This window comes from Nilaparvata lugens, chromosome 11 (assembly GCF_014356525.2).
Source record: "Nilaparvata lugens isolate BPH chromosome 11, ASM1435652v1, whole genome shotgun sequence".
Classification (NCBI taxonomy): Eukaryota; Metazoa; Arthropoda; class Insecta; order Hemiptera; family Delphacidae; genus Nilaparvata; species Nilaparvata lugens.
In genome coordinates, this window is record NC_052514.1 from 27,444,740 (window position 1) to 28,021,455 (window position 576,716).

Here is a 576,716-nt window from a genome sequence, read left to right on the forward strand (position 1 = left end):
ATGAAAAATGAGAAGCCGAAGGAGAAAAGTGAACCTTCACCTTCAACCTCTCATTCCCCCCATTTGAACATGATATTACCTCCAACTGAAATAAAACCGTTTGATGGCTCTGATATTTCAGACTGGCCTAGATTCAAAAATATCTTTTCATCATTGATTGTGGATGATAAATATTATTCTCCTGTTCATAAATCTCATATTTTGCATAATTTGTTGAAAGGCGAAGCAGCCAGAGTAGTGAAATCTTTTCAGATAAGTAGTGATTTTGATTTGGCATGGAAAACTCTATGCAAGCTTTATGAAAGTGATAGGGTGCTAGCTAACTACTACGTAAATGAGATTTTGAAAACTAGTTCAATCCCATTTAAACCTTCGTTACAATCACTTCAAGATTTTCTTGTTGAAGTAGGTGATAGTATTACCACTCTAAAGTCGTTGAAAGTTCCCGATTTGGCTGATTATATTTTGTACTCATTGGCTATTCGTCAATTAGACAAAATATCACGTGAATCGTTTGAGCTCGAGGTAGCTGATAAGAGCTTTCCTTCTTGTCAACAGTTGATTGATTTCATGAATAAGATCTTATCAATTATCTGCATCTGATGTGCCATCTGTTAATGAACAAAAAAATCTATCGAAAAGCCGAAAAATAAGTCATTTCAGAAAAAGGTTGTCTTATCTACTCAGGCTGATACAGCGTTCGAAATAAAAGTAGCTCAGTTACTTGTGAATTAAATGATAGTGCTGAAACAAAATGCTCACTTTGCAACTCAATGAATCATTCGTTATTCAAATGTCCTGCTTTCTTGAAAAGAGATCCAAAAGCTAGGAATGAATTTATTAAATCATTGAGAGTCTGTTTCAATTTTTTCTCCAAATTTCACGCTGTAAACCAATGCAAGTCTAAATCGTTGTGTTATTGTGGCCGTATGCATAATAAATTACCTCATTATCCTTGTAGTAGTGATAATAGCCATTCGAATTCTCCTGCTCGTTATCAGAAATCTACTTATAACAACTCTAAAGTTGCTTTGAAATCAAAATCTGTTGATTTGATTACTCAAACTGATAGCACTATGAATGTTGTTAAGAATTCAAATTCTTCTAAGCATTGTGCTATCACTGATAATGTTATTGATAAGTCATCAATTGTTAGTTTAATTCCTAAAACGAGTGTTGTTCTAGGTACTGCTCAAGCAGTTATTAAAAATTCATCTGGTTCGTTTAATGATTGATTCTGGTAGTACTGCTAATTTCATCACAAAAGATCTTGTTATGAAACTTGGTTTATCTGTTCATGATTGTCATCAAAATTTCTCTGGTTTGAATTCCTCGAGTGTAGGGAATTCTTCTGGTGTTGTGAAATGTTTGTTGAAACCTAAGGGCTCAAATCACCCTCGTCTAGATGCTGAGGCTTACGTGATTGATAAAATAGTTGGTTCATTGCCCCCTATTTATCTCAGTTCGAAAGTGCAAAATGAGTTGAAAAAATTCAACCTTGCTGATCCTGTGTTCTATGAACAACGTTCCATTGATCTTCTATTGGGATGTCAGTTATTCAACAAAATATTACGTCATCATAGTCAAGTCTCTTCTAGTGAAGAGTGTTCGTTTTGCGTGATTCCTACCGTGTTTGGTGACATTATTTTGGGTGAATTTCCAAATCATTCCGGTCTCCTTAATCAGTCATTGACTGCATTAATGACGTGTCCCACCTCTGAGAACTCGTTGAATAATTTGGTTCATAAGTTTTGGCAAAGTGAAGAAATTCCTAATCATAAATTTCCTAGTCCCAATGATGAGTTTTGTGAGAAACATTTTGCTGAAACTCACACGCATGATACTGAAGGAAGATATGTTGTTTGTCTTCCTTTCAAAGCTGACACTAATCAACTCAAGTTTCATGAATCTCATGATGCTGCTTTAAATCGTTTTCTGTCATTGGAGCATCGTATACTGCATGATGCTCGTTTGAAATCTTATTGTGTATCATTTATGGAAGAGTATCTTCTTTTGGATCATATGGAAGTTGCTAAAAAACCTGGTAAATATTTTATTCGTTATTTTTGTGTTTTCAATCCGTCATCACCTACAACAAAGGTTCGTGTTGTATTTGATGGGTCTGCTAAAAAGAGTCACATTTCATTGAATTAAGTTCTTCATTCAGGTCCAAAATTGTTAAATGACATATGTGATGTGTTAACTAGATTCAGACTTCACTCATTCGTATTCACATGTGATGTTACAAAAATGTATCGTGCTATCCTCATTGATGAAGAAGATCGTTCTTTCCTTCACATATTGTTTCGTAAAGATCCTTCCGATGATATTGTCATTTATGAGCTCAAAACAATCACATATGGTTTGAAACCGTCTGGTTTTCTTGCTCAACGTGCTCTCATTCAACTGGCAAAAGATGAAGGAGATAAATTTCCGTTGGCAGCAGCAGCTATTCGTGATGATATATATCATGACCATCACAGGTGCTAATTCGTTGGAAGAAATCTGTGAAATAAAATCACAACTTTGTAATCTTCTAAACTGTGCTCATATCAAGTTGAATAAATGGAGCAGTAATTCTCCTGAGTTCTTGGATTTGATTCGTTCTGAAAACACTCAAGTACCACTTCATATCAGTGATGAGCCTAATTCAAATGTGAAAGTTCTTGGCATAATGTGGAACCCAACTACTGATTGTTTTCATATTAAAGTCTCCATTCCAGAGTTTCAAAAGAAAAACTCTAAGCGCACTGTTCTGTCCATTATCGCGCGTCTGTATGACCCTCTCGGTTTTATAGCTCCAGTAATATTCAAAATGAAATGTTTTTTACAAGAGCTGTGGAAGTTGGACATCGATTGGGATACGCCGATTCCTGTTGACTACAACGAATGCTGGAAAGAGCTGATGAGAGAGCTTCCTGCTCTAAGTTCAATTTCAATTCCTCGATGCGTTTATGGCAATGCTTTTTCTTGTCAAATACTTGGGTTTTCCGACGCATCGCAGAAAGGAATCTGTGCTTGTATCTTCTTGAGAGTTGTGTCGTCAGAATCTATGGTGAAATGCTTCCTGTTGAAAGCTAAAACTAAAGTTGTGTTGTTGAAAACTCTGTCTATTCCTCGATTAGAGCTTCAAGCTGCGTTGTTGCTTTCGCGATTGTATGTTTCAGTCCTTCCTTCACTGGAAAAAATCAATCTTCAATCTACGTTTCTGTTCAGTGATTCAACTATTGTTTTATCTTGGTTGCATATACCTCCTTACAAGTTTCAAACGTTTGTTGCAAATCGTGTTGTGAGAATATTAGAGTTGACTTATATTTCAGATTGGAATCACATTGGTACTGATTTCAATATTGCCGACGTTGGTTCAAGAGGCGTTTCTCCCCAAAACTTGTGCAATTTGCAAGATTGGTTCAATGCTCCAATGTGGTGTTTTAATTCATTGTCATGTTGGCCGTTGTCATCTATGACTTACCCTGCTACTGAAATTCTGCCTGATGTGAAACAAAATAAAGGTGTTGTTTTGAATATTACTGAAGAGACTGTTGTTATTCAGATAACACGTTTCTCCTCATACATGTGATTGTTACGTTCCTGTGCTTATGTTTTACGTTTCGTGAATAACTGTAAAGCATCAATTAGTGGTGTCTGTCGTAAATCAGGCGCACTTAGTGTTCAAGAGTTGAAATGTGCACAAATTTATTGTGTTAAAATTGTTCAAAAGTGTCATTTCAATCGTGAACTCGACCTATTGAAAGAGGGTAAACCTTGTGATAAGAGTTTCCAAAAATATTGTCTGTATTCTTGGATTGTGATGGTGTGATTCGTGTTGGTGGCAGATTGGTAAATAGTGCTTTAGGATATGAAGCCAAGCATCCTTGTTTGATACATAAAGATAGTCATTTTACTAAACTCCTCATTGAGTATTATCATATTTCTCATCTTCATGCTGGACCAAGAATAGTGCGTGCTCTTATTCAGCGTTATTTTTGGATTGTTGGAGCACACAGTGTTATCAGAAATGTGATTTTCAATTGTACTCGTTGCCATTTTATTCAATACAACTCATGTTGCTCCCGTCATGGGTGATCTTCCCAGCTCTTGTGTTGTTCCCAGTGCTCCCTTTCTGAAGGCTGCGGTCGATCTAGCTGGTCCTTTCACTGTCAAAGAGAGTATTCGGCCCAAAGCTCGTACATACAAGGCATACTTTGCACTGTTTGTCTGTCTGGCAACAAAAGCTTGTCACATTGAGGTGCTTACAAGTCTTTCATCCGAAGAGTTTATTAACACTCTCCATCGTTTTGTTTCTAGGCGTGGATTGCCTAAAGAAATATTCTGTGATCAAGGGACGAATTTCAAAGATGTTGCGCGACAATTGAAGGAAATTGTTGAATTTCTCAGATCATCAGAAAATCAATCCAACATCTGTGATGCGATGTCATCTAAAAGCATCCAATTTCGTTTTAATATTCCACATGCTCCTTTCATGAGTGGAATCTGTGAGTCTAATATTAAAAATGTGAAATTCCATTTGTTTCGTGAAGTGAGAAATTCGGTCCTAACTATTGTTGAGCTTTCCACTCTGTTGGTGAAAATTGTGGCGATACTCAATTCGAGACCGTTGTATGCGCTCTCTTCATCTCCTGATGACTACGAGGCGCTGACTCCCGGACATTTCCTTGTTCATCGCCCTCTGTTGGCGGTTCCTGAAATTGACATGAGTGATGTCAACGAGCACAGACTGTCTCGTTGGGAAAGGTTAATCGCTTCACTCAGAGATTGCGGAAGAGGTGGGAGAGTGAATACCTCCACACTCTTCAACAGAAGAATAAGTGGTTTGAGAGTGACACAAACCTTCAGGTAGGGCAGTTAGTATGGATTAAAGAGGACAATTCATCACCCTTATCATACCCGTTAGGTAGAGTCACCCAAATCATAAGTGATGCTAAGGGTGTTGTGTGCTCAGCTCACGTGAAAACTAACTCTGGTGAGTATGTTAGGCCAGTTAGGAAACTTGCCCCCATACTTCCCTATTAGTTTAACCCACACACCAAGTTTTCCATTTTCCTTTCCTATTTCTTTTTCCCTTTGTTTTCCCTTTTCTACCGTACAGTGCATGTTGTTTTGTTTTTCTTTTACTTTTAAATGTTAGTTTTTTTGAGTTTATGTTCTTGGAAATGGGGCATTCCAAGGCGGGCGGAGATGGTGGATTCACGGAGGATCGGCAGCCTTGATTGCAGGTTGATTGGTTTGTGCTTTCCTCCCCTTCCCCCTCTCCCAAAGAGGCAAGATAACCTCTCTCCCTCACCCCTCCTTCATCCTCCCCGTTTATCTTCCAACCCAGCACTTCAAGAAGCATGCTCGAGAAGTCAACAACGTTTTGTTCCGTTTCTCCTTTCTGTGGCGTTCGAGTTGAATGCAATTACCTCGTTCCGTTTCATGATATAATATGTGCAATATCATATAGGCCTACACATGAAGACAGGATATCACCAGTAACTTCTACACTCGAGATATACAGTCCACTTCCTCGCCAGTTCCAAGGTTAGTGCAAATTAATAGACTTTCTTTTGGGGCTGTCGACGTTTTCGTGAATTAAATCTTAACTGTACCCCAATCCATAGGTTTGGGGACAGGACGGGATTACCAATGGGCATTAGTGAAACCAAAAAGAAAGGATGTGGTGAGATGGCTTTAGATAAGGGATACACATTTCTTTATTCAGGGGTGGAAATGAAAGCTAGAGCAAAGGAAGGAGTGGGCATTATACTAAGTGATGAGTGCCAAAGAAAAATGGTGAGCTGGACAGCAGTAAACTCTAGAATTATTTCTGCAGATTTAGAGTTTGCTGAAAGGGTGTCACTAATACAAATATGCTCCCACAGATTACTCGGCTGAACTAGAGAAAGAGACATTTTACTCAGCCTTACAGGAAACAGTTGATAAGGCCCGACAGTATGCAAAGCACATAATAATCATGGGTGACTGGAATGCGAGGGTAGGCAATGATATCACAATAGGACATGGATGCCTAGGAAAGCATGGAGCAGAGTCGGTACTGAATGGTAGTGGCAAGAGAATGCTGGAGTTCTGTGTGGATAACGATCTGTTAGTTGGAAATTCCTTCTTCCCCCATAAAAGTATCCATAAAATCACATTCGAATCACCCAACAGAGGAGTCAAAAGTGCAATTGACTATTTTGTATACTCAAGGCACTTCAGATATGCAGTAACGGATGTGAGGGTGTACAGGAGTGCGGAGCTCAGTACAGAGCACAAACTATTGATTATGGACACACAAATTAGACCTCCAAAGAAGTATAAATCTGTCAAGTAGGAGAAAATAAAGATAATGGAATTGAAGAAGGCAGAGAACAGAAGAGAATATCAAAGGCTGATAACTGAGGAGCTCTTGAGGAAGGAGGAAGAAATTGATGGAAGCTCAGAAGAAAATATTGAGAAGAGATAGTGCCTACTGAAGAAGTCGCTGTTGAGAGTTGCAGAGGAAGTGTGTGGAAAGACAGTAGTGGGAGAGCATGTAAAAAGAACCAAGTGGTGGAACGATTTGGTGAAAGAGAAGGTTCGAATGAAGAAGGAGGCATGGAAAAAGTTTCTCAGAACTAAAAATGCAGATGATTGGACTGAATATGTACAAAGACGAAGAGAATCCAAACAAGAAGTAAGAAAGGCTAAGTTGGAGTCATGGGAGGAGTTTGGAAGGGAAATTGAGGAAAACAGTCAAACAATGAGTAATAAATTTTGGCACACAGTTCGAGCCCTACGAGGAAAGTATGGAAAGCGTGTGAGAAGTGTGATTGATGAGGAGGGAAGGGTGAAATCAGAACTGAAAGATGTATTGCAGGTGTGGAGAAATTACTATGAAAAGGCATTTCAGGAGGAGGTAAGACCTATTGATGGTGCTAATGAAGAAGATCAAGTAGAAGAGCAAATGCAGATATCCTTTCAAGAAGTTCAAAATGCCATAGAGTGCATGAAATTGGGAAAAGCAGCTGGATATGATGGTATAACACCCGAACTCATTAAATATGGAGGGGAAAGAGTAGCTAACTGGATATGGAAGTTGTGTAAAGATGTCTGGCAGTATGCCAAAATTCCATCAGAATGGGAGAAAAATGTGATTGTTCCCATACATAAAAAAGGTAGTTCAGTTCAATGTGAGAACTACAGAGCCATATGCTTATCATCAGTAGTATTGAAGATCTATTCCCGGATACTAGAAAGACGACTTAGAGTAGAGGTGGAGGATGGACTGGAGGAGGAACAGGCGGCGTTTAGAAGAGATCGGCAGACCAGTGATCATATATTTACTATCAGACAAGTCATGGACAAAAGACTGAGCCGCGCTGGTGACACCTACTTGGCCTTCCTGGATTTGAAAGCAGCATTTGATACTGTTCCTAGAGAGTACCTGTGGTCAGCCTTGAGGGAGGCGGGGGCATCTTATGAAATAATGAAAAGGATCAAGAGCCGTTACAGGAATGTAACCGGAGTTGTGAGAATAGGAGGTGCTGTGTCCGGAGAGTTTAAAATGGATAAAGGCGTCAAGCAGGGAGACAGCCTCAGCCCTCTGTTATTCATAGTGCTGATGGACCAAATATTGAAAATATGTAAAAGAAGAACAAGTAGAAGTAAAGTCGGAAAACATCAGCTCTGTCCTGTGTATGTTCAAGCACTTATCTATGCGGATGACATTGCATTGATATCAACAAACAAAAGAGACCTTCAGAGTTCTGTCACGGAATGGTGTAGTGCAATAAGAGACAAGGGAATGATAGTAAATACAGATAAGAGTAAGGTAATGGTTATATCTAAGATGCAGGGAAATGCAGAAATGGAAATAAAGTGGAATGGAAAATCTATGGAAAGAGTGAATAACTTTGAATATTTGGGAACGGTCATTTCCACAGATGGAAAGGTTGATGAAGAAATCAATAATAGGGTAAGGAAAGCGAACCAGGTATACTACCAAATAAGCAAGACACTACTTGGGAAAAGAGAGATAAGCCAGGGAACAAAAATGAAAATCTATCAAGCAGTTTTTAAGCCCATCCTAATGTATGGAACAGAATGCCTGACACTCCTAGATAAGCATAAAAGTAGAATTACCTCCTCAGAAATGAGATATTTAAGAAAAGTCGTTGGAAAGACTAGGGATGGGTATCGAAAGACAAAACATCGATGTTTTGAGCATCGATGATTTTTCATCCTAACATCAATAAGTGAAAAACATCGAACAGTAAACATCGATGTTTTTGAACATCAATGTTTTTAAACATCGTTTATTGCCCTACGTTTTTATGGATGATACTATTAGTCCAGTCAATATAGACATAAAAAAGGGGGTGTGCTTGCAATTTATATTGTAGTTCTGATTTTTTAATATATTATTTGGTTACATAAGAGAAATCCAGAACCAATATCTTCATGCAAGATTTCCTTGTGCTAGATACAAGATAGCCCAAAAACCTCGTAATTTCGGCTCATTTTCCAGTTTTCAGCTATTTCTGCCAAATCTCTCCCAGATTATATAATTCTCAAAGAAATGAGATCACTCGGATGTATCTCCAATGAGTACTTTGTTAAAATTCTTCAAAAATGAGTAAAATTTGAAGAAAAAATCAATTTTGATGAATTTTAGTTTTTAATCAACAATATCTTCCGATTGTTACAATTTAGATGTATATTTCAAAATCCCTCTAGGCGTATTTTTGTGCTATACAATCTGAGATCAGGTAGAGCGCTCTATGTCATATAGATTTCCAGGTACACCTGACAACAATGCTCCTTGTATTGTGGAAAACACCTAATTTTCAGCTTCAACCATCATCACCATCTACTTTGTCCTCACATTGATATTTCGCACAATGACATAAGTTCATGGGTAAGAATCACCCGTTAGATGCACTCAATTTCAGTATTTCCTAGTAGAGGCACGCTTAAGGACACCTCAAGGATCAAAATTTCAAACACTTATAATTTACTTTTGACACAATGCTCAGATTTCATAGTACTACACTTCATTCTTCTCGGCTCGCCAAGGCGGTTCAAAGTCATGCATCAACAGTCAAATTCGGTCAAAAAATAGAAAATTTATTGTTGAGTGTAGGTACTTATTCATATTCAATACATAAGAAATGGTCAATTTCTATATTCAAAGCTATTTATCTCGGTAACCCCTTATTATAAAAAATATTACATGATCTTGAAATGTACAATAGAATTTTCTATTTCATCTGCTGTAAACAATTCATGAAAAAATATGTTCGTAAAGTGAGATTTGATTGTTGAAAAAAATCCGGAAATTGTAGATATTTTTCTCATATTAACGGTTTTGGCAGTTTTATGATAGCGAAAAGTGATTCAAGATGGATTTTAGGCAACTGAGCTCGTAGAGGATGAATTTATCTACAATTTGTGATCAATTGTAAGTTTCTATGATGTATCAGACTCGTTTTAGAAACTCTTGATCAACAGTAAAATTATGAAAAAAATGTAAAAACTTAAATCGCCATTTTTAAAATCTTAACTTCCAAATTGTTTTGGAATCGAAAGTATATTTATTGGAGTGGGTAGAGGGGGACAATTTTCACATTCTCACTAGATTTGGAAATTTTATCAGAAGTATTTCACAAGACATGCAACTTTGAATATAGAAATTGGTCATTTTCTGTGTATTGGAATATGGGCTAAGTACACTCAACAATAAATTTTCCATTTTTCGACCGAATTTGACTTATTATGCATGATTTTGAACCGCCGTGACGAACCGAGAAGGATGAAGTGTAGTACGATGAAATCTGAGCATTGTGTCAAAAGTTGTGTGTTTGAAATTTTGATCCTTGAGGTGTCCTTAAGCGCGCCTCTCCACTAGGAAATACTGAAATGAAGTGTATCTTACGGGTGATTCTCATAGAACATAATCTCAAGAACTTATGTCGATGTGCGAAATATCAATGTGAGGACAATGTAGTTGGTGATGATGCTTGAAGCTGAAAATAAGGTGTTTTTCACAATACAAGGAGCATTGTTGTCAGGTGTACCTGGAATATGGAATCACAGCAATTTGGACTTGTGGTATTCAAGTAACAGTCTTTCGAGTAATTGAAGTTAGGTTGTGACTAGAAAGATACATCAACTCTAGTTCACAAGATTTGTCATCTTCATGGTTTAGTCTGAAACCTCTCGGGATATCCTTGAGGATTCGGTCTTGAAATTTCACCCTAAGCTAATTTTAGCAATCATTGATACTCATATCGTATTCATTCAATACCTGATAGATTTTTTAGAAAATGAAAATGGATTAAGTTTTTTTATATGGATATCTGCACTCCTTACAATACGAGGACCTCTTTTCCAGAGCTAGATTAATTAGTGTTAAACAAATGTTGAGGAAATAATTGTAGTAAGAAAAAACTCTTTCTTCCTAAGAAATGAAGAATCCGACCTCTTATTCAATTCTAAATAACTAACTATCTAACCTTGACACGGGCCACAGAAGTAATGTAAATCTTCAAGAGTATCCAACAGTCTCACATAAAAATACAGAGAGCCTGATTGAAAAATAAAAATAGCAATCTGCAGGAAATCAAAACTTATGCGAGATCTTTCACAAGATTGATCTATATTCACAAAAAACACTAAACAGAATACTACAATAAATATGATAGAGATAATGATTGTAATTCTGTTACTATTGCTTATTTCTCTCAAGATAATCCTCTTCAAACAAAAAAAAAAAAAAAAAACTTGTATCAAATTGAAAAATTAGAATTGGTTTTACTTTTTAGTTGGGAAAAACATCGGATGACCGATGTCTAGGTAAAACCATCGATAAGTGAAAAACATCAAACAGTAAACATTGATGTTAAAAACATTGATATTTGATGTTGAAACATCAATGTTTTTAAACATTGATGTATCAATACCCATCCCTAGGAAAGACAAGGAGAGACAGAGTGAGAAATGGAGTGATCAGAGATACTCTAAAGGAGGAAGAGCTGATCATTTCTGTCCAACGAAAAGCTTTAGGTTGGTATGGACATGTCACACGAATGAGTGAGGAAAGAAAAGCAAGGATGGTAATGGAAGCAAGACCGGAGGGACGTCGAGGCAGGGGACGACCACGGATGGAATGGAGCGAGTATGTGGCGAGTATCGTGGCTGGAAAGGGAAAGACAATGACAACGTTAGGAGGATGGCCCAGGATAGAGTGCAATATAAGAAATGGCTGGAGGCACCCGACGCTTAGTGGCATAAGGGGAAGGAAAAGAAGAAAAAGAAGATTATAACAGGTACCATGGCTAAAATTAGAACAGCCTAATAGAAAAGGAATGTTATTTGCTACTTATTATATTATATAAAGTATTGAAAAATTTGAGGTTAGGCTTAAAATACCTACTGATCGGCGACCTAATAATCAACCAAGTCGCATAATGTGAAATCTAGCCAGACACCTTGGCAAAAATTTATTGTAAACAAATGGTATTCAACTAGAGGACTTTGGAAAGCACATGGCTAATTGTAGTAGAGGGAGGAACAACTTATAAATCCTAAAAATCTATTATCTGTAATGAATATACTTAAACCACCAAATAAAAATAAATTAGAATATTAAGGAAGTAGGATATTCCTAGGCGCATGGATACATAAATGAATTTGCATGAACCAATCAAATTGCAGTAATTGATGAGTGGCAATGGAGAGCCGATTCAAATGTATTTATAAATATTTCTATAAATGATAAGAATTTATAAATTATTACTACTCAGTTTATGTATCGGATATGGTCCAAGAAAGTATAAAATATTATACCTAAGATATAGGTGATAATTTAGTAGATTGGCACGGACTATTTGATCTCTTTAATGGCATAGTAGTGAATTATTTAAATATTTAAATTTGTAAGTCGGAAATGAAAATTGTAGAAATAAGAGTAGAACCTGCCCACTTGCCTGCCAGACACCACTATGGAACAACACTAAATTTTGTAGAGCACAAGACCCTTTGTTAGAATGTACTTTGAAAGACTTAAAGTTTAAATTAATTAATTGATTTTTCATAAGACTCAGTGATGCTGCATTAAAGTGAAAGTCATTTGAACATTTACTTTTATTCCCTTGGAGAAGATGACTTCGGTCACCAAAAATCCAGGACGACCAGGAAATTCAGATTTCCGCCAACATCTTGTAAAAATTCAGCATGTGAGTGATAAATTGTCGAAATATATAAAGTTAGGGTGCCCTGTGCCTCGAGTGAAACAAATATAAAAAGCTAGCTCGTTGGAAAGGTTATAAATATTAAAAATTATTATAAAACTTGCGCAAGTCTTAAGAAGGTACAAGTTAGGGTGCCCTCAGTGCTTCGAGTGAAACATTATTGAGTAATATACTGAGACCTATAGATATTAATATATTTATAATTTATGATCTATCAATTGATTATTTCTATGATTTTTGGAAAGAACATATACGGTGAGATCTTTAATTCGACAAGCAGCAGCAAGTTGATACATAAGATGCTATTTATTTATACAATATATGTATCAAACTTTTTATGGTGTATCCTTTATTTGATTCATCAATACCATGCATGACAAATCTCATATTTATTTATCAAATTATCAGTATTGAATTATCAAGAAAGTTACCATCCAATTTTATTCTTAATAGAATAAGCTGATTTACTCAGCAATATATTGCATTCATAATTAAATCTCTGGAAATAATATGTTCCAAAGATTTATATAAATTGTCCAAGAGCAGTAAACTACAGGAGCTCCTGAGCGAGCCTACAAGGATTTTATCTAAGTTGTATTCTAAAAACCACAACCAGACTTATATATTTTTGCACTCATGCTTTACTGACTGCAGCCAAGCCAGGCAAATCGTTATTCATAAAAATAATGTCAGATAAAACATGTGCGCATTCAATGTGGGACTGGTGATGAGAACAGAGCTCATTAAGTCATTATTGAGAGTAAATCAAGACTATATATCGCTGATAATAACTAAAGACAAGTCAATGCATAATGAGATTTGTCGTGAATGGATGATAGAAGATAGTAAGAACATACTGGGGAAAGCAGGCAAGTAAAAAACTACTTTTTGGGAATCAATAGCTTTAAAAAAGAAAAAATTATTTTATAAAATTTTTATTATTGTTGTTGAAACTGTATTTTAGAGAGAACTATATTATTTTTATGGGCCTAAACTGCTGAAATTTGTCTAGTCATTGGTATTTTGAATATAAGCTGGTTGGAGAATAATATAAGCCACAGTCTGTAAGATAGTCAGAAACTGACAACTCGATACATGAATAATATTAATATATAATAAGAACTTAAGTAATAAATACCTGATAGTTTGTAGCCAAAACACACTGCACATAGCTATTGGCTGTGAATCCCTCCTTGTGTCCTCATAAAACACTCATTGCATAATATTCATAACTTTTTTAAATTGCACTTAACACACATTAGTAACATGAACCACACTCCCGCAAACTCTGAAGTTTTGTATATGTACGGCGGTTGTCCAGACCCCACTTTGTCGACTCCCAGCACATCAACTCCCACCATGGTAGATGTCAATACGCCACGAGAAAGGGAACCAGGAAGTGTCAGGTCGATAGTTTTCAATCCACGAAGTCTGCAACCTCTGTTGTTCACTCAGATCGACGCCACTGATGCACCGCTGAACCAGAGGATAGCAGAGATCAACGTTGAGGGGGGCGAGGAGCAGCCCTCAGATCCAGTGTCCCCGGAGGCAGAGTCACATCTGATGAAATGAAGTATGTTTTCAGATACGGAACTAGATCCTTTTAAAAAGGTAATAATGGAGCAAACTAGTAGTATGTTCACTATCATGTTACAAAATACAATGGATAATATGATGCAGGAAATTAAAAAAGAAAACACAGCAATTAAAGAGGCAAATAAACAAACAGTAGAACAGGGTATGAAGGAGACAGCGGATGCCATACAGTCAATAGAACGGAGGTTAGATGCTATTGATAGCAAAGTAGAAAATCATAGGGAAGAGTTAAAGGTAATGATAAATTTACAAAGGGAAAGTCAGGAAAAAATTATGGCAGGATTAGCAGAAAGAATAGATACAGTTACATGTGAATTAAATGAAAGAATAGATAGCCTAACAATACAAACCACTGCACCTATTCAAGAAATAGCAACCAGCATTAAAGCCAATTGCTAACAGGAAATCCAAAAACAGATTACAATCGCTAACCAGAATATATCTTCTACAGTAGATAAAAATACTAATAATATCACAGCTATGCACAATAAACAGACCAGCATGTATACACAAATGAATCAATTACAAAGTAATCTAAATCAGAACATACAAACATGTAAAGCTTTAAATGGAACTCTGCAAATACAAAAATCAACTTTAACACAAATAAATCAAGAGATAGAGATTAATAAAACTTCAAGTAATAATCAATGGCAAGTGGCACATGAGAAAATAATAGTGTTAGAAAATCAAATCCGACAATAACCCCATGGAATTCAAGTAGATGGCATCAATTCAAATGGTATACTGCAGGGACTGGGTAGATTTGATAATACTGATTGCCATTTGCAACCTCAACCGTTTATTGACCAAATAAAACTAGTTCAAACTCTTGCACCCACCTCTTGGAGTATGTGGCGACTCTGTTTAACCAGCTTACTGAGTGGTGAACCCCTGTTGTTTTTCCAGAGTAGAGCCCATGAGTTTACATCGTTGGAGTAGTTTATCACTGTCTTCCTGGAACAGTATTGGAGCAGAAGTAAACAGTTGGATGCACTAGCAGAAATTATATCATGCGATTTCAATCCTAATTTAGATGATGCATATACTACTTTCGTCACTGCCCTACAGTTCAAGAATTCTCAGCTGAATGAGCCAATAAACGACTCTGCCTTAGCGAGTATAATCTTAAAAAAGCTACCTTTCTGAGTTAGAATGGCACTCGCCACTCAACCAATAACTGGTTGTAAACATTTGATAAACCATCTACATGGCATACAATCTGTGATGGCAATACCAAATCACTGGTCAGATCAATCGTACACACAAAATCAACATAATTCAATGATTAATCAGTACACCAGCCAAGCTTATGAACCGGTACCATATGATTGTTCCCGACATAACCCCTCATTTTGAACGTCGCAACAATCAGAAACAAAACAATAATGGGAATAATAGAAGTTTTCAAAATTGTCCAACAAATCATTATCCACAGCAAACAAATCGAAGAAATTATTATGATGGCTGTGATCGATTGAACACAAATAATGGTTATGTTCACAATAATTATAACAGAAATCATAAACTGCCACCACATCAAATAAGTACAAACTATACATTAGCGCATGCAACCAGATTAAACCAACAAAGAACACAGAACCCAACACCCAATAATCCACCACCAGACACAGAGAAGTGAAAAATCATGACTATATGATACCCCCGATATAACACATACAAGCTCTGAAAAAACAAATAAAGAAAATAAAGATACTTCAGCATCATATACTACTTTTAGAAATGATTTACCAGAAATTCTATTAGAAGAACCAGAAAAAGAATGCAGGATACCCGATACACAGATGCAAGCATATATCGATATAGAATTATATGGATTGAAGGTTCAAGCATTAGTAGATAGTGGTTCACAGTGTAGCCTTATACAAGCAGATATATTTCAACGCCTAAAAGAAAAAACAAAATTAGCTATTCTACCGCTAACAAATCTATATGTATCAGGTATCAGTCCAGGATGGCAAATAAACATAACTACCCAATGTTTACTGGAAATAGACCTTCAACAACAATGATTTGCTTATACATTTCTTGTATTACCTGTATCCGGTCCACACTTAATAATAGGCACAGATTTTCTCCAACATTTCCAAGCCTGTTTAAATTTCCAAACATTGAAATTTCACACTTTTACCAAACCTAAATCATACGAAGTTATAGTATCACTGGATTTGAAAAAATGTACTGAAGAAGTCACAGAGATACACTTTGCTCATTACATGGAAGGTGCACCAAGGATGTGGAGTATCCATGAAATTGAGAATGCTATGGAGCATATGGAAGTATTAAGTCTAACAACTGAGAACCAGGTACAGCTAGGAGCAGACTCTAGTACCAAGGAATTATTAGAGATTTTAATAAATAAAATCCATCAGCATACCGATTGGCACCCTGACATTAGGAATGAAATAATTCAAGTGTTCCGTAAAAATTCAGACATTTTTTCTGAACAACCTGGACTAGCTACTCACTTTGGATGTTCACTCAAAGTTAAGCCACATGATACTTATTACCGCAAATCATACCCCATACCATTCACCTATCGATTGGCCGCCATAGCAGAAATCACCCGCATGGAACAACTGGGAATCATAGAAGAATCAACAGCACCCTATAGCCTACCGATTGTGTGTGTGGCAAAGAAAGATGGAACAGTAAGACTATAGTGATGGAACACTAAGTCTAGATGCCCGCACTTTGAACCGCATACTAGATGATGACCGAGAAGGGCCCAACCAGATTGAACAGGTCATGCAAACATTCCATGGCAAAACCATATATTCAATCATAGATTTGAGCGCAGGATACTGGCAAGTCCAGGTAGAACCAGAGTTGCGCGATTATTTATCATTTTTGTTCAATACAAATGTGTGAACTACAGGTTCACTCTTTTAGCATTTGGATTGCGAAATGCTATGGCTATATTTATACAATGTCTGAGACAGGCGCTAGGAGACGATATCGGAGACTATTGCACACTATACGTGGATGATGGATTGATAGCCTCACAAAATATACGCAAGCATTGCCAGCATCTGGATACAGTATTTGATAGACTGATCAATTGTGGACTGAAATTGAAGCTATCAAAGTGTGAATTTTTTACAAACGAAGTGAAATACCTAGGACATATAATTACACCCACCAGCATATCACAGGACCCAAATAAATTAGTAGCTATCAGACATTTTCCATCACCAATCAACTGCAAACAACTACAAAAGTTTATTGGATTTCTACAGTTCTACTGCCGCTTTAACAAACAAATGTCACACTACACCACCCAGCTCAGTCACGTATTATCCAGCACCAAACCCTGGAGATGGACTGATAATGAAGAAGCCATATTTCAACAACTAAAAGAAGCATTCTTAAACTCTGTTGTACTGAAACACCCTAATTTGAAGAAACCTTTTTTCTTGAATGTCGATGCATCGGATTAGCGATAGGTGCAGAGATTTTCCAAGAAGATGATCAAGGAGAGAAAGGAGTGTTGGCATTTTTCAGTAAAACACTCAATTCAGCACAGCATCAATATTCCGTAACCGAGAAAGAATTGTTAAGTATTGTTGAAGTATGTACTAAATACCGAACATTGTTACTCAGCAACAAGATATTTATCAACACAGACCACAAAGCCTTAAAACATTTTTTAAAACAGCCAAATTAAATCACAACCGCTTATCTAGATGGTTCCTTGCACTTCAAGAGTATGATATTGAATTAACCCATCTACCAGGAAAGAAAAATCAGACTGCCGACTTTCTATCCAGAGAAATAGATGCCACATATTGTCAAGATACAACCTAAAATGTTTCGCAGTAAAGAACAAAGAAAGCATTTCATACCCCCCGAATATCCAACCACGAAATCACACTGCCGTACTGACCCCTGAGAAAATACGAATTGCACAATATGAAGACCCAAAACTATCCTGGATCTGTGAACTGATGGAGGAAGGAACTACTGAACCGCCCGACTACCTGTGACAGTACACCTGGTACAAAGGATTTATGTTCCACCAACCAGCTAAAAATAATTACAACTGGCGTATAATAATTCCCGCAAACATAGAAACAGACTTGATAAAAGAAGCCCATGAACGTATCGGACATTTTGGAACAACTAAGACCCTCCACATGCTAAAAGAAAGGTGTTATTTCAAGAACAGGAATAAAAAGGTGGCCAAAATAATAAAAGCTTGCAATATATGCCAGAAAGCCAAATATACGTGATACCACATCAGAGGCGAAATGAATCCCATTCTACCTAGTACACCATTGGAATTAATATCAGCAGATATATATGGTCCATTGCCTATAGCCCAATATGGAAAGAAATACATATTCGTTCTTACATGTATTTTCTCAAAATATACAATGTTATTTCCCATAGGTAAATTAACAGGAGAAGCCTTGGCCCGATGCATAACAGGAAGATGGACTAATGAAGTAGGAAAGCCTAAACGCATCCTATTCGATAATGCAACCTATTTCTGTAGCAAGCAGTGGAAAGAAATACTTCACCTGGCTAATATTAAATGGTCGAGAACTTCTCTTTATACCCCCAGCACTAATCCTGTGGAGCGATGTATGGCAGAGATCTCTCATTTTATGTGGACGTACTGTAATGAAAAACATCAACAATGGGTTAAGTATTTATCATTTTTAGAAGAATGTTACAATAATAGCCTAAATGAAAGCACTGGTCATACTCCTTATGAAATCATGTTTGGTAAAAGAAACAATACATTTATCAAAAAATTAATTGATTTTCCAAGCTCAGAAGTAAATAAGCCAAGAAGTTCTAATATCCATCATCTAGTTAGATTAAAACTAGAACAAGCAGCCAATAATAGAAAGAGATATCATGACCATGCTTACAAAATATTTTCGTATAAAATTGGAGATGAAGTTTTAGTAAAAAGCCACCGACCATCAAATGCCTTGGAAAAAGTAACACATAAATTCTTTTTAATTTATTCAGGGCCATTCACTGTTGTAGCCATATCGCAACACAACACAGTCCAGTTGCAGGAGAAAGAAGATATGCACACTGTCTGGTGGGAAAATGTAGCCAATGTTAAACCATATCATAGAATTTGAAAGAAAATATGATAAGAAGTCAAACACAAACAATATTATCGACCAATTACTGACCTTTCTTAATAAATTTAATATTGATGAAGTGCCTCGTGTCAACAAATCTGATTTTTGATTCCTTCCAACCAATAGTGGCCTATAACAAACAAAAGAACAATTTTTAATTATGTATTTTCTTACTAAGCATTGTATAAAAAAGGGCACAAGAGGGGATAGGAAGAATAAAATATGTAAATTACCTAAATATGTAAATGTGGAAATTGTAACAAATAAGTTAACTCTGTATCGCTAGAATAGAAAGCTATTTAGAGAATTATGACATCAAAAGGCGGAAATCTAGAAACCAGTAGACTAGTCAAGACCAACTAGATCGAAAGTATGTAGCCCTCAAACATATGTTTATGAAAAAAGGATCGTTCCCAAAAAGCTATTTATATATGTCATTTAATGTATCTATTAATGTTATATATATTTATTTATATGTTTAATATTATTATCATTGTCAATACCATGTTGTTACCAAAAAACCTCAATTGAAACAAGTTACCATAGGAAGCCTAAACCAAATGTATAGCAAAAAGAAGAATTGTACCTGATTTATAGAACATTGTTAATATTAGAATCAAATCTTGAAAGAGATTTATTGTATGAGAATCAAATGTTTATTGTATGGAGGATAAGTTGGTACCATTGCAAGCAGCAGATTTGAAAGTATTGTACTATGTTCATAGAGGGAAGAAATATATTTAAGATGTTGTATTTGTGATAATTATGTGTTGATAAGGAGGAATTTGTTATTGTTTTGATGGAGATTTAAGGGGGGCGTATGCAGATAAGGTCTGCGAATTATTATGATATTTGAAAGTGTTTTTTGGTGAATATTTCTAGGTTATGTTGATATTTAAAGGAAGAATTTGTATTAAAAACATTGTTGATTCTCAAAATATTTTGAATTCAAATTCGGGGGCGCGTGTAACATATTAAAATCTGATGAGCAAGCAAAATCCCTATTTGGAAGAATTTTATAGGTCTGAAGTGAAACAGATATCCTATTATTGCCAAATGTGATAACAACAATTAAAAGATTAGATAATAACAGGTACCATGGCTAAAATTAGAACAGCCTAATAGAAAAGGAATGTTATTTGCTACTTATTATATTATATAAAGTATTGAAAAATTTGAGGTTAGGCTTAAAATACCTACTGATCGGCGACCTAATAATCAACCAAGTCGCATAATGTGAAATCTAGCCAGACACCTTGGCAGAAATTTATTGTAAACAAATGGTATTCAACTAGAGAACTTTGGAAAGCACATGGCTAATTGTTGTAGAGGGAGAAACAACTTATAAATCCTAAAAAAATCTATTATCTGTAATGAATATACTTAAACCACCAAATAAAAATAAATTAGAATATTAAGGAAGTAGGATATTCCCAAAGTTAGTAGACAAAAGGTTGGTCACCCATCTATAGTATTTTCGTTGAAATGCAATTGGAGTGGGGGAACTGCAGCCGTGACGTAGGCTGTAGTACAGAGTAGGCAGAATATCGCATTCTTGAAAATCATATGGTGTCGTATAGTCAAATTATATAACACAAACATTTTCTGACATGCGAGCTTTCTGTTTCTGCTTTACAATAATTATTAAAACATTTGAATAATACAAGCATTTTGCCATATAAATGCAAAAACCCCACCTCCTAACCTTCCCTTGAGGTTTCTTCATCTTCTAGGTCGTGTTTATATTTTGTAGTTTGGCTATACATCAGCTTGTGAATTTCAGGGATGAGATATTTTGATTCTCGTAGAACATGTGCTCGATACCAGCATGTGTTCATTTACAATGAATGAAATTCATCGGATTTACCGGGATCGGTTTATCGGTTTATTGCGATGCATTGGTTTATCAAGTTTTTTAAGGGTTAATCTGAAATTATAATAGTATAACATTGTCCACTAACGCTTTTCCAGCTTATTAACTTTTTCGTGTCAAGTTTTTAGATTCATGAAAAACTTTCAACTTCATTTTATTCATAAAAGTTGAATGAACTTGAAATATTTAACAACATCATTAGAATCGGTGATTCATTCGCTATAAGTATGGAAAATTTTAAAGTTCTAGGTCAATCTTGAGGAGATTAAACGACGATGTATTTGAAGATACAGTGAATAAACTGTATGCTCAGTGTGGTTACTCTAGAACATTTTTACTACACGTGACGTCACGCTGGCGTTCCCCCCACCACTTTGAATCATACACCTGTGAGTGATCAACCTTTTGTCTACTAACGTTGGGATATTCCTAGGTGCATGGATACATTAATGAATTTGCATGAACCAATCAAATTGCAGTAATCGATGAGCGGCAATGGAGAGCCGATTCAAATGTATATATAAATATTTCTATAAATGATAAGAATTTATAAATTATTACTACTCAGTTTATGTATCAGATATGGTCCAAGAAAGTATAAAATATTATACCTAAGATATAGGTGATAATTTAGTAGATTGGCACGGACTATTTGATCTCTTTAATGGCGTAGTAGCAAATTATTTAAATATATGTAAATTTGTAAGTCGGAAATGAAAATTGTAGAAATAAGAGTAGAACCTGCCCACTTGCCTGCCAGACGCCACTATGGAACGATACTAAATTTTGTAGAGCACAAGACCCTTTGTTAGAATGTACTTTGAAAGACTTAAAGTTTATACATATGCTCACTCAATCATTGATTTTATTTAACAATTTATAATGATATAATGTAGCTCTAGTTCACTGGATAAATTGATTTATCTACTTCCATCAGAGGCTGAACCTTAAGCCCTAAGAGATATATATATTATTGAGGAATATACTGAGACCTATAGATATTAATTTATTTATAATTTATGATCTATCAATTGATTATTTTTATGATTTTTGGAAAGAAGATATACGGTGAGATCTTTAAATCGACAAGCAGCAGCAAGTTGATACATAAGATGCATGAAAATAAATGCATATTATTAATGAATTGAAAGCACATGGTAACATTTCGTGCTAAAGAGCTAAAAACGTAGTGAGCCAATCTGTGATATATTTGCTTATTTTTGATATATTTGCTCCTGTATTTATTGTGTGTGTTTGTTGCTCTATATGTTTCCACATTTATCTGTTTTTTTGATATTTATTTATACAATATATTTATCAAATTTTTTATGGTGTATCCTTTATTTGATTCATCAATACCATGCATGACAAATCTCATATTTATTTATCAAATTATTAGTATTGAATTATCAAGAGAGTTACCATCCGATTTTATTCTTAATAGAATAAGCTAGTTTACTCAGCAATATATTGCATTGATAATTAAATCTCTGGAAATAATACGTTCCAAAGATTTATATAAATTGTCCAAGAGCAGTAAACTACAGGAGCTCCTGAGCGAGCCTATAAGGATTTTATCTAAGTTGTATTCTAAAAACCACAACCAGACTTATATATTTTTGCACTCATGCTTTACCGACTGCAGCCAAGCCAGGCAAATCGTTATTCATAAAAATAACGTCAGAACGTCTGTGGGTTTGTTTGTATATTCTGCATTCGATCAATCGGCTCCAAATTTTGAACACGTATTCTTCGAGCCTTTTTACAGATCAAGTTCGTTGGCCAACAAAATTGACTTACTCCTTCGCCTATTTTCAAGATATAAAAATAACATTGAGAGTGCTTAAAAAATTGTCATTTATCATTTAATCACTTGGAATTAATTGCATGCTATTTCTTTAATTTTTCCATTTATTTAAAAAAGCTATTGCTGTTTGGGAATTATCACACAGACACATCCTTTATGCGCCTTTTATCACATCCTTTTATCACAAACACATCCTTTATCACATCCTTTATGCGCCGACACATGATTTCAGCTGATTAAAATATTTAACATTAACTCGCTCCTGTTAACGTGTGTCTGCCTATTATAATTATGTAGGCTACTGTCTGTTGAATAGCCTACGCGTAACATTTATAATACAACTTATGATGACAGTGTTTCTAAGATGTTAGTACTAGTAGTTCTGTGAACAGTAGACCTCACGCAGTATTCTCATCCACAAGTACCTGATGTCAACTGTTTTAAATGTTAACAAAATCAGTTCACGTTTGAATTTGTATTCCATAATTTATTAATAATTTAAACAATGAATAGAATATATTTCCATTACAGAATTTATATAATATTCATCCAGTTCCGTGATAATCTTTCCATCTAATGAAAATTAATTTTTTCCAATCAAAAATATTATTTCTTCAGCATTATTTAGTTCATTTGATTATTTTTAATCACCTATTAAATAAGTTTTTTCGAATGTGAGAATATTGATACTGATGGACACGCATAATAATACCATGACTGCAAAACAAAATAGTCTATTGAAACCGTAGACCTTAAAGCTGCGATTAGACCAAATTTATTAACAAAATGTTAATAACTCAATCTTTATAGATTATATTAGATTGAACATAACTTATCATACACATGATGAACATGTGTGTTTGTCAACTTGCGTTCAATCTAATAGAATCTATAAGGATTGACCGAGCGAAGTGAGGTCTAAGATTCAAGTCGACGGTTTGGCATTTCTCTTAATGTTTATATGTTTTTATGTTGCGCATTTACGGCGAAACGCGCTAATAGATTTTCATGAAATTTGTTCCTCTTTAAATTGCGCATCGACGTATATTCACAAGGTTTTTGGAAATTTTGCATTTCAAGGATAATATAAAAGGAAAAAGGAGCCTCCTTCATACGCCAATATTACCGTAAAAATCAGACTATAGAATTATTAATCATAAATCAGCTGTCTAGTGGACTATAATACTACCCGTTCAAAAACATCGAACATCTTGAAAATGTATCTTTCCATTAACGTTAGTAGGCAGTTGACTATAATACTACCCGTTCAAAAACATCGAACATCTTGAAAATTATTGTATCTTTCCATCAACGTTGTAGACAGTTGCAGCCAGACCTGATAACAGCGCTCACACTCACATTCCGGGACGACACGTCACGGTACGATATAGGACAGAAAGCTCCATGTTTATTTAGGATTTTTTTCTAGACATTTTTAATTGATAAATTATTTATTAATTTTTGAGAAAACATAACAACAGGTCAATGTAACTCACTGAGCGCGAGGTCTACTGTTCACAGAACTACTAGTTAACATTCTGTTAATTGACCGAGCGAAGTGAGGTCTAAGATTCAAGTCGACGGTTTGGCATTTCTCTGAATGTTCAAATGTTTTTATGTTGCGCATTTACGGCGAAACGCGGTAATAGATTTTCATGAAATTTGACAGGTATGTTCCTTTTTTAATTGCGCGTCGACGTATATACAAGGTTTTTTTGAAATTTTGCATTTCAAGGATAATATAAAAAGAAAAAGGAGCCTCCTTCATACGCCAATATTGGAGTAAAAATTAGACTATAGAATTATTCATCATAAATCAGCTGAAAAGTGATTACACAGATGTGTGGAGAAGACAGTCTATTGCTGTATTTCCATAAGGTCTATAGTTTCAATCAGGTACTTGCGGATGATAATACTGCGTGAGGTCTACTGTTCACAGAACTACTAGTAACTTTGGTGTAAACCCTGCTTAAAGATGCATACCACTTCAAGGTCTTTGATTGAAACTATAGACCGTCAGCTGATTTATGATGAATAATTCTCTAGTATGATTTTTACTCTAATATTGGCGTATGAGGGAGGCTCCTTTTTCCTTTTATATTATCCTTGAAATGCAAAACCGTCGACTTGAATCTTAGACCTCACTTCGTTCGGTCAATTATTAATTCAAGGTACTTGAATTTTTATTCTGAATCATTTACCCTTCCGGAGAAACCTATGGATTCACATGAGCCCACAGCAGAGGTTCCCAAACTGTGCGCCGCAAACTAGTGCCAGGTGCGCCGCCGTTGTCTATCAAAGACACACTACAAAACAGTGCGGATCAGTCTGTGTGTGTGTGCTGTGATAAAAATATTAACAATCTTACGTAACGTAAGTTAATAATAAATCACTATCAAGAATATAAACTAAAAAATTGATTATAATAAATAATGCAATGCAATATAAATAAATTAAACTAGGTGCGCCGCAAAGCCATATATATGTACTCAAAGGGAGCCATGGGTCAAAAAGGTTTAGGAACCTCTGGCCTACAGGGTTGGTGAAAATTATGGAAACAGCTTCGTATTCCTTTATTTCCAAAGATAATTTGAGAGTGAGGTTCATTGGGAATCCTATTCGAATTGAAAAAAAAATGAATGGTGTAAATCGCACATCAAATCAAACTGTCTCAAAAATACAGTTATCATATCATAAATATACTGCTTTATCATGAAGTAGTCATGAAAAAACGATTTTATAGTTCTAGTTTGTTACCTCATGCGTATGAAAAACGTACCAAAAATCAAGCAAGGTTTTCTTTGGAGGGCGCTGGAGAACAAATTTGTTGACGCACAGCGCCTTAAGGCATATTATTTCGATTTTTGAAGCTAGAAATGAATCTTAATTTCATATATTTAACATTTTCCTGTATCTCTTGGACTAAAAGTTATAATGAGAAGAAATTTGAGAGAATGAAAAAACAAATATTTTTAGGGGTTTGGAAAGTTATAACTAATTAAATATGCATTTTAGAGGAAACCTTCATGTATCAAGAATTGTACAGGCTTTCAAAACATTTTCGTGCAAAAAAGGTGAAATATCTTGAACGGTTATCAAAATCAAAATGCAAGCGTTATAACAAAACCCTAAACATTTTGGCGGCCAACTTTTTTTGGAGATGTTTGCCTGTGATTTTGACTTATCATCTTTGCTTTTCTGGTTATACTAGTCCTAACGAAAAAATTGAGACATTTCTCCAGTTGCAATCCAAAAATGACCACGGACATTCTGATCAAAGTCAATGTACTAGTATTCTTTAGTACATTTCGCTCGGAATAAATCTTGATGTAAAATTGCAATAATAATAATACATCATTATAATTATTTTATACCTATAATAGTAGTCAATAATTTTGTTCAAGATTATTTGAATACTATAGTCATCATATTATTAATAAAGAAAGGAATGTCTTATATTATACAGTATGTACGGGATAGGAAATACACGATAATGACGTAACATCACTTATAAACTAAATGGACTGATTTAGTTTATCAGTCCATTTAGTTTATAAGTGATGTTACGTCATTATCGTGTATTTCCTATCCCGTACATACTGTATAATAATTATAAGACATTCCTTTCTTTATTAATAATATGATGACAATAGTATTCAAATATTGAGCTAAACTGTTAGATAGTAGGTTACATTTTTTCTCAAGTTCTTCTAAATTGCAATCGGAAAAAATTAAGGAGGTGTCATCTGCATATAATGTAAGTTTATTTTGTGGAACTGCAAGAGAAATATCATTTATGTACAGAATAAAGAGAAGAGGTCCCAAAATAGATCCTTGAGGCACTCCTGATGTCATTTTAACTAGATCTGATGATGCAATACCATGACGATCACTATGGATGGAAACAAACTGGTAACGATCAGTTAGATACGACTCCACCAATTTATTTTCTTTACCGCATATCCCTAGACTTACTAACTTCTTCAGAAGTAGCTTGTGATTCATGCAGTCGAAAGCTTTGGAAAGATCAATCATGACACCTGTTGTGTAGTTACCGCCTTCTAGATCGTGTATCACACCTTCAAAAAATTCTATAAGAGCGGTACTAGTCGACCTATCCTTTACAAAGCCATGTTGATGTGGAGATATAAGATCATGTTCCTTCAAGTATGCTACAAGTCTTATGAGAATAATTGTTTCAAATACTTTCGAGAGAGCTGTCAATATTGATATGGGTCTATAATTGTTTATGTCAAATTTGTCACCATTCTTGAAAAGTGGAAGAACTTTTGCTATTTTTAAAAGATCCGGGAAAATTCCATATTCAAACATAGAATTAATTATGCAAACCAGTGGATAAACTATTGCTCTCCTGCAATGCTTTAAAATCTTAATAGAAACATCATCATAACCTACACTAGATTTTGACTTCAGATTTTTTATTATTTCTAATATTTCACCTTCATGGGTGGGATGTAAAACAAATTTATTTGGTGATGTTTCTGAGTTATTATCTTCGAGTTCTTCACCTGATAACTCATGAGATCCCTTTAAGACAGCACCAGCTCTTTCAGCCACGGATGCGAAAAATGTATTGAATGTAGAAGCAATCTCTAGATGGTCAGTGATGTGTTTATTTTCAATATTGAGTGCTATGTGTACATTATTTCTATTGCAATCTTTCCCTCTAAATTGATTTATTAGCTTCCAACTTGATTTAGATTTGTTTGTTGCATACTTTATTTTGTTGCCATAGAATTCTTTCTTTGCATCTACTACTAATCGGTCATAGTGTTTTTTGACTTTGTTTATAAGTGAAGTGTCAAAATTAGCAACTGATTGTGCCCTACATGTTGCGATTTTAAGTAGAATTCTTGTTTGTTCAATTTCTTTTGTAATCCAGTTTTGTTTCAAGTTTTTAGTTTTTGACAATGTTTTGGTTACTAAGGGACAATGCATATTATAGAAATGAAGGAAAATATTATAAAAAATCTTATACTTCAAATTAGTATCTTTTACATTGACATAGCTGAAATTCCAGTCTACACCTGCCAGAGATGCCTCCAAACTGTTCATATTATCCGTACTGCAATTCCGAAAAGTAATAGTGTCATTGTGAGAGATTTTTTGTTTGTGAGAACGTTGACCCAATGACACTTCTATGGATTGAGCGGTGTGGTCGGAAAGCCATGAATGTATTACATCTACTTTTATGTTTGTTAATGTATCACTGGTAATTATGTTATCTATTGCCGTTCTACTATGAGTTGTTATCCTGGTTGGAACCTTAATGTTATAATTTAAACTAAATTGACTCATTATGCTGAAGAAAGCCTTACGTTGAGGGGAGTCTGACAAAAAATCAACATTGAAATCACCCACGCAAATAAATCTGATACCAATGTTTTCCAATAATATCTCCATGACATTGGTAAAATTTTTAAAGAACAAGTTTAAATCACCATTTGGTGGCCGGTAGACACCCAGAAGAATGTGTGTTTGCTTGTTTAAATTGAATCTACAACAGGCTAGTTCAATGCAACCCTCTATACAATATTGATTAACATTAACTTTAAAAATTTCTAATGGTTGCTGATCAACACAATGTATTCCACTATAATATATACAAACACCTCCCATATTCTTATTTACTCTACAATAACTGTCAATAAGTCGCATACTATTCACGTTGGTACAATCTATCTCGCTATCTCTTAGACCATGCTCAGTTAAAATAAGAAAATCTGGCTTCTCTGAGTCAATGAATATTTCTAACCTATCTAATTTGTTGTACAATGATCTTATGTTTTGGTGAATAAATTTTAAAACCTTAAATACCGGCGCAGGATTTCTTTGTGCAGATGTTCCCTCATTAATCCTAAAATCCAGCCGACATTGGTTACTATCAATCTCGGCTGAATCGACTAGTTTTTTAATGGTATAGGCTCACTCATAACAGAATCGACCTCTTTATAAAGCTCTTTCAAGATGTTGGATGCAATATAGTGTTTCCCCAGCTTATTTAAATGGTGCCCATGACGTGTATGGAAACGTTTTCCGAGCCCACTCAACTCCAAAACTGTAACGTTGGTGAAATTCATACAGATTTTTCGCAGCTCAGAATTCGCCCACGCCACAGATTTATTCACGCATGACCAGCTGGGGAGATCGTGCCTATGAGGAACATCAAAAACAAATACTCTCGTGTGTCTCATTTCTATGAGTTTCCTGCGTAGTGCTGATATAAAAGATTTGGCTTCATTTTTTGCGATATCGTTTCCCCCAGCCAGAAACACGGCTGCATCCTGAGAACCCAAAACAGAGCAATCCTTCACAGACTCTCTAGTCACATCCATGAAACAAGCTCCTGGCTTAATAGTACCCATAACATTACAATTATCACCCTTTTTACGCATCATAATATCAACCACACTCCTTCCTTGACTATCCATAAAAAGTTTAACTCTCCTTTTGAAACTCTTGTTTTCAAGTTTGGACAAATTAGGTATACTATTACAATCATGTTGACAATAATTGTAATCTAAAGTAGAATTGTGATCTGTTACCTGACCTCCACTCTCTAAATTTCGAGCTTGAAAAGTTGTTGGATTACACGCTATTGATTTACAGAGCAATTCATCATAGAGAATTCTAAATCTATTTGATTCATTTTTCTCATTAAATAAATCATTTCTTAAAGCCTGATTATCAGCTTCTAAGGCTTCAATTGAAATCGACATAGTCCTAATTCGTTCAGATAAGCTCTCAATATCTTCCTTCAATGTCTTGTTAATTACATCTATTTTATTTAAATCAACAAATTTGCCAATAGAAGCATCACCAAAGAGTTCATTATTTATTACTCTCCTATCTGATAAAATTACACTAGAGTCTGATGTTACAATGAGATCAGTTTGTGAAACAACCGCAGTAGTAGTATTCGGCCTTTGAGAAATTGTTTGTGAATCTACCTCTCTAGATGAATCGGAATGTTGTAATAGTTTTAAATCAAGTTCGATAGATCTGTCAAGTGCAGCGTCGCGTTCAATTTGTAACTCGTGAAGACGATTTTTCAATAGTCTATTCTCACTCTCCAAGCGAGAGAGTTTGTCAGATGAAGATTCTAGAAGATCAGAATTATCGAAGAGTGATGACAATGATTTATTCACGTCTTTGTTATTTTCACCCACTTCAGTAACAATTGGGGTTGATAACGGGGTAGAAGAGCACGTTGCATCACTGATGTTGTGATTGTGTGAACCAGATACCTCGACTACTCGATTCTCATCAGTTTTCATGGAAGCTGCGCACTCTTTTACCAGGCATCTCCACGTTATAAAATTATTAACTGTTGAACAAAACGTTTTTCTATACCGGTGTCCTTTATAAATCATACCAGGTCTGTTCTTTGAAGTTTTAAAAGGGATAGGAATGCTGTCATTCATTATCCGCGAAATTGATTCAATGTAAACAATGATAGAAATACGATAAGAGTAGGCTACTCGTGGAATCAACAGGTTGTTGCGAACAAGATACAGAAGAAACGAGCCAAGCTGTAAAGTTTAGAGTCTTTGACAGATGGAGATAAGAACTCCTCTTCACTCCTGTTATCTGACTACGTTATCATGCTATCATGCTATCTTGTTATCTGTGATGAAATCGGCTTGATTAGCTATCACCTAACTATCATCACTTGCCGGATTCAGTTCCTAATAATTGTTCACGTTTCATACTGCAAGCAAGCAAACACCAGCAACTAGCAAATGGCCGAAATTCGACAACTTCACTCGAAAAAGTTCGCGACATTCACCGGATCATCAACAGTGTATACTCACAGTTTACGGTTTGTCTTTAACTCAGCAGTCACACAAGAATTTAACAATTCACTTCAACTCAATAAATTTATACTTCTTCCACATTTAAAACTGAAAATTTGGTAGAAATACGGAGCGATAGATCCTAGTTATTTCAAGGTAGCCATGGGTCAAAAAGGTTTAGGAACCTCTGGCCTACAGGGTTGGTGAAAATTATGGAAACAGCTTCGTATTCCTTTATTTCCAAAGATAATTTGAGAGTGAGGTTCATTGGGAATCCTATTCGAATTGAAAAAAAAAATATTTTTCTGTAGCTTCAAAATTTTTTCCACAACATTGATTTAAACTTTTTTCAAATGGGGAGGTTTTAACACAAGATTTAAAAACTGAATTTCAGAATTTCAAGAGAAAATGAATGGTGTAAATCGCACATCAAATCAAACTGTCTCAAAAATACAGTTATCATATCATAAATATACTGCTTTATCATGAAGTAGTCATGAAAAAACGATTTTATAGTTCTAGTTTGTTACCTCATGCGTATGAAAAACGTACCAAAAATCAAGCAAGGTTTTCTTTGGAGGGCGCTGGAGAACAAATTTGTTGACGCACAGCGCCTTAAGGCATATTATTTCGATTTTTGAAGCTAGAAATGAATCTTAATTTCATATATTTAACATTTTCCTGTATCTCTTGGACTAAAAGTTATAATGAGAAGAAATTTGAGAGAATGAAAAAACAAATATTTTTAGGGGTTTGGAAAGTTATAACTAATTAAATATGCATTTTAGAGGAAACCTTCATGTATCAAGAATTGTACAGGCTTTCAAAACATTTTTGTGCAAAAAAGGTGAAATATCTTGAACGGTTATCAAAATCAAAATGCAAGCGTTATAACAAAACCCTAAACATTTTGGCGGCCAACTTTTTTTGGAGATGTTTGCCTGTGATTTTGACTTATCATCTTTGCTTTTCTGGTTATACTAGTCCTAACGAAAAAATTGAGACATTTCTCCAGTTGCAATCCAAAAATGACCACGGACATTCTGATCAAAGTCAATGTACTAGTATTCTTTAGAACATTTCGCTCGGAATAAATCTTGATGTAAAATTGCAATAATAATAATAATACATCATTATAATTATTTTATACCTATAATAGTAGTCAATAATTTTGTTCAAGATTATTTGAATACTATAGTCATCATATTATTAATAAAGAAAGGAATGTCTTATATTATACAGTATGTACGGGATAGGAAATACACGATAATGACGTAACATCACTTATAAACTAAATGGACTGATTTAGTTTATCAGTCCATTTAGTTTATAAGTGATGTTACGTCATTATCGTGTATTTCCTATCCCGTACATACTGTATAATAATTATAAGACATTCCTTTCTTTATTAATAATATGATGACAATAGTATTCAAATAATCTTGGACAAAATTATTGACTACTATTATAGGTATAAAATAATTATAATGATGTATTATTATTATGTAACATAATTATAATTATATTGCAAATATTATAATTATGTTACATGATTTTAACAAAATTATAATTATGTAACATCTGGTAATTGAAAATCCAAGTAACCTTTTTTAAAACTTCTATTCACTACATGTTTTGACATTTTAATGCAATTCAACTCGTAATATTATGTATGTGTCATTATATGAATCATATCATGACGAAAAATTGTAGTGAATAAAGTTTAAAAAAGGTAGGTACTTCGATTTTTTATTTCCAGATAGATAAGAGTACCCCTCGTCAAAATGTTGATTATATAACACTTTCCTTTTTGGAAAATTTAATTCATTTGATCAAAATACTTCTCAGCCAATGAACTGTATTGTGTGATCATTTCATTTCACAACAAATGAAATATTCTAAATTTTCCATCACAAAACTAGCAAAGTAAGAAAGTTGAAATTAAATTATTGTATTCTCTCCATAGCCTAATTCTTATAACTTATACAGATTTGTAACACATATTACACTTATGTAATAACATCAACTTAGTAATTTTAGATAAAATTTGATCACTTGGTGATCAAATTTTGTGTTGAAAAATGTTTGTCATTGTAGTATTGCACATACTGTAATATTTATAATTAATTAAATAATTTTCTGAATGGTGTGAGTGGTATGGTGTAAGTGATTAAAACACACATATTTTACAAAAGGTGAACTCATTCTTTATTTGAATACTAGATGAAATCACATCTCAATAAATAATAATACTGCTATTATATCAATACTTTATGAGTTACATCAAACTTTCAAATTATCCTTAATTACAAAAAAATATCAAGGGAATAATAAACTAATTATTAGGCTTTGGTGTTTGCAATATAGCTGATTCACAGTCTTTGTTTTCTCTAGGATCCAATGAAATAAGGTTATTGAATGGTTTTATCTCTAGTCGACCTCCTCTACGGTGGGTCCACTTCTAGGAAATGACTGGCTTTGGTTGAACTGCTGTCCGCAAGAAGTCGGTCCATTGGCTGCACCACTCGAGTAGATCTTGGCCATGATTGGTGAGCAGAGCTGCTGCAGCTCCTTCAACTTGTGTTCGAACTCCTCCTTCTCTGCGAGTGTGTTGTTGTCCAGCCACTGCAAGCACTCGTCGCATCTCTGTCTGGCTGTCGCCTTGTCACCGTCACTCAGTTTGCTGCCTGCCTCATCCAGGGCCTGCTTCACACTGAACACATAGTTTTCCAGCTGATTTCTAGCACTCACTTTCTGCCTTTGTTTCTCGTCCTCCTCCTTGTACTGCTCAGCTTCGTTCACCATCCTGTCGATATCAGCTTTAGACAGACGTCCTTTATCGTTCTTGATAACAATGTTCTTTGTAATTCCAGTTCCAGTTTCCTTAGCTGACACATTCAGAATGCCATTCGCATCCAGATCAAATGTGACTTCAATTTTGGGAACTCCTCTCGGTGCTGGTGGTATCCCAGTCAGGTCGAACGTTCCCAGCAGATTGTTGTCCTTGGTCATTGCCCTTTCACCTTCAAATACTTGAATGGTGACAGCTGGCTGATTATCTGAATAGGTGCTGAAGGTCTGCGACTGTTTGCATGGAATCCTGCAGTTGCGTTCGATTATTTTCGCCATCACTCCTCCTGCAGTTTCAATGCCCAGTGAGAGAGGTGTCACATCAACTAGTAGGACGTCTTGGATTTGTGAGCTCTGATCTCCACTGAGTATGGCTGCCTGAACTGCTGCTCCATATGCTACTGCTTCATCTGGGTTGATTGATAGGTTGAGAGACTTTCCATTGAAGAAGTTCTGTAGCAGTGACTGTATCTTCGGAATGCGAGTGGATCCTCCAACAAGTACAACATCATGGATTGATGATTTGTCCATCGTGGCGTCGTTCAGGGCCTTCTCAACTGGATGTAATGTGGAACGGAATAGATCAGCACACAGCTCTTCAAACCTTGCTCGTGATACTTTTGTGTAGAAGTCAATACCGTCACACAGTGCATCTATCTCAATGCTGGCCTCTGTACTTGAAGAGAGTGTCCTCTTTGCTCTTTCAGCTGCAGTCCTTAATCTCCTCAGTGCTCGTGGGTTGGACTTGATGTCTTTGCGGTATTTTCTCTTGAACTCCTCACTCAGATGATCGACCAGCCTGTTGTCAAAGTCTTCACCTCCAAGATGAGTGTCTCCTGCTGTAGATCTCACCTCAAATAGAGAGCCCTCATCGATGGTGAGGATTGAGACATCGAACGTACCACCTCCCAGGTCAAAAATGAGGACATTGCGCTCTCCTTTGAGGTTCTTGTCCAATCCATAGGCGAGGGCAGCAGCTGTAGGCTCGTTGATGATTCGAAGCACATTGAGTCCTGCAATAGCTCCTGCATCCTTGGTCGCCTGCCTCTGTGAGTCATTGAAGTAGGCTGGAACTGTGATAACTGCATCTCTCACTGGTGCACCCAAGTATGTTTCTGCTGTCTCCTTCATTTTTGTGAGCACCATTGCGCTGATTTCCTCAGGAGAAAACTTTTTCACTTCACCCTTGAAGTCCACCTGGATCTTTGGCTTGCCGCAATCGCTGTAGACTGTGAAGGGCCAATGCTTCATGTCCTGTGTGATTTTCGGATCGTCGAAACGGCGGCCGATGAGACGTTTGGCGTCGAAGATGGTGTTTTTCGGGTTCATTGCGACCTGATTTTTAGCCGCATCGCCGATCAACCGCTCAGAGTCCGTGAACGCAACATAGCTGGGTGTCGTCCTGTTTCCTTGGTCGTTGGCTATAATTTCCACTTTTCCCTGTTGAAACACTCCGACACACGAGTACGTTGTTCCCAGATCAATTCCAATCGCTGGCGTTTTCACTGGCATGATGATAGAGTTGTTTGTAAAAGTTGAAATAACGTGTAGACGTTTATTCGCACAATTCTCGATTTCAAATGATGGTGAGAGAACGCGCGGCTGCCTTATATACGCTCTCCTATTGGCCGAGAAGCTCGTAGAAAGATCTGGATGCAGACGATTCTAGAACTGAACTCTGATTGGCTGACAGTGACAGCATATCGATTCTCTGGAATATTCCATATTTTGTTTAGTTTATGTTCTTCTACCTTTCACAACGGAATATTCTGGAATTTTCTGTATTATATTATTATTATTAGCCCTAAGCATATAATGTGCTAATTTATAATTAGGCTACTTTAATATAACTTTTTTTCTATCATATTCTTATCAAATGTGAGTAACTTTTATAGGTCTCATTCATCTATATTTATTTATATTTTGAGGTTAATTACCAAGAGAACGATAATATTATAAATAGGATATTGTTATTTTTAATTTAGGTCTATTATTTCATATATTATGATAACATAATCGTTACAATTTTATCATTCATAATTCAGTGGATTAACCTAGGTAATTCCCGGTATAAATATAGTAGCCTAAATGTGAGACTATTAATTTTTGAAATTTCATTCTAACTTGGTAGGTTAATCCACAGAATACAAGTTATTATATTATAGAAGTTATAGAAGATAATAAGTTAGGCTATAGAAGTTATATTATAGAAGTTTTCTCTGGTTAAACCATAGAGAAACAATAGCGAAAAATAGCTTTCATCATTATTAATAATAATAATAATTTATTATTGAATTCTAGATTTCGATCTGTAATTTTTATTATAACTAATTCAATTTACCTGAAGTAAAGGCCTATTAATTTAAATAAATGAGTATCGGTTACGGTATAATATTATAAACTTAGTTAGTCCACTTTTAATGTCATTATAGCGTACCGTAAAACTGATAACTGGATTTTTAAACGTTTATTGAGGAAGCTAAATCTTTCATAAATAAAATGCAATTTGATGATAGGGAATCAAAACTTGATAAAACTTGGTCAAATTTCTAAGATCCTAACACTTTTCAAGTCTTTGTCGAATATTATTCAAAATAACTTATTGTAGGCCTAATATGCATCCTTGGTTTTGTCCAACATCAACTACTCATATCTTGTAGATTTATGAACACCAAACCTTTTTATAGTAAGAGTTCCTGTTCCTTACACTTGAAAAACAAAATCCTGATAAGTTATTAGAAATACTGAAGTAAGCCTGATAGATAATTATGTAGGCTAGGCCTATTAGCCCCAGAGTAGTAAAGAAGTAACATTGAATATTTGGCTGTTGCATCAGTAAGTCTAATAATTATTCAAGAGATGTAATTGCATGTAAAAAATAGTCTTCACGTTTTCTTAAATAGGTACTATTTTTATTTGTATATTTTGTTGCAGGAAATTTCATTAAAGGTGGAATACTTTGACTTCTATAGGAGGCAATGTTTTGTGATGGGCTGCTCACAAGGAGGATGAGTCGAAGAAAGAACTTGATAAAGATTGTACTACGCAATAAAAAGGTACGGTGATGTGTGCTCTATAAAATAATTGGAACCTTTAATTTCTAACTTTACCAAGAACTGCGTAAATATACTAAATCAGGGGTTCCCAACCTTTTTTGTACCAGGCCCCTCTCTGGTTATTCCTAGACTGCCCACGCCCCCACATACACATATCAGATTTCCATTTTGCGCTACCCTATTTCCACGGTGCTGTACATGCCTACTCCTACTTGTAAAAGTATGTGCCGACTTGATACGGTGAGTAGGTAGATTGTTTGTTCACTGTTCAATGCAAGTACACTCACAAGTTGCGTCTGACAGTAACTGCTATGGAGGGAGACGTTTTTGAGAACCTTGAACTCTTGTGTGTTTTGTAGTTTTAAAAACGGTAGCCTTCTTTGATAAAGTTTACAACTTTATTGAAACTTAACAAAAATAATTATAAAAAACTTAGAAAGACTTTATTTCAAAGTTTTGAGGAAATTATGTTAGTTCATTAGGGTGTCACGACCCCCAGGTTGGGAACCCCTACTCCAAATTGATAATGGTAAGCAGTCTTTTTTTAAAACTTAACATTGATTAAAACATTTTATTGCAGGGATTTCATCCTCAGGTATACAATAAAACAGCTCATTACACACACACACACACACACACCACACACACACACACAAATTTATTACATGTAAATGGTGTAACTGACAAAATATGTTTAGTCAATTGAAAAACTTTCAAGTTTACTCTCAAATCAAAAGTAGGCTATACTGCGCAGTTTATAACAATTCATTGTATTTCAACTAAGTTTAAACCTTCTCAAATAACGCTGAATTCAATTGTGAATGAATGAATAGTCTTTGAATCTTACGTTGAAATTTTACTGTTTAAAGTCCTCATTAAACCTAAATGAAAGTTTAGCAATAAAGTTTTAGCTGTTGATATGCGATGGCAACTAACTGTGTCAGCGTTCCAATTGAATATGTGACGACTATCTGGTCAAAATTGAGGGATTAGCGGGTTTATTTATTCACCATTGAAATACTACACTCATTTTCTTCAAAAAACTTACAAATAATTTTAAATACAGATATTGAAATAAATTGAATACATATGTTAGTTGATATTGAATGTATTTTATACTGGAAATATTATTAATGGCTTGAAAGGTTGGGTTGGTTACGTTCACAAAGTCTCTTCTCTGTGTTACGTTTGAGAACAATATCCAATCTCTCGATCAGACCAGGCCATTCCTGTATAGATCGCATCAGTCAGTAAATGACGGGAATAGTGTTTCATTGGAGTAATTTTTGTTGCTAGTGCACTTACACTAAACTTTCATCCATTTAAAAGCAAGCCCTTCCCCCCTAACCACTGCAATTTGAAAGCAGAAGCCAACCCACTACTCTTTTACTAACATTTTCCTAGTTTTAACTCTAAAGATGCAATAGTTTTCATTAGCGGCGTCTTGAGACGCATGTGTAGATAAATGTAGTTAGAGCCGCCGCGGCTAGAGCACATCACCTATAAATTCATTCGATTTAATTATTCATTAGATTTAAATCGTAAAAACGGGCTATGTTAATCTAATTTTGTGGACAAGTCAAATTGAAATCCGACCGACCTGAGGAACTCTCATTGAAACTTCATTCACAACACAATCGATTACTTTAACGACATTAGTTGTCTCCTTGACATCATATCTCATTGTCTTTTTATCCTCTTTCCATTTTCTCTTTCCATCAGTGTTTGGCTATCGAACATCTCATATCAATATTTGTCATAATATCAAACTCAAAACATCAATGGCAAAAATATCAATCTTCAAAAAAGATTGGTACCGTTCTTGTCGAAAATTTAAAGGAGAATGGTAAATTGATTCATCGGTAGTGAAACATTGAAGGTAAAAAGTATGCCACCATCAAAATAAAAAATATTGAATATCAATGCTAAAATATTGATATTTCCAAAATATTAACTATTCATACCAAACATAATTTTCTACGTTCTTTCTCTATCTGCATCCCGCTTTTGTCTTGTAGCTGTTCCCAAAGATATATTTATTTATTTGTACAAAACACTTCATTTGAATAAATCTCATGCATTGAATTACAGGTAGCAAAATAGCAAAGATGGATCTAGTAAGGCTTTGGTTGATGGTATCACTTCCCCTAAGTACTCTGCATACCAGGTAAGAAATTACTATTCTCAGTGAAAAAGTAGAATCAACAATCAACATCACATATTCTCGTGTATTTCAAAATAAAAATCATAATTATCATTTGTTTCTAAACTATATTTAAAATTTCTTCTTCAAGTTGTAAGTAGAGCCTTGTTGACTTGTGTACAATACAATAAATATGTCAACTTTGCTGTAAACTTTCTAGAACCCTATCAGGGTGTGGCATTTTCAAGGTTCTTCACTTCTCAATTGGTTTTTGTCTTTTGACACTGAAAACCACATGTTCATCTAGAATTAGACCCACTGAGATGAAATATTTAAGGAAATCAGTTGGCAAAACAAGATGGGATATGGTGAGAAATGATTCAATTAGAGAGATGACTCAGCAGATTCCTTCGATGAACATAATGGAGGAGAGGCAACTAAAATGGTATGGACATCTTATCAGAATGTCAGAAGATAGAAAAGCTAAGCAAATAATGAAGGCTACCCTGAAGGAAAAAGAGGTAGAGGTCGTCCAAGGAAAACCTATCTTGACAGTGTTATAACAGCAGGTTTGAAGAGAGGCAAACATTTGAGTTAGATGAGAAAATTGGCTAGCGACAGGAGAGAATGAAGAAGGTGTTCCAAGCTATACCAGACGCTGTGAGGCACAAAGGGTTAGGGAAAGAAGAAGAAAAAGACACTGTTAATTTTTCTTCAAATACTTAGCAACTAATAGTTGAATGAGTTTGCAATAACTATGTCTTCGCTCATGGTATTTATAAACGATTATTCTCAGTATTAGTGGGGATATATATCCAGATGGACAGACCACTATCATTCAAATTTGTTCTGCTGTGCTATCTAATTCAATCTCACGTATCTATTCTTTTCAACTAAGTTCCAATTGAAATCTTCTACTTTTTGAATCAATAGAGAATTTCAAAAATAAGTTCAGAAATGTAATATTCTAATTTGCTATTATCAAGAATGAATCACAAACATACTACAAAATTTTCCATTCTCATAATTTTTGCCAAGGAAAATAATTCACTTTCATTTTGTTACCCCAGTCTCATTTGAGTAAATTCTCTTCATGTCAGGATCGATGTCCATGACCGGTTTAGTGAATGTATGAGCTATAGTGAGGTTCACGTTATAATGGCAGTGAAGAATGATAGGAAAACAACGTTGTCGATCAAAATAGGCTGTCTTGTCAATGCCTTCTATAGACGGTAGCTGATACAGGTTTATTGATTTAATATTAACTGTTCATTCTCGTTTAAAATAATCAATTATATTTTATTAAGCAAGAAATTATAATTTTCAATAATTTAATAATGAATTTTCATAATTAAGATTAAATATTTTGTTAATCAATTATTAATTCTACATTGTTAAAAGATGATCTGGCAACAGAGGAAAGCGAGAAAGAGATAGCGCTATCCGGTTTGTTGAATGATAGACAAGGATAGCAATACCATTGCTAATCAAACACTGCCATTATAACGTGGACCTCACTATAGATGAGTTCTAGTGGGTTGATGCTGCATTGGGTGAGTGGGAGTGGGAGTGGGAGTGGGAATAGTCCCAATAGAACTCATGCAAGTCATATTTTCACTGATCCTGATGTGTTGTGATGTAAATCATAAGCAGCCTTGCCTCTCACTCAACACCATTCTTCTCACAAGCAGCCAGAAGAATGTCTTCAACATAACAGCTGCTGATTAAGAAATCTGTTCTCAATATACAATGAATCTGTAGTTTTTCTGTCAAATACTCTACTAAATGTAGATAATCCAGACAATGATTGCTCAAAAGAGGGTATTGAGAGAAATGTTTGGAAGACAATTTTCCGCTTCTATGTTCAGTAGGAGGTAAAATATGTCAGAAGTCACCACCCCTACCCTTTTTGCTCACTTCCTTGACGAGCTAAGAAGAATGAGCATTAGTATGAGAAGATCCGATCATTGTGTCAAAAGTTATGAGTGTTTGAAATTTTGATCCTTGAAGTGTCCTTATAAGCGCCTTCCCACTAGGAAATCCATAAATTAAGTGCATCTTACGGGTGATTCTGATAGAACATAACTTGTATAATAAATATGATCAAAAATATAGATTTGATCAGTTAAAAAGCCTCAAAAGTTATAACAATGGAAAATTTGTATCTTGGCTGTAGGACATGGTTTTCTATTTTCGCTAGTACTCCCCATCCCCCTATACTAAATTTTATTTTTTTTTTGAGAAATATTGCTCAGAATTAATTGTACTTTCACATTATATGTAATTTTTCATCATTACTCTATAATGCTCAAAGTTGTATAAGTTGTAAAGAGTGGAAGTAGTGAGTTTTCAGAATTTTCAAAAAACTTTGAAAAATACCCCTTTCTTTTTAATTTGTAGCTCCAAAACCAGAAATCATAGAATCCTGTGCGACCACTCAACTTATTGAAAATTTTATTATCTTTAATTTTGTAGAGAGAGTTTTTTCGAAAAACCAGAAGTTTTCAAAATAAAATGGAAAAATTGAAAAAAGTCTCAAAATTTTCGGGTTTTTAGGGATGAAGACGCTCTCTGGTGTGTCAGAAAATTTCAGATTCGAATTCAGCGACCCAAAATACATAATTATAGAACCGACGAGAAAAATTCTTTTGGGGTTGTTTCCTGAAAAATGACCATTTGACTGGACTATACACATAATTAAATCTTGCGAAATTTCACAATTTTTGACTCTGCAGCATTGTTGGCGTTAGTTAGGAGGTTAACATCTCGAAAGTCCCCATCCCTACCCCCTGTGATAAAGGAATTAGAGTGGTTTAAAAGTACCATTTTTTCATTTTTTGCTTACACGCTTTTATCTTTGAAACAGTGTGTTTCACCGTCATGACTAACTATACAAAAATGAATCTTGATGAAATTTCCCACAAATTTTGTCCTGTAGAGTTTTGTGATACCTCTAATAGTTTTCGAAATCTCCGATCTTGAAATTGTTTATTTTTGAAAAAAACAATTATTTACTCACCTTTTTGCTGGTTCAGTGATTATAACTTTCCAACAATCTATTGAAAGAATGGATGTACCATGTACAAAAAAATGTGTGAATTGTTGTACTTGTATTTTTCATGAGAGTTTTCATACTTTTTTAGGCTGTGAATGCGTGATCATTTCCATAAGAACTAAATGTATGTCACCTAGGCAATAACCCATCTCAACTTAGCCACTGACTTGTTTACAGGTGAGGATGCCACAGTGGATCCAGTCCAGTCCAGATTCAGTCATGCTACTTCGATGGTCCAGTTTGAAACAACTCAATGCCAATGACACAATCACATCAAGGAACAGACATGGACAACTGCGACTGGCCAACCCATGAATTGGATCAAGATCAAGACACCTTTGAAGAAATGTATCGCATTCAGGACTCAACATTACATGAATGATCAAGGTTGATATTTAGATCACAGTCATTTAAAACATCCAATGGAAATGATAGTGCTCGAGCCAGAGGTACTAGTTGGAGAAGAAGAAAATCCAGAACAATATGGAGAAACATTTACAGTAAAAGAAGTGGAAGTGGAAAGGAAAGAGATTCGGCAAGAAAATAGCACGGGTATGCTGATTGAAAGAGACTATTCAATTTCATCAGATAGACTGTGACTCTAAAATAGTGGAAAAGTTGAAAATGAATAAAGTATGGAGCAAGAAGAGTCATTTGTAACAAATCATTCAGAAACATTGTTGCAAATACCAGAGATAAGGGCAGATCTACTGACTTCTCTCTGAAATTATGCAACTATTCATCTGAAACTAAAAATTGTGGAGGAGAGTTGATGTATTCAGAAATTTGTGTTGATGAACAAATAAGTGCAAGTTCTTCTGAAGATGCTAATCAGCTAGCAATGAGTTGGATTTAGTGATTAAAAATGTACAAGATTATGGAGAAATGTCCTTAATCTGTAAATTTTGTGACAATCCCTACAAATCTTCTTCCCAGCTCAGAAAACATTTGAAAACACATACCGGAGAAAGAGCTTACAACTGTGATTTCTGTGACTGAAAAGCAACACAAATCGAATCTCATCGCTCATTTAAAGACACACACTCTCAGGAGAAATATCCTATAGCTGTGATTTCTGTGACTACAAAGCAACAAATGAATTGAATCTCATCGCACTTTTAAGGTAGGCGCACACAGATCGTCATCGGACAGACGGCACGCATCGAATGGATCCGACAATTAGATTTGATGCATTGTTTTCAATTGGAGTGCGCATACCTATACGATGCGGGTAGGTATACAGTGTGATAATAAGATAACAAACACAAATTAATACAAATGACGATAAGATATTTGAACTTATCAAATATAAGTTCAAATACAGGCATATTAAACCTACATTACCTTCATTTCACTCTTACATTAACCTTCATCACATCAAATACATATGATGAAGGCATCTTCATCACGTGTACAAACACGGCAGAATGACAGGTATACCTATCCGCATCGTATAGGTATGCGCACTCCAATTGTAAACAATGCATCAAATCTAATCGTCCGATGCGTGCCGTCCGTCCGATGACGATCTGTGTGTGCCTACCTTTAAAGACACACACGCAGTAGAGATATACTACAGTTGTGATTTCTGTGGTTACAAAGCAACACATAAATCTAATCTCATCGCTCACTTAAAGACACACACAAGAGAAATATCCTTTAGCTGTGATATCTTTGACTACAAAGCAACGTATAAATCGAATTTTATCACCCATTCAAAGATAATCACAGGAAAAAGACTCTACAACTGTGATTTCTGTTACTACAAATAAACAAAGAAATCAAGTCTCATCGCTCATTCAATGACACACAATGGTGAAAGACTCTGCAGCTGTGAATTCTGTGACTACAAAGCAACAAATAAATCAAATATTATCAGTCAGTATGAATGAATCTTATCAGTACTCTTATTGTATGAATGATTAAAGAATAAATATGTTTGATTTAAGATAGTCATTTGAGGAAACTCATTCAGTAAACACACGCTGAGATTAAGTCTTCTCATACCAAACATCTTCCCATCTAAATGAGCATTGAAGAACTTGAAATAACATTATTTCAAATAAAACAGAGGTCAACTCTTAACCGTTCATTCAAATAAATAATTAATAAATGTATTATATTAACATATAACCTCAGTTAATCAGGAATCATCTTAGCTAATAGATTTCAAAGATTCTAAAAATGTCAATCTCTTTGTTTCCCTTTCTATCACCTGTATGGTAAATTAATTTCTATCTGTAAGAATCTTTCTTATTTTAGCTAAATTACTGTATCTACTGCTATATATTTTGAAATTCAAGTTTTTAGTTAGTTCATGTTTGTTCATTCATATCTATGGAATTTTCTTAGAGAAATCATTATCATCATCAGTGTTATGCCCTAGGGCAGGTCCATACAATCATGATTCCTCCTTCTCCTTTAGAGAAATACATATAGTATATTATCAAACGAAACTATTATCAAACGAAAGTTGAATTTAGTTCAGGCTTTTACATGTATTATACTCATATTTGCTTTTAATAAATGCATCATTTTATGTATTTCTGAATGAATTATCTTTGTTTATTTTGGTTATATTATTAGATTTTATTTAAGATAACTACTTATGCTTAAGGGCCAAGCTACATGAAGCGTTTTTCGGGTTGGCAGGGCAGGAAGCTCTCCGATTGACTGATTATCAGCTGATTGGGTTGACGTTCGGGAATCAGCTGATTGGGTTGACGTTCGGGTATCAGCTGATAATCAGTCAATCGGAGAGCTTCCTGCCCTGCCAACTCGTCCGCCGCCAGTGCAAGAGCACCTGAAAAACGCTTCATGTAACTTGGCCAAGCATAAGTTTTCTTAAATAAAATCTAATAATATAACCAAAATAAATAAGGATGATTCATTTAGAAATACATAAGATGATGCGTTTATTAAAAGCAAATTATTGGGTTGGCGTTCGGGAATCAGCTGATAATCAGTCAATGGGAGAGCTTCTGCATTGCCGATTCGTGTGCCGCCAGTGCAAAAACGCTTCATGTGGCCTGGTCCTTACCACTGTTTAAATAATTAAATTTATTAACTCAAGAATTTGGTTCAAACATACAGTATTGTCAATAAAAAGAAAAATAATAATTACATATTGTTAGGCATAGAAACAATATCATTCAGTTAATTATTTACAGTTTCAGTCTTTAGTTATTGTTTATGGTACTTAATTTCAGTTCAGTCTTCAGTTCTGTTCTGTCTCAACTACATTCTCATTCTCTAGTCTCATTAAGTGATTTTAATATTAGATCATTTTATGCGGTTTGCACCAAAATGTGTCCTAAATGCACAAGTTTTTTGTTTTCAAAAGATTTTCAATTGGGTTAAAGCTGTGAAAGTCAAACATCTAACAGCGCTTCTAGCACTATTATAGTGATACCGTAGTAAGACTAACGTTTTAAAGTCAGCATCTGATGAACATTGGTTTGTTATCCGTGTCTTATTAGATAAAGCAAATAGCTCTATTTCTTTCCAACTCTGCACTGTTACCAAATTTTTGTAGGCTATAACAAATGTAATGAACTATGGTAAGTTAATCTCACTATAGGTTCAAGAATATTTCACGCAACTCTATATTGAGGTTCACGCTATTATGTCAGTGAAGAAACATAGGAGAACAGCGTTGCCGATTCTCTGTCTTCCCACAGCTATAGATGATAGCTGATACTGGTATATCTGAAGTAATATTAAGAGTGCATTTTCGTTTACAACAATCAATCAAATTTTATCCGTCAAGAAAATATATTAGGTACAGTACTGATTTAATAATACGTTTTCATATTTTGAGGAGATGAAATATTTTTTAATTAATTATATTCCACATATTGTTGAAAAACGATCTGGCAACATTGCGGAGCTACAAAAGGATATTGCTATGCCTATCTGCTTTGTTGAATGATAGACAAAGATAACAAAACCAATGTTAATCAAATACTGTCATTATAACGTGGACCGTGGTCCCGGCGCCTCCACCAATTATGTAAGGGGGCGGTGACACTTCCACTAAATATGTAAAGGGGAATGAAAAAACTATATGTAATATGTTTTGATGGTTATAAGATAAAACAAAAGGTGAACAATCTACTATATAATTTAATGCATCTTTAATATATATTTACATTTAAACAAATCAAGATTACTTTATTATAAGAAAACAATATTGAAATGAAATTAATGGGGAACCTACTTGCTTGCTGCTAAAGATATAATCTTTGTAGTTATGAAAATAAAAAAAAGAAAACTCAAAAAGGATAACACCTACCTTTTGAAAATGGCTTCCCCCTTTGGCATTCACTGGTTGAATCGCGACGTTAATTATTAGTTTAAAAAAATAACTGATCTAGTGAAATGGGTTCAGATCCCGTTTTATTCAATAACACAATTCTCTTTAACCTGCCCGAACTGCGACAGGAAAACTGTATTATAAAGCAAGAGCAAAATCTATCCTTTTGACCAGAACAGCCGGACTTTACTCACAGTCCTAACGAACGAACTCTGCCCCAAAAGCTAAATTTTGGGTATTAATATAAACTCAGTCAATGCCAAACATGAAAGCCATCTCAAGTACATATATCTATCAGTCGCACAAGCGCACACGTTTGTTATTAAAAAGAGAGAGAAGGCTAACGTTAATATTGACAAATAAAATAAACATGACAAAAGATTGTTCAAAGACAAATTACTGTTCATTGAACTTCTAATTCAAAAAACTCTAAAATCCTGATCAATATGAGATGAATATATGATTCATATATATGTCCCATATGACCAGGTGACAACCGCACTATCCCTTACAGACCAGGGTGTCACAATTGTGACACTTTTTTTACAATGCTTTTTCAACTATTAAACCAATTCAGAAGCTGTTCAGACCGACACCAAACGATTGTGGCAGTCTTGTAGAGCAACTCTGATTTTTGTGGGAATTTTTTGACGCTTATGTTGGTCACACTGCTCATCACTATCCGGAAGGTCAGTCAACTTTTGTCTGGTATGTGACTTCAATCACGAGTTGGCCAATAACAATCACACCCGTTCTTGAAACTACTTGCAATCACTTCAACAACAGCTGAAAGGTATGTTTTAAATTATTAAATAGTTGAAGATATTTTATTAATTTTTTTTCATTTTGGAAAACATGTGTTTAGACCGACTATCACAATTGTGAGACCTTGGTCTGAACGCCTCTCTAATTGGCAGAGTTGTTGCAAAAATGAAAAAGTTTGAATAAATCAATCTGCCGTTCTGTAACCAAGTATTGTTCTTCAGAAATGCGATTAAACTTATTTATAATATTCTATTTGTGATACTTTCTTGTTTTCTCTCTCAAAAATTTTCTATTGTTTTGGAATTAACCTTTTTCAATCTTGTATTCGTATTTCTTCAACAGGCTGGAGCATGATGGAAGGAGATGAAAGGCTGGGTGATGAGGATATCCTGCGACTACTTGACGATTCAGATGTTGAAGATCTACTCGGTGATGACAGTGATGATGATCCTCTCTACGTGCCGGAAGAAGATGGTATTTTGCCTGAAGAGGGTGATAACACTGATCCCGAAGAAGAAGGAGAAGAAGACGACAATCCAAAAATGCGAATTGTTTCGTGAAATTCCATAAAATTGAGAAATTATAAACCTCAACATGTTTGATTTTCCTATGACAATCAATTAAAAAAGTAAAAATGTAATGTTTTTCATGTTTTTATAACGATTTTTTCATGTTCTAATGTTATCCTTGAGTACAATAATATTTTTATATGGTACAATGCTATGATTATATAAGTTTTCAACGTGATTTGGGGTACTATTATATGTAAAATTGTTTATCTTAGTTTATTGTACCATTTTTATTGTTTATTTTTGCTCAATAAATTAGAAAATAGTGAATTGTCACAATTGTTACACTTTTTTTCTCGGAACCGTTCAGACCCAGGTCTCACAATTGTGACAGTACCCCCCCAAGGGCCCCCATAATAGGAAAAAAATATAAAAATTTTTTTCACTCATCTCTGGACATCAATAAAAGATTTATCAGAGAAAATTTATAGATTTATCACTTTTGTGGCTTCAGGTCTGTAAGGGCTATAGTGATCGACAGTGGATGGAGGAGGAGGCCTGGAATTCTGCAGTGAAAAAGTCTGTCATCGAACCCGTGTGAGTGGATATGATCTGCCGCGGCATCTTTTTGGTTCAACTGACTGAACAGATTCAGGACCGGGCGGAATGGGAGATACCGGAGAAATATATACCGCTGGGGTTTTGCTGATTCTCCCCTTCGTGAGATACAAACCATGGACCACATTTTTTAGTAATGTCCAATGAGTATAGTAGCTTCCATGGACGGCTTTGATAGAACTCAACGCAATACGATGTTATATGGCTGAATACTAGGCTATTTAGCACCATATTTGTACAATTGAAGCCTCTCATTTTTTACCACAGGCATAATAGTAGATAATTGAACGAGCGAGTTCTTACTTTTGACTCAAAGCCAAAGCTGTCCGTCTGTTGGTTTGTTTGCTTGAATGTTTTACAATAACTTTAGAAAGGACAGATAAATCAGCTTCAAATTTGAACACGTACTCTTCGATCCTTTTCACAGTTTGTTGAACAACAATATTGACTCATTCCTTTGTCCTTTTTCAGGATATAAAAGTAGCATTGAAAGTGAATAAGAAAAAAATTGTGATTTAACATTTAGCCAGCTAGTATTTATTGCATGCTAATTCCTATGATTTTTTATTCATTTGAAAAAGCTGATGCTAAATAATAAATATTATTAATAAAATAGTATTATTTGAGATAGAATTAATCAAGATTCAACAATTAACACTGTATCAAATCAGAGAATACCGGTATATTTCGGAATAACATGACTTGTGTCATAATTTTCACTGACTTAGCTGGTATGGTGTCAAAACTATTACTTAACGGTCAATCTTCACAACGTAGAATTGATCGATTTTGAAATATATGAATGCTTGATCCAATAACGACATCAAGATCGAGTGTCAAGTCACAGTATATATTCTGTGGTCAAGTAAGTTAATGTAGAGATTTATTTTAAAAATAATTTGCATTCATGACTTTCATACTCGATAAGTCTTTCCTCATAAATTTTGAAAAACAATATTAATATTTTTCTATTTAGAAATAAATTTGAAAAAACCTTGCGCTTGCATTGTCAACACTGATAAGTGATAAGTCTTCCGATTGCTTTGTGTTGCGTAAACATGGCGGATGGGAAGCTATCATCTTATCAAAATAATAAATCAGAAAGAATATCAAATTCCAAACAAAGTGAAAATAATGTGTCCAAAAACGAAGAAGATAAGGCAACTAAATGGGGTCTTCCTCTTAAGGAGTTATATCGCTTGGCTTTGAAATTCTACAAAGGTAATAATATTTTAGGTTATAATATAAAAATATTATTTTTATGATTTTGTCATACAGTATTGAATAATTATACGATTGTACAATGTACTATAGATAATAAAGATGTAACACTATTTTACACATTATTATAATCATATTTCCAGAATCCAAAAAGTTTTGAGATTATTAGTAGATAACAATGTTACGCAGCAATCTGCAATAAGCTCTCAGCTCATTAAAACCAATAGAATGCTCTGAAAAGCCGCATTTTATTATTGTCATTATTTCATTACCAAGTCACCTCACAGTTTAAAATTTGTAATGCTTTAATAACAATAAGAACGTGTCTTAAAAGGCTAATAATAATATCGAGTGACCTGGCTGGCTCAGGTATGTAACTGTCTGGTTTATGTCCTCAGGTCTGGTTTCAGAGTTGTCGCAACTGATTAATTTCAGGGTTTCTGACATGAACTAAAGACTGCTTTTTAGGCAGCCGGGACCGACGTCCTAACGTCTCTCAATTTTTTAAGTTATATGTCATTGAATAAATTTTTATTATATTGCAATAAAGTAAATAGTATAGTCTATCTATATTGAATAGGCTTTTATTACAAAAATAATTTTTAATTACAGTCGCGCCATGCTTTTTACAAGTAATTATTAATAATAATATCTCTGTATGTTGGACGGCACATCCAGAGGAGTTTATTCATAAATCCAAAGCTTATCAAGTTGAACTTTAGTAGTTAATCAAGTTGTATTAGTCTTGCCCAGTCTTCAAGAAAAAGTTAATTGTTCTTTGTACATTATCTTTATTACATATTTTTAATTATTAATTATGATTAGTATTCTTTTTCTTCTTCTTGAAGAAGATTAGTACAGTATAATGTAGTAATAACTGTAAATATTGTAGGTAGTCAAGTCTTCAACTATCTCTACCGTACATTACATTACCTTATAGGACTATTATTAAGTCAAACAACATTTTCATGTCATAGTCTACTTGGATTTGAATTTTTTCGTTTCCTAATCATTATTTTTATCAATACATTTAACAACGACGTTAACCTATTTTTCCAGAAAAAGATGGAAAGGCCTTTAATTTTTCTTACGAGGATAAATTGAAATTGGTGGCATTGACACAGCAAGTGAGTCATGGAAAATACAGTCAACAAAAGCTTCCACCGTTGGGAGCTTTTGATGTCATTGGAAGAGACCGAAGGTTAGTAATCTTGAATAAATTATTGCTAAAGCTGTTTTTCTATTGTTATGTACTATTAAGATTCTTAAAATTGATAAGTTGACAATGAAATTTGGTAAACATGGTTACATGTGATGTGAGTGAACTTGTTTATTTTAACCAGAATTAACAGAGAATCATTTAATGACTTCATGTTTTTTAACTAATCATGTTCAATGTATTTCGTAGCAATGCTTCTGTTGTTTGGCGTCGTTTAACCGCTATAAATTTAACAGATTAAAGTGCAACCATTCCTATGGATTATCTATTGCCTATACTCATGTCTTTCTAAATAGAAGTGAAACTTATTTTTGAAAAAAGTTATGTGTTATTTTGCAGGTTAGCATGGCAGGCATTGGGTGATGCATCCAAGGTGCAAGCTATGGACTGCTTGATAGAGCTCGTGGATGAACAGTGTCCCTTATTCAAAACTTTCGTTGATGCTTATAAAGCTGACCTTGAAGAGCGAGATAAGATTAGGTGAGTAGTTGATGTGTTTTTGGCAATTAAATACCAACTATTACCTACCTGTTAACAACTTACTATTCAACTACTACCAATAACATTATTATAATAATGTTTATGGATCGATTAACATGATTTGCGTACTTGAAAAATGTAAAAAACCCTTTTCTTATTTTTTGCTGAGGATGATTTCTAAATGAGCTCTAGGCTTGTGCGTGGGTAATGAGACGAATGATTATGAGAGATGAATGGATTAACAGCTTTAGGTGTTTTTCGAACCACCGGGAAGCGATTTCTAAACTTGAATGATATTTAGAGAAGTTTGGCTGTTGAATTGGCCACCCTTATAACGGGAGTAGTAGGCGCATGGAGGTAAACTTTTCCTATCGATAGCATAATTTAACTTGAGATAATGAAACTTGAAATAAGGTTGGAAAACATTTGGTGAATGTGCTATATTTATCATGAAATAGATGAATATTCATTATGAACTAGCTGGCCCGGTGATTTTGTACCGCCAAATAGTTGATGCATCTCATGACAAACTTTAGCTGGATGCACACCTGAGGAGGCGCGATGCCACATTTTGCATCCAGGTGCTTCTTGCTCATTGGTTTGAATGGAAGAACTCACACACACTGAATCGGGCATTGCGTGGAACGGTGTGTTAAGGCAATCTCCATAAGATCAACACTTTGTATAACCAAGCCGCGCCTCCTCAGGTGTGCTTAGCCTTAGCTTAATCTGAAGCACTATATTTTCATGAAAATTATCCAGCAATCAGTATTTACATTAATATCTCAATATGGACTTCCTACGTGCTTAGTTAGTTGTGCAGCAGTTGTATTTTTAAATATAGTTGAATGCAGCTTGCTGGGAAATTGAATGGTATATCTTCTTACTGCTGATTTTCCCGTGCATATTCTAAATTTACAACATTTCAAGTTCCACGACCCAAGTTTGGACGTCGTTCGTACCGCGGCATTATTATTAGAATTAAAATTTTGTGAATTAGTAAAAAGAGAATAGAAAAACAGATCTACCGACGACTGTTGGATGATGCAATGATTATAACAGCTGATTTTTATTTCCTTGTGTGGCCAGTTCACAAATCTTCTCCCATAAGGATTATATGCAAACTTTGAAGGACCGTAGAAAAGTGTCCTGAAGTCGGATTATAAATTTGATTGGCCATAAACCTGGTACTGAACATAACGAACACAACTAAAAAAAATCATCAAATTCGGTGCACACATAAAAAAGTTATTGAATATCAAAATTTGAGGCTCGATTTTTATTTATATAGATAATATCTAAAATTCTCAACTCTACGCATGAATTGTTGAAATGAATTCTACAGTATACTATTACTCAGTGATGATTCAATTTAATTTATTTTCCTCATAATTCTACAAAACCACAAAATACTTGAGTACAATAAAATAATATTAAGGTAAATTACATTTTTTGTTCACATTGTAACATATTGAAAAGTGGAATCCCCCAAGAAGACTATTCGTTTGTGAATATGGGAGAGTTCCTAGAAGCAGATAGTACTAAAATGAATTAATAGTTGTGGTAAGTACATAGATAGCCTACTAGAATGATACTGAGCGCTCTTATAAAAGTATGGTCAGTATTACGAAATTTGCTTTGTGAGTTCACAATATTGCGCTCACCATTTGAACTTGTTCTTTCAAGTATTAAAATTGGAATGATTATAGAGTAGAATAATTAGAAATGTGTATATATTGGAGTAGGAGTAGTTTTGGGATTAAGCTTGCTGTGCCTTTCTTGAAGGTTTATGATTGTATAATGTGAAATAAATTACTTGGATTCTCAACCAAATTTTATTCACTATTTTACTGCCGTTAACATTTAATTATCTAAAATCCATTATTTTTTCTAGACGAGAAGGAGAGATTAAAAAGAAGAAAGAACAGGAGAAGCGACGTCTGGAAGAAGAAATGCGATTGAAAGAAGAACAAGAACTTTTAAAACAAGAATCACAGAGGTAATTAATTTTTTATTATATATTAATGTATTGAAATGTCCTAATCGTTGCGTGTCATCTTTCTTCTTTATTCTTGCTTTTTATCAGTGGGGAAATGTTAATAGCACAAGCGGCGGAAGAAGGAATGGAGTAGTGCGCATGCGCTCCATTTCTCTTGCTCCCTGTTTTGCACAGACAGGACAGCCAACTATACCATACTCTCTACAAGTCAAACCTATTCTCGTGATTCACCATCTTTATAAAAACATAAACTATCGTTGAATTTGGTTCTGAATATTTTACATTTTTTTTCTTATACATAATAAATAATAATAATTATTATTATTCATTATCATATATGATGTGTAATTTTATACATCATGGACTGTGACTGTAATGGTGTAATTCCTTAGAGGCGTTCGAGCAGCGCAGCTATAAGCTGGAAGCTATTGACGCAGAGCTTCCTGCTTATAGCTGCGCTGCTCGAACGCCTCTAAGGAAATGCACCTTTTGATTTGAATTTGATTGTTGACAGGAGGCAGGTTCAGGAAGCATTGAACCAGCAAACATTTATGCAGTTTAAGACTTATGCTGAACAGCAATACCCTGGAAATCCTGAACAGGTATCCGCATATATTATTCTATCTTCAGTGATTTCTTATTTCTTTCCTTGTTTTATACTTTTATGCAACTGGAACTCATCAATCGAAGTTTTTTAATTTTTTTTCTCAAAAAATGAATTACCATAATAAAGTAGGTACTACTTGCATTATCTTACAGTGGACATAAATAATTGGTCAATAAATAATATCTCTGATGGGATCTGAAATCTTGGATCTAATAGTTTAAAGTTTATGAATATACTCCTCAACAATCAACTAGGAATCACATTGTATATCATATTGTTTCAATAAATGTTTTGGCATTTCATTTTATTTTGTAATGTTATTTTCCCATGTTGTAAAATTTATATTGCTTTTATTATGTATTTCTAAGATGCAATTTTTTATTTCTGCCAATAAAAAAATCATTTCCAATTACTTCAAATAAGAATGTCAGGAACAAATCATTCAATTAAAATCATATTATTGATCCTTCGTATTCCAATTGATAAATATCTTTCCTCTACGAGTTTGATGATAGTATACTAATATCACATATCTTACTATTTGGTCAAACTCTATAAAGACTTTCTATTTGAGAGCCGATCTCTTCTACATATCATTTATGGGATGGGGTTAAAAATCGGGTCCCAGTAGTTCAGATCCCATCTAAAGCTGTAGATGCATTCATCTATCCTCATCATCCGTCCCATTACCCAGGCACAAACCTTAAGCTAATGTGGGTATCATCCTCAGCAAAAAGAGAAAAAAGTCGCTTGTAAATTTAAAGAGTAATCTTATTCCTTTTTGCTGCCGTATAACACCTACAAAAACAACCATTGCTAATACTCTGGAAAACTCTAGAAATCGAATACTCTAGAAAAATGTGTTTGGGATCGATCTTGTATTTATCTACAATTTTCCAAAAAGTAAAAGTAAATTCGTATGGCTTTTGTTGGTGGGGAGTCCCTTGCGGGAAGGTCCCACCGCCTGAATATATAATTTAAGCCGTCAATGGGCCTTACGACTGTCATACTTCAGCCGGGACCGACAATTTAACGTGCCCATCCGATAACACGGGAGTGATCTGGTTAAAAAACTTTTGGTATTGAGAGGGTTTGAACCCGGGATCTCTATGCTGCTACGCAAGCACTCTATCCACTAGACCACGGATCACTCCGTAATACAATTTTCCAAAAGATAATATTACAGAGATGATTCAAATTAAATGTTCCAATTATATTGAAAAAACTATGAATGCACCAATAGTTATTTGTGCAACTAGTGCGCAAAGTGACAGTTTGCTGCACCGAAAGAAACGTTTACGCCCGAGCCGTAGGCGAGGGCGGAATGGTTTCTTGAGTGCAGCAGAGGAACTTTGCGCACGTATTTCACATTTAGTTTTTCCTACAGTTACCATTGAATATGAAAAGTGGGTAATTATGGGTAAAATTGCCTGAAATCCATCAAATGTTTTTCTGTGTAATTTTATTATTGATAAAAACCTTAATCCTAAAATCCCAAAGTCCTCGTTGTCCTTGGTTATAATATCTACTTAATAATTTGCGCGTTGTGCTTCGTTGCACCTCTGCTCACTATAGCAGCCACAGCAGTCACTGTTACCAACTTCATTTTGATTTTGCTGCACTGTTGCTCCATATAACCTACTAAGTATTTTGCGTTGCCATGTTGCAAATCTGGAGTGCAGAAAAATTTTTCCCGCACTAGAGCGGAAAAGTGATTCTTTGCGTTCTGTAATCAGTGCAGCAATGTCCACTTTTCAACGTAACTGTAGGAAAAACCAATTTCACATCAAGCTACTCACAGAAGCATCACGTTTATGATGGTGTATGATAGCATAACCACCTCTAATACAAGGCCCCGGCCTACGATATTGCAACGTCGCAGTGTAGGCCTACAATCTAATACATGATTGGTGGAAAAGATCAGCTGGTATTTTTCCAAAATCTTTTAGTAGTCCTACACTGCGACGTTGCAATATCGTAGGCCGGGGCCTTGTATTAGAGGTGGCTATGATGATAGTGTTGTATGCACTAGTATGTGCACTCCTTTTGACGCTCGGACGACATCTGCAAAAATGTAGGGTCCACACACCATGGTTTGTGAAAATTACAAAAGTTCTTGGTGTTTAGACATCAAGTGTAGTGTGAATTCTTCATAACATATCGATTCTCAAGCTTTATAATAGTATAAAAGGATAATTTTATCTTGAAAGTTTTACATGATCAGTGTGATTTTGTTGTTGTTTAGCAAGCTGTGTTGGTGAGGCAACTGCAAGACCAGCACTATCACCAGTACATGCAGCAGCTGCTACGCACCAATCACATCGAACTGCCGCTCAGCGACAACGAAGAGACCGACGACATGTCTCAGGCCAACTTGGCCGCCAATGGCGACAGCGACATTCCTCACGAGGAGCTGGAGCTGGAGAGCGAGGATGAAGGTCAGTTTTCTTGTTTCTGGAAAAGCGAACAATCAAATTCATAACAGAAGTGGCTAAGCAGGCTCTATTACTATTATACAGAGTGTTTCAGAAGTAGTGTCGAACATTTTAGGGTATTGTTCCTGGATGATAGGAGACTACAAATGTCGTATTTGAAGTGTCCAAAACTCAGCGGTTATCCTTATAGCTGCCATTTTGTTTTTTTTCACTTAAGAATTTTTATCTCAAGAACGAAATGTTGTATTGATCTGAAATTTGGCATGAATATTTATTTAAAATGAAAAATGTTCTATGTAAATTTTCAAAATGGCGGCCATTTAAAATTTTTGATGACAAATTTCACGAAAACCGTTCACTTTACAGAAAAATTACAAGAGACAGAAAAGTTAGCAAATTTTATCAAGGATACCTTATTTATTAAGATTCGTCAAAGAATAACAGATAAATTAATTATTTTCGTACAGCATGAATGACCACTTTTCACCATTTGAACATCAATATAAGATTTTCAATTATAATTACCTATTGTATTCAAGATGAAGGTTTGAAACTCGGTATGGCTCCATATGGTCATACAGCTGATTTTACAATGTTTTTCAGAAGATATTGTTTGTCTTTGAACGGTTTTTTGTGAAATTAGCCATCAAAAATTTAAAATGGCCGCCATTTTGAAAATTTACATCGAAAATTTTTTATTTTATTTTTTAAAGTTGCATATTCATAGCATGAAATATTCATGCCAAATTTCAGTTCAATACATTTCGTTCTTGTGATGAAAATTCCTAAGTGAAAAAAACAAAATGGCAGCTTTAAGGATAACCGGTGAGTTTTGAACACTTCAAATATGACATTTGAAGTCTCCTATCAACCAGGAACAATACCCTAAAATGTTCGACACTACTTCTGAAACACTCTGTATAAAGCCCTAATCTAACCTAATCAATCAGTAATTCTTGTTAATATTAATAACGAGCACCTGTAAGTCCCAACGCAGTTTCTTGAGTGAAACGAAAGTGCTGGACTATTCTGCTGCCCAGGAAAGGATTCAGCTGTAGCATGAGAGTACAGATGTCACTGGCATAAAGCTCCAGGAGCAGAGCTGCCATATGGCAAGTGGATGACTCTGAACCGCCTCAGAGCTGAATGTGCCTGCACAAACTGGAGGCAGATTGACGATCCGCACTGCAACTGTGGTGATATCCAGATGACCACATCTTTAAATGCTGCCTTTCTCCAGCATGCACAAGAAAAAACCTTTTTGTTTTCTATTTTATTCTACTTATAAAAAGATTTGACTTACATCTTGTGAATAGAAATTCCTAGTGATTTCCAACACTCTCACAGATTGAATTAATTTCAATACTCTGAATGTACTTTTCCATTAAAATTAAATCGAAATAATGTTTGAAATTTGAATACGGTACGAATGTCTCAATGTAAAGTTGGTAAACTTGAATACCATTTACTCTAAAGCCGTGTCCACACTGAACAAATGTCCGACATACATGTTTGTTGAACCAGTTTGGGCAAATTTTATTATGTTTGACAAACAATCTTTGCCCGTGTGCCAGTGTTGACGCTTCACCAAACAACATATTTGTAAGTGGGGAGAACAGGTTTTATGTTTTACATCTGTCAGCACTGAAAATGTTTGGAAAAACAGTAATTTATTGCTTGACAAACAATGATTGTCCAAACTTTTTAAAATGTTTGTCCCTGAGCTCCTCAACAAACATGTTTGCCGAATATGTATGTCGAAAATTTGCTCAGTGTGGACACGGCTTAACATTCAAATAAATTATTCTGTTTAGAAAATAAATTTGATTTTTTTGATAATCAAATTGTTTATTGTGCGTTTAGGAAGCTCTCAAACTATATCAATGGCTTCAATGTGGACCAGAAAAGATTTGAAACCATTCAAAGATTCTATCAAAAAAGAAGGCGGAGACTCCATTATCAGGGTTGGCCATGGAGAAACTGTCACGGTAATTTTTTCTTCAATAATACTAAGCAAATAGATAAATTGGAAGCATGGGCCGAAGAAGTTAGTTTTAAGTATAGGGCCTTTAGTGAAACGTGAAGTTTCAACAGGTGACCAATTCTTTAAGAAAATGTATTTTACATAAATGGAAATTACTGAGATATTGCATTTTTCAAATGCTAATGAATATTATTATTAAACGAAAATTCAAATTAACATTTAATTTGAATTTTCGTTTAATAATAATTTAAAATGTATTTTCGTACGGTAATTCAATGGTCATAAATATATGCGTAAAACGGTTGCCATATTCTGTACAATAAGTGGAACATATTTTTTGTACATAACATTTGATAAATTTCCTCTATTAGAATTGTGCAATTTTCAACTTTCTTATGACATACTGCAGCATATTCCATGAAATTCATAATGAACTCGTTGTGTTTGGGCTGGTACATAGTGTGGACTAGGTGGAATAGTATAAGGTTGTGTCAAATTTGTGGTACGGGGGCGGGATTTATCCGTTTGTAGAAAATGACGCCGTCTAAAAACAAAGCATTCACAGCGTTCATCGCAACTCTTGTAGTGCTACAATGGGTTCTGGGAACACGGTAGGACATAATTTTTCCAGTTCCAGTGTTAAATTGTTCCATGTCACGTGACTACCTATCTGTGACTGGTGCAAAACTACTTGTTCCCGTAGAAAATCACTTCAAAATCCTTAGTTCAAGCTTTTGGGGCGCACTTTTAAAGTAGATTTCCACAAAAGTATGTCTTTCTCTAGTGGCGTAAATGGACAATGGCTGTTTCACTAACTTACCTTCTAGAAAAGTGTGCACGTCATCTCTCTCAGATATCCTATAGGAAATGAATCATTCAACGAATGGTTATCAAACATAATTTTGCTGGTTATGTATTCTGTGGCTTTGCTATGGTAGACCAACAGGCAGACGGTCCGTCCGTCCTATCGATCAATGGCAGCTCTTCGATTGTGGTACATTCTGAATGCACCGCGGTCAGAGTGCGAGGCAGGATTTATTTACCGTTAATTGGATTTTGGAACGTTTACTGTCAAAATGGTTCCCATGGGACGCGGAAGTTTCTACCGCTAGTCACAATTCACCACTTAGAACACTTTAACGTGTTGCCAGAACGTGCACAATGTTGTTTACGGAGCAATAAGCCACACTGCTCGATTCACCATAACAGCGAAGCTTTTCCAACAAAATAGAATGATTCACACATTCGAATGCCTTTGATAAATCGCAGAAGATGCCGGCAACAAACTGCGATCCATCAACAGCCAATGAGAGACTTGATATGAATTCATAAATGGCCCCAGTTGTATTCCTGCCCTTACGAAAACCGTACTGATCCGTGTGAAGTAAGTTGTTCATGTCACAAAATTTAATTAATCTGGAAGCAGCTGCCATTTCATAAATTTTAGAAAATACTGATAAAATAGCAATTGGTCTGTAATTACTGAATTCGCTTTCATCGCCCGTTTTAAATATTGGTATCACGGTTGAATATTTTAGAAAGTCCGGAAACACTCCACTTCTAAATGAAGAATTAATCAGAGACACCATTGGCTTTGCTAATGATAACACACAAATTCTGAGCAGGAATGGAGGAAATTCATCCCAGCCAGGTGTTTTAGATAAATTTATTTTTTTAACTAATTCAATTATCTCTTTTTCTGTAACTGGTTCTAAAGATATGAGCAAGTTATTTGATTTTGGATATGTTCTACAATAGTTTAGAGCTTTGTGTATGTCCGGAATAAGATTTAGTGTGCTACAAACGTTGATAAAATGTTCATTGAAAGAATTCAAAATATCATCTATATTTTTATTGGTAAATACCTTTGTTTGCTCTCTATCATCTTGTTTGATATTTGTTCCCTCCCGAACAATCTTCCAGGCCATTTTAGTTTTGTTAGATGCATTCTTTATTCTGTTGCTATTATATTTTATTCTTGCAGCTCTGATACATCTGTTAAGGACTCTCTTATAATTTTTGAAGTATTGCAAAAATTCAAAATTGTTATTATTTTTAGTCTGGTTATGCAATTCTCTGGCCCTCGCACATGATATACGAATCCCTGGTGTGACCCATCCTTTAGTTTCTTGTGCGCTACTTTTTTTTTGTTGTACATCTTTTAGGGAAAGATTCCTCAAAGTGTGATAGTACTATTCAAATGAACACCTTGTATAGAGTATTAGAATTAGACGTTATATTGAGCATATTATATAGGTCTGTCCAGTCTTCTTGCCAAGAAAAGCTTGAATTTGGAGATGTTCTGTTTAGAAAATATTCTTATAAGTTTTGTACATTTTTTGAATTTTTTGAGTTTAATTGAAATGATTTAAAAGACGTCAATGTATTATAAGGAAACTGAACTAACTGTGCTGTGTGATCGGACAAACAAGTTTCAATTATTGAATTTTTACACATTAGTTTGTTTATTGCTGAGTCTGATGCTATATTATCTATGCATGTCAGAGAGTCCTTTGCAATCCTAGTTGCCTGTGTAAAATGTAGGGTTAAATTATAAGAGCTTAGCACTTCACTTAGCCTTGAACAGAGAAGTGAGTTTTTTAGTGTATCTATATTAAAATCTCCACTTATTATTAGTTTGTGTCTTGGGAAATTTTTTGGAGCATAACTCTAACAGCCCACTAAGACGATCAAAAAATTTATTTAATGAGAGTTTGGAATTTATAGGTGGTCTATAAATATTTATGACAACAATGTTCAAAATCCCTGTTATTTTAATACCGCAGCATTCAAAATATTGCTCTAGATTGAACTCTGTACAATCTTTGATTGGTTCACAATCTATATCCTGCCTAACTAGTATACAAGAGCCTCCTCTAATTTTCTCAGATCTACAGAAATTTGAAATAAGTTTAAAGTTATGGAATTTATTTAATAGAAATAAGTCACCATCTCTCACCCAGTGCTCAGACAGACAGATAATATGAGGCCTAACATTTAAATTTTCAAAGAATAAATTAATTTCATCTAGTTTGTTAATTTGTGTTATTCCCTGTACATTCCAGTGTAATATATTCAGTTGATTATTTTGTATATTTCGTCCATTCCTCAAAAATTTTCATCAAAGAATCAGATGATATACTTTCAATGTCACTATCATTGACTCCTACAACATTAAAGTTTACAGGGCGTGCACTTTTCTGGGATTGTTTTTTGTGTTGGGCGAGTCATGACTGTTCTCTATCATAGAGTTGTGGACCGAATCCGGAGTCTGGGCTGGGACTGCATCTAGGCCTACTCGTAGTCTCTCACCAGTCATCTTAGAGTTGATCCTGTCGCCATCAATTATAATCCGCTTTGTGACCTGCGTCAGTAGATGAACCAACACCGCCTTTCCTCGTCTGTTTAGATGAAGACCATGTTTGGCAAAATGCCATCTCTTGAGATTGTTTAATTGCAGCTTATTATCTTCGTAAACGAAAGATTAAAAGACATCAGGTTCAACCGATGGTCGCCTAAAGAGCATTTCAAGGGGAATTCAGTACCATATTTACATCATTGCTTGAGGATGAAGATACATGACCGTGATCAAAAATCAAAAAATCAAAATCGTTTATTTATCCTTAATAATAACAAAAGATAAAAACTTGGAAATTAGAATTAAATTAGAATTATAATACACAGTATTAAACTAAATAATACAATAAAAATAAGATTCCACAATGGTTTACGAAGACAAACTTCGGTTATTAACCATTCGGTGTCAATATTTTTAGACATTTTACTTGAATAATTTAGGTTATTTACTATAACAATAATAATTAGTTAATTGTTTAGATTGAAATATTTAGGTTAAGTCGGTTTTTTGTGCTTATGGCGCTATCGGACAACTGAACTGATCAGTATAACTTTGAACGCTTCTATTTGCTGCAATAGCGCGTCAGTCGACCAACGGTCTTCGTACGCAATGTAAAACGCATGGTCCTGACCGTGCGCATGCGTGCGGTCAGTCCTGCTCTGTACGGATACATGGAACATCTATGGAAAAGTCAAACGCGACTGACGTACGCACTGACGGTCGGTCGAGCTCTGTAACCGGCCTTATTCCCTCAATCCTTATACATTTTGAGCCGGTTCTTGAGGTCGGGATTTAGCTAAGTTCTAGACTTTTAACAGCTGGAGTCTGGGATGGAGCATGAGATGCCAGCAGATCTTTTACTTGATGAGCTCAATGACTATTTTGTTGTCCCACCTGCACAGATTGCTACAGCTGATTTTCTGCACGACCAACTTGTTAATCAATGTCAACATACACCTCCGGAAGAATCATTCTTTTTTGAATATGTGTTTCCTGCAGAAATCTCTCAGAATATTCTTGCCATCAATAAAAATTCCATGGGTGTGGACAGGATTCCTATAGATTTTTATAAGAAACTACTTCCCACCATATTACCTAGTATTACCCATATTCTCAATTTTTGAGAATATATTCGCATTGCTCCTGATTTATGGAAGCAATCAGTGGTCAAGCCTATACCTAAAAAAAGAATGCATGTATTCCTGCTGATTTTAGACCTATCAATATCCTATGCTCCACGATATTTAGATGAAAACGGTAGGGGTCATGAAATGTGTGCGCAGTGGCCAGCCAGCTAGATTACGTCATCGCCACCAACCGAGGTTTTCAACACCTATAGGCAATTTTATGAAGCTTATTAGTTAGAACCAGATGATTGTATATAAAATGACGTCAGCGACACCGGAAATTCAGCACAAACATGCGCGTGACACCTACCGTCTTCTTCTATATACCGTGCTATGCTCCATCTCTAAAGCCTTTGAGCGTACTGTTCATAGGCAAGTTGTCAGGCATTCGGCTGGCTTTGAATTTTTTGTAAAACATCAATCTGGTTTTCGACCAAATTACAGTACCTGTACTGCTCTTCTGAAGATGACAGATGATATCAGAGCTGCAATGGATGGAAGGCTACATTGCTTGTTCAATTCGACTTCACTAAAGCATTTGATAGTGTCATTTGATAGTGTCAATCACACCCTTTTGCTCCATAAATTGAAAAACCAGTGTCAATTTTCTGACTCTGCGGTAAGGTGGTTTTCTTCATATCTTTCTGATCGCCACCAAGCTGTTAGTGGAAATTCATACAACTTTTCATCATGGTTACCAGTCAATGAGGGAGTTCCCCAGGGATCAGTTTTGGGACCCCTTCTCTTCTCAGTATACATCAATAATGTCTCTATGATATTTTCTCATGCCAACTACCATCTCTTTGCTGATGATTTGATAATATATTCCCATTTTCCTGTGAAAATGGATCACATGATCCATAGATCACATGAATTCGGATATTGCTAGACTGGTAGAGTGGTCTGATGCACACGGGTTGAGATTGAATCCAGTGAAAACCAAATGTATGATTGTTGGTCATCCCAGATTGACGAATAACTTGGATCTGGCTAACTCTCCGGCTGTGGTCATCAGTGGTATAGAAATACCATATTCTCAGTGCCTTAAGGTTCTGGGCATCTTGATTGATAGTTCTCTGAGTTGGCATGAGCAAACAACGCATGTGTGCAATAGAGTCTTTAGTGGAATGCATCAGCTTAAAAGGATCAGAAACTATTTACCGAAATCTGTTAGAGTTACATTGGTGGACGCTTTGATCCTTCCATTTCTCTTCTACTGTTCAATTGTCTACGGTGATCTATCCGATGAACTGAATGATCGATTGCAGAGATCCATGAATTTCGTTGTGAGGTTCATATATGATGCAAGAAGGGATGCACATATTACTCCTTTCTTCAACGATCTTAACTGGCTTGAATTGAAGGAACGAAGAAAATTCTTCATTCTATGTCTGACATATAAACTATTGGTTCTAAATGACGGTCCAGAGTATCTTCGTGAGGCTTTCACCTGTATGACTGATGTAAATCCACAATGTCGAACAAGAGCTCATCGCTATAAGTTACAGATACCTCTGCATCGTACAGTATTTTTTAATAAATCTTTTGTTGTTAAAGCCTCAAGAGAGTGGAATGATTTGCCTGATCATATAGTTCTTTGTGGTTCGTTTAAACTTTTCAAAAAGAAGTTGTACCAGCATCTTGGTAATTATACAGTTTGAGGGGGGATGACTTGAATCGTTGTAGGTTTGAGCTTGTCAATAATTTGATTGTAAATTGGAACGTACATAGACTGTTAACATAAACTTCAGTTTGAGAATATGTTTTTGTTATTCTCAGTTATTATTAATTTTTCTTTCATTAGTATTATTATTATTTTTTAATCTTTTTTATTCCATCTATATCTGTCTGCTTGGAAAATCAACAAATTCTATATAATGTATTCATGAATTTTCATTAATTCATATTCATATCATTTCTTCTATTTCTCTTCTTCTTCTACTTTCTCATCTCTCTTACTTTTCTCCTTATTTCATTCTCTACTCTCTCTTTTTCATAACATTATCTTTATTATCTACTTATAATTATCTTAATTTATATTATCTAATTTAATTCTATTTTAACTTCCAACAGTTAACTGTTTTTATTTGTAATACTTATATTCTTTTTTATTTGAATACTGTTGTATCTTGTTTACTTGTTTTGTATTGTACTGTTGTTTAGTGCAACGGGTCTATAGAGACCTAGCACGTCATAATAAAAATCAATCAATCTGGCCTGGGAGTTTGCCACCGACAACTACGACATAGGGTTTGGTGTTTACTTTGAGTAAACACCAAACAGTGTGTCATAAGTTTTAATATACTAAGGGCCGTTTTCTGAGCTGGGGATTAGGCAAGTTCTGGACAGCTGGAGTCAGAAAATTGGCTTTCCGAAACGGGGCTTAGTCGCAGTTTTTATGATAATATTTTTTTCATTCTATAATTTGAACATTTTTCCATCACGAAAGAGAAGAGATTGATTGATTGAGTACTTTATTTTTGTAGATTACAATATAATACTGGCTTATACACTTATATACAATAGCTTACAATACAGCAAAATTATAGATGAATTTACATAATATAGACTAAGAAAATAATTATTGAACTGTATATGATATGAAAAAAGCAATTTGGAATAACTATAGATAATATTGTTATGCATCTACATAAATTGGCGGAGCTTTGGACATATCAATGTCCATTCTTCGGAAAGAATATTCAAAATATCCTTCCCACTAACTCTCTACCAAGAGAGAGAGATAGAGAAGACTCTCTTCTCTCTTATTGGCTTTCCGAAACGGGGCGTAATCCCTTTCCACGTTTAAATTAAATTTCGAAAAACTAGAAAATTGAACACAAAATAAAATAAAGAGGAAATAGTGTAAAGTTTCAGCTATTTTGAATTATTCAGGAATGTTTCATTTCGTCAAAGAAAAATGTTTTCAATTTTAGAAATGAAAAAATAAAGATCATAAAAACTGCGACTACGCCCCGTTTCGGAAAGCCTATTTTCTGACTCCAGCTGTTTAAAGTCGAGAACTTAGCTAAATCCCGAGCTCAAAAACCGGTCTTTAGTATATTAAAACTTATGACACAGTGTTTGGTAATCTCTTACCACATCTTCAAGTTTTAATCATATTAATTTATCAGTTTTTCTTTTGAATTCATTCAACGGCAGTTTAATCTATGTCACCACAGCCAATGAACGAGTCGGTCGAAATTGTTTGACGTCATTCAAACGCGTTAAAGTTAATAGGTGTTGGATCAATTTGGCCAAACACTTGCAAAATCATTGAAATCCAGTATATTGTTAATTTAGACTAAGTTTGATGGGGATTGTAAACGTATAAAATGTGAAAGTTTAATTTGTTTCTCAACAACACTTGCAAACCACTCTTACTATCTTGATTAAGAAATAAAATTGGAAATTGGCGCGATCTAATGTCGTTTTAGTTCTGACTTGAATAAGAATACTAATATTTTATTGTCATGAAACAAAATCAATTTCAATAGGATTTGTCAACAATAAACAGTCATCTCTAAAATATACAATTTAATAACAATAGAACAATACAAAATCGGTGGGGTAAATTTAAGTTTTAGTGTGTGGCTTTTAAATTGATTAATCTTGAATTTAATTTGTATTTGATACAAGGTCAGTTAAATACAAGTATTTAAAATTCACCTACATTACTGTCCATCTGTATGTTGAGGAAAGCTCTGTTTATTTCATTTTTTCTGATTAATAAATCTTACTGATCTGTTTAATAATTTGATTGTTTGGGAGGATATGTTGTGGTAATTCTCCATAATAAGAAAAATACACTGATATTGGCCGACTATATACTTTATATATACTCTATATACAGAATGTCCCACGAAAGGTGTATCATCCGACGACCATATTATATTCTACATGAAATTTGCAAAAAGTCCGGTAAAATTTATCAGACCTTAGTTTTCGAGGTATGTAGATTTTTCGATAAATAAATAAAATAAATATCTTTATTTGCAATCGGGGCCACACCCCATACAAAGTCATAATCATCATGATACAAACAGACAAAATACACAAACAATATGGAAACATTGATTATAATTACAAACAGGATAACACAATTCATTCAATTGAGTGAAACGTCATGATTAAATTATTGCTGCGATTGTTAAAAAGGCTCACTGCTCAACCTGTTACGCTTAGTATCTCTGATCTTATTTTGAGCGCCTCTACTGTAAAATTGTACACGGAATTTATTTTTCCTACACTCAAGTTGGATAGCAGTACCATTACTTTATCTGCGTCATTTACAATATTCTGAGTAAATTTGGCAGTGAATTGCCTCCTGATGTGGCAATACATGGGACATACTAATAAAAAATGTTCTACGGTCTCATCAGTTCGAAGGTTGCAGATTGGACAGTGCTCTTTGCAATTTATCCAAATACCCTTCCCTTCAACATACAGGTAAATACTCAGGTCGTTAGCCAATCTTAGTTGGGATAAACAACGAATCTTCGAAAAGGCCAATCTGAATCTGAACTGCTCACCTAAAATGAAATTTGGATTCAACTGCGTGTATCTGGGAGAGGATTGGGAATCGATGGCTCTTCCTACATCTAAGTTGTACAGATTACTACAGATTTTTCGATAATTTTGAAAATCATCAATAACTAGAAAACTATCAGTCATGATTAATTTCACGAAAACTAATCACAATAAAAAATTAACCGGCTTTTGTGCAACCGGACCTTAATGTTTGTTTAAAAGAACTCATAACATTTCAGATCACGTTCTTTTACATGCACTGTTGGTTGAAAAATATGTTGCCTTCCAGCAATTGCAAACTTGTCCATTCTATTTGATTTGGTTGTTGGGTACAGAGTTGCCGGACGACGTGGAGCGCGCAAACCTGTCGGTGGCGAGACGCATGGAGGCAGCCGCCAACCGACCGCCGCTGTCGATCATCGTGCCGGTGTTCCGCCGTGACTGCCAGGACGAGGTCTACGCCGGCAGCCACTCGTACCCGGGCCAGGGCGTCTACCTCCTGAAGTTCGACAACTCATACAGCCTCTGGCGCTCCAAGACGCTCTACTATCGCGTCTACTATACACGGTGAATAAGAAGATGAATTCAAAACCACCAACTAAAGTAGCTAACCTTTAGCTAGATGAAGTTTTTTTCATTTTTGAATGGATAATTGGATGAAATGATCTGAAATAGAATAAGAAGATATCCCATGGTATAGGGCGTTTTGTCCCTATTTTCACTGTCAACTATCAACATACAGCTGTGATAAGTTCTAAATAGTGTGTTTTGTCTTTTCAGTCTTGAAATGTTATAGTTTTTTCAAAGTTTGGAATTTTCTAATTAATTGTGATTAATTTAATTAAAAAATTATTTTTGTGTGTTTTGAATTGTAAATTGAGTGTGTAATTGAAGAATGTTAAGTGACACATAACCTAGCTACATTTGGACTGTTGTATAAATTAGAATTGGAACCATTTTGGGCTTATAAGCCTGTGATACTTTTCTGTGAATTGTGTAATTCTGAATGATTAAATAAAATAAAATAAACTCAAGCCGATAGTATACGTGACTCTTCTTCGTGAAGCTAGTTGACGCTGATAGTTTCTCAAATAGAACTGTGCCGCTCTTTCACTCTCACCCGGCCAAAACAGTAATAATAGGCAGTAGTCAATAGTAATCGGCTGGAGTTAACAAGAGATCTGCTTTAAATTTGGAACATAAACGACGTATACCATGGGATCTACTCATGCTATCTTCTCTATATGACTAAACTTGGCTTGTTTCTCTACAGTTTTACGATTTTCCACACTCTCCAAGAGTCACTAGGAAGAATTTTCACAAAAAAACAAATTGATATAAATTTTATTTAGTGTTAGGGTAGGGCTCATTCTTACTACTATTATTCCCCTGAATTCCTATGGGACTATTCATACTCGCTGGGCTGGCTGCGAATATTCCCATTAAACCTCATAACATTTGAAAATCGTACATTTTTTCAACATAATACGTATTATTAATCTCTATGTTATATGTTGAATATTTAGCATATATTTTTTAACGATTGATTTTTATTTTTATGTAAATACAAGTAGCCCTGAAAAAGAAAGTGTATAATATAATGACTGTATCGGACAAGGACAAGTACACTGATACCGACTTGTGGCAATTCAGCTTTATGGTATTTAATTGTTCAGTAGTTGATATAATTTTCGTATATTATACTATACAGGGTGTTTACGAACTCCCTACCAATACTCTACTCTAGGGCATTGTTCCTGGCTAAAAACCATATCTAAATATCATATTTAAATTGTCCGGAAGTCTTCAGTTACTCACACAGCGGTCATTTTGCTTTTTTCACTTATTATTTTTTAAATAATGTTTAAACAGACGAAATTGAAAATTTGCACAATCCTTTATAACAACTAAACAAAGGTACAAAAAAATTATATTTTTTCAAATTCATGAAACAAAATGGCGGCTATTTAAAATTTTGTTTCTCAAATAACTCAGAAACCGTTGGTTTTACAAAAAAATCAAGAATAACTTTTTTTAGTAAATTCAATTGCCTATAGATTGGTACCAGATTTTTAAGATTGGACCAATATTAACTGAGATATGGCAGCCTTAGTGATAGGTGACCTCTGGAAGTTTTTTGCAGTGCAAACCAAGTCATGCTGATAGAGTCGCCTCAATGATGCAACAATCTCTACTTGCGTTGCATGTTAATAGTAAGCGATTTCAGGCTATTTCTAACAATAAAATAACGCTACATAACCCTCTAAAGGTGGGTCACCAACCACTAAAGCTGCCATATCTCAGTCAATATTGGTCCAATCTAAAAAAATGTGGTACGAATCGATGGGCAATCCAATTTACTAAAAAAAGTTATTCTTGTAATGTCTCTGTAAAGCCAACGGTTTCTGAGTTATTTGAGAAACAAAATTTTAGATGGCCGCCATTTGTTTTATGAATTTGAAAATTTATCATAATTTTTCTGTAGCTTTGTCTATTTATTATAAATGATTGTGCAAATTTCGATTGGTCAACTTCGTATGTTTGACCATTATTTAGAAAAAAATAAGTGAAAAAAGCAAAATGGCCGCTGTGTGAGTAACTGAAGACTTCCGGACAATTCAAAAAAATATGATATTTGGATATGTTTTTTACCCATGATCAATGCCCTAGAGTATTGATAGGGAGTTCGTAAACACCCTGTATAGTAGAGAGTAGGGGCGATTTAAATTTGTGGATCAGAAGTACTCGACGATTCCAAATCAACTTCAGTTGTTATGCATTTAAATAACATGAACATGCAATATTCTGGTAAAAGTATTTTATATTCACATTGATGTAAGATAAAATTAAGTAATTAATGTCCTTTTTCGTAAAATTTCCCCATTCCACCAGCATCGAGATAGACTTTTGTGAGTGTTTGTAAAAAGTAGTCACAGTTGTATAATAATCAGCTTATTGCAAGATAAGTTACATGTTGATTGAGTAGATTTTCAGATCTGGTGATTTTGCGTGATTGCTTTTACATATCTGTACATAAACCTACTTTTACATCTATACATAAACCTTATTTCTGTACAGTTGTAATCATACAAGATTGTCTCTAATAAGAATTGTATGTCTTTCTTTTCCAGATAAATTTATATACAATAGATACTCAGTAGAAACATCACTATGGATATAATATGTGGTCGACTTCTAGAGGAATTTCCTTCTTTCAGTTGTGGAGTTGAATGGTGTCTGCTTGCTGCGTCTCATCTGCAATTCTAATCCACAATATTTTGATTGAGAATTAACAGTTTTTTGGAAGGGACTTATGTGTCAAATTTAAACATTTAGAATTATTGCTTCCATAATTTTCAGTATTACTTTGCAATATTATATAACAATCAATTGGTAATAGTGAGTGTTTGATCTGTATTTAATATCAATCATCAATAATTGATCTGTAAAATCAGTTCTATTGTTCTGCACTGTTTTATTTGATTAATTGCTGTCGCTTGATATTTTCGAATTGCTTACTTCATCAAAACTGCCAATCTTCATTATTTTTTTAATTAGAAACTTACAACAATCTTCCCAGAATGTTGAGTATAATCTCATGCCAACTGATCCTTAGGGACATCTTTATAAACAATTTTGAAACGTTCTTAGCGAAGCACGCTATGATAAACCAATTAGAAAGATTCTAAGAGTAGTTTATTGGTTGCATTGCAAGGTTTGCAAGCAAAGCGTGCTTGGCAAAGTCAGATCTAGAAATCGTTTATAAATACTTACAATTTTAGTTGTAGATCTGTTCTAGATTGGTTTTAGCGTTACTTTTATTTGTTGTATTTACACTTATCTTCGTTATTATTTCTTGTTACTTGTTATCTTTATTCGAAAAATATATTTTATAGATATCTGTTCAGAATAATATTCCTCAGTTCAATCATTTTAATTATTTATTCTTAGAACACATCGGATTACTACAAGTATATCGATAGATACTGCTTGCTCTTCAATCTTGAAACAGATTAAACTTCCAATTTTTTTACTTCGAAAAGTTATTATTTAGTTCACCCACAAGAAAATTATGTAGAAATGGATCTGTAAAAATCCATAAGAAATGGATTTTTCTATAATCCAGTAGGAAACAGCCTTCAGTACTCTTGTATTATTTTTATAGCCTTTTTAACATCAATGTTTTTTTAATAGTCTTGAATTAAAAATTTCTTCTTAAACTTGATAACAGTAAAGTCATTAATTATTTTGTTGTTCCAAAAGCCTGCAAATAAATAATTTTTTTTTGGTATCCCATGTTAATTTTTATTTATTCTATTGTTCATTATTTTTCTCACTAGTGGTTGTGTGAACAAGCATCAATTTCAGTTTGATCTCTTGCCAATCATTACAACTGACCAGAGATCAACCTGGATTGGCGTTCACTTGACCAGCCGAACATTAGTTACTCACATTTAATATCTCTATTTATTTAAGTAATGAGCACAATAAAAACTTAATGTAAGATACGTTTTGTGACTGATTAGTGTTATGGAATTTTTCGATAATCCAAAAGGAAACAGCATACAGTAATAATAATAATAATTATTATTATTTTATTATTTTTAGCATACAGTGATCTTGAATTATTTTAATGTTTTTTTTAAATATCAATGTATATCTGGAAATAAAAATCCAACTTTTCTGTTTTAAAACTTTCAACATAATTAATATTATATTAATGCCAGTGAGTGAATCTCACTCAAGGTAATCAATTTTCATGTTTTTTTAATAACCTTGAATTTAAATTTTCTTCTTAAACTGGATAACAGTAAATTTCTCAGTAAAAAAGTGACTAGAATAAGTTACATAACTTCAATAATATGATACTCATGCTTAAAATATAGTTTCCTTAGGTAGAAATTTGTTTCCAACTTGAAAATGTTTAATACAGTACATGTCATTTGTTGAAGAACTACTTAGTTCTAAAAAAATATATTTGCTGTTGAGTTATGATAATTTTACCACCGTATCAAATGTAACTATTTTGTGTGATTGGAATGATAGAATGTTAATTAATTTAGATATAGTATTAGTAGAATTGTAGAGATTTATAATTGCTGAAACAAATATATTATTCGACTGTCTAAATCGTGCAATCGTGTGAGTTCATATTTTGCTGCTTTCTTCTCAATTCTTACGGTAATGACCGACTTTGAAATTTGTCCTCATACTATAATAGTTCATTACTTTACAAGTACAGAAAGCAAAATTCACCAATATAATTGTTTATACCCGAAAAGTATTTCGTATTATCGTTCACATATTATGGTAAATATGTTGCCGTACAAGTCAAGTACAATTATAGGCCTATATCATTTCTATTCTAAAAAAGATTAATTCAAAATAATGTTATTGAAGTATTTCAACTCATTTTTTGTGCTTTTCAAAAGTCCCAGGTTCGTTATTTCAGATCAATCTACAATAACTTAATGTTCAAGTTTTCATTAGGACTATTCTATTTCAATTATCAATCAAATGAATTTGGATGCAGTTATTGTCCCGAAATGATCATTACCATCTTTGAATATGAATTATAAAAAGTGTACATGTATCAAAATGCATTTATATATTTCTTATCTAAAAAAAAAACACTTTTAGAAATTCATGACAGTCAAATCGATTTCGGGTCATCACTGCTATGTATCTATTATTGATGATAAAATATGATGGTATTTCTATTTTAAAAATGATGAACCAACTTTTCGAAAAATTTCTCTCATTTTACAGCAATGTGTGGGTCTCATTTCTCTTCAATTACATAGTACATAATATACTATATAAATATTACATAATTGTAATTACATTACAGGAATTACATAAAATATATTACAAGTACCGTAACTACTATTTTTAAACTGAATGGAATATCAATGTTATTTATATGTGTAATGTGACATTTTTAAACTTATGTGATACTGTAATTCGTTTAATTGGAATAAATGTATGAAAAATTATAACTGGTGTTTTATTTTCCTCAAATGCTCATTTTGAATAGATTTTTGCCAGTTACTTTTATTAATTTAATTAAAAGTTTTGCATATGAAATAGTAAAGGTTTCCTTGTTTTAGGACACCAGACCCGGACATCGTATGTAAAACAATCTGGAACACCAATGGTGTTTTCGCAGTATCTGGTGTCCCACTTGAGACACAAGCTGGAAAGATCTCTGGATTCTGTGTCTGTGGTAGTCTGGTGTTTCAAAAGTGATGAGCACAAAATAAATGAATCACGGTAGGCTATGCCCTGCGACTTGTTCAGACACTTGCTGTTCCACTAGTGCCCTAATGTAACAATACTTCAAATTAAAAATATTCTTTTCCTACAGATACCTTTAAAAGTGACAATTTCTGCACTGATTGCAGGCCGCAAAGAATCACTTTTCCGTATTACTTTGCGTACTCCAGATTTGCAGCATGACAATGCAAAATAGTTAGTAGGTTATATTATGGAGCACCAGTGCAGGAAAATCAAAATTAAGTTGGTGACACTGACTGTGGTATAGTGAGGTCCACGTTATAATGGCAGTGGAGAACAGCGTTGCCTATTTATTATGTGCCTTGATAATTATATTTCTAAATTGTCAAAAACAGATTTGGCTTCATTGTGGAGCTAGAAAAGGATGGTACTACCTACTTTGTCAAAGGATAGCAACATCAAAGATTATCAAATACGTGCCTGGGTTGACATGTCATCAAAACCATAGAATTTGAGCTTTTGTAATAAGATGGGATGAGATATTGTATCAAAAGCTCGGCTCATGTCATAGAAGCTGCCTAGTAGATTACACTTCTCATCAATAGAATAGATACAGTTTTCCAAGAATTCAGATATAGCTGTATTTGTGCTTCTATTAGGTCTGAACCCAAATTGACTATCGGAGAACAGTGAGTTATTTTCAAAAAACTCAACAATCTGACAATACAAAATTACCTCAAAGATTTTAGAAATAACTGGAATGATAGAAATCGGTCTAAAATTATTATACTCACTTGCAGAACCTTTCTTGAAAAGAGGAATTATTTTGACAATTTTTAAGCAATTAGGAAAAACGCCATCAAGAATACAATCATTAAACAGAGAGCACAGAACTTCACAAATATGGGGAGAAGCCAGTTTCAACAAGTAAGAATTCAAGCAATACCGGTACACATCAAGACAAGCACTATTCTTTAAGGATAGTATTACACTATGAACCTGCTCAACACTAGTAAGATGAAAAGAGAAAGAGGGTTTTGAAGAGTTTGGCATTGAATTTTTGTAATTGTCAAGATAATGAAAAACGTCATGGACAGGATCTGCTATTGAACGCAATTTTCATCTACACTGTCAATAAAAAAATCATTGAAACCATCTGGTGTATGACTAGATATTTTATCACCTTTAGCTACTTCATTCCTATTCAAATTCTCTCTGACTATTGACCACAATTCCCTTGGCTTGTTTTTAGCACGCAAAATACGATTATTATTGTAATCGAGTTTAGTCTGTTTTACCATTTTACTAAAAGATCTTTTCAACTGATTATATATGCTTTTATGAGTGGCAGAACCGGACATCTTATAGAGGTCGTACATGAGTAAACATTGCTCCTTAATATTTTTAATCTCCTCAGTGTACCAAAATAATTTTACTGGAGGACATCTGCCACTTTCAACACATCTGATGGGAAGAGCTGCATCAGCAATACAAAGAAATTTATTGAAAAAGGGGAAAATTTATCCTCAATACTATTGATTGCATAAACATCTAACCAATTAGTTCTTGCAATTATTGATTGAAATTTAACAATATTAGTGAAATTAAGTGGTCTGATAATTCTTCTAGACTTATTATTACCTATTAAATATTTTGAAGCTGTAGGATCAGTCACATCAAGTTGGCAGCTAAGCACTAGAGCAAAATGATCCGATTATTATTATCCGAAATTATCTGAAAATGATTATTATTATTACTCAATTTTAAATAAATTAAGGTTTTTATTAATAATAAAATTACACAGATGGATTTCAGGGAATTTTACCCATAATTACCCACTTTTCATATTCAATGGTAACTGTAGGAAAAATTTAATGTGAAATATGCGTACGCAAAGTTCGTTTGCTGCACTCAAGAAACCATTATTCCGCACTTGCCTACGGGGCTCGTGTGTAAGCGTTTCTTTCGGTGCAGCAAACTGTCACTTTGCGCACTAGTTGCACAAATAACTAAATCAGGCTAATTCTTTAGAGAATAGTTCATTTTTAATGTAATGATATACAAAGTTGAAAAATGCTAATAACGCAGAATTTTTCTGCAGGTGTAGGATCGCGTTATTGTTATATCGACCAATTCAACTTATTGATGGCCATACTATCGATAGTAAATGACTGGATATATCGATATCCAATTAATCGATGTGAGTTGTATCGAGAGAATCTCAACTCAATCAAAAGTCGAAACGTCGAAAGTAGTAAAAATAAAAATAAAAATTAGTAATAGTAATCCATATCAAACAAGAAACAACGGAAATCCAGTTTCTTCAAAGCCTTATTTGTTTATAGAAATTTATTATTTCGTATTTATTTGTTAGCAAATCTGGATGAAGAGGAGAGAATAATGATTGCTGCCTCCGAACCTCAGGTAATGTGTAATTAATTTATTTTGCCTTGTGTTTTCAGTTTGTAAAAATTCGTACATAACCTAAAAGTCCGGCACCGATTTAAACTGGTAGCAAAACAATTAAGTAAATAGAATAATTGTATTTGGATTTTTGAATAAACAAAGCCTAGCTTTTCGATTTGCAATTTATTGTTATAATTTTTGAAACTTCAAGTTATATTCTCAATTTTCTCGTTATTTATGATAAACTTGTTGACTTGTAGTAGCTTATTTAGTGAATTGTAACAAGAAATCTAGAATAAATGTATTTCGGATTACTTGAATTATATATTGAAGACCCACGTAATAATAGCAGTGGAGAAAGATAGAAGAACAGCGTTGCCGAATCTTTGCTTTGCCACTGCGTTTGATTGTAGAGGATAGCTAATACTGGTAGCCTATATTTGATGTAGGCCTAAATATAATTGGTCATTAAAATACTCGAGTAGAAGTTTTATTTAACAAAATTCTCATTGATCTTACATGACTACTAAATCCACTGGAATCTAAAGTTGAATACAATGTTCAACATTGTATAAATGTTCAAGATGCTCTTCTTGCGTGGTAGAAATGGTCTCTTGCTCTAGATTTTCATGAATAAATGTTCAACATGATCTCTTCATGCTCTCCTTGCGTGGTAGAAATGGTCTCTTGCTCTAGATTTTCAGAAACCACAGATGGTGCAAGGTTTATCACCGATATTGTTGTCTCCCTTCTATTAGGGAATAAAACATGTCCAGTAAAACTGCTCCAGGATTCAAAAGCCAAGTTGGAGTGTCTTGACTTACACTTGTTCGCCTTGGGTGTGTAAACATCAAATCATGTGGTGTTCAATTTGTAGCTGTTCATAGAAGTAATCGTATTGTGTATTAGGGAGAACCTGCTCCCACTGATTAAATTGAATCCCATTATATCTTTGAACCTGGCCGTTTCCTTGAGGATTATATGGTGTTGTTTTACTGGTGGCAACTCCTCTGGTACCTTAAGAATGATCTTAGTTCCTGTGACATAGAAGCGGCACCTCAATCTGAATAAAAATATCTTGGCATTCCAAATAATGCAAAGTTACGGCAATTCTACGATCAGTATTTGTCGATTGGTCTGAGCAAGGAAATGCAAATGGAAATCGTGTGTACTCATTCACTATAGTGAGAATATAACGATTACTGGTACAAGTAGGGCACTTTATCAATTATTTCTTTAAAAACTAAAACTTCAATCAGCCGCCATTTTGGATAAAAGTATCATAGAACATTTTTTATTAATGTCATCTTTCTCGTTTTGAAAATACCTTTAAAAGGATGTATCATACAATGGGTGTTTACATTCAAAATATTTGATTTACAACCCTCATTTCCTTAAAAACTAAAACTTTAATCAGCCGCCATTTTGGATACAAGTATCAAAGAACATTTTTTATCTATGCCACCTTTCTTGTCTCAAAAAGGCCTTTAAAATTATGTACCACACAATGGGTGTTTACATTTAAAATAGTCGAGTTACAACCCCTAAGTCACCCCCTTTTAACCTCTTCATTCATGAATTATTAAGTAAATTGCAAAAAAATTTTTTTGGATTTATGGAGTAGGCTACTTATGCAGTTACAAAGAAAGCGATAGCACCTCTTTCTCGCTTTGCTCTGTTGCTACATCGTCTATTAACAATGTAAAATTAATAATTCATTAACAAAAATTTTCATCTTAATTATTTAAATTCATTATGAATTAATTGAAAAGTATAATTTTTTGCTTGATAAAATATAACTGTTCATTTTAAACGAGAATGAACAGTTAATATTACATCAATAAGCCCGTATCAGCTACCGCCTGTAGAAGGCATTGACAAGACAGAGGATCGGCAACGTTGTTCTCGTATCTTTCTCCACTGCCATTAAAGCGTGGACCTCACTATACCATAAGAAGCAGTTGTATTTTCCTGGCCACCAGAGCAGAACTTCATTGAGAAGTGGGGATTTTGTCGAAATCATTCATGCATTCATTAATAATTCATTCATTTATGAGTGGTTGAAATTCAGTTGTACGTCAAAAGGTAGAGTATTTGACCAATAACTTATCCTGAAAGTTACAGTATTATATCTACAATACAGTGTCCAATTTATTGAAGGGTTCCCATACATGACTCACTATGTATACAAGTTCGTTGAGTGTTTATATAGATTATTTAGTTAGGTTTGCCTACCAATATAATCGTTTTATTTTTTAGGAGTTCATACCGTTTGGTCGGCAGCAGGTACGCCAGCATCCAGGTGTGAAGAAAGACACATCTCCACCCTTTGATTCATCTCTTCTCTACAAGTTGAGTCACTTCAAAATCCAGGATGACAAGCCAAGTGTGAGTATCGTACCGTATCATGCTTTCAAACAATCACATTTTTTTTATCAAATCGATTATTAAACGCATATAATTATATTAAGATTAATCCGTTATTAAACGATTAATCAGATTATTAAACGGTTGTAGTAACGCACATTTCTCGTTTGCTAAGAGTACCTTCTGGATTTTCGAGAGTATGACATGATGTCTTTGACAGTTTTGTTTAAACAAAACTATATGTAATCCAATCTTAGTGAAGTACCTCCTTGGTTCAAAGCCAATTTTCAAACATTTTGAACGCTCAAAAATGTCAAACAAAGAAACAAATTATACAGTTGTATGATAATATCTTTTTGAAAATATCTTCCTCTTCCTATCCGCATCCTTAGATTAGATTTTGACTGACAGTTTTCTAGTTATTGACGTTATTCAACAATATGGTAAAGTCAATATATTTTGAAAACTAAGGTCGATACAAGCAAATTTTACTGTACATTTCTTGTTGCAAACTTCATGTGGAATGGTCTTCGGCTGTTACACCTTCCGTTGGTCAATCAATCAATCAATTTTATTAGAAAAACATTTTTACATTGTTGGGTCCTGCTAAACCCGTGGGGTTTTCAGCAGGTGCCAGATCAAAACAAAATTATTCACAACGTTAAATTAAAATTAAGTATAAATAAAATAAATTAACTTATTTGTCGTGAATCAAGAGTAATATACAAGAAATGAAATAAAAGGATTACAACCATAATGAGAAATTATGAGAAACATAATAATTAGAATAAAAAATAGAGTTAATAAATAACATTATTATAAGCATGATAAATAAGTAGTTAATTAAAGAAATAAAAGGGGTTAAGGAAGGAATGAGGAAGTATTTTATACAATATTAATTATTACTATATTATTATGGATGTTATCCTGTATTGTTCGACTGTGTTGTATAAATAGGAATACGAACAGTTTTGGACTTGAGCCTGTTATCCTACCCGCAAGTGATTGTACTAACAAACAACGCAAGTAAAAAAAGGGGAAAGAAACATTATATGTTTAAGAGTTAATTATCAGTAAAAGAATAAAAAAGTGATTGAATTATTAAATTTAAGACTCGTTGGCATAAAATTCCAAGTGTACAAAGAAAAATGTTAAAATACAGTACATAAGTTACCTTGTTAACTAATGTCCAAGAAACCATCTTACTATAATCAATTGAATTACTTAATACGAATAATAACGTCTATAATCTAAATTGGGATTTCTGCTCAAACTATTGATTGCAAGGCCAATTCTTTTAGATATATTTGTTGAAAGTGGACTCGCTTACAATTTTTTCTCTTTTTTCCCACTTTCTTCTCCAATACTTCCCTTTCCTTCTCCTCTTCACCCTTCATTCCTTACTTTTATACCCTCTACCTGCCTATTAAATGGGAAACCATAGTTGGCTAGGTATTTTTCCTCCTTTCTTTTTTCAGCACACCCCGCCATGAAGCCTGTTTTTGTATTTTTTATTAGAAATTTGTTTTGATTGTGATTTTTTGTGTTTTGATTTCTTCTATGTATATTGTTTTGTGCTGATTTGAGTAAAATTGATCGATTGATTGAATGAATCACAATAAATCGATTTATTTTTGAAATATTGCAAATTGGTAATCCCAAGGTCTGTTTGATTACCGCACTTGAATATTTTCATTGTCCATGTTCTTATACGAGGTAGCATAATATTACATTGACTGCTGTAGGATAGGTAGGCCTGTTGCATGTGTCGCATGTGTTGTGTTGCAGAACGAATGGTGGACGCTGCGAGGTGGAGTGGAGGAAGTGGAAGTGGAGGAGGAAGAGCTGTACTACAGCGGCTGCACGGCGGTGTGGAGTCGCGGCATGGCCGGCCGCAGTCTGGCCAATGACAGCTCGGCTGGCCGCCAGTTGAGTGCCTGCTACACCCTCGACGAACCCATCGAGCAAGCCCTCTGGTGCAACTTCACCAAGTTGAAGAATGACAAATGTAAGCCTCCTCATTATCAACATAATCTATGGTTTTACAAACTATTTCGTTGCAGAGAAATGTGGAATGTGATTGGAATTCGGGAATATTCTGCATTTAGATAAGGTCAAATTATTTATTACAAGTGAAAAATATACTACCATAATTATAGAAAGGTAGACGTAAGAAGATGGTATAGGACGTTTATGCTCCAAATTTATGTCCAACAAAGTCATGATTGTTGATAGCGATTGAATACAGCAGTTTCATCTATCTATTCTTGTTTGTTACTCCTTTCATACAGAATGGAAGGGTTCAGAGCATAGAACAAAATATAGCATAAGAAGATATCTCATGGTATAACATGGTATAGGTCGTTTCTTCTCCAATCTTCAAGCCGATTTTTTGTTAACTCAAACCGATTATTGTCGACTACTGTCCATTATTACTGTTTTGGCCAGGTGCGAGAGTGTTTAAAAATGTGAATGTATGCTGTTCATGAGGGATCATCCTCAACCAAGAAAGAAAATAGCTCAGTATTTTAAAATAAGTTTAAAAATAATCATACATTATGAAGGAATTCCATTCTCTTCTTGAATTTTGAATTTGATTTCATTCCATCTGTTCACACGCATCGTTTGAAAAATATACAATTTCAACATGAAGGGGCAGTGCACTCTGATGAAGTAATTATGTTACTCTCGTTCATGATTTATCTGAAATTCGTCCATAGCTTTCAGTAATAAATGGTAGAAATGTTTCCTATAATAATCCAATAATCTCGTACCTTTTCCAGACGTTCCAGTCCCAAGTATATGTTTATTGGAAAGCAGTTCGATAAAAATATTCACCACAGATGGAGAAGACTTTCTATCATCGTTACAGTTCAAGGTAATTCCATCTAAGAACATCCATTCCATTTTTCAATCTTCTATTATTCAACAGTCAAGTGTTGAAGGGAAGGGTATCCTCTGATACCTTTTCTTAGAATGTATAACTAAAGTTCTAATCTTCACCGTCTCATGTGAAATATATTTTATACTTTCGCTTATTCCATCATCTATCTTTGCCAAATATTATTGTAAAACTCTTCAATCTCTAGGTTAATATGATTTATCATGGTATTTTACTCTTACTGTTAATTATTTCTAACGCTAGAACGTAAGTTGAATTTTGTTTTGTTGAACACATGAATATTTATATTCACTATAATATAAATATATAGTAATAATATTATATATATATATATATAATATATATATATATATATATATATATTATATATATATATATATATATATATATATTACATTTGAGTGTTTCGCGGATGGATATATTATATGTAAAAGAATTAACCGGGTACATCCGTTTGTTTTGACTTACTTGAGTCTGACGTTTCGTCGCCATCGCAGACGACATCTTCTGAGGGTGGCGTCGAAATCCACACTGAGTCCTAAGTATTCTTTCTGGGTCGAAGAGCATACCTCCTACCCCCTTCCACTACTTGCTTGTGCTGGCGCTGTTGGGTGAGTGAAATTCCAGGAATGTTGTCTTGTTTTGGTGACAATGGTGCTGTAGCGGGTTTCATTGTACCAGGTACTGGGCGTTTGGTATTCAAAATTAACTTCCATAAGGGAGACACGTTGAGGCTGTCGTCTCTTTTATTTAGAGAGCCTTGCTTTTCGATTTCCAACGCCTCTCTCACAATCCTGACTTGAAAATCTCGAATGCTGGCTATTTGTTTGGAATTCACGAAATTTATTGTATGACCAGTATTTTTCACATGGTTATATAGGGCTGAGGTTGATTGTTGATTTTTTATGCTTAATTTATGTTCATCTATTCTAGCAGAGATTCTCCTATTTGTTTGGCCTACATATTGCTTGTCACAGTTCAGGCAGGGGATACTGTAGACTCCTTGGTTTTCTAGCTCCAGTCTGTTGATGGGTTTTTTTAAGATTTGGGAAATGAGTAGATGGGGTTTGAATAATGGTTTGATTTTGTGGGTTTTTAATACTCTTCCAATTCTGTCTGTGGTGCCCTTGATGTATGGGAGGAGTACTGTTTTTTCAAAATATTCTTCTTTTTCTTGTTGATTCCCTTTTTTAAGTGGAGACAGATTATTTACTATTGATTTTTGAATGATTGTAGTTGGGTAGCCATTGGATTTGAGAATGTTAGTCACTGTCTTTATTTCTTCTTCTCTCATTTTTTCATTGGTGAGATGAAGAGATCTGAAGATTAAGCTGTTTATAACTGAGGAGGATTGAGCCGGGTGGTGATGTGATTGGAAATGTAAGTACCTGTTAGTGTGGGTGGGCTTTCTGTATACTGAATAGTTCAAACTTCCATCGGTTTGTCTCATCAATAGAACGTCTAAAAAGGGTAAAGATGACTCTTTTTCTATTTCTAGTGTGAATTGGATTTTAGGGTGTATTTCATTTAGCTGCTGTAGAAATTCCAATAGTTTTTCTTCACCATGAGGCCAAATTATGAAAATATCATCAACATATCTTTTCCAGATGCTCGGTTTGAAAAAAGCTTTGTTCAAGGCTTCTTCTTCAAAATGTGTCATGAAAAGGTTTGCTATGGCTGGAGAGAGAGATGATCCCATTGGTGCTCCTTCAATTTGCCTGTAATATTGATTTTTGTGTATGAAATATGTGTTTTTCAAGCAGTGGCTAGTCAACTCTACTGTCGATCTAGAGAAGTGTTTGTTCTGTTTCATGATGGAGAGGGCTTCGTCGACTGGGATGTTGGGGTATAGAGAGATAACGTCCAAGCTGGCTAGTATATCCCCCGAGTTGAGAGTTATATTTTCCACCTGGCTGATAAAATCGTATGAATTCTTCACATAGGACTGGGATTTTTCTATTATGGGCTGGATAAGTCCGGCTAAGTATCTTTCTAATTTTATCTTTCTAAGTGTTTTCCTTATGGACTTTAGGAAGACCATAGATTTTTGGGGATCTGCTGGATTTTTGTCTTGAAATTAATTCCAAGACAAAAATCCAGCAGATCCCCAAAAATCTATGGTCTTCCTAAAGTCCATAAGAAAACACACCCTTGAGACCGATCGTCAGTGCAATTAACTCTCCCACTCAAAAATTATATATATATATTATAATATATATATTATATATATTTATTCATTTATATTTTACTATAACCTAAGTGTTCGGTTTCCCAATGTTTCCTATTAGTGAACTTTGTACTAAATCAGCTGGATGGCCATATAGAGCCATACCGAGGTTCAAATTGTGGAAAGTGGTCTTGTATGCAATATGAAAATAATAAATTTCTCTGTTATTCCTTGACCAATCTTAATAAATGAAGTATCATTGAAATCTTGATAACATTTTTTTGTCTCTTGTAAATTTTCTATAAAGTGAACTTTATTTTCGTGAAATTTGCCATTAAGTATTTAAAATGGCCGCCATTTTGAAAATTGACATCGAAAATTTTTTATTTTATTTTTTAAAGTTGAGTCTTGAAAGCATAAATATTCATGCCAAATTTCAGATCAATACAACATTTCGTTCTTGAGATAAAAATGCCTAAGTGGAAAAAACAAAATGGCAGCTTTAAGGATAACCGCTGAGTTTTGGTCACTTCAAATACAACATTTGTAGTCTCCTATCATCCAGGAACAATACCCTAAAATGTTCGACACTACTTCTGAAACACCCTGTATACGACGAGGTGGAACTACCCTTGGGTCTCCCCAACATTGAAAACCATACGCTAATAATAATAATAATAATAATAAGGAATCTGTATCTAAATAATTTTCCATGCTGCTTGTGGTTTGTCTACGGTGAGATTCACTAAAATGTTAGCATTTGTCATGAATAGAATCACTGCTTCCTATTTGAAGACAACTTTACTTTACAGTAGAAACACTTTCATTGTTTTCTTGGAATATTTAATGCACTTTTTGACTGATGGTACGGAAATTGCTATTGAAATATAAACTATTATTGGCTTATAGCTTCCTAATTTATTCAATTGCTTTAGTATGGACTTTGTGTGGTTTTACTAGAGGAAAGATCGCATAAAAAGATATCTCATGGTATAGGGCGCTTATGCTCCAAATTTTACTGTACGCCAAACCGATTATTGTGTTGGCCGGGTGAAAGTGTATGAACGTCACTTTATGAGAGACTAGTATGTAACCCGTACTCCGCAGGAGTCTAATTAAAAGCTTAAGAAACTGAAAACGTGATGTACTGAAATCTTGAAGAATTGTAAAAGGTCTATAACCATCCTCGGTGAATTCAGAATCTATATGCAAAATTTCAAGTTAATCAGTTCTGTAGTTCAGACGTGATGATGCGTCATTCGTGAATTTCCTATCTTCTACATGTATAAGCTGATTTTTCCTTTATTATAGACCACCAGCGCCACATAGCTTCACGAAAAAGAACTAAGTGGACTATCAGCTTGGCGTAACAGTGAAATTTGGAACATTAGCGCCCTATGCCATACAATATTCTTTATGCTATATTCTAATGTCTAAGCTAGCATTTATTTCATTCAGAACTAATTCCAACATACTGTACTGTAATAAAAAACTATAGTGATATAAGCTTTAAAATTCAGTATTGGTTGAATGGAAGACCTTGGTGTTACAGTGAAACCTCGATATAGTAAATCTCAAGGAATCACTCAAAAAATGTACTATTACGAGGTTTGTACTAAATATCAAGGTTAATAGCTAATTGTAGTTGCAAGGGACTACAGATTTTAACTGCATTTAATAACTACATTTTATAACTGAGTGTACTATATCGAAGTTTCACTGTATTTATAAGGAATTCTGATAGTTCAAAGAGAATATCATAGCACTATCCCTAATACAATAATGTTAGTTATACAAATTTCTGATTAAGTGGACTGTAATTTTATTCGATTTAATATTTTATATATTGTGGCAGAACAAGGCTAATGAATCCATTCATGATCCAATGAAAATCTCTATTATTAAAAGTTACCCCGGCTGATGATCTACGTTGCAAGTCAGAGTGATTTGTACCTATAGGTTTGGGTGGTAAAAAGGTAAATGAAAGAATTAAGGAAGAGAGAAATGTAAATAAATCACTTGACCTCTGATGATTTATTATGTAGCCAGGTACTGCATAGAGTTGTTGTATCATGTATGGATTTCTGCTTCTCAGTTTTTCATTAATTCACTACTACTTTCAGTATAAAAAATACTCAAACTCTCACATGTACTTTAAAAATAACTCCTTACGATCGGAGACACGAAATGACAATAATTAATAATTTTCATTAGAAATACAAGCAAATAAACGAACGAGCCGAACTGTCAACGAAGGCAGCTATGCGAACCGACTGAAACTTCGAAAAACTAAGACAAACAATTAAACAATTACGCACCAGAGTGCGCTAAACTCCAAAAATTCAAACGGCGTCAACAAACGTATTTTATTAATTAGCTTTCGATGATTTGAGCTAATTGTGTGATGAAATGTTTGTTTCAGGTGTCAAGCGTTTGGGCCACTGCCTTTGGATTGTTATTGGAGAGAATGTCTGCGAACCCTTTGCCAGGTGGGAAGCCACTGTTTTCACCACCCTCATCGGCCACCAGTCCTGGCATTCCCGAAATGCACAAACTGCCGAAAATATTCTCCCTTCTCCATCCGCTCAATGAGATTGCTCCTGTTCTTGTTTCTAAGCAAGGTAAGCTGCATCACAATAATTGGTTTTACTTGAAACTCATATTGAATAGAAATGTAAGAAAGAAGTAAATCTTAGTTTCATCTCATAGTTACTAAATTATATGTTCTGCAAATGATTATATTAGACCAGTTCTTATGTACAGTACTATATTGTAAACTTATTTTGTTGAAGAATGAATTATTTTTGATTTTGGTTTGATGAAGTAGTAAGGACAATTATTTTATTGTCATCAAATACATAACCATTTAACAGAAATCCTTCTTCTTTTCACTAAGAAAAATACTTCAATAATAAACTTATGCCTTTATTTGCATAAATAGAAATATTTACAGCATTGTAATATTGTAAACCATTCTTGCTATATTGATACAGCTGGCAGTAACGTGCAGGTTTCGTTGCTGTGCAGTCGAAAATGTACACTTAATCAAATTAGTGGGTGATTTATGGCATATACTGTACAAGCATTGCGTCATTTTTCCTCCTTTCTTCACTCAACACTTTCAAACTTTATCCTCTGGCTAACAGTGTATTGTAACGTAGATAAAAAATCTAGGTAAGAATGTAAGTAAGAAAGTATGGGGAAAGCGGAAATTGAGTAGAAATGTATATCATATAAATTAGAAGATATTAATAGAAGATTATCAAATAGATTATAGAATTATAAAGATTATAGAAGATTAAATTAGATGATTATCATATAAATTAGGGATAGTTTCTAGTAGGGACTTGATCTTGTATACCCTTGATCCTCTTTTCAAGTATATTAATAGTAACTGGATGAAATAATGAAATACATTTGTCTCTTTTCTGTATAGGGCTACTTGTAATATAAATAGAAATAAAAATAAAAATCTCAATACCCTTTTTTTAATTATTTTATCACATAAATAATAAATAATTTTATCACGTGATAAAATAATTCAAAAAAAGGGTACTGAGATTTTTATTTTTATTTCTATTTCTATTTGAAATACATTTTTATATCTAAATAGATGAACAATAAGGAATAATATCAATGTTATTTTAATAACACACTTCAACTTCATTTTCTCTCTTGATGCTGATTGACTATTTTTGTATTTGGCAGGTTCTAGTGTAGGTTTCATGGACAACCGCTACCAGAAAATAGTTTTCACCAGTTGTGATCCCTCTCTATGTATGCTCTACGACTTGCAGTCCGGCCAACATAGTATTTGGAAAATAAGGAAGGTTACTGATGATGTGAGTCGTTCAATCACTAAATAGATTTATGATTGGTACCGTATTTTATTAAGTAGGCCTTCCGCAAATATATAATATATACCCTATTTAACATATGTATTTTATTACACATACAGTGTATTTAACAGTGTAGAAGTTGAGTTTTCGTATCTGAAAATATTTGTAGTTTCTGTTCAAAGTTTACAATGGGAAATAAGTAATGGGAAGGCTAGCTACGATGATCAGATGATTAGTACGATGAAGTCGCACTAAAATTATTAAAGTACTGATTGAAATTATTAGCTTAATGAATTGAGAAAATTGCCCCCATATTGAGTAGTTGACTCATGTATATTTTAGTTCAAATAATCTTTCATATAAAATATATAATTGAATATATTTTTAGATATTTCACAGTTCTCCATTGAAATAAGTGAAACATTTTAGATTAGTTTCATAGTTCATTATAGGCTTCATGATGGATATTTATTTCAAGATTTGCATAAATATACCGGGTGCTTCAAAAAAATGTATACACACTTTAAACAATCGTAGATTTACCGCTCTACAAGGCTAATGTTATATTATGAAGATTGCGATCCATGAGATCATACAAGTAAAAGCGAATAAACACGTAAACGAAAAGCAAAGAAAAGTAAGTGAAAAATAACGAGCTTAAGCAATCGGGCGTACCCTGGTAACGTCAGTACATTACTGACGGCCAATCCTTTCACCACCGAGCAAGAGGCAAGAATGCCCCAAAAAAGGCACTTTTCAGAGCCATCTCTGACGACCATTTCAATTAATATTGAAGGAATTACAAAAGACAAAGAGGAACTACTTTCTCAGCTATGTAAAAATACTAATTGTGACATATTGTGCGTTCAAGAAACACACAGGGATCTTACAAGAAATAGACCACAAATTTATGGAATGACACGGGCAGTTGAAGTGCCACACTCAAAGTATGGCAGTGCTATTTTTATCAGAGAAGACTTGGCTTTAAAGTCAACCTCTTTTACTAATGCTGACGATATTGAAATACTCACGGTAGAACTTCAAAACTGCACTGTAACATCTGTTTACAAGCCACCTGGAAAACCATTCAGATTTACTCCAACGAAGAACTTTTCCTCACAAAGAATTAGACTGATAATGGGTGATTTCAATAGCCACAGCCTGACATGGGGATACAAGGAGACAGACCTGAATGGGCAATCAGTCGAAGCATGGGCAGAAGAAAACCAACTAAGCCTTGTCCATGATCCAAAACTTCCAAATTCTTTCTACAGTAAAATATGGCAAAAGGGCTATAATCCTGATCTGTGTTTTGCTAGTGCATGTATTGAGGGGTATTGCACTAAAGAGGTGTATCATCATATTCCAAGATCACAACATAGGCCTATTGGTATAAGCATCCACTCAGCCATTAAAACTGCTGAAATTCCTTTTAGAAGAAGATTTAATTTTAAAAGGCTGACTGGAATCAATACTCTTCTGATCTAGATGATGCTGTTGCTCAACTAGAAGCAATACCCAAGAACTATGAGATTTTTGTGGATATGCTAAGAAAAATCTCCTGTAAACACATACCAAGGGGATGCAGAAAGAACTACATACCTGGTTTGTCAAAAGATAACCAGCATGTGCTGGCAACATACAAGCAGCTATTCGACCAGGACCCTTTTAGGGAAGAAACAATTGCATGTGGAGAAGCCCTTATCCAGAACATGGCTGAAGAGAGACAGAAAAAGTGGGTGGAAACACTAGAGAGGATGGATATGACACACAGCAGTAAAATAGCTTGGAATTTGATGAAGAAGCTTAATGGTGATAGGAAATCTCTGAGTCAGAGCTGCCAAGTGACTTCCAACCAAATAGCTCACCAACTTCTCCTCAATGGGAAAACCCAAAATACAAAACATAAGCGACAGAAAAGCACTCAAATTCCAGTAGCTGGCCAAATTTTCAGCACTCCTTTCAGCATGAAAGAACTTGAAAAATGTATAAGTGTGATGAGAGTTGGGAAGGCAGCAGGTGAGGATGATATTTGTACAGAGCAAATAAAACATTTCGGAAGTGTGACAAGGTGCTGGGTTCTTGAACTCTTCAACAACTGTGTTACTAAATACAGTATCCCAAAACTGTGGAGGAAATCTAAAGTAGTTGCACTCCTTAAACCTGGCAAGACCCCTGACAAAGCCAGTAGCTACCGACCCATATCACTCCTCAGTCACCTGTACAAACTCTATGAGAGGATGATTCTGGAACGCATTCAACCAGTCATTGAACAAAGACTCATTCCCCAACAAGCCGGATTCAGACCAGGAAAGAACTGTACAAGTCAAGTTTTGAAGCTTACAGAGCATATTGAAGAGGGATTCCAGGAAAAGCTCATAACAGGCGTTGCATATGTGGATCTTTCGGCTGCATATGATACAGTAAACCACAGGCTGCTTCTACAAAAAATAGTCACATTAACAGGAGATCACCAATTAGCAAAAATAGTAGAATCACTGCTGCAGAACAGACGCTTCTATGTTAGCTTTGAAGGGAAGAAGAGCCGGTGGAGAAATCAAAGAAATGGGCTTCCCCAGGGTGGAGTGCTGTCACCCTTACTCTTCAACATGTATACTAATGATCAACCCATCTTTACAGATGCAGAACATTTCTTGTATGCAGATGATCTTGCATTAGCTGTTAGGGATCGTACTTTCCCTGGAGTTGAGAAAAAACTCACCAATGCCCTACAAGGTCTGTCAGAGTACTACAAAACAAACTCCCTAAAACCAAATCCAGCTAAAACAATAGTATGTGCCTACCATCTGAAATCTAGGGAAGCAAAGAGACGTCTGGAAGTAACATGGAACAATCAGCTGCTGGAACACTCAGAGACACCAAAGTACCTAGGAGTTATATTGGACAGATCGCTCACATATAAAGCTCATTGTCAAAGTACAATGTTGAAAGTAAGCACAAGAAACAATCTTCTGAGGAAACTTCGAAGTAGTAAATGGGGTGCAAAGCCAACTGTACTAATGACAACAGCCAAAGCACTATGCTACTCAACAGGGGAATATGCATGTCCTGTCTGGAATAGGTCAGCACATACCAGGAAGGTTGACACAGCACTCAATGAAACCTGTCGCCTTATAACAGGGTGTATGAAACCCACTCCCATTGAAAAGTTGCACCAAGCAGCAGGCATTGAAAACCCGGGAGTACGCAGAGCTGAAACTGAGTACATTGAGCGGTTCAAACAAACTTTTGACTCACGACATGTAATGTACCAAATGGACGAACCACCGCCTTCACGACTAAAATCAAGGAAGAGTTTCCTGGGATCTACATCTGCCGATCCACCTCCATGGTTCCCAAAACAAACACCAACACCTACAGGACTTGACCTGGACTGGCGAACATGGGCGGTGTTGAACCAACTTAGAACTGGGGTTGCACCGACAAAAGTAAATAGGGCTAGATGGCATCAAATAGAGCCCGGAGACCTAAACTGCGAGTGTGGAGAGCTTCAGGACACTGGACACCTTTTGGAGTGCCCCCTCTGCCCAACAAAATGCACCATCAACGACCTGTGGCAGGGAAATGCCTCTGGCATTTCGGTGGCACAATACTGGACACGACAACTTTAATGCCTCAATGCTCGGACACGAAAAAGTAAAAGTAAGTTATATTTCTTCGCCAGGTGGCAGCATAATCGTCCCTCTATGTTATATTGTTAGTTGGAATTTGTAATATCAACATGGCGGACGTACGTTTGAGTTTTGAAGAACGTAAGCAGGTTATTAAGTGGTACTGGAAGTTTCGAGAATGTAAATGAAGTTCAAAGACAGTGGAGAAGGGAGTATGATACAGAACCACCTTCAAGATTAACAATTACACGCATACGAGACAAATTCGAAGTTCATGGAACAGTTTCCAGCACGCTCTCCAGACCTTACACCACTGGATTTCTTCTTGTGGTGCACAGTAAAAGATGAGGTGTACAAACGTAAACCACGTAACCTAGACATTCTTTGGAATGAGATTCAAGCAGTGTGTAGAGAAATCTCATTGGACGTTTTGATACGATGTACAGAATCAGTGGTGACTCGTACTCAGAATTGTATTGATGCTGCAGGTCATCAATTTGAACAGTATTAACATTTGTTATTTATGTTTCATTTACATTGGACTTTCAGCTTTCTATTTCCCTGAAATTTAACTTTGTAGAACGGTAAATAAATTTTCTATGATAGTTCAAAGTGTGTATACATTTTTTTGAAGCACCCGGTAGTTTTAAGTCTTTTTCATGTCTAATCAGGGTTCAGTGAGAAATTATCAAAACATCTCTTTGTCTTGCAAATGAAGTTGAAATGCTTGAATATTAATCTATCAAGTATAGTTACTTGCTAGTAATTGTAACATAACACAGTACTTATGAAGTATTGATACCCTATTATCAAGTGAGAAGCCTGTCCGCCGAACTAAGTTTCATTCAATTCTTCCTCAGAAACTTAATTGAACAATTATTTTATATGTATTTGGCCTCTTCAAGTAGTTCGTATAAACAGTTTCTACTCGCCTCTTGAATAAATTTGATATATTCGTTAAATTTTTTTATAAGAACTCGTTGAATCTTTGATTAGGGAAGCAACTATAATTGATTGAAGTGAAGAATCATCATCTTTTGAAACGACTTATATAAAAATTTGGGAAAACGACAGGCTGAGCGTGTTGACCCTTCCCCAATCATTCATATGATTTGTGTGTATTGTCAATGTACATAAATAAACAATACACTTTTCATATAAGATTATGGTCTATATCCAAAAATTTCTATTTGAAGTACAATTTTTCAATACAAGCTGTATGGCTTGGGCTTAGCCGTATACAAATAGAATGTTTCATTCATTTTTTAATCAAAATTTGTTATTTTCCTGTACAGGAATGTCAAATCATGTGCGGTCAAGATCCAACTAATAGTATAGCACACACATCTATGGATACCACTTTCAATCAGCGACTTATCTCTGCCATGTCCACCGTTAACAGGTATTTACTATTTCATTCATGTTACGAATGACACTGATGTAATAAAATTGGTATTTAAAATTTTAAGGCTAATAAATTATGCATTATTCAATAATAAATTAATTATTGAGCTAATCGATTGTTTCGCCCATCAATTTAAAAGAAAAAAGCTCCCTGAAAAATATATGTTCTGTACTAAATGTTTCCAATGTAGAGATTTATATTCCAAATAAATCTAAAACAAGATACTCAGTTGTAACTTCTAAATTATTACCGGTAGTCTACTGGAATGATTTGATCCTGAAAAACACAAAATCCTTCATATTATGAAGAATTATTATGATTAATTATAATGTGATGATTGAACCTTCAGTTCTAGGTGAGTTCCAAACAATGGATGCGTTTCATTTCCAAGTCCATAACTGTAAGTTTGTGAAGCATAATATTAACAAGCAAGCAGCCCATTAAGAATGTTGATACTCTCTAATATTGATTTAAAATCGATTGCAATTTTTATATTGTTCTCTGTTTACTATTTTTCAGGAATCATTATCCATCACCATTGAATGGCAATCACATGTCGATGACAGGAACTCGGATGGCTGACACGTCTTTAACTGGTCTCAATACATCAGCCAATCCATTCAAGTAAGTTGCAGTAATGATTAATTAGTTATTTTTCTCTTATACAAGTTGAGCATTGATTAATAATAATAGTATTTTCCAAAAATACAGCTATAATCTAAATCTCTGTACATGCAGTCATATTGTTGAATTATTGATATCCCTTAAGAACACTTTAAAAGCAATCAAATCATGCATTCTTCCTGAATAACATCATTTCTAAAGTTCACATCAGATCTTCTTGGAAAAATGTCATTGGATGACGTATTCGATGTAGCAGTTCAATGGCTTTTAAAAATTTAAATATTGCTTCCAAAAATGTTTCAACTTAAAGTAGTTTATTATTATTGAATTTTTATTAAAAGTAAAAAGAGACTTCCTTGAAAAATCATATTCTCTTTCCAATGACTTATGTAACGTTTATTTGTTTCTATAAATAAGGGTGCTGTGTGCTACAAAAGATTACATTACTCTTAAGGGACTTAATTAAATATGGCCGACTGCTACCGCGGACTATTAATGAAAAGCACTGACTGCCAGTTACTCTCCATCTCTACTTTCCTTGTCTGTAAGGTGCTCAAGGTTTTGTCAGATTGATAAAATTGTTTATGTGGCATTATACAGAATGTTTCCCAACTCCCTACCAATATTCTAGGGCATTGCTCCTGGATACGAAACATATCATTTTTAAACTGTCCAAAAGTCCTAAGCTACTCACACAGCCGCAATTTTGTTTTTCCACTTTCAATTTTTTTCTAAATAATGGCTGAACATAGTAAAAACAAAATGGTGTCTGTGTGAGTAACTAAGGACTTACGGACAGTTAAAATATTATATTTAGATATGTTTTATACCCAGGAACAATGCTATAGAATATTGTTCGAGAGTTTGGAAATACTATGTATAATATAATATAAATGTTAACTGAATACACCATATTTAAATAAATATTTCATTACAATTTTACAAAGTTCAAAAAATTATAGCTAGAATACAAACATATAATACAAAATGTTTTCAAACAATATAAAATCATATCTAAATGAAAAATAAAATATTCAATACATATTATTATTAAGAGACAACCTATCTTTCTAGGCAGATGTTTTTGTTTTGTCTTTAAGACGAATAAATAACTTTTTGAATTGAATTTTCAAGATACCTGAACCACACTTCCGTGCTGGGTGGCACACAGACGCCCTCGTCGACGTGCAGTTGGGGCTCGCCCCGGGGAGGCCAGAGGGGCGCCGCCGGCTCACCAGGCGGGGGCACGCCCACCTACTCGGATGCCCGCCTAGGCACCAGTCAGTCTGTGATGGACTGCGGCCAGGAGGCCAAACCCATAGTGCCCGAGCTATGTCTGCAGTTTGTGTGGGCCGAGAATCTCGGTCTGCCTTGGTGAGTTATGAAACAAATAATAATATTACAAAACAATTTTCGTTCATCATTTATTTATTTGACATAAGAAATTTTTTATTTAATTTTTTATCAATCTATTTGGAAAAATTAATACTCATTATTATTTATCAATATTGTGCGAGAGCTCGTAACTTTAGGTTATGTAGCCGTTTAGTGTAGTGTAGTGTAGAAAAGTAAAGTCAGCAATTGATTTGTTCGGTTGAATCCTCTTCAATTAGAACAAATTCGCGACGGATAATTTTTTTTAAACATAAATTGGTCAATTGTGTTTTCAACGAGGCCGTTTTTGTGCAACCGCCTTCACACGCGAGTGCGAGTGCTATTCGAGTGTTTTTGGACACTATGTTTCGATAAACGCTAATGATAGCGGAGTTTGAAGAAGAAACTGTGGATACGAAAATGAAGGAGTCATCAAATGCTGCTGATTGTTCATCAATGCCGTGTTCGCCAGATAAGTACATTAAAATTAACAAACTGAAATCAGCAGCTGAGCAGATCCTCTATAATGCTTGGAAGGAAACTGAGCTTAAATTGGAGAAATCTGAGGAAGAAAAACAGTAATCAATCAAGAGAATTGAAAATCTTGAAGCTTTGTGTTCAGGAGTTAGTGCGTCACACAAAGCTACGGAGAAAAGAGAAAAATAATCTTCATCAAAGCAGATTAAGTAAGAAACGGTTAGAAAGCATGACAAATTGAAAACTTGACGTAATAAAATTTTGAGGGCTTGAGAATGGGCCTATCACCATCCTCGGTAAATTAATAATCTATTTGCAAAATGTCAAGTTAAGGCTTTTCGGTAAACCTTTTTATTTTTATTTAAATTGGATAATCTTTTACAATATAATTGTCAAGATCATTATAAGAGTGAGAAAAAATGGCAACTGAAATTTTAAGTGGTCTAATAAGCGAGTTATGGGTTGTTGAAGTGCTAAACTCGGTTTCCTCCAGATCATAAACGGTTTCGAATTTTCCATTGGAGTTTTTTTAATACATTCAGTTTATCATTGGCTTTGTTCTATTATGCGTTTTTTGCGATTAATGCCAAAATAAACAAGTTATCGAATTTACAAAAAAAAATGTTATTTTTTTATTTATGAACGATATGGGGAATAAAATGTTTTAGTTTGAAAAGATACATTTTTTGAATTTTTAAGAGAAGTTCTAATAATATAGTCGAAACCGTTTATGATCTGAAAAGAAAACGGAGTTTAGCACTTCAACAACCCATAACTCGCTTATTAGATCACTTAAAAATTTCAGTTGCCACTTTTTCTCACTCTTATAATGATCTTAACAATTATATTGAAAAAGATTATCCAATTTAAATTATAAAAAAGTGTACCGAACAGACTTGATCAGTTCAGTAGTTCAAAGGTGATGATGCCTCATTAGCGAATTTCCTATCCCGTACAAGATGATTATTTTTTTTATTATATTATATAGATTTCACTTGAAACCTCGATAAAAATAAAGTTTTGTTGAAAGATTGTTAATAATGTGAGTGATGTGTTTGTTGTGCAGCTACCAGGACGGAGACCCGAGTCCAGCGAGCCGAGTGTTCATGGGCGTCGATCTGATTGGCCAGTCGTTCCTGTACTACGTGGTGCCGTCGCGATGTCGCCTCTTCTGTGTCAGCTGCACCAGGACCAATCGCGGCGATCTCAACCTCAGCACGCTGGCCACTCTGCCCGCCAAGGATGCTGCTTATTTGCCGGTAGGGCCTCCATTATACAGTCCTAGAAACACCTGTATAAGATGGAATGGAAGTATCTTCCTAATAATGGATGTGTCAATTTAATTCCATAGAGGATGTTACAAAAAGGACTTGAAATTTCTATCATCTGAGAGGAAATTAAGGACTCTCGAGGCATGCATATATGGGAGATCCAGCACATAGGAATTTATTGAATTTCGTATTCCACTTTAAAAAATAACTTATTTAGTACTAACAATGAAAAGTAAGTTGAAAATCAATTTTTTATAACATCATTCTAAAGTTGGACAATGGATAACAAAACACAGGGCAAAAACATGGACTGATAAAACACACATTACCGATCTGTAAGACTTTTCTTGGGGAATAAGGTTGCCAGCTAATAGAATTATTGGGATTAGTTCCTGTTATTGCCTTATTTAAGCAGCGTTTTTATGCTACTTCTCTTGAAGTAGTTTACAAAATATTGATCAATTTTCAAGTTGAACACTTGTGGAAAAGTTAATGCGTTTACTATTTTATTTCATTTCAATTGGTCGAGAATCAATTACATAACATAAAAGTTCACTAGCAAGAATCATTCCCAATACTGTTTCCATAGAAAATGTAGAATCGTTCTGGTTCGAGTTAAATACTATATCATGAGTGTTCATCAGCAACCTTTATGTCAAAGATGCAGGAGAAACAATAACCGATTAAATTGTTCTGTTGTGGAAAATATTGTTGTATGAATTCCAATAACAACTAAATATATTTAATAGAAAACATGATAAAATAATATATATCATCAGTGAATATTCCCTATTCTAGTGATAATGTTTAATATTCCTTCTATGTTTGATTTCGAAACATCTTAATTTGAAAATATGCCTTGTGAAAATATTTTTGGATTTTGTGAAGTGAAGATCTACAAAACAGCCTACATCGGACTATGGGAGAGGAATAGCACAAGGTTACCTTATTTTTCCTCTCCTTATCATTTCAATGATTTACTTATTGTTTCTAAAAATAAATAAATAACAAATATAATAATGTTTCCCACTACAGGACCATTTAATAGGTTTTTTGTCTCCTGCAAAATTATGTTTTCTGATATACAATGTTGCTGACCAACACTAATGACATTTCATGTTGTAGAGTTTTTATAAGAAACTTGAATTTTAAAAGCTATGAAAGTACTAAGGACCTTTCTCCGTGGCTCTAATTTTTCAGGCTCTACAGATGATAGCAGTTTTGGAACCTGCTGGCGGTGTAGTTCTCTATACGGGAACTGCGCTGATTGGCAAACTGCATGTAGCAGGAATTAGCACAGCTCTAGCCAGCCCCTCCTACCTCTCTTCATCCTCCATCATGATTGCGCAGTTGCAGAACAGTGTTTCCAATCAAAGGTAAATCAAACAAAGCAAATCAAACAGAGGTCTTCAAATTAGAGGGAGTTACAAGTCGAAGTGTACTTCAAATAAAACGTAAATCAAATAAAATCAAATGAAGGTCTTCAAATTTAATGTCAATTGAAAAGTAAACTAATCAAACCAAATTAAGGTTTTCGCATTAAAGGGTGTTACAAATCAAAGTGTGCTACAAGTCAAAGGTAAATCAAATTGAGTAATAAATGAACAAATCAAAAGAAAAGAGAGTCTTTGAATTAGAGATAACATTATGTTGAATAAGAAAAATATTGATTTCTCCCTCAAATTACAGGTAAATTATTATGTTGAATAAAGAAGATAATTTCATAGGTTTTGAAACATGTTTGTAACCTTTTATTAATTTAATGATATTCTATGACAATATTCTGCCTGTGTTTCATTATGGATAAATATCACTCTATCTCACCAAAAACAGTATCCGAAGGAAAATAAGGAATTGTGAATCACTATCAACTTCTTGACATTTCCTGATTTGTTATGGAAAATTGAAGGAATACCAAATCAATGAATGATAAAAAACTTATTATTTTCATTGCTTTGGTAAGCCATACATCGTTTAAGCTACTAAAGTTATAAATTGTATAAAATAATTACTTATACCATAGAGAAAACATAGATAATTATCGTTTTCTCATGAGATAAGAAACGTGCCATATTTGACTGTCACTTCAAGGTTCAAGCCAATCGTCCACGTACTTCTTCCAATTCAAACTATGAGAGTATAGAGTCTCGCCGTTTAAACACATACATCCGGTTGCACAAAAGTCTGTTAACTTTTAATTCCGATTAAATGCCACGAGAACTAATCAGAAAAGCTTCCTTCTCAGGAAAACCTTCTCTTATTAATTGGTTCTCGTTGAATTTAATCATAATTAAAATTTAACAAGCTGTTGTGCGACTGAGCTATATACTTTTGAAGTTCAACACCAACAGATAGCGCAGTTCAACGCTAGCGGCAATTTGAAAATTCTGGCACCACTTCTTGAAATGCCGAAATACTTTTTATTTCTCCATTATTCTATGGCCAAATTCAGTACGCAAGTAAATGTTAATTAGTATCTTGTAATTATATATTAATTATAATCCGAATTCAATCTCGATGTTTTTTTTCCAGGCGATCATCGAGTTTTATCTCATCGACTTTGGTTGGTGAAGGAGCATTCGATGAGAAAGTGCACCTGTTGTCGCCTGTAGCAGGCAGAAGTGCGAATAATGTCGAGTTCGCAACACCCAGCCACCAAGTGCATTCAACACCGAAGGACGCTCACATCAGCTCCCTCAGAGACCCCGTCGCTAACAGGGTTACCTTGGTATGTTCGCTTTTTCCAAAACCTGATACAATTTTCATTAACATTTTAAAGTTAGATATTATTAACATTTGAAATTTTTCTCAATTGATAATATTAGTTAATTAATAAAAAATAATTCCATAGTACCCTTTTGTTTTAAAAACTTTTTTGTTTCTTTTTTACAAAAGGGTACTTTGGAATTATTTTTCATCAATTAACAAATCAAGTAGCCCTATTGAAATACTTTATTTGATAATTTTAGATTCAAATGTGTATATTAACGTATTATAATAACAACAATATTTGAAACTGTTCTCAATTGATCAATTTATATGTCAACATCGTAACGTATGATAATATTAACGGAACTCTATTTCCTCATAAGAAATGCCACAAAGTATCCTGGGTATCTCCAGACCATCTCACTGAAAATCAGATTGACCACTTTGCTGTTAGTAGAAAATTCAGGAGGTGTCTCACTGATGTACGAAATAAGAGAGGGGCAGATGCAAATAGTGATCATCATTTAATGGTAGCTACGTTTGCTATGAAGATAATGGCTGCAGGGAGGAAATTTGTGAGTCCCAGAATGCGATTTGATGAAGCAAAGCTGAGGAATGAGCATGTGAAAACCCAGTTTGCTCTTGAAGTCAAAAACCGCTTTGATGTTTTGATGCAGGAGAATGATGAGAGAAGTGTTGACAGTCTATGGATGAATGTTGGAGAAGCTTACCTAGAAACAAGCAAATCTGTTCTAGGTAAGAGAGATCACCAGAAGAAGGACTGGATGTCTGAACAAACATGGGATCTTATACAGCTCAGAAAAGTTAAGAAAGCCAACATCAATACGAGCAAAACTAGGTTGCAGAAAAAACAGGCCCAGGATGAGTACTCAAGAACAGAGAAGGAGATGAAAAAGTGTGTCAGAAGGGATCACCGAAAGTATGTAGATGATATGGCAGCTAGGGCAGAGCAAGCAGCAAGGATAGGTGACAGTAAAGAGTTGTACAGAATCACAAGAGCTTTATCCAAGAGATCCTATCGAAATGATGGCCCAGTAAAGAGTAAGGAAGGGCAATTGCTGACTAGTAAGGATGAGCAACTTGAAAGATGGAGAGAACACTTCATGGAAATCTTCAATAGGCAAAATGAGATAGAGGATCATGAAGAAATAGAGCACAGAGATGGGCCAGTGGTCACAGACATAGAATGGGAAGTGCCAACAAAAGATGAGGTGAAGAAGGCTATAAGTGAGATGAAAAATGGAAAAGCTCCTGGCTCAGACAATATCTCACCAGATGTTTTAAAAGTTGATGTAGAGACGAGTGCTGATATCTTGTATCCCCTAATCACCAAAATTTGGGAAGAAGAGAGAGTTCCTGCAGAATGGAGGACAGGTACTATAATGAAGATACCCAAGAAAGGTTGCTCTACAGATTGTGTAAACTGGAGAGGGGTAACACTGCTCTCAGTGCCTAGTAAAGTGCTAGCAAGAGTAATCCTAAACAGGATAAAGGATTCTGTTGAAAGGAAAATACGGAGAGAACAAGCTGGTTTTAGGAAGCACCGTAGCTGTGTAGATTTAATAAACACACTGAGGATAATTTTAGAGCAAAGTGTTGAATGGCAGAGCACTGTTTACCTGGCTTTCATCGATTTCGAAAGAGCTTTTGACTCAGTTAACAGAAGAGTGATGTGGAGTACACTGATTAATTATGGCATCCCACAGAAGATGGTGAGCATTCTGAGAAATATGTATGAGGATTGTGAGTGCCGTGTCCTCCATGCAGGAAGTTTGAGTGAACCCCTACCTGTCACTTCTGGAGTCCGTCAAGGCTGTGTGTTGTCTCCCACGTTATTCTTGCTGGTTTTGGACAGTGTGATGAGAAGAGCTGGTGGAGGTAGGAGAAGAGAAACCTTGGGGCCTAAGAGGGCGGCTAGAGGATCTGGACTTTGCTGATGATATATGTCTACTGGCACAGCGCTTTACTGACATGCAAGAAAAGCTGAGAAATATTTCAAATGAGGCAATAAAGGCCGGCTTGCAGATAAATGCTAGAAAGACAAAGGAAATGAGAGTAAATGCAAGAACAGACATGCCTTTGAAAATGGGCGACTCCAATATCGAGCTGTTTAGAGTCCTTTTTATACTTGGGTAGTATGGTCACTGTAGAAGGAGGAGCTACAAAACAGCCTACATCGGACTATGCGAGAGGAATAGCATAAGGTTACCTTATTTTTCCTCTCCTTATCATTTCAATGATTTACTTATTGTTTGTAAAATAAATAAATAATAAATATAATAATGTTTCCAGGACCATTAAATAGGTTTTTGTCTCCTGCAAAATTATGTTTTCTGATATACAATGTCGCTGACCAACACTAATGACATTTCATGTTGTAAAGTTTTTTATAAGAAACTTGAATTTTAAAAGCGATGTAAGTACTAAGGACCTTTCTCCGTGGCTCTAATTTTTCAGGCTCTACAGATGATAGCAGTTCTGGAACCTGCTGGCGGAGTAGTTCTCTATACGGGAACTGCGCTGATTGGCAAACTGCATGTAGCAGGAATTAGCACAGCTCTAGCCAGTCCCTCCTACCTCTCTTCATCCTCCATCATGATTGCGCAGTTGCAGAACAGTGTTTCCAATCAAAGGTAACCCAAATAAATGATCGATGATCAATCAAACAAAGTAAATCAAATTAAGGTCTTCACATAGAGGATGTTACAAATCAAAGTGTGATTTAAATCAAAGCAAATCAAATGAAGGTCTTCAAATTAAATGTGAATCAATAAATAAACGAATAAAAAACAAATCAAGGTTTTCTCGTCAAAGAGCGTTACAAATCAAAGTGTGCGCGAATCAAAGTTTGTCACAAACCGAAGGTAAATCATATTGAGAAAATCAATAAACGAACAAATCAAAAGAAATTAGGGTCTTCAATTAGAGGTAAATTATTATGTTGAATGATTAATCTAAGGTATTGTCAAACACTATCAACTGGTTTACAATTTTTAATTTGTTATGGAAAAATGGAGGAATTCCATACCATTCAGTGAGGAAACAATTAAATTTTTTTGGTAAGGCATACCGTTACTACAGTAAAGAATGGTATATTATATAGTGAGGTCCACTTTATAATGGCAGTGGAGAAAGATAGGAGAAAAACGTTACCGAACCTTTGTCTTGTCAATGCCTTCTGTAGACGGTAGCTGATACATGTTTATTTATGTAATATTAACTGTTCACTGTCGTTTAAAATAATCAATTATATTTTATTAAGCAAGAAATTATATTTTTCAATAATTTCATAATGAATTTTCATAAGGAAGTTGAAATATTTTGTTAATAATTTATTAATTCAACATTTTTGAAAGACGATCTGGCAACAGAGCAAAGCGAGGAGATAGCGCTATCCGCTTTGTTGAATGATAGACAAGGATAGGAATACCATTGCTAATCAAACATTGTCATTATAACGTGGAACTCACTTTAGTTACTTGTACCATAGAGAAAACATACCGTAGATACTCATAGATTTCTTATGAGACAGGAATCGTTGTGCCACATTTGTTTGTCACTTCAAGGTTCAAGCCAATCGTCCACGTAGTTCTCTTAAACTATGTGGCGCTAGAGCCTCACCGTTTAAACAGGTAGGCCCGGTTGCACAAAAGCCGGTAAAGTTTTAACCGTGATCAATTTCACGAGAACCAATCAGAGAAGGTCTTTTTGATAAGACGGCTTCTCTGATTGGTTCTCGTGGAATTAATCACAATTAAAATTTAACCGGCTTCTGTGCAACCGGCACTTAAACTTTTTAATTGCGACACCAAGAGGTCGCCAACAGTTAGCGCAGTTCAACGCTAGCGGTAATGCGAAATGTTGGCATCACTTCTTGGAATGGCGACATACTTTCTATTTCTCCTTCTGCCCCGGTCGTGTGTTGATGGGAAAGATATTATTTTATATCCTTTTCAGAGAATCGACAATTATTTGTTGAAACACATGTATGAAATTACATCACAATATCATATTATCGTTTTTCCAATTGAATTCAATCTTAACTCTCATTAATTAATTTTTCATACTCTGTAAACTTCTTTGAATAATTAGCAATACTGTCATTTAATGTAAATCAGTGTATAAGCCAGTATATATTGTAACATACATAAATATAGAGCACTAATCTAATCTGTATTCTATGGTCCGATTATGTAAATCTAAATTATTATTTTGTAAAATTCATCATAATCCGAATTCAATATCGATCATATTTTCCAGACGATCATCTAGTTTTATCTCATCGACTTTGGTTGGTGAAGGAGCATTCGATGAGAAAGTGCACCTGTTGTCGCCTGTAGCAGGCAGAAGTGCGAATAATGTCGAGTTCGCAACACCCAGCCACCAAGTGCATTCAACACCGAAGGACGCTCACATCAGCTCCCTCAGAGACCCCGTCGCTAACAGGGTTACCTTGGTATGTTCGTTATTTTCAAAACCTGATACTAACTCTTAACGTCAGATATTATTAACAATTGATAATATTAGTTAATTAATAAAAAATAATTCCATAGTAACCCTTTGTTTTAAAAACGTTTTTTTTACAAATGGGTACTTTGGAATTATTTTTCATCAATTAACAAATTAAGTAGCCCTATTGAAATACAGAGTGAGCATAAAGTCTTGCCCTGATTTTAAAAATTTATTACAGAATAACCGTTTGACATATCAATTTATGTCTGGCGCTGTTACATAGGTTAGTGTTAGTAGTTTTTTTTAATATCACTTACGTTAGTAAACTTCAACGTGTGCCCCCTTGGTAGCCCAGAGAATGTCGAAGCGGTATTCCAGTTCTCGCCAGGTGTTTTGTAACATGTGTTCTGTCACAGTACCCACAGCAGCTTGTATCCTAGCCTTCAATTCGTCGATGTCAGCAACTGGTGTGGCGAAGACTCTGTCCTTGATTTATCCCCATAAAAAAATTCAAGGGGAGATTTATTTTAGAGTCTGGAGAGCGGGGTGGCCAGGGTGTTGGACCATCCCTTCCAATCCACCGATCCGGAAATGCTTCATCTAGGAAATTACGCACTATCAAAGTCCAGTGGGGGGTGCTCCATCTTGCTGGAAAATTATCCATGGTTGATAATCTTCTAACTGTGGTGCAATGAACTGTTGCAACACGTCTAAGTAAATGTTACCACTAATGTTTTTTTCTGTGAAGAAAAACGGCCCAAAAACCTTGTTGTGCATTAGGCCGCACCAAACATTAACTTTTTCACTGTCTCGCTGTAGCTGTACAGTAGCGTGTGGATTCTCTGATCCCCATATACGGACATTATGCCTATTTACCATTCCACTGACATGAAAGGTGAATTCATCTGTAAAACATATGCGATTTAAGTAATCGTTAGCGCCATCAATCCTGTTGAGAATCTCAGTTGCGAATTCTGCACGTCTCAGCAAATCATTTGGTTGCAAGGCCTGCACGATTTGCACTTTATAAGCATGCAACCTAAGCCTTTTATGAAGAATTTTCACAACACTTGCTTGCAGTATTTGAAGTTCACTTGATGTTTGACGAGTTGATTTAGACGGACTCCGTTGAAATGATTGCCGAACACGATCAACAGTTGCTTCACTCACACTAGGCCTGCCACTTTTCTAGGAAGATCTTCAACGCTGCCTGTTTCTTTGAACCTGTCATACCATCGCTTTATTGATTCAACATCAGGAGGGCTGCGTCCATAAGAAGCCCGAAAATTACGCTGAACACTGATGGGCGATTTCGTTTCGTGAAACCAAAGCACACATTGTGCTTTTTCCTGCTTCGACGCCATTTTGACCGCAACTAACGTGAACTAGCAGACAGCGTCATTGTTTAGGACCACTAGCGCCATCTATTGATCAAAAAAACCACGAACACTAACCTATGTAACAGCGCCAGATTTTAGTTATTATGTCAAACGGTTATTCTGTAATATTTTTTTAAAATCAGGGCAAGACTTTATGCTCACTCTGTACTTTATTTGATAATTATTTTAGATTCAAATTTGTATATTAACGTATTATAATAACAACAACATTTGAAACTGTTCTCAATTGATCAATTCAGATGTCAATTTATATGTCAACATCGTAACGTATGATAATATTAACACAATGATGAACCCAGGTTCGTAATTTAGACGAAATATTCCGGAAGACCGTATCCTCAAAAGACTTATCTTTTGAGATGACTTTGAGGAAGCTGAATTCGGTAACTTTGATATGCGATTTCGGGAGCTTCTCGAAGAGCAGCTCCACTGAGCCTTCTCCATAGAGTTCTGCTCACTCGAGGATAGGTGCGAAAGATTACGAATTCAAAAAATGTTTAATTGTGCGTCCTGAACGCCTATGAAAATAAACTCTATACGAAGATGGTACATTCTCACTAAACAAAATTTGAAACTGTTCTCAATTGATCATCTCATGGCATTTAGTCCAGTCAATATAGACATAAAAAAGGGGGAATGTGTGCTTGCAATTTATATTGTAGTTATGATTTTTCAATATTTTATTTGGATACATGAGAGAAGTCCAGAACCAATTTTTTCATGCAAAATTTCCTTGTGCTAGATACATAGTGGCCCAAAAACCTAGTATTTTCGGTTGATTTCCCAGTTTTCAGCTATTACTACCAAATCCAGTAATCGGAAAGAAAAATTTACTTTCGCCTTTTTTCAGATTATAAAATCCTGAATAAAATGAGATCATAAGGAACTCTCTATCTCCAATGAGTACTGAGCTATGATTTTTCAAAAATAAGTAAAATTTGAAGAAAAATCAAATCTGATTAATTTTAGTTTTTGATCAACAATATCTTCCGATTGTTACCATTTAGATGAATAATTCAAAATCCCTATGGGCGTATTCCAATGTATATAGTGACTGGACGAATAATGATTTGTCAGTTCTAAATTAGTTTGTGCAATGTGCCGCTAAGCGGTCAGAGGCCGTCCCTTTAAGGTGGAATTCCAAAGTGACGACTGAAACGACTCTAGCCGCTGTAACAATGGCTGTATTCGTTACAGCCGTAATCACTGTAGTGTCCCCTTTTTTGTGGGGTAAAAGGTTACTAAATATATCCATAGGGAAAAAATAGCATAAGCCAAAAAATAATGGTAGCCTATATCATTATCATTATAGAAAATATTTTTTATAAAGTCTAGAAGCATGATATATCATGAATCTTGTTTTATTTTACTTGGATTTTTTTTGTATTCAATAGGAATAAGATGCTAATTTTGTTGATATGTTGAGCTGATAACACTTAATTCAATGAATATTACTGTTGAAATTGTAATTTAATTTTAAATATTGTATTTTTGTGCAGGAATTCCTCAACGGCACAATGTTTCGAGTAACGCTACCCAACATATGCTCTTCACCCTTAGGTAACCACTCTTCATTCAATTATTTTATTCAACATTTATTTATTAAAGTAACTATTCATTTGTTAGATTAATTGATACATCATAATCTTGTTGAAATATCAACACAGAAATTGTTAAGAAATTCTGGCGAGTGAGATGGCCTAATAGGTCAATTAGCTAAGCAATTTATTTTAAAATAAACTTTTAGAATAATTTGGTTTTTGACTGATTTATGTTGAGCTCCAGCAGTAACGTTTTTGAATAAATTTACACCGCTTATAGTATTGTTAATAAATATTGTGGGCTCTGATCATTATAATATTAATTCTCACTTAATTATTATGAGCTTCAATTACACCTGACTCAGAAAGCGTTGGTGATTTTCCTTTAAAAAGAACATATTATAACAAAAAAATCATTCAAATATTACAGATTCTATTTTATTTGTCTCTCCGTCTGTGGAATTGTCAATCACAGAGAAATTGACCAGATAAATCCATAGATGTGCAGATGGGTTGTCATTTCTCTATATCTTATTGAATTTAAATTCAAATGAAAATTGATATTTACTTGCAAAAGGAAATTAATTACAAATTTTTTTTTATTTCAATTTTTTGTTCTGCAGATTAATTCTCCGACAAAGTTGTGTAATTTATATATTTTGTATTTATTTATCAATATTATCATAATTATAGACAGAAATTGCACAATATGTACAATAAAAACACTTACAAACTTACATTTTAAATGGGGAATATTTCGGTGGGCCGTGCCACCATCTCAGGCAGAATCGATGTATTTAATATTTCAATCAAGTAGTCTTTTTTCATTAGGGCTACTCTTTAATATAAATAAAAATAAAATAATAATTTGATAATAGCATCATAGCCGAAACATGTTTTTAGTAATTTTTAAAATGGGTAGGCCTACTTATATCTTTATTTTTATTCATATTCAATCAAGTATTTCGATAGGACTACTTGAATATTTAATTATAGAGAATCACTAGTACACTTATTATATTCTATATCAAAGTCGTCTAGTTTCGGCGTTAATGACATTTTCAAGTGTCCTTACATCTTGAATGCCGTTGATAATGGCATTATTGCCGAAACTAGTCGTGTCTGATATAAAATATAATAAGAGTACTAGTGATTCTCTTTAATTAAATAATCAAGTATTTTATTCATCTTCACAAATAGATCAACTCAGATTTACCTTAAGAATTCTTGAGTCTATCATTCCATGTACGAGTAATTTTGTTAAAAGTATGTAGTACATGATAAAAGTGGATTATTTTTGAAGTTTGCAGATGTTTGGAAGTGTTGAAATCGGTACTGCCGCGAGATCTATCCCTGCAGGTGATAGTGAAATGGTGCGGCGCGCGCAATGCTCCAGGAACGCAAGATTTCACACCTACACAAGAATGGCAGCTGTTCGAAACACATCTTTTAGGTGAGAGTTGTATGATAGAAATATTAAAATAAAATTGAAAATCTTTCGTAAAAATCAAGTCACACCAAGCAAACCTTGAGAAAGTTACTTAATAAGGAACCATGCACATAAATGTAATGTAAATTTATAATTTTTTATATGGATAAATTACTTTTCAAATGAGTTAACTTGTACTCTCTAACACTTATCTTTTCATGTTACGGCTTTCGGCTGATACTATTATACATTTTGAAATACGAGGTTATGTTACTTGATTAGTAACTTACTAAGAGGCTTATCTTGTATACAGTTACCGAGAACTCAGTACTGGTCGGTACTCGTTCTATTTGACCGCGATGATCTAATATAGAATTTGCGATAGAGATGCGAACGTATCATTTCAAAAGTAACCGAATAAGTTGTCATGGAACAACCAAGACAACGTGGGCCTGAGACCAAACGGTCAAATGCTTGTTCTGAGCAAAGATTACTTTCTGCAAATACCTAGTTTATCAGCTTTGTGCATTTATCACCAAACTGACGGCGATTTTATTGCAAAATTATTGATCTGACTTGTCTTATATTCCATAACTGGAGTCCTTAGGACGTAATCTTGAAAAATAATAATAATACGAATGATTGCTTATCAATAAATTTATCAATCAAAAAATAAATAGAAATGCCACCTATTCGTGTTTTTCCCAGGAATAATAATAATTTACAATGCAAATGACACTAATGCAATAACATTATAGAAGATAAAATAATAAGGTAGTCCTTGTTATAATAAATAAACAATCGCCTCAGCTTTGTTTAACGTCTTCTTACATTGAACTTATCAGTCTAATTTAATCTGTTGAAATTGTGGACAATACAATCGTTCTAGCCTTCAGTCTCTGGTGATCCTTAAATATTATAATTAGTGACAATTTAGAAGGTTTCTTCCTGTATATAATTATTGATTTCCATCTGTTCCTTTCTTTAGTATTTCCTTGTAAAATCAATTTTAATTGGTATTGACTTGTACTTTTTAGGTTTACTCGGATACAACGTAGAGAAGCTGCCATCAATGCAGTTGAACACGACAATCCCCGAAGCTCCTTCACAAATTCTAAGGAAGAAAAGAGCGTCCTATTGTGGATCTGACGATGTGAGTTATTAACAACCATATGTTATCAGGTATTATTATTTATTTGTAAACTATGTTTATTGAGTGAAAGTATTCTAACCTGATATTAAAAATATTCATAATCCAAGAAAGAAAATATGACAGTGAACAAATTAAAAATTTCTATTATCCTTTGATGATTGATGTTTGATTATGCTTTTATGATTGAAAATTGAAATTAACAAAACTAATAAATTTAAAATAAACCTACCGTATATTAAATGTATATTTCAAATGATTAAATTCTAAGTTTGAGACACTTTTCTGCCAAATTAGCAGAAAATGTTTGTAATTTAAAAGTCCTTTCGTTCTAATTAACTATAAATTATTTAGTAATTTGTGTAACTTTTTATGAAAGGATTGGGATTATTTGCTGAGTTCGCAACATCATGCAAAAACGAGTCATGGACTTCGGTCACTCCTTGCCTTGGATCAGCCTTTTACCCTGAAATCAAATGAGGACAAAGCTGCCAATGATGTTGAACCATCTCTAGACACGTCGGCCATCCTATTCCGGTCCATGCATTTGATTCTCTTCTCGCTTCATCTACTCTATGAGGTACGGTACACATGTTCATTTTTTTCAAATACGTCTGTATTGTAAGATTCACGGTATAAAATTAGTAGAAGAGATAGGATGGCATAGTTGCCAAGTTTTTCCACCGCCTTCTATAGTATTTATGCTATATAGCTTCTATGCAGCTATAGATATGCTTCAGATATGCTAAAGCTTCTATAGTGAGGTCCACGTTATAATGGCAGTGTTTCATTGGCTATGGTGTTGCTATCCTTGTCTGTCATTCGACAAATCAGATTGCGCATTCTCTCTATAGCTCCGCAACGTTGCCAAATTCGTTTTTAACATTGTAGAAATATAACTTATTAAGGCAGAAAATCGGCAACGCTGTTCGCACATTTTTATCTACTGCCATTATAACGTGGACCTCACTATATAGTAGCTGTGATTCAATTTATCCAGGTAAATCTGATTTGATAGTCTAATAATTACTTTTGAACAACTAAATTACGACATAGCAGTCAGGTATTTTTAAATAAAAGCTATTAGCTTCTACTCACATTTGTGGAGCGCTTTCGGACACTAGGCCCTTCATCAACACTCTGAGTAGCTTTTATAGAAATAGCGATTAATAGAATAATAGAGAGTAATAGCTATTATTTATAAATAACTGACTGCTATGTCGTAATTTAGTTGTTCAAAAGTGATTATTAACAAGCAGTTCGTAATGGAAATAAACATTGAAGAGTCTATTAATTGTTGATTCTCGTTGATTATAATCAATTCTTTCCCCCAAATATATTTTATTAATCTAGTAGAAATTTTTCCATGATTTAATAATAAATTTCCATAATTGAGATGAAATTAATAATATATTCGTAGTTCATCACATAGTCTACAAACAAGTTGGCAATAGTGCGGAGTTGTCCCACGACAAGGACAGCAAACCAATCTTAATCAGATGCTAACTTTATGGCCGGTTGCAGACGAACCATTATCGCATGTGGGATGTGGGAGCTACTATCTTCCTTCTGTGGTACCACAAACGCAGCGCATATGGAATGCATTGGCAGGCATGGCAGTGGCACTGATACTTCCACATGGCGTTGCGCGCTGTGTTAGCGATTATTTCCCTTGCGATTGTGGTACCACTGATTTGATCACCACGCGGTACCACTTCTGTACCACAATCGCACTAATGAGCGTTTTCTCGAATGTAGTGTAAAAGTCTCTCTGCGTTATTCGTATTGTTTTGTGGTATGTCGATCCCACATCCCACATGCGATAGTGGTTCGTCTGCTACCGGCCTATAACCTGAATCTTACTATAGAAGGTACAGTCGAACCTCTGTATAACGAAGTCGCTGTAGAGAGGTATTCGTTATTGAGAGGTTCTGTCAAGAAAACTGCCACGATCCTATGGATCTTATAATATCGTTTCACGGCGGTAAATGAATGAATATGTGTGACAAAAGCAATAATGGGAAAGCCCAGTCGTTCACCTGCCTGGTCTACAATAATGACAAGTTCTTGGAATTCAATTCCCGACTTGTGTTTCACCCTCTTTTGACTGTCTACTACCCTATCTTCTTCCTACCTGAATTGCCATAATTTTTAGTCTATTGACCTTTCTACTGAAACTAAACAATTTCTTGAAAATGACCGTCTGCTTCCTATACACACTACATTTTGTATGTTGAAGTCAAGAGAAAACTTTGTTGTTGAGAGGTCCGAAATTCGTTAAATAGAGGTAAATAAGCAGCCAACACTCTAAAATGTCATGGGACCAGGTAAAAATTCATTGTGTAGAGGATTTCGTTAAGTGGAGGTTCGTTATAGAGAGGTTCGACTGTATTTCAAAAACTCCGTAATTCTTCTAATTTATTATTTTTGTTTTTTTTATTATTTAATTATTGAGTTCTGGCATATCTAACTGTTAATAAACATGATGAACTTTCGATCCCGGCTGATGAGTCGTAAGGCTTGTTGACAGATGATATATTTATCAGGTGATGTGGAATCTGGATTCCTTATTCATATAATTTCTGTAAACTGACAGTGACAGAATATATACATGTCAATCGTTATGTTGTATTTTGTAATTTATCAATTGTAATTGTTATATTTATCTATCCTACACCAAATTATGGATTTTGGTCATGTGCTTCTCACCTCCAATTATCATGAATATCTGCGTCAATACTACTATTTTATTATTTATATTCTATTTTACAAAAAAACACACAGATCGGGAGAGGAAAATTAAGGATACCTTGTAATATTACTCTACAGTACTATAAATAATCATTGCCAGTACTTGGAAAAATTGAAACCATCTTGTTTAAATTATAAACTATCACTATAAATAATTATCACTTTTCTTTTGGAAAAATGACTTGTTATCAAATCATCTCTGCTTGTTTATTCTATTCCATCTTTTGATACTGAAGGGGTTATCTTTGAGAATAGCTTTCATGAAATTGTTGCAATTTCAGGACCTGAAATTGAACTTGCTGCTATCAGAGTCCTTGCCTATGCTGGCGAGACTTCTTCATCAATTAGCTGCTGACTTGAGAATGAATGCTTACATTGAGCATTATTGGAGAGATTTCCCCACAACATGTCCACTAAAAAATATTGTAAGTACTGCAGCAGATATTGAAAAACAATAATAGAACTGGTTTCATAATAAATTTTAATTTTTTCAACTATTTTTTGCTTATTTTTTTCTATTTTACTTTTTGTTCATTTTTTCTTGTTTTGAATGTCTTTTTGCTTTGGTTTAAAGAACATTTTTGAATAGAAATTTATGATTTGTAGAAATACGAATATGATAGTTTCTACTACTAAGATGAACGGCTAGTTGCTCGAAAATACAATTTGATTCAACCTCTGTAAAAAGGCGTCATTCGTTTGTTGGTTCTCCTGTCATAGGTATTAGTTCCGTTAAATGACATCAATATTTACGGCTGTATTTTTGTGCAATATCTAACAATATTTTTAAAGTTTCAATTATTTCAAATAAATCATGATAAAATAATGTAAAAAATTTGTCCGATATTATAACTTTCGTATTCCGATCTTGTTTTGCATTATCTCTGCCTTAAACTTTATGTGCCGGTTGCACAAAAGCCGGTTAAATTTTAACCGTGATTAATTCCATGAGAACCAATCAGAGAAGCAGTCTTTTCAAAAACGCCTTCTCTGATTGGTTCTCGTAAACTTGATCACGGTTAAAATTTAACCGGCTTTTGTGCAACCGGGCCTATGTTATCTAATAGTTTTGAACTAGAAACCTCATATCTGTTTAATTTTCTTGTATGCTCCAATAAATATTCGAAACATATTGCTAATTTGGTACTTTTTTATCTGTAAAAATTCAGTTTGTGAACTATGAGATTATTAGTTCTTATTTAAAGGTTATTAGTACTTTTCTGAAAATCATATAGTACTGTATTTAGTTTATAACCTCATGTTTTTCTATCATTTTCAGAGCATACAAATGTCAGACGACAACTTGAAATTACTATCAGCGCCCATGTATTTCACGGAAACACCTTGTGATGTTATGAAAGACATATTCCACTTTATAATCGAACATAGTTCTCTAACAATTGCTCCTTACCCTGTAATGTCTGCAGTAAATCAACGCTCAAAAGATGTTATTCAGGTACGCATCCAAATTATTCCTATGAATCAAGTAAAACTTTTTCTTTATTGATTCATTATGATCAGAGATGTTAACTGTAATTTTTTAAACTTTTATTATTAATAAAATTATGTTAAGATGAAAAATTATTCTATATCAACTGAAGCTATATATTATAGCCGAGTTATTAGAAGATGGTTGAAAAATTAATTTTAACCATCATTGTTACATACATTTTGAAATTCATATCAATTAATACCTAGTACAAGTACCTTGTAGAGGCTTTTTATGAGTATAGAAAAAGTTAGAGTTTATAGAAATATAATAAATAGAATATATGAAGTGAAAGATGAAGTGAAAGAAGATCTTTCAACAATGAAGTGAAAGATTTTGAATGTTCAGCTTTTGAATTTATTTAAAATATTAAAAAATACAATATATTTATTTATTATGATTATTCATTTATTCATATCATTGAATAATGTTTTTCCTCCAATGTCATAATTGTATTATGATTATAGTATTTTATAAATAAATAAAATAAATGGTAATGATATATCAGCAATCATTCAAAACACAGTGTAATCATAATCCTGCTTTATTGATGGATTGTTTAGTTTTATAGTTTATATCAATTGAGAATCTTTTCCTACAAAAAAATTATCTTGCTTTATTCTTGTACAAAAATATCCAATTTTATTTTTGTTGTATGTAATATCAATTATTCTCACGGGTTGATTTGAATTTAATTGAAAACATATTTTTTCATAACCATGAACAGTGTGAGTATTAATTTTTTGTTTTATTATTTTTAAAGATTTTTTTTCATGGCGAATAAATTTTAATTTCTATTAAGACAATCAAAATATAGAAGCCGTTGCGTTCAGTTGTTTTTCATGCTTAATCTTTTCCACTTAGATTTTTTTGTTTAAATTGTATCTGAAGCCTGATACTTGAGAATCTAAAATCAAACTTTGCATAGATGGGGCGGAGCTCCTGGAATTTTTACAGATATGAGACTTGTGGCAGTTGATAGAGCTTATCAATGACTATTTTAGGTATAAATTTGATCAAAATCGTTGGAGCCGTTTTTAAGATAATTGCGAAAAACCCTGTTTTTGACAACATTTTCTTCATTTTAGCCGCCATCTTTAATTGAATTTGATCGAAATTGTTCGTGTCGGATCCTTATAGGGGTAGGACCTTAAGTTCCAAATTTCAAGTCATTCCGATAATTGGGAGATGAGATATCGTGTACACAGACGCACATACACTCATACACACACACACACACACACACACACACACACACACACACACACACACACACACACATACACATACAGACCAATACCCAAAAACCACTTTTTTGGACTCAGGGGACCTTGAAACGTATAGAAATTTAGAAATTTGGGTACCTTAATTTTTTTCGGAAAGCAATACTTTCCTCACCTATGGTAATAGGACAACGAAAGTAAAAATATCTATTTATAGTTATTTAATACTAATTCAAACAGGAAACACACGACACAGATACATTGAAAACAATTAAAAACTTACATTATGCAGTTTTTTCGATAGCTGTGCTATCTTTTTCAACTGAAGATTCTATAACTATTAATAGTTATTGTTATTTGTAGTAATTAGCTGCTTTTTAATGAGTTATTCATTTACTATACTTTGGTCCAGTTTAATATTCTTAAAGTAAAGTTTTATCTTGTATTTTGTAAATAAATAAATTAATTCACTCATTGAAAAAGTTCCAGTGGAGCACCTTTTTCTGCTGTTGTATCATCAGTATTTGTAACCTACTAGTAAGTCCCAACTGTATTTTTCATGGAAACTCTTTCATGGACATCTCCCTTCTTGTTCACCTTCCTTTCCATGTGGAATGATTGACAACGCTAGCTACACCAATGTTTATTAATTTTAGCCATTATACCGCGGAACTCACCGCTTTTAAATTTTGTAAAATGTTTTGGCAAATAAAGAATCTTGAATCTATAATGCTATCTTTTCTTCTTCTCCTCTGACTTTTTTTGGTAAGATACTGATGTTATTGGATGTGATATTCAGGCTATACGGCGACCGAACTGAGCAGCCTGCCAGCGGGCATCGCCCTGGTGCTGCATGACGCAATGCACTCAGTGCGCGAGAACCCACCCACCGATTGGCCAGAGCAGTGCTATCAGCTGATTGGTCGACAGGACTTGTGCTATCAGCTGATTGGTCGCCAGGACTCGGCCGGTGGCGCCACCAGCTCCGGTGACCACAAGGCCGGCCATGCGCCCATCTTCACCCGCCCCGACCCCCCTGACAGTGAGGATGGCATGGAGACTACGCTCACCAATGACTACCAGGTAAAGGAATATATCAAGCTGTTATATATAATTATTGTCTAGTTAGTAATGTTACTAACTATCGCTGATAAATTACAGTGAGGTAATAAGACAAACTTATGTTCTCCTGACCGAAAACCATACAACATCTCAAAGAAATTTAAAATATATATAGTTGAGTTTAGTTGAATGAACTAATAGTGTATATGTGGACATTTGAGACTCATAAGCTTTATATGTGTTGTGTATCTGCCATACGCTAAATAAATAATACAGTGAGGTACACATTATAATTAGAGTAGAATAGAATAAATATTTATTCATCAAAATGTGTAGAAGTACATTTGAATTGTGACAATTATTAATTATTGACAAAACGCTAAGGTAGCCTTCTTCTATGAGAAGACTGAAAAATAAGAAAATGTTGAAATTAAAAATCACCGGTAGTTGAAACTCTTGTAAGAAATAAAGATACAGGTTCACCAGATATTCGTTCGAGTTTTTTGCAAAGATTTTAGGATCTTCTAATGATTGCAATCTGGTTGGTAGCTTCACAAAATATTCTTTCCTCTGATCTTTTTCTCGTTATTTCTCAAAAATATCTAATCTATGTCTTTCTGTGATATGAACAAATATAATAATTATTATAATTGTGTGAATTATTTCTCAAGTTTGAGCCTGCTTATTTTTTGAAGAAGACAATAACATCATATATGTACTGTCCATTATATTGTTAAGATACCAAGGTCTGTGAAAGCTATTTTTACAGAATAAAGTAAAGAAAGGTATTTGACCGTTCCAATTCCCATAAAACTATTTTTGTGCAGTTGACTATAGTGTAATGGGGTAATTGTTATTGGTAATTGGGGTTATATTAGGTATGGTATTGAGCTGGTATTATAGTAACAATTTATAATGGGGGAATCGCTTGGCTTTTTAAGAGGTTAAATTGATCTAACTCCATAACTCATGAGAAAACTATAATTTAAAAGAATAAACAAACAGATAATATATTGGAGAACTAAATAATCGATTTAATTTAATTGAAAACTCAAAGTTAAAATGGAAACTAAAATTAAATATTAAGAATACCTTTTAAAACAATTGATGCTCTCGGATTATGAAAATTCATGTCAAATAATCGGCTACATTACAATCGTGACAATTTTTCAATAGTCAATCATACTTTTCTCAGATATATTAGGCCAGCCGCACCTCATTATCACGTATATTCGTGTGCCACTAGTCCAACATACTTTTTTCCACTGTTTTTTTACATTTTAAATATATCAGTTCAATCGCATTTTCTTGTATGAAATCTTTTCGACTGTTCAAATCGTTCCGATTGATGGAAACATTTCAGCATTCATGTGCTCTTGCAGGGCAGGTTTTGTTTGGCGAAGAGTTAGTGTGTGATCACATTGGATGCGTATTGGTTATGCATGACCAAGCGTGCAGATGACAAATAAAATCTGGAAAGAGCAATAGGAACACTCACACTGAACACTTGGACTTGCTGGTTGCTTTCAGTGTGAGCAGCTCCATGCAAGTCACAACGTGTTTCAATGATACTTTCCAGATTTTGTTTTTCGGCTCATGCATGATTCGACGTGCACTTGCACATACACGCATTCAATGTGATTAAACACTTGGGTTAGTGGCTGGCCTCAAGAATGTTCTATACTTTTCCCAAATATGTAGGAAATAATAATGAATGAGAGATAAGTAAAGTTATAAGAACCAACTAGCCTCTATTGTTTAAGTCCTACCTAGATGAATTCATAACAGAGAAAATCTTATACTGTACCTTAATTAACCATCCCCTAGTAAACGTATGTAGCAGATTCTTAAGCTTCCATTCAGTGCATACCGTAGAGTGTCTTATACTGTACCTCTTATTTTACATTAGTTGTAAATTGGTGTAACCGTTGGAAATCAAATAAATAAATTAATTAATAGTTTGCTTATAAACGTGTGTGACAGGTTCTGAAGCTTCGATTCAATGCGGACCATAGAGTGGCCGAAGTGAGGAACCTACTGCAATCGTCACGGCCGGTCACCATCTCAATTGCTCAGCGACCCGAGTTCTCCGACCACGAGTTCATCGAGGAGCAGGAGAAGCATCTCTATGCCATCTGCACTAGGACCATGGCATTGCCAGTCGGACGGTCAGTAGAACCATAGAGAAAAGATAGCTTAACAAGATATCCCACGGTATAGGTATTACAGGCCACCCTACTGTAATACGGTGACAAGTTATAACATAGAGAAAATATAGTATAAGAAGATATCCCATGGTATACGTCCTTTATGCTCCAAATTTCAAGTTTATCAAAAGTAAATCGAATTGAGTAATCAACGAACAAATCAAAATAAATTGTGGTTTTCAAATTAGATACCGTATAAATTATTATTTTTAATAAGAAAGATAAGGAATTATCAACTGGTTGACAACTTCTAATTTTCCATGGAGAAATGGAGGAATACCACAGAACCACACCAATCAATGCGGAAACAACTTAGGGCCGGTTTCCGAGCTCGGGATTTAGCTAAGTTCTACACTTTAACTGGCTTTAAACTCTGGAGTCAGAAAATTCGCTTTTCGAGTCAGAGCATTAACGTAGTCGAGGACTCAAATAGACCCTGGAGTTTAGAGATCACGTTAGACCCTGGAGTTTATAATTTTGCTTTCTGAGTAAAGGTCTTATAAATCCAGGACTTGAATTAGATTCTCGCCTCTTTCCGAGTCAAGGATTTATCAAAAATCGTTAAGTCAAGGACTTAAAACAGCGTGATTTTAAACCCTCATCTGGGGTAGGGTTTAAATTCAAGCTCTAGACTTAACTGAGCAAACACAATTCAATTATTGTTTTGGGGTAGATAAAAAGCCAAATAGATGTCATGGAATACCTAAATTATTTGGATTAGTTCAACTAAATTCATAATTGAAGCAAATGAAGTTTGCAAGTTCATTTACGAGTAATCAGAATTATGCGTAAAAAACTAACCTTATTTTACGACTGACATAACCTACAAATGTTCAAGAAAAATAATACAAGGATTGCCTTGTAATTTATAATCCAATCTGAATGTTATTAATCAATATCATGTTTAACATATAAATAATAATAATATAACAATAATACATTATTATTCCAGTTTTTTTTTCAAAACAAATACGTTTTCAAACTCAATAGCCTAATGAAATTTTTATTCCAAAATTACTGGTAAGGATCAATGATCAATAATAGCATAAAGTAAAATGAAATGTTCATTCATTCACCTTTCAAAGGTTTTGCTTTGAATAGGCTTACAAAGAAATCGAAACGTATTTTTACAAAATAGTTTGGAGTGCATACTCATTTGAATTATCCTGCTGCAATCTGCTGTTTCCGTTTTGCTATAATGCCAACAATACACCAGCAAAATATTGTGAATTTCCCTCATGTTTACTGCGTCCTGGACTCAAATAAGTTGAGAACACAATAGTCCCCGGAGTTTAGAAGATAAAATCGTGACTCAGAAAGTCAATTTAGACCCGAGAGCTTATTTTAGTCCTGGACTCTGTAAATCCAGAACTTATAGAAACCGGCCATTAATATTTATATTGTTCTGGTAAGCCATAGAGAAAAGATAGCAAGAGAAGATATCCCATGGTATAAGTCGTTTGTGCTTCAAATTGCAAGACTACTACTCTGTCTATTATTACTGTTTTGGCCGGGTGAGAGTGTGAGAACGGCACAGTATGAGAGACTACCAACGTCACATAGCTTCACGAAGAACAAGTACTATAGTGAGATCCACGTTATAATGGCAGTATTTACTTATCATTGGTGCTGCTATCCTTGTCTATCATTCAACAAAGCAGGTAATGCTATCCTTTTCTAGCTCTGCAATGTTGTCAGATCGTTTTCTAACAATAAGTAATTAACAAAATATTAAATCTAAATTATAAATATTTAATCTTTTAAAAAATAAATTATTTCTCGACGAATAAAATATTATTGATTATTTTAAACAAGAATGAACAGTTAGGGCCGGTTTCCGTGCTCGGGATCTATAAGTTCTGGACTTACAGAGTCCAGGACTAAAATAAGCTCTCTGGTCTAAATTGACTTTCTGAGTCACGATTTTATCTTCTTAACTCCGGAGTCTATCAAGTTTTCGACTTATTTGAGTCCAGGACTTTAACGCAGTAAACATAAGGGAAATTCACAATATTTTGCTGTCGTATTGTTGGCATTATAACGAAATGGAAACAGCTGATTGCAGCGGGACAATTCAAATGAGAATACTCTCCAAACTATTTTGTAAAAATGAATACGTTTCGGTTTCTTTGTAGGCCTATTCAAAGCAAAACCTTCGAAAGTGAATGAATAAACTTTCCATTTTGCGTTATGCTGTTATTGATCATTGATCTAACCAGTGATTTTGGAATAAAAATTTCATTAGGCTATTGAGTTTGAAAACGCATTTGTTTTGAAAAGAACTTGAGTAATAATTTATTATTTTCATTATTATTAATATGTTGGATATGACATTTGATTAATAACATTCAGATTGGAATATAAATTCCAAGGCAATCCTTGTATTATTTTGCTTGAACATTTTTAGGTTATGTCACAGTCGTAAAATGAGGTTAGTTTTTTACGTATAATTCTGGTACAATTATATTCCAAAATGAACTTGTAAACTATAAATTATGAATTTAGATGGACTAATCCAAATAATTTAGGTATTCCATGACATCTATTTGGCTTTTTATCCACTCCAAAACAATAACTAAATTGTGTTTTTCTCAGTTAAGTCTAGAACTTAAATTTAAACCCTACCCCAGTCGAGGATTTAAAATTACGCTTTTTTATGTTCTGGACTTAACGATTTTTGTTAAATCATCGACTCGGAAAGAGGCGAGAATCTAATTCAAGTCCTGGACTTATAAGTCCTTCACTCAGAAAGCGAAATTATAAACTCCAGGGTTTAACGTGATCTCTAAACTCCAGAGTCTATTTAAGTCCTCAACTACGTTAACGCTCTGACTCGGAAAGCCAATTTTCTGACTCCAGAGTTTAAAGCCAGTTAAAGTCTAGAACTCAGCTAAATCCCGAGCTCGGAAACCGGCCCTTAATATTACTTCAATATACAAGTATACTGCCTTTAGAAGACAGTGGCAAGGCAAAGAATCGGTAACATTGTTCTGCTATTTTTCTACACATCCATTATAACGTGGACCTCACTATAGTCAGTTACTCTATAGTAGTATTGTGCTCACGTAACCTTAGTGTCCGGCTCCCCAATGTTTCCCATTAAGGAACTTTAAACTATACAGAGTGTCCCAAAATTGAAGTGCCAAACTTCGGGAATAGGTTATATGGGTCAAAATAAAGAGATAATAAATATAATTCCAAATTATATTATATTATTTTATTAAATTATACTATTCCTAACATAAATATTAAATTTGACTTTTTGATGAGAGCTACTCTTATTTATCTGTAAATTAAACATCCAAGTACCCATTTTTTTAAAAACGTTTTTTACTTTCCTTGCCCTATTACCTTAGTTAAGGAAAGTATTGTACCCTATATTAAGGTACCCTAATTTCAAGTTTTCTATACGTTTCAAAGTCCAAAAACATGATTTTTGGGTGTTGGTCTGTGTGTATGTGTATGTCTGTGAACACGATAGGCCTAACTCCATTCCTAATTGACCGATTAACTTGAAATTTTAAACGTAAGGTCCTTATAACATGAGGATCCGGCAATAAGAAATTCAATGAAATTCAATTCAAGATGGCGGATAATGACTAAAAAATAATGCTTTCACGATTTTCTCAAAAACGGCTCTAATGATTTTCTTCAAATTTATACCCTGGATAGCTATTTATAAGCCCTATCAACTGACATGAGTCTCATTCCTGAGAATATTGCAGGAGCTCCGTAATATTCTTGAGAAAAATGGATTTTGTTGAATTTCTATCACGATTTTCTCAAAAATGACTTGACCGATTTTTTTCAAATTCATACCCTGTATAGTTATTAATCAGATCTATCAACTGGCATGACTCTCCTTTCTGGGAAACTAACAGGGGTTCCATCCCATCCTTGAGAAATGGACTTTGTAACCTCCTTCTCGTGCATGAGTTAGGTAGGTAGAGCAGTTTATTCGTAAGAATACAGTCATATTCGAGATATTTTACCTGCATAACAGCTGTTTCGACGACTTCTAAAAAATCATTGAATTTCACAATTTACACAAAGAAAAATGTACTCAGAATGCAATATATACAATTGTTTGTCATATAGTTTCAAATATGTAGCCGCCGATCGTCATTAAGTTATTCCCCTATATTATTCTCGTTTAAGAATGAGGCTTATAGTTCAATGAGCAAGGAAAGTTGTGTGAGTGTACCAAACCAGATTTTTTAATTATATTAAATCAATAATATTTTTATTGAAATGTGTGTTTGTCAGAGGCATGCTAACCCTGCACACTTGGTGTCCGGTGGCGAGCGAACCTCTGCCAGTGCCCCGGCTGTGCCTGAGTGGGCGCGCTCCCCCTCGGGGCACCACTGTGGACCTATCCCACATCGAGGTGGTCCCCAACATGAATCTGTGGCCCCTCTTCCACAACGGGGTGGCAGCCGGACTCAGAATAGCGCCCCATGCAGCCAACATCAATTCGCCGTGGATCGTCTACAATAAACCCAAGGTCAGATGGTGTCCAATTTGGATTTGTCTTTGTACTAGTTGAAAATAAGTTCAATGAAATTCGAAAGCGCTCCAGTCTATACTAAGTAAACAAATTGCTCTTATTAAATGATAATAATTAGTTGATATTATGATTATGATATTGTAATCTATAGTGAGGTCCACTTCATAATGGCAGTGGAGAAAGATAGGGGAACAGCCTTGCTGATTCTCTGCCTGCCACTGCCTTCTTTAGAAGATACCGGTATATCTTATGTATTATTAACTGTTCATTCTTGTTAAAAATTATCACTTATATTTTATTCGCCAAGAAAAAATATTTTACGATGATTCAATAATACATTATTACATTATTATTATTATTACATTATTACATATTTCATTTCCACATTATTTTTAAAAACGAGATGGCAACATTGTGGTGCTATAAAAGGATAGAGCTATACGCTTTATTGCATGATTAACAAGGATAGCAACAACACCAGTGTTGTTAATCAAAATTGATAATGCCATTATAACGTGGATCACACTATAGTTTACTAGACATTGATGATGGTGCTAAAGCTATCCTCAACTGTAACAATAAAAATTGTATCTTAATCAGTCGTTTTGATAATATAAAGTTGTTTGCATTTAATATGGATTCACTTTCCACATCACCTTCACAACAATACAGAAAATTGCTCCCACATTTTAATAATAACATGTATTGAAGTGAGAAATTGTAACCGTTTTCAATTATTCTTCATTGATAATGAACAATAGAATCAAATACTGAACTCTAATACACTGAGAAAGGAATTTAGTAATCCGAAACAAGAAATTTTTGTAAAGGAAAGCAGTGATTTTTAATACTAAACATTGGCTAGGTTGCACAAATGCTTGTTGAATAATTTTAATAGTGATTAAATGCCACCTGAACCAATCTTCTCGAAAAAGCCTTCTCTAATAAATTGGTTTTCGTGTCATTAAATCATGATTAAAATTTAACAGACTTTTATGTTAGAAATTACAATTTATTACTTAAATTACTTTTGTGAAAGTAATTCAATTACTTTTTAAATGACTTTTGTGATGGATTTAACAACCGGGCCTGTTATATTTCAACATAATTGAGGCTAAATATTTCGACATTCTAAACATCTTCTACACGTTATTTCAAATACTGTTATTTCAGTTTTACTGTTATTTAGTCTCATTAATGATATTTTAATTCCTTTTTCACATTTACTTCAATACTTCAATCGACTTTTGAACTTTCATTTCAAGTCTCACCATTGAAAGTTTTTCTCAGATGCACACATTGGATGATAGCTCTAAATTTATAAATTTTTAACTAAGTACTCTGAATTCATTGGTTGACTTGATGAACTATATGAAAGCTTTTTTATTCCCCATCATTTTCTTGGGCAATTGCCATTTTGGACGGTATTCTCTACTAACCTTAGGTAGCTCTAAATGTGAGTTTTTTATGGGATAAGTGCATTTTCAAATTCACTATTTCATTTTTTCAAATAAATAAAATCACGAATTTATCCATGTGTTGAAGTATTCTTGATTCTTCCCATTTTTCATCAAAATAATGTTTATTTATTTATTCTTGAATATATAAAAGCGAAATGGCACTCATTCACTCACTCACTCGCATAACTAAAAATCTACCGGACCAAAAACGTTCAAATTTGGTAGGTATGTTCAGTTGGCCCTTTAGAGGCGCACTAAGAAATCTTTTGGAAATATTTTAACCCTAAGGGTTCTTTTTTCGTCTTTAGAAAAAAAGACGTTTAAAGTTCGTCTTTTAGCATGTATATTCTTCTTCTCCAATCTCTTAATTATAATTGAAATTTCCAAATCATATGTTACTATAGAACTATAATCTAGATAGAGTACCTCTTCGAAACAGTTGTTAACTGGCAACTAAATTAATAATTTTGTCAGGTTGGCATTAAGTTGAGTTGACTTTGTTAGGTTGGCACCAAGTTGAAGATTTAAAAGCATTTATCGCGGAAAAATTGATTGGGCACTGCTACTTCAATCCTGGAAATATTATATTTCTAGCCGTCAGGCTCGCTTCGCTCGCCATATCCGTTTAGCCAGACGTTTAGTCTGGACCCCCGACTGGATTGTTCTAACATGATAAAAATGCAGGCGAGCGAAGCGAGCCTGCTAATCTCAGTCTTGGACGATCCAGTCGGGGGTCCAGGGGGCGGAGCCCCCTGGCTAGACGAATATGGCGAGCGAAGCGAGCCTGACGGCTAGTTCTTGAATACAATTACAGATTATATTTATAATTAAATATGCACCATCAACAACTTTATTAATATGCATTTATTATTCGTTACCTACAATGCAGGGTGGCCCTGAAGTACTTCCTGAACATGCCGGTTTTCTGATGGCTCTGGGCTTGAACGGTCATCTCTCCAATCTGGTCGAACTGAACACTTTCAAGTACTTGAGTCGATGTCATGAGATGACCAGTGTTGGCCTGATACTGGGCATAGCTGCTACAAAAAGAGGTAATAGCTACTATCAATATTCAATATCGATATTACAACTAATATTCCAATATTCAATTTACTATCAATTAGTCCAAGTTATTATCAATTTACCTTCTTATGTATACTTTCCCCAATAATTGGACCTTAACTCTTGTTTTGTTTGAATTTACTAAAGGTTACTGATTGTTAAAAAAAGATTGATATTTGAAATTTAAATTACAATTCTTCATTTTAATAAATGTTTATTTTCTTTATTTTTTTAATAAATGTTTTTTATTGTATTGCTCATTTTTCTATCAAGCTAGTGGTAGGGAAATGTTTTAAGTTCTTCTATCTCTGCTTCTTGAGTATTTTTGTTTATGTCATTCCATTTGGTTCCAGTGCCACTGCACTTCGAGTTTTATACATAAATAAATAAGGGGCTTGAAACACTTGAACTTTATTCATTTATTATGTGATGCTTCTTTTGAAAGTTTAGTTTAGAGGCTATTTCAAAAACGTTTCATGAAATTCTAACAGTTAAGTATTTTTGAAACTCACTAAACTCATTTTTGTTATGTTGTGTAATAAAAGAAGCAGATATAGAATAGATTATTATTTCTATTAATATATTTTCACTCTATTTTCTTGCACTCAATATCTTGAATAGAAAAGAATATTTTTTTTTATTCAACTTAATGAGTATGAATAAATACAGTAAAGTATATTACAACATAAACATAATTTATAACTATGAACTTATAACAATGTTTTTATATAAATGTAGATGACAGCATGTAACAATGTAGCCTATCCTATATGTGTTACACATTTGGCTTACACATTTTGCTGTATTTTTTCTCTCTCTTCTCTTTTTCACTCTTCTTCATTCTTCCTTTTTTACTTCTATACCCTCTACTAGCCTATTACAAGGGAAATCATAGTTAGTGCTAGGTATTCTTCCTCTTTTCTTCCATTTCAGCACAACCCACCATGAAGCTTGTTTCTGTATTTTGTTTTTATAATATTGTATGTTGATTTTTATTGTGTGTTTGGGTTGAATAGAGTTATTGATTGATTGATGTAATGCAGATCAATACCAAACAGTATAAGAATTCACTAAACTCATGTTTAGTGAATTGTGTTTTATGGTTGCATATCTTCAATTTTAAATAGAATTTAGTAAATATGAATTTTTATTATGAATATGAAAATTAGAAATAGAATTTAGTGAATTATGTTTTATGCTTTCATATCTTCAATTTTAAATAGAATTCATTCAACATGAGTGTTGATTGTGATATACTTGTGTTTTTGGAAGATTTTTGAATTAATTCCTATGTGTACTTGTTGATTGTTTGTGCAGGTACCATGGATGTGCAGACAACTAAACTACTGAGTGTCCATATAGAATCACTGCTGCCACCCACCTCCATAGAACTGGACATTGTGCAGAATATACAGGTGGCAGCACTGCTTGGTGTCGGACTAGTCTATCAGAAAACAGCACACAGGCACATTGCCGAGGTTCTCCTATCAGAAATAGGTGAGCAAAATAAACAGATCTATTATATAGAGTGTCCCACGAAAGATGTAACAGCCGAAGACCATAGATCTACATGAAATTTTCAACAAAAAATGTCCAGTAAAATTTTCACATATCGACCTTAGTTTTCGAGATATATCGATTTTCTTCTATTTTTGATAAAATGTCAATAACCAGAAAATTATCTGTTAGAATCTAATTCTAAGGATAAATGTTTTAAAATAGGAAGAAATTTTCAATAATATTCTTATAATTTGTTTATTTTTGACGTTTTTGGACATTTTATGAGCGTCTCAAGAATAGCCTTTTGATTCTCATATCTTAAATTTCCATCGTCAATATCTTTTTCATTTTCTCCAATTTTCATTGTCACAAACAAGCCAATATTACGAATTACAATCGTGTAATATTTATATTATAGTGTTAGATACACTTCAAACTGTTAGAATTGATTCAATGTTATTTGAGATGCGGACAGATGGAAGACAATTTCACTATAGTCAGGTCCACTTTAAACTGTCAGCATTGGATGAATGGGAAGCATTGATGCTATTCATGAGGAAAACTGACAGTTTGGAGTGAATCTCACTACAATCATAGAGAAAAATAGCATAAGGAGATATCCCATGGTATAAGGAGTTTATGTTCCAAACTTCACTGTTAACTCAAGCCGATAGTCCTAGTAGTTATTTTTCGTGAAGCTATGTGACGCTGGTAGTCTCTCATACTGTGCCGTTCTTACACTCTCACCCCAACAAAACAGTAATAACAGATAAATTATCGGCTAGAGTTAACAAGAAATCGGTGTGAAATTTGCAACATAAACAACCTATACCATGGTATATCTTCTTATGCTATCTTTTCTCTATGCTACAGTATTGCAGGCGTGAAATTTGGAACATAAAAGACCATGTGATATCTTCTTATGCTATCTTTTCTCTATGCTACAGTATTGTTCGCAGTCGGCAAGCTTTGTGAATCTCATCATACAATATTAATGTGTGAATAATATTTGTGTGTGTTTTGTGTAGGCAGGCCTCCTGGTCCCGAGATGGAGAACAGCGTGGACCGAGAGTCGTACTCGCTGTCGGCGGGTTTGGCACTTGGCCTGGTTGTTCTGGGAACTGGATCCACTGCCACTGGACTGGCCGACCTCGGCATCGCCGACACGCTGCATCACTACATGGTCGGCGGCAATAAGCGGCCCATCTCAGGTAAAACAAATTCAAATTCAAATTTTAAATAAATAATTCATCAGAGCAGGTATAGTCTAAAACAGACCAAAAAGGCTTCAGAGCAGGTATAGTCAAAAGCTGACTAAAAAGGTTGCAACTTGTTAACAGTGCAATTAACCTAAACTCCTTCTAAACATTTTTCTATTTGGCTTTGAGAGTTGAGGCATCTCTGCTGTTACAAAAATTAGTTTTTGATAACGTTGAATGCGTATATGTGCAAGTATACGTCAGATCATGTATTAGCCTAAAAACAAAATTTGAAAATTGTCATTGAAGCACGTTGTTACTTGTATGTAGCTGCTCACACTGAACGCAACCAGCCAGTGCAGGCGTTCAGTGTCAGTGTTTCTATAGAATAGTGTACAACTATAGTTTCTATAGTTGGAGTGTTGGTAGCACTGGCTGCCTCGATTGTTTGCTCTAGTGTCGTGTCTGTTATTTTTCATATTTTAAAATGTTTTCGATAGTTTTTCATCAATAATCGATAGATTCTTCATAAAAGTTAGTGATGGACTTTCAGTAATGTGTATAGAAAGTTTGTGATTTATTGGAACTTGGATTTATTCAGAATTTCATTTGTTTCTAACCTAGTGGACATTGCAAGAAATTGACAGTTTGATTACACTTTTCGAGCTTGATGAACCTTGAACCCTCTGCTAAGAACCTAACGGATATAAATTTACCCTCACAAAAACTGTCTCTAATGATTACTTTATTGTGAGAAGTGATATAAAAAGGAACACTCCTAAACGCTGTTGTTTTCCGTATCAATTCTTACCCCATCTGTTGCTTGTGTTACGATTGACTGTGAAACATCGTCGGAGTTATCCTTTCTGCTGTTACAGTGTTCAATTATTTTCTCTCTCAGTATCACTCACCCTCTCAATTTCACCGGCTCAATAATTCCTTGTTGTTTTTAAGCAGCTCAATTTATGTGCAACTGATAGCGTTCTCCTTATCTTGTTTTCATACCTGTACAAGAGTTGCCGGCTGACGTGACTGCTAGCAAAATAGGTAGCGTCTTTCGGTTGCTATGACAACGCTGACTGTCGACAGTGACCACCAGTTTTCTTATCAGTGAACTTTCTCTTTCAATAAAACCGGTGTTTTTACTTTTCATAGAGACTATGAAGCCAATGACGACTCGTCAAAGGCGCGAAAATTTGATTCGCGCGCAATCGGAGCTCAATAGTTTAAATGGTGACTTAATCAATGCTGATGTTGTTGAACTGGCAGTTAATGTTAGGGAAACACTCTCTATGATAGCTGAAAAATATTCGAATAATGCAATAGTTGACTTGATTCCAAATATTATCGGAGTCTTAAATAAACTTGACAGTTCTATTTCGGAGAACAATGAATTGAGAAACGATCTTATGGAGATCTCAGTTGAAAATAAACAGTTGGCTAAATCCTTGAGTGATGAGAGGAACAGAAGAAAGGAATGTTTTGAGGACTCTTTGGTCAATGAAGGGAGAGCAGACGAGGAAATAAAATTGCTGAAATCACGCATTGTCAGTCTAGAGGCAACTAAACGCAGTTTGAGTGAAGAGTTGAAAAATAAAAATGCTATTATAAATATAATTCAAACAGAACAAAATAGTTTTTATGATAGAGGAGATATCCTTCTGGAACAAGATTCAATTAAAGATACGGACTTTATCATATCTAAAAAAGTTGTTAAGCCTAAGAATGGACAGAGAGAGAGTAATCCAATCGTAACAGAGAATAGGTTTTCCGTACTCTCTTCTAACACATCGTCACCTTTGATGCCGGATAAGTTTATGGTGCAAGTTGAAGTTCACCAACCCCCCTCAACGCGAGAAACAACTCACTTGAAACGCCGTAAGAATATCACCTCCAAGAAGAAACAGAGAGTTACTTTTCTAACTGATAGTCAGGGAAAACAGTTCTGTAAACACACGAGAGACCTGGGAGATGATTTTGAGGTTTTAGTTTCCACCAAATCGAGTGCTAAGTTGAAAAATGTTGTTCTTGATAGTTGTAGTTTGATCAAGGACTTTACTGAGAGAGACTTTGTAATTGTATCGGCGGGTTCAAATGACTTACATCGCGGTGAACCGTTCAAGTCGACGTTAAACCAGGCAGTCCAGTCTCTTGCTGATATAAACATTCAGACTAATGTCCTGTTATGCAGTGTACCCTATCGATACGATGATTCTACTCTCAATGAAAATATCTGTAATGCAAACTTGTACTTATCCAGTGCGGTGCGGAACTATACAGGTAGACTTAATATTGTCTACATGGATATTAATGCGTTCCTCGTCAGATCTCATTTTACGCGACACGGGCTTCATCTCAACCGGCGTGGGAAACGGACTCTCGTCAACCGACTGACGAATTTTGTGAGAGACTTTTTCAATGCTCGCCCTGCATCCTCGAGAGCTGAATTATTAGCGGAGAAACACAATTTACTTACGCGCAACTCTCACAAGTCACCTGACTCTCCTGTCTTTCAATGTCTAGGATCATATCCAGTCACACCCAGCTCACCAGCCCCTCTCCGCGCGCAAAATTCAGTCATCTCTGTACTGACAGAGAAATCACCTTCAGTTGAAACCATCATCCCGATCTCCTATCAATCACTGGATGAAAACAATTTTTTAGTCAGTTCTCCAAACAATCCAGCTCGTTTTTTAAACGGAACATTTTAGATTCTAAAAATAATCCTAATATTTTTTCTCTTATGTATTGTAATGTTCAATCTCTGAATAACAAAATCACTGAGATCGAGATGATAAATCGAGAGAGGGATTTCGATGTGCTTTGTCTTTCTGAGCACTGGTTAAGGAAAGAAATCATAGATCTAGTACAGATAAGTGGGTTTCTATTGTTAACTGCCTTTTGCAGAACCTCTTTAAAAAATGGTGGGGTTGCTATATTTATTTCCAACAAGTATTCGGACCATGTCCAGCCTCTTGATTTGTCATCTCATAGTCTTGAATTACACCATGAATTTGCCGGAGTTATTGTTAAAAAATTAAAACTTCTCATCATAGTGATATATAGATCGCCTAATGGTAACCTGGAATTATTTTTCAGTGCTTTGGAGAGACTAATTTTATCTCTGAATAAATATAAGAAAAATAAATATAATATTATCGTAGGTGGAGACTTTAATGTAAATATTCTATCAATGGATTCTAGAAGGTCAGATTTAATAAATCTATTAAAGTCCCTGGATTTACATCTGACAAATTTTGAGGCAACAAGACATAATTCTGCACTAGATAATATAGCTACTGATTTAAATCCTGAAGATTTTAGTGTTAAGGTTGACCCGCTAGCACTAGGTGATCATGATGCACTATGTTTCTTTGTGAGATCAAATTTAAATTCGGGAAATTCTGGTAAAAAACAGAGTTTGCAGCCACAGAGTTTCAGGCCAATAACCTCAAGGGCATTGCACTGGTTTTGCTATAGACTTAGTTTGGTCGATTGGACTAGAGTAACCATTCATGACAGGGCTGAATACAATTTTAATGCATTTTTCAATATGTTTAACGGTTTGTTCTTGGACTCATTTTCAGTTGTCAAACGTAGACCGGATATTTCCAATAAATCTAAGGCTAAAAAGTTTCTCAATTCACCGGCTCTGAACATACTTAAGAATTACGTTTTGATTGCCTACTATAAACTGAAAAAAGAAGGTACAGAATCAGCTAGGTTGACTTACAATAGTATTAAAAAGCTATACAGAAGTGAATTGAAAGTGGCTCAGTTAAACCACAATGCGAATTTGATTGAAGCAGCTAACAATAAATGCTCAGCAGCTTGGAAAATTATTCGAAATAATTCCAAGCCCGCTAAATCTACCGCTACTTCTATCTCAGCAAGGGAATTCAACAAACACTTTATCAGCTCCATTGAGAAAATTTATAAAGATATTGAGCCGTCACAAATTTCTGCTGTTGACCTGCTGAACTCTTCCCCAAAAACGCAGGCAACTTTTGTAATAAAAGAAGTAACCTGTATTCAAGTCCTCGAAATAGTTTCTAGAATGAAGTCTTCCACCACCAAAGACATATATTCTCACTCTAGCTCCCTTATTAAAGAAGTAATTGAATTCATTTTACAGCCGCTCACCACAGTTTTAAATGCATGTATAAAATCATCAGTTTTTCCATCCTTGCTGAAACATTCAAGAACCATCCCGATTCATAAGAAGGGTGACATAAATTTTCCAGATAACTTCAGACCAATCTCCATCCCACCTATCTTTGGAAAAATCCTAGAATATATTATCGCAACCCAACTCTATGACTTTCTTGAATTAAATTGCTTGTTTACAGATTCCCAGTATGGTTTTAGAAAAGGGAAGTCAACAATAGATGCTGTGCAATCAGTTATAACCGAAGTTGAGGAGGGCTTTAATAGTAAAAAATACACAGGATTAATTCTATTCGATCTAAGTAAGGGATTTGATGTCGTGGATCACTGCATCTTGTTGAATAAATTACAGTTTCTTGGTGTCCATAGTTATAGTTCTGGGGTAACCAAACACCTTTTTAAAAAGAAAACTTTATTTTCAAACACATAATTATGAAATATACATCGAAAAAGAGAGAAGTGCTCTCGGTGAAGTTTGGCAGTAGACTGACTAAAAGTACTATGATCGAGCATTACAATGGAATACAGCGTCAGCAATAATATTAGGTGTTACCAGATGTAACTCCTCCCCCCTAAGAGTGAAGCTGCCCTCAGCTTCAAAGAGATAAAAAACATATATTATATTTTAAGTATTATAAACTAAGTACATGGTAGTCTGGGGCATATTTGTTCTGGTTCACGCTGTACAGTATCATTTTCAACTTCAGATTTACAACACATTAGGTTACAAAGTTTGTGCCAGATAAACAGCCGTTTGAGAAATATTATAACAATCAATAAAATTACAGTAAAAATAAGCAAAAGAATAATACATAGGTTTCGATTATCGGTCAGAGGTAACTCATCTAGAACATCAAGTTTTTGAAAATTTATATTAGCAATATGTACTTGATCAAAGTTGAGGTTGGATAGTCGTTTTTTTACTACAAATTCAGTTGGAAGTACAATTTCGTTTTCCCAAAATATATTTGGTTTGTAGTAACCAATCAGTGTTTCTGAGCTATTAATTTTCAACAATTGCGTTTTCTTATTAAGAAAAAGAGTAATATTCTTGTTCACATCAGTATTCAGAACCATACATGTACTAAAATTAAATAATATAAAACTATCAACTATTTCTACATATTTTATGAAAGAATCTCCGTCTTTCAAAACTACTTTACTACATCCGTCTAGAGTCCTATCATTTAATAATTGCTCAATACATATATCATTAAGTTCGCTTACTGTACTACAATAATAATCATCATAAATGAGTTCACAATTTCCAGAAAATAATTTGTCATTTCGAAGAACAAAAGAAGGATGTGCAATAGTTGTTAAAATTTCGTTACCGACAATGACAGGATAAGACAATAGAAAAAACGTTTCATAAACAGTTGACAATAGTGGTACGTCCACAAAATATGAAATATGGTCTTTAAATATTCCACAATGTACTTTGCTTAGTTTCCATAACACACTAATTTTATTTGAAATAAAGCTGACATTTGAGTTTTTTTGTAGGAGAAAAAGATCATCATGAGAAATAATAGAAGAATGCAGTATTTTCAATTTACAAAATTCGAGACTAGTTACAATGTCAGATATTTTATTATTCAGAAGCAGGAGCGAGTCGAATAACAAAGAGGATTGCTGATTCATTCCATTCGGTTGGATTCATTGAACAAAGAATTAAAGTAATTGCTGATTTTTAGATTATTCGCTCTGATTACTTTCATCTCATTATTGAATTCGTTAATAATTTCTGATTTACAGCAAATTGCTTGTCTACATTGTTACTAAGATGATATTCATTAGATTGGACTGTCTGCAAAATTTTGTCATATCTTTCCTTATCATCAGCATCCATGTTCCCAGTGATCCACGAAATCGCGGATCCTAAACCATTAAAAAGACCTCTTTTCTGCCTATAATTAACGGATTGAATCTCATTCAATTTATTCTTAGTGTATTTCAAATTCAATTTCATCATACTTAAGCGACTCTTATCAATATTATTCCTTTTAGCGAGAAAATCAACAAATGTTTCAATATTACTTAATTCTAAACGTAAATAACTAGTATTAATATTATGAACATAGGTAAAAGTTTCATTAATTATATGAGAATTCTGTATCTTGATTGGAGCAATACCAGATGTTCTGCTCAAATCTACCATCTTATAAGACGTTGCTGGGGCCAGCAACAGGAGAATTAGGGGCAGTACCATCACGTCCTGTAACAAATAAATCCTTTTTCTTACCCTTCACCGGTTTTTTAGGCCGTTTCATTCTGTTAGGGTGCAATTTAAAAGGGCGTTTTTGGATAGCTTTAGGATTCCTAGCTAATTGCTGTGTTGTATCGTAATTTACTTTGATGAATTTCGGTTTTGTTTTCTTATTAAATGTCGATTTTATGTGTGGCTCGTTTTCAATTTCAACATTCTTCTCACGATTAACATTCAATTTCTCAGTACGTTTTTGTTTTTCTTCTTCAATTTATTCTTAATCATTTTATGCACTAGGTTGACTCGTTCAAGATACTGTTGGGACAGTTGTTCAGTTACTAATCTCTCTGTTATTCCGTTTACAAAAGGGTTATTCGATATTCCATATGTTATTTCCATAGGAGACATTTTCAATGTAGAGTTTAGAGTATTATTGAAGGCAATTACCGCTAATTTCATATTAGTTTCAGTGGTGTTGGTTTTATTTTCAAGTTGAATGGCATTCAGAATTTCAATAAGTGTAGAATGAGTCCTTTCTACCAAACCTTGCGAGTCTGGGTGTCCGGGAGTAACGTAATATGGTTCAATGCCATAAAGTCTCAGGAAATCACGTAGGCCTGCATTGTCAAATTCACGTCCGTTGTCCATTTGTACAATTTTGGGTATGGGGAAAGCAGAGAAATAGTCGTTTAAGCATTCTTGGATATCAACTTGGTTCAAACTTTTTATTGGATGAACCGTTAGCCGTTTGGAAAAACAGTCAGTCATCGTTAAAAACTTTATTTTGTCATATTGGAAGCAATCAATCTGTATTTTTTCGAACGGTGTTTCAGGAGTTGGTGTGATTTTATAGTCAACTCGAACGGGTCTCCTGTCATATTTAACCTTTAAGCAAACAGCACATTTATTAATGTAACCAGTCACATCCTGTAGCATTGATGGCCAGTAATATTTACGTCGTATTTGATTATAAGATTCATTGATACCACGGTGGAATGTTTTACCCTCATGATAATTAGAGATTACCTGTTTTTGTTCATCATTTTGTGTCACATCTAAGTTCATTCTTTTATACCGTTTAAGTTTGATCGAATCAAAAGTCTCTAGCAGTACGTTCTTGAAATTGTTAAAAATCCGTTCATACTCATCGTATAGGGCTCCGGCACGCGAGCAGAAAACTCCATACTTTGTATTCGGTTTCAAATACTCTATACATTTGTCCTTCATGTCATCGTAATCATTAGCATTCCTAAAATAAATAATCAATCTATTTTTATCAAAAATCTTAATCAAGCGAGGGGGTTGGTCACCTCGTTCAAGTACTAATTGGTTATGTTCTACATTCAGAATCTTATCGTCATCAGCAATAGTTACTTGCTCGTTTGAACTCTCTTGAGAGTGTATTGTGGCTAAACTGTTATTATCATCTTCACGTTCATTACCATTTTCATTATTATTTACAACATTTTCATAATCAATATCACGCACAATGTTTTCATTAGCATCATTGTCGTCATTTCTATTATCAATACGTATAATATCATCATTATCAGTTCCTACGGCCGGGTTATCTATTTGTTGGAGAATTTCATCAAGGGAACTAACGTCTATGGAGGGAGCTTCAGTACGAGTATTGAATCGCAGCAATTCGTCCACGTTAATATCATCGAATTCATGATCAGGGTCGTGAGCACTATTATCAAAACCGTGAAAGCCATCTTCTAGACCAGTTTCGTGGGGGTCAGTAGCAATATTCGCAAACCCGCGAAAGCCATCTTCAAAACCTAAAAAATCATCTTCCTCATTTTCCATCATGTGAACATTATTAGGACGAGACAGAGCGTCCGCTACGTAATTGGTCTTCCCATTTATGTAAATAATATCAAAATCAAATTCCTCTAATAATAGTTTCCATCTAATGAGTTTCGAGTTCGGTTCTTTGATGCTATGAAGCCACTGGAGAGGCTTGTGATCAGTTTGAATGAGAAACTTCCGTCCGTATAAATAAGGTCTGAAATATTTACAGCACCAGACAATAGCCAATAACTCTTTTTCTATGGTGGAGAGATTGATCTCATGTTTATTCAAAGTTCGCGAAGCATACGCTACTGGTAGATCTTTTCCTTCAAAAACTTGGGATAATACCCCTCCTATAGCATAATTGCTCGCGTCAGTCGTGACAATGAACTGTTTAGAGAAATCAGGGAGTTGTAATATTGGACTGTTCTGTAACATTGTTTTCAATTTCTCAAATGCATTTACATATTCTGTATTATTAATATCGATCTTTACATCCTTTTTCAATGCCTGAGTCAGAGGTTTTGCGATTTTTGCATAGTTCTGTATCATTTTCCTATAGTAGCCTGTTAACCCTAAGAATTGTTTGATTTGTTTTTCGGTTTTAGGTATTTTAAAATCCTTTATGGCCTGCAATTTGGCTGGGTTGGGTTGAATACCGCGTTCTGAAACAATGTGGCCAAGGTATAACAATTCTCTTTTGAAAAATTCGGTTTTGTCAAGCTGTATTTTGAGATTGTGATTTTGTAGTTTCTTGAAAACAGATTTTAAATGTTTCAAATGTTCTTCCAAATTGTCAGAGAATACTATTATATCATCCATATATACTAATACATTCGGCATTTTAGCAAACAATATATTCATATTTCTTTGAAAGAATGGGGGTGCATTTTTCAGCCCGAAAGGGAGCCTAAGAAACTCGTAGTGACCATCTTCCGTTGAAAAAGCAGTTTTAGGAACAGATTCTGGGTCCATTTCGATTTGATGGAAACCTGAGTACAAATCTATTGTGGAGAAATAAGTGGCTCTCCCAATTTTACCGAAAAGATCTTCAATGTTTGGTAAAGGATATTTATCAGCTATCGTCTTGTCATTAAGTTTCCTGTAGTCTATCACCATTCTTATTTTCTTTTTTCCTGAAGCATCTAGTTTTTTTGGAACAACCCATATTGGGGAATTGTATGGAGAGTTGGAGGGTTGAATGATTTTATTTTGCAGCAGTTTATCAATTTCGATTTGTACGTCTTTCTTGAATATTTGGGGGTACCTATAGTTTCGTGTGTACACAGGATTGTCATCTACAGTATTGATCTTATGTTTTAATAAGTTTGTTGAACCAAGAGGAATATTATCAAGCTTTATTATCGCAGGGAATTTGATAATTAAATCGTATATCTCTCTTTTTTCTTCGTCATTCATGTGGTCAGTTCGTAAAGTTTCATGGATCAATTTCTTTATCAATGCAAAATTTTCAGGACGTGTGGTCATTGAGTCATTATGCGAGTCAAGAATCGTTTCTACTTCCTCAATTTCCATGGGTTCAGGACTGATGGTCATGAGTTCATGAGAGAAAGCTATACAAGTACATTCACCATTAACAATATCAACTATACCTTCTTCAATACAATAGTTAGAATTATTTATAGGTTTAAGTAATCCCTGTCCTACAGTGGGAATAGACCTAACTGGGATAGTTATTACATTAAATCCAGGTTTCAATTCAATTTGTTTTCTACTAGAATTAATTACAGATAATAACGGTTTTGATACGTTGCCATAATCTAACGTATTAGTCTCATAATTTACATGGGCTTTGAGTTGTTGCATTGTTTCATTACCTAAAAGAATATCGTACCTGTCGGAAAAATCATATATATACATCTTAATTCTAGAAAGATTCGGAAATAATGTGGATGGACCAAAAAATATATACTCATGTCCACCACTTGTACCAGCCGGGGTTTTTACAACAAATTTTTCCTTATATCTAGTTACAGTTGGCGGTACAATTGCAGGATGTACATAATTCATCATCGATCCAGTGTCAACAAGCCATTTTCTGTTTACATCATCGACAAAATAGGGTAGCGATTTATCAATAATATTCAATTCAAGCTCTATGGGGGGTTTCCGCCGGATTGGGGCCACACCCTAAAAAATGATCTGCCATTTCATTCACAGCTGATGTTAGATTGTTGAGTTGCGATTGCAACAATTGAATACGAGTCGATGCATTTACTTGATTGATATCATCATTTGATTCATCGAGATAGTGAAGATCCTGGAAAGGATTGTTTCTTGCCGAATTGTTAGCATTTCTATTAGTAGAAGCAGTACGCATGGAGACAGTATTCTGCGAGTCCCAGTTGTGAGACTGTTGAATGTTTCGTGCTCCGTTTGAAAAGTTACGAGAATTGTTATTGAAAGATTTCGGTTGGAAATTTTGAAATTGCGACTGCTGAAAAGTAGAGGTAGAGGGAACTACACTTTGTTGGAAATTAGAATGTTGAGGCTGTTGAAAATGGATTTGATGAGGTTGTTGGAACCGATTCTGAGTAGTGAAGGGTTGCTGGAACCGATTCTGATTGAAGTGTTGCTGGCGGAAATTCCGAGGAGAGAATTGTCGGAATTGATTGAACACTGGTTGTGGTTGAAAGAAATTCCGCGGTTGGAACTGAGAATTGATTTGCTTTTCACTCACTGCACTTTTGTCACTTACGGGCTCTGCACATTTTAATTGTTTCAAAACAATGCTACAATCACTGCGCAGGGTATCGCGGGCGTCGTCCAAGTTCTTGAGTCTGTATACCTGAAGATGAGCTCCGAGTGTTGGATGAACACCGTGAATGAGCGTGCGGACAAGAGTTGTATCGAGTTGTTCGAGAAGATTTTTCAGGAGATCCCCGGTTACACCATCAAGCTTATAGCGGGTCACCACTCGGGTGCGTTTTTCACTGAGTCTTTGTAGGAAGTCGAGGGGGTGTTCGTATTGGAATGATTTCATTACAGCAATTTCGGCTATTAGGTCAGGGACCGTGCGTTTATCAGAGAAGCTTTTCGTTAAAAGTTCAATAAGTTCAGCTAAGTTGGAACACTCGCAATTTTGTACAACTTCATCTGCAGCACCTTCCAAACTGTGGAGGGCGGCAGTAAATAACAGCCAATGATTTTCTTCGCGTTGTGATTGTTCAATTTTATCGTTACAATACAGATTGAAAATGTCTTGGAGAGATTTGATAAATTTTGGAATTTTATTGGAAGTTCCATCGAATTTTGGAATATAGTCCAGCAAATATTTCGGGATAGATTTGGTTGACATGATCACAGGGTCTAATTTTGACGGTCGAATGAGTGTAGAAGATGAAGTGAAGAAAATGTTCGCATCTGTACTTACAGTTGATGGTAGTTTTACTTCCGTCTCAAATTTGTGGAAGGAGTCTTCGTTGTCTGCCAGGTTGAACTTCGAAGGTCGCAGGTGTGGTACGCAGAGAACTTGTCTTGAAGGGTTCACCTCACTCACTGGTTTTCCGGATTTTTCACGAAGTCGAAATTAAAGATCGCGAATCGAAAAAAACTTGTTGTTAAATGAACAACCTCGAAAAAACGTAAGGAAGGTCCCAGTTCGGGCGCCAGTTATAGTTCTGGGGTAACCAAACACCTTTTTAAAAAGAAAACTTTATTTTCAAACACATAATTATGAAATATACATCGAAAAAGAGAGAAGTGCTCTCGGTGAAGTTTGGCAGTAGACTGACTAAAAGTACTATGATCGAGCATTACAATGGAATACAGCGTCAGCAATAATATTAGGTGTTACCAGATGTAACTCATGACAATACTCTTAAACTTTTAGGATCCTATTTGGAGGGTCGTACTCAGTCAGTGTGTATTAACTCAAATATTTCTGAGCCACTTAATGTACCACACGGAGTACCTCAAGGGTCCATACTGGGACCGTTATTGTTTCTAGTGATGATGAATGATATAGGATTGAATATTTCATCTAAAATAGTTTGCTATGCTGATGATTCATCTTTGGTCACAAACGATGTGGATCTGGGTGTCCTCCATCAAAAAATGTCTAGCTGTAAGGGTGAGGCTTCAGACTGGTTTAGAGCAAACCGCCTGTTTCTAAATACAGCCAAGACTCAAACATTGGTGCTAGGACTCAGAAAGATTAGTGAGGGAGTAGATAGTGCAAAGCTTCTGGGCATAACATTAGATCAGAAACTTACATGGATACCCCATATTGAAAGTGTTTGCTCAAAATTAAGTAGGGTTTTATATCTCCTTCGCAGTCTTAAGGACTGTGTTCCTTTAAATTACCTGAGAATGTGCTATTTTGCCTTTTTTCAAAGCGTTTACACGTATGGTTTAGTCTTATGGGGCTGCGCCCCAGAGGTTCAAAAAGTATTCTTGCTCCAGAAAAAAGCTATAAGAATTATATGTAACGCTACTTATCTGGAGCATTGTAAGCCATTGTTTATAAAGGAGAAAATTATGACAGTGCACAGTTTGGTAGCTTTCAAACTTCTCCTCCAGATAAAGAATAATTTAGGTTCTTATAGCCGCAGAGTTGACATTCACTGTCATAATACTAGAAATAAGACAAAAATAGATATACCATATACAAGACTCAAAAGATTATCAACAAGTCCAAATCAAGTTTGCAACATAAACAGCCTATACCATGGTATATCTTCTTATTCTATCTTTTCTCTATGCTACAGTATTGTTCGCAGTCGGCAAGCTTTGTGAATCTCATCATAGAATATTAATGTGTGAATAATATTTGTGTGTGTTTTGTGTAGGCAGGCCTCCAGGTCCCGAGATGGAGAACAGCGTGGACCGAGAGTCGTACTCGCTGTCGGCGGGTTTGGCACTTGGCCTGGTTGTTCTGGGAACTGGATCCACTGCTACTGGTCTGGCCGACCTCGGCATCGCCGACACGCTGCATCACTACATGGTCGGCGGCAATAAGCGGCCCATCTCAGGTAAAACAAATTCAAATTCAAATTTTAAATAAATAATTCATCAGAGCAGGTATAGTCTAAAACAGACCAAAAAGGCATCAGAGCAGGTATAGTCAAAAGCAGACTAAAAAAGTTGCAACTTGTCAACAGTGCAATTAACCTAAACTCCTTCTAAACATTTTTCTATTTGGCTTTGAGAGTTGAGGCATCTCTGCTGTTACAAAAATTAGTTTTTGATAACGTTGAATGCGTATATGTGCAAGTATACGTCAGATCATGTATTAGCCTAAAAACAAAATTTGAAAATTGTCATTGAAGCACGTTGTTACTTGTATGTAGCTGCTCACACTGAACGCAACCAGCCAGTGCAGGCGTTCAGTGTCAGTGTTTCTATATCTTTTTCCATGTTTTGTTTCTCATCTGCACGCTTGGACATGCATAACCAATACGCATCCAATGTGATCACACACTTATGTTTATCTACAAAACTACATGAGCTCTCTACATGAATAATCGAGTCCAATCTCTACGGGTCCAGCCGTAATACTCGTACATTTAAGATAGCGCACATATAAATGACACCCCTTAATAATAATAATAAGAATAATTTTATTTCTCAATAAGCATTCATTACAAACACAACATTACTACTAGAAATAATTATTCTATTGAGAAGACACTCCCGAGAAAAATTCTATTTTGGGAGCTGCCATCAAAGTCCATTTGTATAATTTATTTGATGCAATCAATTAAAAATAAATTAACTTAAACCATGAAATGTAAATATTCTAACAAAAGAGCTTACAGTCGGAATTTTTACAAAAGTTATTAATATTTTAATAAAATATGAAAGTGAATGATGGAGACAGTACTACCTTATGTCTAATATCGGTTTTGTTAAGAGTGGGCTGTAGCAGTCGGCCTTATTGCATTGATGTCACATTAGTTCAATGTAAAAACAGTCTAATCATGAACTCTCTTTGGAACACATAACGTCCACAGTTTTCATAGGATCTTCTGCAAAACATGTCATTGGTTGATGTATTCAGGGCCGTTTCCACTGAGAAAGCTTTTAACTTTATCCATATTTTTTATCTCAAAATGAACCGCATTATAACAAACAAGGCTCAATATAAATATAATCCAGTGTAAACTGAGAATCCGTTCAAACTGGCAATGTGCAAACGGCACTTTATATAGCAGGGCAATGACAATAAGCTGTTTAATCCTCAACAAGCACGAAGAAGTGAGTCAATTTCGTTGGTTAACAAACCAAATCTGTTTAATGGCTCTGATAATATCTGTTGAAAATTTGAAGTTGATTGATAAAAACAATCGAACGATTCCATAAACAAGCAAACCCACAAATAGCCAACGAGGCTATAGTCGACTATAAAAACTCTCTACGCTTGTCCAATAAATACTGAAAATAACGCTTACCAATGGAATAGAAAGGATACTTTCGTTATGGCAACAGGCAATGAAGAATATGTTTTCGGAGTAATAAATGCTGCATGACTAAGAAGCACATAGGAAGTCCGTATTGAGATGTAAATCTAGTGACATGAGATACATTGATTTTTTGGCGGTATGAAGTTCGCCGGGTAAGATAGTTTATTATAATTTTTACATTCCAAGAATGATCAAATTTCTGACTCAGTTTTAACCGAGATGGTGTATAAAAGGCCCAAAGGAAACTCTGCTCAGCTCGTTCAAATTGTTCAAAAACATATCTTGAGCCAATAATAATATGAATTTGAACATTCTTCTTGAAAGTTTGTATGGTATTCGTTGAAATGAAAAAGAAAAATGTTAATTAGAATTCTTTATTCTAGTTTTCATGACATATACAGTCCTTCAAGCATTAGCTTCATCTTGCTTTTCAAATGATCAATAATATACAACAACATGTAATAGAGTATTTCGGCTACAGTCATTATACTCACACCTAGAAATACATCCAAGTAGACAACGGTGGCATCGATCATCTGATTGTTGGTGTATGTGTAGGTACGAACTTTTGGATGGAAAACGTTTCTCCTGAATACAATTTCAACTTCGTGAGTTTTAAACACATCGTCAGACTCCTCACTACCAACAAATGATTCATGAGAATCATAACCTTGTATCCCTATAACCTTGTAGTCAGTGTAGTTACATGATGGCAAACAGTCACAAGAATTGTCAAATTTTCTGTCACTTGTGTCATAATGAGTGGCTTTGGCAACATTCAAGGCACAGGAGCTGAATTCATCTGAGCAAATGTATGTTGATTCGTTGTGCGGCATGAAAAACAGAACACATCCACATTCTTTCAAAGCTCTTTTGGTGGAGCACTCCATTAAACAATTTTGACGCGTATAATATTGAAAAAAGTCTAATGTTTTCTCGGTTGTGTTGTAGCATTGCTTGGCAGATTGAACTTTGTACAGAAATTCGTTGTCATCCACTGGATATTTTGTGATAAGTTCTGGTTCGATGAGAATGCTACAGCCCTTTGATGGCTGAAGACGATGCCATCTCATGAATGGACTTGGAACATCCCAAGGATTGTGGATTGTAAACCGTAGTGTATCTCTGCCAATTAACTTGATGTCTTGCATCCCTTCATAAGCACCCGCAAAATAAGTTATGTCTGGCTGTTCCACTAAAGTTGGGAACTTGATCAGTCGTGAAGGAAACGAGTTGGCTGTATCACTCGATGACAAGTTTCCTGTGAATGACGGAAATCCATGAATTGTTTCAGTGTTCAATTGGAACGTGATGCTCAGTCCAAAATGTTTTGCTTTTGGTTCTAAATCATTGCGTAAAAAATGTCGTACTGCGTTCTTTTTGTAAATCTTTGAAGGTGGAAGCATGTTGTTGGACAAGCATAGTCCCCTGAACATGAAAGTTGGAATATTATCTATTGGAGGGGTGAATGATGAGAAGAATAACCTATCAGATAGTGACATATCAAGGAAAAAAGTGTCAAGACTTGAATCAGATATAACAAATTTCTCTTCATTACTATCTGTATCATTTCCAGTCGAATGTATATGGAACATATCATAAAATGCTTTTCTAGTCACACCTAATATATCTGCAATCTTGTATATTCCATCAGCATGTTGTTTATTCATAAGATATTTAACTTCTTCGACTGAGGTACGCAATGGACCACAGATGGTCAAAGCAGGGTAAGGCAGGGTAGAGATGTGTTGGGGAGTGTATGCCACTTCAGTCGTCATGCCACTTTCTTTCCATTTATTCATTTTCATTTTATATATTCCAAATAATGATATGATGCAACCAATTACAACTATACACCAAAAACATCGTTCTATCCAATGTTTGTCAGAATTAAAAATGTATTTAACTCCATGCAATGACGTATTATCCAGAAAATTCTTGAAATGGGGATTCACTTTTCTCCTTCTTCTCATCTGTCTTTGATGTGGAGTTTTTGGAGCAGCCATGTTCATGAGTGTGATGAACACAACAAACAATATACACTGTTGATGATAGATCACTTAACTAAATGGAATGTCTATCTGTATCTGCACAAGAACTAGGATATGGTTTCTGGTAGTCAACTATGGCTTCAACTAGAACACTCACTGTACTCTCCTATAACTTTGACCCAAACTTCCAACAGACTGCTAACAAATAAACATCAGGGCAGGGCCACTTCACTCAGAACTTAGTTCTTTTTAAAAGAAGGTCATCATTAACTTGGTTATTTTTGTATTAATTGACGTCAGAGATAATGTGTAAGGTAATTATTTTGAGCATGCAACTCATATTCTAACTCATTATTTTATTCCTATTGGGATTTGCGTGGAAAGACTCATGTCTCAATTAGCTCACATTAACGAATTGGATGAATTCATAACTCATTCTAAAGTCAACATTATAAGCTAATTGATTGTTCCACTAAACACAAATAAAGTATAACAAGCAGGAAAATAAGTTGGAGAAGGTGGAGAAGAAGGAAGAGTAGGTGGTGGCGGTGTGGGAGGAGGAAGAAGAGAAGAGAAGGATGAGGAGGAGAAAGCGGAGTAGGAAGAGGACGAGTAGGGGTGGAGGAGAAGGAGTAGGTAGAAGATCAGGAGTAGGAGAGTAGGGGGTGGGTGGAGGAGGAGCGGCAGTAGGAGGAGATACTGATTTTATCTATGTATGTTCTCAAGTAATAAAAGAATAATATAAAATTGATATTGATAGCGTTTCAGCAGAATTAATTTCCATATTCCTGTTCCAATATTCATTTTTAGCAGACTCTTCTTTCAAGAATAATCATTTTAATTATTATATATTTTATTTAATACAAAACAAGGAAGACTACAGGCATTAAGTCCAAAACAGTCTTCTCTACAATTTACAATCGTATTAAGCAAGTTACTAAGAAAAAATGAAAAATAAAGTAGATGCAATTTACAAAATGCATAAGAATATTGATAAGTATAACAAAAGCATAAGTAATTAAAAGTAAACCAAGTACAAATAAAAAATACAGTATGATGATAATAATTTATAAAAATAATACAATCGAGCATAGAAAAACAGGTTATATAGTTAAGGTGAACTAAATATTATCCAAGCATTACTGAATTTGAAGTCATTGCAAGAACAAAGCAATATTGTTAAAATAAAATTACGTTACAATAATTTTTTAAAAGCTATTTCATTGTCTTCTACTGTATAATATGTATTAAATAAGTCAATTTAACATGCATATTCTGATGGCAATAAGGTGAGTTAATATTTTTAAATTGTAAATTAAATCTTAGGACTGTATTTTTAAATGATGAGTATATAATATTATTTATTTATTGGATAGAGCAAACAATACCATAGTTGGAAAAGAAAAAACGAGCTATTGTCCAAAACTTCTTCTATTTCCTAATATTACCACAAATCGTCCAAATATTATGTAGGTTATGTCCATTTCAATTTCTACACCAAATCATCAATCTGAAACTACAAATCAGAATAAAACAAACTATTTCAAATCTAATAGATTGATAATAAAACTTTTGTAAAAACATGAAATAAACTTCAAATTCACAAAATATATAGAATAAAAGCACATACATTTTAAGCTCGAAAATATCACTATTTATTCATGCTATGATTTGGGATTCTATAAGATTAGTCTAATACAGCGGTTCCCAACTGGTAGTCCGCGTTCCCCCAGGGGTCCGCGGGACATGCTGTGGGGGTCCGCGACATATAAACTAAGAATTTAGGGAAAGTACGGTATAATTTAGATTGAATAGAGATGAGGTTCGTGTTTTTCTAATCGATACTAATTACTCAGATTCACTCACAGTCTTTTTCTGGCTTATCTAGCTGATGTCTTTGAATGGGCTGAATCACAGTTTGCAGAGGAAAATGTTGAAATTTTTAAAGTGGAAGATAAGATTAGTGCTATGGTGAAAAAGTTCCGAATGTTGGCAACGTGGATGAAAACAAATCATTCACGAATTACTCTACTTTGAAGCAATTCGTGGAGACTTCTGAGGAAAATTTACCTGATCAAATAAGAAGCAAAATAGCAGAACATTTACGCAGCTTAGCAATCAGTTTTAGGGAATATTCTCCTGAAACTAACCCAGATGATAATTGGGTTAAATATCCCTTCTGCTGTCAAGATATAGGTGGGATTCGCGGGCTCACGGAAAACGAACAAGATCAACTTGTGGATTTATCCAGCTTTAGTGAAATGAAAAACCAATTTGATAGTAACTCAAATTTGGTAGACTTTTGGGCAACAGCATGAAAGAACTATAGAAAGCTTGGAGAAAAGGCATTGAGGTTAATCCTTCCCTTTGCAACGACTTACCGTTGTGAACAAGTATTTTCTTCAATGTGTTTTATGAAAAACAAGTTTAGAAATCGACTCGACATGCGGTCAGATTTTAGAGTGAATGTGTTAAGTATGGAGCCTGATATCTCAGGAATCATGAACTTGAAGAAAAAATTTAACTCATCACATTGAACAAATAATGATAATTATTAGGAACAGTGGACCTAGTCTTCATTTTCGTGATTTAAATAATGATAATCAATAATTAAAAAACTACCTACATTTTTCTTGAAATGTCAACTTCTTCTCGTTATCGAATTGAGTTATGAACTTCTATTAATTTTCAACAGAGTCTGAAGCAATCGAAAATAATATTAAACTGGCTCTTCCTGATTGCACTATGAAGTTTAAATATTCTGACAACCTATTTAAAAGATGATAGATACAAGGCATATAATATACTTTTTCACTCTGTTATATCATCAGATTATACTTAATATCGGGGTACCGAGCTTCGCTCGTTATTTATTTAAAAACTATTGATAAACAGAACACAATTCTTTGAAATGTTTGGGGAAGGACTAACAGGCACAGCCAAAAATTGTTTCTTCCCCGAATTTTGATTTATACACTATCCTATAAATAGTCCAGAAAGTAGGTTATGTTCCATACACTTGAATTCAGGTTCAATTTTCAGTACAAACATTTAAAAACAAAAAAGTTCTAATTTAGATTATTTACAAACCAAATTGAATAACAAAATAACACTCACTAATCACTTAGAACTGTAAAATAATTATTAACTTTGAATATTATGATATACCATCTCATGTCAACAAATCAGATTATTTTGATCGAGTCAATTAAAATTTCTAGATTTCTCGCGAGATACGGTAAGCTAATTGATTACACAGCTGATCTCCCACACAGGCACACGCATCTTCTGTTATCGACAGACAACGAAATCTGTTTTTCCAAGGATGAATTATCCTTTTCATGTCCTTCAGCGAGTTTTCCCAGGGATGAGACCTAATGCAATCGAATTTTTATATCATAAACCTACTATGTTCCAAATTTTGTGAAACTCGTTAGAGCCGTTTTCAAGATCCGTTGAACATAAATAACCAATAACCAGATATAAAAATATAAGCAGATATACAGAAATTGCTCGCTTAATATAATAGGATTACTATTAATTATTAAGAGTGTGCGGGGGGGGGGTGCCGCATAAATATAATAAATGGATGAGGGGGTCCTTGGAAAAATTTTGTTGGGAACCCCTGGTCTAATAAATTGGCTCAAATCAGTCAAAATGTTATGATTGTGATCTATCTCAATTGAAATCTAATACTGGAGAATTTGAATGTTTTTTGTATATAAAGCTTTGCAACTACCGAACGAATCGTTATTGTTTTAGGTTCGCAGAAGGAAAAGTACAAATCGCCAAGCTATCAGATAAAAGAAGGAGACGAAGTGAATATCGATGTGACTGCTCCAGGAGCGACCCTCGCACTTGGCATGATGTACTTCAACTCAGGAAACCAGTCAGTCAACTTGATTTTTATCAATTCAATTTCGTAATTTTATTATTTGATGATAATACAAGTCAACATTCTTGATCTGAGGTGTCCGGTGCAAAACTGAGGCTGGTTTTCTATTGGAGTGAGCATCTCACATTACTCAGGTGCTTCCGTTACCACTATGTGCCTTTTGAAGGTTTTTCCACCTCTTAAATAAAAAATCTGGTGTGGTACACTCACACAACTTTCCTTGCTCATATTTGAAACTACGATCAGACTTCTGTATTTGTGTGTATATAATTGTTTTCAGAGTACTTTTTCCTTTGTGTAAATTGTGAAACTCGATGATTTTTTTAGTCCTCATTTTTTTAAAAGTCGTCAAAACAGCTGTTCTACACATGAAATATCTCGACTATGTGTTCTTTTTATGAACTGCGCTACCTACCTACCTCATGCACGAGAAGGAGGTTACTAAGTCCATTTATCAAGGATGGGGTGGACCCCCCATTAGCTTCCCAGAACTCAGACTCATGCCAGTTGATAGAGCTGATAAATAACTATACAGGGTATGAATTTGAAAAAAAAATTAGTCGAGTTATTTTCGAGAAAATTGTGAAAAACATGGTTTTTTAGTAATTATCCGCCATTTTTCTCAAGAATATTACGGAGCTCCTGAAATTTTCCCAGAAATGAGACTCATGTCAGTTGATAGGGCTTATAAATAGCTATCCATGATATAAATTTGAAGAAAATCGTTAGAGCCGTTTTCGAGAAAACCGTGAAAAACATGGTTTTTTAGTAATTATCCGCCATTTTGAATTCAATTTTATTGAATTTCTTATTGTCAGATCCTCATGGTATAAGGACCTTAAGTTTAAAATTTCAAGTCAATCGGTTGATTAGGAATGGAGTTATCGTGTTCACAGACATACACACATACACACACACACACACAGACCAACACCCAAAAATCATGTTTTTGGACTCAGGGGACCTTGAAACGTATAGAAAACTTGAAATTAGGGTACCTTAATTTTTTTTTGGAAAGCAATACTTTCCTTACCTATGGTAATAGGGCAATGAAAGTAAAAACATACTTGATTCAGTATAACACTTAACACAATAAACGCGATTCAATACAATACACAACTCACTCAATACAACGCGACACAGCACAACATTACAATATTTTTTTCCTACAGCTCAACTCAACTTTTTAAAGTTTAAACAATACAACTTCATATAATATGTGTGTTGTTTAATATTTTATCCAGTTTAGTATCTTGTATTGTATGGTATCAAGGTTACCTAGTTTCATTAGGTATTGTATTTTATTGGGTTTGTTTTATTGTATTGGAGTTTGTAATGTTGTTCCTCTCTATTTATGTAGTTAATCTCCTAATGTGAATGTATATTGTTAATCTCTCTGTTGTTAATGCTTGTTGTTTATCTCTTTATTTGAGCGATGATAATGGGATGAGACGATGAAATAAACACATAACTATATACTCAGTGAGATTATTACCACGAATCTTTTGTCAAAAGTTTATCAAAGTTTAATGATAATAGCGCTTCATCTGATAAAGCCATTAGAGTCCGAAAATGTGTATAAATAGTCCAGGAAATGAATTCTTGAAAAAGGATGTAGAGGGAAAAGTTCGAAAGACAATTTTTGACTCCGCTTTTCCCTCTATCATCCTTCGTTGACTGGACTAAAAGTGTGTTTTATTATGAATATTACATTTTGTGTTTGATCAAACGTTTTGTGTTGAATTATTATTCGTATGAAACAATTCCAATAAAGTATCATTTCTTTAAAAAAAATCAATCACTTACTAACAAATTGTGTTGTGAGATCCACTTCAAACTTTCGAAATCTCTTATGAATAACATAAATAATGCACATTCATCCAATTGTCACACAGTTTCGAGTGAATCTCACTGTAGTTTAATATGGTGTGTTCTTTTTTATTCCTTATTTCTTGGTTTTTCCCTGCTAGGGCTGTGGCCAATTGGATGAAGGCTCCTGAAACGCAGTTCCTGCTGGACTTTGTGTGTCCCGATCTGCTTTTGCTGAGGATATTGGCCAGGGGTCTGATCCTGTGGGATGAGATTTTGCCGACCGAGGAGTGGGTGCAAAGTCATGTCCCCGAAGTCATCAGGCCCTACTGCCTTGTCAAGCCCGTCGAAGACAATATTGACTATGAAACTATGAAGTCAGTACACTCAATCTATTATTCATTCATTTATATATTTATTTATTTTTATATTAGTTTTAGTTTTTCTTCTGTATTAATCGTATTTTTTGTTATTATTATTCTTTAATCAGTATAACTTTGGAAAGATACAATAGGCTTGAGCCCAAAACGTTTTCCTATTCGTGCAATATTGTCCTTTAGCAATTGATATCCTTTCGAACTTTTTCTAAAATATTAGCATGATCTATCTCTATCTATTTATCTCAAAAAACATCTTAATGTTAACATAGTGAAGTGTTGTGTTTCTTTTCTGGCTCAAAATTTTGCAAAATTATTCAAAAATTTCCTATCTGTAGAGATTTGAGTGAAATATTTTTGTTTTTAATCAGTTTTTAAATATCAAAATTCAAAATTTTTAGTTTAGTCTTTAGTTTTGAAGTGGAAATTGGACTTTTTGAAGTGAAAGTGAAATCTTAACCTTACTCTTTTTTGAAACTTTTATTTGTAAAAATTTGGGAGAAGACAGTTTTGGGCTATGCCTGTTGTCTTCTCCCAATCATATTATATTTATTATAATTATGATCTGTAATGACAATGGAATAAATAAATAAATAATATTCTATTAATCTATATCTATCTCTCTATCTATTAAGCTATATAATATTTTTTAACTGTTGAATTTATTGAATACATATTTAATTAGCCTTGAATTTACTTTATTATTGTTCCAAATCATGTATTTTTTATGGATAATCAACTATAATGGTCATTTCATTGAAACTATTGTTAAATAATAGCCTAAACTATTGTCTGTTTATGTTTTCGATTTTGACACTTGTTTCATCTTAGTTTTAGTGATTAGTATTTCATCTTAGTTGTAGCTAATCAGTCAATTCAAATCAAAATAACTATATTATCAATGGTTTTCAATTTATATTAAATTTATTTTGGTTTTTTATATTTAGTTATCAATTTTTGGCGAATTGGCAAATAAATATTATCAATGGTTTTAAACAAGTGAAGGTATTCCACTATGTAGTCCTAAATAAAAATAGTATTAATTATACAATGCACCATATAAAAACAATTCCATTACTATACATATTAAGCAAGATAGAAAGAAAGTATATTTTATCCATTCTTTGATTGAAATAATCTTCCAGTTCGATCAACGTCCGAACTGTTTGATTTTCCTATTCAAACATTTGAACCTATTTGAAGCATGGAAAATGAAAACTTTTATTTATATAATAAATTTCAATCAAAATTGAAACCTTCGTATCGTCGGGTTAGAGGACATATCCACAAGAGCCTGTTGAATTTTAACCGTGATTACATGCTTTGAGAACCAATCATAGAAGCCTTTTCTAAAAAAAGCCGTTTTTTATTTTATATTTTCATTTGATAATTATTACTATTTTAATATTATTGTTTATGAAATATCATAATTGTGAAGCAATTCTTTGAACTGTAATTAAACTCAAATTTATTTACCATAATAAATAAATTAAAATAAAATAATTTATAAATTGCATTCATAGTGATGTTAAAAACCCACATGATTTTGGTTGGTATAAAAAACATCATCAAAATTGAAAGTAGCATTTAATTGAACAAAAATTAACATCTTCCTAAAACTTTAATTTAAAAACGTAAAACACTTTTGTTACCTGCTTGACTAATTAAATTGTTGGTGGGTTTTTCAGCCAAACGTATTGCAACATAATAGCGGGCGCATGCATGGCGATGGGACTGAAGTTTGCCGGCTCAGCGAACAACGAGGCGTTCAGCACTCTGCTGAGCATCTGCAAAGTGTTCACCACCATGTTCACCAGGTCCATAGCTGAGCTGGCCGGCAAATCCACCATCGAAACATGTCTCAATGTCGTACTGCTGTCTCTTGCTATGGTAATTATATTATTAGTAAATGGAAGCTTAGTTTTCTGTTCAAATCGTGTCGATTGATAAAAACACCGTAGCGTTTGTGTGATTTATTAGGTTAGATGGACTGTTCAAAAGCTTTAGAATCAAGTAGTGTCACTTTTCTTCTGACAGTCGCATCAGACTTGTGAAATGTCAAGTTAGTGGCCAGCCCAACAGGAAACTTTTCTGCTTATTTAAAAAATGAAAAGATGTGGATGTTGCTTGACACCATCTTTAAATCCCATTATCCCTGTGGATATTAATATATCATGTTCAATAGTTTCATATGAAAGATTAGATACCAGAGTTTTCTCCATGGAGAACAGTTCGCACCAAAGTGATTCAGCTCTGATTTGACCACTATAATTCTCTGAACACTTCCTTAAATTATTGTAGACGATTGAATATCTTAATTATTTCTGTACGTATGATTTTTCACTGAATATTATCAACAGAGAATATTTTAACGAATAATATCATAAGCAATAGTGTTTATTTTCCACTAGATCTATGATATATATTTCACATAGTGAAATGGATGCCAATCTGTTTTTTTCATCAATAAATACTCACTTCTATAATATGTAAACTACTGGATTGATCTCGAAAGTAATAATCATGCAACCAATTCAAATCGAAATCTATGATTACATTTCTTATCAAATCGGTGATCAAATATCTTCGGTCGTCTATATTCATATAATATTTGATAATCTTAACACGGTTCTGATAGGGAATGAATGTTTGATAAAAGTCGGTCAAATATCTATGGCCATATTTTTGTAATTTATTTCAATATGGATACTTAATCGTTTTTCGGTTGCATGAATTAGTAATATTTCTGTTTTAAAGCACGGCTAGTCTTGGAAATGATTTCATTTTCAAATGTCGAAATTAATAAATGATTACAAAGTCATTATGTACCCTTCTTTATAGTTTTTAAGAGTAAAAGTGTAGAGTTTCTAGTATAGTAATGGTTCCATTCTCAAGTTTCAAAATTAATAAATTATTACGAAGTCATTGTGGCTATATATATGACTGTGTAATGGGTCTATGAACCTATGATTCTAAAAATAAACTTCATATTTCCGGATATAGATATAAGAGTTGAATGTATTTTTGTTATTTTAAAACTGGATTCAAACTCTATAATAACATTGCTCCCTTTGTTTCAGTAGGGCTATAAAGAAAATAAAAAGGATACTATTAATTATTCTAGTAATAAAATAATAATATTATTATATTGTTGTATAATATTATAGAATAGAATAATATTGTTGTTTTTAATAGAATATAATTGAATAATATTGTTGTGTTGAATGGCAGGTGATGGCAGGCACAGGCGAACTGGAAGTGATCAGACTGTGCCGCTACCTGCGTTCGCGCGTGCGCCAAGGATCGACGAGTGTGGTGACATATGGCTCGCACCTGGCCACACACATGGCGCTGGGTCTGCTCTTCCTGGGCAGCGGCCGCTATACGTTGTCCACATCGGCCGAGTCAGTCGCCGCCATGTTGTGTGCCTTCTTCCCCAAGTTTCCCACGCACAGCAATGATAACAGGTGATTGACATCAATCAATCAATCTCTTCATTGAAGACATACAATGTATAATCTGAAAACTGTGTGACCATACCTAGTCAGTCAAGTCACTCGATATTATTATAATTATAATTTGGAAAAACATACAGAGTGAGTCATAATAATGTATATGTATGGGAACCCTTCAATAAGTTGGAGACTGTTGTAGATATAATACTGTAACTTTCAGGATAAGTTATTGATCAAATACTCTACCTTTTGACATACAACTGAATTTCAACCCCTCATAAGGGGGTGAATTTGGGGTTGTAACTCGAATATTTTAAATGTAAACACCCATTGTGTGGTAGATCGTTAAAACAAGAAAGATGGCATCGATAAAAATGTTCTATGATACTTGCATCCGAAATGGCGGCTGATTGGATTTTTAATTATTAAAGAAATAATTTTTACTTAGTGATTGAAGTTTTAATTCCAAGTCTCAAGTTCATTGTTTACATCAGCAATACAACAAAATAAAAAACATCTCATCAGATACCTATAACTAACAATTTAAAGATACTAGGCACTTCTGAAAGGTTAATTTGGCACTATATCAAAGAAATTATTAAAGAAATAATTAATAAAGTTCAATCAGCCGACATTTCGGATGCAAGTATCATAGAACATTTTTATCGATGCCATCTTTCTTGTTTTAAAAAGGCATTTAAAACGATCTACCACACAATGGGTGTTTGCATTTAAAATATTCGAGTTACAACCCCAAATTCACCCCCTTATGAGGGGTTGAAATTCAGTTGTATGTCAAAAGGTAGAGTATTTGATCAATAACTTATCCTGAAAGTTACTAAAACAGTCTCCAATTTATTGAAGGGTTCCCATACACATGACTCACTCTGTATATAACAAAGAAGAAACAATAACAGACAGTTAATAGACTCAATGAAGAGTCTCCAGGTTCAAATGAGAAAACAATAACTATTCATTTATCAACTTAATTTCAAGCTCCTATCATAATTTTTAAAGAGTTTTGCAGTTCCTTGGTAACACTTTCTCCTCCTAATAAAGGTTAGTCTCCTCCAAACCAGCTTCTCCTAAAAAAGTCAACTCTCTTAGCTTGACTCCTTGCTATTATTCAATTCACTTGAAAAAATTGAGTTTTAAGCAAAATCTTCATGAAATAATGATACTATTAAATTAAATAATTAATTTATTATGAATAATAGATGAATTATTAATCTATTATTAATCAACTAATAATACTATCAAATTAAATAATTAATCTATTATATTATAAAGAAAAGAATTTGCTTATACATCTACGGGATAGGAATTAGTCAGTACTAAAATATTTATGCAATATGTAATGTAAAATGTACTAAAAAATGCACTCCATGGTCATTTTTGGGTAACACCCATGGAAGATGTCTCAATTTCTTCGTTAGGACTAGTATATCTATAAATATTCATTAATTCATTCATTTATTGATTTATAAACGTCTGTCATAATTTCCTCCAAGTGAAGTATTGCCGGCTCTGAAGTTTATCCTCCAAGTTCCAATATATTGATTTCTCATTTTGCCCATCATCCACCAGCTAGCGTAATTTGTGTGCAATATTGTTGATTGTTTTATGTGGAAGAATTTATTGTTCATCTACTTTTTTAACTTGCAATCTATCATTATTATTAAATCTATCATTGTTAGGCTACAAAAATAACCGTTGATTATGTTTCATTTACCAGTTAGTTGGTTTAAAGTTATTTTAGAACACTTATCCAGTGGTGCCCACTCCCTCCAAGCACCCCCTCCTCTATAAATCTAAAAATATTAATTTTATTACTCTGATGTACTCTTGCAAAAAAGGTCATCATCGCTATTTTAAACACATATGACCTTTTTGACAATTCAATAATTGTTTTTCAAGCTCCTCCCCTTAATAATTTCAAGGACGCAGTCTGTGTCCTCTTATCTTCCAGGAGTTTGATTTTTTAAATTTCTACATTTTCAATACGAATTGAGACATCTATAGTACAATATTTTTCAGTATTATACACACATCTATATTATCACACATTATAGTATAATACACATCACTGTGAATTTATTCCTCGTTTTGAATGAATAATTCGATTTTAAATAAACTTTCTGTTATGAATTGCAGGTATCACCTACAAGCATTCAGGCATCTTTACGTGCTAGCAGCTACACCCAGGCTGCTCCTACCCCGTGATGTGGACTCTGGCAACCTGTGCTATGCGCATCTAACGGTCGTCTATTTGAACTCTGCCTATTACGCCAATCAGACTGCTCGGCTCAAAGCGCCTTGTCTCCTACCTGAATTGAATCTGCTCAAAGAGGTAAATAAAAGATGCCTGTTGGTTATAAAATTTTTTTTTTTTTAATTTGTTTTCATCAATTAATGCATCAAAGTATAAGAATTTGACAATTTAGTTGGCAAATTCATTTTTGTAAAAAATCTGTGGTTGATCTAATATAGGCTATCTATTGTTTTTCGTTCATTCATTTATTTATTGTACAATTTCCCATAACATCGCATAGCAGAGCACAGCTTTAGATGTTTCTGGGATCTGATACAACAGTATAATTAATTAGAAACATTAATTGAATGACATTGTAAGTGAGATGTCATTCGAATTTGAGTGATATCTCATAATAAAACCAAATGAGTTTTATATTGTGATAATAAATGTATAAGGATAGACCTAGTTCATTTTTCAATAGACCAGGAGTAGTACTTTCTTGGGAACTCTGTGGCATACATTGAAAACTCTCGTGTCTGTGTTGTAAGTACTTTTCCAATAAGCTGCCTATGTTCTGAGTACAAGAATCTTTGATCAAAGTCATCAATGGATGAAATGATTAAATACTCAGTCATAATGGTCTTCACTTCATTTATTCATCTATTCATTTTATCAAAGTAATTATTAATTTTCAAAACAGTTATATAATGTATTGTCATTTGTACATTTATTTGAATTTGAATTTTTGAAATACTTCTAAATAGAAATAATTATGGCACGAAATGTATTGACGATTGAGCATTTATGTGAATTTTAATTCTTAATACTTTTGAATAGAAATAATTGGGAATAAGTATGGAGGATAATTTACTCTACAATTTGTTGAATTTCAGGTGCGGGTAGAAGACGACAGGTACTGGAGCATAGTGTTCAGGAGAGAGGAGAACTGGAATCAGCTGGAGAAGATTCTTGCTGACTCGAAGAGTCTACCGGTGAAGCAGAGAGCCGGCTGCCTGTCCTACTGTGAGGATCCTCATGGCTTCAGGAGTTTGCTGGCTCACACGCTCACCTCAGACAAAGTCGTTTCTTGGAGTGTTCCGGTCAGTCGATTTTCAACACTACTTACAAAATCTTATGTTGAATTGTTTAATTAACTCTTAGTATACGAGAAATTCCTGTATTAAACACACATTCGCATTGGTGTATACAAATAAAAATTTTAGAGTTGCTCTATCACTTGACATACTCGTATCTTTTATAACTGTAAGTTTAATGTTACAAAAAACCAAAGAGATGGAACCCCGATATTCATTCATTAAGGCTGGCTACTAACGGTAGAATGTTATGTTGACTTATGCCACGTTCACATATGCACATAGATATAGTGAGGTCCACGTTATAATGGCAGTGTTTGATTAGCAATGGTATTGCTATCCTTGTCTATCATTCAACAAAGCGGATAGTGCTCTTTCTCGCTTTGCTCTGTTGCCAGATCGTCTTTTAACAATGTAGAATTAATAATTAATTAACAAAATATTTAATCTTAATTATGAAAATTCATTATGAAATTATTGAAAAATATAATTTATTGCTAAAATAAAATATAATATTGATTATTATAAACAGAATAAGCAGTTAATATTACATTAATAAACATGTATCAGCTACCGTCTATAAAAGGCATTGACAAGACCGAAGATCGGCAACGTTGTTCTCCTATCTTTCTCCACTGCCATTATAACGTGGACCTCACTATGTTCATTATTAGCTAGAGGCTTCTAACATAAAATAACCAACCAATAACAATAAATAAACCACTGGAATATTACAAAATTTGTAACAATTTAATTGTAATGATAGAAAAATATTTTAACATCGGCGAAGAGAAAAATAAACAACAAAAATTGAAGACACAAAAGCCTAACCTCAAAAAATGTTGCTGTGATCACAGCTGTTATGACAACAATGTAAGACGACTGTGCAGCATGCATGTTCAACCGTTAGTGGCCAGCCTAACACTATATTTAAATAGCAAACAATGTATTATTTGTAACTTTATGTCTTCAGTTGATTAACGTTTTCATTTGTGAATCCTGTATTCGATTTCAGGCAGAATCAATATTTTCGTTCTCTTCGAAGCCCAGCACACTGAATTTCGTCCGACTTTTCTTGGAGTGTGAGAACTCGACGAAGGCTGCCTCCCCCAAGGAGCTCAAACAACTTCATTTCCTCACTAAACTTGTGTTTGATTGCGTCACTCATGATAAGATGTCCATTTTGGTGATTTGGCTGTCAATAATACAGGTACATTTCAACAAATGCCAATAATTATGAATTTGAAACAATTCAGCTTTTACAATGTTCATTAAAAAGATGGTTGAGTCACTAGAATAAGGATGACTGTCATTACGCCACTGCAATATTTCAACATTTTTCTCGTGTCTGAACAAGCTAGCATTTCAACTAAAGTATAAATTCATTCATTTTTATAATAGCATTTAGATAGATTTGATATCTTGGATGTACCACAAACTATAAATCGTTGAACTTTATTTATTCCACTTTATACTTTAGTTATTCCACTTTATTGTTAATAATATAGGTATTCCACAATAATTGGTATTTACAAATTCACAATTCTTAATTTAAAGCAATTGAATTTGAATCGTTATTTATTGAAATGAAAGGCTTACAAAAATGTGTCAAGCTATTAATTTCTTACCGATCGACTGAGAAATTGAAATCTTTTGGGATTTTCGTCAAGGCCGGAAATTCGATTATAAAATTTCGTATTGATGGCCTATTTCTGGATTGGAATGGAGGCCGGATCCTTATAGTGGATTTTTTCCGATCATCTATGTGTTGGAGCCAGCTTTATACCAATTTATTGTAAACCATTTGAAATAGGGCTTTAGGCCCGGTTGCACAAATTAAATTTTAAACATAATTAACTAGTAGTTCTGCGAAGAGTAGTCCTCGCTCATGAATACAACTTTCAATCTAATGAGAAGGGCCAGTACAGTAAGTACAGTATATTGTGAAGATTTAGCCATGATTGTCATCTATTATTTTCTCCATTGAAAGTGCTAGAGACACTGTTTCCAGGGACACCGGACTTATCAAGGAGGTACCTTTATATCAAATACATACCTTCTAAATGAAAAAGACTAAGAAATTGTTAAAAAACCACAGATTTCTTTATACTTAGAAAGACCGGTTTCTGTCTTTATCAGAGTTTATCAGAGATTGACAATGGTGTGATTACCGAAACCGGTATTTCTAAGTATCAATAAATCTGTGGTTTTTTGACAATTTCTTAGTCTTTTTAATTTAATGTGAATAATTACCACAATATCAACTTCTCAACTACACAAAAACGAAAAATTTCACCTTTATACCTTTACATACAAACTTTTCTCCACAACTGCAGTATTGGACTCCAATACAATAAAGATTATTTTAAATAATAATTTATCCAATTAATTTGATAAATCAATTTAATAATAATAAGATGATTCAATTTAATTATTCTATCTAATCATAATAATTTATTTTATAATGAGATATTATTAGAATAAGATAAAACAATATTAGTATTATCTGCAAAAAAACTGGTAGAAACGAGATTTTAACCTGGGTCCCACAGTTTGAGAGACCACGGTCTATCTGACTCGACCACCATGTGCTTGTAACAATAGATGCGAAAAAGTATGAAAATGAATTGCTGTATATTCAAAGACACATCTTTTCTGGATTGAGGTTAGTTTGCGGTTTTTTAAATATTACAAAAAAACCAGAGGTTTTATCAAAAATCGTTACACATACGTTTCTGCGCCTTGTTTCAAAGAACTTGCATACCAAATTTCATCCAAATCGGACAATAACTGCGACTGTAACTGCGGTACAAACAAACAGACAAAAGCCGATCGAGTCGAAACTAAGACCTCAGCTTCGCTTCGGTCAATTAAATTTTAAACATAATTAAATACCAAGAGCAAGAGAACCATTCAAATAAGGCTATTTTGACAAGGAGGCTTCTCTGATTGGTTCCCGTAGCTTTTAATCAGAATTGAAACTTTTGCCACAGGTTTTTGTGCAACAGACCCTTATTATAAAGATAATTATGTTCTCAAAGATAGCGAATATTTTATTCTATTAAAAATAAAATGTTTGTTGGACCTACTTAAACCTTCAACTGTTGCAATGCAATACTTTCATCATATCGAGTCTAATCATTCAACGTTGATTTCAGGGCATCCAGTTGCTGACAACCAACCCGGTGTCGGCCGGCCATTTTATTTGGCAATTGAAGCATGTGATCAGCTACGCTCTCAATCTACCGAAAACAGCTTCGAGAAATCCGCTATCGTTGGACGGCCACCACGACAATGGCCAGAAGCCCTACTTCGGCTCCGATGCGCTGATTAGTGCTGAGTTGGCACTCACAATCAAACAGCAGGTCTCCAACCTTCTCGATGACTGGCAGAAGAATGGTTTGTGCTAAATATTTAGTAATAATCATACCAACTGTAGTGAAATTCACTTAAAAATGTCAACATTCCTAATAAATTATTTGAATGCTTCTCATTTAAACAATGCTGACAGTTCGAAGTGAATCTCACTTCACTCGCATCTCAAATTTGTAAATAGACGCATTAGTGTAAATAAAAATACTTCTTGATAAATTTAAAAAGATGAATAATTAGGCCTCATTTATCATATTGTTGAAATGATTAATTGAATGGAGATGGATTGAAAGTTTTTGAGATGTTTCCCCATAAAATTTGAAGTGAATTTTTCGTTGTTTTGCTCAAATCCTATTCGTTTTGTCCTACCTAACTCCATTGACGTTTCATAAAGCATGATTCCCATGAGAAATAAATGTATACTTGAAACATCTTTATTTTAATCTTATTAATATTAAATTTATCTTAGAAGTTTGTAGCCTGCATCTGTTTCAAATTTATTGTTTTTTCAGATATCAAAGAGGCTCTGATTAGCTACATGAAATGTGAAGACTTCAAAGCATCCGATGCTTGTATGGCAAAATTAGCAATGTATATCACGTTCCACAATATACCTTCGCCGAATCTTATGTCACAAGTCGTGTCAGTTGGTAAGTTATTTGTTGAATAATTTTCCATTTTTTCATTTTGACTAAAACATCAATAGAATAGACCTATAGATGCTAAGTCATATACGGAGAAAACCATTAAACAATATTGTTTATATAGACAGTGATCAAGCTATATTTTTTCTACAGTTTTACTCTGATGAAGTAAAACACGGTATTTTGATGCTACTCTACTACAGTCTTTTTATTGGCAGTTAGAACTTGAGTTTCGATACTCATGGCATCATCATCAATTTCATAAAAATGAAAAAATATAGTGTTTTATTTAATTATTAAACAATTCTGATAAGTGTTTAATGTATTATCATAAGGTTTAAAATATTGACCTTCCATTCTATACTAATTTTGTAATGAGTTTAATTTTTTCTACCTTTATGTGACTTATTCTCTTCGCTAAGTTCCTTTTTTAAGGCTTTAAATTGAATTTTATGTTTCATCCTCCAAAAAATGTACTTACTGTAAACCACCTTATTGCTTGTGCTCCACCTCTCCACCTTCTTCCAATGCTTGACTCTCATAATATAAATACAATTTTTGAAAACAAATACTTCTACTATTATCTTCCTGATCTGCTCTGATAATAACGTCTATAATAAAATAAGCAATATAAATTGACAATTTCAAATAATGAGATTCTGTACTTATGAATCGTGATTTTCAAATGTTTGATTTTGAATTTTTTCAGATGAAAAGCTTATCAACCCAGTGAGTGTAGCTTTGATGCTGAAGCGATCTGAGACTTTTTTATCACATAACAAGTACAACCACCTCGCAATGCTGATCAAGAAATTGAAGACTGTTAACTAGTTTTAACTCTTTTAATAAGTAAGTAACAATGTAAGATATTTTTTGAATATTTTTGTATCGTTTTGTTTCCGTGCAAAAAAACGCACAGACTATTTTTGATTAGATAAAGATCAGTTGTAAAAAGTAATGTTATAAGTTATTTGTATTCGTTGAGATTAAAGGCAATGTATTTTAAAAAGGTTTTTTATAGAATTTATCATTACAATAATTAATCAATGCATTACAATTGAACGTTTTATGGATTGAAATAAATAACAGTAAAGATGGTTTCTTGGTCCATTTCGAACTGCGATGTATTAACACACCAATTTGTTGTTTCAAACACCGACATGCTGTCAATTATTATTGATGAGAATAAGTTATTTACTTAACTTACTGACTGGAGTACTTTCGGGTAACAGACTCATTTTCATCGATAATTTACTGCATGTCGGTGTTTGAAACATCAAAATAGTGTGTCAATTACAGTAGTTTAATTTATGTAGATGGATTGAATTTAAGTTTTAAGGCAGCTTTCATAACAGTAACATTGCCACGAGAATTAACAATATCTTATATTCATAACTCATCAATTCCATTCAACTAACGAACATAGTAATTTTCTGAAACACCACTTTAAAATTGAAAAAAACAAATACTTAATCAATCTTCTATAGCTAAGGTAGCGGCGGTGACATTAAACAAGCAAGGCGGTGCGAATCTGGCATAACGAATCGTTCCCCTCACAGAATAGTAGGTAGATATTAGAGTGGCACTCACACCGGCTATCACTACGACGGCAGTCTTTAGTCTTTCCCACGCCGTCATGGGTCCTATTTTGGGGTAATCGTCCAGTGTTGCCAGGTTTAGGAAATTGCTTTTTATTTTTGTAAAAAAATTCGGTTGAGAGGTTGGTGAAGGTAGGTCATCGAGATACTTTTCTTTCGGGATAAGGTTGTAGGAAGATTTGCCTTCGAAAGTTTGTTTGGAGCGGCGGGGTTTTTGGCTGCGCCGGGGGTTGGTGTAGTGAGTTTGTTTCATGCTGTATTCGATTTGGTCGGGCGGTTGCGGCGCGAACGCAACCGTGATTATGGTTGCGGTTTCGGTGTTGCGGGTGGCGACTGGCCGCAGCTGCGGTTGTGGCTCCATGGCGCGTAGTCGTGCGTAGAATAGCGGCGGCAGGACGAACATGAGTGGACCCATGAGAGTGCCGCCGATGAGGCCCATGATGAGGTCGAAGCGGGGCACCATCTCGGCCAAGGCGAGCGAAAGCATCACCAGCCCGGAGCGCAGTAGGATGCGTTTCAAGTTGAATTCTGTAAATCGCCGAAACGAGTCGTTAATTTGATGTCAAAATACTCGCAATATGCATTCCGAAACGTGTAGATAGTCGTAGCTTTAAATCGAACACTGGAAATTATGAAATCAGTTATCCATGGATAGTTACATGGCTTCTTCATGAAAAATAATTATTGAGAATGATTTAATTTAGATCTTACATCTCTTATTAAATGAAATGGTTAGAAGATATTGTGGATTCATTAATTTACAGGGTTATTGGTTTCATGTTTTTGACATTTATTATTTTAACATGAGTATAATTTGTGGATTTAAGTGAAATTTTTAATATTTTTGTTATTGTGAAGGAAGATTTTTGTTTGGATTTGTATTTTGAAATTAATTAATCTGATAAATTCAAAATTATTTTAGTACATACATTTTTTGGACTCAAAATAGTGTGTTAATTATTATCATTTACATAACCTCTAGACTGTGTATTCCAAATTAAGGTTTAAAGCAGTTTTGGACGAATGCCTGTTGCTTTTACCTTAATTGTATTGTATATGAATAATTATATGTATATATTATAGTATATGATAGCCACATAGATGTTAATATAGAGCCGAATTAATTTCTGAAAATAAAATGAATTTGGAATTTTATTTTTGTTCCATGGCTCCAACTGAAATTTGTCAGTTCTGTAGTGAAAGTTACATAATCTTCAATTAACTGAGGATGAACAGGTGGAAGCAATGGGAGAAGACACAATCATCGTCATTATCATCATCATCATGATCTTCACTTCAAAGATTAGGCTCATTGCTTAATCTCTTCCGTTTCCCATTTTCAGAAAACACACAACTAGTGTAGGATAAATGACGTCCTAAGGATAAAAGATATCCTTGATTAGTTTTTATTATTTTGACTAAATCACAAAAAATAATAATATCGAGTGACCTGGCTTGCTCAGGTCTGAGTTTCCAGGTCGCAACTGATCAATTTCAGGGCCTCTGACATGACCTAACGACTATTTTTTAGGCAGCAGTGACCGACGATATAACGTTACCATCCGAAACATGGGAGTGACCCGAGAAAAATATCTTACCCGCGCTGGGATTCGAACCCAGGCCTCTGGATTATGAGGCCATTTAATATACTCGACTACGGCCACTCCTAGGAATCATTGAAAATTCCATCTTGATTTCTGGCTTTGCTTTACTTATAAGCCAATTTCATTTCATTTTTACGTTTTTGACAATCATTGGAGTTTTTTCATTGAATCTCACTATCACTTCCTTGATTGATTCTCCAATCAAAAAAATCAATAGATTGGATTGTAACTCATCATTAAAAATGATTCCAGAATAATTCTGATTCTTGGACATAATTGTTGACTGACCTTTATCAACTCCCAGCTTGTCTTCAAGATCCTGAAAAAGGGGCGTGGCTCCGATCACTGTCGACAAACAGATCTGAAGAATGACGAGGAGGACGTTGATGTCCATGACGAGTGATGGCTGCAGAGTTTGCATCACGTTGTAGTCGAGTTCAGTGCTGTAGTAAATAGCTCCCAGTACACTCGTAGTCAGAAACAACGTGCCAGTTACTGAAACAAATATTAAATTATGAATATTGCAGAAATCCATGTATGACGTGGAAGTTGCTTTAAATTAGCATTTTCACTTGTTATTAAGTTTCAATGGTATCATTTATGTTAATTCGGCCAGGTTTCACAAAAGTATGTAAAATTTTTGAATGTGATTAAATGATAGAAGCCTTCTCTGATTAGTTCTGGTGGTATTCAATTCCTTTTAAAATTTAACAGACTTTTGTACATCCCTTCAATTCCTGTTAAAATTCAACAGACTTTGGTGCACCCGGGTCAAAAATAATTGGGTAGTACAGACTATTAGTGTTCATTTTCATTCGTCATCTTCTTCTCAATATCAACCAAAGTTTCGGTTCGTTAATTTTAATCGCTTGAAATAACGCTAACATTTTATTTTTTCTGCGTATAAAATAGTCCAAATTATGACATTTTTTCGATTGATAAAAATGTGTCATTTTGAACAAGTTCTAATCAAGTTTAGTCTCTATGAATTCTAATGAACAAATAATAATATGCTCACCTAAGAAACCAATGATAACTGCACAACCAATTTTTCCTTTGTCAGCCATATCGACTTGAATTGTTAAAATCGTCGGATGGATATCGAACTGAAATAGTAATGGAAAATTGAATTGAATTTATTAATATATCAAACTATTTTAGAAACACTATTCAAATACATCAAATAGTGAATACAAAGAATCAGTAAAATAGAAAAGTGCAAATTAATAATGTCTCCTTTCACTTTCAACAAAAGAGAACCTTGTTTGAGAGACACACGCCAATATTGGTGTCTGTATACAACCAAAATTGTTAACTTTTTAGGGACAAATCACATTGAAGCGGCAAAGGTAGCTACAAGCTTAGAGTTTCGAAAATAATGCAAATAAAACATAGAGTAGCGGTAAAGCGGTGACCAATTTAAATACAAGCATTAGTTTCAACACTCTCAAGCTTGAAACTACTTCATTATGCTTTGCCCCAGAAAGCTGACAATTTTACGTGTATACAATTTAGTCAAGATCGGTGTGTTTCTCTAAAACCAGCGACCACATAATACAAATAGACGAAGCAAGCAGGCTGACTTTTGAAGCCAACTTTATTGCGATGGCACAACAAATATGGCGGCGGCCTTATTGCAAAATTTACTGGGAAAAGAGCTGAGAGTGTCACACAGTTGTTTGCGGCTCGGCAATCTGGCATCAGTATGAGTGCTTCGCTTGGCTATGTTCTTCCGAAAATATCAGGAGAAAGGCTGATCTTGAAAAAAAGGTTCAAATAAAAATAAAATTAATCTATTTATCTAAAACTTTTTCACTTACGAAACTTCCTACCCTTAAGATGAAAATTTTCCTCGCATACCAACCATTTTCATGTCACGTTTTTGAATATGCGAAAAACTTTCAACTTTTTACTCATTAAAGCTGAATCAATTCGAAACTTGTAATTTTAGTTACACCATCAGAATCAGTGATTCATTGGGTATAAGTACACCGAATTTGAAAATGTTTACTTAATCGTAAAGGGGCTAAACGATGTTGTATTTGTAGCTCGGGCACTACAATAATTTTAAGCGTCACTGAGCTGGATTTTGCGTTTCTAGACCCAACTATGATGGCCAACTTGGCTTCATAGATCTTAATGCTGTACCTGGAACAAATCTATATGAGATAGAGCGCTCTACCTGATCTCAGATTGTAGAGCACGAAAATACGCCCAGAGGGATTTTGAATTATACATCTAGATGGTAACAATCGGAAGATATTGTTGATCAAAAACTAAAATTAATCAAAATTGATTTTTTTCTTCAAATTTCACTTATTTTTGAAAAATCATAACTCAGTACTCATTGGAGATAGATAGTTCCGAATGATCTCATTTTATTCAAAATTTTATAATCTAAAATAAGGCGAGAGAAAATTTTCTGTCCCATTACGAGATTTGGCAGAAATAGCTGAAAACTGGAAAACGAGCCGAAAATACGAGGTTTTTGGGCCACCCTGTATCTAGCACAAGGAAATTTTGCATGAAGAAATTGGTTCTAGACTTCTCTTATGTACCCAAATAATATATTGAAAAATCAGAACTACAATATAAATTGCAAGCACACCCCCTTTGTTATGTCTATATTGACTGGACTATTTAATTTACCTGGAAAGCAAGAACTCCGTAACCGATAGCAATGGCTTCCCACGATATTGAAGGCAGTGGCGGAGGGGTGGCCACATCTGATGCCATGAAGCAATGCCATGTCAGCAACGAAACTGTGGTCACTGTCATTGAAGAGCTCACCACTAACCACCTAAGTTAAAAAAAAACAAAATGTCACCATTTTTCATCATAAATTATTGTGTCAAGTCGCTTAAACCCTTTTAGATTATAATCATTATTAAATGCCATGAAAAGCAATCAGAGAAGGTTCGTTTGAAAAGAATGCTTCTCTGATTGGTTCTCGTGGCGTGAAATGCATTTTAAAATGCACATTAAAATATAACAGACTTTGGTGCAACCGGGCATCTTTTAACTCGAATTTAATAGAAAATCTTAATAGAGAAATCTTAATAGAGAAATCTTAATATTGATACGGTAATTACAACTATTTATTACTTCACATATTGACTTATAGGTAGTTGTTCATAGAGTGTTTTAGTTTGAAGTGAATAAGCTTCTTACCTACAATTAAGTTGGGAACACCTGCTCCAAAGACAGTGATGTCAAGAATGAATGTCACCAATCTTGCGAAGCTCTCGCCATAAGTCATCTCAGCCAATGCTGCATAAGGTCTTCTGTCAAATATCAATCAATTTCTCATCAATCTCAGTTGATTTTTGCTTGATTGTAAAATAAATAAATTTAACATTTTTTGTTTTATTTCAAATATTTTAATCATAGAAGAACTATCTAGTTTCTAATAAACTATTCCGTAGTATCTCTTTACTGTATTTGAACATTTTAGATTCAAAAATTGTGCTATTAAAGGGTTAAACATTCATTATTTTCTCTACTGATGAATGTAATACGGTACAAGAGACAAAACAAAACTATTAGATTCTGTTATACAAATCAATTATTACATTTTTCCTTACAATAAATAATATTATAATTGGATACAATAGTATTTAGCTAACGGGTGCTTTTTAACTCTTGGTGTCAAGTCTATTTTTTCGCCTTGGTGATAGGCACCATTAGATTGGCTGAACTTACTATTATGGTCACGGTGATATGTATTTTACACAATGTGAATTATGTAATTTTCACATTCTTAGCAGCTTTGCCTGCTGAAATTCGAATGTTGAAGTATGATTAACTTTATCATTACCGGGATACTGTCGCTGAAAAATCAAGGTATAATGTGTAACAATGTTTATTTTATTTATTCATTCATTGTATAAAACACTATAATCATAATACAATTATGACATTGGAGGAAAACTAGGCTGAGCCTGTACTATTTCTCTCCAAAAATTTTGATAAAATGTTAATGTTGTCCAAAAGTTAAGGTTATGTAATCACACACTGCTTCGTCACTTGATTTTCGGTCCAGGAATAATGAATTGAAAATTTTGAAGGTTGATGTTATACTCTAAATGAATCACAGAATGTATCACAATAAATTAAAAACTTTAGAAATATTTTGTCTTCACATATTTTGTAGAAATGGATAAAGAAATTAGTTTTTGAAATATTTTTGACGAGCTTTAATTATTATTGACTAGCAGTTCGTCATGGAAAGTGAAATAGATAAGATGAATAAATATTTAATATAAATTTAGATTATATGTAAATTAGTAATTTCAAGTTACACATTCAAAGCTATGAGATAGGATGTATACCAGTATTATTTTCCCAACTATTAAAACAGTTGAATAGCCTACAAAAAATGAATGAATATGTTGCCATTATTATGTAACTTGTACAAACCTGCTTTGTTTGACTATGGATGGTTGCAATCTCTCAGCCATAATCCAGCATCTGCCCAAAAGAAGTGCCGTATACACTTGCAGAATTAATACTCCCAGGACTAGTGGGAAACCGAACCAACCTGATAATTAAAAACAAACCCTATTAAATTATGAATAGTCAAAAAATATATATAGTAATAACGATGAAAACAAAATCCTTTTCATTTATTTACTGTGAAATGCCAGTCCCCTCATTGGACTTGTTCAATCTTTGCTGCAACATTTTAGTTCCAACAGTTTAGAACCCCCTCGGTTCTGTTTAGGGTAGTGAGGAGGTAAACTTATCAAAAGTCCCCACCACTACCCCCTGTGCTTATGGAGTGGGGGTGGTTCAAAGTTACCATTTTTTGGTTTCTCGCATATAACTCGAAAACTGTTCATCTTACGGACATGACTGTTCTATACGAAATTGAAGGTTACATAAATTCCTACAATATTCATCACACAACTTTTTCTGTATCTCCTATAGTTCTCGAGATATCCGCTCTTGAAGGTATGGCACTTTTTTTAAAAAAACACGTTTGCTTCCAATGTTTTGCCATTTTTGCTCTTATAACTTCTTAAACATCGATGAAAAAAATCCGTGCTGATTATGAGCGTATAAAGCATCAAAATTCTCTTCAATTTTATGTATAATTTCACACTCTACGCATTTCCCCACGACTGTTGCAGCAGCTTTAGTGTTGAGTGTGTAATCTTCAGTTTTGCAACAATAGACCAATTAGTGACAAAAGAATTTGTAGGGAGTGTTTTCAGCACAATTTTTGACTTCACAGCTTTGTTGGGACCAGTTAGGGGGTGAACATATCAAAAGTCCTCATCCCTTCCCCATGTGCTGAGTGGATGAGAGTGGTTTAAATGTTGCATTTTTTAATGTTTTGCTTCCACGCTTATATCTTGTCAACACTGCGTTTAACCATCATGACTAACTATTCAAAAATTAAGTTTGATAAGTTCGGATATATCGAAAACTATTAGAGATATCATAAAACTTTATTGAACAAAAATTGTAGAGAATTTATCAAACTTAATTTTTGAACATTTAGTCATGATGGTTAAACGCATTGTTGCCAAGATATAAGGGATAGGGATGAGGGCTTTTGATATGTTCACCTCCTAACTGGTCCCAACAAAGCTGTAAAGTCAAAAATTGTGCTGAAAACACTCCCTCCAAATTATTTTGTCAATTGGTCCATTATTGCTAATATGGAGATTTCACACTCAACACTAAAGCTGCTGCAAAAGGTGTAGGAAAATTCGTAAAAGCGTGAAAATTATACATCAAATTGAAGATAATTTAATGCTCTATAAGCTCATAATAAGCACGGATTTTTTTCATCGATATTTGAGAAGTTATAAGAGCAAAAATGGCAAAAAAATTGTAAGAAAACGTGTTTTTTTAAAAAATGCCATACCTTCAAGAGCGGATATCTCAAGAACTATAGGAGATACAGAAAAAGTTGTATGATGGATATTGTAGGAATTTATGTAACCATCAATTTCGTGTAGAATAGTCATGTCCTTAAGATGAATAGTTTTCGAGTTATATGTGAGAAACCAAAAATGGTACTACTCCCTTAGCACAGCAGGGGGTAGTGGTGGAGACTTTTGATATGTTTACCTCCTCACTACCCTAAACAGAACTGCCGGGTTAAAAATTGTCTTTCAAACTTTTCCTTCTATACCCTTTTTTGAGCATTCATTGCCTGGACTAAAAATACTGTGTAGTGTATTTACATTATTTTTTCCAAAATAATGAAAATTATTTATACTTTTCTGTCTATCTGTGCTCCTAATGAAATAATAACTGTAGTTTTAGTTGTGAGTTATACTCTTACTTAGAAACATAATGATAATAGACCTATAAAATGTATGTTGTATCCATGTATATACAAATAGAATTGTGATGTAATCACCAGACTACTATCTAACTACTAGATTACACTTCATCTATAGTAGCTATAAAACCATGGTTTTAAAATTACTGAAGACTTCATCTAGTTACTTGGCTGGAGTAGTGTATATTATTTTTAATGAAACAGTTAAATATTTTCTATTGTAAAATGTAGAATTATTTAATTTTCAACTGACCGCAATTGATGATAATCCTAGGCATAGTGACTACTGGGAAAACGCCGAACAGATCGACAATGCACAATGTGGCAGAAAGCAGAGATAATCCTTGTATTGACGACGACTTGCTTCCCTCGCGTCTCTCACTCCCCTCATTGTACTGTTTCTCCGTTGTTGGTGCTTTCCACAGCAGTGGAACTCTTTCTTCATCCATCATTCCTCGTTTTGGCTTCTCATTAATGATCTAAAGTGATTCGGTTTCTGAAAAATATAGTCACATTTTATTCATTTTTATACAATACTTATACAATAGACAACACAGTATTGTGTATAACTTACGATAACCAATACAGGGGATTCCAATGAAAATTTTATTCTGATTTGTATATTCAGATTGATGATTTAGTTGTATAAATTAAAATGGACATAACCTACATAATATTTGGACAAAATTTGAAGAAGTATTTGGGCAATAGCTTGTTTTTTTCTCTTCCGACTACTGTATTTTTTACTCTATCCAACAAATAAATAAAAATATCTATATTTTCAATATACAGAGTGAGTCGTATGTATGGGAACCCTTCAATAAGTATCTTCTTGTTGTAGATACAATACTGTAACTTTCAGGATAAGTTATTGGTCGAATACTCTACCTTTTGACGTACACAATGGGTGTTTACTTTTAGAATATTCGAGTTACAATCCACAAGTCATCCACTTATGAGGGGTTGAAATTTAGTTGTATGTCGAAAGGTAGAGTAGGCCTATTCAATAACTTATCCTGGAAGTTACAGTATTATATCTACAACGGTATCCAAATGTGCGTACAGATTTACGCGCCGCGAACATGAGCAATTCACTTTTAATCAGCTGATGCCAAGCTTTTTATATCTGTATCTTACCGTTTCTGTCAAAATCCAGATATAATCAGCTGATTAAAAGTGAATTGCTCATGTTCGCGGCGCGTATATCTGCACGCACCTCAACGTATTGAAGGGTTCCCATACATATGACTCTCTCTGTGTATATTTTAGCCATCCAGTATTATTTTCGTTTGAAATCAAGGATTAAAATTACGATTAAAGTGAACATCACCTATTATCAAAATTTAGCCAATTGGAATGGATGCTTTCATAAGAATGAATGATCTACTGTACTTTGAATTAATTATTTGATATTTAGACTATGTATATACAGGTGCGGATCTGTTAATCTTCTAATAAGAAAATAATACTCTTTAAACTCATTTAACTCTTTGAAGTGTTGAATGGTGAATGCTATACTAGAAATGTATTGAACTTCACATTTTTTGTACAGTATTAATATAACATATAGCTGGTCTATTATTAATAACAAAGATGCACAATATCAGAAGATCTTAATATTTAAAGATAGATATAAAAATAATACATTCGTACTCATAACAACGGGGACAGCATCTTACCTGGAGAAAGAAGGATGTGAAAGGTATGACAAAATTATATATGACATAAGTATGAAGGATGGAAGAAGACAGAATAGACTACATACAATACTATAACTTTATTATTTATTGTATATTTCATAAAGGAAGATAGTAGTGATGTGTAAAGGAGAGGGGTTAAGCCTCTGCCACTTTGTGATAATATTATTTAGTACAGTTCCTAGTTTAGCTACAATTTCTGTCAACAAAAATTATTGAGTTTGAAATAAATTGAGGTCAAATAATTATAATTTATCGGGATGTTTGTAAATCCACCGGTAATAATTTGTATCCGTCTGATCATTGTAATTTTCCAATTCAAATATTTCAATATTTTTTCTTGTCAATTTATCTTTGTTTTGATTGATAAATAAATATTGTATTTCATTCTCTATCAATTTGAATCTAAATGATAACTTTTTCAGTGAATAAAATAAAATAATGATGCATAAGAACCTACCTCATTCCTATTCTTCTACCGCATTTTCACTTTGCCAAAAACCTCGATCAATTTTTCTGATTAGTTTTCATGTTGAACAATGTATATCAGAAGAACTTCTCACTCATGACAGACCAATAAGGATCGCACTTCTGTCTCATGTCAAAATAGAGTACTGCAGTTGGAAATTTGATAGCCAGTTTCCAGTTGAGACTTCGGCCTAAAGAAACCTGACAAGTTCATGAACGCTCATTCGCTCACTCTCTCTCTCTCTCTCTCTCACTCTCTCTCACTCTCTCTCTCTCTCTCGCTGTCTTCTCAAAATACTGATTCACACGACGGGAAGGTTTGGGTATTTATATCACCGATATTGTTATGTAAGCCTGTGTTGTCCATATTATTAAATTCGAAGACACTCACATAATATAAATTATAAATAGAAACTATGATTATATTTGATGATATATTTAAGTTATGTACAAATAATGATCAATATTAATCTCAATAGAGCCCTTACATTAAAAAAAATGAATAAAAACAGTTACGGTAGTCTATCAAGACTATTAGGCTATTAATAGATTTGGATTTTATAAAGTTGATTAATGTATTTAGATGAATTATTTATCTATTTTTACAAATGACACTGGAAAATTTAAAAAATAATATTGGAAGACAAGGCAAACCTTGTGCTATTTTTTCCGAATTTTGGTAATATGTCATTCCCGAATAAAGGTCAATTAACTCACTTATGATTTTTTCAGTGAAAGTAGACTGTATCGTCTACCTAAAGGCCTATTGTCATTATTTTTTACTGGGCAGTATTGAGTATTGATTTAATTTAAATATAGCAGCTCTAGTACAGTAAAGAGAACATGCATTAATAATATTATTAATGCAAACTAACATTATTATTGTAATGCATGAATTTATTCTTCTGGATTCCAAAAAGCTAGTGCTTGTGAAAGCATACGAATATTTGAGAAAAATATCCAATACCATACATCTCATTTCAAGATAAGAATTGCTCTTGCACTCTGTTTTCGGATTTTATTACCAGTTGAAAGTTGAACTGAAAAAAGAATCAAACATAAATTAATCAGCTTCGCTTTAGCATATACAGGCTAATTGATGCTATTTCCACTTTTTAAAGTAAAGATACTCTTCTACTCTATAGTAGTATAATACTACTCTATAGTAGTCGTGTGTGACGAGTGAAGAAAACATAGTATAGCCTACCCCACGGTATTTACTTCTTCTATATACCGTAGCCTACCCTATTAAAAAAGATTGAATAAAATTTTAAGGTAGGTTTTCAAACTGTCTGATAGAGGTTTAATTATTGGACCATGTAAGAAGCTTCAATAAACGCTTTTAATAATAATATCATGATAAGTTGATAATTAATTATTTATTATTTGATCAAGTGGACGCCTACCGGGTATTCAAAAAGAGACTACCGAAAAGCTACCACCGTGACCGTACAAAGCGCTATTTTAATGGATAGAGCAACAATTCTCTCTCTTGAAGTTCAAAACTTATTTTGCAATTTTTCAATTCAACATAATTTCAGTTGAGGGCAAAATTATATTAGCCTACATCACAGACCAACTTAGGCCTAACTTACTGTATAAAATTGAAAAGAAAAACTGGTTCTATGAAATCTATAATAGACTATAATAATTTGACAGTAAATTCGTATTTAAAAACCATTTGAAGAAAAATTCGTTTATCGTGGAGAAGATGTTTACAAAATATTTTCAAATTAATATACAATTAAAACAAAAATAGGCCTACTACTATGCATGAAAAAAATAACAATCATGGTACCTACCGTACTGAAGTTATATTACCGGGTAAACTTCGCAATTTCAAACTTTCGCGCGTATATTCAAGTTTCGTCTCTGTCGATCAAATGTTATAAAATTTGATATTTTTATGCTATTTACTTGAAGTTCAAATCAATTTAATTCAAGAAGTAAGTTTTTCTAACATAATAAGAATTTCAATAGCCTCCTATTGGTTTTATTTTATGACTTTAGAGTTTTAAAACGTCATGATTTGTATAGCATTGCCGTAATCAGTTTCCTGTTCCTTTCAGCGATTTGCTGCCGTGTGGTTCATGTCTGTGTATTTCGTGTTATTGCCATAAAGTAGCAATTTTTTATTCAAAGTAAGTTATTTTGAATTATATTTTTATAAATATTTTATTCTTTGCCTCTATTTTTCCACTTTTATTAATTTTTTACTGTTTTTCAAAGTTGCAAGCTTCATAAAGCAAGCCGCTGGAGCCGTAACACACTCATGATTTTTCTATTATTTTAGCTTACAACTAACATTTAAACTAAATTTATCGCTTTCAAGCTTCATACTTATTAATGCTTTATTGCAATTTAATTTTTTGATACATTTAATATTTTATGTTTCATTTTGTTGAGCATTTTTCATTGTGACCTAACCTAAATCTTGAAGCATGGAAGTGAAATAATTATAACCCTATAGAATAATCCTTTAGGTATTGAGAGTTATTATGGTTTATATTTTTTATACTGAAACTTGAATAAACTTTATTTGGAATATTAATTTTGTCAATTTTTTAGTAATCTATTTGCCAAATTAAATAGAAGAAAATCCATAGGCTTATATAGGCCAAAATTAATAACATAAATACATAGGCATACATAAATTCTTTTGTTGACACTTAATTAACGCGAGTACACTATTACTATCGATATTAGAATATTATGCTAACGTTTGAGTAATGTTGTAATAGATCTTTTTGCTTATCTTACTTGTCCAGCTTTTGTTTGTAGGCTATTGGTTCTTTAGTCCTTGTAAATCATTCATTTCAAAGTATCACCTAGGTAGTCAAGCTTTTCATTTTCAAGCACTCATTTCTCATATTGTAAATATGCTGTTTTTATAATCAAACATTTTTTGTTGCAGATGCCTTCGGTTACTTTAAAAGATGTTGACCAGCATAAATTTGTAAAAGCTTTCTCAGCTTTCTTGAAAAAGTAAGTACCTAATCGGTATTAGATGTTAATACCTAGTAAGTTAAAGTCAAAACATTCTTTAGCGGCAATGTTAGGAGTGTATTACCAGTAAGTATTGTAGGTGTTCAAATGATTCATGTATTGTTTTTAAATGTATTTAACGCCTTTTACCTTTTTACTTATATTTGCAGCTTTAAAATGTTTTGAAACATTCGATTAACCCCACATTCAATATTATCAACATTTAGCTCTATCTTTTCTAATAGCACTCTGATGCCGCATCTACATGTTGGCCCAATGAAGGTCATTGTCGACCAGCGCCAGTGAATGGATGAAATGGATTCATTGGGCACTGGTCACATTGCAAGCTGGGCCAGCGACTGGACCAACATGTAGATGCGGCATAAGAAGAGTAAAAGCATAAACGTCTGTTTATATTTTTAGAAAATTGCCTTTGCACCAATGTTTTCAGCCAAATACTTCTAATACTATGTTTTTGATAAATCAATAGTTGAATCTCTTGAATTTCATCTCCGCTACCTAAAGCTGAGTTTAACTTAATCCTTATAGATTCTATTGTGACAGTCTAAATTGTTTTTGTAAATCTGGAGTTCAGTATCACAATATCAATTATCCACTGCTACAAATTGAAATACAAAATTTTTCCATTGCCGTAAAGAAATACTGTACATGTTTTAGACAAAGTTATCAGGTGGATGGTAAACATCCATACACACTCTTTATTTTTACAACAAACAGTTACGTTTTAGAACAAGAACATTCAATTTAATTATAATACAATCAATCATATTTAAAAACTCAAAACTACGATGCTTACTGCTTTCTACAGTATTAGGACGAAGCTTTTTGATAATATTAGATACCGTAATAATAATATACATTATTAGCATCAACCTTTTGGTAAGTGCTACTCTTATTTATCTAGAAATTAAAAATGATTTTTTTTTTTAATTAAACAAAACATGAGTCAACATAGAACCATTTTCAAGAGAGTGAATGAAATAACATTAAAAAGGGTACCCCTTTTTTAACCTCATTTATTGCATTCACTCACTTGAAAATTACATTTATAGGTCTATCTATGTTAAAACATGTTGTGAATAAAAGACTTGATAAAAGGGTACTTAAATTATCAATTTCCAGATAAATAGGATTAGCATTTACCACAAAGTTGATGCTATTAATGTATATTGTGTATTATTATTAATAAATAATACCATTAAAATACTCAGTTTCAATACTTTTTATTTCCAGATATACATTGATAGCATTATTGGTGTGTGCGGTTGGAAGGTGAATAGTTGAATAATGATTTTTTGTTTAGGTCAGCGAAGGTGAAGGTGCCCGAATGGGTGGACATCGTGAAGAACGGCAAGTACAAGGAGCTTGCTCCCTACGACCAGGACTGGTTCTTCACCAGGTGCGCCGCCATTGTCAGGCACATCTACTTCCGGTCGCCGGTTGGAGTTGGCGCCATCACAAAAATGTTCGGAGGTCAGTAATAAAATATGAAAATGAGAAATTGTGAATGTAGTAAATTACAGTTGAATTGTGTGTGTGGATGGGGAGTGAAGACATATTAAAAAAGTATTGAATGATATTTTCAGGTGGGCTTTCGAAATGCCGGACAGAGGGTTCAATTGAGTTCATGTTAGAATCTTTTGATAATGATAGCATGATCAATCAATAATAATTTATTATTTGATCAAGTGGCCTCCCATGCAAAAGAGAGTAACTGTCACTAATTCTTATAATAATATCAATACTTAACATTCAGTAAATGATGTCAGGTGTAAAGTAGCCTAATTAATTTATAGAGTTGATGTCGTGACTTCATGATGAAGAACCTAAATGCACGCAAATTCAGAGGTAGATTAAAATTGCTTTCATCGTATTGTATTCAAAATAAGAACTATTTGTTATTTTGTGTGTGATCATAATGGATTTGCTGTTTTTTATTATTAATATACACAGGTGAACATTCTTTCAGAAGGATTCTTGTAATTTTGTTTTGAAGTAATATAAAGGGGCTTATTGGCAGGGAATGTAGAGCTGGCACGTACCTACTCAATGAGCTCAATAAAACTCGAGGTAAAAGTGATTGAGGCAGCAATGTTTTGTCTAATTTTACTTGAAGGAGGAAAGAAAACTGATTTTTGCTGCTTCGTCAATTATAATTCTTCAATTGAAATAAAATGAAAATATCTTCCAGTACAGTATGTACTCTACTTATTTCCTAAGCTTCTTCTTCACTATATTTTACTAGTGCATAATTTGCTTCAAATCATGGCCAATCTATAGTGTAACTATAAAAGAGAAATATAGATTGGGCATGTTCAAACTCAAGAGATCCATTTCCAAATGAAGCGGTTTTCAGGAATGGAATGAATAAAATATTAACAGCTGACTGAAACTCAAACAGCTATCTAAAAAATATAAAAACCTTGTAGTACCCTTTATTATTAAAAACTTTGAAATATTTCATCGTCTAGTTTCGACCCTAACTTCTTAGGTCATAGGTCATAAACCAACTATAGGTCATGAAACTAGTCGTTGAAATATTTTAAAGTTTTTAAAAATGGGTCCTCACGCCACATTGATATGTGATTACCAATCAGCTGACCAATTGACAAATCTCAATTCTCAAATCTCTTCCAGCTGATTCTTCTGTAGCGAGCGATATGGTTGCTCTGTCATTATTGTGACATATTGGCATTTGCTTTGGGCGTTTTGAAAATGGTAGGAAAATGTACTACAGAGAAGAAGAAGCTTGAAGTGGAATTGTGATGATATTTCGAAATATTTTTAAAGGCTTTTCAAAGCCATGAATTATTATGGAATAAATAGAAAAAGAGGACTGTACTGGATATTTTTATCTTATTTCAACTTATTTTCTTTTTTGCTTCAATTAAAACCAGCCAAACTAGATAAAAATGGTTTTCTCAATCACTCTTGCATCCAGTACGTATTGAGCTACTACCTTCGTAAACAAAGCCGTAGTGCATTCATGTGACGTCAGCACAAGTAGGGCTCCTACCAATACCTACTATTACTTCTAGTAATAGTGTATTGCTCCTACACCAATAAAAATTCCTTGATTTCAGCTAATCTCTATCAGCTAGTGTTTTTATTGGTGTAGGAGCCCTGCCAGTGCTGACCTCACCAGAATGCACTATGGCTTTGTTTGCGGAGGTACCTAGTGATTGAGCTCTATGCCACATGCCAGCTCTACATTCCCTGTCATTACGCTCCTTAATTTGCACTAATTAAGATGACATTAGAATATAATGTCTTTTTTGAATAAATTAATGATATTGTTGTTAATGATTGAATGAGAGTAATTAACATTTTGTCTGTTTGCAGGCCGCAAACGCAACGGTGTGTGCCCTGCCCACTTCTGCCGCAGCTCTAGGGGTGTGGCGCGCAAAGCTCTGCAGGCTTTGGAGCAGATGAAGCTGATCGAGAAGGACTCAGTGCGCGGTCGCCGCATCACCACCCAGGGACAGAGAGATCTCGACCGCATCGCCGCTCAGGTAATTGACTTTCATCAGCTGCCCACATGAACACGCGCAATTCACTTATCATCAGCTGAAGAACTCTTTATTATATCTGTACCTTTTGTGGGTCAACTCAAGTGTAAGAGGGCTCTTATTACCTCAACTTCGCCCACATCACTTTTATTATTGTAAAGTGTAAATAAAAATCGATCTACCTTACTGTTTCTGTACAAACACAGATATAACCAGCTGATGAAAATTGAAATGCGAGGGTTCGTGGCGCTCAAGTCTGTAAGCAGCTTAATAAACAGCATGAACAGAGATGAATTTAGACTCAATATAACTTATAAGCAGTCTCTAGACGGTCAGTATTATTGTACGATATAGTCCCTACTTATAATATCAGGCCACAGTGTCCATATGACGTGTTTATTCTAGTTAGTTGTGTGGTCTGATGCTATTAGTAGGTACTGATATTCTTTAATATTAATAATATTGAGTGTCTAGGGACAGCATCAAATGTGTGTATGCTTCATCCAATGAGGAATTCTTGGTCATTATAAAATGTAGCTTAATAAAAATTCACAACAAATGTATATGAGTGAAATTACGTCTGGTTTCAGTCTGAGGTCGCATCTAATTTATTTCAGGGCATATGACTAGATTATTTTTGACAGGTGGGAAAACATATTCATGTAGGCTTACCCCTTTTGTAGGCGATCAGTCGATGCTGAATGAAAAGCAATGGAAAATGAATGAATTAAGTACAATAATTTAAAACACTTTGCTACTGAAAAGCAGGGGAAAATGGATGAATTTCGTAATTAAAAACATTTGATGTGAGCAACACTAGAGGTGCGTACAGATTTACGCGCCGCAGCTGATACCAAGCTTTTTATATCTGTATCTTATCGTTTCTGTAAAAATACAGATATAGTCAGCTGATTAAAAATGAATTGCTCATGTTTGCGGCGCGTATATCTGTACGCACCTTAAGAAGAACAAGATTTTTTCACTCGAAACAAATAAATTTGACCAGTATGTTGAAAAATCAATCCTAAACATTAATAAGAATAATCATATCTTCTCATTTCTTATTTTATCCTATCGTATATTGTATGTATGGAATGCCTAGAAATTACTTGTCGTAAACATAAATTATAATTTTACTGCCAGTTTAGCCAATAATCTACCTACAGAGTTGATTAACATAATGTTTATTACTCGTGAATATCCCAACTAAATATTCAACTTGATTGTCATGTTTCAATTGAATGAATACGTACTGTACTTGATTAGATAATCTTCTAATCGTTAAAAAGCATGAGCTCTTTGAGAAATGATAAGGTTGTCGTTGGGTCGTATTGTGTTTCACTACTACCACATAAATTTACAAATTCAATACATTTTTGTAAATATAATTTTATTGTAAATCTAGGTGGTACACACGAGTCATCCTAGAAAACTATGTAATCGTTCAATCTCGAGAATAGGGTTGAAATTACAGCGGTATAAGGAGGGGGGGGGTACTCTGAGACATGATAGAGTACATGCACTCATCGACATCGACATAGCAGCCAACCTTACGCCCTCTTCAATACTCATCCCTATTCTCGTGACTGAACCATCATTTTATCACAGTGATATATGATAGATTTATAAAATGTATTGCTAATTGTTCATTTAATTCAATAGGGCTACTTGGAAGTTTTATTACATAGAATTACTACGGTAGTAGGTACTTTTTTATTTTTTTTTTTGTCACGGCTAGTTTTCGTGTAGGCTTCTTATTCAATTATCAAGTGTCATAATGAATAATTATTACGAAGTAGGTAATCAAATTTTTAGCAGTTTTTTGTTCTCGTAGGAAATAAGGTCCGCCGCAAAGTAGACCCACGCTAATCCACGAAAAGCAACCCACGCCGTGGGTAAATCATTTCAGATGTTATGTAAACCATTGCTATAAAATTATTCTTAATCAATCAGCTGACAAGTGGATTATGCATTGCATGTATTACACAGATGTCTGGAAAAGCCTAGCAATTGTTTACAAAACATCCCACGGCCTGGGTTGCTTTTCGTGGATTAGCGTGGGTCTACTTTGCGGCGGGCCTAAAAAGGGTACTAGAGCGTCCATGAAGCTCATATAGTTTGAGCCTTGATGATAGCTGAAATAAGTTAGAATCTTGATTTCTCTAATTCTCAGGTTTTCTAGAATATGGGTCCTCAAAGATCCTGAGGATACGAAAAAGGGTACTAGTAAATCGATGTAATAGAATATTATTGGCATCATTTCAATGAATTATGCGACATTTAATTGAATATTCTTGTGTATTAATCATCTTATTTAATTATTTGTTAACAGGTTAAGCAACGTAAGAAGGACGCTAAGATTGTGGCCCTCGCTCAGCAGGCAGGCATCACAGTGCAGGCCCCCCAACCACCCGCCGCAGCGACCCCCGCCACCACACAAGTTGAGGCTTCCGCTTAACATTTTAGAAATGTAAATATACATGTTTCTTAAACGCCCGCCTCTCTTCATTCTTATTGCCTTGTGTCCTTGCAATCCTACCTTAATAATATATTGCAGATCTGGGGCTTGGTTTTATTAATAAAGGGCGGACTCTTACATATCAGTATTAGTGTACGGTACAATGAAAATGTCATTCCCTCTAGTTCTAATGAGACTATATTCGCTTGACTCAAGGCTGTGGGTACACTGGTTAGTCAAGACAAGACTAGTCACGTTTAGTCACAATACTTCACATAGTTGCTTATGAAGACATGTCTAATTGCAATGACTAATCAGTGTTAGTTGCGTCACAAGCAGCTATTGTGACTAAACGTGTCTGATCATGTCTTGTCTTGTCTTGACTAACTGGTGTGCCTAACCTTACTGGGTGGGAATAGGTCATTATTGAGAATTGGAACTTAAGGATAATATCTTCAGTGTTTCGAACACGTACACTACTGATATTTGTTGTGGAGTTTGAAGGTTAAAAAAAAGTATGTGGAAAATTAAAACGTGACGTTTTTGAAAGAACTGTAACAGCTGAGAATAGTATGAACAGTGCTGACTAGACTAAATTCAAATTCAGAATTTTCTTTATAGTCCGGGCACAAATGTCATGAATAAGGCACTCAGTAGTCATTTTTGAGTAACAGCCGTGGAAGATGTCTCAATTTCTTCGTTAGGTCTAGCATAATAAGGATCGTGATGATGATCACTGTGCCAATAATACTAGTATTTGTCTACTTCGAATACATATACAGGGTTGAAAGTAAAATATTGTCCCCGAAAAATGTATGTTTCAAGTTTTTGAAGTTGAATAAATAATGGAAAGAGTTGTCGAAATGATATGATTCTCTCAAACATCATTGTTTGCTTGATTCTAAACACTTTGGTGGTAAAACCAATCCGATATCTCTCACAATAACCGAATAACAAGCGATTTAAAAATTTCTGTCAATAATAACCGCAATCTTGTATTTTTCAATGATGTCGATAATTTTTATGTTTCCATCATCAATATTCTTATTTGTCTTGTTGTAACGAAGAGATTGAGACGATTTGCAAGTCTCTATCTTGAAGTAGTCATAAAAAATCGACTTTATTATAGTTCTAGCTTGTTACCTCATGCGTATGGAAAAACGCACCAGAAATCATGCAGGGTTTTCTTTGGAGGGCGTTGGAGAACTCATTTTTTGACGTAGAGCGCATGAAGATATATCGTTACAAAGTTGAAAAAACGCTCTAAATTTCATAGATTTAAAATTTCCCTGTATCTCTTGCACAAAGAAAGTTATAATGGAATGGAATTTGAACAAATTTGGAAAAAAGTTTTTTTGGGCTTTTGAAGGTTATAACTAAAAAATATGCGTTTTAGAGGATATTTCATGAAACAAAAATTGTAGAGGAAGATTTATTATTGAAATACAAGCGATATAGCAAAACCCTGAACATTTTGGCGGCCTTCTTGTTTCCGAGGTTACAGAATTATTGTTTCGCTCGGTTTGTTTCCGAGGTGTTTGCCTGTGATTTCGACTTATCATCATCACGATCCTTATTATGCTAGACCTGACGAAGAAATTGAGACATCTTCCACTATTGTTACTCAAAAATGACCACGGAATGACATTTGCGCCCGGACTATTAGGAAAAAATATCAAGTGAAAAATATGGGAACTAAGTTTCTTAAAGAACTGGAACACCTGAGAATAGTCTGATTATTCACCCTTGCACACTTGACTATTGAATAAATTCAACAAAACGCTGGAATAATTTACCACAGTATACATAATTATCATTCTATTCTGTGGATTTACTATATAGTATTTGTGAAAAATATGGAAACAGCTGAATATTTATTTTTTAGAAGGAAATTTAAAGGTGCGTACAGATTTACGCGCCGCGAACATGAGAAATTCACTTTCAATCAGCTGATGCCAAGCTTTTTATACCTATATCTTACAGTTTCTGTAAAAATACAGATATAGTCAGCTGATTAAAAGTGAATTGCTCATGTTCGCGGCGCGTATATCTGTACGCACCTTAAGATAGACTGATTGGGAATCCGTTTCGAATAGAATACATACTTTTCTGTCGCATCAAAATTTTGGTCCGCAAACTTGGAATTTTTAATCCAACTTCATTTTTCTAAATGAGAAGGGTGTTACATGATACAGAATTTCAAGAGAAAATGAATGTCGAAACCAGCATATCGATATCTCAAACCGTTTTAGTAGAAGTTACTAACACTTGAAAAAGTGAAATTAGATAGTTGATATTTTCTATGTTCTCATTTATTTAATTTTTGTATGATTTATCTCTGAGTATTTTTAAGTCATATATTGTTGAACGAGTCTCAAAAACCTTTGAGGTGTCCTCAGCTAAATCACACGTGCTTAGATCGGTTAATCGAGTAGGCCACTGAATATCTTCTTTCCTACCGATTAAGCGGTTGGGGAAAAGGATTCCTCATAAGTTCAATATTGATACTATGGCTGTATGGCTAGCTGCTTCATCTTGTTTAAAAAAGTGCTCTCATTCAGATGAAATTGTCAGGAAAGTTCAAAAATGAGGAAGTTGTTCAGCATTTGAACATAGCGAGCTGATGTTACGGTAACTTCCTGGTACCCAGGAACAATTCCCTAGCATATTGGTAGGGAGTTCGGAAACACCTAAAATAGTGCCGTTTGACTGCCCTACCTTGTACATTACATTTTGCTCCCAGACTTGACATTCCTGTGTTCCCTAAAATGAAGCTGAAAGTGCCTATGAGTAATAAGTCGACAGAGTTACACTCATTCAAACTTAGTTTCCAAAAAGCTTTTTTCATTTTTATGGCTGAGTGTACCAATGAAAGGCTTGTGATACATAACACAAGAGAAAATGACCGATGAGGGAGAAATGATGGTATTAGTTGGTCTTATATTTGTAATGTGCTACAATCATCTCCCCAGCTTGAGTGATTACTGGTCTCAGAAAGAATCACTAGGAAATAGTTTTATCCAAAAATATATGTCACGAAATCGATTTCAGATATTAATTTCAAAGCTACATTTCAATCATCCAGAGGGGGCTGGAAACTATTATGCAGAATAATTTATGAACTGTTTCAAACACATATTTCAAGCAGCTGTACATGAGTGCAATTATCAATCTATTGGTGAATCAATGACGAAATTCAAGGGATGAACATCCTTGAAACAGCTCATGTCCCTAAAACCGATAAAGTGAGATATAAAGACTTGGCAGCGATGTGATTCTACTACTGGGAACATATATGATGTGAATAAATATGCTGGTAAAGAGTTGGGGAATGTGAATAGAGACAATACCCTTGATGAGAGAGTTATTTTCAAATTATGTTAAACTCTTCAAAGCAATGACATCCTTATGGCTTTTGACAGACTACACAAGTGTAAAGCTCATGACTGAGCTTCCATTTTCTGCTGTAGGAACGTGCAAGAAGAACAGAAAGAGCATGTCAAAATTTTCGGGAACATTGCGGAAAGGGGAGTCTGATTTCCTGGTAACAGAAGATGGATGGACTTTAAAGAAGTGACTGTATTGAGCAACTGCCACAAGCCAGATAGAGAGACAATCCAACGAAAGCAGAAAACTGGAGAAAAGAAAGACACAAATTTCCCGTCATCTATTGCTACCTACAACAGAGTGATGGGTGGGGTTGTTTTATCCGATCAAAAAGTTAATGTCTATGGTTATGATCTTAGGTCACAGAAATGGTGGAAGAAAGTTTTTTATAAGTTCGTCATGGCCGCTGCAGTGAATGGACATATAATTTTTGAAGAAGCTACTGAAAAGAAAGTGAAGTTTCTCCAATATTTGGTGGAACTAGCTGAACAGCTTGTTTTATCAGGTCGTCAGACTGCTAAGGTAACACGCAAGCTTAGCAGTTCCAGAAGGCCTCGATCAAAAAAATCAAAGACTGATAAATATTGGTGATCAATTATAAATATTGGTCACCTTTCAATTCCGAGTACTGTTGTAGCCCGTCCTCGCTGTGTTAAGCTGCGTACACATATACGCTCTTCCAACCCGCACCGAGCACGCTCCTCCCTCGTACCGCCCTCGTTCCTCCATCGAACCACAGTCGCTCCGCCCACGCACCCATCATGAACGTTACGGAAGATGTTAGATCTTCTCGCGTTCCCCGGTCGATCATCAATCGCTCTGCTGGAGTGACGTTCGGTTGCGGAGCAGAGCGAAAGTCTGTACGCACCTTAAGGTGTACTCAACAAAAGAAGGAAGAGAGAACAAATTACATATGCAGTGGGTGTAATATTCCTCTGTGCGAAGCATGTTTCACTCGTTACCATGAATAATCAATTTAAGACTCATAGGAATCTCTTAAATAATTTGATATATAAAACAAAGTATGATTATTACAAAAATAGAATCAATGAGTGCGGAAATAATACTAAGAAACTATGGTCCCATATTAATGAACTTCTGAATAAGAAAGGAAACTCAGATGATGACATACAATTAAAAGCTCACGAATTGAATGAATATTTTGTAATGTTGGAAAAACTCATGCAGATAAAATACCTAAATATGACAACAACCAGTCCTCATTTCAATTTGAATACAAGAAAGACAACTCAAGATTGAATGACTCATTTTCATTAAGACCTGTAAATGAAACTGAAGTAAAAAACGCAATACTTAGTCTAAAGAATAACACCAGTCCGGGTATTGACGGTATCAAAAGTAAAACTCTAAAGGAAATAGCCGACTTTGTCTCTGAACCACTCACTTTTATTGTAAATAGATGTTTTAAGGAGGGTATTTTTCCATCTTTATTTAAAATAGCCAAGATAAAACCTCTCTTTAAGTCAGGTGATAAGAAGCTACCGGAAACTATAGACCAATTAGTATGGTGAGTTCATTAACTAAAATAATGGAGAAGCTAATAAAAAGACAAATTGTGGAATTCTTAGAGTCACATAAGATAATTGAAGATCATCAATTTGGATTTCAAAATAATAAGAGTACTAACGATGCTTTAATTCAGTTCTCGAACGCTGTGGCAGATCATTTAAATAAAGGAAAGAAAACTCTTGCTATCTTTATTGATTTGGCCAAGGCCTATAATACAGTATCTCATGAGCGCCTATTATGTAAACTAGAAAGGGTTGGAATCAGAGGAACTACATTAAAATTATTTGATAGTTACCTTTCACGTAGGGCACAGATTCTAACTATTAATGACTCAGTTAGTGAAGTTATCAATGACTCTCCTACTGGCTACAGCCTACCTCAAGGTACAGTCTTATCACCAATCCTATTTTTGCTGTATGTAAGTGAATTGTTGAAATTGGATCCGAGCGGGGGCGAGGTGTTTTCTTTTGCAGATGATACTGTTCTCTTGTTTTGCGGTGAAACATGGCACCAAGTGTATGGAGCCGTCTCAAGAGGCATCTCCTTACTAAAGAAATGGCTGGATATGAACTCACTAATGATTGCCCCGAAATTGAAAGAGCGAGTCACTTGAAATATTTGGGTGTTATAATTGAGCAGGGATTTAAATGGAAGAAACACATAGATTACCTTTGTGATAGATTGAGGTTTGTATCTTATAAATTTTACAAACTAAGATCGATCCTTCGGCTACCAATGCTGAGAATGGTGTACTTCGCTCTGGTGCAATCATTGCTACAATATGGTTTGATGGTTTGGGGAGGTACGTTCGATACGCATGTAGCTCCTTTATTTAGAGTGTAAAAAATGATAATAAAAACAATATTGAATAAACCAACCATTTATCCCTCAATGAGTGCTTTCAAGGATATTAGAGTCATGACAGTAAGACAAATGTATGTTTTGAGCGTGATTAAATATTTTTGTAGATACAATTTTAATTTTATGCAATTAAATAATGAAAATCATAGGACTAGGTATTATTTGTACAAATTCGCATCATATGTTTCAAACCTAACACTTATTCGTAAGCAATTATTTATATAGCTCCAAAACTAATAAATTCTATTCCACCCGGGCTTATCATAGAACTACCTTCCAAAAGTGTACCAAGGAATATTAAGAAATGGATAACTGAGAGTCATTATTTTGATTTGTATATTGTGTAGATAATTTAATTTACATCCATTGTAATTGTACTACTATTCTGCTAAATTTAAGAGTCTCGATACATAGCTTGATTAATTCTCTTAGAATATAAGTTGTAATTTATTTATGTTATTTTGTACCTATACATCTTTTTTTTGTTTTAATTAGATGTGGATGACCGAAGTTTGACAATATGCTACTCCTACTGGCGAACAGTGATTTTCACTTATGCCAGTGGTTTCATTTCCACCTCTTGTACCTTTATTTTGTTGATAGAATGTAAGTAAACTAGATTAAGGTACATTATCCTAAATTTTGTAATTTTTGAATTTTGTGGAGGAAATAATTTGATTTGAATTGAAACTCAAAGAGGCTTAATCCAAAACATACCGTACTTTATTTACCTCAAAAGTATGATACAAATTTATACCCTTTTTGAAATATTTTATCACAACATGTTTCGGACATTTATGCCATTTTCACGTGATATCACTTGAAAATGGCATTAATGTACGATACATGTGATAAATATTTCAAAAAGGTACTGACGAGATTTTTATTTTTCTTTTATTACAAGTAGCCCTATACAGAAAAGAGATGAATAAATGGTATTCTTTAGAATAAGAATTTAATATTCCAAAGAACACTGGATTAAAAGATCAGAAAAAGTTATTTAAAAAGAAAAGAAACATAAAAAATAAAGAAGATATTGAAAGGTTTGCAAAATAAGTAACAGTTGAAATTGAAGATCTTTTATACATTTTAAAATTTATATATTGCTGTGGATATAAAATTTGAATAAAACTTTTTTATTTATCACTGATTTATAAAATGAACGTGGTTTAGGCTAAATCTTCAATTAATCTCTCAAAGCTGACTAAAATTTGTCCTGCTCTTTAATGGTTTTGATATGGAAAATAATGATAGTATCAATTAAATTGGAGAAAACATACACTTTCAACTGCGTACCTTTTGCAGATTTAACTGTTAATACTTGAGATTTACTATTCAATCGATCATTGACTATTTAATATATTCCAGTCAATTAATTTGATATAATAAAGGAATTGAAGCTCCATTTATATTCTGAGCATTCCTGATGGTCTAGAAACAAAAATGTTTAATTCATCAACTTTCTCAATTAATTAATCACTGGGCTTTAAAATCTTCACGATTCACTGAATAACTGTATATTATACTGTGCTTCAGGACTTAACTCTTAAGGTGCGTACAGATATACGCGCCGCGAACATGAGCAATTCACTTTTAATCAGCTGACTATATCTGTATTTTTACAGAAACGGTAAGATACAGATATAAAAAGCTTGGCATCAGCTGATTAAAGTGAATTACTCATGTTCGCGGCGCGTAAATCTGTACGCACCTTTAGACTACCAACGGGACAATAATATATCCCAGCTTAAAGAACCAACCTCAGACTATAACTGGGACATGTCCCATAGAAGTTCATCGAATACCAGTGGGATTAGTGAATATTTAATCTAAACTACACAACAATGAATCCCAGCGGTAGTCTAGGGTCTATTCTGTGAAATACATCAGCTATTTAGAACCATCTGATCACGATATTATTGTGAATTGAGGTTATATGCTCTCATGCATGTGTCAGATGCTTGTTTTGTTTGTGAATGAAGCTGTACTAATGTGATTTGCAGTGTCATTTTGAGTTGAACGTAAGTAATAACTTCATAATATGTCATTAATAACATGTAAAATTGAAATTGCAAAGCTATTTACTAAATTTTATTTATTTTATCATGTTCTTTTTGTATTGGGACACAAAACACTGCGATGTTTTATCAGCTGTTTATAGCCTCAGTTACAGACATATAATTCAGATGTAGCACCAGTCATTATTAGAAAAAATTAAAAACATGTTTTTGTAACCTCAAAGTTTTTTTTTGAAGAGGAATTTTAATTTTACTTTAAACATTTACCATTTAAGGTAAGTCTCACAGGTAATATGCATTTTGTACATATTTTATGAATATTTTGACTTATAGAACATTATTGTACTCTTATTTTTAATCCAGTTATTTTTCTAAAACAAAGCCATGACCATCTGCCCACTTGGGACAGCCCACATGGGGACACCACAATCATGATATATGCTCATATTATCACAATGAGCATCGCTTCTGAATCTTATTTTACTCAATGTAGGCTACATATCAATGAAATACATTATAAATAAATATGTTATATGATTATAGCCTGTAATGTAGCTTCAGAGGTAGCCATTTCAAACACACTTTGTGCACATTACTTTTGGTATAGAGTTTTTACTAAAAAATTCAAATAATGATTGTATTTATACTATCAATAATTATAATAAAATGTTATACATTACCAAAATAATGAATTGCTTATTTTTAATTCATTATCCCAACCTGGGCAAGGGATGTCCCATCGTGGGCCTATCTTAAGCCCAGGTGGGGACAAATTTGTCAAACTTGTACCTTTATTTTGTTGATAGAATGTAAGTAAACTAGATTAAGGTACATTATCCTAAATTTTGTAATTGTTGAATTTTGTGGAGGAAATAAATTTGATTTGAATTGAAACTCAAAGAGGCTTAATCCCAAAACATACCGTACTTTATTTACCTCAAAAGTATGATACAAATTTAATACCCTTTTTGAAATATTTTATCACAACATGTTTCGGACATTTATGCCATTTTCACGTGATATCACTTGAAAATGGCATTAATGTACGATACATGTGATAAAATATTTCAAAAAGGGTACTGACGAGATTTTTATTTTTCTTTATATTACAAGTAGCCCTATACAGAAAAGAGATGAATTAAATGGTATTCTTTAGAAATAAGAATTTAATATTCCAAAGAACACTGGATTAAAAGATCAGAAAAAAGTTATTTAAAAAGAAAAGAAACATAAAAATAAAGAAGATATGAAAGGTTTGCAAAATATGTAACAGTTGAAATTGAAGATCTTTTATACATTTTAAAATTTTATACATTGCTGTGGATATAAAATTTGAATAAAACTTTTTTTATTTATCACTGATTTATAAAATGAACGTGGTTTAGGCTAAATCTTCAATTAAATCTCTCAAAGCTGACTAAAATTTGTCCTGCTCTTTAATGGTTTTGATATGGAAAATAATGATAGTTATCAATTAAATTGGAGAAAACATACACTTTCAACTGCGTACCTTTTGCAGATTTAACTGTTAATATACTTGAGATTTACTATTCAATCGATCATTGACTAATTTATATATTCCAGTCAATTAATTTGATATAATAAAGGAATTGAAGCTCCATTTATATTCTGAGCATTCCTGGATGGTCTAGAAACAAAAATGTTTAATTCATCAACTTTCTCAATTAATTAATCACTTGGGCTTTAAAATCTTCACGATTCACTGAATAACTGTATATTATACTGTGCTTCAGGACTTAACTCTTAAGGTGCGTACAGATATACGCGCCGCGAACATGAGCAATTCACTTTTAATCAGCTGACTATATCTGTATTTTTACAGAAACGGTAAGATACAGATATAAAAAGCTTGGCATCAGCTGATTAAAAGTGAATTACTCATGTTCGCGGCGCGTAAATCTGTACGCACCTTTAGACTACCAACGGGACAATAATATATCCCAGCTTAAAGAACCAACCTCAGACTATAACTGGGACATGTCCCAATAGAAGTTCATCGAATACCAGTGGGATTAGTGAATATTTAATCTAAACTACACAACAATGAATCCCAGCGGTAGTCTAGGGTCTATTCTGTAAAATACATCAGCTATTTAGAACCATCTGATCACGATATTATTGTGAATTGAGGTTATATGCTCTCATGCATGTGTCAGATGCTTGTTTTGTTTGTGTGAAGAAGCTGTACTAATGTGATTTGCAGTGTCATTTTGAGTTGAACGTAAGTAAATAACTTCATAATAATGTCATTATAACATGTAAAATTGAAATTGCAAAGCTATTTACTAAATTTTATTTATTTTATCATGTTCTTTTTGTATTGGGACACAAACACTGCGATGTTTTTATCACTGTTTATAGCCTCAGTTACAGACATAATAATTTCAGATGTAGCACCAGTCATTATTAAGAAAAATTAAAAACATGTTTTTGTAACCTCAAGGTTTTTTTTTGAAGAGGAATTTTAATTTTTACTTTAAACATTTACCATTTAAGGTAAGTCTCACAGGTAATATGCTATTTTGTATCATTTTATGAATATTTTGACTTATAGAACATATTGTACTCTTATTTTTAATCCAGTTATTTTGTCTAAAACAAAGCCAGCCTGACCATCTGCCCACTTGGGACAGCCCACATTGGGACACCACATCATGATATATGCTCATATTATCACAATGAGCATCGCTTCTGATCTTATTTTACTCAATGTAGGCTACATATCAATGAAATACATTATAAATAAATTGTTATATGATTATAGCCTGTAATGTAGCTTCAGAGTAGCCATTTCAAACACACTTTGTGCACATTACTTTTGGTAATAGTTTTTACTAAAAAATTCAAATAATGATTGTATTTATACTATCAATAATTATAATAAAATGTTATACATTACCAAAATAATGAATTGCTTTTTTAATTCATTATCCCACCTGGGCAAGGGATGTCCCATCGTGGGCCTATCTTAAGCCCGGTGGGGACAAATTTGTCAAACTTGTACCTTTATTTTGTTGATAGAATGTAAGTAAACTAGATTAAGGTACATTATCCTAAATTTTGTAATTGTTGAATTTTGTGGGGAAATAAATTTGATTTGAATTGAAACTCAAAGGCTTAATCCCAAAACATACCGTACTTTATTTACCTCAAAAGTATGATACAAATTTAATACCCTTTTTGAAATATTTTATCACAACATGTTCGGACATTTATGCCATTTTCACGTGATATCACTTGAAAATGGCATTAATGTACGATACATGATAAAAATATTTCAAAAAGGGTACTGACGAGATTTTTTTTTTTTCTTTATATTACAAGTAGCCCTATACAGAAAAGAGATGAATTAATGGTATTCTTTAGAAATAAGAATTTATATTCCAAAGACACTGGATTAAAAGATCAGAAAAAGTTATTTAAAAAGAAAAGAAACATAAAAAATAAAGAAGATATTGAAAGGTTTGCAAAATAATGTAACAGTTGAAATTGAAGATCTTTTATACATTTTAAAATTTATATATGCTGTGGATATAAAATTTGAATAAAACTTTTTTTATTATCACTGATTTATAAAATGAACGTGGTTTAGGCTAAATCTTCAATTAAATCTCTCAAAGCTGACTAAAATTTGTCCTGCTCTTTAATGGTTTTGATATGGAAAATAATGATAGTTATCAATTAAATTAGAAAACATACACTTTCAACTGCGTACCTTTTGCAGATTTAACTGTTAATACTTGAGATTTACTATTCAATCGATCATTGACTAATTTAATATTCCAGTCAATTAATTTGATATAATAAAGGAATTGAAGCTCCATTTATATTCTGAGCATTCTGGATGGTCTAGAAACAAAAATTTTAATTCATCAACTTTCTCAATTAATTAATCACTTGGGCTTTAAAATCTTCACGATTCACTGAATAACTGTATTATACTGGCTTCAGGACTTAACTCTTAAGGTGCGTACAGATATACGCGCCGCGAACATGAGCAATTCACTTTTAATCAGCTGACTATATCTGTATTTTTACAGAAACGTAAGATACAGATATAAAAAGCTTGGCATCAGCTGATTAAGTGAATTACTCATGTTCGCGGCGCGTAAATCTGTACGCACCTTTAGACTACCAACGGCAATAATATATCCCAGCTAAAGAACCAACCTCAGACTATAACTGGGACATGTCCCAATAGAATTCATCGAATACCAGTGGGATTAGTGAATATTTAATCTAAACTACCAACAATGAATCCCAGCGGTAGTCTAGGGTCTATTCTGTAAAATACATCAGCTATTTAGAACCTCTGATCACGATATTATTGTGAATTGAGGTTATATGCTCTCATGCATGTGTCAGATGCTTGTTTTGTTTGTGAATGAAGCTGTACTAATGTGATTTGCAGTGTCATTTTGAGTTGAACGTAAGTAAATAACTTCATAATAATGTCATTAATAACATGTAAAATTGAAATTGCAAAGCTATTTACTAAATTTTATTTATTTTATCATGTTCTTTTTGTATTGGGACACAAAACACTGCGATGTTTTATCAGCTGTTTATAGCCTCAGTTACAGACATAATAATTTCAGATGTAGCACCAGTCATTATTAAGAAAAAATTAAAAACATGTTTTTGTAACCTCAAAGTTTTTTTTTGAAGAGGAATTTTAATTTTTACTTTAAACATTTACCATTTAAGGTAAGTCTCACAGGTAATATGCATTTTGTATCATTTTATGAATATTTTGACTTATAGAACATTATTGTACTCTTATTTTTAATCCAGTTATTTTGTCTAAAACAAAGCCATGACCATCTGCCCACCTTGGGACAGCCCACATTGGGACACCACAATCATGATATATGCTCATATTATCACAATGAGCATCGCTTCTGAATCTTATTTTACTCAATGTAGGCTACATATCAATGAAATACATTATAAATAAATATGTTATATGATTATAGCCTGTAATGTAGCTTCAGAGGTAGCCATTTCAAACACACTTTGTGCACATTACTTTTGGTAATAGTTTTTACTAAAAAATTCAAATAATGATTGTATTTATACTATCAATAATTATAATAAAATGTTATACATTACCAAAAATAATGAATTGCTTATTTTTAATTCATTATCCCAACCTGGGCAAGGGATGTCCCATCGTGGGCCTATCTTAAGCCCAGGTGGGGACAAATTTGTCAAACTTGTACCTTTATTTTGTTGATAGAATGTAAGTAAACTATTAAGGTACATTATCCTAAATTTTGTAATTGTTGAATTTTGTGGAGGAAATAAATTTGATTTGAATTGAAACTCAAAGAGGCTTAATCCCAAAACATACCGTACTTTATTTACCTCAAAAGTATGATCAAATTTAATACCCTTTTTGAAATATTTTTACAACATGTTTCGGACATTTATGCCATTTTCACGTGATATCACTTGAAAATGGCATTAATGTACGAAACATGTGATAAAATATTTCAAAAAGGGTACTGACGAGATTTTTATTTTTCTTTATATTACAAGTAGCCCTATACAGAAAAGAGATGAATTAAATGGTATTCTTTAGAAATAAGAATTTAATATTCCAAAGAACACTGGATTAAAAGATCAGAAAAAAGTTATTTAAAAAGAAAAGAAACATAAAAAATAAAGAAGATATTGAAAGGTTTGCAAAATAATGTAACAGTTGAAATTGAAGATCTTTTATACATTTTAAAATTTATATATTGCTGTGGATATAAAATTTGAATAAAACTTTTTTTATTTATCACTGATTTATAAAATGAACGTGGTTTAGGCTAAATCTTCAATTAAATCTCTCAAAGCTGACTAAAATTTGTCCTGCTCTTTAATGGTTTTGATATGGAAAATAATGATAGTTATCAATTAAATTAGAGAAAACATACACTTTCAACTGCGTACCTTTTGCAGATTTAACTGTTAATACTTGAGATTTACTATTCAATCGATCATTGACTAATTTAATATATTCCAGTCAATTAATTTGATATAATAAAGGAATTGAAGCTCCATTTATATTCTGAGCATTCCTGGATGGTCTAGAAACAAAAATGTTTAATTCATCAACTTTCTCAATTAATTAATCACTTGGGCTTTAAAATCTTCACGATTCACTGAATAACTGTATATTATACTGTGCTTCAGGACTTAACTCTTAAGGTGCGTACAGATATACGCGCCGCGAACATGAGCAATTCACTTTTAATCAGCTGACTATATCTGTATTTTTACAGAAACGGTAAGATACAGATATAAAAAGCTGCTTCATCAGCTGATTAAAAGTGAATTACTCATGTTCGCGGCGCGTAAATCTGTACGCACCTTTAGACTACCAACGGGACAATAATATATCCCAGCTTAAAGAACCAACCTCAGACTATAACTGGGACATGTCCCAATAGAAGTTCATCGAATACCAGTGGGATTAGTGAATATTTAATCTAAACTACACAACAATGAATCCCAGCGGTAGTCTAGGGTCTATTCTGTGAAATACATCAGCTATTTAGAACCATCTGATCACGATATTATTGTGAATTGAGGTTATATGCTCTCATGCATGTGTCAGATGCTTGTTTTGTTTGTGAATGAAGCTGTACTAATGTGATTTGCAGTGTCATTTTGAGTTGAACGTAAGTAAATAACTTCATAATAATGTCATTAATAACATGTAAAATTGAAATTGCAAAGCTATTTACTAAATTTTATTTATTTTATCATGTTCTTTTTGTATTGGGACACAAAACACTGCGATGTTTTATCAGCTGTTTATAGCCTCAGTTACAGACATAATAATTTCAGATGTAGCACCAGTCATTATTAAGAAAAAATTAAAAACATGTTTTTGTAACCTCAAGTTTTTTTTTTTTTAAGAGGAATTTTAATTTTTACTTTAAACATTTACCATTTAAGGTAAGTCTCACAGGTAATATGCATTTTGTATCATTTTATGAATATTTTGACTTATAGAACATTATTGTACTCTTATTTTTAATCCAGTTATTTTGTCTAAAACAAAGCCATGACCATCTGCCCACCTTGGGACAGCCCACATTGGGACACCACAATCATGATATATGCTCATATTATCACAATGAGCATCGCTTCTGAATCTTATTTTACTCAATGTAGGCTACATATCAATGAAATACATTATAATAAATATGTTATAGAACTGGAACACCTGAGAATAGTCTGATTATTCACCCTTGCACACTTGACTATTGAATAAATTCAACAAAACGCTGGAATAATTTACCACAGTATACATAATTATCATTCTATTCTGTGGATTTACTATATAGTATTTGTGAAAAATATGGAAACAGCTGAATATTTTTTTTAGAAGGAAATTTAAAGGTGCGTACAGATTTACGCGCCGCGAACATGAGCAATTCACTTTCAATCAGCTGATGCCAAGCTTTTTATACCTATATCTTACAGTTTCTGTAAAAATACAGATATAGTCAGCTGATTAAAAGTGAATTGCTTATGTTCGCGGCGCGTATATCTGTACGCACCTTAAGATAGACTGATTGGGAATCCGTTTCGAATAGAATACATACTTTTCTGTCGCATCAAAATTTTGGTCCGCAATCTTGGAATTTTTAATCCAACTTCATTTTTCTAAATGAGAAAGGTGTTACATGATACAGAATTTCAAGAGAAAATGAATGTCGAAACCAGCATATCGATATCTCAAACCGTTTTAGTAGAAGTTACTAACACTTGAAAAAGTGAAATTAGATAGTTGATATTTTCTATGTTCTCATTTATTTAATTTTTGTATGATTTATCTCTGAGTATTTTTAAGTCATATATTGTTGAACGAGTCTCAAAAACCTTTGAGGTGTCCTCAGCTAAATCACACGTGCTTAGATCGGTTAATCGAGTAGGCCACTGAATATCTTCTTTCCTACCGATTAAGCGGTTGGGAAAAGGATTCCTCATAAGTTATTGATACTATGGCTGTATGGCTAGCTGCTCCATCTTGTTTAAAATAAGTGCTCTCATTCAGATGAAATTTTCAGGAAAGTTCAAAAATGAGGAAGTTGTTCAGCATTTGAAAATAGCGAGCTGATGTTACGGTAACTTCCTGGTACCCAGGAACAATTCCCTAGCATATTGGTAGGGAGTTCGGAAACACCTAAAATAGTGCCGTTTGACTGCCCTACCTTGTACATTACATGAAAATTACTTGTACATTACATTTTGCTCCCAGACTTGACATTCCTGTGTTCCCTAAAATGAAGCTGAAAGTGCCTATGAGTAATAAGTCGACTGAGTTACACTCATTCAAACTTAGTTTCCAAAAATTTTTATGGCTGAGTGTACCAATGAAAGGCTTGTGATACATAACACAAGAGAAAATGACCGATGAGGGAGAAATGATGGTATTAGTTGGTCTTATATTTGTAATGTGCTACAATCATCTCCCCAGCTTGAGTGATTACTGGTCTCAGAAAGAATCACTAGGAAATAGTTTTATCCAAAAATATATGTCACGAAATCGATTTCAGATATTAATTTCAAAGCTACATTTCAATCATCCAGAGGGGGCTGGGAAACTATTATGCAGAATAATTTATGAACTGTTTCAAACACATATTTCAAGCAGCTGTACATGAGTGCAATTATCAATCTATTGGTGAATCAATGACGAAATTCAAGGGATGAACATCCTTGAAACAGCTCATGTCCCTAAAACCGATAAAGTGAGATATAAAGACTTGGCAGCGATGTGATTCTACTACTGGGAACATATATGATGTGAATAAATATGCTGGTAAAGAGTTGGGGAATGTGAATAGAGACAATACCCTTGGTGAGAGAGTTATTTTCAAATATTATGTGAAACTCTTCAAAGCAATGACATCCTTATGGCTTTCGACAGACTCTACACAAGTGTAAAGCTCATGACTGAGCTTCCATTTTCTGTTGTGGGAACGTGCATGAAGAACAGAAAGAGCATGTCAAAATTTTCGGGAACATTGCGGAAAGGGGAGTCTGATTTCCTGGTAACAGAAGATGGATTGACTTTAAAGAAGTGACTGTATTGAGCAACTGCCACAAGCCAGATAGAGAGACAATCCAACGAAAGCAGAAAACTGGAGAAAAGAAAGACACAAATTTCCCGTCATCTATTGCTACCTACAACAGAGTGATGATTTATCCGATCAAAAAGTTAATGTCTATGATTATGATCGTAGGTCACAGAAATGGTGGAAGAAAGTTTTTTATAAGTTCGTCATGGCCGCTGCAGTGAATGGACATATAATTTTTGAAGAAGCTACTGAAAAGAAAGTGAAGTTTCTCCAATATTTGGAGGTCGTCAAGCTCGTCTCAGGTCGTCAGACTGCTAAGTTAACACGCAAGCTTAGAGCAGTTCCAGAGGGCCTCGATCAAAAAAATCAAAGACAGTGATAAAAATGGTGATCACCTTCCAATTCCGAGTACTGTTGGAGCCCGTCCTCGCTGTGTTAGGTGTACTCAACAAGGAAAAGGAAAAGAGAACAAAGTACATATGCAGTGGGTGTAATATTCCTCTGTGCGATGCATGTTTCACTCCTTACCATGAATAATAATTGACCTAAGTGAAGGTGAGTAATGGAAAAAAATGTTAAAAGATAGTAAATATTGACCACAATGAATAAGTTGGAAATAAAAAATTGGCTTTCATTTTATAGCATAAAAATTGTGCCGCTCTCAAATGGTCAGTGTTTGTTCCAGCATACCATTGGGATATATATGATCCCACCCAAAAGTACAACTGGGACAATATGTCTCAAAACGTTTTCCTATGATGATGGATTTTTTACAAATAAATATTTGTCACTTTTATGAATATTCGTGTAAATATTTCAAAAATTTAGAGAAAATTGATTTGGTATTTGACGGGACAAGCTTGATAGACCTATTTGGTAGTATAAGGGGGACTTAATTGAATGCCAATTACAACGTACTAGAATTTAATTTCAAAATAATAAATAACCCCCTCGATTTTCTGCAATCGTCAATATCATGCTCTTGGGTAGTGCAGTTTATGTTTTTCTTTTTCTTGAGGTTTCTATATGATTATATTAATCAAAGATATTTCTATGTATGGAACATTCATCTGCAAATTCCTAACTTGAGAAAAAGTTTTCATAGAACTATATTTTTCTGATATGGAGTTGAATAGTTGAGAGCTGCTGCAAGTGATATTTTTTCTATCTGCAATAAAATCTCTCAATAGCTGACACTGACTATAAATAATCCTGCTCTCTATTATTATTTTGATATCTTGGAAAACAACTTCTATGCTCTTCCACCTTAAAAATCTTAGAAAACATACTTTTTCCTCAATCAAACCTTTATGGATCTCTGAAATAATAAATTTACCCAAGTAAATTTAATTTGTAAGAGTGCTACAGCAGGAAGATATCTAGACATTAACTCTTTATTGGTTGACAGTCATCGCCTCAATAGTGCAATTTTCAAGGCCCAATTCATTAGAAACGTATCGACAATTTATTACTGTCCGAGAGATTGAAGGTGAAGATTATTCAAACTGCGCGATACGCTATCAATGTTATTGCATCTTCTCTTCTTGTGAAGTGAGAAAGAAACATATCAACAGATTTATTTTTCTTGTCCACCAATACAGTAGCAGCCAGGGAAGTTGCTGATCCTCAGTTGAGTGTGAGATCCCTCATAAAAGTGATTGATTATAAGACTCGACGTTTTTGTTCGAATGAATTCGACTCTTATCCCAATACAACTAAATCAGATCCTAGTTCGACAGCTTCCCACTAGGGGCGCTTGTTCCTGGTCTATCAAGTAAATCAACTTGTTGAATGAACTGTGTCAATCATATCTCAGCTTCCTAGCAGTGCAGTAGTAGTACGCTGTACAAGGAACTTGCGAGTTATTATTATTCTTCATAGCCAAAGATTTCAATATAAGAATCACCTACAAATGCGTGACAGTGATAACAGGTGTATTTTTGTGATTCAATGTTCTCAATTTTTTATTTAATCGTTCATCCTTAATACTTTATATTCAATTACGGTTTACCAATATTTTGCGAGTGCGTTAGTGGACTACTTGGAAATTTTTTGCGATGTATTTGAAAGTAAGTTCTGTGTTACTTAAAATGTTTCTAGTTCAAGTTGTGGCTTCTCCAAGTGCTTCAAACTACAAGAGAATTAGAAGTGTCTCAGTTCCAGTAAATGGTAAGAAAATTTAATTTTTATTCAAATTTAACAATTTGATTATAATGATAGCTTCCTACCTACTTCAATCAAACTGAAATAAGAAGGTATTTGGAAGAACCACCCACTTCTTAATATATTTTATTACTATTTTACAATTGATTTTACAAATTAGGTACTGTTCGTTCGTTCGTGTCAGGTGATTCTATATGACAATATTTCAATAATATTCCACTGTTTTAACAGCTTTGTCGTTGAGAATAAAAAGGTCCTGTCTTGTGCATTCATGCTGGGGCAAGACAGCATTTTTACAGGTGATCAAATTACTATACTTCATGACTAGGCACTGTACTTATAAATTTTAATGTACATCATTTTACAATTTTCTTACGTCAGTAATAGTATTATACCTAATTGAGTATTTTATTTTTTATTGTTGGTGAAACAATTGGTGTTAAATTAGTACCCTACTTCTGATGAGAGGAAGAGTAATATTCATTTTGTAAACATTGATTTTTTCTCTTATGTTTCTGTTACTTCTTATGAGTAAGCCTAAACCCCGAAATGAAAACTCTCTACCATTAATAGCTACGGTATAGTAGCACTGTATCAGGTTGAATGTATTTTGAGAGTTTTTGAATGTCTCTAAAATTGGCAAGATTCTCTCAAAATCTCGAAGTTAAAAAAATTGTATGCTAAAGGCAAAAATTCTTCAAGATCTCAAGATCTGTTTTTGTATCAATGATAATGTTCTATTAACCTAGGACCTGAGTCTGAAAGTAATAATATGCAACTTTCAATCTAGTGCTTTTTGATAATGCTTCCTCTGAGGTTATTGAACTATTAATCAGAGAGATGCTAGTATCAATAAATACAAAAATAAAAAGTAATACAAAAAATTTTTGATTTACCGTATACAACATAATTTTTTAATATGTGGATAAGCGATTTCCTTCCCTATTCACATGACCCAAATTTAAAACCTTAATCTCTGGTAAATACTTTATTACATTTTTCGTTGGAGGGTGTTGAGTTTCAGCTTCACTTAACTGAGAAAAGCTTTTATCACAGAATACTCATACAGAAACGTATCCTTTCCCTATGCTACTATCAAAAAGGCCAAGAATCAAAAATTGCATCATTAACCTAAATGATTTGTGGGTGATAAGTTATTCATTGTCTTATAACCAAGCTACCGTATTGTGTGGAGAATAAAATCAAACAATAAATTATTATCAATTGAGTTTAAGAACAATATTTTGATAGGGCTTCCTGAATGTTCAATTACAGAAAATCACTAGTTTCCTTATTATATTATTCTATTGCTTGATATAAAATTTAATAAGAGTACTATAGTTTGTATAAAATATGAGACTTGGCCCTCCATCCGAAGAAATTACAGGGTTGACAAATCGTGTAAAATTGCAACTTTCTCATTAAATTTAATTTCAGAATTGGATGTAGAATATCATTCCCGAAATCCCTGTAGTGCTGAAAAAGTTTCAGTGTTGAAGGATTAAATTAAATGTTATTTTTTTATAAAATTTAAAACATTGCGAAAATATGTTTTTCTTTTCAATATCACTTTCCTCAGAATTATGGGATGTCGTAATGAGTAAAAATTTACATCAAAATAAAGGGGAGAATGTCTTTTTTCTATTGGTCTCTAGATCATTTTCATCAGACCTGTAGCTATTTTCCAATTAATGATTATGTCAATGTCGAGACATTCCGAGCAGAAATTATGAAATTTTCTAAATGCTATAAACGTATTTGTTTCAAAAGATAGGGTTGTGAAAGCGAGACAGTTTCTCAAAAATAATTCAAATTAAAGATGGAAATTACTGAGATATTGCAGCTATTCATATGCTAATGAATTAATTATTATTAAACGAAAATCCAAATTAATAATAATAATTAATTTAAATTATTTTTTCAATTGTCCAAAGTAGCCGGAAAAATTTAATTTCCATATAAATCCAACCAATTTCCTTTGTGGAAGTTTTCTATTACGTATTAATAAAAATGTTATCCTTATCAGCAAAGATAGCTGAGATATGAAAACGTCTAGCTATTAGCCATATCAGCACTATGATTGTGTAATTTTTTTCGACAAAGTCTAGAGGAAATCAAGTCTGAAACTTCTTGACCCTATTTCCGCCAGGCAAAATATCCCCAAACTATCAGTTATGAATAACATCAATATGCTTCCCATTCAATCAATACTGACAGATTGGAGTGAATCTCACTGTATATACATTTATGTACACTGCAAAAGCGTGTTTTAAAAATAATCATTCGGTAATTTGTAGATCCGGCTGTGACGTTTGAGGGCCCAGGGTCAGGGTTCAACCATTTATAACCGCTTTCATTTGATTTATTTAGCTTGTAATCTCTATATAGCTTCTATGCCTCTTTTTAAACTATTGCTGGGAACTGAGCATCTTTGTAACGAAAAATAATATTTTCTATTCAACAAGTTGCATTGAAAAGATTCTTGCTTAAGAGGCACTAATTGATTTCATTTAAAAAAAAATTAACTCTAATTCACACTCTACGACCGATTTTGGAAATAATGTAATTTGTTTTTATCGAGATAATATCTTGCTGGATGAACAATAATTTGATAGAATTATTCCTAAATCGTTATCACCCATTATTAACATAATTCCATTCTGTTAGAAATACTGTACTTTGTAACAATGAATTTAGAAATATTGCGAAATTGATCTACGTCGGAAGATCGTTTTCCCCCTTGACTCAAAATTTACAATTTTTGGTGTTTATGTAGGCTTTATAATAATCCTTTTGAATTTTTGTTCTGAATCATCTGAAATGGTGTGGAAAAGGCTCATTTGGAAGTTCTCTGGGTTCTTTTGGATTCAATCGAATGAATCGAATTTTCCAATGATATAAATTCAATCTAATTAATCGTGATCTTGGGGGTGGAATGATAAACCATTCATTACAGTATCTCTGCCTTTATATAGAATATATATTATTTTTCCGTTATAGTTAGAATGACGAATTTCATAACTTGAGATTTTAATAATCAATATTGTGTATCCGAGACTGTAAAAATAAAAGGATTTTTACATAAATCTTGATTCATTAATATAATTAATCCTTGAAAGGTTTAATCTTAAACTGTTGAACTCTTCACTCAATATCTCTTTTACTTAAACTGTTTTTGAAACAAACGACTCTCTATTCTTTTCATATAAAATTGACAAACTTACAAAATTAAAAATTTAAACTGATTTTTATCTCATACGATATAGATTGCGGATTGTTTACAAGAGAAAGAAGAATCGAATGTAAAACATAAGTAAATAAATAAATGTTTATTTCCAAAAAAAACTAAAACCACAACATAAATTACAGAAAATATTAGATAAATTACAATTACATATAATAGTTAGTTGATAAAATTCTTATAATGTGTCCTCTACATGTTTAGTTTTTTCTGTGTGGAAATTGACCTACTCCACTATGGCGTACCATGTTCTAGAGTAGGTTACATCTTCGAATGATCACGATTGAGTGATGATGTAGGTAGTCGAATAAAATTCTATTTCCATCTGAATGATAGTCAATGCTCAACAGCATCTTCAACTCAACTATTACATCATGGTTTTATTGGGAAAGCAATACCTACTTCCAGTAGGCCTACTGCAGTTGCAATGACATTGACAATAATTAACCAATTAACCATTGTTTGACATTTTTATCCATGACCAATAATGATTACCAACATTACTAGAAGTAGTGGATAATAGAATGTTCCTTTTCAACTATTGTGAAAAAATGGTGTGTCTTCCTGCCAAAATCACGCTCGGTGAATTAACAGAAATTATCTTTTGGAAGTTAGCTAATCTATTGTTCAATTCACTTGGTCTTTGTTAAAATTTCAAAGCATTGGGAATTGCAAAATGTTTTCTTTTGTAAGAGTAGTTTATATTTGGAAATACGGTACCAAAACCATGACATCTAGAAACGTCTGTGGCTAGTTTATTTTTGAAAATACCAAAACAATAAATACTATGAACTGTTATGGCTAGCTTATATTTGGAAGTACTAAAACAGGACAAACTATAAACTATTGTGATAGTTTGGATTTGCATTTACCCAACCAGTTCAAATATATAATAAACTGGTGAGGCTAGTCAATTTAAATCTTTATTAAGCTGGAGCTTTAACAAATGTATTGGGCTTTATTAGTTTGGAAACATTATGCATATTCTTTCAAAGAAGAGCCTACCGTTGTCAGTTTAAAAATGAGCGAAAGTGTTAATTGTCAAACTAACGGACCCAATTATTCAACAATTGCATTAGTGCGTGAAGCAGATGGAATCACTGTACTTCTCTACGCCGTGCCCTCATTTGCAAAACAATTGCATTTATTGTTTTCAAACTGTCATTGAATAGAAAAATGTACCGTAATGTTTTTAGTCCATGTCCCATGCTCGTTAAAAACGCATTGAACTATTGTAACGAGGAGACGAAATTCTAGAATGTGAGAATGATTTTACAGGTTTATTTTCACCTTTTATACTCAATATTTTTCCAATCAATAATAAATTCATCAAAATGAGTTAGTAAAAAATTGAATAATATATTGATAATCATGCTATGAATATAAAATCCCTATCTTTAATTATCATAGAAATCACTAATACCGTACCCTCTTTATATTTTTGTATATAAACACTTTTTCATAAAAAATATAAAGAATAGACTAGTGATTTCTATAATAAATAAACAGTTCAAGTAGTCCTATTAAAATGCCCTATCTTAAAATTATAGGATTATATTATTGTTTGTGCATTTGAAAATGAAAAATAAATACTTGCAAAGAAAATACTAATGCTTATCATGTTATTCAATAATTATTATTTTTTCGAGTTACTGTACTGTAGTCCTTGAAGACTTGGAAACCTTTTTCATGTCTTCCAAATATTAAAATTCCAAAAACTGGACTTTTTTCTCATATCAGAGATTACTTTCGAGTTACCGTACTGTACTTGAAGACTTGAAGCTTTTCAACTCTACAGTAACTATATTACCCATATGGGTAATATAGTTACTGTATTCAACTCTTTCTAGTATTGAAATAGAAATTAAAAGAATTTTGTTCATTCTACATCAGTGATTATAGTTGTTAGAGGATTTCAATCTTTGTCACACTATTATTCTTTAGTTGTATACTATCATAACTTGTATTAAATTCAGATCTAAATTTTTCAAAATTATATGATCTGTAAAAATATTGAGTTATGATATAATTAACATTTTTTACAACAAAATTTGTTTCTGGGGTCACTTTGATTTACAATTATAAATAGTATTGTCTTGTTTTTGATAATTGGAAATGAAAAATGAATATCTACACTTATTTTGTAGTGTATTAATGAACTCATTTATTCAAAACTAGTAGGTAATCCATGCTCCCCAAAGTTGTAATTGGAAAAACCTGACAAACTGAAAACTTGACGTAATGAAATCTTGAAGAACATAAAATAGGCCATAACCATCCTCTGTAAATTAAGAATCTATATATTAAGCAAATTTCCAAGTTAATCAGTTCAGTAGTTCAGACGTGATGATGCGTCATTCGTGAATTTCCTTCCCCTACATGTATAAGCCGATTCTTTCCTTTATTATATTATAGATAAATAATTTGAAATTATTGTAGATGGAAGCTGCGGAGATATAACCCTCGACCTGTACGTATCACCCAGATTGAACCGAACCATATCAGACGTTGTGGAGATGGCCTGGACAGTGGACCGAGTGCTGGCAGGAGACTGGATTGGTCTGTTTGACTTCAATCCCAATTCGACATCTGCGTCGAACCTGGAGGACCATCTCTATTCGGCGCCTGTCACTTTGCCCAGTGGCGTTGTTTTCACCGGAGTTCAGATTAAGAGAAATTTAACAACTGCAAGGCCCTACGAGGCGGGCTGTCTTGGCTATTGGGCCGTGTACGTCAGAGGGGACTCTGGTAAGTTTAATGACTACGCTAACATATATTTATTCATTTATTTTATACATACATAGCCTGATAGCTCGCAAAGTGTATCTTAATCGCCTTATGCACAGTTTTAATAATATAAGAGTTAGGTACAAGATGAAAACAAAAGAAATAGGTACCACATCACACGATTCCGAGTACAATAAATACCTACCGTACCTAATAACATTAGAAGAGACGGTGTTTAAGTTCATAACAATGGGGTCTGTTTTCAAGAGCCATGACCTCACCTTGCATACGAAGATTCGATTACTGAAGTGCTATGTGTACTCAGTACTGTTGTATGGTGTTGAATCATGGACTCTAAAGCAAAACGCAGTAGCAAAGCACCACATTTGAGTTATGGCGAACCTGAGAGCATGGTTTGGAAAAACCTCCATTCAATTGTTCTGGAACGCAACAAACAAAGTCATCATAGCCAATATGATCGCCAACTTTCGAAACGGACAGGCACCCTAAGAAGAAGAAGAAGAAGAAGAAGAAGAAGAAGAGAAGAAGAAGAAGAAGAAGAAGAAGAAGAAGAAGAAAAATGTTTAAGTAAGAAATCCAATCAAAAGGGGTGAATGTTTCAGCTAAAAATAATAAAAAAATAGAAATGTATTAATGTTTTAATTTATTGATTTTGACACGGTATAAGTATGTCGAAAAATGTCGTGTCATGGCTGTGAGCACGGTATGTAGAAGAAGACGGTAGGTGTCACGCGCATGTTTGTGCTAAATTTCCGGTGTAGCTGACGTCATTTTATATCCAATCATATGTTTTAAACAAATAAGTTTCATAAATTGCCAATACGTGTTAAAAACGTCGATTGGTGGCGATGATGCAATGTAGCTGGCTGGCCACTGCGCACACATTTCATGACCACTACCGTTTTCATCTAAATACCGTGGCTGTGAGGCTACGAATAAATTCATTCCAAAATGTATTGAATAGCCCTAAAAAAAATTACATAGGCAATAAAAATAAACATTCAATTTTATTTAGTATCATACAGAGTGTTGCTAGATGAATTGAACTGAAATCGGGAAGGACTGAGTTGAATGAGTGAACTAAAAAGAGTAGCCTATTGTAATAGGGCTACTTGAATTGTATTTCAAAGGTATTTTAGTTGGCCTACTTGAATTGTTGATTATTATAGAGATTACTAGTACCCTCTTTATACTTTTATCCTTTTTGACACAACTAGTTTCGAGCACTCATGCCATTTTCATGTGAGAAAATAAATTATTCATTTTATTAATTTATTTCCGAAAAACAAAAAATAATATAAGCTTATTCATTTTTTATGGTGTAGATGATTTTGAAAATTTTTTTCTGTGAAAATTCAAAATTGAGTCTTAACCTCCTTTAACCTCAAAATTGTTTCAGCAAATTTCAACTTAAATAAATATTAGTAGAATTGATGGTGATGTTGTGAAATCTCTCCATAATAAGAAAACAAAGATATTGTCAAATTCCACTAAAAATTTATTAAAAACTTTAAAACAGAACCATGGTTTAACGTAGTTAACCAACGCAGTACAGCTGATGATGCGTTGGTTAACTACGTGAAACCATGGTTCTGTTTTAAAGTTTTTAATAAATTTTTAGTGGAATTTGACAATATCTTTGTTTTCTTATTAAATAAATATGTTTAATGCTAGTTCGCCTCCATGGTGCACATTGGGTAACGCTAAATGGACTAGCAAATAATGGCGGTCAGACAAACTTAATATGTTCTCCTGACCGAAAACTACACAACATCTCTAAGAATTTGGAAATATACAGTGTATATCTAGGCATTTGAGACTTGTGAGCTATATATTTGTTGTGTATCTGCTATACGCTAAATAATAAATATAAAGTAATGCACTAAACTAAAGTACATATACTGAAAAATCATTTTTCCCAACTTAACTTTTTCTTTAATATTCAAATAATAAAAAAATCATTTAATCCATTTAGACACTTGAAAATGGCATAAGTGCTTGAAACTAGTTGTGTTTATATGAAAAATTATAATATAGAGGTTGCTAGTGATTTCAATAATAATGAAATAATCTTTCATTTCATTTGAAAAACTGTTGCGTAGACTTGAAAAATATTTTCAAAAATATATATAGTTTTTCACTGTATTTTACAGTGTTACTAAATTAATTGAACTGAAATGGACCACAACCCTTGAGTACTTCGCAAAATTCTATCAATAAATATATGATGTGCAGAAGCAATACAAAACATTCAGAAAAATTTAATTAAAAAAATCAACATAAAGTCAGGTAAGATCCCAAATCATTGATAATGAAACAAGATTTTTTTCTCAAAAGTTTTCATCCTTCTCAAAAGTAAAGGCAAGATACGCCCAAGTAGGCCTAATTTAGCACAAATTCTTTAACAGTGACATATATTTAATATATTTATACGGTAGAAACATGAAAACTACTGTATAGTTTCAATACAGTAGTTTTTATTCTTTATTTTGTGAATTTATAGTTTGTTTCATGTTTTTAAGAAACTTTTATTATTAATCCATCCAAATTTAAAATTGTTTGTTTTATTCTAATTTATATTTTAGATTGTGATTTGGTGTAGAAATTTGAATGGACATAACCTATAATATTTGGACAATTTAAAACTAAATTAGGAAATTGAAGAAGTTTTAGGCGATAGCCTGTTTTTTCTTTTCCGATTCTTGTATTTTTTGCTAACCTTATAAATAAATAAATAAATACTACGCTTGATGTCTGAAGACAAAATGTCATGACATTTTTTTATTAAATCATGCCGTGATAATATTTTCTTTAAATGATATGCATTTAATAATCTACAAGGCCAAATTTATCTCGATTTTTTTTAGGAGAAGCAGCAGTCATTACTTGCCTGTCTACCGAACCGAGATGGATGGAGAATTCTTGGAATGAAATATCCAAACTGAGTTTAGCAAGTGCCTTTCTTCCCGGGACGCATAATTCGGCCGCTTTCAAAGAAGTCTATTCGCCCTATTATGAAAACCTCGTTCACAAATATACATACAACCAGGTCGGTTTTCTTCCAATAGCATTTTCTTTCAAAATCTCCTTAGGCTATTATCCGATCCTAATATCGTCAGGCAAATTACTGTTCTAATTTTTAGTTCTATTTTAATATTTTTCATTTATTTCGTATCTATGACTTGCCCTACAACTCTCTACTCACAAATCACATTATCCGTGGGTTTTTCTTCACTACTCCTTTCATATCCTATATAAATTTATTCTATAATTAAACACTCATTAGTACCAATTTTATGTTTTTATTGACACGGTAGGCTTATATTATATATTTTATTTATCTTGGTTCCTGTTTTCTGATTTTTAGTTCATCATAATAAAATATATAGGCCTATTTATTTGCTGCCACTAATTTTAATTTTTCTGCTTTACTAGAAATGATTTATTCACGAGAAATTCACTTCAATTTTGTATTTCATTGCGAACAGTGATCATTAATCTACTTAAGAAAAATAAAAATAACGACAAGTTGGCTAAAATTTTAGTTGTTATTCTTCTCTACTCAGAAATAAATTATCAACGATTCAATTGGTTGTTAATAATTACAATCATAATAAATTATCCTACTGGCGAACAAGTGTTTCACTTATGCCAGTAGTTCTTCACCTCCATATCTTTGTACTGTTTTTGTGTTTTGGTGAAATAAATTGAATTGAATTGCAATTACGTTTCAGCATATAAAGGCCTTGACTGTTGTGCTGCATGAAAAACCTATAAAAACTATTACTTTTCTTGTTGTATTCTGGCTCAGTAGCTAGATCATGCTCTTGATATAATGATTGAAAAAATCTAGTTATATTGAATTGAATTCCGAAAGATTGGGTATTCTTCATGAATGAAACAAAAATATCGTAGTAGGCCTATAATAAAAACCATAGTCATGTCTTAGAAAAAAAGGCTAATTTACTAGTATTTCAAATTTGAAATAGTAAGATACCTATAGTTGTTACATTGTATATTAAAGTATTTCAATAGGGGTGCATGTATTGTTAATTTATGAAGAAATAATTCCATAGTACCCTTTTTTCTCAACTTTTTATGTAAAATACATCAAGCCTTTCAAGTTTTTTCCAAAATAAACCATTATTTCTAGTAAAAGAATATCTTCAAATAATATCTTGAAAGCCGAAAGTAGTTGTTGTATTTTATATTAAAAAGTTTTGAAAAAGGGTACTATAGAATTATTTCTTTATCAATTAGTAGTCGTATAGTATGATTTGTTTTATCAATTATAATTATTAATGACTGAATGAGTAAATAAATTTGGACAGGATTTGAACATCCACGACCAACTGGTGTTCGGTGCCAGAGTGTTGGATTTGAGGATCGCGCATTACTCGAACACCGAACAGAAATGGTGGAGCAACCATGACTTCATCCGTCTGCGACCTTTCAAGGAGGTGCTAGATGATGTCAAGAGGTTCCTCGACAACACCAAAGAGATCGTCATACTAGACATCCATAACTTTCCAGTGGGTATGAATTTAAAATTATTCGTTTAATAAATAATTAGGCCCGGTTGCACAAAAGCGTGTTAAATTTTAATCATGATTAAATGTCACGAGAACCAATCGGAGAAGGCTTTTCCGAAGTCTCGAAAAGAAATCTTCTCTTATTGGTTCTCATGGCATTCAAACATAATTAAAATTTAACAGGCTTTTGTGGAACCGGGGCTAAACTAGAAACTATACTGCCTTTCGACCTTAATTTTATTCAATAGCATGCGCACTGGATGATAATGTTAATATTTGGCTTGGTGACATTCCACACTTATCTTATTCTAACAATTTCAGTGTTAATGATTTCGTGATAAAATTTTTCGTTGTTGTGAAAAAAATAACACAGATTACTATTAAAAAACTGGAAATATATTTTCCTATGATACTAATTCATCTACGAATTTGAATTGCTCTTTGAAAATATTTATTTTGATGCCTGGTTTCTTTGACACTTATCAAACCTATTGTTGCCTACCATTAAATCTATATGTTTAATAAGCTCTACCGGTACTAGTTTTTTCACGATTCAATTATACTTTCACGTTTCATTTTGTGAATCATAGATTTTAATTACTTAGCTATTGCAATGTGATGTGATAGAAGTTTTAAAAAAAAATCGGAATTGATATATCTCGAGAACTAAGGTCTTTTATCGACCTTAGTTCTCGAGATATATCAATTCCGATTTTTTTAAAAACTTCTATCACATCACATTGCAATAGCTACTTACAAGCTACAACTTGTATTACTCCGTTTTTAAACTCCATTCAGACGAGAGTCAGATCAATGCCTTTTATAGATAAAGCTTGGATAGTTATGAAGATCTTATACTTCTGCTCCTTTTCTGGAATGACAGATTCCATTAACAACAATGTTTACTCACCTTAGCAAGTCGTGCTCTCTTGATAAGATCGTTGAGTTTCCTCAGTGCAGCGTTCCTTGGTAAGGATTGGAGATCTCTGAATAGGTCTTGTTTTTCATCTTCGAAAAGTCTGGAATATTGAAATAAATTTACTTGAGTAAATAGCTTCAAACAGAAAGAACAGTATTCATAAAAATGCAATGGGCTCATGCAGACTAGTAGACATCAACTACTGAGAAAAATATATAATTAGAAACGCATTGAAAATAACTAGATTTTTCAAGAGGAGATGATTAAATAACATGGTTGAAAATACTGAACTGATTACTCAAAATGGAGTGATATAGCTAGCAAAGTCTAGGTTTGATCTCATTCAACCTAAAGGAAAGAGTTGAAAAGACTAATTTGAAAATACTGAACTAATTACTCAAAATCGAGTGATATAGCTAGCCAAGTCCAGGTTTGGTCTCATTCAACCGAAAGGAAAGAATTGAAAAGACTAAGTTGAAAATACTGAACTGATTACTCAAAATCGAGTGATATAGCTAGCCAAGTCTAGGTTTGGTCTCATTCAACCTAAAGGAAAGAGTTGAAAATACTGAACTGATTAATTAGTTAAATACGAACCAGTAGGAATCAATTTGGAAAATCCACCAATTCAAAACACGCAGTGAAAAATAAAGATATAATAGAAGGTTGAACACAACAGACAAAAAGAAAATATATAAGAAAAAATACAAATGATTTTAAATGTTGACTGGTAGCAATCTTGTATAGAGCTGATTAAAATGAATAAAAAATAAAACAATCAGTGATAATTCAATAGATGAAGAATTAACTGAACTGATAAATTCATATCACATTTATTTTAACAATTCTAAAATTATATCCTAATCACGATAAAAACTATTCTGAAGGTAATGTTTTTTTAAAGAAAATATTCCAAAAGCAGCATTATGATTATGACGAAACATTTCCCTCAACAAACATTTATAAGCTCTGGTGTTTTTAATGATGGTGTGATATATGATTTTATGATGATGTGAAATCTCTTCAACAATTTTCAACGAAGAATTTGTTCAACTCGAATGGCAACAATATTGTGTTACAGGATTTTTAGCCTTAATTAAGCTTAGAAAAATATTTGTTCAACATAGATGGTAACTTTTCTTGTAATATCACAATAATAAACTATCAATCTTTCCATTTATTTACCAATAGCATGGAAAACAAGTTCTCCTGTATATGTCCAATAAACATAGCATAGGTACTGTATTCGTTTAGGTAGTGAATCAAATCATTGATAAAATTCCCTGGCAGTCAGAGAATTAATCAACATATAAAATTATTTTTTTTATTATGGATGATGCCCACATAATAGCAGTGATTCATGAAGAATTATAATTATATTTAACTGTTATTTCAAAAAACTTTTGAACATTATATACATAAGAGAAATTATATACAAGAGAGAAAAGATAGCATAAGAAAATCCCATGTTATAGGGCGTTTATGTTCCAATTTTCAATGTTAAATCAAGCCGATAGTCCTATAGTAGTTTTTTTCGTGAAGCTATGTGATGGACGTAATTTCTCATACTGTGCCGTTCTTACATTCTCACTCGGCCAAAACAGTAATAATACATATTAGTCAACAGTAATTGACTGACTTGTCTTATACTCCATAACTGGAGTCCTTACACTACCACCTAAATTTACATCAAATCATTTACATGTAAATCTAGTTAGTAGTGGTCCTTAGGACCTAATCTTTAAAAAATTAAAAAATGTACACACTTTTTTAATGTATTTCACACGACATGCAGTCAAATAACATCATATGAACTATGAGCAGTCAAATAACAAATCAAATATGAACTAAGACATGAGAAGAAAACAAAGATATTGTCAAATTTCACTAAAAATTTTTAGTGAAAATCTCTTTTTAAAAGAGATTTTTTATCTTTTTTTTAAAAGGGATTTCACAACATCACCATCAATTCTACTAATTTTATTTAAGACATGAGACATTAATATTTGACTGCATGTCGTGTGAAATACATTAAAAAAGTGTGTTAATACATCACAGCTCGGAATGGATCGAGAAACCATCATCTTTAAAAAAAGTAATCGGCTCGGCTTGACCTATACCATGGGATATCTTCTTATGCTATCTGTTCTCTATAATAGTATAGACTCGTAATAACACAGATGAATGATGCATGGCAGGATTCAAAGTGAACTCAGCAGAAACCCATCGTGAGTTTGTGCGCTTTCTGGAGGAAGAGGTTGGAGACAGACTGATCCCGGCCTCCCTCGGATGGAGTGCTCCGCTTTCCTCACTATTGGCGACGGGGAGACGCCTCGTGGTCGCCTATAACAGTCAGAATGCATCGGCGCCCTTCCTCTGGTACCCCATCTGGCATCGCTGGGGCAACAAGCAGGATGTCCCCTCGCTGCACACATACTTCTCCGATGTGTTTTCTGGGTAAATAAAATGTGTGAATCATATTTATTCCTCCACATTTCATAATACACAAATCAAATATATGATCAGAAAAGGACCAACATGCCTATCCCAAAACTGTTCCCTCTCCGAATTTTGATAGAAGTATGGTATTTTCATTTTGATAGTATTTTGATAAACGTAGGTTATGTTGCTTCACTTTGTAGAAAGTAGAAGACGGTAGAGGTGTCATAAAATGTATCTGCAGTGGCTGAATGATTTTACATTCGTAAACTGATGTTTGAAACCCACGATGGCTATTGTATTTTTATATTTAACAGATAACTTCATGGATAACTGAACTATGTAATGCAGCTCCTTCTAAATTTATGAAGATTACAGGAATGATTGAATGAAAAAAATACTGAATTACCTATTAATGATTGGAATAAATGTAAGATACAAATAAATAAACTAGGGAAGTATAAAAAAATTGAATAAACCAGGAAAATATCCAAACACAGAGTGCGTTGATCATTATTCAGTACGGTAATACATGAACTTTGTAAAGAAATATTATACAACAACAAAAGAAAATAATAAGTTGAACAACCAAATCCTTTTTTTTCTTATAACCTGTTTTTCAAACTCAATTGAATCACCAACTTATAGAGCCCTCCTCCATCAATCCCATATAATAAAAGAAAACAGAACATCTATTATTATAACTTTATTTTTATTTTTTTCACCAACTTTATAAAGATAAGAGATTTACAGGTTCTGGTTGAGATCATTCAGTTTTACACATAGATCAAACCTTCTTTTCTATACTAAATCCTACCATAGATCCCTTATCCATAATATTATAATATCATATAGTTTGTCTTAGGTAGTATCTAATGTTGGCATGAAAATGTGCTACACATACAATTGTTGCCCTGAAAAGTGAACGTTACTTTTTCCCTTCAAATTTTATTTCAAACAATATTTGACATTTTATACACTAGGTACTTCTTAAGTAGACAATTGTTCCTTAAATGTGAATAATTGAACGCATGCTGATATAGAAGTGAAAAACGTTTATAAAGGTTTATTATGAAAGGTTTTTAAGTGGATGAATTATTGCAGACATAACACAGCACCATGGTCAGCCATGATGGAGTTGACTCCTAGACCGCTGGACGTTCTGTTGGACACCTACGGAGGTCTGCGAGAAATGGCGGCCGACTCCAATGTGCAAGTCAACAAATGGCTGCAGGGCTCATGGGGACGCAGCTGCAACGTCGTTTCGGTCGACTTCATCCGCGGGACCAGCATAATCAAGTCGGCAATTAAATGGAACAGAATTCGCGCCGGTCATCTTGCATGTGGCAATCACACCAGGACTTAATGTTTGAAATCAGAAGAAATATCTGATGAGATTTGACAACTTTTAACCAGTGAAATTCACTTCACACTGAGAAGAAATATCCAGTTTTTATAACTGTTTGCATTTTTTGTTGAGTGTGAAGGTTCATGAAGTATGCTGACAGTATAAAGTGAATCACACTATCGATTTTTAATGTGTGTGAACTGATTGAATTGGTCACTCAACTACTGTGGGGTGGATAGCGTACACTATTGTGTTACTGATACTTTTGGCAAGAAGCTTTGAAAACAGAAATGTATATAGGTAATGTAATAGGCTTATTTTATATTATTTTCTGTGTTTAAAGTGTTTGGACTTGAACTATTGTCATAATTAATCACTTTAAAGACTGAGATTCACCGTTACCAATACCGTATCTAGTAAATTCAAGGATGTAGAACCCAAACATCAGCTTTTAATGAATATGTAAGTGGTTGTGACAATATTTTCAAGTCCCTCCATTTGATATGTATAATAGGCAAAAGTATTCTTCACTTTTATTATGTTCATTGATTAAATTAATGTGTATGATACAAGTCAACAACTGCAAATTGTTGTGGTAAGGCTTTTTACAAAATATTATGTTTATATTTGGACTTAGTTGGTCCAAATCTACTCATCTCCATTTTCTTATTATCTGAGTATGAATAATAAATTCATAATTATAATTGATAAGTATTCTCATTAGTATACTATCATAATTATACACGCTAGGTATAACTTATACACTCTTTAATTATATATTATACAGATTTTGTGAAAGCGCAGAGGTAATTTTATTAATTGCTTTACAATACAATAATATTGAATATTGCGAAGGATCCAATCTTCTAAATCTGATTGAAATAACAATATAAACACAAATGGAGCTTGAATAATCAATAAACCTATTACTGTTTCTTTACCTTTATATTACACTCCTCTAGTTGTAATAATAATTCGTAATAATTTACATTCCCCTAATTATTATATTAATCTTCTCTATAATAACTTTATCAGATGAATAAATAATAATAATAATAATAATAATATAATAATAATAAAAGGAAGGCAGGTCACGGAGCTACCCTACACAACAAACAGCAATGAGAAAATTGAACATATGGCTGAAGGGGACACTTACAAATACCTGGGATATCACCAAGGAATAGGCACAACACAAACCGAAATTAAATTGACTCTGAAGAGTAGATATATGAAACGCCTAAAAACTATTCTTAACACGCATCTATCAGCAAGAAATAAGGTTAAAGCAGTAAACACCTATGCCATCCCTATACTAACATACTCTTTTGGAATAATAGACTGGACCGAGACAGATCTAGAAGCCCTCAACACTCTAACTAGAACGAGTTTCAACAAATCTTGTGCTCACCACCTCCACTCGGCCACAGAAAGGTTCACACTCCCTAGAAGCGAAGGAGGAAGAGGAGTTATAGATATAAAGAATATGTGTAATGAACAAACTGATAGCCTCCGAAAATACTTCTATGCCAAAGCACAATCAATACCCCTCCATTCAGCAATAACTCACCTACCAACATCCGGCACCCCATTGAAATTGAACAATCCAGATTTACAACCGCAAATCAACAACAATACAATAGAGAAGAAGAAAACTAGTTGGAAACAGAAAACCCTACATGGCAAGCACATCAATCACCTATTACAACCCCACATCGACCAAAAAGCATCAAACACCTGGCTCACGAAAGGTAACATTTTCATTGAGACAGAAGGATTCATGACAGCTATACAGGACCAAATAATCAACACTAGGAATTACAAAAATATATTTTGAAGGACCCAACAACTCAGACCGACACATGTAGACTCTGCAATAGAACAACAGAAACAATAGACCATATTACAAGTGGATGTTCAGTACTAGCGCCAACTGATTACACAAGGAGACATGACAACGTGTGTAAAATACTACATCAGGAGCTGGCACTGAAGTACAAACTGGTCAACAATCATACCCCCTACTACAAATACCAGCCGAGCAATGTCCTTGAGAACAGTGAAGTCAAAATCTACTGGAACAGAGATATAATCACCGATAGAACTGTCCCACACAATAGACCAGACATAACAGTAATAGACAAAGAAATGAAACACACCTACCTAATTGATGCCACAATTCCCAACACCGGCAACATCCAAAAGAAAACAACTGAGAAAATAGCAAAATATCAACTTCTGTGTGACGAAATAAAGCAGATGTGGCATCAGGAGCGAGTCTACATAGTTCCCATTGTAATATCATCAACAGCCGTAATTCCAAAATCACTTCACAAATCCATAGAGCAACTGAATCTTTCACCTGACCTGTACACTCAACTACAGAAATCAGTTGTTTTAGACACCTGTTCAATAACAAGAAGGGTCCTGAACATCACGGAAAACAACAGTGAGGAAAACTAGTGACTATTACACAACACCATCAAACCAACAAAGTGAAAAATAGTGGGACAAACAACTGCGACTAATATTTGTTTAATATGAACTTCAATAATACATTAATATTGTCAATAGTCAACAAATTACAACTGTATGTTATTGTTACATGTATAATACGAACTATATTCATCAGTCAACAAACTCAATAGTAAAGTGCGCTTACTTGACTTGGATCCGTAAGCACTCTAAAGACCAACCATCTGGTTGTGAAGAAGCATACCAGCAGAATAATAATAATAATAATATTAATAATAGAAGTAGAAGGTAGAATATTATTAGAATGTTGTATTCGTTTTTGAATGATTCAGTAAGCTGAACTGTGATAATAAATTGAAATAACTCTAGCTTTGATGATGTGATTTCTAAAATTATTATCAAAATGGAAGAATCTCATGAATGCTATAGGTAGCTTAAGCCTATGAATAATTTTTACTATTATAAGTTTCATATGAGTTAATGAACAATGATTTTATATTCAAGATTATAAAAATTTAATATTAGGTACCGTAGCACATTTGTAAAAAAATAGTGAAACTCTCAACATACCTCAGTGAAATTATTTTTATTTCACCTCAACATACCACACCTAATCCTCAGCATAGCCTCAACCGGTACAAAGAACTACCTACATAATCTTTATGACTTATTAAGGATTAATTTTGAGCACATCCTTTGTACTGAGCCCATTAAATAAAATATTATTGCATGCACTTATAATCTAAGAATTCAGATACTAACATCTGCGATTTAGTCTCGATTTAAAAGCTCTCGAAATTAAATTTTTTATCCTCGTTCATATCCAGAAATAACCTTAATTTTATAAAACAAATTTTGCCACACAATAAATTAAGATTTAATGTACCGGCATTTAAAAAAATATTAAAACCAACTCTTGTTTTCACCATGCAGTGATATCCTTAATTTTGAAGCTCCCGCTATTAAGTAATAAGTACAAATGCTCAACGGTAGATAGCGTTTATGTTCAAAAACCTTCATTTACCGCGTGAAGAAATCTGTATGACGCACTGAAGTCCTATCCTTCCTATCATAGCAGAAGCTTCGTTGTCATTGGATACCACATAGAAATAGTGACGTCATGAGACAGCTGGAACCAATGACATGCCATTACACATTTAACATGGCCGCTAACTTTAGAAATGAAGAATTCTTTATAAAAGTCCAGAAATTACATGAAACGTCATTGCCATGCATTGAAAATGTAGTGAATTTCAATTATTTCATCCATTTGAGTGAGTTCAAGTGAGTTTTTTATGCTTAGAACTCATCAAAAGCAAATTTTTAAAACTGGACATGATGTTCGATTTAAAATTTGTTTTGAAAGTGTGCCACGGCGGATTGAGAGCGCTAGTGAGGTTCGACTTCGACAAGGGTCGACCGATTGTCGTTAGTCGCTGTGAAGTGTCTGCCATGTTGAACTTTTAGGTGTTTTGGGGCGTATTAATCATCGAAAGGCCTATTACAAAAATATTCAACTGCACCTACTTATTTTCGTTAGTTTAGTATGTGAAATCGTTGAAAATATTACGGTTTGTGGCTGTTTGATGTGTGTTTCTGTGACAAAAACTGGATCGAGAACCGGGGACTTGTGTTTTCACGGAGTGTTTCATCAGATGTACACATGATTGCGTATTTCAAGTGTAATGTATTTGTTTCATCACATTTCTAACTCATGTTATTGCTTTGAATTGAACATTTGACGTGATTGACGCTTCAGAAATTATGTTGACGAATTTATTACTGTTCGATTGCCATGCAGAATTCACATGTTTGAGGCGCCACTTTGTTATTATTTTGCTACAGTGTTTTTGACCCAAGTGGGCGAGTTTATGTCTGAGCCTATGTCTAGGGGGTGTGCGCGTAGCTTTGATGGGCTGTGAAAACGAGGTCGGATTCTTGCCTAGTTTTAAATTGAACAGTTTTTATTTAATTTCGCAATTGGCGCCTAATAATTTAAAAAAATTCTATTCAACTAGTGAAGTCAATAAACTGTGACTACGACAAAGCTGTAAGTGAAATTGATACAGACGTCTAGCTTGTTTTGATTGATAGGTAGAACAAGTTTGAAGGTTAGGTGACCAGAATTTTTGAATATTGACCACACAAGCGTTTTAGAAAATTGATGCTAGTTAGTAAATACCAACTTATCACATAATTTCCAATTAAACTTGAATGTTTGACACTTATGTTGCCTAATAGAAACGAAAGAAGACAGACACTGCCATCAAGACTGATGAATGGACTTTTGTTTGTTTGTACAGACGATTTAGAAGAAAGATAATGAAAATTCTCAGTTACGTTATTCTATGTTATGTAACAGGCTCTATTGTTTTGATTGATAGAGTTGTTTGAGACATAGCTAATAAATTCCCGCTCTTTGTGAGGTTAGTTGTGTTGTTTTTGTGGACTGTTTGATTGAGTACTGATAAGTTAGGTTAGGTGTTGAGTTCCAGTACTTGTTTTTGTGGACTGTTAATAAGTTAGGTTAGGAGAGTTACATTCTGAAGGTTGTAATGGTACTTTGGAGTGGTTTTTGTGGACTGTTATGTTAGGTGTGATTATTTGATGGTAGTTTGGAGTGGATTTAAGTGAGCCTGGAGCCGACGGGTGGGGGGACTGCAGATGGTTCGTCGATGGTGTTGTTGAATGCTGAGTTGGCGTCGTCCGCCACTCGAGCCGCCTCAATGGACAGCTCGGTGGCCGCCGCGCCGCCTAAGCGCAACTGCGACCTCTGGCGCAACAAAAAGCACGAACAACTGATGCTCATGGAGAAGCAGAAACCAAAAGGTAACTAAATACAATTTAATTCACTTATTACTTAAGCCTATTAGTTTGTATAGGCCTAATGGTAACCTCAAATTATCCACAACTTTCTACTCAGAAGGCTACCATAGCAAAAATAATAAAAAAAGATTAAATAATAAAACATGAAAATATAGTCCATGGTATAGAGCGTTTACGTTCCAAATTTCACTGTTAATTCACGCTGGTAGTTTCTCTGCTGTGCCGTTCTCACACTGTCGCCCCAACATCACAAATATAAGAGACAGTAATCGGCTTGAGTAACAAATATCTGCTTGAAATTTGGAACATAAACAATCTACACCATAGGATATCTTCTTCCTATACCAGTAATTAGTACATGGGTACAGTTCCGTATTTAATAATAATAATAATGAGTTTCTGTTCATGGCGTGGTCATAAATTGTATGGCCACAAGTGAACAAGTCAAGAACATTGAAAACTGTCATAAGACAGGTCAAGAACAAAAAAACACATCAAACACAAAAAGCAGCAAGCAGAAGAAGCAGCAAGACTAATGCAAGAAGTATCTACTTTCAGTCTGAGGATCACAATAATAGAACTCCCTCATAGAATAAAAGGGGTTCTCCTGAAGGAAAGCCCTCAGTCTCCTCTTCAAGACTGTCTCTGGCAGAGTCCTGGCTGAAACTGGCAGCTTGTTCAAAATTTTAGCTGGCTGGTAGATGAGGCTGCTCTGGGTCCTCCCCAATCTACAATATGGCAGGTCCAGCCTCAGCCTGCCTCTGGTGCCATGATCATGCACATCACCCCTGGTAGGCAAAGTACGGACACTGTGGAATGCCTTTATAGCTGACATGTAAATGTAAAAATTGAATACAGTGAGCATCTTTTCACTCACAAAAAGAGGCTTACAATGCGCTAAAAATTCTGCCCCAAAAAGAATCCGGATGGCCTTCTTCTGCACCAGCAGTACATCTTTTACCTCAGAGGCACCACCCCACAAGGTGATTCCATAGGCCATCACACTCTGAAAGAAGGCAAAGTAACACATGCGGAGATGGGCCTCTGGTACACATCTTCTCAGTCTCCTGAGAAGGAGAGCCTAATGTAGCCTACGTATTATTAATATTAAAAATATTGAGTTAGCACCATTATACAAAAATAACTATAAAATAATGTTTTTCGAATAATCACAGAATATTGCCATTTAAAAGCAAAAACTAATCTCCCCAACCTACCCTTTCAACTCTAAAACGTCATTAAACAGAACATTTCAGGTTCTGATATTTTGATGTACCCTATCGATAATTTCAATATTGATATTTGTACACCAGATACGGAACTGTATCCCAGTAAGTCTAGGGATAGAAACTAAAAAGCAACCCGTACTAATAGGCCTATTCAAGTATTTAAATTATTAGTTTGGGGAGTAGGCCTACTCAAATGTAACCTAAAATAGGTACTTTTATAACTCATTGCTCAGTAAGTCAAAGGAAAAAAAGACTGAAGTGAGCTTCTTATTCAGTAAATAACACCAATTATACTAAGATGTAATCTAAATTGTTGGTATGCTAGTTTGTAAAAGAATTAGGAGGCGACTCATTGCTTATTGGAACTAGAGGATGATTCTTTATTTTCCTTTGAGATTCACTGCCATACCAGAGTCTAAAAGGGTTACGGTCCCCCAAAACCTCAGACACAGTCTATCTCGTTTTCCCAGTCAACGACGAAGGACTTGAGGATCAAGAATCCCTACAGCAACTAGGCTTAACTTAGACACCGTATGTTATTGTGAAGACACATGGTTCTTGATGCAGGCCTGCTCTTATAGGTACCATATCATATTAATATAAATTTGACTGTCGTCATACTCATAACCGTTAACATCTTTTAATAAAAAATCTATACTCCTTCATCATTGAATACTCTCTTGAAAGTAATCTTGGGCGGAAGTTTGTAGTCTCTGGATTATCTCACCAGTATTGGTTAGGGCATATATTAGGAAGAATCCAGGCTTGTTAGGTAACCTAATAATATTTGGTCAAAAATGAAATTTGTAGGACTGCCATTAAATTTTTAGGAGAGAATCCAGGTTATTGGTTGGGTAGTCTGATTATGGTCAAAAATGAAATTTGTAGCTGGTACTTATAATTGCTAGTATATAATTGACTTCTAGAGATAATATAAATTTGAACTGCTTGGGATTTGCTGATGAGCTTGCACTGCTTGCTAACAATATTCAAGAAACAAAAAAACAAATAAATACACTACAGACTATTTCTCAGAAGATTGGCCTTAAAATATCTTTTGAAAAAACAGAACTCATGCTAACTGATCCACCTCTTGCAAAGAAAATCCGTATAGGAGATCAAGAAATAAAGATTGTAGACAGTTTCAAATATCTAGGTGAAATCATAACCTACAATCTCAATGAGAATCGAACGTGGGACAGTAGACTGAATAAGTTGAGAAGAGCACAGTATGCCACAAAGAACACTTACAACAAGAAATCACTATCAATAGCCACAAAATTGAAGCATTACAAGACAGTCACTCAACCGGTAATAACTTACGCAAGTGAAACCATCTTTAAAACTACCAATACCATCACAATAGACAAATTACTAAAAATCGAAAGAAGAATCATCAGAACCTGTATTAACAAGAACTATCAAGTAGATGGACACTGGAGATTAGCTTCCAACGAAACTGTTTACAAAGAAATTGAACCTGTCACAAGTACAATAAAAAAAAAGCGAATATCTTTCTTCGGTCACCTGATTAGAGCTTCGGAGGACAGACTAAGCAGAAGAATTATTGAAAAGTTGTGGAAAAGTAAAACAAATATAAAATGGATTGACGAACTCAAGGAGGATATGAGAGAGTTGAATATAACATTCGAAGATTTGAAGAACAAGTCGGACAACATCAGAATCCTGAAGGACAAACAGACCAGACTGCAGATCAAAGTCAGACACAGAATGGGAAGAGTGATTTCGGACGAGGAAAGGAAATTAATTTCTGAACGAATGAAGAAATATTGGGCTGAGAGAGGACGGAGTAAAGGTGGAAGATACTGACTACAGTGGTCCAATGAAGGCCATAAAATTATAATAATAATAATAATAATTGCTAGTAAAACTAATGTTGACATTACTGACCTGCTTTTCTGATCCAACAAATTGTAACCACTTCCCATTTCAGCTGTTCAAATTTAATATAATTATCAGAGGCCCTAGTATACGAGGTATTGTTATCTAAGAAAGGTGTTCTTAGAGGCCTCTATTATGTTTCCTAAACTCAAATTTATGCAGTTGCAAGGTAGAACTGATGAATTAGATCAAATTGCAGATGAGGGTATTGTGCAAATGAGTTCGTGTACTTCTGTTATAGGTAGCCTCCATTCATTTAGTTACAAATATTGAAAGTTAGCTGCTTCTGCTTGTCTTTCTATATCTTCTTTGGTTTTTTCGTGCATGAAATCATTTCTTTGAGACTCATAAAAAATGTATTACGTTAGTCTTTAAGACTGCGAGCAAAATCTATGTGGGCATCATCCGGCAAGAAAAAGTCTGGCACTGAGACAGGAAGTTCCCAGTCACTGTCGGTTTTTTTGACCTATAAATACAAATTGTTCAAAATGGGAACATTTAAATACCTTGACAAATACGGTATTAGAAATTGTAAGCTTAGTAATAAATATGTTGAAAAACAGTTCTGAAGCACAATAGTTATTACTGTATAACTATTATAATTAACTGGAAATTAAAAATATTTTTCTGTGGGCGATGTTTTGGAATCATATTTTTCAGCGACAGTCTAAAGCTGCGTTTACACCAAAGTTATTAACAAACTGTTTTTTTTCGTCCTCATAGATTCTATTGGATTGGACATAACTTATCATACACATGATGTGCATAAATGTGTTTGTCAAGCTCAGTTTAATCTAATAAAATCTATAAGTAGGGAAAAATAAACATTTTGTTAACAACTTTGGTGTAAACGCAGCTTAACATTGGAATAATTTTTCACTATATTCTTCTTATTTTCTCTTGAAGATCATTTGTCAATTTTTTGAAATGTTTACACCAATATTGTTGTCAAAAAATTCAATTATAAAAATAAATTGTTCAATACATTCAATTATGAGTAATTAATCACAAGAAATATAATAATAATAATAAATTTTATTGCCAAAAACAATGCATACAAAATAATACTTAATCATCTAGAGCATAAACTAATAATAATAAAAATAATACAATTATGAATATTATATACATTTAATTGTCTTGACAATAAATACTCTCATGCAAGGGAAGCTTCCCTGTACGCATGGAGGAGTTGCTGCAGACCCTAGAAACTCTCTTATAGTAAAAAAAAATCATTCTATTTATTGAATTCCTTACATAATGTATCCAGTAATTATAACTAGGAAATGAAAAACAAGGCATTGATAAACAAAAATAAAAGTCATACAACAAATAAAGAATAAGATGAAAGCTAACAACAGAGAAAATAGTAATTAAAATAACTTTTAGAATTTGAGAAATGTGATCTCTCACTGAACAACAAAAAACATAGCTTCGACCGCCTCCGGAAGAAGACCGAATAGCCACTCTCTGATCAATCTACTGTACAAGGGGTACGATTGGCAAGATCTTACATTGTCAGGCAAATTATTGAAGAATTTTGGACCTGAGAACAAGAAAGATTTTTGGAACATGGTGGATCTTGGTCTTGGCAATTGAGCTCTATTACCATGTCGCGATGAAGATCGAATAGTATCCACAATTGCGCCAGCATTGCCACTCCTATTAAAGAACATCTGCAAAACTCTAAAAACGTACATATATCTAAGTGGCAGAATATTTAAATTTAAAAAGAGAGGAAAGGATTCATGCAATCTTGTTTTCTTCATCATTATTCTTACAAAAGACTTCTGTAATCCAGATAGCGGCTTCACATGAGTATGATAAGTACTACCCCAACAAGTAATAGCATAGTTTAGTCTGGAGTGCACAAATGCAAAATAAATCTGCCTCATGACACTCAATGGACACAGAGATCTCAAAACATAGAATTTGCGCATGAACATGTATAAATAGTTTTTGAGAGATAGGATGTGCTGCTTAAAACTGAGCTTTTCATCGACCATTAAACCTAAATATCTCACAACATCCGTTTGTGGGAAACTGCTACAAGGACAATCATTTAGCCGCCCCTGACAATCAATTGAATGATATTTAATGGGAGTGAGCATTTGAAAACCTTGAGACAGTGAAAAATTAACAATTACAGACTTTTCAATATTCAGACTTAGCCTATTACACGTGAACCACAATGACAGCATTTTAACATCGTAAGTAACACTCTCCATCAGCAATTGAGTTGTTTTTTCACCGTAGGTTAGGGCCGTATCATCCGCAAAAGCTGTAAACTCTCCTTTGAATGATGAAGAGTACAGATCATTAATGAAGATAAGAAACAATATTGGCCCAAGGACCGAACCTTGTGGTACTCCACTATTAATTTTCCTCAGTGAACTTTTTTGACCATAGAGGAAAACATATTGATGCCTTTCTTCCAGATACGATGCAAACCACTTATGTACCAGTCCTCTTATTCCAACCCTTTCCATCAACCCATATCAGGATCTTTCGATTAGGAAATCTTAGTATCAAGTTCCCTTCACTTTAAAAATGCAGTAGTTTTTGGGTTATCAGAGAAAATTTTCAATCGAGTAATTCTCTCGAACATGATAGTATATCAATCAGGTGGAAGCTATGATTGATTTTACATCCAAAAAGAACACTCATTTCTTGGCTTATGATACTGTATTCTAGTGTCCTAGATCATTACACGTCAATGAACTTGTAGATCCAGAATTCGAGTTCGTAATAATTGTTCCTGTTTCTTGTACTGTTTGATACCAGTACGAAATATAAATTATTTATATGAGTATTTTAGTTGTCTAAATGTATTGTAGTTATCTAAATGTATTCTAGGTACCTTGGTACACTGTACTCTTACTTGCATCTCTCTAAACCTCACATTTATCTACAATCTTACATCACTTACTGTGTAGCATCTACCTCTCATTTCAGTAATACTAATCAATCCTTATTCTTAATTACTTAACCTACTTTGGAAAGTCTATATCCTGCAATTTTTGGCGCTTCCCAAACTGTATCAACAGTCAATAATTTATTTCTAAGTGTAAGTTACTTTGAACGAATTATTTCGTTCTTTTTCGTCTACTTTGCATAACGTAAATGCACAAGGAATATAGATGCAGGGCGTACCAGTAGAGAGGGATGACATTGTAGCGGAGCACTGGAAAAAGGAAGTGAAAATATTGTGCGAATTTGTGTGGTGGTGCATTACCTGTTACAACACAGGGATTCACGTCAAGCTGTCAGCATTGGTGAATGGTTGTCAGCATTAGTGTGTGGTGGTCTACTCTGTAGTGTGATTCACTTCTGTCAGCTCTGGTTGAATGGGGAACATTGATGTTATTTGTGAGAAATTATGACAGATTCAAGTGAATCGGATTGTAGCAGCACGTGCTCAAGTAGGCAGTGTGCATCGGTCGTAAAGTGAGTGAGTACGAGTTCTAGTCAGAAAGAAAGCCTCGTACGTTTTTAAAACAGTCGTAGAGCCTATACTCATGCGTTTCCAGATTTTGTGTTCCGTAATGGGAATATGACGCTATCTGCTTTACCTGTGACAAGCAGTGCAGGATTCATTGTTTAGAGAAGAGAGGTTTATTTCGGGCTTCTGAAAACGTCCGCCTTCCCACGCGTTTCTACGCGCTCTCATACCTTTCGCTCTATATTTATTCATCTCTTCCTCATTTACCCCCTCTCTCGCTTCCTCTCATTCACTCTGCTTGCAAATGCAGCCTCAAAGAAAACCGTGTTTTGTTTATTACATACAGAAGTTTCCATTTCCATTTCCTGCTGATTTTATTCACATCACTGCGCACATATGAACCACGTTGCGTGAGTCTGCGGCTGCCAATCTCATTTCTGGGGCATGTCTCGCTTTATGTCCTCAATTTGGCAAACATTTTCTCATGTAGTGTCTTTTTTATAGGTTTGTGGCTACGCGTGAAATCCATTTCTGAATATAGGGTGTCGCGTGTCGGGGATCATTTTTGTCAGAATATACCACGAATTTAGCTTATTCAAGACTGTATGATTAGGCCTGATTATAGCAGTTTTTATATTAATACAGAGTTATTCTAAATGATGGACCTCTTATTAATATTTACTCTTCACTCTTAAAGCCGGTTAAATTTTAATCGTGATTAATTTCACCAGAACCCATCTGAGAAGCATTCTTTTCAAAAAAAGGCTTCTCTGATTGGTTCTGGTGAAATTAATCACGATTAAAATTGGCTTTTATGCAACCGGGCCTGAGTATTGTTTGGCAACAGTTGTCTTTGCTTTATCTGAAGTACCTATAAAGTTTTCCGACAAACATTTCATAGTACATTTCATTAATCACTTTACATTCCCAGAAACCTATCTGGATTTCTCTTCACATTTTCAAATACTCATATCATAATATTGGATGAAATTTCTTTATTACTTGGTTATAATTCTGACGATATTTCCTATTATTCTCTATAAGATCAGTCACTAACGTAAAGTTTTACAGTACATTATCGACTGTACAACACCAACGAAACCTGAACGTCATTGCCAATTAATTGCTTCCACATAGCAACAGTGTTATGAATTTTTTTAAATTTAATACTGATAATGATAATTTTAACGTTAATGGCTGGTTTTTCTACTGGTTAATGTGCGGTTTGCTACTTCTTATTTTCCTCTTGTATCTCATGATCACATCCTTTCCATAATTTAGAATTTTTTATTCTCGTTACCTTTCTCCTGTCTGTATTTTCTTTCCATAATTTTTCCTCTCTAACCTTTATGCCTTTTACCTTCCTATTGCCTGCATTTTCTTATCATTATTTTCCCCCTCTCCAATATTTATACCTTTTATACTTGTTTCCTGCTTTAAGCTTTCTTATTAATAATTTTTATCATGGTATTCATTATTATTTCATTCAGTTGCATTCCTACTCTTCCAAAACCTTCTACTTAACATTCTATCAAAATCTAACTTAATATGCTTTGTTTCGTCTCATGATGTTATTACTCAGCTATTTTCATTTTCTCTCATATTACTCTTATTCTGTATTTCATCTGCATCCCAGGCCATTTTTTAATTATTATTATTTATTCCATGTAATTATCCTACCTTTATTATTGTCAATCTACTTATACTGTGATGGATAAAAGTTTCCATAAAAAGTACCAAGCTATGTCTAGATTTATTCATTTTCATCAACTTCAATTTTCTTCCTTTTCCATCGATTTCGATTGAATCCAGACAAGCTTTCCTCCTAACCTCTTGGTTAGGTAATTTCGGTATTTTCCTCTCTTATTTTGTATAAATTAGCTTTCCTACTTGCTATCTATTTATTTCCAATTTTATTGAAACTCATCAAGCTTTTCCTGCTTCCTTCACTCTCCTTTATAAATTTGGGTTTCTCCCTGTATTTTTCTCTACCAATTAGCTTTTCTATTTGCAGTTCTGGTAGCGTCTTAGGGGGCGATGGCCACATACACTTGTATAGTATATATATGTATTCAGAAGAGCACACACTCAGCACTTTATAATAGATCTCTAGTCTCGCGGTTGCTTTTTGGTAGTCGGCCAGGACAGTAATGCCCCAGCCGTTATAACGACCTCAAGTCGTCTAGCTGCATCGTGCTTCCTCTCTCTCAATCTCTTTCTCTCTCACACACACTCTCCGTCTCTTTCTTTCTATCCAACATTGTCTGTCACAATCTCAGTTAGTGTCTCTCCCTTTCTTGCAGTCCATTTATCTCTTACAATAATATCAATGTTACATTATCGTGAATTGAATAAAATAATTGAAAGAAAATTAGACAGCAAAAACATGAAAAGGAAAGGTAACGGGTATGATATAAGAGGAAAATGAAGTTTATCGTGATAATGAAAATTTAATATATCATATTCTTATTAAAATCATTTGTACATTATTGTACACAGAATTCATTGAATACTGATTGTCGTAGATGCATATTGTAGTCTAAACGAAGAAATATTGTCTTATCTCTCTCAGTATTCCTTTCTCTCTAACATAGACTCACTGTTGGCAAGCATTATACATGCCTATCATCCCCTTTATTAGTTGGTAACGTTGATTGGAAAAATATTCTTTGATATCCCTTTCCAAGAATGGACAGTTATCTGTTGAAACTCCGCCGTTCTATGTATGCTACAACACAGTTTTATAATATGAGCAAATTGCAAATATATTCCAAAATCCAAATTCCAAAAATTGAAAATTGCATTTTGCCTCTACATCGTTGAATAATTCTTCATCTTAAACTTCAAATTCATTGAATAGCTAGCTATATTTTTAATACTCTTTTCAAAGAATGAACGATTATCTGTGTAGATACAACACAGTTTTATATTATTAAAATATTAATTCTTCACTTCGTACTTGTTTCAATTCATTGAATAGTTAACAATATTGTTATCATTGATTACAGTAGTATAAAGTAAGAATATTATTTATATTTTTTCAATTTTTAATATTGCTAACCACATAAATACAGTAATCGAATCTTTTTCTTATCTCTCACAGATAATTATTTATTTCCTTTATTCTCCTAGTTTAGCTCTTTTTTTTCTCCTTCTCTTGTCTCTCAATTTATTTCTTTTATCAACTCTCCTACATAATATAATCATTATCACCCTCTCTCACCTCTCACGCACGCAGTCTCACTCACTCAGCAGTAGTCTCATCCTCTCTCCCTCCCTCTCACCCCTCTCTAGTGGTTCAAGTATGTCGGTTTATTTTCGTCTGCATCTTGAGGCTCTCTTTTTTCCGGCTGGTACTGTTTTAGTCGCCGTACTGAATTACTGAAGCTTTTCTTATCACTAACGCACACACCGCTATTATTTCGCCGTCATGTGACCGCCTTCGGTTGATAAGAGAATGCAATATGACCTGGCCGTTAGTTATTTGCAGGTTTTTTGACAGTTGGGTTGGGAGAACTAGCCGTTAAATATTGGCACACGAGTCACATGAGTTTGAAACTATGTGACCGTGAGATGTTATTTGAATTATGTGTAGATTACGTGGTATATCAATTTTTTTCAATGAAATGATGATTTGGGAGTTTATTTTGCTGTTTAAATAATAAAACTCAGTTTATATTGGAAGTTGAATATTGGCATTCAATGCACATGAGTGGAACAATGTTACCGTGAGATGTAATTTGAATTATTTGTAGATTTTGTTTTGTATTACCAGAGAAAAGTGCTTCAAGGATATTCGCTTATCTCTGGTATAACGACTCAGAAGTCGTATCAATAGATCTCATACTTTTGAAGACTTGACAAGCCCGAAACATTTTCATGATGTTTCAATGATGCTTAGAAGAAATTATAAAGCCTGCTTGAATAATCTCTGTTCTAAGATGAGAATAATTTGCTTACTCAAGACGTCTTGAATTAGTTGTCGAATCAATAGACCTTGGATTGACAGACAATAAGATTTGATTTACATACGAGTATTATTAGACATTATGAATGTTAAGATTAAAATCTCTAATGAGATTCTAAAAATTGTTAAACTGCAAGGAAGCACGATTTAAATTTTCTTGAGTTTATAAGAGAAAAACTTTTTTCAAATTTGTAATAATTACAGGTATTTTGACAATTCACAATATCCCTATTGAATAAAATTAAGAGATCATTTATTCTATTTTTGATTCAATGATACGGTATACACTTATTTAAAAATATTAATAATTAGGTGGAGAATCAACAGGCACAGCCCAAAACCTTTTCTCCCCCGAATTTTGGTTCATTAAATTGTCCAGAAAATAGGTTATGTTTCCTCCACATATCCTATGTGTTATTCATGAATGAGACTTTGAGTCATTTAAGGGCCGTTTGCACAGTCAAAGCTTAAACTGAAATTAATCAGCTGGTGGCTTAAACTCAAAATGTAACACATTATAACAAACGAGACTTGATACGGATTTAATCCAGTATAAAATGAAATTTAGTTTAAACTGTTACTGTGCAAATGGCCCTAGTCTGAGAAAAAGTAGACGTTATTCATGCATGAGACTTGAGTTTTATGACAGTGATACGTACTGTATGTATACCTGTAGAGGTTGTAATGAGATGAACGATGAATTGAATAAAAACAGCTGTTCTACAGATAAAATATCTTGACTAAGTTATGTGTTCTTTTTATGAACACTGCTCTACCTACCTACCTCATGCACGAGAAGGAGGTTACAAAGTCCATTTCTCAAGGATGGGGTGGGCCCCCCATTAGTTTCTCAGGATGGAGACTCATGCTAGTTGATAGAGCTGATAAATTACTATACAGGGTATGAATTTGAAAAAAATCGGTCAAGTAATTTATAAGAAAATCGTGAAAAACATGGTTTTTTAGTAATTATCCGCCATTTTTCTCAAGAATATTACGGAGCTCCTGCAATTTTCCCAGAATTGAGACTCATGTCAGTTGATAGGGCTTATAAATAGCTATCCATGGTATAAATTTGAAGAAAATCGTTAGAGCCGTTTTTGAGAAAATCGTGAAAAACATGGATTTTTAGTCATTATCCGCCATTTTTCTCAAGAATATTACGGAGCTCCTGAAATTTTCCCAGAATTGAGACTCATGTCAGTTGATAGGGCTTATAAATAGCTATCCATGGTATAAATTTGAAGAAAATCGTTAGAGCCGTTTTCGAGAAAACATGGTTTTTTAGTAATTATCCGCCATTTTTTCCGCCATCTTGAATTGAATTTTATTGAATTTCTTATTGTCGGATCCTTATGGTATAAGGACCTTAAGTTTAAAATTTCAAGTTAATCGGTTAATTAGGAATGGAGTTATCGTGTTCACAGACATACACACATACACACACACAGACCAACACCCAAAAATCATGTTTTTGGACTCAGGGGACCTTGAAACGTATAGAAAACTTGAAATTGGGGTACCTTAATTTTTTTTTGGAAAGCAATACTTTCCTTACCTATGGTAGTAGGGCAAGGAAAGTAAAAATGACGATTGAATTGCGATTGCAATTTATTGCCAGACATTAAAATAGTTTCGTTGAGAATGGACGTCAACATGGAATTTGGTTGCAGTTGAAGACAGTGCTGTTAAAATTGGCATCTCGTGTCAAGAACAGACTGTTTGTGGTTGACAGTCGTGGCGTAGAAAATTTCTTTGGGTCTCTTGGAGGGAGGGCGCTTGGCAAAGAGGCTGTTATGCTGACTTTGACATTTTCTGCGAGTGTCTTTCTCCTCCTCCTCCTCTTACTGCTCCACCACCTTATTTTCCTTCTTCTTCCAATCGGAAACCTGTCCACTGCAGTTCGGATGCATTTCCTTACTGCCTCTATACATTTCTATACAATATCTACGAAGTGACCAACTATATATTTCTGTATATCTTACCTCTGCCTCATTTCATTCCTTACTGCTACTGGAAGTTATTAGTTACATATTCTGTATTGTTACTGTACAGCCGTTGTTTCTCTCAATTTTCATTGAAAATTTTCAGTATTCAGTTGGATTGTATCGTTTTGTATCGTTTAGTCTGAGTCACTACAAAAGTTCCATATCAGCTTGTTCAACTCAATCATGCACTGATATCTAACTACTACTCTAATTTTTACTCTTATTTGAGATAATCCCGTTCAATTTGACATTGTACCTCCAATTGTTTAGTTCATTTAGAGTTTCCTAAAAATCGATATCACGTGGAAAGCATGATTTTCCAGTGAACTGGGTAGAAAAGCTATCCCATTGCTTCTTATGCAGACTGGCAATGTGTGAATGTGAACTCCCGTTAAGTGACAGTGGTTGGCCTATGCTTTTTCTGGCCATCAGTAGTTTTATATATATATATTGGAAAACCGTGTTCAAGGGGGCGTTTTTTCATTAATTTGAATGTATTGTTAAAACGTTACTTTTAAACCATTGATTCTCTTGCAAAAATAAATTTCTTCTGAACTATTAGAATTCTGAACACAGTACTTGACCGTTACTTTACTTGTTAAATAGTATTAGTGGTTTATATTCTTGCCAATCTGAAGTGATGAACTAACATAGTGTAGTCCACTGTTAGGCTTCTTCATACGATAAAATGCACTCTTAGAACTGACTTCGAGAGAGACACAGGACTTCGAGAAAGTGAAAATTGTGAATTCAACTACTTCCAAAATCTGCCAAGGATACTGCAGCACTTTGAGAGATATAGATTACATTTTGAAACTTCTCATATTTAGTAGATTCCACATTGCCACTATAGCTTCCACTAGCTGCTCTTCATTTTCTGTTGTCTGGCTCCGAATTAGCAGTTCACTAATTAATAACTGTCTAATTTACAAATTTCAGTCGCAATCTAATTGTTTATCACTTCTGTTCAAATTTGTTTATTGAATCTTATCTAATTAGACAAGCGAAGGTTCGACTGACAGCCGAATGTTAAATTAGCTCTAAACAATTGCCAGAAGTTCTTTGGTGAGGTTCGCTTTCAACTGTCAGCATTGTTTGAATGGGGAGCATTCATGTTTTTCGTAGGGAATGCTGACAGTATGAAGTGAATTTCACTATAGAACCGTTTGGCCAAGTGCAGCATTCTTTAGAATGCAATGGAGGGCATTGAGAATGAAGAATGCATCGGTCAGATGTATATGTGAGAAAATATATATGTAGCGGTCACCTCTCGTTGCCATTCTTGGTTCGACATCCAACTTATCTCAGTCCTGGGGATAATAGTCATTTCTATTTTTAAAGTGGCTAGGCCTAAGCTCAACTGAAGTATGTCTACAGTGAATCGTACATCGTCTTAGAAAAGTAACTGATGAAAGCTTTTTTTATTGCTTTATATCTTTGGTAAAGCAGTTCGATAAGAAAAGAGGATTTGTTTGTCATAAGCTATTGAATCTGGGACAAATAAGGTAGACCGATTAGTCGAAAAATAATTAAATTTACATTTTCGTTTATAATTAGTATTGATAAAACAAGAGAATTTTCAATTCAGAACTGCATTCTATGATTGGTTTGAGGTGTTTTTTTTAATATTGTTAATCGATTTTGGATATCGAAAAAAATGATCGTAATGATCATAAATAAGGATATGATAGAACTCAGTACGTTGACAGATGGACGGGAACTCTATTTTGCAGTTAGTACTGTGAATGTTTACTACTGTGTAATGTTGACTGTGAATGTGAGCAATAGCACCTAGGTCATGATTCGCATCAAGCAACTGTATCGTGTGTAGCCACTACCACCTAGATTAAATTTAAATCTAGGTGGTAGTGGTGTAGCCTACTGTACTATATTACGGTATTACTTCACCTAGAATAATAATCGGCAATAACCTGGAATCAGCTAGGAAGAGTTCAATTACAATGTGTTCAATTACAATCAGCTCCATTAAAATGTTTATCACAGTGAATAGTCCAGCTTTTATTGCAAATTTAGCAAATTTCCTACAAATCACATTATTGTATTCTGAGAATATGTTATATTGATTTCTGAGAATGAATAATTGTGTTGATGTTTCCACTCAATCTAATTTGCAAAATATTAATCGAGCACCATCAAATTGGAAACTCAGTTCTGTAATTAGTATTTCAAGGGAAAAATACCTTCAGCTTCAGATTTCACCCAAATTCATCATTTTTTCATGTTTTAAAATTTGTCAACTGTTTACTTTGAATGATGATCCTTGTTGAATCATTTGTATTAACACTTCCTCATTGTATAATTTGTTTACGAGAGCCCTCACTTTTTTAAATTAATAAAATCCAATGAAAATGTGATTCACAATTCAAAACAATTTAGGGCTCTTTCACCCGTAGGGTTTTCGGTGGGCGACCTATTACAAAGATGCTGAATACAAGATGAATTAAATAAATTTAGTCAAAATAGTATGACCCACATATTAATTTTGCTGAATTAACAAACTTAAATCACATGGAAATAAATTGGAAATTGCATTTTTGCCAAACGCTAATTAGTGAATAATTATTATTAAACGAAAATGCTTATTAAATCTGTTAACCCTTTTGTCAATATTTGTAGTAGCAGAAGTCTTAGGGGTGATTTACAGCATTTTTAATTAGGATTTTCGTTTAATAATAATTATTCTTTAATCACAAGCCTGACATAATCATGATTTATTTTGAAATTCATTACAAAATGAGAGGTCATGAATTTTTTTGTTCATTTGCCTCTTCCACACAATCTTCTTGTTACTGTTCTCTTTCTCTCTCTCTCTCTCCCGCCCTCTTTTCCGCCCTTTCCCCTTCCTCTCTCTGTTCTTGAATTTCTCTCGTGTGACATTGCTGTGAACAGCATGTCTGTTTACTCAGGAAAGGAGTTCGCGTGCATTAGATCTAGATAGTGGTAAAAATTATTCGTCACCTTATCAACTCGAGTATTAAACTGAATTGTTATGTCGTCGCATCTTGGTGGCGTCTATAATCTCGGCCATTCAGTCAACTAATCGCTCGTGTCTGTTGCATACTTGACATTGTTCTAGTTTTTTAATTTTATTCGGTCTATATTAAGGCACATCGATTTTGAATGGTTGCATAATCCGCTGATACTCAGTTGGTTTCAAGTACTTTGGGCGCTTCCGTTATCTGAAGTTGTCGCCTTCCTCCAATACGTGTCTCACTTTCTTGCTTTGTTCTGAGAATGTTTCACAATATTTAATTTTAAACCAAACCACATTATTTTATTTTGTTGTATTCACGAATGAATACAAGTACTATACAGGTACAGTATGTATTGTACAATACATACTATAGTGAGGTCCACGTTATAATGACAGTATTTGATCTACTTTGGTTTTGCTATCATTGTCTATCATTTGACAAAGCCGGTGGTAATATCCTTTTCTAGGTCCACAACGATGCCAATTATGTTTTTCACAATGTAGAAATATAATTAATGCAGAGAATCGGCATCACTATTCTATCTTTATCCACTGCCATTATAACGTGGAACTCACTATAAACATTTATACTGTATTGCGCGAGTTCAAAACTTGATTCAGATTACACTACTATGTAATATATTATTATTGCGTGCACAGGCGATGGACTTCCCTATTTCTCACTTCATTCCTTTTTCTCGTTCTCATCCCTCATTCATCCACCCCTTCTTATCGTCATCACCCTTCCACGCCTTTTTGAGGGGGTGAAGTGTTCAATAAGCAAATTTGAAATTTTCCAAATCGTCATCGTTGTGAGTGGTTACCTCATTGGTTGACGTTTGATGGGCTGGTTCATACTTTCTTACTGTGTTGATAGCTCTGATATTTGTGTTGCGGGAAAGGCTAAATCCTGGGCTTTAGTAAGTAATTCTTCTGTGGGCGAAGTATTGCAAATTTGTTTCCGTTCATACTTATGGAGTTTCCGGAGAAGTTTTTGGACATTTATTTGGAAGATGAAGGTTATATTTGAGAGTTCTGTCTTGCATGATGTAACTTATTGATGTTTTCGTTTTTAGTTGAAATTTACAGTTGATATTACACAACGTTCTACTAACATCACTCCTTGAATTTCTGCTGAGTCAAAAGTTTCTATTACTTTTGTCATATCCTCAAAAATACTCTCTCCCAATTGATATCTCAATTAATCCGCAACCTAAATGAATTGAATATTTGATTTTTTAACAATGTTAATGACAGGGTTTTAGATTGAGCATTTCAAGTCTATTTTAAACACTGTCAAATCAAACACCGAATAATTCTATGCTCCAATAATCTAATTTTCAAATAGTAACCTTAGACTTATAGTTGTTAGTTTAGTACTTGTGTGTTAGTACAGACATTTTTTCCAAGGCGACCAATCCTCAATCACTAGAAAAGTAGAAATAGATTTAAGACTTTTTGAACTTCCAAGTAACTCACTGTATTTCCATTGAGAGAAAGGCAAATCTTTATTTTTAATGTTGTTTGAATTATATCACTATACCAGTGCATTATACTAATGATTGCTTTCTTTTTCATTCCAGGTTAGTAACAGGCGTGATTCACTACTCACTTCTGAATATTCATGGACTCATGGTCCATTGAAAAGTAGATTCAAGTACTATACAGGTACAGTATGTATTGTACAATACATACTATACATTTATACTGTATTTCGCGAGTTCAAAACTTGATTCAGAATACACTACTATGTAATATAATTATTGCGTGTACAGGCGATGGACTTCCCTATTTCTCACTTTATTCCTTTTTCTCGTTCTCATCCCTCATTCATCCACCCCTTTCTTATCGTCATCACCCTTCCACGCCTTTACCTGGAATTCCCTCCCTCGTGATTTTTGAGGGGGTGAAGTGTTCAATAAGCAAATTTGAAATTTCCCAAATCGTCATAGTTGTGAGTCGTTACCTCATTGGTTGACGTTTGATGAGGTGGGCTGGTTCGTACTTTCTTACTGTGTTGCGGGAAAGGCTAAATCCTGTAGTTGTACTTTAGGGCTTTAGTAAGTAATTCTTCTGTAGGCCAAGTATTGCAAATTTGTTACTGTTCATACTTATGGAGTCTCCAGAGAAGTTTTTGAACATTTATATGGAAGAAGAAGGTTGTATTTGAGAGTTTTGTCTTGCATGATGTAACTTATTGATGCTGTCGCTTTTTAGTTATAATTTACAGTTAATATTACAAAACGTTCTACTAACAACACTCCTTGAATTTCTGCTGAGTCAAAAGTTTCTATTACTTTTGTCATATCCTCAAAAATACTCTCTCCCAATTGATATCTCAATTAATCCGCAACCTAAATGAATTGAATATTTGATTTTTTAACAATGTTAATGACAGGGTTTTAGATTGAGCATTTCAAGTCTATTGTAAACACTGTCAAATCAAACACCGAATAATTCTATGCTCCAATAATCTAATTTTCAAATAGTAACCTTAGACTTATAGTTGTTAGTTTAGTACTTGTGTGTTAGTACAGACATTTTTTCCAAGGCGACCAATCCTCAATCACTAGAAAAGTAGAAATAGATTTAAGACTTTTTGAACTTCCAAGTAACTCACTGTATTTTCATTGAGAGAAAGGCAAATCTTTATTTTTAATGGTGTTTGAATTATATCACTATACCAGTGCATTATACTAATGATCCCTTTCTTTTTCATTCCAGGTTAGTAACAGGCGTGATTCACTACTCACTTCTGAATATTCATGGACTCATGGTCCATTGATAAGTAAGGTAAAATTATATACAGTACTTCATATTTCACATTATTTCATAATGTTATATCTCCTGATATTCCACATATCACAAAATACCTAATTAGATATGGTTATTTTCAAAATATTGAAAATATGATATATAATCTGAATATCTTATTTAGATGATATGTTTTCTTATTTCTCAATATTGTAATACATATTCCACATTATTCATAGCATAATAAATACCTTAATATTCTTCAATAAATCAACCCTAAAATATCTAAAAGATGAATTGAGCCGAATTCATCTTTTGATTTCCCAACTCACTGACTTTGAAAACTCAGTGACAGAGTTTTCTGTATCACCCACGCTTTTATCAAAGTTTCTCTTTCGATTTATTTCGAGTTATGGAATCATATTTGTTGAGGAATTGAGGTGTAATTCGGGAACACTGTATCGTTTGAGTGGGCGAATGTCAGCCAAAGTCAGATTCTCTTTCTATTGTCAGCATTGGTTGAATAAGAGGCATTGATGTTATTTGCAAGGTTTGCTGACAGTTGCACGTGAACTTGACTACACCACATTCCTTAACCGATGAGCAAGTGTGAGACTTGCAAAGTTAAATTTCTGAAGTTGGCACGAAAGTTTCTTTACATTGAACTTTATGGACTTGTTCGGAAGTTAGTTTCGGGTGTGTGGGTAGCAGTAGCAGTTGCTACACTGGAGAATAGAATCATACATTTTATTTTCAAGCACCGGCTTGTAGAAGAAATTCACTTCTAATTCAATAATCTGCACAACTTTGTATCATTTATCACTTGTGGCAACAGTTTATTAGTCTTGTAATAGCGCGCACATTTAATAGCGACTTTCAAACGGTATTTGCTTTCTATTTAGATAGCTGTTTGTCAAATGTCTTGATAGAAACTCGTTCATGAATCACATTTTTTTTCAAAATTTACTCATTAATTTGTCAATTCCTGTTCCGGACATAGGTATTTTATTAAATTCTCTTCGATGAAAATTAAGAACATTCTACTTTTATCTCTCTTTCTAAGTTTGCTCTGGTTCGCCCTCTAATAAAGTTCCATCACCCAATAAAGTTGAGGATTTTAGACCAATCAGTATTTTACCTGCATTGTCCAAAGTGCTAGAAAGACTCATTCATGCTCAAGTTGTAAAATTTCTAGACAACAATAGTAAGCTTCATAACTTTCAATCAGCTTTAGAAAATTCCATTCAACTGAGACAGCTCTGCTTCGTGTCACTGATGATATAAGGTTAGCTATGGACCAAAGAAAATGCACCATCCTCACCCTATTTGATTTTTCTAAAGCATTCGATACTGTTGATCATACAGTCCTTCTGAATAAGTTGGCTATCTTGGTTTCAGTCACAACTCGTTAGTTTGGTTTAAATCCTATCTATTAGGTAGGAAACAATGTGTATCTGTCGGTGACAAAAAGTCAACTTGGAAAAACGTTATGCATGGAGTACCACAAGGTTCAATTTTAGGCCCTCTCCTCTTCACTTTGTATGCTAATGACCTTTCTTCCATTATCAAATTCTCCAGTTTCCATACTTATGCAGACGACCTTCAAATCTATTTAAGCTGTCCCATAACAAAAATTAATGAAACAGTTGGAATAATGAATCAGGATATCAATTCGATAGTGGAATGGACAAAGAAAATGGCCTTAAGCTTAATCCCATCAAAACACAACCCATTATAATTGGATATTCTCGTCTTATAAACAATATTGACCTTGAATCGATTCACAAAATTAGTGTAGACGGTAATGACATTCCTTACTGTAGCTCAGTTAAAAATTTAGGCATTATTATGAATAATACTCTTGACTGGTCAGAACAAGTGAACAAAACTTGTAAAAAGGTATTCTCAGCCATGCATGCATTGAAGAAAATGCACGATATCCTCCCTAGAAACATTAAATTATTATTGGTTCAATCTCTCATCTTCCCACATTTAATGTATTGTAATTCTGTTCTTAACGATATGCAAGTCACTCTGAATGATAAACTACAGCGTTGCCAAAATTATTGTCTACGTTTCGTCTACTCTCTCCAACGCCATGATCATATCACCCCAGCCCACATTGCTAGTTCAACATTGAAGCTTCCCGATCAGAGGCTTTTTCGAATAGTCAAGCTTGTTAGAGATATCTTGAAATACGGTAATCCGAACTATTTTAAAGATGATTTCAAATTTGTCTCTGAAGGTAGGAGGATAGATGCTTCACATACTAGAACCGGAGAAAGTACTTTAAGGATACCCAATCATCGAACTACTATTTTCACAAAATCCTTCTTAGTCAGTGCCTGTCGTGCATGGAATGCACTTCCTGTTTCTATCAGGTCTATCGAGAGCCGAGCGAGCTTCAACCTGACTTTAAAAAAACATATTTTGGAACAAATGACTGAAACTGTCCGGCCCTAGAACGATCACATGACAACCATCCCTCACCCATTCCACCAATATAAACCTTTAAACCATGTTATAGAACGAATTGTATATATATATATATTATATAAACTCATGTTATTTCAATTATCCACTGCATACTGCTGTATATTACTGAAATTTGATAACCCTGATCTACTTTCAGCCTACTTCATTTTATTAATCAATTATTGATCTTATCTACCTATATAATTATTTACTTTATCAATTTTCTGTTTTTTTTTCTCTTCAATATTCATATTGATTAAAACTTTTACAATATTTCCATTAATAAATAAATCCTTAGTTTAAATAACGAAATTAACGTTTTGGTAGAGAGTTAGTGGGGAGGATATTTTTAATATTCTTCCCAAGAATGGACATTGATATGTCCAAAGCTCCGCCAATTTATGTAGATGCATAACAATATGATTATTATCTATAGTTATTATATTACAAATTGCTTTTTCATATCATATACAGTTCAATAGTTATTTTCTTAGTCTATATTATGTAAATTCATCTATAGTTTCATTATTACTCTAATAAAGGAGTTCATAATTCGATTTTTCAAAAAATCTCAAAGTTTTCTTGTGATCATGGATGATAATAATCAACGTTACTCCATTAGCAACGAAAATGACCTCCAATTCTTCTTTTTCAGATGTTTTCTCTTCAATACATCAAGCTCTATTAATTTGTAAAAAGTTTTTCATGTTTTAATCAAAATATTCAATTGAATTTATCCTTTATCTATTATATTTTCACATATAAATTTTAGTAGAATCAATAATTCTATTCTACAGTAGTTTTAATTCCATTAAATATTTTGAAATTGAACGTCAGAAATCAATTTATTCACATTACTTTCGTAAAACTGTAGGCCCTATATCATGTTCTAATCAAAATATTCAGTTTAATTTATCCTTTATAAAGTAGTTTCTTTGAACCACAAACGAATTTCCGCTGCTGGAAATGTTTTTTTTTAACTAATTGTGTGGGTCTTACTTGTTTCTTGAGTTTAATTTATTCCAGTTCTTGAATAAAATATATTTTCATATAAGAAGAGATTCATGAAAAACATTAGGTATGGAGGTAGATTCGACTCCAATCCAACTACATCGACTATTACAAAGCATAGAAAAGTATCTCTTTGAAAATTGTTGCTCAGCATTGAGATAAATATTGTTGAAAATTGCAATTCACTCTTCCATGAGAATGGTTTTTTAGTTTCTATCATTTATTGAAATGTGTGTATTCGGATGTGAAGTAATCGGATATTCATTGGTTTGTCCTTTTATAGAGTTTATTTTTTTATAAGAGCTAGTGCCCACTTGCTAAGTTCTCTCCCTTCTCTAGTTTATTTCGCATTGCACTTGGCGTCTTTGTAATCTTAAAGTTTTTCAATTGTAAAAAGCATTAATCACAAAGCAGAATTTTCAACCATTTCTCTTTCGGCTTTGTGCTTTAAATAATTTGAAAATTCAAGATATTATTTTGAATGTTACTAATGCAAAATTCATTCTTTCACCAACTCCAAGCTGTATTCCAACGACATCCCAAACACTATTTTTCTTTGAGAAAAACTGACAAATGTTTCTGTCTCTACATTCTCATCAAAAACTAGTTCCACATCTCAATGTTCAGGTACAATGTGTGTGATTTTCAAAGTTAAATTTCTGAAGTTGGCACGAAAGTTTCTTTACATTGAACTTTATGGACTTGTTCGGAAGTTAGTTTCGGGTGTGTGGGTAGCAGTAGCAGTTGCTACACTGGAGAATAGAATCATACATTTTATTTTCAAGCACCGGCTTGTAGAAGAAATTCACTTGTAATTCAATAATCTGCACAACTTTGTATCATTTATCACTTGTGGCAACAGTTTATTAGTTTGTAATAGCGCGCACATTTAATAGCGACTTTCAAACGGTATTTGCTTTCTATTTAGATAGCTGTTTGTCAAATGTCTTGATAGAAACTCGTTCATGAATCACATTTTTTTTCAAAATTTACTCATTAATTTGTCAATTCCTGTTCCGGACATGACCATAGGTATTTTATTAAATTCTCTTCGATGAAAATTAAGAACATTCTACTTTTATCTCTCTTTCTAATTAGACCTATTAGGATTGTGTGGCAGAGGGACCTGGAGTCCCAACTCCGCCCTTGATAAAGGAAATAAATCTAATATATCCTACTAGATTCCTGTAAGCTATTTTCACGCCATAGTTGATTTTGTTTTCTTTTTTATATTGATTGATATTTTTGAAGATTTATTGTCGAACAAAGTTGAAACAGAATGCGATATATTGAATTAGTTTCAATTGGGGGTTTTTCAAGCAAATAAATCTCTAATAAAGCTATTTCAGTGACATCATCTGTAATAATTCTTATCTCAGATGAAAATGTAACTGACATTTATGTACTTCTAATTTCCATTAATCTATACAGTGAATAAGGTGAAACATTGTAATTGATTAAATATCAAGTGCTCTGGCTGTCATTATTTATACATTTTCATTATACATTGTCATTTTTATATTGCAGTGTACATATTGATTAAACAATAGCAGTAAGAGTTTCTAATGACAAATTCACTGTTCAATTTTTCAAGTAGTATTTTTGGATAGAACAAATTAGCTCATTAGTCATTAAACTAGATTGCTATAGTATTGACCAATAGAAAAAAATATTTATACAATATTCCTTGAATATATAGAGTAAATGAGGATGTAATAATTACAGGATTCAATACTTACAGATTTTTATAGAATTCAATAATTATAAATTTATAGGATATAATAAAATATATGGCATGGAAGCATGGACTATGAAAAAGTCAAACCTCAAAGACATCGAGGCATTTGAAATGTGGTGCTACAGGAGAATGTGGAGGATACTATGGACGGCAAAGGTGACAAATAGAAATGTAGTCCTACTGTTGGCAAAGGAATGTGCAGTCATTTCAACGATAAAAAGAAGGAAATGAGTTTATTTGGGACATGTGATGGGGGTGAGAAGTATGAACTGTTGAGGCTCATCATGCTGGGCAAGATCGGGGGAAAGAGAAGTGTAGAACGTAGAAGATTGTCCTGGCTATTTAATTTGAGAGATTGGTATGGCTGCATCTCAAAAGAGCTTTTCCGGGCTGCAATTAGTAAAGTGAGAATCGCATTGATCATATCCAACCTCCGATAGGAGAAGGAACCAAAAGAAAAAGAAGGATATAATAATAATTATAGATTTATAGGATATAATAAACAACTATAGGATTTAATAATATTATATCCTTATAATAATTAATAATATTATTATAGATTTATAGGATAATGACTATAGGATTTAATAAGCGATTGATGTGAAAACTTGTCGAGTTAGACTATATTTCTACTTGCTGATAAGATATCCGTCCTATTATCAGCTAATTTGGGTCTAATCGAAGTCATTTTTGATTGTGATTGTGGCAATTGTCTTCCCTCTCTCGATCGGTTTCTCTCTCACTCTCTCTCGCACAGCATCCATAGAAGAGCTCGGCATTCACCACCATTTGCCACGCTGAAGTTTTCTCATAATAAAGTTTTCTGTTGTAGTCAGCTGGGTCGTTCATCTGGCTGGCCCTTGAAGGGGGGGCCTTCCAGAACCCTCTCTCAGCCTCCTCCCGCCCCCCAGAACACAAAACCAACCCTCTTATCGTCTGCCCGCCGATTAAAAACCACCCTAATGCTTCCACTCGTAGGATGATCGATTTCAGTAGAGGTATTTTTATTATATTTTGAGATGAAAAATATTCCCACTCCAAGTGGTCTTGGATCGACTGTTGCCTACAATCAGTTCTGATAGTATTCAAAGGAAGTTGGTTGTTGCAAATTATATTTGTTATTCCAGTTGTATTGTTGTTAAGTATTCATACAGTCCAGCCAATATTAATTCATTTACAAATAATCATGTCAATGATTGGAAGAGATACAGCAGTATCACCCAAAAACTTTTTCTCCCAATTTGTGGAATGCATGTTGATATTGTGGAACTTAATAATCAATAATTGAGAACTATTGAATAATTATTTGAATTGAATAATAAGAATTGACTATTCACAATATTTGAGAAAACTGATTATATTATTGTCAATGCAATCAGTGCTCTCAAGTTGATTGATACACCATGTTGATTCAAATTTGAGTTCAAATTATAGTTTCATTATTACTCTAATAAAGGAGTTCATAATTCGATTTTTCAAAAAATCTCAAAGTTTTCTTGAGATCATGGATGATAATAATAATCAACGTTACTCCATTAGCAACGAAAATGACCTCCAATTCTTCTTTTTCAGATGTTTTCTCTTCAATACATCAAGCTCTATTAATTTGTAAAAAGTTTTTCATGTTTTAATCAAAATATTCTATTGAATTTATCCTTTATCTATTATATTTTCACATAGAAATTTTAGTAGAATCAATAATAATTCTATTCTACAGTAGTTTTAATTCCATTAAATATTTTGAAATTGAACGACAGAAATCAATTTATTCACATTACTTTCGTAAAACTGTAGGCCCTATATCATGTTTCAATCAAAATATTCAGTTTAATTTATCCTTTATAAAGTAGTTTCTTTGAACCACAAACGAATTTCCGCTGCTGGAAATGTTTTTTTTTGTAACTAATTGTGTGGGTCTTACTTGTTTCTTGAGTTTAAATTATTCCAGTTCTTGAATAAAATATATTTCCATATGAGAAGAGATTCATGAAGAAACATTATGGAGGTAGATTCGACTCCAATCCAACTACATCGACTATTACAAAGCATAGAAAAGTATCTCTTTGAAAATTGTCGCTCAGCATTGAGATAAATATTGTTGAAAATTGCAATTCACTCTTCCATGAGAATGGTTTTTTAGTTTCTATCATTTATTGAAATGTGGTTTATTCGGATGTGAAGTAATCGGATATTCATTGGTTTGACCTTTTATAGAGTTTATTTTTTTATAAGAGCTAGTGCCCACTTGCTAAGTTCTCTCCCTTCTCTAGTTTATTTCGCATTGCACTTGGCGTCTTTGTAATCTTAAAGTTTTTCAATTGTAAAAAGCATTAATCACAAAGCAGAATTTCTCTTTCGGCTTTGTGCTTTAAATAATTTGAAAATTCAAGATATTATTTTGAATGTTACTAATGCAAAATTCATTCTTTCACCAACTCCAAGCTGTATTCCAACGAAATCCCAAAACACTATTTTTCTTTGAGGAAAACTGACAAATGTTTCTGGTGTCTACATTCTCATCAAAAACTAGTTCCACATCTCAATGTTCAGAGTACAATGTGTGTGATTTTCAAGAGTAAATTGGATTTTTCTTCTCAATTTGAAATATTTGAGCAATTTGTTGGGTGAGTGTAAACTTCACATCGTAACTCTTTGTCGTTGATTATTATTGGTAGAATACTGTCAGAGACAAACAAGTAGTACAACTTACACTATCAAGTAGACAACTTACTTAGGATATAGACAACTTACGCTTATCCTTCCTCTATGATATACTATCTATTGAAAGCCGTCTGATTTGATTATAGTGAGATACACTTTAATCTGTCAGCATTCCCTAATGTCATCAATGATTCCCATTCAACAAATGTTGACAATCAGAAGTGAATTTGTCTATAGCAGCTAGTCCTTGGCCTGCACAATCTTTGCATTGGAAAGGGGCAAATGTGTTGGCTGAAGTTGACGACTACTGTACTAACTGCGACTGTTGCAAACTCCCGGGGATATGTCGTTTGAGGCTTTGTGCTGAACTAACTGAGTTCGACACAAACTTTACTTGTCTACGCTCTTGTTTCAATGCGATTGTTTGAAATCTATTGAAAGTATTAGTAAAGTTTCAATGTGATCGGTTGAAATCTTTTGAAAGTACGAGTATTACTGTTGATATTTAGGGAGATTCACTTTGTAATGTCAGCATTGTTTACTAGTAACACCAATGCTTCCCATTCGACCAATCCAGGCTCAGTTTAAAGTGAATAGTAAGATTCATATTATACTGTCAGCTTTTCTAATAGAATCTCTTTTGATGCTTTCCTTCCATTCAGGGCTAACCGTTCTAAGTGCATACCCGACTTTATATGCGTCTTGTTGCATTGCTATCACGTCTATTATTTGGAGATTGTCTGATAAAAAACTTCCTTAAGTTATTTGAAACGATTGGCATCGTAATATTCTAGTAATTTAATTTCAAGATTCTATTTCATTATCATAATCATTGGTTAGGTCCACCCACAGAGAATTTTCGTCACTATTGAAATAGTATATTATTTTCCAATAGTATAATACTATAGTAATAGTATTATTACTAAATAAATAGTACTTGAGATGAATCAATAATCATCATTTTTCAATCAGTCAGCCTCTCAAGGAGAGTATCAATTCCACGTCACTCATCAAATCTTCGCACTAAGCTTGTCGCTAAATCAACCGATTCTCTTGAAATATATGAATTTTATTCCTCTAGTAATATTATCTCCGAAGCTATTTGGCCCGGTTATCGAAGAAGTCTTCAGTGAGTAACTTCAAATCAGATTGTTCTCACATTTACTCGATTGTAGCCTACTGATTTTAACTTTTATACAAATTTCTTCAAAGTAATTATACTTACTCACTTTTTAATAAGTCTTCTGACCAATTGAATATTGATGATAGCGTTTCCGAAGATTAGCTGGAATTAATCATACCTATTTTTCAAACTAATGTATTACTGATATACACGGACTAGGAGGTACATTATCATGATCACAATCTCGTTTTTGAGAGATCGATCCATAGTTACAGTACACTGTCACATAGATTATAGGAGTTTCATTTATATATACGATATCTCAAAAGTGCGAGTATTTCAACTTTTCTTTGACAATATTAGTCTAAAAAGGCCTTATTACCATTGCCTTAAGGCAATATTGCTTTAAATATTAGCATATTTATATGCTAAATAGCAATATCAGCATATTGTCATTTGAAAGCCAAAACCTAACCTCCCTAACCTTTCCTTTTACCTTCAAATCCTAATTGAACAGAACCTTTTCTTAGACAAATTGAAATCTCGCAGATCTGAGGCACTCCCGATAATAGCAGTTCTATCTCTCCCGTAAACTGGTGTGATGAATGATGGAGATTGCGACTACAGCATTGGTTGGATGGCAATCATTGATATTATTCGAGCAGTTCCAAGTGAATCTCACTCAAGTCACCATCTTTATCCTTCTTTCTAAATTTATTGAAGGAATTCTGACAGTTTGAAGCGAGAAGGCGGGAGATTGAAGCGGTATCACCTGAGTGTGGTTAGGTAAGACCAATGTATGCTTAGACGTCCCCACATCCACATCATCGTTCTTATCGTTTAATTTTGTCGCCAAAGGGTGGAAAGCCCTCCCACCACCTTCCCCCCCCCGGCCAGCCGGCAGCCAAAATTGCGAGCATACCCCTCTTGTCGTGGTCCGTGGTAATTGAAATTCCATTGTGGAGACGAGACCCTACCCTCGGTCACTTCTTCTCATTCTTTTTCACTTCTCTTGACGCTTCTTCTCATTTTTCGCCTATCTTATACGTGTATGATTTTACTACTTTTATTTGTTTTCCTTAGTTTCTTCGTTACCTTTCATATTCCTCTTCCTCTTTATGCTTCTTCTCGTTCATTCCTCCTCCTACTACACCTTTATCTATTCCTCCTCCTTCTCCTCCCCTATCTTATTTTTCTCCATCCTATCAGCTCCTCCTCCCTTCTCATCCTCTTTTCCTCCATGTTTACTTATACTTCTCTTCACCTACTGCATCTCATTATTTTTGTCATCCGTTCTATACTCATATGTATTTTCATCCTCCTTGCCCTCCTTCCTCTCCTTTTTATTTATTTTTTTTTCATCTAGACTCATTCCACACGACTCTGTCCTGCTCAATCTTTTCCTCTTTCTCTTCGTTTTCTTTCCTATGTTCTCCTTCGTCCTAATTCGTCCTGCTGCTCCTCTTCCTCCTATTCCCAGTCCTCCTCCAGCGGCTGCTGTTGTTCTCCTTTCTCTCCCCTGTTTATTATATGCTCTGCTTTCTTTTATCTTGTGTTCCATTTTTCTTTTCTCGCGTGTTTCCTCCTCCTCTTCTCTAGTTTCCCTTCTTCGTTTCCTTCTTTTCCTCCTTGAATTCTTTCTCGTCCTCCACTCCGACCACTTACTCGTTGTCCTTTATTTCTTCTTTTTTATGGAATTTCTTGTTCCTCGATTATGCAAGCCTTTCAAATTATTTTCTTCAGAATGCTCTGTTTCATGTGTCTAGACATGAAGTTCCCCCTAGTATTATAACATTTCTCGTGTTTATTGAGGTCTAGTCTCATCAAAATAGAATTTATTCAATTTTCAGTTCTCGATGTTAGTTTTTATTTTGAGAATTGTTTCAATCTATGAAAAATTAATTTTCAGGACTGAAATGTGAAAAGAGACAGAAAATTACAGAAGGAAGATAATTATATAAAAAATAATATCGAGTGACCTGACAGGCTCAGGTCTCGTGTCAGAGTTTTCAGGTCCCATCTGATCAATTTCAGGCCCTCTGACATGTAACGACTGCTTTTGAGGCGAGATATAAGTGACTGATCAGGATACATTAACTGTAGATTCATATAAATTTCAGCTTGAAATCAAAAGAAAAGGATGGGGAAGAATAGAAAGGATGGAAACGAAAGGAAAATTCTCGGTCTGAAAACAGGTTCTGAGTTGGAAAAGAAGGAAGTGATCATGTGGAGATGGGAGATGAGAGGAGATTTTTCTGGGAAATGGAAGATATCAGTGGAAGTAAAATGATGATTCGGGGATTTACAGAAATTGCGACAAAATCGGGAGAAAAAGAATATTCAACAAGAATGGAGGAGAAGAATAATGTGTTGCAGGTTATTTGACTGTAGAAGAGTGTGATCGAAAATGGGAAAGGAAGGAAGCTGAAGAAAGAGGTAAATAGAAGAGAAAAATGTGACTAGGACAAAGCAGGGATTGATAGAAGAAGAAGGATAAACAAAAATTACTGGGCAAAGAAGAGAGTGATTTAAGAAGTGGAATAAATATTTGATATAAGAGAATAACGTGACTTGGCGGCGAAGAGGATGATGCAAGAAAAGAAGAATGATTTCAAAGAAGGAAATAAAGTGACTTGAACGAAGTAGAGGATGTTCGAAGAAAAAGAGAACCGAAAGAAGAGCTCATTGAATAAGTTGAGTTGGAACTTATGAGGAGTTCGGACTACTTGAGTTAAAGAGAAGAAATGTGTTGCATTAAGCATTCCCAAATCTCGACCTTTCTCTCACTCCCACTCTGAACAAAGCCAGAAATTATTCAGCCAGCCTGTAGTTAGATTCATTTTAAACAGTCAGCATTCCTTCCAGCTTCTAATTCAAGCAATGCTGACATTATGTAGTGAATCCGTCCATAGTCTGTTCAAATATCGCGCCACCTACCCCAATCTCAGCATACCTCTTCAACCTTCTTTTGCAACTGCTTCAATGAATGCCAAACTATTCAAATAACCATTGAAGTATTCAAGAGAAAAATGTGTGATTCAATTGTGTTGGAAAATGTGATGAATTTCACTTGAACGTATTTGAGATTTCATCCCGTATCTAGTTTGGTTTCAGACCGTAATGGGAATATTTTCAATTCTTTCAATTTGAATGATTGAATTTATTTGTTTCCAATACAATATCAAGTATATGGGAGACAGCACTCTGTCATAGAGAGAAAATATAAAAAGAGAGACAATCTTCTCAAACCTTTCTTTGCTACTCATTGAATGAATCAATCTATTCGGATAACCGTACCATATCATTATTCTATATTTATGTTCAAGTTTTATTTTTGCTTAGAAAATTCAGTATATTATAATCGGAAGTTATTGTAGCTCTTTCACTTGATACTAGGAACTCATATAATTTTATAATGAATAATATAATATTGTATTGATAAATGAATATCATAATCAAGTGATAAGTCCTTCACAATCTGAAATAACCAAGTGAGTGTCAGCTCTGTAAAAAAATGAAAGTTACCGTAGTTATTTTCAAGAAAATTTTGCTTTCAGATTGGGTTTTGGAAATGCGTTTTGAATAGTGATAGTCGGAAAAGATGCTTGATGATTGATTGATTGATTATATGCCTTGAGTAAGGGCGGAGTTAGGGCTCCAGATCCTTTCTGCCACAAAACTTTTTACATAAGAAAAATTGCATTCGATCACAAATTAATAAATAACAAAATAGAAACTTTACTGAGAAATACGATTACAATGAAAAAATGAATCTAAAAGAATTAAAACAAAAATTTTTCTAGAAATCTCACTTAATTTGAAAAATAAAATTAAAAGTTGAAACTATGAAAATTGAGTTGAAATTACGAATAAAAAATGAAAATCTCACTGAAAAATACAATTTCAATTGAAAAAAGGTAAGAGAGTGAGATAGGGAGAAAAGAAGAGACATACGAGTAGAAAAGAAGAAAGAGAAGAGAGGCAGAAATCCAGACAGAATGAGAGGAATCTATATTTGGGAAATAGAATGTGTGATACATAACAAGAGAGAAGGACTGAACAAGGGAAAGATACAAGGGGTGAGGAAGGGAGCGACACAGGAGAAAAGAGAAGAGAGTGTTTGAGAGAGAGAGAGAGAGAGAGTGATTGTGAGAGTTATTGAAAAGGCAGTGCGTTGCGTTGATTGTAGATTGTGCCAGTGCGTCGAGAGACTGGAGACTAGACAATGACCGAATTCTGTTATCAAGCGCCGAGATAAGAGACGCGCGCCTAATCTCTGGCCACTCATGGCGCTATCACACAGCTGCAGCAATGAGATTCACTTGAAACTGTCAGCATTGTGTGCATGGGCAGTATTTGTGTTATTTGTAAGAAATGCTGACAATGAAACTAGTCACTATAGCTGCGCTAATCAAGCGGCGGCTGGTACTGACTGAGAAAGAACATGGTTTCTATTGTGTTAGAGAGAGAGAGAGAGAGAGAGAGAGAGAGAGAGAGAGAGAGAGAGAGAGAGAGAGAGAGAGAGAGAGAGAGAGAGTAACAGAAAGAGATAGTGTTTTAGAGAGAAAGAGAGAGGGTGTGATTGGAACTGGTAAGAGGAAATGTTTGTAGTATCTTAGATACAAAGTTATTGTTGATACAAAATTCTCCTCTCTGATAGTGTAATGCGAGTACGATCGATTTTCCTTGACATTTATTTATTTATTACAAATTACAAAAAGTAACATTACTCATATGCAAGCTCTTATACGATAATAGTTTGATATTATTAAATTTATTTCTAAACAAAAAACAAGAATACAAACAGAGCCAGAAATCAAGTTTAATGAACAGCTTTATAAAATGATATTTATTTGTCTTCAAATAACCTAACAAATAGGATGCCTCAATCGTTAGTCGTTTGAATTTAGTCAATTTTAATAATTCAATCTTAGTCCATAAAATACATAAATAATAATGAATAATAATTTTCCTAACCATTATATTATGAACAAGTGAAGGAAGCCTAACCTACTTTTTGAACTGTGTCATCACCTAAATTTGGAAGGGAAAATAACTCAAAGTTTGCCTTAGTATTTTATCTACTAATGTCTTCACATCAGTTTTCTTTGTTACATAAATAAAATTTAAATACAGTGTAATTTTTTAAATAGAGTTTGAAAAGTGCAAAAAAACGTTCTATATAATATTGTAAATCGTTTATAGGCTATTTTGGTCAGTTTGAAATTATTGAAAAATGCCTATCAGAAAATGAAATCTGTTCATAATATAGTTTCATTTAGGATAGACATAGGCATGTCTAAATCGGTGTCAAAAAATGAATGTTATATTAGATTATATAAGTGGGCCTCAATCTCAGAAAAAAATTTATATTGAATTCATTGATTTGGAAAATAAGTGGTTATTCTACAATTAGACATCACAAAATATTGAAAGTACAAAATATACTGCAAAGTCCAAAGAGAAAATCAAATACCAATCACATAATTTTCGGGAAAATAGGCTCAGCCCAAATCCTTTCGTCTACAGCATTTGATAAATAAATAAGTCATCAAGGATGACAATCATAGTGATAAGGATAATCATAAGGATGAATCAACCAACCTTCACAACTACATTATTTGTGAATAAATTGAACAAAAACATTTTTGTAATGGAATTCGTTTTGAAAGTGGAAGAGAAAAAGATGAGTGCTGTGATGTGTGCACTAATCTCTTCCATCCCCAAAGTAGTTTCCACTGTGTCTGTGTGTTCATGACTCTGACAGCAGTCTGGCTTATGGTTGGGAGAGAAAGAGAGAAAATCAGCTACAGATTTTAGAGTGGGATTGAATGAAACAAAGAGAGTGAGAGAGAGTGAGTGCTTCAGAAAGAAAAAGAGATATAGTACGAGAGACGTGAGAGTGAGGCAGATTGAGAGATAGTGAGTGTGTGTTGAAGAGGGTAGTTTATGAATGGGGTAGGTGCGGGTGAGAAGAATCGAAGGCCGTGAATCGAAGCGTACTGTCAATCATAATTATCAGACCATTAAACCTGTCGGACGGGCCATCCATTCTCATTAGATAGCCAGCCACCTTTCTGCCATCCATTTCCGCCACATTGCTACCAATCACACAAACATTGCTTGTAGCAACACCACCACTCACTGCCGTCAATCCACCGCCTTCATGATGATGATGATGATGTTTGTTTTCATGGTGGTCATCATCGTCATCATCGTGTGATAGTGTTAGTGGTGCTGATAATGATGATGATGATGATGGAGGTGGTGATATCATGTTGATGATGATGATTGGAGGAAGTAGGGTGTCACGGGGAATGTAAGAGGTTGTCGATGATCTCTACGGAAATTCTTGTGGTCGGCTTTTCACACTTTTTCCACACTCAAATAATGTATAACGCCTCAACATCTTGGACAAGAGCATGAGGGTTTTGAGTTTGATCTTACTGTAGAACTTCTGTAAATTTCAATTTGAATCACTTTAGTGATCAATTCTTTATCATTTGTGTTGGATCATCAGTCTCTTGATTGGAGCCATTGGGCAAATATAATTCATTCTATGTCAGATTATAATATATTGTCATTGAGTTGAAGATTGATAACTCAGTTGTCTTACATTGTCATTTATATATTATATCATTTGTATATTTTATCATAGACTAGAACAAGAATACGGCGAACAAAAACTTAAATAGTAATATTGTAATAAGAGGTAATGAAATTCAAGTACACTTGACTTAAATCACTTGATTCGTTGACAATTCTTGGTTACATAATGAACGAATTCTGGAAGTTCCACATATAGATTTTATTTATACAGATTATAGATTCTATTTATACAGATTTTTTGGATCAATAAGTCTAGTGAAAGTATATTTTTCAAGTGAGGGCAAATATTGAAGACAGAAAATTTGAAAACAGACATTGAAATTTGGATTGAAATTGTTATTGTCTTGAAAAAGTATGCAACGATCTCTGAATAAGGTGTGTTTATAAAATTTTCAAACATGAGGAAAATTGAGATAGACTATTATTCATGAGAGGTTTCCAAACAAATTCATTCATAAGCATTTCAGCACATGGGAATGAGAGAGGAGGCACTTCCATTGAAATAATATCCACCCACGAGATTTTCTGGCGAAAATTGAATGAAAATATTACTTTTTAATTACCCAATTGTTTTTTGAACTCGAAAAACACCAACAAAATTATTAAATCACGTTGTTAGCATGATGTACGAAATTTCAACTTTACTTTCTTTCTGTGTTTTGATGTTTCTTTTTTTAATTCCTCTTACTCTTCTTGAGTAGTAATGACGTCATTTATTAAGGTTTTTGGCTTTGACTTCATATTATTAAAATTTTAGTACTGTGTTTGTTGTAGTATGCATCAAGTTTGTTGAAGCTTTCATAGATGTAATTATTGGAGGTCCTGTATTTTTCAACAGATTTTGATAATTTTTCAACACATGGACGATCATGAGCTGATACATTATGAAAACGAGATAGATCTAATTCTAAAACGTATAAAAATGAATTTTTCATCTATTTATTCCTTGATATTAAGATAGAAATCTTGATCAAGTCTTTTCTGTTCCCTCTTCTCTCCTGATTTTTGGCTGCATTGATTTATGACGTCATTTCAATCTTACAATTTTAAATTAAGATTTCAATATTAATTGATTGATAAATTTCAATCAAACTGAAAATGTCACCTGTGTACTAAAAACCTAAGTGAAGTTATTCGGTTTAAGTCTGAAATTAGATGTGAAAATACATGTTCTCTAGTATGTTACTGGTTTGAAGTTAGTCAGTAACTTATTAAAGATGACATAGTAAAATGGATCAATTCTCAGATACATGAATTGAATCAATTAGTGAAAATGTTTTAGAGATACAAGCAATGAAACGTGTCCACCAAATCACTTCACCATTCTAAAATGGATGAAAAAAAAAATTATCGGCCATGAAGAGGTGTCTACATCTCTTCTTTCTCAGTTTCCTGTAAAAGTTCCCACTCTTTTCTGTCTCATTATTGCATTGAAAACAGCAGTTTAAAACGGTCGGTGTGAATCAGTGAACATCTCGTAATAGTTTCAAACAGGCCGTTTATAGAAATTACTGCTCTGTCTCTGCCTATTTCTTGGCTGGCACTCGCTTCTGCTCGGATTTTATTAATAATAAATCGGGCTACAGTCGTTGGAAAATGCCCAACTAGGAAGTCATCAGACTCGTCTTCTCTCTCACTTTCGCTCTCTCTTTAACTCTTCTCTCTCATCAACTCCTTTTGCCTGTGCCATCGTCCTTGGTCAGTTAGACTTGCCGTACATCATAACCGCTCATTCCTTTCAACTACCTACAACTTTGTTAATACTTGTCATTGAGTAGGTGGTGTATTCATTTATTTCTTACACTACTGAAATGAGTTGCAGTGATTTATGTTGTAATTTGTGGATTTGAAATATAATTGATTAGTAAATTGCATTCATATTATACGGCCTTCGGAAACTCTGTTTGCTAATAGGGGTTTTTTCTTACTCATTTCATGTAATGCTGTCAGAATAAATTAAGAAGTTTGGTATTCGCTTCTGTTTGTAGCCTTATCTATGTCAGTTTTGTCGCTTCTCTATAATCCTTTGCGTTTTCATAGATCCTTGAACTGCTTCCAGTCGAATAATTATTGCACATTTTCAAGTGGACTTGACGCATTCTGTATTTTAGTGAAGTGAGTTGTGTCTTCCAAGTAATTATCGCGATAATTTGTTGGGTGAAGCAAGTTAACGGTGTGAAATCTAGTTGACAAACTGGTTGTATATACAGCCGAATAGAAGTTTCAAGTCATAAATATTTGCGTGACTGTTTCAACGATTCAAGTCTACAGGACTCATTCAGTAACGTCGAGGACCAGAATGTGATAATTTACAAAAGAGTGAGAATTTAATTTAATTCTCCTTTGTAAGAGGGTCATTCTCAGCTCCAAACAAAATTTGGTTTAGATTAGATGTGGAAAATTCTGCTTTTCCATATTGGAATTTTTGTTTTCCACATCCAGCAATCACATTCTCAGAATTGATTCCTGTTCATGTGTTATTTCATGATGGTTGACCTCGGACATTCTGGTTTTATCATTATAATAAAATTGACAAAGTCAAATTTACAAAATCAACCAAACTCTACAAATTTCTCCAAATATAAACAATTAGCGATAACACGCAATAGAAGCGTTTGAATAAGAGCAAAACAACAATTGTTGTCATAAGTGCATTGTAAACAACTATTGTTGTACCGCCGATGCAATTGCACTCATACAAAATAATAATTTGAAATCAGTAAACAGCAGATGTGATGCGTGTTGTCGTTCACTATCGTCAAATTCACTCTGAACTTTCAGTATTGGTTGAATGAGTAGCAGTGATGTTATATATTACGAGTGATGACTCTTCAAAGGGAATCTCACTTTATTATGCAACGCAATGCACCAACTCAAGGCCAAATTTTCCGAATTTTTTGCAACATTTGTTTCACTGTTTGCTAAAAATAGAAACATTTGTTTATCTGTCACTGGGTTAGTAGTGTTGAAAAGTGTCAATTTCCATACACACTTTATGATCACTTTCAATAGTAATTACGTGCATTATTAGTAATTTTCAATGATGTGATTAGTACAGTATTGATTTTCTGAATTGATTAGTGCAATATTAATTTTCTGGATTTGACGTACAACTGAATTTCAGCCCCTCATAAGGGGGTGACTTAGGCGTTGTAACTAGAATATTTTAAATGTAAACACCCATTGTATTATACATCATTCTACAGGCTTTTTTAAAAAAGAAAGATGGCATCGATAAAAAGGTTCTATGATACTTGTATCCGAAATAGCGGATTGATATAGTTGATTAATTACAATTAAGTATTAAATTTATCAACTAATCCAGTTGTTCTTCTAGTAATTTCAGTTGTAGGTTTTCCAAATTTCACTTACAAATTTGAACTATTTATCCATTATTCTACCACGTTTTTAGTACATATTTCCTCTTTTCCCTCATTGAAAAGGCTTTTCATCAATCTTCTATTTGTTTGAAGTCGTTATTTCATTTTTTCATCTTGCATCATTAAAAAGCTGGTACAATATCTACTCGTCTAAAATTCTACATTCTCTTTAGAATTCTCAATTATTTCCAATTTATGGCTGGTGAGATGTTTGTAGATTTCCCTCTAAATATAATTCTTTTTTCTTGTTTCATCCTTGCTTCATCGCAAAAGCATGTCATAATAATTCCTCTTTATTCAATTTTCTCGATTTCCATACCCGTATCATTGGAAACCTTGATTTTCGATAGATATATTGTAGGCAACCGTGCTAACACCGTCTATAATCCCCGAAAAATAGCTGACGCTGCAAACTGTGTCAAGTCGCACTCCCCTGACGCGTTCGCTTTCGCTTTTTATTCTCTCACTGCCTCCTAGATCTCTCAGTTCATGTGTCGACAGTCTTCTTATCTGCAGCTATTCTCTGCTTATCTGGACACATTTCACGTGTATCAGAACCCTGTTGAGAAAATGGCAGACGCTGTTCCTGGTCCCAACACTGGCTTATCATTGAAACACCTTCACATTTTCTAGCAGTTTTTCCTGTAATGTACTTGGATTGGTACTACCCACATGTCACAGATCTCTTCTGACAGGCTGTTTCTCAGGCTTAAATATAGCTCACAACAATGACTCTTCTGTCTTTGAAGAATATATGAGAATTAATGTAACTAATTATTAAAAAATTGTACAGATCTCTTCTGTGAGAGATTCAAACACATGTGTTTAATTCATTTCAATCCTTAGAAGACAAAGGGAGAACAATAAATTGTATAATTTTTTTAGTCGAATTTATGCTACCTAGATTTTTGATATGGATTAATGATGATTTTTCACTGTATATCGGTGGTGGTGTCTGTTAGCTATTAGCTTTATAGTTTGTCATTTTGTTTGAAAGCTTTAAGTTTCTTATGTCATTCATGTAGAAGAAAATTATAGTGGAACGAAATATATACTATCCGAATAGTTGATTGCCTATTTTTGTTATAGTTACAAAGTACTATTTTTGGAATTGGTAATTAGTTTTATTATTCAAGAAGAAAAAGTATCTTTATAAATAACATCTCTTTCCTAAATGCCTCTTTCATAATAATAAAATAATCCTGTAATTAATTAATCATATTTATTTTTGTCATACAAATACATAAAATTCTTATACTTATCTTTTTATTTTTTACCTTTTACAGGTATGACGATTTTCAACCAATTTCATCCAACATTAACAGTGCTTACGTAAGTTGAAAACTCCACTCAAGTATTTTTCTCGCACATATATTCTGGTCACAGACTCAGAGACCCAAATCTTGACCCAGAAAAGTTTGAAAAAAGCAAACATCAAACTCAAATTTCTGTCATCAGTTTCATAATAAGATTTTTGTAGTTCAGTCAAAACCTGATAATTTTGGTACGTTTATTCAAATTCATTTACAAATATTTTTTAAACCATTTTTTTCATATTAGTTTTCCGCACACATTAATCAATTTCAATAACCCGAAACTTCCATTATTTCTCAACATAACACTGCATCATTTGATTCACATCTCATTAGATTATTGAAACCATTTTATTAATTGAAATAAATTTATAAAATAGAATTATAGTACCCTTCAAAATTAATAAAATGATAAAACAATAATACAACCTGACGATAACGTCATCATGGTGTGATCACCGAAACTTGTAGTTACGTTACAATTTGTATTACTGTTTTATTATTTTATTAATTTGAAAGGGTACTATAATTATATTTTATAAATACAAGAAAGTAGCCCTGAATTTATACATTTAGAAAATATGAAATAAATTCAAACTGAATTTCGTCCAACTTCTCAATATTATCCTCTAGGTCTCTAGGTCACATAATTATTTTTCTACCATTAGTTCTCTATTTTGTGGTGAGTCAAAAGTGCGTGAAGGTGCCTACGTATTCAAAACAACCATGAAATGATATGAAAAACAACCAGCAAATTAAAGGGTTTAATAGGAAGTGGGAGAGTGAGTTTGAGAGAAAATAGGAGAGTAGAATTTTAGAGAAGTAGGAGATTATTTGAAGTAGTGTCGCGAGTTGGAAAGAGTGAGGAGGAATGCTCTCTGTAGAGAGAGGATGCTCCTTTCCTTTCATCACAGCACCCTCTTCCTCACTCCCCCCCTACAGGCGATGATCATATCTTCTTATTCTTTGCTCATTTTTTCATATTCATCCCTTATCAATATTCTATTTTTATTCATACTCTTGTCTCTTCATCTTCTTTTTTCATTCTTCTCCTGTGTCCATTTTCTTTTGACTGTTTCTATCCTCTGCTTCTCTTCTTCTTTCCTCATATATTTCTCTTCTTTTCTCCATCACATTTCCTATTACTTTTATACCTTCGGTCTACTCTTCCTTTTTCTCTTTTTTCCAGGCTCTCATATTTACGTCACCTTCACGTTCTCATTCTCGTTACTTCCTATCTGTTCCTTACTTTCCCCCCTCTTCTCGTCAATTCTATCTTCATTAACTATTTCTTCCCTTTTACCATAATTTTCCTCCGACAACACTCATCTCAGTGTTATATTTGTCACGATCTTTCTCCCTTCAATTTGATTAAAAAGTGACACAAAAACAACTACTTTTGGACTACCTATTAAATGGAAGTAGGAATATTTATTACAGTAATATAGTATATTTAAGGTGTAATTCCTCCAGTAGAGTATTAGTTATGATCAAATAAATTTCTTTTTCTCTTCAATTTCATTCATTATTTATCTTTTTTTTCATTCTCCTCTCTACTCAGTTCCTGCTTGTTACAATCCTTTCTATTTTTAGCTCTTTATCATTACTCTTTTTCTACGCGTCTCTCTAATTGTTATTCTTTTCCCCTTATTACTGCTATTGCTATTCTCTTCCTCATTTCTCTTCTCCATGCACTCGTCAGTTCCCCCTTCACTATTTTTCTTCCGCCTCTTCTTTTTCCTCTTATTCTATGCCTTCTCATGGGCGCCCCATTTTTAAGCCCATCACATCGTCTCGACGGTTCCCCCCAGCTGTTGGGTGGTGGGGGGAGTGTTTGTATGAGAGGGGGGACCACAGCACCACCTGCAACTCAGTGGAGTTATCACCGTCGTCCTCACAGTCTGAGCCGATCAATACATCCAGACCCTCCTCGTCCTCCTAACCCTGCTCTGCTCCTCTTTTACATTTCTCCCAACTCTCCTCCTCACCATGTTCCCCTACTGTGTCGTGGTTCCCCTCCATCCGTGGACCATCTATTGTAGGGGGGGGCGTATTTCGTGGAGGGGGAACCAGCACCCCCTTCCGCGTTCTAAAGTTTTTCCTCGACCGCGTCGGCTGTGCATTGCCTGCCTGCCTGCCTGCTAGATCCGTGTTGTTGGTCTCCTCACGATGCATTTCAGTATTTACCAACACAGAATTGTATGCATTTATTTCAGAAAACTATAACAGAAAATTATTTCAATATACTGTAATAATCGAACGATAATATGCTTTTGTAAGGAATGTGAATATGAATACTAGCAAATACTACTCTACAAATTATTTTGTAATATTATAATAATATGAATTCCTATGGATTTTTGTTGGTGGGAGCTGGGAGGTCTCTTGAGAAAAAGTCCCTTGTCTATCATGTTTGATATTATGTCTGTTATCTTTTTTAAAAAAAATGTTGAATAGGCCTAGAAGATACCCTATATTAATTATACCATATATATCGGGAGTATTTTACATTCATATTTTTTGTGTAGTACTTAGAAATAGAGACTATTTTGAACATTAAGTTTATTTTGCGGACGTTTCTTTCAATATTATAAGTTGAACATAGCTTGATAGTAGTTTACCTCGATCGCCTTTTATTTATTATCGTTGACAACTTATATTGTATATATGAATTATATTGTATCATGCACAGTTTCATCAAACCCATGTGACTTGAAATTTTTCTTCGTAATATTTTTCACAGTTTTTAAATATAAATAGTGTAAAACAATATACTACAATGGAATTATATCATATTTTTTCACATTCATATTATGCACGGAAAGAACAGAATATTATATAATATAATTATTCAGTTCTGGTTATGTTCTTGTTTGTGTATTCCAAACAATATGCATTCCATGAAAGTTGATAATCACGTTTTTTGGTGGTCTGATAATTTAATTGGACTGAGAACTTTTTAAGGACTACCTTATTTTTTATCTACCAATGTTATTACATTTGTGTCATTCGCATTGTAAATAAATGAAGATAAATTATTGTTGATTTCCCTTGAATTGTATTGGGGAGTTAAGGGAGTGTAAAATGGAGAGAGAGGTTGTAACTGTGGTTTCCGAGACGTTTGTTATGAGGTGAACGCCCTCTTGTGGAAAGCTATGTTGGCCATCACACCCCCACCTATCCTCTTCTACTCCTTCTCCTCCTAATCCTCCTTCTTCTTCACCACCACCTCATCGTCATCAGACGGACCATATGATCGGAAACCGGCTGGTCGAAAACGGGACCAGACCCTACCAACCCCCCCCCATCATGCTCTTGATTCGTCCTTCACCTTTTCAATATCCATGTGCTTTACGGACTTGCATCCTCATTTTTTCTCCTCCGAATTTTCTTCCACGATCATATCGTCATCGTTATTATTTATTTATTTTATACATTGATACATGCAATATCATTCTCAATCATGAATGATTGGAAAAGGAACAACAGGCTCAAAGCCCAAATCTGTTCATTTCCGAAATTTAGATAGAAATTGTCCAATACTAGGTTATGTTTACTCTCCATGATTCTTGTACAATTTTATGCTTCTTGTGTTTTCTTTTTTCATATTTTATATCCTATATAATATACATGCTGCTTCTCATCTTTATCCATTTCTTTCCATGTCCTGTCTCTTCCGGCTGTTCTTTTATATCCTATATAATATACATGCTGCTTCTCATCTTTATCCATTTCTTTCCATGTCCTGTCTCTTCCGGCTGTTCTTTTATATCCTATATAATATACATGCTGCTTCTCATCTTTATCCATTTCTTTCCATGTCCTGTCTCTTCTGGCTGTTCTTATCATTTTCCTGTTCTCTTCTTATTCATTCATTTCTCTTTTCTCATTTTCTCTGCAGCTCATTACTCATTTACCGCTCCACCCATTTATTTTTCAATATCATCCTATTTCAATTTGTTCAATGAATCTATTCTTCTAATCCTACACCGTGTAAATTTTCCCTTTCATTCAGTTTTATAAATATTTCCTTCGTCTGCTCCTGCTTCTCAATTTCTCCTCTCTTCTATTATCGTAATTTTTGTTCTCAATCTAATTCCTCTTCCATTGTACTCCTTTTGCCTTCTTGAACTTGATTATTGTTTGTATTTTGCATTCTTAATTTTCTCCTTTTCTTTTTAGTCACGTCGTCTTGTTTTCTTTCTTGTTGTCACTCTCATCTTATTCAACACGTCTCTTCCCCTCTAACCTCTTGTGCACACATTTTTCCCTTCCTATATTCCCTTTTCTAATTCTTATTTTTCTTCCTCTTCTTTTTCTTCTTCTTCTTCTTCTTCTTCTTCTTCTTCTTCTTCTTCTTCTTTTTCTTCTTCTCCTCCTCCTTCTTCTTCTTCTTCTTCCTCTTCTTTCTTCTTCTTCTTCTTCTTCTTCTTCTTCTTCTTCTTCTTCTTCTTCTTCTTACTTTTCTTCTTCTCATTGTACATTTTCTTATTTTTCATCTTCTTCCTGCATTACTTTGAGCTCTTCCTCTTGCTGCTGCTGTACTCTAAAAAGGGAAACCGTAGTGTTGGGTGGGTTGGTGCGGTGCAGTGGTGTGGTGGAAGGGGTGACTATGCGATTGCGTAGGCAGACGACCAGACTTGTTGGCTGCCGCCTGCCTGCCTGCCTGCTCACCTGCTAACCCACTTTCCTTCTCCCTCACTCCCCTACCATTCACTGCAACCGAGCAACAAAGAGAGAGCACAAGGGTGACTGAAAAGAGAGGCAACATCAGAGTGTACGATGGAGCATGGATTTTGGTTGGAGAGATTGATTGATTGATTGATTTGCTGCCTTTATTAAAAAACCTGGGAGGGCGAAGTTAGGGCGCAGCCGGCCCTCTCTTACACTTAACCCTCCAATACAATTCTAAGTAAAACTAAAACACTGTACTTCAACAAACATTATAAGACTATGAAAACAAACTAATTTTACAATAATAATAATAATACTTTCATATATCAAGTGAAGGAAAGAGAAAAAAAATTTTTTTTCTTTCGAATTTTAGTCAGTGGAAAAAATACAATAATAAAAAAGAGAAAAATGAAAACGGTATAAGAGTCAGTTCAAAATCCATAGACCATTTCGATAGAAAGAAGAAGAAATGAATAGATAAGGAGGGAAGAAAAGACACACACACACACATAGACACACACACACACACACACACACACACACACACCACACACACACACACACACACACACACACACACACACCAACACACACTTACGTTAAGATTCAGTTAACATTCCAGCCGAGTCCACCACCTCTGATCCACCGCAAGACAGCCGCGCCGAGAGTGAGATAGATGAGAAAAGAGTTTACTATTGAGATAGATTTAGAGTGAGAGAGTGATTGAGAGAGTAAATTTCGAAGAATATGTGGGGAAAGCGAATGTGTACATGGAGAGAAGACTGGGTGAATGTAGATAAGGGAGGAATCAGGAACTCATGAAGTAAAGAGTCAGCTATTGAGGACAGGCTTTGGTTAAACGTGTATGAGAGAGAGAGAGAGAGAGAGAGAGAGAGAGAGTGAGTGATTGAGTGAGTGAATGTTCAGTGAGAAAGGGAAAGGGGGTACAAAGAGAGAAAAGTGGTTTTCTGTTTATAAGGGAGGGATCAGTAGTTCATAAAGGAAAAGCTTACTATTGAGAAAAGACTAGTTGAAGAGAGAAAGAGTTGCTATTGGAGTTCTTTATCATTCATGTATGTTACAATAGATAGAGAGTGAGAGAAAGACAGACAGAGAGAGAGAGAGAGCGAGTGATTCAGTCATACTTGGTAAATACTGATGAAATAAGAGTGTAAAGTAAGGCAAGAACGATCGAGAATGTCATGTTGAAAGAAGAGAGTGACTGTTGAAAAAAGAGGAGTCAAGGAAACACTAGAAAAACAGTGGAAGAGAGCGATTAATGTTTCAAGAATAAGAGATTAGACTATGAACGAATGAAAAAGGTTAACAAGGAGAAAGGAGTGGTTGATTGTTAGAGAGAGAAGAAATAGGCGAGAATCAGGAAAATAGTGCATCATAAAGGAGAGGAATAAAATTGGAATACGGTTACAGCTGTATTACGTAGTATTACATCAGTATGGAGCACACGAAAGGAAGAGTTTTAAAGTAAAGAAAGTGGGAAAATAGTAAGGAGGTAGTGTTGGAGGAGTGAAAGAGAGTCAGCATGAAAAGAGCGGGGAAAATATGGGGTAGTATTAGAATTAGAGCAATGTCAAATTCGAGAGTTTTTAAAAAGAAATGACCGGAGTGAAGTTGAAAATAATTGAGGAGAATAACTAGGTGATAAACTGTATAAAATAAGGAGGGAAAGGATGGGTATCAGTTTGAATTGAGAGAGAGAGAGAGAGAGAGAGAGGGTGTGAAGATGTGGAGGAGAGAGTCTTGAAGTGCAGCGTTTATTCACCCGCTATGAGGAAAAGCCTTTTCCCGCAATGTTATCAACCCCCTCCCCCTCTCACCCTACTAGGAAGCTAGACGATTTCACTCCGTTCGGCAAACTCCCCCCCCCCAGCCCAGACACACCCTAAGTGGAAATGGTTTTTGCCAGCCGCGGCTGCCTCCGGGTCTAGACTTGCTAAACTTCCTCAACTCTCTCCCGCTCTCTCACTCTGTTGGATTGCTGCATACTTCCTCAACTCTCTCTCACTCTCACACTCTCTCCGTTGGCTGCATCAGGAAGTTGAGCGTATGCATCTGCCTGACGGATATGTATTATTGTGTAGCCGGATATTCCCTTAGTCCTCGCTGTTGCGGTCAATCTATCCCAGCGACTGTATTCCTTCTCCTAAATACTATAGGAGTTGAATGTTCGGATTAGGATCTGCGATGAATGAGATGGAAACAGTAGGGTTTGTTCAAACTCAAAGATGATTGAAATATAATTGTGTGGATAATCTTTATTGCCAGATTGTTGTCGTTATTTAATAGATTTTGAAACCAGGTGTAAATCTATTTGTATGGATAATTTTTATTATCAGGTTGTTGTCATTATTATATAGATTCTTAAACCAGATGTGAATTTACTTGATAATCTGAGAGCGTAATGTCCGGTTCCCAAGGTCAAGACAAATCTTGTACTTGGAAACGAGTGCACTGTAACATACATGATTCTATGGCCATAGTAACAACTATCTATCGTTTACCAGTACTGCTTGTTCATCTCATACGTTATTTCTTTTCTTTCTACTAGTTTTTACTTTCCTTGCCCCATTACCATAGGTAAGGAAAGTATTGCTTTCCGAAAAAAATTAAGGTACCCCAATTTCTATACGTTTCAAGGTCCCCTGAGTCCAAAAAAGTGGTTTTTGGGTATTGGTCTGTGTGTGTGTGTGTGTGTGTGTGTATGAGTGTATGTGCGTCTGTGTACACGATATCTCATCTCCCCTTCAACGGAATGACTTGAAATTTGGAACTTAAGGTCCTCACAATATAAGGATCTGACACGAACAATTTTGATCAAATGCAATTCAAGATGGCGGCTAAAATGGAGAAAATGTTGTCAAAAACAGGGTTTTTCGCGATTTTCTCAAAAACGGCTCCAACGATTTTGATTAAATTCATACCTAAAATAGTTATTGATAAGCTCTATCAACTGCCAAAGTCCCATATCTGTAAAAATTTCAGGAGCTACGCCCTATCTATACAAAGTTTGATTTTAGATTCTCAATTATCAGGCTTCAGATACAATTTAAACAAAAAATTTCGAGTGGAAAAGATTGAGCATGAAAATCTCTACAATTAATGTCCTGCAACATTTTCACCTAAAATTGAAAATAAGCTCGAAATTCGAGAAAATGTGATTAGCCAATTACAAACTGTTGATTCTATTAAATCATCCACTATGGAGAGATAGTAGAACTCGTATGTCTCCAGCGTTTTTGTCCTGTCTCCAGCTGGCTCAGATCTTTGTTTATAAGTAGATTTGAGATGCGCCAGAACACTAGCGTGCAGGTAACGGCAAGGAAAGTTGTGTGAATGCGCCACACCAGATTTTTTCTGTTCTCTTTTCGTATCCCAACACCCATTCTTCTATGCATCCTATTCAAAACATGCTTCTTTTTCTATGCCTTCCAATTCTAGTACACTCTATTTATTCCTCCTCCTCCTTCTCCTTCTCCTCAGTGATGCCTACTGCTTATTTCTATTGAAATACATTTCAGTGCACACAAATAAATCGTACCCGTCTTGACCATGTTTGAAAGTCTCGATCGAGCCACTGGACATAAGAGTTTGAAACAGGCATTTAAATTATTGTAGAATTTGGAGTGTGGTGTTGATGATATTTTTATGAATTGCTATTATTATCTATTACTATTATTTTTTCTCATTCATCTACATAGGAGAATTGATTGTTGTTATATTGTTATTTTACTTTTCTAGTTGACATTGCATATCTCCATAGAAAAGTATTTTCGCGGTTTTAAATTAGTATATTGGTAATATTAACTATGCATGTCACCATAGTAAAGTAGAAATCTCATTGATTGGATTGAATAATAATAATACGACTGCTGATTTGTATAGTGGAAATAAAAATAACTACACTATAATATTTAAATATTTATTAAAATTCACAAGTTCAATACATCACCTGTCACTGCAGAAAATACGTTCTCATCAATTTGTTAATTAGTTATAGGATGATTAGACCAGCAATCGGCTAGCGAATGATTGCAATATAATGTTGACGAATTGTTTCATTAAAAGACAGGAACGGCGTGGGAATTAATTTGATGTTGGGCCCAAAAGATGCGGGCCGCATGGAATCCAGCCAACTTCTGATGAAGTGCTTGGCTGCTGCTGGTGTCAAATAATACCCCTCCACTTCCCACCCCCTCACCCGTCATTCACACCACATTCGTACGCACTGTTTCTATTCTCTTCTTCCTTATTTTTGGTGTTTCATTCCTCAAGATAAAATCAGATTAGACTTCTTTATCCTTTTATCAATTCAAATCCAACTTTATCTTGTATATTGTGGAAGGAAACACAAGACGAGAAATGGAGAATAAAAACAGTGCGTATAAATCTGGTATGATAAGAATGGCGAGAGGAGGAGGGGTATATTGTGTCAAATAATACTCCTCCTTTCTCCCCCCAACATTACAATACATGAAGGTGTATAAACTAATTCACGTTGAAAAAAATTCAGTTGATTATTCAATGAATTCACAAATGATCTGAAGAATTATTGGGAGTGTGAGAGTCGAACTTTCTTTTTTTTTACTTTTATTCCTATTTTTGTCTTTCTCACACCAATTTCTAAACTCTATTTTATCCTTCTCCCCTCATCTTGATACCTTGTGACCTCTAGACCTGTTGGCATACAAAATGTCTTATTCCTAGATTATGTTGGCTACCTGTAATTGATTTCTTCATTAGTAACTTTTCAGATGGCTTGCGGATGATTTTCCGAAGTATGAGTTGAATAACTGGTGAGAAAAATTAAATCTGAAGTGATTTTCAGTGTTAGTTTCCCTACTTCTTTCAGTTACTAGAGAGAAATGTGGAAGATTTTATTCTGTGGAATCCATATTCTAATCTCGAGTATCATTTAGTCATGGAATGTTCACCCTTCATCGTGATGATGAATGAATGATTAATAGATCACTTACTTTTATTACTTACTATTTTTATGTTTAGAAAACTATTATTCATTATAACATACCTGTGAACAGGTTGAGAACCTTATTTTGCATTTCTGAAGTTGAAACCAAATTTGGTGTTTGAACTTTGAAAGCTAGGTGAAATAAATAAAATTAGAGTATAGTATTCACTGATTGACGTGTAGAAAACTATTATTCACCATAACATACCTGTGAAGAGGTTTCCGTGAAAGTTTTTCATCTTACTACTGTCTTAAAATCTTGGAAACATGTGTAGCAAGTTAAAATTCTGTTAACTAATCACATTGTTTGTGACCCAGAGTTGCACCCCAAGTACATTAATAATAGAACTCCCAATGCACGTTTTTAATAGTAGTAGAGAACTGTAGTTGGCCATTCGCCATCAAACAAATATTACTTACGTATATCATTATCGTTTCTCGCTGAAATGTTTAATCTATTACCAATAATTTCACTTGAAATCACGCGGTATCTATTTCAGAAATTGTATGTATGATTCTCTCATAACAAGCACCCGTACCTGCATTAGAAAGAAAGCAGGGAGCTTCGCGACAATTGTAGACTGCCTTTAATGGTGTAACCCACTCTGGAATTTTCCATCCATTACCAACAATTGCTTTTAAAATACTCTGTCTGTTCCAGAAATTGAATGTGTTCCTTGTCACATCACTTTCATTATAAAACGCTGGAAATGGACGCTGAGATGAGACAATTGTATGCATTTGTTGTATTGCTTCTATCTCGGAATCAAATCCATTTGACCTGTTTCTGTTACCGATCCATTTCCAATTAGGAAAATGGTCGTTGCTCCGTTGCTTCTTGCTCTTGTCCGTAATGTCTTTTTAACGATTCAAACGCAATGCAGGTGTCTGTAATCTCTCACTCACTCGCCCTCTTTCTCCTACTCTCTTGCTTTATTTGTATTTTCCTATCGTTCTCTCCTGTTCTATTTGCAATTTCTTCAGATCTAGCCTTGTTGCTCTGGTTCCGTCTATCAGGAGCTGTCTCAGCAGGAAGTAGAGGAAACTAGATGTTTCCAGACTTGATGTTCACTAGTACTTGCTATTTTCATATTTACCTTCTCATTCCTTTGGTGAGGTTCACTTCAAGCTGTCAGCATTGGTTGAATGTGAGGTACTGATGTTATCAGCAATAAATTCCGACAGTTGAATCCTACTATTCTATATGGAAGTAATTTTAATATTTTCCTCAACATTGCCATGTTATGGAAAGTAAGCTTGATAGCTTCTGATGAACTAAGAAGATAAGGGATATTTTTCATGCTCTAGACTTGATGGAAAATGTTGGTTTCCTCGTTTTTCAAATAAGTGAATTTTACTTAATTTTCAAGCAGAAACTGTGGAACGTTGCAAAATGAAATTTAGCGATCTGTTTCATAGCTCTTTAGTTTCCACCTCCCTTCGTACTGAATTGCTTGGGAAATTTAAAAGGGTTCTTTATCGTATCTCACAATCTCTATATCACATTAATATTGTTGTTGTTTTTTGCCACATACTCTAAGCAAATTTCCAGAGGGAGATGGATGGAGAGGGATGTAGTTCATTGTATTGAATTATGTACATGGAAATGATATATTATAAACAAATGCCAGAGTTATCACTTAATCATCGAACGAAGATGATAGTAACCTCATTTAGACTGGCTTTTCCTCTATATATTCGGGAGAGGAACAATTTTTCTGTTGTCTCTCTCCCAACCAGTGCTTTGATTTTGTGCATATGTAACTTGGATGAAATAAATAATGATGAAGATGATGATAATAATAATGAAGCTGAATTGATGGAAGAAACTCTTTTATGTGAATAATAGAAGAGAAAATAATTTTCCTAGAAGTCTTGAAAGAGCCAATTTATGGACTATCCGTAATCTATTCTATGTGATCTATTCGATTAACCAGTTCTATGAATCACTAATTAATAAATTGTAGTACATGAAATTGGTCAGTACTCCTAGAAGATTCAATTATTAAGATAAAAATGTAAAACATAATTTATTTTTCCAAACTTAACAACAAAGAAATTATTTCAGGAAATTGTGTTGAGGGTGGTGAAAGAAAAATTTGTAAAAAAAGTACCGTGAAACGAGGTGGGAGTTGGTGAATGGAACGAGACTTGCTGTGCGGCAAAAAAGTAGAGAAGAAGAACACGAAGAAGAGAAAAAGAAAAGAAAAAAGAGAAGAAGATGATGCGTTGCATCTAGAGGCAGCACCGTCATTATAAACAGCAACAGGAAAATTATTACAAATAGCATGAGTAGCAGTTGCAGCAGTAAAGCACCAGAAGTAGCAGTAATAGCATCATCCTCCAGACGAAGAAGAAGAAGAAGAAGAAGAAGAAGAAGAAGAAGATGGTGATGAAGAAGAAGGGGAAGAACAGTTAAAGTAGCGGACCATAGTCTCTGCCGGCCGGCACTAATTGAATTAATCCGTTAATTAATTTTGTCATATAAATTAACAACGGCGACTACGGCCAGCGTATTAGAGACCCCCCTTTCCTCGGATCTGTAGAACCCCCTCACCCTTACCACATTCGAATACTTTAATTAATGCGTTTCCGCAGCGTTTTCAGTATCACATCTGCTACACTCAGAAAACTCCATAAGTAGTTGTTATGTGGCCGCCTAATCCTTATCTTGACATGGAAACTTAAAGTTGTACCCAAGTTGTAGGCGCCAACTTATTATTCCTACTTATTGCATGCACAATCTGCTCCTCTCGTTTTGTGAGATTCATATTAAACTGTCAGAATTCTTCATAAATTACACTAACGCTCTCCAGTCAACCATTGCTGACTCGATGTTGAATTGTGTCTGCTGACTGTGGAGGAGATCGCAGTATTGCTCTTCACTTCGAACTGTCAGCGTTGGTTGGTTTTGGAAGCGTTGAAGTTATTTATGAGGAATACTGTCAGTTTGTAGTGAATCTTGCCACAGTGATAACTAATGCGCTAATTAATTGGATTTACAAAGTTGTTGAATGCTACTATAGCATTGTTGAGGGGATGCGCTTGAAATCTGTGTGGTGCACACATGTTTTTTGGTATCATTCTTGTCGGGTCTGTTCTGTGCACTGATTTTCGGTTATTATTCTTGCAAAACTTTGCTGCGAACGCTCTGTGTAGGGTTTATATGATTATGATTATCAGTTACTATTCTGGCAAAATTAATTGGAAATGCTCTATGTAGTATTGCTGAAGTTCTTGTTTTTGATTCTCTTAGAACTTTACTTGGTCTGGTGCCAGTTGTGTGTTGGTATGTCTGGATGAAATAGTACTCGTATTATATGCTTTGTAGAACTTGATCTTCCTAAATATAATTATTACATGAGATATGGAAGTCTCTGCGAGGAGAAATTTCTGTAGATTATGCTCACGGAAATTGATCTCAAATGCTCATTATTCCAACAAAATTTGTATTAACTATATATTCAAATATTATGGTAGGAGAATACAAGCAGAGATAAGGGAAGAACTGAGGGAAGTACTAAGTTCTCTCTGAAACAAGTAACAATGAATATAACAGATAGTAAGACAGTAATGAATGGTTCAAGATACATTATAAAGCAATAAAATAATGGAGCAATCCTATGCAATGGGAATCATCCCGCTTGAAATATCAGAACTTTAAAACCTCAACGTAATGACTGCGCTTTGAAATATTGAGCAACCCTCATTCATATTTCAAAAGTTGATTGAACTGATGAATCATGAATTGATTAATTCAGTGAGTCAATACGGCTATTGTGAGGTTTCTCCTATTGATGAAAGCGTCATATGAACTGTTGTTTTTAAGGACATATTTAGGAACGGGGAGCAAACATTGTTGCCAGCCTAGTGAAAAATTATTATGACACAACACTGCTGCAGTGTGGCTCACAAGTAATGTGTCGACAGTTGTTGGAGAGAATGGAATTTACAAGAATTATGACGAAAAACTACGCACTCATAATTTTCGTTTGTGAGACTTTACAATGCATGTTTTGGCAGCTAGATACCAAGTCAAAGTTGGTAACTGCACCAACACAGGCGCATGCGCAAACACACACTTTGGCACGTACGGAGGATTTGAAACTGTCAGCATTGGTTGAATGGGAAGTATTGATGTTTTATATTAGGATTGCTGACAGTTTTAAGTGAATGTGTGTGTAGTGTGGTGGTGTCTTAGGCCAGACGTAGGAATTTAGGCCGTCGTCCTATAATGGAATGGCAATAAATGACGACAGGATGAAGGTGGAGGAGGAGGCGAATAGGGGATGGGGAGGAACGAGATGAAGACGATGGAAAGAGTGCAGCAATTGCAATTGATCGTTTCCGTTCCAATTCTTTAACGGTCTTGTCTTCTTCTGTCCCCTCTATTTGGTTTTGTCATTCTTCTCTTCATTCTGTTTTCTTCACCCCTTCTCCTTCTTGTTTGATCCTCTTCTCCTTACTGCTCACCTGTTTTCGACTTTTTATATCAATTTCCCACTATTTTTACCTGCTTCTTCTATCGTTCATTGTTAATTTTGTCGTAAAAGTATTTTTGTTCTCTCCTTCTGGTTTCCACACTCCTCTTTCTAATTCTTGTTCCGCGTATCCTATACTCCTTCTTCTATGACAAATTGTATTTCATTTTCTCCTGATTTTTTTCAACCCTCATCATCTTCATCTTACATCATCACATATTTTTCAAATTACTATATTAATACAGGGTGTTCCAGAAAAACGGAAAATTTTGAAAGTTGAATAATTTCAAGAAAAACAAATCTTGAATGAAGTTTTTAATATCATTCAATAGTAAAAATAATGAAATTTTAGAATAAATAATACCGTAACATTTATTTTTTGAAGATGAAATCTTCCAGGTGTATTCCTTTTCTTCGCAAACAATCCTGTAGTCTCTTCATCACATTGTCCATGGTTTGACGTAACATTACAACTGAAATTTGATATCGCTTCTCGAATTTTGGCCTTCAATTCTTCCGTTGTTGCAGAATTGAAAGCCAAGATTTGAGAAGCGATTTCAGAAATTCCAGTTGTAATGTTACGTCAAACCATGCATAGACAATGTGATAAAGAGACTAAAGGTATGTTTGCGTAGAAAAAGAACATACCTGCAAGATGTCATCTTCAAAAAATAAATGTTACGGTATCATTTATTCTAAAATGGCATTATTTTTACTATTGAATGATATTAAAAACGTTATTTATAGATTTGTGTTACTTAAAATTATTTAACTTTCAAAATTTCCCTTTTCTCTGAAACACTCTGTATAAAATAGAATGAAATAAAATGATGAAGTATCTTTTCGATATATTTTCAAAAAGTACAAATTTTCAACCGATCAACCTCCTCGCCCTCTACCTCCTCGACTTCCACCTCCTAGGCCACCACCTCCTCGACCTTGACCTAATCGTCCACTACTTCCTCGTTCACCAATTCCTCGACCTCGATTTTTTAGTCCATATTTATCTCTTTTTGTATCAATATATTTAATCTATTTTTTAGTTTATTCTATCAGTTATAGAAGCTCTATAAAAAAAGTGCATGATCTGAGTTTTATAATCCCAATTATTAGGAATTTGTTCATAACTTTTATTATCAGAATCTATCTTTTTTCTATTATTTCTTTCCCTTTCCCATTTCCCTTTCCCTTTCCTTACTTTTTCCATTCGTAATGTTATATTATCTCCTTCCTCCCTTCATGTTTCCGGCCGATAATATTCTTCCAACTTTTCGTTTATTGGAATGACCATTGTCCACTGTATATTACCCACTCCTCATCCAACCCTAATGATGTCGTCAATGACATAGTCAACTTTTACGGAATAAGAAGTTTGTCGATCACTGGACGTACATTACGTTTAGATCTCTTCATACCCCCCTTTCTTCTCCTCCTCTTTCTCTTTCACCTTCTCATTTTCGTACTTACTATTCCCCCTCATTGTCTTACTTTTATCACACTCAGTGCCGGTTGCACAAAAGCCGGTTAAATTTTAATCGTGATTAATTCAACAAGAACCAATCAGAGGAGCCGTCTTATTAAAAAGGTCTTCTCTAATTGGTTCTCGTGAAATTAATCACGGTTAAAATTTAACCGGCTTTTGTGCAACCGGGCCTCAAATGCTCTTGACCTGAGGAAGAAGTTCACCAGACAGAAATTCGTTTTTCACTTTCCATACTTCTCTATCCACCTTCTTATCTCATACTTTTTTTATTATCCCTCATTCTCTCTATCCGTCGTCTAAAAGGAATAAGAAGTTGGTCACTGGATGGACATTACGCTTCGTGCCTTAATACTTCTTCATACCTCCCATATTCGTCGTTTTCACCTTCCCTCTCCCTCCTCCCTACTTCTCATTCACCTTTTCTTTTACCATGTATCCTTTTCTAATCCCTCCCCTATAACATCTGGGTCGATTCGACGATTGCACATAGGTGTAGGTAATAAGAACAAAACAATTTGTCCCCCCACCCTTATCTCTTTTCACTGTCGTTAGGCAACTACTCAGATGTCCTCAATCGATGTCCTTAATCTTGTAATAGTTAACATTTAATGACTAAAGACGTCATTTGTCTTGGATTTTCAAAATGAAGGATGTCAAGTTATAATTTTTGTCATCATTGATTGTTGTTGATATAATGTGTGTATTGGTTTTGTTATTTATAGTATACATTACTATTTCCATCAGTTTCTAATTTCATTTTGATTCTCCAACAACGTATTGCTTATATGGCATACTGTACACTGATTATTTGAATATTCTATATCTATAACTATTTAAACAATTGCACAAGTTTTAATTTGCACAATGAATATACCTCAATTGTATTTTAATTTTACATTTTCAAAGTATTGTATAGTACATTTTTATTCCATCTTTAACAGTATAATTTCAATTTGATTTCGAACTTGTGCGGTTTTGAATTTGTTATTTGCTTTTAATTTTGTTACATTGTCTTATTGTCTGTAAAGATTGAGATGTGACCCTGTTTCCGTAATTTTATTTATTTTAGTGGTTTGAATAAACTCTATTTTATTTCTATTGACATGTTTGCTGTATCTTGTTGTTCGAACTCACTGCCGGTGCACAAGTTGTTCTTTGCCGGTAGTGCCATTTTGTTAGTTAGAATTTTTTTTTCATCAATAGAATATTTATTTTATCTATCTGTATTCTTTTATGGTAAAATAAAATGGATTTGAATAATTATTAGGAAAATTATCATTAAGCTCTACTACCTACATTCAAGTATTTATTCATATCTTAATTGCATTTGTCTACTCAATTTCTAATTTTATGGCAAATTAATTGAATTTGAAAATCGTTGAACCAGTTTAATTTGAACAAAATTCAAGCTGGCAATAGTCTTCAACAGTGAAAACTGAATAAGTTGTGTAATAATCATTCAACTAGATTTAGAACTAAAAGGAAACTTATACCCATATCAATTTCAAATTACGAAAATTTATTGAAAACCGATCTGATAACGCTCTTCTACTCTTATCTATCTCAATATTAAATCCTATTTTAATTCCTATCGCTGTGAAAATCCTATTAATCAACTTGAAACTAGAATAAAAAGAGTGAAAATCGTAGCGATACGTGTAGAACTGCGCTAGATGCGAGTGAAAAGTGAAAAGATTATTGAATAGTTTGGTGCAGCGACAGACATTTTATTAGGTTTGGGTTAAATGAGTGGAATATTGATGTGGCTGTGACATTGATAGCTGTGTGCATAGCATAGCATTGGTTGAATGGAGAGCCGAAGTGAATCGTACTAGAGAGACAGTAGTAGTAGTAGTAAGCCCTGCCCTGCCCTGCCCTGCCCTGCGTCATGATACTCTGTAAACAGTGTTGGTATGGTCATAACACAGTGGCTGTGTTTGTGTGTGTGTGTGTGTACGTTCTGTTTTTTGATGGCAAAGGCCTCACGTAGGTAAGCAATGAAATGGACAGGTGGGGGTTATTTGGGGGTAGTTGGAAAAGGGTGGGGGGGCTTCTGTGTCAGGTTAAACTGCATTGCGGTGCAGCGTTCAGTAAACTAGAAAACTCTCTCACTCTTCTCTCTCTCTCTCTTTTATCATCCCCTCGTGATGAAAAAAGCAAAACTCTTTTACTAACCCCTGTACAGTGAGACGCAGGTTGAAAAAATCCTGTTTAAAAGTCCTCACCCCTTGCCGCTTGGCTTTTTTTGCACAGCAGATTGTGTTTTGTTGTTTTTTCGTTGCCTTCCTAGTGAGAAGTAACTAACTTTGTGTAATGTTGTTGCTGGCTTGTTCACTGAGGGAGTGAACCAACTTCGTTGGTAGGCCTAGTGGACTAATCCGTGTCTTGGGGTGGAATATTGAGTTGAATATCAGTTTATGAAATGATTCAATCCGGAATGTTCTGACAATTATTGGTGAATTCTGTTTGTTTGGTAAAATGTATTATTTGATGGTTTCACGTTTCTCCTTTCTTTAGTGAAAGGAATTTTAATTACAGTTTATGATATGATTCAATGTGAATCAATTGATAGATTTGTTAAGCAATGATTAGAACCAATCATAGTTACCCAGTTTATAGTTAGAACCCATAGTTACCCAGTTTTTCTAAACATCAAAATGATATGATTCAATAAGAATCAATTGTTGAATTTGCTAAGAAATGGTTGCTTCTCATAGTTACCCAGTTTTTCGTACATCAAAATATTTTGCTCCAAATAATAATAATAATATACTGTATTTTTATTTTTCGTAATATTTCATTACAACATAATATGACAAACACAGTAATACACAGAATATAATATAATGTTGTTTTCTTATAGAAAACTTATCGTCTTATTCTTTTACAGGTATGTTAGCTTGAGACAGATTTCATAAAATTCCGGCTTAACAAGCATCGATGTAAGAGTAAGTACCAATATCATCGAAATGAAACTTATTGTTTGACTGATTTATACCTATACAGATTAGGAACCTGTTTTCATCTTATGCAAACCGAATCAAGACTGAATAATATCATGAATGAACTGGCCGTCATTAGTTTTCAGTTTGAGAAATTCAGCAAAAAAAGAGTTATGAGTTTATAGTGGGCCTATGTTGTGTTGATTCCAGATTGATCTACATTGGTGCAACTGAACACTATATAAATAAAAATATAAATCTGAGTACCCTTTTAAATTATTTTGTCACGACATGTTCCGACTACTAATGATTCAATAAGAATAAATTGTTGAATTTTCTAAGAAATGGTTCTCATAGTGAAACTATTCACTTAAGGAAACATGTGACAAAATAATTATAAGGGTACTCAGATTTATATTTTTACTAGCCGTCAGGCTCGCTTCGCTCGCCATATCCGTCTAGCCAGGGGGCTCCGCCCTCTGGACCCCCGACTGGATCGTCCAAGAATGGGATCAGCAGGCTCGCTTCGCTCGCCTGCATTTTTCATTTGAGCATTTTTATCATATGTTAGGACAATCCAGTCGGGGGTCCAGACTAAACGTCTGGCTAAACGGATATGGCGAGCGAAGCGAGCCTGACGGCTAGTAATATAATTTTCCCAGGATTGAAGTAGCAGTGCCCAATCAATTTTTCCGCGATAAATGCATTTAAATCTTCAACTTGGTGCCAACCTAACAAAGTCAACTCAACTTAATGCCAACCTGACAAAATTATTAATTTAGTTGTCAGTTAACAACTGATTCGAAGAGGTACTCTATCTAGATTATAGTTCTATAGTAACATATGATATGGAAATTTCAATTATAATTAAGAGATTGGGAGAAGAAGAATATACATGCTAAAAGACGTACTTTAAACCCTTAAAAAGAACCCTTAGAGTTGAAATATTGCCAAAAGATTTCTTAGTGCGCCTCTAAAGGGCCAACTGAACATACCTACCAAATTTGAACGTTTTTGGTCCGGTAGATTTTTAGTTATGCGAGTGAGTGAGTCAGTCAGTCAGTGAGTGAGTGAGTGCCATTTCGCTTTTATATAATATATAGATTTATATCAAAAGTAGCCCTAAAGAAGAAAGACTATCATACATAATATGTTACAATAGACTAACACTAGCAGTAATAATTTCAGGTAGACAAAATAAACTGGTACAAACAATGTTTTATGAAACCAACATTCTTCTAGATGTATTATTAAATAGTTTTTAAACTCATTTAAAAGTACTTTCATTTTTGGAATTGATTTTTTTTAGTTACATCAAAAATGTAATCCCAGTGCTTACATAATTTATTGTCCATACATTGACTCTTCTAGATATATGAAGTCAAAGGCCTGATGGTAGAAGGCGATGTGACCTGTCCTCCGTATGACCAGCTTACTACTTGGTTCAGATGTACTTGATAAGGTCGTTAAGACGATAAGACGGGTTGATTAATCAAACTCATTGTCGAGATAAGCTTAACGAACTTTCACGGATCATATTTGTGTTCATGAAGTGCATAAGAATGATTGAATGACAGCGTGCCACCTACCGGGAAAACGGGGAGAACCTTGAATTCCTCATGATTTTACTAACCGGGAAAAATACCGTGAATTCCTCATAAATTTTTCCATTCACTCATGAATTTTTCATAAATTTCAATTAATTCAGTAAAGAAGTGTACAGTATTGATGAGTAATATAAAGGAACCGAATGTTGCTATGAGGTTGTTGAATAGCGTCTTGAGTCAAATGGGTCATTGGTGGAGCTGTACCGTCTGCAAAGGAACGGTGACGCCAAGTTATCTGTTATACACTATATACAATGTATATAGGTATATACTATATACTGGCCTTGTGTTGCGTCGTGAGCCACGTGACCACGTGACTCTTTGGCTAGGCCAATCAGCCGGTTGTTAACGGTGGTCAGAATCACAGACGGAAGTCGCGCTGCATTCCTTCTTCTTCTTCATCATCATTCCGCTCTTGCGGTCTTCCTTCATCCTTTCGCTTTGTGATCAATGCAATTGCAATCTGCTGTTATTCTCCTTCTTCAGCTTTTTCCAGTTTGTTTTTTGTTCTGTTTTTCTTTTACTTCCACTTCATTTTTATCTTCACATTATGGCATCCTTCTACTGACCTCTTCCTTTGCGCATACCAATATTATCATTCTATTTTATTGTCATTTTCTTCTTTTTCTGTCCGGGTCATCCTAGGTCATCCAATCTTCATCGTTGGTTTGATGATGAGTGAATCTCAGGATTCATCGGTTTTAAGAAATTAGAAAAATTTTTATGATCAAATTTTACTCGAAATCTGGTTGTCTGTTGTTTGTCTTTCATGTCACAGTTCCTTTTTCTTTATTGTGGTTATCCCCTAATTCCTAATTTATTGGTTTCAACAGAGATTTTTCCCACATACTTTCTTGGAATCTCTGTAATTTTCTCTTTTTTCAAGTAAATTAGGAATGTATCAGAAAACTACTCAATAAATTGTTTTCATCAACACAATTTGGTTTCAAAATTATAAATTAATTTCCTATTGCTGTCAATTTCTGTAACATTCTTCTTGCGACTTTTTCTTGTACTAATTTTCATCTTGTCAGTTCTTAAATGTTTTTTTTTCAATTTGTTGTATTCAATTCTGGGTTCTGTCTTCATGTATCCATCTTCGTTTCCTCCTATACGTAGGCCTATTCAATTTCTTCATTTCTGATTGGCTGTGTCATTGTTCTAGTCTCTCAATAATCCTATTCTATGATCTATCTGTCTTCTCATGCATGACATTCATTACTTCTTACTATTATGTGTTAGTTCTTGATTTAAAATAAAAAGAATAAGACACTTGATATACCACTATATTTGTTCAAAGACAAAGAGATTCATACATAGACAATTTCGATTATTCTGGAGAAGTACCACAACATCTCTTCTAATACAATCAAGTTCTTTTCTGTTCACCTAGAATAAGAATAAGAATAAGAATACTTTTATTCCATTAAGGCAATATACGGAAACGTCAATAAATATAACAAGAGGTCAATAAACATTAATAAAACTATTACAAGAAAAAAATAACAATCATTATAGAAATATGAATAATTTGAGGATATAAAGCACTATGAGAATTAATAAAAGCAATACAAGAGAAATGACGTAATAATTCTTTAGTCTAAAAATAATCTAGCACGGGCAGATGAATGAACTCAGAAAAGGAATAAATGGGATTCTTTAAAAGGAGATTCTCCAATCTTTTCTTGAATGAAGCAAGTGGTAGTTCCCTAACAGTGATAGGGAGGATATTAAAAAGTTTCAGCGATAAGTGTCCAGGACTTGTCAATATTTTACTTAATCTTGTTTAGGGCACGTCTATTCTGATCCTATTTCTTGTATTGTAGCTGTGAATGTCCTCTCTACAATGATGGTTGTCAATATTCTTCCTTACATTCATTAAGAGTTTAAAAGCCACCATCCCATAAATAGTCATAATATTTTCACTTATGAATAGCGGCTTACAGTGCTCCAGATAAGCTGCACCAGAAATAATACGCAATGCCTTCTTTTGCAACAGTAGCACCCTTTGAACCTCTGGAGCACAACCCCACAAGACCAATCCATAACTATAGACACTCTGAAAGAATGCAAAGTAACACATTCTCAAGTAGTGCTTAGGTACACAATCTTTCAAGTTTCGAAGCAGGTAAATCACTCTGCTGAGCTTGGAACAAACATTTTCAATATGAGGGATCCAAGTAAGTTTCTGATCCAGAGTGATACCTAGAAGCTTTGCATTCTTTGCTCCATCACTGACCTGCCTCAACATTTGGGTCTTATTTGTGTTCAGAAAAAGGCGGTTTGTCCTGAACCAAGCTGCTGCTATCCTTGTGTGGAATTTTGAAACTCTCCTTGTGATCCTGTACAATATGAATTTGTACTGAAAAGAGCTAGTGTGAACTACATGGAATTCAAACATTCTAGTACTCACAGGAACGTAGAGGCGAGAAGATGATGATGATGATGATGAAACTCGGGGCGACAACAATGGTATCCGTTGATTTTAATCAAGATTTCTCTCAAAATTGATCACCGACACCATCATATTGTCGAGATATTCTTGGAATTCATTGTGTGTACTGTATATAGGAAGGAAAAAGCTAATAGTGAAAGCGAAGCTAGTAATAGCGTGAGAACAGGCGTCGGGACGCCCCTGGGGGGGTTTAGTGGTTGAGGGGGTTCCAAGGGGGGTGCTTTTAGGGTGGTGTAAAGGGTGTTTGGTAGGAAATTATTAGCAGTTAGGCGTCTAGCAGCCGTCGGATCTCAGCCACTGCGTGGACAGACTCTCACAATTGCGTCACGTTCTCAATAAAGTCCTTTGCGTCTCCACCAACTTCTCCTCCTCCTCCTTTTCCTCCTCCTCCTATTTCCTCTTCCTATTCTTCTCTTTCCACTTCCTTCCTCATCATACTGTCCTCCACGTTTCTCCCTTCTAAATCATCATCTTCTGCTCCTTTTTTCTTCGTCCTCTTATGTTCTCCTTCTTATTCCTTTTTCACGACTTTTGCGTCACTTCCTATCATCTCTCGATCTCCTCCCACTATTCTCGTTTTGCTTTATCTTCTCTATCTCCTGCTTCCTCTTCTATCAATGTATCGTCTCCGTTTTGTTTTTATTTTCTAAACCCACATCTTCTTCTTTCTCATATTTTAAACTTCTTTCATCTCCTCATCTGTCACTTTATCCTTATTTTGTTTTTTCATCCTTATGCTTTCAGTCTTTTGGATTCTGATTAATGCTAGTTTATGCTTCTGCCACTCCTTTATCTTTTCTACTTCATAGTCGTGTTTTTCATCCTATCTTTTCCGGATTTTTCTCCTCCAGTCTGACTTATTATCACATAAACTAATTTCTCTTCACTTTGATCTTGCTTCTCTTAATGAATATATTGTTTCTCTTGCTTCTCTCTATGATAGACTATATTGTTTTTTTTTTTAATTTTCTTGCCTTCTTCTTGTTATACCTTTCAAGTTGCTTTCAACTTTCACAGATTCTATTTCCTTCAGTTTTCCACGTCCTGTCTTTTGGGTCACAATTATTGTCTTCGTTTTTTCTTGTCTCCTCTCTTTTAATCTTTCTTCTCCCGTCTGATTTTTTTCTCTGGGTGCTAATGAAGTTAGTTGATTTATTGTTATGGTATTGTCATACTTTTTTAATTTTCTGAGCACAAATATTGTTTCACAAGTTCAATTATAGTTCAACTTGAATCAAATTTAAAAAATATTGAGTATACAAGAAGAATAATTGAAAAATTTGGAAGATCCAAGCTATGTAATGGTGCTTCAATTGTATCTCCTTTATTCAAGACTAGCAGGTAACCCGTGCTCCGCAAGGGTATAAATGAAAACTTGACAAACTGAAAACTCAACCCACTGGAATCTCGAGGAATTTAAAATAAATTGAAGAAGAATGAGACGCTAGAAAATAAAAACGTTGAATACACTATTTTATCTATGACCACTCTCAAGCAAACAAAGTATAACAAACTGGAAGCATGACGAATTGAAAACTTGACGTAATGAAAACTTGAAGAATTGAAAGTAGGCCTATAACCATCCCCCATAGGCCTATGACGTAATGAAAACTTGAAGAATTGAAAATAGGCCTATAACCATCCTCGTTTAAGAAAAATTTCAAGTTAATCCGTCCTGTAGTTCAGACGTGATCCCATCCCATCCCATCATTAGTAAATTTTCTATCCCGTATGTGCGTAAGCCGATTCTTTCCTTTAATATGTGATAGATTAGAACAATTTCTTCTTCCAAGACATACTAGGGTAGTAGCCTATCAAATTGAAAAGCTTTTGAGTATTTCTTAGAGAATGATTGACTAAGACGGAACATCCTATTATAATGATGATAGAATAAAAAATGAAAACACAATAATTATTATTTTGTAGTTTTATTTCATTATGGAAAAAAATCTGCAACATCTCTGGGAACAGTGTTCGATTTATTATAATGGTGCAATAATAGTGCTCGTCACATTTATCTCTTATATAATCACATCTACCCATCTGAATCTGTTATGCAAGTGTTTGGGACTAGGAGTTGGGTGTTTATCTGTTAGGGGTTGGTGAGGGGGCGCAGGCAAGGTTAGCCACCACCGTTGCTGACCTACCCTTCAGGCTCGCCCTGTACCCTTGCGCCAGCCAGCCTTGTTTATGGGGGTGTAATGGTAGGGGGTGGTGATAGCGCACCTCCCAGACAAGCACCCCCACCCTCTGCCACCCCACTCAGACTGACACTGTGACAATGAGAAATGGAGGCTGCTGGGCCGCCTATCTCCCAGCTCCTTGAGTACGTTGATTGTGGTTGGTTCGATTCATCTTGTTGTTATTTTGTGTCTAATCCATCTAAATTCGAAATTTTTGTGCCTTAGGCCTATATATATATATATATAATATATTTTAAACTGGAAATTTCTGGAAAGGATAGTGAAAGATACATAACCTAATTTTGGACTGCATTATTAATTTATCAAAATCGGTACAAAAACAGTTTTGGGCTAAGCCTGTTGCTTCTCTACCAAATAATCTGTCATTGTTTATGTACCATTAAATAAATAAATAAATATCTTCTAAGGCTGGGAAAAGGCCAAAAATAAACTTCCTTCTGGTGATATTTTTCAAAGTTTTTTTATTTGTATGTCATCAAGCTATCAAAATGAAAAAATTCTCAAGAAAACATTTTTTCCGATCATTACTTTTTGAGATATAAGCGCCTAAAGTTTAAATTTTTGGGACAGAACATTTAAAATTCGGTACGAGATAAATCCATGTGATTTAGAAGATAAATTCTTCATGGTATTGTTGATGGAATAAAACAAAATTTTTATGAAAATATCAATTTTTATTAAGTTATTTAATTTACTAAGAATGACCAGAAATAACTTTTAGTTATTGAGTTAACTTTTGGTTGGTTGGATTCATCTTTGAATGACAGCGTTGGTTCAACGGGAAGCATCGTTGTTATTCATAGGGAATGCTGACAGTTTACCGTGATCCATGAATAATTCAGTATAGAATTTATAGTGAATATATTTCTAGTCTCCTCATAGAAATAGACTAGTCTTGCATTCATTGTTAAACATTGACACTATTCAAATTGTACTAGAGTACATATTTAAATGAATACACATTCATTCTATTCTATTCTAGTCAATCACATCAGTACCTACTTACAACATCAGGCCCAACAACTAGAATATTCTATTCTAGTAAATTACAGCAGTACCCACTTTCAACATCAGGCCCTACAACTAGAATAGAAACATCATTATTGCAGTTCATAATATTATATACGCAAAGAGTATAGAATGTAATTCGTCATGATAATGGGTACATAATTATTGGGTATCTATTATGTTTCTATGTGCCTGTATAGGCACATTCACACGAAATTGTAATTAATTTTTTAGTTGTTAAACTGTAATCATTGGGTATGATATAGTATTTTAGTATATCTCATCATATTGTATTTTCTTTTTTTTGTCTTTTATATTTCAACTATTGAGCCCTGTAGTGTCTAACATTTATAATTATGGAAATATGGGAAATAAACACATTTTTGACTTGACTTGATTCCAGTTGTGGGGGATGATGTTACAGGTAGGTACTGATCAAAGTGTATTCTATAGTGAATCTAACAGAAGCAAATGATTACCATAATTACTACTTAAACGGTATCTTTACTCTACAAATGTATTCACTGTTGATCTTTCTTCTTGTGTTATAAATTCGTTGAAATACAGAAAAAGCTACTTTACACTACTTCAAAAATTGTGTGTAGCCTACATTTATATTTTTATCCGATGTACTCTCCATCAAAGTAACTAACTACCTGAACTCTCAAAGTACATGACTTTTAGGGAAAGCTTGCCTGCTTATGTCATGTAATCCTCTAAAATATTTACATGAATATCTTTTTAAACTCTTGATACTGCATTGCAATGATGCGTTTAGAAATCCTCTATCGTTTTAATTATTACAATAATCAGTAATGCTTTCAATGATTTATTCTTTCTAAAAAAATACTTCAATACACACTCCATTTTTCAATTTGAACTAAAACTTATCAATTCCAATTGACATTGAACTTTTAACAAAATTTTCGTAATTCATGATTCATGAGTTTCAGCCTACCAATAACTATTGGATGTTCTGGTCCATCTTGAAGATAATTGCAGTAAAATAAATTTGTAATCGAACTTGTCCATCACAATACCCGTTATAAAAGATTTTTGCTGCTCTCAATAATAGTTCAAGGAATATATATCTCGTTTCTATATTGTTCTTAATGAACTGAAATAGTATCTTACGTAACAAGGATGGGAAAGGGGCCTTTTGCAGGCAAGAATGATGTTTCTAGTCGAGGCGCTAGCCGAGACTAGAATTTCATTCGAACACAAGTAACGTACACAATTTTTTGTCATAATAATCTAAAGAAGAATAATTGAGAATAGAAAACATTACCTGCTTGTGCTGATAAATTCCGAATCAGTAATTTTGTGGAAGTTGACAAAACTTCCACCTGGTGCGCTGAAGGTGTTTTTTGTAGCAGTTTTGCTGTTCCTATTTCGGAACTAGGAAACACTCGACTGTAAAGAAAACATATGGTTTCATTACAGTAGAGTATTCTGTAATGAGAATCATATGTTTATTTGTTCTGCAAACAGCTGTTTACCATGGAAAACAGCTGAAATTGAATGACTATGACAAAAAGACTGTTCTGCTTCTTTTAACGACATAATCAACTTTCATCACATTCTACGATCTAAGGATGTTTTGCCTTTTAAAATCTACAGGAATTATCAATGTTCATAAATTGAGTAGAGATTTTGAAATATATACAAAAATATAATAGAGGAATATTATGATTCCTTGAAGATTCTATACTGAGTAACTATCTATGTTCATTCATGAATTGAGTAGGAATTTTGAAATGTCTACAAAAATTAAGTAGAGGAATATTATGATTCCTTGTAATGCCGGTGGAAGGATTTGATTGAGAGCAATTCGGTTGAAGTGCGAGCACTGCCCGTTTTACAGGTCATTGCGGAAATAGCTCCTCGGTAGACAGAAGTTTTATTTTCGGATGGGAACTCTTCTCCCATCATCCCACTTCCACTATGAGATTCACTTCAACTGTCAGCATCCCTTGTGACGAACATCCATGCTTCCCATCCAACGTATGCTGACTGTTTCAAGTGAAGCTGACTCTCCACACCTGGTCCTCTGCTGCCTGTTTCTTCAAATCCATTTGTCATCTGATCCACTTCAAGCATTTTCAAAACCATATAATAAAGCTGTTTGGCATGGTTGTTTCTTCATTTAACTTCAATGAGATGAAGTTATAAAGGCTTGAGATGAATTAATAGAAGAAGTAATAGATGAAGAAGTAGATTCAAGTAGACCTAATAGATTGAGTAATAAAGGCTTCTACAATTCTACAATACTAGCTTACAATAGAAAGTTCATAAATTGAGTACTCCCTATCCTTTATAGCCTCAATTATTACTAATAATTGTTATTAGAATGTGAGGTGTGAAAGAAAAGAGTTTGAACAGGGTGGCCACCTACCGGGAAAACCTTGAATTCCTCATGATTCTACTAACCGGGAAAAATACCGTGAATTCCTCATGAATTTTTCCAATTAAGTTACTCATGAATTTTTCATTAATTTCAATTAATTTAGTAAAGAAGTGTACAGTAACAATAAACTCAAATAAAAAATATACTTGAAGGCTAGCAATAATAACTGGCAATGTTTTTGAACTACCTAACCTAAAAAAATATCTAAAAACATCAATATTCTTGTCTTGTAAAAAATTATGAATATATTTGGAAATTTAAATAATATGCTATTCGCATTCCGTCATGGAAGATCAAACTGAAAATTTCCGTAATAAATTCTTTACGAATCTATCTTGTTCCTCAAATACCGCAGATACTACCTGGAAAATTTGAAATTTTACGCTGGAATACACGGAATTACTCATTAATTTTTTATTTTAAAATGGGTGGCCACCCTCTGTTAAATGTTTTTTTTATTCATCCATATACAATATAATTGTATATGATACAATTATACAATTCGAATAGAAACAACAGGCATTCACCCATAACTGCTTCGAACCTAAATTTAGAATAGACATTTTAGAGGTTATGTAGAAATTATGACTTGATCACACACAATTTTATGTAAAAAAATGCATCAACTAGAATATTGATAAAATTTCAGAGAAGCAATTAATAGAAGGAAATTCATATTTTTTAATAAATAAAGACATCTTTCTTTGCAATAAAAGAATTTAACTCCACATAAGGAAAAAAACGCATTTATATTGATTGGATAAAGGGCCTAGGACAGGATAGAATATACATTTTTTTGGAAAGAGATAATAATGTAGTATAATAGGTTGGAATTTATAGAAAAATTTAGATTATGGTGAATAAAAAACAATGTCAAAAAGTAATGAATTCAAACTTGGAACCTGATTAGAATCAAATCAAGGTTCCAAATGATTATTCCACTACTAGTAGTTGATTCAAATCCTTGAAATCTTGGCTTTCTTTCAATAACGTGGCTAGAAGTAATGCAGTTTTGCACTTTGTTTCTATGACGTCTCATAGCTTATATAAAGTTCTTGTTTAGAAATAATTTCATGCTTATGTTTAGAAATAATTCAGCTCTCTTAAATTAGCTGAATGAATATTAATAAATGTATCTCTGTTGCGGGAAATAATGTTAAATAAAGGCTACCTAAGACATTATTTGGTGACTATCATTGCTGTACTGTATCCAAAAACGTCTGTTATGATAACTATAAAGGCTGAATCTGAGAATGAGTTGATTATCAGCAAAGGAGTTTGATAAGGATGCCCACTCACACTTATGCTATTCAATATATATATTGACGAGCTGATGAGCAATTGGCGACAAAGAGTAGACTCAGGTGTTAAAATTGGGCAGGGAGTCCTCAACTCTCTCATGTTTGTTGACGATAAGTCGGGAAAGTGAGGATAAGCTACATATGTCAATTCATGAGCTTCAAGCTGTAAGTAGAGATTTCAATATGATTATCTCAGCTAAAATCAAAAGTAATGGCATTTCGGGGCAAGTGGCCCTTGCGTTTCAAAATAGTTTTGAATAATATAATAATGGAAGAGGTGAGCAACTTTGAATATCTCGGCTGTAATGTATCTTATGACAGAAAATGTGATATACCTCAGAAAATAGCAAAGCTTAACTCAATTTGTGGAGCCATTCACCGAACATTAAAGGGTAAGGCCAGAAACGAGACAGAGATTAAGTTCTATAGGACAATGGCTATGCTTATACTTATAGCAATAGGTAGTGAGATATGACATACGGTAGTGAGGTATGTACAATGACCAAGAATGATGACTCACGAATTCAGGCGCATCAGAGATTAGGTTTCTGCGCAGCATTCAAGGATACTCAAAACGAGATCACATAAAAAATGAAACAATCCGAAGTGAGTGCAATGATCAACCAATAGGAGAAATAATTTAACAATACTGATTGAAGTGGACAAATCACCTGTGTCCTATGTCACCAACGCGTCTTCCACTACAAGCTTGGAAGTTGTAGTTGGATGGAAAAATATACATCGGAAGACCGAGGAGGCGGTGGATACTGGAACAGGCTTTACAAGCCTAGTCCATGATGGATGATAGTGATGTACCATACATTTTTTTTGTAGTTTATCTTAATTTCGAACGAACTTTTATCATTTGTTAATCAGTTGACCCTAATTTTTGAAATACTACAGTCGGTCTTAGACAGTGGCTACCTTTTCATGCACTTGTCTACTTGAGGTCATTGTCAAGGATTCGAGTTTCCAGATAGGCCGTGTTAAAATGTTCATATGAAATACTATAAAAATACCTGCATAGTTATGTTGGGAGGGAATTACATCCACATTTCAAACATACCCTTTTTGAGCTGTGGATAGTTCATTATAATTAGAACTTTGTTTCAAGTAATTAATGAAATTATATTTCTTTAGGATTTTGTTGGTAGATACTCAAGTTTGAATTATGCTCGGCCTTGACAGCACCCAAGTAGAACTTAAAGTTATTCAAATGTTCCGGCATCTCCCTAGTGTTATAATTAGTACAGCAGAATGTGCATTGGGAAGGTCTTTATTGGTAGTCCAATAATGCATTAGATAAGATAGGAAAGCAGCGTGTAATGCGATACAAGACGCTCAGCCAGTCTACTCTCAGTGAGATTCACTTTAATCTGGCATCATATATTGGTTGGAAAAGCAATGGTTTCATTTATAAGGGAAACTGACAGTTGATTCATTCCCAGTTGATCGGCATCTATAGCGAGATTCACTGTCAGTATTGTTTGAATGGGAACGGTTGGTGGAATTTACAAAAAATACTGGCAAGCTTGAGAATTTGCTGGCAGTAGCCTAGCTATCATTTGTTGCCTTGCATCCTTGTAACAGTCTTGTTATAATCTTGGACATGAACTTGGGTTAGCATTTAGAAGCACGTTTGGTTTTATTCAATTTCATGGTTGGATTCGTAAGGGAAGATTTTAGATAATAGATAACATGATTACAGAATTATTGTTCTAAATGCTATATTGTAGAATAATATTTATCTCAGTATCCTAGATGGTTGAGGGGAAGGAAGGGTTCCGTTTTGGTATTCGAGGTTACGCTAATGTTACACTAACAATTATTTATTCAGTTGATGATAAAATAATGATATTATTAATTGAATGGATCATTATTCTGGGAATTTTATCACCTCAACTTGAAATGTTTCCTTTTAAGTTAATTGAAAGTTTTTCAGTATTTTGTTTGGAGTAGTGTGATTTTTTGAATAATTTATACGAATATTCGATATTCTTATTATTCTTATTGGGAAGTCCGATGGTAGCAAGCATTCAAAAGACACACCAGTGTTTAATGTTAAGTCGGGCCTAGGCCACAAACTCAAGTTCTGTCGTAAATTTGTCAAACTCTTTAAATAAGGATGATACAAATATTAAATACTCTAAAGTTGACTTTCAGTGGATGTTTGGCTCAATTTGATAGCTGGAACGTTTCTGTAATATGAGGAAAAGTCTAACATGGAACAAGATAACGGGTACGCGCCACCTTAGTCCTCCGACACACCCAGAACCTGACAGGAGTGGACAGCGACTATCTCATCCATCGACACCGTACGCCAGCGACAGGGAATGACTGTTTTGAAAGAGTCTCGAATTGGCGTGTGCGTTAGGCGCCAAAACCGGACACTTTTACATCCGTACAGAAACGACAAAGTCAGACACATCGAATCTCAGACACTTCAAAAACAAGACGGTCAGGTTATACTTCTTGGACGGACTGTACTACGCAGAGCTGTCTGGTTTTCAAACAATGGTATTGTTCTGATGAATCCCCACATGTAGGCTATTCTTAACAAGACCATTGACAATTTATTTCTGAAACCTATCACTCTTTTCTATCCCTTTACGTAGTAATATCAGACGATGACTTATCTTGTAACTGTATAATTCCTATTTATCAGTCCTATATATCTATAAGTCCTATATATCATTCCTATTTTGTGCAGTTGTCTCTCTTTTCTGCAGTTATTTGGAGCTTAAATAATAGAACTATTAGTAAATTTCTTGACTCAAAACGAAAATAACTTCACTTGATAGGTCAATTGTCAAGATTAGTGAGTACACTGAAACTTCTCTATAATTCGTAGTTTTGTCATCAAAAACACTGTAATTGGTATTCCCATAAAGATAAATATACTAATATGCAATAGTAACTGATAACTCCAGTAATGAGTTCATCGAAAATTATGCTACAGTTACTAATAACTCCAGTGATGAGGAGACCAAAAATCACATCAACTGATGAAGAGAATTGGAAAAAGGGTGTTGTGATTTATCATTAGTAAGCTGGAATATTAATTGCATGCAATTACCACAATTTACCCATTTATTCATAAGAGCTAATGCTATTTAAGAATAATCACATATACTGTCCTTAATGCCCCGAATTCAGCTGATTATATACAAATTTTACATCAACTCGCTTTCGTTAATGTCTGTCTGCCTGTCTAGGTATTGTTTGTTTCCAACATCGCCTATATGTATTAGATAATACAACTTGTGATAGCAATACCTTTAACGTTATAGTAATTGGTATTATTAGTTTAGGGATTTTGAATTCTGATTGTGAATTATTTACCCATACGGAGTGAACTTTAAAGTTCTATGGATTCACATAATATAATAATATAACTAGAGACAGCCTTGGTTGAAGAACTTGCTCATGAACAGTTGTATTGATCTCTGAAATCTTTTACAAGTATGTCAAATTAATATTTAACAATATTTTCCAATATTCATTCATAGAGGCTATATTATGAATTAATTATGGGCAATGATGGGATCAGTATCAATGATATGATTTTCTCGTATTTTGTTTAATCAGCCTCGATATTGCAGAGCTTGATATATAATTCGTCACCCTCCAAAATTCGTAATACTTGGTCCCGTAAGCTACAAATAAATATAGGTTCTACTGTGTTGAATGTAGTCTAGGCCTACTGGAGGGTTAATTACTCGAACATTGAGAATTTTCAATATAATAAAATTATTCAGTATTGTTTTTCATTTTGAATGTCATTTTCAATACTGGAAGATATACAGTTATCATTTCCCAAAATAGCGGGAAAATGTTATTTTTTCATGATTTGATGATTCACATATTTTCATGATTGATTTTTCTACGTTTCAACGACGGGATTTGCTTTTGTCTGTATATGTATGTTGGCATGTTTGTAAATTAGCTTTTGATGATTACAGCTTGGCAATGCTCTCGGTTTTATTTATAACAGGTAATATTGTCATCGTCAATAAACGCCAATCAGTCATTGGCCGTTTCAACACTTACGATCTCTCGTCACGGTACCGGTTTCTTTTTTCCGATGTCCGAAGGGCTAATTGGGGTGACATATTGACAATGAGATCTGTTTATAAATTCTGTACGAGGTCTACTGTTCACAGAACTACTAGCTACAAGTATTCAACTGCAGAAGTCGGAAATAGACATTTCATTTTACTCATGGAAGACACCCACCCTTATCTATCTACTTCACGTCTATGAAGATAACAATATCAAAGAAACATAGTTGAAAATACAAAGACATAGAGATGGAAATTTAGAAGTGAATGAATTGTTATAATTCAATTACTCAGGTATATTAAAACTGACTACTTCAGTATTTACCTTATTAATATTACCGCAATCATTATGTTCAAATTCAAATTTGCGTTGCGTTGCTGTCACTCGGCTGCTCTCTGCACCTATTTTCTTGAATCATGCAATAACTTCAAAAAAATGACGTCAACAAACTTGGTGACTCAACACATCTGTCTCGTTTTCAACTGACAATGGCAAACTCTCTCGATCAGCTGTTTTCAACTGACGATGAAAAACTCTCTTGATCAACTGTTTTCAACTGACGACGGAAAACTCTCTCAGTCAGCTGCTACTCGGTTGATGAATAATATTACCGTACCTAATCATTTTTAAGTTCCCTCATTGAGTTATCCTAAACATGAGTCCTAATCCAAATGATGATTTTCGTATCACAAACTCTATATTTCAAACTATATACTATATTTCAAACTTAATCAAAATCGTTAGAGCCGTTTTCGATTTCCATCAGACATACAAACAAACTAACAAACAGAAATTGAATACGATGATAAATACGTCTATAGTAACATCCATATGGAAACATCTGTTATAGTAGACTGCACAAAACTAATCCGATGTTAGTTGGAAGAGCTGAGTACCTCCTCACCCCTTACCATAAACTTTGCCAATTCTTCAGGTGTACTGTATTATGAAAATAGCAATATTAATTCTTACTTATAATCAGCTGCCTAGGGGGCCTAGGCCCCCCTCAAGGATCAGATAAATAATGAAAATGCGGGTCTATCTACACGAATCCTTAGAGTCTCATAATGATTTAATACTTTTCTTTATCAGCAGTAGTATAATTCCTTCTACAGTATCAACAATGTAGCAAAATTGCCTTGAAAGTATGGATACGGGTACAGAGTAATAAATAATATATTTTTCTCTGTGGTATAGTTTGAATACAGAATGGGTACACTTATTGAATAAATTTCAATGTGAGAATTAACAAGTTGCAAGATGTCACAGTTAAAGCAAAAGAAAGGGCACAATCAGACAATCAAAAATGTATGTAAAGGGTTGTTGAGAATTATGGGAACAGCTTGATGTATCTTTAGCTTTCTAACTGAAAGTTATTTTCCAATTAGAATATGATCCCCAATGAAATTGTTATTGTAAAAGAAAAATTTATCTTTTTCCATGATTTTCAAGAAATCTGTTTCAGTGTATTCCTACTCTAGGGCCTCTCTGTAGACCCATATTTCTAATAAATATTCCATGATTGAATTTAATAACTAATAATGTATATGTTTGTATTGATACTTCAACCACATTTGTATAAAATTGGAAAAAATGAAGCATATAATAACATCTTCTAATGTAACATTTATGGGGAAAAACCCAGGTCCCTCTATCCTTTGGGGTATTCCTCCCCCCCCCAATACCTCTTGGTTTTTGCCCACCCTTTAGCAGTTTGGTGAAATGGCACCACTGAAGTTGAATGAAATCAACTTCAATTATTGTATGGTAATTGTATGGCAAGATTACGATACTTATGAGCTCTACTTAGAAATGGATTGTGAACACGATAATTGTACTGGAATGTAATAAACTGTGATATTTTCATTATTATATAAAAGCAATTAAGCCATTCATTTCAATCATTGAGAGAAAAACCAATAAGATGCTCATATTATCTTCTCAAATCCTAATACATTAACAATACACTACCGGTAATTCACGTGTAAATAATACTGATGTGGTCGATTTCAATGAACATTAAATGAAATGTTTGTATTCTTCTAAATGTCTATACTTGAGCATTCTGTTAATTTCGAACAGAGATCACTTTTACGGAGTTTTCTCAGATGATGCAGCAATCACTGAGGAATATCCAACACATAACTCAATAATCCAGGAGAGAGTCATCTAAAATTAAAACTATTAGTGCAATATTGCTAAATTACTAGTGTTTTTCAATAAATTATCAATCCCATACATGTCTCTCAATTAAATGATAGGTTATGGAGTTCCAAATATTATAATATTTTTCGCATTCCCATTTTTCTTTTTTTTTTATATTTGAATCGCTTCATTTGGGTCACTCGTTGTTTAGTCGAATATAGTATTTAATAGTATTATTCAGGTATATCTATCACATAAATCTCTCTCAGCAGCTACTATATAAGCGCTTAAAATAGGTTGCTAGGGAACGATAATGATAAGAATATGTGATGAATAATCTATCCTGTTCTAGGCGAGCAATATTTCTGTATCACAGATATACAAAAACTTCAACACTAAAATGTGAATATCTTTGAAACGGTTTGATATATTTATGAGCGATTTCCACCATTCATTGTCTCTTGAAATTCTTTATTATTTGAATCTTGTATTAAAACCTTCCCATAGAAAATTTTTGATTCAATGTGGCGGAACGAAGATCGCAGACAAAAATTATTTTGAAGCTACCTACAGAATTTTTTTTTCAATTTGAATAAGAATCCCAGTGGAGCCCACTGTTATATTATCTTTGGAAAAGGAACATTAAGCTGTTTTCCTATTAATATTACGCTGTAGGCCTACGTGAATCCATAGGACCTCATAGGTTTCTCCGTATGGGTAAATGATTCAGAATCAGAATTCAAATTTTGTTAAATCAATAATACCAACGACATAGCAACTGCCATCACAATTTGTATCATTAATATTACGCGTATGCTACTGAAGGATAATAGTCAGGCAGACACACAGGAGCAAGTTATTTTGTCTCATGCAGTACTTTCAATGTTACTTTTATATCCTGAGAAAGGATGAAGAAGTGAGTAAAATATTTTGTTGTTCAACGAACTTGACCTGTAAAAAGGTTCGAAGAGTGCGTGTTCAAAATTTGAAGCTGATCGATCAACTCTTTCTAAAGTTATTGTAGTGCATTCAAACAAACAAGCAAACCTACAGACTGGCAACAACTTTGAACTTGAGTAAAAAGTAAGAACTTGCTAACGCTCGTTCAACAAATATTATTGAGAGAACAACGGGCGGTATTATCAAGTTGGGAGCACATAACTTGAAGGAGTCAAATTATTTCAGTGTAGGGGATTGTGTATTTCACAAGAGAGTGTGGTTCTGAGGGATATAGGCCTATAGTGAGAAAGTGAAGAAGTGAGGATTTAATTGAATTGCAGTTTTAGTTTTTTTTGCACGGCCGGCCCTCTCTCAAATTCAACCATCAACCCTCCAGTACGATGCTACATCAACTATATTATACAATCCTACTCGGTGGAATGGGGGAATTCACAATATTACAAGCAAGAGTTGATAGTAATGAATATTATTGACACAAAGAGATTTACAAATCTAGGCATGGGAAAGTCAAATTCAAGATAGGTTGTAGATAATTATATTTCTGAAGCATTGTATGAAATAATAACAAAACCCTAAGGGGTTTTGAAGAAAGGAGAGCATTAGCACACAACCGGGTAAGAGAGAGAGAGAGTTAGAGAGAGAGAGAGAGTGTGTTAGACAGAGAGTGTGTGTGTGTGTGAGTGTTAGACAGAGAGAGAGTGAGAGAGAAAGGCGCAGGAGTGATAGAGAGAGGGTGATCGAGGGTGAGAGAGAGTGAGTGGGAGAGAGAGAATGAGAGAGGAAGTAATAGAACTAAATAAGGTTGAGATGAGAGACAATGTCACGCAGGAGTATTGTCCAATGGTGGTCACACACACACTTCTAGTCACACTAAGTTCTAAAAAGAATATTTCAAAGAAAGTACAGTCTGTTCCAAAATTGAAACCAGTTTACTTCCAAGCTATTCTGCCAGCTTATCTGACAGAAGCGTCAAAAGCTGATAGCGACAACCAGAGACTGTTTTCCAGGTAGAGAAATTAGTCACGGACTCGCCCCGTCAAAACAAGACACTTCTTTTTCAGCACAAGAACGACAAAAGTGGCCACCGCCAAAACAAGACTGATTTTCAGTGCTAGGATGGATGTGTCTGACTTTGACGGTGGTGTATCCTGACATCGCCCCCAAGATAACACTTATTTCTGTGTAAGACGCAAATTGTAATTTTTTCAGGATTACTGCTCACCGGTATATTGTAAAAATTTGCCAGTTATTCATTTGTATAGCATTAAAGCTATCTTGATGCTATAACTGTATCAAGAGAGGATCATAATATTGATAATGGAGATTCTGGAAAATTTACAATTAAATGCTTACAAATTATTATATGTTTCCAATTTCAATTGTATTCGACTCGACGTCTGCAAGTAAGAATGTGAGTAGACTGTAGTTGAGAAGTAAGGTTTTTGAGGATACCTTGTGTATTCCCTGTACAACTTTATCTGGTTAGGAAACGAGAGAGGGTCCACCTCTTCAAATATACAGCACAAGGAACTGGCTACTAAAATCGTGCCGTTCAGCCTTCCGAACACTGGAGAGAGAGAAAAGGCCTATTTCTGGTTGCTTTGATAGTCTTTTTGCAGTAAAGACAGAAATAAAGTTGAGTTGCAAACAAATCTTGTTTTTGGGCCCTCTGTGAGTACTTGCCTCCCACACAACCCTTTGCTCTTATCTCTCTACAGTCTCTTTCTCCTACACCCACTCTTCTTGCAATCCTTGGCTCTGCTTTTCATTCAATTCATTGATATTTTCCAACTCTTAGATTGTACATCGTGAATGGATGTATAGGCATCCATTCCTTTGTGCTGATAAATGTATCGTCTGATAAAACCATTACAATTTCAGTTGTCGTTAGGTGACATTGATGGACTGGACATATAAAAATTGATATTAATAGCCCCTTCTTCATCTTTTTCGAGTGTGATTAGTTTAGGATGTTGCAAGTTCGTTATCTTTCGTCTCCATCTCTATGGATGTACTGGCATCGTGTATACTTGTAATTCTATTTTCACTTGTAGAAAAATCGGAATCTCTGTAATAATTGACGTTTGTAGGACATTTAATAATTGAAACTTGTCTTTTTTAACGAATAAACATAATTTTTTTTAAGGAATAACAATAGTCACAAGCAACGTTTTATTTGTATATTATGAAACTAGTTTTGGTTGTTACATGCTTCTTATTATCACTTATTATCGAACTCTGGTGAATCGAAAACTTCAACATCATGCAGCAAAATACTATACTAAGTGCTGTTACTGAGACCGTATGATTGGTCGTTGGGTGACCTATTAAACGGTTGCCATTGCCCAAGATTGAATGCTCCCCCACTTTGTCTTGTCTCGACCAATGATAGCCTTCTAGGTTGAGAGGTCAGCCTACTACCAATCATATGGCTTCATTCACGGTATATCTTCTGCTCCGCCATGTTTAAGATTTTTCGTTCTAGAGATTAATAGTTTTTTTGAAAAACCAAAGGATTCTCCCAATAGTTTTCCAATAAATGAGGAAAAACCAAAATATTTTCTCTATAATCTTCCAATGAATGAGGAATTGGAATATTTGGTTGTAACTGTAGGTTATAGCTAGAAACCAATGAACACTCTTTCCTTGTCACACTGTTGTACGAGCATTGCTTAACTTACTCTGAAATTCTAAGCTTCTGCCTTGAATTCCAAGTCTTTAAAATCTCCCAAAATAACATTCATGTCGAAGATATTGATTTCTTATGCTGTTTCCTTTCAAATGCAGAAAATGTTAAAAATTCAGTTTGCAACAACTCTATAATATGCCTGTTTCATTCTATTTTTTTAAACATTATATCAGTTTACAGGCTATTTATGATTAAACAAAATTTGTATCGTATTTTTCTTACAAAATCGCAATAAATTCTTTTTATTTTGGTTGGTTTGCATGTTAATGTTGCATGTTGTTATGTTTGAAATCATTTCAACTATTTTCTATCCAGCTCACAAATAAAAAATGACTGTGTTGTCAACCCTCCCTCATAAAGATGTGAATTCAATTTTTTGTTTCACTTATCAACTCAGCATCTAAAGTCACAAAACCCTTCACTTTTCAAGTGCCATTCAACTCCAATTATCGGAAACGCTGAAAAAAAAACAAAACAACGCTGTTCTAACGGCGAGCGGTTTGAATTATTGTTCAGCAAACTAATAGCTCGCAAGTTTCAATTTTGAACGAAGATGGGACGCGCTTCAACGTGAAAAGACAGTTTTCCGCGAGATTAACGCTCGAAGGAAACTCATCAGTTGGGACGTGTGATGGACGCACAGCCATAAGTCGCGCTGCGTATGAACGAACGCGTCGGCGATATTTCTTATTTCCGCGCCAAAAGACTTGGCATATTATCTTAGTCGGCTGCAAACAACCTCTTAGTAGCTCCGTGCTACTTATTACACTACAGTTCACTTTTAGTTGATAGACAGTTCTTGAAGCCATGTTTAACAATTTCTTCGAACATTTTTTCAATTAGTTAACTCACATTCAACATTTTCTTTCGGATCGAAATACTATAAGGGGAAATACTACTTGAGAAGGACCCATAACAACGGATTCTAGGAACGTTCTTTGCCAAGCACACTCTAGTTCTCTAGCTATAAGTTCTCAGAGCTGTTTGTAACAATGTTTTCAGACTCTTCCAAACACTTGGAACCAAATTAATTCGAGTTTGTTAAAAAAAATCTCTATCAAGTCAGTAAGCTTTGGTATTGCTGCTGTAGGATAACTTCTAAAAAGCTACTGTATTAAATAAAAAAATGAGGTGAGCTCCAGTTGCCTAGCGATTTATAACATGAATCAAAAAAAGATACCATTGAAAAAATGTATTAAAAAATACAATAGCCATTTCTTTTTTTGTCAAAATTATTCTGTTAGTCATCATGATTATAGTTTAAACTTGGAAGCTCAGAAATAAAGGAAGAAACGTGATTCAAATCAACGTGCTCAATCTGTACATCACATTAGGGCTAGTTAATTGTAAAGAATCTTGATATTCTAGCTACGTAGTGCCACATTAATTTCGTTGTTTGTTCTCCTATCGGGTCATTTCTATAAATATATTCGTATATTTATTTGAATTAGTAAACTATTAAGCCTACCCCTTCGTTCTCTGAAAAATCTTCATGTTTTGGCAATCAAGTGCCGAGATAATTACGAAGTAAACTAATGGTCCAATAGTATTTATTTGAATACTTGAATAATAAAATTTTTATTTGACGAAGATGTCAGCTGAATCTTGCTACAAGTTTTCGTAATTCACACCTACACTCTATAGATGAATGCTGTAGATGAAAGTAAGGTATAACAGATTTCCTTTCAATGTTGAGTTAGTTGGTCCTTTATCGGGGGCCCAATCTCAATGTGAATCCATACAAGCTGTTCTCACGTTGCGACTATTGTGGATCCAGTGCATACTGTAGTTGCATCATTTCGATTGCTAGGGCAAGGTTAGGGGCCGAAAGGTTAAAGGTTGAAGGGCCTGCCTGCCTACTGCCTACCTCAGCCTCCAAACATCATCGAAATTGGTGACGTCACGTTGCCATGGTAACCGTGGGATGGGAGTCTGTATGCTGCAACACGCCATGACTCACTTGAATCTGGCTGCATTGTTCGAATGGGAAGTTTTAATGGTGTATTCACAAGGATTGCTGACATCTGTGTGGTCGCCTCTACTTGGGCTACTTTGGCTTTTCCAACCTGATGGGTGGCTGTGAGGGGTGGGGGGGGAGTTACAGGGGGTGTGTTACACTCACGAACAATTAGGTATCGAGTCTTTTCTAATACTTGCACACATATGTAACAGAACATGTGCACTTTTCTAAGTACGTGCACACCCGAGGTAAAGGGTGTGGGTAACTTTTTTGTTGTAATAAATTTTGCATGCTTATGTAGAGGGATGAATGGTGATCAAATAAAAAAATGAGAACCCAAATTCAATTTGAATTGAATTTATTTCAAGCAGCAAATCAAGTTAAAATCCTCCTATAATTACTAAAACTCTAGGAGTTCCTATTAAAACTCTCTAACTTCTCAATTCCAAAACTCTTAGGACCAATGCAGTGTATTGGTACTTTATCATTTATAAATTGCATTTTTTAATTGGTTAGGAAAAACTTTTATCCAAAACGTTGCTCTAGTATCTATTATTTTCATATTGAATGAAAAAGACTAAGAAATTGTCAAAAAACCACTGATTTATTGATAATTAGAAAGACCGGTTTCGGTTATTACACCATTGTCAATCTCTGATAAACTGATAACCAGTTTACCGGTAACGGATAACAGATAACCGGTTTCGTGTATTACACCATTGACAATGGTGTAATAACCGAAACCCGGTCTTCCTAATTATCAATAAATCAGTGGTTTTTTTACAATTTCTTAGTATTTTTCATTCAATATGAATAATTACCACAATATCAACTTCTCAACTACACAAAAAGTATATTATTTTCATTCATTTATCAACTGAACTGTATTTTTATTCTAAGACACAAAGTACTCCTATACTTCACTTGTTACTCCTCTTAAGAATGTTAAAACAATTCTCGTATTTAAGAGGAAACTTTTGTTTCTCGTATTTTCTTCAAATTTTGTGATGTAATGAATACCATCACGAATCGGATTCATATAGTTATGTTTTGAACGAAAACTTGACCATATTCAACTGATCCGCTCCATTAATTGTCGTCCGAGCAGTAGTAAATCTGGAATCCAATTCCAATCATTTATGCAGTGAGAGGCCGTTCAACTCTATTATTAATCAAACTGATCATCCAATTACTCACTCTAGTGACTTATTTATCGTATTGCCATTAACTAACCAAATTTCTGGTTACTGGAGTTGGGGGTCTTATGCGTACAATAATTATTACTATATTGATGATTCCGGTTCAGGTTGTAGTGGCACTTCAAGCAAGGATATCTATTGGAGTTCGAGGTATCGTACGGAATAATATATTCGTGATACAAATTGCAGTGGCTCCTGATGTGAAGATATCCGTATCTAAGGCAGGCACCTTCTATGTAATCATGTGTGTACTTGGCACTGTAATAGTCCTACCGTGAGGTAGTGTTTCAATCATTCAATAGGTTCATGACAACTGTGCAGAGTAAGCAACTTCATCCCTCACCTCAACAATCCTCACCCCTCCTTCTCCACAGTCCCTATCACAAGGCCTGTAACATCGATATCAGTTAGCCCAGCCTGATGTCACATGGGAGCTGAGACACTCGCTGGTTCAGTGACACACTGAAATCCGGAATGTTTCCATTTGCCAGTCATAGGCGTCGTTTGAACCTATCCCAATTGGGGGCTCATTTGAGACAGGGTGTTGGTTCTAGGAGGTAATTGGTGGCATGATAGGTGTTGAGGGTGATAAAGTGGTTGTAGAGAGTTTTATAGGCTAAATGCCTGGAGCCAAGTACATTTTTCCAAATAACATTAATTGAAAATAACCTTCATCAGTCAAATTTTCTGATCGAACACTCATCAACATTAGTATTAGTAATATTGTCATGATTTAGTTTCAGTATTTAAGAAACGGTGTGTTCGTAGCATACTATTTCTCTTTTGCACCAAATGCAGCTGCTTATTTATTAATGACTCTAATGAATACTAATGTAATTCTTTTCTGCTCTTTCAGTTATGATGTTTTCCATTTTGGTGATCACTTATCAAATAAGAATAAATAATTATCCATAGTCTGAGAGATATAACTTTTAACATGAAGAGGGGAAACCAGTTTCTCCTTCCACAGTTTGTATAGCATGGACAGAGTAGTGGAGAGGAGTAAGCATGCTGTGCTCAATTGGATGCTGAGGAGTAAGCATGCTGTGCTCAATTGGATTCTGACACAAAAGTAGGGAGAATGCTGTCATATAGTGGGAGTGATTAGTGAAGGAAAAAGTATTGGGTCTCTGTCTTCGAGTGAGAGCTGTGTTAGATTGAAAGCAATATCTCTGGGACAATAGTAACCTTTTTTAAGAAACACTAAAAACTTTAAAGTAGCCATAAAAAGGAATCTAGAATGAATAATAAATTTATTAAAAGTAGTTGAGTATGACTTTACCCCCTCTTTTGTTTTTGCGGCTTCATACTAAATCATGATAGTTTTCTAATTTGAATTTTCTTTTTACAGGTTGGTGTTTGATTGCAACATCAGTATGAGCTAGCTCGGTTCATTTCGTGAGTAAATTAATGATGTTCTCACGGCTCTGGGTATGTAATTTGGAGAAGATGACTTCTGGTTGTAGCTCAAGATTATATTTTTCAAAATACAGTGTATTCATCCAGAATATTTCGCATAGAATGTTTTGAAACATAGAAAGTTTCATATTTTTGTCTTATTGTGTCCTTCAGCTTTTATGCACTGTTAATATTATTAATTCTCTGGTCAGGTATGACCAGTACAAACAGAAGAATAATCTGCTTTCCTAAAACTATATTCAACACAATCATCTTTTATGCAATACATATTATTACACTAGTAACATTTTTTGAAGAAAATCATCCCTTCTTGAAAATCATCCTAGCTTGAGCTATAATTTCAAACATTAGTGATTCACAATAATAGAGACAACAAGGAAATTTCAAAATTGTTCAACTCCAGCTTCCATGTACTGTTCATGACTTTGCTCTGTTCAAAGCAAAGTTTGACCAGTGCTGTAACATATCTTTGTGACTGGGATATAATCTCATTCCTATGGAACTGTTAAATTTATAACGAACTGCTTCTATTTCCCTCATGCAACTATACAAAGCTATAAATCGTTTTTACTTGGAATCGTGTTTTGTTTAATTGGTTTACATGGGTATAATTATCTTCTTTCCCTCTTACTAGTTTCCCTTCTTTGGAATACGAAACTCTTGGACTATGTAGATGCTATCCCGAAGAAAAACTTCTTTAATTAGACTAAATTATCGCAAGCTAAGAAGACACTGTCAAAGTTCCTTGTCACTTCTTTTTCACCGGCTTGTAATTCGTTTCTAGGGAAAATAAAATTTTGAACAGGAGGGACAATCAGGGTATAATTATTTAGTTAGGCTCATTTACAGCCTGTCGATGAGAGTTTACCGTGTAGTAAGTTGAGACTTTTCTTCATCTATATAGCTGGAATTCTTTGTATCTATATACAGATGCCGTGCTTTGTCTAGAGATTTTCCTGACAGGGTGAAAACTTGTGTTGTTGCTTAAGAAGGGGCGGTCACCTGTCCAAACTAAAAAAGAAGAGGCCTCACTTCCTGTTCTTCTTGCTGCTGTTTTCCACTCCTTGCTACACACGATTTTCCTATTTTAAGCCCTCAAACATCATTACAACTTTCCACGTGTTGGCTACACGTCGGCAGCTAAACACTAACACTAGTAACCTTTTCACTAACCTGGAAGAAAGCTATGTAAATATTATTGGGATAAATTTAGTCTCTACAAAGTTTTGCGATAGGCTTGTTTAGCGAAGTTTGCTCAAGTTTCTAGCTATTCCTTTACTTTTGTGTAGTAAATGAAATTTATAATATTAGTATTCGATATGTTCTATCAATTTCAGTAATTGGAGGGAATTAGTTCATTAATTTTAACCCAGTAGAATGTATAACTCAGAAAGAGGAAAAATCGTAATCGATATATTACAAATACAGGAAATATGAACTAGGTGTGCATGAAACTGATTGAATTGTTAATTTGTGTATTGTAGCGTGTAGGTATACGGAAAAATGGAACTATTTTAGTAAAATCATTTTATTAGTTTATTAAATAAACTCCATCAAGGACTGGAAAAGTGGGTAGGCTACCTACCTATCCAAGTTTTCAATGTGTGTGGTGAGAGTGTGAGAAAATATGACATTTTGCATTTTTGTCACTCTTTTTGACGAGGTCATTGCAATAGTTCTAGAATAGTTGTCCACTATCTTTTTGTCTCATCTAACATCCACTTTTCCTATCAATTTCCACATTTTTGCACATGCAAATTGCACATTATCGACTTTGGGGCACCCGCATGTGTGACATATGAGCCATGACACTGTGTGTCTATAATGTCTCACATCCAATATCTCGACTGCCCTGACCTTTCCGTCTCTAATTGCGCATGCGCGAAGTCTCGAAACAGAGTTGAATGAGAGGTCCCCCCTACTCACTACCCACTCCACACCCCTTTGTCGGGGATCAAAAAATGTATTGCATAATAAATGCAGCTCAGTTGCGCTGCGATATGGATCTCTTGCCTACTTTCTCTCTCCCTTTCTCTCTCACTCATACTCTCACTTTCTCGCAATCTGTCTCTCTCGCACCCTACCCAACACATACCGCCCAGTAGCTTTTCATTATGCTCCTCACCTCATTTCTGTGTTACGAATCCTCTCTTTTATTCATCTATTTTCTGTCTCTCTCCCTCCCTGCAGCAATAGTAGTCATTCATTGTTGGGCTAGGCTTGTGTTTCACGAATCATTATTCTATTGTGGACTGGTTGATTCTGTCGCCAGCTTCACGTATCCTATTAGTAGTCAGCTATTTCACAAATTTGAAATGTTCCCCCTCTGTGTGACATTCTTGTTTCCAAAGCTGGAGCTTGTTGTGTTGAGTTTTCAAATCTGGGAAATGTTTCATCAGGATGTGAGAGCACGAAAATACTGGAATAATCTACCTACTCACTTTATATTACGTTCGTCATAGGAAGTGACATTCGTTTCTACCCCTTTACATGTGACTCCAGATTTTTATAGGGTGATGAGCATCGACTCATGAAAAATACATCACATAGTAGAATATCGATATACTTGATGTTAACTAACTCCCTACCAATAGGCCCACTCTAGGGCATTGTTCCTGGCTAACAAACATATCTAAATATCATATTTAAATTTTCCGGAAGTCATAAGTTACTCACACAGCGGCCATTTTGCTTATTTCACTTATTATGGTTTTTTTTCTGAATAATGGTTAAACATACGAAATTGGAACTTTGCACGATCATTTATAACAACTAGAGGAAGCTAGAAAAAATTATGCTAATTTTTCAAATTCATAAAACAAAATGGAGGCCATTTAAAATTTTGTTTCTTAAATAACTTAGAAACTTTTGGTTTTACAAAAACCTTACATGAATAACTTTTTTTAGTAAATTTAATTGCCTATCGATTGGTACCTGATTGGTTTTTCAAGATTGGGCCAATATTAACTGAGATATGGCAGGCAGCCTTAGTGATAGGTGATCACTGAAAGTTGGTTGCAGTGCAAACCAAGGCATGCTGATAGAGTCGCCTCAATGATGCAACAATCTCTATTTGCATTGTATGTTAATTATGAGCGATTTTAGGTCATTTCAAACAATAGAATAAAGTTACATAACCCTCTAAAGGTGGGTCAACAACCACTAAAGCATCCATATCTCAGTTAATATTGGTCAAATATTAAAAAATCTGATAACAATCGATAGGCAAATAAATTTACTAAAAAAAGTTATTCTTGTAAAGTTTTTGTAAAACCAACCGTTTCTGAGTTATCTAAGAAACATAATTTTAAATGGCCGCCATTTTGTTTTATGAATTTGAAAAAATATGATTTTTTCTCTAGTTTTGTCTAGTTGTTATAAATGATCGTGCAAAGTTTCAATATCGTATGTTTAACCATTATTCAGAAAAAAACATAATAAGTGAAATAAGCAAAATGGCCGCTGTGTAACTGATGACTTCCGGAAAATTTAAATATGATATTTAGATATGTTTGTTGCCCAGAAACAATGCCCTAGAGTAGGCCTATTGGTAGGGAGTTGGTAAACACTCTGTACAGTACGTATCGATATTTGACCCAAAGGAGATCTTGAATGTAATCTTTAGAATGAACCAGTTATCTAAAATGAGTGATATTATTGACAATAAGAGATTTCGACTTAAAAGGAAAGCTAAGCTACAATAGTCCAGAATGTTCATTCTTATCGTTTAAGAAACATTGGAACCAATCTTTGAAAGATCTTGAAATTACAACAGTAATCTAAAATGCTCCATACTATCGACAATGAGAGATTTCGACCAATATGGCAGAGCTTCCAATTGCAAAAATTTACCATTATGCTCCTTTCTGCACACAGAGAGCAGTCTTTTTAGGATATAGATACATAGATATTATATCTATTTATCTATTATTATTCAATGACTGCTGTATTTTGGAACGGATGACCTCTCTCTGTGTGCACTCACCCTGATCGTTAATGATTTAAATTAGTAAGAGAGGTTCAAATAACACCATACTTCCACACTGATAGAGTACATTTCTTAGTTAGAATATTTTAATAGACCAAGTAGAGTAAATTTCCCAGGTAGACTATTTAATTGACAAAGTAAAAGTTATAGATGAACAACATTAATTGAGTAAAAATTCTACATAGAATTATGTTTTATTGGAAAAGATTTTTACATATAGAGAAAAACTGACATATCTTTGTCATTGACATAGATCATGGCTTTGATTCTATTTTCAAACTCATTCATCTGAACTATCTTTCGAATAACTTACTGAATACATTATCAATCTATTTTTGACCAACTCAATTTTGTGAGAGCCAGAAATTGAATTATTGATTGTAGTAGGCTTAATTTTTAGGTTGTGACGAGGTAGATTCCTGGGAGGAGATGGAGGGAGGTAGATTTAGGAGAAGAAGAAGAAGAGAGTTAGATAGGCGTAGGGCTCAACTGAGGCTCAATAATGAAAAATGAAGAAAATATGAAAAAAGAATATGACAGCCCTTGAACGTCGAAAATACTAGCGTGCCCCTTATTCCTTCTTCTTTTTCTTTTTTTATTTTTTCTTTTTCTCCTTCTATTTCCTCTTGCTCATTGCCGTCAAGTTGATCACTCGCTAACCTTTCAACCCTCATAAATGCCTCCTTTCTCCTATCACCTTTCGATTGTGTGTAGGCCCTTTCAAATGAAAAATGTAGATTCAGACACCTTGCTCTTCTCTTCCTTTTTTATATTCCTCTTCTGCCTTTTTCACAACTACTTCTGTCTCTATCATGCTGTCATCTCTTCTTTTTTTTCTTCGTTTTCCTAAATTTTTCTCTTACGTTCCTTGATCTTTCTCTACGGTATTTTCTTCGTTTTCTTCAGCTCCAATCCTATTCTTTCCTGTTCAGTTTCTCCTTTCCTGCTGTCTCATTATTTTACCTCCTCCAGAAAAACTTCACCCGAACTTTACCATTTTCTTTTTTTTCAGAGTCTCAATTAACCAATTCAGTCTCCTATGTCTCATTAGTTTTGTATTCAAATTTATCAAGTAAGTGTAATATTTCTAAAGTTTTTTATTCATTGTGATACATTCTGTGATTCATTTATAGTATTATGTCAACCTTCAAAATTCAAAATCTTTAAATATTATTCCTGGATAAGAAATCAAGTGAAGAAGCAGTGTGTGATATCATAACCTCAAACTTTAGACAACATTAACTTTTTATCAACATTTTTGGAGAGAAATAGTACAGGCTCAGCCTAATTTTTCCTCCAATGTCATAATTATATTATGAATGTAGTATTTTGCACAATAAAAAAATAAGAAATAAGGTTCTGTTATGGTTCTCGGCCTTTCATCCTTCTTTCTAGTAGTATATTATACTACTAATCAAAAACTTACCTAAGAAGGGTAGGGTATTTGGGAATGTGGATTAATTGAAAAAGAGTGTAAAACATTAAAATGGGTTTTCATAAGTCCATTAGTTTTAGAATAAACTGTATTAGTAAGTAGAAATAGTGAAAATCAAAATTCAGATATACTCTCTCTCTCTCTCTCTCTCTCTCTCTCTCTCTCTCTCTCTCTCTCTCTCTCTTGTATTTTGCTGTATTGTAATTTTGCTGTATTGTAAGCTATTGTATATAAGTGTATAAGCCAGTATATATTGTAATCTACATAAATAAAGTACTCAATCAATCAATCTCTCTCTCTCTCTCTTTCTATAAGATACAGATATAGAGTGAGAGAGCGACATTATATATCTGAGACTGTTAGTTGTGAGTAAGAAATGATTCTAAAGCTGCGTACAGATATACGCGCCGCAAACATGAGTAATTCACTTTTAATCAGCTGACTATATCTGTATTTTTACAGAAACGGTAAGATACAGATATAAAAAGCTTGGCATCAGCTGATTAAAAGTGAATTGCTCATGTTCGCGGCGCGTAAATCTGTACGCACCTTTACACTCCAACCTCCTCCCTTATTGATAACACAGTCTTTTCGATCTTCCAATCGAACTAAAAATTATCGTTCATTCCTTCTCTCTATATTCCAACTTTTATGTATCAACTCCACTATTCATCACTGCAGAGAAGAGAAACAGGAGTACTTCTCCAATTTTCAACATTCCATTCAACTTGAAATTGTCGCGCCTCTGTCTCCTCCATTATATTAAACACCATCTTAAAAACGATTGCGATCACTTACATTAACGGATTTGAAATACTTGGAATACGATTTGAACGTTGTAATCTTTTGAAAAAAATTGAAATTTGTAATCTTATAATCTTGAAAAGTATTAGTTTAATGAATTGTTCGTTCAAACGAGATATTCAGCTGAATGACCGGAATGTACACTATTTTACAATTGAATAATTAGCTTCATTAATGGAGACAACTGCAAGAAAACCAATCCTGCCTCTTTCACACTATACATTGAAGAAATTCACCTTGGATCATAACATGTCAAATGGGTAAGTACAGAGAAAAGTACAGGATTAGAATTGAACTAGAGTTTCAATAGGAAAAATTACAGATTTACGGAATTTAACTAGAAGACGAACATAATAAGGGATGAGAAATTATTGTTGCTATTTTAAAATTATATGGGCTCTTGTTTCTCTCCATTAATATGTCTCCAGAATATGTAACATTTTATGTAGATTTCAGTGCTATAGTGGGGGCTATCCAATAACTGTGATAATTAACAGAATGGAAAATATATCCTGGTGTAACACTCCATTCATTTTTCATTATATTTCAGTTAAAGTGGGATATCTTTGTTGAAATATGTCAAAACACTTCTTTAGGAACTATCAGACAGTATATTAGTATTTTTTCATTTTCAGTAAGGGTATATTTAAGAAGCGATTTCTGATTATCTGAAGCGAAAAACTTAAATTGCTGATTACCAAAAATAGCATGTTTTGTAGATGTCCCACTGTTGCTCTGAGGTGGCAAATTATGTTGCACATTATTTTGAAAACTTCAGAGATCAATACTTTGTATGTTTAATTACTATCTTTTCAAGCAATCATTTGATAATGTTCAATGTTTTTCATTTCTAACATGAAATTACTCCGAATATTAAGAACCACGCTCAAAACTGAATTGATAATTTAGAAGAGTGATAAGATTTGAAACAATTTTTCCTGATTAATGGAGTACAATTCAATCAATTATGTATCAGTAGTCAGTAGTACTCATCAATATTCAGTACCTGAACTGACCAATAGATCGCAGGCGAGCCATAAATATGCGCCATTGTTACAGATGTTCTTTATAGTGTGATGCGTGTCGGATGGGTGGCAGAGTAGAGGGGGCAGATCTATTCTGTATTCGTGGGAGGAGGAGGCTTTTCAGAAATGCATAAGTCATGGCTGTTCTTTTCGATATCTGTGGGGTTTGTCGATGGGAGGGGATGGAAATATATCTTCTGCTACCCATCACACTAGACAGACATGGAGAATCCTTCAACTATAGTATAGATATATGGGGTTGAATATGTGGACATAAAAGTATATAAATATCGTGGGTAGTATAAATTTTGGTGTATGGGCTTTGTATAGTATACCATTTCCCATAGAATTCGTATGAAAGGTATATGTATATTATGTATATATGTGGGTAGAATACGTGGGCATACATGCGTTTAGATATATAGATACCGTAGATAGTATAGATATATTGACGTATTGACTTTGAGATGTGAAGAAAAGCCCCCAGCGCTTGGCACGTTCCTGGATCGAATCCATCTATTTACTGTTCCTCTAGTTGAAGATTTCATCTCTCTTTATCTTCCACACACCTTTTCCATCATCATCCTCCTCGTTCCCTCCTTCTCTTTCCTCTATAGACCCTAAATTCGCGTACTTGTCGCACTGTTTGTCAATAATGCATGTCAAGTCGACGGAAGTGTTTTGAGGTTAAGTGTGACTGGAGAGGTTGCTTGGATTTATGGTGTGCTGTGCTGATTTGGTGCCATTTTTGACCCATCCTGCTTGCCTTTTCCGTGCACATCATGCGTTATTCTTCCCTGTTTTTCAGTCTCTCCAACACTGGCCTAAAACAGGGAAATCATCATGCGGTATTTCTGTAAGGAAATCGACCTCTCCTTGGAATAATGTATCGAAAGTCGCGCAACCCTAACCTGTGCGTTATTATACAGGTTGCCTGATTTTATGTTCGCTCTTTATAAACAAATACAGTGCTTTATCATTTATATTCTTAATTAACCGAGGATGGTTATAGGCCTATTTTCAATTATTCAAAATTTCATTACATCAAGTTTTCAGTTTGTCAAGTTTTAAAGTAGACCTTTTCGGAGCACGGGTTACCTACTAGGACATAAATAAATTATGTTCATAAACTTGAAATGTATGTTGAAGAATTTATTTAGAGCCCAATACTGTTGCTCCCAAATTTTAATTTTTAAAAGTTTCCAAAACAATTAAGGACTTCATATTAACAAAAATTATGAATCCAATTTGATGTATGGACTGTATAAATATACTTGTACACTCTTTGAAAATAATGGAATTTTTCATTCATTTTACTGATTAATGATTGATATTCCTATTTTGCCTTTAATCCACCTGTAAGAAGATTATCCTCATCTCATCCTCAACAGCTATCCTCATCGTAAGATGATGAAGTATATTACAATTTTTACTGATTGTTCAATTCAGGTTTACTAACTAGAGATGGAAGCTTCAACTGTTGAAATATTTGAATAAATATCAGACATTACAACTTAAAACTGAGATTAGAAATGTTGTTGCTGTGAATTGATGAAGGAGTTTGGTGATTGAAGAATTGAGGTGGCTTGTTTGACTTGAGAGAGGATATTTTAAGAGTAATGTATTGGATACTATCGTTGTTAAGGAAATACTGTCTTTCTGTCAGCACCAAAAGAATATTTATTTATTTTTCTATCCATTCATTCATCCATTGAATAATAATTACAATGATGAAAGAACAGGCGCTAGCCCAAAACTTTTGCTCCTTAATTTAGTCCAGCCTCATTACCTGTTTCTATTATTCGACATTGCAAATTTTAATTTTTACATTTAGTTGTAATTCAATTCTCTGTTCACTTCTGAGTCTATCATCTTATACATATATTTTCATTATCTTCTTCAGTTTATTCCAACCAGAAGGGAATTATTTAGTAAAGCGTCTAAACTGTTTTTACCATTTCTCTCTAGATGTAGACCTTAGACTGTCCTCCAGCAGAGGAATTAATGCAGATTCAGCTTTAAAGAACAAATCGTGGAAATAATATGTTAGTTAATATTTATTTATTATCGTTTGTTTTGTATAGAATAGAATATTCGTTATTATCCAAAACCAAAATCAACCTGAAAACCAACATCAACATGATTTTGTCATTGAATTGTTCTAATCAAATAAATAATTAATCTTCTGACGCTTTTTCCATATTCATAAAACATAACATATCGAGAAAAAATGAAAAAATACAGCTCAGTAATTCGGTTTTTTATCGATAAGCCACGCTTTTATTTCCCTGAGGGGCCCAAATCGACATAGGTATTAAAAAGTGCGAAAAGATGAATTATTCGAATGTAAAAAATGATGAAAATTCTCATACTGTCAACCTTATTTTTACATGTCATCCAACATGCACGTGTGTAGACCAGTACGGGAGGGATTGTAGAAAAAATTAAATATTGTGGGTCATTTTTGATAGACATTAAACAACATCCCCTGCGACTTGTTTTCACCGTATTTCTGGGAGTTATTAAACAGAAAGCTTACAATTGCGGGACACTCGTTACCAATTCTCTCTTACTCTCTCTCACTGTTACTCTTACTCTTTCACTTACTCTCATTTGCCATTGACGCTCTTCTCCTCGTTCTGTCTCGTTTTTTCTGTTCGGATTAGCATGCTGTCAAAAACGACATAATTATTTTTTCCCCACTGGGGGTTGTAGAAGAGTTGACTTGTTCGGGGGTGTTTGATGGAGGGGGGGGGGGTCCCCGTTGTGAATAATGAACAGTCGACGGAAATGGACAAATAACCTATTAAGTAGATGTCACCGAGATGGATGAGACATCACTCGTTCGCTGTTTTCTGGATAGAAGGTTTCGATTTTACACCGCGTCGATACTGAGTTGGGTATTTATAATATGTTTTTTGTATTGCAAGATGTGGAGTATCGATGGTCCAGTAGTAGCAATGTGTTGTAAGATGTCATTTTCATGTATTGATGGTCTAGAATATCTAGAAACATGTTTATAGTCTTTTCATATTGTAAGCCTTCCACATTTAAGTAAAGTCAAATAAAGCTTCATTCCATTAAATGAATTAAATTTTGTCTCCGATACTATCTATAGCTAGATTTTAAACATAATTTATGAATACTGATTTATTTATTTATTAGGTTAGCGAAAACAATACAACGATCGGAAAAGAAAAAACAGGCTATTGCCCAAAACTTCTTCAATTTCCTAATTTAGTTCCAAATTGTCCAAATATTATACATAGGCTATGTCCATTTAAATTTCTACACCAAATCACAATCTGGAATTTTTTTAATTGTTTTACAATGTTAATGTTATGAAAATACTAGTATCAAAATATTCAGTTTTGTGGAATCATCGAACATAGACGACACTTATGTGTCTATGGGTTCACTAGGGTTGCAATCGTACAAGAGTCTTTTTCTACTATGATCTAATTCATATCAATCTAATCATACTTCTACTATTCTCATTACCATTGAATTAATACACCACCATTAAATTGTAAAACATCTTTTACTTTGAGTTATTCGAACTAATCCATTGGAGAGAAATGGAAACCTCCAATAAAAAGCTGATAATTCATCAAACTAATTTCCTTGGATTTTTGTATTATAACATTCTTTGATAATGGATGAGTGATGAAAAGTTATTTTCGTGGAATGTGATCTAGCTATAAGAAAAAATCGTGTCATAGAAGTAATAAGATTTTACCGTAGAAACGGTTTAATTAAATGATAGATAAATCTCAGAATTGGAAGTGGAAATCTCAACAATTATTGATTATTATAATATTAGATCAACTTTGTATCAGGTTGGAGAATCAAGTTTACACTGTTAGATCTCAAATTCAAATTATGATTGATAATGATTATTAATCATGGAAGAAACTGATTTTGAGTTAAAAACTATTTCAAAAGAGATGGAACTATCTGTACGGAATTCACTATTCAAACATCTCTGTAGAGAATTATTAAATCATTTTCAAAGATTTTTCTATACATTCTTTAAAAATGAATTAAAGATTAATCCGTATAAAGATTCTAAAGATAATGAAGTATTTTAATAGGGATAATTGTTTGAATGTTCAGTACTCATGGAAAATTACTAGTACTTTTTTGACAGTTGAAAATGGCCTAAATGCTCGAAACCAGTTGTGTTTATATAAAAAAGGCTACTTGTATTTCTCCATAATAACTCTACAGATAATTCAATAAATTCTATAGAATGAATTATAAGTTTAGTTCAATTTGAAGATTTATATCCTCTATATATCCTGCTTTATAAACTGTGGAGTAGAAAACTACCGTATTTTGAATTCAATTTTAAACTTAATCTAATCACTCCCAGCTTTAGGACAAACAACTTCAATATCACATATTTCTTGAGAGTGATAATAAATTTAAGTGATGATCGAAAGATTTCTTAGATATTAAACAACTCGCAAGTAACAAAACGTTGGCGAGAAGATGGACCGATACGTATATTCGAGTTAGGACCACTATGAGAAGATCGCTAAGCGATTGTGCTGAATTTATCTAGGGGCCGACAACTTACGACCCGAGTATACAATTTCGGCAAATGGAATTTCCCAGCTCCTCGGACCCAGTTTATTCGCTTTTCCGTTTCCTTTGGCCGGCAGTTTCCAAAAACTGGGAGCGAAGTGGTCCGATTTATGCTCGAGAAGTCCCAAGTCCTAAGAGTCGCCACCCTCGATCCTGGAGACATCAAGACACCGAGGAGTCGCTAAGGTGCCCGTTGGCTTGGCGCCAGTCCTCTTCTCTTTCTCTCTCTATCTCATCTCTTCATCCTTAAACCCTCGCACTCGTTGATGGTACAGGTCGATCCCGTACATCTCTGCACAAGGGCACTGTCGTTACTTCTCTAGATTTCGGGGAGGCTAGATATCATTCAACTAGTACAACAGTATATTTGTGATGTCTAGAGAGACTATCTGCATTATATGTGCGATATTCTATAGTCTGTACTTTCAACCATTCAAATATTTTATGTATTATTGTAGCTACTTTGAACTATGTTGAGAATCTAGTAGTTTGTTCTCCAACATCACCTAGTTTATCAATGTGAAAAGTCTCAATGTTCTCTAGTAGTAGATGGATGTTTTTTGATCTGGAACTTCCTATTTCTCATGTACGGGATGGCTTAACATGTATCTTCTCACATGTTACATTTTATCGTTCTAGTTATAGGTAGGTGTATTACACAATATTGCATTGAATTGTAACATTTTTGCGATACTTTATCTGGAAGGGGTTAAAGTAAATATTTCTAATCGCAGAGAAAACTGTCTCAAAAATTGCCCAAACCACTAGCTGAAAAAGGAAAATTAAAATTTTGAAATCTTGTACATCTAAATTTATAGAAAACTAACTACAACAGAAACTTCTCTTCTTAAATAGGATATTTTGTCACCATACTGAATTCCTGAGCATTTTTACATGAGAAATGAATGTATTAATGTTATAGTAGAGTTTGTAATCTTCTCCAAGGTTTGGGTTGGCAACTATAATTGAATGACAAATTTTTGTTCTCTCACTTTCATACCAGAAAATGGCAATTGAATCCATTTAAAATCTATCTTCGAAACAAGGTAGAAATAATAATTACTATCCATCAAATATTATCTTTGAAACAAATTTAACCTACCTTATCAAATATTGCAGGCTCGACAATCACGGTTATCAAAAATGGTCAACTTTGATTGTATGTGAATGGATTGTATAGTTACAAACGGATAAAGAATATTAAAATTTGCAAGCCTATCTCATTTTCATTCATGCTATGCTTAATATAAAAATCCTCAACACTGCCATAGATTTAGTGTTATCTGTTCATTAATCTCATCTAGATTAATTGATATGAGAAGTATTGAAATCTAGAACCAATAAATTTATTTTAATCCACGCTATTCTCCCAACTAAGGATCCTAGATTTTTGGAGAAACTTTTTCATTGTTCATGAACTTACCATATTATAGAATAAGTTTATGTTGGAAAGAAGTTTTGAAATCTATAACTAATAAATTTCATTTCCCGTCTATGGATTTTTTGCGGACATTGTTTTTCTTTCCTTATATTCTTTCAACTGACTTCACATCATGACATTGTTCAACAGTTTTTTGGCATTATTTAGAAGCGATTATAAATCATGAGCTTTGAAGCGTCGGCTTTAGGCGGAGGCGTCATGGGAATCTGAGGGCTTTTCATTGGCAACGGAACCGTCGCCGCCTCCCGTCGGCATCTGCAATTACTGATGAACAAAGTCTTTCGAAAGTGAAGGAGAAGGAAATCCAAAAACCTCTCACCAACATAAACCCGAGCGAAAATTTTTACACAGTTTTTAGTATTTGTTATTTTTGCGCCAAGTCATAACTGTCAGGACCGCCTAGTGGTTGGTTCATGTCTATTGCTTGTATTTCTGTCGTTTTCGGGGGAAAAATGGATTATGGAAAACGGATTAAGCAGTTAGAAGCTCGTTGACTATTATGTTGGTGGAGGGGAAAGTTGGGGAAGGATCAGCAAACAACTATCCTGCCAGTTTTGATCATGGAGAATATCATTATCATTAGTTTAGTTCACCAAGAATACCGAGCAGCCTCTCATTTTTCAATGCGAAACGACTGAACAAAAAAAAGCAGACAAAGACAATGTGGAACAAGTGGTGGTGGGAATTAATACTGGGGGATGAAGTTGTGGTAGTGAGTATATCTTCTGTTTTTCGGTGTTTTCATTATTTTCTTTCTGCAGCCAGTTTTCTTCGAATGAAAATGACGCGTCGCCATGAGCTCTCACCAACAATAAAATTAATTTATATGGCGCTCTTCACTTTTCATGTTTGTCTGAGAGGGCCTATTCTTCGCAAAGATGACGTGGGCGGGTGTTGAAAACAGGCGTTCTGATGCTTATTCATCTGTTTTGACTTGTTTTGATGGACGGAAAATTTGTGAGGAATATATTTTCATCATGTTATTATTCTTCAACTTGTTGATGATGGATGATTCAATTAGATAGACTGTAATAGATAATTTCCTTCTGCAAGTAATAAGAGATTGGTGATCTTAAACTGATAGGTAACTTATAGGTAATTTTCTTCTGCAAACTCATAGACACTGTTAACAAATAGGTAATTTTCTCCTGCAATTAAAAACGAATTATTCATAAACCATCATTATACATGAACCATACGATTTTCATGTCCATTGAACTAGTTGGGACAGAATGGACTCCATAATTTGAACCCAACACTGAAAAGCTCACAAGTGATGTAGCGGAGTGGAACTAACTATAAAGGCGTTCAGAAGAGAAAATCTTGGTTTTTCAATTTGTCAATAAGACAGAGGGGTCTTAGTTGAAAGTTTGGTTTGACTCCTCATGACAGGGTTATGACTGCAATATTTTCTCACATTTTTAGGATGTCCAACTGTTTGTCTAGGAAGGACAGGTCCTGTTGCCTTCACCTTTTCTCATAAGTTTAGCATCTGTAACCCTTTCAAATCAAATCCTGAAGCCCCCCTGCCTCCGTCGTGTTGATTACCAGAAGGAGTTTGCCATTGGTCGACAGTTCCGTGCGCAAAAAAAACCGAACACTCCATGATTCCAGAAACCCCTAGCCTCCGCCGCGTCCCCAGCCTGAAACCTCTCATTCGTAACACTATTTGTCGTGTATATTCACTGGTGTTATGTACCTTATTTTCCCTCTCCCTATCATTTCTATAATATGAATTGTTATGAATAAATTATTATAATTGAATTTTGGATTGTATGAATAAATTATGATTTTTATTGTGTAATGGGATTTATATTTAATATTTATAGGAAATATATTGGTGTTATATTATGCATGGTAGGTATTCAGCTGGTATTATAAGGTTGTGAAAATGATCAACTAATTCAAAGTTGACTTAATAAAATTAGCTAGACATTATGGTAACAATTTATAAAGGGGGAATCGCTTGGCTTGCGAGAGGATAACTCTATAACTCATGAGAAAGGAACTATAATTTGGAAGAATAAACGAAACAGATAATATATTCGAGAACTAAATAATCGGTTTAATTTAATTGAAACTCAAAATGAAACTGGAAACTTGAATAACATATTAAGAAAACTTTTTTAATAAACAATAGAATAATAATTACAGGATTTGCCTTCAATAAAATCGATGAATAATATATAATAATAACAATAATAACTCACTGAACCTGAAGAATGGTGTCTCTACAGAGAGGGGTAGAGCCGGGTCCAATTATCTGCTGTACATAGTTCCAGGTCCCATCCTCGTAACCGACTGCCAACAGGCATACATTTTTCAGTCCAATTCTACTTGTCATAAATTTTCACCGTCGTCGACACTTTTAATTTTTAAACATTGGATGCTCTCGGATTGTGAAAATGCATGTCAAATAATCGGCTACATTACAATTGTTTGAATAGCTAAAAAAATGTGTATCTTCATTTTTGCAATACTTTTTTGGTGAAATAGAATTAAATGAAACTATTTTTTTCAAGCCCATGATATCAGTCGATCCAAAATATCTAATTTGTGATTTGTGTGTGGTTGCAGTGACGGTGCTAACCGGAGGCAGCGGCGGCGGCAGCGTGACGGGGGCCGGTGATGGTGGTGCCGGTGGCGGAGGGGCCGGGGGCCATGCGCCCCTCTACGGTCGACTGGTGGCCGAGGAGTCTCTGGCCTCCCTGCAGGCAGCCGCGCTTCGCTCGGTGCCCGCGTCCGACATCCAGGCCATGCAGGCCAGGATACCACACCATTTCCGTAATCCCGCTCAGGCGCCGTTACGGAAGCTCAGCGTCGACCTCATCAAGACCTACAAGCATATTAACGAGGTCAGTGCCAATGCTAATGCTATTTACATTTATTATATCATTCATCACAAATTGCAATAATCAATTTATTTATTATATTCAATGATTCCTCATAAATTTAAAAAAATCATTAAAATGTACACACTGTACATTATCTATCATCTTTACAATGTAATAATGAGATAATTGTACAAAATGAAACATTAGGAAATGCTCCCCCAAAAGAGTAAGCTCGAGCTTGGGGAAGGAGCCAGCATAAAAAACTTCTAGATCTCGTAAATAAGTTTTCTAGATTAATTGATTCAATTTATTCATTCAAAATTTATACAAAATGGATGGATTTATAAGTTCTTATAGTCATTTTCCCATTCGTTTATTCGTTAGACCTAAATTATTATCATTAGACCTATTGCTGTAGTACAATTCGACTGTTCAATATCAACAGTTTCTTATCATTCTCAAACTGTTTTAATTTCAACTTGTCCAATTACTGGGCTCTTTTTGAAAGGGAAACTCAGTAAATTTTCGTGCTATGATTCCAATTTATCGGTCAACTCGAATTCAAGAAGTTCGTTGTCTTCTAAACCTTGTACTTTCTCAGGATTCTCCGAACTTGACAATTTTTTTCTTGACAGTTGAGTTCAAATTTCAGTCCTAAAAGAAATAAACTTGAAAAAAAGAATGTCTGTTACAAAATTACCTATGTATTCATGTTCTCATTTCTGTGTTTTTCCTTTCTTAGTTCCGTATCTAAAATCTAAATTGTACAGTAAGTTATTAATATTGATTACACACTAGTATCTCCTCAGTTCCTAATAGAAAATTATACTACGAATATAACAAGTGGTAAATGATATTTTCTACAAATAGAATAATAATAGATTCACAGTATGAAGTGCGTTGACATGAAATGTGTAGGTTGATTGATAGTGATATTGAGAAGCAGTTGCATTGCCATGGTGGGATCCATTGTAGTAGGCCTACGTGCCCGCCGTAAAAGTGAAGAAAGGCCTTACAATGTTAATGAGCGGGTGGTGTGTTAATGAGCCGGCTCTCAATAATAACGTGCCGAAATAAAGTTGCCGCAAGAAAAGTTGCCAGCCAAGTTTGGGGCGACGGATTTGCGGGTTTTGCCGTCGTCACTGTCGGAGGAGAGAGTTTGAGAGAAAAAGGTGGTGGATGTGTGTGTGTAAGAGAAAGAGAGACAGGGTTTGAGGGTGTCTCATTTCGGGGCGTTTCCACAAATTCGAAATTCCGGTCACGCTAAGCACTAACGAGGTAGTCGACCGCTACCGAACCCCCCTCCCTCTCTATCAACCCCCCGATCCAATAAAGATCACATCCCCGTTCTTCGAGATGATGGCCAATGTATACTATTGTTGCTACATTCAGATCCACTTTCAACTGGCAGTATTTTGTTAAATAGGAAGCATCTATGTTATTTGTAAGCGATGCTGACAGTTCAAAGTGAATATCACTGTAGTTGCTGTGAGATAGATGATCATAATGGAGAAATTGAACTAGTCTATGTACTGTAGTTGGTGGATGAATCGTGGGACGCCAATCTGGTAGATACGGGTGCCGTTTTTGTGTGGCTGCCACCGAGCTGAATAAGAATGAGAGAATAGATTGTTGTCATGAAATCTGTCTGAGATAGATCATCTTTGAGAAATATTACTAGTTCGTAGATGGACCAGAGTAAGCCAATCTGAAAGATACAGGTCCTATTTTTTTTTTGTCCTAGTTTTTGTAGTTTAGCTTTATTGGTTTCTTTTGTATGGGGAGAATATGAATGTGTTGAAATATTTCGTTTGAAGAGAAGGGTCATCCTTAAGGAATTGCACTCGGTTGCTATCATGCTCATGGTTGCTATTATAGAATGACAAGTTGATGAAGAGATTGATCCTTTATTTGAAGGTTGTTCTCATTTTTCTAATCAGGAGAATATTATTGTGTCAAAGCAGAGAGTATCAGTTGGTAAATGGGAGTCGTTTTGGAGATGATGTAAAAACACAAGGTTTTGGTTAATCTATGTATGGAAGTTTTTACATGAAACCATCTGAAAAAACGTCATTGTAGTGGAAAAATATAATTTGCTTAACATTCGATCATCCTCCAGAATAGACTTTAAATATGTGATCCATACTCTGACTTACCGGTTATTTTCACTAATTTACAACTCATCTCAATATTATCAAAGTTAGAGGAAATGGGGAAGAACAATGTAGGAAATAAGAATATGTTAGGAGGTTAGTGAAAATGTATTTCGTGAAAACTCGTACTTTGAAACTTCGAAATATTTGACTGCTATAGACTAGGCAGGAATACGACGAAAATCCGACAATTGATTAATGTAATTCTTTATTTTGATGTCTGATGTACCAATAGAAAATCATGGAATTGTATAGTATACACACTTCACACGTTCACAGGATATCTTGAACGATCATTAAAGTTGAACTTCAACTTAAGGACACTAGGAGATTTCTTCCTAGAAGATCTTTCAAGAATTTCTTTATACTGAAGTGTCTGTTGAGCAATGATGAAACTTGAAATTCTGATTCAATTTTCCTAGAGATAATTCTATTTTATTTCGAAAATAATCGCTGAAATAGCTATATTTATTTAATCGTCTGTCAAAGCATTGATGAGGGATGACGTTTGCCATCAGCGTTCGGCCATTTTCCGAACTCTCAGCATCTATGCTTTCAACACTAATTTAAAAATAATACTGCACAAACTTTTCCCATCCACTTATGTTGTCAATACGTATCGATGTCAGGATTGTCAATATCTCCATAGCTACCATTTTCAAACACATAAATTCTTGTAGACTCATCCACATCTTCTTGGCTTCAAAATTGTTCTCATGTTTACCTTATTATTGAATAGGTCTGACTTCTGGTTTTTCCCACTTGAGCTAGGCGCACACAGATCGTCATCGGACGGACGGCACGCATCGGACGATTAGATTTGATGCATTGTTTTCAATTGGAGTACGCATACCTATCCGCATCGTATAGGTATACGCACTCCAATGAAAACAATGCATCAAATCTAATCGTCCGATGCGTGCCGTCCGTCCGATGACGATCTGTGTGCGCTTACCTTTACAAGCACTATTTTTAATCTCGGTATTCGAACTCTCCAATATAATTTTCTGCTACTTGAAAATTTATTACCCGCAAATTCGAAACATTGGAAGTTTGAGAAATAGAGTAAAATTGGAAAGTTGAAGAAAATTGAAAATACATTGTCCTACATACAAATTGGATTCATGACCTACAAAGTTTTAATTGTAGAGCAAACCTTTCTATATTAATCCATAATCATCTTCCTGTGTATTTGTGGTTGATTCCCTTACCAATAAAACTACCTGAAAACGTCACAAACGTTATTATTTATTAGAATATTCAGAAACGAATTTTGTTTGATCGTTGCCAGTTCATCATCAATCTAGTAGAATGAAAGCTTGATCATCAAGCAGCAGAGTTTTATAATGAGATTGGAGCCACATGATTGAAAGTTTTTTGACCAATCACGGTTGAAGTCTGCAATTGGCCGTGAGAAGACACGCCCACAGTGGGCGGACTATTCAAAATACTGTCATTGGACACAATTTTGAACAACAGCAAATAGTAACACTGTGCTACAAATAAACATTTTAAACCCTTGAGGAATAATTCTACGTCAAATACAAGAATCACGATTAAATCCGAAAAGTAACTAAAAAACAGTGAAAAATAAGCATCATTGGAAGAGTTCTTATGTCAACCACAGCATTGATGATTTTCCTCCATTGTTTTGTTATGTTCGTTAATTTCTTGAGAAGTTCGGAATAGTAATCGCACGAAAATTCCAAGTTCAAATGTCACGGCCATGTAAGTGTTACAGATTCTTTCTCGTTAACAGTTTTGTTATAAATAATTAGTGTTACATTTCCGAAATTCTTGAAAAGAATGTCTTGCAAGTTTATACTGGTATCGACATTCCGAAACGTTTGATTCGTATAGAATTACTCCATTAGAAATAATTCAACCCTCATTTTTCTAATGATTAGCGAATTCTCTCAATAACTTTGATGATTCATTTCAGTTTCATATGTTCTTTGTTTTGATAAAATATGATTGATGATAACATGCTCATACTAATACAAGCGTATATTGTGGTTCATGATATCAAGCATAACTCGAGGTATCATGGCCTTCAAGTTTTCAAACACTTGATAGGAATTCATTTTTGCATTGTTTGAGATTTGCAAAGTACTAATCTAATCGATTCGATTTATCTAAAAATCTTATTCTACCTATCTGAACTAATGATACTGAGTCTTATGATAGCCTACCGGTACCAATCTTTACGAAGGTTACCTTTGTGATATTAATCAGGTCCAGACAATTCGTTGTATCCTAAAATAATAAATATATTGCAAAAATTATATAGATCTCATGAAACTGGAATTGGAACAGCATAAGTAATTATGCTTTAGAAGGTATCAATTGATTAGAATACAGTAGGAGTCCAACACACGTACATCCACACAGTTTTAGTCATTCTCATGAACCAATTTAAATGACGTTTCATTGAGCCTCCTTGACAATTCCAGCCATTTTGCCATCCATCCATTTCTTGTGCTGACTGCCAATCTGTTTTGACTTTGGACTTGATTCGCAGTTTATTCGCATAGCGGCTGTTAATCGGTGGTCGCTGTGCTGTATTCACATTCACTACAAACTGGCAGCATTGGTTAAATAGGAAGCGATGTTGTTACAAGGAAAGCTGGCTGTGTATTTCACCATAGCAGCTACAGCTAACAGGAAGGGAATTGTTTTAATTGGTTGCGTGAATGTTGTACGGTGATGTGGTGGGAGGGGGGGAGTGTTAGGGGAAGGTTCTGTGAGGCCGAAACTCAAAATATGCAGGTAAACGAGTCAGTTGGACACGAAAAACTCGTCTAATTCGATTAGTCCGCATTGCGTTCTCAATCGATGATTGTTAGCGGCCCGGGTATCACCGGAAATCTCTTCATTTTGGCGCGCTCTCATTCGGTTTGCCACTGGTTACCATTCATTCACGGCCACTCCATCAATCATTATTCCTCTTCTCTGCCCTACAGTCTTTCTATAAATCATCATCTATCTATCTTTTATACCAAATTTTTATTATAAAGACTAGGACAATATATTATTTCTATTTCACAATTTTTGAAGCAGGTAATTTTGATGATTCAACAAAATCTTTCATCTTTTTAGTGTAGTTGAGAAGTTGTGGTAATTATTCATATTAAATAAAAAGACTAAGAATTTGTCAAAACCACATATTTTATTGAAGGTGGAAAGACCGGTTTCGGTTGTCACACCATTGTCAATCACTGATAAACTAAAACTAAATACAAAAGTAGCAGAATTTATACTAGTGGGCGAGTACCGCTATTGGTCAAGGACTTGAACGACATGGTGGGTCGGTTGCATAGACCGCCATTTTGTGCCGTTTCTATTATATGCACTGTTAGACTGTGGGAGACTTGAGTGGGAGAAGAGTGTCTAGGCCAATGGCAGGCGTTCATGTCCTTGACCAATAGCGGTACTCGCCCACTAGTATAAATTCTGCTACTTTTGTATTTAGTTTTAGTTTATCAGTGATTGACAATGGTGTGACAACCGAAACCGGTCTTTCCACCTTCAATAAAATATGTGGTTTTGACAATTTCTTAGTCTTTTTATTTAATAAATCCTCTATTCTTGAAAATGTCATAAGTGTTCGTAACTTGTTGTGGTTTTATAAAAAGGGTATTAGTAAATTTCCATAAATTAAAGATTATTTATTTAGATATCTACCATTATTTGATTTCAACTTTTATAACGATTTTTTAAAGTTGAAAAAATTGAATAGTTGTTGGCAACATCGCTTTGTGCTTTGATTATTCGTGGAGAAGTACCACAACATCACTCAAAATACAAAAACTATTTTCTTCTCATTTCCTTAGCATTCATAAGTAAAGCCACTAATTCTTATCATTAATCCTCACTTCATTAAACATTTACAGATTAACCAGTCGCACATTTTTTTGGTCATCAATAGAAAAATAAATTTCAACGTAAAAACGTATTTCAAATTTTACTTAATGTTCTTTGTTGGATGGTTCATCCAATTATTTTTCTTTCAAAATCGCAGTTTTCCATATTAATCGCGACGAATCTAAATTGGAATGTTATTAAAGCTATTGATTCATGAAAAAATGCGTAATTCTTCTGAGAAGGTCATTCCGATAAGAGGTTCCATCTTATCGTATGTTCAGTGCAGTGACACCATTCACCAACTACGCTTAATTTATTGTGTTTGATTTTGGCGCCAATGATCTTTGTTATGTCAACAAATATTGTCCAAGACAGAATTACATTATTTGAATAATAACAACAGTTGTGATAACAACTTTCAATACTATTTATTAATCATTCAATAATATTGACTACAATAATATTAATCATCCCGTTATCCTAACGATTGTTTATGAAGATCCCAATAAATGAAATAAATCAGTTTCTATAATTTTTGTGAATAGTTTTATGTTATCTTGTTGGTTAGTTTTGAAATTTTTATTCCACAACGTATCTGACAGTAGGCCTACTTCATTCTCATTCATTTTCCAAAAGTATGCAACTTTTAAACCCCTTGATCGATTGTTGATCTATTGTAATCTCATATTTTGAAATATTAATTACCTTCTCTGTTTAGAAATTGATAAATATTGTCTTTGACAAATTAAAAATTGAAGTGTTTACTGGGAAGTTTATATTTCATACTGAACTATAATTTTATAGATGTTTATTTATTTATTTCATTTTCACATGCACAAAATCAGAACAATGATTGGGAGAGAAACAACAGAATCAATCCAAAACTATTTCTCCCCCGAATTTAGATAGTTGATGAGCAGATATGAATAAGGTTATGGTACCACTTCTTATAATATTTAACAAAAATTTACCGTCCAAATATATAAATGAATTTATATAATTATATTTTTAAACACACTAAGTATGTTCCATAAACTTGGAATTTCAAAAATCAATAGTAAGAATAAGATATCGTTGGTCGCGACTTCCTATTTAATTGAATTGTATACAATCAACTAGCTCAGATTAAATATGAATATTTCCAAAATAAATAGATAAAATGAAAATCTATTGAACAGATTATTCTTGTCCACTGCTCTTTAGTAACTCGCTTTAGTATAGACAAACCGTAGTGTTTCCTCCAAAAAGTTATTATACCTCGTCAAAGCCCATCTTTCCAATGAACTTCCGTCATGCTTGACAAAAAAGGATACAGTTGTCGTTTATTGTATTCTATCTCATCAGATCGGGGAAATGTGGGATTAGGGGGCAACCCTTACCTCCAGGTGAACCCAGGACACGTGAATCCAGAAGTAGTCATCGTTGTGTGAGGGGCTCGAAGGCTTCCCCCCTCCACCACCTAGGACTGTTGGTCACACACTAAGGTCGAATAATTAGCGGCGCCTTCATTAACAGTCTCGGGAGACGCTTTTGTTGCAGCCAGTACTGTCGTTGTGCCCCTCTCCCCCCCCACCACCGATGATCAGGACGGACTCCCGTTATTAATTGGCTACCCTGTCGCCTTGACAGACAGGAGGCCGTCTCTGATGAGGAGAACCCCGTTGCTCTCTCTCTCTTTCTCTCTCTCTCTCTCTCTCTATTGAATTGGCTGGGATCTGGTGGCACAGATTAGGCTTGGGTCGGGTTCAGCTTTATTTTTGTTATCTATTTACATTGTATCAATCTACATAAATTTAACTAATTTTTACCTTTTATGCAACTACAGATACAGTATATTTCCTTATATTGTTATATGATAATTATTATACTTTGTAGAATCTTAGTTTTCAGGGTTGTTTTGTGTGCATGTGTGAGTGAATGGCAACTTGATTAGATCTTCATTTCTGATAGGTTTTCCTATATGATTTATCTAGTGGAATTTGAAATATTGTTTCCAATTGTATTAATAAATTAAGTTTGAAATTATCTTTCATTATATGTAATTGTATTTTGATTAAGAGTTTTATTTTCTTATATTAATCTTATTACCTAATTTGTAATCTATTTTTTCTGTTTTCTTATGTGAATTTTTCTTCTATTGTAAAGGGTTGTGTGGTAGAGAGGACCAGGAGTCCTAACTTCACCCTAATAAAGACATATAAACAATCAATCTCTCTCCCTCTCTTTCTCTAAATAAAGAAATCCAATCTAATCTAATCTTTCACCATAAATTTTTTGTAAACATTTATTTTGTATTAGTTATCAATTTGAAGTTAGATTTTCTGTTCATTCTTTAAATTTTTAGTAAAATCTTGATTTTGCTATTCATAGTATTCATTTGTATGAAATGTATAGGGTTGTGTGGCAGAGAGGACCTGGAGTCCTAACTCCGTCCTTAATAAAGGCAATCAATCTCTCTCTCTCTCCCGGTTGTATGTTAATGGGAAGGATATTATTTCATATCCTTTTCAGAGGAACGACAATTATTTGTTGAAACGCCGTCGATTTATGAAGTTACATTACAATATTATATTATCGTTATTCTTATTGCATTCAATCTTTATTATCATTGATCAATTTTTTATAATTTGTAAAATTCGTTAGAGTATTAGCAATGACGTCATTTAATGTACATTAGTGTATAAGCTAGTAAATATTGTAACATACATAAATAAAGAACTCCAATCTACTCTCTCTCTCTCTCTTTTGAGGGTCAAGTGTAAGAGAGGGCCGCCTGCGAACTTACTTCGCCCTACTAGGATTAAATAAATGCAGCAATTAAATTCTCTCTCTCTCATATACACCTGAAAACGTAACTAGTCTGGAGAGAAAATAGAAGATATGATAATGGTCAGGTATTCGAGAATAAGTTTGCAGTTAGTTATCAGAAACGGAAAAATATTGTGCTATATGAAATAGTGGATTGTATTGTGAAAGGTTTTATGAGAGGGAAGAAAATTCAACTAGTCAGTTGCATAGATACCCAGTATCGAATTCAACCACCGTGAAATAGACTCATTACATTGACGTCGTATTGGTACGTTGGTTTTATTTTTTCGGTTCCTTTAGATAAAATAATTGTATGGCAGTTGAATTCCATTGAATTTTCGTGCAACTGGCTCAAGGAATCCAAAATTTCGCTACAAATCGAACTTTTAATTCAGTTGAATTAAATACTAGTTTATTTCAAAGAGGAGGCAATTCAAACGTTCAAATAGAGAATGCGATTGTAGTAGGATTTGCTAAAAGCTCCAACATAATTCAATTTTGATTTTGAAAACGGGTTTGTTCAATTTTGTTTTGTGAACGGGATTGTTGTTACAAAGAGGAAAACCATTTCAACTTGAATTTAGAGAATGGTATTGTGGCTGATTAGGGCCCGATTTTTAGTACTTATATATAATTCACCATTAATTCTACAGGTTTTTATGATTCATTAGATTCAGTCAGAGTCTTAGAAGAGTTGCCTTGATTATTCAGTGTTGTTTGAATAAAATTGTTAATGAATGATGACTTAATTATGTGGTGTGTAGAAGATGTGATGAAATGTTATGATTTGATGATATTTGATTTAACTTCGGGCGAAGAGATGACTTAATATTTCATACTCATGAGATTCCATTGAAAATTGACTGATTTTTTATATGTGTATTTCCATGGAATGTAGGAATGATGGTGAACTCAACAAATTTCCAAGAATTTTGTTATGTCAAACTCGTTTGCTGATTTGCTGAAAAAACTTAAAATTCCTATAATTATGAAAAACTCGAATTCCATGAATACACTCATTTAGTAAATATTGATGATATTACCATTGAAGCACCAGTTTTCAGTAAACTTGAGAGGCATTTGATTCAGTTACATATTCATGTTGGAAAAACTTTGTTAGAGGCATGTAATTCATTAACATATCCGTAGGATGCTGTACGAATTGAAGAAGTATCATTCTGGCTTTTTTGTGATTATTTTCAGGGTATGAATATCAATTACAAAATTGGAATGAATCTGAGATTCATTGTATTTTTCGAGTTTTCAATTTTTTTCATAGTTTATGAAGATATGTAGTTGATTAACATAAAAAAAATATTTTCTAGAAATCCAAACCATATTTTCCCCTTACTTTTTTCATTCAAAATATCTTTGGGCCTTTCTTCTCTGTAGTGTTTTATCTGCACATTTTCATTAAATATAAGAGTATTTCGAATTGAATTAATTTTAAATTACTGAGCTCCAATTTTCTATCAAGTCTACTGCTTCTCAATTTCTTCTCATTCAATGTTGAATTACGTAGTTTGCAACATTAAAAACATTTTTTATAGGAAATCGACCAATATTCTCGACATATTCCTGATTCCTAAACAAATTACCAGTAACAAAGAACAATCCATGAAACATGCTTGATAATGCTATGAAAATGAAATAATCATTTTTATACTTTCAAATAAAGGATACAATTTCCATTTAAATTCAAGGAATTGCAAGGTTGCATGATAATATGAAATATGAAAGAATCTTTCTTTATCTTCCCAAAAAAAAGCAGACGTGAAAGTATCAATTTATATAAAACATGCTTGATAATGTTATGAAGATGAAATAACTTGAATATCTTCCATTCAAAGAAATCATACAACAATTTTCATTCAAATTCAAGGAACTGGAGTTGCATGATAATGTGGAATATGAATGAACATGATCTTTTCTAAAAAAGAAGACGCAAAAGTATCAATTTATAAAACAATCTATCAAACATGCTTGAATATGAAAATGGAATTATCCAATGAAAATGAAAAGGGATGAACCTTCAAAAGCATACAACAATTTTCATTTGAATTCATGAAACTGGAGCAGTTGCATTATAATGTAAAATATGAAAGAATGAACGTGATCCTTGAAAAAAGGAGACATAAAAGTATCATTCGAATTACAGGAATCGGAGATGCGTGATAATGATGGAATGATGAAGCTTTTCATAGAAATAAACACAACCAACATTTTTTTATTACAGGAATCAGAGATGTTTGATAATAATTAAATAATATATTTTGTCCTAGAAATGAAAGTAGCCGATATTTTTATTTAAATCACAAGAACTAGAGTAGCCTACACTACTTAATTCAGTATTATGTGGTCACATACTGATGATGATATTGATATTGTGTGGTAGATCACCGTCTCGACGATGTTATCGGCTCTTGTGAACTGGATGCCCGATTACCGCCGCTATTCTTGTCAATAACGGATTACCGAGAAAACGATGAGCTGTGTTATTAATACAACATTTTCCATTATAAAATTCCAGTGTAATTCGGTGGAGGAGGCTGGCTGAGTCAGTGATAAAGTGCGCGCGTCTGTGCGTGTGAGTGTGTTTTTGGTGGAGGCAAGTCTCTTCTGTTGTTATTACACAACCTCGAAAACCTCATACATTCTTGCCGTGGCTCCCTAGATGCTTTTATCTAGCCTGGATATTAAATGCTACGACAGAGATCTTTGTTGGCATAAAGGCTTCCTCCTCTTCTCTCAGTTCTTCCTCTCTCTGTCACTCTCATACGCCCTTTCCCGCTCTCTATGCCTACGCCTCGTTTCTAGGTTCATAACTGATACCACAGTCGAGACTGTGCAAATATAGAGAAAAGAAATTGGTCGAGAAAAGTGTGAGGATAGAGTAAGTGAAAGTGTAGACAGGGAAGGTGATAGGAATGTTAGAGGGAAGAAAAGGGTGAGAAAGTGAGGGGTAGTGAAAGTGAAAGTGTGGTAAATTGTAGTGTATAAGGGATAGGAATGAAAGCGACAGAGGTAATGGAACGACAGAGAAAAATGGAAGAGTGGAGGAAGTGAATATCAAGATAAGAAAGGGGTTGTGAATGAATACAATATATTAATAGATGAGAGAAAGAAATTAAGTGAAGAAAGCTGGTGGATAGATACAGTGAAAGTTTAGAAGGAGGGGTTTTAAGTGTAGGAAGGAAAGAAGAATTGATTGAGGAAAGCAAAATTGACCGATGGAAATGATTAGTTTAGAAAGTGGAATTGCAAACATGAAAGTAGGGGTGGTGTGCAGAAGAAAGGAATTACGTAGAACGTAGGAGAGACATTTCAATAGAGGTTTATGGTTCAGGAAATATAGACAGTATAGAAAGGAAGGGACAGAGTTAGAAATTTGGTAATGTTCGAAGAAAAATATTAGTTTGAAGAAATTGAAAATTTGTAAGAGAAATTTATCAAGTAAAAAGAGGTGGAAACTGGAAATACAAGTAGAGTGGAGAAAATTTGAAGGGTAATCTGAAAGTTAATTGATAATTTATTGAAAATTAATGTGTGTATGGAGTGAGAATGCTATTTGTGCATTACAATAATTGAAAATTATTTTCATGGAGTGGAAATACTATTACAGTATTGCACGTAATCGTGGTACCTATAGTACCTATAGTACTACGTACCCGTATCTCCTTTCCAATTATTAGAATATAATAGCATACTCTATTGTCACTATTGTAAATAGCAATATTTATATCTCATTGATATAGACGTAGTCAATTAGAACAAATTACAGAAAAATCATATAGAAGTATACAATTTAAGTGAAGCAATATACACAAAGAAAATTAGTCCATATTATATGATTATTATATTATAATTTCAACAACTATTTTTCCATTTTTAATGAGACTCGCAACTCGAAACAAGTAGAGGTAATTTTGAGACGGCATCAAACAAGAGATTCATAAGTGCGCAACGCAATGGCTGACAGAACTTGCTGACAAACAAGAATAGACTGCTGCGGCCCGAACCGTTTGACAACTCGACCGCAGACCTCTGTGAGCGCCCCAAAACGCGCGCCCTCGGGCCAAACTCAAAACGCGCCCTTGTTTGACTTTTACTGTTGTTTCGAATAGCGCAACCGACAGAAGCGATGAGTCTCTTCCAGAATACAGTACTTCATTTCAAACTGACAGCATTGGGTTAATGGGAAGCATTCATGATATATATTTGCAAGGAATGCTGGAAGAAAGGAGTGAATATCACTGTAATATGTAACTGTGATCGGAGTTTGTCTGTTCATTACTCCCCTTCTCTCTTTCTAAAGTTTTTTCTCTCTCCCTCTCTCCTTCGGTATTAAACTGTTGTAACTTTGACTGGAGCTTCAATAATACATGATAGAGCTTCTTGATTTCCATTGTAATGAGGTTAGTATTATTGGTTTAAATGGGGTTATCTTATGTATGGTATTGAGCTGGTATTATAGGGTTGTGAGAATAATGAACTAATTGAAGTTAACTTAAACTTAATAAAATGAACTAGACATTATGATAACAATTTATAATGGGGGAATCGGTTGGTTTGCGAGAGGTTAAATTGATCTAACTCTAACTCATGATAAAGAAACTATAATTAAAAGAATAAACAAAACAAATAATATTTTGGAGATCTAAATAATCTATTCAATTGACATTGGAATTGAAAATGAAACTGAAAACTAAAATAAAATAAGGATAATTTTGAAATTTTAAAGTAATAATAATTACAGTAATAATGATTTATTATTAGTAATAATAATATTAAAATAATTACATGATTTGCCTTCAATGAATTGATGAATAATATATAATATAGTAACTCACTAAACCAGTCCTGAAGAAACTGTCTCGAAACAGAGGGGTAGAGCCGGGCCCGATTATCTGCTGTATATAGTTCTAGTAGATAGTCTGAATTTTTTTTTTTTTTTTTTGAAAAAAAATTGAAATTTAATTAATTATTCGGTATAAGATTTTTAATTTTTCATATGTTTTTTTTAGTGGTCCTTCAAAAGAATTAATTAAATTAGAAATACTAAAAAGTACTCCCGTCCTCGTAATCGACTGTCAAGCGGCATACATTTTTCAGTCCAATTTTACTTGTCATGAATTTTCACCGTCGTCGACACTTTTAATTTTTAAACAATGAGTACTCTCGGATTGTGAAAATGCATGTCAAATAATCGGCTACATTACACCATATATCTTTCTTAGAGGAAGCAATTCAATATCAAAGTTATCTCAGATGATGAGATCAACAACAATAATAATGAATATCTACAAAATAATTACTCCAAGTTGTCATAAATAAAATAGAATAATCAATCTATCGGTACTCTCTGATGATAATAATAGTCGTCATAATTAGCATGTCACTCCCCCCCCCCTTGGAGATCGCAGCTCAAGAACTGAGTGATGAAGCAGCTTCCAACATGAAAAGATACCAATGACAATAATTTCAAAATAATAAGTTGTTACTTTCACAATTATTGGATCCAATTTCGTTAAATTAACGCTAGGTAATTCTAGATTCTATTGTTTTAATCTATCCCATCTGGAATATTGATGCTGATTAAGTTGCGTCATGACATTCGTTCGAAGAGCTGATGGTCCTGAACTTATCAACTGAAACTGCTACCAGTTTTCAAAGTTTTCACTTTTCATACTTTTAAAGTAAGATTACATACTATCAGTATACTGTGTACTGTTATTGAAAAGTTTTTTCAGTTTTCAATACTAAATGTCTTTCAGTTATCAAGGGTTTTTCAATGTGAGAGTTTTCCCTTTCCAAATGTTCAATACTTTCACTAATATTTCTCTCAATACAATAAATGCAATCTGCCAAGGAGAGAATAGTAAGAAAGTTGCATACAATATTGCAGAATACGATGTAACTTGCGATGGAAAAAGTGCGGAATAGAGTTCAGTAATGTAAAAGGTTAAATCGGACATCTGCTGACAGAAGTCTTCTATTTCTATACAGTACTACAAGTTCGACGCTTCCTTTTCCTTTAATCCGTGTTAAAGAAGACTCGGAAAATCTTTTACACCCATTCCTCTTCCTCCTCATCCCACTCTGATCTTTTCTTTTTCCATTTCTCCTCCTCCTTCTTCTCCCCCTCACCCTCACATTCGTACGTGGGAAGCGGAAGTGACACATGTGTTGAACCACGCCCCGAAAATCTTTTACTCAATCAGTATCTTCTCCTCTCTCCCTCTTCATCTTCTTCTTTTTCTCTCTCAAGAAGTGAAAAATCAAAGATTTTCTTCTTTGCTGTCCGACTAAAAGCAAAGTCCGCTGAACGAAACACCGGGCTATGTCCGAGTCTTACTTGACAGATGTTCATCCGTTTTTAGGGTAGAGATATTTGATGCTAAATTTACTAAATTGATTTATCTAACTTACTGTACAAATACAGTAAGTAGTTTTTTGTGTGTAGCAACGGGCTAAGTCCAAGTCTTACAAGACAAATGTATGTTGTTTTAAATGTTGGAGATACTTGATACAAAATTTTGAACTAATAGAACAATTTAAAAACTTGTAGTACCCTTTTATTAAAAACTTTAAAATATTTCAACTACTAGTTTCGATCATTGGTCATTTTCAAGTTTTTAATAAAAGGGTACTACAAGTTTTTATAGTGTTTTCATTAATTTGAATAAAGTAGTCCATATAAGTGAAGTGATTTTAAAAAATGTTGAACATATGAACGAACTATTCTCATTCAAAAATTATTTGATCAATTGAACAGTGAATAGAAGAAATTTGTATATATTTTTAATTCTCTTGTATGCGATTTAGTTAGAAAACTATACTTTCCTGTTTGGATTAAAAAGTTGATATATCTTAAATATAGAATGGAACAAGATTGATGAAAAAGTAGTAAAATTTTACTGTTAATAGTGATTGATCAAGAGAAAGATGATAACATATTATGAGAATATGATGGGATTATTAATACACTGAATATCAAAAATAAATTGATTATTTAATCCAGCATTCCAGATAAATATCTTGAGTTAGTTGTAGGATTTATTAATCCAGAACTCTTATTTATTGACGAAATTTTGAATGAGGAAAATTTTAAAGGTTCGTCTACTTTCAGAATATTTTCTTCGCAAGAATATTAGAAATATAGCATCAGAACAGAGCAGCAGAGAAAAAGTTGCATCAAACAAAACAAAAAATGGAAAAAGTGTGCGTAAAGTTGAAAAAGACAGCGAATGTTATAGAATAGAGAGCTAGAACTATGTGCAGCTCATTCAAATCACGTCTGTGAGTTACGAGGCAGTAAATTTGCGCCTCTATACGCTTTTCCTTCCCCCTTCTCCATTTTCCGCCATTTTTTCTCACTAACCAGTCATCCCGCAAACGGAAAAATAATTATCGAACAGGTGGAAAAGCGAAAAGAGAGAGTGAGAGAAGTGCGATGGATGCCCGTGCCGTTTGTAACTGTTGGAAAACTTCGACTTTTCCCGGAAAAGGCTTTCACGAAACTATAAAGCCAACTTTTATTCACATAGCCTACTGAGCTGTGCTCCTTGTTCTCAATATGTGTGATCAAGTCTGCCAAAGGGAAGTGCTACTTTCTGCTTTGTTGAGGTTCTCTTTTTTATTTTGTAAAAATATCTGCCTCACTTTTACCTGAAATATTTAGCTTACCTTGCTAATATAATCATTTGAGTGCATTAAACTCCATTCCAATAATCATCCACTTCGTTGAGTCTCAGAACATTTACATTTCAATCTATCGATAACTACTATTTCTTTGTAAAAGAACTCGAAAAGAAAAGTGTTCTCAAGTTGGTCAATAATCTACATAATAATCTTCCAGCTTCCATACATCATATGCGTATCATCACGAAGTCAAGGGGTCTGTTGAGGTATACTGTTATCCCTCCTATTGACGCTGTCTTTTTGCTTCTTGTATACGATCATGAAGTGACAAAAAATACTTGAAAAAGTGATATAGGCGGTTGATAGTGAGCATCGAAGGGGGCCTAAATGGCCCACTAATGTTGTGGCCCCGGATAGGTTAGCCATCGCCCCCGGGCGGGAAATTTGAAAAATGTCCTCCATTTTCCGGTGCTCATCATCTCTATAGGGAGAACTGCCCTCCCAATCCTTAACTGCATTCTGATTTTCAATCAGGGAAAAGTAGCTCCAGGAACAATTTATTTGCTTCTTGTGCTGAAATAATTCCCATCCAAATAAGTTTCATACAGTATAGGTTTCGCTCTAGCTTTTACTTCATTCTTCTTGTGAAGTCTATGGATGGAAGGTGAACAATATCATTTTATTGTAAGTTCTATTACTTGATCACATACATTGTTTTATTAATCAACTCCTCTCAAGTAAATAAATTGATCAGTAAGTATGCAATATTGAGTGTAAGTAATTAAACTCAAGTATAAAAAATTAAGTAATTAAGTTGAAGTATAGAAAATTATAGTACCCCCGTATTTTCTTCTCATTGAGTACCTATGAAGTAATTGTTGAATGTAAGACTACTTGATTACATGCAAATTTAATGATTCTATTAATAAACGTTCTATAGTATAGAAATAGAATGTGATTCTATATGCTGAATAGTACCAGTACTGGAATATCCTTTAATTGTTAATTTATTAACTCTTTCATGATGTGTACTCGTATTATAATATACTGTAAGCTATTCTCAGTGAACGTTCCCGAAAAGTTGGTAGTTTCGTATGGCAGTGAATGCAGTTTTGTACTTTGAGGCCAGCGCTATTTATAAGGCAGCAGCCACTAGAGTGAAATTCACTGGTAACTGTCAGGATTGGTTGAACGTGGAACTTAGGTGTTATTTGTAAGGAATGCTGACAGGCTGTAGTGAGTCTCACTATAGTGAGTGGTGTCATTGGAACATGACAAACGTGGCTCAAATGAGAGGAGACAAGATTCGAGAAAGTTCATGGCCCGGTCATCTCGAATTCAAACGGTCCGCATTGGTTGCTATTCACAGGGGTAGCTGACAGTTTGAAGTCATCCCAACTCCTGTGAGATCCACCATAATCTGTCAGCTCTGCTTGAACGGGAAGGATCGATGTTATCTGTAGGGATTGCTGACATTTGAAAGTGAATTAGTAATGTGTGGCTATTTGTGGAAGGCGCTGTATAGGCAATACGCCATACACTCTTTAACTGACACCGCTATCGTGTCATCATTCCTTACAATTAACACCAATGCTTCCCCTTGGAGCAGTGCTGACAGTTTAACGTGAATCATACTCTAGCTGCTGCACTGCCCGTGACGTCATACGCGTGCTGCATTACACCCCCGCACTCACACTCACTAGCAATATCACTCTGAATTAATCTAATTCAATTTGGAGTTATAGTTCATGGAAAATGTTTATGGATTGATTGTGTTGAATTTGGAATATGGCAAGGTGAGTATGTGTATTGTGGTGAGTATGGAGTATAGATAGTTCTATCCCAATCATATTCATATGATCTGTAATTGTATCCTCAAATAAATGAATAAAGAGGGTGAAAGTGTTTTGAAATACAGTAAATTGATTTTGTGTTCTCGGAAGGAGATCATTCGAAACACTTATAATACGCCATCATAAACTTGATGCCTCTGTGTGATTTCATGTGAAATCGGTTTTTGTCTACCTTTTTCAAAAAGAAACAGAATTGTTCGAAATTGGGAAACTCATTTTGAATGACCACCATGTATATATTGATAAAAACAGTATATTATACAATGTATTAATATATGCTGCTTGAATAATATTACTGTAGCCTACTTGAACTTTGAAAATTGTTGAATCGGGAACAAATAGGAAAGTATACCAATATCATCTTAACTTTGAGGTTTGTTTATAATGTCTATTCTCCTCATGATTCCGTTGTTTCCTTCCGCTTATAGGTTAATATATCCTCCCTCAAATTAATTACATCAACCCACTTTTAGCTGCCAACGTTTTAAGAGGTTTGTTCGATGAGATAGGCTCGGCAAGGTATTTGCAGGCGTAGACAACTAGCAAAATCATGACGAAGCTCTTGTACCCTTACAAACAACCAACCACCGGGGGTATTATCAAACCCCCCCCCACCTCTCACAAAGCACCCCCAAAACTATGGCTCACCACCTGACCACAAAATGGCGGGAAGGGCGGGGGTCGGGGTGATGTTGTGGATTCCTTTGACTTGACTATTTACAAGAAACATGGAGGGGGGGCATAGAGTGAAGGATGAACATTCTAGCGACCCAGATACTGTAAAACAGCATCAAAGTTTGCTTCAGAGAATATTTCTCTGTGAAAAGGTGAAAGGAAATCAGGCTGATGAATGAACGAGCTAGACATTTTTCGAAGATTTTCGGATCCTGTAGATATTTCATTCATCCTCCTTTTATGAGGGGGGGAGTTTAAGGGGAGGTGCTCCGAGAGACGAATATTTTAATTAAAACACCATCTTTCTGACGATATTTCGTTTATTGCGGTGGAAGTTTTTAATCTAGCGAGAAAAAATATTTGTACAGCCGCCGGCTCTGCCTTTTTTTCTTACGGCATACTTTTCGAAAAGTTTGCAACTGTGAAAAACGCTTAGCATTGGTGATATTTCTGGCATTCTTTGGATTTTCTGGGAATACGGACGGAAGAGGTGGGCGGTTCGAAAGAAATTATTTCTTGTATCAATCCCAACTCGAACAAACTTCTTTTTGATAGTAAATCGGGTTGTATCTTTTCTAATCATTCATATCCTTATAAATTCAATGATTAATTGCAAACATCACATCCATATTATGACAATTATTATTCATCTGTTAAAACCATATTTCATTTTTTAATTATTATTTTTGGACTAACTATTATTATTCAATAATCTTCTCATTCCGAGTTTTAAAATTTTATGAACCTTCAATCAACTGTCTGTGTAAGTTGAAAAACTCTGCATTATCTTATTTTGTATTAAATTACTCTAAAAAATATTGCTTCGAAAATACTTTTTCCATAAATATTCAAATAAATGTTTTAATCTTGTCTCAATTAAAATACAATGAATCGTTTAATCTAGAAAGAAGCTGCATATTGTTATACAATTCAAATTGTAATCCTCATGTTTGCAATTCTCACTTGACGTTTATAATGGAAGAACCACTAGTAACGAGTCACCAACTTAATCCACTCTTCGTTTCATATGAAATAAGGGATAATAAAAGTAAAATATAGTGATATTCATTTTGTAGGTAGGCCTACTTCATGGCACTCATCTTTGATGGTAGCCTAATTGTTCAGTGAAGCGTCATTTCAGAAGAGGATGAGACAAATTGAAACGATTCATCATACAATAGCTACATCACTTCACTCAATAAATAATATTTGCAATAAATTCACTCATACAAAATTTTCGACTGAGTTCAAGGAAAGATGATGAAAATAACGTTTTACTTATTATTTATTTGATGGAAAATATGAAAATTGAAATAGAAAACAATCCTTGAAAGATAAAAAGCAAAAGAAAAGATCGAAAATCTTCTAGTTAATGTCAACTTTGAGAAGATAAATATAAAACTAGTTCCTGGAAAGCATTTGTTACGATCTTATGGTCTGGTTGCACAAAAGCCTGTTGAATTTTAACTATGATTAAATTTCTCTAGAATCAATCAGAGAAGATTTTTCGGAGAAGAAGGCTTCTCTGATTCGTTCTCGTGACATTTAATCGGGATTACAAGATAACACACTTTTGTGCTACCGGGTCTAGGTGTATTAAATTTGAAAATAAATCGTCAGTGTTTAATTACTTCATACTTTTTCCTAGATAATTTTTGAACATTCATTTCCTCCATGATTCTATGAGCACAATTCATGAATATTGAGTTTGACTATATTATTCATTCGTATGATTCTTTTTAGACAAGATATGCACAAATTCAATATCGAATTCGAACAGTTATTTCCTCTATGATTTTATGCAGACAATTCGTGTTACCGCTTCATATCGGTATCCACACCAAAGACGAAAATTCAATTTTTGCATGATAGACTGAGGCGTCGTGTCTGAGCTAATGCATACCATTAAATCCACTGCGTGGGAGAACGCCACAGTGTGTGGCAACCAAAATGCCTAAAAGAAATGAAACCACTCTGTTTCTCTTTTGCCTTTCGCGGTTCCTTTATCACAAGTTCAACTCTCACTCTCTCACACACACTCTCTCTTTCTCTCTCTCGGTCGTGTTCTTCACTGCTGCATTTCTTCTCCGGAAAATTGAAGACTTGGGCGTCCCAGTTTTAAGTAGACGTGAGCAGACTTCCCAATGCATTAACGTCGGCAAATACCGCCATTATTATTGGTAGATAAAGTTTACGCTTTTCGCCATACGTGAACTAGGTTGGTGACGAAAAACTTGCCATTCACTTGAAATTGTCAGCAATGCTAATATTCAACACAAATCCCCCACATCCAACGAATGCTGACAGTCTTTAGTGATCTCACTGTAGTTTTAATTCCTTTAAACTGTCAGTAACCTTCACAAACAACATCAATGCTCCCCATTCAACCAATGCTGACAGCACAAAGTGAATCTCAGTATAGTGCCGTGTGAAAACTCGGTAACGAAGCAAGACAACTAGAACAACTTAATATGTAACACTTGTTCGTTCATGGAAGGTGGCTTCTCAATTAGTGATTTGTGTCATTTTGTAATTTGCTGCTGACATCTCTTGTTGAAAGTTGGTCGAAAGCTTCAACTAAACTGAAAAAGAAGGGTCTTCTAGAAAAAGAGACATTCGAAGTAACTTGGAGAAATCTATTAGGCTTGACTAAATATCACGTCCTGATAGGTGGAGGAAACTCAGCCAAAGCAGGGTTATCGTCAAGAATCAAATAAATATGTAGCTGAAGATTTCAAGTTATTCATAAGTTTACTTACTAACTCCATCTCCTGAGCTCAGAATATAATATGAAGATTTCCTTGCACAAAACAAAAGTGATGGCGTTTCTGGGGAAGTCTCCCATACGCTCTAAAATAGTTCTCAACAACAGAATACTGGAACAGGTATCACATTTCAAATATTTGGGATGTGATATTACATACGAGGAATACCATGACTTGAATACAAAAATTAACAGATTCCAGTACATATGCTTATGCGAACCAGTACTATTAACAGAACTCTCAAAAATAAAGCCCGAAAAGAGACGAAGCTCAAATTTTATAAAGTAATTGCCGTCCCTACACTTTTGTTTGGCTCTAATACCTGGGTACCAAAGAGGAGGGAGTGGAGCAGGTCACAGGCGGCCGAAATGAGATTTTTAAGGTTAGTGAAGGGATACACCGTTGAGGACAGGCTTTATAATATCGATATCCGTAGAGAGCTCAATGTGATCTCCATACCTCGACGAGTAGACGAGAATCGACAACAGTGGAGAAAACATGTTGAGAGAATGGGAAACGGAAGAATCCCCAAAGCTGTCATTGCTTACACGCCAGAAGGGAGAAGTATTGGCAGATCGTAATAAGATAACATCAATGCAAAAAATAAAACATGCAGAACGGTTAATATTTCAATAGATTAGGAACATCATTACTCGATCTGGCTCTCAACTCTTGATTACACCATCCAGTTTGTTCCTGAACTATGAAAACAATACATAACATTTATTTATTTATTTAGTTCACAGTTACAATAAATTTATGAACAAAACAAAATACATAATAACTCCATGCATGGGCCGAAGCCTGTGTGCAGGAATGAGTTGCAACATCACTTGACATCATTATTAGATGTCAGTTGATACACTTGAAGAAGTGACACACACACACACAAGGAATTTTACCATACTATCTTGTATTGGAACTATTTCATTGTATTTTGTACTGTGCATGTATTGGAACCTTAGACCAGTTATAGAATAGACACGGCCCATTGTATATTCATACTGAAAGTCGATGAAGCCAACATCTACTGCCAAATGCACCCATCTTGACGTCACAACAGTGACGTCACGCATCGTATGGAAAACTTTCAGATTGTGTCTATTTCAGATTCATGGTGTATTTAGTTTATTTCTAGCTACGGGCAAAAACGATATCGGTTAAGTTATAATGTGTTATGTGATATCGGCTTCAAAGTTATAATGTGTTTTTAAAATAATAAGGTACGGTAGCCTACAAAACTCATTTATTGTCATGCTGCAATGAGTTCACTTACATCATAACCAAGGATAATATTACAGTTACAACTTACAATATTTATGTGTATAAATTTCAACTTACGCATGAAAAGATAGAGACGTTGTTTCAATAGAGAAGTTTAATTAATCCGAATAAAACTCATCAATTAGTTGACCGACGTTACCATAACTTACAACTGACCCTTTGAGCGGAGTATCACTAGTTTGTTGAATTTATAGTATTCTGTTGCTACATTCTTGTTCGAATAAGTAGTACATTTGTAGATTTATGCGTTCAATTGATTAAATTTGTGCCTCGAAGACCCTCGGTGGTCGTCCACTGTGCTTGTTTATTGCACAATAATATTCTCAGACTTCTTCAAGAAGTTCTTCTGGATCGAATAAAAATTCCAGTTGTCAGTCAGAAGGAAGGAAGGGTAGTAGTATGGTATGGTGTGCGCTACATTACTTGGTGAAGTGGGACGATTGAAAAAAGGACACGAAGGAGGAGGAGGAGAAGAAGAAGGAGAAGAAGAAATAGGCGTCAAGAAGTGTCCAACCGCTGGAGCAATGCTGTGGAATTCTAGGATTGTGGATGAAAGTCGACATTCGCTGGACGTTTCCCAGACCTCTCCCCAAGTCCAACTTAACTCAGTATGTAGCCTTCTGTCAGTGTTTTATGGGCAAGGATAAGAATTGCACATCTCATGAATGCTGCTGCTGCTACCAGCAACCAATAAGCAACGACATGAATCTCCTGCCAGCCTCATACTATGTTAATGGATTAGCCATTAGCCGACTCACTTAATTGATCCGTAACAAATAGTCTAGTTGAAAAAGTAAATAAATTTGTCGTTTAGTGAACTTGTTGTCGGAAAGATGAGGTTTTTATTGGATGACAATAATTGTGGTTAGTTCTTAATTTGACTTGCGGAGTCCTGGTGGTCTAAGAATCTACTAGTTTCATACTACTAAGTATCTTAGCTAGACATGTAAAGCGCAAGATAAATGTTTTGATGCTCCACGCCTAGAATACATCCCATCTTGAAAAAATAAATATTTCACTAATTCATAAATACATATTATAATTTTTTTGTTATCTCTATTCTCGAAATAATTGAGTTCAAGCCCTTCATTGCCCATTTACTTGTCGTGATGTCGAGAAAAACCAATGAAGTCGTAGCATTCCTGTACAAAAGATGATAGAGATAGATGGAGGTTTCTCAAGGAATCAAGAAAAACATTCGTTGTATCCAGAGTATTCTTTTAAGTCTATAGAAGGGTATTATTAGTACAAGAATTATTTTTACATTGGGGTTTTACGAGTATATTCATGATTTTTGATAATTAGCACTTTGTGTGTTGTATATGTGGTAGGTTTAATAAAAGATTTAGCACATTTAGGTGCTAAATAAGAAACCAATTACTAAATACTAAGTATTAAATTCACCTCATATTACATAAAATCATTAACTTATTTATTTTGTCACTTTCAATTGGCAATCAAAGAAAACTGTCTACACAGATCTATTAACCAAAGTAGTACCTCAATTTTTCAATGAATGAGTGTTTGCCACATCTATCATAATTTATAATAAAAAAATTGTTTATGATTTACATAGACATATTACTACGACCTATTATCAAGACCTTTATTACATAGACCTGTAATAACCTATATCATAATAGCTCCGGACTTGTTCTGACAAGTTGATCCCCAGGCTTTCGTTGCTGGGGCTCGCGGAGATTGAAGAAAGCCAATTTCTCAATTATTACATAATTACTTTTTGATAGGCTGGTTTCTCAAATATCTGGCGACAACACAGCTGTTAGACTAATGGTATATATTGCAATTTATAGTAGGCTCTTGTTGCTGTGAAAAAGGTAAATCAGTCTAGAGACCACGAGACTCATGATACCACGACTTGCATATATATTCCTTTTGTGAAGCTCTCTTGATTCAGTCTGAGATAATCAGACCAAGCGAATGCAATCTACCGTTTCATGAGTGGAAGATAGTTTACAACAATCTTCAACTATTGATCTCACGAACTGATTATTGTAAGTTGGTGCTGGTGCTCTCGAAGAAGCTGATGCCTCGAGCACGGCCAGCTGAGCAGCTGATGTCTGCAGAAACAGACAGAGCGTCTGCCTCGCGTCTGTGTGTTATCGGTGGTCTGGTCGGAGGCGGCATTGGAGGTGGCGCTTCACCACGGCCGCCTCTCAAAGCCGCCGCCTCCAGCCTGCACTTATCGATCGCCTCCTCCTTCTCCTCCTCATCCTCCTCCTCCTCCTGCTCTTGGCGCGCGCACACCTTTGATTTCTGGTCTGCGGCATTGTCTGCCCTTTCTGTCTAGCACCGGCTATGACGATGCTCTGTTTTGACGGCCGTCCTCTCTTCATCCTGCTCCGACTCCTCATCCTCTTCCTCCTCATATCCTCCTCCTTCTCCTCTTCCACCTCTTGCTCCTCATCCTGCTTTTCTCATACTCCTCCAACTCCTCATCCTGCTTCTCATCCTCTTCCACCTCCTCATCCTTTTCTTGCCCTCCTCACGTGTCTCCTCTCAGTTCCCCTTCACTTCTCTGTTGCCTTCCACTTTTTCCTCCCCTATGTTTTTCACAGCTATCCTTATCATTTACTTGTTTCTCCCTTCTTACTCCTTATCGCTTTCATCTGCTCCTCATCCTTCTCTCGTTCTCACGTGGCTATCAGTTTTCCTTCCTTCTTGCTTCTCATCCTCTTCTTCTGCTCCTCATCTTTTTTCTTCCGTTATCTCGTTCTCTCCACTTTTGCCTTCTCCATTCTCCCTACAAAGTTCCTCGCGGAACATTTTTCCTCCAACATCATCTTCCTTCCTTCTGCCTGTTTATCTCTTTTATTTCCTCATTTTCTCAGCTCTCCTTTTTCATCCTTCTGTTCCCTCTTGACTTCCTCCTCAATATTCCTCAGAGCTTCCATCATCGTCTTTTCTTTCTTCCTGAAGTACTTTGCTGCTATTTTCCCATATATAATATTTTTTTCTCTATCATCTCTACTTCTCTCTTTCTCACGTGTTTCTCAGCCCTCATTTTCCACCCTCCTATTCACTGCTTCCCGCACTGCATCATCATCTTGTGCTTCACAGTTCCTCTCTCCGTACCTCTCCTTTTCCCCTTTCAACTCTTTCTCCCCTGTATCCTCCTCTTTTCTCTTGCTCTTTTTCCTGATATTCTTCGTATTTTCTACTAATTATCTTCTTGTTTTGTTTCTCATCTTGTATCCTGCTATTGGCTCTTGCCCATTTCTCTCTTTTCTTCCATTCTCCTTCTAATTCTCTTCTCCTCGTTTTGTTTTACATGGCTCTTCTCTTCCATATCTTTCTATTTCTCTTATGACATTCATCTCTTTTTTCATTTCTCTTTTACTCAAGTGTGTCTTGCCTCTTTCCTGACAATATCCTTCTTCTTATTCTCCTTCTTTTTATTCTCATGAACTTTCAAGTTGTACAACATCTAATGTCTGTCATTCTCCTTTTTTCTTCTCCTACTTTTCACTTGGATATTTCAATTCTCTCCTCTCCTTCATTTCTTGTTTTACATCTCTCCTCCACTTTCAGTTTCTTCGCTACCATTTTTCTCCTGCTACTTTTATCGTTATCACGTGGCTCCTAGCACTCTTCTTCCTCTCCTCCTCCACCTTCTCCTCTTCCCATCCCTCTTTCTCCTCCTCATCTTCCTATTCCTCTATCTCCTCCTCCTCTTCCTTTCCTCCTCATCCTCTAGTAGCTACTAGCTCTCTCATCCTGCTACCAGCTCATCTCTGTCTCCCATATTTTGCTCAGCTTGGCATGCTCTTTCCTCCTGATCTTACTTCTTAGATGCTCTCTTGTTTTGCGGCTCTAATGCTCTTATTTACCAATGCAGCACTGGCTCTAGCGTCAACAAAGCTGGCGCGATTTGAATAGATTTATGTTGATGAATGTCTGTTTGTTTGCATTTTGCATTCTGCTATCTGCTATTTTCCTAGATGGGTCTGTAAAGGTGGGAATAGTTGGTGAACTTGATAGCTATCGGAAATGTTTTCTCATAATTTCTCAGATGTTTACTCAAAGTTTAATATAAAAGTGTCTTTGTAGTTTCACTTTTGTTTCTATTACTCAAAACAAGACCTTTGATTTACTGTAACTCTTTCTCTAAACTGTCAGTGTATTGTACAAACCTTTCAGTAGATATCAATTTTCTTTTTTTATTTATTCGAATTTTTATGGCTAGACTTGAACAATTCTATTAAAAAATCCATTTCAAATATGTGTTTATTGATATTAGTTACTTAAGCCATATTTGTTTAATTGATATGGTTGAGATAAAATCATCCAGATTTTCCCATATTTAAAAAAATAGATCGATTCATTCATTCATCCATTTTTAATAATCAAATAGAACTAACAATAATTATCGGAACGTCAGTCTTTCGTTATTGCCACTAAAACGTCAAGTGTAGGAAAATCTTTTTTTTTTTGTTAGTATTAGATTCAACAGAATGAGTTGATCTTTTCAATCAATATTCAAATGAATTTCTGATCTGCTGAGAATCCATTGGTTCTTATTTTGGTATTCACCCATTGGATGACTGCAAAAGACTGTATTCTCACATAGGAAGCAATATACTAGTTAATGTCCAGTAGAACATTAATTCGTTAGAAAGCAGGACTATAGGAATTCGAAAAAGTATTTTGAAAAATGTTTCCCAATTTAGTTATGATGGGTGGAAAGTAAGCGATGGCGATGTCTTTTGGGAATTACTGTTTAGACTGCAGCGCTAGTTTAGTAATTGATAAAACAGCGACGATCTGAGAGTTCAAATTCAAATTTTATAAGACATAATATAGTACAAATAAATTTCCAGTATTTTTTTATTGCGAATGATGCCCACATGAGCTTTTTGCGTGTGCGTGGGTAATAGAAAGTGCGTAGGCAAATAATTGATGAGATGATCAAACGTCCATGCCATCGGCGGGATCCGAACCCACGAACCAGGCGGTGCTAGCAGACCGAAGTTTGTAACGCTCCTTACCTACTAGACCAACCCGGCCGGCAATTTCATTTTCATTTTTTGTATATCAATAAATCGAATAGCTATTTAGTTTTTTTATAAAATATAATTACAGTACCCTTTTTTCGAAATTAATAAAATAATAGTTGAAAATACAAATTTTAACAACTAGCTCCAGTGATCCTTACCATCTTCAGGTTTTAAAAAACCTTTCAAAAAAGGGTTTCATAATTTTCTATTTTATAAATAAAAATAAGTAGCCCTGAATTCATACATTTTAGTTATATTTTATTTATTTACAATGAATATCACACTGATGTAATAACATTGGTAGATAAAATAATAAGGTAGTCCTTGTGCTATTTTTCTTCCAAATTTATAGGTGACAAAGTCCAAGATAAGGTTAGACTTCCACGTGTACAATTTTTATAAAATTGTAGTTCAAAATAAACATGAAAACTATAAATTTTGAATTTAGATGACTTGAATTAATAAATTGATTAGAAATATTCCACTCAATTACCTCTTGTAACGAATAATATTGAGTTAAGAAAATTTGGAACCATTGAAGAAACACAAACTTGTAAACACTATGGTTATCTTAAAGTTATATTGTTATTTTTAATATTCGTCACTTTCAAGTTAGTTGCTGGAAGAAGTAGTAGTCCTGGTGAGAACTGCCTATTTTTGTATTAATTTGACTCTCTATTAGATCTAAGCCTATATTAGAAAAAAATGCTTATTAGTCTTTTCAGACTAGATTGCAATGTATATATTAAATAATAAATCTAATAATATGATGTAATGTATTCTGTTGCAGGTGTACTATGCGAAGAAGAAGCGACGCGCGCAGCAGACGCTGCAGGGGGATGACAGCGCGGGGGGTGGACAGCACAAGAAGGAGAGGAAGGTGTACAATGATGGCTATGACGATGACAACCATGACTACATCATCAAGAACGGAGAGAAGTTCCTCGACCGGTACGAGATCGACTCGCTCATCGGCAAGGGATCCTTCGGACAGGTAAGCACCCTCATCACCACTGTAAGATTATAATTTTGAATAGTTATCAAAATCATAGAATTAAAAGAAATTATAGGTCTCAAGCAAACAGCTGTATTGCTATCGCTAGATACGATGTCAACAAACTCAAGATTAGATAATAACGGTTATCCAGGCTACAGTTTTGAACAGCCAAATAGAAAGGAATATTATTGCTATTTATTTAATAATATAAAATAATAATTTTTGAGGTTAGGTTCTTTGGTACTCACTAGTCGGCGACCTAAATAATTGGTCGAGCCGTATAAATTGAGAATTAGCCAAACACCTGTGGCAAATTTAGTTGCATACAAATAGCATTTGCTTAAACTACGATCAGAGGGTTAGTAACAAGCATGGCATGTCAATGTAAAAGAAAAAGCGTTTCAGAAAATACAAAAAATTTATTATGTCATACGAGCATGAACAAAACGTATAAAATAAATAAAAATATTAAGGAAATGGGATGTACCTTTACTCAGCGCATGAATACATTTGTAATTTTAGGATATGCCAATCAGAATACAGTAATTGACCGGCGGTAAAAGCGAATTAATTCAAAATATACATGTATTTATTATATAAACGATAAGAATTTGTAAACTATGCAGTACCCAGATTTATGTAACAGATATAAACCAAATATTTAAAACAATAATATTCGCTCTTTATGCGGTAACCTAGCAGATTAGCATGGACTATATTTTGACAATTTGAATCACATCTTTGCGTAGTAGTGAGGCTAGTGAGAGCACCAATCAGAGTGGATATTTAAATTATATGCAAATTCAAAAATACGGAAGTATGGTTGTGAAAAGAATAGGGTAGGTCCAAGCCCACTTGCTTGCTAGAGGTCACCGGGAACAGCCACCAATTTATAGAGCACAAGACTAGATCCCTTTTTAATATTTGCACATTTAAGTATCCAAAGTTAATATTTAGAAATTAATTGTATAAGACTCAGTGAAGTTGTATTATAACAGGAGTCATTAATATTAAACAATCCCCTAGAAGAAAACGACAGCAGCCCACCAGGAAGGCCTAGGACATCGAAACTAATCCGGAGTGCCATCAAAATTGTGAATTTCGACACGTGAGTTCATTTAAGAAATTATTTGAGAGGGCCCTCAGTGCTTCGAATTATCATAATCTATAAAAGCTAGCTCGTCGAAAGGTTGTTTAAAAATATTAAAAATAATATCAACTCTTGCGCAAGTATTAAATGTAAAGGGAATAATTTTTAAGGTTTATGAGATTAACTGTTGAATATGCACGGAGGGAAATTTATTAATATTCGATTTATTATAATTTTATGCTCACTCATATATCTTTGGTTAGTAAATTATTAGATTTTTGCAAAGCTCACGTTCATAAGAAATTGATTTATCTAATTTTCACCAGAGGCCGAACCCATGCCCTGAGAAATATACATATATTCTGAGATTTATATTTTATTTTTAATCTTTTATATTAATTTGGAAAGAAGATTTATAAAGTTTTATTCGACAAGCAACAGCAAGTCGATAACTGAGCTATATAATTTGAAAGTATATATATACTTGCTGATTAAAGAAGCACATGGTAATAATTCGTGCTAAGAAACAAAGTTGTGAGCTATCTGTGATATTTTTTGATATATATTTATTCTCATATTATTTTTATATTTGTTGCTCTATATTTTTTATTTATTGCTCGTTGATTTTTCATGTAATTATATTATTTTTGTGTTTATTGAATGGTGTACCCTTCATTTATTACCCTATCTCCGTGCATGACCAATCTTGTTATATTCTATTTCATTGTTACTGTTGACATATTATTGAAATTATCAACCAACTGTATTCTTCAACGAATAAGTTGGATCAATCAGCGATATACAGCAGTGATTGTTATATCTTTGGAAATAATACGTTCCCGAGATTTATTTAAATTATCCAGGACCAGCACCTCTGTTTTGAAGAAACTCAAAGATCATAGTATTAAGTTGCAGCAGCAATATAAATTAATAGAATCTATAAGGTATTCTGATAGAGTGTCGCCTTTGATTCCGCTCGGTATCATTTTTCATTGCTGACCACTTTGGTGAATGGTGGCGGGTGGCATTGGTGGCGATACCGCATTGTCTAGTACGATAATCAGAGCCCTTATATCTGTCTACCTCTACTGCATCTATATTTGTGGAGTCTATCGAATCAGTCACAAAAATTGTGAACTGTTAAAGCGGCCGACGTTTGCAGCCAGCGAAAGCAGAGAATCGTTTGAGCTCCTAGGAGAGCTGGTAAGAAACTGGTACTATTGTTCTTTCAGAGTCACGAAAAATACTTTATATATTCAAAAATCTTTGCTCTACCGACTGCGGCCAAGCAGGGCACATGTTATAGAAAAAAAATAACGTTACACCACCTACCACCTTCCACTTCTACAGAACTAGCTAACTCTGTTGCCCGTATGACATACGGTATTGAGTGCCATAGCAACAAACTTTCAATAGTGTTGTTATTGATCAAAAACGTTTGTCAGTTCACTTTTTACTATTTAACTAAATTTTGTATTTTGTTATGTATAAAGTTTTCTCATATTGTAAAATAAATATGATTCATAGGAATCTGTATTAATAATTATTATCCATATATTTATCATCATGACACCCAGAATGTCCTCCGATTGGCTGAGAATCAGAGTGCTGGTGAGTAGAACCAGTGAGAGGATATTCTGGGTGTCGTGACGATGAATGTCGGCAGACAATCGGTAAGAACTAAACCTGAAAATTTTACTGAATTACCAACAGTTATTGACAATAAAAAGAATTCGATACTGAATACTCACAAATTTTAACTTCGAAAAGATATTTGATTGACGTAGAAGGTTTAACTCAAATAAACTTTTAAAATATCGTTCCAAGATCAACTAACCGAGTCTCTATCTACTCTTATATTTATTCAGGAATATCTCATTGGGTTGGCATTCGAGAATCTGCTAATAATAAGCCTGATGGAGACAGAGAAAACTAAAGCTGTTACGGCCTCAGTACCTGTTGATAATTTGCAAAAGTTTATAAGTAAAGGTAGAAAAATGTAGGTGAAAGTTTATAAATAATAAGGGTGGAAAGAGACTCGGTTAGTTGATCTTGGTAGGAAATTCAAAAGGTTGAGGAGCGTAAACGTTTTTTGAGTTATTTGACTTGAACCAACTAAGTTAATCAATTATCATTCCAAAATCAAAATTTGTGTGTATCCAGTTCTGAATGTACATTATTCCAATTGTAGATAGTTCTGTAGTATTTAATAATAATGCATTTGTTTCTATTTCTGCGTGAAAATTAACTATTCTAGATTAGCAACATTCATTCATTCTAATTCAAATTCAATTCTAATCCAAATTTAAATTAATTTCCTCTAAAATTCAACAGTTTATTAAAGTAAGTTCCTTAACCTAGTATAAATAATTTCTATTAATGCTAACACACAACGAATTATAGGCACAAGTGGTGGAAATTAAGTAAATTTACCAAAACCAATACTTCATTTGAGTTGGTCCTATATTTTTTTATATTGCACACAGGCTACATTCTATTATTTGAAGAATTTGAAGGGTAAAATAAAGAAGGGTAATTTGAAGTTGTAATAAGGGACAGTTTGAAGTTGAGACTCTTTGAACTTGAACTTGGATAATTTGAACTTGAGTTACAATTAGTATTTTATGGCACCAAATTTCAAATAATACTTATTCTTTTATTTATGTGTTGCAGGTGGTGAAGGCATACGACCACGAAGAACAGTGCCATGTAGCGATAAAGATAATCAAGAACAAGAAGCCCTTCCTCAACCAGGCCCAGATCGAGGTCAAACTACTCGAAATGATGAACAAAGCCAATGCTGAAAACAAGTATTATATAGGTAATACAGTCATTAATATCTATTTGAATTTTCATAATCATTTACATGTTGGTAGTCATTCATACGATTAATTTTCACTCGTGAATAAATAGAATAAGATCAGGAAGTTCAATACGACTTCATTTTTCATTTATTAAATTCAATTATATTTTATTACAGCATAATTTTATTTTTCTGGGGTATCAATAGATCAATACTCAAGTCACCTTGTTTAAAGCGTTTTCATTAACTACACCATCTCATTTTAATCAATGAATTTGTTTCTATATTAACCTGAAAATGGGAGATTGCTGATTTTTTTCAATGCATCACTGTAGCCTGATTATTGAAACATAATTATGGAGAACATGATGCCGTATGTCAAATGTTAATACCAAAGAGGATAAAAGTGTGAATAGATTCTTTTCTCTTATGCTTCATCAAACAGAACTCCTGCATATTATTTCATTCTGATCAGTCATAGGACCTGTAGATTCCCTCTCACCTTATATATAAATCTGAACATGAGAGATACAGGTCATGATTTTCTCTTAATGTTTCACAATAATTAAGAAAATATAACGTGAACTTGAATTTCTCTCAAATATGTTGCGGAAAACATCGATCTCGCCCCTATTATCTTCGTCATTGTTGGTTGAAAAATAAGTTTCTGTTTTCCGAAAGGGAAACCTTTTCCACAAATATATTTAGATAATTGACATGTTAGCGGGCTGACAACATTTGCGTGGGCTCATCCCACATAATTTCCATTGCCACTTGGTAAATCTCATTCTCTTCTTCTCGTCCTTCCATTCACTTCCTCTGTTTCTCTCATTCTCCTCTTCTCGTCCTTCCATTCTCTTTCTCTGTTTCTCTCATTGTCTTGTGGCCGCCCACGCATGGCGAATGTTTTGGCTTTAGGGGTGGTGGCGAATTCAATTACAAGATACACACCCACTCATTTGTCTCTGTAACCTTTGACCCCATCCACTAAATTCGATTGCTTGTTGGCCAATAGACGTAATTGCCTCCCAGTTAACATAATGCTTCATGTATTAACATCTCAATCTAAATAATTATATTGTTTAAACATGAAAGTCCCTAGAATTCAAATCCATTTTAATATTTATAAAATAATCTTGGGAAACGATTTCAGGTCGTTAATATATTATGCAATCATTAAAAATTAGATAATTATTATTAAACGAAAATCCCAATTAAATGCTGTAAATCACCCCGAAGACTTCTGCTACTGCAAATATTGACAACAGGGTAAACAGCAAGATGGAAATTCGTTGATGAATATTTCCATCTGTAGACCATTAAAAAATTGCCTATTAATTTTAAATATGTATTCAACATTAATTATAATTTGGATAATCCAATTATTATTTTTATCCTGATCAATTACATTATTTTCATTTTCCCCCTAGAATTCCCCATACACAGATTGAAAGTTCTATCTTTCAGTCCATAAGTCAGTCCTTATCCTTCAGTGCTGTTGACTACTATCAATAAATTATTGAAATTACTAAGTTGTAAGGATAGATAAATGTAGTTATTGAGGACATCTAATCAAGAACAGAAATCTAGTCATCAATTTGTAATTTTACAACAATAATTTTTATTGATTGATATTTTGATGTTTTCAAGGAGCTACTTTACTCATAATTACTTTGACCTGTCATATACTGCGTTACTCCCTTGATGCAGATTCATATGACGAACAAGTAAAGTAAAGTAAAGTGGAGCTAAGTAGTCTTAACTGTTCAGGGAATTGAACAAGATTCGGCCTGATGAGAGCAGACGCGGCGCATAAATACTACGCGTCCCAAAATGGCTGAAATTTAATGAATGACTTTGAAAATATAAAAAAGATAGACTACACCAGATCTTGATCACAAGAGTTGTCATCTTTATGGTTGACGTTTCAAAATGCCCTCTTGTTTTGGTTTGAAATTGTTGTTCTAGTGTACCTGAAGCGAGTCGTTACATTACGCAACTACTTTTGACTGGTTTTGAGTTGCTGTATTATTTGTGATTGATTCATTAGCTAATGTTAGTTACATCTTTTGTTAAAAAGTTTTTTTTTGTAATTTTCGTCACTGTTATTTGTTGTTGTTTTGCTGAGAGTGCCTGAAGCAGGAGAGTGCCTGATGTGGCTCAACCATCTCTGTCTGGTGTTCCAACTGCACTAATATCGACTCATAATATTAAAAACTATCTATTTCTGAACACTGTACCATACAGTTTCTCCAATTCTACGATGACAGTTTTAGATCTCTTGGATTTTAAATGTTGCGTTTATTTAGTGAACTATTTAGAAATTGTCCATTTCATCGATTTGAATTCTTGTTTTTGATAATAAATTGTGTTTGTTTGGCTGTAGTGTACCTGAAGCGGCACTTTATGTGGCGCAACCACCTCTGCCTGGTGTTCGAGCTGCTGTCCTACAATTTGTATGATTTGTTGCGCAACACGAACTTCCGCGGCGTGTCGCTGAACCTGACGCGCAAGTTCGCGCAACAGCTGTGCACCGCGCTGCTCTTCCTGAGCACACCCGAGCTCAACATAATCCACTGCGACCTCAAGCCGGAGAACATTCTGCTCTGCAACCCCAAGCGCAGCACCATCAAGATTGTCGACTTTGGCAGCTCCTGTCAGCTCGGCCGCCGCATATACCAGTACATTCAGTCGAGGTCGGTCCATCCACCAATCAAATCAAATCAGTTTAGTTTAGTTTTATTCCATCAATAAACACTACATAATCACCATATATATTCAGTCAAGGTGCGTTCAACAGTCAATCAACGTCCAGTTTAGTTTAGTTTCATTTTGCTCAAAATCACTACATAATAAGCATATAGCAGTTTATTCAATCGAGGTCGGTTTATCAGTCAAACAACTCGGATGAATTTAGTTTCGTTTCATTTTGTCAAAAATCAGTACATTTCATTCATTGTACAAACACTATAACCATGATATAATTAATACCATGGAGGAAAAACTAGGCTAAGCCTGTACCATTTCTCTCCAAAATTTTTATATGAAGTTATGTTGTCCAAACTACATGATTAAGCAATGCTTGGTAGTATATGACATGTCAGGGATTTGAGTTATGAATCTGAGTTTAATACTCATAGAATGAAATCAAAGCCTCTATTGCATAATATTGAGCAGTGTTATAGCTACGTTAAAATACATGGAATACGAGCCGAAGTAGGAAAATGCATAATATCAAAGTAGAAACCGAATAAAATAGATACAAATAATAATTAGTGTATCAAAAGAATTAAGCTGGTTAATCAATTCAATAGAACAGTAAAATAAATTGATCACATCCATCCATTTTTTAAAGAATTCAGCTCATCTCAATTAACATTAATGGATAGCATTTATTCAAGTCAATCATTCTTATCAATGAAACAATCAAATTGATTAATTCAGTTGATCAGCCAATTCCATAAAATAATGAAATCTGTAAATTGGATTGATAAATCTAGTCGATCAATTGAATTGGAAAAACAATGAAATGATTTTTTTTAATTAATGCTATAAAACTAATGTTCTACGGAAACGTCACAATGTTCTAAAGATTAAAAACACATAAGATTGATTCAACTCATAATAAGAGTAATAGCTCTTGGAATATCTATAACTGTTACAAACATATAAATAATTTAAATACATTCTCACGAACTAAAATTATTGCCAACCTAATAAATTATGAAATGTATAATGAAAATAATTACGAATTATATCCCTATCCTTATTAAAAAATTCCGACAGTGAGTGTACCTATTGTATGAATGAATAAAAGTTTAACTCATTCGAAATCCCGCTGAAGTAGGTATAGTTTTCTACAATAGCATAGCATCAGCAGAAATTGTGTTTGGTCAATATAATGAGATCCAAACATTATTATGACACATACTTCATTATGTATTATGTGTGTATTAAGACGTTATTTCTGAAATATTATTACAATGATTCGCGGTAGTATTGTGAGGTCTTCATAATTATTAAACGAAAATTCTAATGAATATGCTATCAACTACCCTGACTGTGCGCATATTGACAACAGATAGGACAGATTTATGATTTATTTATAACAGGTAGTATGATTTATTTTTGTTGAATAATTATAATGAACTTATCAGAATGTGAACAATTGCCATACAGTTTGCATGTGTTTCGTTTAGTCCAGGTGCTCGATTAGTCTGTTGTTCGATTACCCCAGGTAGAATTTTTTCTATTAGACCAGGACCTGGTCTAAACGCACACCTCGGCTAAACGAGACGGAATGCTTCGATTACTCCAGGTGTTCGATTACACCAGGTGGTCTAAACGAAACTGGTCTAATCGAGACACAGGACCTGGTGTAATCGAACTACTGTTTAATCGAAGCATTCAGTCTCGTTTAGCCGAGGTTCGCGTTTAGACCAGGTTTTCAGCTTCATTGTAGAATAGGACCTAGTGTAAATGAAACCTGGTCTAATCGAGACACTCCCTACAGTTTGGCAACACAAACAAACAAATTCATATTCAAATTCATTCATTTGCCATTGAAAAAAACATTACAAAATCATGGAAAACAAAATTCTTAACATAATTAATCAACTTATTCATCTAATTAATTTGCATAATATTGAGATGTGATTTGTAATATTTGTGTGTGTTTGTTAATGCAGGTTCTACCGATCTCCGGAGGTGCTGCTGGGAATTCCGTATGACCTGGCCATCGACATGTGGAGTCTCGGCTGCATCCTCGTCGAGATGCACACTGGCGAACCCCTCTTCAGCGGATCCAATGAAGTCAGTTCACTCTCTCATTCTCAACAATATATTTTTGTTGTTTCACGTCATCTGTTCGTAGGATGCTTTACTTATTGACTTGAAAAAATAAACTGTTCTGATTTGATTTCTGATACCTACTAATACTTCAATTTCTTAGTTTGTTTCTATAATATCGTTTCTAATGATGTTTATTAGGTGGAGCAGATGAACAATAACTACAATGCCCTCACCAAAATAATAATAATACCGAGGGTGATATTCACATAAGCTCTTAGGCTTGTGCGTGGGTAATGAGTGAGAAGGATGATGATGAGAGATGACGACTACGTTTTAGGTAATCGTGACCGACGGCTTACCGTCTCCCTGAAAGACGGGGTGGCCGTATCTATGTGATTGGGCTGTGGTCAAAAACGTTTTGCCCCGGTCGAGATTCGAACTCAAACATTTGCAAGAGTACATTATTTGAAATCGTGGCTCCTATTTCAACAAATTACTTGTTTCTTTGTAGTATATTTTGACAACCTATTCCTCTGTGACTATCATTGTTTTTTTCAATAATTAATGTTATAATTTATTAGTAGCTAAAATCATTATCTAACAAAAAACATTAACGCTCAACCATTAGTTTGAAATGCATGATTGAAAGCATTAATCAGTGGCTATAACGCATTAATTTGGATGTTCCAGGTGGACCAGATGAACAAGATTGTTGAAGTTCTGGGCATGCCGCCGAAGCACCTGCTTGACTCGGCGCACAAGACGCGGCGCTACTTCGAGTACGTGTCGACGGGCGACGGCTACGACGGCTCCTATGTGCTCAAGAAGTTCAAGGACATGAAGAAGTACAAGCGGCCGGGCACGCGGCGTCTGCACGACATCCTCGGCGTCGAGGTGGGGGGACCGGGAGGTCGTCGCATAGGCGAGCCCGGCCACTCGCCGCAGGAGTACCTCAAATTCAAGGTGAGTGGTTAGCTTAGGTTGAGTTGGGTTGGGTTGGATTAGGTTAGGTTAGGTTGGATTGGATTTGTTTTGAGTTGGGTTGGACGTTCATCAAATTCAGGTTGAGCTGTGGCATAAAGGTTGAAAATATTATAGTGAGATTCAGGTTATGAGTCAGCATCAGATTAACACTGGTTTACTATCCTTGTCTGCCATTAGACAAAGCAGATAAGAAAGCGGAAAGTTATTCTTTTTTAACTCTGCACTGTTGACAAAAATCATAACTATGGTGAACTACCAAAATATGTCATCTTGATTATGAAAATTTATAATTAAAAGTCATGAGAAATAATATTTTATTGGTGAATTGAATGAATATACACGTATTTAAGGTAGAACTAATCATTTGTTTTCTTTAGAACGTATAAAGATCAACTATTGTGATAAATTTTCTCAAAACCAACCAATGTATTTTTTGTTGTTACTTGTTTGTATTCAATACTGTTACAATACACATAATGTTCGAATTCCAAAAAAAAGTTTATTCCGTTGTTAAGGTACATTTTCGTTCCTTTATACGACCGATGGCCGAGAAATAATACCTTTGGTGTTGTAGCAGTGCTCACACATTGCAGCCTGCCAATGTCTAAGAATCAATAGGATTCTTACTCGGTCGTCGGCCGAAGTCTCATAAACGAAGACATACATTTATCTGTATTTACAGAAGATGATGATGTTTTCTAATAGTTTGTAGTTTTCTAAGTGCCAGTTCGAACGAAATCCTATTTTAAACTGGATCAAACCTATATCAAGTCTCGCTTGTTGTAATGTTTGTTCATTTTGAGTTGAATCATCTGATTCAGTTCAGTTTAGGCTTTTACTTTGTAAATGGCCTCACATAAATAGAAAGCTCAACTATTATTATCTCAGAACTAACAAATGCTTAGTTTGTTGGTGCCAATGCAGGCCTACTGTTTGTTTGTATTCAACATTGTTCCTAAGTAGAAATCAAATCCAATTTTTAAATTTGAACTTTGTGTAAACCAGGACCTGATCACGCGTATGTTGGACTACGACCCAAAGACGCGAATCACGCCGTTCTACGCGCTGCGGCACAACTTCTTCAAGCGAACGGCAGACGAGGCCACCAACACCACCACCTCCTCCTCCTCCACATCGGCCACGGTCGGGGGAGGGGGCAGCACCAGTCCTACCCCCCTCTCCTCCTCCGCCTCGGCATCGCTCCTTGTTGAACCGGTGCCTCCCAGCCAGGCGCAGTCATCTAATCAATCAGGTAATAAATATGAACTTATCGATAGATAGTAAACTATGATGAGATATATATGAAGTTACCGATAGATCGTAAATTATGTTGAAATAAATCCCGTATTAAACACATTATGATAAATTAATGCAATTTAGGCTGAAGTATGACAGTCGTAATGCCCATTGACGGCTTAAATTATACATTCAGGCGGTGGGACCTTCCCGCAAGGGACTCCTCACCAACAAAAGCCATACGAATTTACTTTACTTATTAATGCAATCTTATCTACAAGTAAACGTGGCTTAGCGTTAAATGTAGATGGTGCATTTGACCCTAAGATAGATTACCGGTAGGCCTAAATACTGTTTACAAAAAGTTTGATAAATAATGACAAGATTGATAGTTTCACAAAATGTAAAATGGGAATAAGTTTCGGAACATTAGTTCTTATAAAATTAGGTGAAATAGTGAATTGGATAAATGATTGAATCAATCAGATAAATTATAGTGAAATAAAAATGAAGTTACCGATGGTGGTTATAAGAGTAATATAGCGCTGGCCTAGTTCAACACTACCACAACTCAAAAATCCAAGTTTTGAGAAAAAGGCAATTTTATGTTTCAAATTATTACTACGAATTGTGCATTGCATATGGAATGTTGATTTCTCCCATGTGAAGTATAATATTCTTAGACTTAGTTGAGTGTAGCTCTGGAAAGAGGAAGGAAAGCTGAGTAAAATGATGTAGAAATCTCAAAAATGATAATTTTTGAGTTGTAGCAGTGGTGAACTGGGGCAGTAGGTAGACCAGTAAGCCTAAATACTGCTTACAAAAAGTTTGATAAATGATGAAAAGATTCATAGTTTTACAAAATGTAAAATGCGCATTAGTTTCGGATATTTGTTCTTATAAAAAGTAAGGTGAAATAATTGAAAAAATTGGATAAATTAGTTACTGATTGATGATTTTTTATCATAATCAACCAAGAATAGTTCCTATAAGAAGTGCATTAGATTTTTTCTAAATAGATTGAAAGCTCTAGATTAGGCCTAAATAGAAAGTTTTAAGATGTATGAAGTCAAGAATAAAGGTTTTGAATAAAAATGCAATATCCTGTTTTATTTATCAGTCAGTACAATATAATCAAAAATCTTTTAATTATGATTGAGAGAGAACAACAGGCTTGGCCTAAAACTATCCTTGTTTCAATTTTAAAATCTGATAAATAGTAGCCGTAAAATAGGTTATGTTTTGCTAAAAAATAAAGTTCAAGGTAATAAAGAAATAAAAGTTTAATTAATGGTTCATACATATTAAAAATAATTCTTAATAATGCAATAGTTAACTAATGAATATTTCCTAAAAGAAATAGAAAGTTCAAAGATAAATGAAATTAATTGAAAATTGATTGTGAAACTATTTAAACTTCTTCTATAAGAAGATAGATTAATAGTCGAGACGTAAAATAGGTAGTTATTACAAACTTATCAAGAGAAATTGTCCTCTAGGAAATTTAATATTCCTTGAGTTGAATAATTCTTCTTAGCTCTTACAGAAATTGAAATGAATAGTCCCAAATGGACAGATGAATAGTCACAAAAATATGATCATTGTGCTTTATATTCTCCGCACCACATAATTTTTCCTTGGATTGTCCGTGGGCTAACCAATACCATTATGGAAAATGGAGGTTGAAAATTATAAAGCACGTAGTATAATTGCAAATAATTAGTTCTTACATGCAAATAAGATAAATAGTGGAAGATGAACATAAAATCATACATGAATATATTCAAATTAGAAATGATCGGCCGTGTTAGAATTCAATTCAAATCAAATCAAATTTATTTCCTCCAAAAATATCAGCATTTAAAAATGATACATTATTAATTTTAAACTTAATTTCATAAATTATATATAAATAAAACAAACCCTAAAATCAATTTGACTTAATAATATAGAACTTGAAAAAGAGACTTGTAAGGAAATTTAAAAAGGAAATGAAGGTTTTAAATATTAATTAGAGGAAAAGCTAAAAAATATAAGATTTATAGAAGATGCAGAAATTTTAAAGAAGCGGCGAACCAAAAATCAAAATCTTTCAAGTTTGAAGAGGATCAATACATAGTAAATGGATTAGGGAGAGGATAATCAATGTCATCAAAACACATAATCGAGGTCTACCTGTTTAGTATTGAATAAATAATACTTGGATGTTGCTGATGATAATGCAATCGTGTAGGATTTTATAGATTAAAAAACATTGCATTGAAATAGTAAATAAATGAATGCTGAGTGACCTGACTGGCTCTCATTTATTCAAATTGTATCATAACGATTGTACAAAGGATACGATTGTCATAATGTAACATAGTGTAACAAAAATGTAATTAGTTTCAGCTTGTAATATTAAATTTGTAATTGTAATTGATGGTACACCAGGGGCAGCCGACCACAGTGATGAAGAAATAGAAAGAGCAAGCAGAGCTGGTACATGCAATAACCAAGAAGATGAAGTAAAAGTCGATCGCGAGACTGGAGAAATAGTTGAAGAAATGTTGGCAAATACGAAAATCAGTGAAGAAAATGAAGAGAATGAAGAACATTTTGTTGCTATCAAAGATGATGGACGACAAAATGAGGAAATAACTGCTAACGAAATTGATAATAATGTGAAGAATGGTAAGAAGTCGAATGAGAATGCAGAGCAAGATTACGAGAAAGAAGAAAATAATAATGTGAATAGGGGAATTGATAAAGAGGATGATGAGGTTAAAAAAATAATAGAAGATGAAAGTTTAAAGAAAATTCCAGTGATGACAGATTTCTAGTCGGTTATTCTTCTGGGAAAGCTTCAAAATGGGGGAAAATATTGGAATCCGAGTAAGATGAGTTAGATGATTTGGTATTGGGAATGATTTTTATGCATTATGTCGAATTTTATATAATAACCCGATGTTTTTTTGTTTTTCTATCTAGTAATTCACCTGCTTTGAAAAATATTGTATTGTTGATAAAACGCCTACTTATTGATTAAAGTTAATGTGAAAAGCCTAGTGATCAAATATTATTAAATTCCGTTTAACATTTATTATACAGTTTTGGAAATTATATGACCACTTGAATGATTACTCAATAATACACTTTAATGATGATTATTCAATGCTACATCACAGTGGCATATGAAGAAATATAGATGTCATCTAATATAATAAATTGAAAACTCAAGTTTTTCCTGAAAAATTATCTTGAAGTGATATAAATTGGTATGGAAAAGTATTTAGGCGGATTCACACATATAAGTATCAGTCAGTGACGGGTTCAGTGGAATTATAATTCCCATGAGTACTAATTGGACTATTCCGGCAGAGCTAGTATGAATAGTTCCATAAGAACTTATGGGGAAAATATTCTCACTTCACTGATACTGATATGTGGGAATCCGTCTTTTAACATCACCAGATTCACAATATATTAACCATTGTTTTCCAATACGTAATTATTTTTGTCCAATTTGTCTGATTCTACGTTTTTTTGTTGAGTTATGTTCATGTTTTCGATTGGAGAAACTTTGAGATGAGGTTTTTGTTTGGAAATTGTTTTTTTTTGCAGAAGTATTTGATGTGCTTGCATCTATTATTCTTAACAAGTATTAGTTGTTCATCATTTTGTGATATGGAAGAATCTATTCCTTGCCAATATTTATAGCTTCAAGGCGTTTTATTCGTAGAGTTTCTGAGTTATCATAACGGTTTTGACGATTTGTTGAGTTATTGATTTAACTAATTATGAAAATTCATACTTCATTCTCAATAGAAAAATATTGTTGAGTTTTCAGATATTTACGACAATATCAAATATTAGGCCTATCAAAAACGTTTTGAAAATTTCATAATTTTTTCACCATTAGACAATTTACAAAAAAATTATAATTGATATTACTGTGCTGAAAATTCAGAAGTAGAGCAAGGTGAACTAATTTCTTTCAAAGCAGGAATGAATGTACTAGGACACGAGGATGCACTTTTATAGTTCAATTAACATTTTTTTTCAAAATGTACTCGTTGAAAACGTTGTCATTGGAATGAAAATGAGGCATGATTGATTTAAGTGTCAGATCAGTTTTGATGTGTTCAAGAAAGAATCTTGGATTTTTTTTCTGTATTGTTCGTGATTGTAGGTGAGATCTATGAGGTGAATGCTAATCATTTATAGGAAGAGGTTAACTAATTTCATAGAATTTGATTTTTAGAAAAAGTTTTGATAATTTTTAATTGGTAAATTAAATCACTGGAGACTATGATCCTTCTTATACTAATTCCCTAGTTTCAAAGTTATGCAAAAACACTTTATTAGCATAATATAATAAAGAGCCCTCCTTCAAAAAGCTTTTGAGATCAACTATTTGATTAGTTTTTCATAATTTAATAAGGGTCCTCATCTATACGAGTATTGTAGCTTTAACCTTCACGGTTTCGCGATTGAAAGTAATTCGGTTGCCAATGTGTAGCCTAGGTTCAGACTACTTTGAGGCTTTGCTGAGTTTAGGCTTCCACTATACTGAGTTTACTTGAGCTGCGTTCAGGATACTTGAAGCATCAAGCACTGAACTGAATTTTCTCAGTGTACTTTAATTATTATCCAGGCTTTCCAAAGAGTTACTTAGTGATATATTTAGCTTGTGTGTGTGCGTAGACGTAAGCCATATCACACCTCATTGTACTAGTGACTCTAGTACAAGTAATAGTACACACCAATACTAAAAACGTAAAAATGTGAGTAGAGATGTGATTTAGACTCAACAAGTATTTGAAATTAGATTTCAGGTTTTCCAAACTTGACAAGAGAAGTAGACGTAAGCCATTTCACACCACATTATACTAGTGTCTTTAGTACAAGTAAAAGTATATAACAATACTATAAAAGTAAATATGAGACAAGCAATAAGATTCATACTCAACCAGTATTTGAAAGTAGATTTCGAGTATATTCTAGAAAGGTAATTTACGAGATGTGCCTAGTGGTGTGATTGAAACTAGAAGAATTTGAAAGTAGATTTGGAGTTTTGCAGAGACTAGTTGAGTAATGTCGGTTGTCATTTTGCTGCCTGTTTGCAAGCAGACGCTCAACCAAATCAACCAACCAGCGCCCTGGTTGCGCGATGACAGCCAATCGATGGTCTTACATCAACCACGCTAGATTAGAGCTAGATTGACCTAACCAGTAAGTCATTCCAATAAATATATCTCTGTTTCTCTCTCTCTCTCTCTCTCTATCTCACTTTACTCTCTCTGTCTCTCTTCTTGTTGAACCTTCACTAGGTGTTTGTGCCCCCCCCCAATAACCCCTAAGACCCTTCAGCCTTTAGTTCTCCCCCCCTCTATGTAGAACACATACTTTTGCATCTTTCACCCCCTAAAAACTTGATGAAAAATTTCTGTGAATGCTACAACCCAGCATCTTTTGTTGTCTTTATGATTGTTGCACCAATTGAGATCGAACTGTATTGAATCAGTCAATCAATTACCTAGGATTTTCGCTCAGAATAAGTTAAACTTGAATCAGAACACTGTAGGGTTAAAGTTTCAATTTATTACTGGGCTGATTGTGTACAGTATGTAATAAATTCTATAATTAGAACCAAAAGTGTTCTTATTCGAGTTTAACTGATTCTTAGCAAAAATCCTAGGTGTGTACGATTGTGTACAGTGCAAGATAAAACTGGTTAAAATTATAGGCCTATTATATGAATTTTTGAAACAATCATATTCCACTGATATTCGTAATTCAACACCTTACAATAAATAGCTTGGTTATTCCGGATTAGATTGTAGCTGTTTGCACAGCTTTAATGATCAAATTAACTTCCATCTATAATAATGAGCTAGATTTGTTTTCAAATTATCAGCGGTTCCAATACATTTTGAACTAGCCCTAGTTATTAATTAGAGTTATCGAGAGTTTCGACTTGATTCTATATACAAACTATTAAAATTAAAAATCAAAGTACCCTCTTCAGCATGTTAAATGGGATATTTTTCAGTTAAGCTTTTCAATGTAGGCCAAGCACTGTACAAGAAAGTGAACCAGCTATTGATATTTTTGTTGTAATATATGCAAACGGTACCATAGCCAGTTAACCACGAGAAGTTCCTTGGTTTTTATTTTTGACAATGTTTTTCAAATGACAGCCAGGGCTCTTCTCTTGGTGAACCAACTATAGCATTGCACTGATACAGATTATCAAGGTTGATCTCGTTTGATGCAACTAGTATAAGTGAAACAACTTTTCTCAATCTATTGTATGTTCGGCGTTAATTCCTCAATTTTATGTCGTTCTCTTCAATTTTTGTTCTGAAATTATATTGAAAATTTGTTGTGCATTAGTCCTTGAATGCATTTCCCAGTATAAGTGTTCAATATTATCTTTTTTCTAGCTATCGTGTTTATTCTGAGATTCACTATGTCTCTAATTAAACTCTAAATTTAGTCATTTTCTTTCTCTTAGACAGTCATATTTTATGCGTTCAGTATGGATGATGTTTCTCATTCCCCTTGCTTTTACAAACCCTTGCCTTATAATATTTGTAACTGGAATTTATTGGTTTAGAAATTTAATAGCATTTATCACCTTAATGTAGTTGGAATTGGTAGAGCGCTCCCCAATAATACCAATAATTTTTTCTCCAAATATTAGATACCTTCATTTAGAAAAAACCCTATACCTCACACCAAATTCTACCTTGTAGTTTTGATTGATTTTTTCAAATATTCAGAATTCGAACAATATTATAGATTTAACTATCCACCCCTCCCTAGTATTTGTCTTGAAATATTTTTATTTTTGAAGTTTTCTAGGATGCCTGATAGTGGTACCGGCTTCATTCCTCCATATTGTTGTGGTTTCATAGCTCGTCAAAGCCATTTTTCATTCAACTAATTGAAATTATGAGTTTTGCATTGTCAGTACATTGTCAATGAACTGCTTGCAATTTATTCGTACAATGTGTTATGTTCCTAAAAACAATAGTACCTATTTCATGATTGGAAGATTAATATCTACATTCAAGTCGTCTTAAGTTATTAAATCATAGATTTTATGTGCGTAGAGTCTTAGTTGTACGGAAGAATTTTTTTATTGACTGATTTTTCAAAACCGATCAAAATGATCTAATAGAATCGCTCTTAAGAATCTCAATATTGAAACAGGAAAGTATGAGTGCTTGATTTGAAAATTGAAAAAGGAATGTTCGAAGAATATTATTAGATAATTGATGATATTGAAGGATAGTTGAGCCAGCTAGCTGAATCCATGTTATGTAGGTCGCAATTGTGTTAAGTTGAGAAAGTGTATTATTCAAAACTACTTTTCTTGGTATCAAGTCTCTATAAAATTGTGTTATGATACAAGTGTTTTAGTTTCTTATTTTTTTGATTCTAGAGTTACTTCATCTAGTCAAATAGATTCAATTTTTTTCATATAGTAGAGGTTCTGCATACGTCAAAAATTCTTCATTTCAATACTTCATATTCATTTTGCTTGATGTAAGCAGATTTGAGTACCGGTAATAAGAATGGAAAAAATTGTGTGAAAAGGTAGCTATGACATTTTGGTAAGCTGTAATTCTGGGTTGATATAGAAAAAAGTTAATTAATTCCACCTAGATATAGTTTATTATTTGCATCACATTTACGATTTTTGTGTTGACTGTTATTGTAAGATATTGCAGTGGGGTTTTACCTAATAATTGTGAAAATTGTCTGTATTCGAATTGTAATTATTTGCGAACTACAAAAATGGAAAATTTAAGAGTGTTTTTTTATGATGGATGCTGCAAGGTGTGGACCAAACTCCAAATAATAATAATAATTTTAAAATGTTTTCCTCTTTCAAGCATTGTGATGTCCGTTTTATTTTTATAATCAATGATTTTAGTGAAACAAGATAACTCTAATAGCTCTAGATAACTTCTCAAAAGTCCTATTCCGTTTTATAACATTACGAAATTTCTATAATAATTTTATACATTTTATAATATAAGGCAATTCTTTTTTTCCTCTGTTACCTCCAATAACTCATCATCATTATGCAATTTATAAATCATTCCAACCAATGGATTCAGTCATGAATTTTCAATATTATTTGAACCGTTTTATTCTTATTAATTCCATTTCAATTGTCTTTTGCGTTACAAAAATTACTTTTGCAATTCTGTTTGTTAAACTCATTATTTGAATACAGCAGATTTGATGAAATTTGTAGATATTGCCTGAAGAAAATATTTGCCTATTGCTCGGAGTGAGTCCTGTTGTTCAAGTGCATTCTACCTACAAAACTCTGATGTTCAATTTTTTCCAGAACATTTGAAGCCTATTGATCAAAATTGTTCAACAAATGTTTGAATATTAATCACACCAATTTTTTTCAAATGTATTATTTATTTTTCGAATACGATATGATAATACAGTAGAGCACCGATTATCCGGACTAATTGATGTATGACAGTATCCGGATAACTGAAAATCGATTTTTCCATAGTTCTTCAGTGTAGACGTAATTACAACTTTGCATTGTGGCCTACTTCACATCTTTCATTCACATTCTACAGTTTAAATAGACACCATTTTGTAAAATTCAATAAGGTACAGTAACCCAAATGTTTAATTTATTAAAATATTGTACTGCACTTGATTGTGACGGACCAAATTGTCAATTGAAATAGAGAGAAGATTAGGGTTTTAGGGGATTCCAATATTTTTTTATCACCCCCGGACGACCGGATAATCGATGTCTGGATAATCGTTGTTCCACTGTAATATAATATTAATGAACGGGAATTGATTATGAATTTCAGATTTGATATTTTGAAATGGAGAGTGAGATTGCTTGAGTGATTTGTTGTCTTTGTCGATGCTGATGTAGTATGTTTTGTGTTGAAGGGGGGGCACGCCTAGGGGGCCTCGGCCACCAACCGATGGACGTAGAGCCGTCGGCCTCCTGCTTCCCGTGCCACTACCACCTGCCGTCTCGGCCGCACTACCCGGGCGCCGCTAGGGGCGTCGCCTCCCAGGGGGCGTCGCAACTGTTCATGACGTCGGGACCAGCGTCCCTGCCTCCCGACCTGGCAGCGCCCATCAACACCTCCTATCTGCCCACCACCGGACCCACGGTCCTCAGTCTGACCGGGTTCCAGAGTGCGGGTAGCGGCGGTCACCCTTCCAACACCAACACCTCGTCCACGTCGCAGGCGGACGACGACTCGCCGATGGTGGGGGTGTGTGTGCAGCAGAGCCCTGTGGCCAGCCACTAGCAACCAGCCGACACCACTACACATGCCAGCAACCCACTCCAGTTGTAGACTATGTGTGTATGTGTGTGTGTGTGTGACGCCACCCACATCGGGGACTAGTCCAAGTGTATTGTGCTAACCAACTATTGCTAGATTATGTATGAAGGTTATGATTATATATCACTGTATGAAGGTGATGATCATGTATATCATGATCATGTATCAAGGTATCTTGTATCATTGTAATGATTATGTCTATGAAAATGGATGTACCAAGGTGTCAAGGTCTCATTGTTATCAAGGTAATTATCACGTGACAAAGAATTGCCCATGTATCAAGGATCGATCATGATCTATAATCAAAGTAATTCATATAGAAGTTGATTCATTCATATGAACAAATCATCAAGATCAATGTATGATTCTTATAAAAATGTGACAATGATCATGTATCAAGGTAATGATGATGATTTGAAGTAATTATAATGAATCAAGATAGATATCATTTATCTGGGTAATGATAAAAACATATCTTGATGCTGCTGATTCTTGTATGTAATTATCTTCAATCGATGATCATAATATACCTTGATATTGCTGATTCTTGGCTATTAATACTTTGTATCAGATACCTTGATATAAATCCTTGATTCTATCAAGTTGATGATAATTTATCAATGAAGTAAGATGGATATTAAGGGGGGGAAGGGATAGAGTTAGGATATTTGATGCTGTGATTTTGATGTAAAGGGAGTGGCGATTAAGCTGTAGGTGATGATGACTGTTTGTGTGTCAACTTTTCTAAAGACCTCTTTCGACTTTTACCTAGGATTCACTTTGGCTGCTGTAGTGAGATTCACTTGATTCTGTCAGCATTGGTTGATTGGGTAGCAATGGTGTTATTCAAAAGGAATGCTGACAGTGGATCTTACTATAGTAGATTAACCAATACTAGTGTTCCGAGTGCAGGTTTATGTATAGAAGAAAAATGTTTTTGTTAGTAGTTAAAATGAGTTTCTGTTTTGAGGCTTATGATTAGTAGGATTTTTTGTTGACTGTTTGAATAAGTTTCTGAATTGAGACTTCTATACAGGAGACGAATAATTGTTTTTTAAGTTGTGTTGTTGTCTAGAGTTACGTACAGACTTATGCGTCACGATCACGCGCATTTCCCTTTTCATCAGCTGATGCTATGCTTATTGAGCCATATGAATAAAAACTGAGCATATGCTCATGTGCATGATCATGGAGCATAAGGTTTTGATCATGAGCATTAGGTACAAGCATAAGCATTTGCTCATTTTTATATGAATAAGCTTTACCTTACCACAGAATAGATACAGAATGAAAACTGTCAATCAAACGCCTATCCAACCAATGCTTTTTACATGGCACAAATACTAGACACGTCATTTGACCTTAGGAAGTTCCAATCCTGGTCTTCTGATTGGCTCGCGGCAGTGAACGAAATCAATTGATCCGGATCAGTAAAGTGATCCGAACCTCCCATTAATACAATTACAATGAGGAACTTCCTAACAAGATGGCGGATTTTTGCGCCAGGGTACTAGCCGAGTTTCCATACTGTATGTATACTGTGCTCTTACCCTATGCTCCTGAACTCTGGAGCAAATGCTCACATATTTTAAAGATTTTTCATCAGCTGATTTGCCTTACTTTGTTTTTATAGTGAAAGGTTAGAATGTGCTACTCACGTAAGTGCTAAATATGCAAGTATAGACACCATTGTGTTCGGTCGTCTGCTCTGTTCTCCTATTAATGAATTGAGTTTTAGGTTATTTAAGTTCTGAATTTTAAAATAATAGCGTGAAAAAATGTCATCTCTATAATAATCTTCAGCATAATCTTATAATCTCAATAACCTTCTTATAATCGTCTACACTCTCATCTTCTTAAATTACTATTTCCTATTCTGTGATGGCTATCTTTATATCCGATAGGTATCTTTTGTATTTATTCTTTTGAAGGAATAATGGTGATATATTTTATGGTTGAATCTAAAAAGAGTTTTATAGTTCTCAACTATTGCTTGTGATGGTATCTGGTATAGGTTCCTCTTTCTCACACGAATTAGTTGAGCCATTTTACTTTGAGCAAAAGGTGAAAAGCTGCTCTAGACCAAACTCACTTTTTTTAAAGCATTTGCTTTAAAAGTTCAGCAAATGCTCCAGTTTATTCATACAATTTTGAGTATAAGCTTTTATTTTTGAGCAAATGCTCAAACTATTTTTTTGATGAGCATGAGCAAAAGGTTTTGCTCACGTTTATTCATAGAAAATTAAGCATATGCTCAATATTTTAGAAGTATAAGCAAATGCTCAACTTTATTCATATGGCCCATTATGTCTGTATTTGTACAGAAAGTGTAAGATTCAGTTATGGTGGGTGAAAAGCGAAATGCGCGTGTTCGTGGCGAATAAGTCTGAACGTAGCTTAAGAGGATAGTTCTTGTAACGCGAGCAAAAATTGTATTCAATTTACAGATGCTTACAATGAAGGAGTATGGAATGTGATTTCTCATCTAACTAACAAGATAGATGATTCAAATTTGTGTTCAATATAAAGTAATTTTTCAATTTTGGCTGTAATTTATTTTAAAAAGTATGAATTTATTTGGGGAGGTCGTTGATTGAAATTTTATGTAAGGAATACGTTAATATGAATTATTTAAGAATTCTAGTTTGAAAATTAAAAAAAAATTTGGCTACTCTGTATTGACAGTGAGGAGTATATTTAAGGCTGTTTGAATTAAACCGATCGTTTTCACTTTTAAAAGAAAATAGTAAAATAGCAAATAAAAGTGTTTTGATTATATATATTAATGAATTAAAGTTTAAATTTTCATAAAACTTTGCCAAACTCAATGTAGAGCAAAGTTTACTTTCAAAGCTGTTTTAATTATTCTTTTAACTCTTCCAGAATTCACAAGCATGTTCAATACAAAAGCATGGATATTTTCTATAGATGACTCGATTATTATTTTAAATTTAAAATTATAAAGTTACATTCAAAGGAAAAATATTAAGTTGATGGAGATATTTCTGTTATAATTTTATCTTATGATTTTAAATAATTATCTGATTTGTGTTTTTGCAGACTTGCAGTCTCACAAGTTTGGTTTCAAGATCATTAGTATCATTTTTAATCAATTTATTGTTTTTTGTAGGGTAATTGAAAATTGGCATTGATTGTGGAAGATCATTGGTAATTTATTAGTTTTTCTAGATTCCAATTTCTTTTGTTTACGAATAGATGAAGAGATTAAAATATTTAAACTATTATTCTTGTGTTTATCTAATTTGGAACTTGTTGATTCTCTGACAAAGCTAATTTATGACAACATGTAACTTGGAAGCGACTTATCGAACAGACTTGAGACTTAACGTTCTAAAATTTGAAGGATTCAATGAACAAATTCATAAATTCTGTAATATTCATTTCAAGCCATCGGTAACGTGATTCACATTGTATTACAACGTATAGAAAGTCTCAATTTGTTAAATTTCATCGAATTTTGTGAATGCAAATATAGGTTCAGTTTTAGGATGGTATTTTTCTTTTTCATTTTCTCCCACTTCATTAACACAATTAATCAGTAAATACTGCAACACTAACCAAAGCTTAACTATTATTATTAATTTATTTTTCAATTTCTGAAAGTAAATTAATTTTTATTACTGTAAAATAATCGAATATATCCGAGCAGGAATTCTGTCATCCAAGGTAGTTTTGAGTTTTTTGTTCTACTGGCTTCAATCAGTGCTAACTCACAAATAAACTCGATCCAACCTTCATTGATTTGGGAAAATTAATAACTTTAAGGAGACGTAAAGACAAATTTTAGATTGGAATTAAATTGTGTTGAGAACATTCTAATTACATTTGCAAATATATGTCAAGAGTAATATATTTTTGAATCAATTAATTGATTATGATAAAAGTATAATAGTGTTACAGAAAGATGGTAAAGACCTCAGCCAAAAAACTAATTACTCTTACAATTTAAGACAATCCAAAGAATATATTTCACATGCTGAATTCAAAAATTAAAAATTGAATTCATACGCTGAAAATTAGAATTCACTTAGTCACTAAAACTTGCGAAGAAAACACCAAATCAAACAGTCAAGAGCTATTTTTAATTTTACTTTGCTGAAAAAAAATGTTAGTGGTACTTGAATATTAACAGATGCAGAGATCAAAACTGACAATACACCCACTCTGTATCCTTTATCCTACAGCCTCCAACCAGAGTTAGAGCATATTTGAACAGACTTCAAACAAAATTTCAAAACGTTTGCACTATCTCACAAATCAAATAGATTCACCATGCAGCAAATCGTCTTCTCCCTCTTTATAGTAATAATATAATAATATCATTATATTATATAGATAGGTTGAAGTTGTTCAGTCAGTAAGAAAACCAAATCTACAATAAAACTCAGAGAGAAGGCTTCGCTTGGCTTTTGAGTGTGTGTTTGTGTGTTCTATGAGAATTTGTAAAATATGTGACACGTGACACCGGGTTTTTGTTGCTGTTGAAAACTGCAGAGACAATGTTGTTCAATCCGATACAATTATCTGGTTGCATTAGCATTGAAATGAAGTGAGAATTCTATACGCATGGTATATTCATATACATCCACATATATGAATAATATTATAAATAAAATATAGGTATACTAATTGGCGGTCGGGCCGTGTTTTTTTAATTACTACAGTTAAGCTCATTATATAATATTGTTCTGTACATCTTATTCAATGAGAAATATAAAGAACGACGAAAAAGTTTACCAATACAATTATTATTATGAAAAAATGATGATGATAATAATAATATAGTATAATAATTTGCAGATACAATTTTTTTATATATTTCACATTACTACAGAATTTCATACGATAAGTGAATTTGCAAAATAATTAAAAAAAACGTAATAGTAGTAAATACTCGTACATGTACGTTGGTAAACAATTTGAAGATATGTGTACATGTTATGAGAAATGTCTTTCCAAAGTATGGGTGAATGCAAATGCAAAGCGGTTAAAATATACGGCAAAAATAGAAATACTCAACTTGTAATGAAAACTAACAGTATTGTAAAAGTTATTCGCATCTTTCAATGACATGTATTTATTGTTTGCTAAAAATGTTTCAGCTTTTTTATGGAGATACCTAGTTTCATACGTTTTACAGTCCACAATTCAGATTTTTTCGTTTTTATTGAGTTCTTTCTTGAGACAAACTCTGTTCGTTGCTCACATTGAATTCTTCACTTGGAAAGTGCGCTAAAAATGCCAAATTTAAATAATAATTTACTTTATACAAGCAGGTAACCCGTGCTCCACTTGGGTCTGATAAAAAACTTGATAAACTGGAAACTTGAGTGCAGACGTCAAGATGTGTCATTCGTGAATTACCTATCCCATACATGTATAAGCCAGTTCTATCCTTTATTATATTATAGATAAACTGAAATTATTGACGAGATTTGAATCTATAGAAGAACTAAACCTACTCACTGATATTTTTCTATAGAGAAAAAACCAACTAATTTTAAGGATAAACAGCAGATGCTTACCGGCTTATTTCTTGAAGACACATCCGTTTGCGTGGTTTTTAAATACTAACTCTTCAAATTAATTTCATCAAATTTATTTCTGTATTTGAATATCTCTTTTCTGAGAATATAAATTGATTACATAACAATTGAGTATTTTATCACCTCAAGACGAATGAAAATGGCTTTATTTTTTTAATGGTTTCAATTTATGCATTTTTAACGCACTCTTTATAATAAATGATTTATTATACGGGTTTTCCGTTGATCAAATGCTGTAGTTATACAATATTTAAATTCAATACGGTATCTAAATAATTATACGGTATAATTTCTATTTATGTAATATTACTTGAGTTCATTCTTGCAATTTCTGTAGAAATATGTTAATTTCATTCAATAGAATGCAGTTAGCTAAGCCATTAAAATATGAAACCAGTACTGCCCATAGTAATTAACACCACATATATTCGCCTTGTAACCTTCTTTACCTCAACGATAATAAACACTAATAAACACTTTAGTGGAGCTGTTAAACTTATTAATATTGAGACTGAGATTATATATACTTGTGAAGGAAGATCTGCATCTTAGGAGGGCTCCGAAACAAACCTCATTCGACTTTGATCACTTCATTTGCGAAGAACTCAAATGAATTAACCAAATTTATAGGTGTTCTCTCACCATTCAATTTGAATCGATTGTTATTCATCTAGATTGATATAGTATGATTCAAATAATTTGGAAGCTGTCGGGTCTATAATGTAGTGTGACGCTCGCCTATTCTCTACATGCTGCCAAATTATCTGAATTTACTGTAAGCTGAATGAATTTCAATTATTAACATTCCAATGAATCAACACGGATATCATCTCTCCGAATTGAAATGAATAGATCTAACAAAATGGATGAATTTAAACGAATTATAGTACCGTAATCGATAAACATCCCGAGTTAATAGATCTAACAGGATAAATGAAGTCTAACAAATTATGGCTAGCAATATGCATTCTATCGAGTGTTATTATTAATAATAGCTTGACAATTTTCTTGTATTTAGTAAGGGAAGAATTACTTTTGACACAGAAATATGGTTTGCAAGAGAAATGTATGCTGTTAAATATGAATACCATTTAGGTTTTTCCTCGTCTCGCACAATGTTAGGATTGCAAAACAAATTTCAACTGTTATTTATCATTTAATTAGAACTGATATTTATTTATCAGTCTGTATAAGATTCTGATATGAAGAAGATTCGTTTCGGATATGAATTATTCCTCGCTTTAAAGCTTCAAAAAGAGAAAAACATATTCTGAATATCTTCTATTTAAAATTCACTATATAAGAAGATACCGTATTTTACTCTTGACATTTTCAATTATCACTTCACATCTTCAATTTTCAATTATGACATTTTCGGTATCATCACTCGCCTATGAAGTTTTTATAAAAAAATCAATTCATTTGAGGTTTGTGTTTCTGGTTGATACGAATCACAAAATTTAGATTTTGGAAATTTTCTTGAAATCTTGTCTACGTATTAATTAATTATGTTCATAATACTTCATACCATCCATTCTCGTTTTCAAAAACATGCAAAAGCGAAAGTTATTTTTAGAACAATGGGCAACAAACTGAGATTGGCGAATAACTACTTACTTTATAAAACGAAAAGGAAGGAATATTGTATTGTATAAGCTTACTCTTACTCTGTGTCAGAAGTAAACCATCATCTAGTTATTCCTGATTTCAAATTAAACTGTAACCGAATTTGAATGACTGTAATTTGAATGAATCTAACTAACCATATAGATGAATTTGTTGCATGATTTTTATTAATGCTATATATTATTGCTATGAAATAGTTATTGTTTGCCAAGTATATCGGTGCTCTCAAAACGAATACCCTTAGGGATTGTGGACTACTCAGAAAAATCTTTAACGTGTACGTGTAATACTGATCAAATGGCCTGCAATAATATTTATAATATCGTATATTACTTACAGCAAATTACCTAAAACCTCACTAAAATCCACCCAACCAACTACTGTTTAGATTCCTCTTGCTGAAAACAATGTGTTCATTTGTGGAGTTCAGAAAATATATAATCATAGGCTTACTGAGTTTAAAAAAGAAACAAAAAACATTATGCCGTAAACATTTTCAGGGGTTTTCTATTTAGAATGTAACTAGCTGACCGTCAACGTAATACCATGAACACTCACATCACATCACATCTCAAATCTTTGGTTCGGGAAAGAGACATTTTGGACAACGTTGTGAGTCGACAATTATTAGAATAAATATTGAAGTAATAATAATTGAAATACAATATTCAAAAATGAATAATTATTGTCTTCTGTTCAGACTGTAAGCAAAGTCTTACTGTTGAGTTGACTAACTTTTTGTTGATTAGAAACTTTTCAACTTTCAAATGGTATTTCTATGTACGGAGCTTCACCCAAAATGGTCAAAAAATTCAGTGGAATTTGCTTAGTTTTAAATAATGGAAACAACTTATTAAAACAAAATAACCTAATTTTTCACTATTAATTGATTAATCATAATTCCCCATAGCGATTGTAGAAGACAATTCAGAATCTACTATGAGTCTTTTGATAATGAAGACTCAGTACAGATAAAATCATTGAATTTGTTACAAGTAAGATCATAACTGCCTCTTCTATTGTTTCAGCAATATGAATTGGAATGCGATTTTACAATTATAGCATATTCTCGAAACCGACCTGCCTACATTCATGTTAGTGTCTCCTATAATGGTTTTTGCCAAATCTTGTTTTCAAGCCGAAAGTTAATATAATACCATGTGCTCCCACTTTCTCAATTTCCTTCATCAAGTAAGGTTCTCATTACCTAATTTCCATTTTTGTAATCTACTCTTTATTTCATCAATAAGCTACTCCAGTGATATCAATTCCTCTCAACTATAATTGTCAAATAATTGTTTTTGATTTGTATAAACAATAACTTGTTGAATTATCATCACCCCAGTTGATTAGTAATAGAGTAAAAATATAGAGCAATAATATATGTGGAACTGGTTGACCCCGATTTTTGAAATAATGTCAACTTGTTTTATTTCTTACTCTTTTAAAACAACAATATTACAAATTTTACGGTTGAATTGTATAACTCATGAAATATTATTGTAAAGAAGTACTGTTATTTCCGATATAATGTACAGGGACACTACCAAAACAACACGTGATGTAATACTACTAATGGATACTAGTTATTTCTGTTGCCCACATTTTGATTACAAGCTATTTATATTATAAAATTTTCTGATTTGTTAAATAAAATTTCAGCCCGAATATCTGGTTGATTAAATATCTAAATATCAGTAGCCCACAACAATACTCTCACCACCACGAATAAAGATGAATTATTCTATTGTGAAACCTTTGTTGAAAAGCATACGATTTTTTGTAAGGCAATAAATTTGATTTTTGATAATAAACTATGTTGGTTGTACCACAGATTCAAACCTGCCTCTGCCTGTAGTTCTACCATAATTAGTTTCCAACTATGGTTAACACGCTAAGGTAATCTATACTTTTCAACTACGGTTCCACTATTGTTATTACTCGGTAACATTCACTTCCCTATTTATTCTAATGATTTCAGTTATCACAGGGAAAATGTTCCTAGAGTTTTTCTAGGAATCTGATGTTAATCTTTATCACGTAATTTTCTTTTATAATTTTTATGCAGCAGAGCAAGTTGTCATTTTTTCTTTGAAATATTTTTAATATTTAACAGTGTAAAACAGTAAATTTTATTATATTGTAGAGAGAATTGTCAGTTTTCTTACTGATTACACTTCATAACACCTCTCAGTAACACCTTTTGAAATCGTGTATTATGGTTCCACTCATGTTTTGACAGATTATGACGACTGTAACAAATTGCATCTAAGAATAACTTTGTGATACAAATTGCCAGGTCCCCCCCCCCCATGTGTGGAAGTGACACTAGAATGTAAATATATAAGTAAATTTGTACAGATAAGAATACTAGTAGGGAGGAAGGGGACTTGGAACGTAGTGATTGTTAGGATGCAGGAGTGTGTGGCCAGGAAATAACTAGTGTCCATTCAGTTGACAGTTGACCAATTTTCCACTATGGTTTAATCATATTATAATGCCATTGAATGACTTCTTCGAATCGATTGTAGTGTCTGGATTAATTGTTTTAGGATGTAATTATTTATCGATGCACTGCCCAGTCGTAATCGACTATAGAAAAGCGATTTAAGTTGATAAATAACTATCTAGTTTAAATAACTAGATAATGTAGCAGAGTGAGAAGTGTAGAGGTACGAACGACCGTCTCTCTTGTCCGATGCTCATTGGTTGACACCTCAGCCAATCAGCGTTCTTCTATCACACTCCTTTCCTGCTCTGTAAGTTCTGTTAGTGAAATTGTCTATATTAATTATTATTAACGGATAAATGAAAAAAAATGTTACATAAGTGAAAGTAAATTTATAGTTAAGTGACTCGGTCTGATAAAGTTTTTGTGATGATAGGTTAATGACATGAATTCAGATCTTGGATTAAATTTATAAACCGATTTATTATTGATAATTATAATTTTATAAAGTCATTAAGATACATGTTGCACACAACCGTGATAGTCTTTTGCAAGCCGACAAACTTTCAAACAAGGTTGATTTCACCCGATCACACCACTAGAATGCTCGCAAAAAGAATATTGCGTTTGTGTACGACATCTGTATTTTCTTGAATAAATTATAAGAAATATTTGTGTGTGTTTATTCATTTTCCACTTGTATCTGATCATAAGATAAGTTTTACTTAGGTACAACTCACGTGTTAGTCTTTGACGAAGCAATCAAAGATTGTGTTGTACTTTTAAGCAAAGAAATGCATTACATTGGAGACAGGAGAAATGATTTTGGTGAATCTGCAACTCAGTTTTGCAAGCTTTCAATAATTAAAGATCTTCTGAATTCACTTATGAATGTCGTAAAGTTTCAGAAGATGCAACCACAGATCTATAAATATATTTAGTCTATGCTGCATCATAGTGTTCCTCTCTTCAAGTTCTACTATAATTCATTACCGTTTGAGTATTTAAAAACTTTTAAATAGTTCTGCGAACAGTCGACCTCGCTCATGAATACAACTTTCAATCTAATGAGAAGGGCCAGTACAGTAAGTACAGTATTTTGTGAAGATTCAGCCATGTCATCTATTATTTTCTCCATTGACAGTGCTAGAGACACTGTTTGCAGGAACACCGGACTTATCAAGGAGGTACCTTTATATCGTCTCCATATTTACAATATAAACATATATTAAAACTGTTCTAATAATTAATTTTAAGAAATTGGTCAACTGACGGAAAATTAGAATATGCAGTAGGCAATTTAGATGATGAATCGTCTCACAGACGATGGTGAGATGGAAAATGATTCTAAATAAGATGAGTTTGTTGGTGACAATGACATTAGGTTGCTAATGATGTTTTTCATGAAAAGTGGATTCAATGTTATGGCTTGTTATGCCTATGCAGAATGTTAATGCTCACAAATCGGTTTCCGATATCATACCTAAAGGAAAACAAAAGACTTAACACTGTAGAGCGACATAAAAATGCACAAAAAATGCATAGGCTACAATAAAATAATTATTGTACCTGATAAACTGAAAATTCAGGTAAAAAATAACTAAAGTAATAACTGATAGTTATGAATAAAAGAAGTTGGAGATTAAAGAAATGTTTATGATGTTAAATATTGTCTACAACTAAAATAGTAGAGTTATCTGTAACATAGATAATAATAGTTATTTATGTATTGATATTAAAGATTTTTTTAAATAATTTATCCAATTAATAAGATAAATCAATTTAATAATAAGATGATTCAATTTAACTATTCTGTATAGTAGTAATAATAATTTTATAATGATATATTATTAGAATAAGATAAAACGATTAGTATCGTCTGCAAAAAAAAACTGGTCGAACAAGATTTGAACCTGGGTCCCACAGTGTATCAAATTACCCTCTAACCAACTTGTACAACATGCCCCGGTAACAGTGAATGCGAAAAAGTAGGAATATGAATTGCTGTATCTTCAAAGATACGAAAAAGTAACTTTTGAGGTTAGTTTACGGTTTTTTAAATATTACAATAAAACCGGAGGTCTTACCAAAAATCGTTACACATACGTTTCTGCGCCTTGTTTCAAAGAACTTGCATACCAAATTTCATCCAAATCGGACTGTAACTGCGGTACAAACAAACAAACAGACAAAAGCCGATCGAGTCGAAACTAAGACCTCAGCTTCGCTTCGGTCAATTAATCATTCTTTGCAACAAAAACTGATATAGGTTAGTTCTCGTGAGTTTATCCAGCCAAAAAAGGAAGATATTAATCTTAGATTTGCTTGGTATTTGGGCTGATAGAGTTGACACTTGACCTACAGTGAGGTCCACGTTATATAATGACAGTGGATAAAGATAGAAGAATAGTGATGCCGATTCTCTGCATTAATTAATTATATTTCTACACTGTTAAAGACATAATTGGCATCGTTGTGGACCTAGTAAAGGATAGTACCACCGGCTTTGTCGAATAATAGACAAGAATAGCAAAACCAAAGTTGATGAAATACTGTCATTATAACGTGGACCTCACTATAACAATTATTGTTGTGACAAGAATGAAGAATTTTACTGAAAGAAAGCGTTACATTAGTAAATGAATAGAACGATACAAATACTATTTATCTCTCCTCTGTCAAAGGTATCAGAATAAACAATCATATTTATGATAATGCTATGTATAGCTATTCTCTGGTAATAATATACAAACAGGGGAAAGGAATCATACATATTTTTCAAGCACTAATTAAAAAATCAGAACTACACATTAAATTGCAAGCACCAAGCATAATATATGATCGAAAGTTCATATGCCTGACTGCAGGATTCAAAACCGCAACCACGCAGTGCTGGCATACTTGAGGCTGAAAGTGCCAGACAACTAGACTAATTTGGCCTATTTACAATCAATTCTATCTCCAACATATTTTATGAATAATATTACATTTTATAACTTCAATGTAATAAAATACATATTTTTGGTAAAAATTATATTCAATTGAAATTTGATATCCTGATAGCACATTATATTTTCTACATAGTCAATAACCATTGCTTGCAATTTGGCAACAATGAGTTGGAAAAGGATAATAATCAAATATTATTATTTGAGAACGTGTATCTCACCACGTGAAATTCTATTTGCAACATAGTTGTCAAAAGCCAGACTTGCCGTATTGTTGTGGTTTAGCCTACTCTTTACAGGAATCCTACTTCTCATTATCATTCAATTCTAATGAGAGACTCATTTTTAAGGTGTTTGGTATTAACTAGAGGTTTGTAAAATTCAAGAAAGGTTTAGAAATTTTATTGTTTTCAAAAATTAATTTGAAACTTGGATCATTATTCTTAACATGCCTTAAAAGCCTACTATAATTTGTATGTAACTATAAATACACCAATGATAGTTCAGATATTATAATGTATTATGAATTAGATAGCCCATTTGTATCATGGGAAGTGCAACATGGAAATGCATTATTAGGTCAACTAGAGAATTTAAGGTAGAGGATGATGTGGAATATTCATACTCATCTCGTATTCATTGTGGTCGTACTCAGTACTGTAATTGAAAACATAGAATAAATCAAATTCAGACATGTTGTAATTGACAACCCGCAACATATATGCACCAATAAACTATAAATAATTAAGTTAATACTTCTCGAATCTTGAGCCAGCTTGTAAACCATCATATACTATAATGAAGGAAAGAACTGGCTTAAACACGGGATAGGAAAATTATGTTTGACGCATCATCACGTCTGAACTACTGGACTGATTAACTTGAAATGTTGCATATAGATTCTTAATTAACCGGGGATAGGGGGTTATAGGCTTATTTTCAATTCTTCAAGATTTAATTACGTCAAGTTTTAAAATAGACCCTTGCTGAGCAGGGGTACCTGCTAGTCTATAATATCATAAAAGAAATAATTGGCTTATACGTTCATACGTAGGCTACACGAAATTCAGGAATGACACATCATCACGTCTCAGCTACTAAACTGATTAAGGCAGTTCGGTAGGCCTACACCTTATTATTACTTTCCTTGCCCAATTACCATAGGTAAGGAAAGTATTGCTTTCCGAAAAAAATTAAGGTACCCCAATCTCTAGATTTCTATACGTTTCAAGGTCCCCTGAGTCCAAAAAAGTGGTTTTTGGGTATTGGTCTGTGTGTGTGTGTGTTTGTGTGTGAGAGAGAGAGTGTGTGTGTGTGTGTTTGTGTGTGAGAGAGAGAGAGTGTGTGTGTATGCGTGTATGTGCGTCTGTGTACACGATATCTCATCTCCCAATCAACGGAATGACTTGAAATTTGGAACTTAAGGTCCTTACAATATAAGGATCCGACACGAACAATTTCGATCAAATGCAATTCAAGATGGCGGCTAAAATGGCAAAAATGCTGTAAAAAACAGGGTTCTTCGCGATTTTCTCGAAAACGGCTCCATCGATTTGATAAATTTTATAACTAAAATAGTCATTGATAAGCTCTATCAACTGCCACAAGTCTTATATCTGTAAAAATTCCAGGAGCTCCGCCTCATCTATGCAAAGTTTGATTTTAGATTCCCAATTATTATACTTCAGATACAATTTAAACAAAAAAATCAAGAGGAAAAGATTGAGCATGAAAATCTCTACAATTAATGTTCAGAAACATTTTTACCTAAAATTGAAAATAAACTCGAAATTCGAGAAAATGTGATTATTGACCGAGCGAAGTGAGGTCTAAGATTCAAGTCGATGGTTTGGCATTTCTCTTAATGTTAAATGTTTATATGTTTTTATGTTGCACATTTACGGCGAAACGCGGTAATATATTTTCATGAAATTTGACAGGTATGTTCCTTTTTCAATTGCGCGTCGACGTATATACAAGGTTTTTGGAAATTTTGCATTTCAAGGATAATATAAAAGGAAAAGGAGCCTCCTTCATACGCCAATATTAGAGTAAAAATCTGGTGTGGCGCACTCTTCCCTTGCCGTTATGAAAATTGATCACCTGACGCTAGTGTTCCCGCGCATCTCAAGTCTACTATTCAAAGATCCAAGCCAGCTGGTGACGGGGCTGGAAGAGGAGACACACGAGGTGTGCTATCTCTTCATAGTGAATCATTTAATAGAATCAACAGTTGCCAACAGTTTGCAATTGGATAATCACATTTTCTCGAATTTCGAGCTTATTTTCAATTTTAGGTAAATATGTTACTGAACATTCTCATTCTGAATCTTTTCCACTCGGAGTTTTTTGTTTAAATTGTATGTGAAGCCTGATTGAGAATCTAAAATCAAACTTTGCATAGATGGGGTGGAGCTCCTGAAATGTTTACAGATATGGGACTTGTGGCAGTTGATAGAGCTTATCGATGACTATTCCAGGTATAACTTTAATCGAAATCGTTGGAGCCGTTTTCAAGAAAATCGCGAAAACCCCTGTTTTTTACAACATTTTCGCCATTTTAGCCGCCATCTTGAATCGCATTTGATCGAAATTGTTCGTGTCGGATCCTTATATTGTAAGGGCCTCACGTTCCAAATTTCAAGTCATTCCGTTAATTGGGAGATGAGATATCGTGTACACACACATACACACACACACACACACACACACACACACACACACACACACACACACACACACACACACACACACACACACACCACACACACACACACCCAAAAACCACTTTTTTGGACTCATATATCAATATCAAAATAAACAAGTTAAGGAATTTACAAAAAATGTTACTTTTTTATTTATGAACGAAATGGGGAGTAAAATGTTTTAGTTTGGAAAGATACATTTTTTGAATTTTCAAGAGATGTTCTAATAATATAGTCATAACCGTTTATGACCTGGAAAGAAAACGGAATCTGGAGAGTTAGCACTTCAACAACCCATAACTCGCTTATTAGACCACAAGAAAATTTCAGTTGCCACTTTTCCTCACTCTTTTAATGATCTTGACAATTATATTGAAAAAGATTATTCAATTTAAATAATACAAAAGTGTACCGAATTGCCTTAACTTTGGATATGGAGTTTCATTTTACCGAAGATGGTTATAGGCCTATTGTAAATTCTTCAATATTTCAGTAGGTCAAGTTTTCAATTGGACCCTTGCGGAGCACGGGTTAACTGTTAGTTTTAAATAAATAATAGTGGCACCTGAAGTGAAAATATCCCAGCTATTAATAAGACACATAAAAAATGATGGGCATGTGCAGTAGAAGAGATTAGATTGCTAACTCCTGAATATCGAAAAAAATCTTTCTCGGATTCCATTTTTATGGTAATTGAGAAACATAGACTTTTATTATTTCAGCTTGAAATAAAGGGATTAAGATTTGTGAATAAATATGTCAGTAGTTAATCCGAACTCTGAAGGTTGATTATACATAGCAGTTAGCTGGTGCACTAGTTTTCATCTCATTTTCTACAGTCCCATTGCGCTGATTTCCACTCCATCCTCACGGTTCACCCACATCATCGAGGATAAAAAATGCACAGATCTATCTCATCGATACCAACAAATCCAGCGGCACACTCATTACACAACAAATCGATTAAGTGAATTGATGTCTGGCGCGCAGATTGATCCTTGAAACATATCTCGATACATCGCCCACTTGATTATTATTATGACAGTCGAGAATTGTTATGATTGTCGAGAGTAATAAAAACGTAATGGATGGTTGGTTGGAATCAAGATTGGCGAGGAGGCAACGACCTGTGACCGAACACTTTTCATTGACTTTGCCAACGCTTTTTACTCGTTCCTGCACTCTGTTTTAGTGGTCTCTCCACTTCAGTGTCCCGTGCTCTGTTTCGCGGGCCCTACCTTCTCCTCGCGTCCCAGCCCAAGAGCAATGTGAGCCTCTGGTCGTGATTTATGGCGCGACCGAAGCCGGCTGGTGGCATGGCGTGCACCAGGGCTCAGCTATGGCGCTATTACACTGTGCTCTAGTGAAGGGTGACCATGGCTGACGCCCGAGGCCAGCGCCAGCTTCGTGTCCCGGTTACAACAAAAATATCGGCCGCCATTGTCACGATGATCAGAATCTGTACACTGCATCCATTGTAAACAAACACTTCAATATGATTCACTTCATACTGTCAGCTCTGGTTGAATGGACAGAATTGATAATATTTAATTGGATAAGAAATAATATTAATATTTTTAGTGAATAATTGTGTATCTTGAATCATTAAATGATATTCTGCCAGTTTGGTATAGAAAGATTCACTTCAAACATTGATTCAATGAAAAGCAATGATTTTATAATAGGACATAATATATAAATAAAAATATAAATCTGAGTAACTTTTTTAAATTATTTCGTCACAACATGTTTCGGCTATTTTCTTGAAAATGGCATTAAAAAAATATAAGGACATATAATATGACAGTTTCACTAAAGAAGATCACCTCTAGGAGTACACGTCTAGATCGAAGTGGTGTTCATGTCTGCAGCAAGTTTAGCACCGATACGAACAAAGAATATCAGCAAACTGGTGTGATGGTTACTTGATGTGGAGAGTTTGTAGCGAGTAGAATAAAATATTGACAGCACCGAAATGGAAGAAAAGAAGCAGAAGGAGATAGAAAAAGAAAGGCAGGAAGGCAGAGAAATATATTGTGATGATGGATTAGGTGTGGAAAAAGAGGAAGAAGAGGGAAAAGAAGGAGAAAACGACAAAAAGCTGAAGCTGAAGTACTAAAAGAAAGAGGAAAGGACGGAAGGAAAAGGAGGAAGTGGGGGTGACGGAGGATATGTAGAAAAAGAGTAGAAGAAAGATAAGACGAAGAAGAAGAAGAAGAAGAAGCATAAGAAGAAGTAGTACTGAGTAGTAGTAGTAGTAGTAGTAGTAGTAGTAGAAGTAGTAGTAGTAGTAGTAGTAACAATAGGGTGGAAAATTGTGGAAAGATAAGAATATTTTCATGATGAAGAATTAATATGGTGGAAAGTAGGAATAAGAGACCAGGAAAATGGCAAAGTAATTGAAAAGGAGGTCAAAACTACAAGATTGAAAAGACAGAGGATAGGAGAGAGTGCAGAATAACAAAAATTCAAGTATAGGTGTGAAAAATGAGAAAAATTGAAGATCTTAAAGAATATGGAACTTGTTGACTATAGCCGTTAAGCCTAGTTTACACATCGCCAATTGGCGAGACAGTTGTCTTTGGACAATTATTTTATGTATAGGCATAAAGTAAGGAAATAAGGGATTATTTCTGTCAACTCTGGTATAGGCTATGTATTGTATGTGGACAATTATTGTCCAAAGACAACTGTCTCGCCAATTGGTTATGTGTAAACTAGGCTTTAGTGCAAAGTTTCATCGCGATTCATCCAATCTTTTGAAATGTATGCAAGCTATCATTTTGTCCGATGGACTTTTGTTCTCAAAGTTATTTTTACGTCATCACCACTAAACATTTTTATCATCTCTCTGATCCCCATCTTTGTGTTACACGTAACTTCGAATAATCCACTGAACTTGGATAACACCTTTCAACAAAATATTCCATAAATAAAAGATAAACTGGAATTCCATAGTATGTATTCACTTGAACGTGATCACGACTCTGCTTGCTTTCAGTGGACGATATTGTATTGAAATCAGACTGCGATAGAATGGACGGACATTCTCTGGTCCAGTGACTAGTGATATCACTTCAAACGGTCAGCATTCCTTATGAATAACAGCATTGCTTCCCATTCAAACAATGCAGTCAGACATTGTGTGGCCCAGTGACGCTGAACCACACGTAATGCATGCTTTGTCTGGTCAAATACTTGCCCTACTTTCCTACCATTACCATTCATTTATTCATATCACATCAATCAAAAATATATTTTTTGTTGATTAACGAAGTTTTTTCCCAGTTTTCATCGAGCCTTGCGCCATAGTCGCTTATCAAAGATCTGTTTCCTTTCTCCTCAGTTTTTTCTCAGTGGATCAAGAAAAATACGTAGTTTGAATGGCTTTGGAAAGATTATCACAGCATAAATAATAAATAATCTTTTAATCCTTCAACTTTGTTAGAAGACGAATTGTCTCACTTTGTAAACGTTTGCATCATTGCTGATGATCTCATTGCTATTGTTCACTAGTACTTAGATAGCTACAATTGAAGTCTTAAGTACAGATTTTATCTAGGATATAATCTGTTAATACTTTACCATCCATTTACTGATGAGATGCTAAGTATTAATCTATACTTGGTAAATAATGAAATACGAGCTGTCAAGTCTTGATTGTTATTTATATAAAAATGAAACATTCTTCTCTTATAACCACTGTTGTTTGACATTAGTGTTTTAAAAGTGATTCTATTTTTGTGTTCGTAAAATCGAAATGATCATGGTGGGCTTTCTTCCAAATATTAGTTTGAAATTTAGGTTCATCTCACGATCTTACAATACACTAATAATCACACTTGAACTAACAGTTTTTCTCATTCATACAATAAACCCTATCTAAACTATGTGAAGACAGCTTTCATCAGCCACCAAGCTTTGCAGCGATTCATGAAAAATCTCAACGACACTATATCTAGACATCAACTGACAACATAAGTCAATCAAAATTGGCCGGATACTTGATGTTACAACGTTGTCACATTATTATGTCATTAACAACATCAGTTATAGTATTTCAGTGATGGGATTATCACTCCTTTAATGATCCATCTCCGGAAAGAACATACTTATGATGTGAATCAATAAATAATGTGTAAAATAATTTATTTGCCTCTTATAAACCATCACGCACGAGATAAAGCCGATTGTAAGAAGTGAAGTAACTTGTAGAAAATTGCTGCATTTCTATCAAGTTTTATATAGACGAGAACTAATAATACTTTAAAAATATAGATATGTTGCAATTGAGAGGCACGTGGATATGTGGGAAAGTCACTATAATAATATATAGTTACATCATCTTGGTAACCTACGTTCTATTTTATACGAGTACTCTCTCACTCTCACCTACTTGCTTCCTCTTACGAATCTCTCTGTCTTACTCTCCTTTAATTTATTTCTTCCATTAGTGTAAAGTATTTTAAAAACACCGATGATAAGTTAGTTTGTATCCAGAGCTCAGTTGTTTTGGTTGTTAGTTTATGAGTTAACACAGATCTTAATTTCAATAACGTAGGTATTCAAAAAGAAGATTTATGAGAGTATCGGAGAAAAAAATCTCTCATCTATTGGCATTAGTGTAGCTGTCTCTGTAGAGAAGAATGTAAAAAGAACGTAGGTTGTTAGCCAAACAACTGGAAGTATAGATAGTTTTTATTTTTCATAAAACAAACTTTTATGACGGGAGTTGCTTCTATCAATTGATCCTATTCTATCAAGACTAATTTAATTTTGTTTGTATATCCGATCGCGATAACTGCTTAAACAATTTCGATGTAATTTTAATAATTCAGTATGATATATGGAGGGTATATTTAAAACTTCAGAAGTGTCCGTTGTGGAATCTGTTTGCAAAGAATGAGGAGATTCGGCCAAAATTCAACTTGGGCGAAAGAAAGGGGTTATTTTTATTAAAACGGCCAAATAGCTGTTGTTCCTTTTCCTAATGTAGAAATTAATATCTTCCATAGAAGTAAGGCGCTTTTCCCATGCATCAATATTATTCTCAAACATTGATTGTTTTACCAAAGAAAATAGAAAGTAGCTTTTGTTATAAATATTGGAGAATATGCATAACAGTTCGTTGACTGTCAGTATTTCTCATTAATAGCATCAATGCTCCCCATTCAAACAATGCTGACACATTGATGTGAATCTTACTATAATTTGGTTACTTCAGATCAGATGTAGATAATAATGTTGATGATTGCTACCAAAGACCTTAAAGATTATCTCTTTAAGGTCTTTGATTGCTACTGTTTCAATTTCAATCATGTTTGACATTTTTGCTTTTGATGCCAGCTGTTATAATTATGTGAAATTAATAAGCTCTCATTGAATGAAATCATAATCATTGAAGTCAATTATACTTAGGAAGCAATTTCTGTTTGAATATGTGGATATGTATGTATGTCGGACGGATCTCGAAAACGGCTCTAACGATTTTGATTTAATCAGGAATATGGGTTTGCGAAAAAAAACATTATTGTGGAACAGGTCTCAACTCTGGGAAAATTCGCTGAAGTTCCTTGAGAAAGGATTATTGGTCCCTCAAGTAGCAGCTGATCAGAAAAAAGTTTCCCATAATCTGTTGAAAACGTAAGAGAGTGTGAGCAAATGAAAAATATTATAATAGCTGTAGTTGAGTTACCAAATTTGGCGACCTTATTTTAAAACATTGCACTATTCTTGGAACATCTGGTATAATAGTTTCAGAAAGTGACAGGATGATAGCAAAATAAATTTATAATCGTTCTCTCCAAACATATAATAGTTGAATGTAATGTTCATTGTGAGGTGATAGAAATGCGACTAATTTCTTCAGCTTCTGTTGTATTGGTTCCTCTGTTGCTTTATGTTTGTATGCAGCCATGGCCTTGAGAGAGCCAGTTGCACTGTTAATTCCTATTCTGGACTAAATACCACGAGAACCAATGAGAGAAGCCATCTATTAAAAAAAAGCCCTGCTCTGATCAATTCTCATGAAATCCACCACGACATTTACAATCCTGAATGAAATTGAAAAGGTTTTTGTGCTACTGGGCCAGATATTTTCATGTTTCAAAATCAGCTGAAAACTAAATCGAAATAAACATAATATTCCATCAGCTGCCACCATTTCCCTTCATGATGTCATTACATGACACAAGACAAACCTATTGATATTGATAGATCACAAGTAAATAATAAAGTTGTCAATTTGAATAGAAAAAAAATTAAGTTGAATGTTAGTTTACATCCAAATTTTCATCCCTAAGCTTTTGGTTTCAAGCTAAGATCAGTAAGAAGTCATATAATGGTAGTCAATAATCAAAGTGAATGAACTCTATTCAGATTTATGAAAATTCACATTAAAATGATCCCACTTCAATATTTATGATAGTAAAGTTCAGGACATAAGAAATCAGCCACAATAAATGTTATACTAACTATTATGAATGGACCCTTATGTATGAATGGACTACCATGGAAGAAAGAATCAGTGGATTGGCAGCTTTTACACTTTTGGATAAGTGAAATGAAAAGTAAGCGACTGGCTATGCTAAAAATTCCAGAATAAGCAAGAGATCCATGGATACCAGAGTCATCAAATTCCGAATCAACTTAATTTGGAAATTAATCTTCAATTGCATCAAGCAAAAACAAAAATAACATGATCACTGCTAATTTGAAAACTTTCGACGGGAAATATTAATTGCCAATTAATAAAGTCGAGGTTGACTCTTGAACCCCGCCCAATATTCTACAACATTCGCTGCAATTGGACTACAATTCTACGGAGCACTTCCAACACATCAATGATTAATCGAATGATTCGACTCAATAGTTTTCATGCCAAATTGTGGCCTTATCTCAAAAACGATTATAACAATTTTGGTAGAATTTAGATTATAAATAGTTCACAAAAATAATCTTATCTTTCAATTCCCGTAGCGAAGCACGGGTGCCCCGCTAGTATTGTATTCAAAATGTCTAGTTGAATTAATTAAAAAGTGTAATTTAAAGTGATCCAATATGATCTAATGTGATCTAGTAATTCAATTGAAAGTGATTAATTTGACGTGATTCATTATAGAGATTATATTTCATTCCTTGAATGATTCTCATACGAGTTTGAACAACATTTTCCTAATTATGATTTGTTAGACAAGGAAAATGCTTTGGAAACAAAAATTGGAATAAACCTTTTAGAACTTACTTTATACTGTGGAACCTCTCCAGTCTCAATAATTATTGAAAAGTCTGAATTCGAAGCATTCCAGAACCCATTGTTTGAATTGGAGGTCTCCTACTTCTGAAGTACAGTCGGAGGTTCATCGGATTGTTGTAAACACGAAACTGTTCCTGTTATGATCCTGCAAATGAAATTTGTTAGTAGAAAGGAAATGACAATTTGCAATTCATCTAAAAGCAGAGAGGGCTGAGATTATTCTCAATAATTGATCTTGAATATATTTTCAGTAATTTAGATACTTATACCTGGTTGTTTAATTAAGATCTTAATTGGATACCGACTTCATAAAATCAATTGATCATGCAAAACGTCTCATCAAAATGACAGGAGCCCAATATTCTCAATTGGAGAACTGAAATGTCAGAAGCCCAATATCACAGTTTCAAAACTGAAGTATAAAAAAATTTCCGCCATTCAAACTAAATTAACTGAACAGTTTAGTTTTCAAATGACCCCATTCCGAGAGAGTAATGTTCATCGTTAACATTTTACACTAATAAGATCACAGTACTTGTACAGTGAACTACTAACTTAGTATGTTTTACTATTTACAGCTTTTTAACAAGACAAGTAGTCAAAAATGACCAAAAATGGGATACGACTTTTATGAAACTAGAAGTAGCTTTTATTGCGCTCATAATTTAGTCAACATTTAAAATGTGGAACATAATTATAATAAGGCTAGAGGTAATTAAACTATGCAGTCAAAACAGTAAACTTGAAGTTTTTGTAACTGTTCCAAGTGTCAAGTAAATAAAAGAGTGAGAGATAAGGATAGGAAATTTAGTACTAGATATTACTCAATTTATCATAAAGTTGTTTGAGAATAAAGATTTTGGGTGATGAGGATTGATAGCAGCTGTTGTGAACGAGAACGGAGTGATGATGGATGATGGATGAAAAGAGACCGATATATTATAAAGGGTAAAATAACAAGAAGGACGGATAGAGAATGACATAAATTATTGTTTGGAAGGGACTTTCACTCAACTTGGCCTTCCTTGGTTTGATTCTGTTTTGTAGTCCATTCGTTTGTTGTCCAGTCGTCGTTTGGCCGAATTACGGAAACGTAATGTAATTAGAGCTACACGATGATGAAAGGGAGAGAGCAGAGAGAAAGAGAGAGAACATAGAGGACAGTAATGAAGAGAACATCACGACTGAAGGTGTGTAGTGGTACCGTGTCTGCAGACCTGGCTACAGAATAACGTTATGTTGTAAATAGAGCACAAATTCAACATTCCACATCAAATCCAGTATAAAAATTGTTACTTCAATTCATATAATATGACATGAAATGATTGTGGAGTAGCTTCTACACATTTAATTGTTATCGAGGAACAACTTATTAAATTGATTTGAAACTACTCGTTTATGTACCGATCTACTCTATATAAAAATTATCCAACTAATACAGTGTGTAACATATAACGTGTAAGTAATCAAGAACGATAAATAGTTTTCAGTCGAAGCATTGTGATATAAATAGAATCTAATCTAAATCATTTCCACTCAAGCTTCGGAGTTCTATGTTTGCACCTTGCCCCTTCATAATGAATAGGCCAATTAAGCTTCAGTAAAATATAAGGTTAAGGAAAATAGCCCAATAAGGGTCTGCATCTAAATATAACGATAATAAGTAAGTTAAAAGTTAGTAAAAAGTAAATAAGTAAAAGGTAATTAAGTTAGCTTAAGTTATTTGTATTGAAGATAGAGAACAAGAGTCAGAAATTCATGACACCAGTCATCCTATTTGAGTTGAATACATAAAACAAGTCAGAAATTCACGAAACTTTAGATCCAAATACTGTTGTAATATGAATACATTGTTGTAATATGCTAATTTGATATTGCATTAAAATAATCACCCTGATAGATGAGAATTTTGCGAGCAACTTATATTGGTCTTTCTCTCTTCAATCTTCAATTTATCGCTTGATCAAATAAAAAATGGGATCCTTCAAATACTGTATAGTAGCAAGAATAGTGTATAGATATATACCATCCTTGGTATAGTAGTACAGTGTTGGGACTATGAACTCGTATGAATGCATTCATCCATTAACCTCCTTAAGCCATGGCATATGGCAGGCTGCTAGCTGTGACTTGTGCCGTCCGTCGTATGTCTTTCCATAAGGAAGCAGAGGAAGATGCTCTTAAGACAATGGTGGAATCCGGATGTTTATTTAGCTACGTGAGAATGCAACAGGAGCTTTATTGCATTAGCTACATGTTAACAGTGGTCCATCGACTGTCTTTCAACACTTCTTCCGCTGCGGAAAGGGAAGGTCCCATTGTCACAAGAATCTGGTGAGTAAATACTCCAACTGAAAATTTTGGTTTGGTGCTTTCTTAAGAGGTGTTATGAAACAGTATCAGCAGAGACAAATAATACAGATAATAACTAAGAATATACGATGTAACTAAGATATAATTTGGATATATAACTAAGAAAGAATATGGTACTGGTATCTTAGCTCTATGGTATCAGGTGCTCTGAATGTAGAAACATCAGCCTACTTGTAGTGACTTAAATAACTTATAGTGTCAGGAAAATTCCTATTTTGAAAAAACTAAAGTTTTCCATGTGAGAAACGAACCATTCATACTTATAGTTGGTCAAAATTGATGGAATTTCGAATTAATACGGGCCTGAAATTGCTTTGTCAGTCAGAATTAGTATAATTTAAAATCCAACTGGTTGAAAATAATATTCTTCCTTCATTGAATCAGTTACCAAATTTAAAATTATAAAATTTATTATCTTTTTTGATTGAGCCAGTCATGACGTATGGGTCAGAAGTGTGGTGTGTGGACAAATTAACTTCTCAAAAACTTCTTTATTTATTTATATATTACATGTCATAGGCCATTACAAGAAAAGCATGGACAATTGTCATACAAAAATCAGTCAATAAAAACATAACTTAATCTAGCAATACAAGTTCTTATTTCTAAACAATGCATTATAATGATGACAAAAGTAACTATGACTATGATGCACACTATTATAGATACCAGTAACACAAAAAACAAACATTTATAGATAAAAAATAGAATAGTAGAGTACGGTACTAAAATATAATCAGTCTATCAGCCTCTTTCACATAGTAATTAATCTTGAAAATGTTGAAAGGAAGGCCTAGGATTTAATTTATGAGTGCCTGCCAACTATACGGACACTCCTCAATCAACCAGTCCTTAGTCATTCTTTTGAACAGGCCAAGTGATTGAGCCTCCTTTAACCGGGTTGGCAACGAATAAAAACCTTTATACTTTTATGCTCCGTACTTTGTTCATAAAATGCTGTTCGGTGCTGATTAATTCTTACAACATTTCTTGATCTGGTGAATGATCATGAATATCAGATCCTGTTGTCCAACTGTCATGTGACTTATAAGCAAAAATAGCCAGGTTGTAAATATAAAGAGCAGGAACTGTCATGATTCTTGATGACTTGAAAATGGACCGACAAGAAAATCTATGGGGCTTCCCAAATATGATCCTAACAGTTCTCTTCTGGGCTTTGAAAACCATCAGTGCATGCTCTCTTGAAGCACCCCAAAGCAGTATGCCATATGAGAGTAGTGACTCAAAATACCCATGGTAGGCAGCAATCACAGCATCCCTTGCCAGAACCCCAGATAATCTTGAGATAATGAAGGCTGCTGAATTGAGTTTTTTTATCAGTGATTCCACATGAACTGACCATGCCAAATTCCGGTCGACAGTCACTCCCAGGAACCCTGCCGAGGTAGAGGGCTGAACCTCCTCACCATCAATATCAAACTGAAAAGAGCCCAGCTGTGATCGCTGTATCTGGAATTCAATAAATGAGGTTTTCTTAATGTTTACCTCCAACAAGTTTGCCTTGCACCACTGAGCCACCTCACTAAGCACAGAGTCTGCAGTCAGCTGAAGTTCATCACTATTCCTAGCTGTTATTAGGAAATTGAATCATCAGCAAAGAGAACTGATTTGGCATGATGTACATTTGCAGGGAGGTCATTAATGTAAATCAGAAACAGAAGGGGGCCCAAAATTGATCCCTGTGGGACCCCTCTCCCAACAGGACGAAGTTCAGACCTGAATTTACCATTAATGACAACACCATTATCGCCCTCTATTTCAACCATATGGTTTCTGTTACTAAGATAAGACTCAATCATCGACAAGAAATTACCTCTAATTCCATAGTAATGAAGCTTCCTTAGGAGAATGCTGTGGTTCAGGCTGTCAAATGCCTTCTTCATATCAACGAAAAACCCCATGACCTTAACACCCTGATCCAATGATGAATAGATATCACTGATGAAACTCTCCAATGCATCTACGGTTGACATTCCAGCTCTAAAACCATATTGACACTCACTTAAAAGATTGTTATTCAGGAAGTGAGCCAGCAAGGGGTCATATATTGCTCTCTCCCATACCTTGGACAAAGAGGTCAAGTTAGCTATAGGTCGGTATTTATCCACTTCCTTCCGAGAGCCTTTTTTGAAAATTGGCTTTAGCTTAGATACCTTGAAGCAGGCGGGGAATGACCCAGAAGCACATGATCTGTTCAGAAGCTGAGTGACAGAGAGAGAACATAGAGGACAGTAATGAAGAGAACATCACGACTGAAGGTGTGTAATGGTACCGTGTGCCGTGTCTGCAGACCTGGCTACACAATAACGTTATGTTGTAAATAGAGCACAAATTCAACATTCCACATCAAATCCAGTATAAAAATTATTACTTCAATTCATATAATATGACATGAAATGTTTGTGGAGTAGCTTCTACACATTTAATTGTTATCAAGTTTAACAACTTATTAAATTGATTTGAAACTACACGTTTATGTACCGATCTACTCTATATATATATATAATATCCAACTAATACAGTGTATAATATAAGTAATCAAGAACGATAAATAGTTTTCAGTCGAAGCATTGTAATATAAATAGAATCTAATCTAAATCATTTCCACTCAAGCTTCGGAGTTCTATGTTTGCACCTTGCCCCTTCATAATGAATAGGCCAATTAAGCTTCAGTAAAATATAAGGTTAAGGAAAATAGCCCAATAAGGGTCTGCTTCTAAATATAACGATAATAAGTAAGTTAAAAGTTAGTAAAAAGTGAATGGTAATTAAGTTAGCTTAAGTTATTTGTATTGAAGATAGAGAACAAGAGTCAGAAATTCATGACACCAGTCATCCTATTTGAGTTGAATACATAAAACAAGTCAGAAATTCACGAAACTTTAGATCCAAATACTGTTGTAATATGAATACATTGTTGTAATATGCTAATTTGATATTGCATTAAAATAATCACCCTGATAGATGAGAATTTGCGAGCAACTTATATTGGTCTTTCTCTCTTCAATCTTCAATTTACCGCTTGATCAAATAAAAAATGAAAAAATGGGATCCTTCAAATACTGTATAGTAGCAAGAATAGTGTATAGATATATACCATCCTTGGTATAGTAGTACAGTTGAGACTATAAACTCGTATGAATGCATTCATCCATTAACCTCCTTAAGCCATGGCATATGGCAGGCTGCTAGCTGTGACTTGTGCCGTCCGTCGTATGTCTTTCCATAAGGAAGCAGAGGAAGATGCTCTTAAGACAATGGTGGAATCCGGATGTTTATTTAGCTCCGTGAGAATGCAACAGGAGCTTTATTGCATTAGCTACATGTTAACAGTGGTCCATCGACTGTCTTTCAACACTTCTTCCGCTGCGGAAAGGGAAGGTCCCATTGTCACAAGAATCTGGTGAGTAAATACTCCAACTGAAAATTTTGGTTTGGTGCTTTCTTAAGAGGTGTTATGAAACAGTATCAGCAGAGACAAATAATACAGATAATAACTAAGAATATACGATGTAACTAAGATATAATTTGGATATATAACTAAGAAAGAATATGGTACTGGTATCTTAGCTCTATGGTATCAGGTGCTCTGAATGTAGAAACATTAGCCTACTTGTAGTGACTTAAATAACTTATAGTGTCAAGAAAATTCCTATTTTGAAAAAACTAAAGTTTTCCATGTGAGAAACGAACCATTCAACCAGTTGGTCAAAATTGATGGAATTTCGAATTAATACGGGCCTGAAATTGCTTTGTCAGTCAGAATTAGTATAATTTAAAATCCAACTCGTTGAAAATCATATTCTTCCTCTTTCTAAATTTTCCATATAATAATTTTCAAAATTTATTAAAAATAAAACAATAAAAATCAAGATAAAAATTTCAAATTTAAATACAAAATAACAGACTTCATGGTGGGGTGTGCTGAATAGAATGGAAGGAGGAAAAATACCTAGTCAAATTATCTTTTCTCGTTAGGGCTACTCTTAAATAGAAAGAATTAAATGAAAATCAAAGTATACCATTTTTAAAATTGTTTGTTTCCGACATTTTTCGGCCATGAAGCCATTATCAAGTAAAAATCATACCTAGTCAACTATGATTTCTCATGGCTGGTACAAGGTGTGAAAGTAAGGGATGAAGGGCAAGATAGAGAAAGATAGAGAATAAAAAGACATACGAAAAATTGGTAAGCGAATCCAGTCTTAAGAAAAGTCATTGCAATCATATCAATAGTTTGAGTAGAAAATCTTGAGCCTTATACGTTGATATGGAAGAAAAAGTAACCGTCTGTAGGTCTAGTTTTTTACTGTATGTAAACTACCACTGTGTGTAGTTTGATTTTTCTACTGTGCAAAAGTGGTCCGGTATAAGATTTTAGTGCTTACATAGATCAATTTCCCCCTTAAACATTCAATATTGGTGTTATAAGTGACATATCTGTTAGCAGTGGGCCTTAAATTATAATTATTGACTACTGTATGAGTTCAACCAATGACGGGGTTTGTATATAATTGGCGTATTTTCATTACCTCAAAGTCAATGATAAACATTTCTAGTTTTACTAGGTTTTTTTAGAAATGTTAATTATCAGTTCTTTCGCTCCGAATAATAATTATTCATCAATATGACAGTTTTGAAGCCCCCCCCCACCACCAACAATCATGCCAGATGCTATACTGCAGAATTGATTCAACTTTGACATGATCTAATTTTGACTAGAAATGATCTAAAATTTTCAATTTATTTATTTATACGTTGATACATACAATATCATCCTCAATTATGAATGATTGGAAAAGGAAGAACAGGCTTAAAGCCAAAAACTGTTCCGTTCCCAAATTCAGATAGAAATTGTCAAAAAAATTTCGAATTGTTCTTAATAAGAATTCCGTTTATTTGGTAAGATTTGAAAGACCAATAAATCTAATCCTTCTATAGACGGACTTTCTTTATGTACATCCCATCTATTTTGATTCTCAAGTATTTTAAATTGGTGACATTTTATATGTGAGCCAATCACAATTTCCTCGTTTGAATAGCACCTTGAATAGAGTTCCAATGAATGAGTCCTCATAGGTTATGAAAACCGATCCTCAAGAGATTTTACGTTTTTCTTAGCTATTCTTAAAAGGTTGGTCGCTAATTAAGTTAGTTATGTTGGCTGGATGGCGTGATGTCCATTTCACAACAGCCTGGAAGCCGCCTGCCTGTTGGCATTCAATTAATAGAAAGAGTTAATCACGAAAAGCGGCGTGCTAAGATGGTGTGTGCAGATTGACACCTGCAGACTGCAGATGCCTGGCTTGGTGACTGGTGACCATATCCTGTCATCAGTAGGCCTATCAAGTGGAGGATGCGGAGGTTGCATAACACACCACTAAGTTCAAGATCAAACCACGAAAGTAAATGGCTGCTAGTAAATGACTAACAGTTTTCAGTAGCAATGAAATTGGATGATAACTGAGCATTCATGAATATTTAGTCTAGTCAACGAGAGATTATATATGTAAGCTCTATGAGCTCATGATTAGCTCGGATTTTTTCAATAAATCGTTAAAAAGTTATAAGGTTAAAAAGATGAAAAAATCGGAGCCGGAAGGGTTTTTCTTCAAAATGTGACACCTTCGATAGTTCATACCTAGAAAACTATAAGAGATATGGAAAAATGTTACAATAATGAAACCTGTAGGCTAATTTTTAAGCTTTAATTTTGTATTAGCCAAAAATTTCCGAAAGACGCATATTGTTCGAGATATGTGCAAAAAACCAAAATATGGTACTTTCAAACCACCCCCACCCCATTAGAACAGGGGTTAGGAGTGAGGAATTTAGATATGTTTACCTGCTTACTATCCTTAAAAGAGCGCGGGGTCAAAAATTGTGTTCCAAACTTTTCCCTCTATCTTTTTTGAGCATTCGTTGCCTGGACTAATTTTAATGTTGAAATTTCACGAATACTCTGAAAGAATACTATGTAAATACCATTCATTTCATTAATATAGTGTCAATACTATGTGAGAATTGGAGAAGAGCATCATTCTAATATCTTTCACACCATTTTTTAGACTATAGACCAAGTAAAAGTAATATAAATGTGGAAAACAATTTCTTACACAGTAGATATATTAGAGGAATCTAATTTTCTAAACTTATATTTGGAAAGGCACAAATTTTAAAACCGTACTTCTGAACATACACCATTTTTCATTCATGAAAATTTCAATAAATTTCATAAAAAATGTTTCATAAATCCAGAGTTTTGTCTATGATCTAGAATACGAACATTATTATTTGATAGATTATTTTCATGGAAGCTTACCTCAGACATTTGTTGTAATGGAAACTATTATTAGATAAAATTATAATATTGTAAAATCTCGCTCCCAATCATTGGCTTACCACAATCGTTCAATACTCCAAACTGCCAGTGTCTCATCCCCTGTGTGATCATCGGGTCATATTGGTTATTACATCAATAATCTTTAACCATAAGAATTATTATAGAGTAGTAGTACGGTATGATAGTTTATTTGTTGTACGGTATTAAGTTATGCCCCGCACACACACATCGATATTTGTTCGTACGATATTTTGCCGTCCTTATGAATTCTATCAGATTAAACGGCACTTGACAAACATCATCTGTTTAATCTTAAAGAATTTATATGGACGGCAAAATACCGTACGAACAAAAATTGATGTGTGTGTGTGCGGGGCTTTACGGATGTTGCCAACGAGTCTTCACCTTGATCGTGGGTAACATGAAGTACGTGAGATTTTAAGAGATGATCAAACGTCCATGCCTACCGGCGGGATTCGAACCCGCCACCAAATAGCGCTAGCAGACTGAAGTGCGCAACGCCTCCGTCGTTAGTCGTCTAGGGCAGTCTAGGCTATCCAGCGTAATATTTGTAATAGTATCCAAGTATTTCAAGTAGTAGCTTCAAATGTATTGATATTTTTTCAAGTGGAATCTCGATATTGTACATCTCAAGGGACCTATCAAAAAATGTATTATTACAAGGTTTTTACTAAATCTTGGTGTAATTTATGGACAAAAAATGTATTCTACGGACATTTCAAGAAACTGCATAAAAAATGTACCATAACAGGGTACACTATATCAAGGTTCCACTGAAATATTCAACACTGTCGAAGAATTTTCACAAGTATTACTCAGTAATGCTTTAGTATTTTAACAAGCGTGTCGACTATCTAATAACAATTATCATCATTGTCTAGTAGGCTATCCACTAGACTCCTCACTTTTTCTATGCTGAGAATTCGCCACTTGGCTACAAGAAACAAACAAGTGTTGCTCAAATACAGCAACAATGGGCTAGTTTTGCAACAAGGCATCAATATTGTTGCAGGCGAAATGAAGCTACTGTTGCACTAACAATGCAACGCCGAATCTAGTAGTTGCTTGAAATTTAATTACTAGCAATTAAGTTGAAGTATTGTTCTTGCTCTAAGTACATTCAGACGCTGTTGACTGTGGGAAGGTCCTGATTGATGGCGGTTAGTAACCTCGGTCAACAGTGACATTGATCAAAGCAGCTGTTGTTACAATTGGAGAATTGAATTGGCTCACGTTTACTAGTCTACTATGCAAACATTCATAGCAATGAAATTATTGTCCGGTCAATCATTATAAATTGATTAATCTCAACCATAAGACTATTGTAAGAATCACTACTAAAAAACTCTTTAATCTGCCCAAATCCTGTGACCTGCTCAAACATACACAATACACAATGTTGTTGAAAATAGATTGAATAATATCGATTAATAAAGGCGGTTGGGTCATGTGGAAAGGATGACTGCGGGCAGAATCCCTAAAATTGTGATGCAGGAAAAGCTTCACAATAGGAGCCACAGAGGGAGACCCAGGAAAAGATGGCTGGATGAGGTGCTGAATGATGTTAGGAATTTGAGAGTGAGGGGATGGAGAGTCATAGTCAACGATAGAGATGAATGGAGGTTGATAGTTGCGGAGGCCAAAGCTCACCATGGGCTGTAGCGCCATACAAGGAGATGATTGAATATTATACATACAATTTAAACTAGAAGTACCATTCAAACATTATTATTTTTTTGATTTTACACAATATGTTTCGAACTTTCAAGTCATTTCCAAGTGTAGAGATGTAAACTTTAAAATTACTTGAAAGTTCGATAAATGTTGTGTAAAAAAAATTAATGTTAAAAGGCTATTTAGATTTTTAATTTTTACGAGAAGCCCTAACAAGAGAGTGAACATTGAATGGTTTGACTGGTAATTGCACAGAGAAGGAAGATTTTCTTTACTTTGTGTTAATTGGTATTAACCAATACAGTATATAAAACAAGGTTGATCTATATGAATCTTGGTTCATATGAACTACCTATTCATTTATCATGAAAATTGATATTCTTGTGTAGCGATATTGTATAGTAATATGGTGATAAGCTACTGATATTTCTAATGGAATTTTGTGAATTATCTTCTAGCTCTTCTGATAATATCAATCTGCCACATTATTTTCAATATTTTCCATCAAACGTACTCAGTTTTTGTCACAAATGTACTCTTCATCGAAAAGATTCATTCTATTTGCTGAATATATGCGTTTTTGCATGTTTAGGTTTTCCTTTAAAATATTTTAGATATTATTTTCAAAGAACTTTGTGGTTGAAGATTTTAATCAGTATGTATTCTAATTCTCTAATGTAACACATGAACCAATCCAACTATTACTAGTAAAAGATTCGATAAGAATACTAACAGCTACTAAATGATAGTTAAATAGCCAATCTATGAAAGGGAAGGTGGCAACTTATCTACCACCTGCGAATAAGGCTAAAAAGTGGAACATTAATCGAATGGAATTAGGTGAAAAAACGTGCGATACGAGAGGACCAATCATAAACGATTTTATGAATGTGTGTGTTATAGTAGAATTCACTTTCAATTGCCAGCATTGGTTGAATGTGAAGCATTAATAAGGAATGGTGACCGTATAAAGTGAATCTCTGACAAATACACAGTGAAAGGGGTCACTGGATAGTGCAGCCTGGGAAGTCGCTGCTAAGGAGGGACAAGGATATAGCTGGGAGATAGCACTGAGAAGGGATAAGGATATAGTTGGTGAATGGAGGAGGAGAGGGGCGGTGTCTAAGGATCCCTTTCGTTGCCTTTATAAAAGCAAACAATGGAGCTCACACATTCAGTTGTTCATTATCTGCCCAGCTAATCACGTGGTTTGATACGACAAGCATTCACTGGTTTACACATATTTCCCAACATGGTGTCTTCGATGCAGGTTTGTGCAATTTTTTTCATTCATATATACACATTTTTCAAACAAGTATGATAATAACATCATTGCTAAGTTACTATTGATTGATTGATTTATTCTTTATCACAAATGACAATGTATTGCCAGGTCTTGCAAGACCCATTGCATACTAACACTACATTATAATGGAAACAGATGAAAATTTAACGTATTCAGAACAGATAATAGATATGTAGATGAGTATATAACTTCTAGAAACAAAGAGTAGAACCTATTTGTTAAATAATACAGAATAGAAATAAGTATACTATGTGGGAAAAGTAAGGGTAGGTAGTTGAAAAACGTTTATTTTTGTAAAAATTAGGTTGGAAACCTCGATTTAACATTGACAAATTTAAATTATTCATTATAACTTGAATTTTTATCATGAAGTGATTTTTTTATATTGCGAAAAACTGACTTGACAATGACTTCTCTTCCTGGAAGTGTATCTTCACTTACTGGAATTTTCACCTAGCAATTTCAAATGAGATATTATTTCAATATTCGGTAGTAGACCTACAATAATTTGATAAAATATGATTGAAAAAATAGATTATATGGAATGATTATGATCATTTCTGCTTCCTTGTTTAGCTTTGTGTACTGTTAAATCAGTGACAATACGAAAATGTGATGGTACTTCAGTCAGTAAGTGAAAGTTTTTAATTATTTACTTAATATTTGACTGCATGTCGTGTTTAAATGCTTAGAAAAAAGTGATGCATAGCTAAGTGATGGGGAAATACAAAAATGGTCACAATACAATATTAAGACGTTTATTAAAACTTGATAGTATGTTTGGAAATGCTTTCATCCCATTCCATATAATTTTGGAAAATTATAAACTTTGACCCAGAGAGTGATAATTTCATAAGCCAATAATATTATTTTTCCGTTGAATTGAATTGCTTTATTTCTACTTGGAAAGTGGAGTTAGAAAGAAGCCGGCCTTCTGTTTACACCCATCCCTCAACTGCCCCAACCCCTCTAGAAATAGTTGTAAGTGGATGTTTTTTTTTTATTCTGGAGCTATGACATAGAGTTGATTCTATATATTCCATAATCTCCTCTCAGGAAGATTCCACAATCTCATTGGATTCAATTTGAGAATAAATGAGATATGAGGGAAATGTTTTCCCCTCAATACTTCTAATACTTTACACTCAGGAACCTCTGGTCAAATAGATGCTATTATCATCATCTAAGATTTATTCGTCTAGAAACAATTCTTGATTAATGAAAGTATTTCGATTTCCAATACATCTAAAATTATTTTAATTACTCAATTTTTAATCCTTTACTCTTAATTCTAAGCATAACACGATTGAATATTTTTTTAACATTAGATCAGTAATAAGAGTTTTATATTATATACATCAGCGGCACTGTCTAAACTGTCCTCTATATCATTAAATCAATTGTAAAATTGTATTCAAAACTAATTACAGTACATCAACTGTGAAAATGAAATCTTTAGAACATTTTTTACAATATGTCAATACTTTTGAGAGAACAAGATATGTTCAACAGTATCAAAATCCCTCCAAGAGTCTCTGAGGAATTTAGTTTTCTAAAGAATGAAAGTTACCAATCAATGGAATAAAAAGACTCATTCGCTTGATGCAGTCTCTTTTCAGAGAAATAAATCTCCATTACTGAACACCAGTGTCTTCTTTATCAGTGGAATTTGTAATTATTGTCAATTTATGATCTTTTTCAAAATTTGAAAGTATTTCGAGGGTTATCTCAATAGAATCGAATTGGATTTGGAGTAATGAGTTGTTCTTAGACTTTGAAAGGATTTATTTGAAATTTATTTGAGATTCAAGAAAAGGACTCAAATTTATTTGAGATTCATGTCATAAAAAACTATACAATCAAAAACTTTCCTCTCATCATTATGGATTGAAATTAACAGACAGGATTTTCTTTCACTTGTTGTAATTTGTAGAATGTAGATTTGATCTAATTTGGAAAAAATGATCATTTAACATATTTCATTGTTTGTTCAAGAGTGAATACATTCTGGATCACTAGAATCTAAGAGAAGAAATGACGGGTGGAATAGTGAGAGAAACACAAGGAGAACACTGAGAGAAAAATGAGGAATAACCAGCAGAAAATAAGGAAAAGGAGAATGAAAAGCCAAAATTCCTTTTTCGCTATAAAATAGTCAATGGTATATTATGTTGGGTACAAATTGAAACACTTTAAAACGTTCCTGTGGCCAAGGAAAAGCCATGTTAAAAAATTACACAACATTACCGGTTTAGCATTGCTTACACTATTTCCGTTTCAGTAAAAATAGTATCGGAGCATCCCAATCAGTTACGTTAACTTGGGTGTAATCCATAATTTCGCATAATTTACCAAGTCATGTAAAAAACTTTCACTTTGATCAATGGAATCAGAGGCCTAAATTCCATTGGCATCGATATCCTTCTGTAATCAATTATGAATAGCCTAAACATTGCAATCAGTAGTACAGCATGCAAATGATCTTCATTCGTGATCTGGATTGTAATAAAGGATATCTTCGCCATTCATTATGCAAGAAGAACTATTTTTCATGACACGATGTCGGATTTTTACGAGGAGTCATTTGTAGTGATGATGCGTTTATAGACTGTGATCTGAGCAGATTGGACATCTGAAATGCCCAGCAATTTAGCAGTAGATATCAATTACCATACTAGTTGGAAGATGGGTATTACTTTAATGAACATGTTCAAACATTTCTGGGTATCATCTTCCGGGATGAAGTTAGAGTTTGTGTGGGGATTGCAACATTAGAAAATCACCGTATTTTGAATGATGTAATGACTTTCATTTTATATGTTTAGTATCTACATTCTTAGATAGCATATTATATTATACTCTTTGGTCAGAATCACTTTTGGAATCTTGCTAGAAATGCTGAGATCATCCTAGATAGTTAGTAATAATGTGTTCAAATGGAAATACTTTGAATGATTTTCAATACAAGATAGTGGGGAAATAACTTATAGAAGTTTGAGTATGAGACAGTGAAATCGATATTTTTTGCTGAGGATGATGCCTACAGGAGCTCTAGGCTTGTGCGTGGGTGATATGACTGATGATGATGAGAGATGAGTTGAACTACAGCTTTAGGTGGGTTTCTAACCACCAGGAAGCGATTTTTAAACTCATTATTAAAAATATTAAAATTTATTTTTAAACTCGTTTTTTAAACTCATATTTATTATAGGAGATGGTCTCCTCAACAAGTGGTCACCCCAACAATGGGAGTAGCAGGTGCATGGACTTAACTACTTATCCTTATCGATAGCCTAGGTAACAGCGAGACCACGACACCAATCGCTTCCCAATAAAAAGTAGTTATCCAATATAATATGTACAATGAAAAATCTAAAAGAAAAACAGATTCTTAATCAAAATCTAACGGTTTCCTGATCTCAATAATAAGGTCTGAGAGAGGAGTCCTTGTGGAGAGTATTCACTTTTGAATGTTCAAATGAATTTTATTAATTTGTGTTATGTTTTTGTGAAGAAAAAGCTATGATTTGATTCAATATGCAGAGTATATTATCAATTGATAGTATCAATCATGTTGATTAATCTACTCAACTACCAAATTTACATAGTATTAAGTTATACTAGTGGAGTCTGGTGAATTTCACTATATTGAGCTTTACTTAAAATTGAGGTCAATTGTGTTTTTGAAAATGTTCTCTTGAGATCTGTGTTGTAACTTGATATAACATTTTTTCAGATGAGTTTGGTGGTTGCCTTATTCGGTCTCCTATCGTTATGCAGAGCGGGAATCATCCACGACTATCACCATCATCATGACCTTCATTATCATGTGAGTGTTGATAAGCTCCTTCAAATAATACAATTATAATTTTCATAAGATATTCTGTAATAATGACATTTTGAATACTTTGATAACGATGTCGATGATATGATGAGTCAATTTTGAGATCAAGAGTTAGATATACTCAACATGCGGATTTTTCTCGAGTATTTCATATCTTGTCATTTGAAGATCGAAAAATATTAGACCAGAGTAGGCACGTTTTCATCAATATAACGATTTTCATCAAGAGCCAAAAAATACAAGAAAAAAGTCTTCGGGAGCATTACGCCTCGAGATTTACTCTTCAACATTGATTAAGCATTGATATCAGGCTCACCTCATTCTCAACATTGAATAAGTGATAACAAATGAAAAAAATACTTTCAAAATTCAAAACATCTATAACATCTCACATTATGACTCAACATACTAGTACAAAAGTATTACCGTATTTCGACATGTATGATAAAGTAAAAGTAAAGCATAACATTATCAACTCACGGGTGGTTGGCGCTCCTGATGTCAAATCAACTCAAGAGATTCCTGTGCCTGAAAATTGTTCAAATAACTTTTCAATTTTGTATTTTTATTTTGAAATGAGAAAAACTTCCAGACCCATATAACTGAGAAGGCTAGACAAGAGATTTCAGTATTTTCACGTCTCATCATATATAGGTTTTCACGATGTTTTACTTATTTTTTGAGGAATAAATGCTTATTATTGTACTGCAAAAAATAACAACCCTACCCTCAGGCAAAAATACATTGCAGGTACATTTCCAGTGAACATTTACATGAGACAAGCTCTCTTCCTCCAAGCTGTAACGTTAATACTGTATCATAACACACAGTAAGCTATAACGGAAAAGTGAATGTAACAAGTTATACCGAACGGCAATTGAAAGTACTGTACACATAACATTAGACAATACACATTATAGACAACATAGTACGGAGAAGCGATATAATTATCTATTCATGTGGTATATCATATACCGAATGCAATTTTCGTATGTGCCTTCAGGCAATAGGCATAGCTCATTCAAGAGCAAACTGCTACCGACGACTAACATTCTCTCACAGATTTATTAATATGGGAACTCCGTTTTACATTTAAGCATTTCCTTCTTTTACCAGAGAATAACTTGAAATGGAGGGTTGTCGTGAATAATTCAAAATCCTGCATAATTTACAATTAGTAACAAGATACCGTATTTGAATATCTTCAGAAAGGTCCTGAGAGTTACTTTGTAAAGTACTGAAGTATAAAAGTATACGCTCTCTCTTTTGATAAAAGTATGAGCTCTCTATACAACTATATAATAATAAATATTTATCGACTTCATTTTCTACTTCTACATTCTACTACTAACTATCTTACTGCATTCACTTTTCCATTTTTTTAAAGGCTGATTACCATAATGTATAGAGTTATTTCTGTTGATTTTATTGATATCTGAATTTATACTCTATTTAGTTGTCAACAAAACTATGGGAAAATTAATCCTCATAGTTGATACATCGCTCTTCGAATTTAGTGAAGTCATTTCAGTTACCATATCTAAGGAATCTTCGAAAAACATAAATGGAAGCAAACTACTTTTAAAGGAATTGCAAAGTTATCCAAACTTTTGATTTGATTTCAATATTTGAGCACGAATTTGATAAAAAGTATTTCGTGAAACACCTTCACTTACGCACTGTCAACCAATAAAGCCAGTTACACACATATCGATTCCTGGACGTTCGATTTTTTGTCGTCCTCATGAAATCTACCAGATGAAACAGAACTTGAAAAATACATGAAGAAACTCATCATTTGTTTGTCATGGTATGTTTAATCTAATAGAATCTATAAGGCAAACTACATACAAGTCGATTTTTGTTCGTACGATTTTTTTCCGTTCTTATAAATTCTATAAGATAAAACAGTTGATGTTTGTTAAGTTCCGTCAAGGGCGGAAGAATATCCTACGAACAAAAATCGATGTGTGTGTAACTAGACTCAACTATAAGAAGCGATGTACTCATGAAAGAAATTAAACAATTAAAGCAAATTTGTTTTGTACATGTATCACAGAATCTTGATACAAGCCTGATGATACATTATTCCGTAATACGCTATTCAGCCCCGCACACACACATCGATTTTTGTTCGTTCAATATTTTGTCGTCCTTATGAATTCTATCAGATTAAAAGCAACCTGACAAACATAATCTGTTTGAAATCATCTGTTTAATCTAATAGACTTTAAAAGGACGGCAAAATATCGTACGAACAAAAATCGATGTTTGTGGGTGCAGGGCTGAATAGCGCATAACGGAATAATTTGTTATCATGCTTGTATCAAGATTTTGAGATACATGTACAAAAAATTGCTTCATTTGTTTAGTTTCGTTCATGAGTACATCGCTTCATAAGTCTAGTTATTACACACACATCGATTTTTGTTTTGCCTTACAAAATCGAGCTCAGCCAATCAGCCATGAAGCGGAGTACTCATATGAAGCCTTAAAAAAATATCAAAACTTTGACTATGTAGACCTATCTCAAAATCTCGGCACGAGTCTAATAACAATTATTTCGTGAAACACCTTCAATTACGCACTGTCAACCAATAAAGCCAGTTACACACATCGATTCGTGGACGTTCGATTTTTTGTCGTCCTCATGAAATCTACCAGATTAAACGGAACTTGAAAAATACGTGAAGAAACTCATCATTTGTTGTCAAGGTATGTTTAATCTAATAGAATCTATAAGGCAAACTACATACAAGTCGATTTATGTTCGTACGATTTTTTTCCGTTCTTATAAATTCTATAAGATAAAACAGTTGATGTTTGTTAAGTTCCGTCAAGGGCGGAAGAATATCCTACGAACAAAAATCGATGTGTGTGTAACTAGACTCAACTATAAGAAGCGATGTACTCATGAAAGAAACTAAACAATTAAAGCAAATTTGTTTTGTACATGTATCACAGAATCTTGATACAAGCCTGATAATACATTATTCCGTAATACGCTTTTCAGCCCCGCACACACACATCGATTTTTGTTCGTTCAATATTTTGTCGTCCTTATGGATTCTATCAGATTAAAAGCAACCTGACAAACATAATCTGTTTGAAATCATCTGTTTAATCTAATAGACTTCAAAAGGACGGCAAAATATCGTACGAACAAAAATCGATGTTTGTGAGTGCAGGGCTGAATAGCGCATAACGGAATAATTTGTTATCATGCTTGTATCAAGATTTTGAGATACATGTACAAAAAATTGCTTCATTTGTTTAGTTTCGTTCATGAGTACATCGCTTCATAAGTCTAGTTATTACACACACATCGATTTTTGTTTTGCCTTACAAAATCGAGCTCAGCCAATCAGCCATGAAGCGGAGTACTCATATGAAGCCTTAAAAAAATATCAAAACTTTGACTATGTAGATCTATCTCAAAATCTCGGCACGAGTCTAATAACAATTATTTCAAAACATTATTACCTCTTCTATTACTTGCACACTTAACCAATTACTGCAGAATTCATTGGACCAACGTAGATGACCGCCAGCTTCCCACAGATTACCCAACACATTGTCTCGAGACCTGGCAATAAACTGACAAAATCCGACGTTTAATTGTGTTACATGAGCGACTGAATTAAAATCAAGTGTTTTATGTAGCGACGGCGACCGGCGACCCGATAGTGCGGCCAAATAATAATAATAAAACGTTGTGTGTGTTGCACAACACTGTCAGAGTCGGAGATGCTTGTCTCAAGTAGCATCCATTACGAAAACAACTAGCTCACTGGCCGTGTCTAATTGTTTGCAGCATATCTGTGCTGGCTTCAAAATGTGTCCGACTTTGTTTGTTTTTCACGTGCCACAAGTTTGGAGAAGGAATTAATACGTTGTATTGCACAGTGGAGACGAGTGATTGCGTGGCTTCCTGAAGAACTATTTCGTGCTGATTGGACTATGATATGGATGTCATTTGAGATTGGGTGCAACGTTGTAAATCAGAATTGTTTTATTATTTACTTTGTAATATTCCATTCTGAGGATATCTCTAAATATTCAGTGCAATGTGAACACAATAAAATATAATTATATCAAATACCGGTTCATTTTATTACAACATGAGTGAGTATTCATTGCTATACTCAAGCATATTTTCAATATCTAAATATTAGTCAATATCATAATAGTGAACAATATATAGTGAATATCTAGTCAAAGAAAAACAAAGGCTTCTCGGCCTATCGTGTTGTACCTCTAGTTGGTTAGTTGTGTCCGACATCCGATCCAACATCCAACAACCCCATTTTAGGAACGACGTCCAATCCAACATTGAATGTTGGACCACAATTTTCAAGGACAAAGTATAGTGAGAAATAGGAATAGGATATTGAGTAATTGATAATACTTGTTGTTGAAAGAAATGAAAATAGTTATTTATTTTGGGGGATGATGTTCCACATGAGAAAATTGATTTGTGTGAGGATAATTGAGGGGGTAAAGAGACATAAATGGCCACAAAACCGTATATGGTTTCAGGTGGGTTCCCAAAGTTGTTATGAATCTCATAATTCTCGGACAGTGAATCTGGTCTCAAGCAGTGACCATTCCAATATGTGAACTGACAGTACGTCACATCCAGCGATTAGATATTCCTCTAGCTTGGTATGGACAGATATGCATCAAAATTGATAAGATATGCCTATGACTTGATATTATGATGAAATATGCGTTAAACTTCAGAATAACAGGGTCTTCCTGAATGATGAACCCATTTAAAAATTCTCAAGTACATATCCAAAAAATAATTTTAACAAATTTTTACAACTTATAATTTTCATACGAATGGAAAAATAAATTTTTAAAGTTTTTTTACAATAATTACCTTGGGTTCCTATCAGACTATATAGGCAACCAGCCGGACAGCCAGGTCACGCATTTATCCGGGTGGGCGGTCGCCTATCCTATCAAATAGAGGAGAAGAATCTACATATTACAGTATTTATTTTCATTGACTTTGATGAATGTCCGAATAGATGTAAATCGAACATATTTTCATAATGAACATGTGAATGTAGATAAAATAAAGAATACTATTGCCACTAATGACCAATTAGATAACAATAATTCTCAAAGAATTCTCAAGAATTCTCAAAGCTTCTCATTAATAGAATTCAACATGAAGATAGCATTCTCCACTTAAAATTGTTGTAAACCAATCCAATTACAAAAAGAAACATGAACAATACCGTAATTGCCAAATGTTTTAATTTGAGAGCAGTTACAGCCAATTATAAGAGAGCTGACGGGACTTGATGCAATAGCATTCGCATTGGCGTGCCATTTCCCAGCCAGTTAGCATCCACGACTGACTATCGACTCTCATTGAGCCATCGAATATTCGTGAGAAGAAAACGTCTCAAACAATGGATTCGCAATGGAATAGCAAATTAATCAGAGAAGAATGTCTCCTAACCAAAGTCACAACTTGCGAAATCGGTGGTTGCCTCTATTCAAGTACGGCACATGCAAAGTTGACCAGCATGCTCTTCGTTCCCACAACACTCAAGATATCTGTGCTACTCAAGATAGTATCATGTCCCATTAATCCCACTAGATATCTATAGCGAGATTCACTTTAAACTGTCAGCATTTCTCATAAATAACACCAATGTTCCCCATTCAACCAATACTGTCAGTTAATAAGTGAATCTCACTATAAATGAGCCTACTTCCATACTCCCTATACTCACTATTAGTGAACTAGACCTAATATAATAAATACAATAAAGAAAGGAATTGGCTTTTACACGTACGTGATGGGAAATTCACGAATGAAGCGTCATCACGTCTGAACTACTCAACTGATTAACTTGAAATTTTGCATAGAACTTATAGATTCTTAGATTATCGAGGGTGGTTAAAGGCCTATTTTGAATTCTTCAAAACCTAATCTATAAATATTGGGGCACCGAGCTTCGCTCGTTATTTATTTATTGATAAACAGAACACAATTCTTTAAAATGATTGGGGAAGGACTAACAGGCACAGCCCAAAACTGTTTCTCCCCCGAATTTTGATTTATACACTATAAATAGTCCAAAAAGTAGGTTATGTTCCATACACTTGGATTCAGGTTAAATTTTCTGTCCAAACATTTGAAAACAGAAAAGTTCTAATTTAGATTCTTTACAAATCAAATTGAATAACAAAATAACACTCACTAATCACTTAAAACTGTAAAATAATGATAAACTTTAAAAATTATGATATACTCTAATTTAGAATGATATACCATGTCATGTCAACAAATCAGATTATTTTGATCAAGTTGATTAAAATATTTCTTGTGAGATAAGCTGATTGATTCAACAGCTGAACATAATATTCTGTCTCTCCTAGACGGCCACTCACATCTTCTGTTATCGACAGACGACGAAATTATCATCTTTTTTCCAAGGATGAATAATTATTATTCTTTTCATGTCCTTCAGCGAGTTTTCCCAGGGATGAGACCTAGTTCAATCGAATTTTTATATCTTAAACCTACTATGTTAGAAATTTCGTGAAAATCGTTAGAGCCGCTTTCGAGATCCGTTGGACATAAATAACCATATAAATAACCAAATATATAAATATATACAGAAATTGCTCGCTTAGTATAATAGGATATAATAAGGAAAGGAATTGGCTTATACACGTACGGGATAGGAAATTCACGAATGACGCATCATCACGTCTGAACTACTCAACTGATTAACTTGAAATTTTGCATAGAACTTATAGATTCTTAGATTATCGAGGGTATTTAAAGACCTATTTTGAATTCTTCAAGATTTCATTACTTTAAAATTTCACTTTGTCAAGTTTTTAATTAGACCATTGCGGAGCACCAGTTACCTGCTAGTTAAATATAAAAGGAGGATTATCGTGCATTGACCTATAGAGAGATGGACTTGAAACTGACAGTATTCTTTTAAAATAAGATCAATGCTTCCCGCTCAACCAATGCTGACAGTTTGAAGTGAATCTGACCGTAGTTGGAAGAGAACTGGGATAGAGATGACCTTGGAGACATTGGGCATCGATTGTGGGCTTCCCATTCCCGCACGATTCTGATCAGTATTCTCGTATAGCTAGAGTCCAAGAGCGAATAGACATAGGAGAGATAGATAGCCTGTTGACATGGCCAGTTGTAAAGTGTTTTGGTTTAATAAAATTGAATTGCATTGAATTGAATAGTAGAGATTCGTTTGAAAGATCCAAGTTTTATCACGTTGCCGAATACTGAGAAAACTAAACTCACTAAATGATTGATTGATAAGGAACACTTGGAATAACAGTAGAGAGAAAATTACTTTTTCAAACAGCCTTATCGCCCGTCATTCTCATTAAATGAGACAAGTCATAACAAAGTAGATGTATCTAGCAGGTATATTCATGGAGAAGTAATTTTTTACAATAATTAATTTAAACTGTTCAATTCAGTTTTGTCTGAGAAACCTTTATAAGTTTTGATTCATTTTTACTTCCATTTTCCATAAACAAGTTTAATTCAACCAGAGATGACAGGATTTTTTTTTTTTTTTGAAAATTGTGTGTTATGAGAGTAATAATGGGGTCTCCCTGGTACTCTCACATAATTAATAAATTATTCACGGTATCTTTACTCTCTGACTGTTATGTTGCAGGAGCACCCGAAATACGCGTTCGACTACTCAGTGAGCGACTTCCACACGGGCGACTCGAAGAGCCAATGGGAGACGCGCGACGGTGACGTCGTGAAGGGCCAATACACGGTCGTCGAGCCGGACGGTACGCTGCGAACCGTCGAGTACACGGCTGACGACCACAACGGCTTCAATGCAGTCGTGAAGCGAACCGAACCCAAACACCCCGTTCCCGTGCACACGGCTCATCATCAGCTGCATCACACCGTCGACTATGGACACCATCACTACGAAGCTCCTCTCTACTACAACCATCTCCAGTAGGACAGCTGGACACCAGCCCAATAAACCGAGTACCTGTGATCTCACCACTCACCCCATCAACCACAAGGCTCATATTCACAAAAAAATTCAATGTTTTCAAATAGTAGAAAGGACATCACTGTAAAATACAAATTGATAATCATAGCACCCTTTTAATATACATGTCTGAAGAGTTCGAAGCATGTGTTTAAATAAATATTGAAAGGGTGTTTTGTAAAGAGAACATCGTAGTATATTACCATAGAAAAAGTAGATATCCCATGGTTTATGTCGCAACTCTGACTGTTATCTCAAGCCGATAGTCCACGTAGTTCTTTCCCTTGAAGCTGTGTGACGCTGGTAGTCTCTCATATTGTGCCGTTCATACACTCTCACCCGGGCAAAACAATAAAAATCGACAGTAATCAACAATAATCGGCTTGAGTTAACAGTAAAAGTTGCGACATAAACGCCCTATACCATGGGATATCATACTCACGCTATTGCTTCTCTATGATATTACATATTAATAATCATAGCACCCTTTTAATATTCATCTCTAGAGACTTCGAAACATGTGTTTGAATAAATACTGGAAGGGTGCTATGATTTCAACATTTATTGTACATACAAGTAGTTCTAAATAGCAAAGAGGACACTATAGTGTCTAGAATGATAATCAAATTGGGAAAAATCAAATTATTATATAGAAGGATGTGTAACATAATAATTGAAGACCTTAGAGAGTTTGCCAAAAACGTGTGCCTTAGTGCAACGATTAACCTGTCAAAGTAATATCAACCATTTTCCATGGGATCTCAAAATAGCTTACCATACTTTTCTATTTCATTAACATTGAAATTACTAATTTCATATTACTAATCACATTACATAAGTTATATTGTAATTTATCAATTAAGTTGTATACCAATCAAAAATATGTTGAAACTATAATTTTATTACAAAATTGCAGTACAATAAAATTATATGTATTTTTGTAAGGTGCCATGTATACACATCGCTTTATTTATCAGTTTATAGCTGGCATTTCGAAGCTACCCTATTGTAAGACATCCAGTTGTTATTCTGAAGTATTCTAAAGTGATTCACTGATCATTCATGATAGCTTATGAAGGGCTTATACTTCTAAATATATTTTTATACCAAATAATTTATAAGACAAATTTTTCAATAAGCATTTGTAAGTATCACTAACTGCTTCATATACGTATCATGTTACCGAATACTGAGAAAACTAAACTCACTAAATGATTGATTGATAAGGAACACTTGGAATAACAGTAGAGAGAAAATTACTTTTTCAAACAGCCTTATCGCCCGTCATTCTCATTAAATGAGACAAGTCATAACAAAGTAGATGTATCTAGCAGGTATATTCATGGAGAAGTAATTTTTTACAATAATTAATTTAAACTGTTCAATTCAGTTTTGTCTGAGAAACCTTTATAAGTTTTGATTCATTTTTACTTCCATTTTCCATAAACAAGTTTAATTCAACCAGAGATGACAGGATTTTTTTTTTTTTTTTTGAAAATTGTGTGTTATGAGAGCAATAATGGTGTCTCCCTGGTACTCTCACATAATTAATAAAATATTCACTTTAAATGAATGAACGGTATCTTTACTCTCTGACTGTTATGTTGCAGGAGCACCCGAAATACGCGTTCGACTACTCAGTGAGCGACTTCCACACGGGCGACTCGAAGAGCCAATGGGAGACGCGCGACGGTGACGTCGTGAAGGGCCAATACACGGTCGTCGAGCCGGACGGCACACTGCGAACCGTCGAGTACACGGCTGACGACCACAACGGCTTCAATGCGGTCGTGAAGCGAACCGAACCCAAACACCCCGTTCCCGTGCACACGGCTCATCATCAGCTGCATCACACCGTCGACTATGGACACCATCACTACGAGGCTCCTCTCTACTACAACCATCTCCAGTAGGACAGCTGGACACCAGCCCAATCAACCGAGTACCTGTGATCTCACCACTCACCCCATCAACCACAAGGCTCATATTCACAAAAAAATTCAATGTTTTCAAATAGTAGAAAGGACATCACTGTAAAATACAAATTGATAATCATAGCACCCTTTTAATATACATGTCTGAAGAGTTCGAAGCATGTGTTTAAATAAATATTGAAAGGGTGTTTTGTAAAGAGAACATCGTAGTATATTACCATAGAGAAACAATAGCTATAAGTAGATATCCCATGGTTTATGTCGCAACTCTGACTGTTATCTCAAGCCGATAGTCCACGTAGTTCTTTCCCTTGAAGCTGTGTGACGCTGGTAGTCTCTCATATTGTGCCGTTCATACACTCTCACCCGGGCAAAACAATAAAAATCGACAGTAATCAACAATAATCGGCTTGAGTTAACAGTAAAAGTTGCGACATAAACGCCCTATACCATGGGATATCATACTCACGCTATTGCTTCTCTATGATATTACATATTAATAATCATAGCACCCTTTTAATATTCATCTCTAGAGACTTCGAAACATGTGTTTGAATAAATACTGGAAGGGTGCTATGATTTCAACATTTATTGTACATACAAGTAGTTCTAAATAGCAAAGAGGACACTATAGTGTCTAGAATGATAATCAAATTGGGAAAAATCAAATTATTATATAGAAGGATGTGTAACATAATAATTGAAGACCTTAGAGAGTTTGCCAAAAACGTGTGCCTTAGTGCAACGATTAACCTGTCAAAGTAATATCAACCATTTTCCATGGGATCTCAAAATAGCTTACCATACTTTTCTATTTCATTAACATTGAAATTACTAATTTCATATTACTAATCACATTACATAAGTTATATTGTAATTTATCAATTAAGTTGTATACCAATCAAAAATATGTTGAAACTATAATTTTATTACAAAATTGCAGTACAATAAAATTATATGTATTTTTGTAAGGTGCCATGTATACACATCGCTTTATTTATCAGTTTATAGCTGGCATTTCGAAGCTACCCTATTGTAAGACATCCAGTTGTTATTCTGAAGTATTCTAAAGTGATTCACTGATCATTCATGATAGCTTATGAAGGGCTTATACTTCTAAATATATTTTTATACCAAATAATTTATAAGACAAATTTTTCAATAAGCATTTGTAAGTATCACTAACTGCTTCATATACGTATCATGTTACCATGACATAGACATAAGCAAGGAAAAAAGAAAATTATAAAAAAATAAATGAATTGAATATTTTATAAGAAGAAGAACGTTCCATTCCCATTCCCATATCTTTCAAATTTCATAATTATTTCCATCGCTTCATCAATCCAACTCGGTGTTTCTCTCTCATTTCAAGTTGAATTGCTCCTGGCATTTAGATAGGAACCTTGCGAATCAAATCTGCAACACTACGTTGCAGACGTATGTTTCTCGTCACAAGATGAACAGCTTCTGGGATTTAAGTAAGGTTTCAACACAGACATAGGTGTAATCAATGTGACACCTGTCCAGATAACAACAACGTCTGAATGGTGAAAGCGGCCGATTCAAAACACTCAAGAGCGAGAAATAAATAGGAACAACCGAAAAGCGATAAAGAAGAAGAATTAAAGAGATTCAGAGTTGATAGTGTCCGGAAGACGGGTGCATATCATTACTACACGTCACTTCCACTTTCTTCATTGCTTATCCTATCTTTTCAGCAGACGTCTTCATTCGTAAAAATGAGAAAAATAGTGGGAAGTGGGAAACGGGCACTAGAAGCGTGTATTGTCTCGGCCATTGTCTCTCGGTAATTATAGTGGTTTCCGTGCTACCTGCAAGCCCATTGTTGGCATATGCAGGCAGATGGTTGATAATACTGTGCTTCAAAGTGATGGTATAATTTGGTAGACCGGCAATAAATCTCCAGTTATCATGTAGGAAAATTGATCGACTTTTCCACTACCGCTTAGATGAGATTCCAGTTTAATGCAAGAAATGATCAAGAATTATTAGCTTTCTTCATCCCGATTTCATATGTTCTACCTTTTCATCACTGAAATGCATGATTTTGCATATTGGAATAGTGAAAAAATATGGTTCGAAAAATAAATTTGTTGTGTGAACTAGATTATTCATTTTGCATAATTGAATTATGGAAAATTGGGTAAGGAAAATGGAAATCGTCATGGAGAGAATGAAAAATAGAGAATGATGCTTCGTCTTTTAGAACTTGGAGCCTTTTGGAAAGGCTTTGACGTTTGTGGGCTCCTAGATAGTTTTTGTTAGTATTTCTTTGTAAAAAGTTATCATTGTTGATATAGAGAGGTCCACGTTATAATGGCAGTGGAGAAAGATAGGAGAGCAACGTAGCCGATCCTCTGTCTTGTCAATGCCTTCTATAACTGATACCGGTATAAGTGACTAATTACGGCACAATTGTATCTCAACTATTTTTAAAGATATCGACTCAATTTTTCTCATAAAAGAGGATGAAAAATAGGTGTCGGTATTATAATTTTTTTCTTGAAAGTGATTAGTAATGTTAGCCATTAATTTCTTGAATGAATGCAAAGAATACATTACATGTTATAGTTATTAGGTATTTATTAAAATAATATTCACATTTAATTTTTTATTTAAAAATCAACTCACTACAGAAGAAAAAAATTGTATATTTTTACTATCAGTTCTATGCAAGAAGGGCTCAATTTATACAGTTATATGCAAAAAGGGCAGATGTAAGCCATTCTATTTATAGTTATCAATAATTGATATTCACTTTAACATTGGAATGACAAGGTTCTAACTGACATTTTTGTTGAAATTGAGGTTATTGGCTCATCACATTGATTTGACTCTCAAGAACATTAAAAACTGACTTTCAACGCGATCTAGTAGATACTGGCAGAGATATCAATTTGTCAAAGTTTCGTCTGCGAGGCATTTCACACATTGTTCATTTTGACAAGGTTCTAACTCGCCCAGACCCCAGACGCCTCATGGTATTTGTATTCATATTAATTTGTTTAATGGTGAGAACGTGTCAATATGGATGAAATATCTGATTTAGAGAGTTATTATGCTTTATTTAGCAATTTAAGGTATATTGATGATTTTATTCTTCCAAATTCAGATGAAAGTTGATGATGACATCTTAGAATACTATTCTACACTATTTGGAAGTTTAAATTTGATATTAATCCTAGTTTAGAATCAAAGTAACAGATCATTGAACACAATTAGGTCCTAAAGCTGGGTTTACACCAAAGTTATTAACTAAATGTTAATACCTTAATCCTTATAGATTTTATTAGATTGAACGCAACTTGACAAACACATACAGTATGGGTGGTGTGTGGTGTGTGGTCACCATATTATACAAGGTGAGTGAAAAAGTCCGAGAACGGCTTAATATCTCATAGACAAAGGTTATTTGACGGTGGGTGTGTTTGGGGATCCTACTCAAATTGAAAATACTACTTTACTATGACTTAAAAAATCTGGTCCGCCATCCTGGATCCGCCATATTGAATGCAACTTTTTTTTTTAAATAGGAAGGTGGTCATGTGATACATGATTTCGATACGAAATTATAAGAAAAATGAATGGCGAAAACCACACATCGATATCTCAAACCGTTCAGAAGATATTCACATTATTAATCAATATCATGCAATATCAGAAATGAAATACATGAGTGATATTGATTAATAATGTAAATATCTTCTGAACGGTTTGAGATATCGATATGCGGTTTTCTCCATTCTTTTTTCTTGAAATTTCGTATCGAAATCATGAATCGCATGATCGCCTTCCTATTTAAAAAAATAAATTTGCATTCAATATGGCGGATCCAAAATGGCGGACCAGATTTTTGAAGTCACAGTAAAGTTGTATTTTCAATTTGAGTGGGATTCGCAATCACACCCACCGTCAAATTACCTTTGTGTATGAGATATTAAGCCGTTCTCGGACTTTTCACTCACCTTGTATAATATGATCATGATAAGTCAATGATAAGTATAATATGATCATGATAAGTCACTCATCATGTGTATGATAAGTCAAGTTCAATCTAATAGAATCTATCAGGATTAAGTTATCAACATTTTGTTAATAACTTTGGTGTAAACGCAGCTTAATGAGTCAAAACTTTGACATCCATTTTATCAAATTTGTCCCCAAATAAGTTATCTGTAATCTGTCCCCATAAAGTTCCCATCAACAGATGTAATCTGTCCCCATACAACAGAAATCCAATGAGTCATTGAATCTAATGAGTTTATAGGTTATTTGTTCCAGCCGTGAGGGCTGTAACCTGTAACCATTGTTAACGATGCGTCAAGAGCCTCCTGCTTGTTCTTGTTCCTATCATTTATCTGACAGAATGCTGACAGTATGAAGTGGATCTCACTTGAGATACTCTGTGGATGACACGCTCTCTCGACTCGACATGCCTGCAATGATACAGTATCATGAGGCTCGTATCATGCTTACTGCCAGCGCTATCTAGCGTAATTTTGTACAACTACATTAAGCTTTTCTGTAAACGATTCCTCGTCAGTGCAACTTTATAAAGGTTCATAATCAACCTTTTTTGACCTGCAGAGAACTCACATAATGCATTGCAATGCAATTATCATTGTATATGTTACTCATAGCTGACATTTTATACGCTGCCTCTCGCTCGAGTTATAATAAGAGTTGTTATAATAATGTGCCCTTCCACTTCCACACATTACCACATTCCGAAATTTTCAATTCTTTATTTTTTGGAGGATCATTGTGATTAAGTACTTATCCGGGTACTCTCATGATGATTCCATTATTCAATCAGACAGAATAGGCATAGATAGGGACGTTCCGATACCGGCGTTCTTTCGATACTTGGTATCGGAACGAGGGTATCGATATTAGTAAATATCGAAAGAGAAGTATCGATACCACTCGAGATGACTAGAAAACAACGAGAGCCGCTCAGCAGCATATTTGGATTCCAAGATTCAGTGACAATTGTATCTTATGCTCCCAAAAGAAACAGGAGTGTTGTGCTTATCTCCAGTATGCACTACGACGACAACATTGACCCTGAAGAGCAACAAAAACCAGAAATAGTAACCTATTACAACAGCACGAAGTCAGGAGTTGATGTAGTAGATGAGAAGTGTGGCACGTATTCTACCTCGAGAAGATGCAGACGATGGCCTCTAGTTCTATTCTACAGGCTTCTAGACATTGCTGGAATTAATTCTCAAGTGGTATTCATGTGCAACAATGCTGACATCAATCAACCAAAAAGATTATTTTTGAAAGAAATTGGATTAGCTATGGTAAGACCACAGGCAGCTAAGCGATCCACCATAGCTTGCATTCCAAAACATCTACGAGACTCTGCCAAAAAGATTAGCCAAGTACCAATGGAAGAAGGGAACTTCAACAGAGCAAATGTGAAAGGAAAGAAATTAAGATGTGTTATCTGTCCGAGAAGTAGAGACATAAAAACAAGTTCTTCATGTTCAAAATGCTGTCAGCCAATGTGTGTCAATCACATGAAAAACGTTTGCGAGGAGTGCCTCATCTCCCAGAATTAGTCAGAATAAGCCTTTTCATGCAGAAACATAACATGTAAGTCAATTATTTTTGTCTAATATACAATAAAAATTTACTAAAATTTTGAATTTGTAGTAATATGCTGATCAATGTGTATTTTGAATCACTCTACATAGTTGGAATAAAGGTAAATTCAAGTAAATAAAATAAGCAAACTATCATCAAAATACAAGGAATAGTATTTTTTCTAGTGATTTTCATTGTTTCTCAGTAAGGATCGACAGTTAGATAAATATTATCATATCATTTTGATTTTTTTTCAATTTTACTAAAAAACACTACATTTTCATCTCAAAATTGTAAGAGTTTCAAAGATATGCAATAAATATTGATAATTCTCATATTTATACACTTCATCTATAGTGAAACCATTCAAAACACTCCTAGGAATAAGATAACCAACTTAGTTTGACGAAAAAGTTTTTTAATATTTAGTTAAAAAAAAAATTATGGGGGTCTAGCAGACCCCCGCGCCAGTAGTAGTGTCAGAAAAAACCGCGCCAGTGCTTAAGGGTTAATGGCAGTGGAGAAAGATAGGAGAGCAACGTAGCCGATCCTCTGTCTTGTCAATGCCTTCTATGGAGGGTAAATGATACCGGTATATAAGTTATTAATTACGGCACAATTGTATCTCAGCTATTTTTAAAGATATCGACTCAATTTTTACTAATAAAAGAGGATGAAAAATAAATGTCAGTATTATAAATTTTTTCTTGAAAGTAATTAGTAATGTTAGCTATTAATTTCTTGAATGAATGCAAAGAATACATTACATGTTATAGTTAGTTATTAGGTATCTAATAAAATAATATTCACATTTAATTTTTTATTTAAAAATCAACTCACTACAGAAGAAAAAAATTGTTGATTTTTACTATCAGTTCTATGCAATAAGGGCGTGAGTTGTCTGTGTTCTATGCAAGAAGGGCTCAATTTATACAGTTATATGCAAAAAGGGCAGATGTAAGCCATTCTATTTATAGTTATCAATAATTGATATTCACTTTAACATTGGATTGACAAGGTTCTAACTGACATTTTTGTTGAATTGGCTCATCACATTGATTTGACTCTCAAGAACATTAAAAACTGACTTTCAACGCGATGAAGTAGATATTGGCAGAGATATCAATTTGTCAAAGTTCTACCTGCAAGGCATTTCACACATTGTTCATTTTGACAAGGTTCTAACTCGCCCAGACCCCAGACGCCCACTGCGTCTTGCCTCATGGTGTTTGTATTCATATTAATTTGTTTAATGGTGAAAACGTGTCAATATGGATGAAATATCTGATTTAGAGAGTTATTATGATTTATTTAGCAATTTGAGGTATATTGATGATTTTATTCTTCCAAATTCAGATGAAAGTTGATGATGACATCTTAGAATATTATTCTACACTATTTTGAAGTTTAAATTTGATATTAATCCTAGTTTAGAATCAAAGTAACAGATCATTGAACGCAATTAGGTCCTAAAGCTGGGTTTACACCAAAGTTAAGTTATTAACAAAATGTTAATACCTTAATCCTTATAGATTCTATTAGATTGAACGCAACTTGACAAACACATACAGTGTGGGTGAAAAGTCCGAGAATGGCTTAATATCTCATACACAAAGGTTATTTGACGGTGGGTGTGTTTGGGGATCCTACTCAAATTGAAAATACTACTTTACTATGACTTCAAAAATCTGGTCCGCCATCTTGGATCCGCCATATTGAATACAACTTTATTTTTTTTAAATTGGAAGGTGGTCATTCGATACATGATTTCGATACGAAATTATAAGAAAAAATGAATGGCGAAAACCGCACATCGATATCTCAAACCGTTCAGAAGATATTCACATTATTAATCAATATCATGCATATCAGAAATGAAATACATGAGTGATATTGATTAATAATGTAAATATCTTCTGAACGGTTTGAGATATCGATATGCGGTTTTCTCCATTCTTTTTCTTGAAATTTCGTATCGAAATCTTGAATCGCATGACCGTCTTCCTATTTGAAAAAATAAATTTGCATTCAATATGGCGGATCCAAGATGGCGGACCAGATTTATGAAGTCACAGTAAAGTAGTATTTTCAATTTGAGTAGGATCCACAATCACACCCACCGTCAAATTACCTTTGTGTATGAGATATTAAGCCGTTCTCGGACTTTTCACTCACCTTGTATAACATGTTCATCATGTGTATGATAAATTAAGTTCAATCTAATAGAATCTATAAGGATTAAGGTATTAACATTTTGTTAATAACTTTGGTGTAAACGCAGCTTAATGAGTCAAAACTTTGACATCCATTTTATCAAATTTGTCCCCCAAATAAGTTATCTGTAATCTGTCCCCATAAAGTTCATACAACAGAAATCCAATGAGTCAATGAATCTAATGAGTTTATAGGTTATTTGTTCCAGCCGTGAGGGCTGTAACCTGTAACCATTGTTAACGATGCGTCAAGAGCCTCCTGCTTGTTCTTGTTCCTATCATTTATCTGACAGAATGCTGACAGTATGATGTGGATCTCACTTGAGATACTCTGTGGATGACACGCTCTATCTCGACTCGACATGCCTGCAATGATACAGTATCACGAGGCTCGTATCATGCTTACTGCCAGCGCTATCTAGCGTAATTTTGTACAACTACATTAAGCTTTTCTGTAAACGATTCCTCGTCAGTGCAACTTTATAAAGGTTCATAATCAAACCTTTTCCTCCACCTACTATCAAAAGTCTCATTTTACACCCTGGAATCGAATACTAAAGTACTACTTTTCCTCCCATGGGACTAAAAATAATTCCCAGCGGGAAAAGTGATCACTTTTACTCCCAAGGGAGTAAAAATAAACCCATAAGATTAACATGGGAAGAAGTCCGACAACGCCGCGATTGAAGAATGAGGAATGTGGCAACACTGTCGTGGTCGGTAGAGGAAAAGTAAAAGAGCTCTATTTCGATCTTTGGAATATTTTAGCTCTAGGAAATAAGTAGCTCTATTTCGATTGTTAGGTTATGTTCAACCGTTGGTGGATATGAAAAAGTACACACCTCTAACGTCATCGGCATCTCTACGAGAGCGTTCATCTAAAGGTACGTTTTCGTTTATGCGAACTTTTCCGCAGTCGACGACGGCAAGCATTGTTGACATTCATATTGTCCAAATTTCAAGTGTGCTAAAACAGCTGATTAAATAACTTTTAAGTTATGTAGACAGATTGAAATCTACCCAATCTGAGATTCTCTCCCTGTCATGGTCGACGACGGCATTTACGCATAAACAAAAACCCACTTTAACAGAGACGACTGAGCGTGTCTGCACAGAAAACAAGATTGCAGGTTATGTTTTTTCTTGGTTACCTACTAAGATCTTCGAAATCCGCTACCGGTATTGTAGAAGTTATTTTCGTTTTTATAAAATGGAAAGTGAGAGTGATGAGGAGTTTGTTCTAACTCCGCCGAACATTCGACACGAAGCTGAAAATGTAACTGAAAATTTGCTTCCGGAAAAATCAAAGGAACTATACATCAAGCGATATGATTTATTCGTTGAATGGTGCAAGAAGAATTGTGGTGGAACAGTAAGAATTTCAGAAAACGTAATCCTTGTTTACCTCTCACAACAAGCACAGGTATGTAGCCCAAGTTATTTATGGACCATTTATTCAATGTTGAAAGCAACAATTATTGTGAAACACAACATAGACATCAGTAATTTTACGAAAGTGGGTGCTTTTCTGAAAAAGAAAAATGTAGGCTATCAACCTAAGAAGTCTAAAACATTCACCAAAGAGGAGGTAAATAAATTCCTGTTAAATGCTCCAGATGAACAATACTTATTGAAAAAAGTAGCCTTGATTTTTGGTATTTGTGGAGCTTGCCGAATGGGTGAATTGTGCAATATGACTGTTAGTGACATTGAGGACAAAGATTCAATTCTCATAGTTAATGTACCTGATTCTAAAACCAACAAGGGACGTGTTTTCACTGTGATCAATGGCACACAACGAGACATAGACTACTTATATTATTTCAGAAAGTATTTAAATTTAAGACCAAAGACAACAAAATCACCCCGGCTATTTTTAAGTTTTAAAATGGGAGATGCTACAATCAAGCCATGGGGAAAAATTCCCTGGGAAAAATACCCATGAGTATTGCACAATACTTACAACTTCCCAATCCTAACTTGTATACTGGACACGCTCTAAGGCGGACTTCAGCTACTTTGCTGGTTAATGCTGGAGGAACAATGACCCAGCTTAAAAGACATGGCGGATGGAAGAGTACTACTGTCGCCGAAGGCTATATTGAAGAATCAATTGGAAATAAAATACAAACAGCAAACAGGATTTTGAACCAAACAACAAGCAACATTGATTTAAATCACACTTCATCTGGGCCTATGCCAGTGGCCACAACACACCAGCTTCAATCCAGTTCCAGCGATGTTGATGAAACTTCAACTAGGCCTATGCCAGTGGCTGCTACGCACCAGTTTCAATCCAGTTCCAGCGATGTTGATGAAACTTCAACTAGGCCTATGCCAGTGGCCACAACACACCAGTTTCAATCCAGTTCCAGCGATGTTGATGAAACTTCAACTAGGCCTATGCCAGTGGCCACAACACACCAGCTTCAATCCAGTTCCAGCGATGTTGATCACACTTCAACTAGGCCTATGCCAGTGGCTGCAACGCACCAGTTTCAATCCAGTTCTGTTCTATCAACCCCGAACACGGTCTTTCAAAATTGTGATGGGTGCACAATAACAATAAACAATTACTATCAGAAGTAGGCTTTTACACTATCAACAATCATCTCTATCAACAATCATCATCTATACTATAAACTATAAACTATCTATATATAATAGTTAATACGCGACATGGAATTTTGTGACTCATAAGGAAACTATAAACTATCAACTATCAACTATCAACTAGCAACTATCAACAAATTATTATCAGAGGTGAGCTAAATTTTGTTTTTAAAAAAATAGTGTGAAAGCGTGAAGATGTAGTAAAATTATTCATTGTTATAGGTATTGGTGTAGGTGGAGGAAAAATGTTGTGTGCATCACGGGACTAAAGTACTTATTCTCCCTCAGGGAAATTGTCGCCCTCGGCTACGCCATCGGGCGACAACAGTTTCCCTCAGGGAGAAAAAGGTTATTTGACGGTGGGTGTGTTTGGGGATCCTACTCAAATTGAAAATACTACTTTACTATGACTTCAAAAATCTGGTCCGCCATCTTGGATCCGCCATATTGAATGCAACTTTTTTTTTTTAAATAGGAAGGTGGTCATGCGATACATGATTTCGATACGAAATTATAAGAAAAATGAATGGCGAAAACCACACATCGATATCTCAAACCGTTCAGAAGATATTCACATTATTAATCAATATCATGCAATATCAGAAATGAAATACATGAGTGATATTGATTAATAATGTAAATATCTTCTGAACGGTTTGAGATATCGATATGCGGTTTTCTCCATTCTTTTTTCTTGAAATTTCGTATCGAAATCATGAATCGCATGATCGCCTTCCTGTTTAGAAAAATAAATTGCATTCAATATGGCGGATCCAAAATGGCGGACCAGATTTTTGAAGTCACAGTAAAGTTGTATTTTCAATTGAGTGGGATTCGCAATCACACCCACCGTCAAATTACCTTTGTGTATGAGATATTAAGCCGTTCTCGGACTTTTCACTCACCTTGTATAATATGATCATGATAAGTCAATGATAAGTATAATATGATCATGATAAGTCACTCATCATGTGTATGATAAGTCAAGTTCAATCTAATAGAATCTATCAGGATTAAGTTATCAACATTTTGTTAATAACTTTGGTGTAAACGCAGCTTAATGAGTCAAAACTTTGACATCTATTTTATCAAATTTGTCCCCAAATAAGTTATCTGTAATCTGTCCCCATAAAGTTCCCATCAACAGATGTAATCTGTCCCCATACAACAGAAATCCAATGAGTCATTGAATCTAATGAGTTTATAGGTTATTTGTTCCAGCCGTGAGGGCTGTAACCTGTAACCATTGTTAACGATGCGTCAAGAGCCTCCTGCTTGTTCTTGTTCCTATCATTTATCTGACAGAATGCTGACAGTATGAAGTGGATCTCACTTGAGATACTCTGTGGATGACACGCTCTCTCGACTCGACATGCCTGCAATGATACAGTATCATGAGGCTCGTATCATGCTTACTGCCAGCGCTATCTAGCGTAATTTTGTACAACTACATTAAGCTTTTCTGTAAACGATTCCTCGTCAGTGCAACTTTATAAAGGTTCATAATCAACCTTTTTTGACCTGCAGAGAACTCACATAATGCATTGCAATGCAATTATCATTGTATATGTTACTCATAGCTGACATTTTATACGCTGCCTCTCGCTCGAGTTATAATAAGAGTTGTTATAATAATGTGCCCTTCCACTTCCACACATTACCACATTCCGAAATTTTCAATTCTTTATTTTTTGGAGGATCATTGTGATTAAGTACTTATCCGGGTACTCTCATGATGATTCCATTATTCAATCAGACAGAATAGGCATAGATAGGGACGTTCCGATACCGGCGTTCTTTCGATACTTGGTATCGGAACGAGGGTATCGATATTAGTAAAATATCGAAAGAGAAGTATCGATACCACCAGTATCGAATAAGTATGAGGTAACTGAATTACAAACTCACCCACACCTACTGCTACTATTAAAATTATGGTGAAAAGTGCAGAATCAGATCATATTATGTATCTTGTATATTTTTTTCAATTACTGCACCAAAAAATAAATTACAAGACCAAACTCATCAAACTGTGAATAAGAATGATATTGCAAATAATAAAATGTCCTCAATCTAGAAAATTGTACTACTAGAATTAGCAGTTCCATTTACAATTACTGAGACAACCATAACAAAAAAATGACATATAATATGAATTGAGAAGCTTACTTTAGCAACTATAATACTGAGAAACAACAAGATAATATACGCTTAATATTTACCTAGTCTATGCCATGACTAATCGGTTTTTGGGGCCTGTGTTTTAACTGCACTATGTACCTACGCTATTATATGGTAGCACTTTGTACATGGAGTAAACTATTGTTTCATTAGTTAATAATTCCTCCTCACTTGAATATTCAGTGACTTACCGTACTCCAATTTCTCGATTCAAAATTATCATTATTAAAATAATGATTCATCCTGATTATCCTGTAAATATGACTATCCTGATTACATCCAACAGTTTCTTATTTTCTAATATAAATTGTTGTGAAGCAAAGAAAATGGAAATTTATTTAAATAAGACTAACTCTATGTTTTACATCGCGGATGTGGCCCGCGGATGGATTTTGTATGGCCCGATTGGCCCGCCAAGAGTTATTGCAACAGACTTTTTAAAATATATATTTATAAATATTTTTGACAATGACTGTGAGTTCAGTACTCTTCTCTTACTAGCCACTCCATTTCTTAATAAGTGTAAAATTAGCTGTAAACAAGCAGCGATCAACCATTGCGAGATATTAGCAAATGGTCTGTACGGACTGTACATGTCCCTGTTTGAACGCTACAAAGAAGGAAACCTACTTCCATTTTGAAGTTCTCTCCCAAAAAAAGCCTTAACAAACATAAAAACCATGCTCGAGCTATGTTTTCTCTTTTTGGATCTACCTACAAGTGTGAGCAGACATTTTCAAAAATGAAGTTTGTTAAATCCAAATACTTCCTTGTCAGATGAACATTTGAAATCAATATTTTAATGATCGGAACCACAAAGTTTGATCCTAAATGGGCGGACAATTCAAGTGGTAAACAAATTCTCACTAAAAATGAGTATTCTCTTTTAGCATGGTAACTTTATAAATTCATGCATTGTCAAGTTTTCCTATGAGCTTTTTACACTCAATAAATTGGACTTTGTATTAAAATGAAATTAATTGGTTTGTTTCTTCCTACTTAAACATTTCTTAAAACCCTAATATTATATAATAATTGTACACCCCCCCAAATCCCCCGTCGTGTGTGTCCCCACAAGTCAATTTCCACGTACATCCTTGCTATTGGCCCTCTTAGCCTCCCAAGAATTAACAATGTGGCCCTTGGATAAAAAAGGTTGGAGACCCCTGTTTTACACTGTAAACCTATGATGGTTCCATTCGATTTCATTGTCTACTGACTATTCAAGAATAAACCTGTATAAAAAAGTGAGATCAACCTTTCAATATTCAATCTATATTTCCAAGTGTAAAGCTGCGTTTACAACAAAGTTATTAACAAAATGTTTGAAGATTGAGGTTATGTAGATGTATTCACGGATCGGTGACCTAGAGATCGATCAAACCGAAGAACGTAGAATCTGACCAAAACCCCTTGGCAGAGCTTTATTGCATTCGGATGGTGTGCAATGTGAAAAAACACCCGTCCACGTGGCTAATTATTAGGTAGCATGGAATTAATATTAATGTATAGAATATTAACTAGCATGCAAAGAGCATAAATAAAAACCAAATAAAAATAATTTAATGTATTCAGGAAATAAGAGTTACCAGGCGCATGAATACCTAATAAAATTTGCATGCACCAATAGTAAAACGGCAGTTAATAGGCGGCAACTGTAGGCCAATTCAAAATATTTATATATATTTATATAAATGTACTAGATTTTGTGTAAAAATTTGTGTAATCTATGTTATCAATATGGCTCGAATGCAAAGAAATTATTAATCATATAATCTAAGCAATATTTTGGCATTTTTTGTAAGATCTATTTGAATTTAATGGCGGAGGATTGGGATATTTAAATTTTATGCTAATTTGAAAGTCGGAAAGAGGATCTGTAAAACTTGAGAAGGAAGAACCAGCACTCGCCAGCCAGATGCCACCATAAGAGGACCCCAAATATTTTAGAGCGAAGTACCTTATTAATAATTTTGTAAAAATTAAAGTTAAAGTAAATTATTAAATTTCTTAAAAGACTTCGTGATGCTATTGTGAAGCAGAAGTCATTTTTCATTTTAATTAAATTTATAACCCCTTGGAGGAGACGATTCCGGCTACCATATTCCCGGACCACATGGAGTTGGATCGACATCGGCGGCTTACAAGAAGATTTTCGACACGTGAGTGATTAAATTTGAATTTAGTGATGGGCGCCCTAGTGCTTCGAATTAATCTGATGATCAAAGCTAGCTCGCCGAAAGGGTTATTATAAATTGAGAAATTAATAAGAGTAATACTTGCGCAAGTAAAAATTAGTATTAAAGGTATTTAATTGAAAGAAAAATATAGATCAATATTTTAGAAATTTCTATTTAATCAAAGAAGTACGAAATCTAGGCTATCAAACGTATGCATACAATATTTAATTTTTTGCAATACAATTTGCGATAATTTATCATAGTTCTAATTCACTAGATGAATGGCTCTACCTATTCCGTCAGGTGCCGAATCTTGCACCCTGAGATAAAAATATATATTCGATACAAATAAATCTACTAAATACTAGAGATTTTAATATATATATATATTTGGATTATTAGTGGCTAATTTATCAAGCTGATCTTAGAGCACATATTTTTGATTGAATTATCCAAGTCGACAAGTATTAGCAAGTACATGTCGCAGCTACATGCAAAAGAATGCATATGATTTCAAGATAAAGGCACATGGTAATGATTCGTGCCATAAATCTAGAATATAAAGTTAGCCTGTGATATTTTTATTGATTTCAAATATTGTTCTATTTTTATATTATATTTTTTATCGCTCTATATATATTTTTTGCCTCGATTGATCTTTGCATTATTTGTGTAATATATGTGTGAAATTTTCATGGTGTGCAATTTATTTTTTATTCCTCATCTCTATAGTATAAGTATCATTTATATATATATTTATTATTTATTGAATTACAAGAGTTATAGGAGAAGCCCATATCTAGGCCTATCAAGATTTTTTAAGACTGAATACTATTAGAAAACCACGACCTAATTATATTAAATCTCATGCTTTACCGACTGATGCCAAGCAGGAGGCTAATCGTTATTTAAATATAAAGAATAACGTGACACAAAGACATGTCGCCCAACGTGATAGGCCACGGATACGACATAAAGACATGTCGTACCAACGTGGGACTGATGATGAGAGCCAAGCTCATTGAATAATTATTTGAAATTAGGTCAATAACCATATTGAAAATTATAGATAACTTATACGAGTTTTGAGGAAAACTGGCGAAGGGAAATTTGTATTACTTTTTGGGGAATCAATAGCTTTAAATAAAGAGAAATTATATGTTTTAAAGAAAATTTTATATTATTATTATTGTAGAAAATATATTTTATAGAGAGAGCTATTATATTTTATGGGCCTAAACTGCTAGTCAGAAATCAATGAATAGTATTATTATATTATAAGAGCTTAAGTAATAAATAGGTTACCTGGCTTGTAATGTCCATAGGCCTATCCTCATTTGTGTCCTTATTAATGCCTTGTTGGCCAAAACTTTCACTTTTTTAACAAACACTTGACACTTAATCCATTTTTAAAATATGAGTCTCTTTTCGTCCACGCAAAGTAAGGTAGCAGACACACTGCAGACGGCGATAGTAGCGGAGATCGACGCTGAGGGGGGCGCGATGGAGTCCAACGCCCAGATATCTTCAATCACCGCCAAGAATCCTGTGAACAGTAATAAACCGTTAAATGTCTCCCAAGAAGCAATAAGGAGGGTTATAGTAGAGGGGATGATCAAGTCATTTTCTAATAGTTTAGAAAAAACAATGACCACAGTAATGAAGAACTTAAAGGCGGAAATGAAGGAAATGCGGGAATCACTGAAGGATACATCGGTAAGAATGGATAAGGAGACTGCGGAAAGAATAGATAACCTACCAGCACAAAACACTTCACAAATTCATGAAATAGCTACAAACAGGAACAATAGTCAACTTATTTCCATAAATAAACAACAGAATAGTAAATCTACACAAATAGCTCACCTAAATTCTGATATAAATCAAAACAAAGTACAACTTAATTCATTGGAGACAGCCGTTGGAGAACAGCAATTATTTTCATCTGAATTAAATGCCGAAGTAGTAGATAATGAAACAGAAGCTTCTAGTCATTGGAAACAGGCCCAAGAGAAGTTGGTACAACTTGAAAGTCAAATACATCAATTTCCGCACGAGAATATAGAGCCTATTCCCATAGCAACGTTTGATTCACTACACAGTTTCAATGAATTAGGCCGTTTTGACAATACAGACCGCTATCTCCAACCTAAAGAATTTATAGATCAGATAAAACTAGTTCAATCATTAACACCCACCTCTTGGAATTTTTGGCGTCTTCGTTTGACTAGTTTATTGATTGGCGAACCCCTGATGTTCTTTCGGAGTAGAGTCCATGAATTTACATCATTGGATGAGTTTGTAGCTGTCTTCCTGGAACAGTATTGGAGCAGAAGTAAACAGTTGGACGTGCTAGCGGACATTATATCATGCGATTTCAACCCTAACTTAGACGGTGCATGTACCACTTTCGTCACTGCCCTACAGTTTAAAAATTCTCAATTGAGCGAGCCCATTAATGAATCGGCATTAGCAAGTATTATTTTAAAAAAGCTACCGTATCAAGTTAGAATGGCACTCGCCACACAACCCATTACTGATTGCAAACAGCTGATAAATCATTTATATGGCATACAGTCTGTGATGGCAATGTCAAACCACCGTTCAGACCAAAGATACACACGGAATCAACACAACTCAAAAAGTAATCAGTATACCAGCCAAAACTATGAACCAGTATCATATGATCACTCTCGATCTACTCCTCAATTTAAACGCCGCTATAATCATAATCAAAATAACAGCTGGAATAATAGAAGTTTTCAGAATCGTCAAACAAACCATTATCCACAGCAAACCTATGAAAGAAAGTATTATTATGGCCGTGATCGATTTAACACAAATAATGATAACACTCAGAATAATTACGACAAAAATTACAAACCGCCACCTCATCAAATTAGTACAACTTATACATTAGCGCATGCAACAGGAATAAATCAACAAAAAACATGGAACCCAGCACCCAACGACCCGCCACCAGATATACAGAAAACTACATCTAAACAATTATGTCTACATGATAACCCCGATACAACCCACACAAGCTCAGAAAAAATAGATAGAGAAAATAAAGATACTACAGCCTCATATACCACCTTTGTGAACGGTTTACCGAAAATATTAGAAAAACAGATGTTAATACAAGATAAATCACCACCAAAAACCGCCGCTCAACATGTAATTAAAACAGCCCGAAAACATCAACCCCTCTTGAGCCTTATATTCCCCGCCGACGATCCATCACCGCAGGTAGAGCAGCCCGCACATCAAGAGACCGCCACCATACTACCCGCTTTGAAAGTCACACTCGCGCATCAAGAGACCGCCACCGCACCCATGCATCATTCGACCCCACCAAGGCACCCCAAGGAACCCAGGATAGAGGACCAAGAGGATGACACCAGGGAGGACGGCATCCAGGACAAGAGGAGTGACCACCGCAAGGCCCGGAGACGGAAGCGCCCGAGGACACCGGACGGCCGGCATCAGGACGAGGAGTACAGACTACAGGACAGAAAGAGGAGCATGCATCGCAAGGCCCGGAGGCGGAAGAAGCGACGAAGGAGGAACCACGCGCGCGCATACCGGCCGCATGCACGCTTCAAGAGGCAAAGAAGAACACCGGACCGGCACCGAGGAGGACAGGAAGAGATCGCCGACGGCGTGCATCCGCGGCACATACGTTTCAAGAGGGCAAACCAGCTATGTGACCGGCAAAATGGACGTAATAAATGGGATAAAAACGGAGCTACTAAAAGGACTACTATCGATTCATGCGCGGACAATAGATTGGATTACTTGTGGGAGCTAATGAAGAATGGAAGGTGGTTAAGAAGAGTGAAAGGAGTAAGGAATAATGTCAATAAAATGGAAGTACCGGGCTATTATATGTGGAAAGATTATATTATTAAAGAACTAATTAGTGTTTTGATTTATTGTATTGTGTGGATCACCTTGTCTGTGATAATATTGAAAAGTGATGCTATTGATGTTATAATTAAGACCATGTTAATGTTGAAGGAATTTGTTGACTGTTGGAAATCTTGTATGGTGAAATTATTTGTTATTAAGGCCGTGATGTTTGCTAAAAATTGTGATGTTAAGGAAATAATGAAGAGGATAATATTATTGAAGAAGTTTATGGCCTATGAAAAATCTTGCTTTACGAAACTGTTTCCTGGTATGATTAAGGTTGTTTATAAAGAAACTATGTGGATAATATTGAAGGAAAATAAATGGAAGGCTTTGAATCAATTAAAAGAAATTATTATTAAAGGAACAAGGAGTTATTTGAAGAGAGAATACACAAGATACATGGGCTTTAAATTTATGAAGATAAATTATCAATTAGGACAGCCTCAACAATCAACAAATGGATAGCAGATAACCCAACCAGCCTACAGTGTAGCTACAAGCAAAAAGTCAAAAGATATGGGAAGACCACTACAATTCTACATGAAATATCATCGAATTTCAAATAAATATGATAAGAAATCAAGGAAAACATTATTATCAAACCGATTACTAACCTTCCTTAATAAATTTAATATTGGTATAGGACCTCGTGGCAACAATCCAGTGTTTTAATTCCTTCCAGCCGTTAGAAACCTGCAATAAGAAAAAGAATAATTTTTAAATGTGTAATTAAATTAGCTACATCCACTAAAAAAGGACACAAGCGGGGATAGTAAAATTAAAATTTGTTAATTACCTTTTTAAGAGAAAAAATTGAGCAGTTAGGTTAGTTATGAAAGTCGATAGCAAATTCTGATGTAACATGTAACACTCTGAATTGTAGAACAGCGACCAGCTGACCAAAGCCGCCCAAATCAAATGAATGTAATATCTGTTGAACATATGTTTATAAAAAGAAGTACTGTACCCAAAGAGTTATTTATTATTGTTATTTATTATATTTATTAATGTCGATATATTTATTTATATGTTTTTATATTTATTACTTTTAATTATGCCACGTTTGTTACCTGAAAAGACTTAAAGTGAATACCAGTTACCAAAACCAAAGAGCCATTAGCAAAAGAAAGTATTGTACCTGATGTATAGAAATTATTTATATTAAGACCTAAGAAATACTATAAGACATAAGCCCAGAAGTTTGTGAATCGAAATTATTGTCTAAAAGGAATCATTTGTGAGAATTATGAGATGTGTGTAGTTAAGTTGGCGGCCCTGCAAGCGGCGAATTTAAAAATTACTATGTTTTAAGTGGTGTCAGGAGGAATACGTTTAGAAGTTTATATTTATGATATTTTATGTGTGTTGAGGAGGAGAATTTGTTATTGTATTTGATAAAGGTATAAAGGAGATGCAGCAAATATGTCTGCGAACTGTGATAGAAGTAGGAGAGTATAATTTATAAATAAAGTATAGTGTATATCAATGTATTGAAGGGTGGGTTTTCATTAAAAACATTGTGATTCTCAAATATTTTGAATTCAAACCCAGGGGCGCGTGTAACATATTAAATCTGGGTAGATAAAAAGCCCTAACAGAAATAGTAATAGGTCTAAAAATAAAGTAATTGGCTAATATCGCCAAGCAGATAATAACCAAGATTAGATAGCATCAGCTTGTTCTGGCTAAATGGTACAAGAACCTAAAAAGGATTTGAAGGAAGTTTATTGCTCATAAATAGATTATTATATAAAATATTTGAAGATTGAGGTTATGTAGATGTATTCACGGATCGGTGACCTAGAGATCGATCAAACCGAAGAACGTAGAATCTGACCAAAACCCCTTGGCAGAGTTTTATTGCATTCGGATGGTGTGCAATGTGAAAAAACACCCGTCCACGTGGCTAATTATTAGGTAGCATGGAATTAATATTAATGTATAGAATATTAACTAGCATGCAAAGAGCATAAATAAAAAACCAAATAAAAATAATTTAATGTATTCAGGAAATAAGAGTTACCAGGCGCATGAATACCTAATAAAATTTGCATGCACCAATAGTAAAACGGCAGTTAATAGGCGGCAACTGTAGGCCAATTCAAAAATATTTATATATATTTATATAAATGTAGTAGATTTTGTGTAAAAATTTGTGTAATCTATGTTATCAATATGGCTCGAAAGCAAAGAAATTATTAATCATATAATCTAAGCAATATTTTGGCATTTTTTGTAAGATCTATTTGAATTAATGGCGGAGGATTGGGATATTTAAATTTTATGCTAATTTGAAAGTCGGAAAGAGGATCTGTAAAACTTGAGAAGGAAGAACCAGCACTCGCCAGCCAGATGCCACCATAAGAGGACCCCAAATATTTTAGAGCGAAGTACCTTATTAATAATTTTGTAAAAATTTAAATTTAAAGTAAATTATTAAATTTCTTAAAAGACTTCGTGATGCTATTGTGAAGCAGAAGTCATTTTTCATTTTAATTAAATTTATAACCCCTTGGAGGAGACGATTCCGGCTACCATATTCCCGGACCGCATGGAGTTGGATCGACATCGGCGGCTTACAAGAAGATTTTCGACACGTGAGTGATTAAATTTGAATTTAGTGATGGGCGCCCTAGTGCTTCGTATTAATCTGATGATCAAAGCTAGCTCGCCGAAAGGGTTATTATAAATTGAGAAATTAATAAGAGTAATACTTGCGCAAGTAAAATTAGTATTAAAGGTATTTAATTGAAAGAAAAATATATAGATCAATATTTTAGAAATTTCTATTTAATCAAAGAAGTACGAAATCTAGGCTATCAAACGTATGCATACAATATTTAATTTTTTGCAATACAATTTGCGATAATTTATCATAGTTCTAATTCACTAGATGAATGGCTCTACCTATTCCGTCAGGTGCCGAATCTTGCACCCTGAGATAAAAATATATATTCGATACAAATAAATCTACTAAATACTAGAGATTTTAATATATATATATATTTGGATTATTAGTGGCTAATTTATCAAGCTGATCTTAGAGCAAACATTTTTTGATTGAATTATAATTGTCGACAAGTATTAGCAAGTACATGTCGCAGCTACATGCAAAAGAATGCATATGATTTCAAGATAAAGGCACTATTAAACATCATAAACATTTCTTTAATCTCCAACTTCTTTCATTCATAACTATCAGTTATTATTTGAGTTATTTTTTAACTGAATTTTCAGTTTATCAGGTACAATAATTATTGTATTGTATGCATTTTTGTGTCGCTCTACAGTGTCAAGTCTTTTGTTTTCCTTCTGGTATGAGATCGGAAACCGATTTGTGAACATTAAAATTCTGCATAGGCATAAAGGCTTCGACAGACAGACGCGACACAGGCTCGGGACAAACCGAGCGATATTGAGCTCGGGAAAATATCGCTAGTTTACCCAACTGAACATTCACACACGCGCTGCACGCAGACGCTCGCAATTCGGTAAAACCATCCTGTCTTGTTAGGTTAGTTGTGTGTGTACCGTAGCCTTATTATTTTTAAATTATTTTTTTCAAAAAAAATTCTGATAATGTGTAATTTCTTGGTTCAAGTTCGTGAATTTCAATTATAAAACATGAAAAGTTACTTACAATGGCTCATAATGTTCGTCCTCGTCCATAGCGAGCGACAAAAGCAATGCTTCTTCTTGTAAACACTGATCCCTATTTAAAAAAATTGAACTAAATTATTAGCTACTAACTACACTGCATTCATGTGCGATAAGAAAGGTGTGCACTACTGATTCCCGCCTTGATTTCCGAGCGGTCTACCGAACAGATTCGGTAGACCGAATTACCGACGCGATCTACCGCTTGCGATAATATCGCATTCCTCGGTATATCGTTGCTGTGTGCACGTTCTCATTTACCGCTATGTAATAACATATCGTACCGAATCGTCCCGAGCCCTGTATCGCGTCTGTCTGTTAATGCCTTAACAAGCCATAACATTGAATCCTCTTTTCATGAAAAACATCATTAGCAACCTCCTGTCATTGTCACCAACAAACCCATCTTATTTAGAATCATTTTCCATCTCACCATCGTCTGTGAGACGATTCATCATCTAAATTGCCTACTGCATATTCCATTTTCCGTCAGTTGACCGATTTCTTATAATTTATTATTAGAAAAGTTGTAGTACATGTTTATATTGTGAATATGGAGACGATACCTCCTCGATAAGTCCGGTGTCCCTGCAAACAGTGTCTCTAGCACTTTCAATGGAGAAAATAATAGATGACAAGGCTAAATCTTCACAATATACTGTACTTACTGGCCCTTCTCATTAGATTGAGAGTTGTATTCATGAGCGAGGTCTACTGTTCGTAGAACTACTAGTAACTTTGTTGTAAACGCAGCTTTACACTTGGAAAAATAGATTACATCCAGACTCACCTCGTCACCTGTTCCTTGTTGCCAGCTTAACTTTTTTTCTTTATCACAATGATAGAATTGATGATATCAAAGTTATCTACATTTTATAAATCGTTATACTCTTTTGAAATATCATACATAGAAAGTAATTTATTTCATTGATAAAATTGAACTCACGCTTTCGATACTGCTGTTTCGATAATCGGACTTGGGTATCGATATTAGTAAAGTATCGAATCTTCCAATACTGATACCGATACCACCGGTATCGGAAGCAAAGTATCGATATCAGTAAGTATCGAAAGTATCGGAACGTCCCTAGGCATATACTTTCTTGACACTGAGGATGTGGAGCAACACACCATTTTTTTATGGCGCATGCGCTTTGTATTCAATGTTCAGTGCAACTTTTATAAAGATTCTTAAAGTAATGCAGGGTTCTAAATCAACTTCATGAAAAAGTTTATGGACTTTTCTCAATCAACAAACCTTTTTTGACCTATAGACAAATCACATAATGCATTTCAATGAAATTATCATCATATGTTATGTGTGATTAGTCTTTTTAATACGCTGCATCTCGCTCGAGTTTTGTAGTGGAGTTGGTAGGTTAATGAGGTAACCTTTGCATTGCAGAGTACAAGCAACTATTATGGAATGTTTGATGATGGTTCAGGTGGCAAATGCACACTATTTCACCAGTGCAGTTGAGTGAGCATGACCCTGGCTTGTATTACGGTCACGCTAGCTGGGAAACTCGTTCAAGGTCAATAGAAAATGATCAATTTTGATAACGGACTCGCTCTCATAATAATGATAATAAACATCAGCCAACAGTTTTATGCGAATAGTTGTTTCTGAAAAAGGAAGAAGGAATGAGGTCTTCTAGCTTCCTACTACCGAGACCCAAATTAATGTACATACTTCAAGTTAAATATTTTGTCAATTGATTACATTTCTACATTCTTAAAAAGAGATCTGGCAATGTTGTTGAGCTAGAAAAGGATAGCGCTATCTGCTTTGTCGAATGATAGACAATGATAGCAACACCATTTCTGATAAAATACTGCCATTATAAAGTGGACCTTACTATAGGCAGATAGGATAGAGTGTGTAATTACATTTTAGGTGGCTCTGTGGGCCTTGGTACAGTATATGGTTTCGGTGCAACTTCTACTGGAATTGTGAAAACCTTGCATAACTATGTGATGATAAGTCTCTAATGTAAAGTTTTTACATTGATGATGTTCAAATGGCATCACTCAAAACCATTTCATTCTCTGTAAGCAAGCTAGGGTATTTATTAGAAACAAATCTTCAAGTAATATTTAGACCAAGACCTCTATACCAATAAAGGAGTGATCGGTAACAGCACACTAATTGATTGTCCCTTTGGTTTCTGTCTTCAAATAGTTTACTTTATTTTCCCTTTTCCAGTACAGCCTGCATCAATACAATATCTACAGAGTAGGCCTATCTCAAGTGTGATTCACATCAAACTGTCATCAATCATAAAACTTCCGTGCAAAATAAATGTCCATCATCAAACATTCCATCAATATTCGTTTGTACTCCACAGAGTTTACCTCATTCAAGTGGTAGATGAAAAAATGTGGTAAAAGAAGAATGGGCGGAGGAGGAGGAGGAGGAGGAGGAGGAGGAGAAAAATAGGATATGGAGAAGTGATGTGGAGGACAACAGAAGAAGAGGAAGAGGAAGAGAAGAGAAAAAAATTTCAGATAGATAAAGAGAAAAGAAGAAAAATTGCAGATACAAATCGGGAAGAGAAAAGGAAGAAGTGAGAAAAGAAACAGATGGAGAAGAAGAAATACAGTATTGATACTGAAGACAGTCACTTGACACTGAGGAGCGACACACCTTTTGAATGTGCTTTGTATTCAATCGTACTTCATAGCCGCTCTTTCATGAGCTGTCTCATGGTCTCATAGATACAGCGCGAATTCGAGCGAGACTACTCCACCTCCGAATTCTGCATTCATTCATTTAAAGTGATGCACTAATGTGTGTATGGGGCATTCCTATTGCTTTCTCTCTTAAAGAAACTAGAACCCCCTCGAAGAAATTGAGACATCTTCCACGGCTGTTACTCAAAAATGACCACGGAGTAGCACATCGAAACCAGCTGGTCGGTGTGACGTCATTGTTGCTCTAAAAATCTATTATTCCTATCTTTTCAATGTTAAATTGAGCAACTCTGGAATAGTTATTTGTGCAACTAGTGCGCAAAGTGATAGTTTGCTGCACCGAAAAAAACGTTTATGCCCAAGCCGTAGGCGAGGGCGGAATGGCTTCTTGAGTGCAGCAGATGAACTTTGCTCACGTATTTCACATTAAACTTTTCCTACAGTTATTATTGAATATGAGAAGTGGTTGATTATGGGTAAAATGATGGCTGAAATCCATCAAATGTTTGTGTGTGTGTTGCTGTTATTAATAACAACCTTAATTCATTTAAAATTCAATAATCCAATTGAAGTTGAAAATTCTCAGCCAAAGTTCTCAATAAATTTCTGTCAATAATGACCGCCATCTTGTATTTTTCAATGATGTCGAATATTTTCGTTGTTTCCATCATAAATATTCTTCTTTGTCTTGTTGTAACGAAGAGATTGCGACCATTTGCAAGTCTCTATCTTGAAGTAGTCATGAAAAAACCGAATTTATAGCTCCAGCCTGTTACCTCATGCCTATGGTAAAACGCACCAGAAATCATGCAGGGTTTTCTTTGGAGGGCACTGGAGAACTTATTTTTTGCCGTACAGCGCATGAAGATATATCTTTCCGAAGTTGAAAAAACGCTATAATTTTCATAGATTTAAAATTTCTCTGTATCTCTTGCACAAAAAAAGTTATAATGGAATGAAATTTGAACAAATTTAGAAAAAACGTTTTTTGGGATTTTGAAGGTTATAACTAAGAAAATATGCGTTTTAGAGAGAAATTTTATAGAACAAATATTGTAGAAGAAGATGTTAAAAATATTTTCGTTTGTTAAAAACGAAACGGTTGTATATCTTGAACGGTTATTGAAGTACAAGCGATATAGTAAAATCCTGAAAATTTTGGCGGGCATCTTGTTTCCGAGGAGTTTGCCTGTGATTTCGATTTATCATCATCACGATCCTTATTATGCTAGACCTAACGAAGAAATTGAGACATCTTCCACGGCTGTTACTCAAAAATGACCACGGAGTGCCTTACTCGTGACATTTGCGCCCGGACTATTCAATTTTTCTAGAGTTTCAATACTTTTGGATGGCTCGATTTTGTAAGAGCATGCACATCGAATAGTTGCTCTTTTATTGAAAACTCAACATGCTTTTCTGGGTCTATTTCAATTCAATTACTCAATGCTAATGAATTTGATTAATCGATCATTGACTAAGCAATTCAAACTGGAAAACATTAATTATAGTACAATATTTCTCTGAAATCCTTTATCTTGTCTGTGTAATGTATATTACTTAATATAAAATCAATGAAACATCCTGTCTGAACCTTCAGGAGGACACTCTTATTTCAGGAAGAATAATAATGGCTTACACATACTTGAACCAGCGAATACTTGTGTGTTGCAGTCATATATCATACTTGAATATCTTCATTTTCTTGAGTTTCATCTCTTTTGAATCTCTAGATCCTTCTTAATTTCATCATTCATACATACATCCATACCGATAGAAAGCCCCAATATTGAAATAAGGGTGTATAACACTCAAATCATAATGGCATATAATGCAATATGCAAACTTAGAATATGCAAATAAATGCAAACTTGTATTCCAATTTGAAAAAATGTATTGAACTAGGCCTTACTTCATAAGGCCTTATTTCATATTTCTTTAATATAGAACTTAGAAATTAATGTTGTGTATTATTCAGTTGAAATCATGTGTCGGCGCATAAAGTCTGTCTGTCTGACAGTCTGTGTGACAACTGCCAAATAATAGCATCAGCTTCTTTAAATGAATGGAAACATTATAGAAATAGTATGCTAATAACTCCAACCGACTGATCTATATTATCTTTATCTATCTATATAAAAGCGAAATGGCACTCACTCACTGACTGACTGACTGACTCACTCACTCACTCGCAGAACTAAAAATCTACCGGACCAAAAACGTTCAAATTTGGTAGGTATGTTCAGTTGGCCCTTTAGAGGCGCACTAAGAAATCTTTTGGCAATATTTTAACTCCAAGGGTGGTTTCTAAGAGTTTAAAGTTCGTCTTCTAGCATGTATATTCTTCTTATTTCATCATTGAATAGAGGATGAATAGTTTCCAGATGATCCACCTTTATTTTAACTATCAATACTCTCAAGCATTATGAAGTATTATGATGAATGTAGGGGGAAGGGATGTGAAGAAAAGCCGGCAAGGTGGATTTGTTATTATAATTGTTATACTTTATCAACACACGACCCTTCTTTTCACAAAATTGCAATTGGAGCTGTTCGATGACTGGAACTAACTATATTTATTCATTTATTCAAGAACTTGAGAATGAATCTTCTGAAGGTTAATTTGAAACTTTGAAATTCATATTGTCAAGATGAGGAGAGAATAACAGGCTCAGACTGTCCCAAAACTGTTCCTCTCTCAATTTTTTAAAAGCAATAGTTAAATCACTCGTATGAATCTTCAAGATGATATTTTATCCATTAAAAAAATGTTTTTTCTTCCGTCATTTAATTTTCTTTATCCCCAACCTTATTCGATGCTTTTTCGTTTATTGGCTTCATAGGAATAAATTTCCTCGTTCTTACGAAGCACATTACAAATGAATCATCAATTTTGGGATACTTTCTCGAAATTACAACTTTCAAATTATGAAAAACTTTTGGCTTTTCGGTCATGGAAATGTTGTAATTCATTTTCCATGCAAATTTCGTGGTTCAAGCAAGTATTGTTCACTTTGATCCATCATTTAACCTCTTAAAACAGATGCTAACCAGATTTTTCTCCCAGTTAAAGCTCCATAGCATTTTTCTTTTTCTGGATATTCTTCTTTCTTTCGGTATGCTAAATATTCAGCAAGCATCTCTATATGTTCAAAATTTTCACAGTTCTCTGCACCATTATTATGATGACTATTCTCCCTACCAGTAACCATCAGTCCTACAATTGCAAAATTTCCTTCATCTACATTCAATGCTTTCATACTTTCATCATTCATACATACATCCATACCGATAGAAAGCCCCAATATTGAAATAAGGGTGTATAACACTCAAATCATAATGGCATATAATGCAATATGCAAACTTAAATAAATGCAAACTTAGAATATGCAAATAAATGCAAACTTGTATTCCAATTTGAAAAAATGTATTGAACTAGGCCTTACTTCATAAGGCCTTATTTCATATTTCTTTAATATAGAACTTAGAAATTAATGTTGTGTATTATTCAGTTGAAATCATGTGTCGGCGCATAAAGTCTGTCTGTCTGACAGTCTGTGTGACAACTGCCAAATAATAGCATCAGCTTCTTTAAATGAATGGAAACATTATAGAAATAGTATGCTAATAACTCCAACCGACTGATCTATATTATCTTTATCTATCTATATAAAAGCGAAATGGCACTCACTCACTGACTGACTGACTGACTCACTCACTCACTCGCAGAACTAAAAATCTACCGGACCAAAAACGTTCAAATTTGGTAGGTATGTTCAGTTGGCCCTTTAGAGGCGCACTAAGAAATCTTTTGGCAATATTTTAACTCCAAGGGTGGTTTCTAAGGGTTTAAAGTTCGTCTTCTAGCATGTATATTCTTCTTATTCTCTCAATTATAATTGAAAAATGTCCATACCATATGTTAATATAGAACTATAATCTAGAGAGAGCACCTCTTCGAAACAGTTGTTAACTGGTAACTAAATTAATAATTTTGTCAGGTTGGCATTAAGTTGAGTTGACTTTGTTAGGTTGGCACCAAGTTGTAGATTGAAATGCATTTATCGCGGAAAAATTGATTGGGCACTGCTACTTCAATCAGAGCTATCCCTGGGAATATTATATTAATAGCCGTCCGGCTCGCTTCGCTCGCCATATCCGTTTAGCCAGACGTTTAGTCTGGATCTCCAACTGGATCGTCCTAACATATGATAAAATGCTCAAATGAAAAATGCAGGCGAGCGAAGTGTGCCTGCTGATCTCATTCTTGGACGATCCAGTCGGGGTCCAGGGGGCGGAGCCCCCTGGCTAGACGGATATGGCGAGCGAAGCGAGCCTGACGGCTAGTATTATATAAAATCGTAATGGCACTCACTCACTCACTAACTGACTGACTCACTCACTCGCAGAACTTAAAATCTACCGGACCAAAAACATTCAAATTTGGTAGGTATGTTCAGTTGGCCCTTTAGAGGCGCCCTAAGAACGGATTTGGAAAAATTTCCAAAGATACGTCACAGAGAAGAAAGAAATTCCTTCTACTTTGTGGATACGCCCAAAATCTGCGCTTTCCACCGTTTTTTTTTTTTGCTTTTTCTCAGATTCATCGAGAGCAAATGAACAGAAATTGTTCAAATTCAGTACAGAAGATAAGCTAGGGTGTAATAATGTTAATGTTGTGTGAGATTGAATAATGGAATCATCATGGAAGTACCCGAATAAGTACAAAATCACAATGATCCTTCATAAAAAAGGCGTGAAATTATGGAAAAAGCTGAGTGAGTAATTTGGGTGAAATTGAAGCGTAACCTCCAATCTTCTAAGCGGACTGCAATGATTGTGACATTAAGAGTCGTCAAGATCTGAATTGCAACTCTCAATGAGACCACCCAAACTGTCCTCATAAAAGACTCTGGTAAGCAAAAAGGAATGATATTTAAGAGAGTTATTGATCAGCTGTAGTTGAAATTGAATATATGAATTTATAGTACCATCTTGGAACAGGTAGGCTATAGTACCATCTTGGAACAGGTAGGCTAAATGACATACAAGGATTAGAATCATAAAGAATATTATAATGATCATGAATACGTAACAGACCTTCTAAAAAGTGTAATTTGGTTTGTTTTATTACCTTAGAATAATAAAGCATGTACATACAATGGTGGGTCCACACAGTTGGACAATTATGTTGACAAATAAAAAGAGAATTCAGAATCTTCAAAATACAATGTTTTGAATTTATTGTAGAACTCCTAGTCACAAAAATCATGTAATTAATGAAAATCCAGCTGTTGCATAAACAAACAAATATTGAAAGTTTTCCACAAGACAAGAGAAATTGAAAAGGGACCGCGACGAATAATTGGGACCGCGGAAAAGTCTAACTTTAAATATACGACCTCAAAAAGTAAATATAAAAAATGTAATTTATAAATGTTTCTAAAAACAAATGTAAATGAAAATGGTTGAACAATGAATCGGTAAGTGCACAGAAGCACAGAACAAAATACTCAACTAAGAGGTTAGATGTCTTCACCAGCTGGCTTAAAGAAAACCAGTAGGATTTCTGGAAGGTCTGCGATGCCCATGGGCTGGACACCAGGTAGGCGTCGGCGTTGAATTGGACCAGATACCCGGACAGAACCGGCAACAGGACGGCAGGGAGCCGTGGAACCAAGTACCAGGGCGGCGTCGGCGGCGAACTGCGCTGAATCTTCAGATAGACCGGCAGTGAGACGGCAGGGAGCCGTGCAGAAGTTGAATCCACTCCAAGTGTGACCAGCAGCAGGCAATGATGGTAACAAGGGCGCTGTACTAAGCATTACAACTCAGTAGGTTTGTTACAGATGGAGATAGAATTGAATCCAAGTCAGTAGGATGATGATTACAGATGTCATCACGGCAGGTGTTGCGCGATAATGCGTAGGCTTGTGCATGGACAAGATGTTGTTAGAGAAAACTAGTAACTCCAGGCAAGTGAATAGATCACAAATGTAAATTGTTGTGGTGATATGAACGAAGCACACAAAAATTCTGATAAACCACAATGGTGATGATGATAGTTCAATGAAGGTGTACACACGGCAGGCGCAATGTAACTTAGCAGCATACAAGTAGATTGATAGCCGCGACCCAATAAAGCAATTTCAAACATGAACAGTTCTAGGTTACAATGAGGTGGCAACTGGTGGCCAAAATAGTGCGCAATAGTCACTGAGAAAAGAAATCACAATGGTGTAGATTTCAAATGATGAGAGGAAATTACAAGGGTTGATGTAATTCCAAGAAGAATTGTCATGGACAAGCTTCTTCAAATCCTAGATGCAGGATAAATTGTAACCTTGCTTAGTAACTAGTTCAATGCAGAAATGTCTGATGCATAAATAATGTTTTTAATGCATTGAGTGTGATGGAACTATATATTTTCTTGATGATTGAAAATTGTCAGGTGCTGACAAAAATGTTCTTGCAAGTGAGAGATTGCAAATAAAGTTCATGATGAAACAAATAACCTAACATGTATCATTGGACACAGCTAGAATTGAATACAGAAAATAAAGTTCTTCTGAGCCTTCTTCTAGTAAAAATAGTTCATTCTGGATATTATCGTTGTTGGATCAACAGTTCTTCAGAATTAGAAGCACAAATTTGATAAATGTCGAAATTCGAAGTTGTGGGACAAAGCACATTGCGTGCGAGTAATGTCGTTCAGTTACTTACAAGTTTTTTTACACAAATAATGATGAACGTTGAAAACTAGAATACCACATCGAGAATAGATATTTATGAATCGATGAGACACATTTTCATGCGAATTTGTCACTTTTAGATAAAAAAGGGATAAACTTGAAACTTGGAAATACACTTTCTTTTGGCCATTCCATCGAGACGAGCAGGTAGGAAGCAGGCCTACAAGGAAGTGTACCAACTGTGAAACAATGAACCCACCAGCAGAAAAAAATGGCAAATATAAATGAATAATGCCATAATAGGCTAAAGTAGGACTAATGCTGAACTAAGTATAATAAATCTAATTGATAAATCGATTGAAAATGACAAACTTGACGAATAAAAATTAAAACTATCAAAATCGACAGGGCAAATTGTGAACACAAGCACCAGCGCTCCAAGCGGCAGCAACCAAAACAAGTGGTAACACACAAGCACCAGCGCTCCAGGAGGCGGCAACCAAAACAAGTGGTGACTGCAAATGCCAGATTTAACATAAGGTCCCCCCTTGAGGCATCAAGGATGTCTCAAAAGAAAAAAAGTGAGCAAACAAAAACAACAATTATGTTAAATCTGGTGATTAGAGAGGCTCACGACAGGAGCAGGAGGCATAAACCAAATTTGATACAAGGTATTGTAACATATTTAAATCTGGGTAGATGAAAAGCCCTAACAGAAATAGTAATAGGTCTAAAAATAAAGTAATTGGCTAATATCGCCAAGCAGATAATAACAAGATTAGATAGCATCAGCTTGTTCTGGCTAAATGGTACAAGAACTTAAAAAGGATTTGAAGGAAGTTTACTACTCATAAATAGATTATTTATAAAATATTTGAAGATTGAGGTTATATAGATGTATTCACGGATCGGTGACCTAGAGATCGATCAAACCGAAGAACGTAGAATCTGACCAAAACCCCTTGGCAGAGCTTTATTGCATTCGGATGGTGTGCAATGTGAAAAAACACCCGTCCACGTGGCTAATTATTAGGTAGCATGGAATTAATATTAATATATAGAATATTAACTAGCATGCAAAGAGCATAAATAAAAACCAAATAAAAATAATTTAATGTATTCAGGAAATAAGAGTTACCAGGCGCATGAATACCTAATAAAATTTGCATGCACCAATAGTAAAACGGCAGTTAATAGGCGGCAACTGTAGGCCAATTCAAAAATATTTATATATATTTATATAAATGTACTAGATTTTGTGTAAAAATTTGTGTAATCTATGTTATCAATATGGCTCGAATGCAAAGAAATTATTAATCATATAACCTAAGCAATATTTTAGCATTTTTTGTAAGATCTATTTGAATTTAATGGCGGAGGATTGGATATTTAAATTTTATGCTAATTTGAAAGTCGGAAAGAGGATCTGTAAAACTTGAAAAGGAAGAACCAGCACTCGCCAGCCAGATGCCACCATAAGAGGACCCCAAATATTTTAGAGCGAAGTACCTTACTAATGATTTTGTAAAAGTTAAAGTTAAAGTAAATTATTAAATTTCTTAAAAGACTTCGTGATGCTATTGTGAAGCAGAAGTCATTTTCATTTTGAATTAAACTTATAATCCCTTGGAGGAGACGATTCCGGCTACCATATTCCCGGACCGCATGGAGTTGGATCGACATCGGCGGCTTACAAGAAGATTTTCGACACGTGAGTGATTAAATTTGAATTTAGTGATGGGCGCCCTAGTGCTTCGAAATAATCTGATGATCAAAGCTAGCTCGCCGAAAGGGTTATTATAAATTGAGAAATTAATAAGAGTAATACTTGCGCAAGTAAAATTAGTATTAAAGGTATTTATTTGAAAGAAAAATATATAGATCAATATTTTAGAAATTTCTATTTAATCAAAGAAGTACGAAATCTAGGCTATCAGACGTATGCATACAATATTTAATTTTTTGCAATACAATTTGCGATAATTTATCATAGTTCTAATTCACTAGATGAATGGCTCTACCTATTCCGTCAGGTGCCGAATCTTGCACCCTGAGATGAAAATGTATATTAGATACAAATAAATCTACTGAATACTAGAGATTTTAATATATAAATATATATTTGGATTATTAGTGGCTAATTTATCAAGCTGATCTTAGAGCACATATTTATGATTGAATTATCCAAGCAGACAAGTATTAGCAAGTACATGTCACAGCTACATGCCAAAGAATGCATATGATTTCAAGATAAAGGCACATGGTAATGATTCGTGCCATAAATCTAGAATATAAAGTTAGCCTGTGATATTTTTATTGATTTCAAATATTGTTCTATTTTTATATTATATTTTTTATCGCTCTATATATATTTTTTGCCTCGACTGATCTTTGCATTATTTATGTAATATATGTGTAAAATTTTCATGGTGTGCAATTCATTTTATATTCCTCATCTCTATAGTATAAGTATCATTTATATATATATATTTATTATTATTGAATTGCAAGAGTTATTGGAGAAGCCCATATCTAGGCCTATCAAGATTTTTTAAGACTGAATACTATTAGAAAACCACGCCCTATTATATTAAATCTCATGCTTTACCGACTGATGCCAAGCAGGAGGCTAATCGTTATTTTATATAAAGAATAACGTGACAGAAAGACATGGCGCCCAACGTGATAGGCCACGGATACGGCAGAAAGACATGTCGTACCAACGTGGGACTGATGATGAGAGCCAAGCTCATTGAATAATTATTTGAAATTAAGTCAATAACCATATTGAAAATTATAGATAACTTATACGAGTTTTGAGGAAAACTGGCGAAGGGAAATTTGTATTACTTTTTGGGGAATCAATAGCTTTAAATAAAGAAATTATATGTTTTAAAGAAAATTTTATATTATTACTGTAAAAAAATACATTTTTATAGAGAGAGCTATTATATTTTATGGGCCTAAACTGCTAGTCAGAAATCAATGAATAGTATTATTATATTATAAGAGCTTAAGTAATAAATAGGTTACCTGGCTTGTAATGTCCATAGGCCTATCCTCATTTGTGTCCTTATTAATGCCTTGTTGGCCAAAACTTTCACTTTTTTAACAAACACTTGACACTTAATCCATTTTTAAAATATGAGTCTCTTTTCGTCCACGCAAAGTAAGGTAGCAGACACACTGCAGACGGCGATAGTAGCGGAGATCGACGCTGAGGGGGGCGCAATGGAGTCCAACGCCCAGATCTCTTCAATCACCGCCAAGAATCCTGTGAACAGTAATAAACCGTTAAATGTCTCCCAAGAAGCAATAAGAAGGGTTATAGTAGAGGGGATGATCAAGTCATTTTCGAATAGTTTAGAAAAAACAATGACCATGGCAATGAAGGACTTGAAGGCGGAAATGAAGGAAATGCGGGAATCATTGAAGGATACATCGGTAAGAATGGGTAAGGAGACTGCGGAAAGAATAGATAACCTACCAGCACAAAACACTTCACAAATTCATGAAATAGCTACAAACAGGAACAATAGTCAACTTATTTCCATAAATAAACAACAGAATAGTAAATCTACACAAATAGCTCACCTAAATTCTGATATAAATCAAAACAAAGTACAACTTAATTCATTGGAGACAACCGTTGGAGAACAGCAATTATTTTCATCTGAATTAAATGCCGAAGTAGTAGATAATGAAACAGAAGCTTCTAGTCATTGGAAACAGGCCCAAGAGAAGTTGGTACAACTTGAAAGTCAAATACATCAATTTCCGCACGAGAATATAGAGCCTATTCCCATAGCAACGTTTGATTCACTACACAGTTTCAATGAATTAGGCCGGTTTGACAATACAGACCGCTATCTCCAACCTAAAGAATTTATAGATCAGATAAAACTAGTTCAATCATTAACACCCACCTCTTGGAATTTTTGGCGTCTTCGTTTGACTAGTTTATTGATTGGCGAACCCCTGATGTTCTTTCGGAGTAGAGTCCATGAATTTACATCATTGGATGAGTTTGTAGCTGTCTTCCTGGAACAGTATTGGAGCAGAAGTAAACAGTTGGACGTGCTAGCGGACATTATATCATGCGATTTCAACCCTAACTTAGACGGTGCATGTACCACTTTCGTCACTGCCCTACAGTTTAAAAATTCTCAATTGAGCGAGCCCATTAATGAATCGGCATTAGCAAGTATTATTTTAAAGAAGCTACCGTATCAAGTTAGAATGGCACTCGCCACACAACCCATTACTGATTGTAAGCAGCTGATAAATCATTTATATGGCATACAGTCTGTGATGGCAATGTCAAACCACCGTTCAGACCAGAGATATACACAAAATCAACATAACTCGGAAAGTAATCAGTATACCAGCCAAAACTATGAATCAGTACCATATGATTGCTCACGATCTACCCCTCAATTTAAACGCCGCTATAATCATAATCATAATAACAGCTGGAATAATAGAAGTTTTCAGAATCGTCAAACAAATCATTATCCACAGCAAACCTATGAAAGAAATTATTATTATGGCCATGATCGATTCAACACAAATAATGATTACACTCAGAATAATTATAATAGAAATTACAAACCGCCACCTCATCAAATAAGTACAAACTATACATTAGCACATGCAATAGGATTGAATCAACAAAAAATCCGGAACCCAGCACCCAACGACCTGCCACCAGATATACAGAAAACTACAGCTAATAAACCAGGACTATATGATACCCCCGATATAACAAGCACAAGCTCAAATGAAACAAACCAAGAAAAGCAGGATATTTCAACGTCATACACCACATTCAGAATTGATTTACCGGAGACTTTGTTACAAGAAACACAAGATAACCCACCACCAGACACACAGGATTCCATACAAGACAGCCTATCACAAAAAACCGCCGCCCAACATGCAATTAAAGCCAGCCGTAAGCATCAATCCCTACTGAGCATCCTGTTCCCTACCGAAGATCCCTCACCGCCGGAGAACACCAACAGTCACCAGGATCATGCACTAATTAAGGAGTTAGTGAATATAGAAAAGGTTAAAAACGTAACAGATCCGCGCACCGAAACTACAACCGCCTATCAATCGACCCCACCGAAGCAGACAAAGGACCCCAAGATGGAAGAAAGAGAGGACGGCATACGGGAGAAGAGGTACCAACATCACAAGGCCCGGAGACGGAAGCGCCCGAGGACACCGGACGGCCGACATCAGGACGGAGAGGACGGCATTCGGGAGAAGAACATGCATCGCAAGGCCCGGAGGCGAAAGAAAAGGAGGAGCCGCGCGCGCGCATACCGGCCGCATGCACGGTTCAAACGCCCGAAGAGGACACCGGACCGGCACCGAGGAAGACAGGAAGCCGACAACCTGCATCCGCGGCACATACGCTTTAAAGGCTATGATCAGCGATGTGACCGAGAAAAGGAATCAAATAGGCCTAATTGGAACAGAAATGGAACTGGTAACAAAGCAACTATTGATTCATGCCGGGAAAATAATGGAGTGGACTACTTGTGGAGGTTAATTAAGGATAAACGGTGTTTGAGAAGAAAGGAAGCAGTAAAAAGTTATATTAATAAAATGGAAGTAAATAGTTATTATATGATGAGAGATTATATTGTTAAAAAGTTGATAAATGTTTGGATATTGTGTGTAATGATAGTTATGGCTGTGATATGGATAAAATACTGTGTTGTGGATAAGATGAAAAATATTGTATTGTTATTATTAAATGGATCTATTATTGATGATTGGAAATTGAATATTATTGAATTGTTTATTATGATGATGAAGCCTAATAATGAATTTAAGTGGATAGTCTTGAAAGAAAATAAATGGAAGGTTTTGAATCAATTAAAAGAAATTATTATTAAAGGAACAAGGAATTGTTTGGAAGGATACACAAGATACCGGGGTTTTATATTCATGAAGATAAGTTAGTAATAGGACAGCCTCAACAATCAACAAATCAACAGCAGATAACCTAGCCAGCCTACAACAGCTATAAGCAGAAAACCAAAAGATACGGGAAAGCCACGAAATTTCTACAAACCACATCACAGAATTTAAAATAAATATGATAAGAAATCAATGAAAACATTATTATCAAACCGATTACTAACCTTCCTTAATAAATTTAATATTGGTATAGGACCTCGTGGCAACAATCCAATGTTTTAATTCCTTCCAACCGTTAGAAGCCTGTAATAAGGAAAAGAACAATTTTTAAATATGTAATTAAATTATATACATCAGATAAAAAAGGACACAAGCGGGGATAATAAAATTAAAATTTGTTAATTACCTTTTTAAGAGAAAAAATTGAGCAGTTAGGTTAGTTATGAAAGTCGATAGCAAATTCTGCTGTAACATGTAACACTATGAATTGTAGAACAGCGAACAGCTGACCAAAGCCACCCAAATCAAATGAATGTAATGTCTGTTGAACATATGTTTATAAAAAGAAGTACTGTACCCAAAGAGTTATTTATTATTGTTATTTATTATATTTATTAATGTCGATATTTATTTATATGTTTTTATATTTATTACTTTTAATTATGCCACGTTTGTTACCTGAAAAGATTTAAAGTGAATACCAGTTACCAAAACCAAAGAGCCATTAGCAAAAGAAAGTATTGTACCTGATGTATAGAAAATTATTTATATTAAGACCTAAGAAATACTATAAGATATAAGCCCAGAAGTTTATGAATCGAAATTATTGTCTAAAAGGAATCATTTATGAGAATTATGAAATGTGTGTAGTTAAGTTGGCAGCCCTGCAAGCGGCGAATTCAAAAATTACTGTGTTGTAAATGGTGTCAGGAGGAGTACGTTTAGAAGTTTATATTTATGATATTGTTATGTGTGTTGAGGAGGAGAATTTGTTATTGTTTTTGATAAAGGTATAAAGGAGATGCAGCAAATATGTCTGCGAAATGTGATAGAAGTAGGAGAGTATAATTTATAAATAAAGTATAGTGTATATCAATGTATTGAAGGGTGGGTTTTCATTAAAAACATTGTGATTCTCAAATATTTTGAATTCAAACCCAGGGGCGCGTGTAACATATTTAATCTGGGTAGATGAAAAGCCCTAACAGAAATAGTAATAGGTCTAAAAATAAAGTAATTGGCTAATATCGCCAAGCAGATAATAAACAAGATTAGATAGCATCAGCTTGTTCTGGCTAAATGGTACAAGAACTTAAAAAGGATTTGAAGGAAGTTTACTACTCATAAATAGATATTTATAAAATATTTGAAGATTGAGGTTATATAGATGTATTCACGGATCGGTGACCTAGAGATCGATCAAACCGAAGAACGTAGAATCTGACCAAAACCCCTTGGCAGAGCTTTATTGCATTCGGATGGTGTGCAATGTGAAAAAACACCCGTCCACGTGGCTAATTATTAGGTAGCATGGAATTAATATTAATATATAGAATATTAACTAGCATGCAAAGAGCATAAATAAAAAACAAATAAAAAATAATTTAATGTATTCAGGAATAAGAGTTACCAGGCGCATGAATACCTAATAAAATTTGCATGCACCAATAGTAAAACGGCAGTTAATAGGCGGCAACTGTAGGCCAATTCAAAAATATTTATATATATTTATATAAATGTACTAGATTTTGTGTAAAAATTTGTGTAATCTATGTTATCAATATGGCTCGAATGCAAAGAAATTATTAATCATATAACCTAAGCAATATTTTAGCATTTTTTGTAAGATCTATTTGAATTTAATGGCGGAGGATTGGGATATTTAATTTTATGCTAATTTGAAAGTCGGAAAGAGGATCTGTAAAACTTGAAAAGGAAGAACCAGCACTCGCCAGCCAAATGCCACCATAAGAGGACCCCAAATATTTTAGAGCGAAGTACCTTACTAATGATTTTGTAAAAGTTAAAGTTAAAGTAAATTATTAAATTTCTTAAAAGACTTCGTGATGCTATTGTGAAGCAGAAGTCATTTTCATTTGAATTAAACTTATAATCCCTTGGAGGAGACGATTCCGGCTACCATATTCCCGGACCGCATGGAGTTGGATCGACATCGGCGGCTTACAAGAAGATTTTCGACACGTGAGTGATTAAATTTGAATTTAGTGATGGGCGCCCTAGTGCTTCGAAATAATCTGATGATCAAAGCTAGCTCGCCGAAAGGGTTATTATAAATTGAGAAATTAATAAGAGTAATACTTGCGCAAGTAAAATTAGTATTAAAGGTATTTATTTGAAAGAAAAATATATAGATCAATATTTTAGAAATTTCTATTTAATCAAAGAAGTACGAAATCTAGGCTATCAGACGTATGCATACAATATTTAATTTTTTGCAATACAATTTGCGATAATTTATCATAGTTCTAATTCACTAGATGAATGGCTCTACCTATTCCGTCAGGTGCCGAATCTTGCACCCTGAGATGAAAATGTATATTAGATACAAATAAATCTACTGAATACTAGAGATTTTAATATATAAATATATATTTGGATTATTAGTGGCTAATTTATCAAGCTGATCTTAGAGCACATATTTATGATTGAATTATCCAAGCAGACAAGTATTAGCAAGTACATGTCACAGCTACATGCCAAAGAATGCATATGATTTCAAGATAAAGGCACATGGTAATGATTCGTGCCATAAATCTAGAATATAAAGTTAGCCTGTGATATTTTTATTGATTTCAATATTGTTCTATTTTTATATTATATTTTTTATCGCTCTATATATATTTTTTGCCTCGACTGATCTTTGCATTATTTATGTAATATATGTGTAAAATTTTCATGGTGTGCAATTCATTTTATATTCCTCATCTCTATAGTATAAGTATCATTTATATATATATATTTATTATTATTGAATTGCAAGAGTTATTGGAGAAGCCCATATCTAGGCCTATCAAGATTTTTTAAGACTGAATACTATTAGAAAACCACGCCCTATTATATTAAATCTCATGCTTTACCGACTGATGCCAAGCAGGAGGCTAATCGTTATTTTATATAAAGAATAACGTGACAGTATCTACAAGAAAATGTGCCTAGACAAAAGACAAGTCAAATGACAAAAATAGACAAGATCGAACAAAAATCCACTTTCTGCTGAAATGGCAGATATATTTAAAAATGATGCAGAATCACTAATGGGAAACAAATTCAAAGGACTTAATCGAAATACGCAGATAAACCAATTACTAAATATACAAGAAATTCCAAATAGAAGGAAGATATGAATATGACAATAAAAACTAACAATATTGCAAATTGATGATAATGAAGGAGCGATGCTAGCGTCCGACGCCATGCCATTGGACGAAAAAATGAATGAAAGGATGATTAGACACAATACAAAAATCAGATAAATGCTAAAAAATGAGCATCTGACAACATACCATCGGTAAAAGCCAACGTAAAAAAAAAGACAAATATAATTGAGAATATGCAAATAAGACATAAGCGATAACCTAATCTAACTCTTCTTCTTGAGGCAGAGGAGCGATGCTAGAGATAGCACGCTTGAAAAGTCCAGTTTCCGTAAGTACCGTAACAACGCGCACCTTCTGGTCTTTTCCAGGGTGTAGTTCAACAATGCGTGCTAAATGCCATGTAGAAGGAACAGTGCCAGGATCTTTGAGTAATACGATGGTGTCCACCTTGAGATTTTCAGATTCCTCAGTCCATTTTGCTTTAGTTTGTAGGGTAACGAGATATTCCGTTGACCATTTTTTCCAGAGCTCTTCGTAGCTAGAGCAAGATTTTTCCAGCGCGAACGATGATCTATATGAGTTGTCTCAGGTAGCGGAAATGGAAGTGCAGTAATGGGCCTTCCAATAAGAAAATGTCCGGGAGAAATATATTGCAGGTCTTCAGGGTCCTCAGAAAGAGGATAAGAGGCCTGGAATTCAAAATCGCTTCCACTTGAGCAGAGAACGTTGTTGCATCTTCATAGTCCAATATTTTGTTGAATGAAATAGTTTTGAAAATACGCTTGAAGTTTTTTATCGCATTCTCCCACAATCCACCGAAGTGAGGTGCTCGTGGAGGGATAAAACGCCATGAAATGTTAAACAATGTCGCAAAATTTTGAATTTCAGACTGTGAACGTTCATTCGCAAAGAAATTGCAGAGTTCTTTCAATTCATTGTTAGCACCTACGAAGGTAGTGGCATTATCGGAAGAAATTGAAAATGGTATACCACGACGTGCAGTGAATCGAATAAGTGCATCAATGAATCTTTTAGTTGATAACTCAGAGACAACTTCAACATGCACAGCGCGAGTTGCCATACATACGAAGACAGCAAGATACGCTTTAGAGTAAGTACGTGACTTAGTAGTACCTAATCTCAAATTGAATGGTCCAGCATAGTCAATACCCGAATTATAAAATGGAAATTCGGTTTGAATGCGCACAGCAGGTAAATTGCCCATAATTTGTTCAGTACGGGAACTAGAGAAGCGAAAACATGTGATACAGGCCTTGAGTACACTTTTCACGGTACGACGAGTGGATAAAATCCAAAATTTTTGGCGAATGCTGGCCATTGTGGATTGAACACCAGCGTGAAGCAAACGTCTATGACAAGAATTGATAAGAGACCGAGTGAGTTTGTGCTTAGCTGGAAGCAAAATTTGATGTTTAAAATCAAATGACATTTTTGACTCTTGAAGTCGTCCGCCAACACGAAGGAGGGAGTCAGAATGAATGAATGGGGTAAGACTTCTGATTCGGCTGTTAGGCAGCAATGGTTTGTTGGCCTTCAATTGACATATGTCCTGATGAAAGGCTTCAATTTGCACATGATGAATGAGCTTAAGCTCAGCTTGTTTAATCTCCTCAATAGATAATTCACCCTTGCGCAATAATTCGGGAAATTTACAATTTCGAAGATTGTGCACATAGCGCAATAAATACGCTGTTGTACGAGTCAATTTATGATAATTGGAAAATTTATTGATTAGTTCATTGAAAACTGGTGAAGAATCAATTTTTGTAGCAAGTGAAACAATGCTTCTGGTTGTTGAAAAATTGGTTGAAAATTTATTCCATGTACTTGGAGATTGAGACAACCAAGTAGGTCCATTCCACCAAAGAGTGCTAGTAATCAAAAGATTTGGTGAGCAGCCTCTAGAGACGAGATCTGCGGGGTTCTGATCGGTTTTAACATGATTCCAACTGAAATCAGCTGTAGTATTCTGAATTTCAGAAATTCTGACCGAGACAAATACGTCAGATCGGTTCGGAACGGCCTTAAGCCAGTCACAGACAATCTTTGAGTCAGTCCACAGAAAGACTCCTGAGAATGAAATTCTAGATGCGGAAATTATTTTATTGACTAAGCGGGAAGCTAACAATGCAGCCTGTAATTCCAATCTAGGAATTGTCAAAAGTGGTCTGAGTGACGCTAATTTTGATTTCGCAGTGAGGAGGCAAACGTGCACTCCTTGTGAAGTTGTACTCCGAACATAGATGCAGACACCATAAGCGGTGACACTTGCATCAGCAAAAGCGTGTAATTCAAGGATAGCATCTGGCTCAGGGGCGAGAATGCAGCGCGGAATTGTAATATTTGAAATATTAGGAAGCTCTTGCAAAATAGCTAACCAGTCAGCTAACAAATCAGGTGGTAATTTTTGGTCCCAATCAAGTTTCAATGGCCATAATTTTTGAAATAGCATTTTAGGCAGAATTACTACCGGAGAAATGAGACCAAGAGGGTCGAAAATACTAGCAATACATGAGAGTAATTCTCTCTTTGTGAATGCGGTTTTGTGGATTACATCAGCTACACTGGATGAAATAATTAGAACGTCTGAGGTTGAATTCCAGATTAATCCTAACGCCTTAACTATACTGTCATTTGAATCAGAAAGGGGTTTGGATGATACAGTTTCAACAAGGTGTTCAGGAATGCTGTTGAGTACTTCATTTGAATTTGACAACCATTTGCGGAGTTCAAAACCTCCATTGGACAGAGTGTCACGAATTTGACGCAATAAGTCAATTGCCTGTTCAACAGTAGAACAACCACTTATAAAGTCATCCACATAAAAATCATTTTTAATGGCATTGGCAACTGGTGAATTCGGTTCGCAATCTATATCAGCTAAATGATTCAGCGTACAAGTGGCTAGAAATGCGGCAGGAGAAGTACCGTAACTGATGGTGTTCAACACATACTCCTGAATTGGATCATTAACATTAGATCGCCAAAAAATTCTCTGCAAATTTCGATCCTCGGGATGTACCAAAATCTGCCTGTACATTTTAGTAATGTCAGCAATGAAAGCAACGCGGTGGGTGCGAAAACGCAAAACTATATCGAACAGTTCAGGTTGAACGGTGTGACCTACATGAAGGGCTTCATTTAAAGAAATGCCTGTATTAGATTTAGCAGAGGCGTCGAAAACTACGCGCAATTTTGTAGTTGTCGAGTCGGGCTTGAAAACTGGGTGGTGTGGTATATGAAAACATTTTTCATAAGGCTGACTGTCAGGTACAGGAGACATATGACCAAGAGATTCATACTCGTCCATAAAGGCTACGTATTGAGAACGCAATTCAGCATTAGTAGCAAGTCTTTTTTCCAAAGAATGAAAACGCACAAGTGCTTGATGACGAGATTGACCCAATAAGTCGAAATTATCTTTTTTAGGTAGTGCAACCGAGAAGCGGCCGTCTTGTCCACGTTGTACATTATCAAGATAGTGTTTTTCAATTTGATGCTGCTCCTTAGTTACGCTATCTTTGGGAAGGACTTCCTCAATTTTCCAAAACTTCTCTAATTGTCTGGAAATGTCATGAGTTGACACACAATTTGAGCTAACGGGTTGCTCGCATGAATTGAGAATGTTAGGCATGATAGCTCCCCAAACAACCCAACCCAGTTTGTTATTTTGAAGAGTGCATTCATCAGCTAACTGAATTTGACCACAAGCTTGGATAGAAGAATAGATAGCAACACTGAGAAGCAGGTCGACTCCCTTAGAAACATGAAATTCAGGGTCAGCTAACTTAACATTGGGTGGAATATTGAAGTTTTGTAAGTTGAGCCCAAATGGAGGAATGCTAGGGGTAATTTTCTCAGTTAATATGCAACTGACTTCCTTCGACCACGTTCGGTCAGGAGAATGTATGAGAACAGCAGCAGTACACACAGGTGCTGAACTGGTACCAGACACAGTGTGAATGGTATTATTAGAATACACAGAGTCAAGGTCCAATTGAGAAGCAAGAGCCTTGGAAATGAAGCAAGCATCACTACCGGTATCAAGCAGTGCGCGACATGAAATAACTTGATTATTTTTACTCAAAATATGCAATTGCGCTGTGGGCATGATGTTAACTCGTTGTAACAAGCTAGGTGAGTTTGAATGCGCACAGTTTGAATTGCTGATGGCTTGTGAACTTGTCGACGAGGTCGGAGTGACAACAGTTGTGACACTCGAAGTGTCAGACACTGAAATTGATGATGCTTGACTGACTGGACGAGTCAAGCTAGGTGTGAACACAGCTGGGCTAGGTATGTCAGACTGCTTTGACTCAGAACAACAACAATTCGATGAGGACTTAGAAGCCTGCTGACGATTTGGTTTACGAGTGTGAGCATTATTTGAAGAAGTATTTTTCCCTACAGTTGGGGAAGATTTACTATTATTGAAATGCAATAATGAGTGATGGGCCTTGCCACAATCTCTGCAAGCACCAAAACATTGGTGATCCTTACTGAAAGGTCGAAGACAGTTTCTACAGAGATTCTTTTGCTGTACAGCGTTTAGACGAGCTGTAGGCGCCATATTGAGAAATGTATTGCAACGAAAGACATTATGATTGGTGTCATTGCAAAACAAGCATCCAGAATACTTGACAAAAGTTGAGGACGTGCTGGGACGAGAATTATTGTTAATTGAATTATGACTAGGCTTACCATTGCCAGACTGGTTGTTGACCAGTCGTTGCGCAGATTGCGCATGACTGCCGAGACCAAAGGAGACATATTGGGAAACCTTGTGCTGTTGCTCCATAAAGGTCCAGAGGTTGTCTAAGGAAGTCTTGTCCTTAACGGAGTTTGACCGCTCCCAATCACGTAAAGTAATGGCATCAAACCTAGAAACTATGAGATGCATGAATAATAGATCCTTTACCTCGATGTCAAGTTCAAGTGACTCTAACGCTGTAATATTCAATTTTTGATGATCAATAAATGTTCGCCATGATTGTGCAGATTTAGAGTTGAGTGATGGTGGATTCATGATGGCTGAGATATGGCTATCAGCAATGAGTATTACGCTGTTGTAGCGTTGAGTAAGCAAGCTCCATGCTAGCTTAAAATCTCCCGGTGGGGAATTGGCGATCCGATTCAGAGCTTCGCCTGAAAGAGCCTGTTTAAGATACTGATACTTAATGCTAGGTTCTACCGAATCATTGTTTACAATTATACTAGAAAATCCAGCTTTAAAATCGAGCCATTTGTCAAAGTTACCATCGAAGGTCGGAAGAGGTATTTCAGGTAATCGAAAATTACTATTAGTGGGTGCGGGTTGTGCAACAGGAGCTGGCGCAATATTGGCGTCAGTCTGGCCATGTGCTTTTTCAAAGTTATGTATGTGTTTGTTTATGATAGCTGTTACAGAAAGAAATTCATCTAGGGTAGCAAAATGCTCCTCGTCATTAAAATTATCTGAGTCTAGAGATTCTAGCTTGTCTTTTATTTCAATGTATCTGTCCTTCAAATCTTGGACATCAGTTTGCAATAATTTCAATTCATAATAAGCATCCTCAGAAAGAGGAGCTTCAAAATTAAGTTTCCTTGCATTCCAGCGCAAATGCTTTATCACATCTCGCCGCTCAGCCATGACTGCCTGAAGGGCAGAGTTGCTTCTAGTCTCAGGCATATTCTGAGGTAAGTTAATTTATACAAAGAATCAATTTAAATAACAAAAAAGAGCAATTAATAAAATTGATGCATAAATACAATATGTCTGGGCATCACCGGCGTGCGTCCTCTTCGGTCGGTCAGTGCGCTGTGTTACGTTCAAGCTTGAGTCAGTGGCAACGAGTGAGTAAGCCCTGCGCGCAGCCGAGCGAGTAGTCCGCAGCCAGTTCACAGTCCCAGGAATTAGAGCAGGTTGTACCCGACACGAACACAGCGTGTCCTGGAGGGGTTGCCCAATAACTAAAAATGACTCACAGTGAATTAGTATAAGCACTACAATGGTCGTGCACTATGCTATACAAGAAATGTGTATGCAAGTGCAAATTTACAAAAAACGCAACCGAAGGTTGGAATTTTTGCGGTCGACGGTAAGTGTAAGTTATAGAGGTCGTAAAAAACAAACGGAATTTGAACCAAGATGACCGCAGGCCAAGATCCGGCTGAGGAGGACCACCTTTTATGAATAATTTGGGTGAAATTGAAGCGTAACCTCCAATCTTCTAAGCGGACTGCAATGATTGTGACATTAAGAGTCGTCAAGATCTGAATTGCAACTCTCAATGAGACCACCCAAACTGTCCTCATAAAAGACTCTGGTAAGCAAAAAGGAATGATATTTAAGAGAGTTATTGATCAGCTGTAGTTGAAATTGAATATATGAATTTATAGTACCATCTTGGAACAGGTAGGCTATAGTACCATCTTGGAACAGGTAGGCTAAATGACATACAAGGATTAGAATCATAAAGAATATTATAATGATCATGAATACGTAACAGACCTTCTAAAAAGTGTAATTTGGTTTGTTTTATTACCTTAGAATAATAAAGCATGTACATACAATGGTGGGTCCACACAGTTGGACAATTATGTTGACAAATAAAAAGAGAATTCAGAATCTTCAAAATACAATGTTTTGAATTTATTGTAGAACTCCTAGTCACAAAAATCATGTAATTAATGAAAATCCAGCTGTTGCATAAACAAACAAATATTGAAAGTTTTCCACAAGACAAGAGAAATTGAAAAGGGACCGCGACGAATAATTGGGACCGCGGAAAAGTCTAACTTTAAATATACGACCTCAAAAAGTAAATATAAAAAATGTAATTTATAAATGTTTCTAAAAACAAATGTAAATGAAAATGGTTGAACAATGAATCGGTAAGTGCACAGAAGCACAGAACAAAATACTTAACTAAGAGGTTAGATGTCTTCACCAGCTGGCTTAAAGAAAACCAGTAGGATTTCTGGAAGGTCTGCGATGCCCATGGGCTGGACACCAGGTAGGCGTCGGCGTCAAATTGGACCAGATACCCGGACAGAACCGGCAACAGGACGGCAGGGAGCCGTGGAACCAAGTACCAGGGCGGCGTCGGCGGCGAACTGCGCTGAATCTTCAGATAGACCGGCAGTGAGACGGCAGGGAGCCGTGCAGAAGTTGAATCCACTCCAAGTGTGACCAGCAGCAGGCAATGATGGTAACAAGGGCGCTGTACTAAGCATTACAACTCAGTAGGTTTGTTACAGATGGAGATAGAATTGAATCCAAGTCGGTAGGATGATGATTACAGATGTCATCACGGCAGGTGTTGCGCGATAATGCGTAGGCTTGTGCATGGACAAGATGTTGTTAGAGAAAACTAGTAACTCCAGGCAAGTGAATAGATCACAAATGTAAATTGTTGTGGTGATATGAACGAAGCACACAAAAATTCTGATAAACCACAATGGTGATGATGATAGTTCAATGAAGGTGTACACACGGCAGGCGCAATGTAACTTAGCAGCATACAAGTAGATTGATAGCCGCGACCCAATAAAGCAATTTCAAACATGAACAGTTCTAGGTTACAATGAGGTGGCAACTGGTGGCCAAAATAGTGCGCAATAGTCACTGAGAAAAGAAATCACAATGGTGTAGATTTCAAATGATGAGAGGAAATTACCAGAGTTGATGTAATTCCAAGAAGAATTGTCATGGACAAGCTTCTTCAAATCCTAGATGCAGGATAAATTGTAACCTTGCTTAGTAACTAGTTCAATGCAGAAATGTCTGATGCATAAATAATGTTTTTAATGCATTGAGTGTGATGGAACTATATATTTTCTTGATGATTGAAAATTGTCAGGTGCTGACAAAAATGTTCTTGCAAGTGAGAGATTGCAAATAAAGTTCATGATGAAACAAATAACCTAACATGTATCATTGGACACAGCTAGAATTGAATACAGAAAATAAAGTTCTTCTGAGCCTTCTTCTAGTAAAAATAGTTCATTCTGGATATTATCGTTGTTGGATCAACAGTTCTTCAGAATTAGAAGCACAAATTTGATAAATGTCGAAATTCGAAGTTGTGGGACAAAGCACATTGCGTGCGAGTAATGTCGTTCAGTTACTTACAAGTTTTTTGACACAAATAATGATGAACGTTGAAAACTAGAATACCACATCGAGAATAGATATTTATGAATCGATGAGACACATTTTCATGCGAATTTGTCACTTTTAGATAAAAAGGGATAAACTTGAAACTTGGAAATACACTTTCTTTTGGCCATTCCATCGAGACGAGCAGGTAGGAAGCAGGCCTACAAGGAAGTGTACCAACTGTGAAACAATGAACCCACCAGCAGAAAAAAATGGCAAATATAAATGAATAATGCCATAATAGGCTAAAGTAGGACTAATGCTGAACTAAGTATAATAAATCTAATTGATAAATCGATTGAAAATGACAAACTTGACAAATAAAAATTAAAACTATCAAAATCGACAGGGCAAATTGTGAACACAAGCACCAGCGCTCCAAGCGGCAGCAACCAAAACAAGTGGTGACACACAAGCACCAGCGCTCCAGGAGGCGGCAACCAAAACAAGTGGTGACTGCAAATGCCAGATTTAACACTGAGTTATCTATGGAAGTTGGAGGGCACATTATTATACCAACTCCACCACATAACTCGAGTGAGAGGCAGCGTATAAATCGCCAATAAATTATAAGTAACATATATGATGCTGATTGTATTGCAATGCATTAAATGAATTCTCTGCAGGTCAAAAAAGGTTTGTTGATAAAAAAAATCCATTAACTTCTTCATGAAGTTGATTAAGAACCTTTATAAAGTTGCACTGACGGGGATTCATTTACAGAAAAGCTTAATGTAGTTATAAAGTATTACGCTAGATAGCACTGGCAGTAATCATGATACGAGCTCTTTGATACTGTATCATTTTCTTAAGCCCGGTCCAGACGCTCAAGTTTAGCTTCAGTCTTTTGCTCAAGCAAAAGTCGGAGCATGTAAGTCGTTGCCTTGTGGACGGTAAAACGGATGGGTCTTCAAGTTCAAGTCGTCAAACTTAAAATGTATCGGCCGGGAATCTTTTTCCATCAAACCGTCCGTCTTTTGCCTATCCACCAAAACCTAAATCGCGTAAAAATGGAGATAGAGAAATTGTGATTTCAGATTCGGATTTAGCGCCCTCAAATTAATAAAATGCCTCGCGAGTACTTGAAAATAAGCAAGTTTTATTATCCATTGTATAACGCCATAACCCTTTTTTGATTCTCATGATACTCTCAGAATTTGATGTTGATATTATGATTTTCTATCATGATTTTATAATAAGATTCATGATTTATTCTTGATAAGAATACTATCTACAAATTTCAATCCATTTACAATCACTGTGTCTCGAGATATGTAAAAAAAGCCGTTTAGCGATTTACAATAATATTTTTGTCATTATGTTGTTAAATATAGCATTATCCAGTTGAATCAGAGAAAAAATACGATATAAATTATTGCTAATCTACCGGATATATGTCAACCGTATACAATTCAGACCCAATGAACCATATCAAGCCCAATTTCCATCGGTCATTGACAGAAGTCAAACATCATTGTCAAGGCGATGACAGGCATACCAATCATGAAATTATGAAAATAATTTAACTCAATACCCTTGTATAAGTACAATACCCTTGGCTTGTTGCCAATGTTTAATTATGACATGCGCAGGACATACAGTAGCCTACTTCACTAATCTTGGTTTCTATTGCAGATTGCAATATTCATTAACTTCTCGATGAGTGAGTGTATACTGAGCTGTCAAGTGTCCAGGCTATTATCATAAACAATTGTCTGTGGTGAATCAGTATTAATATATTTTCAGTATTTATATATCAGTCTTATTATTAGTTATTTCATTTTATTTATCAGTTAGTTGGTTTATATAGTTATTATTATTAGGTCAGATTTACGCACATACCCACGCGAATTCATTATTGAATTCATTGAACTCTACAAAGCACATCCATGTCTTTGGAAAATAAAATCGAAAGAGTATAGTAATAGAGATAAAAAGAGAAACGCCTATGACATACTAGTGAATAAATTCAAGGAGATTGACCCCCCTGCTACTAGGGACTTTTTAGCAAGAAAAATAAGCTCTATCGAAAAGAATTGATGAAAATTGTGAAATATCAACGCAGTGAAGCTGCTGTAAATAGGAAAACGGACGACATAAGACGGATGCGTTTGGACGCTTGAGCAAAAGACTGATGGTAAACTTGAGCGTCTGGACTTGGCTTTACACTGACTGTAGCAGCTTCTCTACAGCTTCTTCTCTATAGGGTTATATGGAAAAAAATTCTATAGTATTCTTAAGAAGAAGTAATTCTTAAAGTATTCGAAGAAGAAGAAGAAGAAGTATTCCCCCTCCCACCACTACTAAATTAGAAAATTCCTGAGGAACCCTGTTCAAAATTTAATCGCTCTTTTACGTGATGTGTGGCTTTTTATCATTACAAGAAACATATCCAAGTTGTATAGGGTAGAAGTGGAAGGTTTGCATAATTTTGAAAACCCCTTAAAAAATACCCCTTTTTTGAAAATTCGTAGCTCCGGAGCCAAAAATGGTAGAGTCCTGCGCGACCACTAAATCTATTGAAAATGTTATCTTTAATTTTGCAGAGAATGATGTTTCTCCAAAAACTGGAAGTATTCGAGATTAAATGAAAAAATTAAAATAATCCGAAATTTCAGGGGTTTTGGGGGTGAAGCGTCGCTCCAAAACTTTTTCCGGGCTGTATCCTGAAAAACGCCCATTTGACTGGACTAATCATAGCTGCAATTCAGCTGCCTATCCGCATCGTAAATGCCGTCAGCAATCCCGAGAGGAGCATTGAAGCCGACGGCTCCGTTCGCATTTTATGACTCAATGGCTCAATTGCACGGCGATGAGTGGTGTTCAGTTTAACTCTATGTTGTCTGAGTACATTCAAAAGCTCAAAAAACATTACTTGCGACATGCGGAAGTAGCTAAAAAGTTTTACATCGTCTTCAATTTAATTAGGAAACAGATGATTGAATTCTCCGTATTCTATCCTTTTCTGATTAATTCTCAGGATCCACATTTTTCGTTTTCTCTTCCTACGTCGCTGTACCTCTTCTTCATCTCCGGCTGACAAACAAGTAACAATAAATTATCACTTCTTCTCTACTGTTATCCATAACTTATATACTGTAATATTTGTTTATCAAATTCCTAATTCGCGACGTACGTCGCAATGAACTAAAATGTCAATGCTCCGATGACGACTAGTGTGCGCAGCATCTAAAAAAAGTACGATCCGTCCCATAGGTGCCGTCCGTCCGATGACGATCTGTGTGCGCATAAAGTCTGTCTATTTGACAGTCTGTGTGACAACTGCCAAATAATAGTATCAGCTTCTTTGAATGAATGGAAAAATGACAGAAATAGCATACAAATAATTCCAGCTGACTAATAGATGATAAATCAAAACCATTTTTTATGCACTTTTAATGTTATTTTTATATCCTGAAAAAGGATGAAGGATTCAGTCAATTTTGTTGTCCAACAATCTTGACCTGTAAAAAGGTTTGAAGAGTTTGTGTTTTTATAATTTGAAGCTGATTGATCAATAATTTTGTCTAAAGTTCTTGTCGAATATACAGACAGAAAACGACTTTGGGCTCCAGTAAGTTAAAAGCATAGAGAAACAATAGCGTAATCGTTATGCTATCGTTTCTCTATGGTTAAAAGTGAGAACTTCGCTAATGCTCGTTCAATAAAGCTGGGTTTACACCAAAGTTATGAACAAAATGTTAATAACTTAATCCTTATAGATTCTATTTGATTGAATGGAACTTGACAAACACACATGTTCATCATGTGTATGATAAGTTATGTTCAATCTAATAGAATCTATCAGGATTATATATTAGATTTTACTGTATTATTTATATATCTATGGCGGTATAGGAAGGCAGTTAGTGGATCCATGAATACTTCATTTATAACAAATATGACATAAAGACTGTATAATATAGTATAGTAAAAATCTATCTGAAATATGTATCAGACATTTTATAGACACAATCCAGGCATTTAGGTCAAGTGTAGATAAATTGCAATGGTGTGCTTCTTCATTTTTGATCTTGCACGATATTATTCTTTCATTTTTTGATAGAATATGAATCAGGTAGATTAATAATGACAGGGAAAGCTACAATGTTAACCTGATTCTTATCGAATAGGTAACTTGAAAAATTACGAAATAACATTAACATATATCCAACAATTCTGCTTCAAATAAGATATCAAACACTTCCACACTAAATCAATTTTTCTATTCACACTTCGCAATCATCGTCACAATGCAACGATATAATGAGTCTATCCTAGTCGTTATTTTCTCAACAGCAACAATCTTCTATAACTATGAAACAATCTTCCAGTTCTCCCACATAAGGCTTGGCCGATTTGATTACAGGTGTTGCAACTTTTTCCCACTGCAGCGCTGCAATGAATAGTGGAATATCGTCAACTATCTAGATTCCAGACGATCAACTATTTCTGCAGGTAGATTCACTCAAAAATTTAGTTCCTAATGAATAGCACCAACGTTTCCCATTCAATTTTGACAGTTTCACTTGCATCTCAACTGCCTCTAAACTAGAGAAATTCATTTTTACTTTCCTTGCCCTATTACCATAGGTAAGGAAAGTATTGCTTTCCATAAAAAATTAAGGTACCCCAATTTCAAGTTTTCTATACGTTTCAAGGTCCCCTGAGTCCAAAAACATGATTTGTGTGTGTGTGTGTGTGTGTGTGTGTGTGTGTGTGTGTGTGTGTGTGTGTGTGTGTGTGTGTGTGTGTGTGTGTGTGTGTGTGTGTGTGTGTGTGTTGTGTGTGTGTGTGTGTGTGTGTGTGTGTGTGTATGAGTGTATGTGCGTCTGTGTACACGATATCTCATCTCCCAATCAACGGATTGACTTGAAATTTGGAACGTAAGGTCCTTACAATATAAGGATCCGACACGAACAATTTCTTTGTGTGTGTGTGTGAACACGATAACTCCATTCCTAATTAACTGATTGACTTGAAATTTTAAACTTAAGGTCCTTATACCATGAGGATCCGACAACAAGAAAATCAATAAAATTCAATTCAAAATGGCGGATAACTACTAAAAAACCATGTTTTTCACGGTTTTCTCAAAAATGGCTTTAACGATTTTCTTCAAATGTATACCATGGATAGCTATTATAAGCCCTATCAACTGAAATGAGTCTCATTTCTGAGAAAATTGCAGGAGCACTATGATATTATTGAGAAAAATGGTGAATAATTACTAAAAAAACATGTTTTTCACAGTTTTCTCAAAAATGACTTGACCGACTTTTTTTAAATTCATACCCTGAATATTTATCAGCATGATATTTATCAGCTATATCAACTGGAATGAGACTTCTTCTTGGGAAACTAATGGGGGGTCCACCCCATCCTTGAAAAATTGACTTTGAAACCTCCTTCTCGTACTTGAGGTAGGTAGGTAGAGCAGTTTATAAAAAGAATACATAGTCGAGATATGTCATCTGATGAACAGCTGTTTTGACGACTTTAAAATAATCATCGAATTTCACAATTAAGACAAAGGATAAAGTACACAATTTAACAATTTTACAGAGTTGGTGAAAAGTCCGAGAACGGCTTAATATCTCATACACAAAGGTTATTTGACGGTGGGTATGATTGGGGATTCTACTCAAATTGAAAATACTACTTTACTATGACTTCAAAAATCTGATCCGCCATCTTAGATCCGGTATATTGAATGCAACTTTATTTTTTTAAATGGGAAGGTGGTCAAGCGATACATGATTTCCATACGAAATTTTAAGAAAAAAAGAATGGTGAAAACCGCACATCGATATCTCAAACCGTTCAGGATATATTCTCATTATTAATCAATATCATGCATATAAGAAATGAAATAAATAAGTGGTATTGATTAATAATGTGAATATCTTCTGAACGGTTTGAGATATCGATGTGCGGTTTTCACCATTAATATTTTCTTGAAATTTCGTATTGATACCATGTATCGCATGACAACCTTCCTATTTAAAAAAATAAAGTTGCATTCAATATGGCGGATCTAAGATGGCGGTTCAGATTTTTGAAGTCGTAGTAAAGTAGTGTTTTCAATTTGAGAGGGATACCCAATCACACTCACCTTGGAATCACAATCTTTTATGAGATACTAAGCCGTTCTCATATGTTTTTCTCTCCTTTCTGCCTTGAATAGTAGGTTGAATAATCAATGTGAATATCTTGTGAACAGTTTGAGATATCGATGTGCGGTTTTCACCATTCCATTTTTCTTAAAATTTCGTATGGAAATCTAGTATCGCATGACCACTCTCCTATTTAAAAATATAGTTGCATTCAATATGGCGGATCCAAGATGGCGGACGAGATTTTTGAAGTCATAGTAAAGTAGTATTTTCAATTTGAGTAGGATCCCCAATCACACCCACCATAAAATTACGTTTGTGTATGATATATTATGCCGATCTCGGACTTTCCACCCACTCTGTATATACACATATACAGTAGTCTGATCGTAGTTTCAAATATGTTGCCGCCAATTGTCATTATGTTATTCCCCTAAATTATTCTCGTTTAAGAATGAGGCTTACAGTTCAATGAGCAAGGAAAGTTTGGTGAGTGTACCACACCAGATTTTTTTCATTCCAAACTCTTAGCAATGGTTAAATGGGAAGCGTTGGTACACAATTAACAATATATGCTGACAATAATTCAAACTACAGTAGATCTTACTATAATATGACTTAAGGAGCTGTAGAATCGACACGAAATCCACTATTTTAGTAGCATGCCACTAATGCAAACCCGTGCAGCTTGTCGATTCGCTATAGGTGTGGCCATGCATTTGATGCTTAGGAACGTGATTATCATTGTAGGTACTAGACCTATTGAACAATCATTATCGTGATGTGAAACAGCTAGCTGTCAGTTTCATAGTTTTCTTATCGCGCAGCCTTGAATTATGCTGTAGTTCGGAATGTTCGTCATAATCTGCCTGCTCTGATCTACATCAAACGGAAAATTTATTATGATGAGGAAACTTGACCATGAAAGTAAAGCTGGAGATTGAACTAGCTTCAAGATTGGAATAGGCCTGTGAAATGCACTTGAGTTTTGGTTGTTAGAATACATATTTTACAAAGATATGTGACTTGGATATTGTTGAGGATCTAAATAGGCAAATTGTAATGGAATTCTAACATCCAATGATAAGTTCGGTATATCTAAAATTAGAATTTTTAATAATTAAAAAAATTTCATTTTTCTTCAAGTTGAGGTACCTGACTAATTGAGCTAATTCCAAAGGATTTCTGGCGTCTAGAACCAGATTTCACTCTGAAAACAAGCCCGATAAATAATTTGATAAAAACACTTATTAACTACCGAGGTAAAATAAATCTGGGTTCCCACATATCAGTATGAGTGTCTGTTTCTGGTTCTGTGGAAATATCATATTGAGTTTATACTGGTTCGGTCTAGGAGTTTTCTTAGGAGAAAAGCGAATAACGTGTTAGGTTGCATAAAGGTTGGGGTTAGGTGTTAGGAGTTTGGAGGTTAGAGGTTTGAGTTTTGCTTTTGAATGGCAGAGGTTAGTGGGAGACGGTTCAGTAGCTACAAAAATTATTTAAAAAAAAAACGCTCGTGCTCAGTCGGGCTGAATGGGAATAGTGCCATTAGAACTCATGGGAAGAATATTTACACTGAACCGAACACGGACTCTAATACTGATATGTGGGAGCCCAGATGACCATTAATTGAGTAAAATAATGTCACTACGACTGGAATAATGTAATTAAATAGCCTGCACTCACCAAAATGCGTTTTTCATTATCAAAACAATCTATTGAGAATTTCCACAGATCGTAAGTATTTGCTAGTAAAACATAAGCCTGGACATGATTATATAACTGGTGAAGTTTAAGTAAGGCCTAATTACAAAAATTAAGGCCCAGATGCCATTTCTGGTTTTAGTCTCAGTGTGGTCTAAAACACTGAGGCTGAGTACCCACTCACCGGCTGCAATCAAATTACTATTAGAATTCTAAAAAAAAAATAAATAAAAATAAAAATGTGGGTGAAAATAGAAGAAAGAAGCCACGTTTTTGTGACCTTGTGAGTTTGGAACGACAGTGACAATTGATTGCGCAAGTAGATCAAGATAATGACGGGTGGAGGTTGGGAATGGAAAGCCTTTCAAACACTTTTCATATGCGACCGCCGTCGTAAAACAGCCAAGCCGATTGCGATTGGTGGAAGCAAATTAATCATTGTTCATTCTCAACGCTCCAACGGACTAGCTATTAATTACTCAGAGTTTCGTGTGGTGAGTGTACAATAGTTTCCAGGAATGTCAGTGGAGCTTGAAGTTTAGAGGCTGAACTCTACAGAAGTCAGTCTAGGTTGAAAAACAGATGTTGAAGGGTAATAATTTGAAGTCTAGGTTGGAGCCTAGTTCAACAGATGTAAAAGTATAATAATGTAAGGACAGATAATATTGTGAATGTGTTATCGTGAGATTCACATGAAGCTGTCAGCAATTGTTGCATGGAAAGCGTTAGTGTTGTTTATAAGGAGTGCTGACAATAAGTAGATCTCACTACAATTGGCACTAAAAAGTTAAGTTAGCAAATAGTATAACTATAAAATAAAGTAACGATGTTGAAACAAAATAAAGGAATGAATGAACAATTTGGTGGTGGAGGAGATAGGTGACCGGCGCTTTGGGACCACGAATTTTGGGACGAACTAGGAGAAACAGGAATTTTGGAACCAAGTGTGGGCTGGTTACCTGTGTGGTAATAAGCAAACAATAGACGGCCTTTTCGACAGTTCACATGCTTCTGTCACTGACTGAAAACCATTCATAGATTCATTTTTAGAAATAGTTCTGTGTACTGAGTAGATGAATAATCTATTTTTGTTCGACATTTCCAGAAGGCCTCTTTTCCAACATGTTAAAGTAGTATTCAGATTCACACCAAACTCGGCAGCTCTGCAGAGTCTGTGGATGCATGGATGGAAAAAGATCTGTCGCCGGCTTAAGCAATGCAGGTGTTCACATCGCCCTCTGCATATCTGCCAGCCGACGTTTCCAACAAAACTCTGCTGGCCTGCAGATGTTTTCGAATCGCGATTTTCTCCAGGCATCCAAGCGGACGTTTTCGATAAAGTTCTCTCATCAAAAACCTAAATCGTGTAAAATGGAGATAGAAAAATTCGAATTTCAGATTCGGATTCAGCGCCTTGAAATTAATAAATTGGCTCGCGTTTGCTTAAAAAAATTAAAAATGAGAAATCGGCATAGATCTTGAAAAAACGCCTCCTAAACATTACCTAAAACACCTAAAAGAGAAATTTGCTCAGAACAAAGGTATTTTTATTATTCTGAAGTTGGTAAGCATGCTTTTGAAGTGGAAATGGTTTTCATTAATGAAATATTGTATGTATAGTATTGTATGATTTATTTTTACTATTCTTCTCTTTTTATTTTGCCGACTGCGGCTGACTGTTGGCACAATCAAATTACATTTTCCACTTATTAGTAAAATTCAATGAAATCACTTTTTCTGACTTATTCAACTTCACTAGAACAAAATCAAAATCAGTCTGCTCTGTTGTCTGCTCTGTTGCCAGCTGACAGCACGTGCCTCTAGTCGCTAATTGTAATTTTTAATTCGGTGCATTGCTACCAAGTTCTTATGGAATGGCTAATTGCGGAAGTAAGATCTCGTCCTGTATTGTGGGAGATCTCATTACATGAGTATAGAGATACTGGTTTGCGGGAAGAGGCTTGGGAGGAGATATCAGCTGCATTAAGAAAAAACAGAAAGTTATACTTGGATATGGATATTTATTCAATTCACAATACAAACACAAGATATATTAATTTACATAGACAACATATCTAACAACAAACTTGTGAATATTTCCCCCACATAGACGGATCTGTGTGTGGGGATGAGTAACAGTACAAGAAGTAGCCTATAATAAAATAATAATAAGTATAATATATCTATTTATATATGAATGATAATAATAATACCAAAGAAAAATCCTATCAGTAAGCAAGGTCAGAGAAGAAAGATATTGAAGAGAAAAGAAAACTATAACTTTCCATATAACGCTTAATAGATTAAAAGAAAAGGAAAACGAAAGAAAAAAAATGAAAAGGAAGAAAATCAGCAATAGATGCAGATGTGAGAGATTGTTAGATGGAAATAAATGGTGACAAAAGATTTCTCGGTACTGAGAAAGGCAACAAAGGAGATGATGAAGATCCAAGCTATTCGATCATTATTAATATGACAAAAAAATTTTCTTTTTAAAAGTACTTTTTAAAACTTCATATTTTATAATTGTTTTTAAGGCTACAGTATCATTTTACTGCTTTATCTTGTTTTTTTTTTTATAATCTTGAAAATTGTACCATAGACAAGAAATATAATTATCCTCATGCTTATTCTTTATCTATGGTTGTACTTCAAATCTTGAATAATTCTTGCTTATTTAGAAGCTATTTTCAAGGAAATTATTTCCTATATAGATGAACAATAGTTGAATTCATTACATCTTTCAAAACCTTTGTAAAACACAAAAATTAAAGATTATTGTTTCTCAAATTGAAGTTACCTGCAATTCAGCCATCAAACTGAATATTCCATTTTTGTATGCAAGTTGTTGATTCCAAGTGTTTTATCAACTAAAATCTAACTTACGATGAAATAGAAAATTATGTTGCCTATTCCACAATATGAAGAATTTTAATTGACCGAGCGAAGTGAGGTCTAAGATTCAAGTCGACGGTTTGGCATTTCTCTTAATGTTTAAATTAATGTTTATATGTTTATGTTTATATGTTGCGCATTTACGGCGAAACGCGGTAATAGATTTTCATGAAATTTGACAGGTATATTCCTTTTTAAATTGCGCGTCGACGTATAAACAAGGTTTTTGGAAATTTTGCATTTCAAGGATAATATAAAAGGAAAAAGGAGTCTCCTTCATACGTCAATATTAGAGTGAAAATCAGACTATAGAATTATTCATCATAAATCAGCTGTAGAGTTGACTATAAATTGCATGCTATGACGCATGCAATTCAATATCTCAATGTAACTTGGTAAAAAATTAGCAGCTGTGTAGACTATAAATTGCATGCCTCATTGAATGAAATTTTTATGCACTATTGAATAGGATGCAAAGAATTTATAACAGCTCGTCTGGGCGCCTAGATGTCTTCTGGTTTTCTCGCGCTAAATTCCGGAAAGCGTTATAATATGATAATTAAATCTTGTGTAAGCATGATCTGATCAAATAAATAGTTAGTGTATCAGTGTGGATGTGCTTATGGTTTGGGACGTCGTTATAACTGCGCGAGGTCTACTGTTCACAGAACTACTAGTGTTAAAATGTAACAATTGAAAATTTTGGAATTGACAACATATTTTTCTCATCCCACCTCGATTAAATTTTTGTTGAAAATACATCTGACAATTACTGAGCTTAATAATTATTTCCAATAAGTATATCTTTTTACAACAGCATATTAATATTTATATTAAAAAACACATATTTTTCCGTATAAATAGTTTGAAGCTTGTGGAGTAGGTCAATAAATAAGTCATACACTTTATATATTGGAAGAATGTTTATTTAATTGACCGAGCGAAGTGAGGTCTGAGATTCAAGTCGATGGTTTGGCATTTCTCTTAATGTTTAAATGTTTATATTTGTTGTACATTTACGGCGAAACGCGGTGATAGATTTTCATGAAATTTGACAGGTATGTTCCTTTTTAAATATTGTCGACGTATTAGCGTTTTTATTAGCGTCGACGTATATACAAGGTTTTTGGAAAATTTGTATTTCAAGGATAATATAGAAGGAAAAAGGAGCCTCCTTCATACACCAATATTAGACTAAAAATCAGACTATAGAATTATTCATCATAAATCAGCTGTCGAGTGGATTATAAATCGCATTCCATGATGCATGCGATTCAATAAAATGCATGCATGATTCATGTAACTTGGTAAAAAATCAGGAGCTGTGTAGACTATACATTGCATGCCTCATTGAATGCAATTTTTATGCTCTATCAAATAGGATGCAAAGAACTTATAACAGCTTGTCTGGGCGCCTAGATTGTCTTCAGGTTTTCTCGCGCTAAATTACGGAAACCGTTATATGATAATTGAATCATGTGTAAGCATGATCTGATCAAATTAATAGTTGGTGTATCAGTGTAGATGTGCATATGGTTTGGGTCATTCAGTTATAAATGTTTTTATTATTATTATTCTATTGATACAATTTTTTATTCATTATTTGTTATTATATTCTTTAATTTTTATAAGTTTTGGAATTTTGAATTCTCAATTTGTTTTATTTCTACTTTTTTCATAAGTATTTGAAATCTTTGTAGGTATTTTTCATTTTTGAATTAGGTGGTATTTTTGTTGTTTGTATTATTTATTATTGCATAAGTTCGTATTATTTTTATCATCATTTTTCTTTCCTCATTTGCATCTGTACAATTTTTATTGTTAAGGAGACATATTTGGGGAAACCCGTTGTCTCCATTGTGAATAAATAAATAAACAAATGAACAATTGATTGCGTGCAATAATTAACTAAAATAACATAGAATTGTCTCTCGAGCTTTCTCTGCTTTGAACTTGGGCTGTCCTGTTGCCAGTATGTCTTGAAGGAGATTAGCTCTTGAAGTTTGTTCAGGGCTTTAATTCTGTATAAAAATTGATTTATCATTTATAGTTTGTGAAATTGAATAATAATATTTATATTAAAAAACACATATTTTTCCGTATAAATAGTTTGAAGTTTGTGGAGTAGGTCAATAAATAAGTTAAATTTATTTTCCCGGGTGGAATAGGGCCTGGTTACGTCCCTGCAGGGACGGAGCAGCTACATCTAGCTCTACTATAAACAAAAATTGACATTTAGCATAAATGTAGCAGAGCTGCATATAGCTCAGATTCTCTTTGATGTTTACCGAAAATTTTGGATAGCTAATTTTCTGCTATGTAGTATGTAGCAGAGAAAATAGGCTTAAAACATTGTTATATAGCCGGGCTATATAGCAGATCTCCAGTGTCACTTTTTGAACTTGTAGCAGACCTATATAGCTGTGCTACATGTAGCTCTGCTACATAGTGTAAACCTAGCTTTATATTAATATCTAATTAATATCCAATTAGGCAAGTATCTTTAAGCAAGTAAGCTCCACATACTCATTAAAAAACTGAGTACACTTTTCAGAAAGTAACGCTTGTAACTGAACAGTTGTCAGCCACCAATCTAGTTGTAAAACAAATCTACTATAGTGGGATTGTGTTCAAACTGTTAGCATTCACAATGCTCACCATTCACCAGTGCAAACAGTTTGAAATGAATTGCACCACAGTACAAAAACTGAAAGTGGTAAACAAATCCGATAAACTAGTGAACTATAGAGGACAAGCAATTAGGACAATATTTTTCACCAATCTACATAGCTCTAGACGCGAGCGAGCATTTTTTCCAACTACAACAGGGACAATCTCACTGTGTGTGGGACAGTGAACCTGCTAATTATTGTTCAGCAGCTAGAATATACTAATAGATAAGCGCCGCCTCTTATGCAACCAGTGCACCTACTGAAAAACTATATCCACGCTTACTATCAAACTGTTTTAGTAATACTTTTATATACTATCTAACTATTTTAGCTATACATATACACACTATAGATATCCTTACTCTCTTGACTATACATGTACTTACAATCATACTATAGCTGATGCTTAGAATAACGTATGTAAGTAGATTGGTATCTCAACTTGTGGTATGTGAATGGTTTCAGCTGTATGGAGGGAGCTATAGTGGTGCTGTGCTATGTAATATATGCTGCGGTGGTCGCAAGTGCTCTACTATTATTGCATTTAAACCTTTCCCTGCATTCAGTAGTTCGGTGGACCGTGACAATTATTTTAGAGATCTCACCTTATAGTGTCAGCATTCCTTATCAATGCTCTTCATTCAACCATAAAGTAAAGGAATACTTTAAACAGTATAATACTTTATGCATAAGAATATTTATAATATAAATATTTTATTTATTTGATTGTTTACCATCAAAACTTAAACGTATTCACTCGATACATATTTTATTTATGATATAAATACTTTAAACAGATTATTTCTGTCATCTCTGATTCAACCAATGTTGATAGTTTAATGAGTAGTGGCACCGTCGATACCAAAGAAGTATGTGCTCTTTCAAGGCATCAGTTTGATACGTTCATATCGCACTAGTTTTCCTAGCAAATAATATAATAAATTTCTCTCAGGAGATGAAGTTATTCATAGGCTACGCTGTAATAAACAATAGCCCACGGATTAACTGTCCATATTGCACTAGTGCTACTAGACTTCATCCAGAATCACCTGAATAAAATGCGTCTTCCACTAGAACCCTGCGAAATGCAACTGGATGAATAAAACGATTATTCATAGCTATACTATTCCATATAATATTCTTGGATGTAGACCGAGAAAGCAGTGGACACCGGCACATGCTTTACCTTTACTTTAATTACAAGCCTAACCAGATTCAAGAGTGTGTCTTGTTTGTATTATGTGGTTTGTATCTATGCCCTAATGCATTTTGCCCATGGTGAATGATGATGACTGTTCAACTGTCCTCATACTTTGCCAATAGCTTTTTGCAAAATGTGCCTTTATCGTGAGGGCTTAGAATCAGGAGAGAATTGGAGAGTAACAATAATTGGGATTGCTATTCGTACTCTGAAAAAATCGAAGTAGACAATATTGTCGAATTTTCCAATACAATACGTATTAGTACTATGAGTAGTGTACTATCTAGTAACTAGTTGAACGACGTAGGAGTCCTTACCAACGACTGTAGCCTCAAGTCGTTGTCCGTTTGTGGGTTTGTTTGACGATTACTTTCGATTTCTTTCATCGATCAACTTGAAATTTATTATTTGTATTCTTGAGCTCAACTAACACATATTCTTTGAACCAAAGAATATGCTCGTTAGGCTCGTTCAATTATTGGATAAATTCATGAATAATAGTGGTTACTGATCCATAATCCAAGTGATTCATCAAAACTACATAAACAAATAGAGTTCGTTGGCTAACAAAATTGACTCACGCCTTTGTCCTATTTGAGTTCACACATAATGGTTCAAAGAATATGTGTTGAAAATTTGAAGTTCATTGATAAAAGAAGTCGAAAATACAAAATCACAAATGGATAACAACTCGTGAGCAGCATCAAGTTGGAAGTAGGAGCTCGCTACGCTCGTTCAATTATTGGATAAATTCATAAATAATAGTGGTTACTGATCCAGAATCCAAGTGATTCATCAAAACTATTTTGTGGGCAATAAAATTAATTGAGGCCGGTTTCGTCATTCGTTCCGAACATACTCTCGCGGTTAACATAATTTCATCTCTCATTTCGAACGCCAGCAATGAGGAAACGCCAAAAAATACACACGTAATTCAGACCAGCCTTTCGAAACCGTAATCCAATTTTGTTTACACATTCCCTTAACTGGATTGCGAGCGTATTTTTACACGCGGCAGTGTGATAATTGTGCTGGACCAGTGATGTGTAGTTCTAAAAATAACCGAGATCAATAAACCCGCCATCAAATCTTATAAACTCTCACTTCAAGGTGAACCACCGTTATTGTTGTTTCTACTATAGTGAGATTCACTTCAAACTGTCAGCATTGGTTCAATGGGACGCATTTATAATATTTATAAGGAAATGGTCCGAATGGTGATAGTTTGAAATGATTCCAACTGTACTATATATAGCATACTTTGATACTTATATAGATTGATTCACGCCTGAGCAATCACAGTCAACACGTGAAAGAGCGCAATTAACTGCATACCGTACCAAAATGATTTCGACTCCGAAGAATTCCCTTTCAATTGATTTTGGATTGCGGGCCTGAATTCCGTAGCTCTTCAAAGTGGGGAGTACTTTTTCGCCTTAAGAAATAAATATTTCTTAGAAATGCATGCATACTTGTGCAAATGTGATGAGAAGAGAACAACCATGCGCTTGGCGTGATTCGAACACACTACGCTTCTGGAAGCAGTTGATAAAGGAAGAGAAGTTGATAACGTGCCTCATCCAACTGAGCTATAACCCTATAGCAGAATCGCATATGGCCTACTTAGTCTATATGGCTCACTTTCAATCATATTGGGGAAGGAAATACCTATTGTAATCAAGCTTATTTATGATTCGCAAGTCAGGAAATTTCTCATTATTTCAATTATTTTTTTTAATATTTTGAAAAATATTGACTACCGTACTTCAATAGATGAAGCTAAATCCTCCTGTATGTTTTAAAACTAATTCTTGAAGATTATGAAAAGTTCTTTATGTGATTTTGATTTCCAAGTTTTGAAAAAAATGCGTGATAAATATTATAGAACCTTACTAGAATGAGGAGTTTGGTGGAAAAAAGACCTCAGTCACAAAACGTAGTTTTGAGAAAATTGCATGTAAAGATTTTCTCATACTTCCTCTTAATATATCACACCCAATCTCTAGAAGTGTTTGAATCAATGAAAATTCAATATTTTATATTTATTTTGCTACTGAAATGATGAATAAATAGTTTTTTATTACTTTTATATTTATCATAGAAAATAAGTCCACTGTGGTCTTTTTTGCATCCATCAACAGTTTCAAGGCAGAAAGTCATGTCTCTCAAATATATTCAATACGTTTATTGATCTATTGTTTAGAATAATAAACTATTCAATTATTAAGATTGATACTCATAATAACCTGGAGCAAACCGTAGGTGCAGTGCTGCGATGCCACCAGAGTCAACGACTTGACGTTCAGCACTCACTGATCATATGAAAATTCTGCCAGCATGCTGACAGAAAATTCCGTATAACTTGGTCAGTTTTCAAGATACAGCGATGCGATTTTGATGGAATGTGCTAGAAATGATAGAGAATGATTTGAACCGTTTGATGCAAAAACGACCTCAGCAGCCGCCTGAGGTCGTTTTTGCACCCAGCTCCTCGATTATAGATTATTCACATGAATTTTCAATAGAATAGCTTAACAGATCAATGGAAGAAAATTTTTTCATCCAGTTGAACTTCTTGAATATTGTCAATCAAAACATACTGAACAGTTCACTGCTAATAATATTAATAGTCAATCATTTAATAATAATAATTTTACGCATTCCCAATAAATCTATTCTCATTTCATTTTGTCGAATCATTCTACTCTCTGACACAGCTGTCTTAGCAGTTAAGAAACTAATGAGGAAGCTACAAGTAAAGCGCAAGAAGACATCAAGAAGATTGAGAAATGGACTAGAGCCTGGCGGATTAAGTTGAATGAAAGCAAGTCTACACATGTTGTCTTCACAAATAGACATAATGTATACATCCCAATAAGAATGAACAACAAAGAAGTTCCGTTTGCAAATGAAGCTAAGTATCTTGGAATGACACTAGATGCAAAACTACGATGGAAGTCACACGTCAAGAAAAATAAAGAACTGGATTTCAAATACTCGAAGATGTACTGGTTATTGGGGAGAAATTCAAGCCTTTCAACCTACAATAAATTACTATTGTATAGACAAATTCTTCGGCCTGTGTGGTTGTATGGCATCCAGCTGTGGGGCTGTGCAAGAAAAAGTAACATCAACACCATCCAGAAATTCCAGAACAAGGCTTTGAGGAATGCTGTCAATGCTCCATACTTTGTCAGAAACATGGATCTCCACAGGGACCTGCAGATGGAAGAAGTCGATGTCATGATCACAAAGGCTGCCAGAAACCATGAAGAGACTCTATATAATCATCAGAACATCCAAGCTCTTCACCTCATTGACAACTCTAATACAGTGAGGAGACTGAAAAGGAAGAAGCCTACAGATCTCGTTTAAATGTAGCAAGAGTGATTCTGAAAGAAACAGTGCACGGGCATTGCTCACTTAGACTGTGAAGGAGTGAATACCCCTTTAATGTCAAACTTTAACGTATTAGTTTAAGCTACAATTGAACTGTTCATTAAACAAAGTGTTATATTGCTGTCAAATTACAAGTAAAAAAATTCTACTCTCTCTCTTTCGATTGGTTAGCTTGACTCCTCCAGTTTTCAAACATGGGCGGCGCTATACCCAGCGATTAGCCAATCATAGACGCTAATCATTCGCTCATTGGAAGCCCTTTCGTAAATGCAGACATCCAGCCATTTTGTAGTTCTAAGTTTCTTATTTCACTCGTTACTGGCTCGTTATTCAACAGTGACCGATGGAACACGAATCTGGTGAACATTTAGTTGTGTTTCGAATAATATTGTGGTATTTATTGGTAATGAATAAGAATAAGTGGTTGAAATTGCTTATTTGATTTGATCATGAATCAGTTTGTTTCAAAGAAACCGAACTTCCTTGATAAAATTGCGCCTTAGCCTTTGAATGGGGTTGATGCATTATTGAAGTTCTACTAACAGTATAGCACTACAGTATATTAAAATAGCACAACTCTTTCAAATTCGTAATTTCAATTTTATTGTAAGTTATCGACTTCTGAAACAGAATATGATTTTTCCAAATAGGTACATTAATTATTTGGACCTATGATTATTTTGATAAAATTTAGTTTTATTTGAATGTGAGTGATGGTATTCCAAATGAAACTTTATTTTTACGAAGATTTTTAGTCATAAGTTGTACCATAATTCCACTTGCTTGTTTTCATCCCACTGGAAACGCGGTCGCGTCGTGGTCCTCTTTCTGCAGAAATTCCTCCACAGAGTACAATGTTTTGTAGAATGGTCTGGTTTTATCAGGTAGCTCTTCGGAGTTTTCTTTTGTTTTTGACTTGTCCTGTCCCCCAATGTGACCTGTCGCTATCAATTATTTCAAAAGGGATGACTGTGTTATTGATTTTTTACAATATTTACAACTTAATAGAATCACTTCACTCGTATGCGTATGGGCTACTTTATTACAAGTTATTAAAAACAATATAAAAACATGAAGCACCCTCTTATTTGAAACATTTTGAACATAGAAAAGTTTTAAAGGGGTACTCCATGTTCTTAATAACTTATAACTTAATACTCTCTTAAATTCTCTTTATACCTCTTTTGGACTAAATTCGGGAATGGAATATTAAGGGCAATAAGCCTGTTCCCAATCATTTTATAATTATGTGTTTTTGTCGCTGTTAAATAAATAAATATTATTAAGAGGTACCGTATCACTGATTGGCCATATTATCTACCTCAGAACAAATCAAATTTGTCCTACATTGCAAGAACGATTCAGAATATCAGAGAGACTTTTTTGGAAAAAAGTGATCTGTTAATCTACAAAAGATATAAAAGACACTGAAATTCTATAGCTAATTAGAGATACGTACAATAGAACCCCTTAAGAAAATGCAATTCATAAAGTTTACAGACACCGACATTTTCAAGCCAATGATGACAAGAAATACAGTAGAATCTCATAAGAAGTGCAGTTTATAGTTGTTAAAAGTGTCTCAAACACAGAAAGCAAAGCGTCTGGTTGTAATATGATGGATGTAATTACGAGAGTGCTACTATCCAATTTTGTTCGACTTTAGCGTGGTACTCATCGTTGAAGCCATGAAGTTACCCAATACACACGACACTTGCTCCCAACATCGACCTTCTCCGATATTTTCACAAAATAAGAGCGGCTTTCTTGATTTTTTTCTACAGAAATCAGGTCAATAGTCGTCCGAGGTCCCTCATCAACTGAAACGTACAGTCCTTGCTTTTTCCAAATTTACAGCCTTTCAATTATTGGTTACGATCATACAGAAATTATTGGAAACAAGCGTGTTTGTCTCCATATAAGAAGTGCTGTTTTCTCGATAAGGAACGCGGTAACAGTATTGGGTAATGAGCTGTGGTGCGGTGTGTGGTCGGTCGTATACTTCTCAATGCCAAACGCGTGTTTTATTAGTGAAAAATGTAACACCAGCCTATTCCTACGTGCCTGTGCGTGAAGGCTATGTGGTCTAAAAATTATCTATGATATTCAACCACTGATCAAAGAATAACCAAACTACTAACTCATCGCTGACTAACTAAACTTGACCATCACAGCTAACTCTTGTCTTATCCATACTATCATGTGCAATTAAATTGGATTTATTTATCGCCCAGGAAGCGAACAATACAGTATGAGTATTTATAGTACAGTACATAAGTATTTGTTTATAAATTCAGTTATTAAAAATATTTTTTTTAATTTTTCCATTAAAAAATAAATATTTTTTCACCTAGAATTAAACTATTTTTAGTTTATATTTTCTCAGACCTTAGAATTTCATAAATCATATTCATCAGCAAGAAATTTTTCGAACAGCGAACACAATTTTTGGAATGGAAGCAAGTATCATTCCTTAAATGTTGGTTCAAACGGAAACATGGAAAAGATATACCGTTATTGAAAAGATATGCTTCATGACGGATACACTTTCATTTATTTCTGTCCAATATTTAGATTCTGTAAAACGATTATAGTTACACAACCTCAACATCAAATAGACTATTATGAGAGAATCAACTGGATAAACCCAAAACTGTTTTTCTCCCTAGTTTTTATAATAAAACAATCCATATATTTTTCACCTCATATACTGTACCACAGACAACCAGGTTGTACCTCTTACCGTGCTCTCTCATAAAATACTTCATGGCCTTTTAATGCATTTTCAACTACTTTAAAATGACCTGACATGAAAATCTTATGAAAGCAACTATGAAATCGAAATGTTTTCAATTAGGCTATTCATTGAATTCAATAACATTTTTGAAATCATGGAGCTTCCAGCTAACAGTGAAACTACTGGTACAGGACTTCAGAGACATTGAAGTATCTTGAATTGATGTTTGACACTATTAAGAAGTTAACAAACTCTTAAAATGAAGTCTGAAACTTTTAGAAAAGTAGTCAAAAGCGTAGTTGAAAACATCTACACATCTAGCCAAAATCGCGCTATGAGGTATTATTACAGAACAAGTGAACACATATATAAAACTAATATTTAATGACTAGCAGTACACTTTCTCCACGTTTCAAATGCTACTAAAATATCTTGCTCCAGAATTCCATACCTTTTTTGAGAGTAAAATTGGAGTCACCTACATTAAAGTCTAGCTTCACTCTACTGAGTACTGAGTACTCAACGCTACAAACTCAACATATAAACAGTACAAAGTACAAATAATTAAATTACTTGAATATTTGCACCTATCTGCTACCATATAACTCTGCTCCAATTCATTCTTTGCAAAATTGAGAAGAATGATTGTTCTACTTCAACGATATAACTATTATTTCTTCTTGCAATCTCTGAACTTTCCAAGATATGAGTGACTTGAATCACTGATCGTATGATTGAAATTTACAGCTACCAATTTGCACATATGCAGAAGGCTTTCAACGTCAAAAGCTTGGTCAAATACTTTCCATGTTTGGCGTTGCTGTAACGGTTCCGTCTATACAGTAGCCTTGCTCCTGAAAAGCCATAAATATCTTATCCGTCTTTACGGCCATCAAACTGATAAGGACCAAAGTAAAAGCAATGTAACGGCTACTTAATTTGATGGTGCTCAATTAATTAAGCTCATGACGAAAGAAGATTTTCGCTACTTTTTAATTTTGACAAAAAATAAGTGGAGTAGGCCTACATTGCTTAATAGCTTGCGTAACTAGTTATTTTAGAGAATTTGGAGGGGACTTGCCAAAAATGATTATGATAAGCCTGGAATTTGAAAGACTGAACAACCGTCTAAAATACAGCCGTTTTCCACTAGAAGTCAAGTTAATGAACGATTAATGCTAAGTTATTCAACATTAAGTTAATTTCCATTAACTCACAGTTAATAAAGTGAACTCTAGTTATCTAGTTTCCAAGTATCTGCCTTCAATCAAACAAAAATAATGGACTTGTTGGTGCATCATTAAGCTGAATTCCCATCAGTATCAGTGGAAGTGACCGGCACAGTCTGTAATTGCCTCTTCACAAGTACTAATCAATTCACACACAAATTTTAGTTTGAAATCAACAGATGAACTGATAGGTTGGTAGATCAATTATTATTATTATTCCTCTCATTTTTTTCCAACCGTACAAGTATTTCAGAATGTCACTATTTTCAAGTAGATTGGAACTTGAAAGGCTTGTGTATTAGGCTAGCTTCACACACATTCGGTTTTATTCGGTTCGGTTCGTTGCCGAAAACGAATGAGGCTTTTATACATAACAGGATTTAATTCGTACGGTTCTAATTAGGAATTTTCTTCTCAAACACAGCTGTGTTTGGATTTTCACAATTCATGCTTGTATTAAAATATAACAGCTGGTGTTCAAATAGAAAGATGTGATTTCTTGAACAACAAAATTTTCAAGTTAATTAAAAATTGTGAACTATTTGAATAGTTTCTTTTTTATAATGTTAATTTTAGACGTTCAGAGTGATTATTTTTTTAAATTGAAAATTTGTTTCTTGTTTTGACACATTGTGCATAACCTTCATCTCTTCTCTCCATTAATGGAATCATGTGATTTTCGGTGAAAAATAAAAATTCAGGGAGTTTTAATTTATCTTCATATTTTTTCAGCAAACTATTCATTGAGAAAAAATGCTCCAGTGAACTAACAGAAATGAATTAATTGAATAAAACGAATGTGTGTAAAAGTAGCCCTTCGCTAAAAACGAATTTGAACGTGATGGAATTTTATTAGAGTCAAGTGGACGTTCGGTTCTATGCGGTTTCTATTCGGTACCGAATTCAAACCGAATTACCGTTTCATACTTATCGGAATTTGCCGAAAACGAAACGAACCGAGCCGAATGTGTGTGAAACTACCCTAAGTGTTTTCAAGTTCTCCTTTTTTATCTCGAATTTAAAAAAACTAGCCTGAAATGCAATAGTTATCATATCTTAAATTTTATATGTACGTGGGAATAAAATATAAATGATACTTTTAATAAATTTGGTTAAAATAGGCAGAGATGTTTTCAACTTCACATACCCTAGTTCACTTTTTTGAGACAACAACAGTTTCGAAAACTAATGAACAGAAAACTTTTGAATATTCGTATTTTCTTATATTTCGTATTTTCTTCTTATAGTTTTTGTCTATACAATTTCAAAACTATCTAACAACTATCCCAAAGTTGAGGGGAAAGTTACGTCCACTCGAAAATAATTTTTGTATTTGTATCAACAAACAACCTGACGAACCATACCACTTGACACTGTTTGCTTGTTACAAATTGACACCTGACAAAAACCATCTGCTCTTGCTGAGCCACTTGAAGGACAAACCTGACAACAAGCATTGCGTTCCTGATGGTAGTAGCTAGGCTGAGTCAACAACGGAAGCATTGCAAGCCGTCATTTTATGATCATGCAATCTTATTTCGCGCTACTATATACCCACTACACAACTGGCAACAATGTATAGTCTGTTATGGTCAGGCTTGATACTCATCGATTGTATAGATATATTATAGTGAGGTCTACGTTATAATGGCAGTGAAGAAAGATAGGAGAAAAACGTTGCCGATCCTCTGTCTTATCAATGCCTTCTATAGACGGTAGCTGATACAGGTTTATTGATGTAATATTAACTGTTCATTCTCGTTTAAAATAATCAAATATATTTTATTAATCGAGAAATTATATTTTTCAATAATTTCATAAAGAATTTTCATAATTAAGATGAAATATTTTTCTAATTATTTATTAATATTCTACATTGTTAAAAGACGATCTGGTAACAGAGCAAAGCGAGAGAGAGAGAGAGCGCTATCAGCTTTGTTGAATAATAGACAAGGATAGCAATACCATGCATTGCTAATCAAACACTGCCATTATAAACGTGGACCTCACTATAGTGCGCTTGACTCTGTTGAATGGGAAACATTTTTTATGTTATTCATTAGGAATTTAAAGGAACACTCATTAATGTTATTCATGATGCAGACAGTTTACAGTGAATCTCACTATCAATGAATGAGAAAAAATTCTTTATTACTATGCTTGCCCATACGTCCCGATTTTCCTGCAACATTCCTGATTTTCAGAGGTTTATCCTGACATCACGAATTATCCATTGAAACTTTCCCAATTTCCAAAAATACTAGAAAATGTTTTCCATTTTTTACTTTTTAACGTTTGAAATCAGTCTCAATACAATTTTTCCAAGTACTGTACATCTGTATTCATATTTTTTCCCACATAGACTTCTGGGAAGACTGAAGAAATTATGTCATACCACACCTCTGCCCTATTCAGTAAGATATTTTTCTTTTTTGCATCTATATCTGTGTATACATGTATACTGCCCTGATTTTACCTGTTATTCAAATCCATGTATATATCTATACTGCCCATCTATTACTTGGTGAGTGAAACGACTGACGTTCTCCTGTGATTTACGATAGGCGCTGAAGAAAACTTAACAAGTTGAAATATCGTTCGATCATTGAGATTGACGAATGGATTGTGAGCTATCAATAAAAAATGATCGCACCTTGGCAGTCATAATCTCCATGAATCACTGAGTCGTTCACAATCAGGGCCGACGAATAGAGCTGTCTATAATGACAACGTAAAAGGTGCGTTTACCGTGTGAAAGGAGCTTTCAAGGTTAATAGATCATCTGGCTCCTATAGTCGGATTCACTTTCAACTGTCAGCATAATCAAAAATAACACCAGCACTTCCCCTTCTATCAATGCTGAAAGTTGCAAGTAAATCTCAATTTATCTCTTGAGCTTTATATTGAAATTAACTTCTAACTGTCACCATTAGTTGAACGGGTAGCATAGATTGTATTAACGTAATGATGCCAGATTGAAGTGAATCTCACGATAGACCTTTGATCTGTAGCGCAGCTAGATAAATAGGCTTCTATCACGAAAGAATTAGGCTAAATTAAGCTAATTCAGTCATGGTAGTGTTGATAATAGGTGCTAGGTGGGAGTAGGAACTGTAATAATTTGAAAGTCATGCTAGAATGATAAAGAATGTCACCTTTTTGAATCTTGGAAAAACTTCTCTTTTGCTGTGGATGATGCCATCATGCCCACATGACCCCAGGAGTTTGTGCGTGTGTAATGGAACGGAAAATTATTGAAAGAGATGGGTAAATAATGAAGATATTTGGTTTAGTCAATTATATTTTAATAACACATTATTTTTAATCCATTAAGAACACATCAATTTTCAGAATTATCTGCTGAAAATTCATCTGCTGAAATATTAGCATCGTGATAGCAGATCTGTAGTTTCAGGTGTGTCATTACTTATTTTAGTTAAAGAATAATAAGCATAACTTGTAAAGGTTATACGAGCTCAATTCGATGGAAAGTGAGATGAGAATATAGCAAGTACAGTAGGCCTATATAATAAGAATTTCTCCAATAATGAGAGTTGGAATAGTAAATATTATCGATTGATAAAATGGAATCGTCATCTTTCTCATCCAAATCTTGGACATCATATTAGTGGCACCATGATTAGATTTTGTTTTTGTATAACAGTCATACTTACTAGATAAATTAATATTCAATCAATTGTTACCACATTATAATAATAGCTAACATTGGAATACGTATTAATTATTATATATGGACTAGACCATTATTACAGATTGTTATTCACATTGAGATATGCGTACTCATATTTTTGGTACTATGGTACAATTTGAAGGCATGATAAGAATATTCTCAACAACCGCATCGTAATAGCATTTGAAGCTTGCTGCATTTTTAACAAATGACTACCCATTAGCCAAAATAATAACATTTCACAACTGATTACAGTTTTACTCGCAAGGGTCCCATTTCCGCATTTTTATCTATTCTGTTCACACCAGTTGTTCCCTTGACATTTTGTGTAACACCTTCTGCGATGATCTATTGAATTACATTTATGGATAGATAATTTTCACACAGAAAGGTTCGCAATATTGGTTATCACTAACTTATCAATTGTCTTCTTATCTATTGAATTTACAGGAAGAATGTCTTACCGGCAAAGTGAGGAGAGCATGATATTACTCAATCTAGGAACAAACGCACAAGAATGTGAGTTGAAAAATATTTTGAATTTGAAGTAGCTTGAGGATCTGGCACAGTAGCATCTGAGGATTGGATTTTTATCCAATAAAAACTATTTGATTTGATCAATTTGTTTTATTCCATCTATTAAAAACACATCAATTTTCGAAATATAAATCATCCCACCCAATTACTCTCATTCAATCTGAAGCTAAATTGTGAATTATGTGGGCTGGAAATTATTATGCATCCAATAAATTTAGTTGTGTTTATTTGTTTCATCCATTATTATGAAGTTTCATCCATTAGAAGTAGCGTTACTTATACAATATTACTTTGATATGAAAAGTTGGTCAAACATGAAAAATGTTTCACTTGAAACTTGACGAACGAGGGTTCTTCAAACCAGGGGTGGAATGGACGCACCTCCCTCCTAAATTCAGAAAAATTCGGCTTTTACCTCCCCCATAAATTGGGAAACCAGAAGTCAGTAGTCATTTTAAAAACCGCTGAAGTTTTTGGAACCCCCTCCCTAACAATTACAAGGACTCAGTTTGCGTCCAAACCCCCTTTGTGGACACCCTTGCTAAAACACTCTAAGTGCCGGTTGCACAAAAGCCGGTTAAATTTTAACCGTGATTAATTTCACGAGAAGCCGTCTTTTCTAAAATGCCTTCTCTGATTGGTTCTCGTGGAATTAATCACGGTTAAAATATAACCAGCTCTTGTGCAACCGGGCCTAACAATATTGTACATGAAATTGTTAGTTTGATGGTACAGTATTCATTTTTATTAGCACATTAACATAAAAATGATTGAGGGAAGAGAACAAGTGATGACAGTGTTACCATGAATAGCTGGATTCAAATTGATTTAACCTTAATAATATTGTAAGGAATTCAGGATATATGTCATGTTGAGAATTGTTCAAAAGAACTCTTGTTCTAGTATCCGGATTATGCTAGATTACAGCCTCAAATCACTAACGAATTAAGAGGACTACCGGACTACAATTATAAGCCTAGCAGCAAAGGATAAGGATAATCTAAGGATATCAGGAAACTAGTCCGAAGCCAGCGAAATAAAGAGTCACATCCACAAAGCGGCGAGTAAAGTGAGTCATTAAAATGCTATCAATAAAATGTTTACAGTCGCATTGCGTATTCAAATTACAGTACACGATGCGGACCCGTCTCGTTATGTAAGGTGGAGGGACACTGGCTGAAGCTACTGTGTTGCAGTGGGAGTCACGACAACCATACGATTCACTTCACACTGTCAGCATTGGTTGAATTAGAAGCATTCATGTTGTATATTAAGGATGATTGCAGTCTGAATCTCACAAAAGGCCAATTATTTATGCATCAATTTTATATGTTTTGATGTGGAGCAAAATGGGTTAGGCCTACTCAGTTCCCTATAGTCTTCTATTATTCATACCAAAATTAAGGAAGAATTCGACGTTTTTCACTGGCAAGAAAAGCAGTAAATCTAATTTTTTGATGAGTTTTCAAGTGAATTCTCAAGAGTTCAAGTGAGAAATATTTTGAGTGATTTTATTATTAGAGTTGAATTGTGATTTTGTCTAGTTATACACCGTGATTCAAAAAGAATACCACAACTTTGAAAATATGTATTTAATCAAGGAAACATAATAGAAACTTGGGTTGTAAATCAAAATGAAGAGTATTAAAATAAGTTTTTCCCCACTAGAAAACAAGTTCACAGATGTTCAATGTGACCCCCTCCAGACAATCGAGTGATATGAATATGATACTCGAACTCGTTCCACACCCTCTGCAGTGGAGACAGAGCATTTCATCACTGGCCTCCAAGAAGCCCTGACCTCACCCCCTGCGATTTTTTTCTATGGGGGTACGTTAAAGATAAGGTGTATCGACCGCCTCTACCAGCTAACATTGAGGAGCTCAAACAAGAAATAACAGCAGCTATACAAACTGTTATGTCCGATATGCTACTGAGGATGTGCAACGAGTTCGAATATCGTATTGATATCACTCGAGTGTCTGGAGGGGGTCACATTGAACATTTGTGAATTGTTTTCTAGTGGGGAAAAATTTATTTTAATACTCTTCATTTTGATTTACAACCCAAGTTTCTATTATGTTTCCTTGATTAAATACAGATTTTCAAAGTTGTGGTAATCTTTTTGAATCACGGTGTATATGGTAGTTTTGATGAAAATGTGTTACTATATAAAATATTATGATACCCGGTTTAACCCAAGGATAGTATACAGCAAGGTACCTAGAATACATGTATTCATGTACCTAGTATACATGTATTCTAGGTACATTGGTATAGTACAATATACTACCTAGCTATTACTACCCTTGGGTTTCACCAAGCTTGATCAAGTTATTTGAACATGGTCAAGCAGGGTACAGGGATAGTATCAATCACCATAGAAATCATATGTTCAAGTAAATCTAATCTCCAAGTTCCAGTGCACTCGTTGTAAAGCGTACCTGATTTGACCATGTTCAAATGTCTTGACCGAGCTTGGTGAAACCGGGCATTAGTGACGTCATAGCATTTCTCTGTAATTCACACTGAGATTCAGGAAGAAACTGTCATCTTCAGGCTAGAATGAAAATCAGGCAATCCACTCTTCTATTATAATTGATTGAGAATTTTAATGAGAGATTAATTTGAGTGGACTTAGTTTCAGAATAGATTGGAGTTTTCTTCTGAATCAGACCGTTATGATGAATCAAAGTACTGTACGAGAATTGCTATACTATTATCACCAATGGGAAAAATAATACAATTGAGCCTAGCCTAAAAACGCAAGGAAAAATACGTTTTTTCCTGATTTAACTAATGTTAGGATGATTTATTATTCTGCATTTAAAATTCACTCAGAGAGTTGAAATTCCAATACTTATGTCTAAGTTCATCGTTATGTACTTATTCCTGTAAACACAAAATCAATTTTTTTGTTGAATTGGATTCTTCTACTCCAATTCATATAATGATTGCAAAAATTCCTCTCAAAGATTTCAAAAATTCCTCTCAGATTTTATCAATTCTACACCTTGAACCGTCTCTCTGTAATGTTAATACCAAATTTTAGATTCCCTTCAAACTTGAGACAATACGTTCGTTGGATAGTGATTTGATAGAGACCTTCTTGATGCAAATGACAGAATGAGAGCTGGTCTATTCATAGTTTCATGAAATAAGATGGTGACTTTCATGGCACAAATGACAGAATGGGATCTAGGTAGGCCTATTAGAACAATTCTGATTGTTGACAGAAAATATTTGAATTGCATTCACGTGGTTGGCATGGTCTAGCAACCGATATGCCCGGTGACCCGTGCATGATATGCCACTTTGTGGACTATCCAACCACTTAACAGCTATTCATATAGCAATAGATAAGTCTTGTTCTTTGGAGATAGAGATTATAAATCTATAGAGATAGTTGGGACTCTATTAATCTATACAGTGATGGTTAAGACTGTATAAATCTGTACATATAGTTAGGACTCTACTTTCAGTGATAGAGAAGTCTGCCGCGCACGCGCGTTCTTGTGAGTGCGTAGGTGGGAATCGGACCGTGAAAGTATTACTCTTTTATGATATTGTAATGAGATGAGGCAATGTGCGTTCACGTTTAGATCATTGTCGATTTGTACGCATAATAGTCCTGCATCCTGAATAATAAATTCTTCATAAACAAAATTAGGTCTAATATTCATTTATTGATGAAAGTACAAATCATTGGCAAGTTTGTACAGTATATTGATTCAAATATATATTATATTAATATACTATCAACTGATTAAACAGTAGCTTGTAATTAGTTGAATAAGTATGATAATGATTTCAAATTTTCAATGGAAGCTATTTAAATGGAACTTGAGTAGAGCTATATAGGCCTACAGTAATAATATTCCTGCAGTTGGTTAACTGCAATTACTAATAAAATTTTCCATAGTTGAATAAGCTAATATGTAACATAATTGGTGTTGTTATGACGACGAATTCGCTTGTCTCTTATTGGTTGATTTGTAGCCTAATGCTTGAATTTTCGGTGTGGACTCCCAAGAATATGGCTGTTGACATATCGACAAACTCTTTTTATTTGCAAGCTGATATTTGTTACTGAGCTCTCACTAATTGTTGTTTTGATGATGAAATCCCAGCTCTTCCATTGACTAGCTTGTTATTGGTTGAAATTTCACTTGTTCGACTCCCATTGGGCTGATTCTCCATTGACAAAATCGCCGCTCTCTCATTGGTTATTTTGAAATTATTGGTTGGAATTTCTCTTGCTTGATTTTCACTGGCTAACTTTAAACTGACGAAATAACATTGCTCCCCTCTGCTAGCCTGTTATTGGTCCAAGATCTTTTCCAGAACTTCCATTTGCTGTATAAGTCTAGTTACATATACATAGATTTTTGGATGTACAATTTTTTTACCGTTCTTATAAATTTTATTAGATTAAACATAACTTGGCAAACAAATTATGTGTTCTTGTGTTTGTCAAGTTCCGTTTAATCTGGTAGATTTCATAAGGACGGCAAAAAATTTAACATCCAATAATCGATGTGTGTGTATGTAACTGGCTTAAAAGCTGTTGATCATGACGAAGAAATCGTAATAATGTGAATAGGCATAACATTTTACGAGTAATCAACTGTCACCAATTTGATTCAATAATTATTCAAACAAAAATCCAATTATTATTATCTATTTTCTATCAAATAGTCTAAAGAATTCTTCAACTGCAGATATTAAAATCATAGGTGAAAAAAAGAGAACAAGACTGCTAAAAAGCAAAAATATTCGTTCAAGTGTAATTGCGAATCGAATCCGACATCTCCTGATTACTGGTTACCATTCCTTTCCTTGGAAACCCATCGCTAATACAAGTACCTACTGCAGATCGAATTCTTAAATCTCATAATCTTTTCTGAAAATATCAAATAGAGTACCCATTCAATTTCTCTTCGCCTTCAATTTTTCTATAAAAATGAAAATGAAGTACTAGGCTATACATTCATATTCAAGAAATGATGTTTGGTTTCAGTCTTGTGACATTCAGAGATCTCTGTTCGTTTTGTCAACTAATTGATCTCTTGCACAAGCTGTGTACAAACACTAAAAATTCACATGCATTTTAATGACCAGGAGATATTTTGTTGACTTTAATTGACTAATTAAATTGTACATTCGAGGTATACCGTATACATCAACCTTTTACAGCGAAATTAGTGTAAGGCAAAAACGACCTGGATCCAATAAATTATTATCAAGGTTATAGCTACATTACTCAGAATCTGCTAATCTCGATTGAGACATTCAGCTCAATTACTTAAATAATCACAAGATGACTTAATTTTTCAAACTCAATAAATCGTATGTGGATTCATTTTCACATGAGAAACGATATAATATCAAAAAACATTTAACAATAACTTACATTATACAATAGTTCAGTAGAGACAATAATTCAAATTTCAAAAGTAAGACATCAGCGACATTGGACTTATTAGAAAAGTCTATGATGTTACGATTGTTGAGTGGATTCTCAAATAGCCTACTGCAGATTCCACCAGCACTGGCTTGATTCCACCGCCAAGCTGAACAATGTACAGTACATCTACAATCCTACTACACAAACGTAAATTGCTAAAACTCAAGTCATTACACAATGAGCAAAAATAATATCACTCATATTTTTACAACTCGAGTACAATTGTTATCAAGCGACATGTTATAAAGAATATATTTCCACTCATGCGGAAATAAATTTCAACTCTTATCTTGATAGTACGGCATTCCTCTAGAATTACTTTCATTTTTTCTTATTGTCATGAATCATTTACGTGGACTTCGAAGCGTGTATTTCATGATCTGGATCACGCATCTTATAGAACTCTACTGGTCCTCATATTGAATCCTATAGTCATGTGTATAGGCCTACCGTTGTAGGTTACAGTGAATGTACTGTATATAGTAAAAAGTATAAATTGTTGAAGTACAGATATGGCCTATAGAGAGCGAATTGCTATAATTCAAGTCTCTAGAATTTCTTTCTCTGTTACGCTACATCGTTTTCCAATCAATATGGAAGTTATCGAATTGAAATTTATGCGTTCCTATGACACCATAACTCAATAGGAAGCATTTTGAATGCGTTCAAACCTTCAAATGGAGGAAGTTGGAGTGAATAAGTGAGAAACATTATATTATAACCACAGTGGATCTCAAGCAACCCCGATTTATAGCAGAAGAGTTAACTTACTATACTATATGAGCTTTCACTCTACATAGTACATATGTAAATAGTTTTGTCTTGACGAGTCTGAGATGAATGGAGTTATTCATCTGTTTTAAACTCAACTGTACATATATAAGCCCCAATATTGTTACTCCTTGCAAAAATAGCTAACATTGATCTCAATGAATAATCGAGCCTTTGTAAAGATATGAATAAAACAAGTGAGAACTAATGAAACTAACCGAATAAATAAAATAGACTTGTTTATTGAAATTACAGATAAGTTTACTAGAGTAGGCCTATATTATTGTGATATAGTGAAAAAATAAAAAATAGTTTCTCAAATCCAAGAAGTTTTATTCAATACGAAATTATGCCACAAAAATGAAATAGATTTCGGGAAGGCCACAGCTAGTCTACTTTAACACTACACCCTTACTATCAATGATAGAATATGAATAAAATCGAAAAATCCAAACTCAAATTATAGAGTGAACTAAACTATGAAAGGTAAATTATAAAAGGGTGAACAAATTTAAAATTACCAAATGAGATCCTACAATATTTTTGCTCCTTATCTCACTCACTCAAGAAACTATTCTATATTTATTTATTTGGAATATTTATTTTTTGAAACTTCATAACAAGGTTCATCATTATTTTTAGTATCAATTAAATCTATTTCAAACTGATTTTCTTTGCTTCGGATTGAATAAGCGTGGAGTCACGTCTGGGAGTACAAATTCCTTTACAATTTATTAAATGTTTATATTGAAATAGAATTTAAGTTTCAAAATATAATTCGTATCACAACAAGTGGTCATCAGTGAAAGCCACAGTGAAAAAACAATAACTTTATCATTCATGTGTGAAGATTCTTCATTATATTTAACCATGCAGAAAAGATAACATAAATATATAGCTTATACTATCGTTTCTCTATGTCTTTGTAACATTTTGAACTCGTTGACAGTCAGTTTATGGAAGGAAAGTCCACTTATGAACTTGACATACAATTCTCCAAGTTATCACCCTAAAAACAAATTTAATCCTAGATTAGTTCACCATACTCAATGATCTACTGAAAATAATTAATTTTCTATTAACCTACTCATTTTCAATTATCGAAACCTGGCAACTCACACACGAATTTCCACTGGAAGAACACACCGCGCTCGCAATGTGATGATTAGATGCCAACTTGTCAGCCTTCTTCAGAATGGACTGTTACGAAAGTGCAATGCAGTAAGTATGGAAAAAGGAACTTCTGTTTCCTTCTTGAGTAATTGGTGACCTTGACAGGATGTGTGAGATATATTACATCATATTTTCTAAGTAACTCACATGCGATCGTGCGAGGAAAGAAAGGTCCATATGTGGCGGACCGTCAAAACTTCACCGAAAACTACAATATTCTATACCTATATATACCCATAACTATAGTTATAATATTCCTACAAACCAATATATACAGACAGGTATAGGCCAACGACCTTGTGTGGGCCACAAAAATACACACACACGCAACTATAACACAATTATAACCATAGTTATAGTAGCTACTAATGGGTGATGACAGTCAATTGTGGTATAATCATTCTTCAGAAGCAACCACAATATAGATTTTAATGGAGTGCAAGGTCTTGAACCCATCACTCACGCGCAACCAGCCATAAATAAACGCAAGTTGGTGAAACAGTGTCGAAAGTTGAGTGAGAGAATGAGAGTGAAAGAAAGAGGGAGGAGAGGAGAGGATACCGAAGATGATTGGTGATAGATGGGAGAAATCAGGCTACATGGAATTCCTGAATATGATTGTTGACAAACTTTGGTGGAAGAGTTGGTAGAGGTTCATTGTAATACAAAGAATATGATTATCTTATAAGAATCTATAATAATATAATAATAGAAAATTGGCTTATAGTCCAGTCAACGAAAGATTATCTAGAGGGAAAAGTTTGGAACACAATTTTTGACCCCGCAGCCCTTTTAAGAGTAGTAAGGGGTGAACATATCAAAAGTCCTCACTCCTACCCCCTGTGCTAAGGAGGTGGGGGTTGTTTGAATGTACCATATTTTGTTTTTTTTGCGTATATCTCGAACAATACGCGTCTTTCAGAATTTTTTGTCGAATACAAAATTAAAGCTTACAAATTAGCCTCCAAGTTTAAGGTGTAACATTTTTCCATATATCTTATAGTTTTCTAGGTATGAGCTCTCAAAGGTGTCACATTTTGAAGAAAACCCTTCCGGCTCCGATTTTTTCATCTTTTTGGCCTTATATTTTTTCAACGATTGATTGATAAAATCCGTGCAAGTTTTTAATTAGACCCTTGCGGAGCACGGGTTACCTGCTGGTGTTGAATAAAGTTTGAAATTATCATACCATTCTGATAAAAGATACGAAAGTATCTGGAATAAAGATTTATGATACATATTTTATCCGATATAAAGATAAGAAAGTATAAGGTGATAATCATTGATATGTTATGGAATTGATTAAACATAGTATCTATTTTAAAGTAGATTCGGACACTATTGTTACATTTATAGCCTAAGAAAATGGACCTTGCACAGAGTTTTAAGATATTTGAGGATAGCACAAATCAGATTGTCATTCAAAGATTTTCAATTGTAGATGCTCAATTTGAGAAAATTCTTCAACAAACACACATTTTAAATGAAAATTACTATCTGCACTTTAGAAGAATGTACCTTATTGTATGTGAAAATCATCTGGTGATGGTTCAACCCCTCAGTGGTTGCATCAGAACGACTTATGTCATACATAATTTAAGTATACATTCCTTAAATTTGGTTGATTACAAGAGAATTTTTGAAATAACCAATGAAAATTATAAATTCACAATGTGTATTATCGAACAAAATTTAAAAAATTATGTATAATGCAATACTGCCTATATACCACGGGATTTATAATAAATAAATTGCTTCAAAACCCAGAAAAATGCAAAAGACAAAATTGAAAATATCAGTAAAAAATCGTTTTTTGAATGATGGAGCAGTGTGAAAGAAATGCAACAGCTAATATCAAACATAGCCTATAGAGGGAGAAGGAAGTTGTAAAAAAGAGAGAAAATATACAAAAAATAGAGTTACTGATGATGATAGTGCAGTAATATTCCTGACATGACAAAAATGTGTATAGAGAGAGAGAAAATATAAAAAAGACGAGATTTGAAAAGGAGATGAAAAGCTTGCTTTTCAGACAAATTGTTTGATAATGAATAGCCTGCTTGCATAAATTATTTAAAAAAACGTTAAGAAAAACGTTGAGAAGAAACAGGACTTATTCCTAAATATAAATTATTTAAAAAAACAGTGAAGAAAAATTCTGAGAAGAAAACGAAACTTATTCCTAGATATATTGTATATTATCTGAGGGGATGATTGAGAATAAATGTAATAAAATAACGGAGTTATGTTTCACTAATGGGAAAGAAGCAGAATAGAAAAATGAGGAGTCTCTCCTCAAGAAACAGGAGTTTCCTCCCGACTGTTATAAAAATTGTTACAAAATAAAAAATGACCAAGAAGAAGCAAGAAATGAGTAAGTAGTTGCAACCGAATGGAAGAAAGAAGGCTGAAACGTTTGAGATTATGAGAAAATAACAATTACGCCGCTGCATTGAAACAAGAGCAAACGCCTTCAAGAAAATTTCATATCTGAGAGAAGGCCGTTAATACGTGCAGGTGAACTTCCAGGCTAACAAAGAGAGAAGGCAAAGGCAGGACACTCCGAAGGACGACGAAGGAGGTGAAGAAAGAAAATTGAGAAGAAGAGGAGAGGAGAGAGGAGGATATACAAAATACTCCTCCTCCTTGTAGTGCCCCGCCCTGGTCACTCTTTTTGACATCATGTATAAAAGGATAAGCCATCGTCAGCTTGAAGTCAGTGTGTTTGCAAACTTCAACAGTAATCAGTCGACTTGGTCTGCTCTTCAGCTTCTGGTTTTATCAGCCGATCTCCTTCCATAAACTACAATCATGCAGCTCAGTGCTTTTGTCCAGGTGAGTGTTGCTGATAAGACAACATTTTAAGGGGATGATCATTGGGAAAAGTGCTTTTCATAACTGGGGTTGAAACTATTGTAGAAGAAAATATTAAATATGCGAGAATACTAATCGTGAAGAAAATTATTCATAAATTACATTGGTTTAGAAAATTATTAGGAAACTGAATTAATTTAGGAATTGACAAAATTATTATTATAGAAAAAACATAAGGTATTTAATTTATGAAAAACATACTTTGATAAAAAAAAATTATCTTTGGGATTGAAATTCCCCTGTATTTGATGGAACGACTTTGAGAAAAAAACATGCTTGTCCTATTTGATATAGAGAGGAAAAATTATTGATAAATACTGGGAATCAAATTTTTGAGATGGGCCTATTTGATAAAACATTATCCCTTGGGTTGAAATATTACTGTGTTACAAGTATCGACTTTGGACAAAGCCACACATTCATATACAATTTGGAATCGTGAAAAAATTGATTGAAAATTATTCTGAAAATTCATTGGCTAATCAATCATGAATAGCATTACATTATTATTGAAATTCGTAAAACAATAATCAAGTTTTCAACACTAGATATACATGATAATTATAAACAAATTATTACAAGATTGAAATATATAACACAATTACATAATATTGTTAATGTAAATAAAGCCTATTTAATTTTAAATATCACATTAATTGTGGATATTTAATTTTTCTAATAAGTATTGGGTGTGTCATTTATATGATGAAATTACTGGGTAGTTTTGGGCGAGTGCATATTGTTTTTACTTGGCTTGGATCTATTGTCTATGAATAAATAAATATGATAGAAAATTGGAATGAATTGGGAGTAAGAAATAATTAGGTTTTCAACCCAATGTAATATTCAGGCCCATTCAGCCTTTATAACTTACCCTCCTACTACACACTTGTCTAGAACTCATGTGGGCATTAGCATCATCTTAAAAAAATCCTAGTACAATAAAGTTTCCAGTTATTCAATTTACTTGCACACCTAAGAAGCATGAGACATGAATGCTATTTGAATGATAAATTGAAATAAAACTGTTATTTGATTGATGAATTATAAAAATAATGTGATCGACAAAATAAAATAATAATTACAATACATTGGCATTACATCGAAACTTCAACATTGCTCATCTTATGAATTAAGTAACAATTTACTAATCTACCCTCCTGCTTTAGCTTTAGCCTCAGCTTTGAACTTTGCAATCGAGAATCGACAGAGGATATTCAAAATAAATAAAACATATCTGCATTGTAAGAATACAATTTACTTATGAATCCAAGACTTTACAATTAAAAGAGGAAAATCAAAATTACTAATAATTTCATAACTTTTCAATGTAACACCGCATTGCTCTAACTACAATCTAATCTGAAAAACTCAATAAACTTAAAATCCCATTTCCTTATAGAAGAAGACCTAGATTCAGGAACCGATGCATAATTTCACCAAAGAAAGAAGAACTAGCCAGTAAGCAACTAGAATCATTACTTCCTACCAAAATAAACATTTCTATTCCAGTCCTCAGCCTGCTCGTAATTTAGACAGGTTTTTTGTTATCACAACAAACTAAATCTTCCAGTTCACGATACTAGATGAATCTATGAGATAAGAAGTACCACTATTTCAGAGTTACTGGGCAGAACATACCGTATCCTAATTAAACTAGTTTCTAGTGTATGGGCTGAAAATGGAGTAATTACTATTGTATATGTATAACATTTTGAAAAGGTATTATGTCACACACCTTAATTGATTCAAAAGATATTGAAATCGATATGCTAGCCCAATTAAAAGTACACTCAGTTTTCAAGTTAGCCTATTTATAACAATAAACAACTTTCCTCTGGAAAACACAGTAAACATTTACTTCAAATAAAAACTGAATTTCTGTTCTATTTTGTAGGTCAATGTAATGAAATTGATAAATGGAATAGTGGACCAATAGACTAATTACTTGACACTGATACTAGGTAGTATGTATTGTTTACTATGTTTATCTGATACAACTTCAACTAGAACCCGCTCTTAGATTCCTAATACAATATTGACAATCTTAGAAAGCACTAAATCATCTAACCAATACTCCTTATCAAAGATTGGAAACACTCACAGAGAATAAATGTTATTAAAAATTTGTATCGAATTCATATTCATAAGCAGCTCCAATTTTCTCCAATATGAATTTTGCATCTCAATTCACTCAAGAAATACTCAATTACTCCACTTTTCAGATACATTGACTGAGCAATTGAATAATATCTTGACACAGCAAATTTAGGGTACATTCAAAACATCAATCTACCAATTCAAATCAGTATTTTATATTTAAAGTCACAAACATTTCGAGAAGTACGAGAAGTTTTCAAATTTAAATATTTCAGCCATTGCTTCATGCATCAATGAAATCTTAATATCTTCGACATATTATACAATAGTGTTGCAATATAATTAATAATATTGATTCAATCTCAATTTGTTTATTCCCTTCCTTCAACAATAATTTGAGTCGTTTTCCATTGAAAGAGTTGAAACAGAATATTATTCTAAATATTGAATATTATATTAGAATATTAATACACATTAGAAATTTGATTCAGTTTCGCATTAAAAATCTTCGGACCATTTCAAGTCGTTAATACTGTATATACAAGTTACACCTGAAATTATGTCTAGTAAATTGCTGTATCACATACAAAAACGATTTGAAAATTGAAATACATAATGTATCAAACAATATATTCCTAGTTGGTAACTGCAAGGGACAGACTCATTTGGACAGCTAATGTGTATCTGAAGCCTTCTCATTGTTTTCAAGCTTGAATTAGCTGATTGGACAATTACAAACTGAACAATAATTTATGGTTTCTTAATACACTCTTGCGATGTTATCAAGTATGATGTCAGATAATTTGGTGGTCGGCTCTGAACTGTTACACTACCTTTTGATGAGAACTTTTCATGAACAAAAGAAGTGGATAGGTTCACACACTTGATCAAGAAGCCATATGGTGAGCTTAATAGTGTAGATCAGAGCTCTTGTTAGGCCTACTACATCGTCACGAATTTCAACATTCAAACTTTTTTGGCACGTGGAAAAATCACCACGGCACATCACAATAGACCGAAATTTGAGAAGTGAATATGCCAGTCATAAATTATTTTAAATTCTAATTATACTGAACAACAAAAAAGAAATATGATGATGGCTAAAATGAATATCATGTGGAACTGACAAAATCTGTGCAGAAATGCCACAAAATTTTTGTGTCTAGTGAAAATAAAAAAAAACATTCGATGAATTTGAATTCATAAAATCGGACAGGCATTAACCAGTAAGTTAATTTATCGCCTCTCTTTATATATAAGACAAGATGGTTCCCTGTGTACTTGAAGCTGTAGGCTGTAGATACTCTCATCTCTCATCATTCACCTATCGATTAATGGTTTAATGAAGCACGAGTCTCAAGCTTATGAAGGAATCACCCTCAACAAAATATGATTGTTGTACTTCTACGATCTTTCCAACAAATACTCCTATAAATTTTTAAACTTTTTATGGAATTCTTCAACTAATCTCAGGCACTGCTTAATAACTGATTTAATACCCCTGAACAAACCCCAAATCCTTACTCTTTTCAACACTGAACATGAAATTTACAAATGCTAATTGTTTATTCTTGAAGTCCCTATCAATTCAATCATGCCTGCAACATCCCTAAATCCTCACTTCTTTTCAATATTCTTCACTTAAACCTAAAAATATTCAGCACCCCTTATCAATTGGTATTGCATCACCTCTAAATCTCCACTCCCTTCTAAATCCATAAAGGAAATTTAAAAATAACTTTAACATTTCTTATCAATTCCCCCTTATAAATTAATAGCCCTCTGGAACCCTTTTTATAATACTTCTCACTCCTCACTCCCTTCCAATACTTCATTTGAGATTCAGAACATTTGCACCCATTAATATCTCTTGCCACACCTCTAAGAATGCTCACTCCATTTCAATACTTCAAGAAGAGACTTTTACCAGCTACCCAAATCACAGTCTGTTACACAGTATGTGTAACACGCTCACATTCATGTGTATTACATCAGCCTCAAATCTCTAATCCGAGCACAAACCAACATTTTGAAGGAATTTGAAAACAAAACTAGCACAATATGTTTCCGCTTTACTGACCAGGAGACGAATTATTACGAAACCGATTCAGACATCAAGCCGTAATACCGTATAACTGTTGTGCGTGTAGTCCACACTCTAATATACTCATAGTTTGTCTCTGCCTAGTTCTGAATATTTATACTTTTCTTTTGTTTTCCGTATTGTTACAAGAATATCTATATTTATCGCCAAGTTCAGTTCTAAATAATATATGTCTTTATCATGTTCTAAATATCTATATTTGTGTAAGTTGATTCGTTCCAAACATTGTTTTTGTATTTTAACAGACATATCTATATTTCTGTCCGTTTTCTTCCAAATACCGTATCTGTTTCGTTATTTTATATCTATATTTCTGCGGTTGTTTCGCTTCAAATATCTGTATTTCACTCATTGTTTGGCTGCAAACATGTATATCTCTATCTTTGTTTTGCTGCAAATATGTGTATTATGTGTCTTTGTCGGCTGTGTGGACAGTGGCAAGTCACACATGCATTGAGATGTGGGTCAAGCAAGGCCGTCGCTGAATACGAATTGTCTCTAATAACCCGACTTCTTTCCATTGTCCACCAACTAAAAGTAAATAAGATGTAGACGATGAGATTGACAAGGAACAACATAATGAAACGAAGTGAGTTGTTCAATTTCTAAAAGAGATAGAGAAAAAGTGAGTAGCTCTCTTTCTAGAGGAGAAAAGAGAGACCAGTTCAACAGTACTTTATTTCTCGGTGTGGTTTTTGAAGTACGTACAGTACTGTATATAAACATAGTATAGTCTACGTCTATTGCAGGGATGGCCCAGTGACTAGTAGAAAATGATAGAGCCCGGTTGTTGAATAATGATAGATGTTTGTAAAATTGATTGATAATTATTATTGGATGAAAAACGGAATCGAATTATAATTGGAAACAACTTGTGGATTTGTTTGCAGTAATTCTTGATCTCTCAGATTCTCTTCTATAAAGAATTGGATAGTAATTAAATCAAATCTATCAAGTGTAGATTAATTTTGTTAGAGCCTTTCAACCAATAGAAGTGCTTCTTGGGGATGGAAAACCTCACTCACTTGATTACATTTTCTTTGTTACTCAATTACCAGTACGGAAATTTTCTGAATTTTATTCGAGTACATAAAACATCTGAACTTTTACTATGGAAAATCCTCCACAATTTAACGTACTAACTGGATTACAGCAATTATAGTTGGTGGAATTTTTGTTTAAACATTAATAAAATTGGATTTAAAATTTGAAAATAAACACTGCAGTTTATCATTGTTAACCACTTAAAGGTATTATCTACTTAGCTTGTTTTTGATTGAATGTACAATGATAAAACGATACCTTACTAAAATTGAAGTAAATCAAGTAGCATCAAACTTTATTCACATAAATAATAACAAAATAATCACTCTACCTCGCTAGCCATCTGGAAGCCCTCCCCTCAATTTATAGCACACCCGGTAAAAAATCAAGCACTTCATGTTTATTCACTAGCAAACTTTCTTTTCGTGTTTTGCGAATCAGCCAATGTCATGGTCGAAAATAGTGGCATGAATAAAGCACTTGAATTACACTTGAAGCAGTTTATAATGGTCTGCGTATCTTACACTAATAATAGTGCCAGTCATGATCACTTGAAGCTGTGAATTTTACATCGAGAGAGACAGGAAGAAGGAAGGAGAGAACGAGAGAGAGAAAGAAGGAGAGAGATGTGAGGATGAGTTACACGTACGGTCACTGTCTTCTCATCTCTGATTTGTCCTAAAACTTTTACTTTTACTACTTGGGCCTTTCACTGGACTCTCCTGAAGTATCTGATGAGTGGGTACGATCATTTTCATGCATTCTTTATAGGCTATAAACATTGGGTCCTCAAAAATAAAATTAGTTGGTAAGATATATGTCTGCTAGACACATCCGTATTTCAATATTATAGAGCAACCAACATTTAAAAATCGAAAATTTATGAAAAATTGGGAGTAAGAAAAGAAATGTGATTAAAGTAACGACATAGTTTGATCTGTATGATGAATTTTGAAGAATATTTGAATAGTTCAGCTACATTAAGGGAAATAACTGTTTGGAAAAACAACAATTACATTTAGGTTTTAGAAGAGACAAAAATTATGATTCTCGGAGTATTTTTTGAGGGTCTTCCAATCTGCAGTTAAAATTGCAGTAATTTTGAAATATGTAGATGGATAATCCTTTCATTTTATCCAAACCAATTATAATATCACTCTTGATATTTGTGAATTGATTATATAAATGTTTTAAAACGTTGAGCATGTCTTAAATTGTGTTCTTATAAACTATATTCTGTATAACATTATTTTTTAGTGTTTGAAATTATTCTTAAATAGTTCAGGATAAACGTTTTCAATCATAAAACAGCGAACTCTTTTAATATTATCCAGACTAATGAGAGAATGAGGATTTTCAACAATATTTCATTGTTTCATCAGTTTAAGTAGGTCTACTCCAACACTTTTAGTAGTCTAGTATTATACTTTAAAAATTGACAAGAGTTTGTTAAACCACACATAGTAAACCGTACTAATAGTATTATACAAATTCATAATGACTGTGTGGTAACAAGATAAATTATTTTACTATTTGGATTTCTAAAACTATTTTCATAATAATAATTATATTTTTTTCATTTATTCAACATCCAACACCAATTTTACAGTCGCAAAATCAATTTATAATTAACCTAAATAAAATTTTTACATTATGGATTGTGAATAACTAAGGAAATGCAGATTAATGAATTGAAACAAATATATTATGCTATTCCTCTTCTAATACACCTTGTAGATGAATATTATTAAGAATTTTTGTTCTTTTTATGTTCTTTTGCAGATTTAATGAATGGTAGGATATTGAGTGTTGAGCTTTTTCTAACATCATGGAAAAATAGAGTTGATTTATGGTAAATTGGATAAAAATATGTCACAAAACGTGAATAGCCAACAATTTCACCTAAGTCCATTTTACAATAGTTTGAGAGTGAAAATTGAGGGCACAGTATTTATAATATTGAAAATGGTTAATTATAAATTAATAATAGAAAATTAACAACTATTAATTGTTAATTATAACTCCTATTAAATTAAGCGAGCAATTTCTGTATATCTGTTTATTTTTATATATGGTTATTCATGTTCAACGGATCTCAAAAACGGCTCTAACGATTTTCACGAAATTTGGAACATAGTAGGTTTATGATATAAAAATTCGATTGCACTAGGTCTCATCCTTGTTTGGTAGAGAGTTAGTGGGAAGAATACTTCGAATATTCTTTCCAAAGAATGGACATTGATATGTCCAAAGCTCCGCCAATTTATGTAGATGCATAACAATATTATCTATTTTATCTATAGTTATTACAAATTGTTTTTTATAAACTATATTCTGTATAACATTATTTTTTAGTGTTTGAAATTATTCTTAAATAGTTCAGGATAAACGTTTTCAATCATAAAACAGCGAACTCTTTTAATACACCTTGTAGATGAATATTATTAATAACTTTTGTTCTTTTTATGTTCTTTTGCAGATTAATGAATGGTAGGATATTGAGTGTTGAGCTTTTTCTAACATCATGGAAAAATAGAGTTGATTTATGGTAAATTGGATAAAAATATGTCACAAAACGTAAATAGCCAACAATTTCACCTAAGTCCATTTTACAATAGTTTGAGAGTGAAAATTGAGGGCACAGTATTTATAATATTGAAAATGGTTAATTATAAATTGATAATAGAAAATTAACAACTATTAATTATTGTTAATTATAACTCCTATTAAATTAAGCGAGCAATTTCTGTATAATTATCTGTTTATTTTTATATATGGTTATTCATGTTCAACGGATCTCAAAAACGGCTCTAACGATTTTCACGAAATTTGGAACATAGTAGGTTTATGATATAAAAATTCGATTGCACTAGGTCTCATCCTTGTTTGGTAGAGAGTTAGTGGGAAGAATACTTCGAATATTCTTTCCAAAGAATGGACATTGATATGTCCAAAGCTCCGCCAATTTATGTAGATGCATAACAATATTATCTATTTTATCTATAGTTATTACAAATTGTTTTTTTTCTATATTATATGTACAGCTCTATAATTATTTTCTTAATTTATATTTTGTAAATTCATCCATAATTTTGCTGTATTGTAAGCTATTGTATATAAGTGTATAAGCCAGTATATATTGTAATCTACATAAATAAAGTACTCAATCAATCAATCCTTGGGAAAACTCGCTGAACGACATTAAAAGGATAATTCATCCTTGGCTGAAACAGCTGAGACTTTCGTCGTCTTTGGATAGTAAAAAGTGAGCGAGTGTTTCTGTGGAAAATCAAAATATCGCATCCCCGAAATTCATATAAGCTGACGTATAGCCAGCTGTAGAATATGAAGACGATCATTTTAGAGAATTGTGTTCTGTTTATCAATAAATAAAAATAACAAGCGAAGCTCGGTGCCCCGATATTTATTAACAGTATTGAAAATTGAGGGGACAGTATTTATAATATTGAGTTTTGTTTCAATTATCAAGGATTATTTCACCTATTTCTATCTTGTCTCTCTAGGTTGCTCCAAATTTACTTGTTGTGAAATACTGATCAGTTGGAGGATAGTTAATAATTTAGTGTATTTTTGTTGTAGGTTGCCGTGTTGGCTGCTCTAGTTGGCATTAGCTGTGCCGGTTACATCGGCTATGCTTCACCAACATACACCCATGCTTATGCAGCTCCAGCCATCAGCTATGCAGCCCCTGCCGCCTATGTTAAACATGCACCAATTGACTACTATGTAAGTAGCTTCAGCATACTCTTTATAACAGGTGAAATTTATAAAAACGGAAATCATAAAAAATCTCTTCAAAAACTAAGAATTGCTTCAGCATAGCCACTCTCAGAGATGGACTAAGAAGGCTAGGTCTTAGTTCTAGTAAAGAGATAATTTGTGAATAGATTACAAGAATCAGACTGGTACTTAAAATAGTTTGCAACGTTCGACCGCAATGGATGGTTAAATGAATTGTAAACATGATTCTTAAGGCGTTTGCAACGTTCGACAGATGAAGTTCTACATCCAACGATATTCATAGAATAGAATAAATACATTTAGGTCCAAGAAAATGATGAAAGATTAAATTATAATAATTAAAAATAGGGAAATGTACATCGAATACTGTTGTACACAACTGTGAATAAATTTGATTTAAAATGTTACTAATTCAAGACATCAAGACTAATGAAAACCTACCTGCGTGTTACCCTAGTTCATCTAGTTGAAGCCAAGTACATTTATATTATTCACTTCTTAGGTAATTACCGAATTATTTAAGTCGAATGGTTAAGGGCTCAACCACACAGAGAGCGATCATTGATCCTCTAGGATCTCATAAGATTCTAGATCTATAACAAAGATATACAAATATTAAATCCTAGAGGATCACAGATCGCTCCCTGGCTGGCCAGACCCTTAGGATCCCATTAAACAGCCTCATGTATAATCATACATTGAATTAGATCATAGATATTCAGTCATCAAATCTTTCATAAAAGTTGGTCAAATATCTATATGATCTAAAAAAAACATTTGCTCATATGGTACATTATGACTGCATTTGGTCATTACTTATCATGTATCTATGATTTATTTCACTTACCTATAAATAAAATTCACCTTACCTTACCTAATCATAGTTGTTAGCTGCATCTTGCTGCATAGTTTCAATCAATTTGCTCAGTTCAATTTGTCGAGGATGTTGATTACAAAATACCTATAAAATCTAACATTTATGAATTCAGGGCTAGGCTACCTATTTTTATTTATAAAATATAATAATAGTAGGTAGGCCTACCCTTTTTTGGATTACCATAATTAGAGATATAGAGGTACTGCAACTAGTTGTTATAATTTGTATTTTTAATAGATTATTTTTTATTAATTCCAAAAAGAGTACTATAATTCAATTTTATAAATACCTATAAAATGTATTAGTGAATTTCAAGACAAAAGATGAAGGCCTATTATTCATTTATTAGTGTACAATACAGATAGAATTAGATGATAAATACTGTAGTGAGCACGATTAGTGCAAATTAAATAAATGCTATAAGAAAACTTTACTTACATGGATTGATGGATTCCACAGTATATTTAAATCCGGTTGCAAAAGTAAATTCGTTTAATTAATATTATTGGATATGGAGAATCATTTACTATTTCACTTAGTAGGATACTGTTGTCTCTCTGCTTTCTTTTTTTGATAAAGTTACTAATTTTTCAATAAGACTACTATTGTGGCATGCAAACTTGAACAAACGATTCAATATAATATTATACAGTATGTTTTCACGTTTTACACATTATTGTACAATTTACATATTACACAATTTAATTTTATTATAATACAAATTCAAAGTTACTGAATGGTATCTGTTATCATGTCTCAGGCCTACCCAAAATACGCGTACAACTACGGCGTGAAGGACTACCACACCGGTGACGTGAAGAACCAATGGGAAGAGCGCGATGGCGACAAGGTGAAGGGAGAGTACTCAGTGGTGGAGCCCGACGGCACCATCCGCACAGTCACCTACACCGCTGATGACCACAACGGATTCAACGCAGTCGTCCACAAAACTGGGCATGCCGTCCACCCCGCACCGGCACCTGTCTACCACCATGGATACCTGCACTAAGCGACACCAGCAAAACATTCTCATTTCCTCCCTGAAGTCTCAAAAACATGCAAAGAAATTCAACAATATTCGTAAATAATTTTTATAATCAATACTATGTTAATGTCCCTAAAATTTGAAACTGCCATAAAATAAAAATTAACAATATTGGTCGAAAAAATCAAAACAACAGTTCAAAGGAATATTAGGAAGATATCTCTGAAATTTGGAATCATGCCGTAAAATATTAACAATATTAGTCAAAAAACAAACGTTTTTGAAAACAAAATTTCAAATGTCCATTATACGTTTCCTGGAATTTGAAATCATGCTATGAAAATCATCAGTCATCCGTGATAAATAATAATATGCTAAACTTTGGGTCGAAGTCATCGGTGTAGCGAGTGTGTCCATTTCTAGCACTATGAGATTTTATCAAACCGAGGAAAAGTATAAAAATAAGTTTAGTGAAGCAGTAAAAATTGAAAATATCTAGTAAGATATCTGAGGGTGGAGTAATGTTTGAAGGATCAATAATCTGAGTTAGCAGTTCATAGATTGAAGGCGAAATTCGGATTAGTAGTAGAGTTGTCTTGGGTAGTTGAGAAAATAACTTGGTGGTTGAATAAACATTCTCTATCTTCTTGTACGTCAGATACTTGAAGATATTTTTTTGCTAAATTACATATATGTAATAGTACCGTAGTGATTATCAATGATAATCATAATATGAAACAAATTTTAATTTTTTTTTACATGTCAGATGTGATAGTGAATTGAATAGCTACTTTCGATGATGGCAGATGGCAATTTCCATCTAATTTGAAATGTATGCCTAGCATTCGTTTGAGATGGCAGCACTCATGAATGAATAATTATGAGAGTCATTTGGGTGTTTGGAGCTTGGAGCTTGAAAACGGAATTGCTAGAGGATTTATCAATGATTTTGTTCATTAGTGCTGGTGCTGAATTGTCAGTACCTAACTTTTTGAAAGATTTTGCAATTGAACCTATTTAAATTACTTCCAATGATCTCTTAGGTTTTATCTGTAGAAATCAAAACCAAAATGCCATCAATATGTATCTTATTTTTTCAGGAATAAACATTTAAATAAACTATCATCTATTGTACTATTTTTTTTTTATTTGAGAGTTGTATCACGGGAGGAAATTGACATTACCTGAAAATCAAAAAAGGAAAAATCAAATCAAATGGACTAAAATCAAAAAGGAATTATCAAACCTGTGAATGTTCTATGAGCGAGATGTCTTTCAAGTGTAGTGCTTAGAATTGAATTTCTATTTTCTTACAAATTATTTATAAATGTATAAATGTGTTCTTCTCTTGTATATATAATATTCGTTTTGTATTTTTATTGTGTACCTCAACTTTATCATGAATTTTGTACAATAAAATATTGTCAACAAAAACTTTTTTGATGTGTCATAATAATTGAGCACCCACTCTCTTATCGCAGTGATTTAAGAAAGTTGAAAGATCTTTCATCTTTCTCAAACAACGTAGAGCTCCTCTGCAAAGCACGGGTACAAGTAAAGAGAAAACGGTAATTACCAATGTATCTAGAATAAAGTATTCTAGGTACCTTGGTAATTACTGTATTTCATAACGAAAAGACTTATACACAGAGTCATGATGGTTGAAACTGAAAATAAGGTTTTCCGAAATACGCGGAGCATATTGTTATCAGATGTACCTGGTAATCTATAAGGATAGAGGGGTCTACCTAGTCACAGATTGTAGAGCACAGAATTTTGCATGGAGAAATAATTATTGTACATTTGAATTTTGTGCATTTTTGAAAAATTGTAACTCATTGAAGATAGAGAGATTTTATTAACAGACGGACTACAATTCTGGCCTAAAGTCAAAGTAGAAACTCGCTAACGATCGTTCATAAAACAATTTTAAATTAAAACTTAGTAACACACACGAGTGTATTGATAAATTGATAGACCTTAAACTATTAATGTAAAAGGACAGCATTACAATAAAAAGGATAAAGACAATCAGGGAAAATAAAAAGGAGGAAAATTGTTTTGAAAATATAATATAAGCTGCTTTTCCAAGAAAGAATCCAAAATGAATTTGCAAAAAAATCAAACACCTGAGCATCTCTTGCAAAACCAGTTCTAGCTATAAGGCAAGTTCAAAAAACCGGTTTCATCTTCAACTCATATTATAAATAAAATTATTCTTCTAAGATTGCACTCAGTCTTCAAGAGTAGTTGAAGACGATTGATTAATCAAAGATGTGCTCCAAGGTTTATCTGCTAGTTTTCCTTATCTCTACACTGACTTCTTTGTCTATTGGAGAAGGTAAGAAATGATTTTGTTTATATCTTCTAACTCTTTATTTTCATGACAATGTTTACATAATTACACATTGCGGGATGTTTCATATTAAGTATTCTCTATTGTTTGTGTGTGATTAGTTTTTTTATATTACAAAATCATTCGAAAATTACCACAAAAACGTTCTGCTTTTGTGGGGTCTATTCATACTCACTTCATGGCCCCCACATTCGATTGAGTGCCCTGCATCCAGTTTCAGGGCTGGGTCCCTATGACCTCTATCAAATCATAGATCATAGGCGTACCGTGACCAATAGGTGTTATGAAGGGGCGGGGGTTCGGTCAATAACCTTTAAATATAACACTTAATTTACTACACACCCCAAACATTTGTATTTGAGTTCTCCTCTCCCTTTAAAACAAAGTATTGTGTATTGAGATATTCTACACGTATGTGAATTAAGTTTATTCTGATGAAATTTATCTGCAGAAAACTATTATAAAGTTTATATTTATCATGAAAAATAAATATTTTCCTCATTCCCATTACATCTTAAAAACGAATTTGGAATGAATTCAATGTAAAGCAGCATGGGAGGCAACATGCATATACTATTACCGTAATATTATTAGCGTTTTATTAATAGCTCATTTTTGTTGTTTTGATTTGTAGCCGGATGAGATATTTTGTTTGTCTTTGTATTCGTTATTTATGCTTTCTACTAATCTTACTGTTTGTGTTTTTATCATTCTGCAAGCAAGTTTTTAATAAAATAGTCGAAACCGTTTATGATCTGAAAATAAAACGGAATCTGGAAAGTTGGCACTTCAACGACCCATAACTCGCTTATTAGACCACTTAAAAATTTCAGTTGCCACTTTTCTCACTCTTATAATGATCTTAACAATTATATTGAAAATGAATATCCAATTCAAATAATAAAAAAGTGTACCGAACAGCGTTAAAGGAATTGAATTCACTACTTTTTGCACTGATCTGACCAACTGGTATTTTAGAGCAGCTCTGGCATGCCTCGAGCTTTGAGGGAACAGACCTGGAAGACAAAGAATATATTATAATTTCAGTATAAAGAGTACTAGTAGAGTTATAGTGATAGATGAGTAGGTAGTGGATTACTGGATTTTTTCCAATTATTGTATTATATTTGTAGAATTAGGATAATTTCAATTTAATCCAACAATCTGAGTAATTTTGGATTTGAGTATAAAAGTATATGCAAGAGTTTACTCTGTAAAGTATATATAATAAGCTAAATTCTATATTACTTTTCTATTGGAGTATATAGCTCACTATTTCTACAACTATAGCTACAGATAGTTTTCATTTTTAAATATTGTATTCAAATTCCTTTTCAATAGAACAATATAGTTCAGCTTTTGTTGAAAGGAGCGAGTAATTGCAAGCATCTGTAATGTCTGAATCAATTCCAAATATGGAGAGATTTCAACCATAACTTGATTTTTCTGACAAAAGTTTCAAATTGGATGGATGTACAATATTGTTATTGATTTAGAACTAGAGTGACGTAAGGTATATGATAAGCTAAATTCTATATTATTTTCCTATTGAAGTATATAGCTCACTATTTCCAGTCTGATCCGATTTAGTAATTGAAATCGGATCAGACTGGAAATAGTGAGCTATATACTTCAATAGGAAAATAATATAGAATTTAGCTTATCATATACCTTACGTCACTCTAGTTCTAAATCAATAACAATATTGTACATCCATCCAATTTGAAACTTTTGTCAGAAAAATCAATATTCGTTTCCAATTATTATGAAGTTATGGTTGAAATCTCTCCAATATTTGGAATTGATTCAGACATTACAGATGCTTGCAATTACTCGCTCCTTTCAACAAAAGCTGAACTATATTGTTCTATTGAAAAGGAATTTGAATACAATATTTAAAAATGAAAAACTATCTGTAGCTATAGTTGTAGAAATAGTGAGCTATATACTCCAATAGAAAAGTAATATAGAATTTAGCTTATTATATATACTTTACAGAGTAAACTCTTGCATATACTTTTATACTCAACTCCAAAATTACTCAGATTGTTGGATTAAATTGAAATTATCCTAATTCTACAAATATAATACAATAATTGGAAAAAATCCAGTAATCCACTACTCATTTATCACTATACTCTACTAGGTACTCTATATTATATTGAAATTATATATTCTTTGTCTTCCAGGTCTGTTCCCTCAAAGCTCGAGGCATGTCAGAGCTGCTCTAAAAATACCAGTTGGTCAGATCAGTGCAAAAAGTAAGTGAATTCAATTCCTTTAACGCGGTTCGGTACACTTTTTTATTATTTAAATTGGATAATCTTTTTCAATATAATTGTTAAGATCATTATAAGAGTGAGAAAAAGTGGCAACTGAAATTTTAAGTGGTCTAATAAGCGAGTTATGGGTTGTTGGAGTGCTAACTTTCCAGATTCCGTTTTATTTTCAGATCATAAACGGTTTCGACTATATTATTAGAACTTCTCTTAAAAATTCAAAAAATGTATCTTTCCAAGCTAAAACATTTTATTTCCCATATCGTACATAAATAAAAAGTAACATTTTTTGAAAATTTGATAACTTGTTTATTTTGGCATTAATCGCGAAAAAACGCATATTAGAACAAAGCCAATGATATACTAAGTGCCGGTTGCACAAAAGCCGGTTGAATTTTAACCATGATTAATTCCACAAGAACCAATCAGAGAAGCCGTCTTATCAAAAAGGCCTTCTCTGATTGGTTCTCGTGAAATTAATCACGGTCAAAATTCAACCGGCTTTTGTGCAACCGGGTTTGAATGTATTAAAAAAAGACTCAAATGGAAAATTCGAAACCGTTTATGATCTGGAAAGAAAACGGAGTTTAGCACTTCAACAACCCATAACTCGCTTATTCGACCACTTAAAAATTTCAGTTGCCACTTTTCTCACTCTTATAATGATCTTAACAATTATATTGAAAAATATTATCCAATTTAAATAAAAATAGAAAGGTTCACCGAACAGCCCTAACAACCCAATAAGTAACTTGAGTTCTAAATCAATAACAATATTGTACATCCATCAAATTGAGTACGGTAAAACTTTTGTCAGAAAAATCTACATTCGTTTCCAATTATTATGAAGTTATGATTGGAATATGTCCAATATTTGGAATTTATTCAGACATTTCAGATGCATGCAATAATTGCTTTCCTTTCAACAAAAATTTATTACCTTTATTGTTCTATTGAAAAGGAATTTTAATACAATATTTAAAAATGAAAAACTTTTTAGCTTGTTGAATTGATAAGATTCAAAGTTTTCTTCCATTCCACTTTAATTCTGAGAATTTAAAAATAATTTTTTGATTTAGAATATTACTGAGTGTTTCATCTTAGCATAGCCACCTCTAACACAGAGGTGGCTATGTATTAGAGGTGGCTATGATCTTAGTCTTACTAACAGAGGTGTCAAATGTTCAACAAAAGCTAGGATTTTGAACCTTTATGAAATTTCTGTATTGAATTGCAATCAAACAGCTTCCTAAAACCCAGGCTCTATAGTGAGATTTACGTTATAAGTCAGCATTTGATTAACATTGGTTTGCTGTCTTTGTCTGTCATCAGACAAAGCAGATGATTCTATCCTTTTCTAGCTCCACTCCTCCGCACCGTTGCTAGATTATTAAACCAGAAATATAATGAATTACTAAAATACAGATGAATCAAATAGAGAATGCATTTATTCAAATGCTAATTTAGGATTTTCGTTAAATAATAATTATTTACTAAAATATTCAATATCTGTTGAAATAATTTATTATCCAGTAATTGATAAATACTGTATATTTTATTGACGAATAAAATATCAGTAATAATTTATTGATTATTATCAACAAAAATAAAAAATTACAATATCATATAGTATATTTCAGGATTAGGATTTGAAATCATAATGGTATCTACTTAAGGCGGTAAAAATATGTAAATTAGCAACTCTGTGGTCCAATAATTTCCACTGATTTTTCTTTATCATAGATCAAAATCAATTTGATAGAAGTTTTTTCCTAACTTTTGCTTTGTTTCAGAATGTGAGGAATACTCGAAATTAGTGAAAAACAACGAATGCACTCATTTCAACCCAGACAAACCATGGGACTATGAAGCTAAATCTGGAGAGTTTCCTCACTTGGTAACAAAAAAACAATATTTTTTAAATAAAAATTTTCAATCACGATGATTAATATAATCATTATTTATCAGATGGAAATTCAGATGTTTCATCAGAACATAATGAACAATGACTATTGAAATTTAAAAAATCAATTCCAGTCCTGAAACATTCTGAAAATCGTACCAATGTTTGGGATACGGTACGATAGTTGGATTAATGTTGAAACAATAATAGAAATAAATTCATAGAAGTCCACAGCTTCACCTTCATCTCCTATACAACTTCATCTAGTACAACAAGTACTATAGTGATGCATTTATGAATATGTATATAGATTATCACTTTTCTTCATTATAAAGCAGGAGCTTAAACGAAGAATATTTAGTTTGTTCAAATAATCTTTAGATAGGAATTGATGGAAAATTGCATTAAGATTTATGGTGTTATATACCAATCAAATGATAATTACCGTATTATTGAACGAAAATCCAAATTTGAATGCTGTTAACCATCCGAAGACTTCTGCAAAGGAAATTCGATGAGAGCTACTATCCAAAAATGATTTGTCAACTCGGGAATCGAACCCGGTACCTCCTAATTGCTAGTCTAATGAGTGAGCATACCTGACAAGCAATTAGGAGAAACCGGGTTCGATTACCGAGTTGGCAAATAACTTTTGGATAGTATATATAGCTCTCATCGAATTTCCATCTAGATGTTAACCCTATTTAAGAATTCTTCTTTTACTTGTGTTTATTCAACTCCAACCCACAAATTTAATATTTCCTCATCATTATTATTTGTTGTGAATCTAATTAATGATTTCTTTCTACAAACTCTAATTTATAATAGGGTATTGGACTTAAAATGAAAATATAATGAGGTTTACTTCTGTAGCTGTCTGATAATAATTATGGAAATTTATCAATTCTTTTGATGATTAACCTGTAGCCCACAGGTAATGGTAAAAGTGTAGTAAATTGTAAATCTTGACTGTGTGGTAGAAAATCATAGATAATTTCCACTCAAAAATTGAAACTTATATATCTAATACCTCATTTAGTATCAGTTGACATGTTGGCTGGTGGAATTGGTGGCAGATACAAAAGAAATTCTCAAAAAGTATTTTTTCGTAGAGTTTGGTTCATAATTTTTTTTGTAAACGAGTCAAGGAAATTAATAAGTCAATGCATGGCATCATTTTTTTGCAATAACTTACTTTTTTAATTTAGATCATTTTAAATGTTCACAGGCCCTATTGAACATTGAAGGAGATGACAAACTCTATTGCGCTGGAAGTCTCATTAGTGACAAATTTGTACTCACTGCTCCCTACTGTCCGATCCATTTGGAGTGAGTATAATCCACCATATTATTTATTTTTAGCTAAACAATTAATTCGATAGTTATGACTCTACCGTACTAAAGATTGTTGAAATTTAAATTTGAGAACAGTAACAATTTTTTCTAGAAAAAAAAACATACATGTCATCCAAAATATTGAAAATTATTATAAAAATTCATCAATAGCGTTTGTTATATGTTTCCAAACAATATCTCAAAATATAGAATATCAATTTACTTTTGATTTAGCTTTATAATTTAAGAAAATATCTCAACAGAAAGTTTAATATGTAAGAATAGTTTTTTGAAATTGCACATAAATTTAATAGATAGAAAATTTAATTTTTATTGCATAAAAAAAATTAGTATGTGAATGAAAAATTATTATTATTATTATTATTATTTTTTTTTTAAAATGAATTGATGAATTGTTACATTTAATTTTCACATAAAATTTCAATAAATCAAAAAATGTTCATTTCTTTCACTATTTACGCAGTTGATTTTATTGATGCACATTTTGGAAAACAGTCCGTTAAGGCACTCAGTATGATTTTCAGTTAAGTGTGACTCCAATGTGATGACGTTAGTGTTGGGCTGATCTGGATGCACGTAGTGTTGGGCTGATACTTGTAGTCGACTGATGCATATCAAACTCGATACAGGTGACATCTCATTAGCATTGCCTCATGCTTGTAGTAGACGGCTGCATACCAAATTCAATACAGAGTCATAAATTTTGTATCATATTTGTAATTATACAATGTACATTTCAGGCTTGAAATGACAATGTAATTCGTTTTTTGAAAAGAGATAGACGCTGCATACAGGATTAATTTAGGTGAGGATTAATTTAGGTAAGGTTTGGTTTTTTGATATTTTCAGCTTTCAAGGTTTAGAGTTCTGCATACAGGAATAATTTAGGAGAGGATTTTTTGAATCAATTCTTTCATGATACTGTGACTGTTCTTCTGATTCAAAGTTGCGAATGTGAACATGGATGACAATTACCTCCAGGTAATGCAGTAGTGTTGAGTTTGAGATACTTGGTCAGCAATAGGCGTTGGCATTGCTATTGGCGTATTCTTGGGTGTCGGCTTTGGCATTGGCGTTGATATTGGCATTGGCGTTGGCGTAGCTATTGACATCAGCACAGGCATCGGCGTTGATTGGTGTTGGCATCAGCATTGGCGCAGGCATTGGCGTAGCTATTGGCATTGATTTTTGTTGTTGGCATTGACATTGGCGCAGATTTTGGCATTGGCGTAGCTATGCATTGATTTTTGTTGTTGGCATTGGCGCAGATTTTGGCATTGGCGTAGCTATTGGCATTGGCGCAGGCATTGGCATTGATTTTTGTTGTTGGCATCAGCATTGGCGCAGATTTTGGCATTGGTGTAGCTATTGGCATTGGCGCAGGCATTGCATTGATTTTTGTTGTTGGCATCAGCATTGGCGCAGATTTTGGCTTTGATTTTTGTTGTTGGCATCAGCATTGGCGCAGATTTTTGGCATCAGCATTGCGCAGATTTTTCTTCGGCGCAGGCATCGGCGTAGATATGTCACACTAGTTTGAAAATCACCCAAATGTTCTTAACACTCTTCATGGCGTTCACTTGTTACTGATTTCGAGATTCACATGATAACTATTTCAATGTTAATGTCTGTGCTGTACCTGTTGTCTTAAAATGCTTATAACTAAGAAGAAAAACTTGATTAGGCTATCCATACAATCTAATACACATAAAATTAATTTTAAATATATATAAAATTGAAATTTGTTAACATCTTATTATACAGTCAGCAATACATAAATGTGAAATATGGACATATCAATGATAAATTTAAAAAAAAATCATTCATTTATTCACTGTTCAAATATCAACATTTTAATCCATTCTTCAAAATAGAAATATAATTTCATAACACCCTGTATCATTATCAAAATTGTAAAAAACAAACATCATAACAACACAACAAAAATTAATTTCAATACATATTTCATAATTTCAGACATTTGGTCTTCTATTCAATCATTTCATAATATATTGCATTTCATTATTATTTAATATAACATTTCATTTATAGCATGTTCATTTCACATTTATGATTTATCATTCAGGGTTTCGAAATTATTTAGTTTTAATTTTGTTCAAAAATTGTATAAAAAGCAATATTTAATATTATTAATCATCGTTTGTTGGATACTATAGTTTATTTCGACTCTTCAATGTTCTAAACACAAACTACATTTCATGACAAAACTTTACTATCAATCATTAAACAAGAAATCATTCAAAACATCAATAATATTTTGCTTCAAAGGCAAACAATATTCATAAGTAATCGCATCTATGGCAATCAACATTATTATCATTATTTTGCATCTATGGCAATCAACATAAGTAATCAACACAAAAAATATTATCTCATTACTGCCTCTCTAAGTCATAACCTCTGTTATTCCTTCTTTAGGCAATAATGGTTTTCCATCTCAAAAAACAATCACATACCAGCAAAATTCTAATCAACAAACCCCACTAAAATTCTACATACACTCCAGCATCCATTTCAAACGATAATCAATCATATCAAAATTTATAGAACAACAGTTTTAAAATTTAAAAAAAATATCAATTACAAAACACTTTAGAAAAATTTTAGCCTTTAACTCATTTCAATTGATAATATAACACAACGTTTTAAATTAAACCATTATTTTTTAAAATAATTTAAAATTTAAAGACTGTATAATAAGTATAAACATTTCAAGATTATGATACAAAGATGATCAAGATGAAATACTGGTAAATAAGTTCCCTAAAAAATACAAACAAGGAAAGAAAACTGGGTAAATAAATTCCCTAAAACAATACAAAGAAGAGAAAGATTAATTAGAGCCTATCCTACATGTCAGTACTGAACTTTCATGAGGAAGTATATTTAATAAAATATACTACTATGGAATTTTGTAAATTCCAAGTATGACTCTAATTTGTTATAATTGTGAGCTATCACTCCCACAAAAACAACTGGTGAAGGAAAAAATGTGTTGACTATTGTGACTGGGTGGAAAGTTCCTAGATGTCTGTAAGGCAATGTGATAGCAGACTCTAGTATCGGACCACAAAAACAAAAGTATGCAAAAGGTTTTACAAACATTTGATTTTGCAGTCATAAGGTTTTTATATCGCAAACAAGTAGGTCAGATAATCGAGTCCAGCCGTATGTGGTTCACGCCCACACCTCTAAAAAATCACACCTACTTGTCTACCAAAAATCCAAAGTATTGGACAGCAAAGAAAAAATAAAATGCAAAATGGGTTAAAAGCCCAGAAGAAAACTATAACCTAATTACATATGGCTTATGGCACGATATGCAATGAAAGATGAGAACATGGGACATATTGCTCTGAAAAACCTAATTACCTAATAAGATACCTGAAAAAAATAGACATGATTAAAATATGTAATACATGATGAAAAATATACCGCAAGCAAACAATTATTTACACTACAATGGATAGATTTTGGAAAAGTTAAGTTTTATCAACAATTTAAAGATTAGGAAAATAAGCTACTATTTCAACTTCTAAAATTATTTCAGAAAAAATACAAATTTAATGACTATGGACAAGATTGGTTAAGATATGCTTCATAGAAGAATTTACTGAATATTACACAAAGACAGGAAAGAATCGAAAATTGAAAAGATTAGGGCCAAGAAAATAGGCTACAGGAAAGAAAAAAGACACAATTATGGACTCTTACCATACTGTGTAGCGATTATGCTATTCTGAATCCCGGCATAACACAGGATTCCTAATCATTGTGTGTGGGGAATACCCTTTCATCATGTGATTCACTGTCATCATCTTGTAAGTAAGCAATTTGAAACAACCTTTGAATACTAACACATCAATGGAGACTTTGCGTTTTGTTTTCTTCAAGAACCTGATTTTATTCATGGGTTCATTAGTTTCAACCAAGCAGTTTTGCCTACAAAAGTTTGTCATGTTCACTTGAGAATGCATAGCATACACCTTTTCAATTTTCAGTTGAAAGTTAAACTCATCAACTTGACTCAAAGCAAGATTCATTTTGTTTACATTTTTCCTAACCTCTACAGAAACCGTCTCATGTAATCATTCACTTTGTTTCAATCTTCCTGACTTTTGATGTAGTACTGATCCATAGAAACATTCGATTTGTTCTGTTTTCCTAACCTTCAATGTAGCAATATCACTTTCATGATAGTTGACTTTCAGTGAAGACAACTCCCTACCTACTTCTTTACTCAATTCTACTGTCTCACTAGGGTTGACTTTTCCAACAACAGTAACTAGGCCTACATTGTCAGAAACTTGAATGAGTTGATCTTGTATCTTAACATTACTATCTTCATGATTCTCTTTCAATTTTTCATGTGCATCTTTCAATAGAAGGTTTATATTAACCTGCTCTAGTCTTATGCTAGCAAATTCTTGCTTCATATCATCAAACCTAGCATTAAAATTAACATTTTGCTCATCAAACAGTTGTGTTAAGGCAGCTATTAACTCATCATCATTTTTAATATTTTCATATTGTATGCCATTTTGCTAGTCTGCACAGATAATATATTCATTAGGACTTGATCTCTCTTGAACCGATTTCCCACTCAGCAACAAACCATTCATAACCTATCAAGATATCTATCTACTAATAATTTCTATAACCAGGGATTTCATAGTGTACCATTTGGGACATATTTATTTTGTAATTCTGTCCCACCACAGGGGTACCATTTGCCGTGCTACCAATTTTTCCTTAAACGGTTGGAATAGCATTTAACACCTATCAACCTAAGAATAGTTGTTGGCTCCAATAAAATAGATTCTTGATAAACTGTGAATGGATCTATTGCCTATGAATGAGAAATCCAGTTTTCAGAGCAAATTAACATATAATCTTCAGATGAAAATACACAAAATACAGAAAGAGAAAATATCTTAAGACTAATTATTTCAAGAGTTATTACGAACTAAAATACTTATCTAGTTTACAGTTGAAACACAGTGGCTATTGGCTTTACTACATTAACAACAAAATCTGACCAAAACAGCACAAAATTTTATATAAAACTCAATCTACAACATTAATAAACGAAAATGATTTAGAGCAAAACTCTACGACAACAGTACTTGTAGCAAGCCATTTTTCAGAAGAGAAGGAAGGGCTGAACAGGAAAAGCAAAGTTGAAAGTCACCAAACCAACGCCCTGTTCAATATCGATCTCCACAGACACGTCATCAAAAAATTATAACTTATAAGTTTAGAATTCACATTCTACATCTGTTCTCAATAAAACTTTAATTTGAAAATGTTATTTTAAATTTTTATATATATCATCTCTATTTAACTAAACCATTTATCTTTTTAATTCTGTCAACCCAGCCTCGGTGACACATGGAACAATGCAACAACATTTACGATAAAAATTCTCCGTCAAAAAGTTTATCCGTCTATTGATAACTCTGACATTTACTATAAAGTTCCATAGATCTCGAATTGAAGATTCGATTTAAATGTGAGAAGAAAAATGTAATATTACAGAGTCAAGGAAATTAATACGTCAATGCATGGCATCATTTTTTTGCAATAACTTACTTTTTTAATTTAGATCATTCAAAATGTTCACAGGCCCTATTAAACATTGAAGGAGATGACAAACTCTATTGCGCTGGAAGTCTCATTAGTGACAAATTTGTACTCACTGCTCCCTACTGTCCGATCCATTTGGAGTGAGTATAATCCACCATTTTATTTATTTCTAGCTAAACAATTAATTCGATAGTTATGACTCTACCGTACTTAAGATTAAATAATGTGAAACTATAATATCACTTTTCCCTAAAAAAAAAAAAAAAAAAAAATACGAATTATAATAATTGTTTCACAGAAAAATCCCTTGAAAATTGTGGGTTTTTAAAAAAAGAGTATTTACGAACCAGTTTTGGAGTATGAGGCAATTCAGGTCAGAAAGTGGAAATCAATTTTACAAAATAATACTATTATTAGCTCTACATTTAGTTCAGGAAGCCCTCATTTGAGTCAAATAGAAAAGGAACTATATTTCACACAAATTTGATTTTATAGGCTGATTAGTAAAATATTGATTCTTAGAATAGCCTATATTATAACTTGGTCACATGGAGTTTTCTACTGGTACAATCTGGGTTTTGTTCAAATAACCTAAAAAGTGATTGAACCAATCAAAAACGTCACCAATATCTCATTTGAATTCCACAGAAAGTTTTAATTGAAAGAATAAATCCAATTTTTATTTATAAGGCTATGACGATAAAAATCCAATTACTACCTACCTATTACAATTTAAGGATGCCTCTCTCCTACGGTACCAAAAGGCGAAATTGCTGTCCTACATTCCATTAAAATATTTTTTATTTCTAGATTTGAAGATCTTCAGATCCCATTTTCATTGGGAGTTTGTGGATTTGAACTGAATAAATTTCAAATTGGGTATCAGGAATTTGAGTTGAATATTATTGCTTCACACTCAATGATGAATTGGACAGCACATTGATGTCCTTAATTAGCATTTTTATCGATTGCATGTTTATGTAATTGAATGAAAAATTATTTTATTTTCAATTGCAGGAAAAAAAATGGCAATGGCACATTTTGGGTACGTCTTGGTGAGAACTCGCTTGAGCCGACAACGAAAAGTGCTCTGAGACTAAAAGTTGTCAAATACCACAACCACCCTGAATACAGCGATACCAATAACAAGAGGGAAAATTACATGAGTCTTCTAGAGCTGGAGAAGAGTGTACAATTTGATGAGACGAAGCGACCTGCCTGTTTGAATACCGTAAAAGAAATAGTTGAGCCTGTTTTTGTGTCCGGCTGGGGAATAAGTGCTGAAAATCGCGGTAGTAAGTAAAACGTATTTTATTTTATACATTTATTCAAATGCTCTTCATAATTATCATATTACCCATATTCTAATCTTATAAGATACTTATAGATTCCATTCGAATCTCCTCTGTTGCCATTATACACTATTCTGTGTGAAGAAGAGAGGACTTAATAGTATTTATTAGGAATTTCATTTGATTAATTGTATTCTATTGATATTGATTTTATGTAATATATTCTGTTCCTTATATCGACATACACAGTAATATCATAGAAAAAATGGATAGGCCTACCGTACTACAAATATAAGAAACTAGAAAATACACTATTAAATCCATCTTTGGTTATATAGGCTATTGGTAATTTGGTAAGTTGTTGGTATCCAACAAAAATATCCTGAAAAACATCAATTTTTGAGGAAGTTATTCCATTTAGAAAAATGACCATGAATAACTCTACTTAAAGTTATGTTCGGTTATTTTTTTTTTGTAAATGGAATAACTTTCTTAAAAATTATATTTTCAGGAAATTTTCTTTACATTTAATCAAAAATACCATGAATTTATACTCAGAATTTCATTAATTTATCTCTTACTTAATTTTAAATGATCTGTCCCAAAAATTTAAACTCTATACGCTCATATCTCAAAAAGTATTGATCGGAAAAAAATCCTGAGAAAATTTCCTGATAGCTTGATAGTAGCCTATACAAATCGAAAAACTTTCGATTATACAAAATGAAAAATATCACGAGTAAAAAGTTTTTAGCCTTCTGTACAGCTTTAAAATGTAACTTAAAATACAATTCAAACTTTGTAAAATTGAAATCACACTAAATTTTCAAAATGAAACTTGTCAGAGTCAGGTCAGGAAAAGTTTCAGATTTTAAGTTTAATTAATCAGTGTAATACTAAAATTGTAAAGTCAGAGACAAAAAATAATCTAACTTAAACAGTAACTCTACTCCATGGGATAGGCTGCTATTGTCAAGAATAGTTCATTTCGATAAATTAATATACCGCAGGCCTAACGGTAGCGTATTTCGATTCATTCTTCTTGGCATTCAATTTCATAAATAAGATTAACAAATGAGAAACTTTATAGAATGGAAATCAAATACAGTAAAATGGGATCTCATGTGATTATTATTAGATTATTATTGGTACTTTACATATCAGTGTAATTAATATAACAGAGGATGTAAAGTGGGTAGTGTTGTGAATAGAAACCTGTGGGTGATCTGAGAAGCTGAGTGTAGAGTATTGGGATACTTATTTCTCAGAACAATGTATGCTCGTATCGTCGTATGCTTCTAATAAAGTAATAAAATGTATTCTATAAAGTAAATTTGTTACAATACTTCTGCATTGTAATAAAGTAATATTTGGCATTGCTCCAATAATCAAGTAGCTCAACTTGGTCGTGAAAACAGATTTGTTTTATATGTACCTAATCTTGCAAACAATGTAGATTGTAGAGTACAAATTTTGGTGAATATAATATCTGTGATACGGTACAACGGTGTGTAGTTGAAGGTCTATGATAGGTTATATGCCTATCATCTGCAAATTATGTGTTTGAAAATGTATTATGGTAATAATATACAATGGGAATAAATGAATTTACTTCTGAGTATCATTAGAAACACAGAAGAATGAATGTTTTCACTCCGTGGTAGAACTCTGCAAGAGTTGTTTTTGGGCTGCAAGGGCTTTTGACTCTGGTAAAAAATATAATATTATGGGTAGTCTATTCAGCATCTATTCAATTTCTTCAGTCTGATATAAAACAATAATAATATTATTGTTAAATAAAAACAATATTTCAACAACGAACAACAAAACGCAATGATAAAATCGAGAGAAAGAGCAATAATTGTAAGGATAAATAACAAATCAACTCTATATCACCATTCACACCATACACTATGTCATGTATAAATTCATTATAAGAAGAGTACCGTATTTATAGGCTGTTATTAGTAAAGAGTAGGCCTAGTATTCATTGCATGCTCAGATCTCAGAACATTCATACTCATTTGAATTCATTTGAGAATACTTTTTAATTGATTTTAGAAAATGATATTGATGATTTTGAATGAAAAAGACTAAGAAATTGTCAAAAACCAAATAAGATACTTATCTTTCTAAGTATTAATAAATTTGTGGTTTTTGACAATTTCTTAGTCTTTTTCATTCAATGTGAATAATTACCACAATATCAACTTCTCAACTACACAAAAAATTGATGATTTTCTTCATAAGATTATAAACAAGATTGTCAATAGTGAGTTTTTATCATTAAATAGTCTATAAGCAATTGCAAAAATACTGAATTGTACTTTTATTCTCCAGTTGACAAATCAATAGTACCAGTACGGTACCTAGATATATTGATGCAGATTGTGATGATGAACTAGATCAACAATGGTAACAAACACAACACGTGAGAGATTTTAAGCAACTTTTCGTATTTTCATTAAATTGACTAATATTATTCTACTTAACCTCAAACAGTTAAATCCAAGACTTTGCTGAAAACTGTGTTGGAGATTTCTAAGGTGAATGAAAAGCCATTGAACGTCGACCCTGACAGTCCCATGCTCATACTCACCAAACCTAAACCTGGCAAAAAGGATGCTTGCATGGTCAGTAATATTTTATATTTTTTTCCTTAGACTATTGTTGTTCTTTTTAAGCTCACCCAATTGTTCATGGGTTGTTGGTTTCTATTAACTCACAATCACATAGAACTTGGAATTATATGTAACTAGCCGTCAGGCTCGCTTCGCTCGCCATATCCCTCTAGCCAGGGGGCTCCGCCTCCTGGTACTCTCTCTAGATTATTGTTCTATATTAACATATGGTATGGACATTTTTCAATTATAATTAAGAGATTGGAATAAGAAGAATAAATATGCTAAAAGACGAACTTTAAACCCTCAAAAACCACCCTTATAGTTAAAATATCGCCAAAAGATTTCTTAGTGCGCCTCTAAAGGGCCAATTGAACAATGAACATACCTACCAAATTTGAACGTTTTTGGTCCGGTAGATTTTTAGTTCTGCGAGTGAGTCAGTCAGTCAGTTAGTGAGTGAGTGCCATTTCGCTTTTATATAATATAGATAAAAATGAAGTAAAAAAGAACCCTTCACTAGAACTAGTGGAGTTTAGAGGCATGAAACTCGTCATTCATTATCTAGGGGATATCGTTTATAAAGATTAATTTTCATCTAACACATCTGAGGAAATCAGTTGTAATTTGTTCAAGAATGAAATTGATCGCTTTTTATAAACATACTAGCAAGAACCCGTGCTTCGCAAGGATCTATTTTAAAACTTGACAAAATGAAAACTTGACGTAATGAAATTTTGAAGAATTGAGAATAGGCCTATAACCATCCTTGGTTAATTAAGAATCTATAAGCAAAATTTCAAGTTAATTAGTCCAGTAGTTCAGACGTGATGATGCGTCAAACATAATTTTCCCTATCCCGTACGTGCATAAGCCAGCTCTTTACTTTATATAATTATTATAGATATAGTTAACGACTGCAAGAGATAGGACTGTGGAACAGAATAGTGGTGAAACTATGATAGCGCCAGAAGTGTCTCAAACACAATAGTAGGTACTAAATGAACTTTTTGAAAGTGATTTGAAAAAATGTTAAAACAACAGAACTGAATCCTTATCATTCTACCTTCATTTAGAGAGGCTTTTGTTTGAGCCGAATGTAAATCTATTTATAAAAAAATGAATGTCTGTTTGTGTGTTTGTTTGTTCCCTGTAGACTTGAAAACTTCTTGACATAACGGCATGAAACTTTGGGAATATAACTTATTGTGTGAATATTGGGGATGGTTTCTGAACAGAAATTTTAATAGGGGGGCTAATAATAATTATGTATTAATCCATTTTACAGACATATGATTACAATTCGCCGTGCAGTTCGCTCCACAATATTTTTGCTATCCATCATAAGTGGAAAACATGCGAACATGAATACAGAAGTATCGGCAATTTTTTATTTGATTAAATTCATGTTTTGAAGAATTCATTGTTACGATTGATAAATTGATAGGAGCTTATAGATATTTTCTAATTCAATGAATAACTTCTGAAAAAATAATGATTGGATAAATACCAATATTGAATTATTGTTGACCAAGAACTCAGTACATAGATAATTCATTCAACTAATTCTGTATTGATAAAATTATAATCATTTTCTCTATTGATAATCAATTTCATCAACTAACTGGAAAAAGTTCTTCAATTTCCATGAATTTATTAATAGAATTATATAAATCTAAAGTGTAGGTCATACCGTATCTAAATTCACAAAGAGTTCGATTCTTGTTGGCAAGATAGATGTTATTCAATGCAGAAATCATTGTTATTTTACTAAAAGATAGGATAAAATTTCTCTTTCAGGGGGAGTTGTGGAACAACCCACAAAACTCATTTTTCATTTGAAGAAATAATATCAAAAAGGTGCATATATAGGACCTTACTTTTTTGTTCAGCTTGCCAAAATACACCCCTAATTTTAATATTAAAATTTTAGACTGACTGTACAGTGAGTCAATCATTCTATCAAGGCTTGAATAATTTTGAAATTTTAATTAAATAAAAATGGTAGAGAATATTATCATGTAGATATCAACACCTTTATTTAAGACATATTAACTGCATGCGTTTTCATAATTATTGCCGATACAGCATTGATAAAACTGTAGACGTTTATTTAGCAGTCTCAAAAAACTGTTCTAGCTGAGAAATTAATAATGCCTACATGCCACTACACGTGTAGGCTTATACATTGCATCAGGAAAACGAAGTTCAAAACTTTGGTTTTCCTAAACATATGTTTTTGAGATAATTTCTTTGATGCAGCTGTTTCACATTCACCATTATAAATTATACAGAGTTTGTGAAAATAAAAATATTTATTGATTACCAAACAATACTATTATTATATTAATGATAATAATTAATTATTAAAACAATACTTTATTATATCAATAATAATAATATTATTAAACATATTCATCAATTATCAGAACAATATTATTGAGGTTGAGTGAATGGGTGGTATACAGTTGTTCGCACTAACAATTGTTCGCATCGCAATCTGTGCGCACTAACAGTTGTTCGCATCGCAATCTGTGCGCGCTTGCAGTTGTGCGCAAAATTTAGTAGTTTAGTGACGTAGGCGCTCTACCTGCCCTCTAAAGGAATGTTATCATCAGAACTATGCGACTCTTTAATTTATTACAATGGCATTGGCAACAAAACTAGCCTAAACCATTATTATACGCATGTCGTATGGTGTTCATAGGTTATTTTATTTCTAGAGGCAAAAACGGTATCGATTTAGAGGTTAAGTTCAAGTTATAAATTTACAATATTAAAAGTAAATAGCAATTTCTCAGTAGAAAAGTGTTAAGCTTATCTATGTTAAAAGCTGAAATGGTACAATTTTGTATCACTAAAAATACTAGGTAGGCTATTACAAATTTTTGTTATAAAATAAATAAATAATGAATAAGCATTATAAATAAATGAAAAGTTGCATTAGATGATAAATTTATTATATAATTATTTTCCACAATTATGTTCATCTGTCCATTAAAAATACTTTGTTGGAAACACATAGCCTACCTACTTGAAAGAATACTCTTTTAGTTTTTCATGTCATTTTTGCTACTTACTTTCTCATTCAATTATTGTAATTTAACAATTCAAGTTGTCCTATCAAAGATACATCATAAATAGACATACTACATCATAAATAGACATAAACTATGTATAATTGTTAAGTATTGGGCTAACATGAGATTCTACAGACAATGGAGCACTTGGTTTCAAACTGCCCTCTGTTCCCATGTGAGGGAGGATTGCAGGAGGTGCATGCGGCAAGTGATGTGGGGCTTAAATGGATCGAAGGAGTATTACAGAGAATTGACATTTGAGGCAGACCCATAGAGGCCATTCCAAAATATGCAGTAATACTGCATATTATAGCATACTGTCCTGCAATGTACATCTTTGATGTAATTTCTGTTTCGTATTTTTTAAATTATGACAAGTCACTTCTGACGCTTACACATGCTGGCCCATAAAGCATAAGCTTATATATATATATATGAGATTCTACAATAATATTTAGACAATTTGGAACTAAATTAGGAAGTTGAAAAAGTTTTGGGCAATAGCCCAAACTTTTTTTTCTTTCCCGATCTTTGTATTATTTAAGCTAACCTAATAAATAAATAATATCTAACGGTTGTTTTATGTAGGATATTGATCAAATCCAAACCCAAAATCCATAGAAGTTGGCTACAATTTGCTAGCAATCAATAAATCGCTTTATTAAAGACCTACTATTCACGAATTCAACATATTATTAAGACTTCCTTCAATTAAGATTTCTTAATTCTTTAGTAACTAGCAATAAAATGAGTAATGGAATATCATATAATATTTCTTATGTAGGCTATTTAAGAACTAAGTTATACATTTCTATTACACTGAAGTGAAATGTAGAAATTTTGTTTGATCATAATTTAGTGATTGTTTATTTTTCCTACTCAAATTTTTAAAATCAATACTGAATCTTTAAATTAAGTTTTCAGAGAATTAAAATTTTTGTCTGCTATGCACAAACTTATATCATTGGCATACATACAAAATTTGTTATCAGGACTCATTTTGGAAACTCCCCCTTCCCACCAATAGATTTATTGTTTTGTATTAGGCTATGTTATTGTAATATGTATTTTGGACACGATCCATCCGTGAATGCATGGGCATTTACTTTGTGAAACGAGAAGCGCTCTTAGAAAGATTATTATTATAAAGTACATTATTATTTAATTTTGTAATAATTAGAAGTTTATTTTTATAGATAATACGGCGCATGCTCACTGACCTCTTGTTGAAACTAATGTATGCTGGTGAACAATATAATATCTAGTATCAGGTCTGTTTTTTTCAGTATCAACCTATCAAATCTAATCTACTCAATTTTTCTAAATTAATGCTGAATCTTTTCATTGAGTTTTTAGAGAATTTAATATATTGTCTACTATGCACAAACTTCTATCTTCAGCATACATACAAAATTTGGTATTTTGATAGCATCGAGGACACATTTTGGTAAACACCGACCTTCCCCCACCAATAGATTTAACCTTTGCTATTTGAGACTATTGATATTTATTCAATTATGACTATTCATTGTTATACCCTATGTATTTAGGATACGATCCATTCGTGGATGCCTAGGCAACATGTAACGAGAGGCGCTCTAAGAAAGATTATATTTAATAATAATATTGTAAATTATTAATCAAACATTTCAATAAATACTTAGGAATTTTCATTCATTCTATCAATTTTGATGGCCATATAAGGAGAAGTGAATATATACGGTAACTTTGTTTCCATATTGCAATTATTATTTTTAAAATGTAATGTTATTTATCTACTTGCTTAGATCTTTCTAATTTTCAATTCAACAATATTCTGGATAAATAAGGAAGGATATTATTTATCTAGAATTAGCCACCATCATTCAATTTTATTTGGTGATAAGCTGCTTAGACTTGCTTAGATCTTTCTAATTTTCAATTCAACAATATGCTGGATAAATAAGGAAGATATTATTTATTTAGGAATTAGCCACCATCATTCATTTTATTTGATGAGTAGGCTAAGTTTTGTAGCTTGATGAAATAATAATCGAACCTGGCATTTGAAAAAACTAAATCTCAATAATTATCAAAGATCAATTTTGTCAGTCAATATATTTTTTTGTTCATTTCAGCATGGTCGTAACAGCATATTTTACCAAAATTTTAGTATCGTAATTCATCCATCAAACAATTTATTCCTAGTAAATTAATATAATTCGCAATGTATGCACCGTATTGAAATTAAAAATTCGCGGTTAAGTAGGAATAGGAAGTGATAAAAAGGTAACAGCTACAAGAACCGCTATCCATCCGCTACAGTAGCGGTTACCAGGTTTAGTTGGTAGCTTTGTCTTATCACTGTTTCCGCTACCAAAATCTGCTAGTGAAATTCGCGTTTCTTAGGCGACTCGGTATCTGACCGGCTAGAATTTAGCCCAGGTTACAAGGATAAAACATTATTATTACTTATAATAGTTACAAGTAAAAAATCTTCTAGCTATCAATGTATTAAAAAGAACAATTAACTCATTTCCATAACAATACCAAAATTTCACTTACAGTTAAACCAGGAAATGTTGGTTGCTTGCTTATTATTACTGTAGCTGATGCTCAATGATTTAAGATTAACTTATTCTTGTCAATAAATTGGTAAAATAATCTCGGAAAAGCGTATTCCTATCAATAAAGTCTGAGAAAACTGTACAGAAAATAGAATAAGGTACTTTAGATTTAATTTTCAAATTCTAAACTAATCAAAAATGAGAATATTAGTTTAGGTTAGAAAATTATTTAATGCCGTCAAAATCTTGCTATAAGATTAGATAGTAATATATAGAATTATTAGAGAGACGAAGCTGGTAATAATAATATTAAAGCAGTAGGTAGCGCTACAGTCGATGACGTCACTCAAAGTATCGTGCGCACAAAATGCCATCACGTGACCTTTATCTACTAGTGCGCACAGATTGTCAAGCGAACAGATTGTAAGTCGAACAGTTTGCGGAGCGAATAACTTGTACCACCCCGAGTGGAATCAGGTAGAAAGCAATAATAGAACAGATGTTCTTTTTTGAATTTCTATCATATTATTTTGTTATTTCCAATGATTACAACATATGTTAGAATATCACATGTCAATAAATAAATTATCTCATTTCCATATGGCACTTACCTTACCATGTTCATAACCTTACTTAATAGGATCCTTTTTCATCCTTTGAAACCCTTAGAGGCAAAATATCTCAAAATCCGTTCTTAGTGCGCGTCTAGTATGTTTGAAGAATATTTGTGCAAAGTTTAAAGTCTGTAGGACAATTAGTTTGAGCTGTAGTGTGATTTTACATCAAATTTTTCGAAAAATGCCCTCTCCTAGACCCCCCTGTGCTCCTGATCGAAATTTTTCTGCATAGATCTAATTTTTTTTCGTAGCTGAACAAAAAAGTTCCTCATGACTTTGCTGTGCAATGAGCGGTTAAAAAGTACAAAATTTTGGGGGGGGCCCAGCTCCCTCAGGGGGGCAAATTTCTGAAAATCCTTTCTTAGTGGATGTTTTCAGGCTACCATAAACAATCGTGCAAAATTTCAAGTTTTTAGGCTCAGTAGTTTGGGCTGTGGTGTGATTTCAGTCTGTCTGGGCTTAGCCTTTTATAAGTATAGAGAAGAAGATATTTCTCCTGATAATCGTTAGTTGTTTTTATTGACATTAATTACATTGTCATTACTTACCATATCATGTGATAACATTTTTGTTACTAGTTATCACTAATAGCCGATCACAAACTAATTTTCTGATCTTCCATCACTTTGAATATTTATCATACAATAATATCATCCTTTAAGGAGCAATATTAATTATCAATATGTTATAAGTATGAAACAAAATATATTCATGTGAAAATAAGAACTACAACGTTCTTACGGTGCTGACATGTTTCGTACTGGTGTTGCACATTTTCAAGCTCAGAGGCAAATTGACATAATAAGATCTGGCTCTACAATAAAAACGTGAGTTTTGGATAATCAGCTTTTAAAAAACAGATTAAAAATTTTTAAACAGTAGATTCTTGATATTGAAATCATTAATTTCCAAAAAAAATCTTCAATCGGTATTTGGTCATGGAAAAAATCACGATTAGATATTCTTATATTTTTTGGGGGAAGAAAAACTCAATAGTCAATGATTATTGCAGATATAATGTATCTACAAACCCATGATTCTAGTGGTCTAGTGGTCTAGTGGATAGAGTGCTTGCGTAGCAGCATAGAGATCCCGGGTTCGAACCCCTCTCATTACCAAAAGTTTTTTAACCAGATCACTCCCGTGTTATCGGATGGGCACGTTAAACTGTCGGTCCCGGCTGAAGTATGACAGTCGTAGGCCCATTGACGGCTTAAATTATTATATATTCAGGCGGTGGAACATTCCCGAAAGGGAACTACCAACAAAAGCCATACGAATTTAATTTAATTTTTTTAACCCATGATTAATTTAATCCATCAATGCAGTAACAATTGGCTTTCCTGTACTCCCTTCTTATCAAGTTGTTCTTCAAGATGAAGTAAATAATTGTATCACTTACATGTAAGCTCCTTTCAATTTATGCATTACTGGACAGTAATTAAAGATCAAAGCACCCTTCTAATATTTATTTCCCATTTTCAAACAACATGTTTCGAACTTTCAAGTCATTTGCAAGTTAAAAATAAAAAATATATACTCAAAGTGTCTTAAAAACTTCGATTACATGAGCATATCACTCCCTTCTTAAAAAAACAATTGGAAGATTATCAGTCACTACTTCATAGGGTTTATATTTTTCGATTTTTCAATGGTGAAAATATAAATATGTCACATTTACAATTTCAGACTCCATCTTCGGATCAACATTTTTTCTACAACTTGATTTCATGGAACTCATATGTTATTATTGGTATTTTATTGTGATTGGATTTTAAATTTTTTGTACATACAAATAGCCCTAAACAAGGAAGAAGTTAACATTGCACTAAGTAATAGAGTTGTAGCAATTAATATCTATTTTTTAATTCATATTAGTATTCAATGAATTGCCTGGTTCACCAATAACCGAGTCTATCCTAGTAATACTATAACTTCTATTTGAATTAATCATTGTATATTATTATTGATAAACCGATCAATCTAATTATTGTATATTTATTGTTATTATTAAGCCTAGAGATTAAACTGATTATTGTATTTCCTTGCAGGGAGATAGTGGAGCTCCTGTGATGACAAATTTGAAGAGCCATCCGTGCATGTACAACATTGTTGGTGTGGTAGCCTATGGTGGCAGGTGTAGCCAAGACCAGACTGCCAGTGCAAGGGTGTCCAACTACATTCAGTGGATCGAGAGCATCGTATGGCCTGAAGGGTATTAAGGGCCTAAGGGCATTAAGGACTTCTAAGGGCATTAAGGAGGATCTGAAATCGCATTTCAAATCAATTCAGGATTGATAGAACTAAACTATGAGCAGAATAATAGCTGTGTAATAATGTTGATTGATCACACAATTTATATTTTTAGATAATGAGAAAAGTATTATTAAAATCACAATATGTTGCCTTTTCACTTGAACTGTTATATCAAAACAAAGCTCAATTTTCAAAACTCAAATAATTATCATTAGTTTTAGGTTATTGATGATTATTACAATTATTAATTATATATCTGGATGGTGGAAATAACTTGGAACCCATTAATGTATCCAATATGAATTGAATGATTTTATATTTTTGAATAAAGATAAGTGAAATGAGAAATAAGATTATGATTAAAGCGATACTCATTAATGATGGTCAATATACTCATTTCATTCGATAATTATGTTGAGAAGTCTTGAATAATTTAGTAGTGAGTTTGTTGAATATACTAGAGAGAAGTTAAGGTACTTCAAAATGAGATACTGGTAGTTTCTCTCAATTTTCGTTTTCCATTCATGATAGAAAATCAATTTACTATAAATTGAACTAAATAATGATACACCTAATATTGGTTACCGAATAATATCCTATTCACGAACTGTAGAAAATTGATTAATTATTGCTACTATTATATAGCTTATATACCTACTATTATATAGCTTATATACCTACTATTATATAGCTAGGAGGTTGTGAATGAAAGTTATACATAATTTCGCTCCTGGGTTTTGGAAGATTTTGTGTTATAATAGTCCCGGATAAGTACAAATTTTGTATTAATTTCATTATTAATTGTTTCTTGATCACGTTTTTATCATTTTGTTTTAGATTTTAATTCTTAATTCTATTTTATAAGCCAAACCTCGTTTAGAGGTTATTTTGAGGTTAGGTTTTCGAGATTTAAAAATACACATAGATAGTTTACTTGACTAAAATTATAACCAAATTAAAATCCTATCATTTATAAATCAATTTTATTATTGCAGTAATATAATTTCTTAGATAGGAAGATGAGCGCCAGTAGAACACCGAAGGTTATTAATAGAAATGTAAACATAGCGGGAGTACTTACACGTTCCCAAAACCAAAATTCAAAAACGCCAACCCAAAACCCCAGTTCCTCAAACTACTTTAGCCAAAAAAGTGCTCAACTACAAAGTAGCCACACTAATTTAAAAAACCAATAGAAGTAACTTAAAAACGTCTGAGGAAGAAAGAAGAAATTAAGGGATGGTAGAAGAAATTAAATCTTTGGAACTAATTATAAAATTACAAGATGAAGACCATAAAAAGAAATACTAAATCTAAAAAATCAATGTAGTCTAATGTCGGAGGAAATAAAGAAACTAAAATCTAAATTTGATAATACTAAATGTATGATAGAACCTCTGTCCAAATGCAAAAAAATAGAATCTAAACTAAATGATGGGAAATGCTCTGAAATGGTCGAAATAAAACATACAGTGAGGTTTTGAAGACAGCACCAAAAATAGCTGAGGGAAATAAAGATAGGAAAGGGAGAGTTCTGCTACTGACGTCCAGTCATGGACGTGATTGCAGTGATCTCCTTGATAAAGATTGAAAAATAAATTTGATGTCCAATGTTTTTTCAAGCCAATGCAGTTGTAGAGTCATCTAGGAACAAACTAAAGACTTTGATGAAAATGACTATCTAATTGTACTGGGTGGCTCAAATAATATAAATGAACCGAACTTGAATCATCTTCCTCAAGTAACAGAAAAAATCAAGGAAATTGTGCCACTCAGCAAAAAAAACAAACTTAATAATAAGTACTATTCCTAATAGGTTTGATAGGCCAGAATTAAATGAAGCAATCAATTCGACCAAACAAATCAATCCATAATACAATCAACAGCCTAAATAATAAGAATTCTAAACTGGGGATTTGTTTTCTAAATGAAAGGCTGAAAAGACATAACTTCACTAATCCTGGGTTGCATCTAAATCGATCTGGCAAAGTAATCTTTTGTAATAGATTGCAGAGCTGATTGAAAGCCGTTTGCTATCCTCTGGTTTAAAAACAGTCAAAAAACAATAACGATTTTTTAGTAAATTGGATCAAAACAGGGAAAGGGAAATAGCTACAATGCTAGAGATAGAGGAGCACAAGATGGTAAGGTTTTTAGTATTTATCATCAAAATATTCAGTATCTTCGCAACAAAATTGACAGCCCTAGTGGAAGTGATCAATAGAGATCAATAGAAAAAAAATGTATTGATATCAATAGGTATTTGGGCCAATACACATCCATGGATATCAATACATCCCCAGCTGTATTGATATCAATATAAATCCATGGATACCTATTGATGTGTATTGGCCCAAATACCTATTGATATCAATACGTATCAATATAGATCCATGGATATCAATACATCCCCAGCTGTATTGATATCAATACACATCAATATAAATCCATGGATACCTATTGATGTGTATTGGCCCAAATACCTATTGATATCAATACGTATCAATATAGATCCATGGATATCAATACATCCCCAGCTGTATTGATATCAATACACATCAATATAAATCCATGGATACCTATTGATGTGTATTGGCCCAAATACCTATTGATATAAATACAGATCAATAGAAATCCATGGATAACAATGTATTAATATCAATACAGATCAATAGCCGCTTAATAGGATGAAGATACCATTTGCAAATATTAGAATTCTAACTCAGCTGTGACTAGCATCAGACAAGGAAGTATACCAGTTTAAGAATTATCTAATAAATATAAGTAAATTAGATCCAGTGAATAGATGTTTATTGACAAAAATTGAGGAATGTAAATAATTGAGCCATGAATAAAATGCAAAATTGTTTATTAAAGTATGTAGCTCATATATTATTATATTATTTATGAAGAAACATTACATTACATATATATTATTCATGAATTAATATGTCCTTATCTGGGTGTGCTCCAGGAGATTTGAAGCTTTTTCTGTTCAGGGTTGCGATCTTTTGAGCAACGTACTGGTTAATGCTAGCGCATCTTAATTCCATCTCACTTCTCGAAGCATTCGGATTCTCCTCGAGGATCCGTCGTTTGAACATTTCTAGAACAAATAACAGTTCAAAGTAGGTTATTAAAATCTTAAAAAATTAGAAAATAAGGATTTTATTTCATGACTTAATCTACTAGCAAATTTATTTAATAACCTAAAAATGTATTTAAATATGCATGACTCTCCCTCACGTGAAAGGAAAGTAATATCAATGGTGGGTACAATGCAACTAAACTACCTGGCAGCAGAGAAGTTTGAGGTTGAGCCTGCAGTTGAACGTCATCTTGAATATACCAATGCACAGCCCATGTGGTTGCCAAATTGTTTCCCACTCTAACGCAGTGATTGACTTTTAATGAGAATTGAAGCTCATTATTAAAAGTTCATTCCCACCAGGCTTGCAAAAAAGATCCGTGTAATTCACCCGCTGAAGAGCTCGCTATATCATTCTGATTTTAAAATCTACATGCAGCTTAAGCTCTTCTTAGAAATATTTTAAAAAACCTACAGAAAATGTATTTGAGAGATTTTGCTAATGATGAAAACTCTCACAGAAAAATAGAAAGAAAGATAGTTTCCTTACATAATCACATACATACTGTATGAATATAAATCTGAGTACCCTTTTTAAATTATTTCTTCAAGACATGTTTTGGCTACTAATGTCATTTTCAAGTGATTGGAAAATAAATAAATACTAATGCATTAGTAGCCGAAAATGTTGTGACGAAATAATTTAAAAAGGGTACTCAGATTTATATTCAAATGTAGCCCAACAGTAAAAAGACAGTACTGTATGAATGTATATATATGAGCATGCACAGAACACTTTTGCAATTAAGAAATTGTTTTAAAAGTCAATTTCAAAACTATCTCATAAGACAGTAAACTTGTATGTTTAGAGAAACAGATAATATCAATAGTAAGAGTACATGCATTGAAAGATTCAATTTCCTCACAAAGAAATATTATGATGATAAATACACAAAAAAGAGCAAGTGAATAAACAGAATAATCTAGAAATTATAAATGCACTTGCACAAAGTTTAATTACAAAGGGTTCTTTCAATTCAAATAGGATTCTAATGAAACCTATTCAATTATCCTAGGAAAAGAAAGAATATTGAGTTGTTTCCATAATTCTCACAACAAGCAAACCCACAGATGACAGCGACTTTAGCAATTAATCGAATAGCATTACTTTTTTAAATGAATGAAATGATCAAAGAAATAACATGAAATCTAATTCAGCTAACTAAAGGATAAATCAAACAAATTTTCTTCTTATGCACATTCAATGTTATCTGTATATCCTTGAAGAGGACGAAGGATGAATCAATTTTGTTGTCCAACAAACTTGACCTGTAAAGACGTTTGAACAATATGTGTTTAAAATTTGAAGCTTATTGATCATTCTCTAAAGTGATTGTAGAAACAAACAGACAGAAAACAACTTTGAGCTCTAGTAAGTCGAAAGTGAGAACTTGTTAACGCTCGTTCAATAATATGGTCCTATATCTTTATCCTCTGCTAGGATTAATGTAAGTTTTAAAAGGGTGTCTCCAACGATGGATTTTAAAATATGTGACTAAATAACACTTACTTCTTAAACTATCCATTTTTTGGGGTGTCAACATTGTTTTTGCTTGGAAGTCCTTGTGGACGTTCGATTTTCGTCCAGTTACGCTTCTTTTTTCGAGGACTTCTGGATCCCACAACAATGAGCATAAATTTTTAGTGAACTGGGAATCTCCAGCTTTCCTAATTTTGACATTTCCTGCAAGGATCAGTTTATCTTCTGGTAATATTGTGTCTGCAACCTGTAACAGTAACATATATATTTTTTAATTAAACCTATAGAAATATGGAAAAATTCATTTTAAGAAAAACATGGTCAAAAAAGAGCTACAAGTTTCGAGTATTCATACAGGCCTATTCATTATGAAATTGTAATTTTCAGATCAAATCATAGTTCAGCTTTCAGTTATCATCTCTAGCAGTTACAGTGTGTCTCCTGTGCTACCTACATAGTTCCACTTCTTAACCTCATCAAATTAAAATGTAATTTGTGTTAGTCTGTGTTTGAGAGAGTCTTGATTAGAACCATGTACTAATCTAATTAATAAATGCCTTACTACAATTTGATAGTGGGATTTTAGCAACCTGAAACTAGTAGTCATCTGGCTTTATAGGACTGAAACTGATATTAATGTAACCTATAAATTCCTGATTTTTTTAGATAGGCCTAGTGTAAGCAATTTAGAGCTTAGGCATGTGAACAGGAAAAATATTGCAATGGAAAGGTAATAATTTAAAGCAGAACTAATTGATAACTGAATATATGTGGTGGTGAGAATATTATATTCCGTTAATCAAACTTCCTTTGCATTCCTATAAATGATTAGCACAAGCCTAGAGCTCATGTGGGCATCACCAATAGAAAAAATTGTTTGACTTTATATTCTGTTTCAAAATAATCAAAATTGAGACTTACTTAGATTTTTCTTTGCTGGTAAACCGAATTTTTGAAGACTTCAGCCAGTCTTTGATTACTGCTTCCATGTCTTTTTCTTTTGTGTTGGGAAATTTTATCACCACAGCTCCTATCAGAAATGGAACAAAAGTTTACTTATAATTGAACATATTTCAAACAATATTTCTTGACTGGAAAATTGAAAAAACACACATGTTGCAAACACACAGACTCTCTCTCTCTTACTATATAAAATATATATTGCTGAAATGAGAGGACTACAACTATAGTTTTTTCTAAATTGGAATAAGAATAGAGCTATTAATATAAATAGATGAATCACTTGCTTGTTGAAAAAGTCTAAATAAAGCCTGCCGCACCAGCAAACAACTGAATAAATTCTAATAGAAAGCAATTAAATGATATCTACTAGGCTACATCAATTCAAATAAACTATTCAAAATTATTCGAAGTATAAATAAAGATATTTTATAATAATGCTCACTATTCCATTAAAATTTAAGAGGCTTACTTTTATTATTATTAAAATTATGCCATAAATAATTCATTTAGGCTATGTTATGAGGCTTTGAGGTTATGTGCCTAGTCTTTCAATAAGTTTATCATTTAAATAAATATAGTCTAAGTATATAAGACTATAATAAATGTATTCTTCCATTATACAGTACATAAATAAAAACAAAATCACTTGACTTACCTTAAACCTGATCTTTCACAAAAATCACAAAACAATAGACACCAAAAAAACCGTTACGATCTAAATGTTACAATGCCGAACCAACAACCGCCTTCCCATCAATAAACCCACTATCGATAAACCTACTATGAAAATATCGATATATCATCGATATTCGATTATTTATAATTATATATTTTCAAACTTGTTTGGGAATGCATTATTCAAATTACATATTTTAAATAAGTAAGAGTGGAATACTGTCCTAATTTCTACATTGTTTGATGCAATAAAACCAGTTTGCCCCAGAAAAAAGTTGGAATTTGTTTGTTTGATATATCAATTGTTGAAACTTCGATACGTTTATCTCATAGTATAAAAATATATTGATATTTTAATTCGATATCATAGTAGACCTATGGATGGTGGGAATTTCAAAATTAATGATATTGACAATCTTATTAAAAGAATTGATATTTCAGGTGCGGGTTAATGATTTTTATGGGGGACATTTGTGCTTGACACTTAAATAATGTTGGGATCGATAAATAGGAGAAGTAGTAATTATTTGATTTGAAATCATTCAAAGTTCAAGTGTGTATAGTTCAGATACTGCACGATTTTCCCCATAAACTTTGATATAATTTGAAAAAGTGGTATAACTTTTCCAATTTTGGATAGAATCATTTGAAATTCTAGGATAAGATTGACAATATGAACAGAATCGTACATGATTTTTTTTAGAAATTTCCATGATCAATACAAATTTTTAAAAAAATTAAACGTCACAGACAATTATTGATAATATCCTCACAAATATAGAAGGTTGTAATGTCAGGTTAGGTAGCTCAGATCTATCAGATCATAACTATCAAATTTTAGATGTTAAGTTGCAGGGCCAGAATCCAAGCAGAAAAAAACTTTTGTGAAAGAAATTCAGCAATATGAGCTAGGAAATATAAATTGTTTGAAGCAGGAACTGCTTCAAGAAAATTGGAGTAGTGTTTATAACAGTTGTAACCTAAATTACAAATATAAGCAATTCATTGATACTCTAAGATTTCACATTAGTGTATGCTGTCCAATAAAAAAAGTCAAAGTAAAAAGTAAATTAAACAAGTAGATGAATGGATAACTGAAGATATTCTTACTCAAAGAAATATTGTTAGGGAAGCTTATGAGGAATTTAAATTAGTGAGGGATGTTCCGAGTGAAGTCAAATACAAATGTCTAAAGAAAAACTATGCAAAAGAAGTGAGGAAAGCTAAGTGTAAGAAAACAGCTGAAATATTAACAACTAGTACCAATTTTAACTCTGCTGTTTGGGAGGTAATTAATAGAAATAGGAGAGCAGCTCAAAAAGATACAGTTACTAATGTCCCTAGGATAATCGATGAACATGGAAATTATATGGATGATAGTATAGACATTTGTAACTTTTTCAATAAGTATTATCAACAGGTTGCATATAATCTCCAAAAGTCACTGAACACTAATACTTATAATACAACTACATTAAATGCTGAGCCAATTGAAAAGGTATTTAAATTTCATCCATTATCAAGAGATGAGTTGTCAAGAATAATAAAAATTTGAATAACAAAAAAACAGTAGGATTGGATGGGGTCTCAAGCAAAATTTTAAAAGAATGTGAAAATGAATTACTGGACCCTTTATTGCATCTCCTTAATACTTCACTAGAGCAGGGTATTTTCCTGATGATCTGAAACAAGGAAAAATTTTGCCAATTTTCAAGAGCGGTGATTCTGAAAGAGTTGAAAATTATAGACCCATTAGTATTCTAAATGTAATAAGTAAAATTTTTGAAAGAGTAGTTTTAAATAGGCTATTGATGCACCTGGAAGAAATTAATTTCATATGTGATGAACAGCATGGGTTCCAGAAAGGGAAATCTACTAAGACTGCAATAGTATCCCTTGTTGAAAGACTAATAGATATAATAGATTCAGGTGAGAAGGCAGCCGCAATATTTCTTGATTTATCCAAAGCTTTTGATTGTGTGAACCATAGAATATTATTGGAAATACTAAAAACTGTAGGTGTGAATGGTATAGAACTAAAATGGTTTGAATCATATCTCATAGGTAGAAACCAGTGTGTTGAGCTTACCAAGGTGGATGGGAATGAAATAGTAAAAATTAAATCTCAAAAACTGGAGGTCCAGGCTGGAGTACCTCAAGGCTCAATTCTGGGTCCCTTACTGTTTCTGTTGTATGTGAACCAATTACCAAAAGAGTTAAAAGATCACAGAGCTCTGTTGTTTGCTGATGACACATCGCTTATCTTTAACAATTATTTATTAGATAGTCTAGAAATAAATGCTTTTACTGGAGTACAGTCAATTGTCCAATTCTTGAAGCAAAGGCAATTAACAATAAATAGTAAGAAATGTCAATTCCTACAATTCAAAAGTAATATAATTCAGTAGAGGATAGAGAAATAAATGTGTTTGTAGAGGAAAATGAATTAGACCAAGAAGAGAAAGTAGCATTCTTGGGAATTTTATTGGACAGGAAATTAACATGGCATCCTTACATTGAGAGGATATGTAATAAGATATCATCTGGGGTATTTGTCCTGCGGCAGCTTGCTAGGCTGAATGATAAAAAACTACTGTTAACTGCTTACCATGGACTTATACTATCTCATATTAGGTATGCTATTTTAGTATGGGGTAATTCATCTCAACAAAATATGGACAGGGTGTTTAAGATTCAAAAGAAGGCACTCAGATGTATAGAGAAAGTGAATAGGTTAGACTCTTGTAGGCCTTTATTTAAAAGCTTGGTCTATTAACTGTGCCATCTTTGTATGTATATGAAGTTGTAATGCATGTGAAAACGAGTGGTGTGATCCAGAATTCAGATGTTCATGAGTATAATACGCGAAACAGAGCAGATTATCATATAATGGGTCACAATAGTAGGTTATTTGAACAAAAACCAGATTATATTGGTAGGAAATTTTATAACAAGCTACCTCAAATCTTGAAAAGTAATGATGATTTGAAGATTTTCAAAAAACAAATTAAAAAATATTTAGTTGATAGAGCTTTTTATAGTGTACAAGAATTCCTTTCAAACCTAAACTAGGTTGAACTACTTAGTGTTAGAATTATTATGTAATAACATGACTTGTCTTATACTCCATGACTGGCGATAGTTTTTCGATAATAAACAGTGATCTAGGATGAGTTGAAGGCAGTTCAGCTTATAGAGCATGAGATTCTCTTTCATTTTGAGATCAATCGCAAGTTTCGTATGAATCGTATGTAAGCATGTATCGTACTCGTTGTAGTGACTCTTGAATAACACTAAAATCGCAAAAAAGAGAAAATAAAAAATCACTATTTTTCAATTGGCTGTAACTTTTGAACGGTATAGAAATCAGAAGTATGATTCATGAGAGTGATAAGAGAAGAAAATTCTTTGCAACCTTGACTACATTTTGGATTTTTCAGTTGAAGTTTTTTACAAGATACGCAAGAGGAGCACTTTTCACTCCCATGAATCATACTTCTGATTTCTATTCCCTTTCTGGTTCTCGACTTCTCTTATGTAACCAAACAATATATTTTAAGTCAGAACTATGCCCTACAATATAAATTGCAAGCACACACCTGCAATCATGTTTATATTGATTGACTGGACCAAAAGCGGATAGCGCTATCCTTTTCTAGCACGGCATCCTTGCGAGATCTTTTTTCAACAATGTGGATATTTAATTAACAAAATATAATCACAATTAAAAATTTTTATTATTTATTTAATCATTGTAAAAAAAAAATATTTTTTTTGACGAATAAAGACGAATACTTTACATTTTTTATATTATTTGATGAATAAAAAATGTAATTGATTATTTTAAACAGGAATGAACTTAGATATACATCAGATATACTGGTATCAGCTATCCTCTATAGAAGGAAAGACAGAGAATCGGCAATGCTGTTCTTTCATCTTTCTTCACTGTCATTATAAAGTGGAACTCACTATAGTGTGGCTGAAAGGGCTTTTCCTAAATTTCTCGGCTTTTTCATTAACACGATTTTTAATTAAGCATGGTGTCCAGTCTTCACCAATTTCGGATAACTGGAGTACTACTGTATGTACTCTGTGAGGACTAATTTATTTTATTCATTCAATTTGAAATATTTATTCATTCATAATCACTCACTAAAGATGTAGGGGTTATAGTGCAGCTATAATGAGTACATATCTGCCGATTGTTACCATTTACATGTAACAATTCATCTGGGCGTAATTTTGTGCTCTAGAGCGATCTATCTCATATAGATTTCCAGGTACACCTGATAAAAATGATCCTTGAATTTAAAGAAAAACATCTAATATTTACCTCCATTTATCATCACCAACTTCATTGTCCTCATATTGAGATTCCGCACAATGATATAAATAAGTTCATGATATCATGTTCTAAGAGAATCACTCGTTAGATGCATTACATTTCAGAATTTCCTAGAGGAGAGGCGCGCATAAAGACACCTCAAGGATCAAAATTTTAAACACTCATAACGTTTAACACAAAGATCGGATCTCATCGTATCACAGCTCATTCATTCTTCTCAGCTTGTCAAGGCGGTTCAATATCATGCATTATAAGTCAAATTCGGCCAAAAAATGGAAAATTCATCCTTGAGTAGTATTTCAATACACAAAAAATGACTAATTTCTATACTCAAATCTATAGCTCATAGCTCTATCCTTCCAAACAATATATTAATAAATCAGAACTACGATACATTATTAATTGCAAGCACCAATGTATAATATGATGACTGAAATATTTGTCAAATGATAGACAAGGATCGCAACACAGATGTTAATCTAATACTGCTATCATAACGTGCATAATTTTAAAGATAGGCTACAGTAGATGGATGCTGTAAACTGTAATGCTTGTGATAGACTACTGGAGAATTGAGGATAAATAACGACCTTCTCTTCGAGTATGATAAGAATACATAGAGCTAATACATAGCTCTATCCTTCCAAACAATATATTAATAAATCAGAACTACGATACATTATTAATTGCAAGCACCAATGTATAATATGATGACTGAAATATTTGTCAAATGATAGACAAGGATCGCAACACAGATGTTAATCTAATACTGCTATTATAACGTGCATAGTTTTAAAGATAGGCTACAGTAGATGGATGCTGTAAACAGTAATGCTTGTGATAGACTACTGGAGAATTGAGGATAAATAACGACCTTCTCTTTGAGTGTGATACACAAGAACAATACGAGAGAGTTTTATTGTTTGAGCATACTTGGCTATCTGATACTCTACAATTCTGTTTTCCTGGTAGAAATTCAAAGCTTTCGTGGGTCCAAATCAGGACTGCCCGTTTCCTTGCTGCATGGGTGTGCGTCCTCGTTTTATTGTTTTGTTCTTTTCTTTCATTTTTCATTTGCTTCTTCAATTCACTACGGTACTACTACTACTCTCTCTCTCTCTCTCACTCTACGATTTGGTAGAGAGTTAGTGGGAAGGATATTTTTAATATTCTTTTCGAAGAATGGGCATTCATATGTCCAAAGCTCCGCCAATTTATGTAGATGCATAGCATCTACCGAATAACTATTATCTATAGTTATTCCAAATTGCTCTTTTTCATATCATATACAGTTCAATTATAATTATTATCTTAGTATATATTATGTAAATTCACCTATAATTTTGCTGTATTGTGAGCTATTGTATATAAGTGTATAAGCCAGTATATATTGTAATCTACATAATCTACTCAATGAATCAAATCTGTCAATCAATCACTCCCCCACACCTTTAGTGAGTGATTGAAGAGGGTTCGGAAAATTTCAAATTGAATGAATAAAGAAAAAGTATCGGGTAAAAAAAATTAGTAAACCAAATTGTAAACCAGTACTCTTTATACAGAGTTGGTGGAAATTATGGAAACAGCTTGATATTATTATTCCTTTGTAACATCTTAAATCTGGGTAGATGAAAAGCCCTAACAGAAATAATAATAGGTCTAAAAATAAAGTAATTGGCTAATATCGCCAAGCAGATAATAATCAAGATAAGATAGCATCAGCTTGTTCTGGCTAAATGGTACAAGAACTTAAAAAGGATTTGAAGAAAGTTTACTACTCATAAAATATTATTTATAAAATATTTGAAGATTGAGGTTAGATAGATGTATTCACAGATCGGTGACCTAGAGATCGATCAAACCGAAGAACGTAGAATCTGACCAAAACCCCTTGGCAGAGCTTTATTGCAATCAGACGGTGTGCAATGTGAGAAAACACCCGTCCACGTGGCTAATTATTAGTTAGCATGGAATTAATATTAATATATATAATATTAACTAGCATGCAAAGAGCATATATAAAAAACCAAATAAAAATAATTTAATGTATTCAGGAAATAAGAGTTACCAGGCGCATGAATACCTAATAAAATTTGCATGCACCAATAGTAAAACGGCAGTTAATAGGCGGCAACTGTAGGCCGATTCAAAAATATTTATATATATTTATATAATTGTAGTAGATTTTGTGTAAAAATTTGTGTAATCTATGTTATCAATATGGCTCGAATGCAAAGAAATTATTAATCATATAATCTAAGCAATATCTTGGCATTTTTTGTAAGATCTATTTGAATTTAATGGCGGAGGATTGAGATATTTAAATTTTATGCTAATTTGAAAGTCGGAAAGAGGATCTGTAAAACTTGAGAAGGAAGAACCAGCACTCGCCAGCCAGATGCCACCATAAGAGGACCCCAAATATTTTAGAGCGAAGTACCTTATTAATAATTTTGTAAAAAGTTAAAGTTAAAGTAAATTATTAAATTTCTTAAAAGACTTCGTGATGCTATTGTGAAGCAGAAGTCATTTTTCATTTTTATTAAATTTATAACCCCTTGGAGGAGACGATTCCGGCTACCATATTCCCGGACCGCATGGAGTTGGATCGACATCGGCGGCTTACAAGAAGATTTTCGACACGTGAGTGATTTAAATTTGAATTTAGTGATGGGCGCCCTAGTGCTTCGAAATAATCTGATGATCAAAGCTAGCTCGCCGAAAGGGTTATTATAAATTAAGAAATTAATAAGATTAATACTTGCGCAAGTAAAAATTAGTATTAAAGGTATCTAATTGAAAGAAAAATATATAGATCAATATTTTAGAAATTTCTGTTTAATCAAAGAAGTACGAAATCTAGGCTATCAAACGTATGCATACAATATTTAATTTTTGCAATACAATTTGCGATAATTTATCATAGTTCTAATTCACTAGATGAATGGCTCTACCTATTCCGTCAGGTGCCGAATCTTGCACCCTGAGATAAAAATATATATTCGATACAAATAAATCTACTAAATACTAGAGATTTTAATATATAGATATATTTGGATTATTAGTGGCTAATTTATCAAGCTGATCTTAGAGCACATATTTATGATTGAATTATCCAAGCCGACAAGTATTAGCAAGTACATGTCACAGCTACATGCCAAAGAATGCATATGATTTCAAGATAAAGGCACATGGTAATGATTCGTGCCATAAATCTAGAATATAAAGTTAGCCTGTGATATTTTTATTGATTCCAAATATTGTTCTATTTTTATATTATATTTTTTATCGCTCTATATATATTTTTTGCCTCGACTGATCTTTGCATTATTTGTACAATATATGTGTAAAATTTTCATGGTGTGCAATTTATTTTATATTCCTCATCTCTATAGTATAAGTATCATTTATATATATATTTATTATTTATTGAATTACAAGAGTTATTGGAGAAGCCCATATCTAGCCCTAACAAGATTTTTTAAGACTGAATACTATTAGAAAACCACGCCCTAATTATATTAAATCTCATGCTTTACCGACTGATGCCAAGCAGGAGGCTAATCGTTATTTTATATAAAGAATAACGTGACACCTTTTACAAGAATATTTGACAGTACTTTGACTAGTTCTTCTTTCTGTCGCTTCAAAATGTTTGGTCTGCCATTTTGAATGAAACTCCATTTTCTAAATGGGAAGGTAGTCATATGATAATGAATTTCCAAAAATCTGGTGTGGTACACTCACACAACTTTCCTTGCTCATATTTGAAACTACGATCAGACTTTTGTATATGTGTATATAAAATTGTTTTCAGAGTACTTTTTCCTTTGTGTAAATTGTGAAATTCGATGATTTTTTTTAGTCTCATTTTTTTAAAGTCGTCAAAACAGCTGTTCTACAGATGAAATATCTCGACTATGTGTTCTTTTTATGAACTGCTCTACCTACCTACCTACCTACCTCATGCACGAGAAGGAGGTTACAAAGTCCATTTCTCAAGGATGGGGTGGACCCCCCATTAGCTCCCAGAAAGGAGACTCATGCCAGTCAATAGAGCTGATAAATAACTATACAGAGTATGAATTTGAAAAAAATCGGTCAAGTTATTTTGAGAAAATCGTGAAAAACATGTTTTTTTAGTAATTATCCACCATTTTTCTCTAGTATATTATGGAGCTCCTGCAATTTTCTCAGAAATGAGACTCATGTCAGTTGATAGGGCTTATAAATAGCTATCCATGGTATGAATTTAAAGAAAATCGTTAGAGCCGTTTTCGAGAAAACCGTGAAAAACATGGTTTTTTAGTGATTATCCGCCATTTTTCACAAGAGTATTACGGAGCTCCTGCAATTTTCCCAGAAATGAGACTCATGTCAGTTGATAGGGCTTATAAATAGCTATCCATGGTATGAATTTGAAGAAAATCGTTAGAGCCGTTTTCGAGAAAACCGCGAAAAACATGGTTTTTCAGTAATTATCCGCCATTTTTTTCCGCTAATTTTATTGAATTTCTTATTGTCAGATCCTCATGGTATAAGGACCTTAAGTTTAAAATATCAAGTCAATCGGTTGATTAGGAATGGAGTTATCGTGTTCACAGACATACACACATACACACACACACCTTGAAACGTATAGAAAACTTGAAATTGGGGTACCTTAATTTTTTTTGGAAAGCAATACTTTCCTTACCTATGGTAGTAGGGCAAGGAAAGTAAAAAATGAATTCTTTCTCACTCAACTTCCATTGGCTGTCGCCATGACAACGGTACTTTCTTTCTGTCATTGGTTAGCTTGTAATTGTACTGGTCAAATTCTCTCTCCTACTCATCTCTCAATTATCTGGGTTGTCAAATTCAATCTTAAAAAATATTGAAAATGTTTTTGCCCAATCTCATAACTCATACCCTTATCCCTGTTACGTCTCTAGAATGGAAAATTATCGGGGCTTAAGGCTAAGGTAACCGGTTGAGTGATGTAGGCTATCTTTCGGTTGATATAGGCAAGTAGCTATGTACGCAAGTAGCAAGTAGCAAGTAGTAGGCAACACAAACTCACTTGCCTAGCAATCAAGTACACGAATCATACGTCAATATTGTTGTACTAGTACACACTCATACAATACGGTATGTTACCAGGCTCCAAAATCGTTCTCAGCTGAGATAAGAAGTCTTAGTGCCGGTTGCACAACAGCCGGTTAAATTTTAATTCCACGAGAACCAATCAGAGAAGCCGTCTTTTCAAAAGCGCCTTCTCTGATTGGTTCTCGTGAAATTAATCACGGTTAAAATTTAACCGGCTGTTGTGCAACCGGGTCTTTCAGTGGTTGTGTTGTGTGTGATGTTGTGGTACTTTTCCATAAAAAAATTTCAAACACTTTTATTATTAAATAGTATTATAAATAATATGATGAGGGGTTGACAATTTCAATTAATTTTGTGTTTCTCAGTCTAAGAATCGTTCATAAATGCGGCCACTGTTAAGAAATTATTTTGACCAATACACTTGTTCACACAATGCTGCATTGAGAAGCTCATTAGCTTACGACTGTCGCAGCTCGAGTGTGATGGTGATCGTGTCAAGTTATTGAATAATAGAAGCGATTGCCACATGTAGCCTATAAAAGAAGGCTGAGTTATTCATTTATGGTCAGTTGAGTTGGGACGCTGGACTTGGCATTTTTGAAACGAAGCAATTAGTTTGGTTGAAACTCGACAAGCAGAAAATTGATTAATGGTGATGCCCATGGCTGGAAATCACCAAACCACGAAAATGCTCAATGGATCGTCATGATGAAGAATAGTTTCAGCCTAGGGGGACTCTTCCAGAGCTACTGTAAGTGAAGTAGCCCGCCAATCGAGTGGAATAGTTTAATGTTGGATTGAATGAGCTCAATCAATTCTCAAATTTCTACCGGCCGGTAGCTGACACAAAACCACTCTCCCATTGATTCTGTTCTGTAATCTTGAAGAATCAAGTATCTAGAATAGAACAAACTATTCACAACAATTTATTGTGCATTAAATATGATGAGAGTTGAAATTCTCAAATATTTTTTTTGAGGATGATGCCTTCGTTAGCTCCAGGCTTGTGCGTGGGTAATGAAACTGATGGTGATTAGAGATGAGTGGACCTACAGCTTTAGGTGGGTTCCAAACCATCGGGAAGCGATCTTTAAACTCCGTTCAATTGCTAGGACAAATGAACTTGTATGTTAGCTCTGTTTTGTTGAGCAGATCACTTTAACAAACAATTTTCAACTATTTCATTGTGCTTAAACTATTATATAAGAGGACAAAGCACTTTCAATTATTAATCGATTCAAGCAAATAACCAATACAATATTAAGGTGAATAAGCAAAACCTTAGATCCAAGTTATTGATCATCCTCGAGTGGTTTTTATAAAAAAAGAAAAGCAAAATTTAATTCCATTTTTTAGACAATTCAGTTGAAGAGATAGATAAACTATTATACAGTAAAGTGATTAAAAAACTGTTCTGTTACAGATATGTTTATGTTAGATCTCACATCTATATAATATAAAAGCGAAATGGCACTCACTCACTGACTGACACACTCACTCGCAGAACTAAAAATCTACCGGACCAAAAACGTTCAAATTTGTTAGGTATGTTCAGTTGGCCCTTTAGAGGCGCACTAAGAAATCTTTTGGCGATATTTTAACTCTAAGGGTGGTTTTTAAGGGTTTAAAGTTCTTTTAGCATGTATATTCTTCTTATTCCAATATCTTAAAATTATAATAATTGAAATGTCCATACCATATGTTAATATAGAACTATAATCTAGAGAGAGTACCTCTTCGAAACAGTTGTTCTGGTAACTAAATTAAAAATTTTGTCAGGTTGGCATTAAGTTGAGTTGACTTTGTTAGTTTGGCATCAAGTTGAAGATTGAAATGCATTTATTTATCCAGGGCCTCCTAAATACCAATTTATCCAATTAGCCAAAATTAGCGTTTTCACAGTTTTTCTGCGTTTCCTCACCTTTTTCAATAATTGATGGAAATATATTTTAAAAAATTCAGTACACAGGTTTAGCTGAGGTGAAAGAATTTTGTTCGCCAAAGATACGCCGATATAGTAACACGTGTTTTTCGAGATCAAATTGACATAATACGTTCAATTCGGTACAGAGGTTCCGCTGAGGTCTACATGCAGGCGAGCGAAGCGAGCCCGCTGATCTCATTTTTGGACAATCCAGTCGGGGGTCCAGGGGGCGGAGCCTCCTGGCTAGACGGATATGGCGAGCGAAGCGAGCCTGACGGCTAGTATTATAATATAATTCGCTTTCGTGGTTGATGAGTTTGAAAAGATTGTACAAATAGGGTATAGTCTAGGAAATATAGACATAAAAAAGGGGTGTGCTTGCAATTTATATTGTAGTTCTGATTTTTATATATATTATTTGGGTACATAAGAGAAGTCCAGAACCAATTTCTTCATGCAAAATTTCCTTGTGCTAGATACAGGGTGGCCCAAACACCTCGTATTTTCGGCTCATTTTGCAGTTTTCAGCTATTTTTGCCAAATCTCGTAATCGGACAGAAAAATTTGCTCTCGCCTTTTTTCTAGAATATGAAATTCTGAATAAAATGAGAATTCGGAACTCTCTATCTCCAATGAGTACTGAGTTTTGATTTTTCAAAAATGAGTGAAATTTGAAGAGAAAATCAATTTTTGATGAATTTTAGATTTTGATCAACAATATCTTCCGATCGTCATCATTTAGATGTATGATTCAAAATCTCTCTGGGCGTATTCTTGTGCTCTACAATCTGAGATCAGATAGAGCGCTCTATCTCATATAGATTTCCAGGTACACCTAACAACAATGCTCCTTGTATTGTGAAAAACACATAATTTTCAGCTTCAACCATCATCACCAACTACATAGTCTTCACATTGATATTTCGCACAATGACATAAGTTCATAAGATTATGTTCTATGAAAATCACCCGTTAGATGCACTTCATTTCAGTATTTCCTAGTGGAGAGGCGCGCTTAAGGACTCCTCAAGGATCAAAATTTCAAACACTTATAACTTCTGACACAATGCTCAGATTTCATCGTACTATACTTCATTCTTCTCGGCTTGTCAAGGCGGTACAAAATCATGCATCATAAGTCAAATTTGGTCGAAAAGTGGAAAATTTAGTGTTGAGTGTACTAAAGCCCATATTCCAATACACAAGAAATGGCCAGTTTCTATATTCAAAGCTGCATGTCTTTTGAAATACTTCTGATAAAATTTCCAAATCTAGTGAGGATGTGAAAATTGTCCCCCTCTACCCACTCCAATAAATAATACTTCTAATTTCTAATACTATTCGAAAGTTACAGAAGATTTCAGTTTTTACAATTTTTCCGTGATTTTACTGTTGATCAAGAGTTTCTAAAACGAGTCAGATACATCATAGAAACTCACGATTGATTCCAAATTGTAGATAAATTCAACCTCTACGAGCTCAGTTGTCTAAAATCCATCTTGAATAACTTTTCCCTATCATAGTAGTACCAAAATCGTTAATATGATAAAAATGTCTACAATTTCCGGATTTTTTCCAACAATCAAATCTCACTCTACGAACATATTTTTCCATAAATCGTTTACAGCAGGTGAAAGAGGAACTTATATTGTACATTTCAAGATCAAGTAATGATTTTTTTTGTAGAGCACAAAAATACGCCCAGAGGGATTTTGAATCATACATCTAAATGATGACAATCGGAAGATATTGTTGATCAAAATCTAAAATTCATCAAAAATTGATTTTCTCTTCAAATATCACTCATTTTTGAAAAATCAAAACTCAGTACTCATTGGAGATAGAGAGTTCCGAATGATCTCATTTTATTCAGAATTTCATATTCTAGAAAAAAGGCGAGAGCAAATTTTTCTGTCCGATTACGAGATTTGGCAGAAATAGCTGAAAACTGCAAAATGAGCCGAAAATACGAGGTTTTTGGGCCACCCTGTATCTAGCACAAGGGAATTTTGCATGAAGAAATTGGTTCTGGACTTCTCTTATGTACCCAAATAATATATTAAAAAATCAGAACTACAATATAAATTGCATGCACCAATGTATATAGTGACTGGACTAGTATTAAATATATCAGGAGAAATATAGATACATAGAAATACAAATGATGATGGTTTTCCATCAGAGTAAATATTAAAGATTTGCTGCTTACATCAGAACATCCTACTGTAAATCGTACAACCGTACTGGTAGGTAGCATTATCAATTTTTCTTCATGCGTTCAAGTCAATAATATGCAAAGTACATGCTCGATCGTAGCCAAATACAGGATAACATAATCCATTCGGGCGTCACAACAGATTGAGACATTCCATGCCGACTTCAAAACAAGAAAAACCACTGTTACAGATCTCCAATAGGAAATGCACGAACTGTGAGCTGCTCAGATCAGATCTGCTCGAAAGCCACGAATTAAAATCACAACGTTTTAATTAATAACGAGCGATCGGCTTGTTTTACACCTACCGTTGGATCACAAATGTAATAATTCGGTTATCTAAATTAGGTTTCATAATTTGAGTCCGACTAGTTCGGTAGGTTGACGAGTTTTGTGAATATCAGTTTACTACTGTGCATAGTCGAAGGATACTCTGATTAGTTTTGAAATTGACAACACTATTGAAGAAATTGATTAAGAAGCTGTAAATGATAATATAAGATTGTTCAATTTCGATAATATTGTTCAATAAGCAGTCTAGCAGTTCTAGTTCGTGGTTTCAAAATCACATTTGGGAACAAAAGATTTGTTTCCTGAGGAATTCAATTTCTTTCAGTTTTAGCAATATGTATCCGTAAATAAAAATAAAAAATCTTAAATATAGCATATTCGACATTGATAGAGCAGTTGAACATGATTCACATTCAAATTAATCATTTCCAATGTTCATCACGCACTTTGAAGTTGTCTTTATCCAACCTCAAAGAAATCGGCTTATATAAATATATTTACACAATTACTTTCAGATTCGCTATTTTGACTTGATCGCTCATCGCTTCAAGGTGAAGTCTAATGATTATTTTTAATGTATGTTTGGAATTTTATGTTATTGTTATAAAGAGACATAGGCATGGTTGCACAAAAATCTGTTGAATTTTAACGGTAATTAAATAACGCTTGAATACCAAAGACCTTAAAGATGCATAGACTCACATGCAGCGCTAGTGTCGTACTTGGAATTGAAATCCGCCATTGAGGGGGCAACCCATAAGATTATTACATACCAATGCCACCAATGCCTTTGTGATCTATAGTATTACAAATAAATATTATAATATCTCGTGCTAGAATACCCCAATGGCGGCCTTCAATTTCAAGTAAGAGCTATCATTGGGAAGGCATAGGCATTGTGGGTCTATATCTCTTTAAGGTCTTTGTTGAATACCATGAATCACAATAAAAAAAACGGGCGCCTCTACTTAGCACTTAATCGCAGTTAAAGTTCTACAGACTTTTGTGCAACCGGGCCATAATATCATCCCTTCAACATTATCCTGGTTCCTAATATCATTCACATTGTATGTATAATATTTATAAAAACTTGTACCCTTAGTTGATTTTGAGAAACTTGAAAATATGTAAAGAATGCGATAAAAGTGGTATTTATTTATGTCATTCGTTAATTGATTTATTCATTCTATTAAACATATACCTCATAATTGGGTAACTCCTCTGTGATAGAACTCCTGTTTTATTACAAACTCCTGACAATAATTTTCTAAGAGGTGGATGATGTCGTCATTACTTCAAGTGAGAAACGATCTTGATAACTTTTTACTTTTCTTGCCCTATTACCATGTGTGTGTGTGTGTGTGTGTGTGTGTGTGTGTGTGTGTGTGTGTGTGTGTGGTGTGTGTGTGTGTGTGTGTGTGGTGTGTGTGTGGTGTGTGTGTGGTGTGTGTGTGTGTGTGTGTGGTGTGTGTGTGTGTGTGGTGTGTGTGTGTGTGTGTGTGTGTGTGTGTGTGTGGTGGTGTGTGTGTGTGTGTGTGTGTGTGTGTGTGTGTGTGTGTGGTGTGTGTGTGTGTGTGTGTGTGTGTGTGTGTGTGTGTGTGTGTGTTCCTAATCAACCGATTGACTTGAAATTTTAAACTGAAGGTCCTTATACCATGAGGATCCGACAATAAGGAATTCAATAAAATTGAATTCAAAATGGCGGATAATTACTAAAAAACCATGCTTTCTCGAAAACGGCTCTAACGGTTTTATCCAAATTTATACCATGGATAGCTATTTTTAAGTCCTATCAACTGACATGAGTCTCATTTATGGGAAAATTGCAGGAGCTCCGTAATATTCTTGAGAAAAATGGCGGATAATCACTAAAAAACCATGGTTTTCACGATTTTCTCAAAAATGACTTGACCGATTTTTTTTCAAATTCATACCCTGTATAGTTATTTATCAGCTCTATCAACTAGCATGAGTCTCCTTTCTGGGAAACTAATGGGGGGTCCACCCCATCCTTGAGAAATGGGCTTTGTAACCTCCTTCTCGTGCATGAGGTAGGTAGGTAGAGCAGTTCATAAAAAGAACACATAGTCGAGATATTTCATCTGTAGAACAGCTGTTTTGACGACTTTAAAAAAAAAATCATCGAATTTCACAATTTACACAAAGGAAAAAGTACTCTGAAAACAATTATATATACACATAATCAGTGGCGTAACGTTTCCAAACCGGGCCCCCCGCAAAAAAAATTCCGGGCCCCTCTTCTAAAATCGTACCACGTTTCTCCAGCCCCCTTCTCCCTTAATCCCAAGCATTAAACTCTAATGTGAACGTATCATTCACTTATGATTTTTCATGAGTGAATTAAATAGCTTAGTTGAAAGAATAAAACTTGTTCTCCATTGAATTCTACAATAATTGTATACATAATTCAAGTCAAGAATTATGTTTTAAGCTACAAATATAGAATCCAACCTTTAGAGCTAGAACTAGAGTTAGTAAGTAGTATCTAGTCTTAAGATTCATGAATTAATAAAATAATAAAGATAATAATTTATAAAAACCTTTGATTAGATGTCTCCTTCAAGCCTCCAGTTCTGCAATCACTGCTTTCTGGGTACAGTAGCACCTTGGTTCTTTCTCCCACATGTCTATTTTCTCACATGTTTGTATTCTGATTTCTTGTTCGCGCACTTAAAGAAGTTTGGGTTTTAGGTTTTAGTAAGAAGTTTATATTTTTCAAGGTTTTAAATTAGAGTTCGATTGATGATATTATTTATTTTATTGATTTGAAAAAAATGTCCAAAAGAAATAGTAGCCTACCTTTGAGTTGTAGGATTTATATACTTTTAATTTATTCTGTCGTCTTGCATTTTGAGATGCAAATATTCTGATAGCTCCATCGAGTCTATTTCACGGGCTCTCTTATTTTCTACGCTTAGCAGAGCAAGATTAGAAAGACGGTCTTGCGTCATATTACTCCTCAATTAACTTTTTATTATTTTTAATTTAGAAAAAGACCGCTCCGCACTTGCTACAGTAGCTGGTTGCGCCAAAAAAGAATACAAGCAGTGCATATGTCTGGGAAGCTTGATGCTATAGTATGGTTTTCAATTATTCATTATTTTCTACTTGTATTCTCTTGATATTAATTAATAACCAGGCTGATAGCATTGTTCTATTGCATATTTCTTCTTACACAATGAATGAAACCTGTCATTTTCCACAATAGAACTTTATCATAAGCTTTTTTATCAAAAGTTACTTCCATGATTATTTAATTTTTCTTTTTTAAGTATGCAATATATAATTATCATTTCGGGCCCTAGCCCGGGCCCCCTAGATCGGGTATTTTTTTTCAGAAAACCTATTTTAGCCTACATATTATCCGGGCCCTAGCCCGGGCCCACCCGTGCCGCGGGGGCAGCGGGGTTGTACGTTACGCCACTGCACATAATATACAGAAGTCTGATCGTAGTTTCAAATAATTATGTTGCCGCCAATCGTCATTCCGCTAAATTATTCTCGTTTAAGAACGGGGCTTACAGTTCAATGAGCAAGGAAAGTTGTGTGAGTGTACCACACCAGATTTTTATTGACGATGTTAATTTCTTAATCCATTGCAACACAGACACATTTGATTTTCATTTTATATAATGAATCATATAATTTGTTAACTTGATGCATGTGTGTGTGTCACTAACTATCTGTTGGTAACGTGTTTCTCTTATTAACAGGATTTTCATCCATTTCAGATAACAATTTTCCAGCAGAAAGTATGCAGAATAAGTCGAACGCTCACACATTTTCAGACAGGTAACACAAGCCAGCTTTGACATGCTAAGGAAAGACATGTTGAGACAATTTTTATAGGCTAAAGCCTTTCCGGCAACCCATTAGAAGCGTTATTATGCTAAGAACAAGTGGTCCTACTCTAAACGATAACATGGACTAATGAAAGTCAAATTTCAGACCAGTTCGTTCTTGTAGCTCGGATTACTTCATTCAGGACCAGATTATCCCACTCCCGACCAGCATTTCAATCTGCTTTCAATTAATATTGTACTTTTTTTGTGGACTAAGTCACTATTCATATCGCGAAAAACATTTTAAAAGCTCGGGTCCCAAATAAGTCAAGTGTATTTCGTAATCAGATTGTCATAATATACATGCTATTAGCTTGCTAATGGCTTATGGTATCTTGGGGAAAAGAGAACACAGAAAAACAGAAATACCAAAGAACGTGTTAAGCATGGAACTTTCATTGTTTTCAGTTTGGATAATAATCATAGATCATGGATTAAATTATTAATACATATTTGTAAGGTAGGTACTTCATGAAATGTCTGTGATTCTGAATCATATACAGAATGAGTCATATGTATGGGAATGGGAACCCTTCAATAAGTTGGAGACTGTTGTAGATATAATACTGTAACTTCCAGGATTGGTCAAATAATTCACCCTTTGACGTACAACTAAATTTCGACCCCTCATAAGGGGGTGAATTAGGGGTTGTAACTCGAAAACTTCAAATGTTAACATCCATTGTGTGGTACATCATTTTAAAGGCCTTTTTGAAACAAGACAAATGGCATCAATGAAAAGTTCTATGATGCTTGTATCCAAAACGGTGGCTGATTCAAGTTTTAGTTATTTAGTTATTTGAGGGGTTGTATCTCAAATATTTCAAATGTAAACACCTATTGTGTGGTACATTATTTTGAAGGCCTTTTCAAAACAAGAAAGATGACATCAATTGGAATCTGCATTCACACAACTTTCCTTGCCGTTATGAAAATTGATCAACTGACGCTAGTGTTCACGCGCATCTCAAGTCTACTATTCAAAGATCTGAGCCAGCAGGTGATAGGACGATAATGCTGTGGACACACGAGGTCTGCTATCTCTTCATAGTGGATGATTTAATAGAATCAACAGTTGCCAACAGTTTGCAATTGAATAATCACATTGTCTCGAATTTTGAGCTTATTATCAATTTTAGGTGAAAATGCTACTGAACATTAATTGTAGAGATTTTCATGCTCAATCTTTTCCATTTGAATTTTTTTGTTCAAATCGTATCTGAAGCCAGATAATTGGGAAACTAAAATCAAATTTTGCATAGATGGGGCGGAGCTCCTGAAATTTTTACAGATATGATACTTGTGGCAGTTGATAGAGCTTTCCAATTACTATTTTAGGTATAAATGTGATCAAAATAGTTGGAGCCGTTTTTGAGAAAATCGCGAAAAACCATTCAAGATGACGGCTGAAATGGCAAAAATGTTGTTAAAAACAATTCATACCATAAAAAGTCATTGATAAGCTCTATCAACTGCCATAAGTCCCATATCTGTAAAAGTTTCAGGAGCTCTGCCCCATCTATGCAAAGTTTGATTTTAGATTCCCAATTATCAGGCTTCAGATACAATTTGAACCAAAAATTTCAAGTGGAAACGATTGAGCATGAAAATTTCTACAATTAATGTCCGGTAACATTCTCACCTAAAATTGAAAATAAGCTCGAAATTCGTGAAAATAAGATTATTCAATAATTGCAAACTGTTGGCAACTGTTGATTCTATTAAATCACTAGCCGTCAGGCTCGCTTCGCTCGCCATATCCGTCTAGCCAGGGGGCTCCGCCCCCTGGACCCCCGACTGGATCGTCCAAGAATGAGATCAGCAGGCTCGCTTCGCTCGCCTGCATTTTTCATTTGAGCATTTTTATCATATGTTACAGCAATCCAGTCGGGGGTCCAGACTAAACGTCTGGCTAAACGGATATGGCGAGCGAAGCGAGCCTGACGGCTAGTAATATAATATTCCCAGGATTGAAGTAGCAGTGCCCAATCAATTTTTCCGCGATAAATGCATTTAGATCTTCAACTTGGTGCCAACCTAATATATTCAACTCAACTTAATGCCAACCTGACAAAAATTATTAATTTAGTTGCCAGTTAACAACTGTTTCGAAGAGTTACTCTATCTAGATTATAGTTCTATAGTAACATATGATATGGAAATTTCAATTATAATTAAGAGATTGGGAGAAGAAGAATATACATGCTAAAAGACGAACTTTAAACCCTTAAAAACAACCCTTAGAGTTAAAATATTGCCAAAAGTGCGCCTCTAAAGGGCCAACTGAACATACCTACCAAATTTGAACGTTTTTGGTCCGGTAGATTTTTAGTTATGCGCGAGTGAGTGAGTGAGTGAGTGAGTGAGTGAGTGAGTGAGTCAGTCAGTCAGTCAGTCAGTGAGTGCCATTTCGCTTTTATATATATAGATTCACTATGAAGAGATAGCAGACTTCGTGTGTCTGCAGCGCTATTGTCCTGTCACCAGCTGGCTCAGATCTTAGAATCAATAGACTTAAGAACACTGCCGTCAGGTGATCAATTCTCATAACGGCAAGGAAAGTTGTGTGAGTACGCCACACCAGATTTTTTAATCAAGAAACCTTTTTTGATCAGCAGAGGACTCACATAATGCATTGCAATGCATGAAGCATCGTATTTGTTACTTATAACTGACATTTTATATGCTGCATCTCGCTCGAGATTTGTGGTGGAGTTAGTATAATAATGAGCCCTCCCAGTTCTACAGATTACTCTTTTGTTCTTTTTCATACAACATTTAATTGGGAATTTTAATTGGGAATCTAAAATTCAACTTTGCATAGATAGGGCGGATCTCCTGGAATTTTTGCAGATATGGGACTTGTGGCAGTTGATAGAGCTTATCAATGACTATTTTAGGTATAAATTTGATTAGAATCGTTGGAGCGATTTTCGAGAAAATCGCGAAAATCCCTGTTTTTGACGACATTTTCGCCATTTTAGCCGCCATCTTGAATTGCATTAGATCGAAATTGTTCGTGTCGGATCCTTATATTGTAAGGACCTTAAGTTCCAAATTTCAAGTCATTCCGTTAATTAGGTGATGAGATATCGTGTACACAGACGCACATACACACACACACACACACACACACACACACACACACACACACACACACACACACACACACACAGATCAATACCCAAAAACCACTTTTTTGGACTCAGGGGACCTTGAAACGTATAGAAATTTAGAAATTGGGGTACATTAATTTTTTTTGGAAAGCAATTCTTTCCGTACCTATGGTAATAGGGCAAGGAAAGTATAAATAAACAATTAAACAACTTGTAAATGTGTCCATTTTGTGAGTCAGATCAGTTCGATGGTCAGGAGAGCTCTGAATGTGTAAACTGATGTATGGATGCGTATGGTCAGGATGGTAGGCCTACACACGCACTGACTCTCGGTTGAGCTCTGTAACCGGCCTAAAAAAATGATACAGTATCACGAGGATCGTATCATGTTTACTGCCAGCGCTATCTATCGTTATACTTTACAACTACATTAAGCTTTTCTATAGAGGAATCTCCGTCAGTGGAACTTTATAAAGGTTTTTTCCTCCACCTACTGTCTAAAGTACTTACTTTACTCCCTGAAACCTAATACTAAAGTGTCACTTTTTCGCTCTCGGTAGTAAAAAACAGAAAAACTCCCTAGGGAGTAAAAGTGACTCCATTTAAATAACATGGGGAGCATCTCTACTTTGAAACTTACATTGTAATAGGTTAGAAGGTCTAAGATCAGATGAGAAAGCATAATAGAGGTGTCTGTCATTGAGTCAACTGAATTCAATACCACAACCAGAAATTTGATCAACTCATGAAATATATGTTTGTATGATAATTATTATATTCTTAATATTAGTAGACGATAAAAATTTATACAATTTTTAAAATTTTTCATTCTATTCAAAATACCAGCCAACAAATATTTTTGATCTGCAATTCAAATCTGAACCGCGTGATCTGGAGTCAGCCATTTTTGGTAGCTGCCCAGCTGATATAATTGTTACAACTTTTGCCGATAGATAGCGCAATCGGCAGTGCCAATCAGACGACAGGTTTTTAGGTTTTAGATTTAGGTTATGTTGTTAGGAATCATTGTCACCAATACGTAAGTTATTAGAATGATTTTATTTGCTGTTTCTATAAATAAATGTAGATGGAGGAAAAATGTTGTGTACATCACGAGCGAAAAATACTTTTTCTCCCTCAGGAAAATTGCTGCCCTCGGCTTCGCCTCGGGCTTCAAACTTTTTCCCACAGGGAGAAAAAGTCGTACTTTTCACTCTAGGTATACAAATAACTATTAATCGACTTCATGAAGAAGTTTATGGATTTTTTAGTCAACGAACCTTTTTTGACCTGCAGAGAACTCACATAATGCATTGCAATGCAATTAGCATCGTATTTATCACTTATAACTGACATTTCATATGCTGCCTCTCGCTGGAGTTTTGTGGTGGAGTTTGTATAATGATGAGTCCTTCCACATCTATGATTATTCAAATTTCAATTTTTTTTGGAGGATCATTGTGATTAAGTATTTTTCGGGGTACTTACATAATGATTCCATTATTCATTGAAAATAGGCTTAGACTTTGTTGACACTGAGGATGGAGGATGAGGACCATTTTAAAGTGGAATGGCAATGGCGCATGGGCTTTTTATTCAATGTTCAATCATAGTTCATAGACCTTCACCAGTGATGGTGGGGGCACAGTGGGGGTGCTAGTTGTGTGAGTGGGGGGGTGGGAGGTGTTAGTAGGCAAGACCGGGTTTGGCATTCGAATAAAAAATATATAGTCTACGTTGAAGATAACTGAACTATTAAATCAACAACTATTTTAGTTGTGGAGTTGTGGTCAATATTTATCAGCATAAACATTTCTGTAATCTGCTAATCTCCAATTTCTTTTTTCAGAATTATAAGTTATTTTTGAACAGAATTTTCAGTTATTATGTGAGTATATCAGGTACAATAATTATTAGCCTATTCAAATTGTGAAAGACTCATTGAACAAGCTTTAGCAAAGTTCACACTTTTGACTTGACTAGAGCCCAAAGTCGTTTTCTGTCTGCTTGTATGTTCGACAAGAGCTTTAGACAGAATTATTGATCAATCAGCTTAAAATTTGGACACGAATTCTTCGAGCCTTCTTACAGGTCAAGTTCGTTAAAAAACAAAATTGACCCACTCCTTCGTCCTTTTTCAGGATATAAAAATAAGATTGAAGGTGCATAAGAAAATATCTGGTGTGGCGCACTCACACAATTTTCCTTGCCGTTATGAAAATTGATCGTTTGAAGCTAGTGTTCACGCGCATCTCAAATCTACTATTCAAAGATCTGAGCCAGCTGGTGACAGGACAATAACGCTGGAGACAAACGAGGTCTGCTATCTCTTCATAGTGAATGATATAGAAACAACTTTGCCAACAGTTTGCAATTGGATAATCACATTTTCTCGAATTTCGAGCTTATTTTCAATTTTAGGTGAAAATGTTAAATGTAAATGTTAATGTTTAGGTGGAAAATCTTTTCCACTTGAAGTTGTTTGTTTAAATTGTATCTGAAACCTGATAATTAAGAATCTAGAATCAAACTTTGCATAGATGGAGCGGAGCTCCTGACATTTTTACAGATATATGAGACTATTGATAGAGCTTATCAATGACTATTTTAGGTATACATTTGATCAAAATCGTTGGAGCCGCAGGAAATCGCGAACACCCCTGTTTTTGACAACATTTTCCCCATTTTAGCCCCCATCTTGAATGCATTTCATTAGAATTGTTCGTGTCGGATCCTTATATTGTAAGGACCTCAAGTTCCTAATTTCAAATCATTCCGTTAATTGAGAGATGAGATGTCGTGTACACAGACATACACACACACACACACACACACACACACACACACACACACACACACACACACACACAAATTGTAGAATTCCGAAAAAAATTAAGTTACCCCAATTTCTAAATTTCTATACCGTTCAAGGTCCCCTGAGTCCAAAAAAGTGGTTATTGGGTATTGATCTTTATGACCAATATTACTATTATGGTACACGATAATTTATCTCCCTATTAACGGTATGACTTTAAATTTGGATCTTGATGTCCTATAAGGATCCGACACGAACAATTTCGATCAAATGCAATTCGAGATGGCGACTAAGATGGCGAAAATGTTGTCAACGATTTTGATCAAATTTATACCTAAAATAGACATTGATAGGCTCTATCAACTGCTACAAGTAATAATATCTGTAAAAATTTCAGGAGCTCGACCCCATTTATGCAAAGTTTGATTTCAAATTCCCAATTATCAGACTTCAGATACAATTTAAACAAAAAAATGCAAGTTGAAAAGATTGAGCATGAAAATCTCTACAATTTATTACTGTTTTGTAACATTTTCACCTAGAATTCAAAATAAGCTCGAAATTCGAGAAAATTTTACTATTCAATTGCAAACTGTTGGCCACTGTTGATTCTATTAAATCATTCACTATGAAGAGATAGTAGACCTCGTGTGTCTCCAGCGTTATTCTCCTGTCACCAGCTGGCTCAGATCTTTGAATAGTAGACTTGAGATACGCGTGAACACTAGCGTCAGGTGATCAATTTTCATAACGGCAAGGAATGTTGTGTGAGTGCGCCACACCAGATTTTTCATTCTCTTATTATTCCTCTTTCTCGCAGATATCTTCTCAGAAATTCAGCTTCCATGGTGAGGTCTCTGCACCTACTACAGTGGATTTGTACTTACTAGACTGACCAGCAAATCGCATGTAATTATTCAAATTTATTACACACCGTCAGATGTAAATTGCAGGTTGCTGCACAAGCTTCTCCGATACGAAACTTTGTAAACACAACATATTCTTACCTTTATTCTCCCCAACACTCGTTTTCTCTCTGTTACATTTTTCCTATTCCATAATATTCTTCCAATCTCCATCCCTCCTTTCACCATTTACAATAAATTTTATTTACTACTCCTTGCTCCTTGACACTCTCTATCAACACTTCTATTGCCAGATCAAGCAAGAAGATAAGGTAAAATGATAATCAAAATTATAATAATCTAATGGTAGAAATACAACCTTATTGAAGGTTTTAATATAGAATAATATTCAGAACAGTACCACCGGGATTGATGAGGTAACCGAAGAGCGCAAAGTATTCTTCAACAATAATTGAACATATTCTGAACGATACAATTGGACCATATCCTTTCGTCCTTTCTGCTCATATACCGAGTAATTTTTGCTGGTGAAGTACCTTGGAGAAATTTCAAGGTTTGGTGATTGATTTCGAAGTTCGAAGGAGTATATTTATTCAATACGTGGAGAGGATGGTTCAATTGCGCAAGGTGCAATAGTCAGGAAACTGATAATATAATTTTATTTATGAAGATACTTTCAGCAACAGTGAAGATACAGTGAAGATACTTTCAGCAACTAAGGAGCTATTGTATGGTCTAACCATTCTTCAACGATAGTAAGGAACTAAGTGTCATATACACAATATTACTTCCCTACATATTAAACAAATGAATTAAAAAAGAAATATTAGATATAGTTGTTGATGAGATGTAGGGATATTTATCAATAATGAAACACTGGAAAATTACATACATGTTTAAAAACTGAAGATGACACCATAGGTATTGGAACAGGTATGTAATTCTTCAATAGATTCGTGATATTTCTAGACAACATCCCAGTGTTTCAAAATATTATACCATGAGCAATATTACCCCTGAAACCTTGGGGTTATCTCAGGAGCCTACATTGTGTCATCGTAGAAAATTCGAGAACAATTAAGTGATAAATATATTTCGAGACTACTATCACAAATTTATTTGTATTGCAACCTATCTTGAAATGAGTATTCACATTCGATTGCCATAAGAAACAGGAAAATTCGATTTTGCTTGAAAGTTTGATGTGAGCACTCCCACTTCCAAGAACCAAACACAAGTACCAAGAATATTCACAGCAAGTGTATTAAATACTACTGTGCCAATACTGCTACTCTATATCGAACAATTCAGACTATAAGCACATTAAATTGGCGCAGTCGCCGGACCAGCCTGAGGTGCAGGCCTCATTTTAATTGGCCTCAACCCTCAGGCCTTGTTGTTTTTCGTAACCAGTAAATACCTCCATCAAACTGAGCAGACCTGCTACAAACATATTAATACTTTTGTAATGGGTATGTTTATCACACACACACACACGTGCTGACCCTCAGCCGCACTACTTTCACATGTACGACTGACGAAACAGCGTCAGTGGTTCGATTTGAACTGTCAGCATTTCTCAAGAAAAACACCAATCTGTTACCATTCAGATAATGTTGACAGTGAGCATTCCGTCAGCTTTGGTAAGATTTCACTAGTGAAATTTTCCAAACTATTTATGGAATTTTATCATTCATTCATCATAGCTTATCATTTCAAACAATAATGAACAGTTTATATTACATCAGATATACCGGTATATCAGCTATCATCTATAGAAGGCAGTTGCAAGGCAGAGATTCGGCAACGCTGTTCTCCTATTCTTCTCAACTGCCATTAGAACGTGGACCTCACTATAGTGTGCTTAAGCCTGAATGCATTATGGCGTCCTTTGTGGAATCAAGAGCTGAGGGGAGAATTGACATATTGTTAACAAAAAGGTTTAAAAACTTCATGTGCATTACAACTAGCAGAACTGTGTTATCAATCTCAAAAATAATTTTTAATTAAAAAAATTGAAAGTAACACATTAACCTAGTTACATTCGGACTGTCATATAAATTAGAATCGAACCGTTTTGGGCTTAAGCCTATGGTACTTCTCTGGAAGTTGTGTTATGTTGAATTATGATTGAATAACTCAATAAAATCTCAACATTCCTCCAAGGATCTTACACATATTGAAAGAATGCAGTTACCGGGAATATTCCATATTTGTTTTCTATTCTCATCAGTTATCAATCAAGATTATCTCAAAACTCCTATTCGGATCTAATACATATTAAAATAAAGCTACTTCCTGAAAATATGATGCAAGGATGACATAATACTTTTCACGCTTCTCAAAACAAGCGATCCACATAATTTATCTAATGATTATTAATAGGAATTCTCCAGATTACTGGCAAGGCGTAGAACGGTAGCCAAATGGACATCATCAAGATGTTTGATGGAAGGCTGAGATCACTTTAAACTGGCAGCATTCCTCACAGAGAACAGGACGTTTTCTTATTCAACCATAGCTGACAGCAAGCATTCCATCAGCTACACTGAGATTCTCTTATTAACTGACAGTAATCCTTGGGAAAAACAACAGCACTTGCTATTCAAACAATGCTGACAGTTAAAGTGAATCTCACAATAGAAACAGACTGGGGAGGGAATTACTGGAACGGAATTAAAACGATCTGAATCAACGTCTACAAAATCGCAAATCAATGTCTGCCCTATAATTCTATTCGGCTTATGCAAATCTCAGCATTATTTCGCCGCAGTTGGCATAGCCAGATAATCCGTATAAATTTTAATTGGCGAAAAGTAAAGTTGGAAACCTGTTAGGTGGTTTTCTTCTTGTCTCGTACTATCTATCGGGAGCAGCGATCTCTTTTCCGCGATCTGTGCCATCCAGTCGCACAATAAATCTAACTTCACTTATCTAAACGATAGCAGATCATACATCAGAAAGAGAGGTCTCTTTAGAGCAGGTCACTGCACTACATGTTGAGTTAGGTCAGAGCCATTGCAAGTGAGTTTGTTTTTGTTTATAAATTGCTGGCAAGTAATACACTTGACTTGAAAAGAGATTTTTGGCTCATACTAAGTATCACATTATCATATTTTATTAAAAGTCAGGGTTGAATAATTCATCGAATAAAAGTTTCAGAAGTTACTGTATTACACTTACAGACAAAAGATTATCAAAATCATTAATGAGAAAGTAGTTTTGTTCTCTTGTCTACCAAAATGTTTCTTGAAAATGACATCCTTCAATTTTTTTATCAATAGTGAATATTTTAGTTCTCCATTACTTTGTCTGATGTATGAGCTGCCATTTCTGTGATGTTCTTTTTTTCTATTGCGGATGATGCCCACATGAGCTTTTTGCTTGTGCGTAGGTAATAGGAAGTGCGAGGGTGAATCAAGAGATGATCAAACGTCCATGCCTATTCGATGGGATTCGAACCCGCGACCAGGTAGCACTAGCAGACTGAAGGGTGCAACGCCTTAGTCAACTCGGTTATCTGGCCAGTAATTGAAATAAAATGAAATATTGGGCCATATGAATAAAGTTGAGAATTTGCTCATACTTCTAAAATATGGAGCATTTGCTTCATTTCCTATGAATAAACGTGAGCAAAACCTTTTGCTCATGCTCATCAAAAAAACAGTTTGAGCATTCGCTCAAAAGTAAAAGCTTTTGCTCAAAATTATATGAATAAACTAGAGCATTTGCTCAACTTTTGAAGCAAATGCTTAAAAAAAAGGTGAGTCTAGTCTAGAGCAGCTTATCACCTTTTGCTCAAAGTAAAATGGCTCAACTAATTCGTTTGAGGAAGAGGAAACTATACCAGCTACGATCACAACCAATAGTTGAGAACTATAAAACTCTTTTTAGATTTAATCATGATAATATATATCACCATTATTGCTACTAAAGAATAAATACAAAAGCTACCTGTTATAAAGATAGCCATCACAAAATAGGAAATAGGCATTCAAGAAGATGAGAGTGTAGACGATTATAAGAAGGCTATTGATATTATAAGAATATGCTGAAGATTATTATAGAGATGACATTTTTTCACGCTATTATTTCAAAATTCTAAACTCAACTAACCTAAAACTCTATTCATAAATAGAAAACAGAGCAGACGACGCAAACACAAGCGGTGCACCCTACTTGCATATTTAGCGCTTCCGTGAGCTATAAAAACAAAGTGAGGCTACAAAAGTGAATCAGCTGATGAAAAATCTTTAAAATACGTGAGAATTTGCTCCAGAGTTCAGGAGCATAAGGTAAGAGTATAAGGTAAAGTTTATTCATATCAAAATGAGCAAATGCTTTTGCTTCTACCTTTTGCTCATGAGCAAAACCTTATGCTCAATCCTTTTGCTCATGAGCATTTGCTCTGGTTTTATTCATATGGGCCATAGAGCCCAATTACGAGTATATAACGGATTGCGGATTCAAGCTTAATATTTTTAATACTTTACCAAGAGCATCCCTCATAGATTTATCTAATTAATATAGAACTTCCTGAAAATCGATATAATCAAAGATATTATCTCTTGGATGACTGGAAAACACATTTTCAATAATGACATATTTCCTGTAATGGCAAGCTTTTTCGTAAAAATATTACTGCAGTAGTACACTCTAGGGGAATCGAAGTAGGATATCTCAGCATTCATTTGGAACTCTGACTACACCATCACATAGGAACAGGCATGCTCACCGATTTCAATTATTCGCCACAATAAATAGCAGTGTGAATAAAGTGATGTATGAGTGCAATAATGAAGGCGATTAAAAGGGGAGCATGAATTTATTATACGGTAATGGACAAGTCGAATTCCTCACTGAACGACACTGCAAAATGGCTAATTGACTCGGTGCGATTCACTTCAAACCGACCGCATTGGTTGAATGGGGAGTACTGATGTTACTTACAAGAGATGCTGACAGTTTAAACTCGTTAAAGTTCCACTTTAATTTGTCAGAATTAGCTTAGTTGGAAGCAATGATGCTATTTATGAGGAAAGCTGACTGTTCATAGTGAATTTCACTTGTGGCACATTCTGAAATTCTAGTCCAAGTGTCGAGTCTGTTCTCGTCTTTTCAGAATTCATGAATAATTAATCAACGCCGAGAGCTAAAATACTGTTGAAATATACTGGTCGGATAAAGAATAGCGCAACCATTGTCCATACTCAATACTGACACTAAGCTATGTAGGATTATTATTTTGTGAGTTGAATACTAGAAAAGGCAAGCGCCTTATCTGTTTGCCATAATGTGCATGATGCTCTCTATTGCTTGTGTTCAAGAATAGCAGCTGAGTTGTAGTGTGGTTTTATGGGGTGTGTAGCCACCCACACTGTCAAAAAGGATAGGTGGATACTACTCGTATCAATACTTGTAATAGGAGTAGTAATAGTGAAATGTCAATGGTGCTATAGTCAATGCAAAAGAGCATTTGGGGCACATTTTAGAATTCATTTCAATTAGAACTGAGAACAGAATGTAGGTGCTACGATAAATGAACTACACTAGTAGGAAAAGAGTAGATGGCATGATCTGTATGAATTATTTTCATTAACTACTTTGTAACCAGGGGTGCACACATCCACATTTACGCGATTTATTGATTGTTCAGATCTTCAAGTCATGAAAACCGTAAAAAGAACAACACTAAGTACGAAGGATACTAATATTATCAATGCATAATAATTATTCAAAATAGTTGAATATTTTACTCCAGTTTGCAAGAATAATGGATAACGCTATGAATTGATCAGGAGACAACAATAGAAACATGATTTATGCTATTGATTGGAAGATTTTTGTATAAAACGACCTTTTACTGTGGAATTATTAATGAATTTCTTGAAATTTGAAAGAGCTTAGGAAATAAGCACCAGTGCACGAAAACAAAAATGAAGTTGGTAACTGTGACTGTGTGCACGTTATAATAATATCAAGGACATGGAGTACAGCTGTGGTCACCACCCACACAGCACACAGCCGCCCCCCCCCCGCCATTCAAACACTACTACATTATTCTATTTCATTTATTAATAATAAAATTACACAGAAAATCATTTGATGCATTTCAGGCAATTTTACCCAAAATTACCCACTTTTCATATTCAATGGTAACTGTAGGAAAAATTAAATGTGAAATACGTGCGCAAAGTTCCTCTGCTGCACTCAACAAACCATTCCGCCCTCACCTATGGCTCGGGCGTAAACGTTTCTTTCGGTGCAGAAAACTGTCACTTTGTGCACTAGTTGCACAAATGACTATTCCAGAGTATCATGATGCATCATAAATCTCTATAAAGTTTCATGTAGCTTAGTTTCTATCCCTGTCTGTTTACGGGTCTATCGAGACCTAGCACGTCATAATAAAAATCAAACAATCAATCAATCAATCAATCAATCAATCAATCAATCTGTTGCTTCTATTCATCGTAGTGTAATTTTTTCAACCATCCTGCTTCCATCTTGATAATATGTACTTTCTTTTATGTTGCAAGTATTAAGCTAAGTGTATTTTGCTCGGGCCAGAGCAGCCTGACTCCTCTCAGTATTTTTATTAGGAGTAGAAAATCACAGCCCAGGGATATCCACTTCCACTTCCATTTCACATTTTTATTTTCATTTTTGGCATTGTTATTTTATGTTATGTTTTGTACCTTCCATTTCAGGTAGGAATACATTATTGAATGATTAATTCTACAATAATTTTGACACTGCAACCGAACTCTGAAATAATTTATCACATGCAATTTTCATATCAATCTCTGCACTAACAAATCATTACCTCACACCCAAAATATTGACCTGCTTGGTATTATTGATCGAAATCAACTGCAACACTTCAACTAGTTTGGATCGCTGCAGCAATTATTTGACGCTTGTTAGCAAGTAATTGACTGACCATTGCAGCTGACAAGATACATATCTAATTCAACAACAACATAAATCAAAGTTTGGTTACATGGGCGACGAAAATTTGAACTCCCCAACGGATTGTTGTCGAGTTGAGTTTCTAGTTACGGGTTGAAAAGTTGGTAACGTCTC

At 34.1% G+C, this 576,716-nt stretch overlaps 13 protein-coding genes and 3 long non-coding RNA genes across 22 annotated transcripts; 11 read left to right on the forward strand and 5 right to left on the reverse strand.

Moving 5' to 3' along the window:
* The first annotated feature begins 7,502 nt into the window (after positions 1 to 7,502).
* On the forward strand, positions 7,503 to 11,607 carry LOC120353608. The gene is made up of 2 exons (XM_039438039.1): positions 7,503 to 8,159; positions 10,954 to 11,607. Exons 1-2 carry the CDS (start codon positions 7,547 to 7,549, stop codon positions 11,304 to 11,306), a joined length of 966 nt encoding a protein of 321 aa, XP_039293973.1. The 5' UTR covers positions 7,503 to 7,546; the 3' UTR covers positions 11,307 to 11,607.
* Positions 11,608 to 32,636: 21,029 nt separating this feature from the next.
* Positions 32,637 to 34,901, reverse strand: LOC111064163 (heat shock protein 68). The gene has a single exon (XM_022351846.2). The coding sequence runs from the start codon at positions 34,812 to 34,814 to the stop codon at positions 32,883 to 32,885; it is 1,932 nt and encodes a 643-aa protein (XP_022207538.2). The 5' UTR covers positions 34,815 to 34,901; the 3' UTR covers positions 32,637 to 32,882.
* Positions 34,902 to 35,253: 352 nt separating this feature from the next.
* Positions 35,254 to 43,508, forward strand: LOC111064162. Its single transcript, XR_005572494.1, has 4 exons — positions 35,254 to 35,429; positions 36,237 to 36,358; positions 38,450 to 38,525; positions 41,734 to 43,508. It is a non-coding gene; the product is annotated as an uncharacterized LOC111064162 (long non-coding RNA).
* A 5,098-nt stretch (positions 43,509 to 48,606) lies between these two features.
* Positions 48,607 to 67,294, forward strand: LOC111064161 (Golgi resident protein GCP60). The gene is made up of 8 exons (XM_039437269.1): positions 48,607 to 48,984; positions 50,044 to 50,185; positions 50,543 to 50,683; positions 52,578 to 52,682; positions 53,197 to 53,284; positions 55,535 to 55,727; positions 57,588 to 57,737; positions 67,059 to 67,294. Exons 1-8 carry the CDS (start codon positions 48,822 to 48,824, stop codon positions 67,292 to 67,294), a joined length of 1,218 nt encoding a protein of 405 aa, XP_039293203.1. The 5' UTR covers positions 48,607 to 48,821.
* A 7,926-nt stretch (positions 67,295 to 75,220) lies between these two features.
* LOC111048298 (anaphase-promoting complex subunit 1) lies at positions 75,221 to 161,088 on the forward strand. Its single transcript, XM_039437270.1, has 38 exons — positions 75,221 to 75,384; positions 77,626 to 77,754; positions 79,522 to 79,741; positions 80,517 to 80,611; positions 85,225 to 85,423; positions 86,511 to 86,644; positions 91,569 to 91,675; positions 92,198 to 92,302; positions 93,437 to 93,676; positions 95,220 to 95,412; positions 96,625 to 96,800; positions 97,957 to 98,161; positions 98,685 to 99,446; positions 100,612 to 100,787; positions 102,415 to 102,610; positions 105,506 to 105,566; positions 106,851 to 107,000; positions 108,014 to 108,129; positions 108,506 to 108,706; positions 111,159 to 111,302; positions 112,157 to 112,363; positions 113,777 to 113,786; positions 114,389 to 114,672; positions 116,635 to 116,819; positions 121,125 to 121,362; positions 123,715 to 123,877; positions 125,205 to 125,384; positions 126,416 to 126,598; positions 146,938 to 147,064; positions 149,041 to 149,256; positions 150,945 to 151,146; positions 152,488 to 152,723; positions 154,866 to 155,061; positions 155,859 to 156,065; positions 157,075 to 157,269; positions 159,218 to 159,458; positions 159,944 to 160,081; positions 160,785 to 161,088. The coding sequence occupies exons 1-38, from the start codon at positions 75,361 to 75,363 to the stop codon at positions 160,904 to 160,906; spliced, it is 6,963 nt and encodes a 2,320-aa protein (XP_039293204.1). The 5' UTR covers positions 75,221 to 75,360; the 3' UTR covers positions 160,907 to 161,088.
* Positions 161,089 to 161,439: 351 nt separating this feature from the next.
* Positions 161,440 to 171,938, reverse strand: LOC111055804. The gene is made up of 8 exons (XM_039437271.1): positions 171,733 to 171,938; positions 169,829 to 170,071; positions 167,697 to 167,817; positions 166,400 to 166,561; positions 165,927 to 166,077; positions 164,296 to 164,383; positions 163,566 to 163,772; positions 161,440 to 162,201 (listed from the first exon to the last, which is right to left on the reverse strand). Exons 2-8 carry the CDS (start codon positions 170,025 to 170,027, stop codon positions 161,549 to 161,551), a joined length of 1,581 nt encoding a protein of 526 aa, XP_039293205.1. The 5' UTR covers positions 170,028 to 170,071; positions 171,733 to 171,938; the 3' UTR covers positions 161,440 to 161,548.
* Positions 171,939 to 173,748: 1,810 nt separating this feature from the next.
* Positions 173,749 to 180,751, forward strand: LOC111055801 (40S ribosomal protein S19). The gene is made up of 5 exons (XM_022343095.2): positions 173,749 to 173,881; positions 174,655 to 174,725; positions 176,050 to 176,219; positions 178,089 to 178,258; positions 180,588 to 180,751. The coding sequence occupies exons 2-5, from the start codon at positions 174,655 to 174,657 to the stop codon at positions 180,711 to 180,713; spliced, it is 537 nt and encodes a 178-aa protein (XP_022198787.1). The 5' UTR covers positions 173,749 to 173,881; the 3' UTR covers positions 180,714 to 180,751.
* An 18,505-nt stretch (positions 180,752 to 199,256) lies between these two features.
* On the forward strand, positions 199,257 to 216,061 carry LOC111048297. Its single transcript, XM_039438045.1, has 6 exons — positions 199,257 to 199,782; positions 205,457 to 205,765; positions 208,633 to 208,814; positions 210,097 to 210,301; positions 213,415 to 213,673; positions 214,760 to 216,061. The coding sequence occupies exons 1-6, from the start codon at positions 199,671 to 199,673 to the stop codon at positions 215,019 to 215,021; spliced, it is 1,329 nt and encodes a 442-aa protein (XP_039293979.1). The 5' UTR covers positions 199,257 to 199,670; the 3' UTR covers positions 215,022 to 216,061.
* A 2,668-nt stretch (positions 216,062 to 218,729) lies between these two features.
* On the forward strand, positions 218,730 to 378,604 carry LOC111048296 (serine/threonine-protein kinase minibrain). 3 transcript variants are annotated; one of them, XR_002605893.2, is made up of 10 exons: positions 218,730 to 220,307; positions 318,735 to 319,012; positions 347,843 to 348,046; positions 351,813 to 351,960; positions 354,329 to 354,638; positions 356,631 to 356,754; positions 357,424 to 357,696; positions 358,723 to 358,969; positions 361,387 to 361,827; positions 367,885 to 368,023. XR_002605893.2 is itself a non-coding variant. In XM_022334171.2 (9 exons), the coding sequence occupies exons 1-9, from the start codon at positions 220,154 to 220,156 to the stop codon at positions 368,253 to 368,255; spliced, it is 2,109 nt and encodes a 702-aa protein (XP_022189863.1). In that variant the 5' UTR covers positions 218,757 to 220,153; the 3' UTR covers positions 368,256 to 378,604. The 3 variants fall into 3 exon arrangements, 1 of the variants encoding a protein (XP_022189863.1); XR_002605895.2 differs by lacking the exon at positions 361,387 to 361,827 and adding an exon at positions 364,066 to 364,167 and having other exon boundaries at positions 218,756 to 220,307; positions 367,885 to 378,604; XM_022334171.2 differs by lacking the exon at positions 361,387 to 361,827 and having other exon boundaries at positions 218,757 to 220,307; positions 367,885 to 378,604.
* On the reverse strand, positions 318,210 to 410,090 carry LOC120353610. Of its 2 annotated transcripts, XR_005572495.1 has the most exons (4): positions 409,907 to 410,090; positions 406,904 to 406,951; positions 390,830 to 390,986; positions 381,474 to 381,538 (listed from the first exon to the last, which is right to left on the reverse strand). It is a non-coding gene; the product is annotated as an uncharacterized LOC120353610 (long non-coding RNA). The 2 variants fall into 2 exon arrangements; XR_005572496.1 differs by lacking the exons at positions 381,474 to 381,538; positions 390,830 to 390,986 and adding an exon at positions 318,210 to 318,993.
* On the forward strand, positions 402,406 to 414,656 carry LOC111048295 (cuticle protein 7). The gene is made up of 3 exons (XM_022334169.2): positions 402,406 to 402,543; positions 406,316 to 406,408; positions 414,115 to 414,656. The coding sequence occupies exons 1-3, from the start codon at positions 402,526 to 402,528 to the stop codon at positions 414,415 to 414,417; spliced, it is 414 nt and encodes a 137-aa protein (XP_022189861.1). The 5' UTR covers positions 402,406 to 402,525; the 3' UTR covers positions 414,418 to 414,656.
* Positions 414,657 to 416,047: 1,391 nt separating this feature from the next.
* LOC120348901 (cuticle protein 7-like) lies at positions 416,048 to 417,667 on the forward strand. The gene has a single exon (XM_039438046.1). The coding sequence runs from the start codon at positions 416,055 to 416,057 to the stop codon at positions 416,364 to 416,366; it is 312 nt and encodes a 103-aa protein (XP_039293980.1). The 5' UTR covers positions 416,048 to 416,054; the 3' UTR covers positions 416,367 to 417,667.
* A 39,598-nt stretch (positions 417,668 to 457,265) lies between these two features.
* Positions 457,266 to 462,307, reverse strand: LOC120353609. 4 transcript variants are annotated; one of them, XM_039438040.1, is made up of 2 exons: positions 460,108 to 462,307; positions 457,266 to 457,557 (listed from the first exon to the last, which is right to left on the reverse strand). In XM_039438040.1, the coding sequence occupies exons 1-2, from the start codon at positions 462,243 to 462,245 to the stop codon at positions 457,386 to 457,388; spliced, it is 2,310 nt and encodes a 769-aa protein (XP_039293974.1). In that variant the 5' UTR covers positions 462,246 to 462,307; the 3' UTR covers positions 457,266 to 457,385. The 4 variants fall into 4 exon arrangements, with proteins under 4 accessions (XP_039293974.1, XP_039293975.1, XP_039293977.1 ...); XM_039438041.1 differs by having other exon boundaries at positions 457,266 to 457,550; positions 460,101 to 462,307; XM_039438043.1 differs by lacking the exon at positions 457,266 to 457,557 and having other exon boundaries at positions 458,393 to 460,294; positions 460,522 to 462,307.
* Positions 462,308 to 501,869: 39,562 nt separating this feature from the next.
* Positions 501,870 to 514,361, forward strand: LOC111055338 (cuticle protein 19-like). Its single transcript, XM_022342517.2, has 3 exons — positions 501,870 to 502,014; positions 510,902 to 511,048; positions 512,701 to 514,361. The coding sequence occupies exons 1-3, from the start codon at positions 501,991 to 501,993 to the stop codon at positions 512,947 to 512,949; spliced, it is 420 nt and encodes a 139-aa protein (XP_022198209.2). The 5' UTR covers positions 501,870 to 501,990; the 3' UTR covers positions 512,950 to 514,361.
* A 756-nt stretch (positions 514,362 to 515,117) lies between these two features.
* LOC111062428 (serine protease persephone) lies at positions 515,118 to 539,001 on the forward strand. Its single transcript, XM_039438047.1, has 7 exons — positions 515,118 to 515,266; positions 517,471 to 517,542; positions 519,354 to 519,457; positions 520,692 to 520,792; positions 527,444 to 527,721; positions 530,221 to 530,351; positions 538,634 to 539,001. The coding sequence occupies exons 1-7, from the start codon at positions 515,200 to 515,202 to the stop codon at positions 538,802 to 538,804; spliced, it is 924 nt and encodes a 307-aa protein (XP_039293981.1). The 5' UTR covers positions 515,118 to 515,199; the 3' UTR covers positions 538,805 to 539,001.
* Positions 539,002 to 541,690: 2,689 nt separating this feature from the next.
* LOC120353611 lies at positions 541,691 to 545,182 on the reverse strand. The gene is made up of 4 exons (XR_005572497.1): positions 545,085 to 545,182; positions 544,388 to 544,496; positions 543,497 to 543,713; positions 541,691 to 541,944 (listed from the first exon to the last, which is right to left on the reverse strand). It is a non-coding gene; the product is annotated as an uncharacterized LOC120353611 (long non-coding RNA).
* Positions 545,183 to 576,716: the final 31,534 nt, after the last annotated feature.

Excerpts from the sequence above, each read along its gene's own strand:
- LOC111062428 (XM_039438047.1), top strand. The coding sequence starts at position 515,200 with ATGTGCTCCAAGGTTTATCTGCTAGTTTTCCTTATCTCTACACTGACT. Across the intron at positions 517,543-519,353 it reads TGGTCAGATCAGTGCAAAAA|AATGTGAGGAATACTCGAAA; the intron begins GTAAGTGAATTC and ends GCTTTGTTTCAG. Across the intron at positions 527,722-530,220 it reads AAGTGCTGAAAATCGCGGTA|TTAAATCCAAGACTTTGCTG; the intron begins GTAAGTAAAACG and ends AACCTCAAACAG.
- LOC120353609 (XM_039438040.1), bottom strand. The coding sequence starts at position 462,245 with ATGGAGCAACAGCACAAGGTTTCCCAATATGTCTCCTTTGGTCTCGGC. Across the intron at positions 457,558-460,107 it reads GAACACCTTGTTGAAACTGT|ATCATCCTTTCATTCATTTT; the intron begins ATCATCCAAACC and ends GTATTGTGTCTA.
- LOC111055801 (XM_022343095.2), top strand. The coding sequence starts at position 174,655 with ATGCCTTCGGTTACTTTAAAAGATGTTGACCAGCATAAATTTGTAAAA. Across the intron at positions 174,726-176,049 it reads TTCTCAGCTTTCTTGAAAAA|GTCAGCGAAGGTGAAGGTGC; the intron begins GTAAGTACCTAA and ends TTTTTTGTTTAG. Across the intron at positions 178,259-180,587 it reads TCGACCGCATCGCCGCTCAG|GTTAAGCAACGTAAGAAGGA; the intron begins GTAATTGACTTT and ends ATTTGTTAACAG.
- LOC111048295 (XM_022334169.2), top strand. Across the intron at positions 406,409-414,114 it reads ATCATGACCTTCATTATCAT|GAGCACCCGAAATACGCGTT; the intron begins GTGAGTGTTGAT and ends GTTATGTTGCAG.
- LOC111064161 (XM_039437269.1), top strand. The coding sequence starts at position 48,822 with ATGGCGGATGGGAAGCTATCATCTTATCAAAATAATAAATCAGAAAGA. Across the intron at positions 50,186-50,542 it reads GTCATTGGAAGAGACCGAAG|GTTAGCATGGCAGGCATTGG; the intron begins GTTAGTAATCTT and ends GTTATTTTGCAG. Across the intron at positions 57,738-67,058 it reads TTTTTCTTCAATAATACTAA|AGTTGCCGGACGACGTGGAG; the intron begins GCAAATAGATAA and ends TGTTGGGTACAG.
- LOC111055804 (XM_039437271.1), bottom strand. The coding sequence starts at position 170,027 with ATGATGGATGAAGAAAGAGTTCCACTGCTGTGGAAAGCACCAACAACG. Across the intron at positions 164,384-165,926 it reads ACGGAGTTCTTGCTTTCCAG|TTCGATATCCATCCGACGAT; the intron begins GTAAATTAAATA and ends TTACTATTTCAG. Across the intron at positions 162,202-163,565 it reads CAAGCTGGGAGTTGATAAAG|AATTCAACTTGAAACGCATC; the intron begins GTCAGTCAACAA and ends GGCGATTTACAG.
- LOC120353608 (XM_039438039.1), top strand. The coding sequence starts at position 7,547 with ATGGATAAAGGCGTCAAGCAGGGAGACAGCCTCAGCCCTCTGTTATTC. Across the intron at positions 8,160-10,953 it reads ATATTTAAGAAAAGTCGTTG|GAAAGACAAGGAGAGACAGA; the intron begins GAAAGACTAGGG and ends ACCCATCCCTAG.
- LOC111048297 (XM_039438045.1), top strand. The coding sequence starts at position 199,671 with ATGTATTTGAAAGTAAGTTCTGTGTTACTTAAAATGTTTCTAGTTCAA. Across the intron at positions 199,783-205,456 it reads TGTCTCAGTTCCAGTAAATG|ATGGAAGCTGCGGAGATATA; the intron begins GTAAGAAAATTT and ends AAATTATTGTAG. Across the intron at positions 205,766-208,632 it reads GTACGTCAGAGGGGACTCTG|GAGAAGCAGCAGTCATTACT; the intron begins GTAAGTTTAATG and ends GATTTTTTTTAG.
- LOC111048296 (XM_022334171.2), top strand. The coding sequence starts at position 220,154 with ATGGTGTTGTTGAATGCTGAGTTGGCGTCGTCCGCCACTCGAGCCGCC. Across the intron at positions 351,961-354,328 it reads TGAAAACAAGTATTATATAG|TGTACCTGAAGCGGCACTTT; the intron begins GTAATACAGTCA and ends GTTTGGCTGTAG. Across the intron at positions 358,970-367,884 it reads GCAGTCATCTAATCAATCAG|GGGGGGCACGCCTAGGGGGC; the intron begins GTAATAAATATG and ends TTTGTGTTGAAG.
- LOC111048298 (XM_039437270.1), top strand. The coding sequence starts at position 75,361 with ATGATTGCTGCCTCCGAACCTCAG. Across the intron at positions 93,677-95,219 it reads GAGAATCTCGGTCTGCCTTG|CTACCAGGACGGAGACCCGA; the intron begins GTGAGTTATGAA and ends TTTGTTGTGCAG. Across the intron at positions 111,303-112,156 it reads CATGTCCACTAAAAAATATT|AGCATACAAATGTCAGACGA; the intron begins GTAAGTACTGCA and ends TATCATTTTCAG.
- LOC111055338 (XM_022342517.2), top strand. The coding sequence starts at position 501,991 with ATGCAGCTCAGTGCTTTTGTCCAG. Across the intron at positions 502,015-510,901 it reads AGCTCAGTGCTTTTGTCCAG|GTTGCCGTGTTGGCTGCTCT; the intron begins GTGAGTGTTGCT and ends TTTTTGTTGTAG. Across the intron at positions 511,049-512,700 it reads ATGCACCAATTGACTACTAT|GCCTACCCAAAATACGCGTA; the intron begins GTAAGTAGCTTC and ends ATCATGTCTCAG.
- LOC120348901 (XM_039438046.1), top strand. The coding sequence starts at position 416,055 with ATGTTGCAGGAGCACCCGAAATACGCGTTCGACTACTCAGTGAGCGAC.
- LOC111064163 (XM_022351846.2), bottom strand. The coding sequence starts at position 34,814 with ATGCCAGTGAAAACGCCAGCGATTGGAATTGATCTGGGAACAACGTAC.